Below are 576,716 nucleotides of genomic sequence, written 5' to 3' on the forward strand. Positions count from 1 at the left end.
TTGAAGTTGATGCCAATTCGGCGACTTGCGTGTGGATGGGGATGAAATGATGACGATAAGGAGAACACCATACCCAGTGCCTGAGCGGAGAAAATTCCCGACCCGGCCGGGAATCGAACCCGGGCCGTTAGGTATGACATTCCGTCGCGCTGACAACTCAGCTACCAGGGACGGACAGTAACGTAATAACAAGGTTTCTATTCTAACGTCTGTAATTGACGCAGACAACAGAAAATTATATGGAATAACCTTTGTTCAGGAAAGGACCTCAAATAAATGAGAAGTGGTCCTATGATATTCAGTTACAATACAGATTAAAAATACCAGTACCAAATGCGAAAAAATCTGGGTTGAGATCTTACGGGAATGGTAGCAAAATCTCGAACCTAAATAGTCATTGAAGATACGTGAAAACTAAATCCGTTTCGTAGCCATAGTAAATGAAATATTCAGCAGCTATAAACAGTTCAGAATTCTACATGATACTCTGTGTGTCCTCAGGTTCCTAATACAAGCGATTTGTCTGAAAGAACAGATACCAACTTCATATATATATATATATATATATATATATATATATATATATATATATATATATATATATATTAATTGCAGGTGTCCTCGTCGTTCTCAGTCGCGAGTCATAGGCTGGAATGTTCCGTGCTCCCTAAGACGCCGATGAATTACTTCGAACGTCTTCCTGTCGGGACACCTTCGTTCTGGAAATCTATCTCGATACAAACGTACCGCGCCACGGCTATTGCCCCGTGCTAATTAATATATATATATATATATATATATATATATATATATATATATATATATATATATACAGTGTGTTACAAAAAGGTACGGCCAAACTCTCAGGAAAAATTCCTCGCACACAAATGGAGAAAATATGTTACGTGGACATGTGTCCGGAAACGCTTAATTTCCATGTTAGAGCTCATTTTAGTTTCGTCAGCATGTACTTTACTTCATCGATTCACCGCCAGTTGGCCCAATTGAAGAAAGGTAATGTTGACTTCAGTGCTTGTGTTGACATGCGACTCATTGCTCTACAGTACTAGCATCAAGCACATCAGTACGAAACATCAACGGGTTAGTGTTCATCACGAACGTGGTTTTGCAGGCAGTGCAATGTTTACAAATGCGGAGTTGGCAGGTGCCCATTTGATGTATGGATTAGCACGGGGCAATAGCCGTGGCGCGGTACGTTTGTATCGAGATAGATTTCCAGAACGAAGGTGTCCCGACAGGAAGACGTTCGAAGTAATTGATCGGCGTCTTAGGGAGCACGGAACATTCCAGCCTATGACTCGCGACTGGGGAAGACCTAGAACGACGAGGACACCTGCAATGGACGAGGCAATTCTTCGTGCAGTTGACGATAACCCTAATGTCAGCGTCAGAGAAGTTGCTGCTGTACAAGGTAACGTTGACCACGTCACTGTATGGAGAGTGCTACGGGAGAACCAGTAGTTTCCGTACCATGTACTGCGTGTGCAGGCACTATCAGCAGTTGATTGGCCTCCACGGGTACACTTCTGCGAATGGTTCATCCAACAATGTGTCAATCTTCATTTCAGTGCGAATGTTCTCCTTACGGATGAGGCTTCATTCCAACGTGATCATGTTGTAAATTTCCGCAATCAACATGTGCTGACGAGAATCCGCACGCAATTGTGCAATCACGTCATCCACACAGATTTTCTGTGAAGGTTTGGGCAGGCATTGTTGGTGATGTCTTCATTGGGCCCCATGTTCTTCCACCAACACTCAATGGAGCACGTTATCATGATTTCATACGGGATACTCTACCTGTGCTGCTAGAACATGTGCCTTTACAAGTACGACAAAACATGTGGTTCATGCACTATGGAGCTACCGCACATTTCAGTCGAAGTGTTCGTACGCTTCTCAACAACAGATTCGGTGACCGATGGATTGGTAGAGGCGGACCATTTCCATGGCCTCCACGCTCTCCTGACCTCAAACCTCTTGACTTTCATTTATGGGGGCATTTGAAAGCTCTGGTCTACGCAACCCCGGTACCAAATGTAGAGACTCTTCGTGCTCGTATTGTGGACGGCTGTGATACAATACGCCATTCTCCAGGGTTGCATCAGCGCATCAGGGATTCCATGCGACGGAGGGTGGATGCATGTATCCTCGATAACGGAGGACATTTTGAACATTTCCTGTAACAAAGTGTTAGAAGTCACACTGGTACGTTCTGTTGCTGTGTGTTTCCATTCCATGATTAATGTGATCTGAAGAGAAGTAATAAAATGAGCTCTAACATGGAAAGCAAGCGTTTCCGGACACATGTCCACATAACATATTTTCTTTCTTTGTGTGTGAGGAATGTTTCCTGAAAGTTTGGCCGTACCTTTTTGTAACACCCTTTATAGGGAGAGAGAGAGAGAGAGAGAGAGTAAAGGCTCACCGGCCATTTGACCATCTTCTTGTGTGCGGATGCACAAACAGTGCCCGAAAAAACAGCCGCGTAATGAGTATAACGGGCAGGGACACTATGAATATAGTGTGGAACTGTAAGTTGGAAATGTGGTTCCCACGGGAGGCGTGCCAGAGGTAAGTCCCTGCAGTCGCACTATCTTCTGTGTCCTTGGTGGCTCAGATGGATAGAGCGTGTGCCATGTAAGAAGGTGATCCCGGATTCGAGTCCCGGTTGACTTATTTCAACGCCTGAATGCAGCAAGGGGTATTCCTTTCATTGTAATATCATTCTAACGAGCTGCACGGTCATCGATGGTGTCTGTTTGTTCGGACATGACCGTAAGAACAGATACCATCTTCATATATTTTATCATTGTCACATTGTTCGGTGTTTTACAATGCAGAACTTCAGATTTCTTTTGCAAAGATTAACAGCTTATTCAAGTTATGGTGTAAGGTCACAAGAATTTTGCAAATTTGTTTACTGTGTTAAAGAAAATTTTATGGTTAAATGCTTTGATTATCTGTAAAACATAGTTTATATAATGTTAAATAAACAGTTTGCGTGAAAGTAAATTTATATTGTTGGGTCCTCCCTTCCATGTTTTCCGCAATTTCAGTAAGTACTACGTATGAACAGCATCGAGCTCAGCACGCCTCTGCATAGCCTTCTTTTCTTCTTTTTTGAAAATCCGCGACCAACATCCCCTTACCTAACTTTTGCTACTGATTGTCAAGCATGCAATTGCTGGAAAATCTTGTGCTTGATGTACCCACGCAAACTACCTGTTATGCTACGGGTTTTGGACGTGGATCACAGAATATTGTAACTTGTTACAATTACAACAGCAATAGAAAATGGTTAAAATGTCTCTGAGCACTCTGGGACTTAACTTGTGAGGTCATCAGTCCCCTAGAACTTAGAACTACGTAAACCTAACTAACTTAAGGACATCGTACACATCCATGCCCGAGGCAGGATTCGAACCTGCGACCGTAGCAGTCGCGCTGATCCCAAACAACAGCAATACTGAAGGGATTAAATTCATTATGCGGACAGGAAAACCGCAGTGGCGACCGTACCGAACGACTGTTGGTGATGAGTTGCCCTTCTAAACAGTATCCCACACCAGAAATCAGTTTCGCCTTTACCTAACGGTCACAGCTGTGTGTATGGCTGGCTCTGAGCACTATGCGACTCAACTGCTGAGGTCATCAGTCGCCTAGAACTTAGAACTAATTAAACCTAACTAACCTAAGGACAGCACACAACACCCAGCCATCACGAGGCAGAGAAAATCCCTGACCCCGCCGGGAATCGAACCCGGGAACCCGGGCGTGGGAAGCGAGAACGCTACCGCACGACCACGAGATGCGGGCACAGCTGTGTGTAGTTGCCCTTCCAGACAGCATCCCACATGAGCAAACAAGTTGCATCTCTACCCGTGGTACTTCAGGTACTTGGGCAATGTACAAATTTGTTTATAAAGAATAGCTCGATGTAGTGTAGGATCAAGTCGCATTGTTTCGGTGCTTTTTTAGGGTCAGAGGTGGGCGCAGCGTGAGTGCTGAAGCGTTTGGCAGTGTTCCTGACGGGTATATGTAAGGCTAGAGTGGCGCGTGCAACTGGGGTTAACAGGTGACGGGATTCTTTGGAAAGGGGCTTGGATGAGGAGGGTACCACAGTCCAGGAACCTGTTACAGAAACGTCCAACTGAGTCGATGTTAGTGGCGCCGGTGGGTCGGCGTATGGTGGCGGCAGTCTCGGTTTTATGTTGATGACGCTGGTTCTTGTGCTGGATCTGAAAACCGTGTTACTAAAGGTGGCATGCCTGGAGACGAGTGGACTGAGAGAGGAGTTAGCCCTGATGGATGGTGGATGTGCTCCAGGTGATGGTTGTAGGGGATTTGGAGGTGCAAGTGTAAGCAATGGTAGTGGTTGGAGAAGGCATGGTGGTGATGAAGTTACTAGTTGATGGATGGGTGACGAAGTCGGCAGCAGTGGCGTCGGAGATGGAGTCGGCGGTGACGACGACGGAGGCGGCGGTGGTGGAACAGCGACCAGATGGTGAAAGTGACACGACGACGATGCACCAAACAAGGCAAGCAGACACACACACGGAAGAAATGTATAAGGCACAATAAGCTGCAAGGATAAATAGACGCAATGCATAAGAGAGCTGTCCATACCAGTCTATGGTGTAAGGAGAGAAACAGCAAGCGAACTAGTGGTAGGATGTACACTAGCCGATTGGTACTAACCGAAGAATGATTCCACTGACTGTCCTGAAATAAAAGTAGGTAGTATCCTGAAGTACGTGCAGATATTTCTCCTAACAACAGATCCTAACTGTCTGATAGCAAGCAGAGACCTGAGTCTGCTACACTTGTACTCTCAACTCTGTCCCAACTAAGCTGACTTCGGACCAAAAATTGTGGAATCCTAACACTGGAACCTGGATGATCCTTGCAGCAGCCTCTTATTGGCGCGGTGCGTTACGCAGGCAGCTCCGATACGATGGGACGACTCCCTCAAACAAGCGGCAGTTGGAGAAGATTGTCCCTTGTGGCTGCCATAGATTATAACTATCTATGGAGTGAGCATTCCGTTGCGCAGAACGAGAATTCTGTCCGCAACATCTGTTATATCTCAAGTAACGTAATTCTGGGACGGCACATTTTAGCCCTTTAACGCTTAGCGTGTCATGACTTCGCTGCTACATCTAGATCACCTTCAGAAGATCCGTGAAATTGTGTATATGCGTTTTACAGACATTTTAAATATTTGACACCAGGAATAGAAGTTGGCTTGAAGATGTGAAGAGCGATGGTATCGTACTGTTTCGCCGCAGTATCGAAGCTCAGTTTCCACGTTATTTACGATTTTTGGTATCTTCATAAGTAGGGACAGCCACCAATATTAAGTTTGCTATTGCGCTTATTCATACTATCGGATGTCTGTTCTAATTAATTATGTTGCTGTGAGACTGTAGGCGGCACCAAAATGTCACGAAAAAACAACGCATTTCAATCTGCGCAAATGTTACAGTAAATACGGGAAGCGATTTGCACCACTTGCTTTTTCATTATTATTTCTAATTTTTCTTTCCTAACCTTCTGCTTTTTATTGGCAAATAAAATGTCTATAACACTCTTTCCCCATCTCACCAGAAAAGTAAAACCATACACAAAGAAAATAAAAAATGTAAGATCAATGCTCGGATTTTGGAGTAATAAAGGAAGTGCCAGCCAACAATATCTTCTTACGTTTTCGGTTGCATTGATTCATATTGTCGAATCTGTTATGATTAATTTTCTAACAATGACACTCTATAGGAAACTGTCTCACGTAGAAATACTTAGATACACACAGGCGTTTGAGAACTTGCATAAATTGGAAGAAATACATGAGATTGTTCTGTATAAATTTTATCTCCATATTAACATAAGACCGACTGGCAGTTCACTCAAACAGACTTGCAAATTTATCTAGCACTTGTCTCTTAAACACATGCAGAAATTATCTCTTCAATACAAGGCTTTTTAATATCGTGTCTCGATATTTTTAATATATAATTTGTCTCATATGAATATGCCATTTACAATTATACACTTGTTGCAAAAACCAATGAAAAGTAACTGGTCCTCCATGCACATAATTCTCTTTGCGATCGTGGCAACGACTATACTGCGCAATAGCTGTTAGTAAAACTCAGACGTTCAGATATGTATATCGATCACGGTTCATATGTGTAATATTCAAGTTTCGCTACTACCGCGAATTGTAGACAAGCAGTTGGTCCCAAAATCACATGACTAGTCCTGTTTGATGGTGAGAAGCCGCGCGGGATTAGCCGAGCGGTCTAGGGCGCTGTAGTTATGGACTGTGTGGCTGATCCCGGCGGAGGTTCGAGTCCTCCCTCGGGCATGGGTGTGCCTCTTTGTCCTTAGGATAATTTAGGTCAAATAGTGTGTAAACTTAGGGACTGGTGACCTCAGCAGTTAAGTCCCATAAAATTCATTCCATGTAGGCTATTTTTTTGATGGTGAGAACATACGCGGTAGGCTCTGGTCGGTAGGGCCATATGCTCTATGGTGGCTGACTCTTGCCGTAACCTGCATAGCCGATATTGCCAGCTTCGTATAGCGGAATAATGGCCCCTTCATTGTATCAATTTTTGACGATACCACAGGAATAACACTGGCACAGCTTATATGTTCGTTTCTGAAACCTATTTATTGCAGAAATACATAACAGCGCAACTTACCAATCCTCCAATACAATGTATCTAAAAAATTTCAGTTTTATAGATCGCTTATAGCACTGTGGAAAGTGAAATCCGATGAGTATTGGATTAGCATCTTTTATGTGCACGTACGGTGTAAAGGAGCTCACTAATTCGTTGAAAGATTTCTCGTTCTTCCTTAAAAAATTGCGATAAACCCATGGCTATGCTGCAAGTTCTCTTAGCATGTTTGCATGGTAGTTTGTAGAGCGCCATACAAGCCACTTTTTCTTCATCGCGGCTTCCTCATGCCTTTGCAGTCACTATACATGCGAATTCTACATCATTAAGTGCTGATATGTCGTTATGAAGGCAGTATCCTACCTGACTTGTCCAGCGCATAAATATTGCACAATGGCTGGCTGGCTCTGAGCACTATGGGACTTAACTTCTAAGGTCATCAGTCCCCTAGAACTCAGAACTACTTAAAGCTAACTAACCTAAGGACATTACACACATCCATGCCCGAGGCAGGATTCGAACCTGCGACCGCAGCGGTCACGCGGTTCCAGACTGTGGTGCCTTTAACCGCTTGGCCACACCGGCCGGCGTTATTGCACAATGACATTGTGCCGTTCTTGGCCTCGCACTTACGCGCAATACATTGACGCAATAATATTACACAATAAATGATCATGTGGAAATCCCTTACAAATATATTCAACAGTATGGAATTATATGGTTATCTGACATGATCATTCAGTGCAGGAGCCGATCTATAATGTTGTACTCTAGCGTTCTTTTGAAAACCAATTTATTTTCCAAGATCGCTAAGTTAACACATTTTCTGGATTACTATTTTAGGCAGTATGTATTGACATCCTTGGGTCTATAAAGCCGTATAGTGGTAGTTACATCGTACAACGATTACGCCTCTCTGTCACGTGAGCACTATACACTATGTATAAAAAATTCGGGGCTTTACAATGACATGCCAAGTCAGCTACCTTAAAGTATGTACAATGGGTCTGTCTTGTTCGTGTCATTTGTACTCCAAGTGGTAAACATGTTCTGATAGCACACTTGGTATGTCAGTGTAATACTGTGACTTTTGTATGCGTATTGTGTAGTCCTCATGTGACAGTGGCGTCAAAATTGTAAAATGTAACTACTACCACCCGGTTTTCTGGATGTTAGAATGGTAATACGTATCGCCGACAGTAGTAATTCAATAATTCTGTTAACATGACGATCTTGGCAAATAAACTGGTTTTAAGAAGACGAATACAGTACCGTATGTAATAACTTGATGAATGTGTGACATAATTACAGTTTTTAATATACAACCTACTTGTAGTCGTACGACTACGTCTCTGTTTTGGCATAGCAATAAATAAATAAAGAGCCTAAAGTCGCGCTCTAGATACATTAACCTTCTGAAGCGAAGGCAAATCTGCCTTTCAACTACATTTGCCTCTCCCTCGTGGGTTGTCGGCTCTGAGACTCGACACTGTAGTCGGAACTCTCTGGGAAGATTTCTCATAACAAAAACATAACGTCAATCAGTAGTCACAACAACAACCTGGGTAGCCAACGACGGCGCCGTAACATCACCCGGTGCACCTACTGATGGACTAGCTTCGAAATGTAATTTTCCGTCCCGGCTTGTATTTAAGACAGATAACAGATAAGAGAATCAGAAGAATTAGATCCAAAATAAAGCTTAAAAGGTACGACCCTACATAGAAGTACTGGAGACGATGACTCCTGCTGAAGCAACCTTCACGACACTGCAGGCTGTCATCGCTTGACAATTGTAATGTTGATGCATTAATTTGATATGAAAGCGGTGCTGATATTCAATAAAAGCGGTTTAAAAGCTGTGAGCTATGTGGGGAAGTTAACCTTGCATTCCTGGGCAACTGTTTCACCAGGTGTCCAGTCTAGCTTACCAAATTCCTAACCAGACTAACATTAATTATAATCTTTTAAAAGTCATACGACAACCGGCGATATATATATAAAAAAGAGAATTTAAATAAAAAGAAATGAATCAGTTTATATTTGGAAATTTATTTAAACATTGATCATTGAAATTTCAGCATATTAAACTTGATTCATAACTAAACTGGTGCCTTATTTAGGATTGTGAAAATGTGAGATTGTAATCTTACGGAACACATCAAATATGGAGTCAAGATTGGGAGACTGCATACAACACTGCATTCATAAAATAACACACGAAGAACGTTGAAACATATGCAAGAGGAAATTAAGCACAACCAACCGATTCAATTTTCACCCAAAGAAGTTACGTTCGTAGCGCAATCCTGTCCGTCAGGTAATTACCACACACTGGTATACTAAATTCATACTAACTCTGTGTGAAATCTTCCCGAAAAGAATAGCTGAGGGCTACTTTGATGATTACACCACATGCTTCACGTGGTCAACTTGGTTTACACAAAGAGTGTAACTCCACAATAATTTTGATAATTAAAATAAATTAGATCGAAAAGCAATTTACAAAAGAAAAACCTCGAACTGGTTACTACCGTCTTACTATTAACCTGATGGGTCAAACAATTGTATAAGCACGTTCTACTGGTCTCACAAAGTACACCCCATGTGTGTTGAACATAAAGAAAAGTTGCTATATTGAAAAATATTGTCAATACGAGACGTTATAATCTCACGCACATTCGCATTGAAGATTGATGATGCTAGAGTTACTGATCAACACGTGGTTCCACTTTACTCACAAAGTAGTGACAAAGCAACTACCAGAATATATTCTGAACTTCACACTCGAATCACACTGCGTTGCAATTTAAGATAACATTAGATATTTTAGAGCTAAACCTGAAATAAAGGCGATTAAATTTTCAGTTAGGCTGAACTTAAGAAATCCATTGTCCTGTGGACTTAGCAGACACGCGCTTAGCCGGAGATCTTACCACTTCAGACGCTCGCCGCGGAGAGACTGCCGTGGTCCCTTCCTGAGGGGTGCCAGACAAATACAAACGGAAGTGACCAGTGAGGCAGCTTCCTATACCAACATGACAAGGGACGGACAGGACCGTACTAAGAATAGAAACCTCTCTGCTTTTAGAAAGCGTAGCTACCTGTTCCGACGTTGGTCCTACTGGTCTCTAGCAGACAGGCTTATCTGCTACCCTCAAGCATGCAACTAGAAATACATTTGCTCATTCATCCTCTCACACAGAAGGGAAGGGGGATGACAGTATCTTATCATATACAGTATATAAAAGAAAGCGGATGTAGGTTCCGTATGAGAGTGTGTGACATGAATTACATATAAACTGTGTTTTACAGTGTAGTAGTGTGACAGATCGTTCTTGTTTATGTGTAAAAGTAACACATTCCAGTGCTCAGTCTCCTCCTAGATAGTTAGAAACGCCACAGTAAATTTAGAAGAGCAATTTATGCCGTAAATGACAACAGATTTAAGAAATTAACATGAAAGGAATCCAACAGAGACCTTTCACAATCCGTGAGTGCTCTCGACCGAAAATACGCAGGAACAGGCACTTCATACGGCTGGAAGCTCATATTGCCACGAAACCATGCATCTGTATGTTTAAAACTGAAACAAATCAGTATTACGCTAAAGAGCCAAAGAAACTGGTACACGTGCCTAATACCGTGAATGGCCCCCGCGCGCACGCAGAAGTGCAGGAACACACGGGACATGGACTCGACGATTGTCTGAAATAGTGCTGGAGGAATTGACACCATGAATCCTGCAGGGCTGTCCATAAATCCGTAAGATGGAGATCTCTTCTGAACAGCATGTTGCAAGGCATCCAAGGTAAGGTCAATAATATTCATGTCTCAGAAGTTTGGTGGCCAGTGACAGTTTAACGACTGTCACTGGCCACCAAACGTCTGTGAACTCTGTAGCAATTCTGGAAAGTGTGGATTGTGGCATTGTCCAGCTGGAATTGCCCAAGTCCATCGGAATGCACAGTGGACATGAAGGGATGCAGGTGGCCAGACAGCGTGCTGACGTACGTGTCCCTTGTCAGAATCGTATCTCTACGTATCAGAGGTACCTTATCCCACCAACTGCACGCACCCCACACCTTTACGGAGCCTCCACCAGCTTGACCAGTGCCCTGCTGACATGCAGGGTCAATGGATTCGTGAGGATTTCTCCATACCCATGCACATCCATCTACTCGATACAATCTGTAACGAGACTGTCCAATCAGGCAACATGTTTGCAGTCAACAACAGTCCAGTATCGGTGCTGATGGGCCCAGGCAAAGCTGTCTGTTGGGCAGTCATCAAAAGTACATGAGTGGGCCTTCGCCTCCGAAAGCCCATTTTGATGACGTTTCGTTGAATGGTTTGCACCCAGTATTGAAATTTGCAGCAATTTGTGGAAGGGTTGCACTTCTGTCACGTTAAACGATTCTCTTAAGTCGTTGTTGATCCCGTTCTTGCAATATCTTTTTCCGTCCATAGCGATTTCGGGACTGACTGTTGATGATTGGAAACATTTTGCCTGGTTAGATGAGTCTCGTTTCAGATTGTATCGCTTGGATGGACGTGCATGGGTAAGGAGACAACATCATGAATCCATGAACCCTGCATGTCGGCTGGGGACTGTTCAAGCGAGTGGAGGCTCCGTAATGGTGTGGGGCGTGCGCAGTTAGAGTGATGAGAGACCTCTGATACGTTTAGATACGACTCTGACAGGTGACACCTACGCAAGCGTGCTGTCTGATCACCAGCATCTTGATTACCTGCCATTGTAACAGCAGGAAGCGATAAAACAACTGTGCCAGATACTTGTTGTCTTGTATAGGAGTTGCTGACCCCAACACCGTTTTCTGTCTGTCTACATATCTCTGTATTTGAATACGCATACCTATAACCAATTTCTTTGGCGCTTCAATTAAACTTATTTACTCAAAGCAGTAGGTTAGCGGTTAACTAGTGTTCACGTCTGTAAACTGACGTATCACTTTCAGTGATATAATATTACTTATGGTTTGTGACAGCGGATGACAATTTCTAATAAGACCATCCAAAAGGCTCAGAGAATACCTAGAATACCGTCCGTAATATGGTCCCACCTTCCATCAGAATTTGGTACATTCTCTGGACGTGAGCTGTTACCGTAGGAGAGCCCTGTACTAAGCCTTACTGGCAAAGTTGCCGGTTCTAGCCGTACGTGGACCGAGTGCTGATATTCGCTGCGCTTTTAGGCAGCAGGGCCAACTTCTGCAGTGGCGGTATTTCGCTGGACGCATTGCGTATGTGGCGTGCCGGTAACGGCTGCAGAGAGATGCGAAGTTTGCTGCCGGTGTTACGGGGAAAACGGCCGCGCAACCCTTTACGTATGCAGCCGAATAAAAAGGCCGAGCGAGTTTTTCATGGTAACTTTCTTTCCCAACAGCAAATGTTCCTCAAACCTTATGTTACCGCCTGCTCTGCTGAACGTGCAGATTAAACTTATTCTCACGGAATCCTCTTTTGAGGGAACACTGCTTCTGCACACAGACCGGCTGTAAGATAAGCACATATCCGGCCGTTTCTTGCGCTGGAATTTCATTTCCATTGCACCGCGTTTCTTTAAAACAGGCGAGATAAGACGGGTTCCGCGAGCAATTAAAAGTTCCGCTTTAGACTAGACCATTATTCATCCTGTCTACACCACAGCTGCAAAGTGCATGAACAATGATATGCGGATAGTGGGACAAAACCCTCTTTGCGTTTGTTTGCGTTAGCAGAGAACTTACGGAACGTTATTACAACTTCTGTGGTAAATGGTTGCTACTAACAAGCAACAGCCGAACTGGGTGGTACATTACTCTCAAAAAGTATGCTGATGATACTACAACGGTATAGTTGTTTTGGCTTTCTCCTCTCATTGGTTATATACTAGGAATAGATAGTTATATACTTTGCAGTTTGCACACAATATCTGTTCACAACGATAAAATAAGTAACAAATATTCGACAGTCTCATATAGATACCAACCTCTCAGCTTTACTGATGAGCTGATAATAATGAGAACGTTACACTCTGGTGTTAACAAAAACCTTAGACAGGATGCCAGTGCTGAAATACACTGAAGCGCCAAAGAAATTGGTATAGCCAATCGTATTAAGAAACAGAGATACGTAAACATGAGGAATACGGCCCTGCGGTTGACAACGACTTTATACGACAGGTGTCTGGCGCAGTTGTTAGATCGGTTACTGCTGCAACAATGGCAGGTCATCAAGATTTAAGTGAGTCTGAACGTCATGTTATAGTCGGAGCACGAGTGGTGGGACACCGCATCACCGTGGTGGCGATTAAGTGGAGATTTTCCCTTACGACCATTTCGTGTGTGTACCGTGAGTATCAGGAACCTGGTAGAACGTCAAATCTCCGGCATCAGTGCGTCCGGAAAAAGATTCGGTAAGAACGGGACCAAAGTTGACTGAAGAGGATCGTTAAACTTGACTGAACTGCAACAATTCCGCAAATTGCTGCAGATATTCAATGCTGACCCATCGATGTCAGCATGCGAACCATTGAATGCAACATCTCCGATATGGGTTCTCGGAGCCGACAGCTCACTCGTGTACCCTTGATGACCGCATTACACAAAGCTTTAGGCCTCGCCTGGGCCCGCCAACACCGACATTGGACAATAGATGGCTGGAAAAGCGTTGCCTGGTCGGACGAGTCTCGATTCATATTGTATTGAGTGGACGCACGTGTACAGGCACGGAGACAACCTCATGAATCAATGGACCCAGCATGTCACCAGGGGTCTGTCCAAGTTCATGGAGGTTCTGTAATGGTGTGGTGTGTGTGCAGTCGGAGAGATATTGGACCCCTGATACATCTAGATATGACTCTGACAGGTGACACGTGCGTAAGCGTCCTGACTGATCACCTGCATCAATTCATGTCCATTGTACATTCGGACGGACGTGGGCATTTCTAGCAGGACAATGCGACATCCCACACGGCTAGAATTGTTACAGCGTCGCTCCAGGAACACTCTTCTGAGTTTAAACTGTTCCGCTGGCCTATAGGACTCCGTATACATGAACATTATTGTGAATATCTGGGATGCCTTGCAACGTGCTATTCTGAAGATATCTCCACCCTCTCGTACTCTTACAGATTTATGGACAGCCCTGAATGATTCATTGTGTCAGTTCCATCCGGCACTGCTGTAGACATCAGTTGAGTCCATGCCACGTAGTGTTGCGGCTCCTCTGCGTGCTCGTGGGGGCCCTACATAATATTAGGAAGGTGTACCTATTTCTTTGGCTCTTCAGTGTAAGTACAGTTGGATACTTCATAGCCGGCCGCGGTGGACGAGCGGTTCTAGGCGCTCCAGTCCGGAACCGCGCTGCTGTTACGGTGGTAGGTTCCAATCCTGCCTCGGGCATGGATGTGTGTGATGTCCTTAGGTTTAAGTAATTCTAAGTCTAGGGACTGATGACCTGAGATGTTGATTGAGTCCCATAGTGCTCAGAGCCATTTGAACCATTTGATAATTCATATCTGTTGATTGTTGTTATTCAGTTAGAACATCATCAAAACTCTAGTGAAAAGTAACTGCTAAATCCACTCTTGATTCACAAGATCCAAGACAGCAATGACAGCTCTTGTGTGAGGCATGCGCTACAAAAGTTACAACTGTGTTCCACAATCGACCATCTCTCGAAATCGCTTGACAAACGAAAGCCGTATGGAGAGTAAGTCATTGTGACATTATGAATGCTACATAACTAAATGAGAGGCATGAATCTCTTAAGATATTACATATATATATATATATATATATATATATATATATATATATATATATATATATATATGTGTGTGTGTGTGTGTGTGTGTGTGTGTGTTGAACAACTTCAATGCAAGATTCCGACAGGTAATAATACCCAAAGACACAAAGCAAGAAGATAGTGAAATAGTTGTGCCAAATCGGCATGCGTGTATCCTAAAAGTCAATTCAGTTTTTTTTTATAACGAAAGTTTAATATGTTTAGTTTCCATGCAGGTTAGTTGCGGTATGAAACTTATTATTGTTACCATCCTGAAGATAAACATTTTATTGCGCAAGGTGGACACCTATCACTTACTTAGTGACAAGTTAGTAATCCTACATGGCAGCGCAGACCGAAGAAACAACGTGAGTAATATGGCGGGTGTAGCTCCCTGCATCTTTTTTCTGAGGATGCCAGGCGAAGGGATACTACTGGAAAGGAAAATAGTCCCTGGGAAAGGCTACGTCAATATGTGTCTCAAAATGGCGTATTTCTGCTGATTACGAAATGTTCATCACAGATAATATCCGCCCCTTGTAGCTGAGTGGTGAGCCCGACGGAAAGTCATACCTCACGGCCCGGGTTCGATTCGTGGCTGGGTCGGAGATGTTCTCCGCTTAGAGACTGAGTGTTGTGATGTTCTTATCATCATCATTTCATCCCCATCGACAAGCAAGTGGCCGAAGTGGTGTCAACTCCAAAAACTTGCACCAGCCGAACGGTCTACCCGACGGGAGGCCTAGCCACACGGCATTTTATATCACAGAAAATGACATATTCCTTGGTTTGCATAAGACGACCCTTGCTAGTAGCGTACGTTATACATAATATGAAACGCTCAAATTATTATTATTATTGTTATAATTTTCTCAATCGTCTGACTGTTTTGATTACTATTCGCTTTATTACAAATTTTGTTCTTACCTCAAATTCTCGAAATGAGAACACATTAATTTTACTTGTTATACCACATGTAGCAGCAATGCGACTAGTATTGCTCTCCGCATAACATTTTCAGCTGTGCCTTTTATTACCTGGTCGTCAGCAAATGGTTAAATACTAAAATTAACGTAGCGAATAAACAATGTATAGCAACTGCTTTCAGCCAATTGTTTATGATAATGACAGCATGAATAGTAAAAAACATGGCTAAAACTGAACGCCTTATTTGACTCCTCGGTTAGTGTCTGCTGAGAATGATTAACTTTTCAGAACAGGTTTACCTTACTATTCATGTATAGTGATTGAACACCTAAGACGAGTGCGATTCCTATATGTCTTTTGCTACTAATACTAAATTATGTTTTACCCCGGCAAAAACCTTCTTTAAGTTTATGAACGCATATTTGGTGAGTAAGTTGAACTTTCATTACTTTTTAGTTATTTGAATAACAGAAAAGCACAGTGCAGTTTGACTCATAAACAGGAAGTTACAGCAACCAGACACTTTTTATAATGCTATTTATTTATTTAAACAGTGCCGTCACTGGTTTCGAACCGATAGGTTCATCTCCAGACGGCAAGTTCACGCTTTACATTAGATTCTATGTTTTGTTTCCCCACCTGACGAAACTTCTTTAGAAGTGTAATGCAGAGCCTGATCTTGCCGTCTTACGATGAACCTATCGGTTTGAAAGCAGTAACGGCGCTGTTTAAATAGATAAATGGCAGTATAAAAAGTGGCTGGCTGCTGTGATTTCTGTGTAAGAGCCAAACTACATTTTGTACACAGCCACGGGGTCAATACGTTTTTGATAAAATAGCAGAAAAGCACACTCTGAAAATTATCTGTCTTTCTGAAGCTATGTTGGGCACGTGAACTTTGTTTATGAAAATCACTCAGCAATCATTTATTACTTACTTTTGTGTACATTTTAAAATAGGATTTAGGGTACTTATTCCTCAGTTATTAATTTTTTATTGCTTCGGCCTACTGAGGACCACATGAAATAACTTAAGGCTTCCTTCTTTTCTAGTTCCTGTCTTTCCAGTAATATTCCATTCTTTCCCTATGTTGTTGTCTTCTTCGTTTAGTCCAAATTGCACCTGTCTTTTCTTTGTTTTGTCCTCAAAGCCCTTCAAACTTTTTACCTTTGTTCTCTTTATTTCTCTTTCTTCTGTTTCTTCCTCTGTTACTTACATTCCCTTCAGGCCAGCTTTCTTTAATCCATGTTTTTCATGTTGCTGAATTTCTGTCAAAGATGTTAAATATTCGTTTTGTTACAGTTTTTGCTTCTGTTCTCTTTAAGTTCCATAAAATACGGTTATTCTCTTCCTCATTGTAAATAATATTCGACCAATTCTTTCAGAAACGTATTTATTACTTCTTCATTTCTGTTTCCCATTGTCATATTTGGGTCCCAAGGTTTTCCTGAATATTTTCCTTTTCTTATTTTCTATTTCACCTGATTGTTTACCTGTATTCAGCGAAAGGCATTCTGAAGCATAAAGACATTCTGGTGTAATGACAGTGTTGTAGTGCAAGAGATTTACATTTGTGAATAAATATTTCTTGTTATAGAGTTCTTTCCTTAATCAAAAAAGTTTTTCAATTTTCCTTACCCCTGGTAAGTTAGCTTCTTTTGTTGTACTATTTCACTCAGATATTTAAACTTTTTAGTCTTTTATATTCTTACATAATACGTATCCATGTGTTTCGAAGCCTCCTTCGCATCTGTCATGTAGTCTGGCCTTTCAAAAGATACACATAGACTTGCTTTTGAAAATTTCCCTTGTAGGAGATTTATTTGTAGTGTCGCGTCCTCTTTAGATTCAGCTAAGTTGGCAAGATCGTCTGAAAAAACAAAAAAATCAGTTCTCACAATATCCCCTTTACTACCAATCGTGATATTTAATTTCTTCTTCTTCTGTTATTTTCCCCCGTTATTAAATAGAATAATCTTATTAATTTAAAACAATTAAGTAATTTGTACTACATTTTCTTTATAAATGGCATATTGTACATTTACTATTAGGGACACATTTATGAAGTTGTTTCACTACGTTATACGTCCATATACGTTTTTTCCCCTATTTTAGAAGATTGGGATAATTACCCAGCTGGCAAGGGAATAAAATAATGTTTCTCACCTGTCTATGTGGTGTGACATATATAACTGCCCACGTCGTGTTGTGGCGACTCCACTGTAGCTTCAATGGATTTTTAAGTTTGTTTTATATGCCCTACTTCTAATTTCACCACACAAGTCTCCAGGATTGAGCAGTTATTGCTCGATGACGACACGCAATACAGTTTGTTAAAGCGGAGTTCGCCGTTATTAGTTACGTTTTTAGATTTAATTTTATTACTCTTACAGAGGCTCAACGTTCCTTTGTTTAACTGTGCGTCGTCAAAATACGCATGAAATGCTTATGTCTTAGCAATACATAATGTCGACTATTGAGTTAAAGTTCGCACCTATTTTGCCATTTTAGAGAAGAGACACCATACGCGCTTCTGCTTCTATAGTTTCAGTATCAAATGTTCACTGATTTCAATTTACTTCCTATCTCAGTTCAGTATTTAACACAAATTATATATCAATGTAATTTCAGAGATATTACGTCGGTTCCACACTAACGGAATAACACGTAATTGTCATTCAACATCACTGTTATTAACAATCCTTTTTCTTATGACGTAAATGTTAATGTATGATCACTATCTAGGAGGAAAGAAGGATTGATCCTAATCATGAGATAATAGCTTTTAATGAGCGCGCAATCGTTAATTAAATAAAAAGTCACGTTCAAAAAAAAAAAAATGGTTCAAGTGGCTCTGAGCACTGTGGGACTTAACATCTATGGTCATCAGTCCCCTAGAAGTTAGAACTACTTAAACCTAACTAACCTAAGGACATCACACAACACCCAGTCATCACGAAGCAGAGAAGTCACGTTCAAGGATGATATGCGAACAACTTTCGTTACGTCCGTTTTCACGTATCTGTCAAACCTAATCCTGTCGCCCACAATTCAAATTAACACTGACGTTAAACCCTTTTGTCGGCACATCGAATCGTAACTATTATGTCAAAGTTTATTGTAGTCCCCGAATTAATTCCTTTCAGATACGCGCTCGACCGAACAGCAGAACGGAACACAAACGACTTGATTTAACAACCGAACAACGCAATGACGTTACATTACGACAATGTCCGCCCAATAAACATCTCTTTTACTTTGTCTTTTCTACTCTGGTTAGTTAAATTATTCTTAATTAAAATTTATTCAGCTATTTAACGAAAACATCTAACAAAAGTAAAATAAATTTATCCCTACGTAAAAGATCCGTTATTCATAACAATACGAGTTCGCAGAAAATCCTAAAAGAACATAAAACACCAGCAAGTAGACTGTACGCTGGTAAATACTGTCATGATCGTGTTTCGAAAGTGAGGCGGTGTTACCGGCTAACGAGGTGCGAGCGACACAACAGCGGCGCAGCTACAAGCGCTTCCACGGCGCTCCGGCAGTTTAATGCGCCGCAACAAATTGTGTGTGGAGTGAACACACGATGGCGGACATGGGCGGTGATGAGGGGGACGTGGTGGCGACACCCGCTACCAGCCACCCGACCGCACGGGCGGAGAGGCAGCAGAATGATGAGCAGCTGGCTCGACGCCCCCATCTCTCACAGGCGATGGTGCAGGGAGGGGTGTGGCGGCTGCAGGGGCGGAAGTGGAAGCCGTGCCAATCTTGCGGGAGGCTGAGAGTAGAGGACGGCGGACAGGTTATCGCGAATCGCCTCAGGTGCAGGGATGGTGGGACAGCGGCGGGCGGCAGTGGATGCGCTAGGAGGGGCGCACCGCCGTTATCTGCAGAGGCCCCGGCACTTAACGCTGGCCGCGGGATTACCATATCTTTTCAATTAAATTCCCCTGCCGCTCTAATCCAGCGGGCAGCGTCCCTGCCACCGAACGGCCCTGCGCAGAGCAACCCACCAGTCGGCCCTTCCACAATGGGGGTCAACATTTCGCTATTACGCTCATATGGCCAAGCAGGGCTTTGCGTAGTGCCGGGCTCCGCAGTAGCTGATAGGCTACAGGCATTGTGAAAGAAAGGTGTCGTTTACTGTTGGGCGCGGTTCTCGCTGAGGCAATACAATAAGCAACACTACACGTTGCAATAAAGTTCGCTTGACACAATTCCTGTTCACACTGGAGGGCTACGACAAGCACGACACAGCAGGCGGCAACAGTGTTGCTTGTGGCGCGTCACTTCCGGTTTCATCGTTGACAGCTTCCAAATACAGTAAATCGCGTGTTTCCTGGTGACTGCAAAAGGGCTATGACTCTCTTTCTGCCGGTCGGGGTGGCCGAGCGGTTCTAGGCGCTACAGTCTGCAACCGCGCGACCGCTACGTCGCAGGTTCGAATCCTGCCTCGGGCCTGGATGTGTGTTATGTCCTTAGGTTAGTTAGGTTTAAGTAGTTCTAAGTTCTAGGGAACTGATGACCTCAGAAGTTAAGCCCCATAGTGCTCAGAGCCATTTGAACCAACTCTCTTTCTATAGTTAAAAACAATTTTCATTAGCTAGCTACGTTTGGAACTCATCATTGTACGAGGAGAGTTCAAACAGTAATGCAACACATTTTTTCCTCGGTTAGTTTTGGTTCAGAAGAAATACGGAATTTGTTCCGAGACATCTTGGATACGAAGTCTGTAAAAAAAATTGTGGAACATTCGTAATTTTGCACCAGAGATGTGTTTGAGCGAAATGCGGTTGGCATCCCCGCATACGCCTGTGTTTAATGTGTAATTGCCCCAAGTTTCATTGTAGCTATTGTTCAGTGCTATATTGAGTAGAACGTTGCGTGGCACATTTTCCAAATTGCGAGGTGGCAGAGTTAGAGGAGCAACGCGTCTGCATTGAATTTTAAGTGAAAGGCAAGAGAACCTCCACACGCCAAATGATGAATCCGTGCCACAGTAACATACAGTTAATCAGAGGTACTATCGGGAGATGTTGCGATGCCTACGACAAAATGTGAGAAGAATTATGTAGCGGGACAATTCATGATTCTGGTCTCTCCATAACGAGCCCATACATTCATCACTGTTGGTTTTTTTTTTTTTTTTTTTTTAAAGTTGAAAACCCCGTTGAAAGGGCTAACATTTGCAACAATAGACGACTTAAAAGAAAATTCGCAGACGGCATTTCGGCAGTCCAGCAAGAGGCGTACCAAGAATGCTCACTGAAATGAAGACGGAGGTGGGGCTGTGTGTAAACTGTAAGGAGAGTATTTCGAAGGTGACAGTGCGTAATAGGTACAAGATTATCATAGAGAGATTTTGTGGGAAAGCTCCAGAATTTTCTGAACGGATCTGGCCTCTGCTGCAAGGACTAACAAACTCGACCACCAGCAGGGATACTCCAAACAGCGTGCCCATTGGGTACCATGCAACCGAACAGAAGACCATTAAGAGAAACAGAGGACCATTTGTTTGGTCCAATGAAGGATACACTAGGTGATAAGCAGTGGGTAGATGATGGGGAGGTTACTGATGCACTATGTTGGCTGTCACATCGACCATTACAGTAATACCAAATGGGCATACAGGCCCTCTAGGAAGGTAGAGTAAACCTGTAACACTGAACGCCTCTCATATTACCTTTCTCCTTTTCTTTTTTTGTCATCAGTTTTCTGACTGGTTTGGTGCTGCCCATCATGAATTGGTCTCCTGTGCCAACCTCTTCATCTCACAGTAGCACTTGCAACCTAAATCCTCAATAATCTGCTGGATGTATTCCAATCTGTGTTTTCCTCTTACAGTTTTTGGCCCATGCAGCTCCCTCTAGAACCATGAAATTAATTCCATGATGTCTTACAGGTATCCAGTCATCCAACCCTACTCCTTGTCAGTGTTTCTAATATATTCCTTGAAAGATGGCGGTGCCTTCTGGGCACGCCACTCCCTTGGTAATACCTGTCAGGCCTTTCGCCTTTCATTTTACTTCACTGATTCTCATAGAATATCACTCGTCTTTGGTGTACCCAAACTTGCCTCATTGATAGTAATATGATGGACTATTAGGGTTAGGGTAAACCACTAATTGATCTCACAGTTCTTTCATGACTTGAGTAACAGTAATGGAGCTTAACTCAGCTATAGAGACAGATTTTTGGACACTGGAGGTGACCATTGCATTAGGAGTAGCTTTAGAGCTTTCCCCGAGCAGAAAGTGAGTTTCTCAAGCCATCTCATTGCTATCCTGCATTTTTAGTCACTGAAACTGGCCATTGACCCTGCAGGGCGGTGGTTTTTGGGCCGCCATTCTGGCAGTCGGTCTTGTTCCGCTGGCGGCCAAGCGAGAGGGTGGGAACGCCATGGCTGAATGTCAAATGACACTTCCTTAGAAAGTGGTGCGTCCGGGCATCATGGCGCCAACCTTATCCAGTGTGCAAGTCCAGTTAAAGCAGCGTCGACCTGGCGCCCGGCTAATGTGTTTATTACAAGAACAGCGTACCTTGTGAGACGGGATGAAGAATTTTTCTGGATGTTGCATTTCTTAGATGCCGCCGTGCTCCACAAAAACGGTGCCCACTAAGTAGTTTTATTGACGAGACAGAGCTTGTTTTCACTAGGAAGCTTCCTTCATCTTGTGAAATGCGCTGGAGGTTTGGCTGCAGGACCTCCAGGTACTGTGTGCTGTTTTTTCAGAGAACAGAATGTGTGCTGCACTGCAGCCATTGGTTGAGGAATATTGGGTCTCCCTGCTAGAAAACATCAATGGCACGGTAACCACTGCTGGGCTATGACAGCTTTATTCAAGAACATCATGGGGTATGGCTGTTTTCCAGTGGATTTTGAGCAACTGGAGAGATAAACTTGTTTCTCGACCATCGTGGTGTACAGTCGCTAGAGATCTTCTGTTTCTACAGAGAGAGAGAGAGAGCAGGTGTTGTAAACATACCCATTCACCTGGGCGAAACTTTATATTTTCGCGGATGTGAGACAATCACCGCCATATGTGGGGTCATCTCTCACAGTACGCCGCCCCACTCATCCTAGCAGCTTCGGCAGTGCCCCCATGCAGATGACAGCAACTCATCTGTCACTGGCTATATGGGTAAAATTGCGCATCTTCGCCAAATTGAGAAGCCTATCACTCATTTTCACAGCCATCATTTTTATATAGAAGTCCTGAACTTGCAATAGTCATTCCCAGTGCCCATCGCATGCTTAATTATATTTTGACATGAGAGTCCAATCAGTGGAATGATACAGCAGAGTGCGCTCACCTAGACTCGCGTTGACAGTAGCCAGTTTCATCTATTCGAGAATTCCAGCTAGGTTCCCCAAGTCTATTGCCAACCAACCAGAGTTTGGGTTAGTAAAATGTTATACAGTTGAAGTTTCTGTTTTTATGTTTGCTCTCTCTTGACCTTGGAACTGGTTACTAGATCTCTTTGTGGTACCGTAAGTTCTCGTTATTGAGTTTTCAATGACACCCATTCTCATTCCCTATGATGTCATTTATTTTGTTGTGGGTTTGATGGCATTAAATTAATCTAGTTAATGAATTCATTAGGTGAGGCCACTAGTTAACGAATGTCAGATTTCCTTGCACTATCGATAAACGTGGCACCCCTTGGGTTTGGTGATTATGACTTTTTAGTCGTTTGCCAGATGGAGAACTGACGCCACCATAGGGTAACTTGATATTGGCGACCTTGCCACGATCGAAAATTCCCCTCTGATAACAGTAGTCAGTCTGTAATTACATTCGTGTTTTTCTTTCTGTGTTTCAATCCTCTTTTTTAGTTCCAAGGTAGCACTTAAAGCTGGCACGAATGTAAAAAATGGCGCTTTTGCTATGTAACATATTATAAGTGTTCATTTTTGGTTTTGTGGGTTCTGTACCACATCTATGATTTTGGCCGTTCAGTGTTGCTACCTAGATTGTGAAAACTCTTCTTTGGTGGGATAAGTGTGTGTTTTTGTTTAATATATTTGAGAGTCAGACATTATTAAGTGTTACTACATATGCATAGTTTTTGTTTCGTGTTCCATTTTTTTTTTTTTTCATTTTGGGACATGCAAAATAATTTCTTGTTTTTTTCTCCTCCTTTGTCGTGAATGTTGACGAGGAGTAAAGCATAATTACATTCGTGTTTTTCTTTTTGTGTTTCAATCCTCTTTTTTAGTTCCATGGTAGCACTTAAAGCTGGAGCGAATGTGAAAAAAAAATCGCTTTTGCTATGTAACATATTATAAATGTTTATGTTTTGGTTTTGTGGGTTCTGTACCACATCCATGATTTTGTCCGTTCAGTGTTGCTATCTACGTTACAAAAATTCTTTTTGGTGGGGTATCTATGGTTTTGTTTGGTATATTTAAGAGTGAGATATTATTAGGTGTTCGTTTTTGTTTCGTGTTCCATTTTCTTTTTGGGTCATGGATAATAGTTTCTTTTTTTTACCCTCCAATGTCGTGAATGATGGCGAGGAGTAAGGTAAAGTTACATCATGGTCAGTACACTCGGGAAATACGATGGAACACGCAATAATGGTGACGTCAGTCCTCCTGGAGATGTGCTGGACATGTTTTCCATGGAGCAGTCAGGCCAAAACACGTATGATATGCATTCGGTACTGATAGATGATGCGGGATCGGAACAGGGAATTAACAGTGGTGAAAAGTCTGATGACAGAGATGATTGTGGCCATTTAGACATAATAGTCAAGAGTAGAAATACTGAAAGGAAGATAGAAGGCAGACACATAGTGTGACAACAATGCAGCTGCGCTCAGGAAACATGAAATGCTTTGCCAATGGCTGGAACGCATTATGAACCGGTCATTGCTCTCCTAGATCAGCTTAAGAAACAGATGGATGAATTAGAAGTAAAACGAAGGGAGGAGGAAGAAGAATTGGAAATAAACCGAAGGGAGGAGGAAGAAAAATTAGAAAGAAACCGAAAGCAGGAGTCAGAAGAATTAGAAAGAAAATGAAGGGAGGAGGCAGAAAAATTGGAACGAAAAATAGAGTGTGAGGCAATCACGTTAAAGTAGCAGATTAGTGAATGCACGGACGAGTTTGGTGCAAAACTTCCTGTAGTACGCAGACTCGGGACATAGGCGAAGAAGGACGCTCGCCTAGCCCGAATAGAGGCAGCAGGTGTGATGAAGATTGCTCTTGCTGCAGACGTCAGAGCAAAAGGGGCGAACTCCATGGCACAAATCAAATGGTTCAAATGGCTCTGGGCACCATGGGACTCAACTTCTGAGGTCATTAGTCCCCTAGAACTTAGAACTAGTTAAACGTAACCAACGTAAGGACATCACAAACATCCATGCCCGAGGCAGGATTCGAACCTGCGACCGTAGCGGTCTACCTCCGAGTGGGCAGAATCGCTCACGAGAACGCCCTGGAGTTAGAATCATTGAAGACGAAAAGGTTGGTCAGCATTCACCACGTTTGTCACGTAAAGCACTTTATAGAATAGGGTCTTCATAACGTATCAGACATTTGTTTAATAGTAGAAACTTTAGGTATTGTTTTGTATGTTTTGTAAATGTAATTGTGTAGGCATTATGTGTTATGTAGGGTCTATTTTTGTTTATATGGGTCGAATGAAAACTAGGTTGTAATGGACATTTGTATCTGACAACTGCATTTTATAGTTGTCGTGGTTTTTTGTTTGCTTCTTGTTCCGTGACTGCTTTTCTCATGGAGCACTGATCTGGAATGTGAACGCTATAATTATAAGTCGTACTTGTCGGTGTCAGTGTGAATGCATTCTCTTCCTGGGGTCAGGACTGCTACATGGGTGATTTCAGCCCTTGCCTTCTTGATGAGAGAATCGTCATCTGGCTGTGTGAATCCTGGGCCGGTCTTGTTGGGCGGGTGGTGTTCTGAGGTGCTTACCTCTCTTACGAATCCAGAAGGAGATTTTCACTCTGCAGCGCAGTATGCGCTGATATGAAAGTTCCTGGCAGATTAAAATTGTGTGCCAGGCTGAGACTCGAACTCGGGACCTTTGCCTTTCGCGGGCAAGTGCTCTACCAACTGATCTACCCAAGCACGACTCACGCCCCGTGCTCACAGCTTTACTTCTGCCAGTACCTCGCCTCCTACCTTCCAAACTTTACAGAAGCTCTCCTGCGAACCTTGCAGAACTAGCACTCCTGAAAGAAAGGCTATTGCGGAGACATGGCTTAGCCACAGCGCATTCGTTGTATTGCACCTATCTCATGATCTGTTTCGAGTGGTTATGCGCACGCCCTTGAGCGTTGCGCCAGTTTTCTGTGTGTGTGTTCTTTTTTTTTTTTCCTGAGTGTGCTTAGCTACCCCCGAGTTACGCGTGCTGAGTTCGGGTTCCTGAAATACTAAGGAGACCGCCGATCCCGTCCTCGCCGCTGTGCTTTGGGTCATACTTTCGTGTTGTGAGAAATTTGAGTCACCTCCATATTTAAATACGTGTTTGTGTACGCAACCTAATCGTTGAGGAAAGATAATGGGGAATAGTGATTCTCACCCCAACAACAGAACAGAGAAATGGGACTGGACTGCGTATTTCTCATGTCTATCGGTTAAGTCTCATTCTAGCGATAGTTCCATTTTATTGCTTGTGTTTCTTGGCTCTTGGTATAACCGCACACATCAGCACGTTCGTCCGGATTTTCTTGTGGAGGTTCAGAGTCTGCTATGCAATAAGTCCTCCAGGATATAAGAATACCTAATCACAAACACAGAAACCTGGAGAATAGGAGAATAACTGCCGTCGAAACATTAATACCTCGGCGAGACGGGGGAGACGGCATTTCACGACTCGGTTGTCGCAGGTCGGGCCAGATGAGCACATAGGTATCGAAATTTTATTTCGCTTCTTGCAGGTTTCACTGCTGGTATTCACTGTCTTTTTTGTGTGGCCACTTTGTTTCGTTACTGTGGACCCCTGTACTTGTCTTAAAAATGTTCACAGATCTCCCAGACGCTGCCACCATACACGATGTCTACGTTTTTAGACTTATTGTTGCATGTTAGTGCGATATTTTGGTAATTTGTTTTATCATGTATACAGTAGAATATTTTAGCTTTCTTCAGTGAGTCAGAATCTGGCACACTACTGTAACTATGTTCAAGCTTTTGGAAAAAGTGTGGATAACGTACCAGTTGCTTTTCTGTGAGGTCTGTACATTCACTATTCATGGAGCTATGAGTAGGCTGGACGAGAAACCAGCCACCATGGGATGAGGCTAAGGCCATTGAAGAGAAGCAGGTGGTGTAACCCGCCAAGCAGCCAGCACGGTAGACAATGCTGTGATAGGCAGATGACCAGAGCTCAGGGCTACCCTTGCTGGGAGAAGCCAGTAATGCCTGCGACGCACCATGCTCGCTTTCGCTGACAGGTGACGTGAGAGAAGTGACCTTGGGGGATCCTGAGCGCGGACCACTGTCTGGCCGCTCGCACCTCCACTCTCCTTGGGACAAGCCAATGCCAGCCAGTGGTCTGGTCTGACTAGCTGCGTGAGCTGAAGAGAGGGGCACCTAGGACGCCTCGGGCACATGACTACACATAAACAACACCCATGAATGGGCATCTCCATTGGCTGCAGGACGCCTGGAGTGCCTCATATATGCTGCCAGACAGTTGGTCCACATGTGACCATCGTCCACGTGACTGCCGGTTCTGACCACCAGCACCTCTACAAGATGTGCCACCTGGTCCTTCCATCAGTGCGCCAGCTGGAGGGAGACGTCTGGTGTAACACATTGCGGCAAACAGTGGCTGTCATGTGTGCAGTTGGTCCTCATGTGGGTATGGTCTGTGTGACTGCCTGCACCCCACAGAGGCCAGTGGCACTGCCGGGGTGTGACGTGCATCTAGCATCTTACATTATGGCCACCAATGCCCACACCCACCGACTCACATGTGAGCCTGTAGTGTAAGACTGCAGGCAACTCGGGCCAAGACTACTGTCCCGTCAGCCTGTGTTATGTAATATGTTGTGGAAAACAATTCTGTCGACACCTAGACGAGATAGGTCAATCCCAAGGACGCTACCATCCACAAATTACTTCATAAACCAAGGAAGAAAAGTGTTTCATTGTTGTTGTATGTACAAATGTTCAGTGACAGTTTCTTGTTATCATGTATTTCACCTATGAACATTTCGCACTGTAATTGTCTGTTTGCTTCCTTGCCATAGATTTATGTAGGTCTCACTTTTGATTTGGTAAACACTAAACCACAACTGGCCACCGTCGGTCAGTCCCTGCTGTAGACATTCCTAGTTTTGTGTTTTCATGTTTTGTTACTATCAGACCCGATTCGTTTTTCTTTCTTTTGTGTACACTGGATAATTTATTTTTATATGTATCCTCACCATTTTTTCACCTAATGTTAGTCTTGTAGTAAAACATATTTTTCATATACAAGTTGTGACACACATTTAGTAAATCCAGCTACACGTGTGTGCCCTCACTGTATTAATGAAATCTGAATACAAGGTACATAATAGTCATGTTTCATGGATGAATCAGCGTAAATGGATATTAGGTCATATCACTATGACTGTCTCTTTGCTTTTGCTCACGAATACTGAATGTCTGTGGACACTTTTCACATAGGAAGGAATATCCTTTGAAAGGATTTCCACTTTCCTTCTTCTGGTGAATGTGTGTGTTTGCACTGGCCGCAATTAAATTATCCACTGTTAACGAATTAAGTCTGAATGTTTACCAGACAACAAGGTCCAGAGAACAGAGAATGGCAACACCCAGCAGTGTTCTAGTTTCTTAGAAGTGCAGGAGAGAATGTGTGTGTGCACTTGGGTATTCCTGTGAATGAATGAGTGACATTTGACGTATGAGAGTAAACTGGCTGTGAGGTTGGCAATATTCGCCTCTCTGACCTCTGCACTCTCTTGCTTCACCATCACTAGTGGCTGTTATGATGTTTCAAAAATGGTTCAAATGGCTCTGAGCACTAGGGGACTCAACTGCTGAGGTCATTAGTCCCGTAGAACTTAGAACTTGGTAAACCTAACTAACCTAAGGACATCACAAACATCCATGCCCGAGGCAGGATTCGAACCTGCGACCGTAGCGGTCTTGCGGTTCCAGACTGCAGCGCCTTTAACCGCACGGCCACTTCGGCCGGCTTATGATGTTTCAATTGACACATTTTCCTTGTATTGTGTCCTTTCCTTAAGTGAGACAAAAACAGCCTAAAATGGTATATTGTGGGTGGAGGGTAAGGGGTGTACTGAAAGATGGCGGTGCCTTCTGGGCAGGCCACTGCCTTGGTAATACGTCTCAGGCACTTACTCTTTCATTTTGTTTCGCTGACTATCATAAAATTTCATTCACCTTTGGTGTATCTAAACATTCCCTGACTGATGACTACTAGGGCTAGGGTAAACCACTGATTGATTTCACAGTACTTTCATGACTTGAGTATCAGTAGCACACCTTAACTCGGCTATAGAGACAGTTTTTTGGACTCTTGAGTTGACCATTGCATTAGGAGCAGCGTTAGAACTTTCACCGAGAATCAAGTGTTTGTGGAGCCAACTCATTGCTAGGCTGCCTTTGTGGTCACTGAAATTGGCCATTGGCCCTGCAGGGCAGTCGGTCTTGTTCCGCTAGTGCCCAAACAAGAGAGTGGGAACACCATAGCTGAATGCGAAATGACCCTTCTTTAGAAACTGGAAGGCCTGGGTATCCTGGCGACAACCGAACAACTTTATTAGTGAGTGGACATGTTGTGGGAGCCTGATCTCCTTATCCAGTGTGCAGGACCAGGTAAAGCGGCGTCTAGATGGCGTCCAGCTTATTGGGTTTATTACAAGAACAGCATACCTTGTGAGACGGGATGATGAATATCTCTGGAAGTTGCACTTCTTAGGTGCTGCTGTGCCCCGCCAAAACGGTGTCCACTAAATCGTTTTATGGACGAGACAGAGATGGTTTCCACTAGGATGCTTCCCTCATCTTATAAAATGCGCTTGGGGTTTGGCTCAGGACATCCAGGCATTGTGTGCTGTTTTTTCAGAGAAAAGAATATGTGCTGCACTACAGCCATTGGTTGACGAAGATTGCGTCTCCCTGCGAGAAAACATCATTTGCACGGTAACCACTGCAGGGCTATGATAGGTTTATTCAAGAACATCAGGGGGAATGGCTACGAAGTCTTTCGCGACGTATTTTTGAAATAAAAGTCTCGCCAGTTCACGACAAGTTCACGACAGTCAGTTTTAGCCCTGACGACGACCATGGAGGTAGTGGTCGAAAGCTTGGAGTTTTATCCTGAACTGACGCGGCATGTACACCGAGAGACTTTTATTCAGTGGGAATGGCTGTTTTCTAGATGGTTTTGAGCACGTCAGGTGCCCCAGTTTTACGTGTCGTTTATAGTGTCGTGCGACACTGGTTTTGCAACACAGGGTGGATTTTTTTGTTTATATTTCACTTGTTTGTGATTTAATACTCGTGGTATAGAGACTGACGAGAAAAACTCCCTTACGTAAATTTACATAGAAATAGGGTGGAAGCATCACTGGAGAGGAAGCTAGTTGTAGTTAGCCATGCTGCGACATAACGGCCTGCACAGCCGAGGTCAAGTGCAGCTGACGAGCGCGGCAGAGAACTGGGGGAAGAATTATATCAGGTGAATGACATCCACTTTTGTGTATGATGGAGTATTAATAATGGCGGTAACAGACCTGGTTGCTCACTTGAAAGCCAGCCAATTACACAACATTGTACTTATTAAGCCATTTGCTGATTCGGCAGCCATAGCTACTGGAAAAGGAAGAGCAACTGCCATTGGCTGTTCCATCCAGTATCCAAGCCCACTATAGAGGGAAGGGAAGCTAGGCTGAGGAGACGTGCAACTGCCAGTGCAACAGGCAATTACTCTTGAGAAGTTATCGAGTGTGGTTGGAGAAGATATATTTGGTGTCAAAAATTTGTTCTCCCAGCTCCAAAATTCAGTCAAGAAGTGGTTGAATTCTTTTCGTAAATCTCCTGAGCCGAGAACGAAGAGGGTCGATATAGCTAAATTATTCTGAGAACAGCGAGGGCAGAATAACACACGGTGCACCACCCTTGCGCTTGAGCTTAGCCATTAAAAGCAGACTACGGTGAAGTTAACCTTTTGTCAGTCCAAGGAAACGTAAGGCAAATTTGCTGATACAGAACCAGCCAAACTCAGTATAAGATTTTGATAGATTTACGGATCCATTGACACACGGCAGCAGCCAAGCCGACGACGCTACGCAGCACAAGGTAAAGAACGCAGCATGCCATTAAATATAAATGTTGTCTCATGAGCCAATGTTTGCTCCAGTGATACGTAGCTCAAAATAGGAAGACCTGTCTTCATTGTAGTATTTCCCGAAATCAACGTATTTCCCTTGTGTGCTCGATGGCTGCATTTGGTTAACATTTGTGGGGAAAGAATAAAATTTGTGAGACAGTAACAACGTTCAGCTCGACTTTAGGATAGTCTTCTACCAGACAGTCTTTCTCTCAGTTAAAATAATTCAGTACCCTGAATTTTGTGATATCAGTGATCTTTTACAAATTATGTTATTTGAGAAATTTAATATCGGGATTCCCTTGTCTGAACAGGCGATACCTGTTATTGTTCTTGTGCATTGTAATGACGCAAAGTGATTACAATGAATACAGTTATAGGGAATAATTGTCTATTCTCAGGTAGAGATGGCCTTCCTATCTCACTGGGATTGTTTAGGAGCATTGATGGCAGCTATTCTTCGGGAGTCTAAAGGTAATGGTGAGTAGCAACACGTTTCCTTACAGGTCGGGTTCAAATTACGTTATGTGCGCTAAGTGGAAGCGTGCACACAATGCGAACATAACATTCACTCATTACCAACCAGATGCGCGTTTAGATAATGGTGACTCTGCCAGCATGGTTAATTATTGATTTAATTATAAAAGCAATTGCTAAGAAGGAACCGGATTTGACTGAATACAAAATTCATATCTTCAGCTTGTGTATATCAGGAGGAGTATAAATTAAAGCACATGTATGATACACTAGCAGATTGCTTTGGATTATCTGTATTAATTTAATTGAATTAAGACAATTTCACGATGCTGATAATTTTGTGTATTTGAGCAGTAGTGACTCTAGTACACCAGGCGCTCGATCCACGATTTATAACGGGTTTGTTGCGTTGGATTTTGTTCCATCGCATGTGTTAACTGGTACGGCGTTTCAAGGGGTTGAATAATTGCTGAATTGGACCAAGAGAATCAGAATCAGATAGGATCTTCATGCTTTTCTGGAAATGCGTTAAATCTTATGATCGAATCTTGACTAGATCCCAGGCAAATCAGCGTAGACAGGAACTGAAGTTACAGGCTAGGACAGATACGACAGAAAGCAAAGAATTGAGGCCAATCTGGAAATAAAAAGTCCCGATGGTGACGAAAATGAGACACAACACCTTGAAAGTAGTGACTCAAGTGAAATACAGCAGGACAGATTGGTAGGGGAAGATGTGATTTAACCACACCTAATTCAGAGTGAAAGTTGTGAAAATCTTAGAGATATACGAAGTAATGGCGATAGTCACAGACAGACTGATTATTCCAACGACACGGATGCAGATTCTGTTGATGCGCAGATGGAAGAACCATTGCAGAAGGCGTGTAGATTCAATCCGTATATATCAGTACAGGGAGGCAGAAGAAGTGTCAGTGATCTTATAGTACATTCAGAAAGTAAGGTGAATAGTTATCATGGGGTAAGAGTGTTTCCGAGACCCGCAGACGAAAGAACGAATGTTCCAGATATGTCGAAAATGCTCCAGCATTTACTCCATGAGATACAGGATTGGAATAAACCTATACAGCACTGAGTCAGAAGACTGAGGCGGGGACTCAGGAATCGAGGGTCGATACAAATAGAGCCACAAAGGAATCGAGAGCGAAGACCGAGTCACGGGTACAGGATATAGGTAGAGAAATTCAAAATACATGTATCAATATTTACTAACAATTAGACACGATTCGTAAAGTGACGAAAGAAACACGAGAAGAAATCATGTCGCTAATAGCAGAACAGAAGAATACATGAAGAGAGTTCAATACGCTGCACTCAGAAACGCAAAATGAGTTAGAAAAAGTCAACCAATGTGTTGATTCATTAGCATGGAAAGCTACAAGCAAAGTACACCAGATCGTTGATGACAGTCACCTCCAGTAAAGGGTAACAAAAGCCGCGCTGAAGAGGTTCGACAGTCGTATTGGCAAAAGAACCTCGAAAAACGAGCATCAATTCCCCTAACTTCGTAGCGAACTGAAGCAAAACAAAAGAAGCACATATGAACAGTGGCAGAGATATTTCAGAATAAATTGTGTCTTTAGACTCGGTGGTAGGACACAAAACGGACGTACTTAAGAAAACAAAGGAACCTTCAGTGTGTCTCATGAAGCACGCCGAGTGCACATCGCACAACTTAGAACAGTTATAGGCGCGTTTAGATAATTTACAAGGAAAAGGGAGTACGGCAAAGGAGCTTCCACAGAACAAAATATCATTTGTACGAAGTGCGCCCATGCCACAAAGCAACAGTGAGACGCCAGAAGAATGCAAGAAACCGATGCGCCCAACACAGAATTTTATGCACGCGGACGATGTTCAGAAGATGCCATTTATTACACCAACGCCAACAATACAAGCCAGTACGAGTTATGCTGTGACACGGTATTTACCGCCGGTACGAAAAACATTGTAGGACAGGGAAAATATACCACAAGCTACGTCACAGTTTGAAACATGCTATTGATCGCCAATACAAAGATTCAACACCCAGCAACAGCATATTTCGTACTTACCATACCAGAATTCGGTACAAAAGAATGAGGGAGATCAATCTGACGATGATCGTTTCCTAAAAGAACGCAAATTTCAACATTACAAAGAAAATGGAAATAGTCTGTACCCAGGAACTTTTATTAATAAAGGGCATTGGCCGTCAAGACATAAACTAGATTTCATACGTGGACATATGGATGGCGCGATTGCTGAAATCATTCAGAGGATAGCATCAAAGTGCAATTCACAACAGGAATTGAAATCAGCATTTCTGACAAGGTATTGGTCTTCATACGCGCAGAATCAGATAAAAGATGGATTGTTGCAGAAGAAATCATTAGAATGTTCGTGAGAAAAGAGTTAAGTTCTTCGATGACATGCCGAAACGGAAGGAATATCTGGATAACCGGAACAGCGGTGGAGAATTAATTAGGACGTGCAAAATGAAACTGCCACTCCGTTATCAACAATCATTAGTTGGGAGGGGCGGCGATAATATACAAAAGCTTGAAGGAGTACGTAATGAGATGGAATTTAGTTTTAGTGAAGACGACGCAAGAAAACAGAGAAACGTGCTCGACGATAATGGGAATAATAGGCCGAAGAACGGGACTGGATTTCATAATGGGAATGGAAATGGCAGTGGGAACAACAATGTGATCGATCTTTCAAGGCAAATGGAAATCACCTACCACAACGTAATGTTGGCAACCAGCATCAACGATCTTTTCATGTAGAATTTAATATAAGAAACCATAATTGGTCAAATGACGGAAACAGTAGTAGATCAGGAGGATTTTGAGCAGCGGAACCAGAATTTTGCAGGACCGAGCAGTTCGACAGGCGCCAACCAAGGAATACAGAAGGCAAATGTTCGGTGGCGAACACCAAGATGATATAGAAATTCGAGGTTCTAATCCAGGGAAGCCGAAGAATTGACTAGGGGTCGGAGACGTGCACTGTTCAGATGACTGGCCAGTCCTAACAGAAGACGACTTCGTTACGAGACATATAAATAGAATGACATACATTGACCAGAAGAGAGAAGAGGGAACAAGTCTCAGCATGAATTATGACGGACTTGTCGACATTATGTAGTTTATATTGTTGCAAGACACACAATACCTGAGATAATCATTTGCCGAAGTTTCAAGAGGTGATAAATGAAATGCCTCACACGACCTCGTTGATACCATCAATCAATGTTTTAGTGAACAAACCACCTCCTGAGAAGATCAGAGAAGCTATAAAGTTTCCTCCTATACCAAGAGAAAAATACAGAAACATTGTAAATTGGGCTTTACAGAATATCCAAGCCGCAGCGAGAACAATAAAAAACCCGATCTGACAAAACAGCCACTAAAAGCAAATTTGCAATTGGACAGAAGATGTTGGTGAAAACACATCGTCTTTCATGGACACCGAAACAACAATGCCACAAATTCTTTGCAGCATATAAGGGGCCTATGGAAGATAGTAAGATTATTCATAAAAATGCCTTGGAAATAGTACATCCCCAAACATGGAAAGCATTAGGTAGATACCATGTGTGTCACCTAAAGGAATGCTGTGATTAGGTAAGAATGTATTGTCTCGCAATTTATGAAGTTGATGTTCTAAATATTTTCAAGTGGTAACATATTATGTTAAATTTAATAATTCATATTTAAGTTCTTGTCTTTGTATGCTTCAAAAGAATAAGAGAATGAGGCGGTGTAAGAAACATGAGGATGCCATAAGAATGCAAATACATGTGGGTAACTGTAAACAGTTGTACACCATTTGGTCAGTGTTGGTAAGGTGAGAAAGTCTTTCAGTAGTTAGGAGATGAAGGGAGATATTTAGATGGGGGACCTTAGAGGGCACGTCATTTATTTATGTATGTATTTCCTACGTTTCTGACCTCAGGAAGCGACAAATCACGTCTTTATAATGGGATTTGTCTACCTAGGAAGAGCGTGGCAGTCAATGCAAAGGAGCATTTGGGGTGTTGTAAGTATTTATAGGCTTCAGAGTACGAACTTAGAGGAGAATTGTTAGGAAGAGTTTGAGATAGAGATTCAAGTCAGATCCAATATAGGCCAAGTGAAAACGTTTAGAGCTGATGGGTTTATGAGAAGTTGTTTATAAAGAGTCAAGAAAAAGGTATGACATCGAACAGTTCAGTGAACATGCATAAACTAATACAGGAGTTTTTGTTTCAAACATACAAAGAGAGGAAGAGACGGAAGCAACAACAGGAAAATGGTAGAAAAGCAAGGGAGTCCAAAATGAAACTTTAGATACAACACAAACCGAAATCTTAAGTTGAGCATGGTGTAAGAAAGGTAAATTGCTAAATGCATGTAGAAAATAAGACTAACGCACTCACAACTCACCAATACAGTTTCCTCTCAGGCTATCCACTTTTGAAACCGAGGAAACCTGAGTCATCTTAAAAGTAATGTAAGCCTTGCTGTAAAGTACAGGAGGAAGATAAGTTAGACTAAAGGGGTTTAATGATAGATGGGGAAGACACGGCATAAATTCATGGGTTTTTATGATAGGCTAAAGATACCGTTTCTTATAAAGTTTATGCGGCTGTAAAAAGATAGTTATATGTAAAAATTTGGTTTTTTTATGTAACGTCACAGACGGTTAAAATGGAGAAAGAAGAATGCGTAGCGGAGCTAATATTGTAATTTGTGAAAGCGTCGTTGTAACACACCACCAAGGCGACTACATCCTGCCATTGGAAATGGAGATGTACCGAGCAGAGCAGGGGCGATAAGCAGTTTCCTGCCATGCAGAAGGCGAGAGGGAGGAGTGTGTGTGCTATAGGTAACAATGATTTTAACGAGTGGACCAACCACACTGTTGCAGTGTGAACGTCGAGGGCGGAAGAAAGCACGAGTTCCTACTGTGCTTCCGGTTGACCAGTCTGGCAGAGAAAGATAGTATTGTTTCAGGATGCGGAAAGCAAGACGGGACAACGGAGGAATGAGCAAAAACAAGGGAGCGCACCACTATCCAAGGTCGCCCACATCGGCTAACTCACAGGCAAAGAACGAGGGGACAGAGTGGACGGAAGCTTTGTGTTGAAGCCGGCTCAGGCCCAAAAATTGTCTGTCGGCACGAGCATTGATGAAATTTAATTTACTATCCATGCCAATACTATCCTCATAAATTAGGTCATAATCCTTGTCACACCAAGTCCAGAGAAGAGAACAAGATAATCTAAGCAGAAGAAAAAAAGATCATCCTAGAATATATGAGAACAGACAAGGTGGCCAGAAGGGCAAGATTACGTTCCTATTCCATCCTAGAATTACCAAGAATTTTATAATCACTTCCAACGAAAACAAAATTCTCAGTCTCCATTATCATGTAACTAATATTAACACAACGACCGCCCACCGCAAACAAGAAAGCACTTCATTTCTGATCAGTATTTGACGTCAGCATCATTGATGGGAACAAGCATCGCATCTGACCATTATATCGGCGAGAACTAGTTTCACACCAGAGCTAACCAACGCGCACTGATACACTCAGAGTTGGCCGAGTAAATAACCTCTCAGTTTCTCTGCACCTCAACAACGCGTGCCAATTTCTTCACGAACACGACTTCGACGAAGCCGTATGAGGTCTTTGCAATGCCACAGCAGGATTATAAAGAAAGACAATAACGTGCAACTAGTCCACTAAAAAATACTAATGTTAATACAATCGAAGTGAAGCCCACTCATGGGAAAACAGGTGTGCAAAAACATTAAAAGAGTTTGCGTCACCGTGACAAACATAACTTAAATAATTTCTGCATCTATATATCGTGTAAAGGGTTTTATTGATTTTGTGTTTCAATGCAAAATTATGAGATCAATATCTCAAAGAAACCAAGTTATTGAATATTCATTGAAATTTATATGTAAAAATTTTATGTTGAATGAATATAAATGTGGATATTGTTGTCATCTTATTAGGTCACAGTACCAATTCTATGTGTAACAAACGTACTTGAAATGCGATGTGTCAGTGTATATGAATTTAAATATTATTGTTTATTAGTCACATTAGTAGTTCAATAGGAATATGATATTAAACACTTTCTGTTAATCATTTTAATGGAACTACATTTAACTTCAGCCAGTGTAATGTAAAGCATTGAAAAGGAAGTAGAAATATGTATATCTATATTTTTATTTAAATGGAACTTTGTTTAACAACAGTAAATATTTATGAAAGTTAAACGGAAGTAGAATAATTTCTGATGCAATATGAGTTGGCGGTTGAGAAATAGACTAGTTACATACTGGGGAGATATGTTTCCTAATCTTCGTTTCAGTTACATAATCATCGTAATTGTAATTACATCTCTAATTGAAAGAGAGTCAAGGCAATAGAATTCAGCCTTATCTACACTCCTGGAAATTGAAATAAGAACACCGTGAATTCATTGTCCCAGGAAGGGGAAACTTTATTGACACATTCCTGGGGTCAGATACATCACATGATCACACTGACAGAACCACAGGCACATAGACACAGGCAACAGAGCATGCACAATGTTGGCACTAGTACAGTGTATATCCACCTTTCGCAGCAATGCAGGCTGCTATTCTCCCATGGAGACGATCGTAGAGATGCTGGATGTAGTCCTGTGGAACAGCTTGCCATGCCATTTCCACCTGGCGCCTCGGTTGGACCAGCGTTCGTGCTGGACGTGCAGACCGCGTGAGACGACGCTTCATCCAGTCCCAAACATGCTCAATGGGGGACAGATCCGGAGATCTTGCTGGCCAGGGTAGTTGACGTACACCTTCTAGAGCACGTTGGGTGGCACGGGATACGTGCGGACGTGCATTGTCCTGTTGGAACAGCAAGTTCCCTTGCCGGTCTAGGTATGGTACAACGATGGGTTCGATGACGGTTTGTATGTACCGTGCACTATTCAGTGTCCCCTCGACGATCACCAGTGGTGTACGGCCAGTGTAGGAGATCGCTCCCCACACCATGATGCCGGGTGTTGACCCTGTGTGCCTCGGTCGTATGCAGTCCTGATTGTGGCGCTCACCTGCACGGCGCCAAACACGCATACGACCATCATTGGCACCAAGGCAGAAGCGACTCTCATCGCTGAAGACGACACGTCTCCATTCGTCCCTCCATTCACGCCTGTTGCGACACCACTGGAGGCGGGCTGCACGATGTTGGGGCGTGAGCGGAAGACGGCCTAACGGTGTGCGGGACCGTAGCCCAGCTTCATGGAGACGGTTGCGAATGGTCCTCGCCGATACCCCAGGAGCAACAGTGTCCCTAATTTGCTGGGAAGTGGCGGTGCGGTCCCCTACGGCACTGCATAGGATCCTACGGTCTTGGCGTGCATCCGTGCGTCGCTGCGGTCCGGTCCCAGGTCGACGGGCACGTGCACCTTCCGCCGACCACTGGCGACAACATCGATGTACTGTGGAGACCCCACGCCCCACGTGTTGAGCAATTCGGCGGTACGTCCACCCGGCCTCCCGCATGCCCACTATACGCCCTCGCTCATAGTCCGTCAACTGCACATACGGTTAACGTCCACGCTGTCGCGGCATGCTACCAGTGTTAAAGACTGCGATGGAGCTCCGTACGCCACGGCAAACTGGCTGACACTGACGGCGGCGGTGCACAAATGCTGCGCAGCTAGCGCCATTCGACGGCCAACACCGCGGTTCCTGGTGTGTCCGCTGTGCCGTGCGTGTGATCATTGCTTGTACAGCCCTCTCGCAGTGTCCGGAGCAAGTATGGTGGGTCTGACACACCGGTGTCAATGTGTTCTTTTTTCCATTTCCAGGAGTGTATTTCAATAATTGAAGTACAATTATTGTAGTTCACTTCTATTACATAAATGTAAAGATATTCGAGAAGTTATGTTTGTACGATGATTTTGTAAGAATTTTATATTTTTAATTGTAAAATCTTTCAAGGATCAAATTTTGTGAAGGGCTATAAAGGATTTAAATTTATAATTGTGAACCCAGTCAAAGAGTTTATTTTTAGAGGAAATGAGATTAAGGGTAGACATTTACAATCAGTCTGTAGAATATGTGAGAAGACGGTTGATACCAGATTAAGTAGGTATGCAATTCTGTGTTTACTTAACCAACGCCTAACCATTGATTGGCCTAGTACAAAATTGAAGAGAAAGGAGGCAGATATGTAAGACGTCAGGATTTCGGACACCTTACATGTCGGGTGCGTCAGTGTTACGTGTTGTTTATACTGTTGCAAGGTTCTGGTTTTGCAACATGGGATGGGTTTTTTTGCGTGTATTTCACTTGTTTGAGATTTATTACACATGGCATAGAGACTGACGAGAATAACTCCCATACGTAAATCTGCATGTTTACATTAGGTAGAAACAGGATGGAAGCATCACTGGACAGGAAACCAGTTTTAGTCAGCCACACTGTGACACAATGGCCTACAGAGCAGCAGCCTAGTCAAGGTCAAGTGCAGGTGACGTGCCCGGCAGAGAATTGGGGGAAGAACAATATACCACGTGAGCGGCGTGCGAGGACTTAACTTACCACTCTTGTGGATGAGGGAATTTTAATAATGGCGGTAGCAGACCTGGCTGTTCACCTGAAAGCCAGCCAATTATACAACACAATACGTATTAAGCAATTTGCTGATTGGGTAGCCATGTCTAGTAGAAATATAAAGGGTGACTGCCTTTGACAGGTCCAACCAGTGTCCAACCCTACTGTACGGGGAAGGGAAGCTAGGCTGAGGAGGCGTGCAACTGTGCAGAAACTGCGCAGAGCGAGAGGCACTTTCCCTTGAGAAGTTGTTGAGTCTGGTCGGAGAGCATCCCTCTTTGACGTGACAACCGGGAAAGGAGATATATTGATGTGAAAACATTGCTCACCCGCCGTCACAGTTCAGTCAAGAGCTGCCTAATTTCTTTTCGTAAATCTTCTGAGTGGACAATGAAGAGAGCCAATACAGCTAAATTCCAGCGAGGGCAGACTAACACATGGCGTGCAAGCTTGCCACATGTGCTTAGCCATTAAAAGCAGACTAGTGTGAAGTTAATGTTTCTCGCTTCATGAAAACGTAGGCAAGTTTGCTGATATAGAATCAGCCAAGCTCAGTATATGATTCTGATAGATTTACAGATCCGATGACACACAGCAGCAGCCAAGCCGATGACGCTGTCCAACACAAAGTAAAGAACGCAGCACGTCATTAAATGTAAATGTTATCTCACAAGCCAGTTTTTGATCCAGTGATACGAATCTCAAAACTGGAAGACCTGTCATCCTTCTAGTATTTTCCGAAATTAATATATTTCCTTCGGGTGTGCTCCATGGTCACGTGTGGTTAACATTTGTGGGGACAGAAAAAAATTTGTTAGAGCTGGTAACATTGTTCAGCTGGACATTACGATAGTCTTCCACCAGAAAGTCTTTCTCTCACAAGGGGAGGCCGCCAATTGTGAAATTCAGATTCGATTCACACTGCGCATAATAAGAGCTCATGGCCAGAGGTGTAATGTGGCAAAGCACCAAGATGCACTTCCCAGCCGTTGTCGAGAAAATCGACAGTTAAAAGAAACCGTTGCGGTGAAACCCTCTCTACGATTAATAATCTTCTATAGCGTCGTGGCGCAGCGGTAAGCGCTCGGGTCCGAAGGTCGCCGGATCGAATCTCGTGCCATGCAACTTTTTTTTATTATTTGTTTTTTGTAATTCAAATGTATACACACACACACACACACACACACACACACACATATATATATATATATATATATATATATATATATATGTTCCAGTATATATATATTTATTTTTATATATATATATTCTGGAACATTTCTTCCCCAACTACCATGGCTTCTTCGTTGATTGATGATGACGGTTCTGCTGCGATGCGATTACTGTTACGAAGGAGGCTTTCAAAATACACCAACGCATCTTTCAATTGTTGTTTCGCCACTTCACTGTGTATAGAATCTTCTTCGATCACATCACTTTCATGCGAAGGACCCGGATCGCCCTTCAATTGTACCGCTTCCATTTTCCATTTGTTTAACAGGGTGTACCAAAGCTCTCAAGTACGCACTGATTTTCGACGATGTTATAAGTTTCGCTAGGGACCGCATCTACCTTCTTTCGAAGTTAGCAGGCAACTACGCTGTTATGCGGCGGCTCGTTTCGGCCCATTCAACATCTGTCCTTCAAGTGTAACGAGCGAGTAACGGAGTTTATATTTCATACCTGCCACAGCAAATTTGTGTTCGTGGGGTCTCTATTCTAATTCGAACGTTTGACTTACACTATACGTATTCGTTTCGGAATATCGTTTCTATGTCTTCCGTTAACTATACGTGGTAAACATTAAGAAGACGGTTAATAACGTTTGTGAAATACAACTTTCTTTGCGGAAAACATAATGATGTTCGAAGTCGACGGTTTTCCACGACAAACGACTTTCAACAACTTATTATATATCTAATGTGTGTGTATATATATATACTTACTTATCGCGAATGGACCCAGAAGGATCACGCAAAGCTTTCTGACGTCGTTTCTTCCATACTTCTTTCATTCGTTCTCCATGTTTTCTTTTTCTTTCTTCTGTCCATTTTGTTCCTGGTCTCTTTAGTGCTTCCTTCTCCGACAATACAATCCACTTTTCCACCTTATTTCTAAAAGTTTTTCTATCTTTGACATCTTTAAGTTCAATATTTGCTTTTTGTAAATCTAATTTTACTTGGCTAATCCATGGTGTTGTTGATTTGACTTTTTCTATGTAAGTGAGAATTCTGTTGGTGAGTCGTGTGGGGGGAAGTCTAGTGACATGTCCATAAAATTTTAATCTTCGCCTTCTTATGTCTGCTGCCAGGTTTGATATAGTTTCTGTGGTTCTTCTTGATTGTATCCGGTATCCTTCTTCTGTTTATTTTGGACCCAAAATCTTTCTCATAATTTTGCGTTCTTCTTTTAGTATTTTTTTCTAAATCACATTTTGTGTGGAGTGTGAGCGTTTCACTAGCATATAGTGCTGCTGGCTTAATTACTGCGCAGTAGTGTCTGATTTTTGTGTTCGAGGAGATGCATTTTTTATTGTATATTTCATGTGTCATACCATATGCTCTCTTCATTTTCTGTTGTCTGATCTTCTGTGCAACTTTCTCTCCTCCGGTTGGCTCCAAAATTTCACCTAGGTATTTAAAAAGTTTTACTCTATTTATTTTTCCATATTTTGTGTTCAAACTGTGTATATGGAATTTCGTACAGAAAAATTCTGTCTTTTGAAACGAAATTTGTAAACCTACTTTATCCGCGCATTCCTTAAGGATCTCTATTTGTTTGGTGGCGATTTCTTCATCATCTGCAAGTATGGCCAAGTCGTCCGCGAATGCTAAACAAGATATCTCCACGTTGTCTTTGGTTCTACCAAGATGGATTGGTTTCCAGTAGGATTGATTTTTTAATTCTTTTTCCCATTCCTTAATGACTTTATCCAGGACTATATTAAACAGAAGTGGAGATAGCCCGTCACCTTGACGTACTCCAGTTTTTATGAGAAAAGGTTCAGATATTTCTCCCCTGAATTTAACTTTAGATACAGTGTCTGTCAGTGATTCTTTGATAAGCCTTAGTGTTTTGGAGTCAAGTCCAAGTTCCTCTAAAATGTTAAACAAAGATTGCCGGTCAATTGAGTCATAGGCTTTCTTAAAATCTACAAATGTACAAATTATGGGGGCATTTCTAATTGCTTTGTGTTTTAATATTGTCTTTAAATTAAATATTTGTTCTATGCATGAGCGACCGGGGCGGAAGCCTGCTTGATAATCACCAATTTGGCGTTCCAGCTGCTCTTGTGTTCTTTTCAGCAGGCATGTTGAGAGAATTTTGTAGGTGACTTGTAAAAGTGAGATTCCCCTGTAGTTATTGACATTTGTTCTGTCTCCTTTTTTATGTAACGGGTGAATAAGGGCACATTTCCAATCCTCTGGTAATTTTTCTGTTTCCCATATTTTTGTTATTATTTTTGTGAGCTCTTGCAACGTCTTTGGTCCTAGGTTTTTTAATAGCTCTGCAACAATGCCATCTTCGCCAGATGTTCTATTATTTTTTAAGTTTTTAATGTGACATATGATTTCTTCCTGTGTTGGTGGTAATGAATCCGGTTGAGCGTTGGCACTGATTTCTTTGGGAAACCTTAAACTAGGTTCTGGGCAATTTAGTAGGTTAGAAAAATATTGAGCCAATACTTGACAGTTTTCCTGGTTTGTTAGGGCTAATTTACCATCTGGTTTTCTGAAACATAAATTTTGAGGGATATATCCTCGTATTTTATCTGCGAAAGTTCTGTAGAAGTCTCTTGTATTATAGTTTTGGAAATTTTCTTCTATGGCATCCAGTTGTGCCTTTGTGTACTTCCTTTTTGCTTGCCTAATAGATTTTGAAACCTGTTTTCTAACCTCGTTAAATAAATGTAGACTTTCTTGTGATTTTTTACTGTTATATTCTTGAAATGCCTTTTTTCTCCTTTCCAATGCATTTTCACAGTCTGAATCCCACCAAGGGTGTTTGAATATTTTTTTCAAGGGAATAGTTTCCTTAGCTATTCGCGTGATTTTAGAATGAAATTCTTCCCATGTGTTTGCCTTTTCCTTCTCCCATTCGTCTTTTACTTTAGATTCTTTAATCTTCTTGGTGTCATATTTCTGTATTTCTGTTTTCTTCTGATGACTTCTTCGTGCTGTAAACTTGATTTTAATTCTAGTTAGGTAATGGTCTGAATCTGAATGGTCTGAAATATATATATATATATATATATATATATATATATATATATATATATATATATATATATATATATATGTGTGTGTGTGTGTGTGTATATATATAATGTGTATGTGTATATATATTTGAATTACAAAAAACAAATAATAAAAAAATTTGCATGGAGCGAGGTTCAATCCAGCGACCTTCGGATTACAAATGCGAGCGCTTACCGCTGCGCCACGACGCTGTACAAAACAATGAATCGTAGCGAGTCTTTCACCGCAACGGTTTCTTTTAACTGCTGATTTTCTCGACAACGGCTGAGAAGTGCACCTTGGTGCTTTGCCACATTACACCTCTGGCCACGAGCTTTTATTATGCGCAGTATGAATCGAATCTGAGTTTCACAATTGGCGGCCTCCCCTTGTCAGTTAAAAGAATTAACCATCCTGAAATGTGCCATATTATTGATCTTTTTCAAATTTACGTTATTTGAGAAATTTAATACTGGCTCCCCTTGTGTGAACACGCCATACCTGAGATTGTTCTTGTGCGCTGTAATAACCCAACATGTGCAAAAGCGATTCCAATAAATTCAGTTACAGGGAATAGTTGTCTATTCTATGATAGAGGTCCCCTTCCTACCTCATTGGAGTATTTTAAAAACACTGATAGCAGCTATTCTTCCGAAGTCTAAACTTTTGGTGAGTAATAGCACATTTCCTTATACGTCAAGTTCAAACCGTCATGCACGGTAAGTGAAATCGTACACACAGTGCAAACGCAGGATCCACTTATTACCAATCAGAGGAGTGTTTAAACAATAGTACCTGTCTCTCCCTATAGCTTACCCAAATTTTTCGCAGAATTTCGATCAACTTGCACCATTTTACATTGTCGAACGCTCTTTCTAGGTCACAAATCCCATGAAAGTGTTTTTATTCTTTTTTTGAGTTGCTTCCATTATCAACTGCAATGTCAGAACTGCCTCTCTGGTGGTAGGGGTACAAACTTTGTTTAAGTGCATTTTGTTAGTGTAGGTTGCCTACATAATGGGCATGTATGCACTAAGGGGCATACCAATTGTTCTCTTTTGGTTGACTTGTAATGAGCCCTGTGGTTAGTCCCTCCATTTGATTGACATGTCATTAACTTGTTGTTCCCCACCCATTCCGCTCCCCCTCCTCTTCCTCCTCCCAACCCCTCAGGAAACCTCCAACCCACCCCCTCCCACTCGCATATACAGATACACTTTCAGGTCTGAGTTATTCGAATAGGCCCCACTCACACTTATCAATATGACTGACTATTCGATTAAATTGATCAACTATTTACACCTTCCCCCTCTGGTAATACCCCATCCACCTCCCCCCCCCCCCCCCCCCAATTCTCCTCTGGCTGGAAACTGGCGGCTCTGTAATGGAGAGTAAGGTTAGCATAACTTGAAATTCAAGGGTATACTGTTTATTTACAAAAGATACAGTTTTCGTGGGTTGAATTTCTCTTGCTCGTTATTCTCTGCTGTTTGGGAAGTGCAGGTCTTGTAGGAAGTAATTACATCCATCACTTTTCATTCCGGATGCACAAGGAATACCTTCATGAAACACCTATCACAAGTAATTACCCTAGTAAAAATCTTTCGATCGCGAAGCATGTCTTGTTTCAACGAAGCTCCGAATTGTCTACTGTCTAATTCTGATATTTTCAATGCTTTTCCACGTTTTCTTGTAAATCTGTAGTGTTAAATAATTTTATGACTAACAAATATTAATTTTATGACTAACAAACATGTACATATGTCTGTCGTGCTGGATTTACATAGCCATTTGATTTCACACCAATACTTCCATTTTTAAACCTTGAGCGCTATTATGATTACCAGTCACTTTCTGTAAGCTTGTTTTGTACACCCTGATATACATTACATGTATGCTCTTACATACATGGCATAATGAAATGCTGAAACTGGTAACCTTCAAAACGAAAAAAATAACGTCTTTAGTTACGCATCTGTTGGTGAATTTCTTTGACACTGACAATTAGTTGACCATTCTACGTCTCTGTTCATGATGGACCAACAGAGATTATGTTAAAGGAATGCTTGTCCATGAGATGGCAGCTCGCCAGCAGCCGGAGAATCATTGGTCGCGTCTGAGCCGTCGCGCGTGCTACCTGTTTGTTTTCACCATGAGTACTCAATTCAGTATTGATTCTGAAGTTTTGTTTGCGTTGAGGAAGGAACGACCAGTCATGTGGGATCCGGCAACCGAAGAATGTAAGGCAAAGGTGACTGACTTTGAAACCGTTGGTGGTTGATTTGGGGTAGGGGACCAAGCATCGAGGTCATCGGTCCCATCGGGTTAAGGAAGGATGGTGAAAGAGAGCAGCCGTGCCCTTTCAAATGAACAGTCCCAGCATTTGCCTTACGCGATTAAAGGAAACTACGAAAAACATAAAATGTGAGTCCAGTGTGCTAACCACCGCACCACCTCGCTCGGTTGGAGGTGTGGAACGATGTATGCGCAAATGTTAACGAAAATTTTCATACACTGGGGGAGTTGGAAAGAAAAGATACTGGTATGTAGTTCAATTTAATCTCAATTTTATTTTGTTTAATTTTTATTAATACACATCGCAATACCATGTCTGCTTCATATAATCTATGAATACGTTAGTTAAGCTTATCCTACTACATGACTTTTCCTGTTTCATTAGACAATGTAAGTTGCGAACTGATTTCTTATAGCTTCCGCTGACAAACCGCTTCGTACTGCTTGTGAAAGCAGTAGTTCTTGTAGTTCAGTGTCCACGTCAGTAGCCGTTTCAGCACACATAGTATTAAGTCCTTTTTTAAGGATGAAATTGTGTACAACAATACAAGCCTTCATTATATCAACCGCAAAATCCTTGGAGACATTAAAAGGTCGGTGAAATACCTGCCATTTATTGGACCTACGTTGGATACACACTCTATAAATCGTCTTGCTTAAGCGACGGTAAAAAATACACTTATTGAGGTCAGGTTCTCCACCAACAAGGGACGAAGTAAATTATTATGCAATGCAAACGCTTCATCTCCTATGAATACATAAGGCAGTTCCGCTGAAATATGTGGGACTGGTCAGGGAAGATGTAGGTAGAGTGTGTTTCTTTAAAGTTTTTTTTCCGTAAAGACCTTTCCTTTGAAACACTAGCATCAAAATCTGTGCCGTAAGTACCGACATCCATAGAAATAAAATTAAAAGTTTCATCCACTACTGTCATTAGGACTAAGGAATAGTAGCCTTTATTACTGAAAAAACTCCTTTTCTGGTTTGACAATCGTGGTATGTTTACCACCAATGACTCCTAAGCAGTTTGTAAAATTTGCAGTAATTTGAAAGTGACTCGCTGTATTGATCCAATCACGTTGCTCCGGAATGGAGATATGTGCGTTGCCCAGCAACAACCACATCTTCACTCAAACCTCACAGCTCTGAAACTGTAATGGACATCGGTGAAACTATTTACTGTAGCAAGGCACTTGTAATAAAAAATAAGGTTGTTTTAGTTCTATTCCGGTGTTCTTTTCAGAAAAATTGTAAAACTGGGCCAACTTCAGCGATAATTGAATGAAATGTCGCAGAAATGTAAACGATTGGGATAAGAGTTCTTCTGGAGCAAAGAAGAAGGGGAGATACATGTTTATGAGCAACTACCATTTCAGCTAAAATAGCAGATACACGAGAACGTTCTTCAAATATTCCTTTAACTAGTGACAATGAAAACTCTACTGACAGGCAGAGTAAAAACATTCTCACCAACGTAAGGAAATCCGCAGAAAACAGGAGAGCTACAAATGAAATGGACAAGAAAATGATGACAATTGTTTAGCATCCGTTGAGCACAGTGTTAGTACAAGTATGTCTTATATTTAAGAGGATCACACCAACTATAGATAAATGTAACGATCAATATATCGTAGATTCCCAGTACGAAGTCATGAAACTTATTAAAAGAATTATTCAAAACAGCAAAACACAAGAGTGTATCAGCAATTTCCCCAGGTTTCCTGGAGTCATGCGTCACATGATTACAAAATCTTCAGTGGTTCATCACCGTTGCTACTATCCAGACTACAAATCGTGTGAACACTCTCAGGTCTCACAAATGGTACAAATGGGACACGTTTACACTGTATACGATTCCTGTTTCCAAATTACCTAGTGCTTCCGAGAAATTTTTAAAGGGAATTATAAAACTAACAGTGATTTTTAGTCTCAATATAAAAAAGTAATTTTATTCATTGATTTTTCCAGTTGATTTGAAAATACCTTTTTAAATCATGAAACGTATTGGCTGTTGCGAATATCGGTAACCGTCAGCCGTATGACGAAATGGCGACAGTGCAAATTTGGGCCGGATACCCGAATTTCCTGCTTATGGCGAACGGTCGCTTACCCGTTTTTTTTTTTATGTTTATGCAGTGGTAAGGTTCGAAGTCAGTTCCAAGAACGGTTTCATAACTAGTTACAGACGCTACCCCTTTTTTAACATCAGAGTGACTTGGTACTATCATGAAACTTCTGTAAACCATTGTCAAATCATCATGTAATTTAAGCTGCAAAAATTTGAAAAAATTAATTACGATCATAAAACAATAAATAAAGTGGGAAAGGACAAAAATCTGAAAACATAGCCGACCAACCACCAGAAATCTCTCATAATTTGTGTCAACAGTTTTTTATATACTTTGTTATAATTTATTAATTTTTTAATGTTTATTTATTTTGTATTTTTATACATAGTTTTAGTTTTCATACAGAATCAAAAAGCAGAACGACAACTAAATCAGTTTACAATCTACATAGCACACTAAGATAAACTCCAATCTGACTGCAAGGATTGTGTACGCTTATGTCAGTATATACGTGATCCATACACGTTTTACACGAGAACGCGAGCGATACTTAATCCAACTACAAAACAAAACGAGAAGGGAAACTAGGAGAGAACAAGCCGAAGCAAATCAGATGGGAACATATATAACAAAGAAAACACCTATCATCAGAAAAATGAAATTAACCAACAGCTGGCCGACGGAAAAGAGATTCAACATGTTGTCGAAGAGGTCTCGACATCGAGGTTTTCGCAACCATGTCCAATAGGCTGTGATCATGTACTGCATGAAGTTATGTGATATTTCTTCTCGCCTTTCACAACATAATGAACGAGATCATCCGTACCGTCGGGTTAAGGAAGGATGGTGAAGGAAGTCGGCCGTGCCCTTTTAAAGGAACCATCCCAGCATTTGCCTAAAACGGTTAAGGGAAACGACGGAAAATATAAATCAGAATGGCCGGACGCGGGTTTGAACCGTCGTCCTCCCAAATATGAGTCCAGTGTGCTAACCAACGCACCACCACGCTCGGTTGGAAGTGTGGAACGATGTGTGCGCACATATTAAGGCAATTTTTCAAACGCTTGGAGAGATTAAAGAAATGATACTGGTAAGTAGTTTAATTTAATCTCAATTTTGTTTTGAGGTCGTCAGTCGCCTAGAACTTAGAACTAATTAAACCTAACTAACTTAAGGACATCACACACATCCATGCCCGAAGTAGGATTCGAACCTGCGACCGTAGCGGTCACGCGGTTCCAGACTGAAGCACCTAGAACCGCTCGGTCACTGTGGCCGGCCGTTGGTTGTTAAGGAATGTTGCATCGTTCTTCTTAACAACAGAGGCACTGCAATATCGTATTTATCCATCTACACCGAACATGGAACTTTGAAGTAAAATGTCTCCCCGGCACGGAAATGTTCATAATGGATGTACGAGTACAGTTTGTAGACACATGATTGGTGACATATGGAAGTTTGCAACTGCCCGTGAGTCGTGCTAGCCAATTGCACGGATAACCAAATGGTCAGGCGATGCCGCATGATAAGTGGGTTGATTAGTTCAAATGGCTCTGAACACTATGCGACTTAACTTCTGAAGTCGTCAGTCGCCTAGAACTTAGAACTAATTAAACTTAACTAACCCAAGGACATCACACACATCCATGCCCGAGGCAGGATTCGAATCTGCGACGGTAGCGGTCGCTCGGTTCCAGACTGAAGCGATTAAAACCGCACGGCGATAGGTGGGAAATCAGGGTTCCAGTTCCAGTCCGGCATAAATTTTCGTTGTCGTCATTCCATTACGCAGCTAATGGTTGTCCATATTCGCAAATGCGAACACATTTCGTATTATACATCCTACCGCTCTCTTGCTTCGAGCTCAAATGCAGTATTTCCGGCAGGCTTCTGTGGCCGAGCGGTTCTAGGCGCTTCAGTCCGGAACCGCGCTGCTGCGACGGTCGCAGGTTCGAATCCTGCCTCGGGCATGGATGTGTGTGATGTTCTTAGGTTAGTTACGTTTTAAGTAGTTCTACGTTCTATGGCACTGATGACGTCAGGTGTTAATTCGCATAGTGCTCAGAGCCATTTGATCTATGTGTTTCTTTTTATTATTATTATTATTATTATTATTTGCAAGCGCGCTTGACGTGTCCGTGGAGAGAACCATTTGTTTATGTACCAACCAATAGGAACGCCGGTCCCGTGGACAAGGGCAGATGAATATGGCTGCTGTATTTTGGCAGGCTACACGTATCGCTATGTAACGACAGTTTACGAGACATTCTCCTTTTGTTTCGTTATTGTCTATGTACCCAGGAGAGGAGGAACTGTTCGTGAGTTCCATATTCAGTCTACTGGTCTTTCGGAGTACGTATTTATTATGAAAGTGCTGAATACAACGACGGGAAAGCAGAACATAAAGAGAGAGAAATAACTGCAAGTGAAATGTCAGAGACACATGCAGTAATCGAATAATTCCAGGAATTTGTGGAAAACTAAACAGAAATTTGGCACTAACCCACCGGAAGAACATTCTGCATACCTCCTTCCCCTATCTGATCCATAATTAAATATGCAGCTTTCATTAGTTAATTGTCCATGAGGGTCTGACCTCACTATGTGTTTTCTGAGGACAAACGCTTTTTTCGTAGTAAAACAACAAGGAAATCTTGCGGCAAATGTGTAGGATCCGGAAGCTGGTTGTCGCCTCAAAAGAACACTTTGCCGTAAGAACTCTAGCGGTGTGGGAAATATGACGCACCAATTGTCCGGATGTGTGCTGTCTTTCATTTAAAAACGCACCATGTTTCGAAGAAAATGATTCCTTTATGATAATAGCATGGCGTAACATTTTTACAGTGTGACAGTTATTGAACTGTTTGAAATAAAATCGCTATATCATCTGAACGGTTTGTGTTAAGATGTTCAAAATGGACGGTTGGCCACGGGGAATGATGGGAATTATTATGCGCTGCGTGGTTTGGTTTAGTGACGAAGCCAACTTTAAATTGGATTGGTTCATCATTAAGCAAAGCTGGCGCATTTGGTGGACCGTGAATCCGCATTTCGCGATCTAGAAGTCTGTTCACCCTCAACGGATAACTATGTGGTGTGAAAAGTCCAATCACAGAATAATCAGTGCAATATACTTTGATGGCACAGTGACTACCGATCGGTACGTGAATGTTTTGGAAGATGATTTCAACCCCATTATCCAAAGGGATCCTGAATTCGACAAGATATGGTTCAAGCAAGACGGTGTTTGACCCCATCGAAACAGGAGAGCGTTCGATGTCCTGGAGGAGTACTTTGGTGATCGCATTCTGGCTCTGGGGCACCCAGAGGTCACAGGCATGGGCCTCGACTGGCCACCACGTTCTCCGGATCTGAACACATGCGAATCCTCTTTGTGCGGCTAAATTAAAGATAAGGTTTACAGTAACAACCGAAAAACCAATCTTGAGATGAAAACAGCCACTTAGGAGGTCATCGACAGCATCGAAGTTCCGACACATAAGTGGGTCATGCAGAATTTCGCTATTGATCGGCACCACATCATCGCCAATGGTGGCAGGCATATTGAACATGTTATAACCTAAATCCGAATATCTGTAGTAGCGTTTACATGGTGAATAAAGTGTGTAACCAATTTATGCTTTTTTCATGTAGTTGAATAACTGTCACCCTGTAAAGACTTTATAATGGGATCATATGTTTGCAAAACACTTTGAACCAGTTTGACTCTGCCTCGATCTCTAGTGCAATCATTCAATTTCATTCTATGCGTGCTAACATTCGCTTTGGTGTCGCCGCCGTGAGTTTTTTCGAGGCTTCTTCCAGTGGTGAGCTGAGACGCTCACGGCACTTTCGCCCGGGAAACGAAACACCGAAGTTGTGCCCTATGGCTGTGACTTGTTGTCAGCATGAGTCAGTGTTCATCTGTGGCGTTGTGCTCAGAGTCCGTAAGGAATGTAGGCGCAGTCAATCTGCAAGGTGAAAGAAGGCAAACCACATTGTCACTCAGCTTGTGTATTCTCTTGCCCGGGGTCACTTGTGAGTTGCATGACGCGATGTTGTCTTGGTAGAGATGAGTCATTTGTTGGACTCCAACGTTCTTGGTTATTTGGGACGAAGACTGGCCTGGTACACACTGCAGTATGGTGTCCACAAATGAGGGGGTCGCTTACGGAAGTTGTTGATCCAAACTGCTGGAGGCATTATTTGGTTGAGTGTTATTTGCAAAAGGTGAGCATCACATGCGTTCGATAATGAGCTGTTCCCATGGAAACGAGCTGTTTGCCTAGGTCGCTCACTCCGCATGTTATTGTCCTAAGGGTCCACCTCGAATACCCTTTGTATGTTTTTTTGTGGTTTTACTTATCAGGTTCTAATGGCCATTGGCTCCCTGCTTAACTTCTGATTTTCTTAACACTAAACTTTCCACGAAATGTCAGTTCCTTGTTTGCCTTGTTGTGAACTGCTGTGCACTAACACAATCACATAAGCTGTTTGTTGTAAATCATCTGTGTGCTATGATGCAGCAACATAATTATTGAAATGCTGCAGTTAAATTCATGAAGTTGAAGCTATCCAGTATTGCAGTGTTATTTAAATGTTCTCTAAGATTTCATAACCTACCCTTAAGATGATAAGTCTTCAATCTTACTCAGTGGTTAATTTTTAAGGTTCCTTGTTTTAAAGATTTTTTATTATCTAGAGCTGAAGATAAAGGTTTCGTTTTTTAAGGTCTCGTTGCTTAGTTGTTGAAAGGAATACCCAAAATTTCACTATCTACGTTATTTGTGGCCGATTATGACTAGCCTTAATATTTTACGTTTTGCATCTTTTACCGTGTACATGCTCCCTATTTTAGTTTTTCCTTTCCTGATAAGACCTTTCCTGTAGTTTGGAACCACATCATTGTAAAGTACCATTTCAAGTGTTGTTCGTGCTATGAAATACTAAATTTTGTAATGAGATGCTGACTTCTTTGTTTATTCACTTGTATTGGGTGTTCAAATGGCTCTGAGCACTATGGGACTTAACTTCAGAGGTCACCAGTCCCCTAGAACTTAGAACTACTTAAACCTAACTAACCTAAGACATCACACACATCCATGCCCGAGGCAGAATTCTAACCTGCGACCGTAGCGGTCGCGCGGTTCCACACTGTGGCGCCTAGAACCGCTCGGCCATGAACTGGGTGTATTAAATGTTCTCGAGGATCGATAAAGTGATTGGTTACTTTTGTCAAACATTTTCGTCGCGTAGACGCTTACTGCTCAACCTACATCCTCGTTCCACAACCACAAATAGTGGCTTTAAATTAAATAAAGCACATGTGTGAACTGGTGGTGCGTCATATTTTACGAACTGATACTGTAATACAGCTGTATTGTGGCTTTACATTAGATTTATTTATATATCCTCCGATTATCGTTGTAGCAGACACGTATTGATCAATGTTAACTGTCTAAGGCCGGGAAAGCTTCATCTTCCCAACAAGATGCGGTGCCAGAAGAAGGTGGGGTGCTATGTTACTAATTGCTCTTACTTCTATCCGCGCCGAGTCACACGTGTGACACGCCAGTGCCATCTACGGGTATCCGATACACCAGGTGTTAACTTCGCTCACTTGTCACGCCACGTGTTAGCCGCGTGGCAGGGCACGTGCCGTTTGTTCCACACTATGTGACTGAGGGCCACGTATTGGCACATGATGCTAATTCTGGCCGCTACCTTCCGTGTGCGCGTGCATAGAGAGTGATGCGAACTGAGTGCTGTTTATGCGGTTTCGGCACGCGGATACAGGGCTTTAGACTGTGTATGAATAAAGTCACTTCAAGTAAAGTACTCAGTTCCTTGTGCGTCGTGTCGAAAGCCGCATGCACTGTGTACGTGTTATGTTCAACTCTTCACCTCGTGGTCGTCCTGGAAGGCTGGATGAGGGTACAAATACGTAAACAGTGTATAGTCAGAGACAAAATCAGGCATATTGCATTAAGCAAAAATAGCCAACAGCCAAGCCAGACCGTCTCAGCATAAGGGCCTGAAATATTCAACTTGTGTTTCTAGCGAAGATGTAAACGTACAAAGCAGAGAATTCCATGAAACTTTGAAGGAATAAAGATATCACGTTATCGGAATGGTTGATTCGAGCCACGTGGGATTAGCCGATTCGGTCAGAGGGTTAGCTCTGAGTTAATCGATCAACAAAGAACTTAAACGGATGACTTACGACGTCCGCCCCAAGCAGATGCAACGAACAAAAGCGAACAAAATGAGATTAAACAAAAAGCGGTCTAAGCCGCTGCAGTCATGGACCGTGCTGCTGGTTCCGGCGGAGGTTCGAGTCCTCCCTCGGGCATTGGTGTGTGTGTGTGTGTGTGTGTGTTTGTTCTTAGGATAATTTATGTTAAGTAGTGTGTAAACTTAGGGACTGATGACCTTAGCAGTTAAGTCCCATAAGACTTCACATACATTAGAACTTTTTTTTTTTTTTTTTTTTGAGCTGATTCGATTTTCAACACCGTTATGGAATTTGGGAAATCGCTGTTCAGTGTGAAAAACTTAGTTGTAGCAAAGACCCAGCTGATGCTACTAGAGATGAATTCTTCTTCTACGCCGAACACAATAGTGTTCTCCGGGAACAGACATACAAGTGCCGACAAAACTCGTCTCCGCCGAAAGGAAACGCTCATGCAATCATTAGTCTCTTGTCCTGAAAGAGCGTGCTGTTTTTGGAATATACGTGTTTCTGGTCAAATGAAAACTAGACACCCTATAACTTACACAACAGTCTATTGTCTGAATTTTGAAAACAGGCAAAAAATAAGAAACACGTAAATCACGTATCAAATTGACCTGCTTGAGATCTAGTCTTGCAAAAAAAAAAAAAAAAAAAAAGACTTCATTTGCTTGGAAGAACTCAGGGTGATTAACCAAATGTTAATCAGCTGAGGGTAAATTATGGTCCGCAATCTCTCATCCAAACGGGTAGTAGTAAACAGACAAATTAGGTATCAAACTGATCTACGTGAGGTCTATGTTTGCAAAAAACATTTGATTGCTGTAAATTAATTATGTTAATTAATAAAAACCTAACTAGGGGTTGAAGACAAATTTACACAGTGTAATTTGTCTGAATGTTCATAGTTAATGCAGAGTGGGAATTGGTCATTGTGGTATCAAATTGACCAGCATGAGGCGCTGATCTGAAAAAAAAAAAAATCCTAGAAAATTTTCAGGGAACAGCTTCATTACTGATTTGATGTAAAAGTATTTCACAAACAGCTATTGTTAGCTATGTAACAGAAACGCCAAGAATTTCATCTCTTCAAGGTCTCGTTGTTTTGTGCATAGAAGATTAAATTCTTGTGATACTTAATCATCAAAAACGGTTTCCACGTAATCGAGTGCTAAATTTAGGACATGTAGAGCACAGAGGACACTAGGTATGCGAAGTAGTATTGGTTTTATTTTTTATTTTTGCAATGTGATCCTTCGGATCAGGTACCAAACTTCGAACGTTTCGAGAACAGCAGATCCTAGGAAAACAGTAACGAGGGATCAAAAAGTTTATCTTTTCAAGGCCTAGATATTTTGAGCATTAAATGTAGTTTGATGTGATGTTTAACTGTTCAAATAGATTCCTTCCAATCATGTACTAAATTCAAGACATTTTGATAACAGATGACTAGGAGAAAGATGACTTGTTAATATGGTCAAGCTTTTGAAAAAAATTGGAAATAAAAAAAAGTAATTGAAAAGAATATGATAACTGTTTTGAGAATTAACTGCCGAAATGTAACAAATAAAATGATTTAGATAAATATTTGACACAATCGCTTCAATGGTATTCGAGATCATGTGCAGCAAATGAGGATGAATACGGCAGTAATCTCTGGCAACAAATATTTACCTGAAAGAGAATTACATTTGTCAACTAGGTCTTTACACTTAAAAGTAAATTTCAAGGTAACAAGGAACTTGAATTAAAACAAGAAAAAACACGACATCTTATTTGTACGTAGGACTAAAACCAGCTAAACTGGATCACTCGTAAAGAGAAATACATCAATGGAAAAAATTCGCAACATCGAGAAGGATTTGTGCGATATAAACGAAAGTTTGCAGGCGTGTTTCTGCATGTGAAAGATGATGTCGACTAAGATTTCGCGCCAGTCGTGTAAGAGTAGCACTAGTAGGGCCATCTAAGAGGATCCAAATCAGGTTTGCTTTAAACATTACCTGTATAAAGCGTTTATTTTGCATTTTGTTTACGACCTTCCACTAAGGAAGGGATTCTATTTGTGTTTATCTGCTCTGCATAGTAACTAACAGTTCTTGATAAAACTTTACGTAGCTTTCGTGTTAGATTTCTTAGTGTTTTCTTGATCGTTTAGAACAGAAAGCGCCCTAAAACCGTCTTTTGTTTGTTTCGCGGCCGTTAGCCACTAGTCACTTGAATCAGCAGTTGTCTTGTGACAGCCAGAGCGAGAGCACCAGCAGCAGCGAGTACTGTTTGTATAAAGCGTTTTTGTACTTATTTGCTGCGCTTAGCTTTTAAATAGTTTTTCTGGGAAAACCTAGCGTAGTTTTCGCGTCTCGTATTTCAGTGAGTGTTTCTTGATTATCAGAGTAGCTCATCAGAAGATTATCTTGGGAATTTGTCACCGTATAGAGTAGGGTAAACATAGTCATGTGTAGGGACTGTGGTTGTTGTGAGCGGACGCAAGGAGAATTGGCCACTCTTCGGGGGCAGGTGGAGGCTTTGTCTGTTAGGCTCATCGAGCTCGAGGCGCAGGCGTCGGCTCGTAGTGGCGTTGGGGCAACTGTGGTGAGACCTATGCCTACTTCGGTGGCCTTGGAATCACATGGAACCCCTGATGTCGCTGCGTCTTCCGGCAGTGAGCATCTTACCGGTCAGCCATCACTCCAGGGTGAATGGCGGACAGTGGTGGGCTCGCGCGTGCCCGGCCGAAAGGCGAAGGTGGGATCTGGCCGCGTGGCAGCTGCCTTACCCCTTTCCAACAGGTACGGGGTGCTTCCTAGTGGTGATGACATCGTTTCCGAGCCACCACAGGATGCCTCGCCTGTTGGGCCAGTGGCCGATTCTCCGGCAAGGTCCCGAGGGCGGGCCTATTAGTTATAGGGAGCTCCAACGTTAGGCTGGTTATGGAGCCCCTCAGGAAAATAGCGGGTAGGTCGGGGAAGAATGCCAGTGTGCACTCGGTGTGCTTGCCGGGGGGTCTCGTCCGTAATGTGGAGGAGGCCCTTCCGGCAGCTATTGAACGCACTGGGTGTGACCGGCTGCAGATAGTAGCACATGTCGGAACGAATGACGCCTGCCGCTTGGGTTCTGAGGCCATCCTTGGTTCCTTCCGGCGGCTGGCTGATTTGGTGAAGACAACCAGCATCGCACGCGGAGTGCAAGCTGAGCTTAATATCTGCAGCATAGTGCCCAGAGTCGATCGCGGTCCTCTGGTTTGGAGCCGTGTGGAGGGTCTAAACCAGAGGCTCAGACGACTCTGCGACTATAATGGTTGCAAATTAATCGACCTCCGTTATTGGGTGGAGAACTGTAGGGCCCCCCTAGACAGGTCAGGCGTGCACTACACACCGGAAGCAGCTACTAGGGTAGCAGAGTACTTGTGGCGTGCACACGGGGTTTTTTAGGTTAGAGGGACCCCCCCTTGGGCGAAACGATAAAATACCTGACGGCTTACCAGAGAGGACATTATCATCGTTGATAAAGAACGTCCGTCCTCAGAGACCAAAAACAGGAAAAGTTAACGTAATATTGGTAAACTGCAGGAGTATCCAGGGCAAGGTTCCTGAATTAGTATCTCTTATTGAAGGAAATAGTGCGCATATAGTATTAGGAACGGAAAGTTGGTTAAAACCGGAAGTGAACAGTAACGAAATCCTAGACACAGAATGGAATATATACCGCAAGGATAGGATAAACGCCAATGGTGGAGGAGTATTTATAGCAGTAAAGAATTCAATAATATCCAGTGAAGTTATTAGCGAATGCGAATGTGAAATAATCTGGGTTAAGTTAAGTATCAAAGGTGGGTCAGATATGATAGTCGGATGCTTCTATAGACCACCTGCATCAACAACCGTAGTAGTTGAGCGCCTCAGAGAGAACCTGCAGAACGTCGTGAAGAAGTTTCGTGATCATACTATTGTAATAGGGGGAGACTTCAATCTACCAGGTATAGAATGGGATAGTCACACAATCAGAACTGGAGCCAGGGACAGAGACTCTTGTGACATTATCTTGACTGCCTTGTCCGAGAATTACTTCGAGTAGATAGTTAGAGAACCAACTCGTGAAGCTAACGTTTTAGACCTCATAGCAACAAATAGACCGGAACTTTTCGACTCCGTGAATGTAGAAGAGGGTATCAGTGATCATAAGTCAGTGGTTGCATCAATGACTACAAGTGTAATAAGAAATGCCAAGAAAGGAAGGAAAATATATTTGCTTAACAAGAGTGATAGGGCACAAATCGCAGAATATCTGAGTGACCACCATCAAACGTTCATTTCTGAGGAAGAGGATGTGGAAAAAAATGGAAAAAATTCAGAAACATCGTCCAGTACGCCTTAGATAAGTTCGTACCGACTAAGGTCCAAAGCGAGGGGAAAGATCCACCGTGGTATGACAATCATGTACGAAAGGTACTACGGAAACAAAGAAAGCTTCATCATAGGTTTAAGAGTAGTCGAATCATAGCTGATAAGGAAAAGCTGAACGAAGCGAAAAAGAGCGTAAAGAGAGCAATGAGAGAAGCATTCAACGAATTCGAACATAAAACATTGGCAAACAATCTAAACAAGAACCCTAAAAAGTTTTGGTCATATGTAAAATCGGTAAGCGGATCTAAATCCCCTATTCTGTCACTCGTTGACCACGATGGCACCGAAACAGAGGACGACCGAAGAAAGGCAGAAATACTGAATTCAGTGTTCCGAAACTGTTTCACTGCGGAAAATCGTAACACGGTCCCTGACTTCAGCCGTCGCACGGACGCCAAAATGGAAAATATTGAAATAAACGATATCGGAATTGAAAAACAACTGCTATCACTTAGTAGCGGAAAAGCATCCGGACCAGACGAGATACCCTTAAGATTCTACAGTGATTACGCTAAAGAACTTGCCCCCTTTCTATCAGCAATTTATCGTAGATCGCTGGAAGAACGTAAAGTACCTAGCGACTGGAAGAAAGCGCAGGTCGTTCCCATTTTCAAGAAGGGTCATAAATCAGATGCGAATAATTATAGGCCTATTTCGCTTACGTCAATCTGTTGTAGAATAATGGAACATGTTTTGTGTTCTCGTATTATGACGTTCTTAGATAATACAAATCTCCTTCATCATAACCAACATGGATTCCGCAAACAGAGATCATGTGAAACTCAGCTCGCCCTATTTGCCCAAGAAATTCACAGTGCCGTAGACACTGGCGAGCAGATTGATGCCGTATTCCTGGACTTCAGGAAGGCATTTGATACGGTTCCGCACTTACGTTTAGTGAAAAAAATACGAGCTTACGGAATATCGGACCAGGTTTGTGATTGGATTCAGGATTTCCTAGAAGAAAGAACACAACATGTCATTCTCAACGGTTCAAAATCTGCAGATGTAGAGGTAATTTCGGGAGTACCGCAGGGAAGCGTGATAGGACCTTTATTGTTTACAATATACATAAATGACTTTGTTGACAACATCGGTAGCTCCGTGAGGCTATTTGCAGATGACACGGTTGTCTATAAGAAAGTAGCAACATCAGAAGACTCGTACGTACTCCAGGAGGACCTGCAGAGGATTAATGCATGGTGCGACAGCTGGCAGCTTTCCCTAAACGTAGATAAATGTAATATAATGCGCATACATAGGGGCAGAAATCCATTCCAGTACGATTATGCCATAGGTGGTAAATCATTGGAAGCGGTAACAACCGTAAAATACTTAGGAGTTACTATCCGGAGCGATCTGAAGTGGAATGATCACATAAAACAAATAGTGGGAAAAGCAGGCGCCAGGTTGAGATTCATAGGAAGAATTCTAAGAAAATGTGACTCATCGACGAAAGAAGTAGCTTACAAAACGCTTGTTCGTCCGATTCTTGAGTATTGCTCATCAGTATGGGACCCTTACCAGGTTGGATTAATAGAAGAGATAGACATGATCCAGCGAAAAGCAGCGCGATTCGTCATGGGGACATTTAGTCAGCGCGAGAGCGTTACGGAGATGCTGAACAAGCTCCAGTGGCGGACACTTCAAGAAAGGCGTTACGCAATACGGAGAGGTTTATTATCGAAATTACGAGAGAGCACATTCCGGGAAGAGATGGGCAACATATTACTACCGCCCACATATATCTCGCGTAATGATCACAACGAAAAGATCCGAGAAATTAGAGCAAATACGGAGACTTACAAGCAGTCGTTCTTCCCACGCACAATTCGTGAATGGAACAGGGAAGGGGGGATCAGATAGTGGTACAATAAGTACCCTCCGCCACACACCGTAAGGTGGCTCGCGGAGTATAGATGTAGATGTAGATGTAACGGTCGTGATCGTTGCTTACTTGTGAGAATAGACGTGGTGTTGATGTTAGTCAAGCATGCCTTTAATGCGACGAAGACGCCACTAAGATCAAGTCACTGAGATTGAACGAGGTCGTGCAACAGGGCTACGAGAAGCGGGATGTTCTCTCTGCTATACTGAAGACTTGTCAGGAATGTAGCCACTGTACATGATTTTTGGCAGCGGTTGTCACGGGAAAGTACGGATGCAAGAAGGCAGGACTACGGATATCCGTCCAGAGGGTATGGCTCTGACGCATCGTACTGCATCTGCAACAGAAATTTGAGCAGCAGCTGACACCACAGTGACACGGAGATTGTTACAAATGGGTAACTTGAAAGACACCTTCGAGCCAGACGTCCTGTAGCAGACATACCACTGACTCCAAACCACCGTCATTTGCGACCAGTCTTGTCAAGCGAGAGGTCATTGAAGGACGTAGTGGATGTCTGTTGTGTTTTATGACGACTGCTGGTTCTGCTCGGTGCCAGTGATGGCCGTATGTTGGTTAGAAGGAGGCCAGTCGGGAGCCTCCAGCCAACCTGTCTACGCGCTAGGCACACTGGATCTACACCTGGAGTTATGGTTTTAGTTGTGATTTCATAGGACAGCACTCTCATTGTTATGCCACACATACCGCTCTCGTAACACAGAATTCTCTGCAGAGTGTCGACATGTTGCCTTGGCCTGCTCAATCACCAGGTTTGTCCCCAATTGAGCACATATGGGACATCATCGCACAACTCAACGGTCGTCCACACACAGCCTTAACCGTCCCTGTATTGAGCGACCAAGTGAAACAGCCATGGAATTCCATCCCACAAACTGACATGCGGCACCTGTGCAGCACAATACGAGGTGCGGCTAGAAAAAAACCGGACTGATGCTGGAAAAAACATTTATTTACAATTATTTACAATTTCATGTTATCTCCTTCAATGTACTCTCCTCCTCGGTCTCTACACCGTTCCATACGAATTTTCCACTGTTCATAGCAATGCTGCAGATCATTTTCGGTAAGTCCATACATTACTTCCGTCGCTTTTTCTTTTACTGCTTCAACAGTCTCAAATCTAGTTCCTTTCAAAACTGACCTGACTTTAGGGAAAAGAAAGAAGTCACAGGGGGCCAAATCAGGTGAGTAGGGTGGATGATCTAAGATGGGAATGTTGTGTTTTGCCAAAAACGTCTTCACTGACAACGCACTGTGAGCTGGGGCACTGTCTTGGTGAAGGATCCATGACTTTTTTCTCCACAAATCGTTCCGTTTTCTGCGTACTCGCTCACGTAGGGTAGCCAGGACGCTAATGTAGTAATGCTGATTCACTGTTTGTCTCTCTGGTACCCAATCAATGTGCACAATCCCTTTGATGTCAAAAAAAACAATCATCATTGCCTTGAATTTCGATTTTGACATTCGCGCTTTTTTTTGTCGTGGAGAACCAGGAGTTTTCCAATGCATCGATTGGCGTTTAGTTTCGGGATCGTAAGTAAAAAACCACGATTCATCGCAAGTAATAACATTTTGTAAGAAGGTGGGATCACTTTCAATGTTTTCCAGGATGTCAGAACAAATCATTCTTCGGCGTTCCTTCTGTTCAATTGTGAGACACTTTGGAACCATTTTTGAACACACTTTGTTCATGTTGAAACTTTCATGAAGAATCTGCCTAACACTTTCCTTGTCAACTCCTGTTAACTCAGACACTGCTCTGATTGTTAAACGGCGATCTTGTCGAACAAGTTTACCGATTTTTTCAATGTTTGCATCAGTTTTTGCTGACAATGGTCTGCCAGTGCGAGTGTCATCACTGGTGTCTTCGCGGCCATCTTTAAATCGTTTAAACCACTCAAACACTTGTGTTCGCGATAAACAATCATCGCCGTACTCTTGTTGTAGCATTACAAACGTTTCACTTGCAGATTTTCCTAGTTTGAAACAAAATTTGATGTTAACATGCTGTTCTTTCTGTACACTCAACATTTTCCGACGCACAGACAAAACGTCAACTACTTAAAACAGACGCCACGGGCAGACTGAGTGCAGGAGGCAGATGAAACTCGAGCAGTAGGCGGAGCGAGAGTCACGTGACAGGCCACGTGACTTTCAGCCTTATTGGATTCGTTTTATTGTTTCACCAGTACTAGTCCGGTTTTTTTCTAGCCACACCTCGTACATGCACTTTTACATTGTTGTATTCAACATCCTGGTTGTTACACCGGGTAATGATATACCGCCATTTCACATTTGCAATGGCTGATTTCGCACTTAACATTAACCTGTGATATCGCAGCGTTAATGACTTAAATAAATTGTCTAGACAAATGTATTCTAGAAAATTTATTACTCTACATTTTTTTTCTGTTGTAATTCTTAGTATGCGTATCTCATAAGTATCTATTGCGCCCAGAAAACACGAAGGTGACGCCAAATCAATGTTTATCGCTAGTCATAGGATATCTAATTCATCAGGTTAACGCTGTTTATCGGCTTAAATACATCATCCATGACAAATAACTCATTTCGGTTTCAAATTTCTGAAGAGCGGAAGGTACAGATTTATGATAAAACTAAGAATTTGTTTTGAATAACACCAGAGTAACGCTATTATAATCTTATCTTTCAGAATGAAGACGTTACTACGGAAGTAACGCCCAGTTACGATGAGTTTAAGACCTGTTCGAACTGTACTAGCAGAAGCGAAATACAACAAATTTTCTCGAGATGTTATAAATACGTACTATTGATTTCTAGTTCGAAAAATAAGTTTTGCAAAATGTCACTGGGAAATACACAACTATTTCTTATTAGCTATCAAGGAAGGCAGAGTGGGTTTAAAGTCTTAATAATTAATCCTTATCAGTGTTTTAGGGCATGGTACCCAGCACATACAAACACTTGTGAAATTACATTTCTTTTCATGATCGATACATCTTAATGTGAGACTAATATCTTTCACTGAATTATGTACAAAAAAGAGGAATTACAATTTATAGTGTAGCAGACAACGAGGACATTAGAGATGGAGCACAATCCCGGATTACGAAAGGACTGGGGGCGAAATCGAATGTACCCTCTTCAAAGGAACCATCCCGGCATGTTCTTGAAGTGATTTATGGAAATCATGGAAAATCTAAATCTGAACCGTACACCTCCCGATTGCGAGTCCGGTGTGCTAACCACTGCACCACCTCACTTGCTGCATGCTCTGGTCGTTGCATGCTGTTCTGCGTTACAGCTAGAAATTAAACACTTATAAGAAATAACTACGAGCTTGAAATAAAATGCTTCCAACACCAAAATACTGTAAAACACCAAAAACGACAAGGAAATTGAACTGTACTTGTATACCGCAATATTGCGGACATAGCGTGGAACCATAGCTTCAAAGTATAAATGCACTTGGTGAGACCAAACGGTAACAGGCTATAAAATATTATTTGTAAATGAAGATCAGGATTATACGTAACTATAAGCAGAGTAGGGGGTAGTCACAACGATATGAGACAAATAGGAATGAGTAGTTCATAAATGAATAGTGTTGGGAATCTGAAAAACTTACTATAATGCCTTCAATTTGGTGAGACGCGCATTCAGAGGGAAACGTGTAAGAAAGTGAATTAGAGAATGTTGTACCATTTGGTAACAACAGAGGTCTGATTGGTATTTAGGAGCTCACTAAAGTTTTAGCTCCTTCCTTCCCTAAGAATTATGTCACCCATAAAAGAGACCCAAGCCTCTAAAACCATTTGTTGTCAATAATGCAATAATTACATTTCGAATAATACTCCAGTATTGAGTTTTCTTGGAAATGAGTCTTCAGTATTTAGAACTTAAAACCTTACGTGAAGAGGAAATGTCCATGTCACTGCAGACGTGGCCGCCTTGACCGTTATTACTCGTGGAAGGTAGCAGTTAACTATAATTACGAATTATTTGTAATCCCCAAAGCCGTACGGTCCCGCGACTCGGAAGAGTATAATTTTATTGCTCTTTTACGACGCGCTTAGAGTGTTAATTACCCACAAGACCAGAGATAATAATGTAGCTTTTCGAAGCGCTAATTTTCCCAATAATTGAGGATACGTTGCAGCTGAAAACAACTATAGCGCCTACACGCCTTCCCACTCAAAGATCTCACCAGACTTCCCGGAAAAGAATAAGCAAACATCCGTCAAGGTTCATTGAAACACGACATGTGGCAGAATGAAGAGTTTTATTGCATTCTTTTTGAAGCATATCCGTCAGTACAGTTAAATTTTTACCAATCCCCAGGGAGAACGAAATGTAAATATGGGGTGAAATTGTAGGCTGTATAATCAAACACTGATTCTCAAACCTCATTCTATTTCCACTGCTGGTACGTGAGGCTATCCTAAAACTGTGGACAACACTCTGATTGGTTTTCGCTAAAGTTTCCTCTTTTCAGCATAAAGGCAGTCCATAGTGTTGTCTTACATTTACTGATTGATAAGGCAAAGGTCATAAATAAAAGCAACTGTGCTTACTTAATGTGTTATCCACATTTGGACTAGATCATTCGAAATTCTGAAAAAAATTTATATAAAGTTTCACGAAAGGAGTAAACTTAAGCATCCTACATACAGATACAGTTTTAGCTCCAAACAGATTAATCTTCCTGAGCTTATGGGCAATGTTCTTTTTCAGAACTAATTAAAATCGTAATTGAACACAGACACACATAAATGGCAGCACTTTCACAGCCATCTGAATGCATCAGCGACGCTGTCTTCCTAGTTAGATCGGAAGAAAGAAATTGTACGAAAATTCAGCAAAAATTTTGTTTATGTCCGTGTAGACTAGTCAGCGGCTCAGCTACATGAAAGTGCTTATCTATGCTTCACTTGGACAAGGATTCTATCCTTAACTTCCCGGTATCTTACGTATAAACCAATTCAAACGTATATAGCATTTAAAGAATGCATGAGGAAGAAGGTATGTTATCTTTTTTTGACAATATTTTCAGTTCCTTTATTATATTGCACAACAGAATAACTTTATTGTGCTGGCTTGAAAATTTTATTGAAGTTTATAACACTAACTTGCTGTGAAACACACTAATGTTGCACTCTCAGAGGATTCCAAAGTTCGACCGTGCATGTGTCTAATGGTAAAGGTTATCGGGTTATAATTTCGAATTTTGTGAAGTTGACAGTAAACCAAGCGGGCCTTAACCTTGAGAGTTATCAGAAGTTGTAAAATTATAAGTGGATGAAAAAAATTAACGGTCGCCAGCCTAATTAGGCACATTAATTTGGAAATATATATTTGAGAAAACTGGATATTAGTTATTGAAGTTACTTTTGTTCAGATTTCCCTTTGAATAGCAAACAGGATACAAACTGACACACTACACTCTGTACTGTGTGTAGCAGCAGTTACCAATAACACACACACCAGCAAATTATGGGGAGCAAATTTGCACCGAGCTCAAACTAATGACGGCCATAATCGATAGCATTACTTAATCAAAATACTGAAACATCACTGCATGTGGTACAGAATTAACTTTGGACGTGAGGGGCTCCTATTTTAACTGACATGAAAAACACAACTAAAGATAAATAACATCTTAAATACGCTGCTTAAGCTACTCTACATATGGCAGTTTTCGTTAGTAACAGTAGTAGTTCATTTTTTTCTTAATAGGAGGACTATTTGATGGGGACCCATAAACTGGTATAGTTTCACTAGCCAAGGTTCTTTGTTGATTGCAGAAGTAAAAACTATCTCTAAAAGCTAATCATTCACTTAAATTACTTTGCAAGGTAATAAAATGTAACACTGGGTTTAATTAACTTCAAAATGAACCATTCATGATGGGTAACAAAACTACACTGTCTTTGAAAGTGTGCATAACTTCACTTCTTACAGTAGTATCTGAAATCGATTCATTAAAGATTTATATGCACTTGTGCTATAATCACCTATAAAGGAGGTGGTCTTAGCAATAATATTTACACAATCTTGCACTGCAATCCTACATAACAATATTTTATAATAAACTAAGGGTACTTTAGCAAAAACCAATCCAACTTCACTTTCATGGCTTTTATCCATTAAATAATTTAGATTTTCACTGTCCTGTTGATTGATCTTTAAATTATTTGTACTTAAACTTTCTACCTTAACAATTTCACTTGGAGTAGTCCATAAACAAAGCATCCAGATTTTCCTCTTTTTCTCAATTTTACTACTCCTTTTACTTTAGACAAAAATAACTTTTGAACACGTGAATGCCAGAATAATTCATTTAAAGCAGGATACTCAGTTTTATTAGCGCTTAGGTGAGGACCCTATGTAGGTTCGTGATAAGGGTTGAAGTTATGGTTTCGAACACGAATTGACGTTTTATGTGCGCTATTGAAACAACATACAAATTAACTGATCCATACCAATATACATTATGTACCGTAATGTATAAGATCTGTGAAGCAGTGGCGAAGATTAGTGGCTCGCCAAATGGCGGCTAACTGTACCCACCGCTCTTGACATGCGAATGCTACATAAAATCTCTTCTTGGCGTCGGATTTTCAACATATTAGAGCCATTCCATTATTTCGTGAATACAAAAAAAAAAAGTGTGTGAAATCTTATGGGACTTAACTGCTAAAGTCATCAGTCCCTAAGCTTACACACTACTTATATTAAACTATCCTAAGGACAAACACACACACCCATGCCCGAGGGAGGACTCGTACCTCCGCCGGGACCAGCCGCACAGTGCATGACTGCTGCGCCTCAGACCGCTCGGCTAATCCCGCGCGGCCCGTGAATACTAAATAATAGTCAGATCCACATTCGAGGCAAATCCCTTCTCCTCTAATACAGCTTCCAATTGCCTCTCTTAACACTGTCGAAGTGTACCATGCTAAGGCTAGCCACATCTGCGTGCCTTTTACATAAAGGAGCCGTTCAGTTCGACCACTAAATCCTCCTTTTACAACGTGCCATCCCACTTTCGTTGTGGAGGGACTTCCCTGCAGCGTTTGCACGTTACAAATACAAGAATAACTGGCACCACGCAGGGAAGCCGTATCGTACAATACATGCAGACAAGCTCCACACATCCCCCACACAGTGAGATGATCTATGGCCGATCTCCCACTACTGCATAACGATCTTGAGTCTTCCAGGAATGTAGCGGCTGCAGCAACTGGGATACATCGCCATCGCTTGCTACGGTAATGATGCATGATACGCATACTAACAAATCCAACCTTGTATGAACTATCGCAGCTAGTAAGCCACTATGCTCTTACTACCCATCCCACTGTTGCAGAGGATTTTTTCCCACGGCACGAGCCTTGGCACTTTTTTCCCTCTGCTCTTCAAATCGCTACCCTCACTCGCGTTTAGTCCACTATCTATCACCTGATGGACCGTGTTAATTCGTAGTCTTACCCAGACGCACGGATAACATCACAGCCCATCATCCTGTGATCCACTTACTAGATAACTAACATGTTGACGGAGGTGACAGTAGAACTTTTGGTTTGGTCACCACGTTGGTGCGGGCGTGGAGGGCCCCATCTCTATTTAACGTCACTGACGAGGCGTCAGCATTCGTCACGCCGGTGCGCATTGCGCCCGGCGGCCTCTGCACCTCTGAATAAGCTAAAATCTTTGTGATCTTTTATAATAAATGTGCCTACACATGAAACTGTTTCACTAACGCTTGAGGGCTAGAACTGTTGATATCTTCCAAAATATCGAGAATCAGAAAAATCGATATTTAAAAAATTTCATCAGCTGCCCTTGATGTAGCGACAAAACGTGTAGGTATATCGAAGGAAGAAACTCGACATACCATCCTATAAAACAATCGGCTATACGTTGTAAATATACTGTTGGTTTGAGAGTTGTATATTTAAGTATTGATTTATTATTAGATATTCTGTTCATCAACAAGTTAGCAGCCGTCTATCCCCTTAGAGCAAGAATTTAAGGACAGGCACTTGATTTGAAAATCAGTAAGTTAATAATGGGTCTTTGAGATGCCGATAAAACATTTATTATGTGTTCTTTGAATGTAATGTAAAATATCTTCCCGTTTTACAGACATAATTTTTCACAGTCAGCTCAAAAGAAGACAAATAAGAGCTGCCCCAATTTTGTGGTTTTTTTTTTCATTCTCTACCTTCTCTCTTTGTTTACGAACTATTTAGCAAAGAAAATGTAGGTCATTTACTGGTAGAAACGCAATTCGGAAGCTTGTTCTGATTTACCTGTGACGCAGTATGTTAGATTTATGTTGTATGGTACTGGACATGACAGTAAACCAATGGAGACCGGGAGACTGGTAAATAAAATAGCAAAAAGTACCTCAAAATAAACGTATAAATATTTTACGCAACACAAAAAGTACATATACTGCCTGTCACATTCTAGATTCATACCCTGAGTCCCAAGCGCTAAGCCGGCCGAAGTGGCCGTGCAGTTAAAGGCGCTGCAGTCTGGAACCGCAAGACCGCTACGGTCGCAGGTTCGAATCCTGCCTCGGGCATGGATGTTTGTGATGTCCTTAGGTTAGTTAGGTTTAACTAGTTCTAAGTTCTAGGGGACTAATGACCTCAGCAGTTGAGTCCCGTAGTGCTCAGAGCCATTTTGAACCCAAGCGCTAAAGTCGTGTACATAGGCCCAAAGCTACACCGACGTGAAAACTGCCTTTGTTTGGGATGACCGGGTGTAAAAACCGACACGCTCCAACGCTGGAGCTGCAGCAAGGTACGTCACATGCTCACCTTTTGTGACATTCTTTTGCGGTATTTCCCGATATTTGCGGCCCCAGGTGTCTGATATTAAACTAGTTGTCTCGACGTCGTACACGTCGCTGCAGCGAATTTTTAACGTTTTTAATAAGAGCAAACCTGTATACAGTTTGTAACTTTAATATTTGTCTTATTCTGTTAGACTTTTCATGTAAGGTTAGCTCTTAATGATCACGTTACGAAAGTATATTAAGTTTTAAATTTGTTCAATAACTGAATGAAATATAAAATAAGTGAGATATCAAACTTGTAACCAGAATCTGCTGACCTTTTAGCTGTTTAGTAATATTAATGCTGATCAATGTACAGATATCAAAAAGGTTTTGCATCACCCCGGTTCCTGGAACCTCTGAAGGCAGGCGTTGACTGTGGATATTGTATCACAGACACAGTCCCATTGACTGTTCAGAGATGTCACTAAACCCGCCCAACAAACATGCATGAGCAGCGCCTATTAGACGGAGGGGCCCGACAACCGATCAGTTCCCGTCATTCCACCAAGAAGGAGGTACACGGCTCGTGTTGTCTGTAGTTCAGACATGCCTAGACTGTCAATACCATAGATCGATCGAGTCCGCATTGCTTACTTTGTGCCAGGAAGGGCTCTCGACAAGGGAAGAGTCCAGACGTCTCGGACTGAACCAAAGCGATGTTTTTCAGACGTGGAGGAGATACAGAGAGACAGGAACTGTCGATGACATGCCTCGCTCAGGCCCCCGTCAGTGGATGCCCGCTACCTACGGATTACGGCTAGGAGGAACCGTGACAGCAACGCCAGCATGTTGTATAATGCTTTTCGTGGAGCCACGCGATGTCGTGTTAAGACTCAAACTGTGCGCAATAGTCTGGTTGATGCGCAACTTCACTCCCGACGACCATGGCGAGATCCATCTTTGCAACCATGACACCATGCAGCGCGGTAGAGATGGGCCCAACAACGTGCCGAATAGACCGCTCAGGATTGGCATCACGTTCTCTTCACCGATGAATGTCGAATATGCCTTCAACCAGACTGTAAGGTGTCATGCAGATCCAACACCTTCCATGAAAACCCTGACATGATAAGCAAATCCAGTAGTATGCCACATAGCTCCGAATAAATAGTGACTTTAAATTAACCAAAGTAATACGAGTAACGAGTGAGCAAATGGAATACCACAGACTAACACAAGAATGCCTAAATGCATGTCATACCTTCCCACCGTGAGACAGACGCAATTTCGAGGGGAGAAACGAGAACGGAAGCCGAGAGCAGAACCGTGTTAAGCTGGAAGGCCCAACGATAAGAAACGGACACCCAACCGCTAGGACCACACCCCAGCCGCAAGTATTAGCGTGAGACTTTCTCGCGTCTCTGTTACGTCAGGACCACCCCCCAGCCCATGTTAAAAGCTAGAGCCCTCCACAAGAACAGTATAGATCTTACGATAACACAAAAAGGGCCACCCCAACCGCAAGTTTCAGCGTGAGACTTTTTCGCGTCTCTGTTACGTCAGGACCACCCCCCAGCCCATGTTAAAAGATAGAGCCTTCCAGAAGAACAGTATAGATCTTACGATAACACTAAAAGGACCACACCAGCTGCAAGCTTTAGCGTGAGACTTTTTCGCGTCTCTGTTACGTTGCAAACTTTAAAAACATTGCCCCACCACGAAAAGTATAACGTTTCTCATTGGATAGACAGAATTTTTGTAGGCGGAGCTTAAGGTTAACATTGAGACCCTGATTGGTCAGATGAAAACACAGCCAGATAGTTTTTTTTAATCCAACTTCGGTAAATTGTAGTAAGGAGAAGTTAGGGGAGTTGCTTCCGAGACGGCGAGGTGAGCGGAGCTGTGCTGCCCGCCGCCCCCCTGACGAACACCGACAAGGTAACGAACGCAAGCGATGCCGCATAACAGCGCATAAAGCTTCACTCAGAACTGCAGAAGTTTCATCTGTTACACCCCCTTCTTGCGTAATACTAGTGTCGATCGTCAATTAAAGCTCATGGTGTTCACATTTGCCACTTGAAGTAAAAATCTGAAACGCGATGAATTTTCTGTTATATAGTTATTGAGAAGCCACATCAGCCACTGTAATTTACGACAAGTTAGATAAGTAATTAATGATAATTGTGGGTCACTTTAGACCATTTTGATAGTTTTCTCTTTTGTGAAACTTAATTTAAACCTAGATTATGGATGTGATATGGCATAGGTCATCCTTCGATCCATTGTAGAACTTGGAAACCCATTCAGAGAATATTCGTTCACATTTTTGTTGAACGCAGTTGGTTTTTACCATCCTGTATTAAAACATTTCCTTTTATCAATAGTGCAATTTATAAACAATGTTTTGTGAATAGAATAAAATTTCCAATGGTAAACTTAGCTGCATTTTCGACGTTATTTTACCAGCTAACTCAAAATAGGAAAGCCTTGAACCCCTTCCACTAAATTTAGTTAGTATTAAGATTCTTTTGCAGGGAGTGCAGTGGAGCTGACGCTGAAATCATTAAGTATTTGGTTATATCGTCGCTAGTCTCACTGAACTCTTCTGAACCCTACATGCCATGTGTGGTCTGACGTCTCCTTACCAGCAACAGGTACCAGGTTCAAACTAGTCAATTCCCTAAAAAACACGTTCAGAGATTCGTTGCGTGAAAGTGGTAGGGAGACACGATATAGAACAAACAGACACCACGTAGAATGTTAGAAGACAATCGTCGGAGACGTGTTTGGAGGCAACCCGGTCAGACTGAATGCCTTACACACACTGTCCAGCGAGTGCAGCAAGGTTTTTTTTCTTTAAAGAAAAAAATATCTTATGGGACTTAACTGCTAAGGTCATCAGTCCCTAAGCTTACACACTACTTAACCTAAATTATCAGGGTGGTTTCCTGCTGTTTTTGGGTGGCATTATGTGGGGCAGACGTACGCCGCTGGTGGTCGGGGAAGTCCCCGTAACGTCTGTACGATACATGAATCCCATCCCCCGATCGATGGTGCAACCATATCGGCAGCATAATGGCGAGGCATTCGTTCTCATGGACGGCAGTTCGGGACCCCATCGTGCACATCTTTTCAATGACTTCCTTCAGGATAACGACATCGCTTGACTAGAGTGGCCAGCATGTTCTCCAGCCGTGAACCCAATCGAACATGACTGGAATAGATCGAAAAGGGCTATTTATAGACGACGTGACACACCAACCACTCTGAGGGATCTACGCCGAATCGCCATTGAGGAGTGGGATAATCTGGGCCAACAGTGCCTTGATGAACATGTGGATAGTGTGCCAGGGACCGGTCGGGGTGGCCGAGTGGTTCTAGGCGCTACAGTCTGGAACCGCGCGACCGCTACGGTCGCAGGTTCGAATCCTGCCTCGGGCATGGATGTGTGTGATGTCCATAGGTTAGTTAGGTTTAAGTAGTTCGAAGTTCTAGGGGACTGATTACCTTAGAAGTTAAGTCCCATAGTGCTCAGAGCCAGCCAGTATGCCAGGACCATGCATCAATGTAAGAGAACGTGCGACTGGGTATTAGAGGTACCGGTGTGTACAGCAATCTGTAGCACCCCCACCGAAGGTCTCGCTATATGATGGTACAGCATGCAATGCGTGGTTTTCATAAGTACCGTAATAAAAAGGGCGGAAACGATTTTTATGTTGATATCTATTCCAGTTTCCTGTGCAGGTTCCGGAGCTCGCGGAACCGAGGTGATGAAAAACTTTTTTTGATGTGTGTATATCACGCAGATTTATAAAAACATTGGTTGAACCACAATTATTCTTGCCAAAGGTCTTCCACTGTAATAAGCTCTACGTGGACCAGCCGTTAGACCATAAGCCCCTTCATATTAACAGAATCTTCCGTTGGTTCTTGGTAAAACAACATTATAATAAATGAAAAGCACCAGTTTGCTTTTGTTCTACAATATTACTTTTATTGCTAACCGGTTTTCGGCTTACAAGGCCATCTTCAGACATTTACTATTATCACCAAAGTAGTTAAATGTTAGCAGACAACACTGGAAGAGAAGTAACACATCTAGCCTGAAGTATAAACTACAGTAAGTAACATCTTTGCAATGAAATAGTAAAAAGTGAACAGTACATAAATAACAATGGAGTTGACAGGCAAAACCTTTAGCACAAAATAGGAATAGCATGCCTATATAACAGTTTCTATTAATAAACAAAACTAATAAAATAAGATAAAATTATTACTAGACAAGGCTGCATCAAGAGATATGAAACATGGAGAGTGATACACAACCAATTAAAAAAGAAGAGACTGTTGTCAATGTAAATACAGAATACATGAGGAACTTAAGCAATATCAATAAGATAAACAGAAATTAATAAATGCAGGAAAATGGAGGTGTTTGAGGGAACCTGCAGTTTGAGAGTGTGGTGGTACTGCATTTTAACAGTAACATTACAATCAAAGCAGTGGCTGTGTACCAGTTTTCATTAAATAAATGAGCAAAGTTAAATATGAACAGTATTTGATGAGACAACTACAAGGGGAGTTAAACATGGACAGTAATACAAGTACAAGTTAAAAGGAAACCCTTAACTATTGAAACTACAACCTATGTGGAATACAAAGACAACTGCAACAAATAAAACAACTTAATGAATACAGGATAATGGGAATATGTAGGAAGAGAGAGTGTGGGAAGTAATGAGCAACAAAGATGATTGTATGAAGTTGGGGGGAGGGGATGTGTTGAGTTGTGTCTGGTCATTTAGGATCCTAAATTTTTATTAATTTCTGTTTATCTTATTGGTATTGCTTAAGTTCCTTATGTATTCTGTATTTACATTGACAACTGTCTCTTCCTTTTTAATTGGTTGTGTATCACTCTCCATGTTTCATACCTCTGGACGCAGCCTTGTCTAGTACTAATTTTATCTTATTTTATTAGTTTTGTTTATTAATAGAAACTGTTATGTAGGCACGCTATTCTTATTTTGTGCCAAAGGTTTTCCTGTCAACTCCATCGTTAGTTACGTACATTTCAGTTTTTACTATTTAATTGCAAAGATGTTACTTACTGTATGTTTTTACTTCAGGCTAGATGTGTTACTTCTCTTCCAATGTTGTCTGCTAACATTTAACTTCTTTAGCGATAATACTCAGTAAATGTCTGAAGATGGCCTTGTAAGCCGCCAACTGGTGCTTTTCATTTATGATAAGCCACTTATTTATAATTAATTACAAGTTTCTTAACTAAAAGCTTCGTGGCGCGGAACCATGCGTACGCTCCAAAACTTTTATTCGCTTTGTTTCCTAATGCACAGAACTGGGTAGAAGAAACAGCGGAAAGCAGAGCGGGCCTCCCACAGGCAGATTACGGCCAGAAGCGGCGCCATTAACGACCCGTCACTCCTCCGGACAGAGGGCGTGCTGCTGGTGCCGCGCTCCGCCTCCTTCAAAGAACCGGCAGGCGGCTGCGCCGGTATAAATAAAGCCCTCCAGACACCTGCTGGCCGTCCGTCAGCGCCTGCGCCCGCGCAGGAAATTACCGCCGCCGGCGATGAGTGACGTCTTCTCCGTGGAAGCCGGAGGTGTGCCCCCCCCCCCCCCCCTCATTGCCCACAGCTCCCTACCCCTTCCAGCTACAACTTTCGTGCCACGACGTGGCAGATGGCCTACAGACTTTTGCAGCACTAGTCAATTTCTGTCTCCATCCACATCTAGATCCGCATCCGCATCCATACTCAGGTACTTCCCATTTCACCAGTTGTTAGGGACTCTCATCGTTCAATTACGTATAGAGTGTCTAACAACCCTACCACAACAAAGGTCAAAATTTTAATAACGATTGTGGTGTTGCTCACGCTGCTAAATACTGCATTTTTGGGCAACAGCAGTCGTATTATGTGGCAGGTGTCATTAGAGCACAGTTAATAAGTCATTTCATGTAATAATGAAAAAACCAGGCACTCATCTTTTCGTATTTCCCACGGTGGTCTCGTCGTAAAATCGTGGCTCAATCGTTGAAAATCTAAGTGTCTATGACTCCAAGCTCGGATGCAAAAAGGCCTAGGTTTTATTCTGCTATATTCAAAAGTTTTGTAGATGCGCTTCACAAAACATTCTTCAAGATTAAACCTTTCAAAGTTAGCACAATAATGATGTAAAGAAAAATCAGCACTCCGAATTTAAGTTACCCTTCCTTTTAATTGCTTTTATTTCAATATCACGTATCACACAAACATCACTTCACAATACAAAACATACTTGAAAATATCTTCCTCACAGTCACTCTTAAAGTTGACATTTTATAAGCTGACTACGTTAAGCGTCTTTCCAACATGACGTTCAACTCTCTAACAACTTAACAACTAACTAACAATCTCTCACGCGCCCAAAAATCAAAGTTACAAGTACGTCAAAGATCATAGTGATAAAAGAAAGAATACACATAAGAATAATATCATTGCAATATAAACATATCGATGTATCACAAATGAAATCAAATCTGAATGTTGTCTCAGAAATATGTCAACTACTTTGCAGAAACACAGTAGAATAGAGCTGGTATATGGAGAGGTTCAGGTGATGTGCCGTAATGGTTGCGTAATGCAAGTACCATTAGAAGTGCGAGATGAACGATTGCACTTTCTACGAATACTTTGCATGTATCTTTAAGTATCTGCTAATTCAATTTTTCTAGCATCACCAAACCGCTCTCCCATGGGTAGAAACGAAGTAAGACCAATCAACATGCTCTTCCTTCTATACATTTCATATCCCATTTTATTCCTATTTTGTAGAATTCCTGATGGCTTGAGCAGAACTCCAGCTCGAGTCACATGATAGTTTTGTAAGCAGCCTCATATTATACGTTTCATTTCCCGATTATTTACCAATGAAGCGAAGTCTACCACGTGGTTTACATACAATGTGATCGTTCTCTCTCATATCGCTACGAATTGTTTCACACAGACATGTTTACGAATTGACCAGTTCCATATTTGATTTACTAATATTATAGTCATAGGATAGTATGAGTTTTAGTTTTGTGATACGCATAATTTTACGCATCTTAGCGTTTAAAGCAGTTATTCGGCTTGGCACTGATTAACAGAGTAGTTGCATGTCCTCCTGAGAAACATCGTGCCAAATTCTGCCCATTTGGCCCGTTAGATTGTGGGTGACGTGTGGGTGCTGTTCTGTCATTCTGCACAACGGATTAATCTGAGATGTACTCTTTACCCTGTGGCTCCTGCAAGATGCAATTTCCACCCGCAGCTTACTACAGAAGTCAGACAGACGCTCCTAACGTTCTAAAGAGAAATGCCTGAAAAACTTTCAGCAATAAATATCTTCTGGAGTCGTCCGCACACAAAAATTCCTAAAATTTCTTACGTAACTAGTGGGATACTTGGGTACTGGAGTAGTGCTAGGTAGTGTAACAAAAACATGAAACTTACGAAAATTATTATTTATTTTGCAAAAATTCTGAGAAATCACAATGGCACTTAGTTATGAACTGAACACGTTATTTCCGGATTCTTTTTGGAATGTGAAGTTAACTCTGAAGGATAGGATTCGCTAATGAAATTTCTATACAAAGTTTAGGATTGTTATTGACTTGGCAGAATGGCTGACAGCCGCGCCTACTCAACTTGAATAATTATCCGTTAGAATGTTGCTAGGTACGGTCGACACTGTCACGTGTGAAATGCAGTGAAGTGTACTGTTGTGGAGGAAGTATGGGGCTCGCAAGAGCTGTAGCGCACAATACCGTAAGCTGCGATGACTGCTGTCTGCGCCGCTCGCTGCTGACAAATAAGATAACTCTCCTTCGCAAAAGCTCTGTTTACTTAGGCATTATTTGTGTCACTGTTTTAAGAGTGAAGAAGTGTTTTTTTCTTTATTGTATCGTCTTTCAACCTATGATTAACCAAAACCTTTTTTATATAAAAAACTAACTTGGCTTTACAGGGGTTTCTGAGATTATCTACTTATACTAATTAATTTTCTTTACATAATATTTTAAGGTCTCTATCTCATTATGGGCTTAACATATATGATAAAGTAATTACTTTTACAAAAAGAGAAAAAATATTTTTACAAATATATTATTTTCTTAACTCTACATTTTCGTTTTGTACTGCGTCAGTTTCTGTGCTCGACGATCCCCACTGAAATACTGGAAGGCGTCGACTCATTTGCATGGGTGTCACAAATCATGAGAGAAGCACTCTAGCACGCGAATCTGGGTCTTACTTGTTGACATTGTCATCATGGAGTGGTACTTTTAACCGATGATGATGACTGTGGTTTACTGCATGTCTTGGTACTCCTTTGCTGCCACATCTGAGGCGGTATGGCAGTTCGATTATTGTAGCTGACTACCGACGATCGTCACCCAATATTGTACTGTGATATCTTGGTACTTCACACCTGGTTCGGTATGGCATTTTGATGATGTGGTAGGGAGAATACTGTTCATTTTGCTGAATCTCTTTCTAGATAATGTTGGTTGGTACTACTTAATATTCTGTTTGCCGTTCGCTTGTATTGTTTGACGATTCAAGGTTAATTTTTTGAGAGGTGGTTGTGGTAGTTGCCATGCCTCAAAGTTCACGGAAACACGTTTGTAACGATTTGCTTTGTAGGATAAGAGAGAAAGGTATCTTGCTGTCCTCTGCCCTTCTTCATCTTGCATCTTCTGTCCTCCTCTCCTTTCTTGCATTATTTTGTTCTTCTTGTGCTAGGAATATGTTAATTTTAGTGTAGGAGTAATATAGGATTTGTAGGATCTGACTGCCTTTCTAAATTTTACTTGATGAGTTTGTAGTTCTTAGTAATTTGTTTGTACCTTCATTGTCGTCTCGTTGTATTATGATTCTTCCCACGCTCTTCCGTTGTGTAGCAGTGTCGTGACATATGAAATGTCCATGCTGCGCGCTGTCCTCCTGAAGTCCAACCTGGTTGCAACGTGCATTTCCAATGTGGCGTTGGTCTTCATGTTGCATTTATTGCCCGAAGTGCTTTCTCAGCATGTCTGTACCCTTTCCGTCGGAAACGCGAAGCATCTGGTGTTACGGGAGCTGATGGTTGGTATTGGTGGCATGCCCCTTTTTTCGTGTAGAGAAAAATTTTACAATGTTTTGTTTTATATAAACAACGAAAGATTTTGCTTCCCACGCCCGGGTTCCCGGGTTCGATTCACGGCGGGGTCAGGGATTTTCTCTGCCTCGTGATGACTGGATGTTGTGTGACGTCCTTAGGTTAGTTAGGTTTAAGTAGTTCTAAGTTCTAGGGGACTGATGACCATAGATGTTAAGTCCCATAGTGCTCAGAGCCATTTGAACCATTTTTTGAACAAGAGATTTTGACTCTATACAATGCAACGTTTACAAAAAGGAAGAAAATTATTATTTATTTCTCATATGATAATTTAATTAAATCATATATATATCATTTTTATAGCCTACCACTTCTTCATTCTTTTAATTGTTGTGTACCATTTATTGTTTGTGTGCATGTTGTAGTGTACTTGATACTACAAGAGGTTGTTAGTGTGTATTGTGTCTCTTTTTCTTTTAATTAATGTGTTGTTCTGTTGATCTATTAATTTAACTTTTATTTAGTGGTTAGTATAAGATAGGGTGGACGTTAGTTTGCCTATACCTCTTCCGCATTTTTCAATTCAATCTTTACGTTTTGCAGTATTCGGTGGCCTATCTTATACATTTGGTTTCTCTTTTCTGTGTTGTTCTTGTCTCTGTGGACCATAATTTCCTCGGTGATTATTCACTTCCTGGTCTCGCCAGTTGCTGTTTCTAACATCGTGACCTCTTTCAAAGTACCCTTGACCGTTGGCATTTTGATTCCTAAACCCATATCCGCCACTGTATGAGTGCCCATTACCGTTCCTATTTCGGTACCAATTATTCTGGTTATCGTTTCTATGCCAATTGTCTCCATTGTGCCACTGCCCTTGTCTGTTAAATTGCCTCAAATTATTGATGTTAGGATTACGATTATTATTATTGGAATATTCGTTCCTAGCCCTCTCCTTTTGCTGTTTCTCTGCCTCGTGATGACTGGGTGTTGTGTGCTGTCCTTAGGTTAGTTAGGTTTAAGTAGTTCCAAGTTCTAGGGGACTGATGACCATAGATGTTAAGTCCCATAGTGCTCAGAGCCATTTGAACCATTTGCTGTTCCCTTTATTTTCTTTTTTCTTTCACCTCGTCTTCTTTAAACACAGATTCAAGTTCCCTTAAAACCTCCTTGAATTCTTCGGTATTTTCATTTTTTCCTACTATCGCCTGTTGATACTTTACCGGTAATTTCATTCTACATAGACGTATCAGCTCTCCGTTACTGTATGGTTTGTCTAGGTATTGATTCTTTTTGTCTATTGTATCAAAGAATTTTACCATGCTTTTCTCTCCTGAGTTTTCATATGGTGTCATCTGAAGTAACTCGTATTTAATTTTGTTTTGCGCCTCCTTAGACCAATATCTTCCGAGAAATGCTGTTCTGAACTGTAGTTAAGACGTACAAGTAGCTGCAATCTTTTGCATCAACTCTGGTACTGTCCCTGACAAGCGTGCACGAATGAAGTCAAGTTTGTGAGCTACGCTCCAGTGGTTTCGTAAGCCTACTTGAAACTGGTCGATGAAAGTGCGTGCATGCAAGCTACCGCCTTCTTCCTTGAAATGTTGAAATTTTCTAGCTGTAGGGAAGTGGTCTGTATCATATCTACTCATAAATCCGGTTTGTGGCTGATTCATGGACTCAAATAATCTGCCACAGCTTGTGTCGTCGTGTTTATTCTCTCGTAATCTACTGCCTGTCTGCCTATTCTCAGTTTCCTGACTCATATCCGCGTCACACCGTATCATTAGTGAACAAAAGTGTTGTTCGTGTGTTTCTACTCTTGTCGTTCGCGTTACAGACCTGTGCTGCTATTATCTTGTCATTGGATTTACTGGTTCAGTTGCCTGTGTTTCGATTGATATGGGCTGAATGTATTTGTTCCGTTTTTTTAGATACTGTGCCTGGTCCGGTGGCATGTCATGTATTACTTTAATCGGGATTTTCTGTTTCGATTTCTGCGCTAGTGTTACGTCTAGCCTTGGTTCTACTTGCACTTTCTAACATGTCGCGTGTTCGTGTACTGAATTAATGCTTGACGTGTCAGTTGTTTCGCTACAGGTGTAATCGGTCTCGATCTGTTCGAAGGTTTTCAAACTGATCTTTCAAAAATGTCTCTGAGCGCTATGGGACTTAACATCTGAGGTCATCGGTCCCCTAGAACGTAGCGGTCACGCGGTTCCAGATTGAACCGCCTAGAACCGCTCGGCCACACCGAACTGATCTTTGTTTGTAAGTTCTGTTTTATTGATCCGCTGATGATATTTTTTCAGTGCAACCTTTGCGACCTTGCTTTGAATTTCTTGTTCTTCCGAAATTTGTATTGCTGTTCGAGTGGCTTTTTTCGTGAAACGTTCCACATTTTTGTCAACGTTTACGGTGTCCAATTGGACCTTGTCCACGTCAGTGCGTAATTGCTGCTGACCTTGTGTTAGTATCTGAATTCTTTCTCTAGATTCTTTCGCGTCTTTGTTTATCTGAGTGATCTGACTATCAATTCTGGCGATCGCTTCTTCCATCTGGATTTTAGCCTGTTGGATCTGTGTATTAGTAGCCTGATCAACCTGTTTCAATTCCTGTTTCTATTCCTGATACTGTTTTGTCATCTGTGTATTAACATCCAGATTCTGTTTCGCCATACTAGCGTTCATTTTTTGTAACATCTCCATGATCGCGTCCTGTCCTGTAACACTGCTTTCTGCTGAACTATGTATTCTTGATCTATTCTTTTCTACTCTGTCAGTTACGTCGTTTACTGGGCTATGCTGTGGTGTTTCTAAGTTTGATAACTGCAATAACCCGTGCTGTCTGTATTGAGGACTAGTTGCCTTTGCCGGCCGGAGTGGCCGTGCGGTTCTAGTCGCTACAGTCTGGAACCGAGCGACCGTTACGGTCGCAGGTTCGAATCCTGCCTCGGGCATGGATGTGTGTGATGTCCTTAGATTAAATAGGTTCAGTTAGTTCGAAGTTCTAGGCGACTGATGACCTCAAAAGTGAAGTCGCATAATGCTGAGAGCCCTTTGAACCATTTTTGAACTAGTTACGTTTGTCATTAAACCATTACGTGGCGCAAACAACTCCGCATTCTGCCCTCTCTGTTGTGTATGCCTTGTGTTTGCAGCCGGCCGCGGTGGTCTCGCGGTTCTAGGCGCGCAGTCCGGAACCGCGCGACTGCTACGGTCGCAGGTTCGAATCCTGCCTCGGGCATGGATGTGTGTGATGTCCTTAGGTTAGTTAGGTTTAAGTAGTTCTAAGTTCTAGGGGACTGATGACCACAGCTGTTAAGTCCCATAGTGCTCAGAGCCATTTTCTTGTGTTTGCAGGTACAGTTGCGTCTATTTCGGGACCTTTTCGCGGGCCTCGTAACTCTGCAAAATTCTGTGTCTGTTGTTGGGGCGTATTTACAATGTGTACGACAGGTTCGACGTATTCTAAATGTTCCCCCTCTTCCTCACCATTTACTTCTCTTTGAACGTTAGCTAACTGCCGGTTCATTGATTGTATTGACGCGTATTCTGTCCCTGAATATGCGGCAAACAAACACGTTTCCTGTGTGCGTTTCGCTTCTAATCTAAGCCATTTCCTACGTGGGCTGTCTATTTCTGGCTCAGAAAGTGCCCTACCTGGAATTTCATATTCTCGTCCCTTTGTTTCCCATCTGTCTGATCTGTCTCAATTTCATCCCAGTCTAACTGAGCCTGCTGATTCTGGAGCTCCCGGATTGTCCTATTCTCTGATTCACTGTCTGTCCTATTCTCAGGTTCACCTTCTGTCCTATTCTCAATAAGCTCGTTTACTTGCTGTCTATCAGGTTGATTCTCCGCCATCTTGTCTACTTGCTGTCTCTCACGTAACCCTTTTCGCTTGGGCTCTCGTGAACATGGAAATCCTTTCAACACACCACAACCCTATCTACAAAACTGCAAGACCACTTACCAGTTGGTTGAACCAACAACAACAACGTCGTGACTTCTCGGCTAATGTTCTCTCTGCTCTGCTACAGTCTCCAATCTCCACCTGTGCGCTTTCAAAGGGAGAAAAATAATATTTCTTAATTCCGACTTATATGATGCTGCGTCACACTGCATTCTGCGTCACTCTGCGTCTGTGCCTATCACCTGAAAATCATATGCCCTAATAGCTACACAAAAATCGTAAAAAAACACAAAATTTTCCAACACAAAAACACACGCCCTTTTCCCTACAATTCTGCTTTGTTCACTACCTGTATCTATTCTGATCCCAATCCTTGCAAATAGCTACTTAATGCATGAAAGAAAGTGTTGTGACTTGGCGAGACAGCCAAGCCACTACGAGGTAGCCGAAAGGTACGCGTTTAAGCTCACGCAGGATGGCGTGAGGTCTGGAAAATGACAAGGTCTTTATAGTAGCAAAAATAGTACGTAGCTTCTGGAATACTTAACTTTAATCCATAATTGGTGAACATCGGTCTGATGGTACAGGCATCACAAGATAAATAGCAGTTGATAATGGCGCCCTGCTAGGTCGTAGCAAATGACGTAGCTGAAGGCTATGCTAACTATCGTCTCGGCAAATGGGAGCGTAATTTGTCAGTGAACCATCGCTAGCAAAGTCGGCTGTACAACTGGGGCGAGTGCTAGGAAGTCTCTCTAGACCTGCCTTGTGGCGGCGCTCGGTCTGCAATCACTGATAGTGGCGACACGCGGGTCCGACGTATACTACCAGACCGCGGCCGATTTAAAGGCTACGACCTAGCAAGTGTGGTGTCTGGCGGTAACACCACAGAAAGTTGTTCAAAGTGCTACTGCTGCGACCTGCCGTACCTAACTATCCTGACACTTTCCTATTCTCATAGCTTACCTATTTTACCTATCCTAGCAGGGTCGCCATTTGCTGTGAGCAATGTGTGGGTGCTGTTCTGTCATTATGTGCAACGGGTTAATCTGAGATGTACCCTTCACCCTGTGGCTCCTGAAAGATGCAATTTCCACCCCCACACTACTACAGAGGTCAGAGAGATGCTCCTAACGTTCTAAAGAGGAATGCCTGAAAAACTTTCAGCAATAAATACTTTTTGGAGTCGTCCACTGTAAGGAATTGACACAAAAATTTACAAAATTTCTTACATAACTAGTGGGATACTTGGGTACTGCAGTAGTGCTAGTTAGTGTAAGAAAAACATGAAACTAAAAAAAATTATTATTTATTTTGCAAAAATTCTGAGAAATCACAATGGCACTTTTAGTTATGAACTGAACAAGTTATTTTTGGGTTCTTTTTGGAATATGAAGTTACCTCTTAAGGATAGGATTCGCTAATGATATTTCTATACAGAGTTTAAGTTTGTTATTGACTTGGCAGAATGGGTGAAAGCCGCGCCTACTCAACTTGAATAATTATCCATTAGAAAGATGCTAGGTACGGTTGAGGCTGTCGCATTTGATATACAGTGAAGTTGTGTAGGAAATATGGTGCTCACAAGAGCTGTAGTGCACAATACCGTAAGCTGTTACAACTGCTGTCTGCGTGACTCACTGCTGATAAATAAGATAACTCTTCTTGCGTCTGGATTGACCTTCGCCAATCAAACTCTCCCTACGCCTTGATGAAGTTAAGGACTCCTACTCGCCCCTAGTCTAACAATTGGTGTGGTACACCAGTCAGATAACCAGTCCACCGCGATGCCACTCAAAGTGTTTAACTATAAGTCTGTCCATTCACACCTCACAATAAGTGTGGCAGCCAACACAGTGAAGAATGCTTAATAGCAAGGACTCAATGTAGAGTCGCACTCTGATTTGCTCTCGACAGAGGTGCTCTCCCAGTGAAGTACTGAGGAGAGGCTTGTTCCTCGCTCTTTGAGTACACATATGAGCGAACACACTCTCGTTACGTGTTCTCGCTCCAAGAGCGACAACAGAACGGCCCCTCTCCACGCCAGACATGAAGGGGTGTATCTTTCAGTCTCTTCCATTACTCCTTCCATCAAGGCATCAGGAATATCGTCTGCCAATCACCATTGCTCCTCTAAAACGGGAGAATGACGTTTCGTTTAAGGCGACCGATCTGGAAATCTGTAGCATCGGCGTTTGACTTTTGCTGACTCCCTGTGAAATCCTCTGAAACTGTGTTCTATGTTTGTAAAGAATGCGTTGGCTGGGTGCTCCCACACAATGTAGCGGAAGTTGCTTTTATGCCAAACACGGGGTCGATCTTCCTTTCACTCGTTCAAACATTGACTGCTCTATGGGCGGTCAGTCTCTGACATAGGTAGAATGACTCGTTCTCTGAAGGGACTGGCCCCCCAGCGTGCGGTTTGCCTCTCCCAAACTAAAAGTCCCTGTGACCATCGTGTTTTGAATGTGTGTGTGTGTGTGTGTACGCCAGCCTTGAGTATTTCAATCTCTGTGCGCACTTGCGATTTCCTAGTTATTTGCATATCGTTTGCATGAATTCACACAACGCTGACTTTATACTATCGAGTTTTGGTTCGAATGAAGCGTCTTGATGTGCGGAATATGAATGTGAAGGTGGAACATGTAAGCAATGAAGGTCAGGAGACCACGACGTCTTACAAGATGTCAAAATCCCGAAATGATCGGAGGGTCCTGCATGTACTGCTGCAAACCTACTCAACTGGCGAGGGATTCGGCGACCTTGCAGGACAAGGCAGTGTTTGGCAAATAGCAATGAAACAGTGCAGACTCTGGCCGCTCGCGAGCGAGCGTTATCTTGCCATCGAGGGCAACAAAAGGCGGTATAGAATATCGTCGACGTACCGCTGAAATTGATCCTGTACGAGATCAACCATTTGCGACTTAAATGAAGAGTGCTTATTTAAACTGTTCATAGTTTTCGAAGTGCATGGTTATTTTCCATTATTTGGCTATATTTAACTTCTCAGGACCAAACAACAAATTATTCTCATTATACTGATGATCAGTCACATTAATTTCAAAAAAATTACGTTCACAACTAAATAAAGCTTTGAGTTAAACCAAAATTTATGGATTCCTTTTTAAGTAGAACGAACGTAACGATAGCAACAAAGCTTTTAAATTACAGGACAAGAGCAGTGTGCTGCATTCACCAACCAGTACATACAGCAAACTACCGAAAAAAATTTTAAATTGCGTTGCTCCATTTGAAATTTAGGGTTCCACAGCGGCTAGCCAGAACTACCACAAACGAATGACCCTGGTCGAGATGGTCGTCGTCCTGCTATGCGCTCTCACTGTCATTGCGTAAATTCGCATACTTTCATTTTCCATACATAATTACAACCATTAAAATTACTCTACACACATGTGTGACATATCAAATAAATTGTAAATTTTCTCTGCTTTCCGCTACTTTCCTTAGTTGTTTTGCTAAGTTCATTAGTTTCCTCAACGATCAAATGTTTGAAAGTGGATTACGACGTGGGCAGGCATAGTAGGCAACAAATTGAATAACAAATTGTATAATTTCTGTAAATTTTCGTTCGTGGTTAGTTCGTGAAGTTTTTCCTAAGCTGCACCCGGGTCTGGGTTGGCTGTCTCCAGACATTACCGAATGCTAGTCCTCCACGTGAGGGAAGTGTGAATTTGTGCTGACAAGGAAACGCCACCTGATAATTATAGATAACGAACTCTACCGCACGGAGCTTGTCACAGGAACGGAATCGGTCACTTGGGACCTTGGAGCGGCCTGAGGGGCACGATTGAGTGAAGTTCGGACGGTCTCTTCTCAGGCAGCTTTCAGACTGTTCAGACCTACCTGCCGCTCCTCTCCGGTTATAAGACCACCACATTGTACGAAAAGTTTCGGACTTCATTTCTGTACCCCTCAGAGACAGACAATAAATCCTGCCGTGAATCAGCTTTAATTGCAAACTTTGGCATTTCTGATTTCAGACCTTGCAACTATCTCCTAAAAGCCGAATGCCCACCCACTCCTGACGTACATCCCATCTGCCAAACATTCATGCACTTGCACAGTGTAAAAGTTGCTTTATGCTATTTACTGTCAATAAATCAGTAACAGATAGACGTAAATACATTTATTCGAAGGCGCCAAAGTTTGAATTGATTTACCGTCACTCCTTTCACTATATTACTAATAGTTTTGCACAAAATTGGCATTTTTATGCTCAGAATACGTAATCTGGCATGTAGTTTACTATATATCGATCTATAGACAATCACACAAGACTGTGGTAGGATGTAATGTTTAAGGTTAATTACAATACAAAATCATTGATATAACTGGGAAACAACATAATCGAGTGCGCGTTTTTATGCACGCACTTATTTTATTTTTCCCTTTCCAAAGGTCTTATTGGTTTTTCTGTAACTGTACTGGATAGCCTTTGATTCTGTCTGTTTACTGCTCACTGTGACTATTCCTTTTCTCAATGCTGGGTCGCCCCTTCCATGACCCTTGTCAATGGCTAAGCACACCAGATTTTTCTGGGCGCTGAGACGAAGCAAAATCTTACCTTCTGCCCTTCTACAGATTTCTCACACCCTCGGTGTCCACCAATTACTGAGTATGCTACAGTCGTCTTCTGAACCTAGCCGCCATCTCCTGGCAAACACAACGACCCTAGCGTGGCTCACCTCCACGGCCAACCTAGTGCATCTGACGCAGCCGTTCAGCTGTCGAATACACTCACCTCTTTTTCCCGTCAATATCAGGCGCAAGCGTCCGCTTTGTCAGATCTTTAATGCTTCGGCTTTCAGCCCCATCTGGCTGTACCTTCACAAGGTGGCCAGAGAATCAGTAATATCAGCCAGACAGGTGGCCAAATCGAAAGACATCAAATGTTCATTAAAATTACACAAGGTATTTAGAAATTGGAAACCAACGTACGACATTTTTCTTCCTACCTTTCGCCGTCTGGAACACTGTGAAGCAACGTAAGATAAGAATTATGTTTTACACTTATTTTTTTCAGCATGTTAATGACCGACACAACAGTGTGAGCGTGTTTTGACGTTTTAGATAACGAACGATGTAATCTTATACTCTCAGAAAAGACTCTTTCCTTTTTTCCCTCAGTCGCTGACTGGCTTGATTCGGCCCGCAAGTAATTCCTCTCTTTCGCCAACCTCTTCATATCAGATTAGTACTTACACTTTACGACCTCGGTTGTTTGTTGGGTATAGTTCAATCACCCGTGTTCTAAGGGTAGCGCATTTTACTAGTAACAAAAACATTCTTGGTATCGGGTACCAGCCCAGCTACTGTTAAATTCAGAATAAAAAGTAGCATCTGCGACCGAGGACTTCCAGCAGAAGCAGTAACCCTCGTTCTGGCAACGATTTTGTCAAAGGCGATGGAGATGTGGACGCAAGTTCAGGGAGTACTGCTGCCCTTGGGCGGAAAACTGCCCCTACAAGGAAGGATCAGCAATGATCAACTGCATGAGAATACTGAAGGCAATAGAGACCACTGCATTAAAGGCACATAGTGTGCATTCATAGGACATATGGCCTGTAATTGAGAAAATATGATGATCCCTCCATTGGCAAATGATTCCAGATTAGTCCCTGACTCGTATCTTGAGGAGGGGACTGCCAAGGACGAGATGACCACGAAAAAGAAATGTAATAACTAATGACGCAACAGTATTCCATGAGTCATAACATGGAATGTCAGATATTTGTAGGTAATAGGAAACATGGAAATTCTGAAAACGAAAATGCAAAGACTTAGTATAGGTATGAATAGGAAAGTGGGACGGAGGGTGAGCCACAGTGAACAGTTCTGTTGCACAGCTGTTCTCATCATATTAGATAGTAAACCGACGCTGACAATGATAGTTCAGGTATTCGTAAACGGGGAATTCAACATTAAACGAGAGATGAAAATCTAATAAATCATCGTGTGTTTGAATGCGTCTGTGTGGAAAGCAAAAGAAGAAAGAGTTGTGGGATAAATTGGGCAAGGCAGTTTAAATGAGAAGGGAGAAAGACTAAGTTCGGCTACAAATTTCAGATGGTAAGAGCGAATACTGTGTTCAATATCACAAGAGGAGGAGGTATACTTGGAAAGGACCAGGAGATACCGAAAGATTCCAGTGGATTACATAATGGGCAGATACAGATATTGCGAAATCATATACTTGATTGCAAGGCATACCCAGGAATAGATACAGACTCAGATCGTAATTTAGTAATGACAAAATTTAGACTGAATTGACATTAAAGTTTTCTGAGCATAGTACCGCGTCACTATGTAAAAAACCACATTTGATAAACCGACGTTTCGGCCAGGGTTACAGTGGCCCTCTAATGGTTCTACTTGTGTGTTTCAGCTGTGTGGAGTCCCTTAAATTTTGTCATTGCTGCTCGCTTAGCACGTCGTTATGCCGTAATTTTATAATGTTATGATTGGTCACTTGAGCGGAAGTAGGGGAACTTTATTGTAAGAGGCTGCCACTATGGAGGGAGTGGGGATCTGTTGTTGTCAAATGCTTCTTGCATTATTTTTCTATATTGGTGCTCATCGGAGAATGGGGCGTGGGCTGTGTCCCTCCTGGTGGATGCAGGACGACAGCAGATACCCATTCCCTCCACCGCAACAACCTTCCGCCTCAAGTGTCCAATCATAGAACCGACCTTTCAATATTATGACGTAACGCCGTGGTCAGTGAGGGGTAATGACAAAATTTAAGCGACTCGATACAGATCAAGCACAAAAGTGGATTCAGAAGGAGACCACTACGCAGTTATATGACTAAAGTCGAAGAGAACCTACGGAGCAATCTGGGTGGAAGGGAGTGGAATGCTAAAGTACTGAGCTATGATGAGAAGCGTTTGAAGTTCGCTAAGGATCTACTTACTCGGGAGAGCAGACAGGTGGAAACAGTACACAGAAGGGTACTATGTGGAGGAAGACTTGTCTGATGAAGCGACAGAAGAAAACTGACGATCAACTAGTGCTGAAGGGAATGGATAACATCCAATCGGAATTTTTAAAATCAATCAGGGAAGGGCAATCAAACGAATATTCTAGTCGGTGTGTAGAATCTATGGGAGTGGTGACGCACCATCATAATCTCGGAAAAATATGGTCCACATAGTTCCCCAGTTAGCATCGGCAGATAAGTGAGAGAACTATCGCGGAATCATGCATCAGCACAGGTGACAAAGAGCAATGGAAAAGAAAATTAAGGATCTGTCAGATGAATATTGGTTTCCTAAACGTACAGGTGCCAGAGAGGCTTTTGTCGCGTTGCACTTGATAATGGAGTCAACGCTGAAGGAAAATCGAGACACCCTCACAGGATTTGTCTCGCAAGAAAAACCGTTCGACAAACTAAAATGGTGCAAGGTGGTCGATATTTTGAGAAAAACACGACTAAAATATGGGGAATGACTGGTAAATACGACATGTACAATAACCAAGAGGGAACAATAAGACTGGAAAACCGGGGACGAAATCCACGAATTAAAAAGGTGTAAGATAGGAATGAAGCCTTTCGCCTCTGCTGTTCAATCTATACATCGAAGAATCAACGATGGAAATAAGGGAAAGGTTCAAGAATGGGATTAAAATTCAGGATGAAAAGATATCTATGATAAGATTCGGGACGACATTGCTATCATCAGTGAAAGCGAACAATAGTTACAGAATCTGTTGAATGAAATGAACAGTCAGATGAGTGCTGAATACGGATTGACAGTAAACCCGAAACAGACAAAAATAATGAAAAGTAACAGAAACTGTAAAAGCTAGAAACTGAACATCACAGTTTGTGATCACTAAGTGGGCAATATTAAGATATTCTGCTAACTTTGAAGCAAAATAGCCCGTGACGGATGAACTAAAGAGGATATAAAATGTAGACAGTCACAGGCAAAAGAGGACAACCTCCCACATAAAAGTCTACTGAAATCAAACATTGTCTTTAATCTGAAAAAGATATTTCTGAGAATGTACGTTTGGAGCAGAGCAATTTATGGTAGTGGAACAAGGAGTGTCCAAGAAGTGAATGTCAAAACCAGGTGGTCTGATAGGGCAAGGCATGAGGAGATTCTCAGCAGAATTGGCGAGGAAGGGAATGTATACAAAAAATCACAAGAGATCACAAGAGATATGGACAAGAAGGTAGTACATGATTTACGTCATCAGGAAATAGCTCTCATGGAGAGAGCTGTAGAGGGTAAAAATTGTAGCAGAAGACAGAGACTGAAATCAAGCCCACAAGTAACTGAGGGACCTGTAGTGTAACTGTTGCTCTGAGGTGAAGAGGTTAGGTCAGAAGAAGAATTCGTGGAAGGCTATATCAAACTAGTCAGAAGACTGATGACTTATAAAAAAAGTAATCCAGTCTATGTTTTTACCCACTCCAAGTCCCTTGAAGACCATGGAATTCATTCCCCGATGTCTTTACTTTTGTCATATGATTTTTTTTCCTCCCCTATTTCTTCTAATTGTTAATATTTCCTACAAGTTCCTCTATTCGACGATTTTACGGAGTCCTTCTTCACAAATTAAGTTATCAGTCCAATATCTCAACATACTGTAGCCTCAAATCTCAAATGTTACTCTCTTTTCTGGCTTTCTCAGACCACATGATTCATTCCCAAAGAGAACTGCGCTCAAGACATTTATTCCCAGAAATTTTTTGCCCAAATTAGGGCTAATGTTCGTTAGTAATTACTTCCTTGCCCCAGGCGTGGCTTCTTCGCCTGTGCTTGTCTCTTCATTGTTTCTCTTGCTTCTTTCATTGCGTATTTAGAATGAAAATTGTGAAATTGAAAAGTAAACTCACTGAGTGCACCGCTAAACTTTCTTATTCATTGGAAGGGCTCTTTTTGTATGTCTATTTTTTTTTCATTTTTTGTAACTGTAGGAGATTTCTGTTGTAATTGTTCATTCCAGCAGTTTTCAGATCCTATTCCATGTTAGAGGGTACATGTCCATGTCTTAACAGAAGTTCAGCAAAGGGCCCTTGCGATTAACAGGAAGATAATATATGAGTAAATCAGTGTGAGTAGCAGCTTACTCATTATGTTAGCCACAAAATCAATAATAAGCAGAGTTGTGGAACGCAACCGGGCGATATAACAATTTAATGTCCCACCACAGACACAAAGAAAAGCAGTATTTGAGATCCCCTCCAGCAAAAACTCCCCTTTCCCAAGACTAGGCACCATCACACACAACAGCTCAAGCACACACATAGGAAGCAAACGAACAGCTAATTCACACAGACACTACAAGACAAAAAAAGACGAACGAAAAATACACAAGAGAGTAGGCAGTACTATAAACAGTAAGCACACACATAGCAAAAGAGAAATATGTACTTGAAATATGTTCTAAAACGCCGAAAATTCTGGTGTACATTGGCCAACTAGTTACAAATTCCAAGGCTACACATATGCTGTCATATGATCACAAAATCGTAAGCGGAACTAAACTCCACCCTTACAGGCCATGAAGGCCCAACGGTACCGACCGCCCGCCGTGTCATCCTCAGACCGAAGGCATCACTGGATTCGGATATGGAGTGGCATGTGGTCAGCACACCGCTCTCCCGGTCGTATATCAGTTTCCGAGACCGAAGCCGCTTCTTCTCAATCAAGTAGCTCCTCAGTTTGCCTCACAAGGGCTGAGTGCACCCCGCTTGCCAACAGTACTCGGCAGACCGCATGGTCACCGATCCAAGTGCTGGCCCATCCCGACAGCGCTTAATTTCGGTGATGTGACGGTAACCGGTGTTACCACTGCGGCAAGGCCGCTCGCAAAAATCTGAAGTAGGAGCAAGCGGTAATTCAACCTCACAGCTTCTGATCCAAAAAAATGTTTCTAATCTAATAATACGGGAATAACAAAAGAAACAGTAAAATAGCAACACATCTGTAATCATTATCCAACACGGTCATGAGAAACGTAAACTAAACATGTATTATAGATCAGTGAGGAGGCTTCATGAATAAAGAGAAGCAAAATGTGTATGGCACAAAACAAAAAACATCTGATTTAGTTCACAATAAAGGATGGCAGCCAAAAACAGTTGCAGGTAGAATTTTTTTTTATTAAAACTCTTGACCAAGGTTTCGGTACATATAAATATACCTTCATCAGAAGTAAAAATTTCTAAAATTACATCATGCACTGGAGAATAATAAAACAATTATGCCAAAAGGCGTCGTCAGTAATTAAAATATCATCTCCATTTGTACAACATGTGTAATGGGCACAGGATCAAAGCGAACAGTTTAACAATGTTACTTCGCCTATGAACTGTTGAGACACGAGTGTGAAGGCACTGTGCCTTCACACTCGTGTCTCAACAGTTCATAGGCGAAGTAACATTGTTAAACTGTTCGCTTTGATCCTTTGCCCATTACACATGTTGTACAAATGGAGATGATATTTTAATTACTGACGACGCCTTTTGGCATAATTGTTTTATTATTCTCCAGTGCATGATGTAATTTTAGAAATTTTTACTTCTGATGAAGGTATATTTATATGTACCGAAACCTTGGTCAAGAGTTTTAATAAAAAAAAATTCTACCTGCAACTGTTTTTGGCTGCCATCCTTTATTGTGAAGAATTTTAACAGTTGCTGCTGCAGCCATGTTTAAAATCTTGAAATCTGATTTAGTGGCATCGACGAAACACATCTCCAAGAACACTAAAATACGTCAGCTTACCCAATTGCGTGTTTAAATTCTCTATATGCTGTAATGACCAAGAGATTGTAACAATTGTAAGTACATAACGCAGTTTTTGTGTGTCGTACATTGATGCTGTCCAGGGGACTAAGTTAGCTAATTGTAAATGAAAGACGTGTTATTTATTAATAACAATATATATATCTTTGCAATATTTATTATTTTACAGCCCAGTTTTAGGCTGTTGCGCTATCGTCAAGTACGAGGATAACTGTGTGACTGAAATTTTTGTGATATCAAATATTTTAACATTAATCTTATCCTTGAAAGGTCCAGCATTAAAAACAGGTTCAACACAACAAGTGAAACTAAACAGGCAAGTGGAGGAACTGCAAATATGCTATATAAAACCGTAACAAGGTAAGCGAGATTACAGTAACTGATATATTGCACCAGTGTAGTGTGCTTTTTCGTTCATGATGTTTAAAATAATCTATTATAAACGGACGGAAAAAAATAAATTATTTAGTTTGAACTAAAATCAGATTCACATAGTAAAATGAGTTACTTCAAGAATTTTAACGCAGCTGTGGAGCTAAGACTAAAGATATTAAAGGACAAGAGTTCAAGCTTTCTACTTAACATGCCAAAGGCTGTATATGAAGAATGGTGACTTTTTTTATAATTGCATACTCATCATATTGGAGGCTCACTGTTAGCAAACATATTGTTGCTTGGCAACCAAATAACTTTAAAATGTGTAGATTCAGCTTCCTATATTTAAAAATTAAAATTATAGTACTAGTATACAGCAAAAATAGTTTCATGATTTTCTATAAAAACAGATGACGATGGTGTGGGTAGTGCCGTCATGTGCTGTTACTGTTGTCCGATAAGCACTTCTAACTCATCTAAGAATAATCGCTGTCCATGTTGGTCATGGACTGTGCGGCTGGTCCAGGCGGAGGTTCGAGTCCTCCCTCGGGCATGGATGTGTGTGTTTGTCCTTAGGATAATCTAGGTTAAGTAGTGTGTGAGCTTTGGGACTGATGACCTTAGCAGTTAAGTCCCATAAGATTTCACACACATTTGAACTTTTTTTTTTTTTTGTCCAGGTCGGAAGATTGGAAGGTGAGAGGCAATAGCGCAACTTATGTAACGAATAGCTATGTCTGGTTGTGGTGAGTTTGACTGGTGGATGAAACTGGGTTGGGCAGTGGGATGTTAAAGAGGACGTTCAAACAGAAGGCAGTGAGGGTTGGTCAGGAGGATATGGAAGGTGTTGGAGCTTTGATCTAGCAAAACGTTATAGAGATTAAGGCTACAGCTGATACGACCGGTATATTTCACCACAGAGTTCTGGATTAAGAAGAGGGACCATGCAGACGTTATCTTCGGATGGGACATGAAGTGAGACCGAGGGAGTCCCATTCCAGAATATTTGGGAAACAATTTTTAATTCCGACATTTACCTCACAATAATGTGCTGAAAGGATAAGAAAGGTCGAAACTGGGGGTTGGCAATTACGTTTAATTTAATTCGGGGATGATACGTCGCAGACAAAACATATGGTAGCCTAACTGTCTGTGAAATTATGTTTGCTGATACGTATACCTACCTTCTTGAAGTGTGATAGTATTTCACCTATGTAATCTGAAGATCTCAGCTGCAAAGAATTGGAAGGTACAGTCGATAAAAAGGAGAGTTACTGCATATAAAACATGAATCGTGATGTGCTTTTTTCATGTTATTTGATAGTTCCACTATATACCGACATATAGGAGTTAAGTGTATAATCTGAGGATATCGCTAGTGGAACTTCGTCAGGATGTGTGCATGTAAATAATGATAAGAATCAAAATCATGGTTGCCACAGTTAGAATCACAAATGACTGTGGTTGAGTTCAGACTTGTTCTGCCCACTTACATCACCCATTAGCCGACAGCCAATGAACGCTCAGTTGAATACTGAGCGATCTGGTGTTAATGTCGTAGCCACTGCGACCATTAAACTTGACCTTAGTGTGTTATTTGGTTAATTTTTTGCCCATTTCTTGCCAGTTGTCGTTGTGATAGGGTTGGTAAGCGGGAAATCTTGCGTAAGCAAACGAGAGACATAATTTGCAGGATACATGCATTTCTTTCTTCAAGTGGAAGGAATGTGTACGCACTTACCTCGATAGCCGCTTGGAAGCGGCAACACTAAAATCCCGTACTTGCCTCGACCTCGAGTCGTCGTTCATGTATTGGACTATGGTAGAAGCAACGTGTGTGGAGATCGTGCCGGAAAACGCTTTTCAAGAACTATTTGTACGAATCCGCCGACTATGTAGGTAACTAAGAGTCAGATAAAGATCCTGAACATGTTCCTCACCGCAAAAACAGTTAAAAAATGTTGCTAATCATGTAAACGTTAATAATTCTTTAAACGAGTAGACAATGTTTACATGAATTTGCGTCCCTGTGATGGCAGAAATATTAAGGGCCATCCCATAATATAGATTATCTTCTAGGTTGTTATACCTTATTATTTTAAAATTCGGTAACGCATGTCTCAGAATTGTAAACTCAATTCAGACATTTCAAAGTTGCATTTCTGAGAGATGTCACAGTAATGTCATATTCCTCAGCAGTTAATCAATAGTAACTCTTGTTAAGTCTACTCACGTTGCAAGTAAGCAATGTGAAGTAAACATTGGCGTATTTTTAAAAATAATCTTTCGGATTTCCAGAATGAGATTTTCACTCTGCAGCCGACTGTGCGCTGATATGAAACTTCCTGGCAGATTAAAACTGTGTGCCGGACCGAGACTAGAACTCGGGTCCTTTGCCTGTCGCGGACAAGTGCTCTACCAACTGAGCTACCCAAGCACGACTCACACCCGGTTCTCACAGTTTTACTTCCGCCAATACCTCGTCTCCTATTTTCCAAACTGTACAGAAGCTCTCCTGCGAACCATGCAGGACTAGCACTCCTGAATGAAAGGATATTGCGGAGACATGGCTCAGCCACAGCCTGAGTGATGTTTCCAGAATGATATTTTCACTCTGCAGCGGAGTGTGCGCTGATGTGAAACTTCCTGGCAAATTGAAACTGTGTTCCGGACCGAGACTCGAACTCGGGACCTTTGCCTTTCGCGGGCAAGTGCTCTACCAGGAGCACTTGCCCGCGAAAGGCAAAGGTCCTGAGTTCGAGTCTCGGTCCGGCATACAGTTTTAATCTGCCAGGAAGTTTCAATCTTTCGGATGATAACTGCAATTTTAAAAATGTTTCGTTAAGCTACTCTATAAATATTTGAAAATAGTGACTTACCTGCATAAAAAATTCACAATGGATGTGCTTGAAATATCTTATTTGCGAGATTTCATTGGAACTTTATTGTGCCATTTCTCAAAACAACCGGCTCGTGCCTTGCCATTGTTTGAAGCACTGAAGGTCGAATAGTTTAGTCACACCTGCTCTCCGAAGGCTGTTAACATTTCAGAGGTGTTCAGCATAGGAATCCGAAAATACTGCTTGCTCCACCGCTTGAATGTCATACTCAGTGGCTACCGACTATAGGCTTTACTATGCTGAAGCCCGGTAGACAGCACCGTGTGTTCCCTAGCTCGGAGAGGGGCGGGGCGGAGCTGTAATTGCAGCTGTCGCAACCTGAGACAGGACAACAGCAGCAGCAGCGCCGCAAATCAGCCGCGGCGGTTTGCCGTACCACAGGCACTCCCCCTGACCGCAGGCGGCGCGGTCACTGCCGCTAAGCCCCTGGAGCCGTATTTCCAGCTCCCCAGACTCCAGCCACCCCACCCCCTCCCCCACCACCTCTGCAGAATTATCTTTATGGCAACGGCGTCGTAACGCGAAGGCTGCCGCTCCCGTCCTACACTTTCTTTCTTTTTTTTTTTTTGTGCAGCCTCGCCTCGAGGGCGTCCACATGATATGCAGTGTGGTTCTAAATTACTGGAATAACCGTATAAGCTGTAAGTAGGTGCAGGCTCTACAAGGTTATTTGAATGGGACTGTATCTGCGAAACGCGAGGCTCAGATTTCCAGAATAAGATTACCATCACTTTACCAAGATGGAATGAGTCATATTTATACTGATCTCACCGTGAAGGTGGAAAGGAGTCAAAGCCGTACATTTGCTTCAAGATCAGTAGAACGACACGACTTCATATTATCAGATAACACAAAGTGAACAAAAATAAGCGAACACCAATAACGGAACACATTTTCATGCCTGATACACTGCAGAAAAATCGTTGTCATTCAGAACAGGTTCCAGTCCTCTTGGATTACACAAACACAGGTCCTGTACGGTTTTCAGGGAAATCTGATACCATTACTCCTGCAAAACAGTGACAGGTTCAGGTAAAGACGAAGGATGTGTACAGAGTCCACGTAACCTTCTCTCCATCGTCATCTGCGATCTCCAAGAGGATTCTAAGAGAATAACAGTGTGTACTAATAAAGGCAGACTTTAAACATGAGAAGGCATGGTAAACGGTTCAAGCATCTGAAGTGAGTTCATTTTATGTCACTATAGCCTACAGTTTGTTAACCCAGTAGATATCTGAGTAAACATTTGAATGAAGTGTTTCAATCATAAACTATGCAAGAACACATTTGCCAATATCTAGGAGAAACAATTATGAAAAATGTAGCTCAACATAAAAACGTTTTACATTTCGAAAACATGTTATGATAAACTGACAGGTGAAAAATGAAGCGGGCGAACATTTACACATGGTTCCAACTGAGTTCAGGAGAATGCAGGAGGTCAGCTTTAGGGAGAAAATCCAGTTTCAGGCAATTTCCTCTACATTCCGCTTATGCTCAGCATGTGGCTGAACTGAAGTATTTCATTATTTTCTTGAATATGCTTGTCAGAATGATTATGATCTGCAACTTTCAAGATTTAAAACTTTCTATTTTCTGTGTCTCATTGTCTTTTTAATATTTTTACATTACGTGGAATTCAATGAGAAGTTACTAATTGCATGCCACCAGTCAACATTTAATGGTAATAAGTACCTCTTGATGTACCTGCATATGTCTTCTAACATTTTACTAGTAGCTTTTTCAGTAAGATGAATGGTCAACGTATTTTCCTGAACGTGCATCATCTACGAAAAGGAAAAACGGCTTGCATGTTCCGACTATGAAAGATGAAGATCATTAGACGAGTAATTCGCCCAGTCACGCTTGTAAACAGCTGCCAGAGACACATAACAGTTGTCGTCACAGAGTTTGAGTTATCAACTTGCAAAAATATAACAACACATTTAGGTTTCTTTTCAGGAGACTTAGGAAGGTAGCGCCGCGCTCGGCGACTGCTACTTCTGGATTATGGCTCGGAGAAACCCTGACATCCAGACCACCATGTGGAATAATGCTTTTCGTGCAGCCACAGGACGTCGTGTTACGACTCAAACTGTGTGCAATAGGCTGCATGATGCGTAACTTCACTCCTGACGTCCATGGCGAGAAGCATCATTGCAACCAAGACCCATGTAGCGCGGTACAGATGGGCCCAACAACATGCAGAATGGACCGCTCAGGGTTGGTATCACGTTCTCTTCACCGCTGAATGTCGCATTTGCCTTCAACTAGACAATCGTCAAACACGTGTTTGGAGGCAACGCGGTCTGCCTGAACGCTTAAGACACACCGTCCAGCGAGTGCAGCAAGGTGGAGGTTTCCCTGCTGTTTTGGGACGACATTATGTGGGGACGACGTACGCCGCTAGTGGCTAAGTAAGGCTCCGTAACGGCTGCACGATACGTGGATACGCCATCCTCCGATTGATACTGCAGCTATATTGGCTACATATTGGCGAGGCATTCATCTTCATGGACGACTAATTGTGCCCCCATCGTGCACATCTTGTGAATGACTTGTTTCAGGATGACGCCACGTTCAACTAGAATGGCCAGCATGTTCTCCAGGTATGAGCCCTATCGAATACACCTGGTATAGTTTGAAAGGGGCTGTTTATGGACGACGTGACCCACCAACCACTCTGAGGGATCTACGCCGAATTGCCGTTGAGAAATGGGACAATATGAACCATCAGTGTCTTTATAAACTTGTGGACAGCATGCCACGACGAATACAGGCATCCATCAATGCAAGAGGAAGTGCTACTGCGTATTAGGGTACCGGTGTGTACAGCAATCCGGACTACCACCTCTGAAGGTCTCGTTGTACGATGGTACACCACGCAATGTTTGATTTTTATGAGCAATAAAAAGGAGGAAATGATGGTTATGTTGATCTCTATTCCATTTTTCTGTACAGGTTCAAGAACCCTCGGAACAGAGGTGATGCAAAACTTTTTTTTGGTGTATGTATATAAGAACTGACACCAAAACCAAGTTTCATGGTTACAGACAGATTTTTCCGAGATAATAAGTAAATCTTCATAAGTACACCTCACTAAAACAACATAAAACAAAAGATAAAGAGGTACTGGAAGAAGGGAAAACGATCGAGGGGTAATGATTTTGATATTATGCTTAGCATGGAAGGCAGACTTTAGAAGGAGCATGGTACCTTTGTAACGCGCAGACGTTTTGAGGGCATATAACGCTCATGGCATAGCCACAACTTCTATCCTGGCCAGCCTCAGTCACAAAGAAAGGGAGCAAATTAAACTGCTTTGTTATTTCCAACAACAGATTCGTGGCTAGCAACTCTCAGTGCCTCGTTTCCTTTCAGTTAAACGTACCTCGCTCTTTCTAGGGAGCGGACCGATTCTAGTTGAGTTTTTAACTGAAGTTCATTTTTTTCGGTTTTTTTCTCTTGTTTTTAGTCTGATTCCCTCTCCTACAGCAAGACGGCACCGCGACGGCACATCCATAATTGTGGATGCCTCCGTAAAACTCAGTGACAGATTATCCCGCATTTGTGTGTCTTCAATGCAACATAATTATTTAAATTTAGTCGATTTTCCCGTCTGTTGTTATTCTGTAACTTTCCCTCTCCCTTTTTCTTTAAAGTAAACAATTATGTGATGAAAAGCCTGTCAACTGAAGAAGTCCCCACGGTCTCGGGATATTAGATTGGCAAGTGGGTGCTACTACGTGTTTCACCGGCCGGAGTGACCGAGCGGTTCTAGGCGCTACAGTCTGGAACCGCGCGACCGCTACGGTCGCAGGTTCGAATCCTGCCTCGGCCATGAATGTTTGTGATGTCTTTAGGTTAGTTAGGTTTAAGTAGTTCTATGTTCTAGGGCACTGATGAGCACAGCTGTTAAGTCCCATAGTGCTCAGAGCCATTTACTAGGTGTTTCTCAAGGAAACGGTGACAGGCACTTATTTCCCCTGGTATTTACATCACTTATCTGCTACAGACCAATCGCCATACCTTCGTAGCATTAGCGGATTTAGCAAAAGACTTCGACAATGTAAGAGAAATGACCCGTTGAAAGAATAACCAGAATACCTAACACAGGAATTAATTTCGTTAATCATAAACGCCCTTTGCGTAAAGCCTCACATTGTGTCAATAATGTTTTAAGCAACAAAAGTTATTGTTTAAATCGTAACATGTCTTAAGGAGTAATCAATGAAATTTGACGTCTTAGAACTTGAGATCCAATATTTGAAATACACACTTCTGTTCACATATTTTTTGATCCTATTTGGTGAATATGTGGCATCTAACTGGTTTCCGCTGTAATGAATCATCGTCAGAACAAATATCTCGTTATGAAAGTAAAGCGCCATCATTTAGAGCTCGTCATGATCACTAAAAATTAACTTCCCATTGTACAATATATCTGTCCTGTCAGACGCTGGTCGCATGGGCAGTTGAGATATGAGTTTTAAAGCAACATCAATAACAAATGAGAGTGTATTTCTACAAATCTAAACGCCATGTCGTTCCAGACGCCATCGACAAACCTGAAATAACATTTTCTTGGTCATAAACGACCTTTGCGTAAAGCCTGACATTGAGTAATGCCCTCCGGAATACATACATTCCACAATGGCATGACAGGATCTCAAGCAACGGGAGCAGCAGTATCGTGAAACGATAAAGTGCAATCTCAAAATGCCATGTTCAAGATCCTGTGGATGCGACATGGTGGAATTGCCTTCTTATATGACACACAATATTGTCTTCCATCAAACAAATAATGTTCAGTCACTGATTTAGAAACGCTTATATACGTACTTTAGGTAGCGTAATTCCTACCTATTTTCTACCCTTGCCCTGAAATGCAGATTATTTGCTTATCGTACCACTCTGTCCAGGTCAAAATTCGTTACATGCCGCCTTCATAGTGTTACAATTTAAATGGGCAGCAATGTATATGGTAAATCGTTACAGGTAGAAGTGACAAGTTCAAGAGACACCTTCAATTCCATCCAGGAACATCGGAAGTTAAGGCGGAACGTAACAACGCAGGCAAAGAGCAGATTATACCAAAAGAATTGAGGATGTTGATTGAAGTAGTAACATAGACGTAAAAAGATAAGACCGAGCCAAGAAATAATTAAAAACAATCAAGCTAATCAACAGTATAATGACGTATAAATTATAAAAGGGTTTAAGGAATCTACTTTGATGTTTTTGAAAAAATCGAGCTATTGTTCTGTGTGGCATATATGGGTTCAACATACTTTAGTCATGGTGCAGGTTGCCGAACAAATGCATTTAAAACATTACTTATACTCCATAACATACACAAAACGAAAATAGAATAAGTGTTTATGTCACATTGATCGCATCATATAATAATGTCACTGTAATGCTATTATTATCCCATTTTAGGTTTAAATTAACATCTGGATTCTAATGTTTGAACACGAAAACTGGACGACGGAACTTAATTTACATTTCCAGCATCAAGTCGTTATCCATATACGAGGCACTTGCTTCTAGCTTCGTCACTTCGTCACTGCAGTGGCGCTTCATACGTGTTATTTGGAAAAAAAAAACAACCAACAATTTATCGTTCACCAAGACAATGTGAGGCAGAGGAAGAATAATGTTGCAGTTCGGCACATTCACACCCTTCTCTTGGGTTCATGGTCTTTCCACCGACTCCATTACAGCCGGATTAATGTGTCTTCATTTGTTTGTGACTGTTCAAAACACTTAAGACAATCTCTTACGCCACCAGTTGTGATTTGCGTTTTGTAACACGGTTTATGAACGCAAGCAATGGTAAGCTAGCTGAAACTGATCGGCAATTTGTAGAGATGTCTGGTAAAAACATAATGACCGATGGAATGGTGAGAAAGTGGGCGACACAATCCATTGATGGACTAACCAGTATTCATGAAGATTTACGTAGTGTGCGGCTTCTGTTGTCAGTAAGTGTGGTTGAGAAAGTGAATGAGAAAATTCATGAAAACAGACGGTTCATTTTAATAATTATAAATGCCAAAGAATTTTTTGTAATTTTTTTTTACTTTAATAGCTGATCTTTATAAATTATCATGATCTGAGGGCAAATGTAGCCTTAGTTTTTTTGTATCACACATCGTTTTAGAGCAATATGCTTTCTAGTTGATATGCTATACGATAAATGGGGAAATTAATGAAACGCTTTGTTACCACATAATCCTGGTTTTTATTTACAGTAAGCTACTTAAAACAATGATATGTGTTAATAGAGGTTTCACTTGTCAGCTGGAATTGATTTGTATTTTCTTTCTCTTTTTTCTTTGAAGCTTCTTCTGTAGCTTTTCTACGAATAGTTGCGTGATGAACTTCTCGGTGAAGTGACCAACAGTAGTCCCACCCATCATGTTGGTGTTTCAGCGGCCTTGGTAGCGTTTTTCCATCACTTTAACGTCCTGGTGGAAACGGCTCCTTGCTCCTCACTAGCATCTCCCATATTGTCCAGGAAGTAATCAAGGTGACTGTTCAAAAAGTGAACGTTCAGGCTCATTAAACATTCTAAAGTTTTAAACTTCTTTAACACTGTAGCTATAATAGAATCATATTCTGGGCCTTTTCCATGTCCTAAGAACTTTGCAACGACTTGCTTGAATGATACCCATGCTTCTTTCTCATTTAAGGTCATTGTGGATTCAAAGTAAACATGAAACATCAATTTTCTAATGTCATGTCCGACAAGGTCACCTTCTTTCAGTTTAGCTTTCGGAAGGTGTGGAAATTTTAGGCAAGAATGCCTCAAACATGGTCCATCTTTAGGCAAAGCCTTTACAAACTGTTTCATTAGGCCTAACTTTATATGTAGAGGTGGTGGAAGTACGTTTTTTGGTTTTGCAAGGTGGTTTCTTAGAATGTGCTTCTCACCAGATTTTAAAGACACCCTCACAGGCCAGTTCTTTCTGCACCAATGTTGATTCCTAGCCCTACTGTCCCATTCACACAAGAAACGTAGAAATTTGGTAAAGCCACCTTGCTGACCAAGGAGCACGAATGTTACCTTTAGATCGCCACAAATCATCCAACCATGAGCAGAACAGCCTATTTTATTTTGCACTACTTCTAGGTTATCATAGTTTTCTTTCATATGTACAGAATTTCCAATTGGTATATGTGTATACATGTTACCATTGTGTAGTAAAACAGCCTTTAAACTAGTTCTGCATGAATAATAAACAGCCTCAAGTCTACCTTTGTGTATTCAATTTCAAACTCATCCATCAGACCGGGAATGTCTGAGCAGTACACTAAATCATTTTCTTATTGAAAAAACTTCGAAAATTACTGCTCTCCCTTTCTATACATGTATGTGCTGGTACCAACTGCCAATGAGTTCTTTTCTTTTAATGTAACGCCAAGCAATTCAGCTTTTTCTTTCGTTAAGCCCAAATCCCTAACCAAATGGTTAAGCTCAGTCTGAGTAAACAATTTGCGCTCTAGAGTTTTTGTATTACAATGGAATTCATCATCATCTGGTTCATCTAAATCAAACTGTACATCAGAAAATACTTCTGTTAGAATAGAATTTAAATCATCCTGAAAACCGGCAAATCTACACCAGGCCCTACTGGTCGGATGGCGGACAATAGGATAGGGTAGCTTATTACCTTCTTGTTTTTCGAATTATGACCAGTAATTTCAGCACTGCAAAAGTAGCAATCATGGCAATGATTTCCTGGATCCCTCCATATCATAGGAACAGCAAATCTAAAGCCTTTTTTTCCCTTTTTCGGACCATTTTCTCAGATCTTCAACACACACGTAACATACCTTATGTGGCACCCGAGATTTATCTTGATCACCAAGTTCAGATCCAAAGTATGATAGATAAACCTTTGTCAGAAAGTCTGTAATGTCCCTTTCACAAATTCACCACAAAAGTAACAAAAAATATCAGCACAGGTTTTACAACCATAATTAGACACTGTACTGAGCACATGTACAGGAAGGAGGAAAGTGAGGTTAGGTCGACAGTAAACAGAAGACCATCTGTTTGCACAAAAACAGAATCTACCTTTTTTGCCAGCAAATTTTTTCAGCAGTGCTATCAACGTCATTTACATTCATTACACCTCCTTTTTAAATTATTTTAACTGTACAAAAGCTGTTAAATTCTTTAAAACGTTGCTGAATTTAATAGTTTAATTGTAAAATGTGAAAAAATGGTGGGTGATACAGTTTTCTAAGTATCATATTTGGATTTCCCACCCTCAAATACGTAAGAATAAGGTATTATAAGCAAAAAAGTTTTTCCGTGGTTGGCCTGTGTAACGCTTCCATAAATTTCCCGAACTGTTTTACGTGAAACTGTTACAATTCGCTTAAATTTTCAGATACTGTATTCCCTTTAGGTTCCGAAAGTGCTTAAGGATATCCACAAAACGTAGCTACTTGGCAGTATTTTAACTTGTCTTACCCGTACAGATGTGACGGGAGATACAATACTACGAGAAGAATTTGACAGAGCTCTGAAAAATCTGAGTCGTCAAAGGCCGCGGGAGTAGACGACATTCTATTAGAACTACTGACAGCCTTGGGAGAGCCAGACATGCAAAAACTGTTCCATCTCGTGTGCAAGGTGTATGCGACCGGCCACATACCGTCAGACTGTAATAATTCCACTTCCATAGAAAGCGGTTGCTGACATGTGTGAAAATTACCGAACTATCAGTTTAATAAGTCATAGTTGCAAAATACTAACACAAGTTGTTTAGGAAGAATGGAAAAACTGGTAGAACCTGACCTCGGGGAAGATCAGTTTGGACGCCGGAGAAACGTAGGAACACGCGAGACAATGCAGGCTGTACGACTTACCTTAGAAGGTAGATTAAGGAAAGGCAAAGCTGGATTTATGGCATCTGTCGACTTGGAGAAGGCTTTTGACAATGGTTACTGAAATATTCTCTCTGAAACTCTGAAGGCAGCAGGGGTAAAATACAGGGAGCGAGAGGCTATTTACTACTTGTACAGAAACCAGACGACAGATGTAACAGCCGACGGCCTTGAAGGGGAAGCAGTGGTTGCGAAGGGAGTGTACGGGGTTGTGGCCAGTTACCGATTTTATTCAATCTGTACACTGAACAGCCAGTAAATGAAACCAAAGAAGCGAATAGAAATTGCAGTTCAGGGACAAGAAGTAGGTAATGCTGTCCGAGACAGCAAAGGACTTCGAAGAGAAGTTCGTAGGAATGGATGTTGTCTTGTGAGGAGGATATGAGAGGAAGATATGAGATCAACGAAACCAATAGTAGAAAAATGAAACGTAGCAGAATTAAATCAGGTGATAGTGAGTGACACTTAAGGAATTAGATTATGTTTGGGCAGCAAAATATCTGATGATGGTCGAAGTGGAGAGGATATAAAATGTAAACTGGCAATGGCAAAACAAGAATTTCTGAAGAAGAGAAGTTTTTAACATCGATTGTATATTTAACTGTTAGGAAGTATTTTCTGAAAGTACTTGTCTCGAGTATAGCCATGCATAGAGATCAAACATGAACAGTGAACAGTTTAGCCACGAAGAGAATAGAAGCTTTTGAAATGTGGTGCAACAGAAGATTGTTGAAGATTAGATGGGTACGTTACGTAACTATGAAGGAGGTACTGAACAGAATCTGGGAGACAAGAAATTTGTTGCACAACTTGACCAAACGGACACATTCGGAAAAATCAAGGGATCACCAGTTTAGTATTGGAGGGAAGTGTGGAGGGTAAAAATAGTGAAGAATGAATACAGTAAGTAGCTTCAGAATGATGTAGGCAGCAGTAGTTATTCGGAGATGAAGAGGCTCGGACAGGATAGAGTAGCATGGAGAGGTGCATCAGGCCAGTCTTCGGACTGAAGACCACAACTACAGCCGGCCGCAGTGGTCTAGCGGTTCTAGGCGCTCATTCCCGAACCGCGCGACTGCTACTGTCGCAGGTTCGAATCCTGCCTCGGGCATGGATGTGTGTGATGTCCTTAGGTTAGTTAGGTCTAAGTAGTTCTAAGTTCTAGGGGACTCATGACCACAGATGTTAAGTCCCATAGTGCTCAGAGCAATTTGAACCATTTGAACCACAACTACAACAACTCTGTACTGTGAAGAGAGGACGAATTCGTAGAAGGAATAGTGACCGTTGATGAAAATTGGGTTTGCCATATCAATCCAGAATCAAAACAACAATGAATGGACTGGAGGCACTCACGATCCCCCGTGAAACAACGTTGTCACCACAAAAAGTTATGTGGGCTGTATTCTGGGACAGACAAGCTACACTTTTTAAGCTACATTATTAGGGCCTGCAATCTTATTACCTTATGCAGGCCGTAGTGGTCCACATAGACCTCCTTGCCAGCACCCACGACTACCACCACGCAGATAAACTGTGCTACGTAGTTGAGGCCGCGGGCACTGTTGCTCATACAGCACCACGTGGAGGTATGGCTGCGTGGAGTTCTTTTGCCGGCACTTTGGTGTTCTCTTTTGTTTACTTACCAAAATATACTTACTTTTTATAGAAAAATACAGGAATATGGAAATAGGTTCAAATGGCTCTGAGCACTGTGGGACTTAACATCTAAGGTCATCAGTCCCCTAGAACTTAGAACTACTTAAACCTAACTAAACTAAGGACATCACACACATCCATGCCCGAAGCAGGATTCGAACCTGCGACAGCAGCGGTCGCGCGGTTCCTGACTGTAGCGCCTAGAACCGCTCGGCCACTCCGGCTGGCTTGGAAACAGGAAATTGTACACTACTGGCATTTAAATTGTTACACAAAGAAGAAATGCAGATGATAAACGGGTATTCATTGGACAAATATACACTCCTGGAAATTGAAATAAGAACACCGTGAATTCATTGTCCCAGGAAGGGGAAACTTTATTGACACATTCCTGGGGTCAGATACATCACATGATCACACTGACAGAACCACAATCACATAGACACAGGCAACAGAGCATGCACAATGTCGGCACTAGTATAGTATATATCCACCTTTCGCAGCAATGCAGGCTGCTATTCTCCCATGGAGACGATCGTAGAGATGCTGGATGTAGTCCTGTGGAACGGCTTGCCATGCCATTTCCACCTGGCGCCTCAGTTGGACCAGCGTTCGTGCTGGACGTGCAGACCGCGTGAGACGACGCTTCATCCAATCCCAAACATGCTCAATGGGGGACAGATCCGGAGATCTTTCTGTCCAGGGTAGTTGACTTACACCTTCTAGAGCACGTTGGGTGGCACGGGATACATGCGGACGTGCATTGTCCTGTTGGAACAGCAAGTTCCCTTGCCGGTCTAGAATTGGTAGAACGATGGGTTCGATGACGGTTTGGATGTACCGTGCACTATTCAGTGTCCCCTCGACGATGACCAGTGGTGTACGGCCAGTGCAGGAGATCGCTCCCCACACCATGATGCCGGGTGTTGGCCCTGTGTGCCTCGGTCGTATGCAGTCCTGATTGTGGCGCTCACCTGCACGGCGCCAAACACGCATACGACCATCATTGGCACCAAGGCAGAAGCCACTCTCATCGCTGAAGACGACACGACTCTATTCGTCCCTCCATTCATGCCTGTCGCGACACCACTGGAGGCGAGCTGCACGATGTTGGGGCGTGAGTGGAAGACGGCCTGACGGTGTGCGGGACCGTAACCCAGCTTCATGGAGACGGTTGCGAATGGTCCTCGCCGATACCCCAGGAGCAACAGTGTCCCTAATTTGCTGGGAAGTGGCGGTGCGGTCCCCTACGGCACTGCGTAGGATCCTACGGTCTTGGCGTGCATCCGTGCGTCGCTGCGGTCCGGTCCCAGGTCGACGGGCACATGCACCTTCCGCCGACCACTGGCGACAACATCGATGTACTGTGGGGACCTCACGCCCCACGTGTTGAGCAAGTCGGCGGTACGTCCACCCGGCCTCCCGCATGCCCACTATACGCCCTCGCTCAAAGTCCGTCAACTGCACATACGGTTCACGTCCACGCTGTCGCGGCATGCTACCAGTGTTAAAAGACTGCGATGGAGCTCCGTATGCCACGGCAAACTGGCTGACACTGACGGCGGCGGTGCACAAATGCTGCGCAGCTAGCGCCATTCGACGGCCAACACCGCGGTTCCTGGTGTGTCCGCTGTGCCGTGCGTGTGATCATTGCTTGTACAGCCCTCTCGCAGTGTCCGGAGCAAGTATGGTGGGTCTGACACACCGGTGTCTATGTGTTCTTTTTTCCATTTCCAGGAGTGTATTATACCAACTGACATGTGATTACATTTTAACGCAATTTGGGTGCATAGATCCTGAGAAATCAGTACCCAGAACAACCACCTCTGGCCGTATTAACGGCCTTGATACGCCTGGGCATTGAGTCAAACAGTGCTTGGATGGCATGTACAGGTACAGCTGCCCATGCACTGTTCATCAAGAGTAATGACTGGCGTATTGTGAAGAGCCAGTTGCTCGGCCACCATTGACCAGACGTTTTAAGTTGGTGAGAGATCTGTAGAATGTGCTGGACAGGGCAGTATCTGTATCCAGAAAGGCCCGTACTTGACGTGCAACATGTGGTCGTGCATTATCCTGCTGAAATGTAAGGTTTCGCAGATATCGAATGAAGGGCGGAGCCACGGGTCGTAACACATGTGAAATGTAACGTCCACTGTTCAAAGTGCCGTCAATGCGAACAAGAGATGACCGAGATGTGTAACCAATGGCACCCCATACCATCACGCCCGGTGATAACGCCAGTATGGCGATGACGAATACACGCTTCCAATGTGCGTTCACAGCGATCTCGCCAAACACGGATGCGACCATCATGATGCTGTAAACATAACCCGGATTTATCCGAAAAGCTACATTTTGCCATTCGTGCGCCCAGGTTCGTCGTTGAGTACACCATCGCAGGCGCTACTGTCTGTGATGCTGCGTCAAGGGTAACCGCAGCCATGGTCTCCGGGGTGATAGACCATGGTGCTGCAAACGTCGTCGAATTGTTCGTGCAGATGGTTGTTGTCTTGTAAACGTTCCCATCTGTTGACTCAGGGATCGAGGCGTGGCTGCACGATCCGTTACAGCTACGTGGGTAAGATGCCTGTCATCTCGACTGCTAGTGACACGAGGTCGTTGGGATCCTTCACGGCGTTCCGTGTTACCCTTCTGAGCCCACCGATTCTATTTTCTGCTAACAATCATTGGATCTCGACCAACGCGAGCAGCAATGTCGCGGTACATAAACCGCAATCGCAATAGGCTACAATCCGACCTTTATCAAAGTCGGAAACGTGATGATACGCATTTTTCCTCCTTACACGAGGCATCGCAACAACGTTTCACCAGGCAACGCCGATCAACTGCTGTTTGTGTATGAGAAATCGGATGGAAACATTTCTCACGTCAGCACGTTGTAGGTGTCGCTACCGGCGCCAACCTTGTGTGAATGCTTTGAAAAGCTAATCGTTTGCATATCACAGTATCTTCTTCCAGTCGGTTAAATTTTGCGTCTATAGCACGTCATGTTTGCGGTGTAGCAATTTTAATGGCCAGTAGTGTAAATTTATGGTGTAATGTAAGAAGAGGGTAAAAGAAGACAGGGAAGATTAGATGTAGAGGTCCCTTCACCAACGCTACCTGCGGAAGGAAACCTGATATTGAACTTCAATTCCAGCGTTCACAAGTAGTGCTACCCATTTTAGTATTATCCGCGTGAACATACTTATTCGGGGAAACTCGATTTGTACAGTCTATGCGGATCTAATCTTGTGTGTGTACGTTACGTCAGTGTTGTCACTGTCACTTGTTCTTACCGGAGCTACTCGAGCTCCCTATGTCGGCCTGTCTTCGTCTTCAGTGCCTTCTATAGTGATCAGTCTGTCTGTACATGTAATGTTCGGTTGTTGATATGTTGTTGGCGATTGTGTTCAACTGTGTCAATGTATCTAGATTCCTCAGTGCACCGTATAGTGTTGCTTCCGTTATATGTTATATGTTATTACGTAACTGGTTGTATCTATGAATTTCAAAGGGAGTGTTCTGGGAAACCAATTTCCCCACATGTGCAACGATTGCTTTCTGAAAGTGACATGAGCTGCAAGTGTGTCCAGTCACAAAATGAACCAAGCCTTGGCTGAGGTTGATATGGCGCAATGATAACCGCTCCCTGACTTTGGGGAAAATTGAATAGACTCGACGGACCTTACCACTCTCGTCCCACTCATTTTGCGAAGTGTCCATACGCCAATTTTTTTACTTAGCGCTTGTCTTCTATGTGCTGCCAGTGATCGGCAACACTCTATCAGGTCTACCCATCTTCAGCCAGTATGTTGCAGTCCGATATCTGATGGATATATCGATCGAGTATGTTGCAAGCAACACACACAGCGAATCGACTGATGTGATATCGAACGCCCCAGACAGTTTAAGTAGCACACTCCTCTGGTCCCGCCTAACAGTGATCCTGTTCATGACGAAAGCGAGTCTATGTTCCCACGTACTAGCTGCAAAACTCAACGCCAACTCGAAAAGTTCACAGTGGTGCATTCTGTGTGTGAGTGTTACTCTGCATCGCGTCGTATTTAATGTCGCTAGTTTCTTTAGCTTTTGATAATGTTGACAGGAATACTCTCTTTCAAATTCTGAAGGTGGCAGGGGTAAAATACAGGGAGCGAAAGACTATTTACAATTTGTACAGAAACCAGATGGCAGTTATAAGAGTCGAGGGGCATGAAAGGGAAGCAGTGGTCGGGAAAGGAGTAGGACAGGGTTGTAGCCTATACCCGATGTTATTCAATCTTTATATTGAGCAAGCAGTGAAAGAAACAAAAGAAAAATTCGGTTTAGGTATTAAAATCCATGGAGAAGTAACAAAAACTTTGAGGTTCGCCGATGACATTGTAATTCTGTCAGAGACAGCAAAGGACTTGGAAGAGCAGTTGAACGGAATGGATAGTGTCTTGAAAGGAGGGTATAAGATGAACATCAACAGAAGCAAAACGAGGATAATGGAATGTAGTCGAATGAAGTCGGGTGATGCTGAGGGAATTAGATTAGGAAATGAGACACTTAAAGTAGTAAACGAGTTTTGCTATTTGGGGAGCAAAATAACTGATGATGGTCTAAGTAGAGAGGATATAAAACGTAGACTGGCAATGGCAAGGAAAGCGTTTCTGAAGAAGAGAAATTTGTTAACATCGAGTATAGTTTTAAGTGTCATTCTGAAAGTATTTGTATGGAGTGTAACCATGTATGGAAGTGAAACATGGACGATAACTAGTTTGGACAAGAAGAGAATAGAAGCTTTTGAAATGTAGTGCTACAGAAGAATGCTGAAGATTAGATGGGTTGATCACATAACTAATGAGGAGGTATTGAATAGGATTGGGGTGAAGAGAAGTTTGTGGCACGACTAGAAGAAGGGATCGGTTGGTAGGACATGTTCTGAGGCATCAAGGGATCACCAAATTAGTATTGGAGGGTAGCGTGGAGGGTAAAAATCGTAGAGGGAGACCAAGAGATCAGTACACTAAGCAGATTCAAAAGGATGTAGGTTGCAGTAGGTACTGGGAGATGAAGAAGCTTGCGCACGATAGAGTAGCATGGAGAGCTGCATCAAACCAGTCCCAGGACTGAAGATCACAACAACAACAACAAAAACAGTTTCTAAAGTATAATTTCGCCTTTGTTTTCGATTAGTCGTAAATGTTCGTTGAAGCTATGTAGTTTGTCAATGTGTACCCCAAGATGTCTAATTACTACTTCATGTTTTATGTTAGTGTCGTTTACGACTATTTTAATTGCCGGGTGTCTTTGTAATGATCCTTTAAGCATTAAGTACACTGTTTTCTGTGCGGCTAAGGATAATTTGTCTTGGTTCCACTTGTTTCCCAGCATTACTCTTGTGTTGCCTGATATCACAACTGACAGATCGTTAGCGTATGTAACGATTCCGTCTCAACGTTCATCTCCCTCCATTAAATACAAGAGCGGTTCAGTTGTGACTGACCTGCTTATAGAGTCTCCTTTGGTAATTCCTTTTACAACCTCATGATTGCCCTCTTGCCACTCAGCCACTGTGTTCCTACAATAGTCACGACGACTAGATTCTGGGATGGACAGAGCATTCTGCTTTTTGAGCTCCTTCCCAGAGACGAAACTGTCAGTGATATGCGATACCGTGAAAATTTTCTCGCGCCATTCAAAACAAAGGTTCTTGAAACGCTCAGTCAAGCTTCACGACAACCCCTAGCCTCATATTCTGCTGGTGCCACTCAAACCCTGATTCAACGAGTTGTTTGGGAACAGTGCGACGCCGTAGAGCTCCTACCTCGCACTTAATGACTACCACTTGATCTTAAACTTGAGGCGTGATTTTGGCGTAATTCGCTTTGGCTGCGACAACGGCGCAGGAAGCAATGTTCATCGGTGGTTGTCTTCAATGGCGGCATCCTTCTGTGAAGAGGGACTAAACAAGTTGGTTTCCCAGTAGGACAAATTTCCGAAAAATGGTGGCCACTTCGTAGAAAAATAGTTAAAGAAATGCTCTTTCCTGTAAATATGAATTGCAGATTCAAAAAAGTGTTTTTATGAGGTTTTCTTTCCGTCTTTTTTTCATAACTATACTCACATGCATTTCTATGCTGGTTAACTTTATATTGTTGTTGCTTCATATTCGCGCGCCAGAGGTCACATGGAAATTATTAGGCTGATGCAAAACTTCGAAGCGTTTTTGTTTTGCATGTTGGTGTACCGTTTGCCATGGCATTATTTATCGATTGTCATTCTTTATTTGTAGTTCACTGTGGCTATTTGAGTTTAAACGTGGCCATTTTGTCATTTGAAGATAGTGACTGGACCTGTGGGCACTAAACGTGGAGTGCCAACTGTAGAAATCTGAACAGTTCCGACATGATCTTCATTAATAGAGGGGTCACAGCAGTGGAGGCAGACAGAAACATTCGTAATACGTGTGGAGATAATGCCACTGGACAGAGTACGGGAAGAAAATGGTTCTCTCGTTTTGAGGAGATCGTTTTCACATAAATGACTCTCCACGTTCAGGAAGCCCATCGCGGTATGGTAAGGTTCGTTTAAAGATATTAATCCGCAATGATCTACGTCAATGTACTCGAGAACTGACAAATGTGATGATTTGTGATCATTCTAGTATCATACTCGAGAAGTGGCAAATGTGATGAACTGAGATCATTATGCCATCGTGAGACATTTGTGTGCAATGGCGAAGGTTGAAAAATCGGATACGTGGGTACCGAATGTTCTAAGCCAAAATCACAAAATTCAGCGGGTGCCAGAATGTGCATCTCTGCTTGCTTGTCATCATTTGAGCTTGTGAACAACAACTATCTTATCCCGCATCATTACTGGTGACGAGAAATGGCGTCGTCATGTTGATGTGAGGAAAAGAAAGTTATGGTTGAATCCACACAAAGCGGCAACTACCCGTACGACTTCCAAAAAAGATAACGTTATGTATCTTGTGGAGCAGCGACTGTGTGGTGTACTATGAATTGCTTCTACGAGGTGTAACCGTCGCTAATGACATGTACAGGGAGTTTCAGGAGGAGATGGTAGTATAGACGAGTTGCAGTAAAAATGCCGAGTAATATGTGTGAAATTTTTATTGAGTACAGAGATAGAGCTGTTAATATGTAACCCAAAGCTAAGGCAAATGAGGACGTTCATTCTTGATATTCAAAAATTCCATATCGAACGTCAATGCACTTTTGACTTGTCTTGATAACGTGTATCCCTTCTGAAGTTGTCATTGCGTTCTTTTATGAGGGCTGCGCTACTCGTAACCCGAACGATCAAATCGGCTCTAATGGTTGCTTTTTCTTTGTAGACCTCGCCTTTCAACCACCCCCATAGGCAAAAATCCAAAGGACTAAGGGTCGGGTACCTTGCTGGCCAGGAAACATGCCCATCTCTACCGATCCATCTTCCGGGGAATGTTAGGTTTAGATGAGGGGTCACCTGACGACAACAACGCGCAGGAGGCCCGTCGTTCTGGATGGACGTACGCCTTCTTGTTGCCAAAGTAATCTCTTCCAATAATGCACCTCATTTTCAAGAAAGTGTAGATAACGGGACCCTATAACACAAAAAGCCGAATCAACTGATCGTCTTTCAGACAATACCACACACATTTACACAGATACGTTCTTGAAAATCTGTCTCCAAAATGGCATGTGGGTTTTCTTCAATCCAGTGATGCGAATTACGAGTGTTATTGATGCGGTCACGCGTGAAAGTGGCTTTATTAGTGAAGAGTGAAAGTGGGATTACCTGGCTATTTTAAGGTATCTCCTGCTCGAATGTGTTGAATGAGCTGTAAATGATATGCATAGAACCCGTGCAGACATTATATTTCTCTTGTATAAGGAACACCGGTACGTGCAGAAGTTATACGTGTGCTTGTTGAAGGACTACATTCTACCGACTGAGTAATGTCTTCTTCTTCATCCGCAATCTCTTCCTTTACACGTTCAGATGCAATGACATTACGTATCGAATATTCTGTGCTTCGTTCCACACACTAGGCAAGATAGTTTTAAAGCTTTTTATAAATACTACTGGGTGTACTGACTTCCATTCAGTAGTAACCGTTTGAAACTGCCTATCTTCGATCAAACTTTCTTCAGCCAATATTTTTGGACTATACTGGTTTGCTCCTGGGACAGAGGCTGTGTGCTCCGAACCGAAGCTACAGCTCTTCGCATTGTCTCCTAAAGATTCACCACTGTTGCGTCACGCATAAGTTTGTGCGTTGCCAAAAACATTGGCTGTTCGCGACATAGTTTCATGTTCAAGATGTTTGCTGCTCTGTGCTAAACCCATTTCTAAGTCGGATACCCCTTTGGTGATATTCACTTGCCACTGCCGAATATCCTCATTGAGTATTTGTTTGATGGTTTGCACGTCTTACTGTACTTAACTACTTACTGCGGTACTGAACGTTTCGGAATCTCTATCTACCATGGCTGCTTGCACCTTAGAATCAATATTTTTGTCCATCTCGCTCTCCTTCGCTTCTAGCCCCGAGAAGAATTTTGTTTCAATTTTAGTCGCTTCTTCGTTCCACTTCTGCTCTACAAGCTAGTTTTTCTAATCGATGGCCAAAACACCCATCTCGTCTACAATGTTAGTGTTTGCTACTTGCAGGTTGTTGACCTGTACAGTCAACTCCTGCACGGCCTTAGGTATCGACTCCTAATTCTGTTTCATACAGGCAATCTCTCGTTTCATAATTTCCAACGATTGCACAACTTTCTGGTCACGCTCAGCTTGCTGGCGATCCCGCTCAGCTTGCTGTGCGAGAAAGCTCTCAATTTGTTCGTCTTTTCAGCTTGTTGTTGCGCAAATTTTGACTGGTATTCCAGCACGCGCTGTAATATTGCCTGAAGTGAATACCCGCAAGGCCGATTACCACTCTCTGGTTCTTGCTTTTCTGGGAGTGGTACAATTTCTTTATCTACATCTCCTGGAGCACTGGTGGGCAGTGGCACCACTTCCTGTACCCCCGCCCCCACATTTTCACATGGTATATCCTCAAAGAGAGTGCTTGTACTACTTAATGCACCCGTTTCTAAATTTCCTGCACTAATTTAATGGCTGTCCATCAGTATCCATATTGCTCGGACGTTGACTACGCAATTTAAACATATTCATAAATTACCTACTCCAACACGGAATCTGTCAGTTTTGCCACTTGCACACAAAATATGGTATTTTATCTACAATACACTGCACACTAAAAATTACTGTCTGCACTCAATTTCGCCCTCTCATAAATACTAACGTCAAACTACGCATACCACTAGCGATATGAGATCACTTCACTGGAGTTAAGCTTCGACGAACAGGACAACTATACTGTAGTCTTACCTTTAGTTTATCTGATTTCGGGGTTCGGCTGCCTCCGGATTATGTAGCTGTTACAGTTGCTCAGTACTATCAGGATCTTTTCCTCTGACTCCCTTGCAGTGGTGGTTTTTTTATGAAAGAATTTTTGTTCATTCACTAATACACAGCATTAATCATGAGACACATACATACATTTATCACTATATTGCTCACGTAAAAACTAATATATTGATAAATGTATGAGATTAATATGTTGGTACGAAAAGAGCCCTGAAATACTTTTTAGGGATGCTGTGCTGTGACTTCCTTTGGATCATTAATTTTCAACAAAACAAAGTACAGTGTATTATGTTCTTATCATTCTGGATCTTTCTTTCTATTAAAGGAAAATTGTTTCGTTACTGTAACTAGCTATAAAGTTCAACATACCTTCCTTACTTTACAGTTATTGAAGAGGTTGCTGAAAATTATTTCGTTATAAATACTTATGTTACAGTACGCAATGTTTGTTCAACATGAAAATTCTGCAGTGGATTTTTGGGAACAGTAAAACACCAATAAGTACCACGACTAACACGAGAACAAGAGACTATTATCAAAGAAAAAGATGTTTTTACTATGATGTTTGCCAGACCAGAACCACGCAGAGCAAGATTTCTTTTATGTCATGAAGGTAAATTGTCTTTTTGTACTGTTAATTATAAATCATCTGCAGATCGCGTCCACCTATAAAACACATAATAAAATCTGCTGCTCTGACCTGCAATCCCCAAAGCTGAAAGAAATAATTTTAGTTCATTATTACCTGTCCAATTGTTTGCGGTACGATTGGTTTCATTTAATGCGGTTTGAATGCGCCGCTGTAGCGGTTCATTCGTTCGTAGCGCAACTCTGCACCACGAATAATATTTGAATAGCTGAAAATGGATGGGATAAAATACCAGGCAAGCTTATTACAAATCATAATGCAAGTTTTCACTAAGTAACTTGTAACGTGTCAGGCTGAATCCTTGTATTAGTGCCACTTAAAATTCACGTCACAACCGTATGTAGTGAAACATTTCCTCAGCCAGTAGATAGTGCGCAGTGTTCCTGACCAACCTTTCTTTGCTTATTCAGTATTGTCTTCAAGGTAGCTGCGTCCGTCTCACTTAAATCACACTGTAATTAAGAAGCCAGGGTCCTAGACATTGTTTTTCAAAATCAAAAGTCAAGACCGTATTCATTGTTGAACACTTATGACAAGCACAGTGAGATTTATTTGTTATCACTCACACACACAATATTCATGTGCCCAGGCCTCTTACACTTAATAATCGTCACATTAGGTAGGTCCAAAACTTCCAGTCTTTAACGATGGTCACAATACGCATTAAATGTTCTAAGCTGAATACAATTACACTTTTCTGGTACCCACTGGAAAAGTTATGCTTTTGTTTCAAGTATTATCACATCACATTCCGGCACCGACTTGCCCCACTTTTGCTCCATGAGAATCTGACCGAGAACTAACTAAGAACTGCACATACATACACGAGTGCTTGAATATTTGACTATTTCTGTAAATGTATTATAATTTACAATATCCCAGGGTTAAAATGATCCTTTGTAATTAGTTTTGAAGTTAAGTGTTGGGTTTTATTACTTAAATAACATGAGTGAGCTGTATCAATTTAAATACGCAGAACTAACTTATGCATCCGCAGTGGGAATTCTCGACTTAAAACCGTGGCAGTCCACTTGAACAATAATTTTTACTTATTCAAATTTACTTAGTTCTTAATTAATGCACTTAAAAAGTTGAGACTGGAGTCATTTTACGTACAAAAATACAGGTAGCAAAAGTATCAAAACAGATCTCGGAATTATTCAGTTGTTTGGTTACAATTGGCACTGAAAGTCATACAGGCAACAGATTTCAAGTCTTAATATCTATTTAACTAATAGACTTTAGGTTAACTTAAACACTTTGCTGGAATGAGTAAAATTTAGGATTTCTTTTGGATGCAGTCTTATAGCTGAATTCGATCAATTACATCACTCGAATTTTGCTTAATATGTATTGCTCATGGCTTTTAATAGGATGTATTTCCAAAGAAACTAATAGACATTAGAATGTACTGAATTAATAGATTTTACTAGGGGAATTTTATTTAAACTATTTCTGAATTGTGTGCTATGAGGCTGAAGGCCACAGAATCTGTAGTCGAAATCTGAGCAGTGAAAATGAAAAAAAAAAAATAGAAATTCATTGCTTAACTAAGTTACTGAACGAGTGTAAAACCAAAACCGGATAGCAGTGGGCAACGCTGCTTCGTTACAAACTCTATTCAAAACATTTAGACAGATAAAATTCTTATACACCTTTACAAATCAATACCTAATGCCGTGCTTCACCCAATCTTGACAAAAGAATGCTACACAAGCATACAATATAGCGTCACAGGCTCTTCCTACCCATGTAACTCCAATAAGACGACAGAGAAATTAATCTTTGGTCACTACTATTTATACTCGTTGTGACATATTCTCATCTTTGTTTGATATTTAATAAGTATCGTCTCTGGGGGTTTCAGTACTCACCGACACAGGTATTATCTTTAAAAAAATCGGTACAAAATTCTAAACAAGTATAACACATGACACATAGTGGATTCCCTTTATTACATAATGGTCACACAATCATTGTCCACGCAATTACAGTCATCCAGTTCAATTATTCGTTTCTCTCTTTTTTTTTACCACATATAATATGTGTTTTGCCAAGGGACGTGACAGAGTGACCAAACTCCAATTGTCTATCTCCATCTCCTGCTCGAAGGTGTGGAATGAGCTGTAAATAATATGGATAGAACCCGTGCAGACGTTATATTCTTCTTGTATATGGAACACCGGTGTTGTCGTTGTGGTCTTCAGTCCTGAGACGGTTTGATGCGGCTCTCCATGCTACTCTATCCTGTGCAAGCTGCTTCATCTCCGAGTACTTACTGCAACCTACATCCTTCTGAATCAGCCTAGTGTATTCAAGTCTTGGTCTCCCTCAACGATTTTTTCCCTCCAAACTGCCCTCTAATACTAAATTGGTGATCTCTTGATGCCTCATAACATGTCCTAACAACCGATCCCTTCTTCAAGTTAAGTTGTGCCACAAACTCCCCTTCTCCCCAATTCTATTCAATACTTCTTCATTAGTTACGTAATCTATCCATCTAATCTTCAGCATTCTTCTGTAGCGCCACATTTCGAAAGCTTCTATTCTCTTCTTGTCCAAACTACTTATCGTCCATGTTTCACTTTCGTACATGGCTACACTCCATGCAAATACTTTCAGAAACGACTTCCTGACACTTAAATCTATACTCGATGTTAACAAATTTCTCTTCTTCAGAACCGCTTTCTCTGCCATTGCCAGTCTACATTTTATATCATCTCTACTCCGACCATCATCAGTTATTTTGCTTCCCAAAATAGCAATACTCCTTTACTACTTTAAGCGTCTCATTTACTAATCTAATTCCCTCGGCATCACCCGAGTTAACTCGACTACATTCCATTATCCTCGTTTTGCTTTTGTTGATGTTCATCTTATATCCTCCTTTCAAACACTGTCCATTCCGTTCAACTGCTCTACCATGTCCTTTGCTGCCTCTGACAGAATTATAATGTCATGAGCGAATCTTCAAGTTTTTATTTCTTCTCCATGGATTTTAATACCTACTCCGAATTTTCGTTTTGTTTCTTTTACTGCTTGCTCAATATACAGATTGAATAACCCTGTCTCACTCCCTTCCCAACCACTGCTTCCCTTTCATGTCCCTCGACTCTTATAACTGCCAGCTGGTTTCTGTACAAATAGTGAATAGCCTTTCGCTCCCTGTGTTTTACCCCTACCACCTTCAGAATTTGCAAGAGTGTATTCCACTAAACATTGTGAAAAGCTTTCTCTAAGTCTACAAATGCTAGAAACGTAGGTTTGCCTTTCCTTAATCTTTCTTCTAAGATAAGTCGTAGGGTCAGTATTGCCTCACGTGCTCCAACATTTCTACGGAATCCAAACTGATCTTTCCCGAGGTCAGCTTCTGCCAGTTTTTCTATTCATCTGTGAGGAACTCGCGTTAGTATTTTGCAGCTGTGACTTATTAAACTGATAGTTCGGTAATTTACACATCTGTCAACACCTGCTTTCTTTGGGATTGGAATTATTATATTCTTCTTGAGGTCTGAAGGTATTTCGCCAGCCTCATACATCTCGCTCACCAGATGGTAGAGTTTTGTCATGATTGGCTCTCCCAAGGCCGTCAGTAGTTCTAATGGAATGTTGTCTACTCCCGGGGCCTTGTTTCGACTCACGTCCTTCAGTGCTCTGTCAAAGTCTTCACGCAGTATCGTATCTCCCATTTCATCTTCATCTACATTATCTTCCATTTCAATAATCTTGTCCTCAAGTACATCGCCCTTATATAGACCCTCGATATACTCATTCCACCTTTCTGCTTTCTCTCCTTTGCTTAGAACTTTGATATTCCTACGTTCTCTTTTCTCCAAAGGTCTCTTTAAATTTCCTGTATTCGGTATCTGTCTTACCTCAAGTGAGATAAGCCTCTACACCCTTACATTTGTCCTCTAGCCATCCCTGCTTAGCCATTTTGCACTTGCTGTCGATCTAATTTTTGAGACGTTTGTATTCCCTTTTGCCTGCTTCATTTACTGCATTTTTGTATTTTCTCCTTTCATCAGTTAAATTCAATACATTTTATGTTACCCAAGGACTTCTACTACGCCTCGTCTTTTTACCTACTTTATCCTCTGCTGCCTTCACTACTTCATCCTTCAAAGCTACCCATTCTTCTTCTACTGTATGTCTTTCCCCTATTCCTGTCAATCGTTCCCTTATGCTCTCCCTGAATGTACAACCTCTGTTTCACTCAGTTTTTCCAGGTCCCATCTCCTTAAATTCCCAGCTTTTTGCAGTTTCTTCAGTTTTAATCTATAGTTCATAACCAATAGATTGTGGTCAGAGTCCACATCTGCTCCTGGAAATGTCTTACATTTTAAAACCTGGGTCCTAAATCTCTGTTTTACCATTATATAATCTATCTGAAACCTGTCAGTATCTCCAGGCTCCCTCCATGTATACAACCTTCTTTTATGATTCTTGAACCAAGTGTTAGCTATGATTAAGTTATGCTCTGTGCAAAATTCTACCAGGCGACTTCCTCTTTCATTTCTTACCCCCAATCCATATTGACCCACTACGTTTCTTTCTCTTCCTTTTCCTACTATCGAATTCAAGTCACTTATGACTATTAAATTTTCGTCACCCTTCACTATCTGAATAATTTCTTTTATTTCATCACACATTTCTTCAATCTCTTCGTCATCTGCAGATCTGGTTGGCACATAAACTTGTACTACCGTAGTAGGGGTGGGATTCGTGTCTATCTTGGCCACAATAAGGCGTTCACTATGCTGTTTGTAGTAGCCTACCCACACTGCTACTTTTTTATTCATTATTAAACCTACTCCTGCTTTACCCCTATTTGATTTTGTATTTATAACCCTGTATTCGCCTGACCAGAAGTCTTGTTCCTCCTGCCACTGAACTTTGCTAATTCCCACTATATCTAACTTTAACCTATGTATTTCCCTTTTTAAGTATTCTAACCTACCTGTCCAATTAAGGGATCCGACATTCCACGCTCCGATCCATAGAACGAAAGTTTTCTTTCTCCTGATAACGATGTCCTCCTGAGTAGCCCCCGTCCGTAATCCGAATGGGGGACTATTTTACCTCCGGAATATTTTGCCCACGAGAACACCATCATTTAACCATACAGTAAAGCTGCATGCCCTCGGGAAAAATTACGGCTGTAGTTTCCCCTTGCTTTCAGCCGTTCGCTGTACCAACACAGCAAGGCCGTTTTGGTTAGTGTTACAAGGCCAGATCAGTCAATCATCCAGACTGTTGCCCCTGCAACTACTGAAAAGGCTGCTGCCCCTCTTCAGGAACCACACGTTTGTCTGGCCTCTCAACAGATACCACTCCGACGTGGTTGCACGGTACGGCTATCTGTATCGCTGCGGCATGCAAGCCTGTCCACCAAAGGCAAGGTCTATTGTTCAGGGGGGGGGGGGGGGGGGGGAGGAGGGGAGACGCACCGGTACGTGCAGAAATTATACGTGTGCTTGTTGAAGGACTACGTTCTACCGACTGAATATTGTCTTCTACTTCGTCCACAATCTCTTCCTTTACACGTTCAGATGAAATACGCCTGCTGGTCTCTGTACCAGTGTCACGCAGTGTATCGAACACACGAGTAAACGCTCGTCGGTCAGGAAACCGCATGCCGTATTATCTACAAGTAGCAGCAGCAACGTTTTCGTTACAAAACCCTTACACAAATACCATATCGGCATGCGTAAATACGTGGGGAATGTTTACACGCTACATTACAGTAGACCTGGCCAACAAATCACAATGAGAACTTCAATGTACACTGAAGCAGAGCTTCACAACGTGAACATGAACACTGTACTGCTGACATTCGACAAATACGGCCATTGCAGACTGTAGCAACCGATGTACTAAAAAACGAAACGAAAATGCATTGACCTCAGCTGTATCTCTGTACTGAGCAAGAATTGGACACATGTTATGTGGCATTTTTATTCAAATATTTACTATTCCTCCTGAAAAATTGTGTACTATCAACTGAAACGTCTTGCAGACACATACCAAGAACAATGACCAGGAAGAATGCATGAAGAAATACTACTCCACGACAACGCCTACCCACTATTTCCTAGGCTGACAAGAAACGCTACACAGGAGTTGAGTTGGGAATTCATTCCGCACCCACTTAATTCACTTGATATTGCACCCTCAGATTTTTACCTTTCCCGCTCTCTAACAGCCTTCACGGAACTCCCTTTCCGGATGAAAATGCTCTCCGAACATGGTTCCACGAGTACTTCGCATCAGATTCACGTGGTTTCTACAGCGCAGAATCGAAAGTTGCCCCAGCGTTGGCAGGCTGTTGTAAATAGTGATGGAGAACGTATTACTGAAGACTAAAGGCTGTGTTGTTAAACTTATGAGAAAACGCTACTAACTTATGCACCAACATAATACTATTGTACCGCAAAGCTTTTTCAAGTAAGTTTCCCACGGAAACTCTGTTCTGATATAACGTATCTGCGCTAGTCGCGGTATCTACGATTTATCTGTCTGGTATCTGCACCGGCAATACAGAGTTGCGAAGAAGTTGCGGCGCGCTGCACACAGTGGTTTTGTTTCGGCCCACTCCGCCATTGCGCGAAATCATTTTCCGATGGCAGAGACGCTCCGTGCCGCGCTGACCGTGCGGATAAACGCGATATTGGCGAAAGTTTGTTATTTACGGCGCGATGGCCGAGCGCGGCGCGCGGCAAGTTGCGCTCCGGGGCGGCTAAAGCTGCGCCAGTTTGCGGCTGGCGCCACTAGCGGCCGGGCTGCGGTGGGGTCGCAACGCTGGCGCCAGCCCCGGCCCACGCGGCGGATTAGGGGCTCAGCCCGGCGCGGCGTGCAGCGTTCTCAGCCGCGCTTAACGGGGCTGTTCAGCCTGGCTGCGAATGCCAACATCGTGGCGTCAGCTGCAGCTCCGTACAACCCCTGGCGACGTCGTACCAGCGTTCTTATACTGCTATAACACTACTGGCCTTACCGGTCCCCTTTTATTGTAAGCCACGTTAATCTTTTTAGTATCTAGCTTGTGCAAAGAGGAAAAGCTGTAGCAGGAACTGGAGTCTAAGATGGAACGCCAGGACGGAAATCAGGCCACAATGGAGTCAGCCGAGCGCCGAACTACATGTAGCATTGACTAACACCTTTTCCGCGTCCCGAACTTCCGTGTGACGAAACCAGGCCTGTGCAACCTGCAGCCGGTTACGACAGCTGGTCATTGCCAGTATTCCAGATAATTTGGCTTGACACATAAACGTCGTCCTGTCAGCAGGAGGCAGCAGCATTTAAACTCGCCGAAATCAGGCGGTCAGGAATCGAACAGGTGGCACGTACAGTATGTGACAAGAGGTTCAAGTGGCTCTGAGCACTATGGGACTTAACATCTGAGGTCATCAGTCCCCTAGAACTTAGAACTGATTAAACCTAACTAACCTTAGGACATCACACACGTCCATGCTCGAGGCAGGATTCGAACCTGCGACCGTAGCGGCCGCGTGGTTTCAGACTGTAGCGCCTAGAACCGCTCGGCCACTCCGGCCGGCTGCATAAAGGGGTTTCTGAACACTATGGTAATTATTTTTGTTTAAAAATTGACGGCGAAAATCTGGAAATAATTGATGAAGTGGGAATAAATGTTTTCGGTGAATATTTATAATTTTAATAGCAAACTTTATTAAAAAAACTGCCGTTATTACTGTCTCTATTACAGAAAATATATATAGGTGACAAAAATAAGAAGTGTTATCATCATTCTTAACCTTTTGCCTCTTGTGCTTCTAGTTCTTCATCTTCATTTACTTTATCATCTCCTTCCTCACCGTTATTTGTGTTTTCTTCACTTTTCTCTGCCTAGGATTCCCCGTAATCGTCTGCAGTGGGTACCAGAGGGCAACACCTTCCGACGCCAAAGTTTTCACTTTCCACGGAGATATTTTCCACAGAGGAGAAATATAGGAATGGGTTATTACTAGAAGTCTCCGGAACACATCCTCCATATTGCTCATGCGAAAAGACATTCGGGCAAAGTTTAGGCTGTTCCTGCCCTTCTACCGACGGCTGACGGATTGGTAAAATTATAGAAATTATATTTTTATTTTGTAACAGCTTATTAGAAAATCATGCAGATAACAATTATATGATTATTTAGGCACATGTGTTTTGTTCGTATTTTAATAAAATTTTCAATTCCGTATTCTCAGTGTAAACAATGGCATTCTGGAAGTGTTGGTTAAAGAAATGGCTCGGAGAGCTGGAGTTGCGGCCAGTAGCTGGAGTTTAAGGCTGATTCGCGATGATAATAGTACATACATAAGGACTGAATTATACTGAAAGCACAATTTCATGGAATCTAAAAGTTATCTCTTTCTTTCTCTTGCATGTTACAGTTCTTTGATTACAATTCGGTAAGAAGTTTAATAACAAAAACCTGTTGTTGATAATTGAATAAGCAAATAAGAGTTCATTACTACCTATATACCTCCTGAAGTAGCCTTCATGAAAAAATTTCGGTCTAATATCGCTGGACTGAAATACTGAACGCGAACGACGCAGTACTTTTCCAGGCCGGCTAGATCGGCGCGTGACTCACGAATGAACATCGCGCTGGACCTTCAGAAGAAAGAGATGGCCGTTTTTAATACCAGCATTTGTCGACCTATGAAACGAAAAATCTTAACATTGAACTTTTTTTATACATGTCAACTTTTTTCTAGATTCTAGCCCGCTGGGCACTGTGCCGACGACTCAGACGCGTCTACCACCGCCGAGATACGAGCGACTGGCTTCCGCCTAATAATTTGAGCTCCAGAGCTGTCCCGAACTTGGCCACCGTCCTGGGAGAACGACGCACGGGTCCAGCCATTTCTGCCGTCGCAAAGGCATCAACAGAAGGCGTCTACGCTCTGGGCACGGGAGCACGACGCTGTCGTATGTCCTCACAGCAACGGCTGTCGCCCACAACTCCTCAGATGGGGGAATCCGAGAATTCATCTCCGCAGCAGAGACACAGCATCGCGTCAGCTGCCGGGGCTGTCGCACTGGAAAATACTGTGACATTCAACTCGCCTGTTATCGTCACTTGCAGTTCCAAGCCGTTTATTGGAATATGATGCTATGAAGAAGTCATTGTAAACCTGGTCGAACCTTCTTGCGCTGCATACAACTTCCTTCAGCAGAGAACTGCAGCCCACGATTATCCATCCCGGAAGCCCCCACGCTGAATGAGCCAACCACCGTCGGCACCGTTATACAATATTACACGTTGCCTCTACCATTCCCTTGTACACTGTCTATTCATGACAGTGATTTACATATCCTACCCAGGTTGGCCGTTGAGTACACCATCGCAGGCGCTCCTGTCTGTGATGCAGCGCCAAGGGTAACCGCAGCTATGGTCTCCGAGCTGATAGTCCATGCTGTTGCAAACGTCGTCGAACCGTTCGTGCAGATGGCTGTTGTCTTGCAAACGTCCCCATCTGTTGACTCAGGGATCGAGACGTGGCTGCACGATCCGTTACAGCCATGCGGATAAGATGCTTGTCATATCGACTGCTAGTGATAGTCGGAAACGTGATCATACGCATTTCTCCTCCTTACATAAGGCATCACAACAACGTTTCACCAGGCAACGACGGTCAACTGCTGTTTGTGTATCAGAAATCGGTTGGAAACTTTCCTCATGTCAGCACGTTGTAGATGTCGCCATCGGTTCCGATCTTGTGTGAATGCTCTGAAAAGCTAACCATTTGCATATCACAGCATCTTCTTCCTGTCAGTTAAATTTCGCGTCTGTAGCACGTCATCTTCGTGGTGTAGCAATTTTAATGGCCAGTAGTGTATTTCTAGTTCGGGATTACATAAATTTTTGCTCTCGGATGGCAGGTGGTGGTGTGTTTGGTGCACAAGGAGGTGATAGTCCTTTGTGGTGCTCATACGTGGTGGTCAGACCTTGACAACGAATATGCCTGCCCTCACGTTACCATGCAGTTCACCAGCGGACTACTGTCACGTATGAATGCCCCAGAAATCTGGATATTGTACGATTCGACCCGCCCGCCAAATAGAGATCATCTATCAAGCTATTTTTAAACTCTGTCAGTTGTTTACAACGCTATCTCACTCGTAGATGTGGCGTCTCTCTCCTTTACAGTGATCACTCAACATTCGACGCTGTTCACACCCCTTATACACTCTACCAAAGCCGGTAACACTGAACTGGGACACAGCTAATGCAGTCTGGTAGCCATTTCAGCTGTCAAATAGAATCGCATTCTGATGATATACGTACACACTGACGGTGTGCACATCTACGAAGGTGCACTGACACCTTGCCATTTCTTCTATGTACTTCACTTTTTTGTCAGGCAAAATATATCACTGTTGCTTCGTTTTAAGATTACTGTGACTTTCTCTAAATTATGAATGTTTTTATTCATCTCGCTAGTTGCATGGTGGCTAAGGCTACTTCTTACGTTACGTCCAGAGCTCTCTTCTCCCAACGCACATTCCCAGACGGGACGTCTGTTACCGCAGCCACTGCTGCCTGTCACTGCACTGGTGGTGGTAGCTCTTCCTGTTAGAGAATTTTAAATGTCTCTCTCGTTTACGCTGAAGGTACCTTGAACTAGTATAAAAACTCATAATAAATAAATTGAACAGGAACGTGTTGTTTCTGATGAAAAGGTCATGCTGGAATGCATTGTAGGAGCGGTATAACACACACAAAAGTTCGTCAAAATTCTTCTCCATTCCCTCCAGCACTGGTCAATGTCTTTATGGTACATTTTGGGGAACGTGCATTAAATATGGCTCCTCTTCGTCCATATTCATTTTATTGTTATGCTGAAGATCTGTTTCTGTTATGGTCATACGGCGTAGAAGCTCTTGAACACTTCCATGTGCACATGAACAGTATGCACCTAAACATCCAGTTGGTGGTCGAGATATATTTAGATGCTTTCGTACAACGAAAGTCGGATGGACGTGTCGGCCGGCCATTCTGTGTACCGTAAGCCGTCGCACATCGTTTTATATCTTGACGCCCAGAATTTTCTTCGTCCTGTCCATAAGAGAGCAGTTTTAAATATGCAGGTGCACAGAGAAAACTATTTCTGACGAGAACCACTTGGATTCCAAAATTAATCATCTGATGAATGTGTTCCGAAAGAACGCTATAATTCACGTGATATGAAGTCAGCATTTTGCAAGGAAAGCAAATGTGAAAATGTTGAACATTCACACGATGAGCCACCGATTGTTCTCCTTCCTATCTGCAGTGCTACATCCAGTAAAACAGGCAGAGTCCTGAGTAGATGAGGTATGAGACCCATTTTCAGACCTCCTAAGAAGATAAACTAGAAGCTGAGTCCTGCGAAGAAGAGCCTCTGCGTCAGGATGCCTGGGATTTACAAAATTCCTCACTAGTGCGGAACCAATTATATGGGTCAGTCGATCCGTATTATTTCTGACCGCTGGCCACAACAACAGTGGCATAATAAAAATCGAGAGCTGAAGAGATCTGCAGTTGGTGAGCGCAGCATCAGAACCTAATGCAAAATAGTGAATGACGAAACAGAAGTTTGGTCCCAGGCTCCTACATATGGCGAGGTGACAAAAGTAATACGATAACTTTTAATACCGTGTTGGATCCCCTTCTGCGCGGCGTACAGCAGCAACTGGACGTGGCATGAAGTCAATAAGTCGTTGGGAGTCGCCGGCAGAAATTCTGAGCCACATTGTTCAAAAGCCTCTGAGCACTTTGGGACTTAACTTCTGAGGTCATCAGTCCCCTAGATCATAGAACTACTTAAACCTAACTAACCTAAGGACATCACACACGTCCAAGCCCGAGGCAGAATTCGAACCTGCGACCGCAGCAATCGCGCGGTTCCAGACTGTAGCGCCTATAACCGCTCGGCCACCTCGGCCGTAGCCATGCTGCCTCTATAGCCGTACATAAATGCGAAAGTGTTACCGGTGCAGGATTTTGTGCACGAGCTGAACTGTCGATTATGTCCAATAAATGTTTGATGTGATTCATGTCGGACGTTCTGGGAGGGCAAATCATTCACTTCAACTGTACAGAAAGTTCTTCGCACTAGTCGCATACAATTGTGGCAGGATGACGTAGCACATGGTCACGCACAAAAATTGCGTCGCTACTTGGGAACATGAGGTCTATGAATGGCAGAATATGGTATCCAAGAAGCCGAACATAACTATTTCCATTCAATGATCGGTTCACATGGACCAGAGGGCCGCGTCGACTCCATGCAAACTCACCCCTCACCATTAAGGAGCCACCATCAGATTGCCTTTTTGATAACTTGGACCCATGGCTTTGGAGAGTCTGCGCCTACCATCAGGTCTTACAAACTGAAGTGGGTTATATAGTTAGGTCACGGTTTTACAGTCATCTAGGGTCCCACCGATATGGTCATGACCGAAGGAGAGGCACTACAGGCTACGTCGTGCTGTTAACAAAGGTACTCGCGACTGTGATCTGTTACCACAGGCCATTAACGCCAAATTTCGCCGCGTTGTCCTAACGGATACAGTCGTAGTAAGTGCCATACTGGTTTCTGCGGTTATTCCATGCAATGTGGCTTGCCTGTTAGCAATGACAGCGCTACACGAACGCCGCTGCTCCCGGTAGTTAAGTGAAGGCCGTCGGCCACTGCGTTGACCATGGTAAGAAGTGATGCCTGAAATTTGGTATGTCGGCATACTCTTGACACTGTGCATCTCTGAATACTGAAATCCGTAACGATCCCCGAAATGAAATGTCCCATAAGTCCAGCTCCAATTATCATCCCGCGCTCAAAAACTATTAATTCCCGTCGTGCAAACATAATCACGACCAATTTCTTTTCACATGAATCAACTGAGTACAAATAACAGTTCCCCCAGTGCACTGTCCTCTTATGCCTTATGCATGCAACCCTAACGTTACTGTAATTTAAAAAGTCTGTAGACAAAGGGGTGTGGGAGAAGAACTTCGACCGTGACAGGGGATGTAACCTTAGCGGTGCATGGAAGAGAGCACTCGACGCAGAAAAGCCGGCCGCGGTGGTCTAGCGGTTCTAGGCGCTCAGTCCGGAGCTGCGCGACTGCTACGGTCACAGGTTCGAATCCTGCCTCGGGCACGGATGTGTGTGATGTCCTTAGGTTAGCTAGGTTTAAGTAGTTCTAAGTTCTAGGGGACTGATGATCATAGATGTTAAGTCCCATAGTGCTCAGAGCCATTTTGATGCAGAAAAGAATCAGAGATTGCCGTCGCAATGTTTATGCTATTATGGGAGTGGTGGCGCCACCAGTGCAGACGTCGACACCTTCTGCGACAGCTTGACGTAGTTACTGACCGATTAGAAATCGTCTATGGGGTATAGAAGACCACCACAGCACTCACTTGCTGTGACGTAGACGATGGAGGTAATCGTCAACAGGTCGAGGTTTTACTCTGAATTATTTCGACAAGATGTCCACGACTGCTTTATACATTGATAAGATACTTAGAAGATGTAGTCCGTCGACAGAAAATAATGAAAGCATGACACTTATACGTCCATACTTATATAACGCCACCCAAGTGAATATAATTTATATCAGGTCATATTAACCCGGTACGTAAAGCGTATACGAAGATGGGTCTGCTGAATTCTCAAAGGCTTCACAGGCAGTGTAGAGAGAGTAAAAAAAATTTTGAAAAAACTTAATTTCCAGGTTCTCGAAGAAAGACATCATACATCTCGTAGTTAAACGTTTGGAGCGCGTGCCAAGGAAAGGTGCGTGTTGTGTGCTTCAGCGACCGACCGGTTCTGGAGACGGGCGGCGGACCGACAGTATGTTGAAGTTGTGTGTCAGCTTCACACTGTAATTCTGGATTGTTTTACGGATATGTCTGGTGAGCTTCCGATTTGGTTTGTCGGAGTGAGCCGCGCATAAGCAGTAACCATAGCTATAATTGCCATTAGCGGTACAATTACTGTGTCTGTTAAGTTCGGTAGTTTTCTCGTTGTTTGTTCGAGGTTCAAGTCTGGTTCCATATCAGGCAACTGGTTATTGATCCCGCTTCTGTCTCTAGGCGGAATTGTGTGTGTAGTCCGATAAAACTACTGAATTTGTTTCTTTATTTAATGCTCCAGTATGAGTGTTATTTGCGGTAAGGCGTCGGACATGTGGCGGCGCGCATTTATATATTAAATGGATTCATTTCATGTTCCATGTCCTGCATGTAGTACTACTGGAGCGTACAGTTGCAGCTACTGCCTCATCGGGTGTTTATGCTACCAAGTTTAACTGTAATTTTTTTTTCTTTTTTGGGAGGTTGAGGTAACTTAATTTAGTTTCTCGGTCTCAGTGACGATTTTATTTCACGTTTATTATTGCTTTATTATATGTGGCTGTAATATTATTCAAAAGGTTATGTTCTATCATCTGTTAGTCAGCGGCCGGCCGCTGGTGGCCGAGCGGTTCTGGCGCTACAGTCTGGAACCGCGCGACCACTACGGTCGCAGGTTCGAATCCTGCCTCGGGCATGGATGTGTGTGTTGTCCTTAGGTTCGTTAGGTTTAAGTAGTTCTAAGTTCTAGGGGACTTATGACCTCAGCAGTTGAGTCCCATAGTGCTCAGAGCCATTTGAGCCATTTTTTGTTAGTCAGCGGTTCGTTGGCCAATCGAAAATGTTTTGGAACAATTTGTGTTTGGCAGTCGAACTTCCTGTTCCGTGACTGTGTCAGGAACGATGCTTAGGTTTTGGCGGACTTACAAGTTCCCTTGATTTGACTCCATCAACTCAATGAAAAATTATTTACTTGTTTTTCTTGTTTCTGTAATTTTGACTGTCGGGCGGCGGCGTTCGGTCTATAGCACAAGCCTGGCCCAATTCCTGTACTACATTCTATATATTCCTCTGTTAATGGGGCTACAAATTATGTTTCTTTTGGTGGTACTTCGGTCATATGTGCCTGGTTGATAGAGCAGGCGTAGCATCCGAAAGCGGAGCCTAGTTCGCGCCATACCTATCGGCTAGCTGTGTGCAGGTAGACCCGCATCACTTAATCCTTTCGAACCCTACGCCTTGTCAAGAAAGGATTGTATAGCACGTTAGCTGTATATTTATCATTGCGCGCCTACTGCAGCTCTCCTTTTAATTCTTTTATTTCTATATCATATAAATCTTTGTCAATTGATTAGTTACTAAATTATTTACTACAGTGTGTTTATGCAAGTGTGGCTCGGCAAACTGAATGGTTATTAATCTTTCTCCTTGTATGCACTGTTATTTTTTAAACTGGACAGACGCTAGGAGATTTAAAACATGTTAATTTGCTGAAGGTTCTCACTGAGTATTATTCCATTCAGAACCCGAAGTTTAACATGCATTTTGCCTGATTATTTCTCTTGCGTGTCTTGCACATCTCCGCTATCCGGCATTATAGCAGTTTTCTTGTGCTTATTCGCGGAGTATACTTCTAATTTGGATTGTAAGTCTTAAAGTTTCTTTCGGGAAATACAGTAGTTTCTGCCACTTTTATTGCCCTACTACAGATTCTATTATAGTATTTAATCTGTTTCCCGTTAATCCGTCTGGTATAATTTTCTGATTGTAAATTATTTTTTCTTAGTAATCAATGCAACTGGAGGTGTTTTCCAACAGGTGTTTAATAAATCTGACTTAGTGTGTTCTGTGAAGATAAACAGGAAGTTCACAACACTAATGAAGTTCAACCACCCTTTAGTCCTGTCCTTCCTAGCATAGAAAGCCTCACGCGGGTACTGCGTACCAGGGAGAACCAAGGTGTTCAAGTAAAGTGATAAAAGGCGCTTTACATTAGAAACTAAGAAAAAGAGATATATTGCGAACTGCGAAGGTCGTTTGCAAGACCTGAAACTGCTAGACGAATTCTGCTCTTAGGGTGACAAAAAGAACACTGACAGAAGTAAAGAGGGTATAAAATGTTGACAAGTAAAGCTTTCGTGAACACCATATATAAATTTAAGAATCAAGAAGACCTTTTGGAAAAGGAAGGCTTATGTGATGGTGAAACGTAGACGACAAAAAAATTTCAGAGACATAGAACGCCAGTCTTTAACTTTTGACACTATAGAAAAAAGCTGAAAATTAAATTGGTAGTTCAGGAAGTAATGAAGTATTGATTGCAGTGGGGGTGAAAAAATCTATTGGCATAACATGGTTAAAGATGATATATTGACAGGAGAAAGGCAACAAGGAATATTTAGCTCATTCGTGAAGAGAAATGTTGTGGGTAAAAACTGTAAACAGGTATCCAGGCTTGAGTACCGCAACAATGATTAAATAGATATAGGTCCTGTAGTTTACAGATACGAAAAGCTTTGAAGAGAGACTATCATGGAGAACTGGATCAATCAGTGTTTGGTTAGTGTTCGCAATAACAAGTGACCAGTTGACTTGCACGTAGAATCACAAATGCAAGACACATTCATCATTGACTCTTGTGAAGAAGGTCCTTCTTTTTTTTCCACCTGCCTTCGTAGATAATGATAGGTTCTGCTCTCTGCTTGATACAGAGTCCAAGGAATGATGGCCATCTGCTCCATACCAAAATATATTTGGATTTGTAAGATCGGAGTCAGAACAATTCTATTCATCCTTTTCCCACAGCAACCGTGTCTTCGACTGGCAATTTGTACACGAAGAACATGTTATCGATGCTGAATTCCATGAGGAATTTGTCAAGACATCGCTGCTGTACAATCATTGGGTTCCACAGCTGTTGTTCGGCCAACTTGTGAAAGTCCATTCTTCTTTTAGGCGTCGGACAGTGGCTGACAATATAAGTAATCGAAATGAAGGTAGCAAACGTTTTTTTCAAAGTATTTCTTATTCAAATCTCCGGTTTCAACGCTACATTTGCGTCATCTTCAGGTCCTACTATTAAACAAATATGTACTTCCAATCAGTGGCTCATATATCACAGGATCCACATACAATATCTAGGTGCCATTTACCGCTACTCATCAGCAGTGTTTATTCCCAAGGTACAGCCGCCACATGTGCCTGTGCTCACAGTGGTGATACACGTTCTGAATAGACACAGCCGATGAGTAGCAGTCCATGGGACCTAGTTGTTGTATGTGGATCCCGTGATACATGAGCCACTGATTGGAAGTACTTATTTGTTTAATAGTAGGACCTGAAGATGATGCAAATGCAGCATTGAAACCAATGGTTTGAATAATAAGTGCTTTCAAAATACGACTGCCGTGTCCATTTCCATTACCAATGTTGTATAGTGCTGGAAAATTAAGCAAAAAAGAAAACAATATTGCACGTCTTTCAGTTTATAACAGATTGCTACTAACTGCGTAGAAGGGACACAATGAAGAATACTGCTACATTATTAAGCGTTCGGACGAAGTCCTTTTCCCGAAAGAGGAAGTTACTCCATCTTGTACCTTCTGCTGTTTAAGTCTATATACACTCATGCTCATTAATTAAGGATAATTGCAGAATGTGGTGCCACACAAAGTGGCACTACACAAAACTGGCCCTAATAGCATAGGCACATAGGGAACACACACGATACAGCTCTATAAGTCCACGGTATTGATGATGAGTTGAGAAAACCGTTCCGAAACACATGTGCTACAAAACGCCACTGTTTCCTGCGCATGTAGCCAGACATCAATATGGGATATGATCACCATGTACACGTATACAGGCCGCACACCGGGTTGGCATACTCTGGATCAGGTGGTCGAGCAACTGCTGGGATATAGCCTCCCATTCTTGCACCAGTGCCTGTCGGAGCTCCTGAAGTGTCCTAGGGGTTTGAAGGCGTGCCGCGATACGTCGACCGAGGGCATCCCAGAAGTGCTCGATGGGGTTTAGGTCTAGCAGGCCACTCCATTCGCCAGATCTACACTCCTGGATATTGAAATAAGAACACCGTGAATTCATTGTCCCAGGAAGGGGAAACTTTATTGACACATTCCTGGGGTCAGATACATCACATGATCACACTGACAGAACCACAGGCACATAGACACATGCAACAGAGCATGCACAATGTCGGCACTAGTACAGTGTATATCCACCTTTCGCAGCAATGCAGGCTGCTATTCTCCCATGGAGACGATCGTAGAGATGCTGGATGTAGTCCTGTGGAACGGCTTGCCATGCCATTTCCACCTGGCGCCTCAGTTGGACCAGCGTTCGTGCTGGACGTGCAGACCGCGTGAGACGACGCTTCATCCAGTCCCAAACATGCTCAATGGGGGACAGCTCCGGAGATCTTGCTGGCCAGGGTAGTTGACTTACACCTTCTAGAGCACGTTGGGTGGCACGGGATACATGCGGACGTGCATTGTCCTGTTGGAACAGCAAGTTCCCTTGCCGGTCTAGGAATGGTAGAACGATGGGTTCGATGACGGTTTGGATGCACCGTGCACTATTCAGTGTCCCCTCGACGATCACCAGTGGTGTACGGCCAGTGTAGGAGATCGCTCCCCACACCATGATGCCGGGTGTTGGCCCTGTGTGCCTCGGTCGTATGCAGTCCTGATTGTGGCGCTCACCTGCACGGCGCCAAACACGCATACGACCATCATTGGCACCAAGGCAGAAGCGACTCTCATCGCTGAAGACGACACGTCTCCATTCGTCCCTCCATTCACGCCTGTCGCGACACCACTGGAGGCGGGCTGCACGATGTTGGGGCGTGAGCGGAAGACGGCCTAACGGTGTGTGGGACCGTAGCCCAGCTTCATGGAGACGGTTGCGAATGGTCCTCGCCGATACCCCAAGAGCAACAGTGTCCCTAATTTGCTGGGAAGTGGCGGTGCGGTCCCCTACGGCACTGCATAGGATCCTACGGTCTTGGCGTGCATCCGTGCGTCGCTGCGGTCCGGTCCCAGGTCGACGGGCACGTGCACCTTCCGCCGACCACTGGCGACAACATCGATGTACTGTGGAGATCTCACGCCCCACGTGTCGAGCAATTCGGCGGTACGTCCACCCGGCCTCCCGCATGCCCACTATACGCCCTCGCTCAAAGTCCGTCAACTGCACATACGGTTCACGTCCACGCTGTCGCGGCATGCTACCAGTGTTAAAGACTGCGATGGAGCTCCGTATTCCACGGCAAACTGGCTGACACTGACGGCGGCGGTGCACAAATGCTGCGCAGCTAGCGCCATTCGACGGCCAACACCGCGGTTCCTGGTGTGTCCGCTGTGCCGTGCGTGTGATCATTGCTTGTACAGCCCTCTCGCAGTGTCCGGAGCAAGTATGGTGGGTCTGACACACCGGTGTCAATGTGTTCTTTTTTCCATTTCCAGGAGTGTATTTCAAGGTACTCCTCCACGATGGCAGCTCGGTGGGGCCATGCGTTATAATCCATCAGGAGGAATGTGAGACCACTGCATCACTGAAAAGGCGGACATACTGGTACAAAATGACGTCCCGATACACCTGACCTGTTACAGTTCCTCTGCCAAAGACATGCAGGGGTGTACGTGCACCAATCATAATCCCACCCCACACCATCAAACCACGACCTCAATACAGGTCCCTTTCAAGGACATTAAGGGGTTGGTATCTGATTCCGGGTTCACGCCAGATAAAAACCCGCCGAGAATCGCTGTTCAGACTGTACCTGGACTCGTCCGTGATCATAATCCGGGACTACTGTTCCAATGACCATGTACTGTGTTCTTGACACCAGGCTTTACGTGTTCTCCTGAAACCGGGCGTCAGTGGAATGCACCTTGCAGGTCTCGCGGCGAACAAACCATGTCTGTTCAGTCGTCTGTAGATTGTGTGTCTGGAGACAACTCTTCCAGTGGCTGCGGTAAGGCCCCGAACAAGGCTACCTGCAATAATCCGTGGCCGTCTGCGGGCACTGATAGTGAGATAACGGTCTTCTAGTGGTGTTGTACACTGTGGACGTACCGTACTGTAGCGCCTGGACACATTTCCTATCTGCTGGAATCGTTGCCACGATCTTGAGATCACATTTTGTGGCACATGGAGGGCCCGTGCTACAACCTGCTGTGTTTGACCATTCTATAGTCGCCCTAGTATTCTACCCCTCATAGTGTGATCAATATGTGTTCTTTGAGCCATTTTCAACACACAGTCATCATTACCACGTCTGGAAACGTCTGTCCAAGAATCTAAACCGAAGCACATTTGTCTGTTATCACTAACCGTATGCCGCATACCTGAAGACTCTTATGATATTGGAATAGGGCAACGCAGTAACAAAGAGATTGAATTTTAACATGTTGAGAAACACGAAGCAGCAGTCTGTTTTACTCGGTGAAAAAATTTCTGTAGCCCAGATCGGGTAAATATTTCTTTTGGATAATGTGTTACATTTTATTCAGTAATATGGTAACACACAATGGACACGGTTTGTAGCAAAAAGTTCTGAATACCGGAAGTTCACAGCAAAGTTTGCTGAAATCGGTTGTCAAAAATAAAGAAGTGTTTATGTGGTCTTGGCTATAGAAAGATTTTTTACCAGAAAAAGAGCATTCTTTACGGCTGCTGGAAAGTGCGAAAGACGATTACGTTCTGGGTGCAAGTGTACAGAACAGAACTTACGAAAAATTTGTTCTCAGAAGTCTGGTGGAAGTACAACCTATTTGGAACGGATGGCTATCTGCTTGTCTGTCCCAAAACCAGCTAAACTATTCATACTGATCTCCTGGGCCTTTCACCGCTTGGTAAAAGTGCCTTGTGTTAAACAGGCGCTAAGACCTGGTGGGATGGTAATTTTTTTCTGTCCACAGACAAGAATAAAAGTATTTTGGTTTTCCTAAATACTGAAAGGCTAAGAGACAAGGAAATCTTTTCTAAATTTTTGTATGCGAAACGACCCTGCATTGGTGTGAAACGAAAACTACGTGATGTCGTAGCCTCATGAGTCCAAAATTCTCAGAGCAGCACAGGCAAAAATGTTGCCAATTGGAATATGAATTTTACACAGTTTTTGGTCGGAGAAAAACATTAATATAACAGTTACGCCATTGGTTAGACTAGTGCGAAGTTTTTCTCATTGGTGTGCGGCTTCTTGACATGAAGTCTGAGCAGAGCAGGCACTACAAACACGGTTCTAATTTCATTTCACAACATCGACCTGATGATTTCTCTTGCATGATACACTTGGAGAAGGAAGACAGACAACTTAGACTTCTTGGTGCTAGTAAGGCTGCGTGGAATAGCAGACCAGTTCTTTTGCATCTACCTGCACCATTCACAGTCTGCTCGTCTAATGGCATCAGCAGGTTAGGACGGAACGAAGTTATGGGTTTTCCAGTCTTTCAATAACTTCACGTAGGCTCATCCATGGGCAAGCGGACAGGTATACTTCCATGTTTAATGCCATTTCTCCTTCCTGTATGATAGCTCAATCACTGCTATTCATCTGCAGCTAAGTTGTGTTAAATCAGTATATTGGGAGGTTGATTACCACCAATCCTGTTTCCTTGTCGGATAACCTATCAGCGTTTATGATAGTTTAATTTCATGTTTGAATTAGGTACTGTCGTCTGCTCAACTAAATTCTACGTAATGTCTTCCTTCATTTCTGCATATTAAACATTTCCAAAAAAAAAAACTGGGGTCACTTGGGGCTAGTTTTTGATTTTATAGATAGTCAATTCATTTTTTTCAGCATTTGATTAAAATTGGAGTATGGAAGTGTCAATAACTAATATTCAGTAGTAGGTCCATACTGTTTTTTAAAAAAGTTATGTAAAATCTGTTGTGTAACATTTTTGTTGCGCATCTGCCTCTCAGCAACCCAACTGATGCAGATCTTTACACCATGCCGGAAGGAAGGTGCAGCTCGATTGAGCCGGCCGGAGTGGCCGAGCCGTTCTAGGCGCTACAGTCTGGAACCGCGCGACCGCGACGGTCGCAGGTTCGAATCCTGCCTCGGGCATGGATGTGTTAGTTAAGTTTAAGTAGTTCTAAGTTCTATGCGACTGATGACCCCAGAAGTTAAGTCCCATAGTGCTTAGAGTCATTTGAACCATTTTTGAGCTCGATTGAGGCTTTGCAAGTTCTACAAAAGTTATTTACAGGAAAAATGCGTTATCGACTGTGGACCCACACATTAAGTCTCTTATAAAATAATAGAGACGGTCATGAGAAACGGACCAGGATATCACTAGTTAACCAGCCCACGCCCACGCGCGACGTAATAAGAAGCGCTAATACACATGAAATCACATGGATCATCAAGCATACCACAGATAGAAAAGCTCCTGGTCGCAAAGGCGTTCAAAACCGTGTCCTACAGGAGTCCGCAGACAAAGCTATTGAGAGCCTAACACACATCACAAATGCCATCGTACAACATTAACATTTCCTTGACTATTTGAAGGTGGCCAATGTGCTAATGTTCAGGAAGCCAATGAAGGACCACTCCCTCCCACAAAATTATCTACCAATCAGTCTCCAGTGCTAGCTCAGCAAAGTTGTTGAGAAGGTAATTCTCAAACGTCTCACTAGGCGCTGCGTCCGCTGCATCACCAGTAACACCATGATGCCGGATCAGTTCGAATTCAATAATCAGCACTCCACAAATGGTTCAAATGGTTCTAAGCACTATGGGACTTACCATCTGTCATCAGTCCCCTAGAGTTAGAACCACTTGAAGCTAACTAACCTAAGGACATCACACACATCCATGCCCGAGGCAGGATTCGAACCTGCGACCGTAGCATCAGCGCGGTTCCGAATAGAACCGCTCGGTCACAGCGGCCGGCCTCGGCACTCCAAAGCACAACTACTACTCCGCGTAGTGGAACATACCCCAGCGGTCTACAATACCAACAAAGCTGCAGGGACTGTTGTTCCTGGACATCGAAAAGACTTCGATCGTCTACGGCACAACGTCTAATTCGCAAACGCAGCTATGTTGGTTTTCCCGACGGTCCCATACGTCTCATAGGTTCATGTCTCACTAACAGATGCTTCTACACTGACATTCAGGGGAAACAATCAACACAACATGGTATACAAGTGGGAGTACACCTAGACAGTATCCTAGGGACCCTCTTGTTTTACCTCCACAATAATGACTTCCCAGACACACAATACACGACAACAGCCATCTACACTGATGACACAGCCATCCTAGCGCAAGACTGGAAACCGTCAAACGTAAATTCACGATTGTAGACAGCACTCAGAACTGCCGAGCCTTAGTTGAAACGATGGCATGTTAAGTAAAGGTCGGCTGTTCTGTTCACATGCAAACCGAAATACCTGCACAAACATCAAAATTGCATGAATAACACTACATACAAGCCCAATACGTTTCTGTATGAATGTCAGACACCTCGATGTCTGGCTAGATCAGAAACATAGATGGGAGGGGGGGGGGGGGGGGACCACATTGAATGAGTGAATATCCGAGCTAAAACGAGGCTCAAGAAGCTTCACCCTATGCTCAAAAGGCAAAGTGCACCGAGTCGGAGGGTGTCCAGGTCCATGCACACAATACAAATTAGACCACTGATGATGCATGCAGCTCCAGTCTGGGGAAACGCGACTCCGACACACCTCTACTCCCCCTGCACATCATACAGAAGAGAGTGCTACGTATCATAAGCAACGCTTCCCTACAGACACGCACCGTGGACGTTTACGCAGAAAACCGCCTTGAGACTCTCACGGAGGTATTCGAAAAACTCGCCACGGGAGTGTACAGGAAAACAGAACACGTGGCCGGCCTGGTGGCCGAGCGGTTCTAGGCGCTACAGTATGGAATCGCGCTACCGCTACGGTCGCAGGTTCTAATCCTGCCTCGGGCATGGATGTTTGTGACGTCCTTAGGTTAGTTAGGTTTAAGTAGTTCTAAGTTCTAGGGGACTGATGACCTCGGAAGTTAAGTCCCGTAGTGCTCAGAGGCATTTGAACCAGGACATGCGAATGATACTTTCATCCTTAACTTGGGAAACTACGATCAAGGCCATAGGTGGAAACAAAACCGTCAATAAACGCTGCTAGTTGGGGACAATCAACCACCTACTGGTAGCGCCAACACACAGACAGCCATGGCAAACAGTGGTGTGCGCCTGCTGCATAGCAATGGTAACGCGCATTGCCAACTATAAACTAGACGACAAACCAACAACGCAGGGAAACCGTATTGCACACTAAACCCAAACAAATCCCACCAAAACCCTTACACATTGCGTTCGATTTATGACCAATCAGCCACTCATATAAAGACCTCGGCTTGTTATAAGTGCAGATGTTGCAGTTGGCCGGGGCGACTGACAGGTGCCCAGCCCAGCAACACCCCTCCACGATAGAACTGATACTCTTGATGACGACGTAAGGTATGACAACGGTGCCGAGCATTGCACTATACAGGAAACTAACAACGTCACCCTCGCATGATCTGTCGAAAATAACCACTATGCACTTGTCTCCATGAGTATTAGTGAGTTACCCTACCCAGACGTATGGATAATATCACGGCCCCATATCTCGTTAAGTCCTCTATTAGTAACTGACAAATACGGAGGTGACGGTAGATCTTTTGCGACGGTCACCACCTCGGTGTGGGGGTGGAGGGACTCCACCCTTCCTTTAAAAAAATTAGAAATCTCAAAACAAGCTTTCACTGGCAGCTTCCATAGGCTTTGTAAACTATACCAAGAGGGCATCGGGTGCAGTTGACAATTATTTCGTGACTAATAAAAGTATTTTTAAATATTGGGTGTCCACAATAAAAGTTCTAGTTTCGATACAAAAACCACTGCTCTATAGGACGTGCAATCTGAGCAGCATAATTAACGCACGGGGTAAATGTCAATGACGAATCAAAGAATTTTACTAAAATGTGACCAATAGAAGGCGTTGTAAGCCTCTTAACGTTAATCGATTTGGCTGAAAATGATAGTCGAATTGCAATTCAATGGTTATCGTTTGAGTTACACAGTAAACCATCCATAAAGTTCAATGTGCAAGGCTGCAGAAGTTAGACACCCAAAACTTGTGGCACTATCTGTTAGATAAGCCCATCTACCACGGCATCGGATGGAAGAAATCTGACAAGGAAAATGACATCGGTTTTCAAGTTTCCTAAACCAAAACTACATAACGGTATAATGACGTCGATTTTTAACTGCCCTGGAGCCAAAAATCGCATAAAAAGCAAAATGATATTGTTTATTAATTGTCATGAGACTGGCGGAAGATGTTTTTGATTTACTGTCGGCCGTTTTCTGCCACAACCTGAAATCGAGAACCAGCATGTTGCACAAAAGATCAGAGTGTCTCAGGGGGCACGTTGAGAAAGCGCTGCGCAATGCGCGCCTTCAATTCAGCTACAGTAGTAACTTGGGAAGTAGTAATTTGAGCACTGAAGGCAAAATCTTTCAGAAAACCCTATAGCCAGAAGTCAGTCGCATTAAGATTGGGGTTCTGGTCGGCCAGGCTGTAGGGAAATGACGGCTGACAATGCCCCTTCACTGGCTGTGCAATGTGCGAAGGAGCACCATCTTGCATAAAACTTATCTTAACCACACATCCACGCTGTTAAATGGTTGGAACGACTGTCCACAAAAGACATTCTTAGCGTTTATCAGCGACTGTACAGGACTCATTTCCTCGACAAAAATACGGCCCTACGATAAACGATGCCATCAAGCCGCACTGCACAATTTTGCAGAATGCAGTAGTACTAGTTGATGTGCGTGCGGATTTTCCTTTAACCATATTCTGTTGTTTTGCCTATTGGCATGATCTTGGAGATGGAAATGGGCTTCGTCTGTGCACAGAATGTTCCATGGCCATTCATTGTCCACTTCCATGAGAGCAAGAAATTCCAGAGGGAACATCCGTCTTCCTGGCAGGTCAGCACGAATTAATTGCTGAATATGGCTTATTTTATATGAGTGGCAATTCAGGATGTTTCTTAGGACTTCATGCACCTTGCTCATTAGCATGTCCAACTTCGGGCAATCCCGCATGACGTTTCCCCCTGCATCAATAATAAATTGTTCAAACTTGGCGTCATTCTTAGCAGCGGTTCTCCTCCCACAAAATTTTGAAATTTTAACAATGTACACCCTGTATAGTTAGTTTTATTAAGTTTCGGACAGCATTCTTCGAGCTTTTGAACAATTCGTTGCTGACGTCATCATCCTGTTACCCGTGTCTGTAAATACTTGCCGATTTTAAGAAGCCGTGTGTCGAAGAGTTGAACCTAATGAGCATGGTAGTTTTCTTACTGTCACGCAAGCATTATTAGCGGGCGGTAATAATCTTCTCGTATCTATCGACTTCTCCGTAGTGACGGCTCAATTCTGAAAAACAGCGGTGACTAACGAGGTGCACCAAAGAAGGATAAAGAACAAAAGCCACGCCAACGGCGGAATATCGTCCGCAGTTACGGTTATCTCGATAATCGCACGGAAACTGCTGACTCATATACCAGTCATGGATCATGCTAACTTCCTTCATTGCCATGAGCCTGCCGTAACATCCACAAAATAAAGAACATTACTTTAAACTTTATAAATTTCTTTGTGGACTACGGAATAAGTTACTAAAAAAAATTCAATGTTTGGTATATGAGAACCAAGTGTCTCTTGTGTACTCTGGGGAGAGGGAGAGGGGGGGGGGGAGGCAGAAGGAATTATGGTGTTTCCGCGGCCTTCATTACGCTACTAATTTCCCCAGTTAAGAGACAAAAAAATACTGTGCGCCTCAGGGGTACGAACTAACAAAGTTGTGTAGATGAGGTCTTCACGCCAGTTATCTGTAACCGTGCCCTCTGGACATTTCCAGCAGATCTGTGTGATCCGATGGTAACTCATAGAATGTCACAAGTAACGGTGATCTCTAGGATAATACAAATCTCTCCGTCTACCTCCTCTCCTCTCCTCCCGTTTTGCGTCCCTTTCTCTAACTTCCACGACACATCACACTGTCGTGCCAACCACCCGTCTGCAACATCTTGTCGTGATCACATCTACATGAATGAGGGAACGTATCAGGCCAATCTTACTAAACACACAGGAGCAAACTTTCGCTAGAATGCAGTAACACAATATTTTGTATTTCTGGTGAGGGAATGAGATTGCTCCGAGAGGCTTCCACTATTTTATTATCCGGAAGTTTATAAAGAATGCTATAACACTTGAATGAGTGAAAATCAGTTGTCTGATAGACTTCTGTCTCCTGTCAGACTACATAACAATTGAATGAATATCAGATTGCGACGTAGTTAACTACATTACAAATTTTAGGAATGGTGTTGTGTCCTAAAGAGGTATCACAGATATGGGTGTTGATGAAAGTGGTAAGGAGTAGGGGATGGAAAATATTTTTGAAATTGTTGACAGCTAATGTCAAAATTATTTTGAAGAGAATGAACATATAGCCGCAACCGATGGCGGCTTTTGTAGCGGGGGAGAGTGTTGACACGGGACTATAATGTCCGTAGCAACACATGATGTTCCTTTTCGGTGTTAAAATCTGGTTTTATTTTAGAATCACGTGAAGGAATGAGCACTAGAAACCGACGTAAGCAGTTTCCTGCATTTTCTACTGTTTTTGTTATGATGTATTAAGAGGTGTTTTCTTGCAGCGTTTGTAAATATTACAAGTTCGTCTGTGTTAAGTGCTGTATAATATGTTAAATATACTTGGAGGATTTTGTTAATTCTTCAGTTATAGTTCTTATGGTGAGTAAAATTTAGTAAATTTTTAAAACTAGTTACTTAGCGTGCGAACGATTAAGCCCTATTTCGTCATCGCACTCCATCTTGTACCTTCAAACGAAACAAGATATTCCACCATATGAACACTTGAAATTTCGAAATGAACTGAATTCTTGCTTCTTAACAATTTTCACTTTCTTGAAAACGGAGATTTGTTTTAGTGGGCAATAGCTTATGCGATTGCTACGTGTTTTTAACTGGTAACTGTCTTTTGAAAATACTGCTGTTTCATTTGATTCCGTTTACTAATCACTGATGTGTAGTACATTAATAATGCATCATATGGACTAATAACAACAGTATTGAAGACAATATTTGTTCCCAGAACCATGGCCATGCTGAAACTGAAACAGTTGTTTAGATTTTCTCAGGGTCCATTTTTTGCTACCGTACAATGCTGTGCTCCAAACATACATTCTCAGAAATTTCTTCCTCAAATTAAGGCCTTTATTATATTCTAGTGGACTTCTCTTGGCCAGGAATGCCCTTTTAGCCAATGCTAGTCTGCTTTTGATGTCCTCCTTGCTCCGTCCGTCATTAGTTATTTTGCTGCCTAGGTAGCAGAATTCCTTAACTTCATCTACTTCGTGACCATCAATCTTGATGTTAAGCTCCTCGTTGATCTCATTTCTGCTACTTCTCATTACTTTGGTCTTTCTTCGATTTACTCTCAATCCATATTTTGTATTCACTATACTGTTTATTCTATACAGCAGATCATTATTGTTCAATGTCATCAGCGAATCTTATCGCTGATTTATTTTCACATTTAATTTTAATTTCACTCCTGATCTGTCATTTATTTCCATCACTGCTTCTTCGATATACGGATTGAACACTAGGGGCGAAAGACGACAGCGCTGTTTTAAACCCTTTTCAATTTTTGGTCGTCCACTCTTATTAATACCTCTTGGTTCTTGTACATATTGTATATTACCTGTCTCTCTCTATAGCTTACCTCTATTTTTCTCAGAATTTCGAACATCTTGCACCTGTTTCCATTGTCGAACGCTTTTTCTAGGACGACAAATCTTATGAATGTGTTTTATTTCTTCTTTAGACTTGCTTCCATTATCAACCGCAACGTCAGAATTGCCTCTCTGATACCTTTACCTTTTTGAAAGCCAAACTGATCGTCATCTAACAGATCCTCAATTTTCTTTTCCATTCTTCTGTATATTATTCTTGGCTGAATGAGCTGTTAAGGTGACTAAGGGATACTTCTTGCTCTTACCAGGACTTGCAGTCCTCGGAATTGTGTGGACGATTTTTATCCGAAAGTCAGATGGTATGTCGCCAGACTGATACATTATACACACCAAAGTGAACAGTAGTTTTATTACCACATCGCAGAATGATTTTAGAAATTCTGATGGAATGTTATGTAACCCTTGTGCATTACTCGATCTTAAGACTTCAAAGCTCTTTTAAAATATGATCCTAATACTAGAACCTCTATCTCTTCTATATCGACTCCTATTTCTTTACCTGTCACACGTCTTCATACGCATAGAGGCATACAGTGTACTATTTCCACCAGTCTGCCCTCTCCTCTACATTTAACAGCGGAATTCCCATTGCACTCTGTATGTTACCGCCATTTATTTTAATTTCACCGTAGGTTGTTTTGAATGTCCTATATGCTGAGTCAGTCTTTCCAACAATCTTTTTTTTCGATTTCTTCTCATTTTTAATGCAGCCATTTCGAGTTAGGTCCCCTGCACTTCTTATTTATTCCATTCGTCAACGACTTATATTTCTGTATCCCCGAATTTCCTTGAAAATTTTTTTAATTCCTTCTTTCATCGATCAACTGAAGTTTTTCTTGTATTACCCATGGTTCATTCGCCGTTACCTTCATGTATCGTATCTCGTCATTCCTTAGTACCTCCGTATCTCATTTATTTGTATGTTGATTCTTCCTCACTAATCTCTTACACTTCAACATACTCTTCATCACTGCCAAATTGTGATATAGGTCTTTATTCGCTCCGCAATAAGCCTTACAATCCAGTATCTTATGTCGGAAACTCTGCCTGACCATGATGTAATCTAACTGAAATCTCCCCGTTTCACTCGCCCTTTTCCAAATGTGCCTTCTCCTGTTGTGATTCTTGAACGAGTACTCGCTATTACTAGCTGAAATTTATTACTTAATTACTCTTTCTGCTCCCTCATTGCTTGTCCCAAGCCCATATTCTCCTGGAACCTTCTCTTCTACCTCTTCCCCGACTATTGCATTCCAGCCCCACGTGAGTATTAGATTTTCATCTCGTTTTACGTTCTGTATTATCTTTTCAATATCGTCATATACTTTATCTCTTCATCTTCAGCTTGAGATATCGGCATGTATACTTGTACTATCGTAGTCGGTGTTGATTTGCTGCAGATTCTGATCAGAAGAATCCTGTCACTAACCTGTTCACAGTAGTTCACTCTCTGTCCTACCTTCATATTCATAACGAATCCTACTCCCATTATACCATTTTCTGCTACTGTTGATATTACTCTACTCATTCGACCAGAACTCCTTGTACTGTTCCCATTTCACTTCACTGACCCCTACTATATGTAGACTGAAACTTGATATTTCCCTTTTTAGATTTTCTAGCTTCCCTACCAGGTCCAAGCTTCTGATATTCCTCGCTTCGACTCGTAAAACATTATCCTCTCGTTGATTATTCAATCCTTCTCTCAGGTCACCTCCCACTTGGAAGACCCTTCCCAGAGATCCGAATGGGGGACTATTAAGGAATCTTTTGCCATTGGAGAGATCATCATGACACTTTTTCAATTATAGGCCGCATGTCACGTAGATAAACGTTATTCGTCGTTAATGGAGTGGTTTTCATTCTCTTCTCAATTCTCATGCCGTTGATCATTGCCTGTTCTTCCGACTTTAGGGGCAATTTCCCACCCCAAAGACAAGAGAGCGCCCTGAACCTCTGTCCGCTTCTCCGGCGTCTTTGACAAGGCCGTTGGCAGAATGAGGGTGACTTCTTGTGCCGCAAGTCTTCTTATATGTAACACATTCTCAGTTTTCTTGCCGTGTCAGTTCGGGATAAAATCTCGAGCTTTCGACGATAATCTACCTTGTCATCGTCAGAAGCAATTGACTGTCTTTTTTTTCCTTTATTGTAATTTAAACACCTTATACAAGGTAGTCAGGCAGCGGCAATACTACGCCGCTCTTTGGCCACAGATAATACAAGTAGAAACAGGAAGACATAGAAAAACAAAACAAATTGATGGAGACAGAAAACCGTAGACACACTGAGCAAAAGACACGGGGCCGTTCACAGGCGTAGTAAAATAAAAAACGTTATCACTGGTACACGAACATAGGTGACTGAAAAGACACACGTGAACGATGGAGCGTGGGCGGTGAAACACTAAGGCACTAACACGATGGCACACACACAAAAAAAAAAAAAACCGATGGTGATGATCTCCAGCGCGCCAAAGTTCACTGAACGTGTACAAGTCCGGGGACCTGCCAAAGGAGAAGAGTTGCGGGAGGAGGGAGAGGGGAGGGTGTAGATGCAAGTGGCAGAGGTCACAGGATGGGGAGCAAAGAACGTAGGGGGTAGGGGAAGCCTGGGGGAGGGGAGGGAGGGAGGAAGTGGGGAGGGAGAGAATGGAGAGAGGGTGTCCTGGGGAAAAGACACAGGGGGTGGGAGGATCAAAGGGTAGATGGAGGGGATGAGGACATCATCAGGGAGGAGGAGTTGGCGGAAGCCACCTTGGGCGAGGGTATGGAGAGTGGAGAGTGGAGAGCATGTGGGATGTGAGAATACAGGCATGGCAGCAGTTGGTGGTGGGAGAGGATGGGGATAGAAGCAGGTGAGAGGGATCAAATTTACGGGAGGTGTAAAGGATCTATATCCATTCGAGGAAAAGGAGGAGGTGTGGGAATGGAATGAGGTCATACAGGATCCGCGTGGGGGATGGGAGGCAGATGCGATAGGCGAGGCGGAGCGGGTGGCATTCCATGATTTGAAGGGATTTGTAAAACGTACGAGGGGTGGAGATCCATGCAGGATAGGCGTAGCAGAGGATAGGGTGGATGAGGGATTTATAGGTGTGGAGCATGGTGGAGGGGTCTAGACCCCATGTGTGGCCAGAAAGGAGCTTGAGGAGATGGAGTCACGAGCTTCACTTGGCTTGGATAGTCTGGAGATGGGGGGTCCAGGAGAGGCGACAGTCAAGGGTGACGCCAGGGTACTTGAGGGTGGGGGTGAGGGTAATAGGACGGCCATAAGTGATGATATAGAAGTTGAGGAGACGGAAGGAAGGGGTGGTTTTGCCTACAATGATCGCCTGGGTCTTGGAAGGATTGACTTCGAATAACCACTGGTTACACCAAGTGGAGAACCAGTCAAGATGGGATTGGAGAAGGTGTTGAGAGCATTGCAGGGTGGGGGCAAGGGCAAGGAAGGCGGTTTCATCGGCGTACTGAAGAAGGTGGATGGGGTCTGAAGGTGGTGGCGTGTCCAGGGAGAGAAGAGGGGAGAGGATGGAACCTTGGGGCACACTGGCAGAGAGGTAGAAGGTGTAGGAATCCGTGTTTTGGATGGTGACATAGGAAGGACGTTGGGAAAGAAAGGATCCAATCCGATGGACATAGTTGATAGGAAGGGCGAAGGTTTGGTGCTTCAGATGGAGACCAGAACGCCATACACAGTGCTAAGCACGTTCAAGGTCGAGGGAGAGGAAGATGGCGGAGCGACAGGGGTTGAGCTGTTTAGAGAGGAGATGAATGAGGTGAAGGAGAAGGTCACCAGCAGAGAAGGACGGTCGAAAGCCACACTGGGTAGCGGGAAGGAGACAGTGTTGGCGGAGATGCTGGTGTATGCGTCGGGCAAGTATTGATTCCAGGATCTTGCTGAAGACCCAAGTAGGATGATGGGATGGTAGGAGGAGACAGCAGATGGAGGTTTATCGGCCTTGAGGATCATCAGGATCCAGGAGATTTTCCACAGATCACAGTAGTAGCCAGTGGACAAGACCACATTATACAGCCTAGTCAGGGTGGAGAGGAAGGAAGTGGGAGCTTCACAGAGCTGGCGATAGGTAGTTCCGTTTCATGTGGAGTGTCTTGATGATATCCTGAGTAATGATGGGGGGCATTGAGTTTTTTGTGTGTAATGTTATCCAAGTACTGGAAGCGAGGAGCGAGTGGAGGGACAGAGGTGTCAGTTCCATTGTGGACACCTGGGAAGAGGGAGTAATCGAACTGGGGATTGTCAGGGAGGGTAAAGATATCTGAGAGGTGGGAAGCAAAGTGATTGGCCTTACTAAGGTTGTCAGGGAAGCGGTGGTCATCATGAAGGTAGTAGGGGGTGGGTTTAGATCTTGTAAGGTGGCGGAAGGCTGACCAGTACTAGGACGAGTTGATAGGTAGGATAGCATTAAGATGGGTGCATGTCTGTCGCCAGTCCCAGAGTTTCTTAGCCATGAGCAAGTTTCTTACGTGTCGTTGTAGTTGCCAGTGGCATCGTAGTGTCCTGATCACGTGTTTGAAGGAAGGCATGGTAGTGACAGTGGGATTCACAGTGGAGGAGGGTGGATGGGGGTAAAGTAGGATGGTGCAGGTGGATGACGATGGTAGGGACATGGGCCTCCACAGCCTCAGACAAGGTCTGCTGGAGAATGGAGGCAACATGGGTAACATTATCAGGGTGGTGGTAGGCGAGGGGTGGCTAGCGACCTGGGTAGAGAGGGTATCCCGGTAGGCATTCCATTCGACACGGGAATAATCATTGACATATTTTGGGGGAGGGTCGATGTGAGGAAAGGGACGGGAGCGACGACCGTCTGGAATGGTGAGAAGGACAGGGAGATGATCACTGCCAATAGGGTCAAGGACGTCCGCCGCTATGTGGGCAAAGAGGTTAAGGGATGAGAGGACGACATCTGGAGTGGTATTGGATTCGAGGTGGGTGTGATGGGGAATGGGTACAAGGTGACCTTGGAGGGTGGAGAGTAACCGATGCCACCGCCGTAACTGGGCGGCGGAACGACTATGGATGTCGAGTTAGGCGGCAATCACGTAGGAGGGGAAGGTACGGTCGATGTGCGAAAGGAAGTCAAAAGGAATAGGAGCAGTAGGGCGGACGTAGATGGTGGCGCAGGTAATGGTAAGGCCGCGGAAGAAGAGACTGAGGATCAAGTGTGCTTTGGGGTCGGGAAGGAGGGGTTGGAGCCGAACAGGGATCTGGCGGTGGTGGCCAATGGCTACTCCACCACACGCTGTCGGGAGAGGATTATCGGAGCGGTGGAGGAGGTAGGGTGATGTGTGTACGGTAAGCTGGGGCTGCAGAAAGGTTTCGTTGAGGAGGAAGGCATCCACAGAGTGGGTCATGAGGGTGTGCAGGAGGAGGTTCTTGTTTGCGGGAAGGGAGGGGATGTTATTGAACAAGAACTGTCTTCACTACTGCTGTGGTGGTCTTATAGAGTCCGAGAAAGGTTTGTGATTGGTCGACTTGTGATTGGTCGGTGATTAAGTGTTGCTTTCACAGACGGTGTCAATGTCTGCGCTGGTGGCCCCCACCGCTTCCGTGGGAACGTAAACACTGCAAGGAATGTCTCTGCTGCTTCTCTGCATTGAGCGCTCGTTTCCCTGTGCCGCGCAGATAGTATCCGCCATCACGGTTGAAGTTCTTCTCGCTCATTCTTATTCCAACAGCCTCCTTAATAACAGAATCTCAGTACGTGGAGGCCCAGGACTAAATTTCTGTTTCATTATTTTGTGTTTGTTAGTGAGGCTTTTCTCCGCCATTGCCGATTTCTATAGTTCTCTATTTTCAATATGCCGTTGAAATTCTGTGCAGCGGTCGGAAGCTGTAAGAATGGCCTGTCCTATATAATTGCTTCCACATTCACAGGGTATATTATAAATTCCAGGGACTCTGAGGCCAAGACTGTCCTTAGCAAGGCGTATCATTTCCTTAATTTTTTAGGAGGACGAAATATCGGTCTTATAGCCCGTCTAACCAGGACTCTTCCTATTTTACTGGACACAGAGCCACAAAAAGGAAGGACCACAATCGGTGGTCATCCTGTGAGAGTGCAGCATTTTCACGTCTCTTTTTCTTGGAGACCGCTGCCTTACATCGTGTGCACCATAGCCATTCTTTCCGGATGCTGTTTGATTTTTAGCTGCAAAATATCCACAGAGTTACTACTAAAGAAGTAACAACTTAAAACGTCATGTATGATGACGCAGATTTTCATGTATCACAATATTTGACGTCATATATACTGAGTGATCAGTCTTACAATTATATATTTTTGTAGGTACTTTCAGAGAGCAGCTGTGGACACTGCGTGCGAAAAATGTTGTGGACAGAGTTAGTAGCAACGAAGTAAAAAATTTCTAAGACGTGCATGATGCGGTAGTTAGCTACTCATTCAGCGTTTAGGACGTCGTATTTATAGAAGTAAGTTCTGTACTGTTATGTTATTTTTCTGGTCCTTTGAGTGATGTGTATGAATAACGTCGGCAAAATGTATCACGAACAATAAAATAAATGCCATGTGGCTAGGGCCTCTAGTCGGGTACACTGTTCGTCTGGTCCACGTCTTTCGAGTTGACGCCACTTGGGCGACTTGCGTGTCGATGGGGATGAAATGAAGATGATAAGGACAACACAACACCGAGTCCCTGAGGGGAAAAAATCTCAGAACCAGCCGGGAATCGAACCCAGCCCGTTATGCATGACATTCCTTCCCGCTAACCACTCAGGTACCAGGGGCGGACATCAAAAATAAAATTAGTGATAAAGAAATACTTAATTAAAGTATCACGGTTTATGTTGCATGTAGTAAGAGATAACCTATTTTCCTTCCTTTTTTTTGCGGCTGGCAGTGAGAAAAAGTTTTGCATTGGTTTGAAATTATATGTAAAGTCTGCTACAAATCTGTAAGTGCTCTCATTCTCAAATACTGAAGAACTGAAGTATAGATATTCTGGTGTCGTGGGCTAAGCTGCTTTTTCACTCGTACCCCTATCCATTTGATAGGTGGCTGGTTCTTACCCCATCTTTCCAGACAGTAATTGATGTGTGTATCTAGTTTGGTTGACATCGGTCCAGTGGTTGAGGAGGAGTTATCGAACACACACATATCCATAGATACAACATCTCTTTTTATAATTTGTGTGTTTTCTCCACACTGTGTGAGCTTCAGATAAAAGTCACTCTACCTGGGTTCTAGAAAGGATATTTTACCTGGCAGTATGAAAAATAGTGGCACTGGAAATCAGAAAGCTTTATCAGCATCCTTGAGATAAGTGTCAATACATACACACTGTAACACAAAAGTCATTCCACCCCAACCTCCGCGAACAGAAAAGGGGAAAGTCTAGGAAAACCCCACTAATAAAATAGGTCTCACATTGGAGTCAGATTTAAAGGTGTCCTCCTCTGAAGATTGGTTTGAACATAACTGTGCTTTACTTGACAAGACACATTTTCAGAGGCTATACCGTTGCGTTTCTCCTATTTACTCAGGCCTATATAGCGATGACGACAATTGAACGTGTACGGCTAATAACAGCGTGGCTTTTGTGATGTAAGCGTAAATCGCTGGATTTGAGCTGTGGACGTTATAAGTCAATCCTAGACAACAGCAGAAATTTTTTCTCTTTTCGGTCACTCCAGGAAGGCCCAAGATTCAGTCATTCTTACATTAAAAATCTGGGACCTTCCGCGGTCTCGCGGTCTCGCCAACCGGCCCCTCCTAGTGCCGCGATGAAGAATGGCTGCACTCTACATGCTGTCAGGCAAGCACCCCACTTGACGTTCTTTTTACCTAATCACGTCCAGTTTGGCACTTTTCACAATGACGCAGAGAGAAAGTTTTGTATGCCCAACTGCCTATAATAATTATCGAATCCCCAACGTATATGTCTAAAACTGACCCACTTATCCGTCGGGCGTTAAGTAGTTTCTAGCATGACAAACTGATCCACCTGCACTTCGATGATCCCAGTGCAGTTTCCCGCTGGAAAGTTTTGTTAAAGATCCTACAGGATTATATCCTCCAGTACAAGAATAACTTTACTGGGTCCTGTGGACTTGTTACTACCATCGAACTGCGTCCAGGACCAGGCAGATGGCCGCGCACTCATGGAACACCTTGCCGCTGATATATCCAGTATAGTCCTCACATATTCTAAGGAAGCAAATTTTCCCTTGGAGGAACGACAAATGCATTTATGAATACTTGCCGACTCTGAAGACCGATATTCGGACCATCGGAAACCTAGCAGCGTTTCGACTCTCACCAACTAAAGTTCAACAATTAACTGAAAGGAACGAAAAGAGTTTTGTAACGTTTCTTTTCTAACTAGCAGACAAAAGTGAGAATTAGGTAAATTAATAAAAAAACATGCTGTGCGTGAGTATGAGTTTGCCTCGGGAAAGACACATTAAAAATGCGATGGCACGATGTAGTTGGTAATTTTATACACATCCATATATAATTATTTCCTTTAAAATGTCCAGCCATTACTCCTTTCAAGCATTTAAGCCATCGCTATTACATTTTTTCGATGTTTCACTGAGCGTCGTTGACCTATTGTGACTTCCACGAAAAATGTGGTTATAAATATTCGATCAGACTTCGTAAGAAACAAATACGTAGTTTGACTTGTGGAGAATAAAACATTTATACGGCACCACGCGATAAGCAATCATTCGATTTTCCTCCTTACAATGTGGGTACCATCTCCTGATATATAGACGTGAAAAATATAAGATCATTGAATATACCCGATATTGTAATAATAACAGTTTTGCTGCAATAACTGGAGGCACCGATTTTTATGAATTAAAATATTATTATTCCATAAAAAAATCTATAACACAGTGCTTTCGACAACATATCTCTTACTGCGTCGAATGCCAAGCCACACGCGAAACATGAGGAAAGGAAGTCTCTGCTTCTTTCCAAAATCATTTGTTTCATCAGAAAAGAGAAAGTAATTTACTTACAAAGGTTTTCTTCCTCCACTTTACACAGCCTTTGAATTTTTTTTAACATTTGTTAGTTACTGCATGACTTTGTATGTTACCCGTTATAGAAGAATTTCTGCAGTTTGTAAGTTTCTTCGTAAGAATAAGTAACAAAATGTCTTTTTCTAAGGCACGCTTTAGGTTACAGCGAACGTCCCAGGACTAAATTGTAGCTAATGCGCAAGCGGTAGTAGAGTAGGGGTGGCAGGAGGAGGAAATGGATTCGATTTGGTGGCTGGTAAATGGAGAAGATTAGCAGGTTAAATTAATTCACACGTAGCTAATTTGATTAAATAATTTGTCTCTAGCAAAGACAATGCGGATTTCTTTCCCTACTTCCGAAGAGGTCAGTGTCCTACAATTTTATTGATGGTGAGCGTGCTAACTCCCGCGCTATCTCTGTTACTGAATACAGTAAGATAGATAAACTCTTCCTTGCAAAACATGCACCAAAAGTTTATTGTATAGACGTCAGTACGTCTGCAGTCTATAAGAACTATCTTGAATATTTTTGCGTTAGCACCTAGCTAAGTCTTGTAATCTTGTCGGGCACAATACGGTTGCATGTCACTGCCATGATGACGATTCTCAGTTCACATCTACCGCTGTTTTACAGTTTGATCAATCTGAAGATTGTTGTAGAAAATAAAGGAAAATAGTTATTGTGATTTGACTGTGTACTGAAAATTACAGTTTAGGTAGGCATTAAATGTTTTATTCATCGCAGACTTTAATGTCTAGACCGTAGCTGTCACTAAAGAATTAAAGCACAATGGCTAGTTTCGGCTGTTTTCTACAACCACCTTCAAGTCCTTCAAATAGTAAAACTCTGTGGACAACCACTGAAAAATATCACCGTTAGCTATAATCATGCATTGACATGCAGGCGTATTACTGGCTGGCAGGACTATGGCAGTATGTGTTTGGAAACTTCATGGAGAGCGAGTCAGGTTATAAACCATAACCTACAGAGATGTCGCTAAGAAAGAGGGAAATGACCAGTTGCATTAGTAAACATTGCATCACGTGGACATGATTTGCAGTTGCATAGCAACCGTTACAGGGTAATTGAAAATCTTCGGTATGTTATGCTAACGTTACGGTTCCCGACCCCAGTCGACAAAAATGGAATCCTTACAGGATCATTTTGTTGTCCGTCTGTCTGTCTGTGTCTGTCCATTCCACTATTCAAAACCATTTTTCTCAAGTACAGATAGACACTTCAAGTTGATATTTAAGACACTCTTTGTCCCCTTTGTATCATAAGACACTTCAGCTTCTAAGGTAATGCAATCGAAAAATACGGCCATTTATGTCACATACTTTGATACTAGCAACGTCACTGATCAAAACCTATAGGTTATTTTCCCATGGTCTAGGATCATGACATCTAAGACGAAAGGTCTCACAATAAAAGTAAAGGAATAAAATCAGAAAATTATTAATTTGTAATTATACAACACGAAAAATATTTTCTTTTGTCATTCATTATCCTGTAAATGGCCTTGCCGCAGTGGATACACCGGTTCCCGCGAGATCACCGAAGTTAAGCGCTGTCGGGCGTGTTCGGCACTTGGATGGGTGACCATTCAGGCCGCCATGCGCTGTTACCATTTTTCGGAGTGCACTCAGCCTCCTGATGCCAATTGAGCAGCTACTCGACCGAATAGTAGCGGCTTCGGTCAAGAATACTATCATAACGACAGGGAGAGCGGTGTGCTTACCCCACGCCCCTCCTATCCGCATCCTCCACTGAAGATGAAACGGCGGTCGGATGGTCCCGGTAGGCTACTCGTGGCCTGAAGACGGAGTGCATTCATTATCCTACTTCGAACAAAAATTAGGGTATTCTCGAAAGTCTTTGAATCCCTGAGACCGATATTTTCCTGTATCATGTCGATAACAGGCAAAACCACTCGAAATCGCCGACCGGAGTGGCCGAGCGGTTCTAGGCGCTACAGTCTGGAACCGTGCAACCGCTACGGTCGCAGGTTCGAATCCTGCCTCGGGCATGGATGTGTGCAGTGTCCTTCGTTTAGTTAGGTTTAAGTAGTTCTAAGTTCTAGGGGACTGATGACCTCAGATGTTAAGTCCGGTAGTGCTCAGAGCCATTTGAACCACTCGACATCCTTGATTCCCGGAATGAATGAAGTGTTGTAGTCGCACCTGGGTAATTTTTACTGATGCATCTGGCCATTTCCTTCTTCATTACAGTCATCTTGCGAGATTTTCGTTTACAGTCTGGCTTGCTCACGAGCAAGTTCTGAAGCTCATACTGTCGTAGTCTTGTCGGCCACAATACGGTTGCATGTCACTGCAATGATGACGTTTTTAAATTCATTTACACCGCTGATATACAGTTTGAGCAATCTGAAGATGGCTGTAGAAAAAAATGGAAACTAGTTATTGGGCTTTAATTGTGTACTGAAAAGTATAGTCTAGGCATTAAAAGTTTGTACAACAATTTTTTAATAAGGTAAAATGAATTGAAACGTAAATTTACTACATATATTTGAAGGATCTCAAATCAATTACGGCGAACAAAATAGGCATAATTTATTACTGAAGAAGATTTTTCTTAGATATACGTCCATGCCGACTGTTCATCAAGTTGCGAATCCATCCTACGTACAACTGTAGAGACATCTCCGCAGAGGCAGCAGCTACGTCTTGGGCCCGTCGTACGTCTGCGGGAAGTCAGCTATCTGGGAACGCTATCTGCCGGCCGGCCCTGTTGCTGGTGTTTTACATCCCCCGGGGGCGGCGCCGGTGTTCTTAATGGTCACCAGCCAACGACACCCCAGCTCCGTTACGGACGGCCGGATTATACAGTTATACCGCCGGCACTCGTTTGCATAAAATATGCTAATTATATTTTCACATCCCGGCTCGGCTGCGATATTTCAACGGCAAGGAATAATATTTTTTATCTCTTACGGGTTCAGTGCGAGATAAACGACTGGATGAAAACTTCTGCCATCAGTTTACATATGACTCCTTATTTGCAATGATAAAACATTTAAATCCTTAGGCTGACTACAGCCGAGTGATAGCGAAGTCTCGATTCGTGAACAGATAGCGGATGAGCGGCATCTGTGGCGAGGGCTTTGCAACTCCCGCAGCAGATTACTGTAAGAACTCAAAGAAATGCTAACAACCAGGCCATGGTTCATTCCGTAGTTCCCTCAACAATACCAGCCGTAAGATGCGGTGTTATTACCAATTGTGTGTATTTTTTCTGTCAGACGTTAGGAGATATCTTGAAAATTTATTCTGCACATATCGTATAATAAAGTAACATACCATACGTCTTGCCTACGAAATATCTTGAAATGTGGTTTCGCAGGACAGAGCGGATCAGGCTATGGTTGTGGAAAGGGGCCAAAATCAGTTACTGTCATTTGCACTAAACACTCAATCACACATGCCCTTAAAAGCATTCAAGTTATCAAAATTGCCTTGAGGAATACACACGGCTGAAGACCTTAGTAAATTTTACATAAAAACTCTGCTGAAGGCCACACACTGGAGATAGAAGAACTAGGGGTTAAAGCCTGGATTACAAGAATTTCAGATATAGAAAAAATTTTAAAGGGTTTTAAACAAGTGATTTTTCAAATTTTAATTTAAGACAGCTGAAGGCCTTATCTTAAAATAATTCACGTAAAGTTCGGCTGAAGGCCACATACTGAACATAGAACAACTCAAGGCTTAAGGCCTGGATAATAATAAGGATTTCCAATGGGAAAAGTCCCCCCCCCCCTTCTTTTTTTAAATTGTTTAAGCAAGAATCTTCCAAGTTTTTATTTGAGACGGCTCAAGGCCTTATCTTAACATTAAAACAAACTAAATTAATAGACGTCTGAAGGCCCCTCACAGTACTTGAGACTAAAAGAAAATCACAAACTAAAACAACAGAACAGTGGTGCTCAGAAAGGCTCCAATGGTCGGCCTGAGGAGGTAACTTTAAGATAAGATCAGGTGAGACAGGCAGCCAAGCGTAATACTAAGTAACTGGATGGCAGCCCGACCCAGGGACGGCTGAAGGACCGACCAACAACCTATTCAATTCCCTTCTGCCCGACCAACAACACGACAAAGGAAAAATCAGTGAGGACGAAGATGCCAGGAGGACTACGTTTTAAAATTGGCGTCTAAATACAGTCAAGACACAATAACCACTCAGAAATATGAACAACACAAATGGCTGTCGAACTACACACTGTGCCGGTCAGCATCAACGTGGCGAGGAAAAACACACTGCCGAAAACTACGCTAACGACCAGGCAGGTAACTGGAACGTTAACGGCCTCAAGGCAGAAGATACCGCTGGTGCACTTCACTAATAAGTATTAACCAATTCAATAGTTAAGCACCATATAGGAAGACGGCTGCAAAATTTCGCCGACTCCAACACACCATACACTGTTGCTTGCGGGAACATCACAGCAGTGTCGATGATACTTTCGTCATCTGGCCCCCGGAGAAGAGGAGTTACAGAACTTCCACAAGCACCTTAACCAACAGCATAGGAAAATTCAGTTTACAATGGAAACAGAGAAGAATGGGGTGCTGCCTTTTCTCGACGTGGAAGTTTATCGAAAACCTGATGGTCAACTTGGTCACAAAGTGTACAGGAAACCAACCAATACGGACAGGTACCTTCACGCCTCCTCCCACCATCACCCCACGCAGAAGAAGTCCGCCCTGCACACGCTAACGAAGAGAGCGTACAGGATAAGCGACGAAGAACACCTGTAGACAGAACTTGAACGCCTCAGGTCCATCTTCCGAACTAATGGCTATGGGAAGCAGATGATAGAGAGCACCATGTCGACAAGGGAGAAGACTAATAGGGAGGAGGAGAAGGAGGCACAGAGCATTGCTGTGTTACCATATGTACAAGGGGTCACCGAACGTATTGGCAAAATTCTACGAAAAGCCGACATCAAACCAATTTTCCGAAGAAGAAACACAATATCAGACATGCTCGGTTCTACCAAGGATGCAGTTGACAAACTACACACAGCTGGCGTGTATGAAATTGGTTGTGCGTGTGTATTAGTCTACATATGTGAGACGGGACGTCCGATTAGCACAAGGCTCTCGGAACATGAAAGATATATCCGCCTGAAACAACACACTAAGTCAGCAGTGGCAGAACACCGAGACGAGTGCGGGAAACCAAAATTTTTTCAAGAAGCCCGCGTCCTGGCGAAACAGCCTCTCACTTTCAAAAGAAAGATTAGAGAGGCGATAGACATAGCCAAAAGACCCGCCAACATGAATAGAGAGGACGGGTACAAGCTTCCGAGGTCTTGGCTGCCTGCAATAGCAGGGCTACGGAGCGGCGGCAGAGCCGTGGCGGCCCATGCAGACACGCGGAGAGCCGCAGTAGTGGTCGCGAGCACACAAAGCAATGGCACGCCGCAGCCGGCTTCTGGACAGCATGGAAACAGTGTGACGTCACAGCCATCACCTGTTCGCTATTCGTCCGTCTCCTCCAATGGGGTGGATTAATACAAAGACCAATAGAAAACAGCTATTTCAGCCAATGACAGATAATAAAGGAAACACCAATAAAGCATACCTTTCACCCCTCCTCCTCCTCCTTTTACAGCCAATCAAGTAACGACACGGTTTTCTCGTGCAGCTATTTAAGGAACCAAGTGTGTTCATTTAGCATTAAATGTCTTCTCTTGTTTTGTTCTATGTCTTTCGGCTGAAGAGCAGTGCATATGCTGCTGCCAGCCCGCCCCGATGGGGAATTGAAATACAATAAAGAAAAAAAAAAAAAAAAAAATTCATTTAGCAGTTAACGTAAGGCCCTGACGAAGGCTAGCTGCAACGCTGCCCGAAACGTTGGCGCATTTTAAATTATGACGATGCGGTCTGATACCCTGAAGAATTTTATTGAAGAGGATAAAATTGAAACATTCTCTTAAGTCTTGGAATTTTCGATAACTTGTTGCTTCAGGTCCTCCTGCACCACTGATGATGCTTTGCAACCGCTCTTATAAACTGCGTGTCAACGTATTCCCCAGCAGCATATTCAAGAGCTCTTTGATTCCACGCCACGTCGTCTAGCAGCTTTTATTGCAGCAAGTGGTCCAGCTACTCCGTACTGAATTTCCACAGTGACAGTGCACGTAAATCTCTGTAATGATAACCATTTGCGTAGTATCACGTGCCTCATGGTTGGTATGAATATCATTGTGATCACATCTGTCGGTCTTGTTTTTTCACTTTATCTGAACAGCAGAGGATCTACAAAAATATTTTTAAAAATTAGTTTGTTCTGAAACAATTTCTCTATATGTAAGAAATAAAGTAGATCAGAGAAATATTTGCCTCACCTTAAGAGCTGTACATGATTTCAAGTATCATTCAAAGGCGCATCAAATCTTTGCAAGGACAATCTGGACAAAAACCATTGTTGAATTTATAGGGGATGTTGTTTTCGTTGCGCTCAAACATTTGACCAAAAATACTTCCATCCGATCGTGTACAATGTTCAAATCACAATGCAATAAATCATTAGTACACCCATTATCAAGTTCCACCGAACGTGATTTACCTTCCCAAACGCTACTGTCTAATTACTTACATAGGTCCCGACTGAACTATAGTTGGGTAGTTTTGGTACAGTCCTTAATGATGTAGTAAATGGTAGCATTACCTGTAGTACTGGCAGCATTCATAGAGAAAGAAACATAAGTGAAGGTGTGAGAAACTGGAAGCCGACGACTTCTCCTTGATTTTTGTTTGTCTCGCACTTAATTAAAACCGCCTAACGTCCAGTGTTACTTCATTGTGTATTTCATACCCTTAAAAAATATAAACTGCAACTCTTAAGTGATAAAAATTAATCGACCTCGTTAATTCTTCGCTTTTACGTAACAAAAGCAATTACTTTTGAAGCAAGTACGAGTTACATGCAGAAACATAAAAATATCTATGTAACTATTGTTGCCATTTTATGCTCAACAGAATGTTGTTGTTCGTGATCAAGGGTAGGCGTCTCCTTTTATTATAGATAAGTGCGACAGTTGATCGTGAATAATAGAAACATGTTTTATATAAGCACGACGAATTATTGAAGCGATGTTTGATATGTTTTTGTTTTGCGGTTTGTTTTTAATTTCACAGTTTTTTTAGAAAATAGTGTTTTCTAGCGATGTATGACATATCTGCATGGTTTTCATTTATTTATTTTTTTTTACTACAACAACCCTATTTTTCTAGTAAAAATTTAAGAATTGCGAGTAGAACCTGAATCAAACATTGACAATTTCAATTTTTCTATAAACACTGTTTATTTTTAGTTAACAGACAGGAGAATAAATATGCACAACAAAAATGTTCAGTAGGTTACGAAGTTTTTATACAGCACTGGAAAAAAAGTTAGTACTCTCTTTTAGATATTTCAAATTCGCTCAAGATTTATTGTTGCAATACTGCGTATGGAGTACGTGAAATGATTACATCTACAGATCAATGGCACAAATTGTTGTTAGGTACCAAGCATCCACATATGCGGAAACTCACAGATTAGTATGTGGCGTAGGGTGGCAACGCAAGCAATGACTCCGGCATCCAGTCGATCTTACAGATGGCAAATACAGTCCTGGGATACGTTATGCCACACCTGCTCGACCGGTTCACGTAGTTCTGTAAGAAATGTTGATGGACGAGTCGCACAAGTCACTTTTCGTCCCATCACATGCCTCACACGCTTGACTGCAGACAAATCAGGAGATCGTGCTGACCAGGAAAGTTACTGGACGTCTTACAAATCAACTGGCTCTGAACACTATGGGACTTAACTTCTGAGTTCATCAGTCCCCTAGAACATAGAACTACTCAAACCTAATTAACCTAAGGACATGACACACATCCATGCCCGAGGCAGGATTCGAACCTGCGACCGTAGTGGTCGCGCGGTTCCACACTGTAGCGCATAGAGCCGCACGGCCACCGCGGCCGGCCACGTCTTACAGCGTACATCATGTTTTACAGGCAGTTCGTGGGCGAGCACTGCCCTTTTGTAACAACACGTCACCTGAATGAGATTTTCACCCTGCAGCGGACTGTGCGCTGATATGAAACTTCCTGGTAGATTAAAACTGTGTGCCCGACCGAGACTCGAACTCGGGACCTTTGCCTTTCGCGGGCAAGTGCTCTACCATCTGAGCTACCGAAGCACGATTCACGCCCGGTCTTCACAGCTTCACTTCTGCCAGTATCTCGTCTCCTACCTTCCAAAATTCACAGAAGCTCTCCTGCGAACCTTGCAGAACTAGCACTCCTGAAAGAAAGGATATTGCGGAGACATGGCTTAGCGACAGCCTGGGGGATGTTTCCAGAATCAGATTTTCACTCTGCAGCGGAGTGTGCGCTGATATGAAACTTCCTGGAGGATTAAAACTGTGTGCCCGACCGAGACTCGAACTCGGGACCTTTGCCTTTCACGGGCAAGTGCTCTACCATCTGAGCTACCGAAGCACGACTCACGCCCGGTCCTCACTGCTTCACATCTGCCAGTATCTCGTCTCCTACCTTCCAAACTTTACAGGAGAGCTTCTGTAAAGTTTGAAAGGTAGGAGACGAGATACTGGCAGAAGTGAAGCTGTGAGGACCGGGCGCGAGTCGTGCTTCGGTAGCTCGGCTGGTAGAGCACTTGCCCACGAAAGGCAAAGGTCCCGAGTTCGAGTCTCGGTCGGGCACACAGTTTTAATCTGCCAGGAAGTTTCAACACGTCACCTACCTGTTGCAAAAACAGCAGAGGAACAACTCTAACAAAATACTGTATGTACCAGACGCTCGTTAGCGACCACTTCAAAAAAACCATAAGTGTGTGTGGTTCGATGAACCTCTGCCAGGCACTTAAACTTGATTTGCAGAGTATCCATGTAGATGTTGATGAATGAGAGTTGTGCTTAGCCAACCCCATTCCATGAGGTCTGGAGTGTGGGTAGTGTGTCTTTGACTAATGCACTCTACGAGACAGCACTTACCAGGCTCACGTCGTGCGCTGAAAGCACCATCGCTTGCGTGCAGGCAGAATCTGCTCTCATTGCTGAAGATCACCATTCCATCTTCCAAGTGATCCAGGCGTGTCCTTGCTGTGACGTGAGTGGAAGACGGGCTAGGAGTCCTCCTGATAATAACTTGTTCGCAACAGTACGTCTTCACAAGCCCATCGTATCTGCGCTGCTTTAGCTGTACGATCTGCCATTGCTGCCGTTACAATGCGGAGATCCTAGCGGCCGCCTGTGTTGCGTGGGCATCCACAACCTCGTCTACGGGTGTGAAAATGTTCACGTGATCACTGATACCTGAATCATTGCCCAACTGACGCAACACGCCCAACTTGTGTTGTGAAGAACAAACCCGCCACTCGCAAGGTCACAGTTTGAAACCTTTCAAACTCTCTCATTTGCCTGCTTGCTTTACACGTTTGCTCCACACTGAGCCTTTCGGCTGTGAGCGTTCCCCACTCAAACGGTAGACACAGACGGCCATTTGGTAGCTACACCACGACGCTCTCGGCGAACGACTTTGGCTACATTATCAATAAGTTTGAAATCTCGTAGGCAGCATAATCCATCATCGGATCAAAATCGAACTCATTGTTCCTGGAAAGCTATTTTTCTCCGGCAGTTATATGCTCACTCACTTTCTAGACGGTTCTCAGCATCCGGTTTTTGGGGAAATCTAGTAAGACACTGATCGCTAACGCAAACAATGCCATGGAAATGAGATAGCGCCCTGTAGGTATGCAGCACGTCTAACGTACAGGTAATCCGGTCACGGCTTAACCGACCAAGGTTACTAAGAAAACTGCCATAGTCTACGATTACTTGTCAAAGTCTAAGGCAGCATATCATAGTTTTACAACTCTAGTATCGACACTCGCTGCCTGCCTCTTGTCCGTGCTGGTGACACTAAGTACCACGGCCACAGTGCCCCAAATCAAGTTACAAGCCACAGCGCACAACTTAAATTTTCAAATACCGCTTAAGGTGATCTGATAGTACGCGCACAACGCGGAATTTTCCCATCTTAATAGGACTACGACGAGATGAAAGGGTACTTTTGATGTCACTCCTCTAGAGGAGAGCGAGCATTTTTGCGGGCTGGAACGACACGCTCCAGTTATCAGCGGTGTGCATCAAGCCCTGGAAGACTCGACGTAGATGGGGGCCACCTGCTGGAGGAAGGCGCAGAGAGGTAAGTGCGCGGGGAGCAGGGAAGGCGACAGGCGTTTCGCATTAGCAAGTTGGGCCGCTGCGGCGCATCACTGGCTCGACACGGGCGCCGCGCTACGGCAAACTTGCTCATTACGCGACAGTCACCGACCGCCGCACTTACTGAATAAGTGCAGACTGCGGCGATGCGGCAAAACGTCGCGTGAGAGCGTGTTTTCCTCACGCTTGAACAACTACAAGTTGAAGACGTGTGGCTAGCATATCATTTGACTTCAAATATTTACCAGATTTACGTTTCAATATTGTATTAATATCAAGAGCTCAGATGGTTCAAATGGTTCAAATGGCTCTGAGCACTATGGGACGTAACAGCTGTGGTCATCAGTCCCCTAGAACTTAGAACTACTTAAACCTAACTAACCTAAGGACATCACACACATCCATGCCCGAGGCAGGATTCGAACCTGCGACCGTAGCAGTCGCGCGGTTCCGGACTGCGCGCCTAGAACTGCGAGACCACCGCGGCCGGCAGCTCAGATGGAAACCCAGTTCTAAGCAAAGAAGGGAAAGCAGGAAGGTGGAGGGATTATATAGAGGGTCTATACAAGGGCAATGTATTTGAGGACAATATTATGGAAGAGGATGTAGATGAAGATGAAATGGGAGATACGATACCGCGTGAAAAGTTTGACAGAGCACTGAAAGACCTGAGTCGAAACACGGCCCCGGGAGTAGACAACATTCCATTAGAACTACTGACGGCGTTCGGAGAGCCAGTCCTGACAAAACTCTACCTCCCGGTTCAGCAAGATGTATGAGAGAGGCGAAATACCCTCAGACTTCAAGATAGATATAATAATTCCAATCCCAAAGAAAGCAGGTGCTGACAGATGTGAAAATTACCGAACTATCAGTTTAATAAGTCACAGCTGCAAAATACTAACGCATATTCTCTACAGACGAATGGAAAAACTGGTAGAAGCTGACCTCGGGGAAGATCAGTTTGGATTCCGTAGAAATATTGGAACACGTGAGGCAATACTGACCCTACGACTTATCTTAGAAGCTAGATTAAGGGAAGGCAAACCTACGTTTCTAGCATTTGTAGACTTAGAGAAAGCTTTTGACAATGTTGACGGGAACACTCTCTTTCAAATTCTGAAGGTGGCAGGGGTAAAATACAGGGAGCGAAAGGCTATTTACAATTTGTACGGAAACCAGATGGCAGTTATAAGAGTCGAGGGGCATGAAAGAGAAGCAGTGGTTGGGAAGGGAGTGAGACAGGGTTGTATCCTACCCCGATGTTATTCCATCTGTATACTGAGGAAGCAGTGAAGGAACAAAAGAAAAATTCAGAGTAGGTATTAAAATCCATGGAGAAGAAATAAAAACTTTGAGGTTCGCCGATGACATTATAATTCTGTCAGAGACAGCAAAGGACTTGGAAGAGCCGTTGAATGGATTGGACAGTGTCATGAAAGGAGGGTATAAGATGAACATCAACAAAAGCAAAACGAGGATAATGGAATGTAGTCGAATCAAGTCGGGTGATGCTGAGGGAATTAGGTTAGGAAATGAGACACTTAAAGTAGTAAAGGAGTTTTGCTATTTGGGGAGCAAAATAACTGATGATGGTCGAAGTAGAGAGGATATAAAATATAGACTGGCAATGGCAAGGAAAGCGTTTCTGAAGAAGAGAAATTTGTTAACATCGAGTATAGATTTAAGTGTCAGGAAGTCGTTTCTGAAAGTATTTGTATGGAAGTGAAACATGGACGATACTAGTTTGGATAAGAAGAGAATAGATGCTTTCGAAATGTGGTGCTACAGAAGAATGCTGAAGATTAGATGGGTAGATCATATAACTAATGAGGAGGTATTGAATAGGATTGGGGAGGAGTTTGTGGCACAATTTGAATGTATCGGTTGGTAGGACATGTTCTGAGGCATCAAGGGATCACCAATTTAGTATTCGAGGGCATTGTGGAGGGTAAAAATTGTAGAGGGAGACCAAGAGATGAATACACTAAACAGATTCAGAAGGATGTAGGTTGCAGTAGGTCTCAGGACTGAAGACCACAACAACAGTGTTGTGAATGCAAGTTCATCTGTACGTCGACACCTGCAGGCACCTTATGGCACGTGGCTGGGAGTACTTCTAGCACCGCTATTTTTTCCACCCTTCCCTGTTGCATCCGTGAATGGCGCGTGAGAAGAAAGGTTGGGCTCTATATTTTCCCTAATTTCACGTCGTAGTGATTTCGCGGGAATTACGTGAGAGAAGGCATAAATACGTTGTCCGACTCTTCTCGCGATGTCCTCTCGGAATTTCAGTATCGTAAACTGATACACTGACCGATTTCCAAATTCAAATGTCATTATCATGACTGTTTTTTAATTTCTGTTATATTTATGTTAGCGATAATAGGGGCTCGTATGAAAGTATTACATTCTTATTAGTACAGTGCATTTTCTAAAACACAGAGGAAGTAATGATAAATATTGTAGCTGGTCTAAGTTAGCGTGGATTTTGTGATACATTCACCAGCCTATACCTCCACCACAACGGTTATCTATCATTCTGTTTGTACTCAAAATTTCAAAAATACAGTGAAGCTTTGATCACCGACAAGTAAATGCATTGATCTAAAGTTTCGCTAAGTGCTTTCTTAAGCCTCATAAAAGAAAAAAAAAACCGGTTTGGTACATACATCAAGCACTGTGATCCATCACCACAATTATAAATATAATGAAAGGTACGAGGTTGGAGTACCACACTCAAAGCTTCAAATTTCGTTGAGCATAATACCGTCTATTTCAACCATCTTAAATCCTCGTTTCAAAACATCTCGTGCAATTAGAACTAAGTTTATCTGTTCTTCAATAAACGCGTCAATATCTGCCCCTTGTGGCCAAACGAAACCCATTCTTTGTATCTGGAGGTATTTGACATTATATGTTATACCTGAATCCTGCCTAAACCACGAAAGCTTGCATTTTGAGCAATATATGACTGACGTTTGTTTTTCTTCGTTGGAAGCGAACTGACAATTACAGATGAACGCTCGTCTATATACCTGTGGTTAATGTGTGTATTCCTTAGTTCCACACTGTCATTTACATCAACACTGTTTATTAATGTCCCTCAGCTTAGCTGAGTGGTAACGTGCGTGTCTAACATGCAGCGGACCAGGTTCGATCCCCGGCCGGTTTGGAGAATACTCCGCCCATGGGCTGGGTGTTGCGTTGTGTCATCATCATCATCATCATCATCATCTCGTCACCGACGCGTAAGTCGCCCAATGTGGCGTCACTTAAAATAAAAATTGTGCTTGGCGGGCGAACTTCCCCAGACGGGGCCTCCCGGCCAACAATCACATACGGCGATTTCATTTTTTTTTGTTTTGTTTGTTAATTGTGTACCTGTGTTCTTGTGGTAACAATGACCAAAGTTCAAAGTAATCCGAAATAGAGAAATCATGCACATGACCTCAGAAATCTTAATATCCGGGTAGACATACACACGTAAACAAAATGCTAATTAGTGGTCTGTTTTGAGAACCAATCAGCTAATATAAATTATATAGTAGAAAACACCGATCACTTTGCTGTTAAATGATACCGGTGGATTTTGCACAAACAGATTTTACAAAGTTTTTTCGTATACAATTATAGGTCGTAACAGGTTCATCAGCTGGTGCACAAGAAACTCGGCACTAAACGACGCCTTCTCGCGTATATTGACGGAAATTTACCGTCAAGTAGTGTATACCGAACACTTAGCTGAGAGCCGGCAGGTAGCTGTAAAATGTTTGGTGTATGAGTAATCAAAGTCATCACGGTAGTCACTACCACTGGAGGTTGTCGAGCATGTCCTTAACTTTCTCGTGCCGACTATATGATCCCATGAAGAAGCGCACCGCTCCTTGTTCCGTCATCCACATCTTCTCTAATAACCCAGCCTGGTATGAGCCCCAGACAGATGAGCAATACCCGTGCATCAATCGAGTAATTGTTTTCCAAGCCATTTCTTCCGTGGATAAACTTCTGTTTCTTAAGATATTAAGTCTGGTATCTACTTTTTTAACTGTTCGGTTTATATGGTCATTATCTTTCAGGTTTCTGACAATAGTGAGCGAGGAGTTGGGAGTGGAAGTGGCACGCGATCAAATAAACATCATTATTACAATATCCAACACTACAGTCAGCTGTAATTTCAGTATCAAGTTATTGGCAACCGGTTTCAACGATATACTTCGTCATCATCAGATTATCTAAATATATAATGGCTAATTTTTCCCAAAAGTCAGTTAGAAATTCCCAAGTGAAAAGCTCTTGTAGGAAGCAACCATACGCCGTGAGACCGAAAACAGGAGTCAGTTTTCTATAAGAGATCTCAGTGTGTGGTTGCCTACTACAAGAGCGGATGAGGATTCTGGCTATTTTGGAGTGGGACTCTCTGATGGATGTCTTTCGGGAAAATTCAGCCTCTATATTTTCAAAGGGTCTGATGATAACGAAGCGTATCGTCAAAACCGGTTCCCGGTAACTTGATACTGAAATTACAACTAATGGTATTGTTGAGAACGTAATATTCCTATCGGCTGTGGTCCACTCGTACTACTTAAGAACGACGGACATGCCGAAAATAAATATCATTCCAATAAAAGAAATTTTTATTCGCTCACAGCAGACAGCATTAACTGAATGAAAGCTCAAACATATGCCAAAAGGGTATAATTAAAAAGATAATGTGGTGAGAGGACCGGTAACAACTGTTCCAATAAACGGGCATGGCACCCAACGAGCAGTCAGGGCCGGACAAGAGTACACGCGTACCGTCCTACAGGACCGGCCGTATAAGTTCCCGCAGCCGTTGACTGTACCAAACATATTGAAAGGTATTCTAAACTAAATACAACTACTTTACACAACAGTGAGGTCAATCTCTTTAGCATTCTTAACCGTCAAACACTGGTATACCGGGAACACTGACAATATGAAAAACACAAACAATTCACATGGAACACATAAATAGAATGATAATATGAAGTTTTAATACAACACAAACTACGAGGAACATTCAGAAAGTAAATGTGGTTGATTTTTATATACTTTATTTAGGAAAAGTGTATTTGAAAATAATTACAGGATACTGTTGATACGCTCGAAGAATATTTTTCCACATAACACCTTACCGTTCAGTGAAGGTGGTGAATTAAGGAACAAGCTTCTGTAGCCCTCCTCGAAGAACTGTATCGCTAGCTCATTCCCCCACTTCAGAATCTCTAACTGCTTCTGCTCGTCGGTTGAAAATTTAATTCTACTTATGTGTGCCCTCAGGGAGGTCACAGACGACATCCTGATGGCACCAAGTCAATGGAACACGGAGGAAAATACCCCAACCAAATGAATCCAGGAGTGGTTTAGTGGATATGGCCGTTTGAACACACTCCCTTCTTCAGCACTCCCTCATTTTGTTCTGAATGCTCCTTGTGAGAACTTTTAGGGCCTCATTATAAACTCCTGGAAATTGAAATAAGAACACCGTGAATTCATTGTCCCAGGAAGGGGAAACTTTATTGACACATTCCTGGGGTCAGATACATCACATGATCACACTGACAGAACCACAGGCACATAGACACAGGCACCAGAGCATGCACAATGTCGGCACTAGTACAGTGTATATCCACCTTTCGCAGCAATGCAGGCTGCTATTCTCCCATGGAGACGATCGTAGAGATGCTGGATGTAGTCCTGTGGAACGGCTTGCCATGCCATTTCCACCTGGCACCTCAGTTGTACCGGCGTTCGTGCTGGACGTGCAGACCGCGTGAGACGACGCTTCATCCAGTCCCAAACATGCTCAATGGGGGACAGATCCGGAGATCTTGCTGGCCAGGGTAGTTGACTTACACCTTCTAGAGCACGTTGGGTGGCACGGGATACATGCGGACGTGCATTGTCCTGTTGGAACAGCAAGTTCCCTTGCCGGTCTAGGAATGGTAGAACGATGGGTTCGATGACGGTTTGGATGTACCGTGCGCTATTCAGTGTCCCCTCGACGATCACCAGTGGTGTACGGCCAGTGTAGGAGATCGCTCCCCACACCATGACGCCGGGTGTTGGCCCTGTGTGCCTCGGTCGTATGCAGTCCTGATTGTGGCGCTCACCTGCACGGCGCCAAACACGCATACGACCATCATTGGCACCAAGGCAGAAGCGACTCTCATCGCTGAAGACGACATGTCTCCATTCGTCCCTCCATTCACGCCTGTCGCGACATCACTGGAGGCGGGCTGCACGATGTTGGGGCGTGAGTGGAAGACGGCCTAACGGTGTGCGGGACCGTAGCCCAGCTTCATGGAGACGGTGCGAATGGTCCTCCCCGATACCCCAGGAGCATCAGTGTCCCTAATTTGCTGGGAAGTGGCGGTGCGGTCCCCTACGGCACTGAGTAGGATCCTACGGTCTTGGCGTGCATCCGTGCGTCGCTGCGGTCCGGTCCCAGGTCGACGGGCACGTGCACCTTCCGCCGACCACTGGCGACAACATCGATGTACTGTGGAGACCTCACGCCCCACGTGTTGAGCAATTCGGCGGTACGTCCACCCGGCCTCCCGCATGCCCACTATACGCCCTCGCTCAAAGTCCGTCAACTGCACATACGGTTCACGTCCACGCTGTCGCGGCATGCTACCAGTGTTAAAGACTGCGATGGAGCTCCGTATGCCACGGCAAACTGGCTGACACTGACGGCGGCGGTGCACAAATGCTGCGCAGCTAGCGCCATTCGACGGCCAACACCGCGGGTCCTGGTGTGTCCGCTGTGCCGTGCGTGTGATCATTGCTTGTACAGCCCTCTCGCAGTGTCCGGAGCAAGTATGGTGGGTCTGACACACCGGTGTCAATGTGTTCTTTTTTCCATTTCCAGGAATGTATGTTCGTGCTCTGATGGTCCCCGTCAGAGGCAAAAATTCTACCTAATTGCTGTCTTTTCGGTCCCAAACAATAATACCACGATTATTTTTGTCCAAAAATGTGGTTTTGAATTTTTTGGCATGTTGGGAATTGGTGTGACACCATTCTGACCACTGTCGTTATGTTGTTGTTGTTGCGGTCTTCAGTCCTGAGACTGGTTTGATGCAGCTCTCCATGCTAATCTATCCTGTGCAAGCTCCTTCATCTCCCAGTACCTACTGCAACCTACATCCTTCTGAATCTGCTTAGTGTATTCATCTCTTGGTCTCTATCTACGATTTTCACCCTCCAAACTGCTCTCCAGTGCTAAATTTGTGACCTCTTGATGCCTCAGAACATGCCCCACCAACCGATCCCTTCTGCTAGTCAAGTTGTGCCGGAAATTTCTCTTCAATTTTATTCAATACCTCCTCATTAGTTATGTGATCTACCCATCTAATCTTCAGCATTCTTCTGCAGCACCACATTTCGAAAGCTTCTATTCTCTTCTTGTCTAAGCTATGTATCGTCCACGTTTCACTTCCACACATGGCTACACTCCATACAAATACTTTCTGAAACGACTTCCTGACACTTAATTCTATACTCGATGTTAACAAATTTCTCTTCTTCAGAAACGCTTTTCTTGCCATTGCCAGTCTACGTTTGATATCCTCTCTACTTCGACCATCATCAGTTATTTTGCTCCCCAAATAGCAAAACTCCTTTACTGCTTTAAGTGTCTCATTTCCTAATCTAATTCCCTCAGCATCACCCGACTTGATTCGACTACATTCCATTATCCTCGTTTTGCTTTTGTTGATGTTCATCTTATGTCCTCCTTTCAAGACACTGTCCATTCCATTCAACTGCTATTCCAAGTCCTTTGCTGTCTCTGACAGAATTACAATGTCATCGGCGAACCTCAAAGTTTTTATTTCTTCTCCATGGATTTTAATACCTACTCCAAATTTTTCTTTTGTTTCCTTTTTCTGCTTGCTTTTGTACCTTTATGTATCGGGCGTGTAATGTGTCATTCAAGTATGATCTCCAGTCACAATAGAGCTCAGAAAATCCTCACCTTAAAATTAAAATCGCTCAAGAAACTCGCCTGCGCTCTAGACCAGATTTTTCTTGTGCTGCTCTGTCAGCTGTTTTGGGACCGATCTTGCTCAGAGTTTCCGGTATTCCTGCGTTGCTCTGAGTGTCTCGTATAAGAGAGTTCTAGACAATTGTGAAAATGCCGCAGAAATGTCGTCCACTGTCAATCGGCCGTCTTCACCATCAGTTTCCTCGATATCTTTGCACCAACTCACCTGTCATGACTGTTTGTTTCGCATCCAGTAAACCCCCTGCAACTATTAAACACACCCGTCGTGTTCATAACGCCTTCCCACGAACCGCTTTGATTCGCGAATACAATTCTGTAGGTGACATTCCTTCCACGAGCACGTGGCTCACACTTGACGGGATTTCTTACCGACATCATTCACGCAGGTGGACACTTCAACGTGGGTTTACGTACTACCGTCTTCCTGCCATGCTCGCTCTGATCAGGGAATCCCCTTCTACCTCAGTGTAACCAATTCTCAAAAGCAACCCGTTACAGTCACAGTGCAGTTACTTTCTGAACAAGCTTTGAAGTTTACTTGTAACAACCCAAGAACTCCAACGACTTTGTGAAAGAAAATTAACTTAAACTTGGAATAAGTTATTTGACTAGCAAGAGTGCACAAAACACAGGAATTTGATAAAAACAAGAAATTTACAACTATGGATAAACATTAGGCATTTTAATTAGAATAATCTACAGCATAGAGTAAATTAAATTAAAATGAATTTTAAAACGAAAATTTATATAAGAGAATTGAACTAATTCGTGGAGCCTTATGCAACAAAACTGGCCTTCATTAATTCAAGTTTGACAGGCCCGCACTATCATACAAGGACGCGAATCCCAATCAGTTATAACAATATCCACAACGACCGTTGCCTACTTTTGCTGAAACAAGGGACCGAACAAGCCGTGCTTCATACAGATACACAAATGTCGGAAACCAATGTACAGAAAGGTGTCACCAAATACTTTTCCTCCCATGATGGCCGGCGGTGAACAAGGTGAGACCAGCAGGAATCCGAGGCCAGTTTACAGGTGCTTAGGGCCTATCGTACCATTCAGCACATTGCATATTGCAACCAGAGGTCTCCAGCCAGCACGTCCGCATACTCCTGTGGCTCCGCATTGCCCCATAATGCTGCATTCGGTCAGCGCTGCCTGTTCCCATTCGCTCCCGTACGAGGGCGGAAATACAGCTCCTCAAACTGGGACGCGGAGAGCGGTTTCAAGCAGACATGTCGCACTCTCTCGGGAGATTCTTGCGAGCCCGTTGTTAGGAAACTAGCATAGACACCTGCTGGCAAGGGAAACTCCCTGTAGTACCTCCTTCACATTTAGTGGTAAGATGGCTCAGTGGATAGCCCGTCAAAAACTGAACACAGATCAAACATGAAAACAGGAAGTAGGGTTACTGAATAGGGAAAATAAAAGCAAAACAGGTACAGAGAACGGTCCCAGAAGTGCAATAAACAGCACTTTCCAACAGCAATGGCGTCTTCGGTATGTGCTCATAGTTTTGGACTGCCCAGTGGACGAGCCATGTTCAGAACTCCGTCCTGTCATTTATTTTTATTTATTTTTTTCACAACATTATGAACTTTCCGTCCGATCATTGAAATGTTTGTTCTCCTTCTGGAGGTTTGGCAGATGTCATACTATACATTGGTTATAGAATGTAAGTCATGTTTTAAGTATGTCACCGTCGCAAATAAATGTGATGAATAGTGCGAGCAGGTGAGATACCACATAGACGTCTTACAGAAATGAAACAACAAATAAACGGTTGTTACAACAAAGAAGTTTAAGAGTCAAGACTTTCAAAACGAAACGAAACTTCGAAAAAATTGAAAACTATGTTTTGACGGAGTACAGAGAAACTGTGTGACTGTGAAACTGTTGCGTTCATTTGTAGCAGATTATGTGACAAACTACTATGTTTTCATCATTTCCTTGGGAGTGATTGCACCACGCCATAGACACAAATTTGAATAAAGCGGAAAGCGAAAAAAAAAATTTAAGAAAATGGCACGAGGGAGGTTTGAACACGGCTCGCCGGAGGCCAATTACGTAACCACAGAACCACGACGCCATTTCTCTTACCGCTTGCTCTACATTGCACTTGTTGTTCTTGGCTCGTTCACCGTTTCCATTTTTTACACTCCAGTACCCTTCTTCCTGTTTTCAGGCTCGATCTGTGTTCAGTTTTTGAGAGGCGCTCATGCCACAAAATCTGAGGGTGGTGAAGTGGGGAGTTTTCCTTGTGAGAAGGGCAAGCGATAAGAGCCAGCATGCCTTAGTCTCGCTCCCCACCCCCAACAACCCCCTCCCCCCTCCCGGTCAATAAAAAGCCAGATGTGTTTCATAACCCAAATAAACTATTAAAATGGATTTGCGTACGTAAGTATGTGTTTATAAGTATGTCCTACATCTTCTCCTAAACCACTGGAAGATTTCAATCAAACCTGGTAGACATATCAGTACACGTATGACTTACTGCCTGGATAGAAGGATAGAATCGTTGTGGAATAAGAACCACCCATCTATCAAAGGGGAGGCGTTTGGTGTTAAAAGCGGTCTAGCCCACGGCGCATGAATACATATGCATAAGTCATACAATATTTGAGAACGAGCACACTCAGAGACATTCAATAGACCCTAAACATGACTTCAAACCTTTACAAAACTCTTTCTCGCTGACGATCCCCACAAAATGGTGAAAGGAAAAAGGTTTAACGCTTACTACTTTTTCAATGTTCCTGTAGTAAAATTGCCGTGTGAACCATTTACCACTTCTTTACCACTGACTGTCACCGTGAACCAGTTTGCAGACAGTTTTCACATATACCACTGAAAGTACCAGAAACATTACGATATTGTACTTAATTCAGGAGATACGACGTCATCAGTACTGAGATACGTGGAAAACTACAGCATAATCAAAGATGTTCCAATTTTTTAATTCCTTGCTACTAACTATTCGCAACACGTTTGGTATGAGATATTCACATACGTTGCTTAATATACCTAGAGAAATGTCTCATTATACGACACATACACACAGGAGGTATGACATCATAAACACTGAGATGCACGAGAAACTGCCGTATTGTGCACGACGTTCTAATTTATTACTTCTTTAGTATTGAAGCTAATCACCACACATTTCGAAAACACTAGCCACTTGATGTGGCTCTGAGCACTATGGGACTTAACATCTGAGGTTATCAGTCCCCTAGAACGTAGAACTACTTAAACCTAACCAACCTAAGGACGTCACACACATCCATGCCCGAGGCAGGATTCGAACCTGCAACCGTAGCGGTCGCACGGTTCCAGACTGTAGTGCCAAGAACCGCTCGGCCACACCGGCCGGAGCCACATGATGTACCAGCAGTATTATAATATTGTACGGGACGTAGTTCAGGAGATAAATTATAAGCATTGATCTGTGTGAAAATGAAACTGAAATACAGGTAAAATACATCGACAAATATGTGCGAAACATGTTAAATTTGAGTGAAATATTTCCATAACTTTGGCCGCATATGCCAAAGTTATGGATAAATGGCTCATCCTAAGCCGCATATGCGGAAGTTATGGATAAATAGCTCATCCTAAGCCCATGGAGCGATTTCAATCAAATTTGATACACAATTCAGTTACAACCTGGACAGGAATGCTGTATGGGTAAGAACTATCACCCTCCTGTTTTGAGGAGCACGATAACATGGGGAGAGAAGGGGAGGAGGACATGGGCAGATAGCGACGGGAAAGGAGGAAATAGGCATAGATAGAAGGATACGGAGGTAGAGATAGAGGAGGTGAAACAGCGAGAGAAAGGAGGAGAAGATGAAAAGAGAAAAGAAAGAGGAGGATATGGACAAAGACAGGTGGAGGAAGAGAAAGGTAGTGAAGATTAACAGACAGAGGGGCAGGAAGAAATATGGAGAGAAATGTAAGGGGGAGAAGAAGACAGAGGTGAGGAGGGCACCTGCAGAGAAAGAGGGAGGAGGAGATGGGCTGATAGAAGACTGGAATAAATACGTATCCAGATAATGCTAGTGATCGTATACGATTGCAAGGCTTCATCTGGCTCATAAGAACGCAGCAGAACTAATTCGTAGGCAGATATTTAACCAAAGGCTGACTGTTCTCATCACTAACGATCTTACAGGGCCCCACTAAGCGTACAATTGTAAAGCAGTGAATGACATTTCAAGTTCAAATGTTGTACTTCCCAACCTTTTCCATTTTTTGTAAAGGAGCACCAAGATTTTAAAGTTCTTGGCTGAGACAGTGCTGAATGACAAAGTAACTACACAGTTGACATGTAAGGTGCTGGACAAATATTCAATACTGAATAGTTTGTGAATTTAAGCAAGTAAATAAAAATACAGTTGTGTTTAAAGCAATAGCAAGCAAACAATGGGCCTTGAAACAATTTCAGAAAAACAGCCTTTAAGACGACTCTCTTCTAAGAGAATGAATGAATTAGTAATCAAAATATTCGATCTAATAACAACTGTTTGAGTCAAAGGCAGTAAGTCCTTAATATTACAGGATTGCACCACCACTAACGATAAAAGGCTCGGCAGGATCTCAGTACGTTAGGCTTGAGTAACAATAGGCGAAAGGTTACAGAAGGAAAGGTAACTGACTAAATGGTACGAAAGGTGCACGCAGAGGTAGGTGACGGTATCAGAACTCGCACTGTCCGACAAACAGCGTGTTACAGTCGCACCGCGCCGAGAAGGTATTTGCAGCGATACAAAAACACTCCTGAACCTGGTCCCCTCCCCCAGGACCAGCATCCGAGGCGAGTAGCCCTTCCAGGTAGGAAATATCGCAGAGAAGAAGTCGTCGCCTATGCAAGACTGGGCCAACAGTAATACAGGCAAATACCCTTCAAAAGAGAAAGCGCAAGATAAAGGGACAACTAACCCTTTCGCTTAGGTGCAATTAAATGACAAATTGTTACAAATAACCTGAATCAACTCAGTGCCCATTAAGTTAGAACCAGAGTATAAATTAAATTATGTATTAAACGAATATATTCATTAAAAGCTCTAAAAGAGACAAACCGAATTTAATACGATTTTCAATACTAATTAATTAAATTGAAAATCCACACACAAAATAATGTTTTGCATCACCTCGGTTCCGAGAGTTCCGGAACCTATAAAGAAAATTGAATTAGACATAAACATCATTTCCGCTGTTTTCACTGCTCATGAAAACGACACTTTGCATGTTGTACCACCATACAGCGAGACCTTCAGAGGCGGTGGTCCAGATTACTGAACACACCGTTACCTCTAATACCCAGTAGCACGTCCTCTTGCATTGATGCATGCCTGTATTCATCGTGGCATACAATCCACAAGTTCATCAACATACTGTTGGTCCAGATTGTTCCACTCCTCATCGGCGATTCGGCATAGATCCCTCAGAGTGGTTGGTGAGTCACATCATCCATAAACAGCCCTTTTAAATCTATCCCAGGCGTGTTGGATAGGGTTCATATCTGGAGAACATGCTGGCCACTCTAGTCGAGCGATGTCGTTATCCTGAAGGAACTAATTCACAAGAAGTGCACGATGGGGGCGCGAATTGTCATCCGTGAAGACGAATGCCTCACAAATATCCTGCCGAGATGGTTGCACTATAGATCGGAGGATGGCATTCACCTATCGTACAGCAGTTTTGGCGCCTTTCATGACCACCAGTGGCGTACATAGGTCCCACATAATGCACCCCAAAACAGCAGGGAACCTTCACCTTGCTGCATTCGCCGAACAGTGTCTAAGGCGTGCAGCCTGACCGGGTTGCCACTAAACACGTTGAGTGGACGATTTGGATGGGGTTCGGTTAATGAAAAGGGGACGTGCAATTCAAGGTTTATTTCCCCTAAAATATCAATTAATTGTAATAAATTACACTGTGGCTTACAAATTACAGTGACACAAACAAATCAAGCTGCTTACAATATGAGGTAATAAAAATAAAGGTGAACAGAGAAACTTATTTGTGTCGTTTGTATCACTACCAAACAAACTGTTTACAATTTGATACATTAACAAATACTCATTGTGCATTAAACTACATACTTTCACCTAATACAGCTAAATGTTCTAATGTGAAGCACAAATGTATAATTTACAATCAAGCTACTCCTTCCTATACCTTCTACAAAAGTGATAAAATTTCCAAAAGGTATCTCAATCAAAAATGCCCTAAGACCCGTAACACAATGACGCGCACATGACTAGCAGAAATAATAAATACACGTACGGCAAAGCCCAACGTTTGCTTCCTTACAAAAAGTTTGCTGATTTCAACAGCGCACACCACATTCTAATTCTAGCCAACATGGGCCGCTTGCCGGTCAAAACATGTTACGACTGCGGCAGCGGGGAAACTTACACAGGGAATAAAAGAACATAGGCCACCTAGCAATCTCACCAAAATCAATTTGCACGAAGGAAGAAGACGGGGGGGGGGGGGGGACATAATAAATACCATACGCAAGTGCACTTGCCAAACCTATTACTAAAAATACAGTATAAAAGGATCTGAGTTAATGACAAAATCCGGGATAGGCCCGGCAATATGGCACCTGAGCGCTAGTAGCCAAAATAAAGTTGACAGATACCGAGGTCTGACATCAGCTTAGGGCTAACTGGCACAACAAATAAATAAGAGTTAAAGAACAAGCAAATGGCAATGCCCAAGAATTTAAATAGGATTAAGTACACAAAAGGATAAAATCAATTGCTAGCACCTTGGACATCATCTTAGGCTTAATTGACACTACAAATAAAGGTAAAACAACAGGCAAATGTCAGTGCCCAGCAATTTAAATACAAATAAGTAAGCACAAGGCTAAAAGCAATTGCTAGCAACTTAACAAGCACACATAAAAATATCAGACTGCTGCCACATCACAAAGCGGAACAGTCGCGCACGCAGTCCCCAGCAAGACAGAAAACCAATAACACACACTCCAGCAACCGAGCCAGCCTGACCACAGTAATTTCAACTCAGAATCAGGACGCGTGAGCACACCGGGTCCACGCAAAACACAGATACGGCTGCCCCCCTGACGGGAAAACGGGGGCGACGACCGGCTACACACCTGCAGAAAACTCGACACCTAGACTCCGGCCAAAACGGAATCATGCAGAAAATATAAACAACAGCTGAAGTAAGGTGAAACGAACACCGCCACGCAGATCGGAGAAAGCAAACACACAGAAAGTCTGCCCTGCAGTCCTTAACAACTCCTGGGTGCGAGAACCCAAGCGATATCGTGGCACCCTTTTCAGAGGCGGAGAACCTCGAGTGATAGCGTGCGGGGATCCATTAGTTGTCCACTACAGCACATCACCAACGCACCACACCTCCCAACGGCCAAATCAACGAGGCCCGCCAGCAACGAGACCACACCTCCGTGCCGGGGCGGAAGGCAAAATGCCACCAGCTCGGTGCAAATCCAACTGCCGAGCCGAGCGCTCGCGCTCCCCTGCGAAAATCGCCCAGAGGGCAACAGCCGCCTCAGCGCCTGCGCAGGACGAACCAGGCGGAAACGGAAATACAAGTCGCTATCGATAGTGCCGGATACGCAACGCGCCAGAGAAATGGCACAATCTCCCTCCCCCAAAGGCTAAACTCGGGGGAGAACACTACTGGGAATAAGACGGGCATTTAAGCTGGCTGAGTTGCACCCTGGAAATACGTCCGGAAGAGAGATCTCCTACCTCATAGGTAACAGGTCCCAAGATTTGAACAACGCGACAGGGCCTCCGAAACCGCGGTGTAAATTTCCCTCCCAAACAGTGTCCACCAGTCTCAGAAATCGTACGGACAAAAACAAAATCACCAATCTTAGCATTAAATGGCCATCTTCCATCATTATACCTGTCGGCCTCTTTCTGGTGGGCCGCGAAGGCGTTTCTCCTCGCCCTCTCCAATTTTCCCGGAGAATCGCATGAGTAAATTGCTCTGGAAGAATATCATTGATGGTCCAGAGATTAGAGAGTGGTGAATTGACCTGATAGGCAAACATCAACTTGTTGGGACAAGAGTCGGTGGATTCGTGCCTGGCGCAATTGAACGCCTGATTGAGCCAACCTGAGGTGGTATCCCACTTAGAAGGGGCCCGAGCGTGATAAATACAAAGAGTCGCCTTCAAATTGCGGTTAACTCTTTCTGCAAACGAAGGACGGGGATAATAAGGGGTGGTGGTAATATGCCTAATACCTTGATTAAAACTAAATCCCTTAAAGTGGCGAGACAAAAAGGCCGGCGCGTTATCGGAAAACAAACTCTTCGGGGGTTCCAAACCAGGCGAAAATCTGGGTTAGCTGCTGAACGGTGACGGAGGCAGTAACTCCAATGGTAGGCCTCAAACAGAGAAAGCGAGAGAAGGCATCAACGGCCACAATGATGTACTTGTTTCCTCCCTTAGTACGCGGCAAAGGTTCGACATAATCAATGTATATACGATCCAAAGTATACTGCTCGCGAGTAGACTGTAGCAGACCTTTCCGAGCCCCGGAGTCGGGTTTAGCCTTTTTACAATCATAACAACAGTTGACGTAAGAACGGACATCGCGACGCATGCCCTCCAAGCGAAATTTCTCGTGGACCTTCGCTAAGGTTAAAAAAAGAAATTAAAAAAAATAAAAAGATGACCACCCAGGGCCGAGTTATGAAAATAGTGCAAGACACTCAAAATGAGTCTGGTAGGAAGACAAATTTTCCCATCCGCTCCGGGAGCACATTGTTTACAGAGGACCCGCTGACGCAAGGAAAAGCCAGACACCCCCTCTCCACTCTGTAGACGAGTATAAATATCCCTCCACTTGGAATCCTGTTTCTGTTCTTGAGGTAAATCACAAAATAGATCTGGCACTTCGCTCAGTATGGTGTTAACGGCCACCTCATGTACTTCAACCTCGGGCTCTTCAGTAAACATACGACTCAATGCGTCGGCCAACTCGTTATCGACACCTGTGATGTGACGAACCCTAAAACGAAATGCCGACAACCTAATAGCCCATTTAGCAATACGACCTGTTTCACGGGGACGAGCCAAGACCCAGCTCAAAGCCTGGTTATCAGTTTCCAAATGAATTCTCGACGTTCGAGGAAAAAGGCAAATTTCTCAATGGCAAACAAAACAGCCAGAGCTTCACATTCGCACACAGAGTATTTAGGCTACAGCACTCCTCTCACCGTTTTCCTCCTGCAACAGGACAGCCGCTATGCCCGCATGAGGAGCATCAGTCTGAACCACAAAGGGGAGATTGAAATCTGGGATCGCTAACACAGGGGGTTTGCTAACAGCGATCTAAAGAGCCAAAATGGCTTGTCGCTGCTGTTCCCCCCAAAGGAATGGCACGTTCTTTTTTCTTAAATAATTGAGAGGAGCAGCCAACTGAGCAAAGTTAGGGACATACTTACGAAAAAAATTAACCATGCCGACAAAACGAGCTACTCCGCGTTGATCGCGGGGCGGAGGAAATTCCATAATGGCTCTGGTTCGCTCCTGATCAATGGCGACACCTTTGGCTGAAACAATATGCCCTAAAAACGAAATCCTATCTCTACATAGGGTCATCCTGGCGGGGCTGACCGTTAACCCGGCGTCTTTAAGCCTTTGAAAGACTTGTTCAAGATGGTGAAGATGTTCAGGAAAGGATTTACTAAAGCCAACAACATCATCTAAATAATTGTACACACATTTAAACTTTAAGTCGTGTAGCACATTATCGAGCAAGCGTGAAAGCACAGCTGCACCGGTCGCGAGACCAAAAGCGACGCGGTTGAATTCGAATAGGTTCCAGTCCATACAAATGATGTTACTCGCTTCGATGATTCAGCGAGAGGTATTTGGTAATATGGTTGGGTAAGGTCCAGTACCGAGAAAACGGTAACCCCCTTGAACCAGCAAAAACAGTTATGTAAATCGGGTAAAGGTACGGACTCCAAAATTACCTTTTTATTAAGTTCGCGATAATCTACCACCGGCCTAAAGTCCTTTTGGTCGTCTTTCGGTACTAAAAACATCGGGGCAGCATAAGGCAAAGTAGAAGGGCGAATGACTCCCTGTTGTAACATCTTTTCAATCTTTTGCCTAAGAATGCCCATTTTTGGTGGAGAAAGGCGGTAAGGTGCCCGACGGACGGGGACGTCATCAGTTAACTGTATTTCATACTGAATCAGGGCAGTCATACCCAAGCGTTGAGTAATTACCTCAGGAAACTTCTCAATTAATTGCTTAAGTTGGCTAGCAGACACCTGCTAAAGATGATCCAGATCAACACCCGCCTCATCTTGTATAACACAAAGGGTTTTGTTTGGATTCTCGCGATTACAGGAACACAAGGCGATAGAAGTGCTAGGACTGAATGTAAAATAAAAGGTGTTCTCAGAGAAATCCTAGACCAAACCCGTACGTTGAATGAAACCACAACCCAAAATTACCGGGGTCCTTAATTTTTCAGCAATCAAGAAAGGGGTCGGCCATGAAAAACCTTTTATAGAGACCTGTGCCTTCACCAAACCGAAGATAGGTAACCATTGCCCATCCGCGATCTGACATCTACCTTCATAAGGTTTGGGTAAAGTAAAACCACACAAACGTCTAAATTCATGATATCAGCGTCTATCAACGACCGATAGAGCGCACCCGGAATCCAAGAGAGCACACAGAGGCTCTTGCCCAATAGCAAGATGGCACTCTATTTATTTTGAAACAACTTATTTAACGACAGAGTATATCTATCACAATATCACAAAACACGCACCCAGATACGCCTGAAACTGTATCACACAGGCCACAGACACGCAACAAACTCGTTATTTCATTATAGAATAGCAAACTGCTTCTAAATAATGCAGTAAAAATATCTGAATACAGAATTATAGTGGTGATTTGGAATCACCGACAGCGTTATTCGAAAGTGGAAATATCAGTTTTCTCTATTTGTTTCAAATCAATCAGTCCTTTACAGCAAGCCGCACCTCGGTACAATTTGGGATTGGTAGAGAAATAATTTCCAGTGTATATATTTGGAATTATGTTGCGCTGTCAATTCTTACTCTCCGCAGCAGCCAAGAGCAGGCTGAGTCCTTCTGCCACCATTTTCCCTAAACATCTTGGTTTACGCCAGGAAACGGACGACAGCGTCCTCTGTTGTAGGTACTGAGTACTAGACGTCGTGGAGAACATACTGTTTGCGCCATCATGGATCACTGTACTTGCGTCATCAGTTGGTGTCACGGTGGCGTCCTCTGGCGGCGACGAAATGTACTAAGCCAGTTGGGGACTGGAGCTCGTGGTGAACCCACTAGGTGATGCCATTTTAGTTTACGATACTTGCGTCATCACCTGACGTCACTACAGCGTCCTCTAGTGGCATCGATACGAACTAAGTCAGTTGGGCTATTGACTCAGTGGCGAAAACACTTGGTGGTGCTGCTGCTTCTAATTGTTTAATTAATGACTGGTGTATGATTCAGACAGCTGACGATTCGCAAGCAGTGTCTTTTAGATGGATTATTATTTCGACAATTTAAGACTTGTTTGAGCCGGCCGCGGTGGTCGAGTGGTTCTAGGCGCGCAGTCCGGAACCGCGGGACTGCTACGGTCGCAGGTTCGAATCCTGCCTCGGGCATGGATGTGTGTGATGTCCTTAGGTTAGTTAGATTTAAGTAGTTCTACGTTCTAGGGGACTGATGACCTCAGAAGTTAAGTCCCATAGTGTTCAGAGCCATTTGAACCATTTTTTGAACTTGTTTGGCTATCTGGACGTAAATGTACTGCATTATTTAGGAGTGGTTCGCATGTCTGTAGGTTGTGCAATGTGTTACTTTTGACAGTTGGCAATTAGCAAGAGTATGTGCAGAGCCTTATACATGAGTTATGTAGGAATAGTTTGCAGGTCTGTATGCTACGAGGCATGTCAGAGCGTGTGTTCTGTGATACATATACTCCATACCTTAATAAAGTGCTCCCAAATAAATAAAGTACACTCATTCCTCTCTCCATCAGCCTAGTGCAGGCTGAGTCCTCTTACCACCCGCCTCTAGGAAGCGGTGGCGGTCTGGCGACTTAGGTTGATGGTGGTGGTGGTGAGCTTCGTTTGCAGCAATTTTCTTACGTTGGTAGCGAAATCCCAAGTGAGCTTTGTTTACAGCCTAAATTCAAACTTGGTGCCAGTTCGTAGGAGGATGTGGCGGTGGGGTGACTTAGGTTAATGGAGGTAGCCCAATTGACCTTCTTCCCATGATTTTCTTAGATTAGCAGCGAAATCTTAAGTGACGTATCCTCCAGCAATTTTCTTAGGAGTGAGGCATTGTCCTGTTAGAATTTGAACTTTCCGCCATTTTATCTGGAGGGTTAGGTTAGTGGAGGTAGCCCAATTGATCTATCTTCTCGCCAAAATCCGCCATCTAGAATGCCGTCATGTGCTGTTGCGAAGTGTACACGATGCCACCTTGGATGATGTCATCACCACCATCTTGGATACATCTGTCAACAATGGAATGTGGGGTGACGTCCCCCTTGTTCCACTACTCATCTGCAGGTAGTAATCTATGTCTGATACAGTAACCAAATCAACTAAAGGAATTAGAGCCATTTTTAATGTATCAAACAGTATTTCCTTCACGAGTTCTTAAAAGTTTTATTGCCCGTGTGTTCTTCAGAGTGGAGTGGCACAATTGAATGTTACTGTGACGTAAGACAGAGCACGTGGAAGCCGAAACATTTCACCTGCTGAGCTTGATGAAGAATACAATGGAATCGTTCGCCCACCACGAGTTTTCTTTAGCCCTTCTGCTCTATGTCGTCAGAGCTTTCTACTCAGTGCGGCATGAGGAGGTACTGCATGAGCTACAGTTTGCATGAAGATGCTGTGGGACGAAGTGACCATTTGGATGCAATTTCATAATTCTTCTTATGTCTTGACCACATTTCTTTTAATTCCTAGAACACTCTATAAGTTTCGACATTCCGTCACTTTCAGAGGCAAACAAATTGGCACTTGTCTCGTGGTTGACAATGTTGACGTGATACAATGTACCTGATGAACCATTCTTTATGATTGACGTAGCACTGTCTTTGGAAATCACGGCATGTCGAAAACTTTTGGGAACAGAAAAGTGTGGTCAAGACATAAGAAAAATAATTAAATATGTTGCGTAAGTTGCTAATGCAACGTGCCCCGCGCGTGAGACTACCCAACAACTACTTGGATGTACGTCTAAGCCTTGCACATGCTGAAGGCAGAGTGACGACACGTAGCGCCATCGCCGTCAGCGTCACACACTGGTCGATGTTTGGTCCAATACCTCTTTACAACAGACACCCCCACAACACCATAGAGGAAGCTTGCTTTATAAGCCGAGGATGTGGCCTTGTGCAGCAAGAGCCTCCTGAGCAGATAATGCAACTACGACTATAAATGACAATAAATCAGCCGGCCGGGGTGGCCAAGCGGTTAAAGGCGCTACAGTCTGGAACCGCGCGACCGCTACGGTCGCAAGTTCGAATGCTGCCTCTGGCATGGATGTGTGTGATGTCCTTCGGTTAGTTGGGTTTAAGTAGTTCTAAGTTCTAGGTGACTGATGACCTTAGAAGTTAAGTCCCATAGTGCTCAGAGCCATTTTTGACAATAAATCAGTCCAAACAAGGTTCAGGGCTTCATGATTATTAAGAGAGTTTGATTAACTACTCTACTGCCTGTCATCGTCTAGGGAACAGTTCTGTGTAACATCTGTCACTTACCTTGTCGTCGCGGCGAAGAGGCGTCTAACGTGGCGGCCACACATAGATCATACGCCGGGGCTCTTGAACGACTCAGGGCCCTGTATCTCCTGATCAGCCAATACTTTCAGCTGCACAACCACGTCACTGCTGTTATCTTCAAGTACCTACCACATCTTCTCCAGTACGTGGGAGTTACAAGGGACAGTGCTGACGACAGCCATATCTGACGGCAGCAACAGCAACAGGGCTCTGCGGAAGGCTCTACACGTTACTCGGAACAATTCGTCGCGAGAACTGCACCTACTGGCTTATCTACAGCTACTGAAAGAACGACGTCAAAAAACTGCAAGAAAGTTTTACAAAACATACACACCAGAAAGCCAGGAAACAGAAGGGGAGTACTGTCTCACTCTAAATTGGTGACATAGTTTCTTCGACACATATGGAGCCGGCCGCGGTGGTCTGGCGGTTCTAGGCGCTCAGTCAGGAACCGCATGACTGCTACGGTCGCAGGTTCGAATCCTGCCTCGGGCATGGATGTTTGTGATGTCCTTAGGTTAGTTAGGTTTAAGTAGTTCTAAGTTCTAGGGGACTGATGACCACAGATGTTAAGTCCCATAGTGCTCAGAGCCATTTGAACCATTTTGACACCTATGGTGAGATTATAAAAATAATAACAAAGTAACCGCTACTTGATTAGCAGCAGAAGATTCCAATAAATTTGCTACGAACAACGACAGCCGTACGCGAGCAGTAAACCTGAAAAATCACAAGGTTGAAGGTATTACACAAAGTGTAGAAGCTTCATTTTAAACTGGAAGATAACAGCTGGAATAAATAAATACTTAAGTACATGGGATGTAAAATCACATGTATTATTCCCAATGATCAGTAATTCAAATTGCAAAAATTTCAACAGTTGTTTCGTACTATGAACAGCAATCTCCTCAAAACAATTAGGAAAGAGACACAACCAAAATTTTATAATGTGACTGCAGAACGAGTTCTAAAGTATGAATTGGAGACTTGGACTCTAAACGTTAATCGATGCAAGACAGATGGACCAGTAGAGATCAAACTTCTACGGTCATTAGCTAATTACAGACTCATACATCGTAAAATACTATAGTAAATATAAAAATCAACTTGTAAGCGGAGCACTCTCTTAAACGAGTGGTTTAACATTTCAAAAATCTGTGCCTAATAATGACCCGATAATAACTCAAGTATCATATCTGCGAGGGCATGCTGAAAAGTAAAGCCTCAGAATTTTCCGGGTGAAAAACTCTTAAAGCTTTTCTAAAGAAAACAGACGTTATTAACATTCCACATTTTTGGTCTTCATGTCTACATATTTATCTCTCAGCATAGTCATTCTGGCAACGAACCCATTTCTCCCAACGAGAGAGTCGTCACCCTAGAATGATTGTTGACGGAGACACAACTTCGTATCTGCCTGCACCGCTTCATCACTATCAAAGTGAAGTGCTCTAAGGTGTTCTTGAAGTTTTGGAAAAAGATGAAAATCGGATGAGGTTACGTCGGGACTGTATGCAGGACGATCGATGATAGGGAACCCAAGTCATCACATTGTTGCAGATGTTGCAGCGCTTGTCTGTAGTCAGGAATTGTCATGTTTAAAGAAAGGGTACCCCAAGTCTGTACGAACTCTTCGAATTCAAAACTCGATTAGAGTACACTGTTCTTCACTGGAAATTGAAATACCGTATGGCTAGGGCCTCCCGTCGGGTAGACCGTTCGCCCGGTGCCAGTCTTTCGAGTTGACGCCAGTTCCGCGACTTGCGTGTCGATGGGGATGAAATGACGATGATAAGGACAACACTACACCTAGTCCCTGAGCAGAGAAAATCTCCGACCCAGCCGGGAATCGAACTCGGGCCGTTAGGTATGATATTCCATCGCGCTGACCACTCAGCTACCGGGGGCGGACACTGTCCTTCACTCACCCGCATAGTTACCTTGCATGACACAACGTGACACGCTATAGTTCGGAGCCCTGTAGCGGCAGAGGGCTGCCATTATGTAGATATGAAGGATAAAGTTGTAGAAATTAATGTTTTACTTAAAGTTTTATTTAAAAACCTTTATATATTTTGATGTAAAAAAAATGGGAGAAATTACTCTCCAGCACGCTCCATATTAACAGAATCTGACTTCGATAAGAGAAGTTGTATGAGCAGCAATCATCTACATTACATTCGAAATGAAAGATATCATGCAGTGAGTAACAATGAATAATAGCGAACACGGAAAAGTCATCGAAAGACCCTAATACTATTTAAAGTGCTGTACTAAGTAACTTACAGTTGTTCACTGTGCAATTGGCTGTGCACCCAGCATGGTAGTTTCAATCCGCAAACACGGGTCACACAGTAGATGCTAAAAATCAGAGTAAATTCGTATGAGTGTTGATACAATTCGAAAGATCTGAAAAAGCACGGTCTGGAAACTCGTACTAAACACTTCTCGACGATACTGTACACGAACCAGGCCGTAACACATGAATGAATACTCACTAGTAGAAGCAGCATAAGCGTCACGCCACCAATCGTTGACAGAATCTACCTTCTAATCTGAAATTTCTTACGTTACAACGGATCATTATCATTAAAAGTACCTGAGAAGTAAAATCCTTAGTAATGCTCGTCAGTGTAGCAAAATAAAGGCAAAGCTGAGTCTTGTAACACATGATCAGGAAAGCATGGCGCACACAAAACTGTGCCTGTTCGCTTAAATATTCAATAACTGAACCAAGAAGGTAATAATTAAATACCGTGTAAGTAACTCAAAATCTAGTATAACGCCATCACATGAAGTCGCTATCATACACGACTCTCAAGAAATCATTGATTAAACTAAACAGAGAGGAACAATGAGCGAAATGCTGTGTACTATTTACGATTAAGAGACAGAAGTACGAGTCTGTAACCAGATTCGCGTCTACTAACAGAGAAAGATCCGAAGCATTAACAATAGCACTCTTATGAATGCATGTTTGCTTTGGCGACTTACAGCAAATTTAACGGGACCAATCTAACGGAAATGTGAGCAGCACTCGAATGATTTAATGGAATCTGTTTGCACACAAACAATCCGTTCGAATGTCGTTATTAGTGGAACAGTCTCACCAAGAAAAACTGGAAACACGCGGCCGCCGCTTCTAACATCATGGAGCTGCATTTGAAATTCAACTCGATAGCGGGCGGGCTTCCCGTGGTCAGTTCCACGGAAAAGTGTGACCATAGGTTCCCCCCATACATCGCGTAGAGAGACACCTCAAACATCATGATTGTCTATAGTCGATGCTGATTACAGAAAAGTCTTTGCAAAATATTTGCATCTGCTATCCCAAGGGGACAAAAACTATATAAGACTGCAGGTTAGTGAAGATTAATCAGAACTTACTCATTCCACTCAGGGCTGCGCAAGCAACTATACACTTCCAATGTGCTGCAGTCTTAGTGCAAATGAGATCAGTGACACGTCATCTGTGATAAGCCGAGGAGGTGTAGAGGAAGGAAATTTTATAGGGAAGGGATTTATGATAGGCACGCAAATACCTCTCTCTCCCTCCCTCTCTGTCTCTCTCTTTCACTTGCTGTACGATAGATGGTAAACAATATCATCGGCCTGTTGCGACCTCGCATTCAAAGAGGTTCCTTGCGAGCATACAGGGTGATTCAAAAAGAATACCACAACTTTAAAAATGTGTATTTAAGGAAAGAAACGTAATATAACCTTCTGTTACACATCATTACAAAGAGTATCTAAAAAGGTTTTTTTTTCACTCAAAAACAAGTTCAGAGATGTTCAACATGGCCCCCTCCAGACACACGAGCAATATCAACCCGATACTCCAACTCGTTCCACACTCTCTGTAGCATATCAGGCGTAACAGTTTGGATAGCTGCTGTTATTTCTCGTTTCAAATCATCAATGGTGGCTGGGAGAGGTGGCCGAAACACCATATCCTTAACATACCCCCATAAGAAAAAATCGCAGGGGGGAAGATCAGGGCTTCTTGGAGGCCAGCGATGAAGTGCTCTGTCATGGGCTGCCTGGCGGCCGATCCATCGCCTCGGGTAGTTGACGTTCAGGTTTCATAACTAACCTTCTTCGTAGGACTCTCCATACAGTTGATTGTGGAATTTGCAGCTCTCTGTTAGCTCTGCGAGTCGATTTTCCTGGGCTGCGAACAAATGCTTGCTGGATGCGTGCCACATTTTCATCACTCGTTCTCGGCCGTCCAGAACTTTTCCCTTTGCACAAACACCCATTCTCTCTAAACTGTTTATACCAACGTTTAATACACCACCTATCAGGAGGTTTAACACCATACTTCGTTCGAAATGCACGCTGAACAACTGTCGTCGATTCACTTCTGCCGTACTCAATAACACAAAAAGCTTTCTGTTGAGCGGTCGCCATCTTAGCATCAACTGACGCTGACGCCTAGTCAACAGCGCCTCAAGCGAACAAATGTACAACTAAATGAAACTTTATAGCTCCCTTAATTCGCCGACAGATAGTGCTTAGCTCTGCCTTTCGTCGTTGCAGAGTTTTAAATTCCTAAAGTTGTGGTATTCTTTTTGAATCACCCTGTATTATATTCGGTAATTTCGCAGCGGAGCATACATCGCCATATTGTAACTAAGTTATTTCCGAAACAGTATTCTCTTTCTCGAACTGATGCAAGCGTCCTTCATCATCCCTGAGAGACTGTATTGAAACGTGCACTTTGGAAAATTATCAAAGACTGTGCTCATAAACCTCTTACGTTATTTGATTTTCAGAGAGCTGAGCAAAGCTGAACGTACTCAGACATTTCTCTCTTTACTTATTCTGATCAAAACTAAACAGATACACAATATTTATAGCGCAACGCAATCTGACTTTCAATAATCCCTACAAAAGAATGGCCCTGACTGACAGTAACCTATACCTTTCATGAATCACTTACCTCACAAAAATCTTCGTTACTCGAACTACTGCAATACAGCGTGCGCCAATACTGCCAGCTAAATAAAAGATTCTAACTACTGATGGCACTAACTACTGATAGGCGTAGTTAGCACATGAAAGATTTTGGTGGAGAACAAAAATCTATTTACCTTAATAGTGTTCAAAAGTCATAATATATACATATATATCAGTTCATGACATCCAGTCTTACAAATGTCCTTTTTCTCACGGACACACGCCCAGATCATCCGCTCTCAAAATTCTGCCATCTCTCTCCACATCCACCACTGCTGGCGGCTCACCTCCAACTGCGGAACGCTACGCGCTGTTCACATCCAACTTCCCAACACAACAATAGCAAATATTCCAACAATGCCAACCAGGCACAGACTGCACACAGCACAGTCAGTGATTTTCATACAGAGCGCTACGTGGCGTTACCAACATAAAAACCTAAACAGCCTACTTACAGTATCACCGCCATGAGAACACCAAACGCACATTTGGACACATAAAAAGAAGGGTACAGTTACAGATACGGAGCGGCTGCCATTATTTCCCCATGCTCTACTCGCTTAGTGTCTAGACGGAGTATTGTCTCGTTCCGTGTTCTGTACTATATTTGCACACGACAGTTTTTAATCGATTTTTTAAAATTTCTTTTTACGACAATAGCCTTTTTTTAATAAGTAACTACACGAGGAAAAGGAAATTGGTCAGATTCAGTTGACTGACATATCGTTCACATAGCGGTCCACCTACGTGCAGTCACATACTACGGAGACTACGTAAAACTTGAAATATGTGAGTCTTTCTAAATGCGTATGTACATATAATCGCTCACTGACACATCCACATGTATTAATTATAGCTGTTTACTTGGCTACGGCAGTAGATAATCGGACCATCAGTCTCTGCATCCCTTTGATGCCGGCGCAGTCCAGTGCGTTGCCCGGGATCAGAGCGCTAGTATTTACTCGTGCTTGCGGTCGGCTAGCGCAGTTATTAGCGGTGGGGAGTAATAATTATATCAGAGAGCAGACGCGATAATAACGGCCCGTTATTAGGCCAGCGCCGGGCCGGTCTTGACTTAGGATAATAGCAGGGGACACGGCCGCTGCGGCTGTTGACATAGGCGTCTGCCATTAGAGGCAGCGGGTCCCCGGTCCCTGCGGGGACCGAGACGGCGCGCCTTACAATAGCACGCGACACTGCACCACCTGCCGCCAGAGGCGCCACTGTCGCGCCGCTGTGTTACCTGACAGCTGCGAGCGGTGCACTGTTCTCAGCTGTCTCAACTGCAGGGGCATTGCCCGCTGCCAGTGGGCCGATTTCCGTCACGAGCAAACTAACACGCTATCGATCCTGTTAGCAATCACGAAATGTTACATTGCACCATCATATAAGCACATTTGATTGATTCATCAACGACCCGATTATGCACATTAAGAAAACATTCGAGGAAGGACCAAACTTTGGCAGCTACCTGCCACAACTCTAGAAAAAAAAAGGTTACGATCCACACAGACAGATGTATCAATCTGTCAATCACTTCCAACGAAAAGGACACTTTTTCCTAGAAATAAGAAATTATGATATTATAACCGCAACCCCTATCAAGAAAATTGATTCAGTGGTAATGGACCTTATGAAAACCACGCTGCATAACGAAAAAATCGGGAATATGGTAACATTTTGTGAAGATCAAGGGCTACGCTAATAAATACAATGAAATTTTTCGTGGTAAAGGCTTCCGCCCAAAACGGTACATTAAAAAGTAAAATATCCATAACATCCGAAGACTTCATTCCGTTGAATGCAATCCGCCAGTGGTAAGGCGAATATCAAATATCGAACTTTACTACAAGGAAATACATGAGTTGGATAAAAATACGGAAACTGAGTTCAGTTCAATGACTGTTCTTACAATAATCTGCACCTGTGGAGTGATTCTTGCTGCTTTTCATGGAGGATTTTGTTTATGATTTCCGCTATTTGACTTGAGCGTATAGCTCATAATGCATGCTTATTCATTCTAAGCAGTAAAAATTAAAAAAAAAATGACGCGCCACAAATGTCCGAATGGGAGTGAAATTGGCAGATGTTGTGTGCATGCACAGACAAACGAATAATTTCTAAAAACTGGATGATTTATTCAAGAGAAAGAGTTTCAAAAATTGAGTAAGTCACCTCCTGTGCTACTGCGCGCAGTTATTCGGATTGGCACTTATTCACAGAGTTGTTGTCTGTCCTCCTGCGGGATATCATCCCCAATTGCTTGTAGAGCGCTGCCGTAATGCTCCAAACGTTCTTAGTTGGGGAGAGACCCGGCGACCTTTTTGGCCTAGGTTGGATTTGGCGAACACGAAGACAAGCAGTAGACACTCTCGCCGTGTAAGAGTTGACAATCTCTTCCTGAAATGTAAAGGCAGATGGATTGTCATTGAAGGATAACAAAACGAGGCGCAGAACATCAAATGTTCAAAGGTGTGTGAGTTCTTAAGGGATCAAACGGCAGAGTACATCGGTCCCTAGGCTTACACATTACTTAAACTAGCTTAAGCTAACCTATGCTAAGAACATCACACACACTCAAGCTCGAGGGAGGACCCGAACCTCCGGCGTGAGAAACCGTGCAGAACATCATCGATGTATGTACGTTCTCTAAGGGTGCCGCAATTTCACTGGTAGTCGGGGCTCATTTCAAGCGGGACCCATTGCTGGAGACAGTTCTACTCCAGCTAATGAGATTCCAGGCCAAAGGACAGCCGTAGAATACCAACCTGACTGTCGCATACCATACGGCTAGACCACGAGGAGTGATCATCTAAGGTGTCATTTCTTTCCATAGCACGACCTATTTAGTTGTCATCTGCAGCGTCCTTACAGCACGAAGGTACGTCGACGATATTCTGTGCCCCGTTTTGTTCCCTTGATGGCAAGCCGTCATAGGCTCGCATTTCAGCAAGAGAATGCCCTCTCGCAAACGGCGAGGGTTTCTACTTCATGTCTTCGTGCTTGCCAAACACTACCTTGGCCAGCAAGATCGCCAGATCTCTCACCAATTGAGAAATTTTGGAGAATTATGGGGAGGGACCTCCAACCATCTCGGAATTTTGTCGATCTAACCCGCCAGTTGCACAGAATTTGACACTGCATCCCTCAGCAGGAGATCCAACATCAACCGTTATTCAACGGCCTGCTTAAGCATCAAAGGTTGAGCAACGCGTTATTCACATGCTCTTGAATAAGTATTATAATTTTTCAGAAACTGTAATGGTTTGTTGTCTGCATATGTACATCACATATCCCCATTTCCGTCCCATTTACAGCATTCCTTTGTGGCTTGTCTTTTTTTTCTTTTTATAAGGGTAAATTTTTAATATAATGTAAGTAATGTGGCTTTCTTCCTTGTAAAGAAGATACCACTAGCGATATGGTAACGAGGTTAACAGCTATTACAATGAACGTCATGCAACCAGCTGGCTCTATTCATCATTTACTGAAATTTAATTTACGATTGCAGCAACAGCCATGTTTAAAATTATAGCAACACAATGGCATGTCTAATACGGCGTAGGAAATATGTTCGCTTTCAAAACAGCTTCTAGTCGTCTCTATATGGCTAAATGGGGGGGGGGGGGGGGGTTGTTTCCATGGGTGCCTTGTACTACATTCCTGCAATATACTGTAAAGTTGAGTAACGATGATGGGGGTGGAGAGAGGCCAAGCGCCATTCACACCAAAATAAGCCACAAAGGCTCAATAATACTGAGATCTGGTGACTGTGTAGACAGTGGAGATTGTTCCAGCGTAACCAGAGGTGCCTGGCACTAAGAAGATCAACGAAAGAGCAGGCAAATCTGTGAGACGGCGTCAGCCAATAACCCGCTCACTAGGACGGCACCACGACAGGAGCGACAAGAAGAGAATATAAGCGCCGCTCCTGCCAGCTTCGGCCGCACATTACTAGACAGGCACTATGAGAGCACTACGATAGCAGTTATTAGTTGGAGAATTATGGGACATAGCACACACATCATTAAAGTTTTGTATCATCTCGGATCCGAGAGTTCTGCCACCTATACAGAAAATTGGTGTAGCCATCAACATAAACATCATTTCTGCCCTTTCTATTGCCCACGAAGACCACACATTGCATATTGTACCACCGTATAGCGAGACCTTCAGAGGTGGTGGTCCACATTTCTGTACACCCTGGTAAATCTACTACCCAGTTGCAAGTCCTCATGCACTGATGCATGCTTTTATTCGCCGTAGCGTACTATCCACAAGTTCATCAAGGCACTGTTGGCCCTGATTGTCTCACTCCTCAACGGCGACTCGGCGTAGGTCCTTCAAAGTGGTTGGTGGGTTACGTCGTCCATAAATAGCCCGTTTCAATCTACCACAGACGTGTTCGATAGGGTTCATATCTGGAGAACATTCTGGCCACTCTAGTCGAGCGATGTCGTTACGTCGTCCATGAAGGCGAATGCCTCGCCAATATGCTACCGATATGGTTGCACTATCGGTCGGAGGATGCCATTCACGTATCATACAGCCGTTACCGCGCCTTCTATAATCACCAGCGGCGCACGTCGGCCCTACATAATGCCACCCCAAAACAGCAGCGAACCTCCACCTTGCTGGACTCGCTGGAAAGTGTGCCTAAAGCGTTCACCTAACGGGGTTGCCTCCAAACACGTCTCCGACGATTGTCTGGTTGACAGCATATGCGGCACTTATCGGTGAAGAGAACGTGATGCCAATCCTGAGCGGTCCATTCGGAATGTTGTTGGGCCCATCTGTGGTGCGCTGTGTGGGTCTTGGTTGCAAAGATGGACATCGCCATAGACGTCGGGAGCGAAGTAGCACATAATGCAGTCTATTGCGCACAGATTGAGTGTTGAGTGTAAGAAGACATCCTGTGGCTACACGAAAAGCATTATTCATCATGGTGGCGTTGCTGTCTGGGTTCCTCCGACTCATAACCCGTAGGTAGCGGTCATCCACTACAGCAGTAGTCCTTGGGCGGCCTGAGGGAGGCATGTCATCGACAGTTCCTGTCTCTCTGTGTCTCCTCCATGTCCGAACAACAACACTTTGGTACACTCCGAGACGCCTGGACACTTTCCTTTTTGAGACCCCTTCCTAGAACAAAGTAACAATGTGGACACTTTCGCACCGCGGTATTGACAGTCTAGTCATGGTTGAACTACAGACAACACGAGCCGTGTACCACCTTCCTGGTGGAATGACTGGAAGTGATCGGCTGTGGGACACCGTCCGTACCGAGCGAGGTGGCGCAGTGGTTAGCACACTGGACTCGCATTCGGGAGGACGACGGTTCAATCCCGTCTCCAGCCATCCTGATTTAGATTTTCCGTGATTTCCCTAAAATCGTTTCAGGCAAATGCCGGGATGGTTCCTTTGAAATGGCACGGCCGATTTCCTTCCCAGTCCTTCCCTAACCCGAGCTTGCGCTCCGTCTCTAATGACCTCGTTGTCGACGGGGCGTTAAATACTAACCACCACAACCACCACCAGACACCGTCCGTCTAATAGGCGCTGCTCATGCGTCGTTGTTTACATCTTTGGGGGGGTTTAGTGTATCTCTGAACAGCAAAGGGACTGTGTCTGTGATGCAATATCCACAGCCAACGTCTATCTTCAGGAGTTCTGGGAACTGGGGAGATGCAAAACTTTTTTTGATGTGTGTATATAGAGAAAGACACTGACTATTTGCTTGTAGCCCATCGCTTGTGTCACGTTCTTGTAATACAAAGTTAGGTATTGTCTCTCTTCTTTATTGCAATAAGAACTATTAACGCGATTTGCTTGAATTGTTGTATAGCATTCCCAGAACGCAGCATCCTTTAGGCACCCTATACGAGACTAGTAGACAGGATCTCACAGAGATGCGACAATTTATCCTCGTCCTCCCAAAACAGTCTTGGACCTTGTGTACTATTTGAATAGCGTCGCTGTCGTGTTGGAGCTCATCGCCACAATTCGACAACAAACAATATTTCATATGTGGACTTCATCAAAATGATTACACTATCCTTGGCAGTAATCGACCTTGCAATGTAATCAAGCGGTCCACGAAATACCACGATTTGACTGTGTAACGCTACCGCCCTGCTCGGACGTACGTTAGCTCTATAAAGCCTGTACTGTAATAAGTTCACGGGCTTCACCTTATAAACAAGGATTTTAGTACAAAAGTTGACCGCATGTACCTAATAGAAGCAAAATCGGACTTATTCTCAGTCAATAACTACAGTGATTCATCAAGCAGATGTAAAGTATAATTGTTCGTTCGCATGGACAAGAAGTACACACAGTAGATGCTAACAACGATTAATAATTTGGTCGCCAGCCTACTTAGGCAATGAGTGAGTTTTTCCTTGTACAAGTGGGTGCATGTACAAGCATAACTACACGTAGTAAAGTTGCGTTATATGGCAAAGTTTGGAACCAGAAAAATCCACTGAACTAAAGTTTTCTCTTTTTGTACTAATTTGGACGAGCTAAATTTACACAACACCACACAGCAATGATTACTACGAACTGCATTTTGTGTATTGATCAGACTGAAATCGGGCATAGATTGCCCTAGCATCGACAATCTTGAAAGTACACACACACAATGTCACTATTAAGGATGGAAAAACACTAATACACTTAGGATTAATATAGAATTTAGCTTTACTGGTCAAATCTGATCAGCACATTTCAAGGTTTGCAAGAATGGACAAGAGAAGGGGTGGGGCCCTGAAACTGTTATGGTCGTTATACTGAAACTATTAAGTACTGAAGGCAAATGAACACTCAAAATTATCAATCTATGGATAACTACTCTTTTGTCTTACTTCTGAATAATTTAACTGTCATTATTTCTGTCTCAAATTAATTAAATAACATCGCTAACTCAATTCAAAAAAAAAACTCTCTTCCAATTTAGTCATACTTTTGTTCTTTCTCAACATTTGCAATAACTCACCGGACTTTAAACTTCTTTATAGCATAGATTAATCTGCTGATAATTTTCATTAACACTAACATTAAACTTTCAGTTTAGGATACTCGGGTTGCACAATACGAGGTAAGGATCCTGTCTAGGTCAGTGATCAGGATAAGTCATGGCTAAAGCAATTCTGGTAAAAGTCACGTTATTATTGAACAGTTAGAAACAGTTTCGACACTGGTCCACACAGATACACTTATAAAGATGAAATAAATGTTTGACCTGTGTAAGTCGGTGCGGCGGTTGGAGGGCAGCGAGATAGCGAGAAGCACGGCACACATGCAAGCACGGCTAAGACTCTCACTGCAGCGGCACTTTCCTTCTTCTTAGCGTCGTTATCTTTCCAACTTTGTGCCTCAGAATATAGCCATGCCAAGTAGTCGTCGGAATCGGTTCATCCGAGGCTCAATGGAATCCACTTTTCCTGGGTAGCCTCCTCGGTACAGTACGTGTACTTGCGACTGTTGCTCGCCTCCGACTGTTATACTGTGCCCGTTGTGCCGAACCGCGCCAGTGTGCGTTTTTCCCGCCTCGCCTGCCTCCACCTTTTCCCGCTCCCCTACAGGTAGGGTATTCACCACAGGTTTTCTACTACACATATCCTAATGCATTACCTACGTATGGACCAAGTGTATAAATTACAATTTTCACATCTTGCAATAGTATTTAACATTAAATACACTTTTTCATTAGATTACCACATTATTTGAAATCGAACATAAATAATAATATTCATTTCAAAAGTTGCTCACAGTCTCTTTAACATAACGATACAAACCGAAAAAAAATTCAAGGCATTGCTTACATTAATTTATTTAAATTCATAAAGAAAAAAATTATTATATGTACACTTGTCGTTACAACTGCCCAAATCATCACCTAACTCGCACCATGTTTCACGCTTGGGATGTAAACACGACCAGAAGTGGGGAACAGTGAAACAAAACTTATCCGAACAAATGACTATCTCCATTACTCCACAGCCAAGATTTTTTGTCTCCGGTAACACGTTTCCCAGTTACGGCGATTTACATAACTGGTTAGATGTTTTGGCATTCCACACCGCCCTGCAATTCCGTGCTTATGAAGCTCTATTCGCGTTGTTTTGATGTTCACAGGATTTGCAAATGCGACAATCAGTTTTGCAGTGACTTTTGCTGCTGTTGTACCCTGACTTTCCGTCACAGTCCTCTTCAATGGCTGTCTGTCACGACCACTTAACAACATTTCATCTGCGTTGTGACGTAGCGTATGATGTTTCTCCGCTATGCCTGTATGCGGTATAATCCTTGGATACTTTGCCTCTTCAAACATCACACGCTTCACCTCCCTTGGTTGCAGGATCATGCATCTTCTGACTATCAACAGTTTGCACACGTTCGGTTTCATTTAGCTCTGACATGATGCAGTAACAAATGCAGAGCACTGTTCCGAGCGCGACTGACGCTTGCAACGTATTGAGGACATTGCACAGGTGCGATGTGCGGTCAGATACAACCGCTCAAACAGCAGGCTTGGTTAGCACTTGCATTTATGTTGAAGCATGAGTTACTCGCGTCGTTTCCATGTTTTGGCCAATCCTGTATTATAAACAAGCACAGCCAAACATCCCTTCACAACCCTGTTTCCACACAGATCTAGCGAATAGAGAACTTAAAATTTCTACAGTCTGCGTGCCATTGAATCGCGGATCATTCACTAGTCACCTTCACCGATACCTGTACTAAACGATCCTCGCAGTAAATACGACTCTGTCATAATTGGAGACACAGATCAAATTTTGTTAGCTTATAGGCCGAATACAAGTCTAAATACGGATTTCTTACGATAGCTAATCAGATATTACACACTATTACCCAGGGGTTGGCTATTACTCTTCATGAAACCGATATATCATTTTTCAAAGTGATTATAAAATCTTTGAATAAATGCATCCTTGCCCTGTGAAGTCGTCGAAAATTCCTCAACAGTAAGGAGCGATTGTATGGCCGCATGTCCTAAGATAACTGATTTTTTTTTTAAATTTAAAATATTAAAACATCTATTTCATTCAGTTAGAGTGCTATGAACACGCTGAAGTCAGCTCGCAAATCCGTAATGGTACTTCGTTCATCAAAACTACCTGTTCCCCATTTTCAGTTTCTTCTACAGGGATTCCACTCACCGCTTACAATCCTTAATATTCAAGTTTTGGTTTTGAAACAAGCAATTATTTATACTATCTGATAAAATTATTTCGGGCAATTATTTCGAAGCAATTATCATGTGAATGTGGTTCGTTACCTTTGGTTTTCGACTCATGTAGTTATTTATCACAAAAGAAAACTAATTTCGTGAAAAGAAATTGCAAAAGAGCCATTAAACAAGTACTGACCGGAAAATTTCATGCAAAATAAACTTCGGATGATATAATAATCTGTCTACACATACAGGAATCTCGCATATATTCTTAAGTCGTGTAAGATGTAGTAATCACAGTACTTCACAAACTGTCCTGTTGCACAATTTTCACATTACTTTACGGTAAAAATTCTTACATAAAGCTTAGGAAGCTGCTAAGAAAAATAAATTTTCCTATGTGAAGAGGCGCTGTGGAACGTACGTCATTTTGAGTGTAAGGCGCGTGGGCTTTCCTTACGCTGTACTGGAATACTGCGTGCCCTTTATTTCCCCGTCACACGCCGCGGTATGATATTCTCTAACATTCGGGTTTATAGTCGACTTTCATTACGCTTTCAATTAGTGCTGCTGACCCTAACCTACAGTTATTGTACAATACTGTCAGTCAGAGTTGTTCCTTTTGGTTGGGATAGTTATACAGGAAAATGGTTCGCGAAAAGTTGTATTTGACTACATAGAAACGCAGTAAACCGAATAATAACGGTTGTTTATTGATCTTAAGTTAAACTCATCACACACACACACACACACACACACACACACACACACACACACACACACAAAAGTCTACGAAGCGCCACGCCTATTGCCCGAACCTCCACACTGGAAACTAATATTTAACCACGGTAAACATTCATATTTCCTTCCATTCTACCCGCGTCATTTAGCTTTTACAGACTTCCGTCAAAAATTGTTCAGATGTGTGTGAATTCCTAAGGGACCAAACTGCTTAGGTCATCACACTCTACTTAAACTAAAACTAATATATAGTAAGAACAACACACATACCCATGCCCGAGGGAGGACTCGAACCCCGGGCGGGAGTTGCCGCACACTTTTGTCACTAATAATGATATTAATTTCGTATGGCTCATTCGTTTGGAGCAAGCATTTCTATTGGATGCCACTTCGGCGACTTGCGGATCCCTAACTTACCCTGTAATCCCACCGGGGAAAAGTGGCATACCCTTTCACGTGGCATCCGAAAAACGTATCGTTTCTGGTGACTGCTCATGTCGTTGAGAGGTGAAGGCTAGGTTAAAACGCAAACCGACCACGAACCTGAAATGCAGCCATGTTCAGAACCTCAAAAACTATGAACTAGCATTACCCAGGTGTACTATAGTATTCACAATATGTTCACGCTCTATGAACGCCTGCTATCGACGACATTGATACATTGAATGCTGAACTCCTCGCAACTTAAACATTGTAACAATGTAACTATACACATCAAAAAAAACTTTTGCATCACATCAGTTCCCAGAACTCCTGAAGAAAGACGTTCACTGTGGATATTGTACCATACATGAGCAGCGCCTATTAGAAGGAGGAAGTCCGACAGCCGATCAGTTCCAGTCATTCCACCAGGAAGGAGGTACACGGCTCGTGTTGCCTGTAGTTCAATCATGCCTAGCTGGTCAATACCGCGGTTAGATCGCGTCCACATTGTTACGTTGAGCCAGGAAAGGCTATCAACAAGAGGAGTGAACCAAAGCGATGTTGTCTGAACGAGGAGGAGGTACAGAGAGACAGGAACTGTCGATGACAAGCCTCGCTCAGGCCGCCCAAGGACTACTATTGCAGTGGATGACCGTTACCTACGGATTATGGCTCAACGGAACCCTCATTGCAACGCCACCATGTTGAACAATGCTTTTCGTGCAGCCACAGGATGTCGTGTTTGACTCAACTGTGTGCAATAGGCTGCATCATATGCAACTTCACTCCTGACGTCTATGGCGAAGTCCATCTTTCCAAACACGACACCATGCAGCGCGGTACAGATGGGCCCAACAACACGCCCAATGGACCGCTCAGGATTGGCATAAGGTTCTCTACACCGATGTGTGTTGCATATGCCTTCAACCAGACAATCGTCGCAGACGTGTTTGGAGGCAATCCGTTCAGGCTGAACGCCTTAGACACGCTGTCCAACGAGTGTAGCAAGGTGGAGGTACCCTGCTGTTTTGGGGTGGCATTATGTAGGACCGACGGACGCTGCTGTTGGTCATGGAAGGCGCCGCAACGGCTGTACGATACGTGAATGCCATCCTTCGACCTATAGTGCAACCACGTCGGGACCATATCGTCGAGGCAATCGTCTTCATGGACGACAATTCGCGGCCCGATCGTGTACATCTTGTGAATGACTTCCTTAAGGATAATGAACTCGCTCGACTAGAGTGGCCAGCATGTTCTCCAGATATAAACCCTATCGAACATGCCTGGGATAGGTTTAAATGGGCTGTTTATGGACGACGTGACCCACCAACCCCTCTGAGGGATCTACGTGGAATCGCTGTTGAGGAGTGAGACAATCAGAACCAACAATGCCTTGATGAAATTGTGGATAGCACGCAACAACGATTACAGGCACGCATCAGTGCAAGAGGACGTGCTGCTGGGTATTAGAGGCACCGGTGTGTACAGCAGTCTGGACCACCACCTCTGTAGGTCTCACGTTATGGTGGTACAACATGAAATGCGTCGTTTTCATGAGCAGTAAAAAGGTCGGAAATGAACTTTATGTTGATCTCTGTTCCAGTTTTCCGTACTGGTTCCGGAACTCTCGGAACCGAGCTGATACAAGACTATGTTTGGTGTGTGTATAATCGCGCTCTCGAGATTACTCTTGTACTGGTCTGGAGTAACAATAATGTGAAATAAAATGTAAACGACTGTATGGACAATAAAACTTTATATAATGTGTCAGATGCGATCTCCCCACATGTCCCTGAACAATGAAAAGTTGTAATAAGAGAATTGAATGTCATCTCAAGTTTCAAATTGAACTGAAAAGAAAATATGTCCAATAAGTAAAATAAATACTTGTAAGCTTAGAAAAGGACATAAATTATCTGTAGGAGCATCATGAGAGAAGACCCACACACACAGCAATTTGCGAGTACCTACCTGTGTGAGTTCAGTCTTTATGCATAATGTAAATGTGCAACACAATCTTGTATTTCGCCCGTTGTTCATACTGCCTTATCTTTGAAACAGAAATCACAAAAAATATGGTATCAATCTGTAAACTACATTGTTATGAAAATTACGTATTAATCATTGTTCCAGGTAAAATAAAGTAGTGAGTATTAACATAATACACAATTTGTGAGGGTGGCAATACGATAAAGAAAAATAGTGTTTACATTAAAAGTCATAGGGTCTCATTCATTAATTATCCTCAAACCTACACAGATTACGAAATGATACTAATATCAGTTACTACTAACCATTTTTAGCATAATTAAAGGAAAAAAATCATCCTGCCTAACATGCTGCGAATTGTATACCTAAAGGCAAAAGACATATAATAATAATCATAAGATAATCAGAACAGCGTAGAGAAAAGGACGTAAATTAATTAAACATTAAAGACAGTATCCGAAAATGGGGTCCACTGTACTAATAGGTGGACATAGTCTACAGTAATCTAACTGTAAATAACTTAACAAGTTAATCAAAGTTTCATTGCTCATTTTTACCGTCACTCTGTACTAAAAAACGGTCAAATACTCTGTTTTTTAATTTGGTTACCTAATTTCACTGCAAATATGCCACATGCAAGCGGCAGTGAATCACACTGAAAGTGTTTAGATGTGCCGAGCGGCTCTTGTTCTGTCAAGTTCTGCCGCGCGGGGTACCTGAGAGGTCTGAGCGCCTTGTCGCGGTTCGAGCGGCTCTCTCTCCCCCCCCCCCCCCTCCCCCCTCTTCAGAGACTCGAGTCCTCCATCGAACATCGCTGTGTGTTTTGTCCGTAGCGTAAGTTAGTTTAAGTTAAATTAAGGGACCGATGACCTCAGCAGTTTGGTAGCATAAGACCTTGTAGAATGAAGGCTTTCACGACCGGATGACATGGCTATTTATATACTTTCCGGGTTGTGAGGTCGTGGTCCAAGAACTTTTCTGCTCCTTACGTTTCGTCCAGGACTGCGCTGGACTTCCTCAGAGGCGCTGCTCCGTTGAGTCTTGCAAATTTCTGTCAAGCTCTGATGAGGCGATGTCGTCTTCTTGCGACAGTAATGGCGAGGGCTGCCGATGATAGTTGCTTGGTTTGCTGGTATTCGATGTACTTTGTTTCACTGGAAAAAAGTGGACAGCTCACACGCATTGAACTTTTAAACAGAGGAGCGCGGGCATGCGTGGTTGACAACGAGCACCCACGCAAATCGTGGAACGTTGACGTGCGCTGGTGTTTTGAAAGCAGTAGCTCGTCTTGTGGTGATGAAGGCGACTAGTAGTAATGCCAGACAAATAATACTGTACAGCAGACTGACCCCTAAGGTAGCCCGAAGCCTACGTTCTGTTGAAAGTTTTGAGGTAGTTATAAGTTGGCGAGGTCTACGAATATGAATGTCAAAACAGGTTGTTGTAACAGCCGAACACCAACTGTACCACACTCAGTGAAGTTGCTTGTCGTGCCCAGTATAACGCAGATTGCAGCGCGCTTCCGTTTGGCTGCTGGTAGGATTGCTGTCTGTGAGTGCAGCTGCATGACAAAAACAGATGAATGTTGTGGCCAACAGTATGCGTGATACGCACAGCTCCCATTTCTCCACCTCCCCATGCGGGGACCAAAAGCTTGTACCAAAGGTGATACAGACCACAATATACTAAAATTAACATCGGATGACTATTGGCAGGATTCATGTCCAGATAAATTCTTGAACAGTGTTTACTGTTTTCAGTAAGGGTTTCTTTATTGCAGTGTTGAAATCTTGTGCTGCATTTAGTTGCACCGAAAGAAAAGTGAAATGAAGTAATATTGCGTTCCAAAGGCTAAGTTGTTTTAAGAACAAAAAAATAAAATTTGGAACACATTTCCCTCATATCTAGAAGACGAAGAACGACGACGATTTTGAGGCATTAGACTATTAATATCTAATTGACTATAAGAGAGGTTTCTTTCCCAACGTTTTGTAATATATTATGCTGTGTATCCTGATATCGTTTCGGTATCTGGACTACATTAACGTAACGACATAAAACGTAAACCCATTATTTGTGTAAAAACTGGACATTATTGATGCCATTTCGTATAAAAGCTTAAAAGAAGTTTTCACATGTGCTGTTGAGAAATCATCACAAAACTAAACGTTGCCTGTAAAACATAATTATTATGTTCTTGCTACAGAGGCAAAATAAATACCTTACAATGCAACAAACAGATAAACTGACTTCTTTTTTTTAAGGAACGAACTGTTTATTACCCTTTCACCTGCCCAAATTTCGGAACGATTATCATCGCAGTAATATAGGAAATTTTTGTTTATTGTACTTCTGCATCTGTGATATGAATACGAGAAGTAGTTCATTTGTTCTGCAGCCGGGCCAGCTTCTCACAATATTGCGATTAGCGCCATTAAAGCAAGAGAAGAATACATCACTGTAGTGTCTTACAAAAACACAACTTGCGGCGAGCGAGCCACAAAGAACAGCTTCACGTCCATATTCCGGGTTGAAAATACACTTTGTGATAACACAAATATGAAGCTCGCTCACGGCGTCATTATCCGCATCCATTGTAGCTTAACACCTGTGAAACACACAACGACATCATAAAATAACAGTTCCTCATATAAAGAATGTGAACACACGCTGGTTAACTGGTACTGACGCATAGTTCATTGGCCTTCTCACATGGAGAATAATTAGTCAGCAGTGTCTTCCGTTAAAATCACTGGGGAAGATGCTCATCTAGTCTGTTAAATACTAGTAAAAGCACAGTTTGATAATTTTATCTACATAACACTATTCATTTTCATCCTCTTGCACACATCGATGGTAAACAATAACAACAGTAGCAAAACAAGTCCACTAGAAATTTTTTAGTGCCGGTTGCCTACATCAGTGGTATTTATGTACTTAGGGGCAAACCAATTGGTGTCATTTGATTGACAGGTCCTTAACCTATTGCTCTTCTAACAGGATTGTGATCCCTCTCGCCTTCTGAGAAACCTCGTCCCCCTCCCCTCCTGCACAGAAAGCTTCAGGAAACATTCAATCCCCCCCCCTCTCCACCTCACTGATACATGTGCACCTTCATACCAGAATTATTTCAATAGCCCCAACTCGCATTATCAGCTTCATTATTTAATTAAATTGATCAGTTAATTAACCTCTTCCCGTCTGGTACCCCCCCCCCCCCATTCAACCCTCCCCTCTCCACTCTCTTTCCCCTACCTGGAAATTGGCGGCTCTCTGTTGGAAAGGAAGGATCTCACAACAGAAAATTCAGTTACATACTACAAGATATATTGTATATTTATAAAAAATTCATAATACAAGGGTGGGATTTCTCTTGTTCATCATTGTCTACTGTTTGCAAAGATGCAGATCCTGTAAAATACATCGGAAAGAAGTAATTAACCCGACCGCTTTTTTATTCTGATCGTGCAAGGAATGCCATCATGGAACACCCATCACACGTAACTACGCTGTTAAAAATCGTTCGATTGCAAACCTGGCACTTGCGGTCATCCCGTCTTGTCACCCATGCAGGCTGCACCAGCCATGCGCCCTAGGGTCCGTGCCAGGAGCGACGCCACACGCTGGTGTCAAAGAGGTGGCTGCTGGGGCCCCTAGACTGACACACCAGATCTCACGCTAATCCCCAAAACAAAAGCATCTGTGAAACTCCCATCGAAACATGTGCTCCTCTCTCTCTCGTCCTGGACCTGCGTGGGCCGTCGGTCATGGTCGGACCAAACCACAAAGCAGAGTTACCTGGTAAACCCCATGTGGAATACCAATGTACACAAGAACTCCTTCAAAGTAAAATCACTGTCTGAGAATCGATTCCACCATAGACTCTAAATTGCCCCAGCCTCCCTGGCTCACTTTCTGGTTTTGCATTTCATGAATTGCTTCAGGAGTTATTACATCCGGTGTTGTGGAACATTTATCTTATATATAAGTTGAAGAAGTCACAGTATCTAAATGTACCACTGCACAAAGAGAGAGCTCTGTAGGTCACAGGAGAATATTTAAACAATTCTGTGGAAACCACCACCTCCACACTTGAACACATACTGGAAAAGACAAGATTGCTACACACTTGTGAAACCGTCCCTGAGACACTTCATGCGCTTTTGTGGGAAATACCCTTGTCTATGAGTGTGAGCTGCTTCAGGAATTACTAAACCCAATTGAATATGTCTCTAAATGTACTTTCAAAAAGAATTTCCACAGTAGTTTGACTGAATTCTGCGATGTATAAAGTCACTGACCCTAAACGAAATGATTGTGGCATAGTTGTGAGATGTCTCAGACTTCCTCCATTGCTCTGAAACATTTCCGTGCACAAACAAATTAGTTTAAGTGTTTAACGCCTCAATATATTTGCAAATGTTACTTTAAACAATTTGTTTTTAAATACACGTCACACAAAACGCTGTACTGTCTTCCCAGGTGCATTTGCAATTGAAATACATTATGGCAAAATATACTAAAAAAAGTACATCACTGAAATAATGACCACAGATACACAGCATCGAAACTCTGAAGAAGATCTTGCAAAGTAATGTTAAATACACTATCAAAGTACTTTTCTAAACGAGGCATGGTCATAACTGGGGGTTCCACAATGCTACGGCACATCTGTTAGCAGGTGCAGTAGTAGTATTACTTGTCATGGTAAGTTGTCAGATCACTATCAGTCGGAAATTTGTAGTTGCGATTGAGTTTTTAAAGCACTGTTGAATTCCTGCATTGGCTCTCTCAACAACATTCAGATGGAGGGTGCCCTGCTGTATGACAGGACAGAGACAAGAGCAAATACCACTACAAACAAAGCCCACTGAAATGTATTGAGAAGCGCTAAACACTACATACTGAACCATGATCCAGTCCACAGCATGACTAGATGTTGGAGATGATTGAGACACTCGCACATGCTATGCACTCCTGTCCCAAGGTCCACAAGCAGCATGCCCATTTAAGCCAAGAGCGCCACGTAAAGAGTGAAAATTACTGCCATGGTGGCAGACGCTGTCATGGTCGCGCTTCAGTGTCAGAGTGCACGACCCCTGGCCAAGGAGGGCATCAGAGACACATGCACAGACACGGACACACAGAAAACAGAGCAAATGCATTGCAACTGTAGAATATGTAGAGAGAGGTGACTGGATGCATTCGAGTACAGTGCTATACTATGCCGCCCGACCAGAAAAATAGTGCATTCACACTAGTTGTTGGCAACTGTACTATATTTACAAGCAATTTTAGAACAAGAATTGAAGTCATGATCTCATGGATATAGGTGACTTAAAATCGATAAAGTTACGGAAAATATCAGAAAATACATATAAATTTAAGGGAAATTGTGGAAGAACTTCCCTGTCTTTTGGTTGGTGCAGAACAATTCTTGTACGTGGGAACAAGTATGCAACAGCAAGAGGACAATGGAAAAACATTGACATGGAAGCATCGGGAACTGGGAAAACAGTTATTCTTCTCGTTGAGGCGGCATTCTACTGTATGTCTATTGAGGTAATAGTAATACACGCGAGTTGGAGGTTGTCTTTGATACTTTCCTGGAAAACAGAGAACCATCTGCCTACAAACTTACATGCATCTGTTTTGAAGGTTGATATAAAGTGGATGGAGTGGACGGAGCTGTAACGAGACATGATTTAATGACAGACTGATGATGTATTCTAGAGAGAGACGGAGATGTAACTATAGGTCATTTAACCATTTTTCTCGTTTGTTCTGTCGGAAGGCATCAGCTGCGTGACATAACCTGTATTCGACTAGTTTACAATTCCGTGTTCTATGAGTGACTTAGAGCACTAAGTACTTGCGATCATAAACAGAAAAGCTCTCAGACATCAGAGGTCTTCCATCTCATGTGTGATGAAACATGTCCATCCTGTTTCGACACATTCCTCTAGACGAACGAAGATTTATGTGATGTACTCCATTCCCCTGTCCCATCTTGGGCATAAAATCGAGTTTTCAGTTTCATAAATACGATGATTCGAACTTAGAGACAGGTGTTTGTGAAGTACTGCAATCTTCTTGTATATATCTGCTTGACAGATGTCCTGTTTATGGAGTTAGTGATGGCATGACGTGTAAATTCACATTTCAAACACTGCTGATAAGCTATGTCTGTTTTATTGTAAGTGGCATTCTCCATTACTATCATTTTATAGGACTGATGCGAACGTAGTATAATTTCTGAACCGTGGTCTGATGGGAACAGTAGGCGCTATACACCTTTGACAAGCTGCAAGCAGGTTTCTCTGCGATAAACTATGGGGACAAATGCGCTGGAAATATATTTCTTACATTGTAATATTAACAGCGTAGCATTCCACCCAACTAATAAGTCGAAAACCGCATAACTCTAACATTATGGCGTGTTATATGTGCCGAAACTTGTAGCCTTAGGAGTGCATGTGTTTATGTTCTCTCTTACCAATATCTTCTTGGTACTGATCCCAGACACTAGAACAATACTTTAGAATTGATAGTACAGTTGTTTTATGTAATATGCTTCAAAATCCATCCATGTGGGGCTCCATGATCCTTAGAAACCACCCGTTTCTTCTTCTTAACCGTCTGCTATTACATAAGAACACTTTCATATCTACTACTTCACACCAACAACAGCTGCTAACCTCCTCAACATGCATGCATCTGGAGAAATCCTGTGCGTTTGGATGGGTACCATGAGCAAGACTGCTGCAGAACAGCTGTTACGTAATCAGTTCGCTGCGTCCCTTTAGAAGACGTGGTATGTAGTGGTCTACTTCTGGCCAGCTACAGATTAAATTGATGACAGTGGTGCATGGAGGGTTGTGTAAAGACAATGCAAGGAGATCTTTCAGTCGCTAACTTTATCCTAAAAACTGCTTTTATAGTTTGTAGTTTTTTATTCTCTGTTGGATGGTATATGATGTTTGGGTCACAGACGTGGATGCACCCAGAGACACGTAGATCTTCAGACTGCAGTACCGGTATGTAGTTTGGACACACACCGCAATGCAGTAGCAAAATCCTTGTCCTCCTCCCATTTCCCATAACTGCTTTTACTTTGTTGTTCTACGCTTCCTTGTGTTCTAGAAGAAAGTTTCATTTGGGCATGACCTCACACATCATACACTATTGGCAGAGCTATGACAACAAGTTCCCATTTCGACCGAGTGGTCAAAAGACGGTCCTCTTGCATTTAACACCGATTAGCCTTTCTCTACATGGGTTGCAGAAGGTGGTAGATATAGCGCTCTCCGACTTCCATTCAGTTCCAACTTAAATTGGGACGATAATATGGACGACATTGCAGGCAGTCTGGGAAATAGACTGAGGAACAGTTCAAGATCCAGACCAACTCTCTAAAACCACGATCGAGTTTTGTTGTAGCAGATAGGTTCGAAAAAGGTGACTCGTTTCGAGATATGAGAGTGGCATGAATATTATCCACCAGGGGCTGTAATCATTAAAAGACGTCTCCACAGGATCCAATGCAAGGATGTGGTTGAATGAAGAAACTTGATTCCAAATTGCTGACTGCACTTCTATCAGAAAGTGTTACACTATCAGCAAGTCTTGCGTGTGCCTGTATAACGAAGACCGCTTTTTATACAGGTTCATTGTGATTATGTTGTTAATGGCGCGGTCTGTACGCATAATGTATGTTGCCAGCAGTACAATCTTTCTGTGTTCAGCTTCAAATGTCAGTTCTCAATAGTGTTCCTTAAAAAAGAACATCACCTTACCTTCTGGTGAGTGTAATGCACCTACTGAAAAAGAAAAATTTCTAGCCATGCAAAATGACTCTCATGATCAGTTTAATTAATTAGCCTATCAACTTCATATCAGTGGCATGCTGCTTGATGGATGTAAGTGATAGCTAGAGCACGCCGGCTGTGGTGGCCGAGCGGCTCTAGACGCTTCAGTCTGGAACCGCGGTACCGCTACGGTCGCAGGTTGGAATCCTGCCTCGGGCATGGATGTGTGTGATGTCTTTAGGTTAGTTAGGTTTAAGTATTTCTAAGTTACAGGGGACTGATGACCTCAGATGTTAAGACACATAGTGTTCAGAGCCATTTAAACCATTTTGAGCTAGGGCACCGCGGATATGATTCTTCACTTAACTGTTTTTTCCATTGGGTTGATATCTTTTAACAACATAGTCCTGTGATGTATGACTTGGCAGATAAGGTAATATATTTTTCTACCTGATGAAAGAATACTTGGAGGAAATAAAGACGATACCATAGTCCTGTACTGGCAACGGCCTTGTCGCAGTGGATACACTGGTTCCCGTGAGATCACCGACGTTAAGCCCTGTCGGGCGTGGCCGGCACTTGGATGGGTGACCATCCAGCCGCCATGTGCTGTTGCCATTTTTCGGGATGCACTGAGCCTCGTGATGCCAATTGAGGAGCTACTCGACCCAATAGTAGCGGCTCCAGTCAAAGAAAACCATCATAACGACCGGGAGAGAGGTGTGCTGACCACACGCCCCTCCTATCCGCATCCTCATCTGAGGATGACACGGCTGTCGGATGGTCCCGATGGGCCACTTGTGGTCTGAAGACGGAGTGCTTTTTTTTTATAGTCCTGTATTAGATTTTCACAACAGGTAACGATAATTTAGTGATGTGGAAACACTTGTATGGTCCGATTTCTCCTGTCTTTTTCACAACAGGTAACGATAATTTAGTGATGTGGAAACACTTGTATGGTCCGATTTCTCCTGTCTTCGAAAATAACTCCAGTAACGAGAGACATCTGCATTTCGCGTAAGAAATTGGAGGTCTATGGTCAACAGCATCGTTGGATCGGATTGGTTAAAGTAGGTGTTTTAAACTCTTGGGTCTATATTGCGGTGACATTGTTTATGTCCAAGCTGCAGTTGTTTGTTTTGCAGTGTTGCAGTGCATCGCGGCTGCCTGCAAGGATGGTCACGAGGAATCAGCAACCGGAAGTAACGGATTAGCTCACCCTTGACGTGTACAAAGAATGCACCTACCTGTGTAATTTTTCCCAAAGCCTGGGGGAGAGGGGGGGGGGGGGGGGGGGGAGGGGGCTGGCGAAGTGACCAGTGTGCTGGATGAGCGTGACAGAAGCGGATGTGTGTGTATTGTGTGAGAAAAGATCGAAAATTATGTGTCTTTGCTCTGGACGTTTTGATAACACTATCACTTAAATCATTCGCAGTTGCCCACCACGGCCGGGGGTGGTGCACTCTGGCATACATACATCCGCGTCGACGACTTCGACTGCGGTCGCGGCGGTATTTTTCACCAACCTCTTTACGGGCACACTACGTGTGGAACTCAGGAGCACGCGGGATGAGCGAGTGTTTCAGCTATCTCTGACGTCTAGTCATGACAACTACTGCTATGGACTGGATCTGGTTTAAGTGTGTCATGCTTAGCACTTCTCAGTACATTGCAGTGGACTCTGTCTTGCAGTTGTATTTGTTGTTGTCTCCATCCTAGCATGCAGTTACGTTTCCACCTTCTGAATGTAGTGCGCTCACTCCGTGTTCAGGCCACGAGTGGAATAGAGGGACCATCCGGCAGCCGTGTCATCCTCAGCGGAGGATGAGGATAGGAGGGGCGTGGGGTCAGCACACCGCTTTCCCGGTCGTTATGATGGTATTCTTGACCGGAGCCGCTACTATTCGGTCGAGTAGCTCCTCAGTTTTCATCACGAGGCTGAGTGCACCCCGAAAAATGGCAACAGCGCATGGCGGCCAGGATGGTCACCCATCCAAGTGCCGACCACGCCCGACAGCTCTTAACTTCGGTGATCTCACGGGAACCGGTGTGTCCACTGCTGCAATGCCGTTGCCCTGAATATAGTGGAGAGAGCAAATTTAGGAATTCTATTGTGCTTGAAAAAACCCAATCGCTGCACCAGATTCCCAACTGATGGCGATCTCTGCCATCTAGCCATGACAGCTTATTGGCACGGACTGGGTCGGGGTTTACGTGTGTCATGTTTAACTTCTCAATACATCACAGTGGGTTCTTGTTTGCAGTGGTATTTACTTTGTCTCTATTGTGTCACGTACCTTTCTCCCTCCTTCCGATTGAAGCAGAAACAATCAATTTTGCGGATGAATGCTGGTCTGAGCTCCCATGACAAGTTGGTGCCCGTCTAGTGGGCTACAGTTTTCCTGCGCTCGTGTATCCATCCGGAAAAACCTGCTGTGGCGACTGCCAGATGTGCCACTGCCCTGAAGGTCCCACACTTACGACCATACCAGGTATAGTAAGGTATTTTGATAGTGTGTTTAACAATGTTTTGCAGGATTGCCTTAAGAGTTTCGACGTGCCGTGTTTATGGTCATTTATATTAGCGATGTACTTTTGTTGACTATATTTTGCCGCAATGTATTTCTGTTCCACTTGCACCTGGGAAGACAGTGAAGCGTTTTATGTGGAGTGTATTTGAAGCAAACTGTTGCAAGCAACATTTGCAAATGTATTGAGCTGTTAAACACAATACTTCATTTGTTCATGAACACGAAAGTTTTGCAGTTCTGGAGGGAGACAGAGTGAATTCACAAGTGAGCCGTGTTCTTTTTTAGAGTTAATGACTGTCTCCATCGCAAAGTTGAGGCATACTGCTGTGCGGCGGTATTTTGGAAAATGCATTTAGAGATATATTCAATACTATTTAGTACCTCCTGAAGTAGCATACGCTCAAAGACAAGGGTATTTCCCACAATAGCATGTGAAGTGTCTCAGGATGGTTTCACAAGTGAGTAGCAATCTTGTCTATTATAGTATGTGTTCAAGTGTGGCGGTGTTGGCATTCCTCGGAATTGTTTAAACATTCTCCTGTCACCTGCAGAGCTCTCTCTTGATGCAGTGGTACATCTAGTTACTGTGACTTCTTCAACTTACGTATGTAACAAATGTTCCACAACACCGGATGTAATAACTCCTAAAGCAGTTCGTGAAATGCGCAACAAGAAAGTGAGCTAGTGGGGCTGGGGCATGATAGAGTCTATGGCGGAATCGATTCTTAGATTCCTCGAAGGAGTTCTTGTGTGCATAGGTATTGCACATGGGGTTTACCAGGTAACACTGCTTGGTTTGTGGTTCGGTCCAACCGCCTGTGATGGCACATGCAGGCCCAGGACGAGACAGAGAGGAGCACATGTTTCGGATGGAGTTTCACAGATGCTTTTGTTTGGGGATTATCGTGTGACATGACCTGTCAGTCTTTGGCCCGAGCAGCCATCTCTTGGATACCGGCGAGTGGCTTGGGCGCTGACGTGGGCCCTGAGGTGCATGGATGGGGCAGCCTGCACTGGTGGCAAGGCGGGATGACAGCCAGTGCCAGGTTTGCTGTCTAACGAAATTTTAATTACATATGATGGTTGTTCCATGATGGCATTTACTGCACAATCATAATAAAAAATCGGTCGATTTAATTACTTGTTTACGATGTATTCTACAAGATCTGCATGATTCCAAACAGCACAGAATAATGAACAAGACAGATCCAACTCCAGTAAAATGAACTTTTTATAAATAAACAATATATCCGATACTATGTAACTGAATTTTCTGTTGTGAGATCCTTCCTCTCTAGCATGGAGCCACCGATTTCAAGGTAGGCGAGGGGTAGAGGAGAGGGGAGGGTTTGGGAGGGTGTAGTTACCAGAGGGGGAGACATTAATTAATTGATCACTTTAAATGAGTAGTCAATCAAACTCGTAAACTGAGGGGCACTATTCGAGTAATCAGGCCTGAAGGTGTACCTGTACCAGCGAGGAAGAGGCGGGGAAGTTGGATGTTTCCTGAGGGAGGGGGGGGGGGGGAGAGGGGAAAGGGTTCTCAGAAGGACAGATTGATCATAATCCTCTTAGCAGAACAATTGGTTAAGTACCTTTCAATCAAAAGAGAACAATAGATTTACCCATGAGTGTGTACTTGCCCCTCAGTAGGCAACCTGCACTAAAAAAATGTGCTAGTGTCCTTTGTGCTCTAATGCTCATAACGTCTTACAGATTGTTTTCTTCAGTACACCTTTGATTCACTTTTATTTATCCTGCTTCGGTTTTGCTTGTTTTTCTTCTGAAACATGTTTGCCGGCCGAAATGGCCGAGCGGTTCTAGGTGCTACAGTCTGGAACCGCGCGACCGCTACGGTCGCAGGCTCGAATCCTGCCTCGGGCATGGATGTGTGTGATGTCCTTAGGTTAGTTAGGTTTAAGTAGTTCTAAGTTCTAGGGGACTGATGACCTCAGAAGTTAGGTTCCATAGTGCTCAGAGCCATTTGAACCATTTTTTTGAAACATGTTTCTTCCTCCTATTACTTTTTCTGTCTTCTGCCTTGTTGTGCTCTTCTACTGTCAGGAAAACGTGATAATTTCTCAACGATGTCATTCGCTGTTGCTCGACTGATATTCTCTCTACAGTTTCTCTTCTATCTAGAGAAACTTAGGTTTTCATGTTGAACAGTTCCTTCAGTCATACTCTAATCTGACAGTGATGTCTTTTCATCAATACGGGTTTACGAGAAAATAGTTTTGCCTGTGTATTAAGACTTCTTGCAATTTTTCTCTATAGGTCGTGGATAAATTACTGAAACTGTCGAATTCCTCTTCTTTTGGAAATGTGTATTTTAAATATATACCAGTGTGAGAATGCGGTCTTATCACATGATAAAAGTATGAAAACATTTTAATGTCCAGCACTGTTTCATCATAGTCAAGATCAGATATTTATTGCAAGTGGCAGCCACTTATATTTGTAGCAGAGTAATCACATATTGCGATTAGGCTATTGGAGCAACAAGAGTATATAGTAATAACAATTAACACTGCTAGAAAATTCATTGTGTGGAAACATTCATTCATAGCACATTTACCATATGAGAAACATTATGAAGAGAACAAAAAAAAGGTACAAAAATAATTACATAAAGCTGAGGTAGTAGGAAATGCTCTGGAAGGGTGGGATTTCACAAAATATATATATAACCGCCAGTTGGCCCAATTGATTTCATACAGGATACTCTACCTGTGCTGCTAGAAAATGTGCCTTTACAAGTACGACACAACATGTGGTTCATGCACGATGGAGCTCCTGCACATTTCAGTCGAAGTGTTCGTACGCTTGTCAACAACAGATTCGGTGACCGATGGATAGGTAGAGGCGGACCAATTCCATGGCCTCCACGCTCTCCTGACCTCAACCCTCTTGACTTTCATTTATGGGGGCATTTGAAAGCTCTTGTCTACGCAACCCCGGCACCAAATGTAGAGACTCTTCGTGCTCGTATTGTGGACGGCTGTGATACAATACGCCATTCTCCAGGGCTGCATCAGCGCATCAGAGATTCCATGCGACGGAGGGTGGATGCATGTACCCCGCTAACGGAGGACATTTTGAACATTTCCTGTAACAAAGTGTTTGAAGTCACGCTAGTACGTTCTGTTGCTGTATGTTTCCATTCCATGATTAACGTGATATGAAGAGAATTAATAAAATGAACTCTAACATGGAAAGTAAGCGTTTCCGGACGCATGTCCACATAACATATTTTCTTTCTTTGTGTGTGAGGAATGTTTCCTGAAAGTTTGGCCGTACGTTTTTGTAACACCCTGTGTATATATATATATATACACACTCCTGGAAATTGAAATAAGAACACCGTGAATTCATTGTCCCAGGAAGGGGAAACTTTATTGACACATTCCTGGGGTCAGATACATCACATGATCACACTGACAGAACCACAGGCACATAGACACAGGCAACAGAGCATGCACAATGTTGGCACTAGTACAGTGTATATCCACCTTTCGCAGCAATGCAGGCTGCTATTCTCCCATGGAGACGATCGTAGAGATGCTGGATGTAGTCCTGTGGAACGGCCTGCCATGCCATTTCCACCTGGAGCCTCAGTTGGACCAGCGTTCGTGCTGGACGTGCAGACCGCGTGAGACGACGCTTCATCCAGTCCCAAACATGCTCAGTGGGGGACAGATCCGGAGATCTTGCTGGCCAGGGTAGTTGACTTACACCTTCTAGAGCACGTTGGGTGGCACGGGATACATGCGGATGTGCATTGTCCTGTTGGAACAGCAAGTTCCCTTGCCGGTCTAGGAATGGTAGAACGATGGGTTCGATGACGGTTTGGATGTACCGTGCACTATTCAGTGTCCCCTCGACGATCACCAGTGGTGTACGGCCAGTGTAGGAGATCGCTCCCCACACCATGATGCCGGGTGTTGACCCTGCGTGCCTCGGTCGTATGCAGTCCTGATTGTGGCGCTCACCTGCACGGCGCCAAACACGCATACGACCATCACTGGCACCAAGCCAGAAGCGACTCTCATCGCTAAAGACGACACGTCTCCATTCGTCCCTCCATTCACGCCTGTCGCGACACCACTGGAGGCGGGCTGCACGATGTTGGGGCGTGAGCGGAAGACGGCCTAACGGTGTGCGGGACCGTAGCCCAGCTTCATGGAGACGGTTGCGAATGGTCCTCGCCGATACCCCAGGAGCAACAGTGTCCCTAATTTGCTGGGAAGTGGCGGTGCGGTCCCCTACGGCACTGCGTAGGATCCTACGGTCTTGGCGTGCATCCGTGCGTCGCTGCGGTCCGGTCCCAGGTCGACGGGCACGTGCACCTTCCGCCGACCACTGGCGACAACATCGATGTACTGTGGAGACCTCACGCCCCACGTGTTGAGCAATTCGGCGGTACGTCCACCCGGCCTCCCGCATGCCCACTATACGCCCTAGCTCAAAGTCCGTCAACTGCACATACGGTTCACGTCCACGCTGTCGCGGCATGCTACCAGTGTTAAAGACTGCGATGGAGCTCCGTATGCCACGGCAAACTGGCTGACACTGTCGGCGGCGGTGCGCAAATGCTGCGCAGCTAGCGCCATTCGACGGCCAACACCGCGGTTCCTGGTGTGTCCGCTGTGCCGTGCGTGTGATCGTTGCTTGTACAGCCCTCTCGCAGTGTCCGGAGCAAGTATGGTGGGTCTGACACACCGGTGTGAATGTGTTCTTTTTTCCATTTCCAGGAGTATATATATATATATATATATATATATATATATATATATATATATATATAAGTATAGGACACAGCTTCAAACTGTGAATCAAATCACGATGAGTGACTCAAAAATGTCGTTCTGTGGTGGCACATGTTAACTTCTTCCATTTGTAGCACGCATAAAACAGATATACATATTTTTTGAGTTTTAAATTTAATTTTATGTTGCATCTAAACCCACTTTTATAGTAATGTCAGAAGTTTAATGTTTCATTGCTGAAGAGGTAGTTTGAGACGAAACACAGTCTTGAAATAGACGAGATTATGGAGACAAATGAGCAAAGTCTATGGCCAAGTTTAGAATCTATAGACCCCTAGGCTCGACTTATAGTTCATTTCATATGTGGGGAAATTTTATGATAATTAACTCGTGAAAACAGCATTTAGAGAAATTTCCGAATTAAAATCTTCTGACACAGCATTTAAGATCCATCATCTAACGTTATGAAATTTTTCAATATAATTTCTGATTTAGTGAACTGATGACTTTAGAAAATGAATGAAATTGCTTATTTAGGTACTCAGTGTATTTTATTAACATTTCTATGATTAATTATATTTTTCAGTATAAGGACAAAAAGACTACGTACATGTCGGTGCAAAAATCACAACCCCGTTTTAAAATTGACATATTTCAACTATAAAAAAAACGTATTTGCTAGGTAAATACAAATTAATGAAAGGAATGTAGCAGACAAGTATTCTTTATTTACATTTAGGTCAGCATGGTTACAAGGTTTGGACAAAAATATTGGAATTTGGCATGCTGTCCGTCATGACATCCAACAACTCCTATCAGTCAATGCAAAGTCGAGTAACTGCTTGCGTAAGGGCCAGAGGCGGACCAACGCGTCATTGATTAATTCAGTCAGTGGAGTTCTTTCTCTCTAATAGTCAATGTTTCTGAAACTATAATCACTTTGTTCATTTACGTCACATCTACCGAGTTCTACCACATTTGGATTCTTTTTTTTTTTTTTCGTTGAGTTTATTTATGTGTGAGCCTGCTCTTCAGGTCTTATACAAGTGTTTCGTTGTTTTATATGTGATGTCTCGTGCTAAAATCAATCAGTTTACTCAGTTACAACTTCCAGTATAATCGATCATTCTCAGGACCGAAAACGGTTGCAAAACTAAGTGATTCAGCGATTGATTTGTCGATATTTTCAACACGACTTACCTCAAATATTTAAATCTATAGAATACAGCCGGTCGAAAATCATTACCACCGGACACCAAAGACAACGCCTTGTTGATGTTTTCGTCCTTCTCTGTCCGTCGCCGTCCTCACCCTTTGCTTGCAATTCATTCCATAGATTTCGCTTTGTAATATGGATCTTCTGGGCCTGGATCCTATATTTTTACCATAGGATTTTTCCTTCTAAGATGTTTTTTTATGAATCTGTCTCGTAGAATTCGGTATCCAATTAATCTAGTTTTACATTTTCTGTACCCTATTGAACAGTCTCTTTTCCTCTGTATTTCATTTTAGTTCAGGTTCATCAGATGTCGTTTCACTCCTGGGTCTTTCTGTGGTCTTCTTCACACTCATTTATTTATTTCATGTAACTTTTCTCTTTTCTGGTTTTCATAGAATGCACTCCACACAACTGTAGAGTGAAATGCGACTTGATGTATTTCTTCCTTATCTCAGTATTAAGGTGGCTGTTGTTCAATAAATACTCATATTTCGGAAAGCTTGTTTATTTACCGACGTTCTTCTATTAATATTCATTACATTTCTGTTCCAATTCATGTCTTAATTTTTAAGTAACAAAATTAATTTACTTATATAAGCATTTTATTTCTAGTTAATATTTGCCCTTACACTGTTTCTTCGATTTTTCTATCACCTTTATTCTCAGTTTAAGATTATCCAAAACTTCAGTCAGAAGTCTTAACATTTCGTTCTTATTTTTTGCATAATCTATTGTGACTACTACATAATTACCAAATTGAACGAAACTTATTTGTTGCCTGTTTGTATTGCACATCTCTATACGTAAATTATATAGAAATGAAGATATAGGACAGACTAGTGACACACCTTGTTATCCTCTTTCTTAGTGGTATTGATACGTATTACGTGCACTTGTCTGCTGGCAGGGATGGTCACGAGAATGTACGGTTGCAAGAACACCACGTTCTGCACGGCCATGTGGCACTACTGAGGGGTAAGACCGTGGTGTGTAGTGTATGCCTCTGGCGCATACTGCATCTGCAGCAGCAATTTGAGCAAAAATAGGCACCGCAATGGCACAACGAACTGTTAAGAATCGTTTACTTCCAGTACAGCTCCGAGACAGACCCCTGTACAGTGCATTTCACTGAGCCCAAAGCACCACCATTTGCCACTTCAGTGGAGTCAAATGAGAGCTCATTGGAGGGCAGTGTGGAGGTCTGTTGCGTTTTCTGATGAAAGGTTGTTCAGCCTCGATGTCAGCAACGCCCATGTGTTGGTTAGGAGGAGGCCAGTTGAAGATCTGCAACCAACCTGTCTGCGGTTAGTCCAATGGACCTACATATGGAGTTGTGGTCAGGGGTGCGATTTCGTATGACAGCAACAGCATTCTCGTGGCTATCCCACGCAATCTGACTGCAAATTTCTACAATCTTGTGATTGTGAGTATCGTCTCCTATTGCTGTCTACTAGCACTTCCACAATCAGCGAAAGTGTAATGTCCTTTCTCTATGTCCACCCAGTATTTTTCACTTCGTCGAGATACGTGCAAGCTTGCCGACCCAACGCTATTATTGCAGTCAATATTTGGTGGTCATCTCCGCTCTTTGCACTAATCTGAGTCTATAATCGGGGCTACACAAGTCTCTCAGAGTGACTTTCGTTAATAAGTTGAAATTCAAATTATTACTATCGTCTTGCTGCGACGTTTAGCGGTTGCCACCAAAGATTATCATTAAGAGTTACTAGGTGGCCGATTCGCGCTTCAAAATGAATCGATATCTTTGATTAGCGTAGCACATCTACACCGAATTCCTACAAAAGACACTGGGTTCATTTAACACAGCACGATGTTTCATCCATTGAAACTTAATCCTTTTAATATTTTGTAGAATAAAGTACTATTATCCTTGTCCAAAGATAATCCAATACACGGTTGACTTCCAGTGATACTCTGTTCAAAGTCGTAGGACAGTAAAGCTTTTCCTTAACTCGGTTATCATTCACGGAGTTTCTTTGATATGGTTCACTACTAGGAATCGTCACACTTTATATCGATAATAAATGTCCAAAAAGAATCTATAATCGATAGTCAAGATGCGACACGATGTTTCAATAGTACCTTTAGCAACAACTGAAGTTCTTAAACTGGAATTAATGATATCGATCTATTATCGACTGAGATGTTCCCTGGATAGTAGTGTTGTCCCAGTTCCGTCAGTTTTTGTACTTCAAACAATGCATTATACGAACAGAACTTCACTTTCAATAATCCCGGGTTCCAATGTACTTAACTATTTCACACACTGACGCATGGACTTAAGAGACACGAATACTCAAGACTCAACCGCTAAAATCTCGAACACAAAGACTCCCAGACGCTAAAGACGTTTACAATACGTGCGATGGATTTATATAGCCGTTGTGAAACTAAAGGCAGTTGTGAAACAAAAGAGACGTTCGTTGGAAACTGTGTGAATAAAGCCCCTTGCTATTTTGCATATAATACTCTACTCCACTGGCTCGTATTATACTTTTATTTAATTTTCTCTTATTTAAAACGGGAATTCATGATTTTATTTCAAATACGGGAATTGTTAATAACTAGTTCGTTTGGTTTTAAAAACGACCAGGCATGTAATGAGGGTTTCATGTGTTGCCATTCATGAACATAATTCCAGGGGGTGTTTCCCAGCAGAATAACCCTCGCCGACTTATTGCTGTTATAACCCAAATGCTCTAAAGAGTGTTGACGTCTTATCTTGGTCTGCTTGATCGCCAGATCTGCCTCCAGTCATGCACATATGGGACATCATCGGATGACAACTCCAGCATCGTCCACAACTAGCAAGAACCGGCTCTGTATTGACCGGCCAAGTGCAACAGACATCGAACTCTATCCCATAAACTGTAATCCGGCGTCTGTACGACATAATTTATACACTTTTTCATTCAACATTCTAGCGGTTACACCGGTTGTAAATGTACCAGCATTTCACATTTCCAGCAGCTAATCTCGCGCTTACATTAACATTTGATCTTGTAATGTTAATCACTTTTTTATGTTACCTATTTCCAACATTTCATTAGTCTAAATTAATCATTTTTTGATATTTCGATTTGCTTTCTGGTAGTGAGTTTTTACTTTTCATTCATTCCATTGAAGTGATTTGCCCTTGTAGCAGACACACATAAATTTGTACAGTTGTTCTCCAACCTTACCTCCAACTGAGTTTATTAACTCAGAGAGAATGATACTTGTTGCAGTCGCTTTGCAGTCAGGCTGTTTAAAGCGCTGTTGAATTATGGCCAAGTAATATCAGACTAGTAGTGTACATGACTCAACAGCTACACAATGATACTAGGAGTATCTCCCACCACACAGGCAGAACCGATCTTTGCAGGCATTAAGGTCATGTCACAGCCACAGACCTGACCTCTTTTCAGTTTCGCGCAGCCGCCTCCAGATGGCCGTCGCCCAAGGGACTATATTTCTGCTTCCGCGCCACGCCCACCAGAGCGTCGCATTCGTCCGCCGTTAGTGTTGGCAGCCAGCAGAGAGAGCCCTGTCAACAATGAACTACTTTGCTTCTGGCTGTTGGGGATGTAAATGCTTCCACCAAGAGCAGTGTTGCCATATCAGCCTGTTTAGGGCTAATTCTGGCTTCTTTTTCGTATGGTTCAGCTGGCAAACGAATGATTTACCTGGCGTCCAGAAGTATGGCTTTTAAAAAAAAAATGGCTCTGAGCACTATGGGACTTAACTTCTGAGGTCATCAGTCCCCTAGAACTTAGAACTACTTAAACCTAACTAACCTAAGGACATCACACACATCCATGCCCGAAGCATGATTCGAACCTGCGACCGTAGCAGTCTTGCGGTTCCAGACTGTAGCGCCTAGAACCGCTCGGCCACCACAGCCGGCGCTTCTTTTAACATCACAGCTTCCTTCATAGATTTCTTTTCTTGACTATGGGAAAACATTAAATCCATGTTAATTAAGGATAAATTATTGATATTGATTAAATACTTCAAAGCACGCTTCAATATTCCTTGAAAATGTACTAATAGACTGAGTTAAAGAGCACAACAAACTGAAGCTGTGTCGGTGAGTCTTCGGCCTCGTCAACATACTCATACACAAAAAAAATTGGAAATTTATGGTAAGGGCTTAAGGGACCAAACTGCTAAGGCCATCGGTCTCTAAGCTTACGCACTACTTAATTTAACTTAAACTAACTTACGCTACGGCCAACACACACACACACACACACACACACACACACACACACCGATGCCCAAGGGAGGACTCGAACCTCCGACGGGGTGAACCACGTGGACCGTGACAGGAGGCCCTAGACCGCGCGGCTACCCCGCACGGCATCCTCTTACACAGTTGAGAGCCTTACTGGAAACGCAGTTGCATCAGAAAAGTATCAGAACTTTACTATAATGAAGGAAGTTGTTCTAAGCAAAGCAGCCTTTGATTTATGCAGCCTAAATCAAAACTCATACGCTCCACAGCTTCAATAAACAATGTGCCACCGACTGAAATGGGGAGGAGAACAGCGAACTTTTTGTTCAGTGCAGTAGTTTGCCGAGTATAAGAAGTAATGTAATATTACAGTGCAGATACTGCGAAGTTCGTCCTCTTAAGTACCTAGCAGAGGCTTTATTTATATTTTTATTGTGAGTAAAAGGATGTTGTGCGAAAGAAACTGACTTGAAGATGTTTATTTAAATACCTCTTTGCCACAGAATATCGAGGTTTTAAAAGTGGGCATTTCATATGCATATCAGAGAATGCAGATCTCAAGTTGTTTTATCTGCATTGGAAGTACAAGTGCTTCCAGAAGTCATTTCTCTAGCGACATGCACAAGGCACGCCTGTAAATTTTTATGCATTTGTGCTTCTCGGAAACTTTACATTTTTGAATATCTATAAATTTGCTCTTCTGCTATCAAAGCCATTATAATAAAACGTCGTACAAGCATTTAAGATGTGATCTAAAATCCTATGGAACAATTATTTCCTGAAGTTGTTTTAAACTGAATTACATACCTTATATGATCAAAACTAACTTATTTTTCAAGTACTTCATTAAAAAAAAACCTCACCTATACAATATCAGCGTTGATTACATTTTTTGCTACCTGTAAATAACATTTGATCCAATTGTTCTTCATGCATAAGGGCTTGCCTAACAATACCTACCTTACTGAAGTATCTTGAACAGAATGACCTCCTCAGTGGCAAACATCGATAATTTGAAATCTAACTAGCACTTTTCTCACATGACATACTGAAAGATTAGCATCAAGGGAATTCTTGATTTCCGAAAAGCATTTGACTCAGTACTTATGACTCAGCTTATTGCCAAAAGTACGATCATATGGGGGTACCAAGTTAAATTTCTGACTGGATTGAGGACTTTTTGGTAGGGAGGTCTCAACATGTTATCTTGGATGGAGACCCAGCGTCGTATGTAGAAGTAACTTCGGTTGTGCCCCAGGAAAGAAGGTAGGGAACATTTGCTACTCACACCGTATATTAATGACGTTGCAGACAATATTAGTAATAAGATCGGCTTTTGGCGGATGATTCAATTATCTATAACGAAGTACTATCTGAAAGAAGCTGCAGTAAATATTCTGTCAGATCTTCATAAGATTTCAAAGTGGTGCAGAGATTGGCGACTTGCTTTAAATCGTCAGAAATGTAAAATTTTGCACTTAACAAAACGAAATGACTATAACACCACTGAGTCACTATTGGAATCAGCCACCTCATACAAATATCTGGGTGCAACACTTCCTAGGGATACGAAATGGAATGAACATATAGGCTCAGTTGTGGGTAAAGCAAGTGACAGACTTCTTTTTTTTTTGGATTGAATACTGTAGAAGTGTAAACAATCTAAAAAATCACTCGTGCGACTGGTTACAATATTGCTCAAGTATGTGAGATCCGTACCAGAAAGGATGGATATTGAACGTATACGGAGGAGGCCCGGAAGAATGGTCACAAGCGTTTTTTTTTTTTTTTTTAATCCGTGGGAGAGTGTCACAGAGATACTGAAGGAACTGAACTGGAAGACTCTTGAAGAAAGACGTAAACCATTCCGAGAAAGTCTGTTAACAGTGTTTCAAAATCAGATCTTAAATGATTACTCTAGGAATATACTACAACCCCTATATGTCTCTCTCGCGTTGGGATCGTAAGGATGAGATTAGAATAATCACTGCACTCACAGAGGGATTCAAACAGTCATTATTCCCGCGCTCCATACGTGAATGAAACAGGTGCAAACCCTAATAACTGGTGCAATGGGACCTCACCTCACGGTGGTTTGCAGTGTAGAGATGTAGATGTAGATGTAAAGACTGCATTTCGTATGCATCCCTCCCCCTCTTATGAACACCTTAAAAACCTTACTGCAAAAATAATACTGCACAATTATGCACCTTTCTCATATTTTTAAGAAACATTTAGCTTATTTAGTGTTGGAGAGTTGGTAACACTGGCCAAAAGGCACAAAATACGACGCGCCACCCACACTCTCACAGTTCCTGCAGCGCCAGCCGTACAGACAGTTCTAGTGTTCACGTAGTACCGACAGTGCAGATATTTCCTGCATTTACGCTGTGGACCACAGTTTAGCGAGTTTAATTCAGAAGACAACAGTTGCGACTAGGAAGTCGCTGTTCACAGAACAATAGGCGCAGTCACGCGAGTGCTGCGTAGGACTTTCAGTTATAGTGCCTATAACGGAGAGTGCTACTATTACATATAAGTCTTCAAGTGCCACGCATCAAAGAGTTACCGAAAGTCAGTAAATCTGGTGTGTTCACTGTAGTCTGTTCATCGTAAGGACACTCCTGATGGAGTTTATTTCTCGGCGAGCTTCAGCTGTGTATAGTCGGATATGGTAAAAACCTTACGTTTTGAGCGGCACCGTAGCTCGCCCACAGTACACAGTAAAGATAGCGCAACGCAGAACGCTTTATCAGCGCATTTAAACAGCGTAGCCTGCCAATTAAGCAGAGTTGTATCTGTTTGACATATTTCGTTTAATCTGTTGCCAATACTACTCACAGCTAGGTATTTGGAAATAAGGGAACACTGAACTCATTGGCGTAAAAGTATTAAAATAAAACATTTGGAAGCAGATTAGACTAAACATTACACCTGTACATAATTCATAAAATCCACAAACAGCAGACAAATAATAGAATATGAAACGCCATTTCAATTTTAAAGGTGATATATTCATTAATACTCCAGTAATATGTTTCTTAGGGGCCCAGACGGAAACCATAATTCAGCTTAGAAATGAAGCATTAAAACTACCTGAAAACGACGTAATTTATCTGTGAGAGCAATGTGTGACTTTAAGAGCATATTGCAGCGCTTTTCCTGCGTAATCAAATACTTAAGTCACTTAAGGTATTAGTCACCTAAGTGGGGTATACTCTGAACTCCGTCCGTCTATGGATATGAATCGGAACAACCTGTTTCATCAGTGGGACTGTATTCTTAAACACTAATGAGAAGCCGATCAATGAAACCACTCAAGAGCAAAATTTTGTCTTATTCTTTTATTATTATTCAGCAAAAATTGTTCAAATGGCTCTGAGCACTATGGGACTTAACATCTTAGGTCATCAGTCCCCTAGAACTTAGAACTGCTTAAACCTAACTAACCTAATGACATCATACACATCCATGCTCGAGGCAGGATTAGAACCTGCGACCGTAGCAGTCCCGCGGTTCCGGACTGCAGCGCCTAGAACCGCACGTCCACCGAGGCCGGCATTATTCTGCATCCCACTAGCGTTCGGCAGTGACATGAGACAGAGCTTCATGCATTAGTCTAAGCAGGTTTGATCCCTTAAATGTAGTATTATTTCTTGCGGCATATCCTTTAATTTGGCTCCAAATAATTTCCATGGGATTCAGATGGAAGTGGTACCGCGGTAACCTAACGACAGTGGGACCCACAGAGTCCGCCATTACAACAATAATGTACTGATCTACAACGTAAGATTCAACCTGTTTCTGTAATTCAAGGTCAGTCGCAGTGGGACGGACATGTGCTCCCTTTCCCAGCAGCTATTTTACAATGTCTTCCTTCCTCCAAGATTTTTGTTGCCTACGCTAAAAGTAAACGTTATGATATGAAACAGTGCCGATTATTATAACACTGTTGTGCTCTAATTTGTTTAGAATATCTTTAAACCATTTTCTGAACATTTCACCATACTTGTCTTCATTGTAATATTCAATTTTTTTTTTACTCAAAAATGATTTTTTTTTTAAATTTTTGGTAATTTCTTTGGGAACAAACTGCTGAGGTCACTGGACCCTAGGGTTACACACTACTTAATCTAACTTAAACCGCCAGCCGGTGTGGCCGAGCGGTTCTAGGCACTACAGTCTGGAACCGCGCGACCGCTACGGTCGCAGGTTCGAATCCGGCCTCGGGCATAAATGTTTGTGACGTCCTTAGGTTAGTTAGGTTTAAGTAGTTCTAAGTTCTAGGGGCTGATGACCTCAGCAGTTAAGTCCGATAGTGCTCACAGCCATTTTGTAACTTACACTAACTTACGCTAAGGACAACACACACATCCATGCCCGAGGGAGGACTCGAACCTCCAAAGAGTGGAGCCGCGCGACCGTGACAAGGCGGCTGAGACCACGCGGCTACCCCGCGCGGCTCAAAAATGAATTCAGCATCTTCCACAAAACCACAATTGCTTCCTATATGCGCTATAATTAGCCTATTTCATTGTCCCGCCGGAATTTTTAATCTCGGTGATAGACCTAAAACAGAAGCTTGTCTCCCATCCATCACCGTTTTGTCAGTCCTATTTTCGTATCTCATGTCCTGTGTTAACGCTAGTTTTGTTTCATCAAGGTAATAAATCTACAAAAATAGTTCAAATGGCTCTGAGCACTACCGGACTTAAAATGTGAGGTCATCAGTCCCCTAGAACTTAGAACTATTTAAACCTAACTAACCTAAGGACATCCCACACATACATGCCCCAGGCAGGATTCGAGCCTGCGACCGTAGCAGTCACGCGGTTCCGGACTGAAGCGCCGAGAACCGCTCCGCCACCGCGGTCGGCAATAAATCTACAGTTTCTAGCATCTGAACTGTTAAATTGGCTTGAGGTAACGCCTCCTACACAAAGTTACACTGTAGTACCAAAGAAACTGGTATAGGCATGTGTATTCAAATACAGAGATATGTAGACAGGCGTTGCGGTGGGCAGCACTTATATAGGACAACAAATGTCTGGTGCAGCTCTTAGATCGGTTACTGCTGCTACAATAGCAGGTTATCAAGATTTAAGTGAGTTTGAACGTGGTGTTATAGTCGGGGCAGAAGCGATGAGACATAGTATCTCCGAGGTAGCAATGAAGTGGGGATTTTTCCGTACGACCATTTCATGGGTGTGTCGTGAGTATCAGGAATCCGGTAAAACATCAAGTATCCGACATCGCTGCGGCCTGAAAAAGATCTTGCAAGAACGCTACCAACGGCGACTGAAGAGAATCGCTCAACTTAACAGAAGTGCAACCCTTCCGCAAATAGTTGCAGATTTCAATGCTGGGCCATCAAGAAGTGTGAGCGGGCGAACCATTCAACGAAATATCATCTATATGGGCTTTCGGAGCCGAAAGCCCACTCGAGTTCCCTTGATTACTTTATGAAACAAAGCTTTACGCCTCGCCTGGGCCCGTCAACACCGACATTGGACTTTTGATGACCGGAATCATGTTTCCTGGTCGGACGAATCTCGTGTCAAATTGTATCGCGCAGATGGACTTGTACGGGTATGGAAGTACCCTCATGAATCGGTGGATCCAGCATGTCAGCAGGAGACTGTTAAAGCTGGTGGAGCCTCTGTAATGGCGTGGGGCGTGTGCAGTTCGAGTGATATGGGACCCCTCATACGTGTAGATACGACTCTAACACGTGAAACTTTCGTTAGCATTCCGTCTGTCACCGGCATCCATTTATGACCATTGTGCATTAGCGATGGACGTGGACAATCCCAGCAGGACAATGCTACACGTCCAGAATTGCTACAGAGTGGCTCCAGGAAAACTGTTCTCAGTTCAGACACTTCCGCTGGCCACAAAATTTGCCAGACATACCTGAGAAGACTTGCAAGATGCTGTTCAGAAGAGATTTACACCGCCTAGTTGTCTTATGCATTTATGGGGAGCCCTGCGGGATTCATGGTGTGAATTCCCTCCAACACTACTTCAGGCATTAGTCGAGTCGAAGCCACGTCCTGTTGCGGTACTTCTGTGTGCTCGCTTGGGCCCTACACGATATTAGGCAAGTTTACCAGTTTCTTTAGCTCTTCAGTATACAACGTCTCAATCTGCAATTACGCTGTTTCGATACCTACTTTCGAAATGAAATCCAATATCTTTTACAAGTTTGTGACATGTGGTCTTTTTTAAAAGTAGGCAGGTTATCACTGTTATTTACTACCTTGTTTATTGCATGCGCTTCTTTCCTGGAGACAAATGAGTACACTTTCGACCTATACCATTTTTAATGAAATCGTCACACTTTTCTAAAACTCACGACTGATATTTTTCAGTTTTTCCTGGACTTGACAGCATAATCGCATTGCGTTTTTCTTTATACGCACACATTACTCTTGTCACAGAAACACCGGTAAACTCGCATGTCATTGCCGCAACTACCAGTAGTGACGGATGTTTTTCCAATAACTTATCAAAAATATTGAGAACTGTCAGTTTTTCTCCGCTTATTAAAGGCGTTCCTCTTCTATGTTTCAAAAAAGAACACGACGCTTTTGAGCCATTTTCACCCGCACGTGAGTATGACAAACGAGTGATAAGAAAACTATTACAATGACAGCCTGCGTGACTGTTGAGAAGCGTTATTGAGCGAGTCCCACCACTTTATTCAGTACTCACAACGGGAGAGGTTCTCTGCAACCTCCTACCACCCGGATGTTTGTTCCGAATTATGTATGAAAGTGAATACTCCGGCAAAGCAAAACGAAGCAAAAAAACAGTATCCACTCACAAACGGAGGAATGGTGAGCAGTTCATTGTCACATGCAAAGGTTGATTTTCTCCAGCACATCCCAATAACTCTCGAGTGTACAACACAGTATATCATTTCGACAAGCATTTAAAAAAGAATTAACTTAGAGTGGAACCCACAACCTTCCGTGTACAAGTCGCTGCTATATCCACTACGCTACCACAAATGTGTAGAGTTGATGATATTTTTATAAAGATATTGCACCATGTTTCTCAGATATATGAAAAAGAAGGTGAAAATGCAAGCATTTCGGCATTTCATTTCCAAGGAGAAACTGAGAAATTGTTTACAAACCAAGCCGACACGTACCGATCAGAACTAGCCGTAACGTCGCGCCCAAAATTTTTCAGAGAAGGCGAGTGTACCCTGAGATATGAAATACACTGAATTGAAGAAAGTGATGGATACCTCCTAATATCGTGTCATACCTCCTTTTGCCCGGCGCATCGCAGCGACGACGTGGCATGGACTGAACAAGTCGTTGCCATGCTGGCTGCACAACCGTCCACAAATGCGGAAGTGTCGCTGGTGCAGGATTTTGTGTACTAAATGACCTGTCACTTACGTCCCATAAATGTTCGATAGGTGGCCAAATAATTCGCTTGAATTGCACACAATATTCTTCACACCAGTCTTGAACAATTGTGTTTCGGTGACAAGGCGCATTGCCATCCATAAAAATGCCATCGTTGAATAGCTGCAAATGGTCTCCAAGTAGCCGACCATAAGCATTTCCAGTAAATGATCGGTTGGAACAGAGGGCCCAGTCCATTCCGTGAAAACACAGCCACCGCCACCTTGCAGAGGGTTTTGTTGATAACTTGAGTCCAGGGCTTCGTGACGTCTGCGCCACCCTCGAGCGCCTACATCAGCTCTTAAACAGCTGAAAGCGGGACCTATCTCACCAGGCGACGGTTTTCCAGTATCCTTGGATCCAACCGTCCAACCGATATGGTCACGAGCAAGTAAAGGCCCTGCAGGCCATATAGTGCTCCTAGCAGAGGATCTCTTGTCTGTTCTGTACTGCCATAGCCCATTAACGCTAAACTTTGCCGCAATGCCCTAAAAGCTACGCTCGTCGTTCGTCCCATTTAGATTTCTGCGGTTATTTCACGCAGTGTTGCTTGTCTGTTAGCACTGGCCACTCTGCGCAAATGTCATTGCTTCCAGTCCTTAAGTGAAGACCGTAGGCCAAGCGGCTGTAAAACATTGTTACTGGTTGGAGGGAAAAATTCCACTAGAACAATTTCACAGATGCTTTGGGTGGATGCGCTGCACGTCAATCCATAGGAAGAAGAACCCTCTTTTTTTCTTTCTCATTCAAACAGTTTTTTAACCATCGTCCCATTAAAATCACAGTATTCCAAGAATTTTTGTTGGATTCATTTTACTAATAGGTTTGGTATTTACACCTTTGAAACACCTCGGATTCTAAGATTTTCCTATCGTAAGAGAGAGAAGTTTGTTAGATCCATGTACATTCGTGGCGAGAAGAACTTTACTTTCCTTCCGTCTATTACATAAGTCACCCTTCTGAGTAATGTTCTGCTGGGAAGCAACTGTTGAATAAAACCTGTCTCATCACAGTTGTAGACATTTCGGGGCTCATAATCCCTTAAGATACTCGGCAGAACCTCATCAATGCAGTATTGGGCAGTTAAGTCGTCGCCGGAAACTGTTCTCCGTGTGATTCCATGACAATTTTTGCTTCCTTGTAGAAATCTTGATGAACCATTGGAATCGGTATTTGAGATCAGAGTTGTACAAATTCTCCTTCCAGCCAGCCTACCCCTATCTCGACCGCAACCATTAAAGCAGCTCAACCTGCCGCAACGGAGACGCAAGGGTAAATGTCTACTGAATCACAGTGATTAAAGCAGACCAGCTTGGGTCCCGGTAAGCCTTGCAACCGTCACGGAACAAGTTCAGCTTGCAGCACCTGACAACAGTTTGAGCTATCAATCCACCGTCTGATATACACTTAAGAGCCAAAGAATCTGGTACTCCTGCCTAACGTCGTGTAGGGCGCCCGCGAGCACACAAAAGCGCCGCAACAGGAAATTCACACCATGAATCCTGCAGGGCTGTCCTTAAATCCGTAAGAGTACAATTAGGTGGAGATCGTTTCAGAACATGACGTAGCAAGGCATCCGAGATATGCTCAATAATGTTAATGTATGGGGAATTTGGTGGCCAGCGGAAGAGTTTAACCTCAGAAGAGTATGGAGCTCCTCTGTAGCAATTCTGGACATGTGGGGTGTCGCATTGTCCTGCTGGAATTGCCCAAGTCCGTCGAAAAGCACAATGGACATGAATGGATGCAGGTGATCAGACAGGATGCTTACGTGCCTGTCACATGTCACAGTCGTATCTAGACGTAGCAGGGGTCCCATTCACTCCAACTGCACATGCCCCACACCACTACAGAGCCTCCACTAGCTTGAAAAGTCCCCTGTCGACATGCAGGGTGCATAGTTTCATGAGGTTGTCTCCATACCCGTACACGTCCATCCGCTCGATACGATTTGAAAAGAGAATCCTCCGACGAGGCAATATGTTTCCAGTGATCATCCGTCCAATGCCTGTGTTGACGGGCCCAGGCGAGGCGTAAAGGTTTGTGTAGTGTAGCCATCTAGGGTACTTGAGTGGGCCTTCGTCTCCGAAAGTCCATATCGATGATGTTTCGTTGAATGGTTCGCCCGCTGATACTTGTTGATGGCCCAGCACTGAAAACTGCAGCAATTTGCAGAAGGATTGCACTTCTGTCACGCTGAACGATTCTGTTTAGTCGTCGTAGGTCCCTTTCTTTGCAGGATCTTTTTCCGGCCGCACCAATATCGGCGATTTGATGTTTTACCGGATTCATGATATTCACGGTACACTCGTAAAATGGTCATACGGGAAAATCCCCATTTCCTCGTTACCTCGGCGATGCCGTGTCCCATCGCTAGTGCACCAATTATAACATCACGTTCAAACTCACTTAAACCTTAATAACCTACCGTTGCAGCAGCAGTAACCGATCTAACAAATGGACCAGACACTTGCTGTCTTACATAGGCGTTGCCGACCGCAGTTCCGTATTCTGCCTGTTTACATATCCCTGTACTCGAATACGCATGCCTGGAATGAATTCAGCGAACCCACAGACCATATCGTGGAAAAAGTTATTTAGATTAGTATAAATGGGGACATATAGGGCTGAAAATCAATAATGGTACACCGAGCGAGGTGGCGCAGTGGTTAGCACACTGGACTCGCTTTCGGAAGGACGACGGTTCAATCCCGCGTCCGACCATCCTGATTTAGGTTTTCCGTGATTTCCCTAAATCGCTCCAGGCACATGCCTGGATGGTTCCTTTGAAAGGGTACGGCCGACTTCATTCCCCATCCTTCCCTAAACCGAAGAGAGCGATGACCTCGCTGTTTGGTCTCTTCCCCCAAACAATAATGGTACAGAAATTAACTTCCAAAACTTTACTGTAGTGGCGTTGCAGTGTAAAAGACATCCTCAGGTTCTCATGTGCAAGGAATCTCTACTGTAAGAGATGGTTCTGCTTACAAAAGAAAAGAGGTATCAGAGGTGAGCTTCTGATGGTTCGAACTGAGAATAGCCAGTACTTCCCGAAATAGGGTGAAGTTGTTGAGAACTTAGTTCATATCTCAGTAAATAAATATAGCCCAAAACACGCAGTACAGGAAAAAATGGACAAACAAATTTCACTATTTTCTGGCCTAGAGTTGCTCAAAAAGGAATATATACACTCCTGGAAATGGAAAAAAGAACACATTGACACCGGTGTGTCAGACCCACCATACTTGCTCCGGACACTGCGAGAGGGCTGTACAAGCAATGATCACACGCACGGCACAGCGGACACACCAGGAACCGCGGTGTTGGCCGTCGAATGGCGCTAGCTGCGCAGCATTTGTGCACCGCCGCCGTCAGTGTCAGCCAGTTTGCCGTGGCATACGGAGCTCCATCGCAGTCTTTAACACTGGTAGCATGCCGCGACAGCGTGGACGTGAACCGTATGTGCAGTTGACGGACTTTGAGCGAGGGCGTATAGTGATCATGCGGGAGGCCGGGTGGACGTACCGCCGAATTGCTCAACACGTGGGGCGTGAGGTCTCCACAGTACAGCGATGTTGTCGCCAGTGGTCGGCGGAAGGTGCACGTGCCCGTCGACCTGGGACCGGAACGCAGCGACGCACGGATGCACGCCAAGACCGTAGGATCCTACGCAGTGCCGTAGGGGACCGCACCGCCACTTCCCAGCAAATTAGGGACACTGTTGCTCCTGGGGAATCGGCGAGGACCATTCGCAACCGTCTCCATGAAGCTGGGCTACGGTCCCGCACACCGTTAGGCCGTCTTCCGCTCACGCCCCAACATCGTGCAGCCCGCCTCCAGTGGTGTCGCGACAGGCGTGAATGGAGGGACGAATGGAGACGTGTCATCTTCAGCGATGAGAGTCGCTTCTGCCTTGGTGCCAATGATGGTCGTATGCGTGTTTGGCGCCGTGCAGGTGAGCGCCACAATCAGGACTGCATACGACCGAGGCACACAGGGCCAACACCCGGCATCATGGTGTGGGGAGCGATCTCCTACACTGGCCGTACACCACTGGTGATCGTCGAGGGGACACTGAATAGTGCACGGTACATCCAAAGCGTCATCGAACCTATCGTTCTACCATTCCTAGACCGGCAAGGGAACTTGCTGTTCCAACAGGACAATGCACGTCCGCATGTATCCCGTGCCACCCAACGTGCTCTCGAAGGTGTAAGTCAACTACCCTGGCCAGCAAGATCTCCGGATCTGTCCCCCATTGAGCGTGTTTGGGACTGGATGAAGCGTCGTCTCACGCGGTCTGCACGTCCAGCACGAACGCTGGTCCAACTGAGGCGCCAGGTGGAAATGGCATGGCAAGCCGTTCCACAGGACTACATCCAGCATCTCTACGATCGTCTCCATGGGAGAATAGCAGCCTGCATTGCTGCGAAAGGTGGATATACACTGTACCAGTGCCGACATTGTGCATGCTCTGTTGCCTGTGTCTATGTGCCTGTGGTTCTGTCAGTGTGATCATGTGATGTATCTGACCCCAGGAATGTGTCAATAAAGTTTCCCCTTCCTGGGACAATGAATTCACGGTGTTCTTATTTCAATTTCCAGGAGTGTATTTCATTGAGACTCGTCTTGTGACACTCGCGTAAAAAAAACACTTTTGATCAACTTGTTAAACTCACTCGTTACACTACAGTAAAAGCGTACAGAGTAAACTGCTACTTAGCCTATTACAGCGAGAAGACGTGGAGGCATGCAAGACTCCTTTAGCCTCCTTGAGTTGGGCACAGTTTGGCTTGGATGGGGTAAAACAGCCTGCCCGTTCTGCGGAAGACATGCGGCAGCTTGCCTGCCTGGCTAATAGGCGAACTTGGACAGGTTAAAAGCGGAATACGTAAACCTCTTGGTCATACCTCCGGATAAATCTATCTCCTTTCAGCATGTCACCGTTGATCGGTAGAGCTGCAGACCATTTTTGCTAGAACCACGTAAAAAGTGCCTTTCCCAAATCTACGTTATCTCCCTTCTTGCGGACAGCAGCGTTTTGTTGGTATTGTACCCAATTTTAAAAACTCGTCCAAAATACTGGTTTGTAACTTTGCCTTTTTTTGCTCTCCATGGGCGATCGAAAAGCTGCTGAATGTGAAAACCGCTGTTAAACAATAAACGTAATATTTAATTCTAAAAACACTGATTAGCAAAAAAAAGTATAATTTAACGGTCGCCAGCCCGCTAGGATAATAAATATCCGAAATACTAAGAAACGTAGTGGCAAAAAAATTAAGCAAATAATCTTGCACCAGAAGGTTACCAAACTCTTCAACAATACAACAGTTCACGAGAAAATAAATGTGTCAGAAGGTACTAAATTTGCAATTACTTATTTTGAAATGTTTAATTTTGAAAGTGAAGTTTCTGGATAGATAAAGAACTGACCCTAACTGAAACTTTGTCGCATAAAAAACTCTTTCAATGACCTCAGCATAACGTAATGCAAAATATGGAAAAAGGCAAACAATTAACTTTTAATTATTGAAAGATCGAACTGAGTTTACTTTATGCAAATGAGAAACTTGTTTACTTTCACCTGAGAGTAATAAAATACAGCAGAATTCACACGCTGAGCTAAATACAGAATAAATGAAACTGCACACGCTTAATTTGTGCGGTATCTTTAGTTATTAGCATTGCCAGTGCAATATTTACTTTACTTTAGGTAAGTGAAGTTAGTATTCAAAATTGCTAATTAGTCAAGTCTCTGTTATACGATACAAGAATGAACAGTTACTGAGGCAGCAAACAAACAAAACTGGCAGTAAATAGTTAATCAAATTTCATATTTTTAAGACACACGGTGTTTGTGTGAAAAGGAAAGAGAGCCCGCTTGGTAACAATGTCTGAGGAAATGACAACACAGGTGCCTTACAAGTTTTAACTATTGTAGGTTATTATTCAAGAAAGTTAGTTATTAACGTTTGTTAAAGAACTGCCACTGGGTGATGCCAGTACAATAGTAGTTGTGCTGTTTCATTTAACAGTCTTTACGATGTCTGCGCCGACGACAACGCCGACGACAACGGTGAGCTGCTGCTGTTGCTGCTGGTTGCAACCCACTAGTCGTTTCCAGAGATACGAATAATTATGGGACAGGCAGCAGTTAGAATTGCAGCTTCCTCCGCCCGTCCACTCCGATCGTGCTCTCAATACTCGCGGGTTAACAAAGTAGGTGCGCTATCATAGCTCCACACTGCGTCTGCAGGAGCACCTAACAATCCTTTCCACACTCTTTCAAGACTCGAGCTGCTGTATCTTCTCACTGCCCGCAGCTTGACCGAGGCACTCCATAGTCATAACTAAACAATATAATTTATGAAGATGGTATCTGTTCTTTCGGACATGTCCGAAAGAACAGATACCATCTTAGTAAAATATATGGTTAAGGCTCATCGGCCACTTGACCATCTTCTTCTTCTGTGCGAATGCACAAACAGTGCCCGAACTCTTACGGGAATCGGCAACGCGCCGCGAGTAATGAGTATAATGGCCGGGGGCACTACGAATGTAGTGCGGGTCAACACGTTGAGAATGTGGGTTTCGCGGGAGGCGTGCCAGAGATAAATCCATGCAGTCGCGGTATCCTCCGTGTCCTCGGTGGCTGAGAGGGGTAGAGCGTATGCCATGTAAGCATGAGATCCCGGGTTCGAGTCCTGGTCGGGGCACACATTTTCATCTGTCCCCGTTGACATATGTCAACGCCTGTAAGCAGCTAAGGGTGTTCATTTCATTGTAATAACTAAACAAAACTGACATTTCGTTGTTGCCGTCGATATATTGAAACGAAGTTTTGCTTGGCGATTACTCAGCAATTTACAATATTTACATTATAATTAAAATCAGTTATATACATTCATAAACAAATACACTATGACATCCACTACCTATTAAATAGTTTTCATAATAAAGCTTGCACGTTGAGAATTAGCAGTATATTACATTTTATTGCCATCTACTAAAGGCCGAAAAATTTATGATAATCCATTAGGTATATTACCTGCATTTTCGGTGTTACAAGTGTATGAACAGTATGAACATTAATAAAACCGACACACAGCAGGAACGGATTCCTGACTGGAAGTACAGGAAAGAAATCCTATGGATACGAGGGGCGCTCGGAAAGTCCGTGCAAGGTCCGAGAAATGGCACCACTGGCGCGTATCGAGTTCTTGTTTAGTTAGTAGCATCTTTGGAAAGGACGCACACCAAGTTTCAGCCATATTGGTCTATTTATTTGAGTTTGGCATTCGTATGAATAAAGGAAGTCGAGAGATTATCAAAAAATGGACGAAAAATAATTTCTTGTGGTTATTAAACATTACTTTATGAATGGCAAAACGCCTCAGGAGACTAAAGAGAAGCTTGATAAACATTACTGCACATTCGATCAGAACAGTTTATAAGTAATTTCAAAATTTTTGGAGTGGCCATATGAACACAAGTGATGCTGAACTTTCTGGACGCCCTGTGAAGGTAACGACTCAAGAAATCATTGATAAAATCCATGATATGGTGGTGGATGACAGAAGAGTTAAGGTGTGTGAGATTGCTAGTGTTGTGGGTACCTCGAATGAACGGGCACATAATATTGTGCATAAACATTTGGACATGAGAAAGCTGTTCGCAAGATGGGTTCCACGGTTGCTCACGCTTGACCAAAAATGGAATCGTGTGAAGTGTTTCAAGGATGGTTTGCAGCTGTTCAGGAAGAATCCGCGAAACTTTAAGCGTCGTTTCGTCACTGCGGATATAACATAGATACATAACCATACTCCTGAGACCAAATAACAATCTAAACATTGGGTTACCAAGGGAGAATCTGCACCAAAAAAGGAGAAGACCATTCCTTCGGCCAGAAAGATTATGGCGACTGTCTTTTGCGATTCGCAACGGATAATCCTCATCGACTATCTGGAAAAGGATAAAACTATTACAGGTGAATATTATTCATCGTTATTGGACCGTTTGAAAACCGAGTTGCACGAAAAATGCCGGCGACTGGACCGCAAAAGCGTTCTTTTCCATCACGACAATGTACCAGCACACACCTCACTAGTCGTGGTCGCAAAATTAATGAAAATATGATTCCATCTCGTTTCACATCCCCCCTATTCTTCAAACTTGGCTCCCTCGGACTATTATTCGTTCCCCAATTTGAAGAAATGGCTGATGGAACAAAGCTTTTATTTAAACAAGGAGGTGATTGCAGCAACTTATAGCTATTTTGCAGACTTGGGCAATTCCTATTGTTCGGAAGGGATCAACAAATTACAACAGCGTTGGACGAAGTATATAAGTCTAACACTAGACTTTGTCGAAAAATAAATTAAGACTTACCCCAGGCACATAAGTAGTTTTCATTTTTGCACGGATTTTTCAAGTGCCCCTCGTACGTGTCCAGAGATGCATCGTTGCCACGGTACATGATCCTGAGGAATGGAAGTTCCTCTGACCACTTGCCGTGTTCCTTATATGTCGCAGAGTGAGTGGTTGAAGCAGCGTACTGTAAGCGGCAGAATGGTATGGTATTCAGGTCGGAAACCAGCCGAGGTGGTGTTTGCATACGGCCAAGCCGATGGACATGACCGCAGTACAGCTATAGTAAACAAGTACCCTCGTAGGCACCAACCACATTTTACATTTAAAGCCCATTTTCGATGCTTCTGTGGTCATGGGTCCTGTCAGACAGACAGACGAGCAAGGAGGCGTCGGTCTGTGGGGACACCAAATTTGGAGGACTGGGTTCTACACGGTATTGAGACGAACTATAGTAAAAGCTCCAGGCAAGTGGTCCACCAAAAATGTTAAAGATGAAGTACGTTATGGATATTTTGCATGACAATTGCTTCTAATCTGTTGTGTACATAGTTCCACGTAGTCAGCGCGAACACAACTTTCCCACTAGAGCGCGCCCCACTAACCACAACAGCACAGGCGCAGCAGTTGTCCGTCTCTGCACTACGAGATGGCGCTGCCTTAGAGATGGACCAAATTCTGCTTCCGCCGATCCGCATATTAATATGTAATGCAGCCAATGAGATTGCTGCTTATGTAGAACCTTTTCCCCTCGCGGATCACACTCATGCAATGATACATGAACGCACAAGGTATTATAACGAGTGTACAGACCTCCAATTAGTCAGTCTGCATTAGTCTGTACCAGTCTGTACGAGTTCTACATTTGTCTGTACTAGTCTATAGTCAATTTTCAGTCTGCACCTAATAAGATTACCATAATCCTGTACATAGCGATGAAGATAAATGTATAGACACTTCAGTCAAGTATCAGAGATATATGTGAGAATAAGATTAACGTACCAATACCAAAGGAACTTCAGATTGTCAATTGTAAATAGCATCCAGAACCAAGTTAAGTAATTTTTATGCTTGTTATTATTTTAATAAATGTGTATAAAAATTAGTCAAGTTCTGTTTAAAGTTGGTCACCGTCAATCTGCTACTCTATGCATGCAAGTGGCATTTCTATCATCTGACCTAATGGCAGAAGATAAGCACACCACAATAAGACCACGAGACATATTGCTGACACTCGCCTACTTCGTTAGGGCGACAAGTCAAATAATCTGATGGTGTGTGTACTGAAAGTCTTACAGTACGCACACCACGTAACCCCATCACCTGCCATCCAATGGCTGCCACTTTGAACATCTGTTGTGACGTGGATGCGATGCAGGTCTGTATTGTATTCCGGGACGATTTTTTGTCATTGCACGCACACCGTCCTTTACCAGACACATGTTGATAGGACCCCTTACCGTCATTTCCAGCCAGGAATGAATTCCGGCAGTTCGTCGGTTTCATGAATGTTCACCCTGTGAAAGGCTTTTTAACACTTTTTGAAATAATATTGTACTGAGAACGACAGAAGTTTGCGTATAAATGAGAAATACGCAGTAGAGATTTATGTATAAACCGGGTTCAACTGCACTTCTGCAGTAAATGTTGTGTGGTTAGGGCTTACCGTCGGGTAGACCGTTCACCTGGTGCAAGTCTTTCGAGTTGACGCCACTTCGGCGACTTGCGTGTCGATGAGGATGAGACGATGATTAGTAGAACACAATACACAGTCCCTGAGCGGAGAAAATCTCTGACTCAGCCGGAAATCGAAACCGGGCCCTTTGGCATGACATTCCGTAGCGCTGACCACTCAGCTGGAGTGCGGACATTCGCCACGCCGGACATTTGCCACGGCGGACATTTGCCACTATTTTACCTAGCCCGAAGGGTTGGTTCTCTTGTCTCTTCCTCCTCCCGCTCCTCCTCCTCCTTCTTACTCGCCGCCCGACCTGCAGTAAAGGTATTTACTGAGCCTTTCCGCTGGTCTTCTTAACATAGGACCAGAATCTCTATGGATTTTTCGCCACATTTCTAGAGAGAGTTTCGTTGTGGAAACTATTAAATGCATCTCGCATTGAAATCCGCACCAGTTTCGAGCCACAGTAAAACTTCGCCAATCTTGGAGATTTAGCGCTCGTATAAATTAAACGTGGCTTTTCCGATGCTCCTGCAGCTGCTTTCTGTCATGTTTTATGTACCATGGGGTATCGGTTTCGTCTGATATTAATTTATTTGGTATGAATCTCTCGAGTGCTGTTGATACTATTTCTTTGAACTTAAGCCACATATGGTCTTCACTTACATACACTCCTGGAAATTGAAATAAGAACACCGTCAATTCATTGTCCCAGGAAGGGGAAACTTTATTGACACATTCCTGGGGTCAGATACATCACATGATCACACTGACAGAACCACAGGCACAGAGACACAGGCAACAGAGCATGCACAATGTCGGCACTAGTACAGTGTATATCCACCTTTCGCAGCAATGCAGGCTGCTATTCTCCCATGGAGACGATCGTAGAGTTGCTGGATGTAGTCCTGTGGAACGGCTTGCCATGCCATTTCCACCTGGCGCCTCAGTTGGACCAGCGTTCGTGCTGGACGTGCAGACCGCGTGAGACGACGCTTCATCCAGTCCCAAACATGCTCAATGGGGGACAGATCCGGAGATCTTGCTGGCCAGGGTAGTTGACTTACACCTTCTAGAGCACGTTGGGTGGCACGGGATACATGCGGACGTGCATTGTCCTGTTGGAACAGCAAGTTCCCTTGCCGGTCTAGGAATGGTAGAACGATGGGTTCGACGACGATTTGGATGTACCGTGCACTATTCAGTGTCCCCTCGACGATCACCAGTGGTGTACGGCCAGTGTAGGAGATCGCTCCCCACACCATGATGCCGGGTGTTGGCCCTGTGTGCCTCGGTCGTATGCAGTCCTGATTGTGGCGCTCACCTGCACGGCGCCAAACACGCATACGACCATCATTGGCACCAAGGCAGAAGCGACTCTCATCGCTGAAGACGACACGTCTCCATTCGTCCCTCCATTCACGCCTGTCGCGACACCACTGGAGGTGGGCTGCACGATGTTGGGGCGTGAGCGGAAGACGGCCTAACGGTGTGCGGGATCGTAGCCCAGCTTCATGGAGACGGTTGCGAATGGTCCTCGCCGATACCCCAGGAGCAACAGTGTCCCTAATTTGCTGGGAAGTGGCGGTGCGGTCCCCTACGGCACTGCGTAGGATCCTACGGTCTTGGCGTGCATCCGTGCGTAGCTGCGGTCCGGTCCCAGGTCGACGGGCACGTGCACCTTCCGCCGACCACTGGCGACAACATCGATGTACTGTGGAGACCTCACGCCCCACGTGTTGAGCAATTCGGCAGTACGTCCACCCGGCCTCCCGCATGCCCACTATACGCCCTCGCTCCAAGTCCGTCAACTGCACATACGGTTCACGTCCACGCTGTCGCGGCATGCTACCAGTGTTAAAGACTGCGATGGAGCTCCGTATGCCACGGCAAACTGGCTGAAACTGACGGCGGCGGTGCACAAATGCTGCGCAGCTAGCGCCATTCGACGGCCAACAGCGCGGTTCCTGGTGTGTCCGCTGTGCCGTGCGTGTGATCATTACTTGTACAGCCCTCTCGCAGTGTCCGGAGCAAGTATGGTGGGTCTGACACACCGGTGTCAATGTGTTCTTTTTTCCATTTCCAGGAGTGTAGTTTGGAAGGATTGGAGACTGTCTCTTGGAAAGACGTCAACCGAATTTTTAGTTGCTTTTAAAAATATATATATTTCGTGTTTACTTTTGGTGAATTTCTTTGTTACGGAATTAAGCCTCGCTACGACTGTGTGTTCACTAATTCCTGTACCCATCGTGATGCTCAGGATTATTTGTGGCTAAGAGGTCAAGTGTGTTTTCGTAACCATTTACAATTTGAATGGCCTCGTGATCTAATTGTTCAAAATAATTTTGTAAAAAGCATTTAGAACAATTATGGAAGTAGTTTTCTATCTACAGTATGGTCTGAAAATTTATTTTTGTCACCATACAGAAGGTAGATTGAAGTCACTGCCAACTACAATTATGTGAGTAGGGTACCTATTTGTGATGAGACTCGAGTTTTCTTTGAAATGTTCAGCAACAGTTTCATCTGAGACTGGGGGTTGGTAAAAGGAGCCAGTTATTAATTTATTCCTGTTGTCGAATATAAACTCTGTCCATACTAAGTCACAAGGAACTACCTGCTTCATTGTCGCTTGTGAGCTGGAACACACATTACATTATTTTTCCTTAAGTTGTGCTTCTTGTTTCTGTTGTAGTGGAGATCATTACAATTACGTCTTTTCCCTACAAAACATAGGACGGTTTCTCTGTGACCCTGTAAATACCAGAGCTAAACAATGTAGAACAACAACGTATGGTACAAGCATGGCATTCTGTATTACTCAATTTCCTTATTTCTAACATTTTAAAATTGTACGTCAACTTTAGATTATATGTCAGTCATAGATGTTCTGATCTCTGTTCATGAACGAACTTTCATTCATGTTTTGAACATTGTCCAGCTACGCTTTATTAACTAATGTTTCGCCGCAAGGGATATCGGATTTTGAGTAAATTAATATGGAGTATGTCGTCCTTCTTTTCAAACATTCACATACCCATTTCTTCCTCCCTTATTGTCTTTTGGGCATGCAGTTGCAGTAATTAAAGTAGGCACATATGCAGCGATCAAAAAGAAATGATTTGCGTACATTCGCATTCTGTTTACAGCATTCCTTTCTTGTTGTTCCCATGGCGATGGACTGTTTCTATCGCAATCAGTAGGCGTGAAAGGAAGCTACCGTACAGACAGAGCTATTTATATTTATACTTGGCAGAACTAATTACATACTGACATAATCATCGGAATTGCTTTCGTTTCCCAAAAGATATAAATATTTCGATTTCGGAAAAGAAGCTCTGTATTTGGCCAAGATGTCGAAGAAGAAGGTCCCTTACGTACTGGTAGTATCGAGTAAGATGGCAGTTTGAAAGTGGACCGAAGAAGTACGAGGAAGGGAGTCCCTTACCTGAGGTATCGCTACCTGGCGAAGGGCAAGTGTGGCAAATGTCCGGCGTGGGAAATGTCCGGCGAGGCAAATGTCCGGCGTGGCAAATGTCCGGCGTGGCAAACGTCCGTCGTGGCAAATGTCCGGCATTACAGTCTGCTGAATGCCGGACATTTGCCACACTTGCCTCTTCGCCAGGTAGCTTGAGTAGCGATCCCTCAGTTAAGGGACGCCCTTCCTCGTACTACTTCTGTGCGCTTTCAAACCACCGACTCCACATCTTACTCGATACAACCAGTACGTAAGGGATTTTCTTCTTCGACATCTTGGCCAAATACAGAGCTTCTTTTCCGAAATCGAAATATTTATAGCTTTTGAAAAAGGAAAGCAATACCGACGATTATGTCAGTATGTAATTAGTTCTGCCAAGTATGAATATAGATCCCTCTGTCTGTACGGTTGGGGCGGACAATTCTGCAGGGGAGACACCAGTGACACCATCCTTCTCCAAGCCATTTGACTCTGGAAATGTTCCCGATGAAGTAGATCTGTGCCCCTGACCTCGTTTTGGCAGTTCATTAGAAGGCAATAGAACAGCATGTCGTTCCAGCCTGTCTGTGGAAAGTCGCAGGTAGGGGATAAGACGCGCGGGCACGACATAGCGCACGCTGTCCGCGCGTCAAGTATGTCTCGGGCAGGTAGTCGGCAGAGGGGGCGGGAGGCTGTGCCTCGGGAGAACAAAGCGCCGCCGGCTTAAAGGGGACCGCGGAAGGTGTGGGCGGCGTAGGCGCGGCGGGGTGAGGTGAGGCCAAATACCGAGGGGGCCGCGACGCTGGGATTACATTTTGACGGCGGCCGCCTGATGGAAAAACTGTGTCAGGTGCTAGCGGACGCGCCACTTTGGCCGCCTGTTTCCTTTTCTGCCAGCACATTCGGCGTGTTTCCTTTTTCTGTTTGCCGCCCCCGTGCCGGCACTGCCTCGCGGGTCTCTGGAGGACGCCACGCAACCACGGCGACGCATCGGCCCCCGGCGTCGCGCGGCGCACAGTAGTTGCGTCCGACCTGCCTTTGTCCTGCACCGCGCCGTGTGGACATAAATTCGCGTCGCGGCGTGGCAAATTAAAATTTTAATTAAAGCCGCAAGTATCGCTGTGTCTCTGGCCTAGGATGCGAGTCTGCACCGTGCGATGCACCGAAGAGGAAAGCGGGACGGACACAGAAAGAAAATTACACGCGCAACAGAGATTTCGGGAGTGGCGAGATAAGAGAAACAAGTCTCATTTAATACCGTGAGTGTTAACATCTGGTCGCGGATTCCGCACAGAGGTATTCCTTTACGCGGATGCAAATAAGTTAACGACCGCGCTGGAAACCAGCGCTATATTACTGCATCAGAGGCAGCAGAAGAAGTGTGTTAAAGCTCCCGACAGAGGCAGCATATGCGTATTGCCTAGGTCTCATTTCTGAAACTGTGTTCCACAGAACACTGGTGTAGCGTGGAGATCAATCAAGGCCTTCGGGAAACTTACGCACCTTTTCTCATAATGCCAACGAACCCTCGCTTCCACTTATTTAGACACTGACAGCAAGTAAGGTCGTATTTATCGCAGACGAGAGTGGAACCTTGTACACGACAAGCTGAACAATGAGGGCATGATTGATAGTGCCAGGCCGCCCAAACGGTCTGTTTCACAGTGCAGCTGCAGCCACATCACATTTTCTGGTGTAGGCATCTGGAGATTGTTGAAGCAGCTTAAATTTTGATGAGAAATCTATGTCCAGAAATGTACTGGTCGGATACAAACTTAGTAAAGCAGACGTTAAAATACCGCTTCAGTTGTAAGGTTCTCATTATTTTCCGGTAGTTAAAACATGACCAGTTTCGGTTTCTTACATGCCCATCTTCTGGTTTTATACTGAAACCAAACAAGAGACCGGAGCTAATAGTAGTTTTTACACGCAGTAGTGCAGATGAAAAAGCAGAAAAGAAGTTCCACACAACATTTTAGAAAACGGTGTTCGGGCTAGGTGCGGTATAGCCTAAGGCTGTGGCAAAGTGACACGAGACGATACTCCGGACGACTACCTCGATAGAGAAATATGCAGTAAACACCAGGACACTTACACCACGGTGGACGAGTACAGGACGCGACGTACCACCAGCGAGCGCAGAGCATGTATTAACATACAGGAAGGGGGAAGCAAACTTTTATACCAGAGAGGCAAAAGTACTGCCATCTGTCGACGAGAAGAACAGCCCGGGAACAGCTAGCACGGGCCGGCCGGCGTAGCCGAGCGGTTCTAGGCGCTTCCGTCTGGAACTTCACTCCTGCTACGTTCGCAGGTTCGATACTGCCTCGGGCATGGATGTGTGTGATTTCTTTAGGTTAGTTAGGTTTAAGTAGTTCGAAGTCTAGGGGACTGATAACCTCAGATGTTAAGTCCCATTGTGCTTAGAGCCATTTCAACCATTAGCTAGCTCGGCCGTTCACAATTTAAATTAGTGATTTACATTCAAAATGAAAAAAAAAAACCGGTACATACAATATGGTTGATTGGTTGATCTTGGGCAGGGGACCAGACAGCTAGGTCATCGGTCCCATCGGGTAGGGAAAGAAGTAAGCCGTGCCGTTGCAAAGGAACCAGCCTGGCATTTGGCTGAAGCGATTAGGGAAATCACGGAAAACCTAAATCAGGATGGCCGGAAGCTGGTTTGAATCATTGTCCTCCTGAAAGCGAGTGCAATATGCTAACCACTGCACCACCTCGGTCGGTAAAGCTACACAAAAGGCATTAGAAATACATTACGGGGGGTAAAGGAACGTACTGAACAGGGACAGTACAGAACTGTAATATAACTAACTAGAAGCTGGCGACATAAAATTGATGCATACATCGTAATTTTTCCCTTTCCACGAGTGGCTTGCAAGTTTTTAATTTAGTGGGCCGACGTAAAATAGCGAGCCACAGAGCTGGAAGAGCGTACAGATGTGCCATTCCTATTTATTAGTAAACGGTGGATCACTTTCAAATGTCTTTATATACTCTAGGTAGACAAACTAAGAAGACGGAGCCGTCGTCAGAGCCACTAGTAGTTATTATTACGTGACATACCATTTTCTTCCGACTACAACAACGGCTTGCGAGAGATTGGCACCTTCGCGATTAGGAGGGCGTCATTCGTCATTTAGAACAATACTCGAAACACTTCCCATTTCATTGGCCTGTGTAGAGCACAAAGGGTGGTACTCATTGCCTCCGCTGTGTGCGTGTCTTGCAGTGGGAGTTCTTACATCCAAACGGTACGTTTCCGGACATGGGACCATTATCTAAATATCATCTACTAAGTCTTCTCTACTACCCTGAGAAGCCTGTAATAAGATTTCTCAAACATCCATCTGTTCCGCGTGTCCCCACTAGGAATCGCCAGTCGCATTTTCTCTGGTGCTTCAGCAGATATTTGCAATTTAATTTTTTCAACGTGTAGCTGGAGTCAGCATTACAATTAACGCTCTTAACGTCTTTCACGCGACGCCCCATCTCAACAGAAACCGCCGGTTTATTTCTTGTTTCGAACAAAATAATTTCGAAGCGGAAATTTATTTGCCCATTCGATAGGCCGCTCCCAGATCACCTTTCCCGATATTCGTTTTATTGGCATGCTTTGCTAGGAACAGTAAAACACGAAGAATAACCAGTACGCCAGCAGCCTTGACCCGCTCTGACTGCTATCACCATGCAGTTGCTCAATCGTTGTTGGAGTACTGTTATTCATCGAGGCTTATTACCGCTGTTAATACACACCGATAAAATAAATATCACAATAGAGGAATCTGGTAACGGTCTAACGAATGGGCGCGTAAAATTACGCTTTCAAATTATTTTCTTGGTAATGGGAGACAAAACGAAATTTTTACCGATGATAGGTGTCACTAGAAAGACATTTAGGACCCCAGCTAAATGTTGCAAAAACGAAATTGCAAAAATCTGCCAAAACACTAGTGTAAGACGTGTATATTTCCATTGTCAAACCACGATTTATGAAAGATGTTTATATTTTATTAATAGGATTAAGCAGGAATAATTAATATTTGTCATGTTGGAAATGAATGTGGAAGCAGGGAATGTCTGCACCAAAGTATTGCTGGCAGGAGAGACCGCACATTGATATACTTTTAAAAAGGGCAGGAGAGACCGCGTATGGATACATTTCAAGAATAGAGCAGGGATTGTCTGCACCAGAAAGCATTGTTGGCGGGAGAGACCACACTTTAGCATTCGTAGGAAGTCAGTAGTAAGAGAGATGTGAAGCGAGTTGGTAAAGGTTGAGAGGAGCGGTGTGCTTGCCAGCCAACGGTGTCCGGACATTTGCCACACCGGACATTTGCCACGCCGGACTTTTGGCACGGTTTTACCTGCTCCGAAGGGTTTCGTCCCTTGTCTCCCCCACCCCCTCCTCCTCCTCCTCCTCCTCCTCACACTCCCACCCAGTTTGCTTTCGAAGTTCCTAACGTGACCATCAGTATGGAAGTTATTACAACGAACAAGTTCAGGCCTCCTGCTCTTTAGAAAGGTTTCGCGTATCTTAAACAGAGGGAATCTAAAGAAGGTGTTGTTACATGGATGTGCTTACGCCGAAAAGCGGATCATTGCAAGGGAAAGCTGCTTTCGAGGAACGGAGAAGTGTTGAGCGTATTAGAACATCTCTGTGGACCACCTGACGATGCAGCAAGTGGAAAGAGCAAAGAGAAGGTCTCGAGAAGACACTACACAGTTATCGGAGATATACGCGGATGAAATGGGAAATCTACATAATAAAGTATATTACTTTGTTACAGTGATGCCTAATTCAGAATCTATGAAGAGAACCATGCGTCGTCGATGGAGTCAAGAGTGGAGGAACCAAGAGCCTAAGAACTCTTATGAAATTGATCTTCATGAAGATCTATTAAAAATGGGAGATGGCAGTAGTTTTCTTCTGGAAGACGATAGATTAGAGGTGAGAATAATGATTTTTAGTGGAAGCAAAGGAAAAGAATGTTTAAAAACATGTTCCCATTTTTTATGGATGGAACATTTAAGAGATGCAGCAAGCAGTTTGCACAGATCTACACCATACACGTAGACTTAGGAGGCCCGATTAAAGAAACAAACATTCTTCCTACTGTATTTGCACTGCTCCATAATAAGAAGAAAGACACATATGTTCGTTTGTTTTGTCAGATAAAACAGGCAGAGTGTGAGTGGTGTCCTAAACAAGTAAAGGTGGACTTTGAGGCAGCTGCGATATCGGCCATTCATCAAGTTTTTCCCACAACTGAAATAAATGGATTCTGTTTCCATATGAAGAAGAGTTTATGGAGAAGAACTCGAGTTCTCGGTCTCACTGAGGAGTACCGCTAGAACGAGGATTTAAGACTTCACATCAGCATGTGTGCAGCGCTGTCGGTCGCAAAACTGGAGGACTCAAGCAATGGATGGATTGAGATTCATGCAGAAGCTCCTTATAACGGAAGGTTCTCTCAATTTTTTGACTACTTTGTGGATAACTGGCTAGAAAATGATGATATCGCAATAGAAATGTGGGACTGTTACGGAAAAAGGCACAGAACGATGAATGCTGTTGAAGGGTGGCGCAACAAAATAAATAGTATTATTGGAAACCCTCACCCTAAAATCAACTATTTGGTGGAGTGCTTGAAACAGGAAGCAGAACTCACAAACTGCATGTACATGAAATTGGAAATGAATCTTGAAGGTAAGAAGAGGAAGAAGAAGTACTTGAAGCTGGACGACAGGATAGAGAGAATCGTAAAGAATTATGAAGGGACTGGCAACATTAGGCCTTGCTTGAAAGCCATTGCCCATATTTAGAAACTGGACTAAAATACGTTAAAAATAATGTATTAAAAACTATGAAGACCACTGAGTCCTCGCAGGTTACTGAGATAAAATTATTAAAAGATTGAAGCAGAATTATTGGACCTAATATTAAGTTGTAATTTTAAATAGAGTGTACATTAGTTCAGCGTGTTTAGGCTGATTTTACACACGCCAGAATGGTAGATGGTCATTTATCATTTTCGCGCTCCAAAGGCTGTGCAAAGTGTGATGTGAATCAGCCTTTAATGTAAAAATTAAAAAGTGTTTCAAGCCTCAGAAAAGTATCCCTGTTGTTGTCATGTTAAGATAATTTTTTTCTACCTTCCAATATTATGGCCGTACTATTAAATAATTGTGATTTCTAAAATAATTTTCTAAAGCTTCAGAATCGCAACTATAACCTAAAATATCATGGTTTGTTAAACTGATAGTATACGCTTTCGTAAAAGAAAATGGGAACTGAACTTTCGAATTGCACCTAACATTGACATCCCAAAACTGATCTCATGCTAAGGTTGACAATTTTGGCACCTCAAATATTTTTTATTTAAGTTCAGCTGCAAACATTTATAGTAGATGTAAATCTACTTAAGTACATTTAGATATAGTTCTTTAAAAATTAAAATTTCTTACTAAATTGTTGATTATCTTTAAACAGGTCGGTAAAAGCAAGGAGCTTACTACTGAAAATTAATTGTTACTAAAGAACATCAGGAACAAATGTATTAGACCTACTTTTCTTATACATTAGAGACTTTTTGAAAAGATATTTGAGCATTTCCTCTCTCACTGACAGTGTAATTTCAGTTGCTTTACAACTTCTAAATTATGTTTGCAGTTGTTCTCATTTCGAATTGTGGAATATTTACTTCGTCTTCTTTGGTGGAGAAATTTCGGAAAATGTATTTACTAACTCCACTTTAGTGGCACTGTCATCAGTAACATTACTGTCGCTGTCGCGCAGTAAAGGTACCTACTGAGCCTTTCCGCTGATTTACTTAACATGGGACCAGTATCTCTTTGGATTTTCCGCCACATTTCTAGAGTGAGTTTCGTTGCGGAAACTATTAAATGCATCTCGCATTGAAATCCGCACCAAATTTCGAGCCTCAGTAAAACTTCACAAATCTTGGAGATTTTGCGTTCGTCTAAATTATACGTGCCTTTTGCGATGCTCCTGCAACAGCTGTTGTGTTTTGTGTACCATGGGGGATCAGTTACGTCTCTTATTAATTTATTTGGTATGAATCTCTCGTGTGCTGTTGATACTATTTCTTTGAACTTAAGCCACATATGGTCTTCATTTACATAGTTTGGAAGGATTGGAAACTATCTCTTCGAAAGACGTCACCAGAATTTTTAGCTGCTTTTATAAATAGATATATTTCGCGTTTAGTTTTGGTGAATTTCTTTGTTACGGAAGTGAGCCTCTCTACGACTGCGTGTTCACTAATCCCTGTATCCGTCGTGATGCGCAGAATTATTTGTGGCTAAGAGGTCAAGTGTGTTTTCGTAACCGTTTACAATTTGAATGGCCTCGTCAACTAAATGTTAAAATTAATTTTAAAAAACATTTAGAACAATTACGGAAGTTGTTTCCTTTTTGCAGTACGGTATGAAAACGTATTTTTGTTTACATGCGGAAGGTAGATTGAAGTAACTGCCAAATATAATTGTATGAGTAGGGTACCTATTTGTGATGAGACTCAAGTTTTCTTTTCTTTGAACTGTTCAGCAACTGTTTCATCTGAGACCGGGGGTCGGTAAAAGGAGCCAGTTATTAATTTATTCCTGTTGTTGAATATAACCTCTGCCCATACTAAGTCACAGGAACTATCTGTTTCAGAGTCGATAGTGAGCTTACATTATTTGCCCTTAAGTTGTCCTTGTTTCTGTCGTAGTGCAGATAATTAAAATTACGGCTTTTCCCTCCAGAACTTAAGATGCTTTCTCTGTGACCCTGCAAATACCAGAGCTAAACAATGTTGAACAACAACGTACGTTACAAGCATAGCATTCTGTATTAATTCATTTCCTTAATTCTAACATTTTAAAATTGTAAGTCGACTTTAGATGACATGTCAATCATAGCTGTTCTTATCTTTATTTAGTGAACGTGTTTTCAGTTATGTTTTGAACATTGTCCCGCTACACTTTATTAACTAATGTTTTTAGAGAGTAAATTAATATGGAGTATGTCGTTCTTCTTTTCAAACATTCACAAACCAATTTATTCTTTCCCTATTGTCTTTTGAGTGTGCAATTGTAGTAATTAAAGTAGGCACAAATGCAGTGATAAAAAAAGAAATGATTAGCGTACATTTGCATTCTCGTTTCATTGTTCCTTTCTTGTTGCTCCCATGCCGTTGGACTGTTTCTATCGCAATCAGTAAGCGTGAAAGGAAGCTACCGTACAGACAGAGGAACCTGTATTTATACTTGGCAGAACTGATTACATACTGACATAATCGTCGGTATAGCTTTCGTTTCCCGAAAGTTATAAATATTTCGATTTCGGGAAAGAAGCTCTGTATTTGGCCAAGATGTCGAAGAAGAAGGTCCCTTACGTACTGGTTGTATCGAGTAAGATGTGGAGACGGCGGTTTAAAAGCGGACAGAGGTAGTGCGAGGAAGGGCGTCCCTTACCTGAGGGATCGCTACTCAAGCTACCTGGCGAAGGGGCAAGTGTGGCAAATGTCCGGCGTGGCAGATGTCCGGTGTGGCAAATGTCCGGCATTCCCAGCCACCAGCTATGATTTACAAGAGATTATGAATGGATGTACAGAGGCATCAGCTAACTATTATCATAAGACGAACTAATATTACTGAATTATTTTTTTGAGTAACTGTGGACTACTGAAGGTATGTTTGCGCAGTGCTAGTTGTAAGATTATTGTAAAAAGCAAGTCCCATTTGAACGTTTGTAAAATCATTTCATTCAGAATATAAATAATTTTACCAGCAATATTGCATTACTGATTATAATCCAACCCAAAAACCATCAACGTGATACTCTGCAAAATTTTATTGTTGTTAAGAAAAAGTTTAACTATGAATTACGTAACTTCAGTCAAATTAATTAAAGAATAACGTCAGCTTTCCTATTAAAGAATAACGTCAGCTATGGTGATAAATACGGTCACTTATTATGACGCCCACCACCAGCTAATAGAGTATAGTAAAACAGAGTAAGTATATTCATGTCACAGTTCGTTGTAGCAGTCAGATGGCGATCCAGTAACAGTAAAAAAGATAAGGAAGAGTTTTGGGTTATTGCAGGTAACGACTGAGGGCCACGACGACGACACATTCTATGTCTCGTCGAAATAATCAGCAAATCACTTTTATTAAGCAGCATTTAAATTTGTATGCGAAGATTGAGAAAGATAATTAATTTCAAAGGGACGATTTCATTTGATATTATTAAGCAAGAGATAGAAATCGTAAGGGAAGGTTTCATAGGTTATTGTAGAATGGAAGGTTTCGTAACTAAAGAGATATAGAGGAGACGGGAAGGTTTCACTAGAGGAAAGTCCACTGGACCTGACGGGATACCAACTCGATTCTACACAGAGTACGCGAAAGAACTTGCCCCCCTTCTAACAGCCGTGTACCGCAAGTCTCTAGAGGAACGGAGGGTTCCAAATGATTGGAAAAGAGCACAGATAGTCCCAGTCTGCAAGAAGGGTCGTCGAGCAGATGCGCAAAACTATAGACCTATATCTCTTACGTCGATCTCTTGTAGAATTTTAGAACATGTTTTTTGCTCGCGTATCATGTCATTTCTGGAAACCCAGAATCTACTATGTAGGAATCAACATGGATTCCGGAAACAGCGATCGTGTGAGACCCAACTCGCCTTATTTGTTCATGAGACCCAGAAAATATTAGATACAGGCTCCCAGGTAGATGCTATTTTTCTTGACTTCCGGAAGGCGTTCGATACAGTTCCGCACTGTCGCCTGATAAACAAAGTAAGAGCCTACGGAATATCAGACCAGCTGTGTGGCTGGATTGAAGAGTTTTTAGCAAACAGAACACAGCATGTTGTTATCAATGGAGAGACGTCTACAGACGTTAAAGTAACCTCTGGCGTGCCACAGGGGAGTGTTATGGGGCCATTGCTTTTCACAATATATATAAATGACTTAGTAGATAGTGTCGGAAGTTCCATGCGGCTTTTCGCGGATGATGCTGTAGTATACAGAGAAGTTGCAGCATTAGAAAATTGTAGCGAAATGCAGGAAGATCTGCAGCGGATAGGCACTTGGTGCAGGGAGTGGCAACTGACCCTTAACATAGACAAATGTAATGTATTGCGAATACATAGAAAGAAGGATCCATTATTGTATGATTATATGATAGCGGAACAAACACTGGTAGCAGTTACTTCTGTAAAGTATCTGGGAGTATGCGTGCGGAACGATTTGAAGTGGAATGATCATATAAAATTAATTGTTGGTAAGGCGGGTACCAGGTTGAGATTCATTGGGAGAGTGCTTAGAAAATGTAGTCCATCAACAAAGGAGGTGGCTTACAAAACACTCGTTCGACCTATACTTGAGTATTGCTCATCAGTGTGGGATCCGTAACAGATCGGTCTGACGGAGGAGATAGAGAAGATCCAAAGAAGAGCGGCGCGTTTCGTCACAGGGTTATTTGGTAACCGTGATAGCGTTACGGAGATGTTTAATAAACTCAAGTGGCAGACTCTGCAAGAGAGGCGCTCTGCATCGCGGTTTAGCTTGCTCGCCAGGTTTCGAGAGGGTGCGTTTCTGGATGAGGTATCGAATATATTGCTTCCCCCTACTTATACCTCCCGAGGAGATCACGAATGTAAAATTAGAGAGATTAGAGCACGCACGGAGGCTTTCAGACAGTCGTTCTTCCCGCGAACCATACGCGACTGGAACAGGAAAGGGAGGTAATGACAGTGGCACGTAAAGTGCCCTCCGCCACACACCGTTGGGTGGCTTGCGGAGTATCAATGTAGATGTAGATGTAGAAAATGCGCTTAACGACTCTTGGGAGGGACACCTTGTATACAGATGGTGATTTTGCTAAATGGTGACATACTGTAGGAAGCAACCCCTGAGAGAATAAAGAGCAAAAAGCATCAGTCGGACAAAGTCAGAGACGCGTTCTAAGGAAGATACATTCACTCGAAGATTGAGGTACAGGATCTCTGACAGAATGTTTCAATTACAGATCACACCAAGCAAATGGGAACGTTGTGCCTGCGCTACTGTTTTTGCCTCTATACGGCAGTAATGTTGTCCATGACGGCCGTGAGATGAGCCACCGCTACGAGGGGGTGAAGCGGATGCAGCCCTGTACTGAGCGTGAGTGCGCAGCCGTCATGGCCTACATTACATTCTGACATATTCCAATGAAAGAGCCCATGAATTGCATCTTAGAAAGCAAAAGGTGTTCTTTGACAGAAAGAAAAAAGTAAAGGAACGTCAAAATAATCCATCTATGGTTTCAGTAACCATGGACTACAGTAAAAGCTTTCATTGTCCAAACATGAAGACGAATGAAGTTTATTATAAACGATAGTTGTCTGTATCTATTTCCAATCTTCATGATTTGGCAACAGGGGATAGCTGTTTTTATATGTATCCAAAGATCCCAGGCTGAAAAGAAACGGCCGAAATTTTATTGTTCCTTCATAATTTTCGCTGCAGTTTTCTAACGGACGAAATTTAATCGTTCCTTCATAATTTTGGAAGCAGTTTTCTAATTCCAGAAGTCAGACATCTGGAGATCAGTTATGACTCCTGTGAAGGCCAGATTTCTTTACTATCGAGTCCATACAGAAAAACGGTTGGTGACATTTCATATAGGATATCATTCGTACCTCAAATATGACACAAATATTGGTATGAATGACCAGTTCAGGATTGTCAAGTGCCGAAGGGGTGATGTCAAGTTTTCCGGAATTCACGCACACACCAATTCACCATTTGTTCTGACTGAAGTTGAAGAGCAGGCAGATGTGGCCAGAGTATAGGAAACGCATTTTGATACTACAGGATACAATAAGAAACTCCCTTTGCGATCCAGCCAATAAAATAACTGGAAGTCAGACGATATAGTGCAGCACTAGTTCAGTTTATAAGCAACCACAATGGAGCTTACAAGCCGGCTTTACTACTTCTTCCTGGAAGGAAAACTTGAGTTACCAACTTCAGAGGGCGTGAGTTCAACCTCACTTCTCCTTGACATGAAGGCACAGAAGTTCATTTAAAACAACATGTGTTTTTTTTTTTCTTTCATGGAGTGGCTTTTCTTTCTTTCAACTGTAATAATTATTTGAATTAAAGGTCTTCTAATTAGATTATCCTCCAGAATTTATCTGCGATAATGGTAGAATCTGTAGAAATGAATTAAAATTTGTGCCACTACTGGTACCCAGATCTCCTTGCTTATAAGGTAGGAACGCTAACTATTACACCACCACATCATTATTGCTAGTTTTGCTGCATGGATTACACAAGTGCAATGGCCTCGCCAACACAAACTGAATTTCAATGTCCTTGCTAACACAAACGGAAGATATAAATTGAAGACTGAGTTGGGGAGAGCATTCAACTTGGGTAATCCATGCAGCAGCGTTAGCCCTAACGCTGCTGTGTTGTAATGGTCATCATTCCTACCAGGTAAACAAGGAGACTTGAGTTGAAGTTCTGATCATGGCTCAAATTTTGATTCATTTCTTCAGATTCCATTATTATTTTAATTAAGTTATTCTGATTACTTTGCAGATGATGGTGAAATATATACTGAGAAATACAGACATTTCAAGACTTGGAAAGATTTTACCATAGTGAAGTGCAAGTATATTTTTATCTGCGTTAGCCACATCAGTGGAAAAGGACAGAATAGTACTTCATAATGTACTGTTATGCAATTATATTACACAACTTACTGCAACGGAAATTTAAGTAAGTGGTTAGTCTTTGTAATCCAGAAGCTACCTGCAGTTTGTATTGTTTCTCTGTAATATATAGCACAACCTTAAACCAAAGTAAAGAATGTAAGTGGCGAAATTCAAATACTGTGAGTCGTGAAACTTTAAATTTTGTCTCCTGAAAACAATCTGGCTTTTCCCTGAACTCGTCAAATGATCTGGATAGATTTTTCGATATTTTTTCATGTTTATTTTCTTGTTTTTCTTTGTGTTCCGCAATAGTTAAATACTATATTAATGACATTATTATAACCATCGTAGCTAGTACTGAAATTGTTCCTATTTCCGCGTGTAATTCTGAACGTAATAGTCTTACAGCGTTCATTTTCTTTTTTGTTTTCTCTCTTCAGTGTTCTGACTGATTCTATAATGTCCACCACGATTAATTCTTATTCTTTTCAGAGGATCATTTACACCCCTCCTCCCCATTTATTTGTGCGATATATATGCCAGTTTCGGTGTTCCTCTGCAGATTTTACTCTCTTTACTCCCGAAAATACAATGGAAGTTATTTCTTAATGTCTTGACACATTCCTATCATCCAGTCCCTTTTTATTGTCAGTGTTTTCCTCATCTTCGTTTCTGCACTGATTCAGCGGAAAAAATCCTGGTTCCTTATCTTATAATAACACCACATTTCAAACGCTTCGATTCACAGGAATGTCCTCTTCCCCTGTGTTGGTCTGTTTTTTATGTTCTCCTTCTCTTCGTCCATCATTTATTATTTTGCTGACAAGGTAGCAGAACTTCTTCACTTCGTCTACTTCGTGTTCCTGGGTTTCGGTGTTAAGTTTATAGCTAATGTCAATTCTTACATTCCTTATTAATTTCGTCTTTCTTCGATTAACTCTTAAGAGACAGTGGGACTAGTCATGCTCCTCCTTTTTCACTGGGGACAGCGAAGTAATCAACGAACGTTTCCCTTGATAACCTTTCGATCCGATTTTAAGTCCCAGTCCTGAACCTTTGTTTTATTTCCGTTGTTATTTGTCTGATGTACAGATTGAAGAGTATGGGTGAAAGATTATATTCTTGTCTTACACCCTTTCTACCCGAAGAACATCGTTCTTGGAACATTTTATATTGTTCCAGATGATTCAAACGTAATGAAGATATTTTGGTTTTTCTTAAAGTCCGCTTCCAGTATCAAGTGCAATGACAGAATTGCCTCTCTGGCACCTTCACGTTTCGTAAAGTGACCCTGATCGTTATCTAACTTGTCCTCAATGGTATTCAACAGCTATAGTTTCATATTTCTGAAATTTGAACACATATCAGCTAAGTCTTTATCGTACACTTTAGAATGCCGTGGCTTGATTTTCATAATTATGGAATTATCTGTCACAAAACTATAAGCAGATTAAGTCACATTTGCTATTTCGCTAGACGGTGCACATGTGCCTTGACATGAGAGTGTTGTGCAGCATAAAGAAAAGGTTTATTTCTTCTTTGAGACGTAAGTGATAATCGTACACAAGTAGTGGCCTCATTGTACTCATTGCACTGTTGATGTTTAAGAATGCCTGAAATGTACGGTTGGGTCACAGAGGAAGTTCAGTGATAAATTCCTCAATACTGTTCCCACACAGGAAAGCGTTTTCCAAGGAGCCAAGATTGCCTGTGAAACGCGTTCAACTTCTACATTGCCGACCTCTCGTCTTCCCATAAATCTCCCTGGTTTCGCCCGGCCTTACTTGATGTCTACCTGCTCCGAGTCTGCTTTGCCGCCGGCGAAGCCGAGACCTCATCCGACAAGCCAATTCTTCTTCGTCGGGAATTGCTCGTTTCGCGGAGCGGCTTGTGACCCAGAAAGAACTCACCCCTAATAACCTCTGGCATGGCAGCGCCGAAGTCCTCTCGGAATTGGGTTAACCTGAATTTTGCACAGTGTGACTTCTTTGTAATGGGACTGCTCGGCTCTAAACTGCACCTCCACCTTTTGGAATAACTTTGTCCACTACTGAACTGAATACCTATGTATCAGAGTAAAATTTGACAGTTTGGAAATATATGGCTTTCGAAAGTTTTCAGAGAAAAATGTCTCTTCTTCCGTCTCTTTTTCATGCTGAAACCACTACAGGAGAAATCTGATATTTCTAATTCTCAGTATTACAACTACAGCAACATATGTTTACCTGACGATAATTAAGTTTGAACTGTTGTCAGTTGTCATTATCAGCAATCGTCTGTTATCAACTCCTCGATATAACGCCTTCTGTAGGTTCATGCATGTTTTGATGCTTGAGTTGCAGGAATAGAGGAAAGGTGCCTGTTATGCGATAGTTCCCTAATATGAGACACCCAAACTGTGCTCATGTTAGGGGTTGCACTCTGGTGGAGAGTTTCGTAAATACGTCTATTTCGTGCCAGACGACGGCACAGCGAGTAGGACGCCATAGTTGAGCCGGACACAGTATGTAGAGGTTGATACAAAATTTCTTGTGTTTGGAGTTTTTGCGGCACCGGTGTTAAGACAATTACTCATCTTAAAGGTGAGTGAATATTACTGTACCCTTTTGTTGTTGTTATTTGTGACAGTATTACCTATAATTATTGACAATTAACTTCATTTTCCAACGAACGTTGTTAGCAAGTGCGTGATTCTTTGTGTAAGATGGTGAAATTCCTAATATGCTACAGTATGGGGATCCAAATACGCGACAGTGTCGCATATTACGATACCTGTCGAATATTGGGGGAACTCGTTCTCTCACGATTTGTTATATGTAATTTACGCAATGCTATCATGAGATAACAATATTTTATCATTTATTGTAGTAAAATTTTTGCAACTGCGTTTATTTCAGTTCGATTAAATTATCATAAACAGGGATTGCTTTGACAAGTCTTATGATCAGAAATTGTAATGTTTTCTGGAACTTTTCTTTCAAGGCAGAATTTTGTTCAGAAGTTGATCAATATTACTCCATTCACTGTACTTATAAAAATAATCTATCAAATAAAATCATAGAAGTTTGTAACCTCCCCACAAAAATTTTAAAAACAATATTTAATAGAAATGGGACCAAATCGTAACCTCCCTAGCAATTAAATTTAATGACAATAAAAATGAGAATCACAATCTGACCCAAGTATAAGTTCCTCACAAAAATAATGAAAAACAATTCAGTGCTAATGAAACTTCAGTGACAATGAAAATTCAATTAAACCGAAATATCGGTCTTTGGCCCTTGTGCAAAAATCAGAATTAATTTCTTACCTCATTGAAACTGCTTGTCAAATTTCTGCTCTTATTGTTAGCCACGGCTTGGAGGAACTGCATTGCAAATAATATATATTTTTTTTTAATTTTAAAAGATTCTAACGTGCCTCACCATCGCTGCTACGTTACATACTTGTTTCATAACCCTCCACTGGGGGGGCAAAAATTTGGCAGCGATGGTGAGTCATTTGGACTTGCTATCGCAAGAAATTTTTACAGTTTACAGAATATTCAAATTTAGTACATAAATTAAATGTGGTGCACACGCACCGAGTACAAAATATATCAGACAAAGACAAAATGTGAGTACAAAACATAGTAGCAAATCAGAAAAATGTATATAAAAATTATTAGACAGATAAAGTGCACAGGCACTGAAAAAATTCTTTAGCATAAACAGAATGGCAAAAAAATCATGTTGACAAGTGACATGAGTGCACATGCACTGCAGTTCAGAACATATCAGCAAATGACGAAATGTATATACAATGAGTAACAAATGACATAAGTACATACGCACTGAAGTATTGAACATACAGAATGAGTACAAATCATATTGAAAAATGAGAAAAGTGCACAGGCACTGAAATTCAGTAGAAAACATATTAACACCTAACATAAGTGCACATGCACTGTAGTTCAGAACATATCATTAAAATAAAAAATGTATATACAATATAAAAGACAAGAGTGTACATATACCGTACTTCAGAACAAATCAAAAAAATGTCTTTAGCATTTTCACAACAAATAAACATAATGGCAAAAAATCATATCGACAAGTGACATAAGTGTACTCGCACTGGAGTTCAGCGAATCGAAAAAAAATGTATAGCCCATAAACACAAATGATGTTAGCAAAAAAAATGATCTTCACTATGTGACAAGAATTAGGATAGGAAAGGGAAGGATTGCATCATGGTTGTAGCACTTTAGATTGTACACAGCTGTTCTGAAAGTCCATATCTTTCCACAGAAGTACAACACCAAGTGACACAATTTGAAGTTCTTTTCCCATCAGAATTTATCAGTGTAGCCAAGACACTGAACTGTCGTAGTAATGTTCCATGTTCTCATTTTGGCAGTACACTAGGTACACCAAACAGTGGGACCATAATAACGTCTTCATCGCTCACGGTGGTGGACAGCATGTCGTGTCAACACCACGCTCTTACAAGGCACACCAACGTAGAGTTAGTGCAAAACCAAAGATAGTGCTCCATGATCACTAGGATAGACAGGACAAATGGACATTGCAGTAATTCAGGGTAGTTAGCTCATAAGGTGAAGGACATTAAGTCACATACCATTCTTCATTAGTAGTTTGCGGCATTCATAGCCCAGTTATTGAACATTTCTGTACCATGTATGTAGTATTACAGAAAAATGTTCATTAATTGTTTTACATAGAATCGGTAGCCTTCTTTTCCTAGTTACAAAGCATTATTAAATAATCGCATTCTTTTCCAGTTACAAAGTATAGCATAGTTAATTAATCATTTGTCATTCCAATATAGTATTAATCATTAGCCTTCTCCTAATTACAAGCATTATTAAACAATCACATTCCTTTCCAGTTACAAAGTATGGCATAGTTAATTAATCATTTGTCATTTCAATATAGTAAGAATCATTAGCCTTCTCCTAATTACAAAGCATAGCATCATTTGTCATTTCAATATAGTAAGAATCACATTCTTTTCCAGTTACAAAGCATAGCATAATTAATTAATCATTTTCCAAGTGACATATTATTCATTGCTGTTCAGCATTACTCAGAACTTTCTCAAAATGGTATCACTATTTGGGACTGGTAATACATTTTTTTTGTCAGCAATGCATTGCGTTGGGATCGATAATTAATTGCTGAGGCACAACACTATTTGCTTTTGACCTATTGCTGCAAATGAGGATAGGTAACGTCATTCGTCATGAGTCAGCTGTAGCAAGGTTATGTAACAAGGCAGTATATGTGATCACATTTATAAATAATAAACACAAATGGGTAAAATATAAAAATGCAAGTACTAGAACAGGTATAATAAGTAACAGGTTTAGTAAGTATCATGAAAAGCTTCTCCTGGAAAAAATACAAAATGGATTATTGACCTGAAAGAAGAAACGCACACTATGCTGAAAAGTAGTGAACTTCGAATTAACAGGTAGTGAAATGTGTATAAGAATGTGTTCCATAGCTGTCCTTTCCAAAACTTTCCGTCATCCTACTATGCAATATAACACCTGTTGTCAAAACAAACTGCAACAAATACTTAAATAACTACGTAGCATAAATACATAACTTCAACATTATCCTCATCTGTAAAGAAAAAACTTCATTATCAATCACTTCATTATCCATATTATCATACTTCATTATTATCATCACCTGTAAAGAAAAACTTCATTATTCATAATACCACATCCTTCATCATTATTCATCAGCATTCATTATCATCTGCAAAAAATCACTTCATTACTCATTACACAACTATTCCTTATCTCTAACATATTTCATCACTAAAACTAAGATGTGTAGTTCTGTCTGACAGCCTGCATCAATCACCTTGTATTCTGAAAGAAAAAAATTAGTTAAGACTGCTATTCTACGATGAGTATAGTTTATTCTTGTTAATGCTTGTTAATCCTGATCCATTTACTCTTCCTCATAAAGTTATTGCATCCTCTTTCGTTTATTCCGTAGGCGAAATTCCCATTTCTGTTGAATTTATTTCTTACACGCATCATTTCTTTCTGAAATTGATGAACAAAGATTAATGTCTTGCATTTAAATCATATACCCACTAGATAATGACTGGTTTATGGTAACATAATTAACCATACAGCATAACATGACAGAAAACGTAATATGTCAAAGACATTGACAGTGTTCAAAGCCAAAATGTACAGAGAATATCACAATGCAGCAGCAAAATGTAAAACAGTCACGATCTTGAGGTGTCATAGGGCAACAAATGTCAAAGTCAACTGGTGTGTGTTATATCTTAACTATTTCACAATACATACAAACAAAACTGGAGTACAATCATATACACAAAAAAAATGGAAAATGTGCATGGTCTGATGTGTAACGACAAGAAAAGCGACCTGCTAACCTTACCTTGTCGGGCACTTGCCAAGAAAAAATACGATAATCATCAGTAATTAGTCAGGTGAATATAATTGCATTAGTAAATGGCATCATAGTGTGTTGAATCATACAGTGTCTTCATTCAATAAAGGGTTTAATATTTGACCAATGGTGGTTGCCTTTCGATTTTCTGGTTCTCAAAGTTTCGACGTGTACAACATTGGGGTGAGGGATGCTGCGAATCCGATATGGACCTGCGTATAGAAGTTCAAATTTACTGCACTTACCTTTTAATTTGCTGGATAAATAGTGTGTACGTACTAATATTTTCTGTCCAACGTGAAAGTCGCGGCGTGTACAAACCTGTTTTTGTTGTCTTCTCCGGCGCTCTGCGGCACGTTTGATGTTGTTCAGCGCAATGTCAATTATTTCGTGGTGTCTTAGTCGCCGACATTTAGGGAAGTTTACTAATTCTTTAATTTTGTTTGGTGGTTCAACGTTTTTCAATATAACAGACGGAGATAGCATAGTGGATTCATTTGGAATGGAATTAATTACATCTTGGAATGAGAGTATATGTGTATCCCAATCAATATGTCTTTTGTGGCAGTATATTCGGCACAGCTTACCAATTTCTTTCATTAACCGTTCACAAGGGTTCGAAGAAGCATGGTACTTGGATATATAAATCGCAGAAATGTTTCTAGCTCGTAACATGCGTGTCCATATCCCAGAACGAAATTGAGATCCATTGTCAGAAATTACTCTCATCACATGCCCTACATGAAATAGAAATTGTTTTACAAATGCTTTCGAAACAGTTTTAGCAGTAGCTTTGCGTAACGGAGTGAAAGTAACAAATTTTGAAGTGAGTTCAACAGTGACAAAGATGTAGCAAAAACCTCTGTTAGTTCTCGGAATAGGACCAAAAATGTCTACAGCGGCCATATGTTTTAATTTAATAGGTACAATGGGATGTAAAGGAGGAATATGTGAAGTGGTGTCTGATTTAGCTTTCTGGCAAATTTTACAAGACGCTAAAACTCGTCGTATACGTTTCTCCATGTTGGTAAAATAACAGTTCTGTCTCAGTATAAGAAAACATTTTCGTGCTCCGTAATGTGCGTAACTTAAATGAGTGTACCAGATTAATTTGTTAACCAGTTCGTCAGGAATGCATAATAACCAATTGTTGCTGTCAGGATGAGAGCGGCGAAACAGAATGTCATTGCGTACAGTGTAATGGTTTCTAATCGTAACATTATTCTTATCTTCCCAAAGGTGTTTAATTTCTTTCCACACGTTGTCTTTGTTTTGTTCTTGTGCTATGTCCTGTAATGACGATGAAATAAAATTTTCAAATGCAACTTGCTGAATGTACATGACACTGAAATTTGTTTTGCAGAAGTTGGTTGCTACGTCTTGCTGATTGTTGCCGAGAGAACGCGATAGTGCGTCTGCTATAACATTTTGTGTGCCGGGAATGTGAACTATTGTAAAATTAAATTCCTGTAAATAAAGTTTCCATCTGCTTAATCTGTCGTGAGTGAATTTAGCCGAAAGTAAAAATTGTATCGCTCTGTGGTCTGTGTAGACGGTGGTATGTCTGCCATAAAGAAAGTGCCTAAATCTCGTGAAAGCCCATACAACACATAGTGTTTCAAGTTCTGTAACAGAATAATTTCGTTCAGCAGGTGACAGAATGCGACTTGCAAATGCGATGTTTTTAATTACTATTGAACCATCTTCTTCAATTTCCTGGAAAATATGTACGCCTAAAGCGGTGTTCGAACTGTCAGTGGCAATGGAAAAATTTCTGGTAAGATCTGGGTGCGATAACAGTGGAGCATTCAACAAAGCATGTTTCAGGTTCATGAACTCAGAATGTGCTTGCTTATCCCAAGACCAAATACTGTTTTTACCTGTTAATTGGCATAATCTGGGTGTGTCTAAAGCAGAGTGATGAATAAATTTACGAAAAAAGTTAATTAAGCCCAAAAAACTGCGTAGTTGTTTCTTCGTCGTAGGAACAGTAATGTCACGTAGAGCTTGAAGTTTTTCCGGATCAGGTGAAATGCCTTCTGCTGAAATTACGTGTCCAAGAAATTTTATAGAAGTTTTGCCAAAGTGCGAATTACTAAGATTAACTGTAAGTCCTTGTGCACGAAAAGTTTGTAATAGTTGTTCAAGAATCAGATTGTGTTCAGACCAGTTAGCTTCTGCGATAAGAGTGTCGTCTACATACGTCGTAATTCTGTCCTTAATGCAAACGTGTGTCGGATGGCGTCAAAATTAATAACATTTTCGTGAAGAAGATTCTGCGTGTCAAAATTATTGCTTACGTTACTGGAATATGAAACCTGTACTGTGTCTGGTCAAATTCTGTCGTACGTGCTATTATTTACGGGAGGATGCTGTGGCATTTCGACTATTTGAACTGCCCTGCTATTTCTTCCTGACGTCTTACGCTATGGATGACACCTATTGTCTGGATCATTCATGATAATGTGTTGTTGCTGATGTTCTTGCTGCTGAAAAGATCGACTGTTATTAAATGTACGCTGAAAATTGTGCTCATTATTTTTACGTTGGTCATGATAGTCACTTCTATACGGTGCATTGCGATAAGAATTCAAATACTGTGTTTTCTATACGTAGTTATTTCCTTGCTACTGTGCGTTACTATTTGTTGGATCTGGGACTATACGTGCACGCGGCGAAACATTAAAGTTTGGTTGACCTTGTAGACTGCATTGTTGGTTAGGTATGCTAAGCGGCTGACTTTCATGCTATTGTGGTGAAAAACATCTATTGCTACAAAAATGTGGTTGCGACTGCCGAAAATTTTGTACATACTGATGATTACGATTTTATCTGTTATTAAAATTGCGCTGGTTCTGGAGTGCCTACTGAAAATTGTCACATTCGGTAAAAGTTTGTCACATCGGGTTTTCATTACTCGTTTCTTAATACTAGGTAGAGCAATAGTTAAAGAGCAGTTTGGATAGATATACAGGATAGTAGAAGAACAGGCAGCAGTGCAGAAAACTAAAGATGAAACAGCACTACTACAGCTCGGGGCCCTATGCTCGCTACGGCACATATTCATTAAAGCGTAATGAATCCCCTGAGGTCATTTACGCACTGCAAATAAATTTTAGCTTTTGCGTTGCAAGCAATAGCGGTAAATTTCCAAAAGTAAATCGCTGTATTCTTGCTAATTCCAGTTTCTGCATAATACGTAATGCTGATGAAAATACAATAGCAAATTGTCGCCTCTGGTTCAAAGCTAGTTTCTGCATTACAGGTAATAGCGGTGAATGTACAAAGATAAATTGTCGTACACAGTGTAAAGCGTGTACCTGTACGCTGTCATTATTAAATTCCTTACATTTTCTTACAAATGCAAATTGCTTATAATTAACGTTCTCGTCATTGAATTTGTAAACACGTTCGGGTTTGTATGTGAATCTGTTCGTCTGTGTCATTTCGAATTTCAAGTTGCATAGCTTTTCAGATTTTAAGTCGCGTGGCTTTTCGGATTTTACGTCTCGTAGTCTCTGTAAATTGCTCACATTATACGCGCTGCGTAAGTCTGACAAATGTTCGCAAAGTGGCGGATTCTGTGACGTATTGGTGACTGAAATAGTTTTCAACTCTGTTACTGTAACACTTTCGTCAATTTGGTTGATCTGTCGTGCAAATTCCTCGTCAAGTTCCGTATTCGGAGTGTGTGAAACTTCCAGTGGCTCTAAATTAAACTCGTCGCGTATCTGTACTGCGTTTTTACGGCATTGTTCAGTGACTGCATTAATTTCGTGTATCTGTGTTTCGTTCGCTGAACATTGTTCGGTGACTGCATTAATCTTGTCTTTATGTGATTCTGTTGTGCCTACACGTGTGCTACTTAATTCTTGTGCAACAGTGCCAACTTTTTCATTACTGTTATTAGCACAAGTCTTAGTATTCACACGTAATTGTCCTCTATTATCATAATAATGCGTGGCAATGGCTTCAATCTGCTCATTAAGCTGTTTACTCCGTTCACTAAGTTGTTTGATTTTTTTATTAATGTTGTCTTGTTCTTCATTCGATTGTTTATTCCTTTCATCAATTAATTCACGTTGTTTGCGCTCGTTTCTCAGTATTTCAGTCATTAGTTGTAATACTGCCACAATTTGATCCAAGGTAACTTTCTCTACTCTATTATCTGTGCTGTTTGATTGCGTACCTACAATTGACACGTTTTGTGCGACCATTTGGTCATTCTGTAATTTACAAAAACGTTTGTCACTCGAGTGTACATTGTCAGACACTATTTCGGAATTAAATAGATCCGTCGTACTTCCAGTACACTGTTCATTTTCACTAGAAAAATTTGTCTGTACATTACTTGGATTTTCTAAATCGGGTGTGTTAAGCTCGGCAGCGCTCATTACTATAGACCGCTCCGCGTCATCAATTGTCGTCAAATTAACAGACGAGACAATTGAGTTCGTTTGTTCATCATTAAGGTAAAAGTCATCATTAGTGGTTGGAATGCACTGATTGTTGGTGATCGCAGGATTGTCATCATTACACTGCGTGTCACAATTACTATCGGTCACGCTGTTTAAGTCGGTAATTTCATTCAAAATACCTCGCGATACACTATTCATAGTCTTTCGCGGCATTTTCACAATAGTCAGAATTATTCACAAAAGAAATAAGCACAAATACAGAAAGGCAACAAACAAATACAACAGAGCAACGAATTGCCGTTGACCTGTAGAAAGAAAGTCACAAGATTAGTAAAAGCGTTGCGCCAAATCCTAATTATATCTAAGCAAATAAGAGCAGATATCTGACTGTTTTTCAAAAGACTCTCAACGAAATTCGATCCTGGACTGGGTGTCGCCAAGTGTAACCTCCCCACAAAAATTTTAAAAACAATATTTAATAGAAATGGGACCAAAGCGTAACCTCCCTAGCAATTAAATTTAATGACAATAAAAATGAGAATCGCAATCTGACCCAAGTATAAGTTCCTCACAAAAATAATGAAAAACAATTCAGTGCTAATGAAACTTCAGTGACAATGAAAATTCAATTAAACCGAAATATCGGTCTTTGGCCCTTGTGCAAAAATCAGAATTAATTTCTTACCTCATTGAAACTGCTTGTCAAATTTCTGCTCTTATTGTTAGCCACGGCTTGGAGGAACTGCATTGCAAATAATATTTTTTTTTTTTAATTTTAAAAGATTCTAACGTGCCTCACCATCGCTGCTACGTTACATACGTGTTTCAAGTTGAAGTCCTTTAAGAAGTATGTCTGATTATTGTATTTATTCTCTGTAGATGGCATTGGCACCTAAAAGGAAAACGTGGGATAAAGACGCCATGGTTCGTGCCATTACATGTGTGAGAAATGGCGAGATGGGGTACTTAAAAGGCTCATAAGTTTTACTGTACCAAAACATAGTTTGGAAAGGTATGTGAAGGATAAAACTCGTACACCCGAGAAGCTGGTTGGTGTTAATCTTGGCAGGAAGGCCAGTTCTCTCATCTCAACTGGAATATAAACTAGTGAAATATTGCCTTGCATGGAAGAGCGATTTTATGCTCTTAAATGTAAGGACATACGAAGCATGGCCTTACAGTTAGCTGTCAGGAATAGGTTCAAGAATACCTTCAATTCAGAAAAGGCTTCAGCAGGAAAGAAATGGCTCAGAGCTTTCCTTAAGAGACATCAATTTTTATCAATGAGAACTCCTCAGGGTCTTGCAGCAGCAACAGTGAAAGCTTTCACTCCGGAAAATGTGGGCAGATTTTTTTATATTTACGAATCTGTGCTATCTAAAGTGAACCACAACACACATCGGGTCTTCAATGTTGACGAAACTGGAGTGACGTCTGTGCAGCACAAACACAGCAAGGTTATTGCAATGAAAGGGAAGAGACAAGTTGCTGCCTTGACTTCAGCAGAAAGGGGAAATCTCATCACAGTTGTAACGTATATGAATGCAGCTGGCACTTACGTTCCATCACTAATCGTCTTCCCAAGGAAGAGTATGAAACAGGAACTGATGGACGGTGCACCTGCAGGATCGATATCAGCTTGTCATCCAAGTGGTTGGATACAAACTCACATTTTTACTCAGTGGTTTGATCATTTTGTGAGTCATATGAAGCCATCTTCAAATGACCCTGTCATTATGATTCCTGATGTGCATTATTCCCACACAAAGAATCTCGATGTGTTAGATAAACCACGTGAAAACAATGTTCATATTGTATGTTTGCCACCTCACTCAACGCATAAAATGCAGCCACTTGACTTTGGACTTATGGGGCCTTTGAAAACCTACTATGCCCAAGAGATAGAAACGTGGTTGGCAAGTAACCCAGGCTGTGTAATAACCCCATTAATAATAGCCAGGTTATTTGGGGCAGCTTACAACCGAGCAACAACAATGGAAACATCTGTGAATGCCTTCAGAAAAACAGGTCTCATCCCATGCAACAGAAACATCTTTAGGGAACATGAATTTTCAATTCATCGCCATGCTGACCCCCTTCAGGAAAGAGATGCCAAAAACGAAAATGAAGCTACTGATGGTGATGGTCAAGCTGTCAGCCCGACAGACATCAGACCTCTCCCACACATCGCAAAACCACCTGGAGATAATCAAGTAGGTCAAACTCGCGTTCGTGCTCTGCTGCGTAACTACCTTCAACTCCTTATGCGATGCAATTGCAAGAATGTAAACAGAAGAAATCAGAGGCTGAAGCTAAGAAAGCAGCGAGAATGTTATTTGGGGAGAAGAGGGGAAAATCTTCCAATCGTAGACCTAAAGCAGAAGAATCATCTAGTGACTCGGCATCCGATGTCCATCTTGAGGACAGTGGGGATTTAGACAGCAGTGATGACGATGACGCAGCGTGTCTGTTCTGTACTGGGCGCTTTTCTGAAGATAAACTCGAAGAGACATGAGCACAGTGCACGAAATGTTGTCGCTGGGCTTTGACACAAATAGTGTGAACCATTTGCAGATTCTCTATTAAACATTGTACAACCGATCATTATGTCCTTTGTTTTACAATGTCAAACTCCTTTTCTGTAAATTTTTCTCATATTTTCTATGTGTTAATGCATTTCTTACATATAATTTCATCTACATTGTAATTATTCTTGTTCATAATCGCATGACGCAATTATATATACATGCACAACAGCTACAGGCCTTTCTGACAAGTTTTGGCTTGGTCTTCCCAAGCACATTCAATTGTTTGCCTTGCTATAGCTACGAGCAGGTCATATTGAAATCCAATTCGCTGGACACACAAACGTTTATTAGCTCTGACAAGATACTCGATGTAGAGGTGTTGTTTATACATTTTAAATTTGACTGCCACTTCGTTAAACATGATATCTCCCTTTTCCTATACTACTGCTATTTCTATCTTCATGATTAATTTGACTACCTAACTCAATCATTTTGCTTCTCTTGTTCCATAGGTTTCGAGGTTTCGATCTAGTTGTTTTTACATTGACGGTTTATTCAGTTTCTTATTGAAGCTCATATGAGCATTAAATGTTATAAATATTACCTCTTTGATGTAATTTTGTTATTTATGTGTAGAATTCACAGTTATCTGACAGTCATTTTCATTCTTTTAAGTAACTCAAAGCTGTATGGACAATGAAGGGTTTTGAGTACGCTGTCCACTATGTGATCAATGTATCCGGACACCACCAGAAAAATTCGTTTTTTTTTCATATTATGTGCATTGTGCTGCCACCTACTGCCAGGTACTCCGTATCAGCGACCTCAGTAGTCATTTTGACATCATCAGAGACCAGAATGGGGCGCTCCGCAGAACTCACGGACTTTCGAACGTTTGTCAGGTGGTTGGGTGTCACTTGCACGCAAGATTTCCACACTCCTAAACATCCCTAGGTCCACTGTTTCTGATGTGAAGTAGAAACGTGAAGGGACACGTACAGCACAAAAGGGTAGAGGCCGACCTCATCCCTTGACTGACAGAGAACATCGACAGTTGAAGAGGGTCGTAATGTGTAATAGGCAGACATCTATCCAGAGCATCACACAGGAATTCCAAATCCGGATCCACTGCAAGTACTATGACAGTTAGACGGGAGGTGATAAAACTTGGATTTCATGGTCGAGCGGCTGCTCACAAGCCCCACATGACGCCGGTAAGTGCCAAGCGACGCCATGGTTGGTGTAAGGAGCGTGAACATTGGACGATTGAACAGTGGAAAGACGTTGTGTGGATTGACGAATCACGGTACACAATGGGGCAATCCGATGGCAGGGTGTGGGTATGGCGAATGCCCAGTGAACGTCATCTGCTAGCGTGTGGACTGCCAACCGTAAAATTTGGAGGCGGTGGTGTTATGGTGTGGTCGTGTTTTCCATGGAGTGAGTTGCACGCCTTGTTGTTTTGCGTGGTACTACCACAGCACAGGCTAGACCCGTGGTCTAGGGAGCAGTCGTGTTCAGGCACTCGGCCAGTGCACATCGCGCGGTGACGGGCGGTAGCGCGGGCCAGTGTTTACGTCGCGAGCAGTGCTGAGGTGGAGAGCTGAACAGCGTGTTCGAGCGCTGTTAACGTTTGTTTCTGTATATCTGTTGTAAGTAAGATGTCGACAATTAACAGAGCGAACAGCGTTCAGTGTGTTTTCGATCGCGCTGCCTTGCGACCGACGGCTTTTGAAATTCATGAGTGGATCTTTGAGGATCTGAAATTGCCTGAAGATACAGTCGACACGTTCCAGTTGGACTTTGTGCAGTACTCGTTATTTATCAAATTTATTTCGAGTGACACTTATGAGAAATTCGTTGAGGAGCATGCTGGTGTGAGACCATTTCGTCATAATGATGGCAGTATTAGTAATGTCCAAATCGTGCCATCGGGATACAGAGTAAGAACCGTCAGGGTATTTAATGTGCCACCTGAGTGCCCTAATGGTCTGATTGCACGTTCTCTGTCACTGTACGGCGCTGTTTTGTCAGTTACAAACGAAAAAAATGGTCAAGTGCATATCGCTACCAAGTTAGCAGCGGGGTGCGAAGTGTACGTGTAGACTTAAAAAAAGCATATAACTTCGTATGTTACCATTGGCGGCTGTCGTGCGCAGGTAACTTACATTGGACAACCCCCTACTTGTTCGATCTGCCATTCAACAGAACATCTGCGGATGGACTCTACACGTCGACGTCCATTTCAACTTCCGCGGGAACGTCCTGCAGACGGTAGTGAAAAGCTTGTTCCGCTATTGAGTGAGGTAGTCGCGGGGACCGTACCACCACCCCGGCAGCCGGAACGTGTTAGCGAGGCGGAGATGCCAGTTCCGGTGGAATGCAGTGCCAAAGACATTCGCTGTAGGACGGCTGTCGATTCGGCACCGTCATCCTCACCGGGGCAGTTACCGCTGGATAGCAACGATGCGCCAGCCACCTCTGAAACTAAGCCGTGTGAGATACAGGAGCGGGTGCAGATCAGTTTGCCTGAACCACCTCTATCGGTAGAGACTGCAGCAGAAACGAAGAAAGGTCGCCGAAGGAGAAGCAAAGGGAATAGTAGCAAAGAGGAAAAGTCGGATGATTTGAGACCCGTACACATGTCAGAAAGTGGCAGCGAGACTGAACCTCAATCTTCTTGCTCCGTGCGCTGCGAGGATACCGCGAGGCAAGAACGCATTCGTGAACAAATCAAACACCTGAAGGCACTACTGAGCGCTGAGAGGGAACAGAGCAACGTAACGGCTAAGAGGAAGAGCGAACAGAGTAGCGAGCAGCTGCAGCAGCGCTCCCGCAGGAACTCGGTGAAGTCAGTCGCAGCCCCGCGTGGTGGCCAGGCGGACGCGACCACGTTGACAGACTCAGCCGGCGGTGGCGGGCAGGGCGGCGCGCGCACTGCGAAACACCCCGACAGCAATGAGCCGTGGTGGCAGCAGAACGAGGAGATGCAGCAGTAGCTGCTCTCGCGCATGACCATCGCGCTGCGACATTTCCACTCCCTGACCCGTTATTGGTTTTGTCATTTCGTTTCGTACTCCAGACGTTCCCAACGAGTTTGGTTCAAAGCCGTCGAGAAGGACGATCCCACACTCAGAGTTCATTGTCCTCTGAATCATCATGTGCGATAGCCAAACCTACAACGTTACCACACTTAACGTCAATAGATTTCAAAGTGCGGTGAAACTCCGTTCGTTAACTGATTTCTTGTATGGTACCAGCGTTGACATTGCCCTCCTACAGGAGATAGTCACAGTCTTAGAAGTGCCCGGTTACGCTCTCATTGATAACATCAGTCTCCAGGATGCTGTAGGCACTGCCATACTTCTGCGCGACGGTATACCATTTACGGATGTGCAGCGGCTGTCTAGTGGTCGTGGCATTTCTCTTCGAGTGAATGGTGTGCAGATTGTTAACGTGTACGCTCCCTCAGGTAGCACTCATAAAAGAGATCGTTCAAAATTTTATAAAAACGAGGTTCCCATTCTTCTTAGCGCTTATCGTGCACATCTCATCCTCGGTGGTGACTTCAATTGTGTGCTTAACGACAGAGACCAAACTCCTAACACGAACAGATGTATCGAACTTGAACATTTTATTCATGGCAAGCGTCTTCACGATACATGGCAACAACTGCACTGTGAACGGGTAGCGTACACCTTCGTAACCAGTCATTCTGCCAGTCGGCTGGATAGGATCTGTGTGTCCGATTCCCTCCAGCGACATACTGTGAACTGTGACATAGCTCCTGTCAACATCTCCGACCATTGTGCATATCAGTGTTACCTTAACCTACAACGCCAGCAAATATACCGCGGGAAAGGCTACTGGAAATTGAATGTCAGCCTGCTGCAGGATGCCCAACTTGAAGAGGAGGTGAACATAACGTGGCAACAGCTCCAGCGGCAACGACGTCGTTACGATAGCGTTCTCCAGTGGTGGCTTCAGTGTGCTAAGCCTAAATTACGCCTCACCCTTATGAGCTACGCCCGACAAAAAAGCTTTTGGCAGAAACAGACTATTGAGTTTTATTATAGCTGTTTGAGAGAACTGTACAGTCGCACTAACAATCCTTCTCGCGATATCGACGTAAAGATCAAACGATATAAAGCGAAAATCACGGCGATACAACGCCAACGAATGCAAGGCATCATCGTGCGAGCCCACCCCAAGGACGTTGCCGCCGAAGAACGGGCCTCTCTGTACCACACCCACGGTGTAAAGCCATGTTGATTGAAGCCGTCGTTGATGACGCTGAGAATGCCATCACGAAGCAACGTGACATCATCTCGCACGTCTACAACTATTATAGTCAACTTTACAAGAAGCAATCCGTTGATGAACACTCGTGCGACGATTTTCTTAGGACCTTGAGCTGTCGCTTGTCACAACAGGATAATGCAAATCTGGAATCGCTTTTCACAGAGGACGAAATCCGACTGGTGGTCCACAGTGCAAAGAAAGGGAAGTCACCAGGACCCGATGGTCTCAGCGCTGAGTTTTACCAGCGTTACTGGAACCTCCTCGGTCCGGCACTCCTCGAGATAGCGAATGAACTCTGGCACCTAGAAGTTATACCCAAGGCATTTACGGAAGGTATCATCCTGCCCTTACCTAAGAAAGGGAACAGCAGGAAGGTCGAAAATATGCGACCCATCACACTCCTGAATGCCGATTTCAAAATCATCACCAGATCGATTAAGCTAAGGATGCAAACCGTTATGTACATGGTTTTAGGCAGTTACCAGTACAGTGCAGTGCAAGGCCGAAGTGCAATCTCAGCTGCCTGCGATTTGAGGGACATCATCTGTTCGTATGCTGAAACCAAAGGACAGGGCGCTCTGATCTTTCTAGATTTTGAGAAGGCTTATGACCGTATACGTCATGACTTCCTCTTTAAAAGCATGAAGAACCTAGGATTTGGACCTCATCTCATAGAATTAATTCGCAAACTTACTACAAACGCCTCTTCACGGATTCTCATTTATGGCCATTTTACAAAAGAAGTTTCCATTGAGCAATCCATGCGCCAAGGATGTCCTCTGTCAATAATTTTGTACACCATTGCCGTAGAGCCGCTACTGAACAACTTAGCGCATAGCGGGATCGGGATTAGTGTCGAGTCTGTCACTATCCCACGCATTGCGTATGCTGACGATATATGCGTAAGTGTGTCATCATCACAACAACTTCTGTCAGCGGAAACTCTTTTACAAACATTCACCTTTCTTTCAGGAGCAATACTAAACAGAACTAAAACCACAGCTTTGCAGATCGGTGGCGGTATCGAAGACATATCACATGTTACCTGGTGCAAGGTCAAGGATTATCACACAACCCTCGGTGTTACCTTTGAGGCCAAACCGGACAAATTCCTGACGAAGAACTGGTCACACATACTTAATAAATTATATGCTGCTTTGATACTTCACTCCGACCGTGACTTGGACATACTACAGAAAGTTAAGACCATCGAGATCGCCATTACGAGCAAGATGAATTATTTGGCGCAAATTCTTCCAATCTCCGACCATCTAGCCAAGAGTATACAACAAGCGTTACGTTGGTTTCTTTTTAGAGGGCACATTTTCAAAGTTCAATTCGATACCTTAACCTTACCTTCGTTCAAAAGTGGCCTTAACCTCATTAAAGTACACAAAAAATGTGTCAACCTGCTCCTAAATCGCATCAGGAAGGAGTTTCGTACACGGAGGACCAGTATCATCACAAACCTCATTCAGCGGTGGAAGCCTCATTGCCTTGACCCACCCGTTAATATCGCCGGCATTCCACTTTCGTACCGACATGTGCGACTGTACTACATGGAAATGAGCTACATTCGACACATCATCGTCGATACCGGAAGCCTGACGAACAGGAAGCTTTATGGCCTTCTCATGACAACGAACCACAGGAATCGTCTCGAAGAGAAACATCCACATACACATTGGTGTATAGTATGGCGGAATGTGCACAGCGACGTGTTACCGTCACGCGTCATAGCCGACTGGTATCTAACAGTCAACGATAAAGCAGCAACGAATGAAAAACTACATAAAATAGGCCTTCATCCAACGCCCAACTGTGACGCATGCGGAAGAGTGGATACGCTTATTCATAGGTTCACGTGCGGACATGCAGAAGAAATTACTACATTTCTTCGTCAACGATTGTCGGTAATAGACCGTACGACGCCCTGTGGTGTAGACCTTTTAGAGATCATTCAGCCAAAAAAACTGAGATATCCACGAGCAAAACACAACGCTGCAACGTGCATCACGGGCCACACAGCATCGTTTATTATGCAGAATAGGCATGCTACTTTCCTCGACTATTATTCTTACATAGATATTGAACACTTTAAAATGAGCCAACAATGTGACTACAGGAGGATATTTGGAAATATGATGAAAATCATAATTAACGGTTAAATGCTTCAAATACAATATTTCGGATAGCAGAGGTTGCCAGTGACCTGTATCTATGAATCCTATTTGCTTCCTGGGACTTCAGTTCTTGTCGGAATTTACGATACTATTCAGATGCTCACCAGTGCAGAAGGTATTTTTTTTCTTTCCCATTTCGTTTTCACATTTCCCTTCTCTCGCAGAGCAGCGGAGCAACTTTCCTTCACCTATGAAGTGATAGTCCTTTGTGCACCTTAAAAAAATTTAAAAAAATAAAGACATTCTGTTTACTACTTGGCCCAAAAAAAGGGGGGTTGCGTCTAAAAAAAAGTGGTCTAGGGGTAAAAAAAAAGGGGTAGCGTCTTTGATTCATAATCAAAACGTCTTCGGTCCCGGGTTCGATCCCCGTCACTGTCAAAATTTTGATAAATAATCGGTATTGGCGGCCTAAAACTTCCGGCATAAGAAGTCAGCCTCATTCAGCCAACGGCCTTGTCAAAGAGGGCGGAGGAGCGGATAGAGGTTCAGGGCACTCTCTTGTCCTAGGGGTGGGAAATGCCCCTAAAGGCGGAAGAATCAGCAATGATCAACGACAAGAGGATGCAGAAGGCAATGGAAACCACTGCATTAAAGACACGTAACGTGTATCCACAGGACATGTGGCCTGTAATTGAAGAAGTGTCATGATGATCTCTCCATTGGCAAAACATTCCGGAATAGTCCCCCATTCGGATCTCCGGGAGGGGACTGCCAAGGGGGAGGTTACCATGAGAAAAAGATTGAATAATCAACGAAAGGATAACGTTCTACGAGTCGGGGCGTGGAATGTCAGAAGCTTGAACGTGGTAGGGAATCTAGAAAATCTAAAAAGGGAAATGCAAAGGCTCAATCTAGATATAGTGGGGGTCAGTGAAGTGAAGTGGAAGGAAGACAAGGATTTCTGGTCAGATGAGTATCGGGTAATATCAACAGCAGCAGAAAATGGTATAACAGGTGTAGGATTCGTTATGAATAGGAAGGTAGGGCAGAGGGTGTTTTACTGTGAACAGTTCGGTGACCGGGTTGTTCTAATCAGAATCGACAGCAGACCAACGCCGACAATGATGGTTCAGGTTGTAATATTATTGGTATTTCCGTCCTATGAAAGCTTTGAGTACCCTTGGAAAGGCATTCACCTATCTGTATATTAAATGATCAACTTATAAGATGAGACATATTCTTTGAAAGTCATTTGTTTTGTATAATTTACATAACTGTAAAGATGCGCATCTAGCGCGGACGCTAATACATCGATTGCGCAGTCAAAGAAACATTTTAACAGAAGCTGAACTGTCGTTCCGCTTCGATCTAAATAAAAGATGACAGTAAAAAAAAAAAAAAAAAAAACTTTTGTAGATCTTCAGATTTTAATGTACTTCTGCTTGTAACGTGAAAACGTAAAGGAGGTCGACTTTAAGTTAAAAAAAGTGAGCGGTCTTGACAGCGTGCAGACAACATTATTAATTAATAAAATTAAAGTAATTTATGTTCGAAACTGTAAATCAGCAAGCTATTGTTATCGGAGGTGTTGAACAGTGCAAGAATTGTCGTTAACGAAAGGAAAAAAGTAATGACAGTAATTTGTGACAAAAACGTGAACCAAGGAAACAGCACAGGACAGGCTGAAATCTGATCGCACCATACTGTTAAAAAAAAGTACTTATGTAAGTTATATTGTTTATAAATAAGCCCTAATTTGCTAGTGAGAATTGTTTGAATATATTTAGTGTTTACCAGACTTCTTATTCTGTTCTTTTTCCTTTATATTTCTTTATCCTCCATGCCATATTATTTTTATAAATGTCAAACAGCCTTTACTACAGCAGAGAATACTGCGGCATCCTGGTCGTAGACAGAAGGCTGCTCCTTGCCTTCTATACAACTCATAGCTGCCCCATTTATTAATGATTTCATTTGCAAATGCAATTTTTTTTACTATTCATTGTTAGAGGTCCCTCAGGTAATTATAAAATTCATACTGATTACGTAAAGAAATCCGGGTTGTTCTTTTCCAAATAATAGAAGTCTTTGCGTAATCAAATACCAGCCTCCTTCTGACAACGATCAGGAGCCGACCAGAAGACGGACGTCTTCGACCGCTTTCGTGTGTCCTGTGGCAAAGCTGTGCCAAACTGGGAACGCGACATTCTAGTATGAAATACAGATTTAAATTGAAAGAATTGAGATATATTTAAGAGTAATAATTTTTTTTATCATACTAGATGTGGCGCCCGAACAGGGACCTGAAAAAAAAATTTAAAATCTGTTCTGTTATTGTTTCATGACATCATCCGATGGACATCGGGAAGCCGTAAAGGAAGTACTGAAGGAAACCGAGGAAGTATTAAAAAAAAATTCGAAAAATAACAGCAGTGCGCAAAACGACTGATGTAAGTACGGTTTTCATTACGTATAAAATCTCGCGTCTTGTACAAAAAAAAAACTGATTTCCGGAATTTCTTTCCTTACTGCTTCATTTTACCCTATCGCTGTCATTTCCTTGCAGAATTGCTTATTTACGTAGGTAGAATTCATTTCTGATCATCTCTTCATGCGAAGTTTATTTGTTAGTATTATCAGCATCTTCATTGTTGCTACGGTTAAGAACACAAGATGGATCCCATAATAGCAGGATTCAGTGTCTAGTAGGTGTTTGTCACTTATTTTCAAAGTTAGGTGCCATCTTGTCTTCTACCCGGTATAGCTCTGCAGTTGTCACCTACCGCGGTGTGACGTTTGACTATCAGCGCGCGCATCTGAGAGTTGACGATCGGCGTGCTGCGAAAGATTTCGTTGAGCAGTTACGTCACATACTTGAAAATAAACATGGCAGATGACAAAGGAAAACCGACAAACAGTGTGGATGACGGTGATGACACAGTTGCCAAGTCATACACACTTCGTTCGCGAACGGGAACAGGCAGACCCGATTCGCGAAAGAAGAGAACGGCAGACGATGGTGATGTGCGTGACGCATCGTCACAGCAATCATCGTCACAGCAGCGGGAGAAAATTTGATGGTTGAAATGATGAGAATGTTTTTTCAAGAAAGAGAACAGGAGAAACTGGACAGGGAAGCTTATAAATTACAAGAACAACGTGATAGAGAACAGGAAAAACTGGAAAAGGAAGCTTATAAATTACAAAAACAACGTGATAGAGAACAGGAGAAAAGGGAAGCTTATAAATTACAAAAACAACGAGATAGAAAAGAAAGGGAACAAAAAGAAAGGAAAAAGGAACGGGAGACAGAGCGAAAATGGTTTGACGTAAATACCATGATTGGTACAATGAAAAATAAGTTAGATAATATTGATGCCAACTTAGAGGCAAGAATTAGGACAGTCACGGTGGAATATATCTCGGAATTAAGTACTAAAGTTAATGAAAGGATAGAAGGTATTCTGCAGAAGGTGGATGCATGTGAGAGCACAGTAGGTAACGTGCACAAAGACATCAAGGTACAAATCGAAAGTTGCCAGGCAGTTACAACAGAAGTTTCAAAAAAGTCCGTTGAGGTCGGAACTAAAGTAAACAAGCTTGCAGACAATGTCGTCACTCTGCAAGGCCAGGTCAATGACCTGACACAGGCGCTATCCGAAATAAACATTGAAAAGAGGGTGACTGATGCTGCAGCCAACGTACGTTCCACGATAGGAAAAGAATTTATAGAATGGGTCGAGACTAAGGAACAGTACATAGAAAACAAGGTTCAACACGACTTAAAAGAAGCCGTTAAGTCAGCCACAGTTGAATTTTTAGCTGCTCCAGGTACATCAGGAGATACGATTCTCACTGAATTAGGAGAGATTCGTAGAGTTTTTCACCGAGATCTTCCCGAGTGGAAACGACACCTCACTGAGGAAATCGAGCAATTGAAACAACAAGTCAATGATTTTCCTAATGACAATAGAAGTGAGCATTCACACTTGCTTTCTTCAGAACATGAATACAATAATAATCCCGTGTCTCGTGTAGAATTCTCTCCACTTGTACATGGACACAGCAGTAAGAATCCGTTAGTACACAACCAGAATGATCAAGTAACACTTGTCGAGCTAATGAAAGAAGAAAGCGTTCTCAAGCACCTCGTGTTCCAGCCTTTTCTGCCAGAGAAACGCGACACCCACCCAATGGTTTTTCTGAAGTCATTCAATAGTGTTTTTCCTGAGAGCTGGGATGACAAGCAACGTATGCGCTTTATAGTAGGTTACATTCAAGGAGAGGTTTCTGTCTGGGGAACAGAAGTAATTGGCAGATGTAATAATTACGCTGACTTCGAAAAGCAATTTCTGAACAAATTCTGGAGTTCAGGTATACAACAACGCCTTACAAAGGAAGTATATAATGCTGAACCGTTTAACACGAGAAGTGCTGGTCTCCGTAGGTACTTTGAGAAATACCTGCGAAAAATACAATATTGGGACACGCCCATTTCCACGAAGGACGTAATTATGATCCTTAAGTCAAAGCTACCGGTATCAATCAGGGAGAAGTTAGTAAATGTCAGTGACGACGACACGGAGGCTTTTCTGTCAGTACTTGAGAACTTTGACATGATTCAAGAAGACGTGCGTGCTAGTGCGCGGAGTAATTGTAATCTTGGCCCGCACACTACACAGCCGCACGGTGTAGCCGCAGACTCAGGTATGTCATACCAACCCAACAACAGTAAAAGACACGACGTTCCGTGCGATAATAACAACTACTATCGCCGTAACGGGAAGCAGAAACATAAATTCAAGATCAAAACAGGTACCACCCCTTACACCAGACAACACAACAGCAATACGGTAATTCACCAGTTAATTACAACGATCGCTATCACTACAATAACGATCGCCAAAATAATAATAATTTCAATGGAAAAGGACGTTGGATTAACACCAACAGTCAACAGCAGTATGGTAACTAGCCTAGATTCCAGCACTGTTCTCAAGGGAGAAATGCTCCAGATCCTCCCAAGCAATACAAACAACAGTATGCTCCAAACTTTAGGAATAGTCCTCCACCTTTTACTAACTATCAAAGTCAAAATCATGAACCTCAAAATTCTCGCATCTATTATGCCCGAGCAAACCCGCCAACACACACCATCTCGACTGAAATTACGGCAAATAGCTCGCAACTTAGGTGGAATACGGAAGCAAACTTCGTACCGAGCGTACCGCCCGGTACTTCAAAGGTAATTGTGAGCGAAATTCAATCTAATGAATATGCGGAAAACTAAAAACACACTTCGACTAGTTTCACACCTTCAGAATTAATATCCAGGCAAAAGGAAAGCAATGAATGGACTGATCCTATCCCCAAGATACAAGGTCCAGAAGTCAACCTAGATAATAAGTTAAGACAAGCCCTGATCTCTCTCACAACTCATGCCAATTTAAGAAAAAAGGCATTTGACAAGCATGTCAATAAAGTTTTGTCGTATCGTTTGAACGAGCGTGTTCTTCTGAGGACACACTTAAACCATCTCTCATCTTACGTAAAAATCGTAAGTGGCAACACCTATACGAAGGACCGCTTGTTATAGTCAGGAAGCCACATATTGGTTGTTACGTGTTGGCAGATTCAGTTAGTGGACGAATAAAAGGACTTTACCACCATGTAGACCTAAAGAAGTACCATGAAAAACATTAAAGGAAATATCATTTATTATGTTAAGCTGCAACTTGAAACAAGAGTGTGATCTGTTTAGAAAGTATGTGAGTCAACAGCATGTACATGTATTCTGCAGGTGACGTAATCATTTGAGTGAGGTGGACACAAAGTAATGATGGAGCTTGAAAGATATAAACTGATTGAAGAAGGTACTCTGCGTATTTGGAAATTAAGATTTGTTTTAGTTTTAAGGTAGTTTTAAGTTTCTTAAGCAAGAGAAGACTGCAGTCATTGAATTGAGTAAGGGATGTGCCAAAGTGCCACCTGCTGCTTTAGTTTTAAGTTATGGCAAATCTCGTTTTTACCAAGTAGTAAAGGTTTTCTTCAAATCCCTCATTCAGACCAGAATGTCCGTATATGTGAAGTATTAACCTAAGTTAAGGTTTCAAGGGATTGATATTTTAAGTCGCTAGAAACATGTACGATGCAAAACTGATACATTGTAATCTGTAGATTACACCGAGTATAAGCAGCAACATATAGTTAATGTACAAAGAAATGAATAATGGTACCCGCAACTGGAGAGCAACTTTAATTTATTTATTACTATGAGTCAAACAGTTAAGAAATTTGCATTTATGATAAGAATTAGGTCCTGTATTGGAGGAACTTAGAGAGACTATTCCTATGTCACGAGTATTATACAGAAACCTTCGATATTAAGACACCTAGTTGAGGACTGAGATAATCTGCTTATATTCTTCTGCTATGTCCGCATGCCGTGATTTTGAGATATATTTGAAGATGCTTTGGAAGCGGATTTGTGCGACATTTTAATACTGAAGTCAAGTTATGCCACGTGGATGACACTAAAAACGGTGGAGCCGAAGAATGAATTTGCTCAACTGATTATTTCACCTATTATCTATCTTCGTATCTTTCAATTCCTTGCACTATCCTATTGTATTTTTCTTCTTTAGCATTTTTACCTTTCTGCCCTACCCGGTAGGGGAAGAAATTTGGAAATTGGTTCGAAAGACTTGACGTGTGTATATTGTGTGTATTGACGATCGTGGCTCGTTGGTTAATGCGTATCTGCAGTTACTTATCGAAACGTGATGTAAATCTGATTTGCTGTGAGCAAAAGCATCCTAGGAAATAGGAATAATTTTCCCGATTTCTGTTAGATGAAGTTTTGAACGTGAACTGTTCGGCACGCCAAAGTGGGTATGTTTTACTGATTATTGATGTAACCGAATAAATGAACAAAGAAACAAAAAAAGGGCTGTTATAGAACAATAAGAAAAGGAAAAGAATCAGATTTAAAATATATATATAAAATCTAACGTGCTTCAGAAGCACCATTCAGAATAGCAAACACGTTTTTCGTTAGGTCTGGGACAGTAATAAAAAAAACTATGTATATTTTGTAAATGATTCTTTCATGATAAGTAATTTTAGCATTACCTGTGCTACTCTGTGGTATAGAGACACCTATATGGACACGTATGGATTGCTGCGTGTGACTCAGTGACAAAATAATGGACACGTGTGTAAAATCGTAATTTGACACATGTATGGACACGAAAAACTAGTTATCTCTTGTGTGAATCAAAACTGTAATAAACTTATGGACACGTGTGATGTTCCGCGTGTGAGGTAGCATTTCAAGTATTCTCACGCTGTAACGAAGATACAGTGACTATCAGTCAAAGGATAGACAAGCTATTGTACTCACTGAAATAGGTGACAGTAGTCATTTTCATCGATGACTGATCTTCGTCGCTGGTGCAGTCAATTTACTGTCCAGGTTGACCATGTCACCTTGACAAGCTGCTCCAGTACCCATGATTCAACAAAATGCACAAGTTATAAAACGAACTATCTGCCTCGTGCAGGAATCGGACTGCCAACGCTGTCAAACCGCCAGTTCGTTACCACGTGACTGTGAAGCACTGTGGCAACATTCAATGACTGCTGGCCGGCTCACACTCAACAATAAGCATTCCTCTCCATAACGGGCGCAAGCGTGCTCAAGATTTGAGATGAAAATGGACATAAAAATAATAAAACGTTGATAAACTACGCACGATTTTACTATATTTACATTAAAAGGACACTAATGATGACTTTTCCTTAACTACGAAAATTGCTACGGCAATATTGCTAAATACATTGCTTAAGAAAGACCTGTACAAGACGAAAGGTGTTTTGCTAATATTTGCTAACGAAAGAATATAAAACCTAGACACAAAATATGAATAGTATACAATGTATATGTACATAGTCTATGTAGTAATTTTTATTGTCTTAAATTCTTACTCTATATTCCCTTAGATTAAGATGCTAGTTGATGAGCAAGTCCTAATACAGATTTTTTTTCTGTATTTTCATGTGCTGAAACATGAATTGGAATGAGATAAAAATGGAAATGTCGTGTGGCTAGGGCCTCCCGTCGGGTAGACCGTTCGCCTGGTGCAGGTCTTTCGATTTGACGCCACTTCGGCGACCTGCGCGTCGATGGGGATGAAATGATGATGATTAGGACAACACAACACCCAGTCCCTGAGCGGAGAAAATTTCCGACCCAGCCGGGAATCGAACCCGGGCCCTTTGGATTGACAGTCTGTCACGCTGACCACTCAGCTACCGGGGCGGACGGAATGAGATTAAGACAGCCACCAAACTGACTCATTCGTCATTGAACCAGTCATCAACTTTCCTGATTCCCGACATGACCCGATGGATCGTCGAGTCAAGAAATATCACTTCCCCCTCCACATAGTGAAATTCCCAGTGTTTTCCACCAGAATGTGAAAAGGTGATCCCCAGTTTTAGTGCAGTGAAAAGTGACAGGTGATGAAAGAATTCCCCTGTGAAAATCATCCGAGTTCATGGGAAATACTCCCAACTACAAAGTGAAAAGTGATGTCGCTACGAGAAAGACTGACAAAAGTTTTATGTTATGTTCACAATTGGCGGAAGTGCACCAATACTGTAATAGAATTTTTTTTTTCTTCTTGTCAATATTTATGTATATATGTATCTGTATGTGTATTTAATTTGTACTTGTATCTATGTTAGTATTTCAATGTTTCAATTGACTGAATGAAAGTAATTCTTTAGAACACGAAAACAAGGAACCTATGTTAAATCCTTGAACACTTATGATGGCATCATGCCACAACCAAGTTTGTTAATGATCAAGCAACTGTGAGTAGCTTTGACGACTTAGTGTGAAACGTATATAATTCTATGTGCCTTATGTTATGTTTGTTTTGCTCCCTACAAGGAGAGATCCTGAAATACTTCATTCACTAAGTACGTGAATCTAATAATATTACGACTGCGCGTGAGTCGTAACGATCTTTCAGACTCATTACTCCTCACGCAGGAAGCGATGTAATATTATTGGTATTTCCGTCCTATGAAAGCTTTGAGTACCCTTGGAAAGGCATTCACCTATCAGTATATTAAATGATCAACTTATAAGATGAGACACATTCTTTGAAAGACATTTGTTTTGTATAATTTACATAACTGTAAAGGTGCGCATCTAGCGCGGACGCTAATACATCGATTGCGCAGTCAAAGAAACATTTTAACAGAAGCTGAACTGTCGTTCCGCTTCGATCTAAATAAAAGATGACAGTAAAAAAAAAAAAAAAAAAAAAACTCTTGTAGATCTTCAGATTTTAATGTACTTCTGCTTGTAACGTGAAACGTAAAGGAGGTCGACTTTAAGTTAAAAAAAGTGAGCGGTCTTGCCAGCGTGCGGACAACATTATTAATTAATAAACTTAAAGTAATTTATGTTCGAAACTGTAAATCAGCAAGCTATTGTTATCGGAGGTGTTGAACAGTGCAAGAATTGTCGTTAACGAAAGGAGAAAAGTAATGACAGTAATTTGTGACAAAAACGTGAACCAAGGAAACAGCACAGGACAGGCTGAAATCTGATCGCACCATACTGTTAAAAAAAAAGTACTTATGTAAGTTATATTGTTTATAAATAAGCCCTAATTTGCTAGTGAGAATTGTTTGAATATATTTAGTGTTTACCAGACTTCTTATTCTGTTCTTTTTCCTTTATATTTTTTATCCTCCATGCCATATTATTTTTATAAATGTCAAAGAGCCTTTACTACAGCAGAGAATACTGCGGCATCCTGGTCGTAGACAGAAGGCTGCTCCTTGTCTTCTATACAACTCATAACTGCCCCATTTATTAATGATTTCATTTGCAAATGCAATTTTTTTTTACTATTCATTGTTAAAGGTCCCTTAGGTAATTATAAAATTCATACTGATTACGTAAAGAAATCCGGGTTGTTCTTTTCCAAATAATAGAAGTCTTTGCGTAATCAAAAACCAGCCTCCTTCTAACAACGATCAGGAGCCGACCAGAAGACGGACGTCTTCGACCGCTTTCGTGTGTCCTGTGGCAAAGCTGTGCCAAACTGGGAACACGACATTCTAGTATGAAATACAGATTTAAATTGAAAGAATTGAGATATATTTAAGAGTAATAATTTTTTTTTATCATACTAGAAGATATACATGCCGACGTCGCAAGCTGAAGATGAACAGATAGAGAAAGTGTATGAGGATATTGAAAGGGTAATGCAGTATGTAAAGGGGGACGAAAATCTAGTAGTCATGGACGACTGGAATGCAGTTGTAGGGGAAGGAGTAGAAGAGAAGGTTACAGGAGAATATGGGCTTGGGACAAGGAATGAAAGAGGAGAAAGACTAATTGAGTTCTGTAACAAGTTTCAGCTAGTAATAGCGAATACCCTGTTCAAGAATCACAAGAGGAGGAGGTATACTTGGAAAAGGCCGTGAGATACGGGAAGATTTCAATTAGATTCCATCATGGTCAGACAGAGATTCCGAAATCAGATACTGGATTGTAAGACGTACCCAGGAGCAGATATACAATCAGATCACAATATAGTAGTGATGAAGAGTAGGCTGAAGTTCAAGACATTAGTCAGGAAGAATCAATACGCAAAGAAGTGGGATACGGAAGTACTAAGGAATGACGAGATACGTTCGAAGTTCTCTAACGCTATAGATACAGCAATAAGGAATAGCGCAGTAGGCAGTACAGTTGATGAGGAATGGACATCTCTAAAAAGGGCCATCACAGAAGCTGGGAAGGAAAACATAGGTGCAAAGAAGGTAGCTGCGAAGAAACCATGGGTAACAGAAGAAATACTTCAGTTGATTGATGAAAGGAGGAAGTACAAACATTTCCGGGAAAATCAGGAATACAGAAATACAAGGCGCTGAGGAATGAAATAAATAGGAAGTGCAGGGAAGTTAAGACGAAATGGCTGCAGGAAAAATGTGAAGCCATCGAAAAAGATATGATTGTCGGAAGGACAGACTCAGCATACACGAATGTCAAAACAACCTTTGGTGACATTAAAAGCAACGGTGGTAACATTAAGAGTGCAACGGGAATTCCACTGTTAAATGCAGAGGAGAGAGCAGATAGGTGGAAAGAATACATTGAAAGCCTCTATGAGGGTGAAGATTTGTGTCATGTGATAGAAGAAGAAACACGAGTCGATTTAGAAGAGATAGGGAATCCAGTATTAGAATCGGAATTTAAAAGAGCTTTGGAGGACTTACGGTCAAATAAGGCAGAAGGGATAGATAACATTCCATCAGAATTTCTAAAATCATTGGGGGAAGTGGCAACAAAACGACTATTCACGTTGGTGTGTAGAATATATGAGTCTGGCGATATACCATCTGACTTGCGGAAAAGCATCATCCACACAATTCCGAAGACGGCAAGAGCTGTCAAGTGCGAGAATTATTGCACAATCACCTTAACAGCTCATGCATCGAAGCTGCTTACAAGAATAATATACAGAAGAATGGAAAAGAAAATTGAGAATGCGCTAGGTGACGATCAGTTTGGCTTTAGGAAAAGTAAAGCGACGAGAGAAGCAATTCTGACGTTACGGCTCATAATGGAAGCAAGGTTAAAGAAAAATCAAGGCACTTTCATAGGATATGTTTACCTGGAAAAAGCGTTCGACATTATAAAATGGAGCAAGCTGTTCGAGATTCAGCAAAAAGTAGGGGTAAGCTATAGGGAGAGACGGGTCATATACAATATGTACAACAACCAAGAGGGAATAATAAGAGTGGACGATCAAGAACGAAGTGCTCGTATTAAGAAGGGCGTAAGACAAGGCTGTAGCCTTTCGCCCCTACTCTTCAATCTGTACATCGAGGAAGCAATGATGGAAATAAAAGAAAGGTTCAGGAGTGGAATTAAAATACAAGGTGAAAGGATATCAATGATACGATTCGCTGATGACATTGCTATCCTGAGTGAAAATGAAGAAGAATTAAATGATCTGCTGAACGGAATGAACAGTCTAATGAGTACACAGTATGGTTTGAGAGTAAATCGGAGAAAGACGAAGGTAATGAGAATTAGTAGAAATGAGAACAGCGAGAAACTTAACATCAGGATTGATAGTCACGAAGTCAATGAAGTTAAGGAATTCTGCTACCTAGGCAGTAAAATAACCAATGACGGATGGAGCAAGGAGGACATCAAAAGCAGACTCGCTATGGCAAAAAAGGCATTTCTGGCCAAGAGAAGTCTACTAATATCAAATACCTGCCTTAATTTGAGGAAGAAATTTCTGAGGATGTACGTCTGGAGTACAGCATTGTATGGTAGTGAAACACGGACTGTGGGAAAACCGGAACAGAAGAGAATCGAAGCATTTGAGATGTGGTGCTATAGACGAATGTTGAAAATTAGATGGACTGATAAGGTAAGGAATGAGGAGGTTCTACGCAGAATCGGAGAGGAAAGGAATATGTGGAAAACACTGATAAGGAGAAGGGACAGGATATAGGACATCTGCTAAGACATGAGGGAATGACTTCCATGGTACTAGAGGGAGCTGTAGAGGGCAAAAACTGTAGAGGAAGACAGAGATTGGAATACGTCAAGCAAATAATTGAGGACGTAGGTTGCAAGTGCTACTCTGAGATGAAGAGTTTAGCACAGGAAAGGAATTCGTGGCGGGCCGCATCAAACCAGTCAGTAGACTGATGACCAAAAATAAAAACTCCTCTGTTGTTGGTTATCCTGTCTCTTGCTTCACTATATCCATACTGCCTTAACCCTGTTTTCAGACATCTGCATGTTTCTTAATTTTTTAATAACCTATCTTAGTAACATTGCGTAGTTTTTGTAGTGCACAAGTACTGCAGGGTCTCTACTTGTTCTTGCCAAAAGATAAGTTCCCTTTTCGTTTCACAAGATACTTTAATCCCCTCAGTAATCCATGGCTTTTTACATGGCTGTTTAGCTTGTGCAGAAAGCTATTTTCAAATACTGATATGAATTTATCATGGAACAGATTAAATTTTCACTGGCAGTTGGTTATTTATAAATTTCATACCTGGTTGTTTCTTGTAAACTACGCTTAAAAACATTTGGCCTGTAGTCATTAATGATTCTAACTGACTTCCACTGATGTGTATCCACACTGTAAGGCACTATGTCTTTTCTCCTAACTGTGTATCATGATCAGAGAGAGAATTTGTTACATGGCAAACCGTTAATTTCCTGCTTTGTATCTCATCAAGGAAAACATTATCAATTAAGGATCTGCCGTCTTTATCCATCCATGAATGAAACTTAACTACTAAGAGCAAATTGTAGGATCCAAATAAGGTTTTCAGATCATATTTCCTTCACAATCCTTTACAAAATCTACATTGAAGATATTTAACTGCTTGCTAATGTCTGACAGACACACACTAAGGAATCCAGGTTCTTCATAAATAATTCTAAATTTCCCAGTTGGGATCTATACACTATTGCAATTAAAAGTGAACTGTTTTTAGCATTACTTCACAAGCACACAGTTCTATGTGCTGATCACTACAAAATCTGCTTGTGTCAATGCTTTTGAACTTGGGTTCTGTATTAATATATGCAACAACTACTACTTTTTCGATATTATTTCTGCGTGAGTAAGCTGCTAGACTGTAATTTATATGTAACTTATCTAACCCAGTGGTTGTGTGATGTCCAGACTGACACAAGATGTCTATCTTTCCCAGAAAATTTTGCAAGCAGGCAAGAGGCTCATTTATCTTATTACTCAATCCTCTAATATTTGGTAATGCAGAAATAAGAACTCTTTGTAAAAGAGGCATTTTTATATGTAAGCGCCATCTATAATGTAATTAGCACGAAAAATAGTCGTATAACAAAACGTTTACTTCAAGTAATGTCTTCTGCGCTTATGTAAAAAGTTTAAACAGGACATTAAACTTACGATTATAAGCTAGTTCGCCTTGTAAGGTGGCTATAATTTGGACCTTACAAGTATTCATCCACATACTTTGCCATTAACTGCAACCACAATTAGGTTTCATTTGATCGGTTGTACAGCTTATATATGAATATTTAAAGGAGACTGACATTGTCACGTATGCCTTATAAATAACTGCTAACGCTTATTGCATGAAAGGAGATGGGAAGTCTTTATCAACAGAACGACGTAATGAATTATTGCCTATACTAGTAGAGGTTGGAACGCCAGTGGAGATGAAACGGCAGGCAGAATTTAAGCTCTGCGTGGAAGACTCACACAGGTGTTGGTCCTGCTTAGAAACAGGAAGTAGCTAGACGGACATCGTGGCACCTGAGCCCTGGAGTACAGTAGGGTGTTATCGTAGCAGGACCGGAGGGATAACCGGAAACTCTGCAAATCTTGGACGCAGGTGAGAGGAACGAAGAAGGGGCTCGGAAACCACGCAGGCTGAGTTACTTCCAAGGGTTTTACTCAGAAGCGTACCGTAGTAGTATAGGTTTCTCCTCGCAAACTTTCCACGTTGGACGACAAAAGACTAAAATATAGTTGGTCGGCGTTCGGAAGAATCTGTAGAGAGGGTGAATATTCCGTGGTTTCGGAAATATGATTCGTTTTCCGAATTACGAGGGTGGGGAGCCGTGCCTTGCTGGGAAGCCAGCGGTGGAGAAACGAGGTCTTCCGTTGTGAGCGCCCGTGTATGACGGTCGCTCGGTATCAGCTTTGTTGGTACAGACGGACTTGCTGTCTTTGCTCTCAGGAGAGTTTATTGTTACAACAGTTTGGCACTGTACTGTTGCGAACCTATACGATTCTGGACTTCACCTCCAGGTTGGAAGTCGTCGTTGAGTACGCAGCGTTCAGTACTCGAGAGTACTGCCTATACTTACGTTGAGACATCATCTGAACTCCGTCCTTGTGGCTGGGAGTTCGCCGTACTCGTCTGTAGAACACAGAGAGGAGAAGACAGTATCAATCAGTCGGAGGACAGCATTTTGCCGTCCTAGTGATTGAAAGAGTCTTTTTATTTGATGCCATTACGGGGACTTCCCCGTCGACGATGATAAAATGATGATGAGGACAACACATGTTCCCAGTCCCTGGCGGAGAAAATCCGATCCAGTCAGGAATCGAACCTGCAACGCCGTGATCGACAATGAGCAACGTTAACCTGTTCGATATGTTGAGAAGAATCAGTAGTGTTATTACCGTGGGTGATATTGACGGTACTAAAATAAAACGTAGACTTTCTAAAATTATTAAATAACGTTACATTGACGAAGGAAGAAAACAAATATTTTATAGTTTGGTGCAGCGCAAATTTTGTAATATTTGTACATGCAGTAACGTGAGCTGTCCTCACGTGTCTGCCTATTACACGTAGTTGCGCTATCATATCATATTCAGATGCAGCCTCCAAATTTATACATGTAAGTGCACGACATTTCAGCGTTTGTTGTACAGCATTTAAACGACGAAGTTGTTCTGAGTCTTTCAAGAGTCTCAGAAACTATAAAGACGCGTGACGGTGAGCAACTAAACTGCAGCGGCCTTCTGGTTTTTATTAGCATGAAAGCATTGATTAAACATGTCCAGGATTATGTAAACATTCTACAGGATCATATTAAGACGAACATATCAAACAATAAAAGCATTTTCACAAATTAAAAAGTCAAAGAGTAAATAGCTTTTACTAAGAGTAATTATTGTTCTATATTTCGTGTTACGTCCTTCCAGTCAATAAATATCTTGCTTTATAAAGTAGCCTACGTTTTTTTTCTCGGATTTCATCACATCTCCATTCCAAATTACAGCAGATTCGGTTCAGCGGTTTAGTCGTGAAAGCGTAAGATGCACAGTTGCTTTCGCATTCATAATATCATATAGATAGCATTCATTGTCAGTCCCCACACAAGATTCGAGATTCCGCTGGGACCTCATCGGGATGCTCTGAGATGGGGTGTAGAAATGAAGTAAAAAGTTTATGTAATATAATTACTTTTTATCTATAACACAATTACGTGGAACGTGTCGCGGCAGAAGTCGTTGGAACATCACATTTTTCGGAAGATTTCACCTTCATCACTAAGTCTTTTTTTCTCTTTTATGTATTTATAAAACTCCATGCAAGTCAGCTTGCAATTAAACTGGCGCTGTAAGATTGATTCCACAGTCCATGGCAGCAGCCGATTTCTTTCATCGGTCCACTGGGCCGACATCAGTGAAAATACTCTCTCCACTATGGCGTTGCGTGCGAGAATAGTTGCATTACTTGGTTTTACTTGAGTACTTCATCTGAGCTCGTAACAGTAATTTGCAAAATCGGGACAAAATTACGTCTTGTCGGGCTGTCTTGAAAAGAAGGTCCAAATTGGTGACTGCCCCGTTATATCTGGAAGGATGGCAACCCTAGCTGTGAGTCATAAGCAAGAAGGTTGTGACGACACTATTCCCCGTTACGTATTTTATTATCTTCCTTATACACTCAGATGCGCATGTAATCTATGTAATATTAACTCTAAATATTGAGTTTTATGGCCTGGTGGGGTAAATTTTTATCTTTGGAACTAAAGAAGCAGGAGAGGTACAGCTGAAAGTTGGAACTCGGAGTGAGAGTTGTGTGTTTGGTCGGAGTCGCGATTTCGGAAGTACCTGTTCGGGCACTTCGGTACGAATAAGTTTATTTCAAACAAAAATCTGGATATCTGCCAGAGGTGTGAAACTAGAAAGTAAGACAATTTCATGAAGCAAGTAGACTGAAACAGTGCTCTGGAAATCATTATAAGAGTAATGAAGAAACTTCCACAGGCTCATCATGGTAGCATTGTTGTACGAGTAATTGGAATTTTCATGTCAATATGAGACCCAAATACTCATTCAGTGTGGAAGCGAAAGTGTAAATGAATTGAGGCCACGCTACATAAAAATATTGTGAATATGTCCATTGTGATTACGAAAGAGTCTGTGTTAACTAAACATCCCATCCAACGCGTTTAAACGGCGGGACAATGCAACAGAGCCGTAGTTCCAGTCACTAGCAATTTTAGCTAATCAGCTCATTTCAGAAACTGATCACCACCATATTTTAGCGTCCTTTTGTCCAGAGAAACATCTTCCACATTACAGGTCTTCCTGCTGCAACAGCTGATATCTCAGGTGAGAGGAATGAGCTACGGCCTTGGAAAGCCGTTTTCATAACAACAAACATCTGAGTATGAACTTACTAACTCGTTGTTTACATTAGTTCAACATAGTCAACCGCAAACTACATTAGAACAGTGATAATTCTTCCGAAACCTTTCAATAAAACTAAATATACCCTGTTCTAATGACTAAATGAACATATTACCCGCAGTCTGTTCCTTTCCATTACCGAATACAAATCGAATCGTAAATACTTGTGCTACGTGAAGACGAAGTCTTATATTGTAGGTTAGTGGATTTATGTTTCGTTGATAACATAAATTTATTTGCAGACTTATTCAGTTGCGATAGTACGTTGCTGAATTTAATGAAAAACTGATCGTGTGACTACGCACACAGCGACAGGAACTTTGTTACATACATTTCACAACACTGTTTGAGTTCAGTTGCAACTAATTCTGAACATACTGTTTAATAAAGTTTCAACTTCCACAACAGGTCAAACATTTATAGCTTTACACATGAAAATTTGTGAAATCTGCGAAATTAATACTTAGTAACTTCGCCTGAATCCAAAGGTTATCCATTTTACTTATCTAAATATGTAAACACTATTATAGTGTTAGTTTTGTATCTGTATATGTATGAGTGGTTAAGTACGAACTTGAGGACTTAGGGTTGCCTGATAACAACAAACGAAGACTTAAGACTTGACAACATACTAGTTAGAGAGGAAATTTTTTCAATTCTGAGTTATTCTGATAGCATATTGGCCGCCGAAGAGATATTCATTCGAATGTTCGTTAAGTATACTGCCTGCTGGTACATCTCTCAGTCAAACATAGTGAAACAACCGTATTCCAGTGATAGCTGGTCAGGCATCGTATTTAACAGATTAAAGTTTCCGTTCTAAGGTACTTTTGTCGATTATGACACCGACACAATGGCAGCTCTCCGTAGTTACAAAATGTCACAAACAGCTAGTATTTCATACGGTTTCGGCCATCTCTTAGTATAGTAATTTCCACTGTTCGTGTCTCCCACCATTAATAACATACTGTATATGTAGCTCTAGTCCTACTATTTGTCAGGCTACATATTACAGGTTCACCACGCTAAATACTTCCCTTAAGGAATTAATGTAGGTAGATATTACATTAATCCCATAACAGACAATATATAGAAAAGTACTTTTTTGTACTCCACACATGTTAAAACTAAGGTGTACAATATGCCTCAAACGTCGCTGTGAAACAAAAACAATGTGTATACAAAACTCAACAATAATTTCGTATAGCTCAACTACCTGGTGCAGGTCTTTCAATTGGACGCTACTTTAGCGACTTGCGTGTCCCTACGCTACCCTGGTTATCCCATCGGAGAAAGGGAATCTACAGATGAACGTGGACTGTGAACCAAGTGTCGTTCCTGACGAGTCTGCACATCGTTGAGAGGTGAAGGTTAGGGCAAAGGCTGACAGAAGGAAATCAATGAGAAGACTTTAATTAGACCCCGAGGCCACTAGTTCTCCAAGCAAGAGCTTTACCAGTAGACCACGAGGTCCTACTCATAAAATGTAAATCGTTTCTCGTAGAATATAAGCAGCTACTCATTGGCACTTCATTACTTTCAACGCTAACATTTTTACAATAGGCATAATCTACCATTACATACAACGTTAATGACTGTTACAAATTCTCATAGTTAGATGTGATAAATAACGTGTATAATCGTCAGGCTTACTGGAATTGTAGTCTAAACAGCGATATATCTAGACACCATGTATCATCCCTCATTCTAGTTGTACTTATTACTTAACTGTGTAGTCTCCAGTACGTCGTGTGCCTCCACATGAAATTTAACAACTGCGCTGGATATATTAAACGAAAGTAGTTTTTGAACAATGAAAACGCCGGATAGGAATATCGACAACGTTTGTAAAGATAGATCGCTATTTACCGTAAAGAAGACACGTGAAATTGCAGACAGACACGATCAGAAGAAACTCACATATAGCTTTCGGCCACAGCATTTGTCAGTAAAGAGGGCACACACACATGGTGTGTTAATGTTGGGTGTGTGTCCTTTTTCCGTCCTCAGAAATACAAGTCAAAGGTAGTACAAGGACAAGAGCGTTACCTGTTGTGTATGGAACATGAGATGACAGCCGAAGATAAATTGTAAATGACTGAAAGTAAAAGTGCGACGTATAAAGTAATGAGACTGACAGAATTCATACATGTAACGGCCCCTGATACCTGAGCCAACGTTAAGGGAAGTAAGAGATGCAATCAACAAATTGAAAAACCATAAAGCACCAGGATCAGATTACACAACTGCAGATTTAGTTCAAAATGGGGGACAGAAATTGGTGGAAGTAGTTCACAAAGTGATAACTAAAGTATGGAACTCAGAGATGATACCTGAAGAGTGGCAGGAGTCGATTCTGATCCCAATTTTAAAGAAAGGTGACAAAATGGATTGTAGTAATTATAGAGTGATATCGCTATTACCAGTATGTTCCAAAATTTTCTCGAATATTCTGGTAAGCAGGTTTACACCATATCCAGATGAATTTGTGGGGCATTAGCAAGCTAGCTTTCGGAGGAACAGATCAACTATAAAACAAATATTCACCCTGCTCCAAATTTTGGAAAAGAAATGGGAATACAATAAACCAGTTCATAATATTTTCATAGATTTTACAAAAGCATATGATTCATTATTGCAGTCAAAATTGTACAGAATTCTTTTGGACCTTGAAATACCAAAGACGTATGTTAGACTCATGGAAGCGAGTTTGAAAAACACAAAAGGTAGAGTACGCGTGGGGAAATTGGAGTCATAACAATTTGTGATAAAGAACGAACTTAAGCAGGGAGATGCCCTGTCTCTGCTACTTTTTAATTTAGTCCTAGAATATATTGTACGAATGGCAGCAGATAATTCAGAGGGTGTGGAGATAAATGGAAATATTAAGGTATTAGGGTATGCAGATGATCTAAACATCATTAGCGATATGAAAGAATCTTTAACAGCAAATGCGAATGCGTTAATCAAGGCTAGTGAAAATGTAGGTCTAAGGATAAGTGAAGACAAAACTAAATACCTAGTTACTACTAGAATGCCAACAGCAGTAGAACAGGAAATGTTAAGAGTTGGAGACATGCGGTTTGAAAAAGTAAACACGTTTAAGTATCTAGGCGTGGACAACACTTCGAGAAATGTGATTGAGTCCGAACTAAAGAAGAGATTACGGGCGGGAAATGCGTGCTACTTCTCACTGAATAGATTACTTTCTTCACGGATATTGTCTAGGAATTTGAAGATTAGAATATACAAAACTATTATTCTACCGGTTATGCTGTATGGGTGTGAGACTTGGTCTCTCACTGTGCAAAATGAAAAGCCGTTTCGAGTATTTGAAAACAAGATTTTGAGGAAAATTTTCGGAGCAGAAAGGGATGACATTAGCGGAGAGTGGCGAAAAATGCATAACGAAGAGGTTCACAAGCTCTATTCAAGCCCTGACATAAACAGTTTTATTAAATCACGTAGGCTGCGATGGGCGGATCACGTAGCCCGAATGGATGAGGGCAGGGCAGCGCGCGGAGTACTGGCAGGGCAACTAGAGGGAAAACGTCCTGTGGGGAGACCGAGGCGTAGACGGGAGGACAATGTGAAGGCTGATTTGAGGAGCCTAGGTATTGAAGGTGATTGGAAGGAAATAGACCAAGACAGGGACAGATGGCGAAAATACGTTGCTGCGGTAATGGACTCTCGAGTCCGGTATAACCAGTGAGTAAGTAAGTAAGTAAGTAAGTTAGTAACGGAATACTTTGCTTTGTTACAGGGTTACCTGTCAAGCAGTGAAATACATTATATTTTTAATAATAAAGGCACTCATGTTTTTCTTTCGGCTACGGCCCTCGCCAGTAAAGAGGACACATACTCAACATTCACACACCATGTGTGTGTGTCCTCTTTACTGATCTTGCCTGTCTGCAATTTGACGTGTGCTCTTTGCAGTAAGTATCAATCTATCTTTCCCTACATTAAAGGCAATTTTTGGTTTATTTTATTATTAAAAATATAATGTATTTTACTGCTTGACTGGTAACCCTGTAACCAAGCAAAGTATTCCGTTATATGTATGAATTCTGTCAGTCTCATTACCTTATATGTCGCACTTTTACTTTCAGTCGTTTACAATTTATCTTAGGCTGTCATCTCATGTTCTGTACACAACACATAACGCTCTTGTCCCTGTTGCTACCTTTGACTTGTATTTCTGAGGACAGAAATAATTCTGACACGTGTCAGGGATACTTTGTGATCAATCTGCTGCATGGCATTTTATGCCACCTCAGCTACAGATCTACACGTATTTACTAGAATGGTCAATAGTCTCCAATTTGTGACTTTATTTTACGCTATTTGACGCCACATGTTTTATGTCGCCATGTGAGCTGTTTACAGTGTATTGAGTTACCCGATGATGGTCTGACAACAAACTGGTTGAAGTACAGAAGTATTTATTAATAGCTGCTAGGGGTGAACTGTGATATTTTTAATTTTTTTTTTTTACAACCTTTCGGGTTAGCATTATTCAGGGCGTACTGCGTATTTTATGATGAATATTTCAGGGGTTACGAGGCCTTCATTGGGTAATGCCTTTGAGGCATTTGTATTTCACGACAAATAACTGAAATCCTGAATTATGGAGTTGGAGCGCGTAAAAAGAAAAAATACATAACGGTCCATAACGTATCCGTTGTGGAGTTGGTCATTGTTTATACTTGATGATTAGTTGTCAGGTAAGCTTTTAATGTACACTACAAGACAAAAAAAAAGATGCACACGAAGGAATCATTCTAATGGGACGCAGAGCGGTAGATGTGCTGTACATATTATAATGACACAAGCCTTAGAACACCTTCTTTTAGCACTGATGAAGAAATCAGTACGACACCATTTTCTTACTATTACGACTACATTTCTAAATTTACATCAAGTCTGGTACACAAACAAACACTTACGACTTTTTAGTGCAAGGAGATATAATCCTCATCGTAATTAAACTAACATTATTACATAATAGAAAAATGCCATACCTCTGTACAATATTTCTGCTGCGATTTTCACATTTATGTTCAGAGAAACAGTATAATGAGTTATGATTTTAATTAAATGTTTATTAGTCCACGCAAACCAAACGAATTTTTCCTCAGCTGTATTTATACTTCTATACCACGTTTATTACACATCGAGTCAAAGACCGATTAATGTCCAAATCTCACTAGCTTAATTAAGGACATAAAATGTACATTCTTCTTATGTTTTCCGTTGTCTGCTTTATTATAAAAGCTAAACACAACTAACCAAACACTCGTATATTATCAAGAATCAAATTTGTTGAATTGAGTATGGCATTACCCATATATCGGAAAGCCATTATTTTTGTGGACAAAGAAAGGGGAAGTGCCTAGTCAGTTGGTCAGATAGAGACGTTAGTGGTGGAATCTAGTAGCTTGTTATGCTTTGACGCTAGGCAATGTTGCATAACGAATTGTGTTTTTATAAATTGTGATTGATGTACAGCAGGAATTAGGAGAAGACATGGCTTTTGGAAATAAACAGATGGAAAACATCTTGCGTCCAGTATAATAATGAAACGATACGTCGCCCAACTTTTGAAACACCTGGAGACAGCAGAAGCAGATTAGTGCACCAACCAGATAAGTACCAGAGTTCAAATTTTTAAATTGAGTATATTTCTCTCTTCATATAACTACAAGCACTGACATGTAAACAGTAGTACTGTCATCGTTATGAGAAAAGCTAATACGTTTTTATGTATAAGGATAGTTTACAATGTACTGACCAACAAATGATTACAGTGTCAGAAAAATTGGATGAATTATTCAAGAGAAAGAGCTTCACAAATTCAGGAAGTCAATAACGCGTGGGTTCACCTTTGGCCCTTATGCAAGCTGTTATTTGGCTTGGTATTGATTGACATAGTTGTTGGATGTCCTCCTGAGGGATGTCGTCCCAAATTCTATCAAACTGAGGCGTTACATCGTTAAAATCCCGAGACGGTTGGATGACCTTGCCCATAATGCCGAGAGGTTCTCAATTGGGCAGAGATACTGCGACGATGGTGGCCTAGACAGTGTTTGATAAGCACGGACAAAAGCTGGATATCAAACCGACAGACGCCCACCAGATAGCCCGACATCCAGGAGTGATGGCATGCGGTGCCTTTCCTTTTGGTAGCAGGATTCCTTTGGTTGTCATCCGCCACACCCGTACAGCACAGCAATATGTCGTCGATATTCTACGACCTGGTTTCTTGCCCTTCGTGTCAAGTCAACTTTTGTTCATATATCAACCAGCTAATGCCTTCCCACACACAGTTTGTCTTCGCGGTAGCTGCTGTTCCTCTAGAATTAATAGTTTGTATGAAGAGAGTAGCGGAATCACGCACGGCGCTTATGCGCTGTACCTTGGATGGTTTTTGTAGCCAATTTGATGCGATTAACCAATGTAACACGTCACACGCGTCTGGGGTCAAATTGTTGGTCTCGACTTTCAGTACACCAACCGTGTATAAAGGATATAAGTCTGATTTGGACTGGCGATCGTCCCATTACCTTGCAACGACTGCCTTGTGTGACTTAAGAAAAATGTTACAAATTCTGCATGTTTCGGTGTACTGAGTGTGGTGTTTTCGGATATGAGCACTTTCCTTTTAATTTAAGTAATTCACAGTCATAATTTAGTAAAATAACAGCACACTAAACAAAGAGTGCTACAATCTGATGGCACTGTTCCGGCCAATCAACGCGAAACTTTTACTCCGTCCACAGGTGCTGCTGGGCCCATCACTGTCGACCGAAAACTGTGTCATCCTCCACCAGTCGATTCATAAAAAGGTTAACGATCCTAGCTACAGTCACAAAAGGATGACGAAGTTCAAATGGCTCTAAGCCCTACGGGACTTAACATCTGACGTCATTAGTCCCCTAGACATAGAACTACGTAAACCTAACTAACCTAAGAACATCATACACATCCATGCCCGAAGCAGGATTCGAACCTGTGACCTGCGACCGAGTTTCCAGACTGAAGCACCTAGAGCCACTCGGCCAGAGCGCCCGGCGATGACGAAGTCCAGATGTGCTGAGCTGGCGGAGTTTGGTCCCCTGGCGTCTCGGTTGAAGAGCGCTAGCAGGCAGCGGACTAGACTTCGAAAGTGGCGGCGGTTCCAGGCTGGCGATTTCACTGACATTTGATGCTCTGGCGCGAGCTTAAATTCTCGATGTGTGGACTTTCTGATAGGCTGCTCGGCTGGGCCACCGAAAAAACACAGTCTCGATCGGCGCATGCCGATGCTAGCTGCACGCGGCGATAGAGATTTTGGCTCAGCCACCGGCCCCGCACTCTGCTGGTCATCACGCTGAGTTGGTGGCCTAATGCGGTTCGAATGGAGCTGTGGCCGTTTGAATTGTGCTGCTGGCTGACATTCGGTCGCCGGCGCTCCACGGTAGTTGCGTGACAATGGTGGTGACGTTTAGAGTGAAGATCAGAAGTGTCATATGCCGTTGAAATAGAATGTCTTGGTCACGGCAGTGACCTCCACGGACAACAGTATTGGTTTATGTTTCTCATACATTGTTGAAATACACTGAATAGTCAAAGAAACTGGTATACCTACCAAATATCGTGTAGGGTGCCCACGAGAACGCAGAAGTGCCGCAAAATGACATGGCATGGACTCGACTGTCTGAAACAGTGCTGGAGGGAACTGACTCCATGAATCTTGCAGGGCTGTCCGTAAATCCGTAAGAGTACGACGGGGTGGAGATTTCTTCTGAACAGCACATTGCAAGGCATCCCAGATACGATCAATAATATTCATCTCTGTTTTTAAACTCATAAGAGTGTTCCTGGAGCTACTCTGTAGCATTCTGGACGTGGAGGGGGGGGGGGGGGGGTCGCGTTGTCCTGCTGGAATTGCCCAAGTCCGTCGGAATGCCCAATGGACTAGAATGGGCGCAGGTGATCAGACAGGATTATTACGTACGTGTCACCTGTCAGAGTCGTATCTAAACGTATCAGCGGTCCCATATCACGCCAACAGAAAATGCCCCACCAGCTTGAACAGTCCCCTGCGGACTTGCAGGGACCGTAGATTCGTGAGGTGGTCTCTATACCCATACACGTCCATCTGCTCGATACAATTTGAAACGAAACGCGTCCCACCAGGCAACATGTTTTCAGTCATTAACAGTTCAAAAATGGCTCTGAGCACTATGGGACTCAACATCTTAGGTCATAAGTCCCCTAGAACTTAGAACTACTTAAACCTAACTAACCTAAGGACATGACACATACCCATGCCCGAGGCAGGATTCGAACCTGCGACCGTAGCAGTCACGCGGTTCCGGACTGCAGCGCCAGAACCGCTAGACCACCGCGGCCGGCCATTAACAGTCCAATGTCGGTGTTGAGGAGCCCCGGTGAGGCGTAAAGCTTCGCGTGGTAAGTCATCAAGGGTACTCGAGTTGGTCTTCGGCTCCGAAAGTCCATATCGATGACGTTTCGTTGAATGGTTCACACGCTGGCACTTGTTGGTTGCCCAGGACTGAAATCCGCAGCAATTTGCGGAAGGATTGCTATCCTGTCACGCTGAACTATCCTTCTCATTCGTCGTTGGTCCTGTTCTGCAGGATCTTTCTCCGGCTCCAGCGATGTCGGAAATTCCTGATATTCACGGTGTCTGCCGAGTGCTGTTGGCAAGCGGTGTGCACTCAGCCCCTGTGAGGGAAATTGAGGAGCTACTTGATTGAGTAGTAGCGGCTCCGGTCTCCGAAACTGACATACGGCCGGGAGAGCGGTGTGCTGACCACATGCCCCTCCATCTCCGCATCCAGTGATACCTGTAGGCTGAGGATGACACGGCGGCCAGTCGGTACCTTTGGGTCTTCATGGCCTGTGTGGGAGGAGTATAGTTTAGTTTTGATATTCACGGTACACTCGTGTAATGGGGCTAGTTGAAAATGCCCATTTCATCGGTGCCTCGGAGATGCTGTGTCGCATCCATCGTGCCCCGACTATAATGCCACGAGCTAACTCACTTAAATCTAGATATCCGGCCATTGTAGCGGCAGTAACCGATCTGACAACTGCGCCAGGGACTTCTTGTCTTACACAAACGTTGCCGGCCGCAGTGCCGTATTCAGACTGTTTACATATTTCTGTGTTTGAATACGCAGGCCCATGCTAGTTTCTTTGGCGCTTCAGATTAGAATTTCCTGGTCGAGGCGATGACCTTAAGGAAGAAGAGTATCGGCGTGAATTTGTCGTACGCAGTTGAAGTTGACTCTCTTATACAGAGAAGAGTGCGTAGACCGTTCGCTGCCGTAGCTGAGTGTTTCCTCAGGGCTGAGAGCAGCTGTCCGCCGGCCGCCGCAGTGTGTGGGGCCCGGGTGCGGCGCCAGCTTCCAGCACGCACGAGGTCGCAGGTCAGGAGGCGGCGGCGGCTCACAATAGCCGGCCAGCCACGGCAGCGGCGCGGCAAGTCGTAAATCGCCTGCCTCGCTGCCCGGCCGTGCCGGCGGCCGGCGCACCTGCCGGTAATAAAGGCGGTTTTAATTTACGGTCGGCCGCGCCATCGACCGGCCGGTCCCGTTCTCCGCCCCGCCATCGACACGCCGTGATGGACCAGCCGGCCACGGCCCGGGCGGACGGCAGGTGGCTCGCCGTTACGTCAGCAGTCAAAACTCACGTTATGAGCCCCTTCTCGTTACCGCACGGTACTCGCGTACATTTTTACCCTCTCAACAAACTCGACGTAAAAAAAACAGGGGGCACAGGTTTGCAGCACATGCGAACAGCACCCCTTCTACGAAAGCGAAGGTGCGGACTCATATTCGGAAAGAACCAGTTTCTGATACCAGGCTGTAACCTCCTCAAAGATAAAAAATGTAACAACCTCCCAACAGTAAAAAATATAATTATACAATTTACATTCAGTGTAACTGCCCAACAGATAAATTCCGTAACCTACCAATAATAAAAATGCGACTAACCTCCTAATTAAAATTGTGACTCACTTATAACCTTTCAATAATTGACTGTGAATTTAAACTGGCAAATTTTGGACGTCAGCAGTGCTCCGTCATGGCCCTGAAAATTCATTCTGAATAAATTTGAACTTTCTTACCTCAATAAGGTCGCCGGATAATGCGTATATATCTGCTCCTATAAGAAATTCTTCTGGCACAGCCCAGTGCAATGCTGGCCGATAGATTTGTCATGCATAAAAAGTAACAACTGATTTCTCTTACAATAATCGGGATGACCATGGACTGGAGAAATTGGTAAATTCTTTAAATTGAGATGAACGATTGTCAAAAGTTAATTTTTATATGAATGATTATTATTAACAGATTTTTTAAAACATTAACATGGGACTTGGTATAACAATAGTGAAACGTCCCCATTGAACAATTATACATGACTGTGCTTAAACTGACTCACAATATTTTTAGCGCAACGCAATCTGACTTTCAAAAATCCGTACAAAAGAATGGCCCTGACTAACATTAACCTTTACGTTTCACAAATCACTTACCTCAAAAAAATCTTCGTTACTCGAACTACTGCCATACAGCGAGTGCCACTACTGCCAGCTAAATAAAAGATTCAAACTACTGAAGGCACTAACTACTGATAGGCACAGTTGGCAAAAGAAAGATTTTGATAGAGAACAAACAATGTATTTACCTTAATATTGTTCAAAAGTCATATTATATATATATCAGTTCATGACATCCAGTCTTACAAATTTACTCTTTCTTAATGAGACACGTCCAGATCGTCCGCTCTCAAAATTCCGCCATCTCTCTCCCCACATCCACCACCGCTGGCGGCTCACCTCCAACTGCGCAACGCTACGCGCTGTTAACATCCAGCTGCCCAACACTACAATGGCAGACAACAATGCAAACTAGCCACAGACTGCACACAGCACAGCCAGTGATTATCATACAGAGCGCTACATGGCGTTACCAATAAGAAAACCTAAACAGCCTACTTACAATAGTATATACGCGCGAGGCTGCTTTTACCTTACACTACAACGCTCAGGCACCGCCACCGCTCCCCACGACCGGCCCAGCCAACTTCATACACGTAGCTACTACTTACTCCTACTACCACACAGTTCCTACTCATGACAACACTGCTCTCTGGTCTGAGATTCTCTTATAGCTTACATATCGCAAGCAGCGCTTAAACAATCCATCGAAATTACATCTGCTCGAGTGCGCTAGCAACAAATTCCTTAATCATGGACCTCTTACAAGGTGAGGCAGCGCAGAGGTAAACGATGGACATATTCAGGGCGATGGTTCAAATTCCCTTCTAATGGCACAGATTTAGGTTCTTCATGTTTCCCTGCAACGCTTAAAGCAAACGACGTGAGCCGGACAGGGTGGCCGAGCGGTTCTAGGAGCTGCAGTCTGGAACCGCGCGACCGCTACGGTCGCAGGTTGGAATCCTGCCTCGGACATGGATGTGTGTGATGTCCTTAGGTTAGTTAGTTTAAGTAGCTCTAAGTTCTAGGGGACTGATGACCTCAGAAGTTAAGTCCCATAGTGCTCAGAGCCATTTGAACCATTTTTGAACGACCCTCTTCAACTGTCGATGCTCTCTGTCAGTCAAGGGATGAGGTCAGCCTCTACCCTTTTGTGCTGTACGTGTCCCTTCACGTTTCCACTTCACATCAGAAACAGTGGACCTAGGGATGTTTAGGAGTGTGGAAATCTTGCGTGCAGACGTAAGACGCAAGTGACACCCAACCACCTGACAAACGTTCGAAAGTCCGTGAGTTCTGCGGAGCGCCCCATTCTGGTCTCAGCCAGCCTAACGACGTGATGATTATATTAGAAAAAGGACCACCACAGTTGTACCTTGATTATTCTTTATTCCATCAGACGGCTAGTTTCAACGGCACACTTCCGCCCACTGCCAAAAGGGCTTTTGATTTCTTCGAGGGCATATGCTGTGGGATCCTTGTTACTAGCACACGTGGGCTAGCATTCATCAGGAGTCTATACTCGACACTGCGTTGTCTCCAATGCATTGAAACCTAGCCCACGTGGTCTAGTAACAAGGATCCCACAGTAAATGCGCCAAGCAAATAAAAATACTCTTTTGGCAATGATGGAGCCTGAATATGGTGATAACGTGCATTCCAATCTAGTCATGTTGTAGAATAAAGAATTCTCAATGCACACCTGTGAAGTACTTTCACAAATGGTTCAAATGGCTCTGAGCACTATGGGACTTAACATCTGAGGTCATCAGTCCCCTAGAATTTAGAACTACTTAAACCTAACTAACCTAAGGACATCACACACACCCATGCCCAAGGCAGGATTCAAACCTGCGACCGTAGCGGTCACGCCGTTCCAGACTGTAGCGCCTAGAACCGCTCGGCCATCCTGGTACTTTTCCTCATACATATCATCAGCTGAAGACTTTCGTCCATGCAATAAGATGGACATCTATAAATTGACGTGATGATTCTTTTGAAAATGAGATGGACCTATCGTCCCCTAATGACGGGTACACACTAGACCAACGGGGGCCAACGAACGACGATCTGTCACGTAATTGGACTAAATGTGCTTTGAGTGTACGGGCGGCAAATGAGGACCAACGAAGCGGTTAGCCTTGGTTGCGTTTCGGACTACCAGTGGTGACGTGAAAGCGTTGGTGGTGAGTTGGAATTTGGACACCCCTGCTAGTGCGGATGCCAGACCGAATGTTCTCTAGTTCAGTAGCGATTTCCTGTATCTGTTGAACGATTATGTATTTATTGTGTTACAAATATTGGAGTACTGAGTGGAATACGGAGACAACATTAAATTCATAGTTTTATCGTGAATGGGAATGTCTGTGGGACTTAATGAACTGCGACTGTAGAAAAAATTGAAAATATTAGGCGCTTAGAGGGACGCAAGTGAGCTTTTAGAAGATAATGTGCACGATGTGAAAAAGAAAATTGAATCTTTAGGGTATTTTTTTACTCTAGGTAAAGCCTTCGTAAAAGAGTTGTCGTCATTGGAAATTTTGGGGGCTACATGATGCAGTAACAAACCGAAATCTGTAGGCATCGTTCGCAAAAAAAAAAAAACATATTACAATTTAGCTATAAAGTTGGACACTAATTTTGTTTCACTACACTGTTCCCTACTTTTCAAAAGAAGCATTGTCCACCAGCGGTATTTCTTCTACAGTAAATGTTGCACGTGCGAGGACTGCTAAATTCTCTTCCTCCCTCATAATATCGGCCGGTAAAACTGTTAATAAAACGCGACTTTATAACAGCAACAAAATGAGAGCAACCTCGACAAGTTATCAGATGCTACAGGGATTCCAAATCGCCGAATCCCTTTGTCTCAACCTCCTGTTTGGGGAGGATGACAGCCCGAAAGCAAGTGCTTTGGCGACCAACGTTCGGCCGAAATCATTGGTCGTAGTTCGCTTGCCTACGTTGGGCAACTATACACGCTCTTTAGTATGAGCTAGAAGTGAACCTGGGAGCCAGCATGTAGGATACGGCGAATCAGGTTGGTTGTTGGTGTACTATTGAAGTACGTGTGCCAGGGCGTTGTGACCGAGTGGTTCTAGGCGCTTCAGTATGGAACCGCGCGACCGCTGCTGTCGCAGGTTCGAATCCTGCCTCGGGAATGGTTGTGTGTGATGTCCTTAGGTTAGTTACGTTTAAAGAGTTCTACGTTCTAGGTGACTGATTACCTCAGATGTTGAGTCCCATAGTGCTCAGAGCCATTTGAACTTTTTTTTTTGTTAAGTACGTGTGGAACTTGGTCGAATGACCACGGGTCTGTGACAAGTTGTTGGACGTCCACGCCTCATAGCACAATCTGACGTTTGGTGTCAGGCACGCTTCGTAAACGATATAGAGGCATATTTAGATCTATAGTGATGCTTTAAGGGATGCATTTAAGAGAAGCAGAAACGAATGGGGAATCGCCCTAACGACGATACAGGCAGCAACTCCACTGCCATAAACAACTTCCCCAAAGCAACACAAGTATAAGGGAATGTAGTCAAATTAAATTTGAGTGAACATTGAGCATGTAAGGATGCATAGGGAATAACGTCTCCCGGCAAGTATAAGGGCCTGGTTTGAGATTTCGCCTGTATCATGCAGCCCACATAACACAACTGTCGAGAGAAATAAATTACGAAACGAGGCGCTTGAAGTAGTAGATGACCTTTGTTATTTGAGCATCAGGGTAAATGATGATGGCTGAAGTATATAGGATGTAAAATGTAGACTGGCAGTGGCAACAAAAGCGTTTCTGATGAAAACGAATTTGTTAACATCAAATACAGATTTAAGTGTTAGGAAGCTTTTTCTGAAAGTATTTGTATGGAGTGTGGGATTGTATGGAAGTGAAACATGGATGACAAACAGTTTGTAAGAGAGGAAAAGAGAAGTCTTTAATATTTGTTGCTACAAAATAATGCTAAGGATGAGATGGGCAGTTCACGTAACTAATGAGGTGATACTGAACAGAAATGCGCAGAAAAGGAATTAGTGTCACAACTTGACTAGATGAAGGAATCAGTTGACAAGACACATTCTGTGACATTAAGAGATCACCAGTTTAGCACTGAAGTGTTCGGGGTAAAACTTTTAGAGGGAGACCAAGAGATGAATAACGTAAACAGATTCAAAAGGATATACGGGGGTTGTTCAGAAAGTAAGTTCCGATCGGTCGCGAAATGGAAACCACTCGGGAAATCCGGTAAAGCCTCGCACAAATATGTTGGGCAGTGTCTCTAGTATGCCTGTAGATAGTGTCGAGTCGCTCTTTCCAGATTTGAGTGAACGTTGATCATGTAAAGATGCATAGGGTATAACGTCTCCCACCAAGTATGAGGGCCTGGTTTGAGATTTCGCCTGTGTCATGCAGTCCACATAACACAACTGACGAGCAGTTCCTTCTTGATGCCAATTCCCGACCGCACACTACAGGAGCAATAAAGACGCTCCTGCAGCGTTTCCGATGAGAAGTGTTTGATCACCCACAATACAGTCCGTAATTGGCTCCCCTTGAGTCTCATCTCTGCTCACAAGAACCGCTGGATATGAAAACAATTTTTTCCCACAGACGACGAGCTGCAGACCAGTGCAGATAACTGGTCGAAAGCACAGACGGCTGATTTCTATGACGAGGACATTGGAAAGTTGATACAACACTACAACAAAACACGAAGCTGGAGCAGCGAATATGTAAAGAAGTAGGTGGAAGGTGCACCTAACTGTTGCAAATAAATCGTTTCTGGTTTTCACTGTGGTTTCCATTTCGCGACCGATCGGTACTCACTTTCTGGACAACCCTCGTACTTTGTAGTACTTATTCGGAGATGAAGAGGCCTGTCCAGGATAGAGTAACATGGAGAGCTGCATGAAACCAGTCTTCATGCTGAGGGCCAGAACAAAAACAAGGAACTTTTAGAAAGGGTGGCATCTTTGAAACAGTGAAACTGGTCGGAATTTGGTGTACTGCTGTGATAAGTATGTATGGAAGTTCATTGAAGGACAAAGATACCGTCAGTAGGTCCACACGGTCACAAAGGTGTTGGACGTCCATGCCTCATCCTGAACAGCTCTCTGAACAATATATGCCGCTGTCTGTGCCACATGCGGAAATAGTACAATGCCATTACTGGCGCTGGACAAAGTGTTTCGTAGCACTCCGGTCAGGGCAGTTTGTTGGACATGGGGCTCCGTGTTTCCATGATGACGTAATGACGTCGTCAGTTGCGACTTCATTGGACACAGGATCATTGAGAATAGAATTTTTATTAGTGTAAACTTGTCGCATGTTCAGATGAATCATGTTTCTTGTTATCATAGCCCGATGATCCTATCCGAACACCCCGTCATCCAGGTCAACTTCTGTTCGAAACATGCACTGTTCCACTGACGCAAGTCGTTGAGGGTAGTATTATAATATAGGGACATTCAGGTGGGCTATGTACTACAACCTCCTTTCTGTGTCATTGTTGTGGTGTTGAATTAATTTAGTTATTCCGTACAAGTCAGTGCAGACTGCTACGTGAGGTTTGAAATACGCGTGCAGGCGTCAGTCACAACCTACAGCGATGCTAATGAAACGTAACAGTTTAAATTCTGAATACTGTTTTTGGAACGCTACATATATTTTGACCACGAGTAAATGCATCTTATATATACGTAGCGTGACAATCTCAATAGGCAGGCGAAAAGTTATTTATTATTAATGGAAATATAACGCTCTTTTTCAATGAATAACAACGTTACGTAACCTGCAACTAACCCAGCGATAATATAGAGCATGAAATGTTTTCTTTTCCCACCAAATTAATCTTATGTTACACAGAAAGAAAGAATGGTATAAAAACCTGCGTATATTAAAATGATTGCAAAGAATTTCTTTAACTTTATCTCTTTAAGAATTGAGTTGACTTTTAATTATTTGAATTAACTGAAAATATTTTAAACCAGAGGTTAAGCGTCACCTATGCCTTGCGGTGTTAAATCTCTGAATAAGTTATGTAACCAAAATCATTAAGTAACTTTAATATTGGAAACTGACTGTAGAAATTCATAAAAGCATTTAGAATTACCTTCCTTTGAGAGTCAAGCTCGCAAACACTGTAATATTTTGTAGTACACGTAATGGCGGACTCAGCGCGACCGAAATAGTAGAAGCCAGATGGGCAATCGACAGCAAGATTATTATTATCATTAAATAAATTTCACCTAGAGGGAGAAGTATTTTTAAAAGGAAACATAAGGTACTTTCAATTAACAATACATTGTAACCTTAAAGTACAGACAGCGAGTTATACATACATGGACCTAAAGGTGAGAAAGAAGAAACAGGCGAAAAACAGAGAACAAACCGGGGCGAGCAACATGGTTCTTGTGTATATATAATACACTTGATTTTCCTTGCTTTCATGGAACGTATTGAAATGTAGTATTCTTTCTCTGATATTAACGGGAAACATTTAGAACATTTGTCATAAAATATTATCAGACTCGAAAAAATTACTTATAATAATACTGGCATTATTTTCTTATTTTGCATTACCTTCTTATAGGCTGAAGAAGTCGCGTCATACGCTAGATAGGCTTCCTGGTGACGCCCGAGCTTCCACGGGCCTTGTGATAGCAATCGAATACATCATGATAGTTATCTGGAACATTATTGCCGACTATCTATAACTACACTATTGATATTTACTCCCACCGCAATGACATCCTCAACTGTCCGAGCCACAAAGCCACGACAGTGGTGCAGTGGTTTGAGGAGCGGGGTAGTGAACTCCCGTTGACATTTTATAATGCTTTAGCTCGCTAGTGCAATCCTCTGGCTGTGATTCTGTAGTCCGACGCAGCATTTAGAAACTGCGTTCTTCGTTAGTTAATCCATGCGTCGTATTGACACTTCATTGACATCAGCACAAGATTAATGACTGCAAGGGGTGAAGTCAACGTCAACACTGAAACTGAGTCTTATTATGCACACGGGAAAAGGCAAATATCGTATTCTGCAATGGTTTAGCCATAACCGGTAAATGACACGTACGACGATCATCATCCTCAGTGTAGCAGCGTATGTTATCTGTTGTTGCAGCAACTTACAGCTACGTAATCTTTCACAATGAGGATAAGAAAGCGCGGAACATATTGCTGCTAACTGGAGCGGCACTCACATGTTGAAAACAGAGAGAGACTAATAATCTGCATGTGGGATCAAGTTCTTGGCAACACACACTCCCCCTTGTTAACAGGAATTTTATTTTGAATGGAGCCATTTTCTTGATAAAAAGTAAAAGGTAATGCAAGGCGTGCCAGTTCGCCCAACGCTCGCTGATTCTTACTGTGATCGGAACGTAGGCCTTATGCCATTTGGTCGTCGAACAGTGGCAGCAGACGTCCTCCTCTAGTACGTCTGCGACAGGTCGGAGTCATCAGCTATTCGATTTTTGGAAAAGGATTTGGATGCAGACTTGATATGTATAATTTTTTAGGGTTCTAGCGATTCATCTGAGTCAAAATCTGATCCATCGTGATCTTTGATATCGTTTTTTTCCTATACGGTAGCGCAATAGTCTAACTTCTTTCACAGGAATTACTTACAAGTGTGCCCCCGGCTAGTATGCTGACGCTTTTCGGAATCGATGGAGAGCGGGATGTAGCCGTTTTTTTGAAGGGGTAAAACTAAGTCTCATGAAAACATAGTTGAATCATCTCGATAGGAAAAAAATTGCAACTTCCCACGAAATATAAATTCTAATCAGTACCATAAGCCTGCAGAACGCCAATAACGTACTTTTCGTGAATATATCACGAAAAATGTTAGTCATTTCGTTGGTCTCCCAATTCTTCTTATACATGATTATGCGCAAATCATGACATTTCCCACTTACTTTACCGACAATGGCTACCAAAGTTTTATCACCACATTCACAGGTTTGAGACAAATCTTGTGGTTGATATCCCTTATCAAATGCGACCCAGTGTTTCACTACCATCTTGCAAGTTTTCGCCCAGTGAAGTCTCTTGGAGGAAGGCGTCTTCCACTAAAATAATGACAAAAAGTGTGTATGACTCCATATGATATGACCGGATGTGTAACCAAACTGGTCAAAAGTGCTTATCAGAAAATTACTTGAGATTCTAAGTTTGCTCCAATTACATTGGGCCAAGTTCCACAAGGGCCCCTTCCCCACCGCTCCACTCCCCACACCTAAAAACAGCTTTAGTGGAAGTGTTTTTTCTTTAAATATATCAACTTTCTACCTCAGGCTACTTTCGATGTACAAAGTAGCATGACCATTAAGTTCCTCGAGAAGGGCAAGAAATTCTAGATATTACATTCTACGTATAAAAAGGATTCTTTCCAGTAGTTTGATTTTTTGGCTTTTCTGACGTTTGATTATTCTGAAAGAGTCTCTCACTTGTTGCTAGCTTCTGGCTGTCCATATCAATGCTTGATGCTGCTCCGATGGAGTTGGCGAGTCACTGACAGTGACAGCTCTGTCGGGCCTTTGGTGATCTGGATATTTTATTTTATAAATTTTGAGTCTTTGTTTGGAAATTTGGAAATTTGTGGTAAGGTCTTATGGGACCAAACTGCTGAGGTCATCCGGCCGCTGTGGCCGAGCGCTTCTAGGCGCTTCAGTCCGGAACCGCCCTGCTGCTACGGTCGCAGGTTCGAATCCTGCCTCGGGCATGGAAGTGTGTGATGCCCTTAGATTGTTAGGTTTAATAGTTCTAAGTCTAGGGGACTGATGTCCTCTGATGTTAAGTCCCATAGTGCTTAGAGCCATTTGAACCATCTTTCTTTTTTTTTTTTGCTGAGGTCATCGGTCCCTAAGCCTACACACTACTTAATCTAACTTAAACTAACTTACGCTAATGACGACACACACATCCATGCCCCGAGGGAGGACTCGAACCTGCAAGGGGTGAGGGGGGGGGGGGGGGGAACCGCGCTTTTCGTTGTTAGAATGTCCCTTGCGACCCATCTTAATTGTAAGATACTAAATTACATGTAAATACACTTAGATGACAAAAGTCATTGGACAGCAATATGCACATACACAGATGGCGTTTGCATCTCGTACACAAGTTATAAGTGCATTAGCTGACCTGTCATTTGCACTCAGGTGATACATCTGAAAAGTTTACCGACGTGATTACGGCAGCACGACGGGAATTAACAGATTCTGAACTCGGAATGGTAGTTGGAACTACACACATAGGGTATTCCATATAGGAAATCGTTTGGGAATTCAATATTCCGAGGGTCACAGCGTCAAGAGCGTGCCGAGAATACCACATTTCAGGCATTACCTCTCACCAGGGACAACGCAAGGGTCGACGGCCTTCACTAAACAACCGAGAGCAGCGATAATTGCGTAGAGTTGTCATTGCTAACAGACAGGCAACTCTGCGTGAGATGACCGTGGAAATCATAGTGGGAGGACGACGAACATGTCAGGACAGCGCGGCGAAATTTCACGTTAGTGGGATATCACAGCAGACGACCGACGTATGTGTCTTTGCTAATAGCACGACATGGATTGCTGCACCTCTCCTAGGCTCTTGACTATATCGGCTGGACCCTAGACGACTGAGAAACCGTGGCCTGTTGAGTATCGATTTCAGTTGATAAGAGCTGATGGTAGAGTTCGAACGTGGCGCAGAACCCCCGACGCCATAGACTCAAGTAGTCAACATGGCACTATGAGAGCTAATAGAGTATCCATAATTGTGTGGGCTGTGTTTACATGAAATGTAATGGGTCGTCTGGTCCAGCTGAGGCGATCATTGACTGGCTACTTGGAGACCATTGGATTCGTGGATTTCATGTTCCCAAACAATGACAGAATATTTATCGTTGACAATGTGCCATCTCACAACTGTTCGCAATTGATCTGAAGTTTGCACAATTCGAGGGAATGATTTGATTATCAAGATCGCTCCCATGAATCCCATCGAAAATTTATGGGACGCTAGGTCGTACGCAAAACCCTGCACAGGGAACATTTCCACAATAATGGACGGCCTTAGAAGGAACTGGCTAAGTTTAAGTAGTTCTGAGATCTTGGGGACTGATGACCTCAGATGTTAAGTCCCATAGTGCTCAGAGCCATTTGAACCACGTCTCTACAGGATCCATCACAAGTAAGTGGTTCAATGAAAAGACTTGATTCCAAATCGGGGACAGCATTTCTACCAGAAAGCATAACAATATCAGCGGCTCCTGTGTATACCTGTAGACTCAAGACCGTTTTTCATGCATCGTGACGATCGCGTTTTTAATAGCATGGTCATTACGCGAAATGTATGTTGCGGGCAGTAGAGTCCCTCTGTGGTCAGCTTCAGATGCCATTTCTCAATAGTGTTTCCAGAAAAAAAAAACATCAAGTTCCCTCCATCGAATCCCATTTCACCTACCTGGTAAGTTTAATCCATCTACAGAAAAAACAAAAACAAAAATTAATTACCAAGCAAGATGACTTTCATGATCAATTTAATTTCGAAACAATGAGGATATTCTGCGGCGATCGGTAGTTTTCGCATCAAAACAGTCGAAGGTTTTTTCTTGATTGTACTCAGGGTACTCTAGTTCTGCAAGGTTAGCGGTAGAGTTTCTGTAAAGTTTGGAAAGTAGGAGAAGAGGTACTGGCAGAAATAAAGCAGTGAGGACGGGGTGTGAGTCGTGCTTGGGTAGCTCAGTTGGTCTGACCTGTGAAATTGCGTCTGTTACGTTCGGTCAGAGGGTTTAGCTTCCCTCTGTAACAAAAAAACTGAGTAAACGGATCAACGAACCACCTGAACGAGTGTCATCGGACGTCCGCCACGAACAAATTCAACAAACAATATAGAACAAAATCAGATTTAAAAAAAAGATGGTAGAGCACTTGCCCGCGAAAGGCAAAGGTCCCAAGTTCGAGTCTCGGTCCGGCACACAGTTTTAATTTGCCAGAAAGTTTCATATCAGCGCACACTCCGCTAAACATCTCTAAAACATATTTGATCAATTTATTTCAACGTTCTTGGCCTCTTTATGTGAAATTTGTACATTCATACGAAACAATGAAGAAAATTAATGAAAAATTAAACGCCTGAAACACTAAATATATCATGGAAAATTGAATGTAATTCATATCGCGAGAATAAATTACAGCGGCAAAAACTGTCTTGGATATAACACCATTAGACGTCTGCGAAAGCTCATGAAGTTGGAAGAATCATGATTGCATACTTTTATTTATTGGTTAGTTGCCGTTGTTACATATGACATATACCCCAGAAGATACTTTAGTTCGTGTTTCACAGTTATTTTTATTGTAAAAATCAACAAGGCAGATATTAAACGTCCAGAGCAAAGCCGGCATAGCAGCTAGTGATGAATAAGTAAATACACTCCTGGAAATGGAAAAAAGAACACATTGACACCGGTGTATCAGACCCACCATACTTGCTCCGGACACTGCGAGAGGGCTGTACAAGCAATGATCACACGCACGGCACAGCGGACACACCAGGAACCGCGGTGTTGGCCGTCGAATGGCGCTAGCTGCGCAGCATTTGTGCACCGCCGCCGTCAGTGTCAGCCAGTTTGCCGTGGCATACGGAGCTCCATCGCAGTCTTTAACACTGGTAGCATGCCGCGACAGCGTGGACGTGAACCGTATGTGCAGTTGACGGACTTTGAGCGAGGGCGTATAGTGGGCATGCGGGAGGCCGGGTGGACGTACCGCCGAATTGCTCAACACGTGGGGCGTGAGGTCTCCACAGTACATAGATGTTGTCGCCAGTGGTCGGCGGAAGGTGCACGTGCCCGTCGACCTGGGACCGGACCGCAGCGACGCACGGATGCACGCCAAGACCGTAGGATCCTATGCAGTGCCGTAGGGGACCGCACCGCCACTTCCCAGCAAATTAGGGACACTGTTGCTCCTGGGGTATCGGCGAGGACCATTCGCAACCGTCTCCATGAAGCTGGGCTACGGTCCCGCACACCGTTAGGCCGTCTTCCGCTAACGCCCCAACATCGTGCAGCCCGCCTCCAGTGGTGTCGCGACAGGCGTGAATGGAGGGACGAATGGAGACGTGTCGTCTTCAGCGATGAGAGTCGCTTCTGCCTTGGTGCCAATGATGGTCGTATGCATGTTTAGCGCCGTGCAGGTGAGCGCCACAATCAGGACTGCATACGACCGAGGCACACAGGGCCAACACCCGGCATCATGGTGTGGGGAGCGATCTCCTACACTGGCCGTACACCACTGGTGATCGTCGAGGGGACACTGAATAGTGCACGGTACATCCAAACCGTTATCGAACCCATCGTTCTACCATTCCTAGACCGGCAAGGGAACTTGCTGTTCCAACAGGACAATGCACGTCCGCATGTATCCCGTGCCACCCAACGTGCTCTAGAAGGTGTAAGTCAACTACCCTGGCCAGCAAGATCTCCGGATCTGTCCCCCATTGAGCATGTTTGGGACTGGATGAAGCGTCGTCTCACGCGGTTTGCACGTCTAGCACGAACGCTGGTCCAACTGAGGCGCCAGGTGGAAATGGCATGGCAAGCCGTTCCACAGGACTACATCCAGCATCTCTACGATCGTCTCCATGGGAGAATAGCAGCCTGCATTGTTGCGAAAGGTGGATGCACTGTACTAGTGCCGACATTGTGCATGCTCTGTTGCCTGTGTCTATGTGCCTGTGGTTCTGTCAGTGTGATCATGTGATGTATCTGACCCCAGGAATGTGTCAATAAAGTTTCCACTTCCTGGGACAATGAATTCACGGTGTTCTTATTTCAATTTCCAGGAGTGTACACTGGTTTCAAACTGAGGCCTCGGACACAGCCTCGAGCGTCCTCAAATCTCATCGGCGCTCTCTGGCAAGACCTATTGACGCCACGCTTACTGAAGAATTGGACCAGATGTCATAAGAGCATCTCTACTACAGCAGCCACGGGGTCCTGGCAGCGCACTTTCCCATAACTACTTCGGTAGCGGAGCTGCGTCCGTGCAAAATAGGTCTGAGGACGACAGTAGATGATAGACGGCTGCGACCACTGGAAGACAGTCAACATGACATCTTGAAGTGCCAACAAGTCAGTTTACCCAAATGCCGCACCTTTTGGACGACACTACCCGCCTAAAACAGGAGAACATTTCACAGTACTTTGCATTTACTTGAGTGAGGCCATTGCCGAGTGATTGGTCTTGTAGCCTGACCGGCGACGTTCGAGCCAGGAAAAAGCGCTCAATCACTGTCTGATCTGTAGTATTACCTGCAGTGTTAGTCATATGAAAGTGAACGAAAAATTTCTATACGTTAGCGAATCGTATAACTGAGGCGTAACTTTGGGTGTAAGAAAGCGCACTGAACCACATCAAGGCCGGCGGGCATACCGACTATTTCTTTTTTTTCAGTTTATATATATCTTGTTTAGTCCAACGTGATACCTTGCTGTAAACTATGAAACCTTACAATGATTTTCCTTCATTTGTTATGCAGTTTTACAGCATCACACCTCGTCAAACACAGACACAAACACACACACACACACATACACACACACACACGCACACACACACAAGTTCACTTTCAGTGTCAACTAATATACAATATAATTTCATACAACTTAGAATGATGATGAACACAATAGCTGTAAGTTTATTTACATAGTAGAGGTCAAGAGTTTCACTGCTTTATCCCACATCTATCACTCCCACACACCTCTCATAATTTTAAAGACAAATTTTGAAACCTACTTCCATCAAATACAGAGCCTACTATGCCGCTCTGAAGTTCTTATTGACTTGCGGCGTCATATCGTACCCCAATTCCAAAATCCTGTCTACTAATTTTTCCTTTCGTTGATTTTACAGATTTTTTAGATTTTTGAAGACTTTACTTTTGTTTCGGCTTCAGTTTGTGCAGTTCTGTCCTTTTTCGAACCCATCTTCTTTGCCTCGTATTCTGTTAATTGCCCCTCTTGTTCTTGCATGTATTTCTTAGTTTCTTCCTGTGTTTCTTCTTTGAACTGTTTCAACCTGCGTGTTTTTCGCTTACTCGCTTCTGAAACCATTTCTGCACCTATCTTTTCAGCTGCTAGGAGCTGTAGAATTCCCTCAGCTCGGGTCCCAATTTTCACGCACTTATACCGTCGTCATTAATCCAAAAGGGGGGCCGGTGCATCTCATCGTCACTGCAATGGTGCTTTAGCACTCACGGCTATCCCGGTGAACATTTGTGGTTTGTATTATTTGTGTGAATTGCATCCAATCATAAATATAATTAAGACGCATTGTTCTTTCCTGCTGTCGCTGTTGTTGTTGTTGTTATGGTGTTCAGTCCGAAGACTGGTTTCATGCAGCTCTCCAGCTACTCTGTCCTGTGCGAGCTTCATCATCTTCGAATAACTACTGCAACCTACATCTTCCTGAATCTGCTTGTTGTGTTCATCCCTTGGTCTCCCTCTACGATTTTTACCACACACACTTCCCTCAAATACAAAACTGATATAACTTGATGTCTCAGAATATTCCCTATTATCTGATCCCTTCTTTTATTCATGTTTGGGTGCAAATTCCGTGTCTCCACAATTCTATTCAGAAGCTCCACGTTAGTTACGTGATGGATCCATCTTATCTTTAGCATTTTCTGTAGCATCACATTCCGAAAGCTTCTGTTCTCTTTTTATCTAAACTGTTTATCGTCTACGTTTCACTTCTGTACGTCGCTACACTCAGGCAAATACCTTCAGACGAGACTTCCTAACACTTAAATCTATATTCAGCGTTAACAAATTCCTCTTCCTCTGAAATGCTTTTCTTGCCACTGCCAGTCTACAATTTATATCTTCTCTACTTCGGCCATCAATAGTTAACTTGCTGCCAAACAGTAAAACTCATCTATTAATTTGTCTCGTTTCCTTATCTAAATACCTTAGCATCAACTAATTTAATTCGACTACATTCCATTGTCCTTGTTTTGCTTGCGTTGATGCTCATCTTATATTCTCCTTTCAAGACACTGCCCATTCAGTTCATCTGCCCTTCCAAGTCCTTTGCTGTCCACACAGAATTACAAAGTTATCGGCAAACCTTAAAGTTTTTATTTCTTCTCCTTGAACTTCAATTTCTACTCCAAATTTCTCTTTGGTTTTCTTCATTGCTTGTTCAGTGTACATATTGAATAACATAGGTGGTATGCTACAATACTGTGTCACTCCCTTCTCAAGCACCGTTTTCCTCTCATGCCCCTCGACTCGTGTAACTGTTTTCCGGTTTCTGCACAAGTTGAAAATAGCCTTACGCTACCTGTGTTTTACAACTGCTACGTTCAGTATTTGAGAGAAAGTATTCCAGTCGACAATGTCAAAACTTTCTCTACGTTCACAAAAATATTAGATAAGTCGCCAGGTCAGTATTGCCCGGAGTGTTCCTACACTTTTCCGGAATCCAAACCGCTTTTCCCAGTTTTCCCATTCTTCTGTAATGAATTCGTGTCAGCATTTCGCAACCGTGACTCATCGAACTGAGAGTTCAGTAATATTTACACCTGTCGGCAATTGCTTTTTTTGGTATGGCATTACTACATTCTTCTTGAAGTCTGAGGATATTTCACCTGTCTCATACATGTAGCACACCAGGTGGAAGAGTTTTGTCATGGATGGCTCTCCCAGGGCTACCAGTAGTTTTGACGGAATATACTCCCGGAGCCTTGCTTCGACGTAGATCTTTCAGATTTCTGTCAAATTATTCTCACAGTATCATATCCTCCACCTCATCTTCATCTACCTCCTCTTCCCTTTCTATAATACTGCATTCAAATTTGAGTCCCTTGTATAGACCCTCTATATACTCCTTCCACATTTCACCTTTTCCTTCTTTGGTTATGACTGATTCTGTATCTGAGCTCTTGATATTCATACAGCTTCTTCTCTCTTCCCAGAAGGCCTTCTTAATTTTTCTGTAGGCAGTAGCTATCTTTCCGCTAGTGAAATATGCTTCTACATCCTTACATTTGTCCTCTAACCATTCCTTCTTAGCCATTTTGCGCTTTCTAACAATCTCATTTTGTAAAAGTTTGTGTTCATACAGCCTCTTCTCTCTTCCCCAAAGGCTTCCTTAATTTTTCTGTAGGCAGTAGCTACCTTTCCGCTAGTGAAATATGCTTCTACTTCCTTACATTTGTCCTCTAATCATTCCTTCTCAGCCATTTTGCACTTTCTAACAATTTCATTTTGTAAAAGTTTGTGTTCCCTTTCGGCTACAACATTTTTGAATTTTCTCCTTTCTTCAGTTAAATTCGATATCTCTTTTGTTATCCAAGGATTCCTAAGAGGCCTCGTCTTTTTATCTCTTTGATCCTCTGCTGCCTTCACCATTACATCTCTTAAAGCTGCCCATTCATCCTCTACTGTATTCCTTTCCCCTGTTCTATTAAGTTGTTGCCTAATACTACCCCTAAGCACAGCAAAACCTCTCGTTGTTTCAACTTATCCAGGTATCATCTCTTCAATTTCGTACCTTTTTTCACTTTCTTCAGTTTTAATCGGTAGTTCACAACTAAGAAATTGTGGTCATAGTCCACATCTGACCCTGGAAATATCTTACAATTTATAATCTGGTTCCTAAACATCTGTTTAACCAATATATAATCAATTTAAAAAAATGCATAACACTTTGCTGTCTATGATAGAGCACCATATTTGGCATTTTGTAAAATTTGTACATGCTGTTGACCTACGCCTGAGCAAGATGTTCATTATGTAATCTGTCTGAAACTCCCGGTATCACCAAGTCTCTTCCACGAGTACAACCTTCTTTTATGGTTCTTAAACCAAGTGTTAGCGATGATTAAATTATGTTATGTGCAAAATTCTATCAGGTGGCTTCATCCCCCCCCCTCCCCCTCCCGCCGGTCTGTATTCACCTACGATTTTTCATTCTCTTCCTTTTCCTGCTATCGAATTCCAGTTCCCCACCGCGATTAAATTTTCGTCTCCTATAACTATCTGAACAATTTCTTTTATTTTACCATGCGTTTCTTTAGTCTCCTCATCATCTTCGGAACTAGTTGGTAAGTAAACTTATACTATTATGGTAGGCGTGGGCTTCGTATCTGTCTTGGCTATGAAAATGCATTCAGGATAGTAGCTTTACAGCATTCCTATTTCCTTATTCATTATTAAATCTACTCCCGGGTTACACCTGTTTGACTTTATATTTATAACCATGTATTTACCTGACCAGAAGTCCTGTTCCTATTGCCACCGAACTTCACTAATGCCCACGCTATCTAACTTGAATCTATCCATTTCTCTTTCAAACTAGCCGGCCGCGGTGGTCTCGCGGTTCTAGGCGCGCAGTCCGGAAACGTGCGACTGCTACGGTCGCAGGTTCGAATCCTGCCTCGGGCATGGATGTGTGTGATGTCCTTAGGTTAGTTAGGTTTAAGTAGTTCTAAGTTCTAGGGGACTGATGACCACAGCAGTTGAGTCCCATAGTGCTCAGAGCCATTTGAACAATTTTCTTTCAAACTTTCTAACCTACCTGCCCGAGCAAGGGATTTAATTTTCAGTGCTCCGATCCGTTAAATGCCAGTATTGTTTCTCCCGATGACATCTTCCAGAAGAGTCCCAGCCAGAAGATCAGATCCGTAGCATGCCAGTATTGTTTCTCCTGATGACATCTACCAGAGCAGTCCCTGCCCGGAGATCCGAAACGGGGACTGTTTTACTTCCGGAATATTTTCCCCAAGAGCACACCATTGTCATAGCATTTTAACCATGTCGGCCCGCGGGTTCAAAGTCAACATCGATATCGTGGCGCAACACCTCCTACCAGTAAAATATGCTTGCGGCTCTATTTGTTGCTATAAACCGAAGTTGATGGATCATTGTGACTTGAGCAGATGAGCAGAATGCCTCGCAGACGCATGCGCGAACCGTACTGTCAAATCACTGAGTGTGCAGAATAGTTTATGGAAGGCCGTAGAACAAGAAGAGATGGGTCGGATCGCACTACCCATACCACCTCTAGAAGATCGACACCTCATCAGATGTGCGTCCTCCTCATCTCTGGCGCAACAGTGGAACACATCGTACGCTATGAGGGGTGGTAGTCCTTCGCCGTTTATTACGGCATGGGTTACCTCCGCTTGTCCACTGCTTCGCCTATCTTTGACAAACCTGCAGAAACATGCTAGACTGCCTGGCATGTGCAGCGATGTCACTGGGGACAGGAATGGCATCAGATAGATTTTAGGACGAATCCTGGTTCTATTTGTGTTAAAACGATGGCCGCATTTTGGCTTTCCGCAGACAGGGGGAGCGACATCACAGCGACTGGATTCACACGAGATGTACAGCGCCAACTCAAGGCCTTATCTTGTGGCGAGCTGTTGGGTACAACCACAAATCACAGTTGGTGAGTGTTCAGGGCAGTGCGACCAGAGTGGCCTACGTGAATGACATCCCGCGATCCGTAGCCATACCTTTTATGCACAGCATCCTAGACGCCATTTTTCAGCAGGACAATGCACGAACGCATGTTGCTGCACGAATGTGTTCCTTCTTGACGTCGCAGGATGTCAGCCTTTTGCTCTGTCTCGCCAGATGGCCAGACTTGTCACCAATCGAAAATATGTGGGATCTGGTGAAACGACAGATTCAGCGCTGTGATCTAGTGCCAACGACCACAGATGAACTTTGCATCCAAGTGAATGCAGCATGAATGGCTTTACCACATGATACCGTTCGCGCCTTACTCACGACGATGCCATCTCGCATGGAACGAGTTATCAGGGCCCATGACGGAAGCAGTGCCTACTAGGCAACAGAACACATGCTGAACCGATGTGACCGAAAAGATAATCACTTCCACAGAACACACTAATGTACATGTTCTGTGAATATGAACGCCCTATCTCTAGTTGTTCAGGATGTTCTGTTTTTTTCTGAACATGAGTGTACAATACTTTCTTCTACACAATCAGTGAGGGTTTTTCCTTTCATTTGTGATGTATGAGTTCCACTATTTGTGTATCGCATCTCCCTAGGGGAGATTAAGAGCCAGCCTAGAGCGTTGGAACCCACCTGTGTACTAGATTCAAGCTGACCACGGGAATCCACCCATGATTGTTAATTCGCCGTGTGGATTTCAAGTGGTTCAAGTGGCTCTGAGCACTATGGGACTTAACATCTGAGGTCATCAGTCCCCTAGAACTTAGAACTACTTAAACATAACTAACCTAGGGACATCACACACATCCATGCCCGAGGCAGGATTCGAACCTGCGACCGTAGCGGCTGCGCGGTTCCAGACTCTAGCGCCTAGAACCGTCGGCCACACCGGCCGGCCGTGTGGATTCTATCTGTCTAGTCCACCTCCCACTCTCGCAACCTAGTGCGTTGAGCGTCAAGCTGTTCGAGTAGGTGATACTTAAACTGATAAGAAATTATGTCTATGTGTAAATTACTTCTGTACTTTTATCTGCGCTTAATGGTAGCGGATATGTGGTTGTATAGAAGATTAATAACTTTTCGTTAAAACGTGTCACATTTTCATTACAAATATCCTTCAAGGAGTATGGAAACGATGCATGCTCAAATGAGAAGAAGAATGGATTGAGCCACTAAGAGCCTTGTGAACAAAACATAATTTACAACAGACAGAGAGTGCTTCGTCTCAAGCGCCTCATAATCTCGAGGGGAATCATACAAAATTTGTAGGTCATCTCTAAACGAACTTTCACGGTCGGCTATGGCCTCAGTCCCTCATCTCGAGTAACGGCTCGCCCTTCATTACGGCTCAGCGCGCTTGCGGCATTCAGACGCCTGTACTGTAATACCCGAGAACAATGAGTTACCCCATCAGTCGTCGACGCATTGTCTCAAAGCAGAATGCGGCCCGCCAGCGATCGCGTACACTCGCTGAACTCTCAGCATTGATTCAGCCCACCTGCGCCTAACCTCCTTCTGCAGAACATTAAACAGGATTACTGTCAGTAGCAATAAGATCCGTGATTATAGCAGTATTATATACAATGACTTTCCAGAATATATACATTGAACGATTTTTTTTTCTTTTTTAATCTTTCAGTAGGTATCACAATTAAAAACAAAATAAAAAGCCGTGTGGTTAAACACATTTATTCACGATAGTTTCAAACAACAGACTGCCACAGTGAAAACCTCCAACAGGTCTCGGAAGGCCAAACAGTACCGATCGACAGCCGTCTCATCCCGAACCGATATGGGTCACAGTACTGAAAGCTAATTGAGGCAAACAATTAAAGGTATTTTTGTTATGGTTTTAGGGCGCAAAACTGCTACGGTCATTAGCGCCCAGTCTGTGACTTAGGAAAAGGCAGAAATAGGAACGAAACCCAAAAATTTGGAGAAAATAAAAATATAAGGAAAACTTAAAAAACCACTAAATAAGGGGGGGGGGGGGGGGGTTGTCCCCAAAAAGAGCCTCAAATGACTGACGTCATCTCACTGGCACTAATAAACTCGAGAACGCGATCGGCTGAGCGCGTGTCATCTGCTAAAATGGAAGATATATCAGGCGACAGCTGTAGACGGACTGGTAACGGAGTAAAATAGAGGCACTCAAGTAAAAGGTGTCTTACCGTCCACAGCTGAGAGCAGTGGGGACAGAGTGTGGGAGGACCACCGCTTAAAGGATGTCGATGACTAAAAAGACAGTGCCGTATCCGGGGTTTAGTTAAAATTACCTCCTCACGACGACGCGTTCGGGAGGAAGAGGTCCAAGCACAGGGAAGAGCTTTAACGTCCCGCAATTTATTATTGGGAAGTGTCGACCAATGTGCGTGCCATAAGAGAGTAACACGACGACATAAAACACTCCGTAGATCGGCGAATGGAATCGTGCGAATAGCTGGCTGCAGAAGAGAGACTGCAGCCTTGGACGCTATATCGGCCGCCTCATTTCCACAGATACCAACGTGTCCTGGGATCCAGAGGAACGCCACAGAGACGCCCACCAAGTGGAGCAAGTGGAGACAGTCCTGAATCCGGTGGACCAGAGGGTGGACAGGGTACAGAAATTGGAGACTGAGGAGAGAGCTGAGAGAATCTGAACAGATAACATACTGTATCGGCTGATGGCGACGGATGTATTGGACAGCCTGGAGAACAGCGTAAAGCTCCGCAGTATGAACCGAACACTGGTCGGGAAGCCGAAATCGATTTGGGGTGTCGCCAACAATATAGGCACTCCCTACACCTAACGATGTTTTCGAGCCATCAGTGTAAATAAATGTGGCTTCCTTCATTTGTGTACATAGAGCAGCAAATGGCCGACGATAAACAAGTGAAGGAGTACCATCCTTGGGAAATTGACAAAGGTCAAGGAGCAGGCAGGACCGGGGACAGAGCCAAGGCGGTGCTGTACCCCAAGTTGTCAAGAAGGTTTTAGGAAAGCGGAAGGAGAGAGAATGGAGCAGTTGACGGAAGCGGACTCCCGGTGGTAATAGGGAGGAAGGGCGGCCAGCATACCCTACATCCAAGGAGGCGTCGAAAAAATGTCATGGGCCGGATTAGCAGGCATGGAAGACAGATGGCTAGCATAACGACTCAGAAGGACTGCTCGCCGATTGGACAGCGGAGGTTCAGCAGTCTCAGTATAAAGGCTTTCCACAGGGCTGGTGTAAAAAGCTCCAGACACTAAATGTAATCCACGGTGGTGGATAGAGTCGAGACGCCGAAGAATAGACGGCTGAGCAGAGGAGTAAATTATGCTTCCATAGTCCAATTTCGAGAGCACTAAGGCGCAATAAAGGCGGAGAAGGACCACTCGGTCCGCTCCCCAGGAAGTACCACTCAGGACACGGAGGGTGTTGAGGGATCGCAGACAGCGAGCCGAAAGATAGGAAATGCGGGAGGACCAGCTCAGTTTTCTGTCAAATATAAGACCCAAGAATTTAGCGACGCCCGAAAACGAAAGGTTGACAGGTCCTATATGTAAGGAAGGTGGAAGAAACTCTGTACGACTCCAAAAATTAACACAAACGGTCTTACTGGGAGAAGCCGGTTTCGATGCTCCAAGAGTGGAGTCGATCGAGGCACCCTTGAAGACGTCGTTCAAGAAGACTGGTCCGTTGAGAGCTGTAGTAGATCGCAAAATCGCCCACAAAGAGGGAGCCTGAGACATCTGGAAGGAGACAGTCCATAATGGGATTTATGGCAATGGCAAACAGAATAACACTCAGCACGGAGCCCTGCGGTACCCCGTTTTCTTGGGTGAAAGTACGTGAGAGAGTAGAGTTCACCCGCACTCTAAATGTGCGCTCTGCCATAAATTCGCGAAGAAAAAGGGGGAGCCGACCTCGAAAGCCCCAAGAGAACAGTGTGCGGAGGATCCTGTCCTCCAACAGGTATCGTATGCTCTCTCTGGATCAAAAAATATTGCTACTGTTTGGCGTTTCCGGAGAAAATTGTTCATGATATAAGTGGAGAGAGCAACAAGATGGTCAACTGCAGAACGGTGCTTTCGGAAACCGCATTGGGCAGGTGTTAAAAGACTGCAGGACTCCAGCCACGAAGCTAAACAGCAATTCACCATACGCTCCAAAACCTTACATACACTACTCGTGAGAGAAATGAGGCGATAGCTAAAGGGGAGATGATTGTCCTTTCCAGGTTTCGGAACAGGAACGACGATAGCTTCCCGCCACCCTCTGGGAAAAGTACTGTCGGTCCAAATTCGATTATAAAGGCGAAGGAGGTAACGCAGACTATGGTTTGATAAATGCAGCAACATTTGGATGTGGATACCATCCGGTCCTGGGGCGGAGGAGCGAGAAGAAGAGAGCGCATGTTGGAGTTCCCGCATGGAGAAAACAGTATTATAGCTTTCGCGATTTTGAGAGGAGAAAGCAAGAGGTTGCACTTCCGCTGCACGTTTCTTCGGGAGAAACGCTGGTGGGTAATTTGAAGAGCTCGAAATCTCAGCAAAGTGTTGACCCAAGAGTTAGAAATTGCGACGGGGTCCACTAACGTATCATGCGCGACAGTGAGCCCAGAGACCGGGGAGAAACTAGGCGCGCCAGATAACCGCCGAATCCGACTCCAAACTTCCAAGGAGGGAGTGAAGGTGTTAAATGAGCTAGTGAAGAAGCTCCAGATTGCCTCCGACGGCTTCGCGCACGGAACTGCTTATAGCGGATACAGTTGGCCAAAGTGGGATGGTGGCGGAAAACGCGAAGAGCACGTCGCCGCTCACGTATTGCGTCACGACATGCCTTCCACCAAGGAACTGGGGGGCGCCGGGGCAATTCGGAGGTGCGTGGTATTGAACGTTCCGCAGCGCTAAGAATAACGCCTGTGACCTCATCGTCGACGCTAGGAAAGTGACGGTCATCGAATGTCGTTAGAGCCGAAAAAAGTGTCCAATCGGCTTGGGCAACCTTCCAGCGTTGCGGGCGCGTATATGGCAATTGAGGCTGCAGTCTGACACATGGAAAGTGGTCACTCGAGTATGTATCATCAAGGGAGAACCATTCGAAGCGCCGTGCTAGCGGAACAGTACCGACCGAAAGGTCCAAATGAGAGAAATTTGTCGTGGAGGCAGACAAATATGTAGGGTCCCCATTGTTGAGGCAAACAAGATCCGCTTGGTGGAAGACGTCTAGCAATAGTGAGCCACGCGGACAAGGATGTGGAGATCCCCAAAGCGGGTGGTGGGCATTGAAGTCCCCAACCAGCAAATAAGGGGGTGGAAGCTGACCAAGAAGATGAAGGAGATCAGCTCGTGCCATTGGTGTGTAATTTTCAGTATTCTTCGGTAACACAACATCTCAAATGTTTCGATTCTCTTCTGTTCCGGTTTTCCAACTGTCCATCTTTCACTTCCATTCAATACTGTGCTCAGAGTATACATTCTCACAAATGTCTTCCACAAACAGCGGCCTATGTTTAATACTAGTGGACTTCTATTGGCCAGGAAGGCCCTTTTTGCCAGTGTTTTGCTGTCCTCCATGTTCTGTCCATGATTGGTTATTTTGCTGCCTAGGCAGCTGAATTCCTGAACTTCATCTACTTTGTGATCATCAGTCCTGACGTTAAGTTTCTCGCTGTTCTTGTTTCTGTTACTCTTCATTACTTTCGGCTTTCTTCGATTTACTCTCAGTCTATATTCTGTACTCATTAGATTGTTTATTCCTTTTAGCATATCCTGCATTTCTTCTTCACTTTCACTCAGGATAGCAATGTCATCAGCGAATCGTATCATTTCACGTTGAATTTGAATTCCACTTTCAACCTTCCTTTTATTTCCGTAGTTGCTTCGTCGATGCACACATGGAACAGTAAGGGGGAAAGATTGCATCCCTGTTTTACAACCTTTTTAATCTGAGCATTTCGTTCTTGGTTTTCCAATTTTATTATTCCCTCTAGGCTCTTGTACATATTGTATACCACCAATCTTTCCCTACGGCTTACCCCTTCCCCCCCCCCCCCCCCCCCCCCCAATTTAGAACGTCTTGCACGATTTTACATTGTCGAACGCTTTCTCCAGATCGACAACTCCTATGAAAGTGTCTTTACTTTCAACTTGGTGTTGGTTCCACTACCAACAGCAACGCCATAACTTCATCTCTGGTGCCTTTACCCTCCCTAAAGCCAAACTGATCGTCAGTTAACACATTCTCAGTTTTCTTTTCCATTTTCCCGTATGCTATTCTTGGAAGCAACTTTGATACCTGAGCTGTTAAGGGGAGACACGGGGCAAAATACGGAAAAAAAATTGATTTTTATTTTTTGTTTCATTAAAATAGACGGAATCTCCTGAACATTCTGATATGTTATTTGTTTGGTTTAAATATTATATTGTTGGTGTTATCCTCCTTTACTGTACATCTGCATTGCCAGTTTTCCTCCTCGTGACTTACCTTGACTCATTTGAACGGTCATGTTTCCGAAACTATTCTCTATAGACGGCTGTGGTTTTGTTGTTTTGTAATTGACAGTCTGCTCTACACAGTGTATTGTTTCCGTAGCTCTTGGTTTGAATGGAGCGAAGTGTTTCGTGAATAACTTTCTGTTTAGTGGGTTTAAGTTCGCTCAGCAAGCAGACATTGTCAGCATTTTGCAGAAGAAAAATGACAAAACATCGCAGAATATTCAAGAAGCGAAGATACAAAGGTAACAGGTTTTATCGAAAATGTGTAGGTGATGAAGCTTGTTTGAGTATATCACAAGGAACTTCAAGCGACATCAGTGACAAGAGAAGTGCAGTGCCTACACCCTCTCCCCCCAGTGCTTCAAAAAGGAAAGTTGACTTTAGAGTTTATGAAGAGCTCAGTGTAGAAAATGTCATGGATACCAATATATTTGTGGATTTTGGGATTTTGGCTCGTGTTCTAAGTGAAGCAGTAAGTTGTTCTCTTTGTAGTGGTGCAATAACACTGTCTGAAGATGAATCAGATAGGAAAGGAATTGTTTGTCATTTACGTATTTCCTGCCTGAGAATTCTCTAAATCGTTTTGCACATCAAGCAAGTGCCAAAACAACTTGCATACTAATAACGTAAGATTTGTATATCGACTGAGGTGCATTGGGAAGGGTCAGGCAGCTGGGAACATGTTGTGCAGCATCATGAATTTGACAGGTCCTCCTACAGAGTATGAACACTACACAAATGACATTGATGATTGTGCAAGGAAGTGGCTACGGATTCCATATCTGCAACAAAAGAAGCAGTGGAAGCAAATGATGGTAGCACTGATATCAGTATCGCCTTTGATGGTTCCTGGCAGAGACAAGGACACAAATCTAAGAATGGAGTTGCAACGGCAACAAGTGTTGACACAGGAAAAGTTCTGGATCTTGAGATTTTGACAAAATATTGTCAAGGATGCACTTGTGCTGGCGTGGATAGAGAGAGAGATTAGAAGTCCATAAGCCAAACTGTGGAAATAAATTATGAGGGAACAAGTGGTGGGATGGAAGTGGCTGCTGCAGTAAATATTTTGCAGCGATCTGAGGAAGAAAGGGGAGTTAGGTACATTCAGTTCTTGGGAGATGGAGACACTAAGTCTTTTAAAGCAGTAGTGGACAACAAACCTTACAGTGTGCCCATAACTAAACTAGAGTGTGTAGGCCATGTGAAAAAGAGAATGGGTGCATGTCTCAGACAGTTGAAAATAAAACTTGGCAACGCAGAGCTATCAGATGGTAAAACAATGAAAGGTCCTGGCAGACTGACTGACAAGGTGATAGATCAGTGTAACGATTATTATGGCAAAACTATCAGGGACAACACCAGTGATTTGTACAAGATGGTGAGAGCTGTGTGGGCTCTCTACTATCATAAAATTTCAACTGATAACAACCCCAAACATTGTTTGTGTCCTCCTCCTCCTGGGACATGATGTAAATATAGAAAATCTGACGCTGAAGGATCTCTGGCAGATTTTAAGCATTAAAAACAGCGTTCCTCAAGCAGTAACGGAGGCTCTGAAGCCTATATTTACAGATCTGGCCCATCCAGATATGTTGAAAAGGTGTTTGCATGGGAAAACACAAAACGCCAACGAATCTTTCAATAATCTTCTCTGGACTCGCATACCAAAAAGTGTATTTGTTGGGATGAAGACCCTACAGTTAGGAACGTATGACACATTTAATAATGGATGTAGTGGCAGACTGAGAGTACTTGAGAAGCTGAGAGAGATTTTGGGGAAACATACAGTGGAAGGTCTTCACGAAGTGGACATCAGAAGAGTGAAAAAAGCTGAGGTTTCAGCAAAAGATGTGACCAAAGAGGCAAGGAAAAGCAGAAGGCAGATGTTACTTGATAGAACTGATGGTGAAGATGACCCAGAATATGGAGCAGGATGTTTTTAATAACATCATGTAACAATAAAGGTAAGGAATTTCATATGAAAACTTTAAACGTCCTTTTCTCAGTTTTCACTAGAAATGTCCCGTTTTCTCAGAAACTAATCATCTTATTGCACTGAAACTTTTACAGGGTCCTGCACAACTATCCAGTAAGCCGTGGATGGACAACCAAGAATATGCGTTCAGCTCAGTTATTTTTTAATGTATATTTATGTTAACAAAATTTTTGTAGAAATACAGACATTGAGTAAAATAATTGTAAAACCTTTTGTTTTGATGCAAAACCTTCCATCGTAGATCAATAGAATAAAGAGACAGTAGCTAATATATGCAGAAATTTCAAATCCGTATCTACAATGGGTCATTAACATTGGTAAATTAACATGGGCGAGATAGGGGCCTGGGTCTCTCCTTATTGCTGATACTGCGATTATTCTCGTATTGCCTGCCGGTCGTCGTGACCGAGCGGTTCTAGGCGCTTCAGTCCGGAACCACGCTGCTGCTACGGTCGCAGGTTCCAATCCTTTTGCCTCGGGCGTGGATGTGTGTGTTGTCGTTAGGTTAGTTAGGTTTAGGTAGTTCTAAGTCTAGGGGACTGATGACCTCAAATGTTAAGTCCCATAGTGCTTAGAGCCATTTGAACCATTTTCGTATTGCCTGCTGTTACTTTCTTCGGAATTGTGTGCATGATATTTTCCCAAAAGTCAGATGGTATATCATCAGACTCATACATTCTAAACACCAACGTGAATACTCGTTTAGTTGTCATTTCGCCCAATGATCTTCGAAATTCTGTTGGAAAATATCATCTATCCCTTCCACCTTATATGCTCTTAAATGTTCTAAAGCTCTTTTAAATTCTGATTCTAATACTGGATCCCCTATCTCTTCTATATCGACTCCTGTTTCTTCTTCTATCACATCATACAGTCTTACACCTCATAGAGGCGTTCAGTGTGTTCTCTCTACCTATTCCCTCAATCATCTGCATGTAACAATGAGATTCCCATTTCACCTCGATGATACTACCCTTTCTTTTAAGGGGAGCCGGAGGTGGTCAAATCCAAAAAATTACGATTTTTTTTTGCTACCGAAAATTAATTGGAACATTCCTCTTTAATGTAAACTTTGAATTATTGTTCTACTCGCCCTAGAAGTGGAGTTATTACCATTTTCCCCCACGCCTGCAGAGGGAATGGGCGGCCGCTGAATGCATCTAACACCCTCTCGTGACTTCCTGGCGAACTGCTTGGGATTTTCTCGGCCTTTTACACATACAGCGCCTTATGTTACGCATACAGCGAGTGTGCAAGGGTTGGCTACATTGTTTTCTGTGACAAATGAAGCGCTAAGAGCGCGGAACATCGTCTCTTTGCTGTTTACCGTTTCGGCTTCGAAGGCTCCAACAAACTTTGTGTTCAAGTAAGCTCAGTGATGGAAAGACAATAGGAGGGAGAGGCAGGCTTACTGATGAGGTGATTGAACGTCTACAGAGATACTATAGGTATGCTATAAGGCAAAATACTAGTAATGTTAGTGACATGCGAAAAGCAGTGTGGGCATTGTTCCACCATACTGCCTCTTCGAATGAATACCCTCAACACAGCCTGTGCCCAAAAGATTCCTGGTGCAAATATAATGCCAAAAAGGACTATGATCACAAACATGATTTGCCAGCAGCTGTGATAAATGCTATAAAACCAATTTTTCATGACTTAGCACAGCCAGAATTGTTACACAAATGTCTACACGGAAAGACGCAGACTCCTAATGAGAGCGTAAACAATTTGATTTGGAAAGTGATTCCTAAAAGGGTGTTTGTAAGCATAAAAACGCTGCACTTTGGCATTTATGATGCAATAGCAACTCACAACCAAGGGAACAGTGTGAAGTGTGAAGTTCTGAAGGCATTAGGATTTACAGTTGGGGTGAACACTGTACGAGCACTAAGAAATATTGACAGAGAAAGGATAAGAGGAGCAGAAAGAAGAGAAAGGCATATGAAGTATGATGGAACAACAGGCCAGAAAAGAAGACAGAAGAGGAAGCTTTTGGAGGATGAAGAAGAAGACCCTGATAATCCATCCTATAGTGCAGGAATGTATTGAGAAACTTTGATAGTCATTTCCCGTAAATTAGAATTTTTCGAATATAAGGAACATTTTCTCAAAATCCACTCAAGCTAGAGAGATGAAATTTTTATACAGCACTCCTAGTGGTCAAACTTACATTGTAACACAGCCATTTGGCAATATGGTCAGTAGTTTCATTTCAGTTTAATTATAAAGCAATTATATGTAAAAAAATTTGGGTCATTAATAAAAAAATAATTGGAAGGAAACTAGAAAAGATACTCCAAAATCCCTCTGTCATAACTGCAATACTAAACCACTCTATATGTAAAAAAAATCAAATTTTTCTATGTGGTAGTTTATTCATAAATGTTCCTCAAACTTAGTGATTTTAACATGGGCAGCATAGGCACCTCCGGCTCCCCTTAATTTCACCGAAGGTTGCTTTGACTTCCGTATATGCTGAATCAGCGCATCAGACAATCATAACTTTTTTGATTTCTTCACATTTTTCATGCATTCATTTCGTCTCTAAGCTTCCCTGCAGTTCCTATTTATTTCAATCCTCAGCGACGTGTATTTCTGTTTTCCTCAATTTCGCTGAACATTTTTGCACTCCCTTCATTCATCGATCGACCAAAGTATTTATCCTGTTACCCATGGTTTCTTTGTAGCTACCTTCTTTGTAAATATGTGTTTGTTTCCAATTCCTGTGACTGCCCTTTCCAGAGATGTCAATTCTTCTTCAACTGAATTGCCCACAGAGCTGTTCCGTATTGCACTGTCAGTATACCCAGAGACCTTCAAGCGTATCGCTTTATTCCTTAGTACTTCCGTATTCTACTTCTTTGCATATTGATTCTTTCTGACTAATCATTTAAATTTCAGCCTACTCTTTATCGCTATTAAATTATGATCTGAGTCTACATCTGATCCTGGGTACGCCTGCAGTCCAGTATCTGATTTCGGAATCTCTGTCTTGCCATGATGTAATATAACTGAAATCTTCCCGTATCTCCCGGACTTTTCCAAGTACACACACGCTTCTTGTGATTCTCGAACAGAATATTTGCTACCAATAGCTGAAATTTATTGCAGAAGTCAACTGGTCTTTCTCCTCTCTCATTCCTTGTCTCAAGCCCATATTCTCCCGTAAGCATTTCTTCTCCTCCTTGACCTACAACAGCATGCCTTTTTCCTACGACTGTTAGATTTTCATCTCCCTTTACGTATTGAATTACCCGTTCAATATCCTCATATACTTTCTCTGTCTCTTCATCCTCAGCTTCCGACGTCTACATGTATACCTGAGCTGCTATTGTCTGTGTTGGCTTGTTGTCGATTCTGACAAGAACAACCCTATCGCTCACTCTCTGCCCTACCTTACTATTCATAATGAATTCTATTCCCGTTATACCGCTCTCTGTTGCTGTTGATATTACCCTGTAGTCATCTGACCAAAAGTCATTTTCTTCTTTCTATTTCACCTCTATGACCCCTAATACATCTAGATTGAGCCTTGTCATTTCCCTTCTTCTTCTGCATTTCTTTTAGCTCCCTTACCACGTTCAAGTTTCTAACATTCCAAGCATCGACTTCAACTTATCGTTGATTGGTTACTCTTTTTCTCATGGTCACCTTCCCCTTGGCAGTCCCTACCCGACGATCCGAATGAGGGGTTATCATGGAATCTTTTGTCAATGGAGAGATTATGATGAAGCTTTTTCAGTTACAGGCAACATGTTCTGTGTTTGCACGTTATGTGTCTTCTATGCAGTGGTTTCCATTTCCTTCTGCATCTTCATGGCGTTGATCACTGCTGATTCCTCTGCCTTTAGAGGCAGTGTCCCACTGCAAGGACAACAGAGTGCCCTGAACCTCTGTCCGTTCTTCCGCCCTCTTGGATAAGGCTGTTGGCAAATTGACGGTAGCTTGTTACGGCGAAAGTCTTTATTCAAAATACAAGCTACTTCAAAGTTCGAACCCGGGACCGAGGATGTTTTTGATTACTAATCAAAGACCCTACTCCTCCCTTCATTTTAATCTAATTTTGTTTGTTAATATTCAATGCATTGTTTCAAGTTCGTCGTTGATTCATTCAGTCAACTTTTTTATTTTTTTCCCCTTATTATTGCAGAAGGTAGCAAACACTCTGACCAAACACGCTGAGCTACCGTGCCTTCCTTACAGAAGACGCTACCCCCATACCACATAAAATACCGACAGGGTCTTTACACGTCTAATCATGCAGTAACACACATCCATGTGTGTTACTGCACTTCCGAGATAATTCTAATCACCCCCAACTGAACTGATTCTGTCGCTGAGAGCTCCTGGGGCGCATCCTACCCCTATTAAACAGCAGCCAAAAGTGAGGCCGAGCACAACAGCTAAGCTGGCTGTGATCTGCATCACACTCATCTACGTGATTTTTGAACTGATCCAGTCTGGGTGAGACAAATCCCCCACCACCACTCAGGGCACTCCTCCTTATAGAACATTGACTTATAACGTAATAGGTCTGTTCTTGCTTTATACATCTGCCTTTCGTATGAGTCTTCTCTTTTACTTATTGTTACTTCTGAGTTCGCTCTGGGCCTATAGTTCGTAATTAGTTCTGGCAACACGTGTGTGATTAACCGTAGCCAGCCATACAGTGCAGGTGGTTAGTTCAAAACTCGCCTTTCTACCTACGTAATCGACACTTTCAGTTACCCTCTGTTTCAGAGTGGATAGCTACAGTTTGTGGACCGCCGAAAGGCGCGTGACTGATACAAGCTGTGCCATGATTTCGTTGGAAATTTTAAAAATGCTCTCTGCGCGTTTCGTTCTCTTGTGCAACATCTAGAGTTACATAAAATGTCATCAAATACAGTATAATAAGAGAAACAGTCATCATTCACCGTTCTCCCTCTGCATCTACATGTACAGGACTGCTATGCATTTCATACTAAAGGGCCTGGCAGAAGGTTCTTCGAGCCACGTTGAGACTATTCCTCTACAGCTGCAGTCTCTAAAAGCGCAAGGGGAAAATGAACACTTAAATCTTCCTGTACGTGCTCTGATTTGTCTTATTTTGTCATGATCATTTCCCCCCTATGTAGGCGGCGACATTAAAATGTTTTCACATTCCGAAGAGAAGTCTGGTTACTGAAATTTCGTGAAAAGATTTCGCCGCAACGAGAAACGCCTTTGTTTGAATGATTGCCACGCCAGTTCACTTACTGGCACTCTTCCCTGTTTCGCGATAATACAAAACGACCTGCCATCTCTGAACTTTTTGGATACCCTCCGTCAATCCTATCCGGTGAGAATTCTGTACAGCACAGCAGTACTCTAGCAGTGACAGGCAACCTAAGTGTAGGCCTTCTCTTCCGTAGACCAATTTATGTTGTTTATAAATGTAATTTCTAGGTATTCAGTGAAATTGACAGCCTTGCAATTTGTGTGATTTATCGTCTAATCGAAATTTAACAAATATATTTTTGTACTCAAATGGATGACCTCAAACTTTTCCCTAGTGAGAGACAATTGCGATGTTTCGCACCATTCAGATAGAGTATGTAACCAATTTTTCAGTTGGTTTTGATATTCTGAGGACTGTAGTAGACGGTAGATGGCAGCAGTATCTGCGAGCAGTCTGAGAGGGCTCCTGTGATTATCTCCTTGTTGTTGATGTACATTAGGAACAGCTGACGGCGTATAACGCTTCCCTGGGGAACACCGGATATCACTTCTGTTTTACGAGATGATTTTCCGTAGATTACTACGGAATGTAACGTTTCTGACAAGGGAATCTCCCCATCGCACCCCCCTCAGATTTAGTTATAAGTTGGCCCAGTGGATAGGCCTTGAAAAACTGAACACAGATCAATCGAGAAAACAGGAAGAAGTTGTGTGGAACTATGAAAAAAATAAGCAAAATATACAAACTGAGTAGTCCATGCGCAAGATATGCAACATCAAGGATAATGTGGGCTCAGGGGCGTCGTGGTCCAGTGGTCCGCCTGCGCGGTAGCTCAGCATGTTCGGTCAGAGAGCCGGTTGGCCTCTGTGATAAAAAACTGAGTGAAAGGATCAATCACCGAACTTGAACAGGATGTCTTGCGACGTCCGCAACGACCAAACACAACGATCAATAACGAACAAAGTGAAAAAAAAGTGGTCAGCGTGAGCAGCTGCGGAACGAGAGGTCCTTGGTTCAAGTCTTCCCTCGAGCGAAAAGATTAATTTTTTATTTTCAGACAATTATTATCTGTAATGTGACGCACACACCAGTGTCGTCACCAGTGTCGTATAGAATATATCAGACGTGTTTTCCTGTGGAGGAATCGGTCGACCTATGACCTTGCGATCAAATGTTTTTGGTTCCCATTGGAGATGCACGTCCTTTCGTCTACTAGTCACACGGTTTTGCGGTGCGCTCGAAAAACACAGACACTAAACTTATTACAGTGAACAGAGACGTCAATGAACGATCGGACACACCATAGCTTTGCGAAAATAAAGAAAGTAAAGTTTTCACTCAAGGGAATACTTGAACCAAGGACCTCTCATTCCGCAGCTGCTCACGCTAACCACGGGACCACGGCGCTCCTGAACTCAGATTATCCTTGATGTTGCCTGTCTTGCGCATGGACTACTCAGTTTGTATATTTTGCTTATTTTTTTCATAGTTCCACACAACTTCTTCCTGTTTTTCTCGATTGATCTGTGATCAGTTTTTCAAGGCCTGTCCACTGTGCCAACTTATAACCAAATCTGAGGGGGCTGCGATGGGGAGGTTCCCTTGTGAGAGGAAACAGCGGATCCTGTCGTAAGACTGAAGCCAAACTCCATAGGCACGTAATTTGATTCGAAGTCTCTTGGACTAACTTTATCAAAGCGCTTCAGGAAATCTATAAATGTGGAATCAACACCTCTCGCTAGCACTCATTACTTCGTGCGAATAAAGAACGATATTTGCTGTATCTGTGTTGGCTGTGTATTAATTCACCGTTGCCTTCGAGGTAATTCATAATGTTCGAACACAGGACATGTTCCAAAATCCCTCTGCAAACCGACGTCAGTGGTATGGGTCTGTAATTCGGCTGATTACTGATGTTTCCTTCCTTGAATATATCTGCGGACTGTATTACTTTACAGTCTTATGGTATGAATCTTTCATCAGGCGGGCGATTGTATATGATTGCTAAGTATGGGACTATTGTACTCTGAAACGAACCTCATTGGTATTTTATCCGGACCGGAAGACCTGCTACTATGAGGTTTAAGCTGCTTAGCTACGCAGAGGATAGTTATTATAATTCCAGGTTACTAATGATGGAGGTTGTTCTCGCTTAGAATTCTGGAATATTTAATTCGTCTCTTTTGATGAAGGAATAACGGAAAACTGTGTTTAATAACTCCGCTTTAGTGCCGCTGTCATCAGTCGTATTGGTATCGTACAGTGAAGGTAACTACTGTGACGTGTGGCTTGTGTTCTTTATACTCTATGTGATCAAAAGTATCCGGACACCCTCAAAAACATACGTTTTCCATATTAGGTGCATTTTGCTGCCACCTGCTGCCAGGTACTCAATATCAGCGACCACAGTAGTTATTAAACATTGTGATAGAATATAATGGGGTGCTCCGAGGAACTCACGGACTTCGAACGTGGTCAGATGATTGGGTGTCAAAAAAATGGTTCAAATGGCTCTGAGCACTATGGGACTTGACATCTATGGTCATCAGTCCCCTAGAACTTAGAACTACTTAAACCTAACTAACCTAAGGACATCACACAACATCCAGTCATCACGAGGCAGAGAAAATCTCTGACCCCGCCGGGAATCGAACCCGGGAATCCGGGCGTGGGAAGCGAGAACGCTACCGCACGACCACGAGCTGCGGACTATTGGGTGTCACCTGTGCGATACGTCTGTACATCCCTTGGTTCACTGTTTCCGATGTGATAGTGAAGTGGAAACGTGAAGGCATAGCACAAAAGCGTACAGGCCTACCTCATCTGTTGACTGACAGAGACCGCCGACAGTTGAAGAGCGCCGTAATGTGTAATAGGCAGACTTCTATCCAGACCATCACACAGGAATTACAAACTGCTTCAGGATCCATGCAAGTACTATGGCATTTAGGCAGGAGGTGAGAAAACTTGGATTTAATGGTCAAGCAGCTGCTCATAAGCCACACATCACACCACTAAATGCCAAACGACGCCTCGCTTGGTGTAAAGAGCGTAAGTAATGGACGATTGAACAGGGGAAAAACGTTATTTGGAGTGACGAATGTGACAATGTGGTGATCCGGTGGGAGGGTGTTGGTTTGGCGAATGCCCGGTGAACGTCATAAGCCAGCGTGTGTAATGCCAACACTGAAATTCGGATGCGGTGGTGTTATGATGTGGTCGTGTGTTCCACGAAGAGGGCTTGCACCCCTTGTTGTTTTGCGTGACACTATCACAGTACAGGCTTACATTGATGTTTTAAGCACCTTCTTGTTTCCCACTGTTGAAGAGCATTTCGGGGATGGCGATTGCGTCTTTCAACACGATCGAGGACCTGTTCATAATGCACGGCCTGTGGTGGGGATCACACGACAATAACATCCCTGTAATGGACTGGCCTGCACAGAGTCCTCAACTGAGTCCTACAGAACACCTCTGTGAAGTTTTGGAACGCCGACTTCATGCCGGGCCTCAACGACCCACATCGATACCCCTCCTCAGAGCAGCACTCCGTGAAGAATGGACTGCCATTCCCCAAGAAAACTTCCAGCATTTGATTGAACGTATGCCTGCGGAGAGTGGAAGCTGTCATCAAGGCTAAGGGTTGGCCAACACCATACTGAATTCCAACACTACCGATGTAGTGCGCCACGACCTTGTAAGTCATTTTCAGCAAGGTGTCCGGCTATTTTTGATCACATGGTGTGTGTGACCAGAATCTCTTTGGATTTTCTGTCTTATTTCAAGACATATTTCCATTGTGGGAGCTATTAGAAGCATCTCGCCTTGAAGGCCGCTGTAATTGACGAGGTTCAGTAAAATATCGCCATTGTTGGACATTTTGTGTTCTTTTAAATTTGTCAGGCTTTATGGTACCATAGGGGATGATTACTGTCTCCTATTCAATTACTTTGTCTAAATAAATTACGAGAGACGCTTACACCTTGTGAGCTATTTGTGTACTACTGTCGTAAGCATTCATTGAAAGTTGTCGAAGGGCGCTAAAACCGTCAGTAGGTGACTAAGGTATTGGACATCTACATCACAGACCATGGTGGTCAGAGGCTTGCCCGCTCTGTAAAGCAGAATAGGCGACGAGGTGTGGCAGATATGACTACAGAGTGCAGTTCTGGTGCAGGCACGATCATTTCGCAGCATAGCGATAACAGCACCTTGTTAGTGATAGAGCTTCACACCAGATCATTTCTACATCGTCAATAAGCTTTGTAGTGGGCACGGGATCATCGATATTGCACCGCGGATCAGTGGAAACCTATCACCTGGTTGAATGAACTGCATTTCTAATTACGCTAGATAGAAAGTCATTTTCGGATACGCCGTCATGCAGAGGAACGGGTGACTTGGCTCCGTGTTACTGACGCAGGTCGATTGGGGCAGTACTGCGGTATGGGAGACGTTCAGCTCGCCATCCATGTGATCTGTTGTAGTTATCAAAGGTACCATGACAGCTACGAATCACGTGAACATTATTGCAGACATCTTGCTTCCATTCATGTTTGAATCATCCCCGATGGCGATAACATCTTCCAGCATGGTAAATGTTTGTAACACAATGAGTGCCAGGGCGGTTTGAGGAGCATCGTAGTGAATCGTGATCTCTTGGCAGCCAAATTCTTCTGATCTGAACCCAATTTGACACATCTGAAACGTTGTCGGCCCCGAGACTCTCACTCGAAAACACTCGACGCAAAATTTACGGAAATTTCGTGACATCTACTGTGACATACCTCCGGAAACTCACCAAGCACTTCTAGAATTCATGTTAAGCACAATCGGTGCTGTTCTTTATTCCAAATGTGGATCAACATGCTATTATAAGAATTTGGCTCTTCAATGTAGATATTTTAACGTTAATTACTCACAGATTACAGAACCAACTTAACAGGTTCGCTGGCAGCATCTGTTGAGTGTCTGTGCTTGGACACCGGAAATTGCACTGATCAGTTACAACATTATGACCACTCCCCACTGCAACATTGGATGCCACCTGGTGGCGTTGCAGAAAAAAATTTGTGGTAAGGTCTTATGGGACCAAACTTCTGCGGTCATCGGTCCCTAGGCTTACGCACTACTTAATCTTAGTTAAACTAACTTACGCTAAGGACAACACACACACCCATGCCGCCGGCCGCAGTGACCGTGCGGTTCTAGGCGCTACAGTCTGGAGCCGAGCGACCGCTACGGTCGCAGATTCGAATCCTGCCTCGGGCATGGATGTGTGTGATGTCCTTAGGTTAGTTAGGTTTAATTAGTTCTAAGTTCTAGGCGACTGACGACGTCAGAAGTTAAATCGCATAGTGCTCAGAGCCATTTTTGAGCACCCATGCCTGAGGGAGGATTCGAACCTCCGACGGAGGCAGGCGTTGCAGGAACGTGACACGGTAACAAAGTATGTAAGCGTAGCAGACACGGATGGTGGAACACCCTAGCGAAGGCATGCGCTGCAATGGGGAAAATACATTGAGATAAGCGACTTTGGCGAAGGACACATTATTATTACGCAGAACCTGTGAACGAGTATCTCGAAAATAACGGAGCTGGTCAAATCACTTGCTACTGTCGTGAGCACCTACAGAAAGTTGAAGAATGGCAGTGAAACTCCCACAGAGCTAAATGGTTGGACGCCCACGACGCTACACAGAACGTGAAGGTCGGAGGATTACCTGATCAGTAACGTAGGACCAGCTAGGGTCTATGGCTTCAATGGCGGAAAAGCACAACGCTGGTGTAGGCACAAGTGTTTCTGAGCACACCATTCAGCGCATATTGTTGAACATTGGGCTGCGGTCCAGACGACCCCTACGTGTTCCAACATTGACCCACCGACATCGTCAATTACAACTGCTGTGAGCACGGAATCAGTGGGACTGGTCGGGGATTTCTTGTAACACCAGGCCGATGGTTATCTGCGTAAACGCCGCCATCGAGGTGAACGGCGCCTCGCAACGTGCAGCGCACCACGGGCGCAGGCTGATGGGCGCAGTATTACACTACGATAGACGTTCTCCTGCACCTGCAACCCTTCATCTTGGATGTTTTTCCCGACAGCGATGTCGTCTTTTAGCAGTATAATTGTCTATATATCCTAGCTAGAAACATTTTGTAGTGGTTTGAGGAGCATGATAGTTTATTTATTTATTCAATTTAATCGTATGGTGATTTTATGCAACATACAGGTGATACAAGGCAAATGATTTTATACAATATACATATATTAGACAAGATTAAACCTTAAAGTCCGTGTTTTTCAACCAGTTAATTAAGCTGGTTGTGAGAGTGAACAAGTCATCGGGAATTCCAGGGTATGAGTGAAGTGGACAGCGTTGGACTAGATGTTCAATTGTCTGCTCTTCTTTATTACATTCACACATTGGTGAACTGGTCCAGCCCAATTTGTACCTGAAGTACCTACAGCAAGCATGTCCAGTCCTTAACCTGTTGAGGCGGCACCAAAATTTCCTCGGAAGGTCAAAACCTTTTGTGTTCTTTGTGGCATCAAGGTGATGGAATCTTGTTCCCAATGTTTTTGTTGACCATTCATGCTTCCAGCTATCGTTTAGATCAAAACCATCCGCGATGAGTTGTCCTGCAGTAACACTTGCTGGTCTTCTTGATCGCAATAGTTGTTGTGGCGGATGACAGAATTCCTGGTGCAGTGGTGGAGAGGGTGATGCAGAGATTTTCTTGGCCTCCCTCAGTAGAGCTTGTTTCCGCCTTAAGTGAGGTGGAGGGATATCACTCAGTACAGGTAAACAGTGGCGTGGGGTTGATTTGATGGAACCAGTAATGCAGCGCGTTATGTCGTTAAGTTTTGTGTCTACCGTCTTCACATGTACACTGTCCTACCAGAAAGGTGCACAGTACTCGGCAATAGAGTGAACTCACGTTGATGTCTTGGCCACCCAATTTGCCTGATGTGAATGTGATGTGATGTGAATTCTGGGTCGCTATAAGGCGCCATCAACGCGTACACATATCGTCGGACCGTTATTTATGGGAATTACGTGACTTGTGCTCAGACATCCACTGCCATATACCTCCACAAGTCTATCAATGAACTGTAAAACAGATGATACGTAGAATCGATGATGTATTGCGTTCCAAATATGGGCCACGAAGCTAGTAAGCAGGTGGGCATAATGTTTTGGCTCACCAGTGTATTTTGGTCCGGATTTCGATTCTCGGTCCACATAGTTTTAATTTGCCAAGAAGTTTCATGTCAGCGCACATTCAGCTAGAGAGTGAAAATTTCATTGTTGATTACGATCACTGCCGATCACGACATTCAACTCCATCTGGTGGTGCTCCAGACACATTAAGCAAAACGGAAAGTATACAAGCGGAGCAGAGGCGAATGAAGAATCAACGATACGGGCTGTTATTTGGGAAAACCTGTGATATAAGCGACTTTGATAAGAGGCGGATTCTTATGGTCTGGCATATGGGAATGACAAAGTCGGAAACGGCGAAGCTAGTCAGCTGTTTTCGTGCTACTGCCATAAGTACACATGGAAAACGGTCAGTGAAACCACGTGTAGAGGCACAACGTTGGACAACCACACCGCATCACAGATCGTGCAAGTCGGAAGCTTGTTCGCTCTGTCAAGCAGGGTAGAACGACAAGAGTACAATACTTGCGCCGGAGCAAGTGTTTCGTATCAACTTGCGCCGGAGCAAGTGTTTCGTATCACGTCGTTCAACGCACACTGTTAGATATAAGGATCTGCAGCAGGCGACCCCTAAATGTTCCCATGCCACCAAAAGGCAGTTTCATTTGGAATTACAGTTGGCACAAGATCGAATGTCGCCCATGGATCAATGAAACGTGTCACCTGGTTTGCAAGAAGCGCATTTCTTGTTAAAACAGACCGATGGTAGTCTCCAAAATTGCAGCCATCCTGGCGAACGACCACTCGAAGCGTTTACCACGCAGCGCGTGCGGACCGGTAGGGACAATGTTATGCAGTGGTGGGCTTGGTCTTCCAAGGGGTCTGTGGTAATAATTGAAGGCCCGAAGACAGTTGTGTACTACGTCACTTCGGACCTTCACGCTCACTGTCTTCCACGATGAGGATGATATCATTCAGCAGGATAACTCTCCGTGTGACAGGGCGAAAATAGTGCTGCAATGGTTGGAGATGCTTCATTGTGAACTCATGTTCATGCCTTGGCCACTAAATTTACCTCATTTCTTCTTGACGGAGCACATTTGGAGAACTTTCTCAAGCTATTGATCGCCTGCAACGTGTCCACAAACCACAGGCCCATACTCTACGGGAATTGCGTGACCAGTAAATAGACGACCGGTGCACCAACCTCCGTAAACATACCAAAAACATGTCGATTTCCTTCCACGCAGAAACGTTGCTGTTCTGTGTTCCAGAAGTGGACCAACAAGTTACTGGAAATATTTTGGTTGGTCAATGTACGAGGGCTATTCGAAAAGTCAGGTCCGATCCGTAGCGAAATGGAGACCACCGTAAAAATCTGAAAAGTTTTATTTTCAACAGTTACCTACAACTTCCAGCTCATTCTCTACACAGTCATCTCTTCTACTTAGACATTTGTCGTAGCGCTGTTGCAACTTTCCAATACCCTCGTCATAGAAGGCAGCTGTCTGTGCTTTCCGCCAATTCTCTGGGCTGGTCTACAGCTCGTTGTCTGGGCCGAAACACCTCTTCTCATAGCCAACGGTTCATCTGTGCAGAGATGAAACTCAGGTGGAGCCAATTAATGATTGTATTGTGCGTGATCCACCAGTTCCCATAGAAAACGCTGCAGGAGCATCTTCATTGCCCCTGCAGGGTGTAGGCAAGTATTGTCTTGGAGAAGGCAATGAATGACAGTTATGTTAAGGGAGTTCCGTGATATCAGGCAAAATCTGTTAAAAAAATGGTTCAAATGGCTCTGAGCACTATGGGACTAACTAACCTAAGGACATCACACACATCAATGCCCAAGGCAGGATTCGAACCTGCGACCGTAGCGGTCGCGCGGTTCCAGACTGAAGCGCCTAGAACCGCTCGGCCACCTAAGGCCGGCGCAAAATCTGTCACCAGGCCCTTGTACCTGGCGGGATACACTATTTTCTAGGCATTTTAATGCGCTCACTGTACGCTCCGAACTGGAAAGAGCGACGAAACGCAATAGACAGCCAAACTAGAGACACTGCACAAGATATTTGTGCACAGCTTTATCAGATTTTTCACTGTCGCTTTCATTTCGAGCCCAGTCGGACTTTACATTCCGAATAGCCCTCGAGTATCATAGCAAACCAGTAAATGCTCCGGGGATTTCATTATTCCTTAGTACAGTCAGTCAATTTCTTTAATAATAAAGATGTCAATGGAAACCAAGGAAATCACAGGAACCAGATGTAAGCCTAATTTCTAAACAATAAGTGAAAGCCCTGTATTACCGTTGGATGACCCTGGCCAAAATTGCCTGTATTAATATTTCTGCAAGACCGTCCTAAATACACAAGTAACGTACTCGTCGTGATGAACTGATAGATAATTAAAAAAGGATAACAAGCGATATCTAGATGCATACATGCGCACTACGCTAGGTGAACACGCTTAGTCAGCAATTTCGCACGCAAAATGAAGTGAGGTGTAAAAACTTCATCTGCAGCTTTTAATCAACCAGACCGGTGAAGTTCTATGAACACAGCGCTGAGAAAACGTACACAGGACTGAAATTTTTACGCTTCAAGTATTTCTCTAATTGTTCGACGAGGCGTGATTAAATGCACTGTTATTACGCTACAGTGGTCCTCACGAAAAAATGTATCATCTCATTCCGCTTGCTCAGTGCAGCTATCTGTCAGAAAAGCGAGAAAAATTAACGCCCTCTGTCAGGTTTTCTTTGCGACTGATGCTTCTTTGTTTTCTGACACATGAGCGATGTGTAACGATAACATTTCAGTGATGTGATACTAGGGGAATGAGAGGCCAGAAGTAGCTGACGGCCTAGAGATATGTCTTAGGATGCCTACTTCAGCGTGATAATAACTAGATGCGGATTTTGTGAAATTTCAGTCACTGATGGGGCAAAACCTGCCTTCCTCATAAAGAGTAATTCATTTACTGTATATTCATTATTAAATAGATGGCGCTATGAACAGCGGTTACCGGAGGAGACAACGCATTTATTACACCAGCAAAGAGGTTGACAAATGACGATAAAATATTTAAAAAAAGTTTGAGTCATAGCTCGCTGTCACTTAGTCACATTCTAATATATTCATTCATTTCGATTTTCATTTTTTATTTTTATTGTAATAATTATGTAACTGACAACTAATAATACGGCACTGAAAAACGAAGCTCACCATGAAGCTTGAATATGGCTGAAAGTCACCTCATACACTAGTTATGAGTATGACGAAATATGACATTTGGCTGAACGTCTTATTGACACACAAATCGTGGAAATTACCTGTTCATTCGGTAATATCATTTCTTCCCACTATATTTTGCTTTCGATGGATCGCGACATTGAATTTTACAATACTTTGCGTATTTCTGCTATACTCAGCTTCGACTCGTCGAAGTACGCTCTTTGAGCCATCCTCTTCGCGTGTCCGCAGAGACGCTTTTGCACCTTTGGACAGCCTGTTCGTCTGTAAGCTAACGAGAAGCTTTCGCGGTTTCAGAAGCCATGAGGCCGTTATTGTTTCAAAGAGCATTCGCAAATCCAGCTCCTGCTGGCGTATTGGGAGGAGTCCTGTTTTGTGTTTGTTAGCGATCCCTGCTGGTGCGGAAATTTCGCAACAAAAGCATTGGGTAAGATCATATTACTTATTTGCCGGAGCCAAGCTTAGGTGAATTGCTAAGGTTTCTTCTGTACTGCCCGTTACAATTCTGCAGTTTACTCACTATTACTACGCGCCCAGGCATGAGATGGTATTCTTCCAAATGTCAAAAAGGAAGCTCGATGTTGCTCGGTTTTGATGAAATGGAAGGGCTTTATAGTGATGAACTTTATATATCACAGCACCAAGAAGGAGCTGCGCGACGTAAGTAGAAATTTAGTAGGCGTGTTTGTACATCTGAAAAACGATGTAGATTGTAACTTCGGTCCAGTCGCTTAAGACTGGCGTTAGTATCGCCACTATGAGGATTTAAATAAGGCTAGAATTAAATACCCACCGTGACGGTCTTGAGCGTTAATTACCAATGAGATTGGGCTTGGTGAGTTAATATTAGTCAAGAACGTATTTAAGGCAACAAAGATGGCATTATTAACAGGTCACTGAGTTCGAACGAGGTCATGTAATAGGGCTATGAGAAGCTGGAGGTTCCTTCCGCGATACTGCAGTAACACTTGGCAGGAAGGTAGCCACCGTACATGATTGCGGTGGTCACGAGAATGTACAGTCGCAAGAGACCGGGCTTCGGAAGAGAACGTGTCACTACCGAGAAGGACGACCATCGTGTTCGGCGTGGAACTGCCGTATCGCACAGCATCTGCAGCACCAATTTGAGTAGTAGTTGGCACCACAGTGACACAACGTACTGTTACGAATCGTTTACTTTAGGGATAGCTTCGAGCAGGACGCCTTGTAGCGTGCCTTCCACTGACCCAACACCAGCACCATTCGCGATGTCAGTGAAAAAAAAAGGTTCAAATTGCTCTGAGCAGTGTGCACTATGGTACTCAACTTCTCAGGTCATCAGTCCCCTAGAACTTAGAACTGCTTAAACCTAACTAACCTAAGGACATCACACACACCCATGCCAAAGGCAGGATTCAAACCTGCGACCGTAGCGGTCGCGCGGTTCTAGACTATAGCGCCTAGAACCGCTCGGCTACTCCAGCCGGCAGGGTGGAGGTCTGTTGTGTTTTTTTCATGAAAGCTCTTTCTGTCTCGGCGCCAGTATATATATAAACTGAACGTTAATCAAACCGAGAAACTGCACTGACGGATTCCTGATTGGAGATGAACTTGCGCCTGGATATGTATCGTTACCACGGTACATGGCGGTCTGTGCGTACACCAAATGTGGAGGGCCAGGTTCTACAGAGCAGTGAGACGAACCCAGGTACAAGCTCATAATCTGGTTTACGAAGAGTCCGCCCCTCCCTGCACGTTCGACTGTCTGAAAGCACCTGTGCTCAGACAAACGCCCAAAAACGGCTTGAAATATTGTGGTTGGTGTCTGCGAGGATACTATTTTTGGTAGAGCCCTGTTGCCTCTCGAACACTTAGATCTGCTTATCCGTACACAGGCATCATCTGGGCTTGTTCCCGAAATCAATAGCAGACTATTCTGCTGCTTACAGTATGCTTCATCAATCACACAGCCTGCAACACGCAGGGAACACACGGCACGTAGTCAGAGGAACTTTCAATCGTCAGCGCCATCTACAGTGGCAACGATACGTTTCTGGATGTTCATAGGACCTTTACCACTCCAGTTGCAGTCAGGAATCCGTCTCTGCAGTTTGTCTGTTTTATTACTGTTGACCCAGTACAAATAAGCGTTGTCATCTTTTTGTTACTTATGCATGATGCAGTGCCATGTTGCAAGGCCTCCATATTTCTGCAGCTGCTTAGTTCTAATCATGGCCAGTGAACATTCTAATGTATCACAGTCAAGATTGAATCACTTTCTTGATGAATAATAATTCACTGCTCACGTTTAAATGCAAAACCACGATTCGGTTTTGTAGATTAAGAAGTGCGTTCGTGTGCGACTATTTCTGTTAAACATTTTGGGTAAGCCTAGGTATTCAAATTACTTTCTGGGCATAGAGACTCATCCTTTCCGCGTAGCTTAATAGTTTAGGCCTTTACTATCACTATATAAATAGTGATAGTACACTTCTTTCGAAACCACTCACAGCTTACAATTTTGGCTGCCTTGCCAGAATATTTTCCGCCTGAATTTACTTATCAGCAGTTAACTGCAATTTCCTTCATTCGATGTTTCATCTTGTCAGTGTATACCTTAGAACTTTGGATCTCTCTCAAAGAATTTCTCTTTCTTTCGTGTGAGCTGCTGACCGTTTCTCAGGTTCAATTCTGTGATCAGTTACAATTTTTATCAGTATACGATTAAATTTGTCACTTAATGGTGTAATTACTTGTGTTGAGAGCTTGTAACGCTTCATTTACATTCCTGTTTTACAAGAAGCTTACGGCTCAATAGCTATCTGTATACTTAATACAAAACGAACCTTACATCTAGAAAGTCACTTACAGTTACAATAATTCTGGAATATACTGAAGCAATCTAGTATGTAGAATTGGTGGAACATTTGGAACTGTTGTGTACGTAAGATTTTTCTGTTTAAGTTTAAATATGCAGTGAAAAATAAGTCAAATTAGAGAAATAAACGTGTGTGAGATTCTAGAAAACTTGGTGTTTGTGCAGACGCTAACCTTGATGGGTGGCCTGGGGTGAGCTAAATAGAAGAAATTGAGAGGAAGGGAAATTTTGTGGAAATTTGTTCACTTCCCAGAGCAGGCATTGGTCGGCGCTGGGAAGCGACGCATAATTAACGCAACTTCCGCTGCAATTGGCATAAGTGATTTTGCTGGAGGGGAAATCGAGGCGAAGAGCGGAGTGACAGAAGTCTCAGTAGAGGTCTTCCGTTCCCAACTTGCCTAGAGTGCGGACGTGGCATTCTTGACTCTGCTTGCCTGAGAAAGAGTGAGCATCTCTGCAGTTTAGGACTTAGCAAATGGAACGATTGAGCATGGAGATAGGAAGTTTAGGTTCAGCTATGTACTGAGCAAGATAGCTAGGAGTGAATAGACGAGTGCAGCCTTGCAGCACCACGAGGTCGGTCGACGTCCACACAACGTCGCTGCTCCGCCACGCTGTGTTCAGTGATATCGCACCCACTGCGGCCACTGATTAATTTGTTGGATCACGCCAGCAAAGTTTCCACGAGGGTTTCATGGGCCATGTACTGTAGAATTCTTCTCGCACTTCGCATTACGTCTGGGTCAGTCGATAGGAATTACTTTTGAGTTATCGAGCTTTACTCCACGCAAAGGCAATTTATTACCACTGCCTCGTAGGAGAGTCATGTAATGTGATGATTGAAGGTCGTGAGTTAAAATAAATTTGTGAAAATCGACTGCATCTGTTTTGAATCAAGTAGTTGGAATCCCAAGTCACTTTCTTAATTAATTTTATGTTTAACATTTGCATCTGGTGTTCAATAGCTGCATATAACATCAATGTGCACCCATTTTTAATTAAAAGTGATCAATTATGAATCAATTAATGTCAACACTAACACCACAGTTCAATCAGGAGTCACAGGGCCTTATTACATTCTTTGCGTTATCCGATATTGCAGCAGTTTTGCACTCTCTGTTGATCTGTTAGTCACACGCCAAAACCAGATAAGTGACAGATGGGGTGTTACAAGTTAATTAATGTTGAAGGTAAATGAGATGAAAATTAATATTATGAGACCAGCGTGGTCGTGCGGTAGCGTTCTCGCTTCCCACGCCCGGGTTCCCGGGTTCGATTCCCGGCGGGGTCAGGGATTTTCTCTGCCTCGTGATGGCTGGGTGTTGTGTGCTGTCCTTAGGTTAGTTAGGTTTAAGTAGTTCGAAGTTCTAGGGGACTGATGACCATAGATGTTAAGTCCCATAGTGCTCAGAGCCATTTGAACCATATGAGACCAGACGTAGGTCAACAGTTAAATGAGAGAGCGTTTAAGATTGAAGAAAGTTTCTGATGTTGCTGCTACAATGGAGGTCATGTAGCTGTCAATGGTGCAAACTATGGTCATGAATATGAGCCAGATCCTATGATTCATTGCAACCATGGTCACTTCAACTATGAAAATTTAAATTGTGAGGCTATTACCGGCTTTGGCTACAGTCATTTCTCGTAGGTTAGAAAGTTTCAGGTCTTCAGAAATACACAAACAGTATTCATCGTCATTTTTGCTTGCAGCAATTTAGCATTACACTTTTTCTGATTTTTGCCTGCCGGACTTAATATTTATTTTTGTATCTTTGTTTGTAAGGCGGATCAGTCAAGCATATGTGCATATTAACTAGGAATTATGAATCTTATGAGCTGTTTTGACACTTGCTCTTGCCTGCATACTGCTCAATGGTGGCACTTCTATAATATAAAAATCCAGTCGTAGCGGTTTTAGCAATTTCTCACGATTATTTGAGAATATGTAATTGAAAAATTAATTTCTTACAATTTTACAGTCCTCCTACGGTAATTTTATCTCCCTTATGAACTTCCTTCACATTTTTATCCATTTAAACTTTCTTGGAGTTGTAAAGGTGGTTTAGAGTGCTTACATCATTTTTTAGTAGAGTTGGAATATGGTAGTAGCGTTAGGAATGGTCCTGGTAAGAATGAAAAACAGTTCTCTTATCCTGATCTGAGACCACAGAGGAGTTGCAATTACGATGATGGACAGTATAATTTACGTCACAATCGGTATGGAAATGCTAGATGAAGGAATTGGGATGAAGTGCACAATTGCACTGAGAGTAAGTACTTCAGAAGAGTCAAACACGGTTGGAATGATGGATGCTTTGGTTATAGTCCACACAGCAGACAGAATCAAAGAGATGGTTGCTGGGAGGATAGAGATTCAAGTCCACTAACTGTAGATATCCAATAGGTGATCCATGCAACAATGCATATGCCCAGAGCCTGCAGAGAGCCTGCAGAGACAAGGTCGATGAGTGCTGCCAGGAGATGGTTCAGGTCAAAATGACAAACAATATCTGTGAATAAGTGAATTTGCTGAATTTTGCCGATACCAGGAAGTTTTTGCTTATTGAGAAACAGGAATATGTAAATTCGTTGGTGACCCCAGTTATGAGATAGATGTTAATGTGATTACTGTGTCTTCTATATTTTATGGATACAGGTAGCCAGGTGTTTGCGATGAGTGAGAATATATAGGTTGATGGTTTTTTTCTTCCTTTACGGTGGGCTGAGGTGAAAGGGGGGAGTTGTTACAAAATGAGGACAAGTGAAAAGAGTAGTTGGGATTAAATTTCTTTGTCAAGCTAATAGGTTTTCTGCGAATTTTGTGACTGTGCCAAGATTGGCTATTGAGGCATTTTTAGGGGTTGATATTTGATGATGCACCATGCATTGATGGGTTTGGTTTGTGGTGAAGTGACTGAAGCATAATTAGTGTAAACGGAAGCTGAGTTACGATAATGTGTGGTTAGAGAGAAGAATTCAAATCACTGTCTTAAATTTCTCAGCAGATTTGGATTATTTTCTGAGTCTACGCCTGTTGTGCAGAAAGGTAGTGCTTGTGAAATTCTGTTACTAGATTTCTCAATGGAGTTCATGTAACTTACAAGAAGTATAGAACCAGGATATCCGTGTTGGGAAAGCAGATGAGGTAGTGAAAGGAAATTTTTTTGTTCCACTGGAAAGTTATTCTATGGTGTTATCAGAGATTCGAAATAAAATCAATGGTTCCTTTCTTTCCTTTCTCTCAAGGTCTAGCAGCACAAGAGACCTTTTGGTCTGGCCATATCTCATATTGTTGATTTACATAGAGAGAGTGGGAGTTGAATTTGAGAAAATGTGTGACTGAGGCTGTTGTATCTTTGTATAATGATCTGTTGTTGGTGATTCCTAAGAAAGGAGATGGTATTTAATCGGTGTTGGATTCTAGGCAAATAAATGCAGTTATTGTACAAGAAAGTTGTAGACTATTGATATTAGATGAGATTTTGCAGAAATTTCGTGGTAGTAGCTGTGTCTTCAATTGACTTAAGAGTAACCCCTTCAGATTTAATGGCAGTTCAGCTGCATCTGTCAGAGCAGACGTTTCAACAGATTCAGGAAAGAGATTAAATATCAAAGTTGGTGATGTGTTAATCACTGAAGTCTGTTTGGATAACAAAATGAGATTTAGGATAGATTACCAGGTCTATTCAAACAGCATGGTGTCACTGTGAAACTGGAAAAGTCAGTGATTGGTAGGAGCTATATGAAATTTCCTGGACACATTATGATTGAATGAGAAATTCTACCTCATCCGGTTAAAACTGAGGCAATCTGAGGCTTCCTTGTTTCCAAAACGAAGAAGCAGGATTGTGCAGTCTTGGAATTAATTAACACCTTCAAAAGATTAACGAATTTTAATATTTTGGCTATGCTATTAATGTGTACATTGATGGGTCAGAAAATGTATTGGGATTGGGATTCACAAGAACAGGCACAATTCACAGTTTATAAACAGTTTCTTTTGAAGGCTTCCCCCCTTCGCATCTTACTTTGCAGAGAGATCTTTGCCTAAGTTAGGACAGGTCAGACATTTCTTGGTGCTGACTCTTCCAAGACATCGAAGTTGATGAAATTATGAAACTTCATACTGTAGCTGGGTGCTCATTAACTGTGAATGCAACTATTCACTCACTGAGTTTCACGCTCTGGAAGTTGTGAGGGGATATGTGATATTCAAATGTTATTTTTTTTGGTTTGTGACCAGATCACTGAGTGTTAGAAATGTAGATGAATCCATAGTTAACTCATATTCGCTTAGCTTTTATTTATGTGTGTTAAACGTCACAACTGTTGTAGGTGTCAGGATGGGTTAAATTGCGTGGTTTGGCATCCAGGATTGATCCTGTTCAATGTGGCATATAATATGAAGAAGAGAGTTGCCTAAAAATGAAGATTTTACTCTCCTCTCCTATTCTATAGGGTAAATTTTGTCTGTCATCTGCTATGACCGTGGAGGGATGCGTGCATAGTGGTGGAGAACATTTCACCTCAATAGAAGGAGCAGGTGGACCGATCTGTAGAGAAGGAGGGCGGATAGACAAGAGAGGAATCCGTTGCTGCGCTCACTGTCTCACAGGGCAACCCGCACGCTCCATATGACCAATATCTGCTCTCCAGCTGCTTGGTTTCGAACTTTCTGAATGCGTTACTTGCTCAGCAGACACGTGGATAGCGTCCTAGCTCAGCGGAATCGAGTGGGGTATCAATATCCTGTGCTGCAGAGCTGCTTATATAACCTACATCACGTCTTTGAGGAACAGTTGTAGTCACAAGAAGGATGTTAAGGAGAAACGGAGAGATGAAGACAGCGTTGCAGTTAGAAGGTTTTACTTGATTAATGGTAATATTGTGTTTAGAAAAAGAAGTTGAGCTCATTCACATTGGATGGTTTGTATTCCTTAAAAATTATTGTCCAAACTGATTTGGCATACTCATTTGCATTAGCCCACTTTGGAGCTAGGGGGCAAGGAAATACTTTCACAATCTATGTGGGACATGCTATTTTTTGCACATGATGGAATTTATCAGTAAGAGCTTGGCTGCATGCAAAACTTGTCAGAAATCGAAACCACACATAGTGTCCCATAATGCACTTTTATTTCTTATTATTTTATTGTTATTGTCAGAGCTTACTGCAGTTAATATGTTTGTCCCTCTTCTTATAACTGGTTTGCATCATTCCTATATTTCTAATCCTTTTGTGCTGGTTCCAAGTTTGTATCACTCACTCACGGAGGAGAAATATTAGTGTGTTTTATTAGCATTTCTGAACTGTTTTCTATATAAAATATAAATTTGTACATGTTGATAAAGTGATCCCGTATAATGGTCCACAATTCAGAACAGTGCACTTTGCGCAATAAAGCACAAAAACAATCTAAATTTCGTTGTGCCAGCCATGTGCTTGCGGCATGAAAGTGCTGTAAAAAAGGTAAAGAAATTATAGACATTGGTGGCACAAATCTTGGGACACATGGATACATTACTGAACTGTCAAAAGACTCTACATCCTTACCGCCAGTTTTAATAATATAAACTAGGTTTTATCAGCTAAGATGTGGGAGAATTTACCGCTACCAGCTTCCTATAGGTTGATTTGTTGAAGTAGTACAATTAGCGTAAGAAAACATCAGAAAGGTCGCTCAGAGACGAAAGAAAAATGACAAAAGGAAAAAGTAAATAAACTTGTTCAAAGTAAGTGAGAAAGTGTTAATAAAGCTTTGTAAATGATCGAGCACTTGGCACTCAAACGTATGAAAGTATTTTCCAGTACACTTTGGAGTGTATAGGGGGAAACAGATGATATATGCAAATGTAGTTAAAGTCGAGACTCTCAAGAAACACGTCACACATTAAGAAATTGCAGAGTAAAAAACAATGCACTGGTTGTAATTTCCTGGAACATAGGAGAGTTGCGGGATCATTACAATGATAAATTTTTTTATTGATTTTCATTTATAGGTGAGATACTGTTGACCAGAGATGATTAATTTAATGTTGAAAAGGAGATCTGCGAAATTCTGTATGGATCTAATCTGTTTTTTAATGTTTCATATTATTTGACAGTAAAACGAATTCGTAGAGATAAGAGGTATCCAACGAATTAGGAGAGAGGGCTGTAGATGGTGTTCGAATGAGCTAGAAGTACTTAAGTTAGTTATTAATGTAGTTGTGAAATAAAAAAGTTTAAAATATGAGAGTGTCAGAAAGTGCAAAATGGCTTAGCAGGAATGGCTGGACGAAAAACGTATAAGGATTTAGAAGCATATTTCAATGGGGGAAAGATAGCTAGTGCCTACAGAAAAATTAAAAGGCCTTTGGGGAAAAGAGTAGCAGCTGTATGAATATTTAGAGCTCAGATGGAAAACCAGTTTTTAAGCAAAGAAGGGAAAGCTAAAATGTGAGTGTAAACAAAGGATATGAATCTGAAGACAGTGTTATAGAAGCAGAAGTGGACGTAGATGAAGATGAGATAGGACATATAATACGCTAATAGGATTTGACAGAATTCTGAAATCGCAGTCGAAACAAAGCCCCTGGGGTAGACCATATTCCGTCGGAAATGGTGACAGCCTTTGGAGAGCCACAAGGCGTGTAAGATGCATGAGACAGTCGAAATAACCTCCGACTTGAAGAATAATGTAGTAATTCCAATGACAAAGAAACCAATTTCTGACAAGAGTGAAAATTACCGAACTATTAGCTTAATAAGTCATGGTTGAACTCATTACAGAAAAATAGAAAAACCGGTGGAATCCGACCTCGGGGAAGATTAGTTTGGAATACAGAGAAACGAACAGGCGAGGTAACACTGACGCCTACGGCTTATCTTAGAAGATGGGTTAAAGCATGACACTATTTATTTATTTAGCGTATGGATAACATGAACAGCGACTAGCAATTGTAGATTAACCTACGTTAATGGCATTTGTAGACTTAGAGAAATCTTCTGACAGTGGTGACTGGAATATTCTCTTTGAAATTCTGAGGGTAATTGGAGTAAAATACAGGGAGAAAAAGGCGTTTTACAACTTATACAGAAACAAGACGACAGTTATACGAGACGGGAGGCATGGAAGGGAAACAGCGGTTGAGAAGAGACTGAAACAGGATTGTAGCCTATGCCCGATGTTACTCAATCTATACATTGAAAGAAACCAAAGAAAAATATGAGTAGGAGTTAAGGTTCAGGGAGAAGAAATAAAAACTGTAAGGTTTTCCTGTGAGACTGTGATTCTGTCAGAGACAGCTAAGGAGCTGGAAGTGTAGTTGAACAGAATGGGTCGTGTCCTGAAAGGAAACTATAAGATGAACAACAACAAAATCAAAACAAGGATAATGGAATGTAGTCGAATGAAATCAGGGGATACTAAGAGAATAAGATTAAGAAATGAGACGCTTAAAGCATTAGTGAATTTTGCTATTTGAGCAGAAAAATAATTGATGATGGCCGAAGCTAAGAGAACATAAAATATAAACAGAAAATGACAAGAAAATCAGTTCTGATGAAGAAAAATTTGCTCACATGGAATACAGATGTAAGTGTTGGGAAGTCCTTCCTGAAGATATTGGTATGGATTATTTCCATGTACGAAATTGAAACGTGGACAATAAACAGTTTAGAAAAAAGCGAATAGAAGCTTTCGAAATGTGGTGTTACAAAGAATGTTGACGATTAGTTGGATCGACCACGTAAGTAATGATGGGGTACTGAATAGAACTGGGGAGACAAGAAATTTGTCGCACAACTTGACCAAATGAACGGATCGGTTGATAGGACACGCCCTGAGACATTAAGGAATCACCAATTTAGTACTGGAGGGAAGCGTGGGGGTAAAAATCATAGAGGGAGACCAAGAGATGAATACAGTAAGCGGCTTTAGAAGGATGTAGGCTGCAGTAGTTATTCAGAAATTAAGATGCTCGAAGAGGATAGAGTATAGTGGACAGCTGCATAAAACCAGTCTTCGGACTGAAGAGCACAACAACAACAACAACAACAACAGTGAAATACAAGTTCTATTTAATTTATACTTTATGTAGCAGTTATGAGGCATGTGTAGCTATTGAAGGTATAATTAACCAATCCATGTAAGCATGACTAGTCGTATATTGCTTCTGTGTAATGTGGTACTTTTGTACCAAACATAAATCCCATTTATTTTATTTTTATTTAATCTGAGTATTATCTTAAGGTATCATATAATTAGGTTACTAGTTGTTTATTCCTACGGAATCAAAAAAATTCCTGAAAGCTGTAAAGGTATAAAATATTACTATTTGTATATAATGTAGGACTTCCAACTTAGCAGAAAATATACGTAAATGATGCACATTTATTTATGGTGACATGCCATGAGAGACTATCATACTAATTTTCGTTGTACGTTTTCATCAATCAATGTGAGGAGTGGATGACATGATTGAGGTTGAGACAATACCACACAATGCATTAGCTGATTGATCAGATGTTGGCTAAGGCCACAGATGACCGATATTATTGGAGAGCAAAGAGAACAAAGGGTTTAAAAAGCAGAATCGAGGTCATAACATACCAAGCACTCTTTTACCCAGATCAGGTGCTCCCTGTATCATTGGAATGAACCGTGGAGGATGAGGTCTTGGATCCCTCAAGTAGAGTTGCAGTACCTGGAGCATGTCGGGAACTGTTACACATACAGTGACGTTCATATCTGGTACTCAACACCCAGTAAAATAACCACCACGATTACAAAATCATTTTGCTGTGGTGTGTAGAATGGAGGAATCCAATGCTCTGCGACTCTGTTTGACGGCAATTATGAGACCCTGTTGTTATGGAACTCTTTCAGACGCGTTAATTATTATTATTATTGTATTTAAGCTAGTTTAACATTTAGTAACCTTACCGCACGGACATAAGAGTATCATGTATGTCTATTCTATGAACTGACTCTTCCACATATTGCACAAAATTCGAGCAGACGATACACGGAATATGTGCACATTACCTACTAAAATAAACAGTAGCAAGCCGATACTAATAGGCACCATAGCTCTTCATGTTCTTGAGAGTAAATTAATGATTTTTAGTTCAGATCCCTTTCCAGAGACGACTTAAGTTACCTTCTCTCATATGAACGTCGTTATACTCTTCAGGCAGATGGTAGATTTCTAACTTCAGTGTTTTTTGTATGAGCTTCTTCATTTAATTTTTGATGAATTCTACAATTTATTGGGTGGACAGAGTTTCGTCATATCGTAGAAGATGTGAAATTTCACCAGTTGATTCTATTTCACAGTTGTTGCAGTTTCTAGGTCCAAATCAAGTACTGAATTCATTCAGCAAGCAAATGTTGACCATACGGTAAACAAAGGGATCAGAGCACAGTGTCAAGATAAGCCTGCTCAAATCGAAACCAATGTGATCAGTAATGACGTGAGTACCTGCTGAATGGCTAGATGATTTACACAAAACAATGCACTCCATACACAATTATTTTTCATCTTGATTACTGAAGTTCTTTGTGGAGACGGATGGTAGCATATGTTCATGAAGTTAACGTCAACGGTTAGAAATATTAACCTATGTTTCTGTTTGAAAAGCAGTTCTGTAAGTAAGGCGTGTGAAAAAATTCTATGAGGTTTTGTCGGTCATGAAATAGATATCGTCCCGTGTTAGCTCATACACAACAGTCGTTCAATAAGTAATTAAACCAATTTTTTCTCACGGCAGGATGGTTCTATTTATGATTCAAATACATCATATAGTTCACCAATTCCTTGGATACAAAATAATATTTCGTAACGTAAGCTCAATTTCCTTCTACGCCTTATGTCACCTTAGAGCGCGAGCACGTACGCTGAAAAGGCAAAACATTATGGCCACTGCCCATCGCGACGTTGGATGGCGCTTGGTGGGTTGCTGGCTGATTATTACTACGCAGAGCCTGTGAACGACAATCTGGAAAACGCTAAGCTGGTCGAATGTTCACATGCCACTGTTGTGAGCACCTACGGAAAGAGGTAGAAACACATAAACTACCACTAGTCGCTAAATGGTTGGACGTCCACGATTCTTCACAGAAGGCCATCAGGATCAACGGCGGCTCGGAACGTACAGCACGCCACTAACGCAGGTTAGTGGGAGCAGTATCACGCTATGGGAGACATTCTCCTGCTCTTGTATGGGACCTGTGGTAGTAATCGAAGACACTCTGACAGCTGCGAGTCAGATGCATCCTTTACGCTTGTTGTCTTCCGTGACGGCGACGTTATCTTTTAGACGTGTAATTTTCCGTGTCTTTGAGCCAGAACAGTGCTATAGTGGTTTGAGGAGCATATAGCGAACTCACGTTGGTGTTTCGGCGACCAAATTTGCCCGATGTAAATCATGTGGAAATCGTCTGGGTCCCTATCAAGCGCCATCATGGCAAATGCAAGTCAGCGGACCATTATTTACGCGAATGACATGACCTGTCCGTAGAAATCTACTCCACATACCTCCACAAACCTACCAACAAACCGTCAGATCCCTGATACGCAAAATCAGTGATTTACTTCGTTCCAAAGTCGGGCAAACAGTATGTGAGGTAGGTGGTCATAATGTTTTGGCCCATCAGTGCAGTTACAATCAGCCATCTCGCAAAGCAATAAAAAAAAACCACGGTCATGACTAGAAGCTTGTTGTTTCGTCGGCCCATAACATATGTAAAATAGACTGTGGTCGCAGACTGACAATTTTGTGGATATAATTTGTTGCCAAACGACGCAGTTGTACATTATTTGATTTGACTGTATATAAAATCAGTCTCAAATAGCCGGCCGGTGTGGCCGTGCGGTTCTAGGCGTTTCAGTCTGGAGCAGCGTGACCGCTACGGTCCCAGGTTCAAATCCTGCCTCGGGCATGGATGTGTGTGATGTCCTTGGGTTAGTAAGGTTTAAGTAGTTCTAAGTTCTAGGGGACTGATGACCACAGATGTTAAGTCCCATAGTGCTCAGAGCCCAGCCAGTATCAAATCAATGAAACAAAACAAGTAACGATAGAAATTGACAGGTGTGTCTCCTAAGTTCATGTAGTGAAACAGACGTTAAATTACAAATTTGGTCTTTTAATTTATTTAGTGTAGATAGTATTCATGTTTCAATTCTGTATATGACTTTGTTCATAAGATCTATTTCTTGATGATAAATGATCAACAGTGGAGATAAAATGAAATCAGAAGATCCAGCTTTCAGGGAGAACGTACATGTAAGCGACTAAAATTATGGAAAAAATTTTGTTGAATCTTCATTTACTAAATAATACTAAGTGTAAGAATGATAATAGTTGACAAGAGTTTGCAGATGATCATGGCTCTTTCTTGTTCTGTTTTTCCTCGTATTATTTATTCCTGTGGCGTTTTATTCCAGTTTTATGAATCAACAAGCCGGCTATATTTATGTAGTACATCCAGAAAGCTGTGGAATAGCATCATTGCCACTGATTTTGTATTGTTTGGTTTATTGAGTTTGTTTACAAGTGGTTGCTAAGGAGTTAGGTATACGAAAATTGTATGTGAATCTATTATTACAATCTTTAGCATGCATCGTTCTGGTAAAGCTTAATTACTACAGTTTAATAATTTTGGCAGACAACGAACTCTGCGGAGGCTAGCATTTGAGCTATGTCATGCTCGATATCCATGAATATCAATAACAACAGAACTGCTGCAGCTAACACTATTGCTACTTAGTTTGAAAACAAGAGCAAACAGAGAAGACAAGCAAAGAAAAGACGGCTCGAGGATGAAAAGGAGTGTGCATGTGGTTTGCACTAGTTCACCCACAGAAGGTAAGGCCTTATACAAAGGCTGTCTTTGAGCCGATTTCTCGTAACTTACATTTTGGAAAATGTATATATCTTTTCCTTATACACTGAAGTTAGAACACTGAAATTTGGCATCCAACGAGTCAGTACTACAGTGAAATATTCTGTAGAGGTAATTTTCATCTGTTATGTATATAAGAGAAAAGCCCTACAATTTGGTGAATTTTTTCCACAGATATTTGGAGAGCTATAAAATTCCAGTAAAAGAAGATACGAAAATTTTATTCAACAGATATTTGTGATAACAATATATGAAATTTTGTACAAAAATGCTTTAATTTCGTACTGACAGATTATTCAAAAACGGAACATTTGTACTCAACGCGCTAAAAAAATTCAATCTTTTATAATTAAAAACGTGTAACGCAGACAACATTTCTTCCAAACTGTGCCAAATAAATTTAGATTGTCTTGAGAACTTTGCAATTTACAAGGTTTTTTCAGAGTACTGCAATTTCTCATTGTCTCTCCTTAAGCCATAACGCATGTTAGGATACATTTGATACTTTCTCTCCACTTGGAATCTACAAAGCTCTTCTGGAATTCCTTGCATGCAAAATAAATACACGCCTTCGTTGTGTGTTCAATAATAGTAGCTAGTTAACTGGAAAAAAATGCATGAGATGAGAACGAAGGAAGGAAAGGGTTGAAACATGGTGCTGTCACCCGGCTGTTCCATTTAAAGAATGAGGCCGTTTTCCGTGCCGTGTGTTCATAAAGCGGCCGTCCGTCTGGGTGGATTAAGGGTTCCGCGACTCACTGCGAACTGCAGATTACAGTACCCAGGCTCGTAAATCACGCACCACGCCAATCATGAGGCACATGATTAGACGTTTTACGATTTCCTTTGTTACATTCTCGAAATGGGTTGTGGTTTCCCTTTCATTTTTCTGTCTGCCTTTTGTTTTATCCTTCTTTAGTTTCTTTATGCGTTCTGCCAGCAACGTATTTTACATCCGACTTTTAACGTCACGGCAGTTTTTAGTTTGATCTGAGACTACGTGACAGGTTTCATGTTGCCTGCTTCGAAGGAAATTGGGTACCGAATTGTATGTCGTAAGAATGTCACATTAGCTTTGCAGGACATCTTCATTGTGATACATTGTCCAAATATTCATTCGTTAAATAGATCATGGGATCAATGCAAATATTTGGGATTTTTATAGATTTACGTAAGGACAGTATATGGAATAAGTGTAGTCGTTGGGATAACGGTATCTGTGGGAATGAAAACCTCCTTAAAAATGAACCTAACGGCGTCAAATAATGATCACGAATTTATGATCATTCTCGTATTTACAATTCCACGCACTTACATTTTTTAAGAAAGTTCTTTGCAGAGCATTACAATATCTCGGTGTAAACGATATTTGACGTAAGAATGTTATCTGCGCGTACAATTTGTTTTTCAATTTATTTAAGTGATACAGAGGTGTTAGCTGATTCCGTTACCCTTTAAAACGCCACATAGAATTGTCCGTAAGTAAAGACCGGGTTCTGTAAATACGTCCTGCTCTTTGAAGCGTTTATTTCTGCCACTTGTTCATACTGACAGAGAAACTGTTTTAATAGGTAACCTCTCTTCTTGTCAGTTGTAGTAGGAGTAGATAAATCTCAGTTCAAGGCGACAATGACAGACATGTTCGTTGTTTCGGAAGTATATTCGTTTACAAAAGTATGCCTGTACGACGAGCAGAGATAATGAACGCGGTTATTATCTATGACAACGCTGTATTCACATTATGCAGTTAATAATCAATTTAAAACAAATAAAATGGTATTTCTAATAACATACTACGAAAATTATTCTCTTATTCGTGATTAATAAGTTACCTTCGTAAAACGTAGGTATGAAGCTGGGTATCCATGCAATTTGCTTGAGAGAATTAAAAGTTTTCGTTACATTACAATTTTTCACAAATAGTAAGTTATGGATCGAAATCGGTTCGGAATGTCAGAAGCCGGTTATGAATATTTCTAACGGTACCACTTTCATCCCACCATTATTGGTATATGATAACAAAAAGAGATGTTAACTTGAGAAGTAATATATACGATAAACATTTAGTTTCTTGTACAATACACACTAATGGTTGGAGGAATGTGCTGTATGCTACTTATGTTTGTGGGATTTTTAGGACGTACCTCCAAGATTAAAAACTGGATTTATATCTGGCATTTCGGAATGTAAATGTAAGCCTGACGAAATTTTGAAAGACATATTTTTTCTCTTATCTTTTGCCAATAAAGGTAACAGGAAGTAATGGTACGTTTATAGGAGCATATAAAATCCATCACAAAATTATTAAAAACCGCGAAACACAAGTGAAACGCGGAAATGTCAAACGTTCCAAGCGCCAAATCATACATTTTTCAGGCGATCAGAAAAGCAATATTTCTCTTCACATCTTAGATATTCGGGAATCCAGCCGGATGTTCGCCTGAACAAGTCATCAAGAAGCTGCGTCCCAAAGCGCCAGCACCACCTAGACTTTATGGACTCCCCAAGGTTCACAAGGATGGGGTTCCACTGCGACCTATTGTCAGCAATATTGGCGCAGCAACTTACCCTACTGCGAAATACCTGAAGATGATGTTGACACCACATGTGGGTAAATGTGCACATCACATCTGGAACTCAGAGGATTTCCTGCAACGACTGGGCCAGCAACACATCACAGACACAGACATCTTGGTTAGTTTCGATGTGGGGTCTCTCTTCACACAGGTACCACTGAAGGAGTCACTTGAGCTTATTGGAGAGAAGTTCGATGGGGCTCTCCTTGACCTATTCAGGTATGTACTGACCTCGACGTACTTCCTATATGGGGGTCAATTTTCCGAACAAACAGAAGGGGTTGCGATGGGCAGCCCTCTATCACCAGTGGTGGCCAACCTATTTATGGAAAGGTTTGAAGAGAAGGGACTCTCTTCAGCCACATATCAACCCAAGTGCTATTTTAGGTATGTGGATGATACCTTTGTCATCTGGCCCCATGGTAGATAGAAGTTAGATGAGTTCCTGCTACATCTTGCCATCTGAACATTCAGTTCACAATGGAAATGGAGAAGGATGGACTACTTCCGTTCTTGGATGTTCTGGTGAAGAGAAAGGCAGATGGCACATTTGGACACAGTGTCTACCGCAAACCTACGCACACTGACTTATTCCTACAAGCCAGCAGTTGCCACCATCCGACACAGAAGAATGGAGTGCTCAAAACACTGGTCCACAGAGCACAAACTCTGTCAGATCTTGATAGTCTGGCCACAGAAATAGAACACTTACAATCAGTGTTCAGCAGGAATGGGTACTCCTCTAGAGATATCCAGAAAGCACTTCAACCGGCCAACCGGCCAAAGGAGCCAGAAGAAGCACCAGAAGAGGCAAAGAATATGGCATACCTACCATACGCCGGACCTATCTCTGCGAAGATCAGCAGGATTCTCCAGAAATATGACATCAAGAGCATATTTTGCCCACCCACCAAAATTGGGGCTATGCTGGGGCTGCGCAAGCCAGGTATTTACAACATACCATGACAGTGTGGGATGTCATACATAGGCCAGACTACCAGAACTGTGGACAGAAGGTGTAAAGAACACCAGAGACATACCAGACTCAGGCAGGCAACTAAATCAGCCATAGCAAAGCATTGTCTGGAACTTGGCCACTCAATGGATTACAATGACACCAAGATTGTGACACAGACCTCAAGATTTTGGGACAGTGTCATTAAAGAAGCCATTGAGATTAAGGTCACACACAATCTAATCTCCGTGACTCGGGATACCAAATCAGCACTGCCTGGAATCGAGCGCTTGAGCTTGTGAAAACTCAACGCAGGACACTCCGGGATTCCGCAAGAAATAGGAGACCGAGAGAACAGCCGTGAGGCAAGGTGTCGGACATCAGATCTGACACGCCCCAGATCATGAACTCGACTTCAGAAGGCGGCCAGGCCCGGCGCGGACGGCGGAGGGAACACCGGCGACCAGAGAGGGACAATGTAGCCGCGTCTGGCGGGCGCGGACCTCAGACGGAACACACGACGCGGCGCGGACCGATTAGGGAGCGCCCAGCACGGAACAGTAGTGGAAATCATAGTGACAGTCATGAGACAGAGTATCCAACATCTCAGATCGGGTCTGACACACCTCAGATGACAACCACAGCCGCTGAGGACGGCCAAAACGGGCGCCGACGGCAGTCGGAACATCCGCGACTGGAGGGGTCCGTTCAAGCGGAGTCTGGCGGGCGCGGACCACAGATGGAACATTCGACTCAGCGCGGACCGATTAGGGAACGCCCAGCTCCTCCAAGGCAAAAATACTGGACTCGATCGACCCAAGGACCAGTCTCAGGTAGCACCTGAAGAAGACAGCGAGGCACGCTGTTGAAATATCGTGCGAGGACGACACGAACATCCGCCTGGATTCCCGAATATCCAAGATGTCAACAGATCGCCGGGAACGCATGGAGAATTATAATATTTCTCTTATTGCTATTATGACTTCCTTGCACGTTGTGTGGTTCTTTAGTGGATATACGAACGGGAAACCATGATGTTCACGAACGGAGAATTCAGATATCAATTTATTCTACGCCTAAGATCAAATAGTAGCTTGTTGTTTCTGCAGTTTCAGTTGCTAACAGTAGCTTTGAATGGTGAGACATATAGAGACATAAAAGATTTACAAATCTGTCGCTCTTCAGCACAATGTCTGTTCTGAACACCTCGAGCCCTGGCCACTATGGAAGTCTGTAGATGTTATTCAACGGGAAAACACGCAAAATAAGGTCAGTGCACGAATGTTTGAAGTACACTAGCCGTTGGATATCCGAAGAGGAAATGCTTGCGCCTCATTGGGAGCAGCGTAGTCGTTCGTGGCACCCCAGACTGTTGGTCTGGTACACAGGTTGTCTCAGATTGTTTTCTGCGGTATTTTACGCTAATATTGATCTGTTCCAAGATCTCGGTCTTAAACAATACACTACACAAAAATTTTAAACACGGTGACCCAGGGAATAAATATGTGTAGGGTTTCGCAACGAAAGGCAATTGACATAAAAGTTTTCCGGGTACCGTACTGCGTCAACATGTAAAGAACCATACAGGAGAAACCAACGTCTCCGCCTCGCTTATATTTTGTTATTGCTGCGCACTGGGCGTGACGTTAAATGACAAGTTTGAAAGATCGTTGTTATGATACGTCACTCGAAGTGGAAGAAATGGGAACTACAGTTGACACCACATTCCCCGATAACCACCACTCATAACACACATTGCAACAAGCAATAGACATCAGCATTTTCCCGTTAACTCCTCCATGGGAACCTATTCTAGTAGAGTTCCCGCTCCTTCCACCTCAAGTAACCAGTCATAGCGAACCTACAGAATGATCACGTAACGTCATGTACAGCGAGCAGCAGTGAAAAAATACAACTTCACAGCTAAAGCACACCAGTATATCCAGAAAATGGGCACTGAAACCGTGGCAGAAACGTTAGTTTCTCCAGTATAGTTTTTATTTATTTATTTATTTATTTTTACATTGTGACTCTGCACGATACTCAGAAATCTTTCATATCCATAGAGAGTAAAGTTTACACGATTCATAGAAAGGTGACACACACGACTTCCCCCTTAGGTTAACTGACGACACGAGGTAGGAAGGCCAACAGGTTACAAAGTATAAGCGCGGTTGCTGAGATGCCTGCTTGTGAACAGCGGTTCTGTGCCGAAAATGTATGCAGTAGCAGCAGGATAAGACAGTATCTCGTAGATAAAATTAGTTCTTTGTTGTCGTTTCTTTACTGCCACTGAGCTTTGAAGTTCATAGCGTCGTTGGTGGGCGTAGTGAATACACCATCACGGCGTTTCTCTATACGACTACTTCTGGTCTTAAAACGTCAAGCTCTGCCTCGCTCCAGAGATACAGGGTAAGTAAGGCATTCGATGGTGCATCGCAGGGCCGGCGCAAGGCACGTACGAAACGTGCGGCCGCACGGGGCGGCAAATCTGTCACCTTTTTTTTTTTTAGAGGGGATTCGAAACCAAACCTCGGAGGGAGCGGCTTCGAGAACTGTGGCATGACGCCTCGACTACCTGCCGGCCGCCACTGTTGAACATGGGGTGGGAGGAGAACTAATTTCTTCCTTGCCACTGCGACAGCACCGTTGTGTTCACGCTGGAGGAACAGTGAGGGGGAAGCAGTCTGCCGTACAGCCGTAAACGCCAGTATTCTTAAGAGTGGAGCGCTGTCAGACTGTTACGCGCCGTGCGTTTACTCACAACTAATTTTGCAGAATACAACATCTAATTTGGAAATTCGAATGCAAAGTTCGATACTGCGATTACATGTTAAGCCTGAAGCATTTACGCTAAGCCCTTCTGTGGCAGTTTCCGAGTGTTTTATTCTTCCCGCATTATGGAAAAAAATGGTTGAACATTACTACAGTCAAACATGTCCTACACCTACAATGGCTGGAAGTATTCCGAATGGGTAAATACGCTGCTAGTAATTACAGGGGATAAAGACATTGCTAATAAGCCTGGCATAAGTTAGGTTACGACGTATTTTCGAAAATTTTTGCTATCCGTTTCTGAGTGATAGTCGGACGTTTTGGTTTTTGAGTCATGAAACACCTGTCTCCGCCTGCATGAACAATAATTAAACTCTGACCGGCACTTTTGATTGACAATACTACTCGCGCACTATCACTTTGCCAACATTTATTTACTATACAATGCGTGTGAATCCATGTTTCATCTTAGTAAAATACTGGTCTCTTTGATTCTGATGAAAACCTTAGAAAGCATAGTCTTTTAGCAACAATGCCCTCTCGTCTTCACAAAACACAATGGTTCAAATGGCTCTGAGCACTATGTGACGTAACATCTGAGGTCATCACTCCCCTAGAACTTAGAACTACTTAAACCTAACTAACCTAAGGACATCACACACATCCATGCCCGAGGCAGGATTCGAGCCTGCGACTGTAGCGGTCGTTCGGTTCCAGACTGTAGCCCAGAACCGCTCGGCCAAGACGGGCTGCTCACAAAACCAAACGATAATTTTGATACCTTCTATAACGAAAATCCATAGACAGTACATTGCTTCTAAAGGTTTCCTTGCTAGCTTTGAAGCTCATTTCTGTTTGACAAATGTTGTGCAGTTTTCGCAAAGTTCGTATGTCTTTCGATTGTTTGTAATGTCATAGAAATTGCTGCCTGATAATACATTTATCCGTATCATCGGTCACACACTTACTATGAGCTTCTTGCTTCTTCTTGGGCGCTAGTTTAACCGTATCCTCGCTGTACCCCGTCACGTGACCTATTTCCTGGCACTGCCGCGTCACCATTTCGCCTTTCCAGGCAATAGGTATTGTTGCGTTCTCTACAACGTAAACTAAAGAATTCGTTTCGGTAGTTGGCCGAGGGAGTCAAGATTGGTCAGAAGCACCTTCATTGCGTTTCGTAAGATCAGAAGAATTGGTGCGTCCGAATTTCTTGCAACTTGGGATGTAATAGGTAAGTGCTTGTCATATAAACTACAATTAGTATTGCATACGCACGTTACTTATAAGTTAGAATTTTCTATTTTAAGATTGCAGAATAGGAAAAGTTATTTTTCTTATGAAATTGGCAAGTCGACAAATAAGCACGCGTCATCCGAATAGCTAGAATGAAAATAAAGCGAAGAAAAGTGAAGTGATACAGTAATGACTAATTTGTTACCCAATATTCCATAATCAGACACGAAAGAAGTGACACATGGAAATTACGACAGATGACGAGTGTCACATCTTTGAAATGAACAACCGCAGTGCTGTGAGTTAATACAGTACTGGGCATTAAAATTGCTACACCACGAAGACGACTTGCAACAGACGCGAAATTTAACCGACAGGAAGCAGATGCTATGATATGCAAATGATAAGCTTTCCAGAGAATTCACACAAGGTTGGCGCTGGTGCCAACACCTAGAACGTGCTGTCATTAGGGAAGTTTCCAACGGATTTCTCATACACAAACAGCAGTTGACCGGCGTTGCCTGGTGAAACGTTGTTGTGATGCCTCGTGTAAGGAGGAGAATGCGTACCATCACGTTTCCGACTGTGATAGAGGTTGGATTGTAGCCTATCATAATTGCGACACTGCTGCTCGCGTTGGTCGACATCCAATGACTGTTTGCAGAATATGGAATCGGTGGGTTCAGGAGGGTAATACGGAACGCCGTGCTGGATCCCAACGGCCTCGTATCTCTAGCACTCGAGATGAAAGGCATCTTATACGCATGGATGTAATGGATCGTGCAGCCACGTCTCGATCCCTGAGTCAACAGATGGACGTTTGCAAGACAACAACCATCTGCACGAAGAGTTCGACGACATTTGCAGCAGCATGGACTACCAGCTCGAAGACCATGGCTGCCGTTACCTTTGACGCTGCATCACAGGCATGAGCGCCTACGATGGTGTACTCAACGACGAACCTGGGTGCACGAATGGCAAAACGTCATTTTTTTGGATGAATCGGGGTTCTGTTTACAGCATCATGATGGTCGCATCCGTGTTTAACGACATCGCAATGAACTCACATTGGAAGCGTGTATTCGTCATCGCCATACTGGCGTATCACCCGGTGTGATGGTTTGGGGTGCCATTGGTTACAAGTCTCGGTCACCTCTTGTTCGCATTGACTGCACTTTCAACAGTGGACGTTACATTTCAGATGTGTTACGAACCGTGGCTCTAACCTTCATTCGATCCCTGCGAAACCCTACATTTCAGCAGGATAATGCAAGACCGCATGTTGCAGGTGCTGTACGGGCCTTTCTGGATACAGAAAATGTTCGACTGCTGCCCTGGCCATCACATTCTCCAGATCTCTCACCAACTGAAAACGTCTGGTCAATGGTGGCTGAGCAACTGGCTCGTCACAATACGCCAGTCACTCTTCTTGATGAACTGTGGTATCGTGTTGAAGCTGCATGGTCAGCTGTACCTGTACACGGCATCCAAGCTCTGTTTGACTCAATGCCCAGGCGTATCGAAGCCGTTATTACGCTCAGAGGTGGTTGTTCTGCGTACTGATTTCTCAGGATCTATGCACCCAAATTGCGTGAAAATGTAATCACATGTCAGTCCTAGTATAATATAGTTGTCCAATGAATACCCGTTTATCATCTGCATTTCTTGTTGTTGTAGCAACTTTAATGGCCAGTAGTGTATATTTCTACTGGAATTAGTACGCGTCGATGCCGGGATGTGTATTTATTGCATTATTATGTTGCTCCATCTTGTTATTCTTCCTCTCTCCATTGTCTTCCGCCCCACTCTTTGACCGTTTACCTGCGTCTGTAGTGAAATTCGGCTTGAAATTAAATTTCAAGCGTCTCAGTTCTTATGATTTCATGTCCTGAACAGTGTATCCTACAGTAATATAATTTTCCGTTTACTTGCAGTGGAATATCTGGAAATTGTCTTCGAAGTGTGTTGCAAATAAAGTTAGTACCCTGACATCAACAGTTAGTTTCACGTAATCGTTCTTTATTGGCTGGATCGAAACATGTCCAACGGTAGAAAAAGACTGTCTGGCAGTGAATATCGGAGAAGACGGGCGCTGGAGGAAGATGACGATACGAAACAAGAGGATGCACTACAACGACATTTCAAGCCAAAGAGAGGACGACCTAGCAATGGCGATCCTGAAAGTGCAGAAACTAGTGGAGCAACTGCAGCTACATATTTATCTTCAGGACATGACCAGAATGTTGACGAACGCAGTACCGTGACCACCGCTTACAGTAGCAATGGTGACGGTGAGCCATCCACAACATGTTCAACAGACCTCGTCTGGACTCAAGACCTGCTTTGTGGCGAAAGCTCCGAGACTGAAACATCAGGCAGAACTGAAATTAGACGACCCGATTCGGAAAATACCGGAGGAACATCAGCCGAGGTTCTCACCACCGGAGAAGGGATTGAAGGCGAGCCTGAAATGGAAGACACAATTGACTCAGTTCCCGGAAGATGGCGGGAAATTATTACCGACTGCATTCGAACGACTTTGGTCATGCGAGGTCCTCCCGAGTGCATTAAGGAAGCTGAAGAATATCCTAAAAACGTGGACAACCGGCGTTTCAGCCCTGTGCACTACAGCAATTCTTTGAAGAAATTACAAGAAGCAGATCGGCATTGGTTGGTGTACTCAAAGAGCAAGAATGCTATGTTCTGCTTTTGTTGCAACTTTTTTCGTCATATACAGTAAAAATTGTAAAGAACGGTATAAGTGACTGTCAACAGGTTGCTTCGTATCTCGAAAGTCACGGGAAATCTACCGAGCATTTGAATTCACATAAAAAGTGGATCGTGTTTTCCGAGGGACTCAAAAAGTCATGAGCTGTCGACGCCCATGATCAAAGGGTTCTGAAAACTGAAAGCGAACATTGGAAAAATGTTCTTGAGCGCTTAACAGCAATAATTCATTTCCTGGGTCGGCAATGTCTGCCTTTGAGAAGAAGTAGAGATACACTCTTCCAGCCTGAGAACGGAAACTTCTTGAAACCTGTTGACTTATTCGGGAAGTTCGACACTGTGATGATGGAGAACCTGTACAGAACAAAGGGTGAGAACAAGGATCATCATTATCTTGGAAAAGAAACACAAAATGAAAAATTCATCTTATTGGATCATCTATAACCAACAACTTGCTATTAATGATGAAACCTGCAATGTATTGGACTGCACACCAGATATTTCAAAAGTTGAGCAGATGACAGTTGTAGCAAGTTTCGTCCAGGAGACAAGACTCGACGGGGTATACGATGTCCGAATTCGGGAGCATTTCCTGTAATTTCTTGCAGTGCCCGATTCCTCAATCTCCACTTTGACGCAGGTCGTACTCAAGTTCTTGGAAGATAAAAAATCCTATTGTCTAATATGAGAGGGCAAGGATGCGACAGTGGAGCAAACATGAAAGGAAAGAAGTCTGGTCTCCAGAAAAGAATTTCAGATATCAACAAGAGAGCATTTTATGTACCATGTAACAGTCACTCATTGAATCTTGTTATAAAAAATGCCGTTATGTCTTCTAAATATGCTGTCTCCATGTTTTCGACAGTGAGAAGCTTTTATGACTTCTTCTCGTCCTCCGTTCGGCGTTGGGATGCCTTGAAGAAGTATCTCCCTAACCTGTCACTGAAGCAACTGAGCGATACCAGGTGGGAAAGTCACATCGATGCACTAACTCCCCTGAGGTTTCAAATTGGAGGCGTTTATGATGCACTGGTTCAGATATCAGAAGAATTTGATGGCATGGCCGCTCACGAAGCAACGTTACTTGCGAATCAAATACGAAATTAAACCTTTCTCACTTCTCTGGTAATCTGGTACGACGTTCTGCTTCACATCAGTGTGGTCAGTAAGACCCTCCAGACCACTGACATAAATGTTTCTGAGCCGTGGATATGCCTGAAAAAAACGAAAGCATATTTTGAGACCTGCAGAACAGAGGAAAAGTTTGTGTCTTTCTTGACGGATTCCAAAGAATTGGCTACAGAGTTAGAGCTAGATGATCTAATGTTACCACGAATAATCGTTTCCCGGTGACGTAGTAAGAAGCCAATACACTTTACATATGAAGGAAGGGAGGAGACAATAGATGTCTCAACAAAATATTACAAGATTGAATTCTTCTATTATTTTTTAGATATAGTAACCACATCTTTGGATGAGAGCTTCAATCAACTAAATCTCATTGTGATTATTTTGATTTTCTCTACGACATCGGCGAGCTGAAGACTGCACCTCCTGACAGCCTGGACACAAAGTGTAGAAACCTTTCAGCGATTTTGCAAGATCACGAGTCATGCGACATTGATGCACTGGACTTGAGGAAAGAAATAAAAGTGCTTTCAACATTGTTGAAACCTGAAATAGGTCCAAAAGAGACTCTGAAGTTTATAGGAAGACATAATTTTTGCCTTAATGTTAAAATTGCTCTGAGAATTCTCCTAACACTTCCAGTGACAGTTGCGAGTGGAGACAGGGGCTTCTCAAAAATGAAATTGATAAAGACATACCTCCGATCAACGATGAGCCACACTCGTTTGAATGATCTTGCAACTATATCGATTGAGCACGAGCTTGCAGAGGAATTAATTACACAGATCTTGTGAGTGAGTTTGCACAAGCAAAAGCCAGGAAGGCTCGATTTGTCTAGTTTTTTTCTTAATTTTTAGATTATGATCAGTGTCTTGGTTATTTACTGTGTTGTTTCTTATTATGTTCAACATTGAATAGTTATTGTAAATATTATTGTTCAAACCAAATTATCATTAAAATGTAAATATATTTTGTGTTCGGTTGAATACTTTATCTGTTCATTGCCACTGAAAAATGTTTATTTACGTTAACTGTAAGTTTATGCCACGCGGGATTAGCCGAGCGGTCTCAGGCGCTGCAGTCATGGACTGTATGGCTATCCCGGCGGAGGTTCGAGTCCTCCCTCGGCCATGGATGTGTGTGTTTGTCCTTAGGATAATTTAGGTTAAGCAGTGTGTAAGCTTAGGGACTGATGACCTTAGCAGTTAAGTCCCATAAGATCTCTGTAGAGAATGTCACCAATGAGTCGCAAATTTTGTTTTTATTTTCCTTATCTGCATAGATTTCGGGACACACTGGCTATTCTCAATGCTTTGAGTTATGTTTACATCTATAGCGTCACGCTGAACATAACTGTCAACATGACGGTTTAGATGTAAGCACAAGTTAAAAGCTTTGAGACTGGCCACTCAGTGGTCGAAACCTAGTAAACCTAGTAAAAACAAAAATTGCGATAGATTGCTGACATTTCCTACAGATTTGTTTAAATAAAATTCCACAAATGTTTTGCAAAAAAAAAAAAAAAGTGGAAGGGAGGGGGTGCGGCAATTTAGCAGCTCGCACCGGGCGGCACTTGGGCTTGCGCTGGCCCTGGTGCATCGGCAGAGGCGGAGATGGCTGGATCCCCAGGCTGGCAAATAGCGGCAGAGTGCTGAGTTCCCCGTTAACGCCCAGATGCTCAAGAGTGGACAGCGATTCGAGGTCTGGCGATGGTAATCGCAGTAGCATCAGTGGAAAGCATTGGCCGCGTTACTTCCCAGCTGCTCGACGACGTTAGCTGGTCCGTGAGGGGTTTAAATGCGGGTGCTCCTAGCTAACTTTGCATAAGTCACGCAGAAATGTCCTGGAACTGAGACAATGACAGGAGTGGCTGGTGTACTGCAGCAGTTGGTCATTCTTTGCTACAAGCTCTTCTACAGTACACTCTGCTCCAAAAGTTAAATAAACAAGTTTCCTAATTGTTAGAACAGCTGACACACCAGGATGGGATAAACAATAGGGAGAAAATGAGACGGTGAAGGGCACCGCAGATATTTATTTCATTCTCAACATGCTGACCCTCGCAGTGATCTTAATAGATGCAGTTATACCTCTCTAAAGTGGTCCTTAAGTATCCTTGAAACTGATTCCTCCAAATCTAAAGGCGAAGGCACAAAAATTTGTAAAGTACATTGCTGCTTCGAGTAGACTGAATAATTGGCTGACATTAGTCCTGTTGAAAATGGAGGTTCGAGCTAGGTTAGCACTCAATTCAGAGAGATAATAATTTGCTTCTTTTCATAAGTTAAGGAACACAGTCAGGGCTGGGCACCTTCTTGCTTCACTAGGACACAGGTCAGTCCATGTGATTTATTCCTGTACTTTGGCAATCGGAAATCCTCTTCTCTCGCTAGCACAAAGTAAACAGCTGACGCTCTGTTCAAATACTAGCTCAACTGGAATTAGTGGTGAAGTGAGAACACCCGTAGCCTCAAAGAAATTGTGGGTGTGATACGTTTGTGGGTACTACCTAAGAACAGACAAAATGCAAATAGGTATGTAGATCTAGTATGCGTCTACGAATCGTATAATAGACGAACAGAATCTCATAATACCTGGAAAACTACCGGCTCTAGGGCTCCATTTATACTTCCTGCAGTTGGAGATCCGCTTCGGTTTCATGATTCGGTTACTCTCCCACCTCTACATACAGTGGGGGTAACAATAGCAGCATCCCTTGGCTCTCTGCAGTATCTTGCTAAGTTCCAAGCTGGAATGTTAAAGTCACTAACCACTTGAGCCTATCTTCTGCCCTCAGCACTGTGAGCATGAACCGACTGAGTCATTCTGTTAACTGATTGATTTCCTCGGTCTCTTTTCCTCTTTTACTTCCATATAGCTAAAACCAATAAAGGGTTATTATTCTCTCAGAATCTGATGTAGAACTTTTATTTGTTTTTTGCAGAAATTGTTCCTTTTTAAGTGAACAATAATAAAGGGATTAGTTGGCGTTGGTGTGGAGCGAGTTATAGTAATGTCTGCTTATCACATACCTAACCATGACAGCTAGCCCCACACGGATATCAAAACAATATGGGTACCACATACTACCAGACATCGGAAAAAGCAGATTATGACATCAGCAGTGGCTCAGTTCGACCTAAAACAAAAATATTACAACGAAAAAATTTACTACCAGTCATAAAAACAATGAAACCCTTGTACATCCTTCCTGACTCCTCCAAGCAGACCGAAGTTACAGTGGTGGTGCTCCTTTATATACACGGTGGTGATCTAACTCTCGGTAGGTAAATATTGAATGTTCGCACACTGTCTGTCTACATTAACACTCCCCGATCCTAGATACTCAAGAATATTAATTCCTATGCAGGTGAGATCAACCGCAACAGGTGCCTAATATTAATCCCCAGAAAATTCGCAATGTTTAACTGAAGTGAAGGCCCTGATTAAGAAACTGCATCTGACAACGTTAAACTGAAGTTCGTCCCTGCACATGATGAAATAGTTTCAAATCCCTAAGAGATTCTGTAAAATCCAAAGAATAAACAGTTAGCATTGTTCATAACAATTCTTCATTTGTCCAATTAAACGACACTGTTACGTACTGAACTTCAAAGAATAAGCACTGCAAAATACAATCACTTCAAAAAAGCTCAAATTACAAATTACAAGAGGATAAATGTTATAAAATATTCCTGCGTGTACTCTGAAAACCGAAAAACCGAAAACTATACGCAACGCACCATTAATTTCCTCGCTACCATCTAAATAGTTCAGTTCATGTTGATTTCAGTGTGAAACAGTGTAAAACCTTACCCTGGATTGGGTCAGTCAACCAAGAATACAGTTCAACAACTGACAGTACGTTATAGTTTTTTATGTTTTTTCTTCAGCAGCAGTGGCGTCCCGGCGTTCTTGACTGCCTCTATCGTCGCCATGCTATCGTTGTTTGCACGGCCTAGAGGCAAGTTATTTCATCTTTTCCAGCACCTGTGAATACTGCATGGCGTCGTTACAATGAATAACTTCTCAAACATATTTTTACAAACATTAGTACAACGAAGATCCCCACTTCTAGTATCGTCTGGGCGCTACATTTATCGATAAAATATCCTATTTTCATGATGAACGCGAGGATTAAAATTGCGTACTGACTGTCGTCATAGCCGTACAGTCACAGCACTCCGTACTAACACGATGACAGCTCCTTAGCCCCACTGTAACATGAAGCAGCTAACCCATTAAGCCAAATAACCCCTGGCTCCCTTAACAACACTTTCTACTGGACTTGCTGGTCACATGTCCTACGGCGACTCCTTCTCCACGACCGTCGTTGGTCGTCAGCTGATTCATGAATTATATCGCACAAACCACTGCTGATCAGAAAATGTCTTGTGTAGGGTATTGGTTCTATACTATGGGATAGCGACCCCAAGAGGATTACCGTGAAAAAATGGTGGGTCGTAAAGTAGGTTAAATTTAACGAATCATTTTATGAGAAAAAATAATGTATCATAAACATTTTTACTTGTATGAACTATACATGTAAAGAAAAGAAAATAAGATGATGGTTTCATCTGCTGTTCATTAAAAAATTTCTCCACACGTGGATCGACGTTAGAAGCAAACAAAAGCAAATTGTTTTCGAGCGTTAAAGACAAGTCCTGGCCTAGTTTTAAGCGCAACCATAGACAAAAAACCCTTTTCACAGAGATAAAATGTGGCGAAAGGGATTCGTATTTACATTGCTTCTTTGACTAAATTTCCATAGTCATTTCGACGAGCAAATCGAAACGCATTTAAATCTTCAGATATAAACTGCACTTGCATCGTTTTGTCAGCAGACCGTTGGAGGAGCTGGCCGTGAATCTCAAGCAGCAGCAACGTTTTTGCTAAAAGGATTCACTAGACATCTCTTCGAGGAATTAATTTATTCTTTCGGGAAATACTCCGTCAACTGACTTTTAGCTCACGACAATGTATCTTCTACATCTACATTTTACTCCGCAAGCCACGGTTCGGTGCATCGCGGAGGGTGCCCTGTGCCAATACTAGTCATTTCCTTCCCTGTTCCACTCGCAAATAGAGCCAGGCAAAAGTGACTGTGTACAAGTCTCCGTATGAGCCCTGATTTCTCCTGTCTTATCTTCTTGGTCTTTACGCGCAATGTATGCTGGCGGCAGCAAAGTCATTTGGCAGTCAGTTTCAGTTGTTAGTTATCTAAATTTTCTCAGTAGCGTTTCTGGAAAAGAGAGTCGCCTTCCTTCCAGGGACTCCAATTGGAGTTCACGTAGCATCTCCGTAACTCTTACGTGTTGTTCGAACCTATCGGTAACAAATCTAGCAGACCGCCTCCGCATTGCTTGGGTGTCTTCCTTCAGTGCGACCTGGTACGGATCCCAAGCACTAGATCAGTACCCAAGAATATGTAGCACCAGCGTCCTATAAGTGGGATGCCTTATAGGTGAACCTCTCTGTCCTAAAATTCTCCCAATAAAACGAAGTCGACCATTCGACTTCGACGATTCGCCTTTCTTACCACGGTTCTCACATGCTCGTTCTTTGCAACGTTACATTCAGACATTTACGCGACTTAACCGTGTATTTTAATTCATTGCAAACCTTGGTGAATAATAGTGTTTCGTTCAGTCAAAGTTTTCTCAGTATAATCCGCAGTGAGTGGGAACATAAACCAAAATTTTGCTTTGAAGTCGAATAATCCAGATATCCAGCTTCGTAATGAAACCATGTTGTCTTTTTATTTATCCTGCAAAATTATCAAGCCGTTACATTACCCGTATTAATATTTCCCCTCGCGATAACCATCTAACATCTTTAAGGAAGAGATTTATTTTCGCCCATTTTATGGCATAGTTTAGCAATCAGCCTGTTCTGCAATGGTCATCTTTGTGATAATTTTCACAGACTCACAGAGAATTTTATTGAGATTTTCCGACACGTTTTTCGTGACAAGAACGTGTTTTTGATGGAACCAGTGCGTCCATCCCGCCTCTCGTATAAGACCATGTTTTAATATTTTCATTAATCCAGTGTTATTTCCTGTTATTACCTTTGCGCCATTACTTCGTTCTGCAATACATTTTGTCCAGTCTATGTTAGTTCCTAGTAGCTTCATAAAAAACACCAAACAGACGTTGTTTTGTTGTATGACCCGGTAGTTTTTTGCAAAACAACATATTGTCTTTGACTTCATGTCGCTGCGCGGGATTAGCCGAGCTGTCTAGGGCGCTGTATTCATGGACTGTGCGGCTGGTCCGGGCGGAGGTTCGAGTCGTCCCTCTGGCATGGGTGTGTGTGCTTGTCCTTAGGATAATTTAGGTTAAGTAGTGTGTAAACTTAGGGACTGATGACCTTAGCAGTTAAGTCCCATAAGATTTCACATGTTTGAACTTCATGCATTCATCGGAGAGAACTTGAAAGAAAGCAGTGCACCGTGGCTTTAGATCAATGAAAAACTGTCATTGTACAACCTAGTCTTTTTACCAACCGATGTAGGTGACTCACTTCGTTTTTTCACAAATTTATACGTTTCTCATAAGAAATTGAAAAAGAAAGCAGTCAAGTTTCACAGTTACCGCACACTAGAATAAAACACCAGACACATTCTTAACTAAAGTTGTTCAATCGCAAATACCTTTTTTTAAGGTGATCACAGTACGATTTGTTCAAATGCATCCATATGCACGTTGCAACATGTTCTCACAGCGTGTATTATAGAAGGAAATCAAATTACAAAGAACAAGTGCGCATAAAGTTGGAACTTGTCAACTGCTCATGTATGTATACATTATACATGCTTGTTCAAATCTGTCGCAATAAACGCAACGATGTAAAATAATAGGAACAGTAATACACCATTTTTATACAATGGGTGATTTCTTAATGCATAACATTAGTGCAGAGTGATTATATGAAATTAATTTTTACATTTATAATTATAGTCAAAATTCAGTCAGTAATATTAAGGATTTCTATTATTACTGTTTTGAGTTGGGAGGGGGGAAGGATCATCAACTGTTAATTTTTATTATACTTACTATCCGTGGAGTCGCGAAGCTCAGAAGGTTGAAAATCGCTGGTGTAGAGCAACAAACAATGGACTCTGGACAACCCTGCAGAAGGAAACGGTATGTAATGCGGAATTACCAATTTCTCAGAAATCCTTAAATGCCATGCCTTCCACAGTGCCACCAGCGGTCACAATCGTGGAGCGAACTTGTAGGAGCTTGGTTTGGCCGCACTGTACTTCCATGACGTCAGGGTATCCTGTGGCTGCATTTGCTCCCCTCAGGAAATCGGAGATGGAAATAGGCGCCTTCTGTGGCCGCAGCAGACCGACCTGGAGCTAAACGGGGAGGCATGAAAGGTAGAAACCGATATTTTTATTGCAGTTCCGCAATACCGCTAAGTAAACCGGCGCCGCTATGGAAGGGAGAGAGTATTGACACAGGTGTCCGATGGCAAGGAGCGGCGAGCAAACATTTTACACAGAAGCGCTCAGGAGGTGGGAGCAGTCGATTTGCCGACCTCACTGCAAGTCTGCCTTGTCTCGTTTGGTAGCGACGTCACGGACTCTAATTGCCTTCTGTGTCCGTATTTGCTTTTTTTACTGTTTGTTTACTGTACGAACCATGCTTGCCTCACCATATTACGTAAGTGGTACCGCTGATAATTAAAACAAATTTGTCTAAGTATTACTCGTGTAAGCGAATTTGAAGATCCGCTTTGTACGTCAACAATGCCGTGTTTACGCTCGTGAAACCGGGAGGGGAGGTAGTAATGAACTTTATTATTCTTACAAGTGGAATGACGTCACCCACTACACATCTATAGTGCTTTACTGATGTGATACCATGGATCGCTTAGGTTACTAGAGAGAGTCGATGTTCTGCCAGATTGTGTTAGAATCCCATAGGTAGTGAAAATGTGACCAACATACAAAATAACAAACCTGTTGAATGAAGTAGTTTTATTCAGGTGTAGCTGATCTATTTAATTGAAAGTAAAAACTACACGTCTTAAATGATGTTGATATGATTTTATGGAGTGAAACAAGACAGAAATTTCATTAATTCATTCGTATATAGTGGCCAGGAATCTTACAATCTTTTCTGGAATGTCAGATTGTTAAATTCGAAATTTTTTAATTATTGTACTGAATTGCAAGGAGCAACAATAATAGCAAAGCTGATCAGATCAAGTTTAAACAACGGTAAATTTTTGAAACTAAAGAAATATGAATTAACTGAAAAATGAGTTTTTATAACACGAGACAAGAATATGAGTATGCAAATGAAAATACTGACTATTATATTAATTTTTTCACTTATGCTGGTTCGTAGTTTTGGCAGCGAGATGGTGAAGACGTGCAGCAGTATTGGAGACATTGTGGCACTGAGAACTAACGTGTCGTTCATCACGACAGGAACACAGCTTGTCTGACGCACAAGTTTCTCTGTTGAGCTTGTGGATTTTGTATGAATAGTACGCAAAACTTATTAGTTGAAAACTGTTTCTGAAATGATTGTGAAAAATGAAATAAACGAGAAATCATGAAATCGGCGTTTTCATTTATATGGTAAGAATATGTACCTTAGAGCGTAATGTTTGCACAAACATATGTTGGATCCTGGGACTTGATATAATAATTGTAGCATCGTCGGCTCGCACATCAAGATAAATGAGCTTTGATTTATTTTTTGGGCTACTTTCTCTCTTTCATAACGCAGTGTTGCCTGACTGCAGCAGAACAGTTTGTAGATCCGCGTCTAAGTCAAAACGCGAAGGATGTGTGGCGAAGAGTACATCTGGTGCCACCAGTTGATTGCCCCCCCCCCCCCCCCCCCAAATATCTGTTCTACTCGCGAATGGCGAGTAGTAGGAATGATTGTTGGTATGTCTCTCTGTTAGCCCTAGTTTCTCGAATTTTCTCATTGCGGTCATTTCGCGAGTTGTATGTAGGACGAAGTAGTATGTTGTCCGACTCTTCCCGCAAAGCACTCTCTCGAAATTTCGGTAATAAACCTCTCCGTAATGCACAACGCCTCTCTTGAAGCACCTGTCATTAGATTTGTTGAGCATCTCTGTACCGCACTCGTGCCAACTAAATGATCCCATGACTAAAACGCGCCCCTCTCCTATCAGTCCCCGGCTGAAGAACAATGATCAAGAATCAGGTGAACAAGGGCCTTGTAAGCGCCGACCATAACACCACGTTTGAACTTATTTAAATCTTGATAAACTGTCGTTGTAGCAGTAGTAACCGATTTAACAACTGCGCCAGACACTTGCTGTCTTATATAGGAGTTTCCGACCGCAGTGTTGTATTCTGTTGTTTACATACCTCTGTATTTGAATACAAATGCCTATACCGGTTTCTTTGGCGCTTCAGTGACTGTTGGTCAAAATATTGCTCACAAAAAAATAAATGTATCATTGCACTAAACAATTACAAGTTGTATACGCTTTCTATGAAACGAAATTAAAACAAAATTTAAATCTTATTGTTTATGACAGCTACTGGGCGCAGATGTTGGCGTGATGCACATCTAAGAATAAAGTTTTCTTGGCTCCTAGCGTATTATCAAAACCTTTATCGGCAAAAATTGGCATGCGTCGGAAGCCTTCGATAAAACAATTTTGCTTCGGCAACCGGTAGCTGGTCTACAAATCAGTCGCCTAGATGCAAAACTGTCCATGTCCTCCATAACCTGCTTTGAGAAAAAGTGGAAAAACTGTTTTCACTGGGTAAATACACACTGCCCTACACTGTGTGTTGTATACATACGTATGGATTAGTACAAAACCATTTGGGCTATTGAAAAAATATCAGGATCTCAGTGCATGTAAGATATAAGCAAAATAAAAATGGACTTGGACAGTTTTGCATCTGACTTTGCAGATGGCCACTTTTGCATGCAACTGAAATGAACATGGACAGTTTTGAACCTGACTAGTTGTACATGAGGAGAGGATATGAGGTGAACATAAAACTGTGTATTCAGTTTAAATTTCTTTTAATGTTTCTGAAGGTACATGATGTAACAACTGACAAACTGCAATCCACTTAATACATCATATCTGGAACAACGTCTTCATCTTCTCCTGCTAGGCATTCTGATTCAACTGATGCCCCTGACCCGCTGGAACCTAGTAATGTCATGTACCACGACAAGGATTCACGTTCCCTCCAGGACTCACCATAGTGTTTCTCGAGGAGTTTTGAAAACACCCTCCAGTTTCTTTTCATAATAGGAACAACCGTGTTCGTAATGCAGCTCGAGTTTGTGTGTCCTAAGTGTTTCCCACGTTTGCATACGGACACTGGTAAGTTGATTTCAGAATTATAATTAGGCTCCCCTTGGACTTTTATAGCATTCTGAGAATCACGGATGATGATCACTCGTTTTACATCTGGAAGGGGAATGATGTTGCGGGTTTAGTGATGTTTTGAATGGCTCCTTTTCAGTCAAGTACCTTCCAGTCTCTTCCTAGAATGTGAAGGATCCCATACTGTTCCAAGATGCTATGGTACTCCGGTGGCTGAACGATCACTTCTCGTTTCCGCAGTTGCCTTTCGATGAGCCCAAAGACTCTATTCGGAGGCACGAATGAATGTACAGTTACGGGATAAATAACTTCTATTGTGTTTACTCCTGGCGTATGTTTGTACATCCAGTGACACAGTATTGAGACAACTATTGTGTTCTTAGTTTGCCCAGGGCATCCATCGGCAATTAATCTCAAAGTTTGTACGTTGCTCATGTCTGTATGGCACAAACGGTGGGAAACAGCTGAACATATTTCATTTGACCCCTTCTTACTTTCATGTTCGATCCAAGTGTACATGAATAAATTATTAGTGGTTGACTTTGATTTAGAGGAACCTACTACAATGGAAAAATTGTATAGATATAATTGCCTACTATAATAGACACTCTGATCAGGTATTTTTGGCAAGGGTAAATTTTTTTGGCAGTCAAAGGACATTGTCAGAAGGCTGTCTTGCTTTTCCTTCAGCAGTGAATATAAACTGTTTGCTTTAAGGTTATGAAGACTCCCTTTGAGCTTTCTTAACGTCACACTTTTCAGTTTTGATCTGTTCCTAAGGTCTGAGGCACATGGAACAAACATCTGTTTTTGGAGACCCAAATCCAATGTTACATTTTGTATTAAATATGTTCCTAAAAAAATTCTGCATGACTCTCTTTTCAGGAGTAACCACGGAATTGTAATGTCGCCACATCTTTCTAATGTTGACAGTCGCAGGTAAATACACGCGACAGCTTTCCTCCCTGCAGTAATGCGACTCAGTTGGAACATATCTTTTTATATGAGCAATTACTTCCTGTCGTTTGGGCTCATTCTTCATCGTCTGGCGATTACCTCCTCTTCTCTCCTTAGCAATATCTCCAGTCTTGAGGTGATGACATGCGATGTTTTGCACTCTTGCTTTTGAAACACCAAGAATGTTCATAAATGTTTCACGACATACTTTCACTTTCAATGACCCACCAGGTACTTTCTTTCGTACGAAATAAGAGATTGTCTGTCCTCTGTTGATTTGTCTTTCTTCCCTACAACGAGATCTCGAAGGTGTCTTGATACTCAAGTATTTCAGAAGGAAATTATCTTGGTAAATTTTATCACACTTTGCATAATAGCTGGTATGAAAAGACTTTGTCAGGCTAGCACAGTCCCATCCGACTCGATGACCACGTTTTTGATACTCGGGAAGTCCTTTTGACGAATATCTGAAATCACACATATAAACAAAAAGTTATTCATAGATCAATTTTAGGTCATGTCAGTAATAATAGTATTACTTTCACACAAATACGATTAATGGGGAATACATTTTTTCTTAACACCCTGAACGGTTATTTTAATGTTCAGATTTCCACCATTTAGTGCATGATGTAAAGACAAAAATAATACATACCTCTTCAATTTTGCCATATTTGGTTTCCACTGGTCTTCACGGCGTACCTGCTTCCCGAAATGGTCAGATTGTCTTTCTGTCATGCCCTAATTATATTCCATAATTTATAATTCATTTAGATGAAAAATGTGTACAACTTTCAGAATAAACAACTGCAAGAGACCACACAAGTACAATGTTTACATGCTTATGGTAGCCATCTTGCATTACAGTCACATGACCCCAGCCTTCAATGCGATTTGTCAAAAGGGACAAGGCGAGTTTTGCACCCAACTTACTGATGGACATGGACAGTTTTCAATCTCACCATACTTTTCGTGAGCTGTTTTCCATAGGACATGGAGAGCTTTGAGCATAAATAGCATTTCAAGCATGTGTAAAATGTCATGCTCTACAATCCAGAGTTGCCAACTAAATTTTTTTTAAAAGTGGACATGGACAGTTTTGAATCCAAGCGACTCAAATATCGATATCAGCTCCATTGTTGAACGTGGACGGGCTGTATTGGCAGCATCTTTGTCAACCGAGTGCGCTGTTGCCATTACACCATGTCAGCGATAGCTGTCTCTTTGTAGTATTCATTTCTTTAAGACGATCCGAGGGCTAAATGACACTGTAGAAATAGCAATGTGTGTACACCGTGTATGTGCGAAGAGTGTATGTCCGGGAGTTGTTAGTACGAGATGCTACTTGGACGCTGTGGCACTATAGAAACAACGCTATGACAACAGCGTGCAGAGGTGTCTTCTTGTACACAAAAGATACGAACACAAGAGGCAGACTTCCAGTTAATTCTTAAACACCTCTCTTGTGTTTTTATCGGTCACTTTTTGCACTACATATGTGTGTACTCCTTCGGCAGGACTTACCTTGCCACCATCTCGGTATGGCTTTTCCCGAATTTCGAATATTGTTGAACCGTTAATTATTGCTAATGGACGTCTTGGAAAGTGTTCTCTGAATCAGATAATTTTAGGATTGTAACAAGTAGATAATTGATTTCAGTGAATCGGTATACCATCTTGCAGAAGTCTGTCCAGTGATGGACCAATCGCGCAATGACGTGCCAGCTCTCACGCAACTGGACAAATGGAGTGCCGTCCCTGGGAGGTGGCGGGGCTGTTGTCAAGGACGACGGAGCCTCTGCGCCCAGGTAACCGGAGCGCACCACCCACACCTGCCACTATATTCAGCCCCGCCCTCACCTGAGTGCAGCCTCAGGACGGCAAATGGCGAAGGAGAGGAAGTCCTAATGGCTCCGTCATAGTATTTCAACAGCACAGCTGCCCCACTACTCACACAGCTGCGTTATGTAGGTGACGTGTTAGAAAACTACACCATTCTGAGCTACTGTTAACGACGTTATTACAACACTCACCGCACTTTTTGTCGTCTCACTTCTACATCCACACGACTGTTCTTCAATTCGCACTTTAGCGTTTTACAGTATATTGTTTGTTCCCGACAGTACAGTGTTTGTTCCCTACCACAAAAGCTTTTGCCGGCCGGGGTGGCCGAGCGGTTCTAGGCGCTACAGTCCAGAAGCGCGCGATCGCTACGGTAGCAGGTTCGAATCCTGCCTCGGGCATGGATGTGTGTGATGTCCTTAGGTTAGTTATGTTTAAGTAGTTCTAGGGGACTGACGACCTCAGAAGTTAAGTCCCATAGCCATTTGAACGATTTTGAAATCGGTTACTTTGTGAAGCTGAACAAGAGCATCCTTTGTTTAGTCAAGTGTTGCATACAACCTTAGAATTTTAAATGGCCATTCACTCGTGAGATGCTCAATAAATATTTATACGAAGCTAGAAAGAGGAAAATTTATCACTCATAAATATATGTTAGACGCTCGCGTACGACATGTGCGGATGATTTATTCGAAATGTGATGTACTCATGCCATTAACTAACATTATCTGATGTTATCAGTAGGGTGTTTCCACTGCAGCCACAGCAATGGATGTCCTCTCCGCGGTGGCGAACATCGCAGGACTCAGACTGAACAACGCGCAGCTGTGTGACGTAACTGCGCGCGGCGGCCTGCGTGCGACAATGCGGGCGCGCGGACGTCCAGCCGCCACCAGATGTCGCAGGTGACAACGCGGACCGCCCTTTGTCTGTCTCTGATCGCCGTCCCTTTGTCGCTTACGACCGCTAATGTTTTCCGCTCCAGTGCGACCTTGCGAGCTGCTGCTGGAAATCACTCGTGAATCACCATTTAATCCGTAACGTGGGCAGCGCTCGACAGCGGTTTCTCTGCACGACATAAGCCACTTAAAAATAATTTTTAGAGCAGCACAAGTTTTCATTTCACACGAAATAGCAACTTGTCTCACAATCTGAAAAAAAAAAAAAAATATGGACGGAAGGAAGTTCACAGTATAACCATTCCAGGCAGTAATTTTATTGAACAAAATATGAGAAAGAAACGGGCTTAAATGTAAACGATGGCTCTGGCATTTTGCGGGAATCATTTCGGAAACTCTTCATCATAATGATTAGACGAGGATTTAAACCCATTTCCTTCAGATACATGCCGAGTGACTTAACAAAAGCTCTGCTTCCCTTTCTGAAATACAAAAAGGGGAAGCACTTTAGAGACAGAAAAAGAAAAACACCCTGAACTGACAGAACGAATTCATGTGTGATCAATATATTTGTGAAACGTGAAAGCATGGAATACGCTGGAATATAAGTTTCCCACTGTGTCCTAGGCACGAAAAAGGATGATTACGTAAAATAATACTCAGAAATTCTATCACGAAGCGTGACCACAACAATGTGACACGTATACAGATGGACGGAAAATTTCTCCGTCGAATTTTTAGAATATTTTCGTTACAAAGGATCTTTCTACAAAATCACATTATTATTTTGAATGAATGATTTGGACATTCGTCTGTTCAGCTTTTCAATATTTGTCATGGCAACGACGATTATGAAGAAATTCTTCAACTCGTCTACCAAAACTCTCCGGGAATAGTGCTGTCCCTACAAGGCGACCGAGTTCTGTTCCTGCCGAACATGTGCCATGTGCTGGTCTCTGCTATGTGGACGTGGTTCTGCGAAGACTGCCTCCTGTAGCCTGGCCTACAGGCACTGTTACAGGATATACATGTGGATTGTTCTAAGTCTTCTTTCCTTCAGCGCTGGCATAGCAGGAACCTTCAGACATCACTCTTTCACAAAATTCCTGATGATCAGTCACATTTCTTCTTTTTTTCTTTTTGTCAGCATGTGTTTGTTTAGCTCGAAATCAGTATGTTTACCCCAGGACAGTTTCCGAGTAAAGACTTTTACATGAGTCCTGTCGGTGGTCTCCTGTCTTCGTTGGTACTTATCTGAGAAATTCAGACTTGGAAAACTATCCGAGTACGAACGCCAATTTATCCTTTACAATACACCTAGTTTTTTGAGTGAGTTTTGTTGGCCGTCCAATTGTGTTGGTGTCAGTAACATTAAGATCATCTTTCTCAAGCAGTTTGTGGATGGACACCCAGTGTTTGAGCAATTTGGTGTTAAGACATTTCACTGGCTTGAAGGCCTTGAATCAAGGAACAAACATGTTCATGTTCTGGTCACATTCTCTAAGGGTACCTTGAAAAAGACGAGAAACACAAATAACTACAGAACAGTGCACAGCCAAAATTAAAAATTAATTTAAATAAGCATAGTGAAAATTTGTTAATTTGAAGAAAATTAAACTTTTATAACACTGTCAGTTTTCATCTTCCTTTTTGAAAATTGATAGATAGCGGTAATTATTTTTCCTTTCTTTCATTAGGTGAAAAACAGGAATACGTGAAAACATTATTGAATGACAAATTTTCAGTAACTTACCCCGTACAGCTGTGTTAACTTAATGAGAACGATCGGCTTAGAAAAAGTGCACAGCCACAAAAACACTTGCTATCATCAGACAAACAACTATGGCAATGGGTTCCTTACTATTCATCAAGTAATGCAACCTAACATAAAGTTCATACAGCCATGCCTTTCTGCTGATGTTAGAGGTAGTATCTCCACACATTATCACATCTCTCTGGGTTTGTTAATAAAAAAAAAAGGGAGAAACTTCCCGTCAATAGCGACTACGTACTCAGTATCATTGTTGACAGAATACACAGAGCTGTTAATTGCAACAGTAAACTCTTATTTGTAGCACCGTAATCAAAACCATAAAATCCTTTGAAGACTAAGGATAGGAAGGAAAATCAGGGATTAACGCCGCTTCGAAAACAAAGTCGTCAGACATGGAGTCGAAGCTAGGATAGTTTGTTATGGACTGGGAAAAAAAATCGGCCGTGCCCTTTTAAAGGAATCATTTTGGATTTTGCGTGGGTCTATTTAGGGAAATATGCACGGCCAGCGCTAAATTTGAACCGCGTGAGGGTCCTACGTGCTGTCCACTGCTCCAGCTCACTCTGTCTCAGAGAAGAAGAGAGAATCAATAGGAGCCCTACATCCTTCTAATACTGAGCACACAGAGAATAGAATAACTAGATATGAAAACAACTGTCCCAAATCGTAACGCAGCTGGGTATGCCCATATCTTACTTTCCTGTGTAGCATATTTCTATCTACGCAAATAAATGTAGTGTAACTCTAAAGGGCAAAATGTGATGAGCATGAAGTGACAAAGACAGGTTCTGAAAGCACTGGTAGGAAAGCAAACAAGAATGTTTATTACGACTCATTGAGATAATTGGGGATTTGCGACACTATGGAAAGTGACACTGAGGAACAGGTAAACTCGTCAAATAGTAGTCAGAGAGCAGTTCCCGGACACCGCTGTGCTTTCACAGAAAACATGTAAAAAAAACGTGATAAAACATCGGGAGTTCCGATAAGTTTTACAATTCGGTTGTTATTTTCGGATGCTCGCAAATTAAACGGTAAACATCTGAATTATAAACTTTCAATGCACTGAATTATCTTTGTCGAAGTACATTCTTTTCCTATTTTGCTAGAAAAGAAAATTAATTGTATGTCCCGAAAAGTTTGCAGCATTCTTAAACTAAAAAAATATTTCGGTCCTTCACAGTGTATTTGTGGAGAAAATGAATGTCGATCTGAGCATTCATTAAGCAAGTCACGCCAAAGTAAAATTTTTTCGAGCCTTACACCCACAGTATCAACATAACTTTTACGTGTACCAATAAAATCATATGTCATTATATTTTGTGTTTAATATGCTTATTCTCACTCAAGAACTCGATTTTCTTTGCCCTGTTTACGAACATACAGTTGGGTAACGTTCTTTGGGGAACTATATTCTGTTTTTGATAAGGGGTGGGGAGTGCCCCTGATAAGCTTTCTTACGTCCCATCCCCAAATTTTTTCTTTTTTTCTTTTCTGTTTGGATAAAGTCAGAAAATTTTAATGTGAAAAATTAAATAACATATTTTTAATAATTTTTTATCACTGGTTGCAGTTTACATAAATTCGATGCTTTATAAAATTATAGTTGCTTTCTAGCTTTTTTAGATGTGAACTCTATATAATCCCTATATTATCTAATAAGTGGGCTAACCCGACTCTGTTGTGATCAGAGCTAATCCAACAAGTCCCGCTGACTCCGTTGTAGTTATCAAACAACTTATTCTTAACTCGTGCAAGAAGCCTAAATAGCCGCTCTGTCTGGAAAACAGAAACAGGCAAAGTAAAAAAAAATCGTAAGGTTACCATTATGTTTGGAAACAGGCAACGTAATTAAAATTTCACCCGTGAAGAGCATTGAGAAGGCGCAGAGGGAGAAGTGATTCACACTCAAAATTAACTGCAAGAATTTATTTTAACTGTAAAATTCTTGTTTCTGATCCTGCCTATTAACTTCCGTGCTCTACAGAAATGCTTTGTTTCCTACGCACTCTAATAGCGTAGCATCGACAAGGCTTATACAATTCCACGAAACCCAAACGTGCCCGTCATGTTGTCTATGGCATCATATCATACAGTTAAGTTACTTACAACTCTACCTAGGATAAGACTGAAAATCTCGGGACTCAGACTTAAATCTTTTTCCGCATTTCCTTTCGCCTTTCCGTTTCCCTGTGCTGCGAATCATTATATTCTAGTCAAGTGATGTTACATAGTTTTCTGCCACCTTTCAACTTTCTGCGTAAACAGTATCCCAACTATTTTTTAATTAATTTAGTTGTTGCACTAGACGCTTAATATTGACACTTTCACATCTCTGCGTCTTCACTTGCTTGAAGAACAGCGTTATGTACGAGACCTCAACTTTTCCCGGCGAACTGAATGTTCAATTTGGCTAAAAGCCCAAAATATAACACTTGAAAGCAAAAGCCTTAGTTTAAAGACGGCTGAAGGCCCATGATTAATGACTCAAGCTAAAATTAAATAAAAAAACACAAGGTTGATGGCCTTATCTTCAGTTACACTGAAGACCCCAAGCAGTCTAATACTTTACAAGCAAGGAACTTTAATTTTAAAACGGCTGAAGGCCCATGACTTAAAACACCACCAAAAACAATTCAACTTCAATTCAAAACGTTCGGCTATAAGCCATACAAATACACACAACAGGAAACAAGAAGAGGCAGTGCAGCTAACGGCGTTCAGAAGTTTCCAGGGTCCGAGAGCACTTGAAATACTAACGATCACTTACTTGAGACAGGCAGTCGGCCCAACCATTCTCGATCCGACAATCCTACAAACAGATAGTCAACGGACCCACCGACAAGGTAACTTGCGCTCCACTCGACCAGCACACGACCGGGAGTTCAATGCAAAACGTAAAAGGCATGGACGCCCAGAACCAAGCATCAATTATGCTGTCAAACTACACACCGTGCTGGACAGAGGCAACATGGTGAGGAAAGGAGACTGCCTGAATTTAAGTCAACGGCCAGTGCAGGTAACTGGAACGTTAACGGATACAAGGCAGAAAATTCCGCTGGTGCACTTCAATTGTAAATAACCAAATACAGTTAGACTCCACCGGACGGTGACTGAACCTTCGCCAACTCGAGCACACATGTTGTCGCTCGCGGGACTGTCCCAACAGCCAACAATGAGAACCAGACGGCACAATGTGAACAGTCTTGACTTGCTGATAAATTAAATCCAAACTCAACTTTTGTGTCCAGAGTCGGTGAGCCATGGACCTCGTAGCAATGGGAGCAGCCCCACACACTCCGACCCTGCATACAGACTGCCAGCGAGCCCGGCCAGACTACGCCGTGCGGAGATTTCCTCGCTGCTCCACGCCAACCGAACGTCTGCCCGCACACAGCACAGCCAGAAACTATAAGCACCAGACCAAAGACAGTACAAGTTGCGAATATCGATACACACGGCTGCTGCCTCTCACGGAGAGAGCGAACATCAGCATAATCGCAATAACCATGGGAAACCAAACACAGAGTAGGAACCAAGGTTTAAACCAACACATAACATGAGCTCAACGCTGCTCAATACATTTTACTGTTCACGTTCTGGAATAGAAATTCTGTTCATAGATACATGGCCTCACTAATCTAACAAAAGGACGATAATAAACGAGAGGCACTCGATTATAGAGATTTATAGAAAAAATGAATTCGTCTAAACGTGTGTGACTGTTCCTGCGCACTAGGCAAGCATGGGGAAGGGGGAGGGAGGTGAGAAATAGGGGGTAAAACTATCCGGCCCCCCTAAGATTTTTCTAAATAGAAATTAAGAGCAAGTTTTAAAATCTGCACCCACGATTTTATTTTGAAGCAAAGGCCTGAATACTGGAGGCACTAACTGGACCTGAGGGATAGTTAAAAAACAAATAAATTAATGCAAAATGCTATGGATGTGCGTGTAAGGCACGACCGACACATCAGATCTTTTAGAGGGAAAAATATTTTTATTACGTACATGCGAGTGTTGTAATAAATATGAACGTATTTTAAGTTCCATCAGATGATACCTGATGTCACTGGAAGTGGAAGTATCAGTCTAGTTCCCAAAGATGGAAAGTTTTAAAAGAAAATATCGGATCGTCCATTTACATTCTGTCTGAAATGAGATGGTGTGCACCGATAGATACCGTGCGCCCATTTCTTAAAAGGTTGCCAGGATTACAAAGAGCAACTGAACTTGCTTTAAACTTCAGTTTGATTGCGGAGGCACATAATGAACTAAAGGCCATTAAGAATTACTTGAAAATGTTTCGATATGTCTTGATGTCTTAAATGCGGTACAAAGTATTTGATGCACTGAACATACATAACGTTGTTAAAATAATTGACGGGTTTGCTGCCGGGTGACGTCATCGACCACCGCCGATGTTTCAGCAGGAGCGCACACCCTACAACTGCAAGGAGGAAGCAATCTGCAAGGGAATTTAATACCTCGTTTCACAGAAGAGAAACAAGGAAGATACCACACACAGAACAAGTAACCGAAAAGTCAACACACAACCAAAGATAACCAACATCAGAAATATCGATAGTGACTATTAATCAACAGGTGAGGTAGCCCTAATCCAGTCCCTCTGTTTTTTGATGAGAGTCAGAGCCGGATTCCAAGCATGATTTAGACAAAATCCTCCATCCCTGTTTATAAGGTTGCTTGATAGTTTGATTTCAACCGCTTCCTTAATGACACTATCCCAACAGCTGGACGTGCAAGCCAGAACCTCCGTGTTGTTGTATTCCATAGGATGACCGGTGTCCAGGCAATGTTCTGCAATAGCGGATTTTCTCGGCTGTTGTAAGCGTGTGTGACGCTTATGTTCAATACACCGGTCTTCCACAGTCCTGATAGTCTGACCAATATATGACATGCCACAACTGCAAGGAATACGATAGACCCCAGCCTTACGCAAACCAAGATCATCTATTGCGGACGCCAACAGGGCCTTAATCTTAGAAGGTGGTGGAAAAACACATTTCACATCATATTTCCGCAAAATACTGCCAATCCTGCTGGAAATGCTACCTGCGTAAGCCAAAAAGGCCGTAGACTTAGGTGCCACTTCGTTGCTATCGTCACTCATCGTTGCACAGAAGGCTGATAGCGCAACGCACGTTTGATCTGCCTCTCACTATAACCATTCTGACGAAAAGTCACTTCGAGATGTGATAGCTCAGCTGCCAAACTTTCAGGGTCTCAGATAACGTGGGCCCTGTGAACCAAGGTACGAAGTACTCCTTCACGCTGAGCTGGATGGTGACAACTATCAGCTCGCAGATACAAGTCAGTGTGATTCCTATAAACAGAATGTCCCAACGTACTATGAGTCTTCCTTCTGACCAACACATCAAGGAAGGGAAGGCATCCATTCTTTTCCACCTCCATAGCGAACTGAATATTCGGGTGGATTGAATTCAGGTATTCCAAAAACCGGTTTAAATTCTCACTACCATGAGGCCAAACAACAAAAGTATTGACTACATATCTGAAAAACACGCGGGTTTCAAGGTCGCTGACTCCAAAAGTCCTCCATAAACAAATTGGCCACAATAGGTAACAACGGGCTTCCCATTGCAACTCTATCAGTCTTTTCGTAGTACTGACCATGAATAAAAAGTAAGTGGAAGTCAGCAAATGCCGAAACAAATTTGATAACTCGACACCAAACATAACCTCAATTAGCTGCAACGAATCAGAGAGAGGAACGCGAGTGGAAAGAGAAACCACATCAAACTGACTAAAATATCAGAGTCTTTCAAACGCAATCCTTGCAATCGGCGTAAGAAATCCGCAGAGTTCTTAATGTGGTGTTCACACCTACCTACTAGTGGGCTCAACAAGCTAGCAAGATGTTTAGCTACACGATATTTCCGAACATCAATATTAGATGCAATAGGCCTCAAAGCGACAGCCTCTTTATGGACCTTAGGGAGGCCACATAATCTAGATGGTACAGCAGAGTAAGAATTAAGACTCTTGATAGTCTCCTGTGACGAAGAACTTCAGGAGGTTATTAGTCTTTCTCTCAACACTCTTGGTAGGGTCGGTACCAATTTTGCGATACGCCGAATCAGAGAGTAGACACTGTATCTTTTGAGTGTAATCGTGCTTGTTCAACAAAACCGTGGCATTTCCCTTGTCCGCAGGTAAATGCCACGGTTTTGTTGAACAAGCACGATTTAATTTATCAGCAAGTCAAGACTGTTCACATTGTGCCGTATTGTTCTCGTTGATAGCTGTTGGGACACTCCCGCGAGCAACAACGTGCGTGTTCGAGTTGGCGAAGGTTCAGTCACCGTCCGGTGGAGTCTAACTGTATTTGGTTATTTACAATTGAAGTGCACCAGCGGAATTTTCTGCCTTGTATCCGTTAACGTTCCAGTTACCTACACTGGCCGTTGACGTAAATACTGGCAGTGCCCTTTCCTCACTGTGTCGTCGCTGTCCAGCACGGCGTGTAGTTTGACAGCATAATTGATGCGTGGTTGTGAGTGTCCATGCCTTGTACGTTTTGCATTGAGCTCCCGGTTGTGTGCTGGTCGAGTGGAGCGCAAGTTACCTTGTCGGTGGTTCCACTGACTGTCTGTTGGTTGGGTTGTCGTCGGATCTAGATTGGTTGACCGACTGTCTGTCTCACGTAAGTGATCGTTAGTATTTCAAGTGCTCTCCGACGCCGGAAACTTCTGAGCGCCGTTAGCTGCACTGCCTTTTCTTATCTTCTGTTGTGTGTATTTGTATGGCTCGTAGCCGAATGTTTTGAATTGAAGTTGAATTGTTTTTAGTGGTGTTTTGAGTCATGAGCCTTCAGCCGTTTTAAAATTTTGTCAAGTATATGACTGTTTCAGGCCTTCAGCCTAATTGAAGATAAGTCTTTCTGCCTTGTGTTTCTTTATTTAATTTTACCTTGAGTTTTAAATCATGGGCCTTCAGCCGTCTTTAAGTTAAGGCTTTTGGTTTTCAAGTGTTATATTTTGGGCCTTCAGCCAAATTGTAGAACTTACTTAAGTGAGGCCATCTGCTCTCTAAATATTCTCTTTGGCGTCTGAATTTTGAGTCAATGGATTTTAGCCGTTATTTTTATTAATGTGGTTGTGCCCTTAAGGCATAAGATAGTGTGGCGTATTCAGTCGAGTACTAAGTTCAAGAATCTGTACTGTAATGTTTGGTCAAATAAATAAAGTTATGTGTGTTGGAGTGAAACTGACAGCCGCTCATTTTTGCTCCTTTCCACAATTCCAACTACCTGTCCTGTCTTGCGGGTTTAGCAGGGTGTCTCATGTATGTCTTCTATTTTCGTGAATCCTACAATAAAAATTATAGGACTTTATAAGAAAAGTAAATGCATAATCTGTGCTTGGAAGCAGAATACTTTCTCTCTTCTTGCCCACCTTATGAACTTCATCAACAGACGTTTTTTGTTTCGCCACTGAATTCTTTCACTATCCCTTTTGATCAGTTAGCAGTCATACCAATGCCCAACTAACGATAAAGTATGTACTAAATAAGTCTCAATGAAGTTCCGTAGGCTGTAAATCTAGAGTTGTTTCTGGATCATCAGTTTTCTGAACTTAGAAGTTTTCTTCAGGCGACTGTCAACCGCTTCGATATACTTGGAGAAACGCATGGTAAACTCTGTGCTGTCTTACAATACGATACTTATTAACAACCGGTTTCGATCACTGATCATCTTCGAGTGGAAGTCAGCTATGGCATGTATGACATCTGAAGTTGTCAGAATATTTTCCCACTGTGAAGATGATCAATGATGGAAACCGGTTGTGAATAAATGTATTGTAAGATAGCTCAGTGTTTACGATGCAAATCTCCAACCCCATTAACTTAGATTGATGCTTCGAGCCAATTTGCAGTATTATTACAATTTCTGCCCTTCCCTGCAATGTTTGCTTCCTAATTCTGCTTCTACATAATGAAAATGACTCATCAGCTTCTTCGGTCCTACAGCTCGTAATTTCCAGGCAGATTAAGCATACAATTCACTCATTTATTAACGGTCCACTAAATTTCAACACCATCAGTAATGTTCTTTTCCAATTTTACAACAGTCGAAGATTCTCTTACACAGAATTATGTGCTGTGGAGGTACAGTCTCAGGAATTCCTGTTTTTCGGATAGAGAGCTATATTCGACACTAGTGGACTTCTTTTGGAAACAGAATTTAGGCTCCTCAAGTTTCTTCCTCGCTTCATCCGTTTCGCGTTTTTTTCTCTAATGATAAAATTTGTTCACTTCACCTGCTCCGTGGTCTACATTTCTGATACTCAATTTGCTTCTTATATCTTCTATTCTTCAATAAATTAATGTTTCTTCAGTTATCTCTTACACCATACTCTGCACTCAGCTCTATCAAGAAATCCTGCAGCTCTTCCTCCCTTTCATATATGTAGCAGCGCCATCACTATCGTTAATATCAATGGACACTGAACTTTAGCGTCACTCTGGCGAATTTATGTGAAGGTAAAAAAAAATTGTATCAGTATTTAGCAGTGGAGGAGGAGTGGCTGAGGAATGAAAAGAACATAAGGTATCTAAATTGGTGACATAGAACTTGCCTAGTGACAATTTCATTCACAATAACGTCTGCATGCGGTCGTTCAACCGTGAGAATTGTAGCTGCCACAGAACATTTAACAGTGACAGTGAACATTAATTCTGATTGGCTGGAAGAAGGTTACAAGGTAAGCACTCGGGTCTGTGACCATCTTCAGGTAAAGAGCTCTAGAGAAGGTGAAGATATGGTCGTGGAAGGCACTTGTGCTGGAGCGGGGAAAGAAGACGCGTAATCGAGGTGGGAGGGCGATGACAAAAGAAATGACTCAATTTCAGAGCCTACTGGTCTCATACACATATGATTGTATGTAAATAAACTGAAGTGGTGAGTGTAAGTTTGTACCAAGGACGGGAATCGAACTCGGGTCTCCTACTTACTAGGCAGGTGCGTTAGACTTGGCACAGCGGTTCCCACAACAGCATTGGTTTCCGTGGCATGCCTCCTTCCTCTATCCAAATTCTCACTGCCTCCCCAGTCTTCTTTAAATTCACCCTTACACACTTGCGTTTCAGGCTGGATCCCCCGTTTACGATCGATGCTGAGGTGCTACTCCAGAACTTGGTGAGCCTCGGCATTTCTGTTCGTGTGTAAAGGGCAACTTAAAGTAGACTGGGGAGGCAACGAGGGTTTGGATCGAGGAGGGAGTCGTGCCATGGCAATCCGTGTAGCTGAGTGAACAGCCGTGCCGAGGTGACTTAGTGGCTAACGCACCAGCCGACTAAGCAGGAGTCCCTGGTTAGATTCCCGACCTTGGTACAAATTTTCAGTCGCTCTGTATACGCAAAGGCGATGACACTTGACTCCTGACGACTCAAGCCATTCCACTGGACGCACAGAACACGCGTCTTCTGCCACGGCGGTAGCAGCCTGACAAGGAAGTCTCTCCACTTCAACAGAAATTCGATATTCCAATTTTATGTAGATGGTTCACATATCACTATGATTAACAGGGTGAAATGGTTCAAATGGCTCTGAGCACTAAGGGACTTAACTTCTGAAGCCATCAGTCCCCTAACTAACCTAAGGACATCACACACACCCATGCCCGAGGCAGGATTCGAACCTGCGACCGTAGCGGTCTCTCGGTTCCAAACTGTAGCGCCTAGAACCACTCGGCCACTCACTCCGGCCGGCGATTAACAGGGTGAAAGCGGTTGATTGTGTTCTCTTAGTTTGCCTAATATCAGACTTTAAAAATATGCATGAGGTTGCTCAATAAAATGCATGAAACAATATGCTGAATCACAGTAGGTACATTTGGCGAAAGCACTATCTGGAAAACCGTCAGAATTACATTCTTCACGTCCAAAATCAAATGCCACTTCAATCACATTCTTCAATTCAGCAACACGTGCGGAAGATTGCATCTAGCCGCTTGCCGGTAGTATATGAAGATAAGCTGACACACTGGAGCAGGTAGCTGGTTATGAATAACAGGATGCATTTTTATTATGAAAATTCTATTCCACAATTTAATGTCAAAATAACTGCAGAGAGTCCTTATACAGTTTTTTTATCTTTCTTCATATGTGTTATATTGCCGAAAGACATGTACATCCAAAAGTTCTACATATTTTGTTTCTTTCCGAAATGATCATGCATTAGTGTCTTAATCCGCAAGTGAATCATTTACTATAATTGTGTCCTCCTCAACACTCAAAGAATTACAAAGTAGTATACACTTCTGGTTATTTCCGAAGTTATAATTAATAAGATTCACAACAAGGGGTTTTAAATGGTCTTCTAACACTTTTTTTATGACGACAAATATACATTTTAGTCGTTAAGTTAGAACTCATTGAAAGTCCAAAATCTATTGTATATCTACGAGTTTTATTCTGTCCAGATAGGACAATAGCAGTTGCTTTTTTATTTCTTTGTTTTATAGTGTCACACTAGAAGTTCTTTCATAATTAAATCCTCTTAGACCAGTGTCGCAACTGCAGAGTGGCTGTTTCTGACAACCTGCAGTTCTTCTTCGACAAAATGGGCCCCAGACTAGTGAATACGTTGGTCTTCCTGTACATCTCTGACTATCATGCGTTCTGCAATCTTTCTTGAGACGTACTGTGAAAGCTGCAGAACATTTAAACTTCATGCCCAATTTCCCTTGCGTTCTGCATTGTCCGAAAATTCAGGTGCCAGTAATGAACACATTTCACTTCATTCCTTCCTATGTCAAACTTGGATGGAATGTGTTATTCTATCTCCAGTGCTTTGATTGCCTTGTTTCCTCGAAATGGATGTTTTTACGTCTTGTTGCTATCTGACTGCGTATTTGAATACGAAAAACTGCACGAACAAATGAACCTCTAAAAATGAATACCTAAGCTATCTGACTGCGTTTTTGAATAAGAATTTACGAGTGATACAGAATCTGACTTGTTCACAGTGCTATAGGACTGCTGGTTGGCTGTATGCTGGTTCTTTGTTTATTTTTGGTTTATATTGAACCTGTGTGACCATCTCCCCGCGTTACCTTACAGAATTGTACCCGACTTTGCGTCCTGGCTGCTAATATACCAGGCCCATAAGAAATGGTGTCTATATTGTGACCCTTATTTGTTAACTTGATAAACAAATTAATTATTTTTGAAATATGCGCAACGAAAACTGGTGCGAGTTTCTCTAAGATAACACGTTCTTGGGTGGTTGAGCTCAAAGCCGTCCTATAGCAGCTGGTAGCCTATCTAAATTCACATTTCATATTATTTCTGTCTTTCATTAACTTTAGAAAATCGGACTGAATGAGATACATCCTACCCATTTCATGTGTCAGGTGACTGGGGGACTATTTGTTAACTGAAATGCTGACTCTCATTTAATAGATTTATTTTCTACTTTGATGAAAACTTTAGAAGCCGACACATTAAAAATTTTCTTTAATTACAAAACTACAACGTTACCTATCATGGGTAGGACAATGACAAAACGAAAAGGCTACACGAATAATTTCATATATGACACATAATTTCATATTAACACAAAAAAATATGACACATAATTTCATAATAACACAAAAAACATATGACACATAATTTCATAAAACCACAAAAAATACATAAGTGGGCCACACAGTCTTTAGCGGGAAAATCGTCATTCATTCTTTAAGACTCACTTATCGTCATGCATGAATTACACCACTAGAAATTTAAGGTAGACCACTGCTGAAGGTGGATAACCTCTATCAGAGAAAAGATTCTGGGCAAAATGATGTACTATCGGCGCCAAAATGAAGTGCGAACTGAACTCACAAAGAAAGTACCAAAAATAATTAAATTTCGCGACAGAAAATTCTCGATCTACCATCCGATACTCAATCTGCACTCATTGAGCTAAGAGTCAAGCTAGCGATGAAGGTATTTTGTATGCGTGCTGTGAGCTTACCCTGTCGTGAATTTTAGCCATATTACCTCATTTCTATCTCACCTAATCTGCGAGCTGCTGTGCTCCCGCGTCCGGTCCGTCTCATGGCTGGCCCCACAGTGCTCTGCACGTGCCAAAATCCGACCAATGTTCCTATTCAGACGCGGTGGTGGGGAGACTCACCTCACCCCCGCACCAACTTTGTAACCTACCCTCGTGCCTGTTTTCATCTTTGCTTGCTGCTCTGGCCTACCTACCGTTATTCTTGTAATGTTGGCAATGACTGCTATTCCCTTATACTGTTCCCTTTGGTCCATGCTCCCACTACATTTGACTTCCATCATACGCATGCACGCTCATACAGGATGGAACAAGGAGTATACATATAAACGGCGTGTGACCTCTTTGTGAAATGATGAAAAAAATAAACAAATGCGTCAAATATTCCTTTCACCGAGCGAAGTATTGAAGCTGCTAGCAATCAAGAAAAACTTATATCTCGATATAGAAAACATACTTACTTCCTACTGTAAGCTGAGGCAAAACGAAAGTAACGCCTCATCGGAACTTACAGGATTAGAGTACATGAAATGTTGTGGTGTGTCAGTGTCTCTGTTTTGGCCGTAATTTTAGCACTCTCCCCTTCAGGTGACTGCCTTTTTCCATGTGAACAACAGAGGCAAGGATCTTAATCACTACTCATGTAGTGCACTCATTCCTCTTTACCCTGTATAGTAAAAATGAATTATTACAATAAACATAAGAAAACCTTACTCAGAATGATTGGTAGAAAAATAAAAAACCGAAAGGATTAAAAACTTAGTAATCTACATTTCTACGTATTTATTTGGTTGTTGTTTTCACGATATGGACCACTCAGATATTATGAGAGTAAAAGATACTATACATTGGCTAGTACTCTTGAGAAGCTACTTAAAAATTCATTGTCAGTATCTCAGATTTGTCATTGAGTATTTTCCACCCATGTTTTTGTTATAAACAGAATTTTCAAATCTTATATAGAGGTTCAGTTGGTGTCTATTATTTAATTTATGAAGAACTGTTACATTATTATCTAAGTTGTCAGACCCATGTCCTACATTATTAATGTGGATAGCTGTGGCATACACATTGGGTGGATTATAATTAAATATCATAATAACGAGTGACACTAATAACTGTTGTAATGTATCCGACATGGAAGACATAATTTCAGAGGGGTTTGACTTATCGAAAAAACTAGAAATGACATTTTGTACAACTGTCGTACCTGACCAAAGAAAAGTTGTGGAAACGTACGCTAGAGTGGTATAAACAGCATATCTAAATGCCCTGAATACGTGGCTTCGGTGCTGATCTGTCACAACTGAAACTAGAAATCTAAAATCCAATACCTGCATCGCTCGCGGTAACATCGTTAGTTAGAAATTACTTTTATAAATTATGTGCTAGGAAAATTCAATATGCAACGTACACCGATCATGATTTACAGCAGTTTTATATTCTACAGTAATTCTCTGATCTGTTGATACGCGATAGCCACAGGGATTTTCTGAATAACACCGATCATGTAACCGTACCAGCCATATCATTCGATAAACGGATCATTGGAACTTTTTATATGTCACAGTGGTGTGAAAATGTGTTACCGCAACACCTCTACCATGCGCTATACGTCACTGAGTTGAATTTATGTTACACAAAAACATCTTATTTTACTGACTTACACTGCAACAAAGTTTACCGAAACTCTGATAATATTGCCTTTGTGTCAGTCTAGTCGCTGAAAGACACATTTGTTGAACAGTTTTGTTGTTAAGAGACCTATTTACTTCCACTGCATATTTCTTCTGAAAAACTATGCTAATCGACTGTACGATACCGGAAATTATGTAATTGTACCACATTTACAATTCCGTTTGAAATTTTTAGGGGTACGTATCACACGTTATGCTACATTGCGCCTGACAATGGGAAGGACTCATGTTTTAGGTAGCTTCTATTAGAACTGATAGCTGTGACGTGATATTTTAATTCTGTAATACCCTCATAGCATATACAGCGTACTACAAACCGCGTACTCCTGATCAACTTTTTGTCCTTCCTGGTACTCCTTGTACAATCCAGCACTTGCATCTCTACACTGCAGAGTCTACAAATCATATCCTATATGTATTTACTAATTTAATGCCGCTTGAGTACTAATTTCCACATCTGCCGATAGCGGACGGCCGCGCAAGGCACAAGTTCGGACAGTTTGAGGGGTACATTGGTGGCAGTCTGTAAGCAGCCTCAGTACACGACGGCTGTCCGGGAGTGGCGAGTGTACCTTGCAAGGACTACATGATGGGTAGACTCCTATGAGCTAGACAGCTCCTCAGTGGAATTTATCTTGCTGGTTTTGAACATTTCCACGGGGAACTACGTCAGTGAGGTGCACTTATTGCGAGACCGTTGTGGCACTTAACACCATACAACGGAATTTAATGGTCAGCTCCAGTCTACCTTATTACGGCTTAGTGGTGCACAGAGTGAATGAACTTATTGGTATGATTCAAAGTTGACAGCGCTCCTGGGAGTTCTACTGTCTCAAAATTTCCAAACATGTGTGCACCATGGGTGTCACCAGAAATAGTAACTTCTCACTATGTGAGTTGCATCTTTCATTAGCCTGCACTGAAGATTAAACATCTGAGCTGGCACTCAGTTAAATGTGGCGTAATAACTGATGATTCATTGGTAAATTAATACGTGTTCTTAAATAGTAAAACGAAAAGGGGGCAGAACTGGAACCTTATCTTAAGTTTTATATATTTATTTTATGACGGTATTGTATGTTTATTAACACTGTTGTTTCTGCTTTAGAGCTCTAAAACCTAATGATTGTATCCAGTCTTCTACGGGTTTGCCTCAGCCCATCCACGAATTCCGCTCCTGTGCCATCCTTTTCATCTCACAGCAGCGCCTGCAACCTACGTCGTCAGTTACTTGCTGTATGTGTTACAATGTCTGTCTTCCTCTACAGTTTTTAACCCTCTAACAATGTCTGTCTTCCTCTACAGTTTTTAACCCTCTACAGCTCCATCTAGTAATGTAGAAGTAATTCCCTGATGTCGTAACAGAAGTCGTATCATTCTGTCCCTTGTAACGTATTGCTATCTTTACGACGTTTCTCATCGAGCCATATACGTTATCTCGCATTTCTAGCTGCTTCTCTCACACAAATAATGATAAAATTTCAGGAATTCAGGGTCGCCACCAACCCTAGCCCTTCCTAACCATTTAGAAAAGACGGAGTTGGAAAATTATTAGTTTAATTACTCTAATAATTTAATTACAAGTACGCAAATTTATTTAAGCAGCCAGATAAATAGCACTCCCGTCGTGCATGAAGCAGCTTGATTAATTCAGGAATGGAAATCAGAGTAAGGAGGTAAGATCGACACCAAAGGATTTATCTCCCACGTAAATTATTTATTGTAACTAAATATTTGGTTGCACATCCTAACTACACATAACTGGTGCCTGACTCGAAATATTTAAGCACGAATTACGTGAGAATGAAACAGAGCACATTTTAACTACAGCAAGAAGAAACACAGAAGACGGGGGTGGGAGACAATTATACTATCATCTCCTTTGCATTAATACCATAAAAATATCTAAGTGAGATTTGCATTACGATTCTACGCATGCTCTATTGTGGACAGAGGTTTAACCAATACACAAGGCTGTGCGATAATTATTTAACATACTAACTGCGTCTACTGCTTGCAAACGGCCGAACTAGAGCACGTAGTGCATTCTGACTCAAACTGTTGTGCTGCTTTGTAGAAAGCGCACGAAAGAACAGATATTCTTGGCGAAATTGTTGCTCATTAAACAAGCAAACTGTTAAAATAAAGCCTATTGCGGAGCGGTGGTGAACCAGAAGGGTCACTGATTACCAAACACGTGGCACAAAATCAACATACAAAGACAAAAGCAATTTCCACAAAATATAAGATTAAAAATCATTTAGCTTCAGATAAAGTTGTTAATTATTTCACCAGTTAAACATAACGAAGTCCTAACTCAACCTGATTGCTATCACCTGAAACCCCCCTTAAGAACTACGATCCCTACTCACCAATCGTTCACCGAAGAGTGCCTTTTCTCTATCGAGATTACCTAGCTCCCCGTGCAGCGGAAGCTACCAGAGGGGTAGCCCTGCGTCACCAACCTCACACACAAAAACAGCCTTCGACACAGCCTTCGACTAAGGTGGGTAAACCTCTCTGTTCAGGTATTGGAAACCTAAGTCGGTCATCCTGTGCTCCCCTTCGAACGATGACCAACTCAGCGTTTCCCACAAAACAAAACCGAAACCCCACATTAAAATACACATACAAAATTCAGTAGGCCTTATTTCAGTGCTCAGTCTTTCTGGAAGAGTTCATAAATTGAGCTAAAATCAGGTAGTAAAGTGAATAAGTTGTACCGAATTCGACAAGCGTATTATGAAACGACTTCACACAGACGTTTCACCTTTCTCCTTGTCAGTGTTTTCCACATATTCCCTCCCTCCCTGATTCTATGCAGAGCCTCCTTATCTTGTCAGCCCACCTAATTTGCAACAATCGTCTGTAGCACCACATCTCAAATGCTTTAATTCTCTTTTCTGATTTTTTCACAGTCCATGTTTCACTACCATATAGTGCTGTGCTCCAACGGATGTTCTCAGAATCTTCATCAAATTAAAGCCCATGCTTGATATTAGCAGACTTGCTTTGGCCAGGAATTCCCTTCCTGACAGTGCTAGCCTGCTTTTGATGTCCTTCTTGTTCCATACGTCATGGGTTATTTTGCTGCGTAGCTAGCAGAATTCCTTTACTTCATCTACTTCGTAATCATCAAGACTAATATTTAGTTTCTTGCTGTTCTCATTTCTCCCACTTCTCAATACTTTCGCCTTTCTTCGATTTACTCTCAGTCCATACACTGCAATCATTAGACTGTTCATTCCAGTCAGCGGATCCTGTAATTCTTCTTCACTTTCACTATCATGAACGAATATTATGATGGATATCTTATCACCTAGATTTTTAATTCCACTCCTGAACCTTATTTTCATTTCCATCATTGCTTCTTTCACGTACAGATTGAATAGTAGGAGGAAAGAACTACATCCCTGTCTTACATTCGTTAAAATCCGCGCACTTCATTCTTGGTCGTCCGCTCTTATAATTCCCTCTTGGCTCTTGCACGTATTGTATATTACCCGTCTCTCCCTACATCTTACCCTTATTTGTCTCAGAATTTCGAACGTCTTGTACCATTTTACATTGTCGAACGCTCTTTCGAGGTCTATAAATCCTATAAAAGTGTATTGATTTTTCTTTAGTCTGGCTTCCATTATCGACCGCAGTATCTGAATTGCCTCTCTCGTGCTTTTGCCTTTCCCAAAGGGAAGCTGGTGGTAATAGAACATATCATAAATTTTCTTTTTCATTCTTCTGTATACTGTCCTCGTCACCAACTTGGATGCATGAGCTGCTAATCTGGTTGTGCACTCTACCGAATTATGTGGATCACATTTTTCGGAAAGTCAGATTGTAAGTAGCCTGTATATGAGTTTGGATGATGGCAGCGCTATGCAGCCCTATAGACTACATTAATATCACTGACAGCGCTGTGCGCCCTCTGACAGAGACTGTGTGGCTGGTCGGACTCACAGTTTCGAAGTTAACAGTTGGCAGTGACGGAGGTTCGATGCAGTGTTAGCGCGAGCGGACAGTCCGGACCTGTGTCCGTCATGGAGATTTAATATTGGTTGGGCATGGTTTGTAAAATGTGGGTAATGGAATTATTGACGATTATATAATTTTTGGAACTGGACTTCATGGACGATTATATAATTTTTGGAACTGGATGTCACATGATTAAGATTAAATCTGCTAAATACATTGTTTACTCTGCAATAAAATCTTTTCTTTGCTAACCACAGGCCTATTAGTCGTTAGAGCATACAGTAGCTAGAATCTTTTTATTTAGCTCGCTGTATACTTTCTGTATTTGCTGTAGTTAGTGCATGAAGGTTTTCTATGAGGTAAGTGACTTAGGAAATGGTATGGGTTATTGTTAGGATTTTTCTAATTCAGGGGCACTCTTTTATGTTAATTAATTGTTCAAATGGCTCTAATCACTATGGGAGTTAAGATCTGAGGTCACCAGCCCCTAGACTTAGAACCACTTAATTTTAAGAATTCGGATAGAATTTTATTTATCCCTTCTGCCTTATTTGATCTTTTAAATTCTGGCTCTATAACTGGATCCCCTATTTCTTCTACATCGACTCCTGTTTCTCCTTATTTCATATCAGACATGTCTTCCCTCTCGTAGGCGTCTTGAATGTACTTTTTCCACCTATACGCTCTCTCCTCTGCGTTTAACAGTTTCATTTCCATTGCACTCCTGCACTGAATCCTCTGGCCCTGTTCAAAACTAATAACTTTGGTCCCTGTGCACTTAAAAAATAATTACATTTTCTTACCTCTAATACAGCAACGGTGAAACGCGGTGTATTCTGGGCACTCATGAAAAAATATACTAGCTACAGGCAAAAAGGTGTGCAATTCTCGCCATAATACTTTGAATGTACGTGAAATTCTTTTGGCTAATATATGAAAACATTTCAGAAAAATCCAACTTCCTAGAAAAACATACGACCTGGACAGAGAGGCGGTACTGATTGTGGTGAATTACTAACACTGGTTTTTTAGCAAAAACAAAATGCAACTAAAGTTTGTCTTTTCAAAACATTTGACAACTGAAGTTACATTACTCACAAATGATCCACAAACAACAAGGTTTAAACATCAAGTTTTATGTAACCTCACTAATCCAACATAAATGCAAATCATCAAATTACGTATAGCCCTCTTAACAAAGCTTACAAATATTACGAAAGTGAAATATCTAACTAGCCTTTTCATTAAATCAGTATATGTACGTTCTGGGTTTACTCAAGAATTACAAATTATCACCCAACTCATATACGCTAACGCGCTGGCAAAACAAACATCATTATTATTTAAGATCTTTATCTCACTTACATGAAAACTTCTGCTTCCATGTTAAAAAATATTGACATACCTACATTAATCTAACACTTGGTGGCTTCACACAGCAGATCACAAAAACTGCCTACTTTATCGTCTTTCGCTCACAGACAGCTACCTACAATTGTGCGCCAAGTGCTCTCTTACTCCAACATGACAATCTCAAACCAGAAAAAATATCTTTGGCTCTGCAGTCATGCACAGTCAGCGATTCGCATTATGAAGCCTATCAGACACAAACATTTTTTATAGTATACTAGTTTCATTTTAATTCATATTAATGTTCTTATTATATTCTGCTGCCACATAAAAGTGTGCCCCAGTAGACTCCTTTCAAACTCTTTAATTTTTCGGCTCAGTTTGGGCTCAGTCATTTACTACTGCCAGCTACATGCATTCTATACCAGGTTGCGTGGTTATTCAGTGGGATTGTACATGTTGGCAGGGAAGAAGTGCTCTTCTCTGTTACTGTTGTTTTGCTGAGCCATGGGGGTACGAAGGGTCCTGGGATTTATGCGATTACGAAAGGCCTTTATGCAATATGAATTAAAGATCCGTAACGAGATGGCGGAAGACAGTTATGTCAGTGGTTGTGGACATCTGTACTCCTCAACATGGGGATATTTGACGAGGTAACTTCCGCTTGCTACGTTTGCCGCACGTTGCTCTCTGACGTGCAGGAAGGTGTTATGCTGTTAGTTGACGCCTTTCCATGTTGCATACAAATTTCTCACATGTAGCTCCGATGGATCACATCGTGGTTTCTGGTGTGCATCTGGTTAACATGGATCCCAAGTTTGTTCTGGACATTCAGGTATTGCAAGGGGAAGTTCTGTTGTTGCCACAACAAATTTCATTTTTTATTGGTAGGCGGAGAATGAATCAGTTAACACTAATCACAAACAAAATAGAAGTACGATCAAGGGGCCACGTAAGAACACTGGTGAGTGGAAATACTAACCTAATTTTGAAGTTACTGTGGCTAACTGTTAGCCTGCAGAACCAGGTTGATACTGGATGATCAAAAAAGTCGGTATAAACTTGAAAACTTAATAAACCACGGAATAATGTAGATAGAGAGGTAAAAATTGACAAACATGCTTGGAATAACATGGGGTTTTATTAGAACCGAAAAGAAAAACAAAGTTCACAAAAGTCCCACAGACGCGTGAAAGACCTCTTGCGCGCCTCGTTTGGTCATGATCGTGTGCTCAATTGCCACTTTCGTCATACTTGGCCTCCCAGGTCCGCAGACCTCAGTCCGTGCGATTATTGGCTTTGGGGTTACCTGAAGTCGCAAGTGTATCGTGATCGACCGACATCAATAGGGATGCTGAAAGACAACATCCGACGCCATTGCCTCATCATAACTCCGGACATGCTTTACAGTGCCTTTCACAACGTAAAGAACATTCTCTTTGCTTTGTCTTACTTTGTTATGCTAATTATTGCTATTCTGATCAGATGAAGCGCCATCTATCGGACATTTTTTGAATTTTTGTATTTTTTTGGTTCTAATAAAACCCCATGTCATTCCAAGCATGTATGTCAATTTGTGCCTCTCTACCTACATTATTCCATGATTTATTCAGTTTTCAAATTTTGCAGACTTTCTGATCATCTGGTATATTCCAAATTACAGATGACATTGTGTAGCAAGTTATTTATACTTTAACAGTCAGCCAGGGAAGTAGGGTAACTGTCGAAGTTCTGCATGGTGGTGGCGCACAAGATGACCTCTGTAGGGTATTTCTTTTAGAAAATTTGGTGAGCTGAGGATGAAAGGAACTCATTGACCAGCATGTTTCAGAGTGCAAGTGGTGACTGAATCTTCAGGAGATTATATACAGATTATATCTACCACAATGATGGTAGATATTTTGAAGACGAGGCTATCCTTAGTACTCCGAAGGAGATGCGACCAAATGTCCAGTCAAAGGTTTTATTTACTGGTAAGCAATGCACATTTCCTGATTTAGGTAAATGGTTGTTGGCATTGAGAGTATCTGAATCAGTCATGAATATTGGAGTACTGGGGAACAAAGTCACAAAGAAAGACTGGGCATTGTGGATCTTTCTGGGGGCCCAGGAAGAACGCAGAACTTACCTCGGAGTGCATGTTTTTCTGTGGTAAAGTACGAAAGTACGTCATTTTCTTAAAGATAGTGAGGAGCCGTCAGACCAGCATCCAAGGGGTTGACAGCCGCTGAGTTGTGGTGAGGGGCATTAGTCTCACTTCATTGATGAATGGCTGTCGTAAGGTGCACTCTATTGATAGAGTGTGTTTCTCTTTTGTTTGTGCCGCCCTCGGCTTGGAAAGTGTTTATGCTTTGCTCTATTCCAACAGTAACATTTCTTTAATTGATCACTGTTGATAACGTAGGTACCGGTGGGTAGGAAAATTTCCTAACTTGCAAGCCATTCACGGCAACTACAGTCCCGTTTCAGGCGACGTTTTAAATGTTGTAGGACAGGCTCGTCTTACTTTATGAATTGGTGTCCTTACTTGGCTTTTGAATTTTATTGTAGCTGAAGGTCTTACTACCAGGGTATCGTTGGGATGTAAAGCGTGCACTGTTTTCCGGTTTCACCAGCCGCACATGCTTTCCATTAACGGCGACGAGACAATTTGGGAAACTGGCCTTAGTTTCAAAACCTTTGATTGTTTGCATCCAGTCATTTTTGGTCGGTTCTGACAACCATTCACCTTTTAAGACAATTCAGATTGATGAACATACCCTTCTTACATTTTCTCTGATTGTTGTTACTCCAAGCCAAAAGCGTGATGCAAATCAACGAATGAAATTCCAGTTGCCAGATATCTGAAATAGTGAAATTACTAAATTATTTCACACTTTTGCGAAATAGATTAGTTTTAAGGCAACCCTTTTCTGAACAAAATGTCTTGAAATATTTTTCTAAGATAATCTAATAAATAGAATTGTTCTAATTATTTTCTTTAAATTAACGTATGTCCCTTCAGTTCCTATCACACATAGTATGCGAGAACCCATCTAACACATCACTACTTGTAGCTTCCCTTTACAAAGAAAAGACATTATTGGTACCTATGATAATATTTCATTTTTACAGGTATATCGTTACAGAAGAACCTTAAAGATCCATACAGACGAGGAAAACTGAGATTAACCGGTAAAAGTGATTCTGCAGCTGCGAGAAAGACGCCATATTAGTATTTTAATCTCCTGTCATTTCTGAATATTACCACTCCAGCGTCGCATACACATAGCAGGGTCACCTGAGAATGCTGAGAATCGGGCCACAGCAGAAAATGAAGTTCCAAGTGGACCCTACCAGGCTAGGGTGTTCGGTAAGAAAAGAAAAGCAAAAGACGAAACTGGAAGAAAACTAATCGATGCTCTGCAAAAACCTGCAGAATCCCGGCAGCACATTCGATCCTTGGCAAAAACATCTGTCAGTCGGCAACAGAAACCAAAACATTGAGTCGAAACAAGTGTTCGGTTCATGGTGCTGTGAAAAGTGGGAAAAAAATCGCCAGTGGGCATTGATAAGAAGAAGAACAACACCAAACATGCAACAGTAGCGTAATATGTAGGAAATCGTCCATGCAACCTGTAAGTACAGTTCAAAACATTACTACTTAATAGGAAATACCAACCACCAGAACTGTTTATATCCTATAGGTACAGTGACCAAAATGTAAATTAAATAGCAAACATATGTACATATTCCAGGCCACTGATGATGCCTTGAAGAAAATATAGGTGAAACGCGTATGGCCCTAAAACTGCGCTTTATTCAGTTGCTGTCAGATGGTCCATAAGTAAATTATCAATATACCCTAATATTATTATTTTTCATCCTCGGTTGGGTTCGGACATTCTGCACCAGCGGCCTTTGCCGTGCTATATCCTACTATTACGATTTACCAAACTTTTGTAACGTTTTAGAAGTAGATATTATTAATGATACGAGAGAAGTAAAGTGTGCGCAATACTCAAAAAAGTCAATCTTGAACTCTTAAAATGTGTGAATAAAATCCTACCGTAATGTGAAACTATAGGTCACTCATTGTAGTCCCAGTGCTAAAGCGAGACAAAGATATCGCTGTACTGTTGCGATGTAGCTAAGCAAGAGAACACAGTTATCGCTGAACTATCGGTTTTCGGTTATAAATATTTTTTTTTTATCTTGCCGTTTAACCTTACTCCTAAAACAGCTCAAAATAAACAGTTTTTGAAATTACCGATTTTCCATTGTTTGTTGTTATTATTTCCAGTAACGAACGTTATAAGCAAACGAAGACTGAAAAATTTTAAGCCTCCATGAGACATTTGCATTATATTTTCAAGATATGTGGAATCAAAATATCAAATAAAATACGTAAAGAAAAGTAAACTTTGTCAGTTTACTGGTCACTGCTTTTCTCGAAAGGTAGTGAGGGGTGGAGTACCACAAACAATCCCCTGTATTCTCCTATTGATTCCAGTTTTGTAAAGACTATTTCAAAACCCACACTTAATTAATTTTCAGTGGTACCATTAAACAAAATCTAAGATGAAGTTTGTAAAGATAACATTGTAAATTCAGAAGTCGATAAGTGCCATACGATATTTAAGCTAAACTTCGAACAGCCACTTCTAAAATATGCACATCAATAACAATGTACAGTAAAAACAAGTAGGTAACAGCAAGTATAACGGAACCCTGCGACTATCAAATATCTTCTTGCTGTAACAAAAAATTCGTAGTGAACCAGAGTTCCTAATCCATCGTCAAACTGATTTACAGGAATATGTTGCTTTCCCCAGGGAAGTCTTCAAATGACAAAACAGCACTTAACGCTGAAAATAAAAGCAAACACCCTGGAAGCCTATAAAATCAAAAACAGGAAAATAAAATCACCACAACTTATAGATGAAAGACATTTGTAAGTCGATGAATAATTCTGTAACAAATTGTATAAATGCATATTTTTCAGGTGCAGTAGAAAAACTTCAGCGAAATTTCCCAAAACCAAATGTTTTCCATTAAAAAAGTGATGCAGAAAATAAGATAATGATGTTAATCGCCATACAATCGGAAGTAAGGTAAACAACACATTGTACTAATCCAGGTGCTTAACGAATGCATAGCTAAAATACAGGACCCCAACTGACATAAAAAGAAACTTTTAGCTCAGGTAACTTTTTGGAGTATTTGAAACAGTCAAGAGCCATACATGTACTAGAAAAAGAGGTACTTGATGCAGTAGAGAATAATTCAAGGGTTACAGGTATATTTTTAGAATTATCAAACATCTTTGACGTCGTTACGCGTAAAAATGTACTAACATAGCATTAAGAATAAGAGGGATTACCAGTGACTATTTCAGATTTCATATGAAAAACAGCGTGAAGGGTACAGGTAGCCTCCAGTTAAAGCAGAGTTATTAGCGAAAACTGAATGAGATCCCAAGTTTATTAACAAAGCTGTCATTCATGACAGCATTTTAGGACCAATATTGTTTTTTATATTTATCAGTGATTTTCCAGGTAGTGTAAAACTAGGGCAAAAATACTATTAACTGCAGATAGTACATCGTAATCACAAACATAATAGCAGAACTCCTAGCACAGAAAGCAAATTAAACCTTGAAGCACATTTATAGTTGATCGTCATGCATATTACTTACACTGAATGCAAAGAAAATTAAGGCATGAATTTCTGCTTGTAGAAGGAAAATAATTCTGTAAAATTAAATGAAAATGAAAATTTCTTAGAGTGGATAGCAAACACAAAATTTTTAGAACTAATAATGACTGTCAGCTGAAGGGGAATGAACTCTCATCCACACTAACAAAGAAAATGTCATCAGCATGCTATGCCCTTAGAGCAGCGTTCGGTAAGCCGCGGTTTTATAATTCAAGGTCATATCATTCGAAATTATTTTAATTTCGTGCCAAAAATGAAATGCGAATAACACTAACAAAAACACGAAATGCAGCCACGACGACAAATATTGCCGCCCCTGCCTTGCCAGTGCCGGCCAGTCGGGCGAAATGAATTGTTGTGCAACTATTTTGCTTTGAATCTCGGTGAGTGTGAGAGTTTGTTTTCTTTGTGTTACCACACTTGAGTTCACACAGCTAAATAACGGGTCTGCAACATAATAATACTGCTATTGTTGCAGCTCTTACTCCTAGTTGTGGGTGTAATAACATTCACTGATTGCTTTAAAAAAATGAAAAAAAAGATGGTACCTGAAGAAAACAATGTGTTTAATGATGCATGGACAGACGGACAGATTGAAAGTCTTTTATTTCTTGTCTAGGAAATCTCTATGCTTAAAATGCCAAAAAGCTATTTCAGTTTAAAAAAATTTGTAAATTTGTGGTAAGATCTCATGGGACCTAACTGCTTAAGTCATCGGTGTCTAAGCTTACACACTACTTAATCTAACTTAAATTAGCTTACGCTAAGGACAACGCACACACACCCATGCCCGAGGGAGGATTCGAACCTCCGACAGCGGGAGGTGCGCGGGTAGTGAGAAGACGCTCAAGACCGCGCGGCTACCCTACGCGGCTGATAAAAAAGAAAGGAAAGTCAAACTCCATTACGATAGCGAGCACAAAGGAAAATTTTAATGTCTTATTGATGATTTACGGAGAAATAAAATTAATGCACTCAAATCGTCAAGAAATAACATACGAAATGTTTTTAAGGTTCAACTTCGACGTGCGAAGTGAAGGGTAGATGATCCACTTGTGAAGTCTTGTCGGCCGTTTACTGACAGCGAGCCAGTAAAACAATTTGTTTTAGTTAAGGCTGAAGAGGTATTCCAGATCAAAAACAAATTTTGGAGATGTCTATCTGCCTTAACGTGATGCCGACGTACTGAAGTTTTAGCCAATAATTTATGCTAGCAACTTCAAGAAAAGGTGCAAGTATTTGAATGTTTCTCTTTAGCAATCTATGAAAATGATGACGTTTCAGATACTGCAGTGCTACTAATATTTATTCGAGGAACCGATCAAAGCTTTTATGTTTCTGAGCAGCTTTTGCAGTTACGTAATTTGAAAGGACTGAGTAAACGGGAAGAGCACATGGTAAGTTTTACTTCTCCACGTAGAACAAGAATTAATACCATTGCAATTAGCATGGCTAAAATTGGTAATTGTTACAACTAAGTGGTGGCAGAAACATGAGTGGACAAAAGAAGGCTCGGTTGAGTAGAATTAAACTTCCAGAGATAGGTTTCGATATTCCATTATATTTTGTAGTATTGTTCACCAAGAACTATTACGCTGCAAACTTCTTGCATGGAAGGACGTAATGGAATTCGTAATATACACCATAAACTTCATCGGAAGAAATACGTTGATACATCGCCACTTTCAACAGTGTGTCAGGTATGGAAGCAGCTGAGTGAGATGTCCTTTATTATTCTTGATTGAGATGGTCAAGTAGAGATGCAGTATGGAAAAGATTTTTTTATCTCAGAAAAGAAATCAACACTTTTACCATAGATAAAGGCAAATGTGTTCCACAAATTACAGATTCTCAGTGGTTAACAGACCTTGGATTCTTTACAGATTTACCTAATGTGCTAAATATACTCAATATGAGGATTTAAGGAGAAAAAAAGACACTATTTAATATCTGATTTACGCACAGAGGTACAGGCGTACCAGATGGAAAACAAGCCCTCATAAAATGTATTGACGAGGAAAAGCTGGACCATTCCCCACATCGCAAAAAGAATGTGCATGAAGTGAGGATTAATTTTCATTGGAAAAATGACAAAATGAGATGCAATTTGATACAATTTGGGACTTCGAGGAGGTTTTTGCAAACCCTTTTTCATGTGGTATTGAGGTTGTGCAGATAATTTACAAATGAATGTCATTCAACTTCAGTCACATGACTACGAGGTCTTTCTATGAAATCGAGGTTGATATCCGGCCAGGGTGGCCGAGCGGTTCTAGGGGCTACAGTCTGGAACCGCGCAACCGCTACGGTCGCAGGTTCGAATTCTACCTCGGGCATGGATGTGTGTGATGTCCTTAGGTTAGTTAGGTTTAAGTAGTTCTAAGTTCTAGAGGACTGATGACCTCAGAAGTTAAGTCCCATAGTGCTCAGAGCCATTTGAACTATTTTTCAATGTTGATAAATTTTAAAGCATTACCTATCTAGTTTTGCTCATCAGTTAGTAACAAGTTTTGAGAACACTTATTTATGTGAGCAAAGTTCTTCAAAAAAATAAATATTGTTCTACTCCCACAGGCGAGTTTTCGAATGCCATTCTGCGAATTTCTACGACAGAAACGGCAGCAAACGTTCTACGAATAGCCAGTCAAGTACAGCCTCAAAAATCACATTAAATTTTGGTTCGACTCCCACGTGCAAATAATTTTTTCGACGTCCAATTTTTCTTTTTCTCTCATTTTCTTTTTAGCGTTTTTCCTACTCATTAATAAACCTTGGCGAATAAAGTGTGAAAAAAATATTCATGTTTTTGTATTTTTGATATCATCTAGATAATAATAGGCACGCAAAATTATTAGTAAGTGTGGCCCAGCCCATCGTTATTTCATTTTGCAACTATAAGTCGCTTGCTTACTTAAAGGTTGCCGACCACTGCTTCAGAATCATGTCATTCATTATGTACCAGACAGTGTTTTACAAGTGCATAATATTTCTATTAGCTCCCTGTATGTAGCTACGGAATTATTTTTGGAGTGTGCCATAGATAAAAGTTGGAAACGGTCATCAATATACAGAAGAGGGTCATTATAGAGCACCGTATAGTGATCTTGTTACACAGTTCTGGTTCTAGCTGCACCATGTGAGTAGATCTACTAATCTGTTACGCATGTTAAGAACATCAACAGTTATCTCACAAACAGTAGCATTCATGATTACGGAACAAGTGGTAGAGTTAACTTACAGTTATCAAGAGTAAACAAACAGAAAACACAAAACAGCATTTTCTATTAATGAATGAAATTTTATCTTAAACTGTCAAATTGGTTTGAAGGGACAACTAAATCTAAGTGCATAAAAAGTCAATTGAAGCTCATTTTTGAGTAATTTGTAGCATACTAAGAAGTCAATGACTATTTAGGTAACATATAGAATGGACTAGTAGAAAGAAAATTATTTTATAATGGGAGAAAAGAATAGAAGTGGTCTGTGGAACAGTGTTCCATGGTACAAAGGAACACAGCAGAGGAAAGGAAATACAGTACTATCTTCGCTATAGAAGACGTCGAAAGTGACCACCACCATCACTTTTGGGCCCTGGTCAGCAAGTTGCTGAAGGCGAATCGAAGTTGTACCGTTGGAACAGCTGAAATCTCGTTGATGCTCCACAACTAGGCTTGTGATAGGTTTAAGGAAAACAAATGGAAGGTGGACCGAAATATTTCCTCATTTAGTGTTTCATTGGATACACTTTGTTACATAACAACAATATTATCACTACAGTTTTTTTAAAAAACCTTCTTTAAAGAATCACAATGCTCACAATCTTCAAAAAAAGCATGAACAGGCTGAGTTCACTAAATCAGATTTTAACAATTTATTCCATTAAGAGCAGGGCTTGAAACCAGAAGCGTACAGCTCTCAAAACCAAGAACGAAGTCACACCACTAGGCGTGTGTGCAAGTAGATTCAACAAACAATTTTATCAGCACAGTGAATTAAAATGACAGCAACTAAATGTACTAACAATTTCCAAGTTTAGGTAACCGTAACACAAGTGGATAGCGACCATCCAAAATACAGAAAGGAGCACAAGTCACTGATTGTGGCTGTTGGAAAGCCGAACCGTTACTCAAGCGGATAACAACCATCCAAAATACAGAAAGGACCACAAGTCATGTAACTGATTGTGGCTGTTGGAAAGCCGTTTAACAAAGCATAAGCCTTAATAAAAGTCCTTTAAGCAATAAAATACACAATACCCGAAAACACAGACAAAACTGAGAAGGCATACAATTTAAATGTGAATCCCAACTAGTACACACCAACAAAACATTGATAATGGCCGAGCGAGGTGGCGCACTGGATAGCACACTGGACTTGCATTCAGAAAGACGCGGTTCCTGATTTATGTTTCCCGTGATTTCCCTAAATCATTTCAGGTAAATGCTGGGATGGTTCCTTGAAAGGGCACGGCCGAGTTCCTTCCCCAACCTTCCCTCATCGGACGGGACCTCGCTGTTTGGTGCCTTCCCATAAAATCAAACATTCAATATTGTTAATGACCCTGAAATATAAATACAGTTGCTCAAAACACAAGATAAGTTTCGAGGACATGCAGTTTAAATGTGACTCCCAACTGGTACCCACCAGCAGAAACGTGGAAAATGACCTTTAATGAATATACAACTGCCCAAAATCCAATGGAAGCTGAGAACTACAGCAAACGGATATCACAGCCAGCAACGAACAAGCAGGCAAGTTTCACAATGAGTAGAGTTAGCTAATGACTGTGGATCAAAAGAAAGGTTCAATAATTTATATTTACAAGCAGAAGGCCTTAAACTTAACGCTATGAGAAGCAGTAATAAGAGTGCAAGATTTAAATGAATAGTTAAAGAGAGATATAGCCAGGAGGGCTTGCGAAACACGCTTAAACCTCATGAGCTTATAAAATTCACCAAATAGAGTAGACTACTGGTTCCCGTTTAATCGGTGACACTCCACCGTGGAAAGCATCAGACGGTCAACTTTACTTACACGGCTGGTAGAGGCACCAGGTTGCCGGCCAACCACACGCCTCGCGACTATTGAAGTGCCGCCGCGGCAGAAAGCAAACACGCCTCTCTCTCTCTGGCCGAGAAAACAGGAACGCGTCGTCTGCTGCCAAAGCAACCCTGCCAACACACATCAAAGGGGAACAGTAACCGCGTAAATAAGGCTAAAGACGAGAATGCCTAAGATGCAGAGAATCTGAACTATTCGGACAAGCTACTACCGATACAAGTTACAAATTTAATGCTCTTTAAAATTACTTGTTATTCAGAAGCGGAGGTATCAGCGGCTGCAGATGCGCTGACGCAAGCATACTCATCTACAAAGGGTACTTTGCCTCCAGCGCAGATTGTATTACAATTTTAATCACCTCCATTGAAGTTATAACAGAGAATTCTCGCACACTTGCACCGAATATGGCCTGGAACACAAACTGCGATCAGTAACACTGACCGATGATGATGCACACAATCACTTGCAGGCTCGTTAATATAACAGGTCCAATTCCACATAACACAGACGTGGTCTTGCAATATCAAGTATCCAAAGAAACAAGAAAACAGTACTTAACTGAGGCGTAAAGGAGTCATCAATTGCAGGATCCCAGCCGGAGTGTTATTGCCTTGGTCTTCGAGGTGCCGTGAAATTTAATCCTGCAGAGATGGCCAGGAACCTGCCAACCAGGTTATACAAGACGTCGGCTACTCTACTCTTCCCGCATCTCTCCTCTACCAGGCCTTAAGCGAGCCGGAATGCTTGCCTCCGACCGATTTAACCACTCGCGGCTTCTCGATGTCCGTACCGGACAGCCGGAGGCCCGCAAAATCAACAACTTACCAGCCACGTGCCCTCCAGACAACTGACTCTCCCCAAACCTCAACAAACAAACAACACACTCCTCGACGATCAGATCGACGCCGATGCAAGAAGGTAGTGGCGCGAGCGGAATGCCACGCCACGAAAATTACAGTCGCCACGGCTTACTCGTCAGAAAAGTTCTGCTGCTGTTCTTGAAGACTATGATGGTTGTTGCGATACGCTTTAGACTTGAGGGCTCCCCATGAAATGTAAAAGCACTCTGACACATCCGGTGACCTCGGCGGTCAGCTAACGCGCTACCAGATTGACCTTTGGTAACAACTCTGTCAGACATGAAGACTGTGTAAACGTGCTCAAAGGTTTGGCCGGCTGTATGGGCAGTAGTTCGATCCTGTTTGAAGTAACTGTAGGTATCTTTCCACTCCGTTAATGCTACCACAATAAGGTTTCAAAGTCGTATCCGGTTCTCGGGCGACCCTGTATTAAACAAGTGCTATTATATAGTGAGCTACCTCAATTTAATGCATCTAACTGTAAAATACTATTCACAGGATTTGTAATGGATAAGTCTGACGTGTTTCTATTTTGTTGACATCAAAATCTAATACCTTTTGGTGAGATGGTGGCTGAGGTGTTCTCAGATGGGTAAAGGGCCAAAACGAACAATTCAGTAGAATGGGGGAATGGCGGATGTGTCATCAAAATCCTGATGCCAGCGAAAAGTGTGTGTATGTGTGGTGTGTGTGTGTGTGTGTGTGTGTGTGTGTGTGTGTGTGTGTGTGGCCGGCCGGTGTGGCCGATTGGTTCTAGGCGCTACAGTCTGGAACCGCGTGACCGCTACGGTCGCAGGCTCGAATCCTGCCTCGGGCGTGGATGTGTGTGATGTCCTTATGTTAGTTAGGTTTAAGTAGTTCTAAGTTCTAGGGGACTGATGACCTCAGAAGTTAAGTCTCATAGTGCTCAGAGCCATTAGGTGTGTGTGTGTGTGTGTGTGTGTGTGCGTGTGTGTGTGTGTGTGTGTGTGTGTGTAGTGCAGCATAACGTATAGTTTTGACTATGCCCAGCAATGCGATACTAATTAACAGAGTAAAAGACTTTTTTAAATTAATTGTAAACTTGTTAGCGTATTGCATAATAACTGGTACATAAATACAAAAACCAACTACACAATATTTCTAGAGATTATATTACTTTATTCTTAATCATTTGATTACGTTACAAGAATTACTTTATTTTAAAATAGTGTTACCATTGTAAATTAATGTACCATGAGTGGTATCATTTTGTAAACTGTCTAGTGTTGAATGAAAAACTAACTATTTAAGCCCACGTCTTAATGTTGAAGGTCAAAATTTGTAATACTATCTGAGTCTAGACTTCCAAGAAACACAATGACACGTTTATCTCTGCTTGGTTGCCATCTTTGGGATCGAGTGTATACTAGAAACTGGACTTATAACCCAAATCTAAGACTTACAATTATAACAAAGTTTGTGAGACAAGGTCAAAAAGTGTTTGGTTTACTTAAGGGGCTCCGGAAAGGCTCAAAATCATGAAAAGTTCAATTTTTACTTTTTTGCGTTTTCTGAATCTGCAGACTATTACCTTTTAATAGATATATAATTTATTCAATTCCGAAGACTACAACTATTGTTAATTTTTTTTTGAAATGTGTTCTACATGGGCGTGACCCACTGTGGCGCTGTTAAACTGCTGTCAAATGGTGTTATTATTAACGTCCGTGTTCATCAGGTACATTTTAGTGATGTGAGATAAAGTATGTGTTGTGGCTAACCTGTGGTGGTTCAATATATATCGCTGGTGTGATTGTCGATTGTTTCATGTTTATTTACTCTGTCGTTATCTCGAAAATATTCGTAATTAATTCTGTTACTTGAGTCTCTGTTTTGTTGAAGTATAATAATGAGTAAAAGTAAAGTTATTAGAAATTCTCTGAAGGCTTTTAAGAAAAGGATAAATGTTGGAAAGCCAAAGGTATGTGTTATTACTGTAAACAATAAAGACGATAACCAAGTGAGTGAACCTAACCTCTCAAGTACACTTGCCCATAGCAGTCAAAGTGGGACAGAAAATACTTCACAGAAGAAGCTTGGTTCAATGAGTGAAAACTATGAATGTTTTATGGGCGAATCGGATGTGAATGAAATATTTGATATGTTGGTTCTCAAAAGAATTTTTTCGAACTGTGTAAGATGTATTCATTGTAGTGAAGTTGGTCTGGAACTCTCCATAATAAAGCACGTAGGACTTGCTAGTGAAATACAACTGAAATGTGATAAGTGTTCATACATGACCACCTTTTGGAACAGTGTTGCAGTAACTGCAACTGAAGAAAATGGTAGCAAAATCTACGAACACAACATTAGATTTGTTTATTCCTTGCGTTCAGTTGGTAAGGGTGCTACTGCAGGTGCAATTTTCTGTGGCATCATGAATCTTCCAAATCCCCCAACCAAGTTTACGACCTATAATAAATTAATAGGGTCTATAGTAGAAGATGTCTGTATAGAATCTATGAAGAACGCACTGGAAGAGGCAGTAATGGAAAATAATGGTAACAGAGATTTGACTGCAGCGTTCGATGGTTCCTGGCATAAACGGGGACACACATCTCTTCATGGTGTAGTATCTGCCACCAGTACGTATACAGGGAAAGTTTTGGGTGTAGCAGTAATATCAAAGTATTGTAGATGTCAACAAAAATATAAAGGTACACATGAAAATAATTGCAAAGCTAACTATACTGGCAGTAGTGGAGGAATGGAAGTGGCTGGTGTTGCCAGTATATTCCAGCGTTCTGAGGCGTGTGATAAAGTGCGGTATGTTAATTACGTTGGTGACGGTGATTCTGAAAGTTTCAAACATGTTCAAGGACTGAAGCCCTATGGTGATGATGTTGTAGCGCAGAAATTTGAGTGTATTGGTCACGTACAGAAGCGAATGGGAACAAGACTTCGGCGACTGAAAGCTTCGTACAAAAAAGAAAAACTCAGTGATGGTAAAGGGTTGGATGGGAAGGGAAGGTTAACTGACAGTGTAATTGACAAAATACAGAACTATTATGGAATGGCTATTAGGCAAAATACACGAAGTGTCGACGAAATGAAGAAGGCTGTTTGGGCTCTTTTTTTTCATACTTCTTCAACCGATTGAAATCCCCAACGTAGCTTGTGTCCCAAAGAAGAAGACAGTTGGTGTAAATATGACAAAGGATTGCTAACTGGTGAAGTGTACACTCATAAGCATAGTCTGCCTCATGCAATATTGGAGGTGATAAAACCTATTTTCAGAGACTTAGCAGCACCTGAACTGTTGAAAAAGTGTATTCACGGAAAAACTCAAAACCCCAATGAAAGTGTAAATAGTGTTATATGGCCGAGAATCCCCAGGACTGTATTTGTTGGAATAGAAACACTTCACTTTGGTGTGTATGATGCTGTTGCGACTTTCAATGATGGCAACATTGTAAGGTGCAAGGTATTTAGAAATATGGGAATGAAGATAGGTTCTAACATGGTACGAGCGATGCTTGCTTTAGACAAGGAACGCCTTCGGGCTGCAGACAGGGCTGTAAAGAGTCTAGAAATACAAGCAAGAGGAAACAGGAGGAGAAACAAGAGGAAGCTGGAGGAGGAGTTTGCAGAGGATGAAGATAATCCATCCTATGGACCTGGAATGCACTAAAAAGTTAATCCAATCTTTGTCGCTCGATTCCCAAAACTTTTATTTTCTCATACTAATTACATGTTTTCTAAGGATCTTCCAAAAGTATTTGTTTCAATCTTTCAGTAAATGTTACACAGTGCCTTCTGCATAATTTAACACAGCCTTTTTCCAAAAAACTGTATATTTTTGAATATATAAATAAAAAATTGCAAAAAAATGTTGTGAATTTTCATTACAATTGAAAAAAAATCATCTTTAATAACTGAACTAAAATTTTGTAAAATCCCTGTGTTAAGTTGTAGCCCATATTCCAATAAATAATCTGTAAAAAGTTCAACTTCCTACCTCAAATACCTTGTGAGGAAAGATGTAATTTATAAGCGTTATTTTAACATTGCAAGTATAGGGCGTTCCGGAGCCCCTTAATATGATCTTATTTTATGAAACCATATTTACCTAATTGCAAATTTTCACAAGTTGCTTCTTTTCCTTTTTTCAGTGTTCTGTTCTGCTATGGTCTGCCTAAGCTGTAATCTCCTGCCGAATTTTGCAGTGTTAGGTTTTCAGCTCCGTTCCAAAGTACAACGTATATTATATTTACTCAGTGTTTGTGAGGTGACGCTTCACATTGTGGAACAGATCTACAGACTGTGTTGTGAAACTTGTAGTATGCGGAGGCGTAAATTGGATAAGTTCATGATATGATTGATTTTACTTTTTAACGTGAGCTGTAATAGCTTGCAATCAAATTCGACGCAGCCAGTATAAGACGAAGTCTGCAACGACGTGCTTCTGTCTTCTTTTCCGATAATTAGGTTGACGATAAATCTCTGGAGTAGTGTCTACCTCACTGTTCATCACTTTGCGAGGAAGAGGACACTGTCCACCTCATTAGTTTCAGTCATTAGTTTCAATTTATAAACGACCTAAATAGATACACTAGTGGTAGAATTTGTCTTTCGGGGACATGGAACTAATAATAGCTGTTAGCTGTGACGTATAGTTTAGTGAGATGATTAATGCCGATTATGTTCCTCAGTTAATAGTTCAAACATCAGGTCGCATGCTATCTGTTAATATTTAACTTAGCGACATACAGTTCTGTTGAACTGTACCTTTACATATTTTAGGGAAACAAAACAGTTAAAAACCCCTGTTAACCACTTCAGTAAGAAATAATTGTTAGTGAAACACGACTCAGTAATGCCAAGCGTGAAGCAAATATATTTCTATAGATGGTAACATCTTCTGAAAGAAGATCACTAGCACTATGGCTTTAGCTAGGGTTGACTTCAAGCGTCGTTTTAACAGATACTGTTCTGTTGGGCTTGAAGGCAGTACTCACCCCTTAGGCTGGATGACAGAAATTTGTATCAGATATTCGATGTTCCAAAGACCGTCATTGCCTGGTACTAATTGACAACCCGCTGAACTATAAGACTATTGCAAGGACCAGAGTGCCAGCTGTTTTTCTTTTTCAGCTCACTGTAGCCAAATGCCACCGCCCTTAGACAGAAGTTTTATGGCCTCTTTAGAAGTTCGTTAACTCAGCGTGCGGTGCGTGGGTGACAGTAAGCAAACGATCACTGGCAGCATACGACTTCCCAGTTGTTGAAAAACCTGGTTTAGCAAATGTAGATACGCTCGAAAATATACAGGCTGGATTCAGTGTGACAGGTATTTCCTCTTTCTGATATTTTCACCAGTAATGACTTTCTGCCCTCATACATAAAATATGTGGTTTAATTGCTGAAGCTGACCCTCCAGTTGTTGAAGAACCCAATGATAGGTGTGTGACCTCTCAGTAACAACGCCTGGCAACGGACTTGCTTTACAGTTCTTGGAGAAGTCAGGCCATTTGAGAAATCTAAACCAAGAAAAAAGCAAGCGAACAAACGAAAAAGATCTTCAGCAGGACTGACAGACACTCGAGTGAAAGACACGTTACAACGTGGACAAAAAGTCTCCACAGACAGAAAACAACACTTTAAAGAGGAACACAGTTATATTGCGTAATAACCTTTTCGCAAAAAATAGTAACCGCGGCCAAGCTAAATCAGAAGACTAAAATCCTCAAAAATAAAGCGCAGAAGTAAAATAGACATTCCCAAGAAAATTCTTCAAGATAAAAAGGAGAAGGAGAAGGATGTCCTGTGTCTGATGTCTTACACCATTTTCTTATAATTCAGGTGATTAATGGACTCAGTGTACAAGTTGTAAATGGTGGGCTCATCTGTCTTCTGTTAAAATGACGTGAACTGTGAAGATCCTAGCCAGCTTTCAGACGAGGGCTGGTGAACGTTTTGGAGACGCTTTCCTGACGCACTGTTTTTTTTTTTTTTTTTTTATTCAATATCCGATCGGTTGTGAAATTAAAACCACAGTGGAAATGCAATGAGGGTTTGCTCAGATGTGTTGCGCAGTGGCGCTGTTATGCCTGTATATGACGTCACGTCGCACTTTTCAGTTCTGAGTACACGGTAAGCACTTAAAGATGACTAGAGCCTTACTGTCTCCTGCCAAGTGTGAAGTGCCTGCTGATGGGTTTCTTCTGACATTATGCTGCCCACATAACATAATTCTGATGCGTTTCTTTCTTCATGGCAATCCTCGGCCGCACGTTGCAGGTGCAACAAAGACGCCCCTGCAGCATTGTCAGTGCGAAGTGTTCCATTATCCACCATACAGCTCAGAGTAGGCTCCTGCTGAATTTCATTTTATCGCTCATGTTATCCACTGGCAATGAGGACAGGATTTTGGCATAGGCAATGAGCTGCAGACCAGCGTAGGGAATTGGTAGCAACTATGACGATGGCATTGGAAAATTAGCACCACGCTACGGCAAAAGTCTAAATCGGAGTGACGACTGTGTAGAGATGGAACTGTAAGGTGTAGCTAAATGTCCAAATAAAACATTTTTGATTTTCACTGTGGAGTCGCATTTCACGAGCGATCAGAGTTCGAAAAAAAAAAAATAGCTATCGTAGGTTTTGATAGTATCCACTTGGAGATTCCGCCTAACTGCCGCAGATATCCAGTGCACTGACTGTCCGTAGGTCTCGTAAAATATATAAACTGACCCTAGAATCCGTTTGAAAGGAAAAATAGTCACCATCCATAAGACAGGTAACACACCTAACAGCAACCACCTGATCGTTCAGTTCAGTATGGCGTAAAAACGTCTGTAGAGGGTATTTCATAACTGATTACTAATTATCAAATTTTAACTTACACCCCTATCGAACAAGTTGGTTTGCAGCCAAAAAGATGTTGCACTTGTCAGGTATTCGTGCTGACCACCTTCGTGGAGGCAGCTTCCAGATGTTCAGATGTGGGTGAAATCTTATGGGACTTAACTGCTAAGGTCATCAGTCCCTAAGCTTACACACTACTTAACTTAAATTATCCTAAGGACAAACACATACACCCACGCCCGAGGGAGGACTCGAACCTCCGCCGGGACCAGCCGCATATTCCGTGACTGCAGCGCCTTAGACCGCACGGCTAATCCCGCACGGCGGCAGCTTCCAGAAGCATCTTAAGAGGTATGTCCCGCTGGTCACACTAAGGGGATATACACGTCACACAGTGCAACATTGGCTTCCAGCGTCGCCTAATGTCACGGTATGGGACTTTCTTTTGTTAGTTATTGTCAAAGACTCCTTCTGTAAGCTTCCACTTTCGAGAACTTTGCGTGAAATGAGACACCTGCTGCAAATAACGGCGAGCGCAGTAAGTCCAGACGAGTTCGCAAAGGTATTAGACGAGTTTGATTTTTGTCTCGATGCATGTCGTGCGTCTGATGGAACACGTGAAACGTTTGTGACCGATAGATGGACACCTTGATCCTAAACATTAATGCAAAGTGCACTCTAAGGTTGCACCGTTTGCACAAAATAAAACTGACCCGAAAGTATATCACGCACCATGAAACAGGTAATCCAACTTAAATCACCTTCCCCAGAGACAGGAAGTGTGAGTTGGGTTGCCTGTCTTAACGTGCATGATACATTTTACAGGGTAGTTTTACTTTGTCCGCCCGCTACATCCATGTATGCGAAAACATACCCCGATGAAATGGCTTATTTCGTTTGAAAAAAGAAGATTGCTGTTAGCCCAATACGTAAGTTGAAATCCACCCCATGTTTCAGTCTTCTTTGATATAGAAGACAAATGGCTGTGAAGCACGATGAACGTCTTTGGAAAAACTGTACTTTAGTTTCTGGGGCCATCAACCTAGCCCAAACAAAAGTGAGGTCCCATGTTTCCACTTGACAGACTGGGCAGTCAAACACTTACAGTACAGTTTCAGGACACCGTTCTTCCACGTACTGAAACTCACACATCCCTTAGGGGCCCTTGAACAGAACTGGTTAGCACACTGGGCTCGCATTCGGGAGGACGACGGTTCAATCCCGTCTCCGGCCATCCTGATTTAGGTTTTCCGTGATTTCCCTAAATCGCTTCAGCCAAATGCCGGGATGGTTCCTGTGAAAGGGCACGGCCGATTTCCTTCCCCATCCTTCCCTCACCCGAGCTTGCGCTCCGTCTCTAATGACCTCGTTGTCGACGGGACGTTAAACACTAATCTCCTCCTCCTCCTCCTCCTCTTGAACAGAACTCTAAGCTGTACGTAGTGTCTAATGGAGACACCGCATCACTTCCAACCAGGAACAGCATTCTGAAATATTGTCTAGAAGTAAATCAAGATATTCTATCTCTACTCTTCGTACTTCAACGCTCATGACGAGAGTGGCTCAATGGCGTCCTTCCGAAGAAGGAAGATATATTAAACTGCACCATATGCAATTACGTGCAACATTCCTCTTGGATATCAATACTCAAGCAATTTCATCAATCCCAAATAAGACACAACCGTGCTCTTGTCAGAGAATACGCGAAAATAGAAAGCCAGCGTTTGCAATCAATTCACCACTTGTCCGAAAGTTTGAAAATAGTCATACTGCTTTCCAGAACCACTCAGTACTTAAAAGTCTGACAGTCACTTGCTGCCAATTTTGCCACCAAACCCTATCAAAACAAATTCAGTAGAGAGGGATCCTCGCCAATATGTGTCTCCGATTTTCGCTTCACAGAGATACTCCTGTGCTTCAACATATACCGCAAAATATGAACCAGCATCAACTAGAGAAAATAATCTACGCAATATCGGCAGAGTCGCTATGCCAATAGGAAGAGGCATCATCATCAAAAAGTCAGTTGGTGTCAATGGAGACTATACCTACCACAGCACATAAGAATGCCTCTTTATTGTCCAGTTCTTTCATCATTTCATCTGCTTCAGTTTGACTCAAGATCCCGTCGTATACATAAAGCCAGTCAGGTAAATGTGACCACCACCTATGTTCGACGCTGACGTCCAATTATTATTGACAGACGGAAGGTGGAAGTAATAGCAGTGGAGAGAATATAAAGTGTGTCGGGGGGACATGGAAAACAGTGCAGTGCAGCCAAACACTTAGAGTACTGTAATGCGAAAATGGAGCGATTTATCTGACGCCCAAAAGGGCATGGTTATTGACTTCCGGGCCAAGTGTGGAAACATTTCCCAGACGGATAATTTTCTAAACTACTTCCGCGAGTGGGAAAATAGCCTAAACCAAAAGAGAGGCAAGTTTGGTGCACAACGAGTCAAAGGCGACAGGGGTGAACGATGTCTGCAGAGATGTCTACGGGTGAAACGACGTGCAACAGTTCAGCAACAGGCGGCCCAGATGAACCAAGGGGCTACAAACAACCTTCAGTTGAAACCTCCGGGCTGATAGGCCGTGGTCGACGCATAAAACTTTACCGTAACGTTTCGTCTCCGACTGCGGAAGACATCTTCAGAGGTAAAGTCTGAAGATGTCTCCCGCAGCCTGAGATAAAATATTAGGTACAGCTTTATGCATCGACCAAGCCTTTCAGCCCGGCATTTTTAACTGAACACAATAGCGGCAAAAAAACTTACATACATTACTAACCGTGTATTCTCAACGACCGTCCAACGAACGTTTCTGCATATGGGCCTTCGCAGCAGGTGTCTGGTTCATGCTCCCTTGCTGACTACGGTTCATCGGAGATGAAGGCTTGAATTTTTCATGCCAACCCCGCAACTGGACGTCCATTGAGTGGGCAAGGGCGGCCTTTTCAGACGAATTGCCTTTTGTGCTTGATCGGACAGGTTGTCGTCGGCGTGTATAGCGCTGCAACAATCGTCATAAACATCCGTGCCGGAGGAAGGAGCGTTTTAGTCTTTGGGCTGTTTCCTTGGCTTTCCCTCGGTGATTTCATCATTCTAGAAGACACAGTGGATCAACACAAGCATGATAGATCCTTTCGAACCGTATCCGCCTGTGCATGCTGTTTGTTTCTCCGTCGTCATGATGGCATCTATCAGCAGGAAATGCAGCGTGTCACACAGCTCGCGGTGCGCGTGCGCAGTCAGACGATTATCAGGACGAGTTTGCCGTACTCCCCTGGCCACGAGACTCCCCAAATTAAAATCCAATCGCGAACCTATGCGTCCGCTTGGATCGGGTTGTTCGCGCCATGGATCCTCGCTCGAGAAAGATAGCGCAGCTCGCTTCTAATGGAGTTGGCATGGCTCCATATCCATGTCGGTATTTTCCAAAACCTCACTGACTCTCTTCCTGCACGTATGCGCTGCCAATGGTGGTTATTCAACCTTCTGACATGTGGTCGCATTAAAGTTGCTGGATCGTGTGTGACTGAAATGTCTTCATTGAATAATATCACTAGGGCTGTGGATCAAGTTCTCATTTCGTGTTACATTTATAATTACCTGTTACATTTACAGTTTATGACCTTTAGTTTTTCAGACTAAGCTTTTACGCTTTCATGCTTCGTTAGGCCTTTTTAACTACTGTTCGTATATTATATGTGATCATATGAGATTTTCTAAACCACATGCTAAATAAATAAATAATACTCTAACAAATGTTCAACTTTATCGCTCCCGTGATATCATAATCGTGTATGACGGCGGATCATAGCACGTTGAACTCCTATGAAACCTATTTGGTGAATGTTTCTCTGCTCTGATCCATGCCACAAATGAAATCATATTTATACTTTTGCCGTCGACCTGTTACATTACAGCGGACATATTCTTCTTGTGTGCACTGACCTACTAACGTATTCAGTGCTTCTCTTAACTATTAGCGAGTTTAAAAAGAAAACGTTATCAGAAATACAAACTCACTTGTTGAGAAGTGGGAGCGAATCAGTATTAGTAAACTCGTAACAATAATCCATTCCAGTTGCAGGCGCCCTAACTGTCTCCACAGCCAAGTCAACTTAGATTTTCAGTATTTCGTACAATTATTGACTGGATTTAAAAATTTAAAATACTGTCATAACCCATTCATTAAACGTTATACTCTCATAATAAAGCTTTACCATAGTAAGTCAAGTACACTAGTTAGAAATATCTCTTTGGGCAACATAACTCATGGTGCGCAAATTTCCCAGACTATGATCTTCTAGTACTTGAGAAAGAAAGTGCTGAGCAACTTTCAACAAACACTACACTTAATTTAAAACGTACATCGAAACTTTTCCTCCCCCTCCCCCATCTCCACGAAACAAAGAAAGGAAAAGAGTATATCTCTTACTATACTTTCGTTCTTCATGCAGTACAACTTCCGCATCAGACATGACATTATAATCTATCACTTCCTTAAAGCTAACTCTGTATCCACAACACACTTTGCGGAGACAATCCACATATATCACTGAACGTAGCTGCAAAATTATGTAAGCGTACAACACATAGTTCAGGAAATATGACATCATCAACATCGAGGTGCGTGAAATGAGTGGTGTTGTTCGATTCTTTAAGGAATCAGGAAATTGGCAGGGAAGGGGAGGGGGAGTGGTCATCGGTAAATTACACTACTGGACAATAAAATAAGTACACCACGAAGATGACGTGCTACAGACGCGAAATTTAACCGACAGGATGAAGATGCTGTGATATGCAAATGATTAGCTTTTCAGAGTATTCACACAAGTTTGGCGCCGGTGGTGACACCTACAACGTGCTGACATGCCGATTTCTCATACACAAACTGAACGTTTCCGACTTTGATAAAGGTCGGATTGTAGCATATCGCGATTGCGGTTTATCGTATCGCAACATTGCTGCTCGCGTTGCTCGAGATCCAATGACTGTTAGTTGAATATGGAATCGGTGGGTTCAGGAGGGTAATACGGAACACCGTGCTGGATTTCAACGGCCTCGTACTACTAGTCGAGATGACAGGCATCTTATCCGGATCGCGCAGCCATCTCTCGATCCCTGAGTCAACAGATGGGGACTTTTGCAAGACGACAACCATTTGCACCAACAGTTCGACGACGTTTGCAGCAGCATGGACTATCAGCTCGGAGACCATGGCCGCGGTTAACCTTGACGCTGCATCACAGACAGGACCACTTGCGATGGTGTACTCAACGACGAACCTGGGTGCACGAATGGCAAAACGTCATTTTTTCGGATGAATCCAGGTTCTGTTTACAGCATCATGATTGTCGCATCCGTGTTTGGCGACATCGCGGTGAACGCACATTGGAAGCGTGTATTCGTTATCGCCATACACCCGGCGTGATGGTATGGGGTGCAGTTGGTTACACATCTCGGTCACCTCTTGTTCGCATTGACGGCACTCTGAACAGTGGGCGTTACATTTCAGATGTGTTACGACCCGTGACTCTACCCTTCAGTCGACCCCTGCGAAGCCCTGCACTTCAGCAGGATAAATCACGACCGCATGTTGCAGGTCCTGTACGGGCCTTTCCGGATACAGGAAATGTTCGACTGCTTCCCTGGCCAGCACATTCTCCAGATCTCTCACCAATTGAAAACGTCTGGTCAATGGTGGCCGAGCAACTGGCTCGTCACAATACGCCAGTTACTACTCTTGATGAACTGTGATATCGTGCTGAATCTGTACCTGTACAAGCCATCCAAGCTCTGTTTGACTCAATGCCCAGGCGTATCAAGGCCGTCATTACGGCCAGAGGTGGTCTTACTGGTTTTCTCAGGATCTATGCACCCAAATTGCGTGAAAATGTAATCAAATGTCAGTTCTAGTATAATATATTTGTCCAATTAATACTCGTTTATCATCTACCTTTCTTCTTGTTGTAGCAATTTTAATGGCCGGTAGTGTATAAGACGTACTGTAAGGCTCAAACGTTTTCAACCCTGTAGAGCAGAAAAATTTTGTGAGTGGCACGGATGCGTGAGTAGAGCTCGTTCCTTCCATCTCTGACTCCGCGGGAATTGATTCCGCACCGCTGGCGGAGAAACTCACTTCTCGGAGTGTCGCCGCATTAGGCGAGACGCAGTTTCGGCGGTCGTTGCATCCTCAGGATCGCGCAGTTCGCAGTTAAAGCCGGCGTGGCGGGGCCCGCGGGAGCACTAGGCGGGCCGCGGACTGCGGCGAACCGGTTGCGCTGGCGTCTGCGTCGCATCAGCTGCCCCCTCCCCGGAACGCCGCGTCGCGGCGCGCCCCGCTCGTTCAGTGAATAATGCAGGTGGCGTCTTATAGCCTCCAGCTACGGTACCACTAGAACTCCTCGCTGGCGAGTAGAGCGCGTTCAATTCTCCCCCATTCAAGAATCCAAAATATTTTGTCGCTGCACGATGCAAATAGAGACGGCTTCAATACATGGAGCGTAAATGTCTAATGTAGGGAAAATAGCGATATTCGTACATCGATGTAACACTGTTCTTATAACATTACCGATACACGTTCCTTGTACGTCCGGCTACGCTGATACTGAGCGTTATCCTAAGTAATGTGAAAACTACTAGCAGATGTCACGAGAGGTGGGCCCGCTAGTGTAAAAGGAGACTGGGAGTATTGGAGGCTATGGCTATTTTGTTATAAGAGAAGCAGTAACAGCAGAATTTGTCGATCACGAGAGCTTACTGAGAGAGCGCTAGTCATTGGATGTCCCAGAGGGAAAAAATCCGTCAGGGGCATTTCGAGCCACAGAACAAATCGACAATTGTTGATGTGACTGTGAAATGGAAACGCGGAGAAACAACCGCAGATAAAAAAGAAAAAGACCAGGGAGGTATCAGGTAGCTGTGGTCAGATTTCGTTGAACATTGTTGAGCGTGGTTATAGAAAACTGCTTGAATGGGAAATTACTTCAAGACATTACATATGGAGAAGAAAATGTGATATTAAGAATTAGGATTGGATTTCGAGCACAAATTATCTGTGGGAGATGTGGACCCAGTAACTACAGCGGAAGGAGGAAGATACGTGAAAGGAACGTAAAATGGAAAATCTCACGGTACAGGAATCACACCAACATATTTAGAGAGGTATGGACTGAGAATTTTATGGTAATATTTCAGTAATTTGTTTAATGCTTACATATTAAGAGGGAGAAAAAGTGCTCAAAGGATGGAATCAACCACATCTATGTCCACTTTATAAGAAAGGAAGTAAGAAGATGTGCAGAAATTAACGCGGAATCTTTGTTACAAACTCTATTGGTAAACTGTAGGTTTGGATTCTAGAAGACAGGGTAGTGGGGATGTTGATGGACGTTGAAAACCAAATCGGATTCCGAAAGGAAAGATCATGCAATGACAACATTTTTACTTCAGTACATGCAAGACTTTTTTGACCATTTTATAGTTTTCTGCGTATAGGGTAATAACTCAAATATTGGTCTGCCTGATCCACTACTTTCATGTATTTGTTGTAGTATAATACACTTTCAGGTTTTTTATTGTGTGATTGATTTTTTTACATTTTCTCCGAGTGTCAGTCAAAGTGGCAATATGTATTGTAGGGATCATTCGTATCGTTTTAGTTTTCGAAGCTCTCCACACTTGTGCGAGTACACCTTTCCATTGATGACAAGCTTCAAACACATTGACTTTTACGCACTTTAATTTTTCCGGAAGTCCTCTATTTTGCCGTAACGAATTTTCCTTTCAGGTAACTTATCTGCAAGTTCTACACTGTTATAATAATTATACATTTAGAGCTGATGCCACTTTCCATAAGGATATGTCAATAGTTCCACCACTGTTTTTGCTGAAGACTGTCCAGTGCCGGAATATATCTTGAATGAGGAAATCACACAGCATCCGAATGAGTATTTTCGACGGATTGTAAACTTTAAAATTTAACCATCCACGCCACGGGATCATTCCTTCATCCACCGAGATGTTTTGAAAAATAATCAATTACGAATTGGACTTTGAAAAGCCGATCGGCAGTATCTGGTTTATTGTTGTTGTCGGAGAAACGTAAAAACTATAATGTTTGCCTGAATAGGTTGCAGCATATCGTTTTGCGAAATATCGGTGTGTCTATCAACGGATTCGTTGAGCAATAATCATCAATCCTTGCATTCTTTTACACTTCCCGTAAGGATGGCAAGCCCAAACCATTTTATAAGTTCGGGTCCCGTAACGTTAACATTCCAGTTTCCTTCTCCTGCAATTTGACTGTAGTACTTGTTGGTTTCATTGCTAATATATTCAAATAGATCGTTCCCATTATATAATTCTACGATATCCTCGAAGCTCTGTGTATCTTTGGGAAATATTTTGGACCCGGAGATTCTTCAAATTTGTTATTGGTCCTTGGTAAATTAAAGTCTGACTATTGTGCACTGTCATCTTCGTCTGATTCATCCGAATCAGTTGCCAATCGTAGCGTTCGGTGAATTCTTCTTGGACGTAATTCACTATCTTTCACTTCCATTTTTTTCTTATATCCAATGTCTTCTTCCCAATCAGCCAAGCCGTCCGGAATGTCAGACAAGACGTCCGCTCATTCATCGTAAATAATCGTATCGTCACTTTCGTCCGTCATGATGAAAGGGCACAAGTGCTTATAAAAGCAAAAAACTTGTTGACTTGTGTACCTTATTGTTACCAAAACAAAACACGAACAGAATACAAAAGATAATTAAGTGCTGTCACCGGCCACTGCGCTATACTATGCTCACGTCATCGCTGTGGTGTCGCCGGCCACTCAGCGATACTACGCACCCGACACAATGTGCTGTCGCCGGCCGTTGATCGCTATTTCGCGCGCACCACTGTTGTGCCGCCGGACGGCAGAGTGTTAATAAACATATGAACCTTTCGATTGAGGGTAGGCGATCTTCCAACAAAATCGATTAAGTGCCCTGTTCTCGCTCGGAAAATTACCCTTCCGATTCACTAGTCTGAATTAATTGATATAAAAGTCTTCTGGTCACCGTGCCGCTTCATGACGTACAAAACTGGACAGTAGACCGAAAAGAAGGCCACCGTAACCGTGGTCTAAACGCTGGCCCACCCAGTATTATTTCTTTAGATAAGCTAGAAAACCTTTACGTCAACTGACTCTGACCGCAGAAGCCTACAACATTATATTAGATTGAACGAAGTTGTACAAAATAGTGTGGAGGTCGTAGCCGTGTAAAACGACGTAAGATCGTTAATTAAAAACTGCTTCAATCCTGACAGGAATTTCTGCTTTTAAGCCATGCAGATCCATCTTTCAAATGCCAAGAAAACGTAGCGAAGGGAGCTGCGTACATCGCCCAAGGACATAGCTCTCAGTGAAACATGAAACAGCTAGTTTTCAATGAGCCAAACAACACAGTAAGTATTTGACTTTACGAGCCATCGAGTGCAGCGATGGCCCAATGAGGCACTTAACCCCATTGCGTAGAAGACGCATACAGACTTGTAGTTTTAGGATTTTTTTCCTTGCCAGGACTTGGGCCAAGTCATTTAGGTTTACGAGCAGAGACGGAAAAGTTTGTTTCAACAACTGCAGTAACCAAGTGTTGTCCTTTCTTCTATATCACCATGGAGAGTGTGCTGTCACTGTTTTTTTTTTTTTTTTTTTTTTATCCAGTGTTCGTTTCAGCTGGATCTATGGGGGTGCACAATAAGTAACGCAACACTCTATTTTCTCGGCCAAGTTCCGTTGAAAAACGTGGAGTTGTTGTGGTACATAATGGAATATTCCTGCTTCAGTCTCTGTAGTTTCATGAAGTTCCGACAGCTGGTACCGCTATACTTAGCCTTAACAACGGCATCTGTAACGGAGATGCGTTGCGAGCAGAGAATTGTCATTAAGTTTTTTCTCAACTTTTTTCTTGGGGGGGGGGGGGGGGGGGAGGGAGCCAGACTCTCGCAAATATTCATAGGCGCTTACGGAATGTCTACGGAGTCCTGGCAGTGAGCAAAACCACGGTGAGTCGTTTGGCGAGGCGTCTGTCATTTCGCAACAAGGTCGTGGAAGCCTAACCGATCTCTAGTGTGCCAGCTTCTTGTCGCACACAGCTGTGACTCCTGCAGTGTTGGAACTTGCTGACACTCTCACAGGAGGTGATCGACAGGTCTCAATGAGCCACCTGGCTGCACAACTGAATGTCTCTGTTGGCAGTGCTGACACACTCGTCCACCAGTTAGGATACTCAAAGCTGTGTGCCCGCAGGGTTCTTTGCCTCCTAACAGAAGATCATGAAGAGAAACGTGCGGAATTGCTTGCGCGTTGCGAGGCTGATCGTGACATACTTTTCATCGAACATCTTCACAGGCGATGAATCATGGATTCATCACTTCGAACCAGAAACAAAACAGCAATCTACGGAGTGGCGCCACAACAACTGTCTTCCGAAGACAAAGTTCAACCACACACTCTCAGCCCGCAAAGTGATGGGACGCTGAAGGGGTTATTCCGTTTGACGTCCTCCATCGTAGTGCAAAATCAACCCTGGAGTATATTGTGCTACCTTCAGGAAATTGAAGAAACGTCTGCAGCGCATTCGTCGCCTCAAAAACACAAACAAATTTCTCCTGACAACACAAGACATTGCACAAGACTGCGCACCTGACAGGAGCTCACAGAACTTTGTTGGACTGTTTATCTTCATCCACTCCGACTTCCATTGGTCTGGCCCAATGGAGGATGTACATAGCTGGAAGCAGTACGTGGATGATGAGGGGGTTATTGATACAGCAAGACGTTGCCTCCAACGTCGACCAGTGGAGTGGTACCATGTTCACACTGACCCTCCCAGTATGGTGGCGTAAGACCATCGCACTCAACGGAGAATATGTTAAAAAATAGCGTTTTGTAGCCAAAACAGTGAAGAATAATATGGTGTTTTGGAAATCGGAAAAACACTAACCTGCTTTAAAAAAAATTAAAGCCTCTCGTATTTCGAAAGGTGAAGAGTCGACGTTTTGAAACTCAGCAGTGTATATTTATTTAGGAAAGCACTAGTACAAAAGCATTTTGATCTCCGATTAGTAATAAACTAACAGTAAACCTGGATTTGGTATTTGCCTTTAACACATAGGTGTTGCACAGATCTCATAGCCACAATTCGTAAATATACTGTTCTACAAATCTTAATTGTGACATAGGCAAAGTAACATACCATATTAAGTAGTCGGTGGAAATGAATATAAGTGCGGGCGCATGTTTCCAGACGTCTCCATCTCATTCACAGAATGCTGAACGTCGCACACACTGACTCTAAATGGAGTAGGGTCCACAACACGAGTCATTTGAAGGAACTGCAAAAGGAAGGGTGATGGTGTCCTTCATTATAACATGGCCCACAGACATCTCATGACACCAAACATGGAAGATTCATCAGGAACCTGGAAGAAGGGTTAAGTGTGACGCTCGTAGCCCAGGAATTTGGTAATGCTTACAGCTATGTTTCACGTGCATAAGGAGCGTTCTGAGCAAAGGTACTGCTGCCCGAAGGAGAGTAGGTGGTCGACCACGGTCAACTACATCAGCAGATGACCGCTACATTGTGGAACAAATAAGAAGGGATCCGCGTTAAACAACTGGTGCAGTTGGAACTGCATTTAACAGGACTGCAAGGCATGCTCTGTCAGACTCCACAGTTACACGGTGACTACAGCGGTGGTCTCTTTTCCCGAGGACCAGTTCGTTGACTCCTGCACATCGGTGGCGGCGCTCGCGATGTTGCCAATAACGTAAGGATTGGACCAACGAAGAGTGGACTCATATGTTCGTCCTGGATGAGAACAGTTTAAATCAGAATAGTAATTCTGGATCTATCCTCTGAGCCGTGCGTGGCTTGTGTTCCCGCCCTCATGTAGTTACACCCTGTTTCTAACGTACTTCCACCTCACTACGTTAATTTAAATTACTACTGTCACTGAGTTGCTGCTTTGCCTGACCGTGACCGGCGCTAGCAGCGCGTATCGATATATCCCCTCTCTTAGTATCTTGGCTCGACTGCTACTACTTCCCGGTTGTCGTCTGTCGTGCAGACAGTTGTAAGGTACCAGCAGGGCGGTTCGGGTTACGAGTTCGGGTCTGCCAGTCGGTTGGAACGCGTGTGCAGGGTGAAAAGTATTTAAACCAACAAACTCTGGGAGGTTGTAGGGGACATCAAAACAAATACTTTTCCCCAATGTCATTTTCTTCTATGAGGATTATTTAAACCGATGGAGGCCGTATTACGCTCTTCAGTTGTTAGAGAGCGTATAACGCTCTTCAGTTGCAGGCAACTGCTTTCCACCAGTGTAGTAGTGCATTGTCTCTGTTTGCTAATGGAGCGATACACCTGGAGTGAGTACACTAGTATGGTTGGTGCATACCACGTAGCGCACCACAATGGACGAGCTGCACAGCGGATTTATCAACAACAGTATCCTAATCGCCGTATCTCGCATCATACGACCCTTTCTGCTGTGTACCAACGTCTGCGTGAGACTTGATCATTTAGCAGAATACCTGGACAGCGATGCCGTCGCACGGTAGGAATGCAAAATTTGAAGAATCTGTCTTGCAGGATGTGGAGCGGGAGCCTTCAACCAGCACTCGTGCAATTGCACGTCATATGGGGACGAATCAGACGAATGTACGAACAGTTCTTCGAGAGCAATTGTTACGTCCATTTCACTTTCAGCGTGTCCCGAACCTGGAACCAGTTAATTATCCCCCCAGAGAACAGTTTTCACAGTGGTACCTGGAACAATGTGAAAAGCATCTTACATTTCCATCCTGTGTGTTGTTTACCGATGAAGCAACATTCGGGCTTGATGGAGTCTCCAAATGCACGATTCGCATGTTTGGAGTGAGGATAACCCACATGCCACAGTGACTAGCCCTCATCAACTGCGGTTCTCCGTTAGTGTGTGGGTCGGTGGCTGTTAGGGGCTGTTTAATTTGCTGACTAGGCCATTAAATGGCAGGCAATTTTATCATTTTCTCGCCAGAGCATTGCCAGAATTGCTGGAAGACGTACCGCTCCCTACAGGACAATGTATGCGGTTCCAACAAGACGGGGTGCCAGCACATTTCATTCGTCGTGTGCGTCGATTCCTGAACCGACGGTTCGCAGAAACGTCGATTGGCGGAGGTGGTCCTGTACCACAGCCTGCTTGAGCCACAGATATGTCCCCTCTGGACTTTTTCGTGTGGGGAGAGATGCGCAACCTTGTTTACGCAACTCCTGTTGCATCAGAAGAGGATCTGATTGCCTGGATTGTAGTAGCTGCAGCAGGAACAACTCAGGATACTTCTGTGGTTTTTGCCCATGTCAGACACAACATGATCCGACGGTGTAACCTTCGTTTACGTATCAGTGGAGGCACTTTTGAAAATCTACTGGAATTGAAATTGGGTTGTGTTAATGTCTTGTCTCTTGGTCATAAAAAATGAAAAGTTTTTGCTGGTTTAATTAATTTGCCGCCAGAGAAATCTTCCTCTACCGGTTTAAATACTCTTCATAGGAAAAAATGACATTAGGGAAAAATATTTGTTTTGATGTCCCCTACAACCTCCCAGAGTTTGTCGGTTTAAATACTTTTGATCCTGTAGAGTGCAGTCCGGACCTGCCATATGGGGAGTTGCAATGCGGCACTAGTGCAGTAGGGTTGGAGCAGCAGTGAGGTCTGCGTCGACATGGCTCGCCCGACCACTGTCGCCAAGCATCACTTGAGCCGGACGACATTCTTGGTGGATCGTCAGTCGGCCGTCCAACCGGACGACGCGCTTTGGCTCACCGATCGTTCATGAGTCGGCTGTATGTGTGTGTGTGTGTGTGTGTGTGTGTGTGTGTGTGTGTACATCGATTTCCTGATTTGTCTTCGTGCGTGCTTAGTTACTATTGGGTATCATTCAGGTCTTCGTGCAAGTGTTTGTCAGGTTGTGTGTGTAGTTGATGCTTGTTTCACTGATGACTATTTTAAATGTTGTCGGCATTCTGAAGCAGATCGGTCGGTTGCTGCGGGAAGTTATCTCCACGCGGTGCAGTTACCTGTGTCCGCCGGTGGTCCTTGCGCAGTGTCGGAGCGTGTGTGGAGCTGGCCGAACGCTACGATCGTCGTGGTTCACCGACCCAGGCCGTGAAGGTTGAGTGGTTTTGAGCATTTCCTTGTTGGTTCCGACGTTTCTGTTGTAGAGGTTTTCCTGTGAGCAACAACGAGTGAAGTGTCCGAGATAGCCGACGTCAGGTGGAATTGATCAAATTGATTTATCCATAGTCGAGTGCACCAGCGGAATTTTCTGCCTTGTGGCCGTTAGTGTTCTGGTTACCTGCCCTGGTCATGACGTAAATTGAGGCAGTGTTCTTTTTGGGTAAAGTTAACTGTATTACCGTATTTCAAATTCAACTGTACCAGCGGAATTTTGTGACTTATGGCTGTTAGTGTTCAGGTTACCTGCCGTGACCACTAACGTAATTTCAGGCAGCATCCTTTCCTCACCTGTTGTCGCTGTCCAACATGGTGTGTAATTTTGACAGCTAGTACATACATCATTGTGGATTATCAAGTTCTTAAGATTTATTGTTTGAGTTCTCATGTACTGATTGATGGCAAGTAAGTCGTTGTGTCGATCGGTCCGTGGCTGGCCCTGGTTTGCTTCTGACGGGTCAAGCGTAGTTGGAGTGACCACCTGTCTCGCCTAAGTGAACGACGGCAGACCGATCCACTGGAGACTCCCGAGCGCCGTTCTCTTAATTATCCTTTTGGCAGTGTTAATGTTGTTGTAATTTAACTGTATTTTTAATTTGGCGATGATAGTTGTGGGCCTTCAGCCCTGGAAACATGTTCTCAGAGTTTCCTTCAACTCCAAACAATATCGCCTTCTGCCCTTGAAAGGTTATTGTAATTTCCTCTGAAAGATTTTACAAGTTACTGTGGGCCTTCCACCGTTGGTGTTGCAAAAAGGAAATTTTTAAACTTAATGTACTGTTTTACCGATTGTTGCAGTGTATATTTCCTTAATTTGCAAAATTTAACTTTGCGGCTCTCAGCCATCTTATTTCGTTTGTTTATCAATTTCTGCGCACCTTGCGGGCCATCAGCCCTGTTAGCATCTTAAAACATTGTGGCCTTGTGCCTTCAGTAACCATCATAGTATATTTCGAATTTTGAAGATTTAATCCGGCGCCCTTCAGCCGCTCCGCATGCTCAACTCATATATGTATACGATTTACCTTATTCGTAAATTTAACTGTGTGTCATGTCTTTTCAAAATTGAACTTATTCTAAACCATCAGTTTGGAGGCCTTCATCAGCGAAGCAAATTTAATTCTTTCAAAAGTGTATTTGTGAACTTAATGATAATAAATTACAATTGTGAAATGAATCCGACCGTAACTCCCTCTGCCTCTTTCACAACCGTAATTAACCGTTAGCCGTGCGTGATTCAGCGGGCGTTTCACCCTCGTATGGTGAGAGGCGTGATCACATGATGGGCCCAGGAAAATAGTTGAACATGGTCGTTTTGGTGGTCCGGATGTTCTAGTTTTGGTAGGTATAATGCTGTATGGGCGTACTTAACTCATATGTCGAGTTAAGTACGCCCATACAGCATTATGTAAGTAGGATGTTTAGGTTTTTATGTTGGTAACGCCAAGTACGCTGTTTAGGTTTTTATGTTGATAACGCCACGTAGAGCTCGGTATGAAAATCACTGACTGTGCTGTGTGCAGTCTGTGGCTGGTTTGTATGGTTGGAATATTTACTATTGTTGTGTTGCGCTGTTGGGTGTGAACATCACTTAGCGTTCCGCAGTTGGAGGTGAGCCGCCTGCAGTGGTGGATGTAGGGAGAGAGATGGCGGAGTTCTGAGAGCGGATGATCTGGACGTGTGTCCATCAGAGGCAGTAAATTATGTATATATATATATATATATAATGCCTTTTGAACACTATTAAGGTAAATACATTGTTTGTTCTCTATCAAAATCTTTCATTTGCTAACTATGCCTATCAGTAGTTAGTGCTTTCAGTAGTCAGAATCTTTTATTCAGCTGGCAGTATTGGCGCAGGCTGTATTGCAGTAGTTTGAGTAACGAAGATTTTTGTGAGGTAAGTGATTCATAAAAGGTATAGGTTATTGTTAGTCAGGGTCATTCTTTTTGGGGATTTTTGAAAGTCAGATTGTGTTGCGCTAAAAATATTGTGTGTCAGTTTAGTGTTGATCACAATAGGTAAAGAGCGAAATGTCTGAGTACGTTCAGTTCTGCTCAGCTGTTTCAAAATCAAATAATGTAATAGCTTTATCAGCACAGTCATTCATAAATTTTTCAAAGAGGACGTTTCAATTATACCCACCAAAACCACGTCCTCACATGCCAACGGCCATTCAGCAGTTGTCTACGGCGCTAGTGAGAGTAATGGAGACCACAAGACTCCTTATCAACATTGTGTCCAGCATGGTAACACGTTTCAGTGCTCGCACAGTCGATCGTCGTGATCACACGTCATTTCTCGCCTTTTGTGATCTCCACAAGGCCATTATTAATTTCAGTCACTTGAAAGTAAATATTGTCTCTGAATAAAACTGTCATCTCTGTTCGCCTCGTTGCTTTTATCTTTCAGATACTCCTTCTGTACTTCACAGTAGTAGTTCTTTCTATCATCGAGATATGGATACGTTCTTCGAAATGTTTGAATTTTATGAAGCTACATACATCACAAAAGTTTTGCAGCTCCCCGGTTCCCAGAACTCCTGAAGACAGACGTTGACTGTGGATACTGTATCAAAGACACAGTTCCTTTCCCCGTTCAGAGACGTCACTAAACCTGCGCAAAGATATAAACAACCATGCATGAGCAGCACCTATTAGACGGAGGGGGTCCAACAGCCGATCACTTCCAGCCATTCTACCAGGAAGGAGGTACACGACTCTTGTTGTCTGTAGTTCAACCATGCCTAAACAAGTCAATACCGCGGTTCGATCGCCCCCGCATTTTACTTTGCGCCAGGAAGGGCTCTCAACAGGGGAAATGTCTAAGCGTTTCGGAGTGAACCGATTTTCGGCCATGAAGGAAATACAGAGAGACAGGGACTGTCGATGACATGCCGAGCTCAGACCACCCAAGGGCTAATATGCAATGGATGACCGTTACCTACGGATTATGGCTCAGAGGAATACTGACAGGAGCGCCACCATGTTGAATAATGCCTTTTGTGCAGCCACAGGACGTCGTGTTACGACTCAAATTGTGCGCAATAGGCTGCATGATTCGGAACTTCACTCCCGACGTCCATGGCGAGGTCCATCTTCGCAACCGCGACATCAAAAATGGTTCACATGGCTCTGAGTACTATGGGACTTAACTTCTGAGGTCGTCAGTCCCATTGAACTTAGAACTACTTAAGCCTAACTAACCTAAGGACATCACACACATCCATGCCCGAGGCATGGAACCTGCGACCGTAGCGGTCGCGCGGTTCCAGACTGTAGTGCCTAGAACCGTTCGGCCACTCCGGCCGGCGCGACAACATTCAGCGCGGTACAGATGGGCCCAACAACATGCGGAATGGACCGTTCAGGATTGGCAACACGCTCTCTTTACCGATGAGTGTCGCATATGCATTCAACCAGACAATCATCGGAGACGTGTTTGGAGGCAACGCGGTCAGGCACACTGTCCAGCGAGTGCAGCAAGGTGGAGATTCCCTGCTGCTTTGGGGTGACATTAAATCAGTCTCCGTACGCCGCTGGTGGCTATGCAAGGCGCCGTAACGGCGGTACAATATGTGAATGCCATCCTCCGACCGATAGTGCAACCATATCGGCAGCATATAGGCGAGGCATTCGTCTTCATGGTCGACAATTCGTGTCCCCATCGTGCATGTCTTGTAAATGACTTCCTTGAGGATAACGACATCGCTCGACTAGAGTGGCCAGCACATTCTCCAGACATGAACCCTATCGAACATGCGTGGGATATATTGGCTGTTTATGGACGACGTGACCCACCACCACTATGAGGGATGTACGCCGAACCGCCGTTGAGAAATGGGACGATCTGGACCAACAGTGCCTTGATGAACTATAGTACGCCAGGACGAATATAGGCATGCATGAATGCAAGAGGACGTGCTACTGGGTATTAAAGATACCGGAGTGTACACCAATCTGGACCAATCTCTCTGTATGGTGGTACCACATGCAATGGGTGGTTTTCATGAGCAATGAAAAGGGTGGAAATGATAATTATGTTGATCTCTATTCCAATTTTCTGTCCAGGTTCTGGAACTCTCGGAGCCGAGGTGATGTGTATTACGTGCACTACAGTCCATTTTATACGTCTCAAACAAGTTTGCCTACAGAGATATTTCATGCAGGGCTGTACATTTTTCAAAATGCCTAAAATTGTAACGGTCTAACCATTCTGCGATATCTTTATCAATGATCCGCTTGAACTAAAGTTTGGTAGGGTGCACGCAGTAAAACGTTCTGGAATAGCAACCTACATCCATCTGCAGATAGTTTATGCTTTACTAACAATCGAGGCCCGTAATATATTCGTGGAGTGATATTTACTGCAATGAATGTATTAAAAACTGTTATGCATGAAAATAGCTGGTGGTGGTCTGGGGTAGGGGAGGGGGTGAGGGAGAGGAATTGATAGAATGTTACATGTATTCGATTTTACGCAGCGCATTGGTGCCGAAGAGTGATTGTCATTACGCAAGCAGCATACAATAACGTTAACAAGCACAGCAAATTAATGCGGTCCATTAGCGGGTTTTATGATTGCGGTCGCTTTTATTGGCAACGATCGTGACTGCTCAGAGCGAAAACGAGCGTAACCAAATAACTGTTAACGACCACACGCGCGCGCTTCAGAGGCGGTAGCGACGGCGGCGCCGTTTCGCTAGGCACTTGCGCGGATTTGTAGGTCGACAGGTGTTACGGGGTGACACTTCACTCGTTAGCGACTGACGAAATGCCTGCTGTGTACACCTGGAACGCAAATTAAATTTAAAGCAGAACGCAGTGTCTGTTACTTAAGTGAATTGTTAGAAAAAAATTTATGCCGTCAATTATATTACGAAGGGAACACTTTTAAAGCTTATTTGAGTTTTGTTGTTGCTAGTGCAACAGTAGTCTTTACTCTGTAGAATGCAGTTCCACCTGCTTTTCAATTCTCTTCAACTCAGCAGAAGTACTGCAACCTACATTCATTTGAGCGTGATCGTAATAATCAAGTCTTGGTTTCCATCTAAAACTTTAACACCCCCCCCTCACCCCCTACCCCCCAATCCCTTTCCGGCACTTCCCAACATTCGTGAATTCTACAGTTTCTTGATATCTCAGCATGACTGCCGTTACCCAAGTCCTCCTTTTACTAAAGCTGTGCCATAAACATCCTTCTGTGCCACCCGCCTCAGCACCTCTTCATTATTTATGCGATATTCCAATCCCATCTTCAGTATTCTCCCGTATTCACGCAAGTTCACCTCTGGTCTGTGCTGTTTATCGTCCACGTTCCGCTTCCATGTAACAGTACACTCCAACCAAATACTTTCAGAGAAGAGTCCCAAGCATTTAAATTTACATTAGATGTTAGCAATTTTATCTTACATTTCTCTTGCTATTGAAAGTCTGCCGTTTATTCCTCTTTCATTTCGGCATCATTACTTGTTTTACTGTTAGAATCGAAAAATTAGTCCTTGGACTCCCATTTTCTCACCTAATTACCCTCACATTCACCTGACTCAACTGGATTACATTGAATTACTTCAAAATGCTTTTGCTGTGGTCAGCTGAAGTATATTACTATCTAATAACATTACTTTTTATTTCTGCTTCTGGGCTTTAATTCCTTTTCCAATTTCTTCTTGGTCTCCTTTGCTGTCTCCTCGTTGCACACTTTTAGTAACATAGGGAGTAGGCTATAACCCTGACTAACTCCCTTCTTCATCACTGTTTCCTTGCTTTCCTTTCATTTCCTTCGACTTTTATATCTGCAGTCTGGTTATCGTACCCTGCAGAATTTCAAATAATATGTTCCAAACTGGATGGATTAAAAATCGTAGGTCACGATCGCAAATTATCTTTATAGGTAACTGGTTTTACCACGTTAACGAGTCATCTTTAGATCAATACAAAATTATTATTTCGTTCAGTGTGCATCAGGTCCTGGCTTTACACATCGCCATGATCTATAGATCTGAATACCTCCTATCAAACTGAGGGATCGTCTAGGCCTGAACATATTAAAGTAAAATGTTGTCACTTGTTACAAACGACTTCCACAACTTTGGCCATTTCTTATAAATGTATGTATTGATGGAAAAATTCGCAACATCAAGAAATTGTTAACGTAGAGTAATGAAATTTCGGAAATACATATGTTTAGATAACATATTTAAACGATTGACATTGCAAGATCATAGGCTAATGCGTGCGCGATACAAGCCATTGCCATTGTGAAATGATGCTACAATGTAACAGGTGTAACTGTGAGAATGTTGAAAGCAAGCATAAGAACGTCCGTGTATAGTGTTGTACAAGTGTCGGGTGTCAGTGTGTGGGATGGAGTTCGGTCTGCTACACTTGGTTGGTCAATACAGGGACGATTAAAGCTGTTTGTGGATGACACTGGAGTCGTCGTCCTAAGATGTCCTATATATCGTCGGCTGGAGACAGATCTCGTGATCGAGCGTGCCAAGACAACATGTCGGCACTCTGTAGAGCATGTTGGGCTACAACAGCAGTATGTAGGCGAGCGTTATCGCTGGAAAACAACAGCTGGAATACTATTGATGAGTGGCTGCACAGCAGGTCGAATATCAGACTGACGTAAAATTATGCAGTCAGTGTTGCGTGGGATAACCACGTGAGCGCGCCTGCTATGATACGAAACCCCACCCCAGACCATAACGCCATGTATAGCTCCAATGTGTATAGGAAGCAGACAGATAGGGTGCACGTCCTCAGATGGTCTCCTTCGAACAAACACACGGCCATCACCGGCATCGACACGGAACCAGCTTTCATAGGAAAACGCATCCACACCATGGTCTCAAACGAGCTCGCGCTTGGCACTACTGAAGTCGCAAATGGTGGTGATTTGGGGTAAGTGTATTTCAAGCTACAGGGTGTCTGGCCGGGAGCAGTCCTTGAAGCAACCGACTTGTAACACCTCATTGTGTCACCGTGTTGCCAAGTGCTGCCCAAATTACGGCTGCAGGTGCAGTAGGATGAGCCAGAGCCATGCCCTGCCAGTCATAGTCTTCCCTCTGGATAGTGCAACTTAGCCAAGCGAAGCCCAGTCTTCTTGCAACCGTACATTCTCGTAATCACCGCTGCTAGCAATCATTTACAGTGGCTATAATCCTGCCAAGTTTTCCCGCAGTATCGCAGAAGGAATGTCCAGCTCCCCGTAGGCCTATTACACGACCTCGTTCAAATTCAGTGAGAAGTTGATAATGGCGCCTTTGTCACCTTAAAGACATTTTTGACTAACATCAACTTACGACGTCCAGTCTCAAACATAAAGTGCACTCACGACCGTTACATCGTGTATTTAAAGCCAACCTGATCCGCATTCTCATTGTGGTGATGTTTGTGCCACTCTTATGCGACTGGTACGAATTTTAAATAGACGTCCTCTTTCAGATGTAGAAACACGTCTCTCAACTTTAGTTGATGTGGCACAACTACTTCTTGGTGTTGCGTTTTCTTTCCGTCAGTGTAAGTCCAGTGTTCATATTGTGACACTTGTGCTGTAATACAAAGCGATGACAACGGTAATTGTTACATAGTTCACGTGCGGCTGTAAACGAGACGTATCGCTGGTAAAATGTATTCCTTATGCCTACGTTGTAAGAGTAGTTTGTAAGTTATGACAACCTTTCCCTATGGTACGTACACGTCTAGAATATCCTTCAGTTTAATAAGGGGAATTCAGCAGCTCGACAGATTATAACGATGTGCAATGTTTACTGGTGATGTGCAGTCGTAGACAAAACGAGCGGGACCCCTCGCCTTTTCGTTATGCTAATCCGCAAAGCTTTAAAGTCTGCTACACAGCATAACAGGCAAGGTGACGAAGTGCTACCAACATACTATGCACAGACAGATAGACGGTCAAGAAAGTGAGACTACTAGGGTTCCATTTTTACCGATTTCAGTGACGAAATTCTAACAACGAAAATAGCTACGACAGTTACTGAACATGAGGGCCGCATAAATAATTCCCCCTATTCTTTATTCGAAATGTTCTAACTGCAGTCGATACATCAGTATATTACTCGTAGCTACCCTTTCGGTCCAAATCACGTTTACAGGAATGCAAATAAAATCCATTTGCCTATACAGGTGGTAATTCAGATCCCATTATTAATGCCACCACGTTTCAGAAGTGCGAGCATTCCCATTGCTAGCTAGCTTAAGAAACACTTCGGCTAATGAACGTTTTCTGACTGTGACGAGTCTAAAGGAGAATTCGAAACATTGTAGAATACATTTGGCAGCTATGTAGCCGTTTATTTCCTGGGGTAGTGCAGAATTATCCTACTAAATTTACTCGCTAATAATAGTATTTTGTTATTTCGATAAACATCCCGAATGATTGTCACATAAGCTGTGACATAAAGGTAGGAAATTCTTGTTTTTGAGTCCAGAAAGTTCTATGCAACAGAAACTGGAGATCATTTTGCCATTTCCATCGGAAAATTGCCGGCTTATTTATGTCTGGGGTAATAACAGAGGGCTGCCTGCCTGGGTTGTCTGCTAGCGTAGTGAAAGGTGTCTGCTACTGCAAGGGAGGTCTGGTTTGTTTTCGGTTCTAATCTCGATGGACACAGATAGACTATCAGTAAAACAATTTTAAGAAATTCTCGCGCCCCCAATACATTTTATTGCTACTTTTATTCTGTACCAGCGCCCTGTGGATGTATATATGAAAATCTTGTAGAATTTCATACTTGTTACTGCCTACTTTTTCAGCTTCTGTCAATAACTGAAGTGACTTACGTGTGGCACTGAATGATTTTTAACTGAATTTCGTTAAGAATCTTCACGCATTGCTAAATTTGCACACTTTCATGGTAGGTCAGCAACGGTAATCCAGTATGATTGGTCTGGACGTTGATACAGACCGTTTCGTGGCCGAATGCGCATAATGCTACTTCGTAACGATCTGGGGTACTTTGTCTTTCTAAAACAGTTATGTTATCTGGATAAGCTGAAATTCATTTTTATTAGTACGGTTCATACTACTTAGCGTTTCTTCTTCCATTTTATCTTATATTTACATGTTGTGTTTAACACACTAATCAGCTTAATATAGTCACAACCATGATTGAGAACAGACTGACAAAGTCCGGCAGTTTATCAATTCCACGCCTGTGCGTAGTATGTTGGTAGCACTTCGTCGCCTTACCTGTCATGCTGTGTAGCAGACTTTAAAGCTGTGAGGATCAGCATAACGAAAAGACGAGGGATCTCGCTCGTTTTGTCCACGACTGTACACTGAACAAAGTAATAATTTCATATTCATCTCAAAATGGCTCATCAATGAATTGAAACTAGATATCAATAAAGACATTTCGCTATCATGACGTAGGATTTTTAACCCATGCATATTAACACATCAGATAGCTTGTCTCTCTATTTCACAGTGTCAAATAGTGACAGAATTTATTCCACTCGACATAAGCAAAACTTTTCCGAAATTTATAAAGGCTGTAAATTTAGGTTTCTCTCTCTTCAATACACCCTCTAAAACAAGTCATAGGGTCTGTTATTCCACCTTCCCGCCCATGATCCTACATTTCTCCGGGGCTCGATATTATCTTCCAGCCGATCGGCTTCTACCATTTTACAGTAGAAAGAAACGACTGGTGGAAAAGCGGGCGACGGCGGAGAGCGAGGGAGGTCGATTTGGTTCACAGACTGTAAAAAGACCTGTATACGGTACCGACCGATCTGTTTGTTCCTCCTCACTCGTCTGTAGACAGGTTTGATTTCCTAGTCCAACTTACGGCCTGCGCTTATAGTTTCATCTACACATAGGTACCACATTCTCCAGCATCGACTACGTGCTAGGTTGAAACATTTCAACAAACTGGAACTCAAACTTAGTGTCCTGTCTTTGGCGTGCGATGTTGTCACTGCAATTAAGATCGTTACTCACGAAAGGATCGGTTGCAGGTTCGAGTCTCGGACTTACACACGGTTCGAACTCTCGAGCAAATTTCCAAACGGCGCAATCTCTGTTTCGGAGTGACATATTAAATGTATGAGAATCAAAATATCCACGGGTGTACTGCCAGTCTACAGTGTCCATCGGGGCACAATATTTCGGCGATCATACATGTCGCCATCATCAGGTGAACTGACGGACTGAGCTCCTGTGAAATTGCCGGCGCGGAGATCCGTATGCTATGGCTGCTCAGAGGGAAGTGGGTTCGGTCGCGTCAGGGATCGATTTAAATACCGTCCGGCCGTGGCGCGCTCCCTCCGCTGTCCGCGCCCCGCGCCACGGTCGCGCGGTGGAACAGATTGTGACGGCGTCTGAAATGACGGAGGTGTGGTGGCTCTGTCCGCCGTGGTCGTCACAACTATACGTTTGCTCGATTTACTCTTGATTAACCCAATCGCTGGTTCCCAAGCCTTGCTAAGATTATAGCCACAGTCGCGGTTTATGAGGTCGTCATTGGTGCGAATTTCGATGGCCTCTCTAACAACGCTATCCCAGTTTCTCGACGTCTGTACCAGAATCCTCGTGCGTTCATACTCCATAGCGTAATTTTCCGACAAACAATGTTCAGCGACCGCCGACTTGCTCGGATACATCAGTTGAGTGTGCCTCTGGTGTTCACGGCATCGATCCTCGACGGTACGCATCGTCTGACCAATATACGACTTACCACATTGACACGGAATCTGGTACACGCCGGGCTTCCTCAAACCGGGCTCCCCACCAGCGCACGAGTTTTATTCGGAGGACAAAACACAGTTCCGACCCGGTGTTTCCTCAAAATGCGGGCGATTTTCCCCGAGAGTGAACCTGTATATGGAATAAACGCAGTGCCTACCTCCCCCCTCGTGATTTCATCCATCTCCACAGGTTGTGCTGTAGTGGTTGGGCGGAGAGCACGTTGAATCTGCACTCTGAGTACCCATTTTTTTCGAAATACAGTTCTCAGATGTTCCAATTCCTTGGGTAGACTCTCTGCGTCAGAGATAGTGCGCGCCCTATGTACTAGTTTTAAGTACCCCATTCCTCTTTGAAGGGTGGTGGCAGCTGTCTGCGTGGAAATACTGATCAGTGTGCGTTGTCTTCCGATACACCCCGTGACCTATGGTGCCGTCAGCCCTTCTCTTGACCAAGACGTCAAGGAAACGTAATTTACCCTCCGTTTCAGTCTCCATAGTGAATTTGATGTTGGGGTGTATGGTGTTTAGATGTGTAAGGAAGTCAAGGAGTTTATCCATACCATGTGGCCAAATGACGAACGTGTCGTCCACGTAACGGAAAAAGCAAGTAGGTTTCCATTCGGATGACGACAGGGCTTCCTCCTCGAAGTTCTCCATGTACAAATTTGCTACCACCGGTGAGAGTGGGCTACCCATGGCGACTCCCTCCGTTTGTTCGTAGTATTCTCCATTAAAAAGAAAATACGTGGAAGTCAAGACATGCCTAAAAAGTTCAGTGGTCTTTTCGTCGAACTTCTGACTAATCAATTCTAGTGACTCTCGGAGGGGTACCCTCGTAAACAAGGGAACGACGTCAAAACTCACCATGATATCTGACTCATCCAACCTGAAGCTATCAAGGCGTTTAACAAAATCCACGGAATTACGGATGTGATGAGGGCATTTACCCACATTAGGACTTAATATTCCCGTCAGGTATTTGGCCAACAAGTATGTAGGTGCCCTGATGTTGCTGACAATGGGGCGTAATGGTACCCCCTCTTTGTGAACCTTCGGGAGTCCATATAGTCTTGGTGGTACCGGACCTTGGGGTAATAATTTCTTTGCGTCACCCTCCGGTAAATCTGCGTCCTTGAGAAGCGACCTCATCTTGTTCTCCACCTTCTTTGTAGGGTCAACGCTGATCTTCCGGTAGGAATCGTCATTTAGCAGGCTCTGAATCTTATCATTGTAGTCCTTATGGGAGACAACAACTGTAGCATTGCCTTTGTCAGCCGGTAAGACAACAACTTCAGAGCGCTCGTGCGACAGGCACTTCTTAATATTTAGTTGTTGTGTAAGACGCCCTATGTTTGTGCTTGTAACGGAGTAGCATCGGATTCTTTCTGTCTGTCATGTGCACTATTTTGCATTTATCCATGAGAACTGCAGTACCCTACATGAAATTTTCAAAAGTCCTTACGCATTTCCGCACTATCGTCCAGCGGTCATACTTTCCTGTAACAAAAACGCAATCCTTAGGGAATATCCTGAACATTCTGAATGGCCTGTCTGAAGAATCGCTTGTATCTACTGAAATGCTAGTGATCCTATTGCATTCCTTTGAAGTAATTTTGATGTTAGTTTCGTTTATGTTTAACATTCACCGTCCTATATGAGGTACTGGCTTGTGCACCGAATTAACAGCTTATCTGTAAAAATACTCTATTTTCGTCAGTATCCGATGGTATGGGTCATTGCCGGACGTATTTATAGAACCCAGAAGACTTACCTACCAACTCACCTCCTTCTACATTCCGTCAGTCATCGAGTATGAATTAGGCAAGATTTGTTTCCCTGTATCCGTGTCTCGACCGTGTCCTTGGTTAGTCAATTTATATTGTGATAACACCAGTGATATTGGCTGCACCAATTCTTAGATTATAGACTTAGAAATCTATGTTCCAAACGCTACGGGAATAACTGAGAACCACAACAGCCAAGACTATTGTAGTTACACTACGTCTACGTGTTGTCCATACCACAGCATAGTTTAGAAATTGTCAACAGCAGAAAAAGATTTCCCTGGGATCTCGAAAACCTCATAACGGACATGGGTGTAATATTGATAGCTCCGCTGTGTTATCTAGCTATGTCCCAGCTGCCAAACGTTTTGAAATAATTCGATTAGTGGCAGTAAGAATTTTCTTTATCTTGCATTGAGAATAATACTACTAGTATTTAATGTGCGTACCAACCACGCTTCCAAAGGTTGACACTTGTCCGCCTTTACGATGTAAGGAAATTAGCCTTCCATGTTTGTGAACCAATTGAATGCGATAATGTTCGCTGAATCTTCTTTGATGGCAATGATCTTTAAAATATGTATACTGTGACAGTACTGGAAGATGTAGCCTTTCTCGAGGGTCTATTACATTATTACATAATGAGATGTTAATGGTTGTGATGTCACTCCTCTATATATGGAAAACAAGGAACACATATGGATCACTGTGCTGAACGAGTAGAGGTTCTCTAAAACCGTTATATAGCACTCAATGCTCGTAATCAAAATATTGCCACAGAAGGGTATGGTGTCTAAGCGATTAAATATTCACTATTTTCAGCTCAGCGACTAAATATTCACCATTTCCAGTCAGATTAATACTGTAGCATGCATGCAAGCTAACGCCAGCAGAAATTTGATACTTAGTTGTCAGAACACCAAATGAATTGTTAGGAAAGATTCGTGCGACGAGTGTAAATACTAGAACAAATATATAGAGTCGTCCAAACGTAGTTCGACATCCTCCTCTCTGACAGTTAATACAATGGACAATGCTGATCTTATAGCGGCAGCTATCCATCATCCAGGAAGTGACAGCCTGAATGGACATAGCAGGCGCGTTCGATCCTAATCTTGCTGATGGCTGTGGACGTTGCCCGGTGATAACCTGCTACCAGGCAAGCAGCATGGACACTGTACATACCTGACGGTGCTCCGTCTCCTATTAGACTTATTACTCTACAGGTAACATAGTCTCGAAAGACACTATTATCAGGAGTTAATATGGAATTAGGAAGATAGTTTATCAGCGCACATATGCGGGAAGATTGTGATTCGCGTCTGTGGACATAAAGGATTTCGTTTTTGTAACTATTCAAAACCTATGCTACCTGTAAACGTTTTTGCCACTGTTATCAGATTATTGTTCGATGCACTGCCCGAAAAAATTTATTCATTCTATCCTTGGACCACAGACCTCAAACCCATCAACAAGGGCATTTAAGAATATTTTCAATGTGGCAAATACAGAAATGGTAGAGCAATTATTGTGACCATACCAGCTTCGTTTGGTAACCGCGTTGGTGTGGGATAATTATTTACATGTATTTTCTGCTACCAGTAACTTTTATTTTTTTATGTTTAATTTAAAATATTGGTTCCAGTTTCGAGCATGTTCTGCCACCTTCAGGCGTTACGCATGCAGAAAATTGTAACTTACAAATAAATTGTCTTAAACAAATTAACGGAGAACTTTTTGTTTACTCTAGACTGCGGGTGTGACTGTTGGGGTATTTGTAGGGAGGGAGGGAGGCAGCTGGTGGCCAGACACTGATGTCAGGTTTTGTCTTCTACAGCTTTGAGGCTGTTTCTCGTTGTTTATTATGACCGACACAGCAGCCTTTGTGGGATGTAGATAGTTTTGCATCAATTACAATGTTGAGTAGGTCGTGTGACACAATTTTATATGACAGTTGTTCACTTACGATTTCGTCCTTGATACACTTGTGGAGCTGTTTTGCAACATTAAAGTACTGATTTACTTATTTGGTCAGTGTTCTTTTGATTATAATTCACTGCTAAAATTGTTTCTACATACCTGTGAACACTGTACATTTAATAAAACATATCGCCCGTCAGCATTCCTGGACGTTTGGCTCGATGGTGCCCTTCAATTTTTGCAAAAAGTCCACGTGAATGTCGAAGAATTTGAGGGACGGCATCATTCTGTTGCAGGATGACGTCTGCCGACATGTTGCCTACAGTCACTCAACTTCGATAGCTTTCGGTCAAGTCGTTTCGCTGGAAAGCACTTACACATTCCCCATACAGTCCCGATCTCTCTCCTTGCGAACTCTACATTTTTTGGAGCCCGAAGAAAGACATTCATGGCTTCGGAGTTAGAGGTACACGCCTGGATACAAATACGGTTCTGTTCGCAACCGCAAACATTTCTCCATGAAGGCACTGGCCGTCTTATCTCGCAGTGGGACAAATGTCTTAGCTGTTATGACCATTACTTTTGAAATAATAAACAGTTTACTTACTTCTCCTCCCACCTGATGTGGTTTCATTTGACTACCCCTTACAAAATTCTTCTGTAAGTACCCACTCATCTCATCTGAAAATGTCTGAAGTAGTGTTGGAGGTAACTGAGACCATGAATCCTGCACCGCTGTCCATAAATCCGTAAGAGAGGGTAGACATCCCCCGTATGCTCTATAACGTTCATGTCTGGGAACTGTGGTGGCCAGCGGAAGTGTTTAAAAAAATGGTTTAAGTGGCTCTGAGCACTATGGGACTTAACATCTGAGGTCATCAGTCCCCTAGAACTTAGAACTACTTAAACCTAACTAACCTAAGGACATCACACGCATCCATGCCCGAGGCAGGATTCGAACCTGCGAACGTAGCGGTCGTGCGGTTCCAGACTAAAGCGCCTAGAACCGCTTGGCCACACCGGCCGGCGGAAGTGTTTAAACTTAGAAGGCCACTCTGTAGCAATTCTGTACGTGTGGCTTATCGCATTGTCCCACTCGAATTTCCCAAGTTTGAGAGAATGCACAATGAACGTGAATGGGAGCAGGTGATCAGACAGGATGCTTCCGTACATATCAGCTGTCAGTGGTTACATATCACTCGATCTGCACACACCTCAGCACATCACAACATTACAGAGCCTTGCTGTGGAGTCGAGGGTGCGAACCCGTGACTCCAGACGGCGGAGCTGAAGCCAGGACCCACCACGCCGAATTTTGTCAGGAGGCCGAGAAAGTTCAAGTGCGTCAAGGGGCAGTGCAGAGAGATACAGCGGTGTTCGGTAACTTTCGTTCGTTACGATAATTTACAGTACTCGATGGGTGAAGCGTAGTGTCGGCATGCCATCTGCGTTCTGTGAGTCCAGCCAGCTCAGCAAACTCCTCGTATGCCGAATCCACGGCTGCCATCATCAAGGTCACCCACCGATGGAAGTCGGCCGCGCTCTCCCGTTCGCTGGCGCCGCTCCACTGCCCGCAATTCTGGAGACTGCTACAGTCCCTGGACCTCGCCGCCCTCTGCCCCGTTTGGCCTGCTGTGTCCGACCATGAGACAAAGGAGGGTGTACTGGTCACTCGTGGCCCTCAGGCCTCCGCTGCTGCCACGACAAGACCGGACTTGAACCCGCGCCCTCCTGGACACTGTGCCACAACTAGCCGCAAGTGGTGCTTGCCGGATGGCAACACCCGCTGCCGTCTCTGGCGCTGTCGCAGCGCTGCTGCGCCTCCTGCAGCGTCTGCTTCGCCCGGACCTCGATACGCCAGGTGGGAAGCGAACGTGCCCTGTACACTCGAGTGGAACCGAGCCCCTCCTGGACCCACAGCAGGCCGCTGTCACTGCCCTCCTTCAGGCAGACCGTGCGATCTCCAAGTTCCCGGGTGTGGTTCTGTCCTGCCTCGCTGCTATGTCGCCGGAGGTGGAATATAGCCCGAACGTACATAGAAACAAAGTACAAGTTTATGCAGAATACTTATAACATTGCTGCCAGACTGGCCCCTATAAGCGTAGACCAGCACAAATCTGTCCCGATGCTCGACTGACCTGGCACATTCTTTCCCAAGCTAAAATTGCCCCTCTATTGGTTTCTCCCTCAATTCAAACGTAGTGTCAGAGAGTGACAAAAACTATGGCAGGGATAAATTCCAACACGTCATCCACTTACAAATCGCCACTCTTGGCTCTTGCCTAGTGCCCACCTCGAACATCGCAATAACTTAAAGCAAACACTGCAGTTTTCTGCCTCGTTGTTGCTCCACTCAAAACAAATCGTGCATCCAATACCGCCATAACAGCTCCGTGCCCGCAAGTGCCATGTTTACCTTGCCTGTCCCGCTGGTTGTCGACTGTTACCACACTCTGCCAGCCCAAGCACGCCTTCATTGAATCCCTTTCCCTCGACTAGGACTGACACTACTGCAGCAGCCTCCAACAGCTTGAACAGTCGCTGCTGACATGCAGGATCCATGTATTCATGATGTTGTCTCCATACCTTTACACGCCCTTCCCCTCGATACAATCTGAAACGAGACTCATCCGAGCAGGCAAAATGTTTCCAGTTATCGACAGTCCAATGTCGGTGCTGACGGGCTCAGACGAGGCATAAAGCTTTTTGGAGTGCAATCACCAAGGGTACGCGAGTGGGCCTTCGGCTCGGAAAGCTCATATCGATGGTGTTAACTGGAGTGGTTCGCACGCTGACACTTGTTGATGGTCCAGCATTGAAATCTGCAGTAGCAGTTCTGTCTCGTTGAACGATTCTCTTCAGTCGTTGTTGGTCCCGTTCTTGCACCATCTTTTCCGAGCCGCAGCAATGTTGGAGATTTTATGTTTTACTGGATTTCTGAAATTCACGGTACACTCATTTAATGATCGTAGGGGAAAATCCCAACTTCATCGCTACCTCGGAGATGCTGTGCCACATCACTCGTGTGCTGACTATAGCACCATCCTCAAACTCACTTAAAGCTTGATAAACTGCCATTGCAGTAGCAGCAACCGACCTAACAGCTGCGCCAGACACTTGTTGCCTTATATAGACATTTCTGACTCCAGTGCCATATTCTGCCTGTTTACGTATTTCTGTATTTGAATACACATGCCTGTACTAGTTTCTTTGGCGCTTCAGTGTATGTTCCTTTGACTAAATAGTAGTGTGGAGGGAAAGCTATTATTTGGGACTGTCAAAAAAGAAGAACTGTAATACAAGGAAATCTGTCACAGATATATACTGAATGTATCGACAAGAAACAATTAGAACTTTTCACCGTCATTTTATTTATTTATTCATTTATTTCAATCCAATCTATGAACACGGAAACATTTCCATGACGATTATTTAAAAGTGTATGCTTGACATGTAGGCCTATGTAGTGGCTGAATCGAGATACAAATCGTAATATGTTGTACAACAAATACAGCTCGACATAATTCAGATTAACCTGTGTAAATACATAGCCGAAAGACGTTATATTGGAATTTCTTAATGATTGACATATGTATGCAATTTTTCTGTTTGTTACGTGTGAAAACTGCAAGGTCGTGGCCAAATACTCATGAAACACACACAGCCAACTTTTGATCCTAGGGGAATTAGACAAGCTATCGTCAGTAAAGAGATTTATAATCAAGCGTGAAAAACGAGTGCAATGCTCGTTACCTTCACTGAATCATAAGAGAATGAGCGTTCTCTTTGGCCATTGTGCTTAATGATAAAAGCACTACAGTGTGAACAACCATCTCAGTTGGTTAACCTAACCACGGAGAAATTGTAGCACTATTTAAAGAATCTTGAAGCCTAAGTCATCACAGAGGTTACCAGATAGTTATTTGCTTTAGTTGACATAAAGCACAATAAAATGACTATATAACGGCGTTCTCTGAAACTCAAATCAAAGTACAAATTCATGCTAACGGCATCAGTCTTCATTGGTTTGATGCGACCCGCCAAAAATTCTTCACCTTTGCTAACCTCTTCATCTCAGAACGGTTCTAGGAGCTTCAGTCTGAAACCACGCGACCGCTACGGTCGCAGGTTCGAATCCTGCCTCGTGCATGGATGTGCGCGATGTCCTTAGGTTAGTTAGGTTTAGGTAGTTCTAAGATCTATGGGACTGATGACCTCAGATGTTAAGTCCCATAGTGCTCAAAGCCATTCAAAGCAACTGGATGTACTCAAGTTTCCGTCTTAATGTACAGCTGTACAACTCCATCTAGTGCCATAGAGACTACCCCCTCATGTGTTAAAAGCTCTCCTATCATCCTGTCCCTTTTTCTTGTCAGCATCTCCCATATATTCCTCTCCTCGACGAATCTGCGGAAAACCTTCTCATTCCTTACCTTATCAGTCCACCTAATTTTCAACATCCGCTGTAGCCCAGATTTCAAATGTTTCCTTTCTCTTCTGTTCACATTTTCCCACAGCTCATGTTTCACTACCATACAATGCTGCACTCCAAAACAAGACTTAAGATTGAATAAGGAAGAAGAGATTGATAATATTTCATCACAATTTCTAAAATCATTGAAGAAAATGACAACACAATTTTCTCTGGTGCGTAGAATGTACGAGTCTGGTGATATACCATATGACTTTAACAAAAACGCCATACACAGGATTCCAAAGACTGCAAGAGCCGACAAATGAGAGAATTATCGCACAATCAGCTTAACAGCTCACGCATCCAGTTGATGACAAGAATAAGGTACAGACGAAAAAAATGGAGGATCTGTTAGGCGACGATCAGTTCGGATCTAGGAAAGGTAAAAGCACCAGAGAGGCAATAAATAGTGCAAGATGTTCGAAATTCTGAAAAAAATGCGGGGAAAAATTTGGGAAAGACCGGTATTATACAATATGTTCAAGAGCTAAGAGGATGCAATAAGACAGGAAGATCAAGTATGAAGTGCTCGGATTGAAGGAATGTAAGACAGGGACGTAGTATTTCACCGCTGCTGTTCAATCTACACATCGAAGAAGCAATGATGGAAGTAAAAGAAAAATTCTAAAGTGGAATTAAAATTCAAGTTGAAACGGCATCTACAATAAGATTCGCTGAAGGAATTGCTATCCTCAGTGAACCTGAAGAAGAATTACAGGATCTGCTGAATGGAATGAACAGTCTAATGAGTACGGAATATGGATTTAGAGTAAATCGAAGGAAGAAGAAAGCAATGAGAAGTAACAGAAATGAAAACAGAGTGAAACTTAAGTTCAGAGTTGATGATCAAGCTGAAACGTCCCCTTTGAACAATTATACACGACTGTCCTTAAACTGACATACAATATTTTTTAGCGCAACGCAATCTGACTTTCAATAATCCGTACAAAAGAATGGGCCCTGACTAACATTAAACTATACCTTTCACAAATCACTTACCTCACAAAAATCTTCGCTACTCAAGCTACTGCAATACAGCGAGCGCCACTACTGCCAGCTAAATAAAAGATTCAAACTACTGAAGGCACTAACTACTGATAGGGATAGTTAGCAAATGAAAGATATTAATAGAGAACAAACAATGTATTTACCTTGATATCATCATATATAAATATAGCAGTTCATGACAAATTTCAAAACTCCGCCATCTCTCTCCCCACATCCACCACTGCTGGCGGCTCACCTCCAACTGCCCAACGCTACGCGCTGTTCACATCCAGCTGCCGCTGCCCAACACTACAATGGCAGACAACAATGCTAACTGGCCACAGACTGCACACAGCACAGCCAGTGATTTTTCATATAAAGCGCTACGTGTCGTTACCAATAAGAAAACATAAACAGCCTACTTACAAAGCATATGAAATGAAGGAATTCTGCTATCTAGGCAACAAAACAACGCATGGTGGACGAAGCGATGTCGACGTAAAAAGCAAACTAGCACTGGCAAAAAAGGCATTCCTATCCAAAAGAAGTCTGCTAGTATCAAAAACAGGCCTTAATTTTAGGAATAAATTTATGAGAATGTACGTTTGGAGCACAGCATTATATGGTAATGAAACATGGACTGTGGGAAAACTTACCAATAAGAAAACATAAACAGCCTACTTACAAAGCATATGAAATGAAGGAATTCTGCTATCTAGGCAACAAAATAACGCATGGTGGACGAAGCGATGTCGACGTAAAAAGCAAACTAGCACTGGCAAAAAAGGCATTCCTATCCAAAAGAAGTCTGCTAGTATCAAAAACAGGCCTTAATTTTAGGAATAAATTTATGAGAATGTACGTTTGGAGCACAGCATTATATGGTAATGAAACATGGACTGTGGGAAAACTGAAAGAGAAGAGAAATGGAGTATTAGAGACGTGGTGTTGCAGAAGATTGTTGAAAATTATACAGACTGATAATGTAAGGAATGAAGAGGATCTGTGCAGAATCGTAGAGGAAAGGAATATGCGAGAAATACTAACAAGGAGAAGTGACAGGATGGCAGGATGTTAAGACATTAGGGAGTGACTCCCATTATACAAGAGGAAGCTGTAGAGGGTAAAAACTGTAGAGGTAGACACAGATTGGAATGCATCCAGCAAATAATTGAGAAAGTAGGTTGCTGGTGCTACTCTGAGATGAAGAGGGTGGCACGAGAGGTATTCGTGACGGGCCGCATCAAACCAGTCAAAGACTGATGACTCAAACAGAAATCACGTCTATCACAGTAAAACAAGCTTGTCACCATTGGTATCGCCCATGTTAGCTTGGACTGTTTAGAGATCCATATCCTTGAACAGTATTCAGGTATGGGCTGTGTATATGTTCTATACGCATTCTGCAGTTTTCCAGTACGCTCCCAATGAATCGAAGCTTGTCATTTGCTTTACATGCACCTTTGTAGATGCGATTGTTTCGCGTTACTTCGACACAGTATTCCCGCCAGACTTTGATACGAGATTATGGAATGTAGTTGTGACTCATTACTCCTGTAGCCACACGGTAACACGCTTTAATATTTAGTGAAAGCCACAACTTTTCGTTTCCTTGCTGTACGAGCTAGTTGACAGTTTTAGTACCAGATAGCCTGAACATTATCTGAGATCCAAATGGATAATAATACATTTTTACTCTTAGAAAAATAAACTGTATCATCCGGGAAAAGGTTGGGCTTGCGACTAAGTCATTAATTTATAACACGAACTGTAACAATCATATTACTCTTCCCTTGGGCACACCCAGTATCACTTCAGTGTCTGTAGATGACTATCCATCCAAGAAAACAAGCTACGTACTGCCCAGTTCGATATTCTGTAAAGCATTTAATACAAAGCAGGTATCGATGTACCAATTAACCAGTATCAATTTCGTGGTGTACAATCATGGACTCGATTTTCGCTTCTCCATGGCATTCACTATGTCACGTGTGAAAGCAGCGAGCTGGATTTCACAGAATCGATGTTTTACTTGGTTGCGAAGGAGAAGGTTTCCTCGAAACAGATATGTCGGAATACGTTAAAAATTTCGCTGAAGAAACTTTCTCGCATTATAGATCGTTCCATCAAACCTCGGTAAAAATTCAGGATATCGGTAACAGGCTGCCTCGAGATTTTGCGTAATGTCTTGGTAACCTGATGATGGCATGCAGTCTCGGCGCCGAAATACCAGTATCTTGTTAGGCTGTTACCCACATTCAGAAGTTCGCGTGAAATTTCCTGGAATTTGGGGCGTATATCTAATAACAAATGTCGCACGGCGTTCAGGTCATTAGGACATGCTCTGAAGTAAGTTTAAAAATGTGGTAGAATATCGTCGTAAAGTAGTGTTTCGATTACAGAGATCACAAACTGGAATTAAGCTTTCTTTTGTAATTCGCTTTAAAACAAGTGCCCAGCCACCGTAAGTGATTTTAGAAATAATCAAAACTCAGCGAAATTCCCAAAATTTCAGTTGACGTGGCAGCAGAATTTTGACGTCAAAAGAGTCTAATTTATCTCTGTACACTTAAAGGAACATCGAGTCATGTTCCATTATCCACGAATTGCATGGACTCGTCGATAAAGATACACGTGTCTCCCTTACAGGGCAAAATACGAGATTAATTGCTCCTTTTTATGTTCTGAGGAGCAGAGATGCATCTGACCTTCTCTAACGAAGGCCATTTGTCCGTTATTATCTGCGTGGATGCAGCCATTATTTGAGGCGGCCGGAGTTCTTGCAATGGAAAGCCGGTAAGCTGCGACAATGCTATCTGGGAGCTACGATCAGAACTAATAGCGAGAGAAACGAAGTAATTAGAAGAGAAAGCCTCGACCCGACAGGGTCGTCCTTCACCCTGCCTTCGACTAACGATGTGTTCGGTGTGAGAGACTTCGGCAAGCGGGCGAGCCACCTTGTAGGAAACCCCCTGAGGCAGCAGAAATGAAGACGTGCCGAGACGCAACGTGTATGCGAGACAAACAATACTCCACAGGGAGCATCTAATGACCCACGTAGGCACGTGTGTGTTAATTATTGAGAGCAAACCGAAGAAAGATGGAAGTGCCAATGAGCAGCCGAAATAAGGCTAGCGACGAACTTATCGAAACTGGGGGACCATGTAGTTCACGAAGGAAAACATCTCTCTCACTTTGGATGAAAAACAAAACATTCGTACCGTTACACTTACCGTATCATTATTGATACCGTAAACATGAACCACATATTACCGGGTGGTTCTAATTAAATTGACGTTATTACTCTTAGGATTCTGAAACTTCTTAGGTTCAGTAATCGGTGCTCTCACAGAATATGCTGGAAAACTAGTAGTTCCACTTTCTGCCACCAGGTGGAAATAATGCGCTATAAACAGTCAGGATGCGAAGTGGTTTGTTTCGACGTCAGTATGCTCTTCGTCACATGACGATTACTGTTGATTTCTCTTGGGACGTTAAGATGTTTTCCATACGAAACGGAATGGCTGTTGAGAAGAAACACAGTGTTCTTCTGGTAAAGTCGTTTTATCAGAAAGGCGTCAATTATAGCGCTACACTGCAGGAATATCGTCTTCTGAAGCACCTGCCAAGAGGCTCCGTGTAAATAACTGGGCTAACAGATACGATCAAGAAATTTTAAGAAACCAATGAATTAGGTGGTGCAGCAGGCAGTGGGAGGCGGCTCATTCCCATGGCAGTAGTTGAAGTTTCCTGTATCTATAGCCGGTCATGGAGTACCTGTCTCACATTCTACAGCCAACATTCGAGCTGTGTTATGGGAATTGTGTATCTCCTGGTCAACAGCTGAAAAGGTTTCCGGCGCATTTTACACTTGTATCGCTACAAGATTGGGAATGTGCACCAGATGAAGGTTCAAGATAGGCTACATCACCGTGACTTTGTTCTTTGTATTTTGGCATGCTTCGAGATGCATTACATGTGCCTAGGGAAACTCTGGAGAGACGAGGCACATTTTACTCTGAACGGTTCAGTGAATGCACAGAACTGTTGCATGTAGGGTTCTACGACATGTTGCGCAGGAATACGCACTGCACTCTGCTTATGCAACTGTATAGTGTGCCTTCACAAGCTCCTTCATTGTTTGCCGGATTTTCTTTAAGGACATCAGCTTTGCAAGAACACAGATGTGTCCACACCACTCTTTCCATGCAATATGGGGCAACAAGACACACCGTTTTCCAGGTGAAAGATCTGCTTTGAGAAACCTTCATTGACGACCGCAGATCTCTAGGAAATTTCAAGACGTGTGGCCTTACAGATCCCCTGACCTAAATCCATGCGACTTCCGATTGGGATATATGAAAGACCAGTTCTATGATAGATGTATCCAGACACTTCGTGATCTGAGAGATGGCATACGCTGGCATATCGCTCCGATTAAAATCGGATATACTGCGAGCAACTGTCGACAATGTCGTGTTACGAACGCAGCATGTTGCTGAGTCACGGCATCATACTGAACATGTGACTTGTGAACACATTCTAACAAACGTGCCAGAACCACCGTTATCATGTATTTCGTGGTTCCTCCACTTTTCCTGCACCAGCACCACATCACGACTGTTCAGAGAGCCATATTTTCACTTGGTGGTAGTAAATACAACTATTAGTTAGTTGAGCAAATTCCATCAGCGACCTACTAGTGAACATACCTACGATGTTTCGTGGTCCTATGATGTATGCAGCCCGCACTACAGCAGTCAGAAAACTGACTGTAACCAGCTGGTATATTTTAACTCCCGTCCTCCCACATGTCAGTGGCAATGTTCATAGAACTGTACGTTTCCTGGTTCGACAAACATTTAAGCACCCTGTCGCAACTCGAGTGGTCTCTTAATTCCACCGATGTCAGTCTCACAGATAAACGTCTATGACAGCTGCATTTGGAACAGCTGGTGAAACACTGAAATCAGCATTTGCGGAATATGGTTGCTCTGTAGGATCCAATCATCTAGGAGCGGCTTATGAGGGTTGTGGTTAATCTCTGTCTGCAAGTTGAGGGCATTATCCAAGGAGTAGGCAGTGTTACACCTTTTCTGTGTGATGTCTCCTTAGGGTCACTAGTCTTTTGCTAGTATGCTTATTTGTTGTAGCACTGATGGAAATATTTAGACCAATAGTAGCAACTGCAGTACAAGACAGAATGAAACTTCATAGCAATATGAAGTAATTGAATATGCATCAACTGGAGAAAATAGGAGGTATGTTTTAAGCAAAGGGAGGTATAAAGACTAGACTAGGTTAGATACTGACCGTTCAAAGTACTTTAAGGAATAAAACTTGCTTACTGACCATTCTTGCAGATCTGACAATGAAAAGGAATCACACCATATAACAGTGTCTAAGACGGCACCATATATGCCTTTCGAGCACAATCACAAGGTTTGCAGAAAGTGTTGTCAGCGCAACAACATATGACTTAGGGGTTAAATAGGTAGTATCTCTGCTACCAGTTTACATTTCCTTGTGTGTTGGTCTGCATTATCATCAGCACTTCACAATTCACATGAGATTGCTCTCTTAATGACAATATTTATGGCACCTGCAAGCACAGCGTCTTTGACACTTATACTCTTTGGCTTAGCATGGGTTATCCGGATGCCCGGTGAGCTTTGAGTTCTAGCATTTTTTTTGTCAGGCTTTTTTTTATTTTATTTTTTATCTGCGGTATGATCGCGGCTCGGTTACAATGCTTGTAGCACCTACCATTTTGGAGTTACAACTTGATGTCGACAGAGTTAACATCCGGGAAATGAGTAGAGGAAAATGGACTCGTGAAAGTGAACGTGAGTATTTGATCATCTACATTATTTAATATGTAATGGTTTATTAGAAGAGTGAACGGGATAACCTTTCACGATGTACAGAAATGTGTTTACATGACCACACCTCAACATATGAGTTTCGTGTGAGTGCTCATTGTCAGCGAAGACACTGGCATGCAGCCGGCCGCGGTGGCCGTGCGGTTCTAGGCGCTTAAGTCCGGAACCGCGCCGCTGCTACGGTCGCAGGTTCGAATCCTGCCTCGGGCATGGATGTGTGTGATGTCCTTAGGTTAGTTAGGTTTAAGTAGTTCTAAGTTCTAGGGGACTGATGACCACAGATGTTAAGTCCCATAGTGTTCAGAGCCAACACTGGCATGCAGCATAATTTATAGACGACTTTGCATTATTTATAACTAAATTCGAACTGAGCCGACATGAGCAAACAGTAGGATAGCTGGATTACATGAGGTTTTAGTGGAGAATTGTCACTGAGAATGAGTACGTAATTAGACCTGTTCTATTATTTGAAGATGTAAAAACTCAGTCAACGTACATTGTTTTTTTTATGACTGACTACCCTTGTCATCACTAGCTACACACTTGAGTCATATTGATATGACGATGTGTAAAAATCCTGAATTATTATATTTTGCAGCACAGATGTGCAGGAGGAGAATCAGTGACGTTCTGGAAGGTGCCGCAAGGTATGTGGACCCATGCCGACCCAAGTGCCGTGACCATCTGCGCTAGGTTTCTCGGGTGAGGATCCATGGTGGTCGATTCAGGTGGCCCCACAGATTCTCGACTGGTTTAAATCAGGTGTTTGGTACGCTTCGTACCACGCGCGTATACTGAGAGCTGTGTTTCACGTTGCGTCATCCTGATGTTAGATGCCATCGTTGCTAGGGGATAACGAACTGGTTAGGTTCTATTCCGTCTCCCTTACTCCTCCTCTCACTTTTTTACTACTGGAGTTAATTTTATTCGGCTTGTGGTTTTATTTATTTAGATATGATTATATATGTGTAGCAGCAAGTAAGTTAATGCATGGTAACTAGTAACTTTGCTTTACGATATTAAAGTTTGGATTTGCAATCTTCAGACTGATATAAAACTGAAACTAAGAGCTGATGGCAGTACACAAAATTATTTGTAACAAGATGCTATGGTTTTGATTCAATGTTATTACACTGTCTTTACTTGGTAATTCTTTCTTCATAAAAGCAAGAAACTTTGAGCAATGTTGAGTAGATATTTCACTTTGGCTGTATGAGTCACACTAGCACACATATGTTAAGTTCAGACATGGAGTGGGAGAGAGAGTAATCACTTTTATTTTAAATGTGGCACACTGTGGATCAAATTGTTGCTTTTCCACATCAGCTCTGGATAATCAAGTAGGAAACATTCACTTGCTACTGCAACGTAATGAAGAAAGAAAGAAAACTGTATCTGAACTCACTACCTTGCATCGTATTCAGAAAAGTCAGTAATGAAACTTAAATTACCGTCACAGCACTGAATGTTGATTACGTTGTGCATTGGATTTTTGAATACTGTTTATTAGAACAGGCGGGCGGCTAGCCCGCGTTCTCTTAATCTCAGGGAAAAAATGTAAAATATTGCTTTAGTTTCACAGAGCAGACCTTGCCACAAAATGTCAAAATGATAAAGTCATAACACAGTTATTCCTTATATTTTTGTGATCGCATAGAGCATGTCGCACAGTACCTTCCAAATAAAACTGAGAAATGCAGTGAATAATATGATATAGTCTGTCGGCACTGCTGGACGCTGTAAGAAAATGTTAAATGTTATTATGTTACCTCGCTTTACCGGCGAGACGACTGCGATGCCTGAAATAAATATTTTTTAAATGTGCCGCGTCTGCAGCAGTTGCCCTCGCACATTGGTACAGCGGCTTCCGCTAAATTAAATGCTGAAAAAGTCTAAATTATTTACGGGACGAATGTCTGGCAACTTTACAAATTATTTTAAGAACTTATTTGCTCAAAGTCTATGTACTCAAACAAAAATGCATTAATTTTACACACCTTTTTACAACAGCTCGCCTAATGGCGGATCTCAAGCTTCATGAACAAAAGACCCACTGACTGGATTGTGCAATAATTTTGTGTAGGAGGCACGTCTGGGGAAGCAGGCATGTGGTTACATTTGTAAGTAACCTGTTTATGTGTTTGTATGTTGACACGGAAAAAATTCTGTCACACTCTTTTTATGACGATTGGCCAGGAGACGCTACAGTTCCAAGGACCAATTCATACTTGTGTTAATCCACTGTGCCTTCCAGAATGATGTTATCACCGAAGAAATGGGACGAAATTATTCCCCAGACCACTATACTCCGTCCTCTGTCCTGGACTCTGTGATTTATCTGAAAAGGCTTCCTGTCGTCACTCAGTGGACATCCTGTTGTGGTATAGGCATTAAAATTCTAACCATCTTCGACGATGAACAGCAGGCGCATACACAGCAACGTTCGCTGAACAGTTGTTTGTGTGACGCTGGGCAATCAGTTGGTCAGGCCAGCAGTTGAGTGTCTGTTCGCTGTACACATCTCTGCAGCCGTCGTTCACCACTGCCTTCTATGGCCTTTGGTGCACCACAGTTGCCTCAGAGCCAGTCCCGGATAGCATCATCCTCGGTATATTTCAACCACTGTAGCGTGTGAACTGTTTACCAACCTAACCGTATCGGAAATGCTACCACCCTTGACACGAAAGCCAATGATCATGCCCTTTCAGAAAAATAGTTGTGTTTCCACATTACGACAACGACTACACTGTTTTGTGCATTCCCCCGACACACTTTATATATCATCCACTTTTAGTGTTACTACATGCCGTTCGTTGGTTATTATTGCACACTGACGTCAAAGGTAATTGGTGGTCACATCACTGTGACTGGATTGTACAATAATTTTGTGTAGGAGGCACGTCTGGGGAAGCAGGCATATGGTTACATTTGTAAGTAGCCTGTTTATGTGTTTGTATGTTGACAGCGCTATGCAGCCCGATAGACTGCATTAATAGCCGGCCGGGTTAGCCGAGCGGTTCTAGGCGCTACAGTCTGGAACAGCGCGACCGCTACGGTCGCAGGTTCGAATCCTGCCTCGTGCATGGATGTGTGTGATGTCGTTAGGTTAGTTAGGTTTAAGTAGTTCCAAGTTCTAGGGGACTGATGACCTCAGAAGTTCAGTCTCATAGTGCTCAGAGCCATTTGAACAATTTTTGTACTGAATTAATATCACTGACAGCGCTGTGAACCCTCTGTAAGAGACGCTGCGGCTGGTCGGACTCGCAGTTCAGAAGTTAACAGTAGACAGTGATGGAGGTTAGATGCAGTGTTAGCGCGAGCGTATGGTCTGGACGTGTGTCCGTCATCGAGATTTAATATTGGTTGGACATGCATTGTAAAATGTGGGTAATGGAATTATTGACGATTATATAATTTTTGGAACTGGATGTCACATGATTAAGGTAAAATCTGCTATATACATTGTTCGCTCTGCAATAAAATCTTTCCTTTGCTAACCACATTCCTATTAGTAGTTAGGGCCTATAGTAGTTAGAATATTTCTATTTACCTGGCTGTATACTTGCAGTATTTTCTGTAGTTCGTGTCATGAAAATATTCTGTGAGGTAAGTGACTTAAAAAATATATGCGTTATTGTTAGGATTTCTTCTAATTCAGCGCCATTCTTTTGTGTTAATTAATAGTCAGATTGCGTTATCCTTATACATTGTGGGTGATAAATGAATAGAATGAGCTGTATTTGTCAGGGAAAATTCTGTAGCTCAGTGTTAAAACGATAAAGACAAGCAAAGTGACAGTACATCAGCTTCACTCAGCAGTTTAAGTAAAAACGTAGAAGTTTCACCTTCTCAGTCATTTCAGTTGAAGCAAAAACTTAAATAAATCAGTTTCACTTTCTTTAGCAGTTGTGATCTACTTATAAATCGTCCCACTACCAAAGGACCAATATCATTTAAACTAAATGAACTGCAGTTTTTATAGATGACTTAATATGAAATAAACACACCCGGCAGGTAGAATTGCAATGTGTGAAAATAGAAAACCTGGATTCGGTATTGTATTTAGTCAGAGTCTGTAGGATATTTTGCATTATTTATTAATAATCAGTTACAGTCAGATTTTTGCAGCATAAAGCTTGTATAAAATAAAAAGAATGGTTCTGCCGATCACTGTTAAAATGAACGCTGTCCCATGTCAAAGCACACACCACATGCCTTCACCCCAGGCACAGCACAGACTAAGCGTCACTGCTGCTCGTCAGTACTTCCTTATTTTTCGGTTTCCTATCAATCCGTACTCTATCAATCCAGTAACTCCTGAAGCTCCTTCACAGAATACTGTAATGTCACCATCGAGTATTAATAGTGATATCGTCTCATCGTAAAAAAAAATAATAACACAAATTATGAACTTTGTAACATACACTCCTGGAAATTGAAATAAGAACACCGTGAATTCATTGTCCCAGGAAGGGGAAACTTTATTGACACATTCCTGGGGTCAGATACATCACATGATCACACTGACAGAACCACAGGCACATAGACACAGGCAACAGAGCATGCACAATGTCGGCACTAGTACAGTGTATATCCACCTTTCGCAGGCTGCTATTCTCCCATGGAGACGATCGTAGAGATGCTGGATGTAGTCCTGTGGAACGGCTTGCCATGCCATTTCCACCTGGCGCCTCAGTTGGACCAGCGTTCGTGCTGGACGTGCAGACCGCGTGAGACGACGCTTCATCCAGTCCCAAACATGCTCAATGGGGGACAGATCCGGAGATCTTGCTGGCCAGGGTAGTTGACTTACACCTTCTAGAGCACGTTGGGTGGCACGGGATACATGCGGACGTGCATTGTCCTGTTGGAACAGCAAGTTCCCTTGCCGGTCTAGGAATGGTAGAACGATGGGTTCGATGACGGTTTGGATGTACCGTGCACTATTCAGTGTCCCCTCGACGATCACCAGTGGTGTACGGCCAGTGTAGGAGATCGCTCCCCACACCATGATGCCGGGTGTTGGCCCTGTGTGCCTCGGTCGTATGCAGTCCTGATTGTGGCGCTCACCTGCACGGCGCCAAACACGCATACGACCATCATTGGCACCAAGGCAGAAGCGACTCTCATCGCTGAAGACGACACGTCTCCATTCGTCCCTCCATTCACGCCTGTCGCGACACCACTGGAGGCGGGCTGCACGATGTTGGGGCGTGAGCGGAAGACGGCCTAACGGTGTGCGGGACCGTAGCCCAGCTTCATGGAGACGGTTGCGAATGGTCCTCGCCGATACCCCAGGAGCAAAAGCGTCCCTAATTTGCTGGGAAGTGGCGGTGCGGTCCCCTACGGCACTGCGTAGGATCCTACGGTCTTGGCGTGCATCCGTGCGTCGCTGCGGTCCGGTCCCAGGTCGACGGGCACGTGCACCTTCCGCCGACCACTGGCGACAACATCGATGTACTGTGGAGACCTCACGCCCCACGTGTTGAGCAATTCGGCGATACGTCCACCCGGCCTCCCACATGCCCACTATACGCCCTCGCTCAAAGTCCGTCAACTGCACATACGGTTCACGTCCACGCTGTCGCGGCATGCTACCAGTGTTAAAGACTGCGATGGAGCTCCGTATGCCACGGCAAACTGGCTGACACTGACGGCCGCGGTACACAAATGCTGCGCAGCTAGCGCCATTCGACGGCCAACACCGCGGTTCCTGGTGTGTCCGCTGTGCCGTGCGTGTGATCATTGCTTGTACAGCCCTCTCGCAGTGTCCGGAGCAAGTATGGTGGGTCTGACACACCGGTGTCAATGTGTTCTTTTTTCCATTTCCAGGAGTGTATATGTCTCTTGGAGCCATGATATTTAATCCCACGATTCACTCGATAGTTGCGAGAGAATGCATTAGCTGACATACGATGTAAGAAAGTGGAGTGAGCAGCAGACCACAGAAGGTCAACGAGCAAAATTCGGTGAGAAATTGCGCCATCCTTTAATGCGATTGGTTGCTGTGACAGCAAATGCATAGTTATGCTAGAGCGCGAAGTCTCACACTGTCATTTATTAATCTTTGTATATACACGGAAATGTCCTGAGTGACTGACTGACTCATCATAGCCCAGCACAAACCGCTACGGACTTTTTTTTATGCTTTCGTCATCAGTCTTCTGACTGGCATGACTCGGCCTGCCATGAATTCCTCCCCTGAGCCAAAATTTTATCTCAGAGTTGTGCATGTATGCTACGCCCTCAATAATTTGTGGGATCTATTACAGAAAGTCTTCTTCTACACTTCTTATCCTCTACATTTCCCTCTAGTACCATGGAAATTATTCCTTGATGCATTATCAGATACCCTATCATCCTGACCTTCTTGTCAGGTTTTTCCATATATTAATTTCCTTCCCGGTTCTGTGGACAATCTCCTCATTCCTGCCTCATATCAGTCCACCTGATTTTCAACATTTTTCTGTAGCATCACATTTCAAATACTCTGATTCTCTTCTTTACCAGTTTTCCTAAATCCATGATTCGCTACCATACAATGCTGTGCTCCAAACGTACATTCTCAGAAATTTCTTTTCAAATTAAGGCATATTTTTTATACCAGTAGACTTCTCTTGGCCAGGAATTCCCTTTTTGTCTGTGATAGCCTCCTTTTTATGCCGTCCTTGCTCCCTACGAAGTGGGCTATTGTGCTACCTAGACAGAAAAATCCCTTATCTTCTTCTACTTCGTATTCACCAATTTCGATGTTAGGTTACTCGGTATTCTCAATTCTGCTACTTCTCGTTTCTTTTCTCTTTCTTCGATTTATTCTCAATCCATATTCTATACTCATTAGACTGTCCATTCTATTCAGCAGATCCTGTAATTCTTCATTACGTTCGCTAAGGATAGCGATGTCGTCAGCGAACCTTATCGTCAACATCCTTCCTGCTTGAATTTTAATCCACTAGGCAACCCTTCTCTTATTTCCATCATCGTTTCATCGGTGAATAGAGTGAACATTCAGTGCGAGAGACTACATCTCACACGCTCTTTAATTCGAGCACTTCGTTGTCAGTCATCCAACCCTGATGTTCACGCTTTCTACTGTGTATTATCCGTCTTTACCTATAGCTTACCCTTATTTTTCAGAATTTCGAACATTTTGTGCCATTTTGCACCGTGGAACGCTTTTTCCAGATCGACATATCCTATAAACATGTCTTTAATTTATTTTGGAAATTTGTGGTAAGGTCTTATGGGTCCCTAAGCTTACACACTACTTAATCTAACTTAACTAACTTACGCTAAGGATAACACACACACACCCATGCCCGAAGGAGGACTCGAACCTCTGACGGGGGGAGCCACGCGGACCGTCAAAAGGTGCCTCACACCACTCGGCTACCCCGCGCGGCGAACATGCCTTGATATTTCTTACTTCTTGCTTTCATTTTCAGCCGCAACTCCAAAACTGCCTCTATGGTGCCTTTAACTTTCGTAAAACCAAACTGTTCGTCATCCAACAGATCCTCATTTTTATTTCCCCTTTTTCATATAGGTACTATTCTTGTTAGCAACTTTGATGTACCCGTACGAGCTGCTAAGCTGATTGTGCGGTAGGTCTCGTCGGCTCTTGTTATCTTCGGAATTTTGTGGGTGATGTTTTTCCGAAAGTTTGATAGTATATTTCCAGTCTCATGATTTCTACACACCAACGTGAAAAGTTCTTTTGTTGCCACTTTCCCAAGTGGTTGTAGAGATTCTGAAGGAATGTTATCTGTCCCTTTTGCTTTACATTTTCAGTCTCCCTAAGCTCTTTTAAATTCTGATCCGAATACCGGATTTCTTCCGTATCGACTCTTGTTATAAGACATGTCTTCTCCCTCACATGAATCTTCATGTGCTTTCTGCATTTAACAGTGGAATTTCCTTTGAACTTTTAATGTTAACGTCCTTGCTGCTAGTTCCAGAAAAGGTTGTTTTGACTTTTATGTGTGCTAAGTCAGCCCTTCCAACAATTATTTCTTTTGAATTTCTATACAGGACAGAAACTTAAAATTTGGAGAGGGTGTTCATCATACTGTAGGCATCGTTTAAGAAGGGATTTTTCGAAATTTCTCCCACCAGGAGGAGAATTTGGGGATGAAAAGTTTTTTGAAAATATTTTGGTATTAAATTAACGCATACTCTAGCACTACGAAAACTGCTATTTGGATTCATCAGTCATAAATATAAAAACCATGCATTTTTCTGCATTTCTGAAAATTCGCTCTATAATGGGAGTGAAATGGCGGATGAAAGCTTGTATGAAAATACTTCATTATGAATGCATTTTTAAAGCTATGGCTGTAGAAATTTGTGTTTTGCTTCTCGGCTGAAAATAAAAACATAAAGGTTTCAGTGTTTTTGAAAGGGGGTGAAATATTTTGTTCCATTAAAACACATTTTCAAAGCTAAATGTATGAAATTTAGTATTTGAGTTGTCGGTAACAAATAAAGAAAAATGTGTTGCAGGATAAAAGTTTCTATGGAAATACCGTCAGAAGAAATCGAAAGGCACACTTAACAAAAACCTCCGACTCCAGGTACTAGAATCGCATTTTCGTCAGAAGCACATTCTGCTAAGACTCTTCTGTGGCCTTATATAGCGAGTAAAGTTTAGAAGGTGTCGCAGTTTGTGAATTATATCAAAACGAGTTATTATACAGTCACCTTTTCCTTGTATTCTGTTTAAATATCTCCCGTTCTAGTATGTTCAGTTTCATTACCAGGGACGCTAACATGTAGAATTTACTACCGGCTACATGTTTTGGACTTTGTAAATCGCAGTGATGGAGCAACCTAATGAGAACAATCGATTTAGTCTCTTGTTGGAAAAACAGTCAAGTTACCCTCTTCTAGTGTTACGTATCGGCTGAATTACGAATTCATTCCTTCGGCTAAGGCCAGTCCGAGGACAGCTGAATGAAAGCAATCGATTCAGTGATTGTCTTTTTATGTAACGACTAAATTACTATTTATATAAGTTCTTCGACTGAAACGAGACTGTGCGAGCAACAGATTTATAACAATGGACAAAATATGTTCTAATTTTGCGAACTCACTGACTTACTGGTTCTTTCTTTTCAACTGAAACTTGTCTACGGTCCTTCAATCGGTTCTGATAGCCAATATGAGTTAGATTTTTAGGCGGTTTCTTCACTTACTCTGAAGTGAATGCCGTGCTGGTTAATAACTCAAAGAAAATTAAACAACGACTACAAATATTTTTGAAGAAGAAAAGGTTTCGACATGTGGTTGTATCGCTTTAAAAGCAAGTGGTTTAGTTATGAAACAGTTTGCTCTCCCCTACTTAAATCCCGTCGAGCAGGTATGGGATTTGTAGGAGAGATGTACTGAAGCATCTCGACGTGTATCAGTGACCATCCAGCACTAGTCAAATGAGATGGTGGAGCAATGGAACGCCTTATCAGAAAATTTCCTTACCAACTTGGTGATCACTATGGGAGCACGTTACAGAACATGTTTTACTGTCAATGGTGATCACGCATCCTGTTGTGAATCATGTGCTGCCATTTCTAATGGACGGCGGCTTCAGTGTAATTACTGACATTGAACAAAAATGTCATTTCTGATCATCTCGTTGCGTATTGCTTTCAGTTATCTTTTATACTACAGGGTGTTACAAAAAGGTACGGCCAAACTTTCAGGAAACATTCCTCACACACAAATAAAGAAAAGATGTTATGTGGACATGTGCCCGGAAACGCTTAATTTCCATGTTAGAGCTCATTTTAGTTTCGTCCACCTACGCTCAATGGAGCACGTTATTATTGTTTCATACGGGATACTCTACCTGTGCTGCTAGAACATGTGCCTTTACAGGTACGACACAACATATGGTTCATGCACGATGGAGCTCCTGCACATTTCAGTCGAAGTGTTCGTACGCTTCTCAACAACAGATTCGGTGACCGATGGATTGGTAGAGGCGGACCAATTCCATGACCTCCACGCTCTACTGACCTCAACCCTCTTGACTTTCATTTATGGGGGCATTTGAAAGCTCTTGTCTACGCAGCCCCGGTACCAAATGTAGAAACTCTTCGTGCTCGTATTGTGGACGGCTGTGATACAACACGCCATTCTCCACGGCTGCATCAGCGCATCAGGGATTCCATGCGACGGAGAGTGGATGCATGTATCCTCTCTAACGGAGGACATTTTGAACATTGCCTGTAACAAAGTGTTTGAAGTCACGCTGGTACGTTCTGTTGCTGTGTGCTTCCATTCCATGATTAATGTGATTTGAAGAGAAGTAATCAAATGAGCTCTAACATGGATAGTAAGCGTTTCCAGACACATGTCCACATAACATATTTCCTTTCTTTGTGTGTGAGGAATGTTTCCTGAAAGTTTGGTCGTACCTTTTTGTAACGCCCTGTATACTATAGCAGTTCTTTCTATGTATGGTCGAAGTTTCATCGAGCAATGTTACTTGGCAATGACACTTAATGCGAAAGTTATAGTCACTCCTTAAGTTTCGCACTCCAAACTATTTTATTCTAGTGGGGTTACATAAGAACAGTTGATGTCAGAGTATTTTATTCCGGTGATGTTACATAAGAACAGTGCCCGTCAGAGTATTTTATTCTGGTGACATTACATAAGAACAGTTCACGTGTATTGACATTGGTTTACTGTTTTATAGAAAAAGTTATTTTTCTCAAACATAAAGTATCGATCTCTCTAATTATATTTGTAGGAGAGCGAAGGTAGTGATTTAGTACTTTAGAATATCAAACATTCGGAAAAATTTACGACATGCATTTCCGTTACTTCCCGGTAGTATCTGACAATGCTGTTTCCGTGCGCTAGCAGCCAGCTGTAAGTTTCCCCAGGACTAATGTATTCACTTGGGTTGTTCAGAATATTCGGCACGCATCTAACAGTTGGAAACTTCAAGCTGGATTACATAAACGGGCAATTTGCATAGCGGCCGTCAACCACAGAGCATCAGGACCGGCTGTTGCCTGATTCGACCATGTGAATTTCACACAAGGGTGATTGCCAGCTCATTAATGTGACCGGAATGCCAGTTGTGTCCTCTAGTATGCTGAATGATGTTACTGGGAGGTGCTGTCTGTTCAAAAAACATTTCCTCCGGTGATTGCTCTCATTTGCATCGGATCGGTGGTCTCGTCGCAACGAAGAGCCTGTATTACAACGGTGTCTCGTTGGAATTCATTGGCTATTTAGAAAACAGATAGAACGCCGTATTTTATTTTTCTGTTTCATGTACTGCGACTGAGCGCAAGGCATAGTTCAACTGTTCCCCGTTGATTGTTTCTAAGGGAACCATTGCATTTGCATTACTGACGTATTAGTTTTATTAGATTTTTATCGCACTTTAACTGTCCCTGTATGTCATATGTTTCTGTCAAGTTCCTCGTAAATTTCACTGTTGATACAAAAAGCGAATCTAAAATCTAGTTCTACATAATTACTCTGAGATTCACAATAGGTGCATGGCGGAGCACTTAAATATTTCAGAACGAAATCTCATTTCGCTTATTTTATTGTGATCGTTTCTCCCTATGTAGGTGGACGCCAACAAAATATTTTCGGAATTGGAGGAGGAAGCTGGTGATTAAAATTTCCTTAAAAGATTTCGCCGCTATCAAAAACTCTGTTGTTTTAATAATTCCCGAAAGGCACGAGAGAAAACGAGCTTTTAAATCTTTCTGTGCGAGCTCTGATTCCTCTAATTTTATTATGATCATTTATCCCTGCGTACTTGGGCGCCAACAAAATAATTTCGGAGTAGGAGGAGGAAGTTGGTGATTGAAATTTCATTGATCTCCCCACTACAAAAAACTCTGTTGTTTTAATAATTACCACCCCAATCCACGTATCATGTCCCTGGAATTCTCTCCTCTATTTCGTGATAATACAAAAAGAGCTGCCCATCTTTTAACTTTTACGTATGTCTGTCCCATCTGATGCACATCTCACACCGAACAGCAATACTCTAGTTGAATGTGGACACGCGTGCTGTTAAACTCTTTGGCAGACCTGTTACTGTTTCTAAATCTTCTACCAATAACTGGCAGTCTTTAGTTTACTTTCCTCACAACATTATCTACGTGATGCTTCCAATTTAAGTTTTATAGTTGTAATACCTAAGATGTAGTTGAGTTACAGCCTTTAGATTTGTGTGATTTATCGTGTGACTGAAATTTAGCGGATTTCTTTTAGTACTCATGTGGATGACTTCACATTTTTCATTATTTAGAGTGAAACCCCTTTCAAAGTATATGAGGAATAGACATCGGCGTACATGAAATCCGTAACCCCTCTCCGACTGCTTAGCTGAGTCGTAACATGCTTGCTTACCATGCAGTGGTTCAAAATGGTTCAAATGGCTCTGAGCACTATGGGACTTAACTTCTGAGGTCATCAGTCCCCTAGAACTTAGAACTACTTAAACCTAACTAACCTAAGGACATCACACACATCCATGCCCGAGGCAGTATTCGAACCTGCGACCGTAGTGGTCGCGCGGTTCCAGATTGTGGCGCCTAGAACCGTCGGCCACTCCGGTCGGTTCCATGCAGTGGGGACCGGCTTCGATTCCCACCTGGGTTGAAGATTTTCTCCGCCCGTGGACTGGTTGTTGTTTTTTTTCATCATCATCACCGGAAATAAGGCTTGCAACTCGGTGGCCGAACTCCGCCGGATAGGGTCTCCTGGCCATCAATGCCAAACGCTCATTTTACGTAATTCCATTTCTGCAATATCTGCCTACTGTTATGCTCATTCTGGTGTTTTGTTCTGTTCATTAACGTAGGACATATATCAGCCACCAGTTAAGAAATAAATTGTGTTTCTGAACTGACATGTCTGTAGAGCATACTGTTAAAACAACACCGATTAACATAAAACATACCTTTGGTCATACTTGTTGTCTGTACATAATTTCGTACAATTGCTTTTTGTGTACTTTCCGCGTCAAGTATCTGAAACCTTCGCTGTTGGGTACAATGGAACTGCCGGATAACCCTCCGCATGCGCAGAGAGGTACTGTTCAGTGCAAATACATCTGGCTACCTTCAGTTTGTCACAAGTCATATGTCCGTTGTGAACATAGTACAGGTTCTTTGTGTTCTTACGTGCTTGTATTAACAGCAGAAAGTGACTTAAGATTGAAATTATGACGCCTATTAGTACTTCAAAACTGAAAGGCAGAATGTATAGCTAGTCTGGGGATATTGTATATAATGTTTTAATGTTTATGAAAAGTGGTGATAAGTGTTTCATGTAGCTCTGTCCAGAATATTAAAAGGGAAGGCAGACTGTCAGAATCTGGTGGAGGAAGGAAATATCTAGCTACAGGTAAAAATGTAAACCCAAAATAGACATTGCTGGTTTTGATGAAGCTGTTGTTAGGAGAATTGTTTTCAGCTTTTATCTAGCTGAAAACCGAATGCCTACAGTGACAGGAATTAAAAAGAACGTAAAAGAATTGAAGGTAACGATACAAGCGTCGGTTGATTATTAAAGAAATTAAGGTACCGCCGGAGAAAAACAAAATGAAGCAGGCTTATATTGTTAGAGAGAAGTGGCAATCGAGAAGCACGAATTCATTTCTCAAGGAACTAAAAAAAAATTAGGAAGGAAAACAGAGACATTGTTTACACTGATAAAATTTTCATTTTATCACCACACACAAGAGGGTACTCATGCACTGGTAATACAGCTCAGTCTCCTCAAACCTATATCAAAGGATCAAACCCTAGTAAATAATCATGCAGTCGGTGAAGTGGGCTTTCTTCCTACTGCACTTCTCATGTGGAAGTCAAATCGAGCAAGGGGAGATAACCACAACCACATGAACCAAAGAATTATGAAAAGTGGCAGACAAAAAAGGTGATTCCCAATTTAAAATCTAATTCTATACTAATTCTCGACTGTGCTCCATATCACAACGTTAAGACAAACAAAGCTCCAACGTTTAATTCCGCTGAAGACAATTTCAAAATGTGCTTGACAAACGAACGCATCCCATTCTCGGATGACACGCTGAAAACTATTCAGCTTGTTGGAAGAACTGAGTCAAGGACGGTCGAGTATTCCGTCGATAAGATTCTATAAACTGCTGTTCCCGTTGCTTTATGCCATCCTTCTAATAACTTGAAATTAGATCCAATAGGGAATATTCGGTCTATTGTCAGGACTGGATAGCTTCTAGAAACGTTCTCTGGAACATAACATTTGTTAAAAATTTGCGGGGGGACAAATTTCATTCCCTGACAACAGAAGATTGGATTCCGTTTTGGGAACACGTTAAAAAGATTGAGCTAGAATACGTGCAGCAAGATATCTCTTTCGAAGATGAAGTGCATAAAATAATAATACGTTTGTGTGGCGTGGATAATGACGACCAAAGTTATTATGGTTATTCTGGCTCTGAAGATGATGCAGGACTGGAAGGAATTATTGAGCTGCATGATAGTGACTGAAGATGAGTACTGGCAGCGAATCTTTTCTGTTCGTGCGCGTACGCCTGTGCCGAGCTCCGTGGCAGTTCTATCCGTGACGTCACCCATGCTTTCAAATGTCTGGCGCAGAGGGTAAGGAGAGCTTCCTGAATTTTTATTTAATAACGGCGATATTTTCATTTAGGAATGATGTAGTTTGCAAAAGTGATACGTTACATTTGACTATAAAAGGTAACTTCCTTACTCACTGGCCTGTACTGCAACTTCAAAGCGTCAGGTTTCGACAGCAAGATGGAATCGAGGTTGCGGCTCCAATTTAAAGTGTAACAGGGAAATGATTCAACTCAATCAGCTTAATAACTGGTGACATCGAAATTGACACGTTTTGGAGTACCAAGAAATCGTCTTCAGAATTCCTCCCTCCCAGTAATTAGAATAACTCATCGAACAAAAGATACATAGCGGCTTCATAAACCTAAAAAAAAGTCTGGCACAGTTTTGCTGTTTTCTATATTGGTAGTGCACTTGTCCGCTACAACGTCCGTCGGGTCTATAAGGTGTGTTGAACTGCGGAGCGAACTTGGTCTGCAGCAGGTATTGCCCTAATTGTCATGACTTGCTGCACCGTGTCATCTTGCACGTCCAACGAACAAATGAGAAGAGAGACAAGTTACTTCTTCGAAAGATGCCTAGAGTTAGTATAAACAATAACGTTGTCTTAAGTTCACGGCCCCACAACCATGATAGGTATTTTAAAATTCAAATGTCTTCACAGTATAGACTAAAAGCTTATGACTGTTATATACAGCAACGTGGCAAGTGACAAAAAAAGATAAGGGTTGCCAAAGCTTACTCTCTCTTAATGGTTTTAATCTGCATGACTTCATGTAAAGGCTCCACAAAAACACGTAGAAGACACGTCCTCGATTGCTCTAGACATATCGACTCATTATCCAACATGGAAGACACATCGTCGATTGCTCTTGATATATCGACTCATTATCCAAGAGAACACTCGCCTAAGTTCCGCAAAACTCCATAAACCATCCTTTGACCTACTTAAGCACATGAGTCCACCAGACCTTACCAATTTTATTCATAGGCGTCGAAAGGTTCCTGCTTGTAGTGAAGAAGGCCTTTCGCAAAAAAATTTTTAAGTGTCCTTGATATAGCAGAATGGCTGTTTATAATCTCCGAGATAATATTTAAGGATTGTAGGGACATAATGCGAAGTACGCAAATCCGTGTACAAAGTGAAATTTGTGTATACTGGTTAAGAAATGACACCTCTTGATAGAGAAAAGTGCTTGTGTAAAGTAACATGGCATAAAATTCTCTTAGCCTGGGGCCATATATCCTATGCAGTATTTTAGAAATAACGAGGAGTTACGCCCCTGTCCTCTTAATAAACTTATTTACAATAGCGATTTCGTATGTGTGCCTTTCTCAAGTGACAGCTCGCTTTGAAATGTGTAAATGGACGTGTATTCCTATTAAGGGAACATGGCTCTTGCTGTATGAATATCGAGAGCTCTGATGGAGAGATGAACATGGGATGGGAGATACGACACTGCGAGAATAACTTGATAGGGCAGCTAATCTCGAAAAACCAAGTCGAAACAAGGCCCCAAGAGTAGACGACATTCCGGCACAACTACTGATAACCTTGGGACGGGTAGCCGTTTGGTGCGAAACATGTATGAGGCAGGCGAAATACCCTCAGACTTCAGGAAGAATATACAATTCCAACTCAAAAGAAAGCAGGTACTGACAGGTGCGAATATTAGCGAATTCTCATTTTAATAAATCATGGTTGCAAAACATTAATACCACTGGAAAGACTGGTAGAAGCCGACTTCTGGGAAGATCACTTTGGATTCCGGAGAACCGTTGGAAAATGCGAGGCAATATTGACCATAAGGCCTACCTTAGAAAATAGGTTAAGGAAAGCCAAACCCACGTTTATAGCATTTGTAAACACATGATAAAGCTTTTGATAGTGTTGACTGGAGTACTTCCTCTAAAATTCCGAAGGTCGCAGGGGCAAAGACAAGGAGCAAAAGGCTATTTACAATTTGTACAGAAGTCAATGGCTGTTATAAGAGTAGAGGAGCATGAAAAGGAAGCTGTTGCTGAGAAGGGAATTGCAGCCTATCCCAGACATTATTCAGTCTGTACACTGAGCAAGCAATAAAGAAAACCAAGAAAATTTGGAGTAGGACTTAAAGTTCAGAGACAAGACACAAAAGCTTTGAGATTTGTCGATGACTTTGTAATTCTGTCAGACACAGCAGAGACTTGGAAGAGCAATTGAATGGGACAGTGTCTTGAAAGGGGGACGTAAGGAGGATATGAGTTCAACATCAACAAAAGCAGAAAATGGACAATGGAATGTAATCGCATTAAATCAGACGATACTGATCGAATCTAATTAGGAAATGAGTCACTTAACGTAGAAGATGAGTTTAGTTGTTTGAGCAGAAAAATAACTGATGATGGCCTAAGTAGAGAGGACATGGAAGTGTAGACCTGCAATGGAAAGAAAAGCATTTCTGAAAGAGCGAAATTCGTGAATATTGGATACAGATTTAAAGGTAACGAAGTTTTTTCTGAAAGGCTTTGTATGAAGTGTGACCACGTATGGAAGTGAAACATGAATGAGAAACAGTTGAGACACGAAGAGAATAGAAGCTTTTGAAACGTAGTGCTACAGAAGAATGATGAAAATTAGATGAGTAGCTCACTAACTAATGAAAAGATACTGAATAGGATTGGAGAGAAAAGAAATTTGAGGCTCAACCTGAGTAGACGAAGGCTCGGTCGGTAGGACACATTCTGAGTCATCAAAGGACCACCTATTAAGTATTAGATGGAAGCTTGTGGAAGGGGGCGGAAGGGGGAGTACAAATCGCAGAGGGATACCAATAGATGAATGCAGTACGGACATACGAAATCATATACGAGTAGACTGCAGTAGTTATTCCGGAGTGAAGAGGCTGGCATAGGTAGTTAGGAGAGCTACATCAAACCAATCTTCTGACTGAAGAGCACAACAAAATAAAGAGAGCTCTTCTATCAGGAAAGCGTATGATCTTTCGGTGTTCACACCGGGGTGGTATTACACTATCAAAATTCTTTGAAAAAGAAGAAGTTCAAGATAAACTGATCATGTGCTTGCCAAGTTCTTTCTGCTGTTTTACCCCAAGTATCTTTCGTATCGCGAATTTCTTTACGCACTTTGTAAAGGTAACGCTTCTGTTCAGCCCACATTTTCTTTACTTTCCTAAGGTACACCTTCTGTTCAAGCCATATTTTGTTTCCTTGCTTCCAAGTTGGACAATTTCGTATCGCTTCTTCAGATAGCATGTAGCATTCAGTGAGTAAAGCGGACTGTAGAACGCATACAGTCGGGAATAAGATTTCAGTTCCCACGCTATCTGAAGGAGATGGTGCACCAAATGGCGTTGCCAATGTACGGTGATGTGAGGCGCTGCGGCGAGACATAAGAATGCCCGTTACATCAGCAGCGAGTTACTTAGGTAAAGCACAGTTATTCTGCAGTGAAGCAAGTATTCTTGCTTAATAGGTATTTGTTAATAAAAGTCACTATTTCCAATACAGAAATTAGGAGAAGCCTACAGGACAAAATTAATTCCTTGCAACAAAATTACAGTGAAAAAAATCGATCATCTTAATAAATAAATGATTTACGTTTAAGCTAATGAAAATGTGCGAACGACTACGAAATATCACGAGTGTATGTACGAAGTGCAGCTGGGCACCTTAGTTGTCAGTGCCCAGTCGCCAATAGGATGCCCTTCAATTCGCTTCTGTAGTAAGACCGTGCTCTCAGGACACTGTTAGTTTTCAGTTAATCATAGCAGTATGGACGTTATCGATTTATGGTGAATACCAAGTAAATACATTATAATGGCATTCCTTTTGAACGTTGTTCCGATTAATACAGCTTCCCGCTTCATTACTTAGAATCACAGAAAGTAGAATTGCACTTTACGGAGGTCTCGGTGGCGCTGGTACTGCTTCTGTGAGGGACATTAACTTCGAGAGCTTCTCGGAAAAACAGGTAGAGAGAATCATAAACGACGACTCACTGAGATAGTCCAAGCACAGAGTATATTAATATACAGAAAACTCGAATGGAAAAGCGCGGGCAGTCATATTGTACGCCTCTTTTACCACCCTCTACAGACAAACAAGCTAAAATGAGACATTTATAGATGTTGTTACATGTGGGCGGTTCTTGCAACTTCTGACTCATTTTGATTGATTCTAAACTGCACTACATTCCTGCATATTAGTTGCGATTGATTCCTATAAAAAACCTTTTGGCCTTGTCCTTGCTTCTGTGTCTTGGGTGTACCTACCTCGTTTTGCGTGACACATTTTCTTTACGGGCATATCTTAATCTAAAGGTAGAATACGTTGTATTACATTAGACACAAAACTCAGTTCCTATTCATTTTCAGCTACCACTGCTGCATCATCAATGAATCGTACCGTGCTTGTTTTCTGACACTGAGAAACAACAACAGCTTTTTTATTCACGTTTTCAATGAACAAACAACCATCAGTGGCGCCAATGAATTTTCCTAATATATTTCTTGGTTGTGACTTCTTACACAAATGTCACTGTAGATTATTCTAACTCGCTGCGAAGAAGAAGTGGGTTTCTCACTCTGTGCCTAAGAAAAGGAAAAACATTTTATTTCATTCCAGATTATAAGATGCATTTCCATATTTATATCTCCACAACAAGCTCCGAAATGCAACATCCTTTGCATTCTGGATGTGCTTCTCCATTCGTATACACAACACCCAACCGTTTCGCATTGTGTTTATACATACCACCTGCTTGCAGTAAACGGAAGACGACCGCTTTCTTTGATCACAACTAAGGCGAGGAACTAGATTTGTTCAAATACACTCAACGGACAGCAACATTTGACGGACGTTCCCTTATACACCATGTCCAATATATTTGACAAGCTAACTTTTGGAAAGATATTTGATACTGTAATATCGGCCTGCTTTAAGACGTTCGGTTACTGCCTGACTGTTCGCTGGAGCGGTACATATCTGCAAACAGGGAAGGGCGAGTATCTTTTGTGGAAACGCCACGACTTTGACCAATGCCGGCCAAGCGTAGTGCATGCGCCTCATGCAGCTTTAAGTACAAATCACTATTCATGTGCAGCGCATGAAGCAGAATGATTCAGACTCTTATGTACCTATCGTAGGCGCAGTCGATCAGCAGCCTCCTGCATAATAGACTGGAACAATCTCCTAGAGCTCGGGCTGTATTCACATTATTATATGGCGAGAGTATGGGGCTATGTGAAATCGTGTCCTTTTCGCGTTGCATTTTCCAGTCGGACTTGCCTTTGTTCTCGCTTTTAATCGCACCAGAACATGTGCTGATCGGTATCCATTTCTGAGTTAACCTCCTGTAAATTCAAGTGACTTACAAACAGATTCTCTCACTCTCAACGTTATTTTTGAAAATTTTGCACATTTCTATTATATACGCTTGTGGTACGATAATAGTGCTGTGATATTAGTAGGGGATGTTAAATGTTCGAATCCGGTGTTTGTCTTTATCCATGACGGTTGTACATGTACATCTGGTTTAGTTATACGCTATACTGGATTCATCATATATTTGGTCTTCCCAAAATTCATTATCTTAACCGTCCCTTTGTCACCAATTCTTCCACGTTCACCAGCCACCATGTTTGAATATTTCAGATTGATTTCGTACAAGACGTGTCCCATTCACTTATGCTGCAATTTACACGGGGCAGCGATACATACGATAACAACGTTTGCTCCTGTCTTCCGTCATAACTTTTCAGCTATTCAGGTAATACATCGCAAATTCAGTTCTTCGAGGCTTATGGCAGTCATCACAAACTATTGCTTCCACCGTACATGTTATTAGGTAGTGTAGGCAACAAATGACAATTCCATTCGTATTGTACAAATTGAGTTCATAAGACCCAATTTTAATATACTTTGACGCGGTATAGTGTTCTAGTTCAAAATTTAACTGTGTTACTTCTGAGTCACCGACCTCCTCCGTTACGTTTTTACTGAGTTTTGCCCTGCCCGAAACTTAATCTTTGAAATCTGTTGCTCTCTGAATGGCTCATATTCATTGTCTGGGGATTTATTTGCAGAGCAGAAATTGTGTTTGTAATCTTATATGAACGCTGAGCTACAGTTTCCCAAGGAGTGGTACGCTTACAACAAGAGTACAGTACTGATACGAATTTCAAAAGAGTAACTATATGGAGTGCCTCGTCCTTTTATACAGATAATGATGAATCTTGTTTTCAAATGCACTTAGACTCAAATACGGAAGTATGATTTTACGTGGGCGATAAACTCTTAACAGGAAGAATACGCAATAAGATATTGCTGCATAATCCTACAAAAGCCGAATAAGCGATCATAAGTAAACAAATGAATATTAACGTTCAATAACAAACTGACCCTAGGTGTGTAGTCAGTAATTTAAAGGTAACTTGCTTAAAAGTTCCATGGCAGGTAGAGCCTGATTTATGAATCTCAAAGAAGTAAAGCTCACCAGTCTGGTACGTCCCGAAGTTGTAGTTCGCACAAAGACTCAACATTCCGCCTCTGATGAGTTTATAAGTAGAGTAAAAATCCAGAGCCTGGAAACATGTGCGCCACTGAAATGACATTCCCTTCCATTTCTCAGAAGACGTATGCCTCTCGTTAATCTTGCTGACGTGGCTCTTCCGACCGTAATTCGTTTCTAACACTGGCCATTGACGCCGCCTCCAATTGTGGAAGTAAGATTCATGGTTACGGCCAGTACATTACTATGTGAATAAAACGAGGCCGTAGAACGACAGCTTCTTCTACAGTACTTCGTGCAGCACCCTGTCGGCTTTGTGTAAACAATTCATTAAGAGGTTACCCACGTCCGCTAGCGAAGGACTCGCCTGTGTTTATGTTCCGTCTGCCTCAAATACGCTCCGGTTCACATTTCTGTATGCAGAAAAGCTCAGCTTCTAATTAACAGCTCCAGATGTCGATGCTATGATGAGTACAATTTTCTTTTCAGCATCGTAGCTGTGACGAACGGCTGCACTTTGTCGTTCACGTCTGCTTCTTCATCCCCGATGTTGTTTAGACATTCTATACCAACTTCCTCTTTCAACGTTCTCCTCACTGTGAGAGTCCTGAGTTCGAGGCACTTTCCTCAGTAACTGCCCTTTTTTTTACAGTATTACGGTTTTCCAAGCAACTCTTTCCTGTCTGTTTCATTCCACAGCATCATCACTTCGTAATTTATAAGTCCATTTAGTTCTTTCTTTTTTAGCATCACACTTCAAATGTCTGCAATCTATTCGTCTCGTGGTCAGTGTGTAACTATACACAAAGCTGTATTCCTGATGTAAAGCATTTTCATTAGCAATGTGTGGACAATGTGTGAAATAGGAAGTCTGAATGTGCTGTGTGATTTTACTTCCTAGATGACAGGATCCTTGCACTTCTTTTACTGTCTTCCTGAATATTAGCGGTACGTATTCGTTGTTCTTGTTTTTGTTGAAGTTCGTTAGGACCTAACCGAAATTAATGATAAACCCGCTGCGCGTTCTATTCGACGTTCATTCTAAACTTGCCTGCTTTCTCTCTGGAGTTCTATGTCCTTTGTAATTACAAACTTGTTCAGTAGGATTTATTTCGTTTCCTTCACATGGCCTCATTTTCCCTCAATCATTACTTCTTCATCACATAAGTTAACACAACTATTTAAAAGAAGAGCGGCGACATTTGATGAGACGTTTCCTAATATCTAGGCGTCACTCTTTGTTTTCCAGAATAACTGTCTCCGTTTGAGTCGGATAAACAGTTTCCTACATGTGTGCTATACCCTGTTCCTCCTCAAGATTCCGATAATTTTATTCTATTTCACATAATCGATGGTTCTCCTCTCATCCACAAAGGCAGTGAAAGTACGCCGTCTTTCCTATATTTTCCTTTATGTTATAAGTCAATAATGTCTTCTTTAGTACCCTTAGCTGTTCGTGTAGAACGTTTTCAATTTTCCTTTGTGTTCTACTGTGTGCTGTTTTTCTCAATAGCTTCTTTCAGTGAAAAGTGACGCTGATCTATCGATAAATTACCGAGCGCAATTTTACATTGTTGAGGAGAACAATTCATTGTTCACCTGATGGCTATTCCCAGGTGACACACTTTGAACACAATGCCAAACTTTCTGTAACTTCCGTTGATTTGACACTCTCAGAAGCCTTCTTGTATCGATTATTGTCTCCTACGAGAGCTGTCCCTTTAATATTGTATTAAAGAGTAGCGTAGCGGAAGGGCTGTTCTGTTTCATACTACCTTCAGATTTATTCCTGTCATTTATTTGTCTTCTGCACTCCCAAAATACTAACTTAGAAACTTCACGATAGCACTTCGCAAGTAAGAGGTGAAGTTCTCTCTTCTGTGACATTTAGTTTCATACTTATACGGGATAACAGATTTTTGTGAAGTACCTCGCAGTTCCTAAGGACGAATAATTTTAGTAGCACTCCTTGCATATACAACTGAACGAAGAGAACCATGTGTTTGTCACCACATTAGAAAAGCCACATACCACCACATTCTATAACTAATTTTTATACAAATTATAATTTTTCCCATCTCCCTCGATATAATTATATGTTCTATAAATTTGACTTTTATTTAACTGAAAAGCATGATCGTTACCGTTACTGTTGATAAATTTATATAACAAAGCCGATATCGCGGAGAACAATACGCGAGCGACTGTGTTAAAAGTTATGGTGGTTAGTCTGTATTCAGTTTTATGCCACTTTTGTGCTATAAATTAGTTCGGATATAAGCACCTAAGAATTAAGATTTTTTTTCATTTACTGATTTATTTTCAGGTACCATTTGTAATGGAGTGGCCAGATCTTCGGATTTCGGAATGGCAGATTAAGCGATAAGAAGCAACACTGCGAAGACTAAGACAGTTACTTCATTACTCAAAGTGTTATACGATTTTCGTAACCTGCTGAAGTTCATGAATTCAGTACTGCATGATATACAAGTAAATGAACATTTTAACATCTGATCCACTTATACAATGGTTCAGCAAATCCATTCTTCCCGAGTTTCATCGTGTAATACTAGGATAGCGTAGTTGTTTTCCTTTACTCTGGCCTTACAAAATTAGAATTTAATATCTTGATATCTCGTTGCTGCGACGGATACTCGATCCTGAAAAAGGTTTGTTAACTCTGATACTTATAGCGTTGCACTCCAGTGAGGTTCTATAACCTCCGCTTTAAAATATTCTGATTGATAGTCCTGCATATGAGGAACGTCAAACGGTTGGAACATGATGTGTATGAAATGCGATTAGTCAATAGTTTTGGTATAGAAAATCACAGACTGAACATTCCCCCTTAGTTTCTGCTCATGAATTCGACATACCTCTTGTCATTGGGGACTTCAACTGTACGCCGTACGCAAGTTCACCAGGTAGCTGAGGTGAACAAAAGTTGTGACGCAAGAAATGGCAACGCATTTTTATTTAATCGCTATTGATGATGATATTAAAACGTCTCATCATATGTTAACATGGGAACGGCCTTCCCACAGTGATAACAACAGTTCCCGACAGATCACCGAAGTTAAGCACTTTTGGGGTTGGCTGTCCACTGGGTGGGTGAACGTCCATGTCTGCCGAGAGCTGTTGGCAACGAGGACGCACTCAGCCATTCTTGGGCGAATTGAGCAGCTACTTAATTGGGAAATAGCTGGTAACAGCCGGAAGAGCGGTATGCCTCTCTATATACGCATCCAATTAAGCATATAGTCAGAGGATGACACGGCGGTCGGTCGGTACCGTTGGGCCTTCCGAAGCCTGTTCTGACTGAGTTTGGCTTTTATTTGGCAACATAGTATGAACAAATAGGAGTAGCTATGCACAAAGCAATAATTGTTTCCGTGAACAGAATTTGTGAATTCGATTTCTTGAACATCACACGAAGTCATCTTACAATTATTACTTTCAGCTGACATCGATTGTCGATCATTTCTCAGTAAGCCAGTACAGACAGTGTAGTCTAAACATGTAAAAAAAATCCTTTTGATATCCAAAGTCAACTAGGCTGAATTTTCCTCTCCACAGTTATCGCAAGAAGACAGCGTGATAGCACAGGATGAAATATCGATACACGGCATGGGAACGTCTCCTGTGTCCCGGAAGTTGCAGGTAGGCCGACTGTATTTTGTCACCTTGTGAACTGTAGAACACAATCGAAGTGCCGGCCGTTGGTGGCCGAGCGGTTCTAGGAGCTACAGTCTGGATCCGCATGACCGCTACGGTCGCAGGTTCGAATCCTGCCTCGGGCATGGATGTGTGTGATGTCCTTAGGTTAGCTAGGTTTAAGTAGTTCGAAGTTCTAGGGGACTGATGACCTCAGTAGTTGAGTCCCATAGTGTTCAGAGCCATTTGAACAACCAAAATCTTCATTTAGAAAACTTCATTTTTATATATCGTGTTATGTCTATAATTCCCTTTGCTTCCAAAACCAATTTTCCACTTCGCAGAGGAGAGTATGCTGGTTAGGAATTTATTGTCAGGGTAAAAGTGGATGCGGGACGAAGACACGAACGCAGGACATGGTCCACACACACACACACACACACACACACACACACACACACACACACACACACACACACACACATCTAAACAAACTGTGTAACGAGAACCTTCTCAACGCTTTGACATCGCCTGTGTGTGTGTGTGTGTGTGTGTGTGTGTGTGTGTGTGTGTGTGTAACGAAGTCAAAGCGTTGAGAAGGTTCTCGTTACACAGTTTGTTTGGATGTGTGTGTGTGTGTGTGTGTGTGTGTGTGTGTGTGTGTGTAACGAAGTCAAAGCGATGAGAACACACACACACACACACACACACACACGAAGTCAAAGCGATGAGAACACACACACACACACACAGTTTGTTTAGATGGATTTTTTTTATATCCTTATGTATCGAATATAATGTGTGAGAGAAATTGTTGTGATTAAAAGTGAAGAGAATTACAGTAAATCATGACTCGTAATTATCATTACTTTGCTTAATGAATTGTGTACAAGAATGAATAGATGCCTACATAACTTAGTGACATCACAGTAGAATAACTAGTATCTCCCAGGAGTTCCGAGAATAATTTACTGCAAAAAAAAAAAAAAAAAAAAATCAAAAGGCTCTGAGCACTATGGGACGTAACTTCTGAGGTCATCAGTCCCCTAGAACTTAAAACTACTTAAACCTAACTAACCTAAGGACATCACACACATTCATGCCCGAGGCAGGATTCGAACCTGCGACCGTAGCGGTCGCGCGGTTCCAGACTGTAGCGCCTAGAACCGCTCGGCCACATCCGGCCGGCTTAATTTACTGCAGATAATTACAAAACCAATTCGGAACAATCGAAATAAATATGTGGACAGTCATCATTAATAATTAATAACTCTGCTTTCAATAATTTGGAGCGTGAGAAAGTATGACGCCAGTAGCTGTTTGCAAATGAAATGAAAATACTGCAGTAAACACATGCAAAAAGATAGAGAATGTTTTTTTACTTCGGACTGTTATCAATATTTAGGGCGAGTGAAAGTGCTTATGAGAAAAAATTTTAAGCTACTGCTAAATATTAGTCTATGACTTTACAGGGCATTTCCATCCCGACAATGAATTAAATATTTCTGAACATACTTAAGCCTTACACTGTGGAACAAGAAGTTCCCGTGTTGTGAAAACTCAATTTGTGTCGTGAGATACAATGAAAAGGAGGAAGAAGAACGATGAAACACCATTGCGAGAGAATAGACATAATTTTTTTCATAGGATGCTGTTGTATACGGAGAAGTGGCGAAGCTAGAAAATTGTAGCGAAATGGAGAAAGACTTGCACATGATCGACGATTGGGGCACGTAGTGGCAATAGACACTCAACGTAAATAAATGCAACGTACTGCGAGTAGGTATACAGAAAGATTCGCTACTGTATTATCACACGACTGCAGAGCAATCACAGGAAGTAGTTACTTCCATAAAATGCACAAGGAGCTATTTGAAGTGGAACAACCAGATAAAATTAATCGCGGGTAAGGCAAATGCCAGAATCACTGGAAGAATCCTCAGGAAATAGTGTCCGTTAGTGATTGAAGTAGCTTACAAAACTCTCGTTCGACAAGTACTTCAATACTGCACGTGAGTATGGATTCGTACCAGACATGATTGATAGAGGAAATAGAGGAGAGCCAAAGGAGAGCAACACGTGTCGTTGCAGGTTCATTCAGTAAGCACGAAAGCATCACAGATGTTCAGTTCCAGTAGCAGGTGCGGGAAGAGAGTCTACTGTCAAAATTTCGAGAGCGCCCCTCCCTTGAAGAGTCAGCCAATATATTGCAACAGCCTACGTATAGCTCGTGGAAAGGTCATGAAGATAAGATTACAGAAGTACGAGCCCACTCGGAGGTTTACCAGCAATCGCACTTCCCGCGAACCATACGCGACAGGAATAGGAAAAGGGTGAATTTAGAATCCATGGTTATTAGCAATTTACTTGAAAAATCAGTACTGGTTTGGAATTGTTAAAAGAAATGTATTAAATGATGACAAAGGTATGTGTGGTATCAACGTTCGATACCGCACTTATTAGCGGTTTCAGATATCGACCGCTGTTCGTAATAAATATCGCTGGACCCGCGAGTCGCGACTAGCACCCCTCCGCGGCTTGTGACAAGTATCCAGCGAGCTCTCGTCCACTCTTGCTCGGGACGTCAACTAAGAATGTAGCATAGGCTTCAGCTGATAGGAAGCAACCTCCAACAAGGCGCTTAGTCAAGTATTGTGTAAGTAATGCCTCTCTAGATATATGTTTGTAATTATATGTATGCAGATATGAAGAAGCCTGTAACACAAGTTAAGTACAATATATATTATTTTTTACCAACGACTACTAAGTATTTCAGTCGTTGCAGATACAGACTATGCAGGAAGCTCCTTACGGACTCCACTGCCAAACCTGCAATACATGTTTCTATTTAGCATTGGCCACCTGTCATCATAACAACTGACGACGAGAATCATGACAGTATACCTTCTTTAATTACTAACAAGTTGATTAATGTACTACGTCAGACTGAAATTCTACTCTTTTCGTCAACGGTGTCCGAATAGATGCGTGAGATGTAATATGTTTTGATGGTCTGTTTCCTCAACCCACAATTTCATCTTCATTTACAGAATGAGATTTCCACTCTGCAGCGGAGTATGCGCTGATATGAAACTTCCTGGCAGGTTAAAACTGTTTTTGGAAGGTAGGAGACGAGGTACCGGCAGAATTGAAGCTGTAATGAGGGGCTGTGAGTCGTGTTTGGGTAGCTCAGTGGTAGAGCACTTGCCCGCGAAAGGCAAAGGTCCGGTGTTCCAGTCTCGGTCCGGCACACAGTTTTAATCTACCAGGAAGTTTCATCTTCATCTGCTTGTCTATCAGTCAACTTTTCTTTATGCATGCTCCCATACTATTCTGTCCTTTTCCTTCTTCGAATCATTAATCACCGTTTGAAAGATAAATCTGTTCCGTCGTCATCCAGTTTTATCCCGTTTCCTTCCACCTCATCTCTTGTTACAGCATTGATTCTCGTGACCGGCAATATGTAGCGGAACATTTCCTACACACTGTGTTAGTCATCTCTCTTGGTTGTCTGTACAGATACTAGTACCTTCTCCTTTTACGTATACACTTATTTCTCTTTACTTCTTATAACATTCGTGATATTAGTCTCTCCAGTTACTACGTTCAGTGTTCCATAACCTGAGTTCAAGAGTCTTCTCATCTTGAGATTCCAACAACGTTGTCAGCTTCCTATAAAAATTTATGTATATGTGTAAGTACAGGATATTTTGTTTTCAAAAACTTGCTTATCGTGTAACGTGTGCTTCAGGTATCGTGTTCGACTGCAAAACGGTACTGACTGTTTCGGTTGGTCCTGTGTTGGGCACGTGAACAATGTCGTGAAAGAAAACTTTAAACTTAATGAAATGCGGAATTTGAAATAGTGAAAACGAATCTGATTAACATACAAAAGAACTAACTGTGTGCTCACTGTAAGCTACATAACTGAAATTCAATACTAAAGTACGTTACGAAAGTTGCGTGATATGAAGCGCAATGTTTGACATGGAATAACCGCTAAAATAAATTCCTGCTCTACTCAGAAAAAATAATTGCATGAAATTACCTATACTATTCACCGAAAATTAATCTGCTTCCTTAGCACGACGCCTGGTAATTATGACCATGTACTGTCCTGAAATAAAATTTAGTAACCTCATGCTGAACATGCTATTTTGTGTCTGAAGTGTGTCTCGAAAGCAAATACTGATCAAAAGATGCAGCAGCTAAAGAATAATAATCTGCTCTAATTGTTTTCTTGCTTGCCAGAAACAATCTGTCGCTGCGTGTGGTATAATGTATAGTGCACACACGGCAAAATATTAGAAACCTTACTAAGAATGGTGGATTTGTGTTTTACTTTAAAGAAAATCGTTCTAGAAAAATTAAGCACAGATTATTGACAAGAAGGTTAGCATAACATAACAGGACTAACAGTTGCGAAAGTCTCTCATTATAGAAATTACAAACATTCAACCCATTAAAATAGAGATCAGATTAACAGTAATCATAAGTATTGTTAATTATCTGAGGGACAAAGATTTCCTTCAGTTAATAAATCTGAAAAACAAACATCTTATTCCTGGGCATGGGTTTTTTTCATTGTCATTTATACAAAGAATGAAATAACTTTATAGACGAATATGCATCTCCATAACAAAAATTCCACACAGTTTCCCCAGATTCACAAATAACAAATGTCATTCTCTGTAAAACTCAACAGCTCCCTACTATGCCTCAAATAAGACTGCCCCAGTGCTGCACAACTGACTGACTAGCAAGTGAACCACAGACAAAACTAAACACAGAGTCAAGGATTTTATTCACTACTCGAGCAGTGCACTCAATCGTTTTTTCCCCAGTACAATAAAGGTGAATTATTTGCAACAGCAGAAAATGTATGAAAACCTTACGACGTATCATCTTTGTCCTTTGTTACTGTGTACACTGTTTCTATGTTTCTGAGTGACCCTTATTTCATTTATTTTCTAATAAAGCTCACTTGTTTGGATATCCTAGTTTAGGCAGTTAAATGTACCCATATATACATATATACATTGACATATATTTCTTATTGACTGCAGCAGTTTTTGTTTCACAGGCTGGAAATGCAAATTGTTTGCAATTAGTAGGGGCGTGACAGGATGCGATAGAGGAGCTATCGTACTACGAACTGCCCATGAACATACAGTGATTGAAGCTGCCAAATTTGATGGTGTAACACGGCGGATCCAACATGTATACAACGAATGATGTACCATCTGGAACCATGTAACTCTCCGTAACAACAGTGTTGGTAGAAAATCCTACCCTACTGTGACCGCGGACGAGTGTCATGCCTTGTCACTGACTATAGGTTTACGCAATTTGCTGGTGTCAGTGAATGAAGGTTAATTCAGCCACTTTCCTAGCAAATTTTGCGAAATCAACTACATGCTATGGATGTGTGGATACGTGGGATGCGACCGGTCGAGTTGCGAATTTGCCTCTTTTCTAATGCTGCAATGTCTTGATCGCGCCGTCGCGGTGATACGATGAGGTGTTTAACCGACTGAGTGCGTGTAATTGAGGCTCGAGGTAGTTCTATGATAACTTGCTGTTGTGTTCACTACCATGACTAGGACCCACTCATGCAGGTTACCGCGAAAATGGACCAGAGGGTTTATTTCAGCATTTCCGCTGCTTAAGTGTTGTCCTACCTTTTATTTGTCCATAATGAGTACACTGTGCGCACTCGGGTCGTCCAAGAGGACAAAAAGACACATGTTCACTATACTATCCCCATACGTTCCTCAAGCACCCTATCGCTCTTAGACCGGCCCACTAATTCCCACGACACTTACTGCATAGAAAAATCGAATTATTTGGACCCGAGAGTGATAAGTAACAGTTAAAATCTCTGGAATCTGATAGATTTATGGGGTCCAATCAGCAATGAGTGGCTACAGTTAGGCATGGGAAATCTGAAGAAACTCGTGAACTCTTCCTCGACTATCTGAGGACATTCTCAAGATTAGAGTGTTAGAGGGTATTACAGGGTACTAACGTCATGTCTCCAGAGAGTGACAAATTTGTATGCCGTGTATTGTTACCAGCAGCTATTGTATGAGAACCATGTTTTTTTTTAACTCGCATATAATTCTTTAAATTCCGTAAATGAGTGAATACTTTACCAGTATTGTTACTTCACTTTTTAAAATTCGATGTATCTACTCACACATCGAATTACCCGAAAACAAAATAATACGCAAATCAAAAAAGTTTTGCATCGCCTCGATTCCGAGAGTTTCGTAATCTGTGCAGATAATGGGAATTGAGATCAACATAAATATCCTTTCCGCTTTTTTTATTGGCCATGAAAACCACACATTGCATGTCGTACCACCATACAGCGAGACCTTCAGAGGTGGTGGTCCAGATTGCTGCACACACCGGCACCCGTGAAGGCGAATTCCTCTCAAGTAATCTACCGATATGGTTGCAGTATCGGTCGGAGGATGGCATTCACGTATGGTACAGCCGTTACGGGGCCTTCAATGACCTCCAGCGGCGTACATCGGCCCCACATGATTCCACCCAAAAACAGCAGGGAACCACCACTGCTGCACTCGCTGGATAGTGTGTCTACGGCTTTCAGCCTGACCTGGTTGCCTCCAAACACATCTCCAACGATTGCCTGGCTGAAGGCATATCCGACACTCCTCTGTGAAGAGAACGCGGTGCCAATCCCGAGCGGTCCATCCGCCATGTTGTTGGGCCCATCTGTACCGCGCTGCATTGTATCGTGGTTGCGGAGATGGACCTCGCCATGGAGATCGGGAGTGAAGTTGCGCACCATGCAGCTTATTGCTACAGTTGTAGTCGCAGTACGACGTCCTGAGGCCGCACGAAAATCATTATTCAACATGGTGGCGTTGCTGTCAGTGTTCCTCCAAACCATTATCCTTAGGTAACGGTCATCCACTACAGTAGTACCCCTTGGCGGCCTGAGCGAAGCATGTCATCGACAGTTCCTACAGAAAACACGAGCCGTGTGCCTCCTTCTTGGTGGAATGACTGGAAGTGGTCGGCTGTCGAACCCCCTCCATCTAATACGCGGTGCTCATTTATGATTGCTTATATCCTTGGGTGGGTTTACTGACATCTCCTAACATTCAAAGAGACTGTGTCTGATATACAATATCCACAGTGAACGTCTATCTTCAGGGGTTCTGGAAACCGGGGTGATGGAAAACTGTTTTTGATTTGTGTATTTTAGGCACAGGTAGTTCTCAATTTTTCGTGACCAGTCTCCAAACGTCTTATGAAATAATTCAACATATTGGGAAAGGTGCATTTGCTTGTGGAAATTTAAAAATAATTTGTTTATCATAATTTTAAGGCAGCGCTTAGTAGTTGGTTAACTCACTGAAAATAAGCTACAGTTTTGATTACCTACTCCTGGAGTTAATTTTCTGATTACCTTCTCCTGGACGTAATTTTCTGATTACCTCCTACTGGAGGTGCTTCTTTAAAAATTTTCCTAGAATACGCCACACAAAGTGTGATAACCTTTATGTGCGCTGACATGTGTTATGCAGTGAAAATACGGCCCAAAACCCTTGAAAACAATATAGAAAGTCAGTTGTAAGTGTCCATATGAACTTTTCCTTCCTTTCGTGTAATGCTGAATTCACTAACAGTGATAATGACGTTTCAGGAAAAAAGCCACATTACACATATACAGCACAGTATTTGATCCGAATCATCTGCGCACATATTGGTGGCACAGGTGTGGGACGTGTCAACCTTCGTATTTATGTCGGCATGGGGTGTGCTCGGGACGCAGTGACGTATTTGAATGTTTTTGGGAGAATAGCATTCCATTTTCTTCAAGAGCCGAAGTCAGAGAAGGTAGTTATAAGGGCACTGGTGCCTTGGAACTAAGTGAGAGTTCTAACGCATTCCAAAAGCTTTGAATTTAGTTCAGATATAGGGTTGGGTCAGGCAGTCCATTTCAAGATTGTTAAAGTCCACAAACTATTGCCTCACAAAAGTTGCTTTAAGAGAAAGTGCACTGTCATACAGATTCAATGATCGTCTCCGAAATGTTCCTCTACTGTACGGAGTTCATAGTGTTGTAAATTGTGTTAATACCTTTCTGCACTTAGCGTTTTCTTAAAGGACGACACCCTGACCACGACAATCGGCCCTTTTCCGTTACATTACTTCCTAGGCACATCACCATTGGCACTAATATGATGGCATATAAAGCTACTCAAGCATTCGCCACACCTAAACCCTATCATCGGATTGCCGCAGGGTATGGCGTGATTTATCGCTACAATTTACTCGCTTCCATGTATCCGCAGTGTAGTGCCGTCACTTTTTTCAACACATCAACAGTGTGTTAGCATTGTCTGCAGATATGTGTGGCTTGTAGGGACTACCTGAAGACTGTACCACATTCTTTCTAAGTCCCTACTTACGTTGTGCTAGCTTTGCTAGTGGTGGCACTGTTGGACTGACTAGTGATCCCTTCAGGTGATTCTTTCATGCGACATCCTACAGCGACCCTCCTCAGTGCTCGAGTGTCCCCGTCCGTCAGTACACGGAGTTCAAATGGTTCAAATGGCTCTGAGCACTATGGGACTTAACATCTGAGGTCATCAGTCCCCTAGAACATAGAATTACTTAAACCTAAGGACATCACACACATCTATGCCCGAGGCAGGATTCGAACCCGCGACCGCAGCGGTCGGGCGGTTCCAGACTGAGGCGCCCAGACCCGCTCAGCCACCCTGGCCGGCAGTACACGGAGTCTTCCTGGTATTATTTTAGCTGCGGTTGTTCCTTCGCCTTTCCACATCATCAACAAATCACCAACAGTAGATCTGTGGAGATTACAGTTGCTGTAACGACACTGATGGACAGCCAATGACTCGTCCACATTCGAAGTCACTGAGCTACCTTGAAGATTCATTCTGCTGCTGCTGCTTCTCTACTGACAATACAACACTCCCCGCCTCCTTCTGTACTTGTTAACCCACCTTTGGTGATGAGCCGTGGTAATAATTTGCTGTTTTGAAGAGCGCGCCGCAGCGCGTAGTGTGAAGCAGTCGCCCTCCGTTCCTGGCGGTGGCGCAGCTTTGGCAACCGCAGCTTTGATGTCTCCCTCTGGTGGAAAAGGGGAAAGGTTGCCTGTTCACGTGCATTTAAAGGGCGCTATAAGCTCGCCAGTGGTGCCCCCCCCCCAAATTCTATCAGTCCCTCCAGATCCTTGAGCGTCATGCACTCCGCCTCGCCTTCCGTATCCGCCTCCCATCCCCCACGCGGATCCTCTATGATCTTATTCCTTTCCCCCATCTGCTCCTCTTCCTCGAACATATCCGCATCCTCTACACCTCCCGCCGTCTTGAACCCCCTCACCCCCTGGTTGCTCCTCTCCTCTCCCATCCTTGCCCCCTGCCCCCTGCCACACCGTTGTGTCCCCCCTACCCTCCATCTCTACACCCTCCATCTCCTTTCCCAAGGTGGCTTCCGTCAGCTCCCCCTCCCGGATGATGCCCTCTCTCCCTCCATTTATCCTTCCTATCAACTCTGATCCTCCCTCCCCCTCCTTTCCTCTGTCCTTTCCCTGGGCTCTCTCTTCCCCCCCCCCTTCCGTCCTGTTTCCTCCCCACTACGGCTCTCCCTACCTCCCTTCTCCCCCCCCCAGTCCTTTTGTATTCCCCTCCTCTGCCTACCCTCCTCCCTGTCGCGTCTGCCCCCTACCCCTCTTATAGGTCCTCATCCTCCATCAGCTCCTTTCCCGGTCCCCCCCCCCCCTTCGCTTTTACTCTCCTTTCCCCCCTTTTTGTTTTCCCATCTCCTGTCCAGTTTCCCCCCACCTGCTCTCGACTGTGGTGCCACCTTTGCCGACTTTTTCGTGCTGTGTTCTAGTGCCTATTCAGTGTTGTGTTGCGAACAGAAACCATGCTGTCGCTGGGTGTGAATTTTATATACTTTGCGAACAGAATCCAGACTGTCGCCGTGTTTTTTTTAACTGTCTATTGTTTTCCCTGTCTGCTCCGTATTTATTTTTATTCGCTTCATCATCCCTCTGTTGCTTGTTTTAATTTCCCCATTTTCTTTTCACCTTGTTACTCACTAAGTCCCCGATTTTATCGCCTGTTTTTTATTATTATTTATTCTCCTGCTCTTTGTCAGAAAATCTGTAGGCTGCAGAGCGGCGTCCTAAGCTGCTGCCAGCCCGCCCCCTTTGGGGGGAATTGAACTTCAATAAAGAAAACAAAAAAAAAACTCGCCAGGGGAGTCTGTGAGTCAGTCGGAGGCAGTTGGTCAGCCAGGGCAGTCTGTCAGTCTGGGGGAGTCTGGTCAGTTGGTCAGTCAAGTTAGTCTGGGTCTGTCTCTCGTCCGCATTGGTGAGGCGGTTAGTGTCTGTCTGTCGTCCGGAGTGCTAGTATGTCTTAGGCCGCCAGTCTGCTCGAGTTTGCTCAGGCAATGGGCATCGGCGGTTGGATCGATCGATCGGTTGGTCGGTCGCGCACTGGGACACAAGATGACTTGTCCGCCTGGAGCGTAGGCGCATGTGAGGTCGCCACGTCAGTCCAGTGGCAGCGCCGTATAGCGAGGCGTAGTGGCTTCGCGGCCAACACGGGAGCAACAGGGGTCAATCCACGACATCGGTCTGGGCGGGGCGAGCTGCGACGCCGTGAGACGGGGGATCGGGGCACCTTCCTGCGTCCGTTGAAGCGGCTGGCAGCGGACGGTTGAGGAGAGCGTTTTGGGGATGCTGCGCCAGGTCTTCGCCAGAAATCGCAGTTATTAGAAGTTGAGTTGAGGCATTACTTTCGTTTTGCCTCAGGTTACAGTAGGAAGTAATTATGTTTCCTATATCGAGATATAAGTTTCTCTTTGATTGCTAGCAGCTTCAATACTTCGCTGGGTGAAAGGAATGTTTGACGCATTTGTTTATTTCTTTTCATCGTTTCACAAAGAGGTCACACGCCGTTTATATGTACACTCCTTGTTCCATCCTGTATGAGTGTGCAAGGGTATGAATGGAAGTCAAACGTAGCGGGAGCTTGGACCAAAGGGAACAGTTTACGGGAATAGCAGTAATTGCCAACATTACAAGAATAACGGCAGGTAGGCCAGAGCAGTAAGCAAAGATGAAACCAGGCACGAGGGTAGGTTACAAAGTTGGGGGGGGGGGGGGGGGGTGAGGAGGTGAGTCTCCCCACCACTGCGTTTGAATAGGAACGTTGGACGGATTTTGGCGCGTGGAGAGCACTGTGGGGCCAGCCATGAGACGGACCGGAAGCGGGAGCACAGCAGCTCGCAGATTTGGTGAGATAGAAATGAGGTAATATTGCTAAAAATTCACAACAGGGTACGCTCATAGCACGCATTCAACATACCTTCATCGGTGCAGGTACGGTTTTAATTTATTTGCAATAGTTTTCTCTGAAATGTGTTTGTGAAACTTTGCTTTGTGGTAGTGGGCATGCAACAGGAACCATCAGTTCATGTAGCTATTTCCAGAGTTATAAGCTTCACATTTGGCTCAATGAGTGCAGATTGCGTATCGGATGGTAGATCGAGAAATTTCTGTCGCGAAATTTAATTATTTTTGGTACTTTCTTTGTGAGTTCAGTTCCCACTTCATTTTGGCCCCAATAGTACGTCATTTTTGCCCAGAATCTTTTCTCTGATAGAGGTTATCTACTTTGAGCAGTGGCCTACCTTAAATTTCTAGTGGTGTAATTCATGCATGACTATAAGTTAGTCTTAAAGGATGAATGACGATTTTCACGCTAAAGACGGTGTGGCCCACTTATGTATTTTGTGTTATTATGAAATTATGTGTCATATATGAAATTATTCGTGTAGCGTTTTCGTTTTGTCATTGTCCTACCCATGAGAGGTTACGCTTATTCAGAGAAGTTTTGTAACTAAAGAAAAATTGTAATGTGTCGGCTTCTAAAGTTTTCATCAATGTAGAAAACAAATCTATTAAATGAGTCAGCATTTCAGTTTAGAAATATTCCCCCAGACACCTGACACATGAAATGGGTAGGATGTATCTTATTCAGTTCGATTTTCTAAAGTTAATGAAAGAAATAATCTGCAATGTGAATTTAGATAGACTACCAGCTGCTATAGTGACGGCTTTAAGAACAACCACACCAGAACGTGTTATCTCAGAGAAACTCGCACCAGTTTCCGTTGCGCGCATTTCTGAAATAATTAATTTGTTTACCAAATTAATCAAATAAGGGTCACAATATAGATACCATTTCTTATGGGCCTGGTATATTAGCAGCCAGGACGCAAAGTCGAGTACAATTCTCTAAGGTAACGCGAAGAGATGGTTACACAGGTTCAATATAAATTAAAAATATATAAAAAACCATCATACAGCCAACCAGCAGTCCTATAGCAGAGTGATTAGTGATATGTTGTTTCAGTTACTTGTTAAATTCTACTTGTGTTCAGTCTCTCGTCCTCAGTTTTCTGGTTTGTTTCTCGTCTGCATTTGTTAGGCAGTTTCTGTCTGTCTGTCTGTCCGTCTGTCGGTCTGCCGTACGTTAATAGCTGCCTCTGCCACGTTTGTCGGATTCGGTGTTAACGAATTTATAGAATTAAGGTAAGGGGCGAATTTCTGAAATATGTTTTTATCTTGCCTATCATCTTGCGAGGCGGTATATGTGTAATGTAGAATATGTTGTACACTTTATGTAAGTCTGAATTTAATGGTTTTTATTTAGTCATTTTTATAAAGTTGCCACCCGTCAACCGTAAGAGCCCTTTTAAAAACAAATTGCACTTTTGGTGGAAAATAAGTTCTTAGTGTGAGTGTTTGTACCATTTCCATGCCCCTTACGGGGTGCATAGTTAATGTGTTTGTGTGAGTTGTTAAAAAAATTTTTAGTTTAAAGTAATCTGGTGTGTTGCAGATTTGCACCAGTGTACTTTTTCAGAGGTCGTTGTGAGCGGTCGTGACTACGGCCGTTTTGAAAGGGGGCGGAAGCTTCTCAGCCCGAAGGCTCCAACTGTAACAAAAAAAATTTTATCCTGCCTCTGAATAATTGTAACTTGATATGTCGAGGGTGTTTTTCTCTTTATAAATTTTAAATCTGTTTTGAAAAGGCGTTTATGAATAAAATTTCCATTGGTTGAAATTTAATTTGTTTCTATCAGTTATTCCTTGGCAACTACTGCCACGCTCACATAGTGTGTTAATGTTCTTGATGAATCGCTAGTAAATAAAGTAAGTCCTTTAAGAAATGATTTTGAAAGTAAATTTTCACGGTTCACATGACACTTAGTGGTCTCTTCCGTGTTGTGTCCGGTTACGTTTGAACAGATAGTGTAAATTTGGACAACACCAATGAGTGACTTGCTATGTTCTTCAAAACATGCGTTTGAAACTACTAATGAATAATTATATTACAGATTCTATTGTTTTGAATGGGGACTCCATCACGTAGCACATTTGATTGCTACTGCACAAGCCTCTTCTTGTCTGAAATCAGTTAAAATTGTTGCACAGGGGTGGAAAAGGAAAGCTCTCCATCTCCTCGAGGAGATACCTTTTTATAAAAGGTAGGCTCGACGAACAATGAAATACACTCACTTTCGGCCGTACTTCGCATCACGTCTGGTTCCGACTACGAAAAATGAGACCCATCAGTCCGGCTGATGGGCAATATGGTTTACAAAGTCCTCTTATCATGCTGTTGCAGCAGAACACCATGCAAGAACAAAATTTGTTTGGAAGGACTGCACGCAGTTACTCTTTGTCTCCTTTTATGTTTGGATAAGAAACTTTTCATAATAGCAAGGTGTGATGTGATAGGCCAAATATGAGTTGCATCAAAAGGAAGTAATGTTTCTTCAGATTCATGTGCCAAGAGCGCTTTATGGCATACTTGATTTCAATGTCATTTGACGTAAGTATGGACATAAGAATTTTCTACGGTGGTTTTAAAAGGTATTGTATGCACGTTTATATCTACATGTTTTTTATACGTTTAAATTAATTCCATAGTTTGTGAGTCACTCTACCTAAATATGAATATTGAGGATATTTGTAACTTGTTTTTAACAGGGTTTCACTCAGTGTCGAGTGCGTTTATACCTATGTTGTATTTTAAACATTGTCTATCATATGAGCATCTGGAATTGTATGAATATAAAAATTAATATCAAAGCGCGTACCATTGTAACCCAATTCTTTTGGTTTCACTGGAATTATTTCAACGTTACTTTAATATAACGGGTGCAATGTTCTTGTATGGTTCATTCTACACCATGTACGTTGGGGCATGGCTTCTGAAACACGCCCCAGAAGGCATGGGCATTTCCAGTTTTATGATTTTACTATTAATCCTACACTTTTACAATTAAGTTCTTGATGTGTGCATGGACTAGAAAGAATATTTCATTGTATCTTCCATTTTCGTTAAAGATTTAATAATTGTGATAATTAGAGGACGCTGATGCGTTCTACGTTGGCAGTGAGTATATCTGCATAGGCCCCTGTAAGCTAGGGGGTGTCTTGTACAGATTGTCAGCATATGGACAGAGGCAGACAATGTCACAGAGTTTCGCTTAAGTCGGCACGTAATCGCGACTTATTTAGTTTCATAGTCGGAAAAATGTCTTTAACCCAAATATGTCGATCGAAATATTGCATTACTGTAGCAACATCAGTACGGAGACTTGAAAAATCTACATGAGAAAAGTAATGTAGATATCCTGGAAAGTTATAACCTAAAAAGATTTGTAATTAAGACTGGAATTACCTTGAAGGTCAGTCAGTTACATCTGCACATGTACAGGGGCACTCTCAATTGAAATGGCAAACGGTCTCGGAAACAGATGCTAGGTTGACAATGGCCTCAAAATATTTGTGAAACCATGGATGTAATTTTTGCAAGGTCACAAAATTCTTCAAACCTCATGCTTTCTTTAACGACAGTGAGATTAGGTAATTGGACTGTCTTTGTCAGAATGCGTCCCTTCTACAACGGGATTTTCTTTTTCAGTGCTTCCGCATCTAATAAGAAGGTACGTTGCAATGTCGTACTGTGGGCAGTGTACGGTCAAGTCTGTCTAAAATGCGAAATCTGCAATCCGTTCTGGACGTTGTAATTTTCGTTCTGGCATTTCTTTTTCCTTCGTAAATTAAACAATGTGTTGTTGTGGTCCTGAGACTGGTTTGATGCAGCTCTCCAAGCTACTCTATCCTGTGCAAGCTTCTTCATCTCCCAGTACCTAATGAAACCTAAATCCTCCTGAATCTGCTTGGTGTACTCATCTCTTGGTCTCCCTCTACGATTTTTACCCTCTACGCTGCCCTCCAATACTAAATGGGTGATCCCTTGATACCCCAGAGCATGTCCTACCAACCGATCCCTTCTTCTAGTCAAGTTAGTGAAATTTAAATAGGAAATCCTTCCTGGCATGACCCTTGACTTAAGCCTTCGTCCATTTCTATTGAAAACTATTGCAACTGACAATGGAATAATGGGTGCGACTTCAGAAATTATACTATTCGTACCACCAATTTTTCCAAGTGCTCCGTGCCTGCAGATTTAGGACTAAATGCTTCCTGATGTGCGGATCAATGAATGCCGTCTGTCAATCACTGTAATTTTTTACTCTCACATTGTCATCTAAAAGTTTAAATTCTTTCTGCATAGTACTATAACGTAATTCCGTAGCAAATAAACATTGCCCAATGCTTATCCGAATTGAGAATTCTTCTCTTTCTCTTATGTAATTCCCATTCATTTTAAAAGATTGTGACGACTGATCGCTTGACTGTGTAACGCCCCAACGACCACCGTAAAGTCAATTAAGAAAGAACATGAAGGAGGGAAAGTTATCTTGGCAGTTACGACATCTTGGTCGATGAGCTAACACGAAAGAGTTTTCTCAACAACTACATTGTACACCAATGAGCATATTTGTTAGCGAAAGAGAAAGAAGAAACCTCCTATTTCAGCAGTGGACAAATATCCATGTGACAAATGTGAAATTGATATCTCAAAAGCTAAGTCCAGAGTAATGTCATCAGAGATAACTTTTATGTGGAAGAGAGTTGTAAGCGCAACGAAGAAATTCATTGCGCCTACAATGCTCTTCCACAGAAGAAGTCGCTTGCTAGAACTCATCTAGTGCAGACGTACGAGAGCAGTTCTGATCTGAATTATTGAGATTGCGAATCGTGGCGAGAGTTTTTTCGAGTTTAGAAGTGTTTGCTGCGTGACGGGATTCACGGCTTAAGACACTGATTTTATGAACTGAGATAGGAACAGATAGATTCATTTAACCGTGCACTACGGGTTAATTGAAATCTAATAACGGAATTAGTGAACACTTGACTTGACTTTAAATTAGGTGGACCTTAATGGGAAGTGAACATTCTATGAAAGAATACAAGAATTAGTCTTGAGTAGGAGCCAAGTACACGACATCATGAAGATAAAACAATTGCGCTAAAGTGTTGAGTTGTGATAATTGCCAAGAAACTACAACTCAATCTGACTGACTGAACTAAACTATTCCGTGTGCGTGTGGTGCGGGAGTTATAAGTATTTAGTGACAAAATAACAATAAACTGTTCGTTACCAGTTAAATACCCGGTGTGGACTACATCATTGAATAGTTTGATAAATGGCTAAATCAACGACTACTCATGAAAGACTACTTCATTGAAGTGCAAATATTCACGTCATTAGTTGAGAAGTGAACTTTAAAATATTTTCGTATTACGACGCAATCTTACAAAGACTGAATCAGAGTATCTCTGGATCTCGCTGCATACCAGCACAACAATTCCATAGCGACGAGACAACAGCGTAAGAAAAAAACTGTTAACTAAAATATTTCCTCGCAATCAGTGGTTTGTGTCCTATGCGAACGAGAGAAGAATTAATAACTTCTGAAAATCCGGGCAATTAACAATACAATAATATTAGTAATAAAAAGCATCAATTATACGAGTTCGCGTAAGTGGAAACGCAAGGGACTTGTAATTGAGATACAACAACTAAGCAAGGAACGCCATTTCGAAAATTCTTCGGGTTTTTTCTCCCGTTAATCTACGGAGACCGACGTTATATCGCATCGTGTCTCTACTCTGCCGCGAGAGCTGTGGCCATAGCAGCTCTACGGCGTCGACTACATCAGCACGCGGTTGGAGTCAGGAGGCACGCGCCACAACTGCCACAGTTTGTGCAGAGAGTCTCTGGACCCATCAAAGTCCTTCATACCACGAACAGGTTGGTTGGTTGATCTGGTGGGAGGGGACCAAACAGTGAGGTCATCGGTTCCATCGGATTAGGGAAGGAAATCGGTCGTGCCCTTTTTAAGGAGCCATCTGATCATTTACCTCGAGCGATTTAGAGAAATCACGGCAAACCTAAATCAGGATGGCCGGATGTGGGTTTGAACCGCCGTCCCTCCGAATGCTAGTCCAGTGTGCTACCACTATGCTATCTCTCTCAGAATTCAATCACGTTGTACTTTGTTTCGCTGTAGCTACTTGTAAAATAAATGGTGCAGCACAAATTGTGAAAATCCTGTGTGCTTGCCTGTACGAATAATAAGTCATTTTCTAGTTTCTAGAGGAATTCGACGGTAACTTTATTTGCACGTCCACTGGCGTTTGTTGTCGACTGATGTTTGCGTTCCGTGACCGCGCCGCTCGCGGGCGTAACGGCGAGAATCGATAGGGCGTTACAAGCGAGTGGAGTAGATCCGCGCTGTGACAGACAGTGATATATTGTAGGATAGCGGTAGATTACCGCCGCAGCGGTTCATTTTTCAATGTGACTGGGAGCTCGCGGAGTTGCGGCAGTTGCGCGCCCGCTACGCGACTCGCCGCGCGGAAGGTTCATATTCTGCCGTGTCCCTCCCAGTCTGCCGCCGCCGTGCGATCGGCTTAACGGGATTACAGCGCCACTCCAGCTTGCACGCTGTTGCCTGACAGTACTTTATTCTGTCGTCAAACTCACAGTTTGTATGGTATACGCTGAGAGGTTTTACGAGTTTCATATTCCAAGCGGAACATTCTGCGTTGAGCAACGTAGCGCAGCGGAAAGGCACAGGACTCGCATTCAGGCAGAGGTACATCCTAATACTCGTCTGCATTTAGGTTTTCACTGATTTCCCTAAATCTGTTAAAGCAAATACCGGAATGTTTCTTCTGAAAATCACATCGCTGATCTACATCGCCAATGCAAGGATGTAGTCCATCTCTCATGACGACTTCCCCGAAGGGACGTTAACTGTTAGTATTCTTCCTTCTGTAATAAGGAGTAATCGCCCACCACAGTCGTATTTCTTTAAAAAATCGAACTCCCGTGTAAAAAAAAAAAAAAAAAAAAAAAAAAAAAAAAAAAAAAAAAAAGCTCCCTTTTAAGAAAAACTAGTTTCCACGCATCTCAATATTCATGACGTATTTCCTGAACTATCAGTCGTACAATGATACGATTTTTTTAGGTACATTCAATAGTATCTGAGCATACTCTGTGAAAAACTTACTACGATGAGAGTTAGCAGTAAAGAAATAACAAGATGAAAGTTATGCATGGAGCTGAAGATTTAAGGCGTTAACATCGAAAACCAAGCAGCCTATAGCCGTTTTCCTTTTCATCATTTTGTTGAGGATGTCATAGAAAGAGAAAATTTCCAAAATGGTTTATAATTTCGTTTATAGTTTGTTGAAGGTCATTAAATCCTTCCATTCTCATACAATGGATGAACGTAAGGGTAATTTGCTTTTCAAGAGTTTCCCTGCCTCGAGCCATGTGTGCAGTTTTCAACTTCAATACTCGACCTACGGTCTTAAACCTTTCGTGTAAAATTATATCTCTTAATGAGTAGATTACGGCAGCATTAAAATTATTAAACTAGGTCAACTATTACATGAAATACAAAAAATCAAATTTTTGTTGGTCCTGGAAGTCGTTACACAGACTAGCAGCAAATGAATTGCGGTGCCTCGATCGGTTGGTTGATTTGGGGGAGGAGACCACACAATGTCATCGGCCCCAGCGGATCGGTGAAGGAATGGGAAGGAAATCAACCGTTTCCTTTCAAAGGAACTATCCTAGCATTTGCCTGAAACGATTGAGGAAAATCACCCGTGACTCGGTTTTCAAATGTCTCTAACTACTATGTGACTTAATATCTGAGGTCATCAATCCCCTAGTTTTAGAACTACTTAAACCTAACTAACCTATGGACATCACACGTATCCATGCCCGAGGCAGGATTCGAACTTGCGACCGTACCAGCAGCGCGGTTCCGGACTGAAGAGCCCAGAACCGCTCGGCCACAGCGGCCGACTACCTCTGTTTTCACTACTTACTAATATGGCTATGCGAAACGTAAGCAACAAACTTTTTATACGATTTGTTGAGACTATTTCAAAATATTCGTAAAAATGTGTAGACAGGGTGGATCACACCATGATTATTTTCTAATAATAAACACATCAATAAAAGTTTTGCATAATCTTGGTTCCGAGAGTTCCGCAATCTATGCAAAAAAATTGGAATAGAGATCAACATAAACATTTCCTCCCTTTTTATTGCTCATGAAAACCACACATTGCATATTGTACCACCATACAGCGAGACCTTCAGAGGTGGTGTGCCAGACTGTACACACCGGTATCTCTAATACCCAGCAACACTTCCTCTTGCATTGATGCATGCCTTTATTCGTCGTGGCATACTACCCACAAATTCATCAAGGCACTGTTGGTCCAGATTGTCCCTCTCAACGGTCATTCGGCGTAGATGATTCAGAGTGGTTGGTCGGTCACAACGTCCATAAACAGCCTTATTCAATCTATACCAGGCATGTTCAAATGTTCAAAAATGTTCAAATGTGTGTGAAATCTTATGGGACTTAACTGCTAAGGTCATCAGTCCCTAAGCTTACACACTACTTAACCTAAATTATCCTAAGGACTAACACACAGACCACTCGAACCTCCGCTGGGGCCCCAGGCATGTTCCATAGGGTTATTGTCTGGAGAACATGCTGGCCACTCTAGTCGAGCGATGTCGTTATCCTGATGCAAGTCATTAACAAGATGTGCACGATGGTGGCGCGAGTTGTCGTCCATCAAGACGAATGCCTCCCCAATGTTCTGCCGATATGCTTGCACTATCGGTTTATCGGTTGAAGGTGGCATTCACGTCTCGTACAGCCGTTACAGCGCCTTTCATGACCACTAGCGGGCCACATAATGCCACCCCAAAACAGCACTGAGCCTCCACCTTGCTGCACTCGCTGGACAGTGTGTCTAAGGCGTTAAGCCGGCTTGCCTCCAAACACGTCTCCGACGTTTTCCAGTTAAGTTCATATGCGGCACTCATCGGTGAAGAGAACGTGATACCAATTCTCAGCGGTCTATTCGGAATGTTGCTGGGCGCATTTGTACCGCGTTGAATGTTATCGTGGTTGCGAAGATGGTCCTGGCCATGGACGTCGGGAGTGAAGTTGCGCATCATGGATCCTATTGCGCACAGTTTGACTCGTAATAAGACGTCCTGTGGCTGCACGAAAACCATTATTCAACATTGTGGCGTTGTTGTCACGGTTTTTCCGAGCCATAATCCGTAGGTAGCGGTCATCCTCTGCAGTAATAGCCCTTGGGTGGCCTGAGCGCGGCATGTCATCGACAGCCCTTCCTGGCACAAAGTAACAGTGCGGACGCGATCGAACCGCAATATTGACCGTCTAGGCATGGTTGACCTGCAAATACAACACGATCCGTGTACCCCGTTCCTGGTGGAATGACTGGGACTAATCGGCTGTCGGGCCCCCTCCATCTAATAAGCGCTGCGCATGTATGGTTGTTTACATCTTTGGGTGGGTTTAGTGACATCTCTGAACAAAGGGACCGTGTCTGTGATAGAATATCCACAGTGAATGTCTGTCTTCAGGAGTCCTGGGAACCGGGATGATGCAAAACTATTTCTGGTGTGTGTAGTTATGAATATTTCGCAAAAATAGTGCATAATATGTTAGAGCTATGTTTCCCTTGTGCAGCATAGAAATCATTGCTACCTTTACTATAGATGTAACAGTTTAACGAAACGTATTACAATGGGAAAAATGGTCTATAACACAGACCAGACATTCCAAGTACCATCTTTCCACGGAATTCACTAATAGTGCACTCTATAGAAGTAACTTCTATGTTCTCGTTACGCATTGAATGATTATAGCTGTTAACACTGAGAGATCTGGTGCTGAAGGTAAGACATTGGATACTTTTTCGGCAGAAAAGAAGTTCAAATCTCCACGACAGAGGAAGTCGTTCTACAGATGCACCTGTCATTTATAGTAACCAACAACTCTGCAAAAATAGTAAGTTCGAATTGAAGTTGATCAAAGAACGCAACGAAAGTCCAAGTATCGAGAGTGATACGTTTAGACACAAAGGTATTACGGTTAGCTTCCCTTTTGTGGGGTATAAGCAAAACCAAACAGCTAATTAAGATAATTTAGATTTCTTATTGTAAGGCTAGTTGTTTGGTAAAATATTTTATTTAATTTAAATATATCTTGCTTGGTACATTTCTTTCACAGTCTTGCATTTGCCTAACAAATAAATATGCTTATACTAACATTATTTTTGAAAACTAAAATACCTATTGTACCGTGAGCGGAATCTAATCTCAACTTCTTTTTTTTTTCTTTTTTTTACAAAAAAAAATATAGTTGCCCATAATAATGGTAATATATCGTGTTGAATACCTCAGTGATTTCAGTTCTCATCATCTTTTTATCTCATGAGTTCCTTAGGTCGTAAATTTATTGTAAGATATAGAAAGTTAAAACGAAACTCCCTCTGCACAGGTCCCGAAAGGCCCAACAGTACCTGTCGACTGCCATGTCATTCTCAACCGACTTGCGACATCGGATGTAGATATTTAGGTGCGTGGTCTCAGCACACAGCTCTTCTGCCCGTTGTCTATTTTCGTGACCTGGAGCTCTACTCAGTCAACTAGCTCCTCAATTGGCATCACGAGGCTGTGTGCACGCCACTAGTTCTACAGCGAGTGGCATCCCGGACGGTCATCCATCAAAGTGCGTTCCACGCCTTAACCACGGTGTATGCACCGCGGAACGACCGTCGATCTATAGATTTAAGTAATAAACCTTAAGGGGAGGTTTACTACCTTTTGGTTCAAACAATCTTTTTAAACTGCATTTTTGGATCCCTAAAAGTGTTTGGAATCCACCCCTGAAACGGTTCTTCCGAATACGGAACGGACATGTTTGTTATTCGCGGTTGAACAAAAAAAATGCACTTGCCTGAAATCGGCCTTTTTCACGTACCAGATTTTTCTTTCACAGGACGAGTAACTGTATCGGTGCTTTGGAGGAAATACATAAAATTCAAATGAATGTTTGAATGCGTGTGTTTGGAAGTTAACCCCCAAGCATTTGGATTATGGTGCGAAGACTGTGGAGACTACGACTTTCCTGGCATGGAGCAGCTTCAACGAAGGGTATTCAGCAATTCTGAAGACCACGACAACGATGGACGTCACACTGGTACTCTCTTCGACGCAGTTCGCCAAGCATTCGGACGACCACCGAATTCAAGCGGCCGAAAACAGCTTGTCACTGGCCGTCCGAGCAGCTCTGGAGCAGCGCAGGATGGCACAGATCGAACAGAACGCCTTCTATGAGGAAGAGGAAGGACTAGTTTATGGACCCGGAATAGCAGATTGAAGGTAAGTTACATAATATTTCATTTATATGTAGTAAAAAATTCAAATGTGTTTTTCTCGAAATAACTTTTTTTTATCGCACGGTATAGTAACTTCAAATATACTGAACCTTTTAGCATGATCCTTTGTTTCCCATGAAGCTAAATAAATCGTCTAGGAGCTGGACTACTTTTATTCTGATCCATCAACTATGAATATTTTTACTTGGCCGGCGAAGTCGAAACATCGATGAATAAACCCTTTTTTTTTTTTTTCAAATGGGCGCTATTTTGCTTCCTATGGTCCAAATAACCTAAGCGAGTACAACTCCTAAATAATCTTATATACTTCGCTAACGTCAGCTCAGTTTTGATTGCAGACGAGCCGGCTGACCTGCGACATACCGCGCGTGTGGGGTCTACATCGAAATTTTGTTTTGTTCCGACGGCACTTCCGCCTTTGCTCTTCGACATTTACGGTCGAAAAAATTCCAATTTGTAGAGAAAATACCAATAAACACTTTGACGAAATTTGACATTGATATCTATAACACATCGCGAGAAAAAATTCTCAAAGTACATGCTTTTTTCGGGCCAAAGATAGTAAACCTCCCCTTAAATGCTTTCGTTAGAAAATTGCCTTAGCTGCTGTCCTGGTGGGTTAGTTGCCACAAAACTTCCCTTGGTAATGCCTGCGCCAAGTGTTCAGTCTAGTGCTCTACAGCCCCTAAACACGGAATTATGGGCAAAGTGTTGGAAGTATCTGTCGAGATATGGCCAAAGATTCCCAGTGTTCGGGAGAAAGGCCGGACAGTGTCTACCTCTATCCTTGATAATAAATACTGCTTTCTCCGTGGCACACTTGCTTCCTCTTTCTCCCGCCAGTAGCGTTTCAGTTTCAAATCACGTAACCTGAGCGGTGAAACGAAATTATTATCGGCTGTCTTCGAAACTTTCCATGCATTCTTTCAGGCAAATAGATTTGTCTGGTGTGTACAGTAATGCAGGAGTCGGCAAAGTAGACAGCCATGAATTTCATCGCAACACAAAGGAGCTGTATGACACACGCGAAGGGTGGTAGGCGTCATTCTACATCTGACAGATTATGTCTGTTCAGATTTCGCTCTCGTTGCACAAGAGTGGCGCTACTAGCGCCACTGTGTGAATTCATACCGGGTTTGTTTTCAGTACACACTCTAACGGTTGTGAGCGTTAATTATCCCTGAGACTGTACGTGGTGAGTTTATGTTAGTCAATAATGCCAGTAAGGCGACGAAAAGGCAGTTATCAACACTGCACTGGGCTTGAACGAGGTCTTGTAATTGGGGTTCAAGAAGCTCGATGTTCCATCTGTGATACTGCAGAAGAACTTGGCAGGAATGTGGTCGCTGTACATGATTGCTGGCAGCGGTGTTCACGAGAATGTACGGTCGTAAGAAGACCGGGTTCCTGACGGCCACGTGGCACTGCCGAGAGGGAAGACCATCATGGCCGGCGTATGGCTCTTGCGCAGCATACTGCATCTACCACAGCAATCTGAGCAGCAGTTGGCACCACAGTGACACAGCCAACTGTTACAAATCGGCTACTTCAAGAACAGCTCCAAGTCAGTCACCGTGCATTCCACTGACCTCACACCACCGTCATTTTCGACGTCAGTGATGCCAAGCGAGAGCTCTCTGAAGGGCAGGCTGGAGGACTGTTCCGTTTTCCGATGAAAGCTGGTTCTGTCTCGGTGCCAATGATGGCCGTGTGTTGGTTAGATGGGAGCCAGGTGAGGGCCTGCAACCAACATGTCTGCGTGTTAGACACACTGGACCTACACCTGGAGCTATGGTTGGGGTGTGATTTCTCTTGGTTATCCCAAGCATCCTGGCCGCAAATTTGTTGTCAGTCTGATGATTCGCCCTACTGTGCTGCCATTCATGAACAGCATTCCAGCGGTTGTTTTCCAAAACGACGATACTCGCCCCATAGCGCTGTTGTAACCCAAAACACTCTACAGAGTGCCGAGATGTTGCCTTGGCCTGCTGGATCACCAGATCTGCCTCCAGTCGAGCACTTACTTGAGGTCATCGGACAACAACTTCAGCGACATCTACAAACAACATTAACCGTCCGTGTATCGCCTGACCAAGTGCAGCAGATATGAAAGTCTAACCCACAAACTGATAACTGTCACCTGTACAAGACGGTACACGCACGTTTGCACGCCTACACTCAGCATTAGGGCGGTTACATCGGATATTAATGCACGAGCGTGTCACATTTGCAAGTGCTTCTCCGGCGTTTGTTTTAACCTGTGATCTTGCGATGTTAATCACTTACATATGTTACCTATAAAAGTCGTTATACATCGTCAGAGAGCAGAATGGGGCGCTCCGCGGAAATCACGGACTTCGATCGTGGTCAGTTGATTGGTATCACTTGTGTCATACGCCTATACGTGAGATTTCCACACTCCTAAACATCCCTAGGTCCACTGTTCCCGATGTGATAGTGAAGTGGAAACATGAAGGGACACGTACTGCACAAAAGCGTTCAAGCCGGGCTCGTCTGTTGACTGACAGAGACCGCCAACAGTTGAAGAGGTTCTTAATTTGAAATAGGGAGACTTGTATCCAGACCGTCAAACAGGAATTCCAAACTGCATCAGGATCCACTGCAAGTACCATGACAGTTAGGTGGGAGGTGAGAAAACTTGGATTGCATGGTCGAGCGGCTGCTCACAAGCCACACATCATGCCTGTAAATGGCGAACGATGCCTCGCTTGGTATAAGGAGAGTAAACATTATACGACTGATCAGTGCAAAAACTATGTGCGGAGTGACGAATCGCGGTACACAATGTGGCGATCCAATGGCAGGGTGCGGGTATGGCAAATGCCCGGTGAACGTCTTCGGGCAGCGTGCGTAGTGCCAACTGTAAAATTTGGAGGCGGTGGTGTTATGGTGTGCTCGTGTTTTTCATGTTTTGCGTGGAACTATCACAGCACAGGCCTACATTGACGTTTTAAGCACCTTCTTCCTTCCCACTGTTGAAGAGCCATTTGGGGATGACGATTGCATCTTTCTCCACGATCGAACACCTGTTCATAATGCACGGGCTGTGGCGGAGTGGTACAACGACAATAACATCCCTGTAATGGACCAGCCTGCATAGAGTCCTGACCTGAATCCTATAGAACACCTTTGGCACGTTTTGGAACGCCGACTTCGTGCCAGGCATCACCGAATGACATCGATACCTCTCCTCAGTGCAGTTCTCCGTGAAGAATGGGCTGCCATTACCCAAGAAACCTTCCAGCACTTAATTGAACTTATGCCTGCGAGAGTGGAAGCTGTCGTCAAGGCTAAGTGCGTGCCATCACCACACTGAATTCCAGCATTATCGATGGAGATAGCCACGAAGTTGTAATCATTTTCAGCCAAATGTCGGTATACTTTTGATCGCATAGTGTATGTGAGACTGCGTTATTAGCAACGGACTGAGTTTGAAAGGTCCTTCACTGGCTGTATCCAGTTGGCCAGCTGATCGAATCGTAAGATGGATCTGCTGGGAATTCGATGTCAGTGTAGGCCGATTTTAGATCGAATGGGAACATGAGGGCAAGGCATATTGGTCGTCAAGGTTCCAGTAGGCGTCGTCTGTCGATCACAAAGGATGGCCATATTGTGCATCATGGACATCGCAGCGCCTTCACGTCTGTGCCCGTTATCTAAGAATAAATGATGGGCTTCCTGAAACATTGTGTTATCCTGCTCCGATGGTCCAAAACTAGTAGGAGATGCATTTGGGATTTACCGTCCAATGCATAGGCTGCCGTTAACACCACAACTCAATAGGCTGTACTGGTATTACTGCTGGGAAGCACGGATTGCTGATGAATGGCTTCGCATTGTGCTTAGCTGTGAATCACGTTTGTTTACTACTCCCGTAGACCAACATAGACGAATGTGGTGGTGACCTGGGGAGCAGTCCGATACTTTCAAGGGTTTAGAGTGACACCGTAGTTCTGCTCCTGGCGTCACGGTGCAGGGAGCAATCATATATGACTTCACGTCATGGCTGTTAACGATTGAGGGAACCTTGACGGCACAATGGTATAACACTGGTATCCTGTGTCTTTGTGTGCTATCTCGCACCCTACAGTTTCGCTGTGCCTTTTTTAACAGGACAATGCTCGTTCACATATGACATATGTCTCTGTGTACAGTCTGCTTGTTATTGAGGTGTAAGTGTGGCTAGCGAGAATTCCAGAAGTGTCTTCGACGTAACATGCATGGGAGCAGCCCGGACACCTACTCCATCCCAGCGCGAGTACCCATGAGATCAACGTCCAGTCACAACAGTTGTGGCCTATCTTGCCGTGGGATAGAAAACGACGGTTACGTAACATCCTCCACAATCAGTGCATGCATTCAGGCCAGATGAAATGCTACATCATACTGATAAGTGGGCTTATATTGTCGAGCAATTTGTAAATTTGATTCGATTGTGTAACCTCGGAAGTAACGCCTTTTATCCTTTCAGTCTGTGAAGTTTCATTTCGTTTCCTCCTCCCCTTCTGAGTGCTTCATCTCTTTGTCAAGTACTGCGGTACACAAAGGTACGACAATCTATGATACAACATTCTCTGTGGTATCGTCGTATTAGTATATCATTTGCAGCAGTGAGCCAAAAATGTGTTTTGTATTGGTTCTAAGTTCCTGCAAGCTTCAGAATATGTGGCTTTATATTGAAGAACGATAACTTGCCACCTGTCCTTTTATACATTGCTTTACCCATCCTGTAAGGGACTGTAGGTGTTTCGCATCAATGAAACTCATAGGTCTATCATTGTACAGCTGAACGACAAGAAATTACTAACATAAACATTTTTTGATATGTCGAAATTTCGAACTGAATTCTTCTGGAAAAGCATTGCAAACTTGAGATACCAAGAGACTTCCCTATGAGACATGTGCTTTAGAAGTACATCAGACTGATTGTATTGGTCTTACCAGTTCGTGCACCATTTACTTTTACGACTATACTCAAAACCAGTTTTCGATGTTCTGGTAAAATAATGGAAATTATTTATATCAAGTATCAAATTCAGGGGTGAAAGTTCTGGTAGCAAATCGACTACTCAATAAATAACGCACAGACGAAGCCTATTTTCTCGTTCCCTTGGTGACGGTATTCCTACAGAAAAGCAATAGCAGGACATTCCCATCCACCTCCGCTAGTAGTGTTTAGTCAATTTCGCGACAATTCTTCGGCTAGTGTAAACACTTCCAGTCCTAAAAAAATGGCTCTGAGCACTATGGGACTCAACTGCTGAGGTCATTAGTCCCCTAGAACTTAGAACTAGTGAAACCTAACTAACCTAAGGACATCATAAACATCCATGCCCGAGGCAGGATTCGAACCTGCGACCGTAGCGGTCTTGCGGTTCCAGACTGTAGCGCCTTTAACCGCACGGCCACTTCGGCCGGCCTTCCAGTCCTAAAATGTATTAGAATGCAACAGTAGCCGGCAGTGTTTTCTAAGATGGGGCTACAATTTATGTATCTATCAATGTTAGCAGACTTCATTGCAATATGCAATTTCAATGGTCCGTGTACCTTTTCAGGATTGACAATGTAGCCCTCCCTCCCACACTACTGCATCGCCCTCTCTCTCTCTCTCCCTCTCTCTCTCTCTCTCTCTCTCCCTGTCCTTGCACGAAACGCTTTCTAACGTAATGTGGTCTTTTGTTATGACAGAATAAAACTTGCTGCAGAACTCAACCAGAACAACTGAGACATACGAAACACTGACATGAAAGTAGTTGAAAATACCGTTCTCTGCAAAACTCAAGGACGGTATGGAGAAAATAACATTAAATATTAACTACTTGGTGGATATGAATGAAAGGACGGGATCGTGTTGCCGGATGTCTTCCAGTGGTGCTGAGGAAGAAGTTAGACTTCGCATGATGACATGTCACCGTGACAACAGTGCCAAATGACGCTGGCCTCGCAACACGCAACACCATGTCAGTTAGGAACAGTAAACAGAGTGTATCGATGAATGAGCTTTGGCGGTGCACTGTAGTGATGTCCTTCAATACAACATGTCCCGGAGACAAAATTTGAATTCACATGGGGAATAACTACCAGGAAACTGGAAGAAGGACGGATAGTGACGAGTTTTGTCGGGGAGTATGGTACAGAACGCAGTACTTTTTTTTTTACATGCATGATAAGTGTTCCGAGCTACAGTCATTGATACCCGAAGTTGGTCAACCGTTGTGAACTACAACAGTGTATGGCCGTAACATTGTGCAGCAAACTAGAACGGACCACGTTGAACAGCGGATGCAAATTCAACCATAAAAACTGGACTGCTGGGTACACAATATCACTCTCCACAGTGGTAAGACGGCTGTATGTAGGTGACCTCTTTACCTGACGAGCAATACGGTATGCCACATCTCCCACAGATGCACGAAGCTGTAGGGGTCCAAATTGTGGTACATGCCACTATGCCGTAAAAGCCATAGTGAGAGGAATGTTAGAGGTAATATTTAAAACTATAATGAGAAAAAGAAATAACTGGAAAATAGCAAAACTAAATGGTCCCGAAATTGTGAAAACGCACCAAATAAATATTAAATACGTGCTGACTGCCAGCGAGGAAACAATGACGAGTCAAGACAGAGGGAAAATGATCCAGAAAGTGATGAAAGAGGCCAGATAAGAAACAAGTGACATAAGAAGAAAGGGAAGAAACAAATGGTTTGATGGTGAACGTAGGCTAGCAATAGATCATAAAAGTACAGCAAGAATAAGAATCCTACAGAGAAATACAGGAAGAAGGGGCGTGGAAATGTATAAACAATTACGGTGTAATTGACACAGGATACAAAAAAAAAAAAGAAAAAGGAGTGACAAAACTTCGAGAGTTAGAACTAAAATCACAGAATAAGACAGCAAAATTCTACCACACAACAGGAAATATAATAAAAGATTTCAACCCACGCAAAATGCATGTAAAAATTAAAATTGTAAGATGGTCCCCGAAGAGGGGCAGCAGCCTTTCCAGTAGCTGCAGGGGCATCAGTATCGATGCTTGACTTATCTGGCCCTATAACATTAACCAAAACGGCTTTGCTGCCCTGGTACTGCGAACGTCTGAAAGCAAGGGGAAACTACAGCCGTAATTTTTCACAAGGGCATGCAGCTCTACTGTATGGTTATATGATGATGGCGTCATCTTGGGTAAAATATTCCGGAAGAAAAATAGTCCCCCATTCGGATCTCGGGGCGGGGACAACCCAAGAGGACGTCTTTATCAGATGAAAGAAAGCTGGCTTTCGACGAATCGGAGCGTCGAATGTCAGATCCTTTAATCGGGCAGGTAGGTTAGAAAATTTAAAATGGGAAATGGATAGATTAAAGTTAGCTATATTGAGAATTAGTGAAGTTCGGTGGGAGGAGGAACAAGTCTTCCGGTCAGGTGAATACAGGGTTGTAAATACAAAATCAAATAAGGCTAAAGCAGGAGCAGGTTTAATAATGAATAAAAAATTGGGAGCGCGGATAAGCTACTACGAACAGCATAGTGAAGCCCACGCCTACCACAGTAGCACAAGTTCACGTGCGAACTAGCTCCGCAGGTGATAAAGAGATTGAAGAAATTTATGACACAATAAAAGAAATAATTCAGATAGTTAGGAGAGACGAAAATTGAATAGTCATGGGTGACTCGAAATTGATTGTTGAAAAAGGAAGAGAAGGAAAAAAAGTAGGTGAAAATGGACTGGGGGTAAGGAATCAAAGAGGAAGCCGCCTGGTACAATTAATTGATAAAAGGAGAAAATATAAAGCTACAGTAAATGACGCAGGCGAAAAGGAGTACAAATGTCTCAAAAATGAGATCAACAGGAAGAGCAAAATGGCTAAGCGGGGATGGCTAGAGGACAAATGTCAGGAAGTAGAAGATGAATCACAAGGGGTAATATAGATACAGCCTACAGAAAAATTAAAGAGTCCTTTGGAGAAAAGAGAACCACCTGTGCTGAGGTGAAAACCAGTTCTAAGCAAAGAAGGTAAAGCAGAAAGGTGGAAGGAGTATATAGAGGATCTATACAAGGGCGATAGCAATATTATGGAAATGGAAGTGGACGTAGTTTAAGATGAAATGGGAGATATGACATTCCGTGAAGAATTTGCCAGAGTACTGAAAGACGTAAGTCGAAACAAGAACTACTGAAAGCCTTGGGATAGCCAACCATGACAAAACTCTACCATCTGGTAGCAAGATGCATGAGACAGGTGAAACACCCCCAAACTCCCAGAAGAATAGAGTAATTCCAATCCCAAAGAACGCAGGCGTTGCTAGGTGTGAAAGTTACCGACTATCAGTTTAAATACTAACGCGAATTCTTTCCAGACGAATGGAAAAACTGGTAGGAGCCGACCTTCGGGGAGATCAGTATGGGTTCCGCAGAAATGTTAGAACACGTAATACAGTACTGACCTTACTACGTGTCTTGGAAGATAGATTAAGGAAAGCAAACCTATATTTCTATCATTTGTGGACTTAGAGAAAACTTTTGACAATGTTGACTGGTGTAATCTCTTCCTAATTCTGAAGGTGGCAGGGGTAAAATACAGGGTTATTACAAATGATTGAAGCGATTTCACAGCTCTACAATAACTTTATTATTCGAGATATTTTCACAATGCTTTGCACACACGTACAAAAACTCAAAAAGGTTTTTTAGGCATTCACAAATGTTCGATACGTGCCCCTTTAGTGATTCGGCAGACATCAAGCCGATAATCAAGTTCCTCCCACACTCGGCGCAGCATGTCCCCATCAATGAGTTCGAAAGCATCGTTGATGCGAGCTCGCAGTTCTGGCACGTTTCTTGGTAGAGGAGGTATAAACACTGAATCTTTCACATAACCCTACAGAAAGAAATCGCATGGGGTTAAGTCGGGAGAGCGTGGAGGCCATGACATGAATTGCTGATCATGATCTCCACCTCGACCGATCCATCGGTTTTCCAATCTCCTGTTTAAGAAATGCCGAACATCATGATGGAAGTGCGGTGGAGCACCATCCTGTTGAAAGATGAAGTCGGCGCTGTCGGTCTCCAGTTGTGGCATGAGCCAGTTTTCCAGCATGTCCAGATACACGTGTCCTGTAACGTTTCTTTCGCAGAAGAAAAAGGGACCGTAAAATTTAAACCGTGAGATTGCACAAAACACGTTAACTTTGGTGAATTGCGAATTTGCTGCACGAATGCGTGAGGATTCTCTACCGCCCAGATTCGTACATTGTGTCTGTTCACTTCACCATTAAGAAAAAATGTTGCTTCATCACTGAAAACAAGTTTCGCACTGAACGCATCCTCTTCCATAAGCTGTTGCAACCGCGCCGAAAATTCAAAGCGTTTGACTTTGTCATCGGGTGTCAGGGCTTGTAGCAATTGTAAACGGTAAGGCTTCTGCTTTAGCCTTTTCCGTAAGATTTTCCAAACCGTCGGCTGTGGTACGTTTAGCTCCATGATTGCTTTATTCGTCGACTTCCGCGGGCTACGCGTGAAACTTGCCCGCACGCGTTCAACCGTTTCTTCGCTCACTGCAGGCCGACCCGTTGATTTCCCCTTACAGAGGCATCCAGAAGCTTTAAACTGCGCATACCATCGCCGAATGGAGTTAGCAGTTGGTGGATCTTTGTTGAACTTCGTCCTGAAGTGTCGTTGCACTGTTATGACTGACTGATGTGAGTGCATTTCAAGCACGACATACGCTTTCTCGGCTCCTGTCGCCATTTTGTCTCACTGCGCTCTCGAGCGCTCTGGCGGCAGAAACCTAAAGTGCGGCTTCAGCCGAACAAAACATGAGTTTTTCTACGTATCTGTAGTGTGTCGTGACCGTACGTCAATGAATTGAGCTACAGTGAATTTATGAAATCGCTTCAATCATTTGTAATAGCCCTGTACAGGGAGGGAAAGGCTCTTTATATTTTGTACAGAAACCAGACGTCAGACGTAAGAGACGAGGGGCATGAAAGGGAAGCAGTTTTGAGAAGGGAGTGAGACAGGGCTGTAGCCTATCACCGACGTGATTAAATCTGTATATTGGGCTAGCAGTAAATCAAACAAAAGAATAATTTGGAGTAGGAATTAAAATCCATGGTAGTAAAAGCTTTTAGGTTTGCCGAAGATATTGTAATTGTGTCACAGACAGCAAAGACCTGGAAGAGCAGTTGAACGGAACGGACAGTGTCTTCAAAGGACGATATGAGATGAACACCAACAAAAGCAAAACGAGGGTAATGGAATGTAGTCGAATTAAATCTGCTGACACTGAGGGAATTAGTTTAGGAAATGGGACGCTTAAAGTAGTAGATGAGTTTTGCTGTTTGGGGAGCAAAGTGCCGGCCGAAGTGGCCGAGCGGTTCTAGGCACTACAGTCTGGAACCGCGCGACCGCTACGGTCGCAGGTTCGAATCCTGCCTCGCGCATGGATGTGTGTGATGTCCTTAGGTTAGTTAGGTTTAAGTAGTTCTAAGTTCTAGGGGACTGATGACCTGAGAAGTTAAGTCCCATAGTGCTCAGAGCCATTTGAACCATTTGGGAGCAAAGTAACTGATGATGGTCGAAGAAGACAGGATATAAACTGTAGACTCGCGATGGCAAGGAAAGTATTTCTGAATAAAAGAAATTTAACATCCAGTATACATTTAAGTCTCAGGACGTCTTTTCTGAAAGTAATTGAATGGAGTGTAGCCCTGTTTGGAAAGAGAATAGAAGCTTTCGAAATGTCGTACTGCAGAAGAATGCTCAAGGTTAGGTGGGTAGGTCATGTAACTAATGAGGAGGTACAGAATAGAACTGGGGATAACAAGATTTTGTGACAAAATTTGAGTGGAAGAAGGCATCGGTTGGTAGGACACATTCTGAGGCATCAAGAGATCACCAATTTAACGTTGAAGGGCAGCGTGGACGGTAAAAATCGTAGAGAGAGACTAACAGATGAGTACACTAAGTAGATTCAGAAGGATGTAGGTTGCAGTAATTGCTCCGAGATGAAGAAGCTTACACAGGATAGAGTAGCATGGAGAGCTGCATCAAACCAGTCTCTGGACTGAAGACCACAACATCAATAACAATAACAAGACAACCAGTGACGAACAGAAGACATTGCAGTGATGGGCACAACAGTTTGAAAATGTGCTGAGAATCAACTGAGACCAGGCGTCAAGAGATCGACAATAACAGGAAGAGAAGATAGAGACAAACGAAAATGAATGGAAAGAAGCAGAAAGACCATCACTGGAGGAGGTGGAGTCAGTAATACACAAATTTAAACTGGGTAGTGTCAGAACTTATAAAATTTGGTGCTAATCCGTTAATACATGAATATATGCATTAATAAATAACACATGGGAAATGGAGGCATGCCTGAGGACTGGAAAACTTGGACAATATACCCTACATATAGGAAAGGAGAAAAATTAACTTGTGAAAAATTATAGAGGCATAACTTTATTGGATACAGCCTGCAATATGCTGTTGGGGTGCTGAATTTAAAGATGGTAAAGTGTGAAGAATTACCTGAAGAATACCGATGAAATTTCTGTCTGTTGTTTCTAGCCAAACAGAGGCACTTGTGACCAGTCGTTTCTTATTAGACAAATACTGGAGAAATTTTATAAATATGACATAGACTCCACTTCGTGTTGATTGATTTTAAACAAGTTTTTGATAGTGGTAACAGGTCAGCACTGTACGACGTACTAAAAGAGTTGGGCGTCTGTGACAAGATAATAAAGTTAGTTGAGTTAACAATGAAGGACCAAAGGCGAAAATAAAGGTGAACAACGAAATGACCAAGAGCTTTAGCTTTACAGATGGAGTGAAACAGGAGGGTCGCCTCTCTGCAGTCCTAATCAACTTAGAACTGCATAGTCTGATATTAAAAAATTAGACAATAGGGCAACAATAACGATGAAATCCAGTCAGATTTGTGCAAATGCAGATGATACTATAATTGCGGGAATAGATAGACAGATCCTTAAAGTAATGTAGAAATAATGGAAGCAGAATGGAGGGTCGACCAAGAGCTAGATGGCCGGACAAGGTGTTGGCCGACTTACCAAGATGCAGTTTCGAGAATGGAAGAGGCAAGCAGAGAACAGAGATGTCCTGAGGTTGATTATTGAGGAGACCAAGCCCCATCAGGGCCGCAGTGCAAAGAAAAAGAAGAAGAAAAAAAATACTTTGTGTTCTATTGAAATCTGCACTGAACAAGCAGGGAATGGGATCGATTGTGTGCTTTTCTCGTGTGAGAGCAGATTCAGTATCAGTAGTAATTCTGGATGTACCCTCCTATGGGGAGAGGTGCGGACACATAATGTACCCAGGAACGTTGTCGAATATGATCGTTTTGGTGGTCCAGTTGCTGTGGTTTGGAGAGACTTTCATGAGTGTACTGACTTCTAAATCATCGAACATGATACACCTACTGGTCAACGTTACTGGGACACTATACTCCATCATCATGGAAGTTTTCAGGGATGCATTCAGCTGTGACTTAATTTTCATGGCTGAAAATCCGTGACCGCTTCGACCAGTGTAAGTGTAGGAGCTCGGCTTGAGAGATTATTCCACAAATGTACTGGCCTGCTCGTTTCCCTGATGAAAATCCCACCAAGCACTTGTGGAATGCGGCGGAGAAGCACTATGTATGGTCAAGAATTGACTCAGTTACGTTATTTGGCAGTGCCACATAAAACGAAAATGCCTCTTTCCATACATTTTTGTTGATTGGTCATCGGTCCCTCCATACGTTAATGATATTCATATTGGGTCTCTAGCTGGGACATGATATCATCTTGACACAATATTATTATTTATGGAAGATTTTGAGGACACGGCACTGAAGACAGCATTCTTAGAACCAACTTGTTTTTGAAGATATGTCGACGATACCATTTTAGGTATGGCCTTACGGAAGGGATGCTCTTCATCGTTTCGCAATCACTTTAATTGTCTGCATCCCAATGTGAAGTTCACGATAGAAGTTTAAAAAGATGGCAATCATCTCTTTTAGATGTATTGACTTACGGGAGGAATGATGGGACATTAGGACACAATGTTTATCGTAATCCCACGCATATGGACTGAAACCTTCACGCATCAGGTTGTCATCCATCGTACCAACGCAAAGAGGTCTTATGTACATTCATAAAAAGAACTTACGCCATCTCAAAAGCAGATAGTTTGACGCAAGAACTGGGTCATCTGAAAGCAGTGTTCAAGCAGAATGGTTACACTGACAGTCAGATCCGTCGTGCTCTATTGACTGGTCCTTCGCGGGAACTAACAGAAAATACAAGCAAATCGGTGGCGTTCCTACCTTTCCAGGGCAGTACATCTTCAAAAGTAAGAGGAATTTTAAGGAGATTTGATATTAAAAGTGTATTCCGTCTGCTAGCTAAGACTAGAGCGCTCTTGGCTCAATAAAGGACGAATGGGGTTGAGGAAGCCCGGTGTCTATAAAACTCCCTGCCATTGTGGGAAAGCGTATATTGGAAAGACTAATCATTTGGTCCAGGATCTATGCATGGAGCACGACTGCCACAAGCGTTTGTTTCATCCACAAAAATCTTCGGTTGCGGAACATTGTCTTACAGAAGGACGTAAAATGTTGTATGATAAGACACAAGCGGTTGCACATGCTTCGCTTTATTAGGACTAAGTAGTCAAAGAAGCCATTGAAATTCGGCCACCTGCAATATTATAAACAGAAATAAGGGAGATTCTTTAAGTACGAGTTGGAACCCTGTTTTGTTTGATGTTAAAAACAACGGTATTTGTTTCGGTCATCAAAAGGCGCCAACAATGTTTGACATAGATTTACCGTTTCCGCGAGTTTTCATGACCGGAAAGCTGTCGTGGTTCGCGCTAGAGGGCAGTTACGTTCACACAAGCACAGTCACCCACAGGTGATGTATAAAGAAGACAACGTGGCAATCTGGTTTCTCATCCTTCACACTTACAAATCCTTGATCCGCCCATCCCTTGTTATGTTCTATAAAGCCCTCCAAATCCTCGAACGCCATGCACTCTGCTGGCTTTCCACATCTGCCTCCCATCGTCCATGCACATCCTCTACAACCTCATCCCCTTTCCCATCTTCTCCTTTTCCTTGAGCACATACGCACCCTGTATATTGTCCGCAGACTCGATCGCCTCCACCCCCTGGTGTCTCCCTTCCTCTCCACCCCAGCCCATCGCCGCGCTTTTACCATTGTGTCCCACCCTCTCTCCATCTCCACACCCTCTACCTCCTTTCCCAACAAAACTTCCAGCATCTACCCCTCCTGGATCATGAGCTTCACACTGATGTCTATCCTTCCTACCAATTCTAACCCCACCTTCCTCCTGCCGCCTCCTCAGGGCTCCCTTCCTCCCCTTACCTTCCCCTGAGCAGCTTCCCCCTTCTATGAGCCCTCCCTCTCCTGTGCTCCCCTTCTGTGTCTCTACACCCCCTCCTGCCTTGTATTCCCTCTTCATCTTCTGTGGGCCTCTTGGTGCGCCCCCTCTCCCCCACCTTTTCCTCTTGCTCCCACCCCTCCCCTCCCCATCCACTCTCCACTCTTTTTTCCTCCTTTCCGACCTCCAGTCCTTTGGCAGGTCCCTACCAGGTGTTTTTATTCTTTGTGAGTGTTCCATTGTTTCCAGTGGTTTTGTTTTATATGTGTCTTGCTCTGTGTGATTTTTATACTGTGGCAGAATTTTAACTTGTGTTTGACTCCAGTGATTTTAAGTATGCAACGAATTGCCTGCTGTGTTCATTTAACTTCATGTCGACTTTTTAATTGTCCACCAATGACCCCATAATAGTGTATATTTTAACTCCCACCATCTCCATTTACTGCATTTTTATGTCCCTCTGTTTACCCCATTTTTATGTAAGAGTTCCCCTCGTATTGTTGTTAAAGCCATTTGGCTGAAGAGCAGTTGACTGTGCCACTGACAGCCCTCCCCTGCCGATATGGGGCACGGGAATGAAATTATAATAAAGGGGAAAAAAGGTTTGGTTTCATTCCCAGCGAGTTACCGCAGCGGTTTACTCAACTGAAGAAAACAGCCAGATGGACCGCCAAAATGTTGTGCAAGGATGACGTTATGTTCCGGTTGGAGAGCCGATATGAATATCATCAATCACTACGCCCACAAAGTTCCTAGGGTTCCTCCATGTGTTTTGTACTCCATTTTTTAGGCGATCCATCAGCTGCCCAGTATTGGTAGGAGTAAATGAATTTGTTGTTCGGCTTAATGCAAGTGGGCCCAGATCTCAGGGCGTGCTGTGGCAGATGTGGCTAGTGAACGGTGTGGGCAAGTTCAGGTACAAAGGCGAGCATTGTCACCGGAAATGGGTAAACCCCAGACAGGGAATTTTGACGATGGATGGTCGCTTAAGAGAACAGACAATGCCCCAAGAAATGGCGGAGTGACAGACAAGCTGAAGGAGTGCTTCTTGCAGGTCTTTGAGAGTCTCCGCTCAATGTTAAGGCCATAAGCCACTTCAATGCTACCTAACTACCATGTCCACATGGTATCACTCTGCTGATCCACTTTGGAGCCAACGTCTTCCACCATCAATAACCGTCCCCCACCCCAACACACACACACACACACACACACACACACACACACACACACAACCCACATATTGCTACCTGCAGAGTGCATCCTTCATTGGGCAGAACAGGTGGAAATTCTTTGTGGTCTTCTGTTAGGTGGTGAGAAACTAAGCTGATACACGCTGAGTACCTAATTCATGTATGTGTGTGTCAGCACTAACAACAAAGATTTCCTGTTGAGCAGTGGGGTGTTTCATTGTGATCCATCGATCACCTCGAATGGGTATATGTGCATGTTGCAACACTGAAGGAGTCACAGCTATCTGCGGCCTTCCAACACAAGGGAGATCAAATAGGTCTGTTCGATCTTGTCGTGATGATGACAAACGCATCCCCAACGACTCACTGTGCATTTATTCACTACCAGGTCTCCGTAAACATGCCGCAAGAACCTATGAAGATCAGCGCTACGCTGATTTTCCGAAAAAAGAAACTCAGTGACAGCTCTCTGCTTGGAAGAACCTCCGTTAGAGACCCATTTTGCAGCCTACGTTTGGCGCCGCTACTTATTATAAGTTCGTTTTATTATAGGGCCAAAAGTGGGCATATTTTGCCATGGCCCACAAAAAATTCCGCAATTTTTCAACCGAAACTGGCCGAGAAAAAATGTACTGTATTACTTATTGAACGACCCTCGTATCTTTAAGAACATAGAGGACGTCAAATGGCCAACAAAACTGATTAAAACAGGATAAACAACGACTATTAAATGAATGATTTTGTTGTTTCATCAAACATCCGGGTTATAATCGATCCTGAGAATCATGAGATTTCTAGCGTTGTATCTGGGTGGAGTGGTCTTTGAGCTATGGGTTGTGCAGGCGTGGGCTCAGTATTACGAAGCATTTATTAAACATAAAATATTCCTCTTAACAAAAGAAAAGTGACAACGAAACAGAACTTAATTTTCAGTCCAGGACAGTTCTTTGAGGTAAGGCTCAGCAAGGGGGATAACAACATAAAGTACTTTGATCACAATGAAAACAAAATTCATGTAGGCTTCGCCCCAGCAGATAGAATCAGGGCATACATAGTTTGCAATTACAATGAAAATATGTGGCCACTGACCATAGGTAGAAAGAACAACAACGAAACTGATGTCCACAATTAACAGCAGGACAACAAATAAGAACACAGTTCTCTGATTTAATTAAGGCAACCCATGACTCAACCACAGGAGAAGGTTGGTTGGTTGGTTGTTTCGGGGAAGGAGACCAGACATCGAGGTCATCGGTCTCATCGGTTTAGGGAAGGATGGGGAAGGAAGTCGGCCGTGCCCTTTGAAAGGAACTATCCCGGCATTTGCCTGAAGCGATTTAGGGAAATCACGGAAAACCTAAATCAGGATGGCCGGACGCGGGATTGAACCGTCGTCCTCCCGAATGCGAGTCCAGTGTCGAACCACTGCGCCACCTCGCTCGGTCAACCACAGGAGAACAAGAATTCATTTCTAATACATTGGGCTGAATATTAACACTGAAATGAACCCAACAGCACACAGTGGAAGAAACGGAAGAGAATACCAAAGCATCTGATAGGACTAATCAACAGTAGTCACGATGAATAACTTGGGTAATATGGTCGGGTTATTGGGTCACAGTTTTAGCGGATGTGAATGTCGACCACTGCTGAACAAAGGTGTGTGATAGGTCTTATTTTGATTGATGCACACTCCGACGAGTAGCTACTGGTACCAGAACACAGTCTTGCTTGATAGGTCTTACTTTGATTGATGCATACTCCGACGAATAGCTACCGGTAACAAGACACATTCTTGCTTCCACACCGGCAAAGTAGAGGAAACAGAACTGATAGAGTTTCCATAACGTCTTGAATCAGACATTTCTATTCAGACCCAGAGCAAGTAACCTTATCGAGGCCACGTCGACACTTGACAAAGCATCGAGAACCGTCGCACTACTCGTGACCACTCGTCACTCCAACCTCCCCGCTCACCCCCAGCTGCGCGCGCAACGAGGAACCGCTTCGCGCAGAGCACACAGCGCTCCCTTGGGATCGCTAGTCAACAAAAGATGGCGCTTGGCGGGAACTGAAATTAACGCTGCAAGCGACATTAAGAGGCAGAGGAATCGAACTGTGAAGAGCACACAGTTCAGTTTGTTTGAGGAACATTCTGGACAATTTGAGTGAATGATTTGGCCACCCATATCACCCGACGTGAATCCCACCGAACATTTATGAGACCGAATCGGTAAGACAGTTGGTGCACAAAATCCTGCATCGGCAACGCTTTCACAATTATGGACAGCTGTAGAGGCAGCATGGCTCACTTACGACGAAATATTCAGTTTTCATGTTTTCTGCACTTTGTTTTTCAAGTAGCAAATGACGTGAAGCATTTCACTGGTGATCTGGCATTACTTCAGATTGGTAACAAGAGATCAATAATTACGAGTGCTGGATCAAGTACGTTTACATGATAGACACCATACAAAGAAACAGTTCTTCTAGCAAAAATCATCACTACTGACGTTTTATCAGCTGTTTCAATCACAAAAGACTGCGTACTTGCTACGCAATGTGGAAACACTGGCAAAGCTATTCCTTGACATGGTTCACTACGCACTGCTACCTAAGAGTAAATGTCAGCAATAAGTTACCGTTGTCTATCCCTAGTCACCGAGCAGTCTGCGGTTTGATTTGTTGCCACTCGTCTAGGCCCACCCGTGAAGACGTATCTTTCTTTCTGCAAGGAGCGTAAAGGCAAGGGACCTTCTAATCCAGTAGCTTGCTGAAACGCCACAGCCGAAAGGGTAATTTCCGCCAGCACTCTTCAAGCAGACGACGTAATTTCGACTGCGAGCGGCGGCAGCGGAGAAAGACCTGCGGCGGAGCACACACGACGCAGATAAACCCGGCAGCCGCGCCGCCCGATTTGGAGTCATTAGGCAGCGGTTGGCAGCACTGGAGGAGGGGTCACGTGACGACCCATTACCGGGGCGTCACTCAACGCCCTGCTGGCTATCCTGGTTGCGTTCATTTAAGCGAGGGGACCGCTTGTGTGTGCGGCATACAGCAGGGGCCGGAGCTGGGGACGAAAATTGTCCATCGGCGCTCCATCTCCAGCAGGAAATTAAGGGCGAGGATCTCGATATCCGAAGAGTGAATTACGCTCTCCCCTCTGAAAGGATCCGTCTGCTCCCCTTTTTTTCTATTCAAGCGGTAATTACAGACGCTGCCCGAAGCTGTTCCACAGTTATCTACAATTGCAATCTCCTTTTGCTGAAGTTATATTTTCTGTATGTTATCCATTGCACAATGCGTAACTGAGGATATTTAAATATTTTCTTCTGTGTATAGGGTTCCGTTATTCGTATGTCCTTGATGTGTTGCACAGCGAGCTGTAAGAAATAGGAAGGTTTCTTCAAGAATTCGCAAGGTAATTAATATGTGGAAATTCTTGAGTACAGAAGGGACAGGATGACAGCTGATGATCACATGTTGTGTTTGTGGTATTTTTTTATCATTTATTTTATTTCATCTTTTCGGTTGTTTGTCTCTCTGACGAGTGGCGTGTAATTACTACAGATATTTGTCCAGTAGTAATGGATTTTCGCTCGAGAGGGTTGTGCAGGGTTGGCGAGAGAGTTCTGGCGGCTCGCTCTACAGATGGGTTTGCTCACGAAAGTGATAGGATTCAATGTGACATGAAACGATTATTGACATGTAATGTGAACTTCATCGGCAACTTTAAATTTAAAAATAAATCCTGATCACGCCCGATCCTAAGTAAGAAGGCTCACAGTAATGATTGGTATACTTAGCTCTGATAGGGAAGTGCGTAATACATTGTTATCAAACTTGTAGTAGAGTCGAGTATGGTGATAAGACATCAGGAAATAAATTCCATGTTACCAGAAAGGGCCGAGAGGGCAAAATTGCAGGGGAAGACAGAGACTGAAATATAAAAAGCACGTATAATAATTGAGAACGTTGGATGAGATGAATTTCAAGACACTGGCATAGGAAAGCTTTGTCTAATCAGTCTGAGGAATAACAGCCATAAAATAACAAGTGGACACTTCCAACGTTATTCATGTTGCTGTTGATCATTCGATTTCCCTTGCCTAATTTTATCGCTCTAACTTTGCTTTGGTCAATCCGACAGGATGATAAATACTTTCGCATTTTGGTGACCCATCAGTCATAAAACCACATATAATGTAAAATAAACACCAAGGTAACCGGATACATAATCCACCTGTCATGAAACATCTATACCATGAAACGGACCTAGTGAAAGCAGAAAACAGCCAGAATAACACCAAGAAAGTAGAAATGTGTGGCGGAAAAATTTCCACGTTTATCGTATGTTGCCTGAGCACACCAGCGGGTTCCACCGGGGCAGCACAAGACAGGGCCATGCTTACAAAACCGCGGTTCAAGCCTCACAATGTGTGTATTGACGCGATCACAAACCTTACTCTGACAAGTTGAGATAAATTGCAATTAAATCAATACCATTAGCTGCTGACAGACGTTCATATACATCAACGTGGACAGTTGAAAATGGGTGCCACGACCGGGACTCTAACCCGGGGGTCTCCTGCTTACATGACAGACGCTCTATCCATCCGGGCCACCGAAGGCACAGAAGAGAGTGCGACTGCATGGACTTATCGCCGGCACGCTCCCCGTGAGACCCACATTCTCAACTTTTTAAGTCCGCACACTACATTCGTAGTGCCCCTGCCGTTATACCCATTACTCGCGGCAGTTAATCAACCGAGCCTGTTAATTCAGAAAATTCGTGTGCATCCGCACGGAAGAAGGTCATCAGCCGGTTAGCCTTAAGAATATGAGGATGGCATCTGTTCTTTCGGACATGTCCGAAAGAACAGATGCCATCTTCATGTAGTTGAGGTAAAGGCGCTACACTATACGCGCAAGAGCGGCGTAACGCACATTTTCGGAAACGAATGTGGCTAAACTAGGAATTAAAATGCCTACAATCAAACTAATGCAGTCACGTAAAACCCAGAACAAAATTAAAATACCCCCACATAAAGAATAGGTAATAAACATGAAAAGCAGTGAATCGAAATATGTGATTAAAGCTCTGTCACAGGGAGCAAAATAGGTAAATTTTGGACTACGTTCTTAGGGTATGCATTTTAAATAGATAAAACTTCAGAATACCAGGATTGGCAGCAGTTTAACCATCGCGAACAAGAGACAAAAATTCTTAGTCGTTAAAATAAATAAACACAAATTACAAAATGTAAAAATGTAAAGCCATCTATGACGAAAAAGTTATTAAAATCGTCTTTTAAAATATGATTACCCATCTTCCCCCACAAAACCAACAAAACTGAGAGTGATACTGCCGATGTAAAAAAAAATCATTACAGTAACATTCTGAACACCGGTAACGTTGCATCGTAATATATTTGATTGCTGCTAATCAGTTGATCATTCGGCAAACTGTCTTTGTCAACATCGAGATGTTTAACAATATCCAGCTCATCTAGCAGATTCAACTTCTTCCCGCTCTGAGCAAGGCGTAGTATCCTCAGGTTTTCTAGTGTGGGGGACTGGTGCCCAATGGTCTTTGGATGCTCAGCAAATGCGGAATTTGTTTAATCTGATCTTTGTTAGTTAACAAGTTCTCCCTGAACCTGGTCTTGAACCTTCTGGCAGTCTGGCCTATATATATATATATATATATATATATATATATATATATATATACGACTTTTCACAATTGCTACACTCCAATATATACGCCCGACCTTGCATACCTACATCTCGGGGGACGTTAATTGTGAACATAATTATACTGATGCTAATTGAATAGTTCCCCAAACAAGCTGAAGTTGCAATTATAAGTAGTTAAACGTCTGTTATGATCCATCGCTTCGTAAATGAATATCATCTATTCGTGTAAGGCATTAAATTCTTCAACCAGAAACGTAATGTCAGAAATGGGGCTGTTGAAGACAATAATAATGTAATCTACATACCGACGATAAAATAGTAGCTGCTGAGAAAGACCATTGTTATGTCCCATATATTTAGACTCAAGATAATTAACAAAAGTATCCGCTAGACACCCTGCTAAACAATTGCCCATGGACAGACCATCAGTCTGTTTGTAATATTGACCGTTGGAAGCGAAATAATTGTAGGACGTAAGCAGCCAAAGTAAAGTGATTGCCTCTGGTGTTTCGTCTGAACTCAGATGCCAATGTCTGAGGAAATTTTCTTTTATGATCAGGACCATTTCATCAGAGGTACATCAGTATGTAGATTTTTAATATCCAATCAGAGCAAAGTGGACTGAGGTGGGAAAGTTTTGCCATCTAGAAGGCGAGCCAAATCTTTTCTAGTCGATATTGCCAAATTTTCTTCATAGACACAATTTTTTCGAAATAACTGTAGCACGTATTTAGAGGCAGGTTCACCTAGGTTTCCCATACTGTTAATCATTAGACGTATCAAGAATCCAGGTTTATTAGTCTTAATTTGGAAGCGGAGGGCCGATATCCTAGAATTCATTACTTTCATTTTTGGTATAAGGTAAGGACACAAATTACTAGGACAACTGTCTATACACGTCTTGAGCTCCTTCGCGTATTCCTAAGTGGGATCGCAATCTGTCTATTGGCTGTTGTTCTCCTCAAAAAGTTTCAATGTTTTAGCGATACAGTCTTCCCTATAAACAAGGACCGCTGTATTTTCCTTATCAGCACGTACAATTAAAGCCTCTTCTAACCTCCACGTCTTATTAATAGAATTTAAAACTACCTGATCTTTAGTAATAGATGCTTTATGGGTAACTTCTTCTATGAGATCTCTGGCCTTACAAATAATTTTTAGTTGTTCGGATATGTTGCATGTGGTAGCTTTTATAGCAATTTTTAAGTCTGCCATCAGAGAGATAACCGTTCTATCATCAAGCTGTGGTTGGATGTTACATTGGAGCCCTATATTTAATAAACCCACTCTGCGAACTAAAGTCTATTATCGTCAGATTTACTACACGCTCAGCAGAGCCGAAGTGCGTATTATCATTACTGCATCTGCAAACTGGTCGAAGGTAAATTTTCCCAATCTTCTGCAATTTTCGTTAATGTGTCAGCGATCAACTGACTATTTTCCGAAACAACATCATTTAGAAATGTCATCATATCAACTAAGGCATCTTTAGATAGAATTTTTACTGCAGAAAAATCAGCATCAAACTCTGCAACATTAAGTCTATCTTTTATTTTATAAAGAGATCTAACTTCAATACCAATAAGTGTCCTGGCGCATTTCAGTACATCCTTGCTAGGATACTGATTTCTACGTATTCTAAGATGTTTAAGCAGCTACAAGGGGATTATCTTCTCGCTACGAAGCCTTCATAATCGTGAATTTAGTTTTCTCGAATTTAATTTTCTGGAAGGAGGCCGCCGCCATCTTGGTTGCCCGACAAGGCAAATTCATGTAAAAATTTTCCCATTCCATCGTAGCAGACTGTTACAGCAACCGGTTTAAAAGTGTTTCAGAACAAGCGCAGTCTAGGTTGCAAAACTGTTTGATGTCAATGACGCGTTTCACCGTTTTGGGGCATCATCAGATTGTCTACAGAAGGAAGAAACCATTGTATTAGGTACGACTGAACGAAAAGGGCAGACAAAGTGAACCAAAAGTAATAAAAAATTATGTAAAAGTAGCTGAATACATGATCCATCAGTCATAAAATCACATATAATATGAAATGAACATCAAGATAACGGGATACATAATCCATACTCCACGAAAACATTTAAATCATGAAGTGGACCTACTAAATGGAGAGAAACAGCCAGAATAGCACCAAGAAAGTAGATATACGTGGCGGAAAATTTTCCACGTTTATCGTATGTTGCCTAGAGCACACCAGCCGGCTCCGGCGTGGTATGCAAGATAGGGCCACACTTGCGAAACCGCAGTACAAGCCACACACGGCACAATGTCCGCACTGGCCCGTACACAAATATTGCTATGACAAGTTGAGGTAAGGGTGCCGCGTATAGTGCGATGGTGGCCTAAGAGAATATCATAGCGTTTCCCACCGTCTCGGACCCCAGCTGCTGAACACATGCCCAGCTGCTGCAGTCAAGTCATTAGATTCTCGACCGAGCGAGGTGGCGCAGTGGTTAGACACTGGACTCGCATTCGGGAGGACGACGGTTCAATCCCGCGTCCGGCCATCCTGATTTAGGTTTTCCGTGATTTCCCTAAATCACTCCAGGCAAATGCCGGGATGGTTCCTTTCAAAGGGCAGGGCCGACTTCCTTCCCCGTCCTTCCCTAATCCGATGAGACTGATGACCTCGCTGTCTGGTCTCCTCCCCCAAAAACAACACAACTGAAAAACTCGATTCTCGAATTTCCCGGTGGTTGCTGAGTTTCTGGCTGCATCGCACTCCAGTGCCAAGAGCACAGAGGTACATTGGTACCTCAATGAGTGCAGCGATTGTTTGACCCTCATGTCGTACTTCTGAGACAGCAGCAAAATGAGAGTCTGTCTTGGCACACATAAGCTGAAGCAGCGGGAAATGATTCCTGCCGCGACGGTTGTAGTTACGTCTGTGTCATCAGCACAGCAGAGAGCAACACAGGCTGGATGTCACGCAGCTGCCCAGCTGATCCGATGCTGATGGGCTGGTTTGTGCGGGTTTTAATGCTGCTGCTTCACCGCCGACTATGTGGTAGTGACTACGTTTGTGTTTTGCCCCAAATTATCTGGAATAGAGGCAATGACCGGCTGTGTAATCAGAAGTGGGCTGTAGAAATTCCTTGTGACTCTCCTGATTTCGTCATGTGGTAGGCTGCGAAGCAGATGCGATGTTAGTTCACTCAGCATGTGATTCGCTAGTTGGAGGTAGGCTCACTCCAGTGTGACCTTATTACCCTCCTGGAGCTCAGTCTCCGGCTTCAAGCCCCATTATAACTTTTTCCCGTCACACTACCAACCTACATCCATTCTCTGTTTCCAAGGTATCAATGTGCGCTGTATCGATTTTATAAGGATGTTGCTTGAGGGCTTCAACTATATTTTAAAGATTTTTAAGACATAGTATGTAATGCATCAGTCACTTGCGACTATAACACGACGCGTTTGGGAGCATGCTGCCGTCATCAGGTGCAATTACAGTCACTTTTACATTTTAGTTAAGATGACTGTGAAAGTGTTGAGTTGTGAGGTACTTGCTACTGTGCTCTTTGCCAATAAAAATGCGTCTTTTTTCGGCACGTAACCTAACAGACACACACAGCAAAGGAACTTAACCTCACTTCATTTTAATTACAATATAAAAGTGACTGCGGCATGCTCTCAAACGCCTCATGCCAATAAAATATTAGTTAAAGTGTCTGTCGCAGTATACATTATTTCAATTAAGTGAACTGTGTTTCACTAATACACCTTTCCCTTAATCCATTCTGAATGTCCTTCCCTTTCAGCAATTCTCGTAATTCTCTAGAATCTTGCAACAGATGCATGCCAGCGGTATTAGTATTCAATCCTGTACATCTGTTTCTTTATCCTTCGTGTAACGAAGCGTGAACTGAATTCTTTTTCAGCCACGTGGGGCTTTCCACTATGGGAGATGTTTTGAACAAACATAATTTTAAAAGTGGCTCATTCTAGAAGTTATTTCATTAGGGTTTCCAATCTTGTGAGTAACTAAAACGTTTTTAATACTGGAGGTAGTAATATACAGATTTCACAAAGGCCGAAGCTGCGTTTTTTTTTTCTGGACACGGACGCTAATCTCAGGAATTTCCGTAGATTTCTTTTTTTTATGGTTCTCATTAATGGGTAGACTAATTCACCAGGAAAGTTCGTGTACTTAATTTACTACCGCTACGCCAGACAATTAATTCCGGCTGTAGAAACTTATAGCTTCCTCTGCAAAGCCGATGGATGTCACTAGTTTCAGTCCAGTTGGGAGTGTACGCTGCTGTCGAAAGGTGACACAGTAGAAAAGCACTCTCACCTCATTCACGCCAGATATCTTTGTCTTCCACTCTCTAAACGATCCTACATGATGTGGGACAGAACTATGACATCAAAACTGTCGGGTAGTTTGGCTGTAATGTTCTGACAGAAAAAACAGCCAGCAACACGTATGTAGAACGGCGGAAGTTGTAACCTCCCCCTTACCAATCGGCCTATCCTGCTTGATATGAAATATCGTCGTGGATCGCGGATATGCCCAATGGATTTTTACTAATTGGATAATGCTATCTTTCCCGAAGAATAATACCGATAAACAGGAGGAAAGTGTACAACAGACCCTTCTGATGGAAAAGTCTACTAAAAATTAAAAGTAATTAAAACGAAGAGGGTTATAAATTGGAAAAACGAAAGTTATTTTGTGCATTCACTCACGAACAACACTGGACAGGAAAGGGGTACCACTGATCATGAATCCAAAAGTTCTACTAAAGAACGAAAAGGAAATAATTAACGGTCGCCAGCCCACTAGGGCAATTTAGAAAAATATCCTGTACAAGATTATTGGAAAGAAAAACTTGTATTATTAAACAGTGACGTGGCAACTGAAGGTTCTCACATTTTTGACACTAATTATAGGTAAGTATGCAATGATAAAGGAAACTGACAAGTTTGTAATGGAATTATGGAAAAAAGCTATCGAGTAATGATTTGAAAATATGCAATTATACTGTATTTTACTTTTGGACTTCGTTACATGAACAATCATTTTCAGTGACCTCAACGTAACGTCACCAAACAAATTTAGAGAAGAAGCAGGCACTTTTTACTTTGCAGTTACTTACTTTGCAAATTGGAATTCAAATTATTGTCTGAACAACTGAGCCTTTATTTTACTGACTTGAACAGAAATAAATAATAGAATATGTACCAATCCAAACAGCCATGTGCTCCAAGCTATTTGTAAAATAAATAAAACTTCTGCACTCTAACTGAGGCTATAATTCTTAAAATTGAAATTATTCATTAGTAAACGGGCTGTAACTATTCAATTTGTTTCTCATGACAATCGGTTAGCATATAAGGAAAAAAAGGAACAACAATGTCTGAGGACAATGAGGACACAATCGCCATGAGTTTAACTGATTATTATTTAAATAAATGTTATCAATCAAATCACATTCAGTTGCACTGCTGGGTTAGCCGTTAATAATTTCTACCAATGAACAGTCTTACTTCAGTGCTGTGCATACGACGAAACTCGGAGCCGACGACGAATCTGTGTTGCTGGAACTGCTGCTGTTACTGAAGACGGTAGCATCTTGTGGAGAACAGCTAATTACAGGAATGGGCAATCGCAATTAATACAGCCCCTTTTGCCCGTCCACTGTCCTCTGTCGTTACTCCTGCTACTAGACATCTGGCCGGTGCGCGTTCATAATGCCGCCGAAATGGTAGACTCTAGTGCGAAACCGTTAACACCACACTTAAACCACACACTGCAAGTGCTGGAAGCCACCTCTCTCCCTCTCTCCGCGCGTTTGCTCAATAACCGCTTGCTCAAAGATTTTACACACACAAGCACTGCTATTATCGTTGCTAGTCGATGTGAATACCAATTCTTTTGGCTTTTTCCCAGAGTTTATAAGTTTCACAGGAAGACACAGACAAATACAATTAAATTTCAACAGACGTCTACCTAAATTTACACATACAGTGAAGCAATATCCTTACTTATTAAAAGAAAGCATTTAAATCACAAATATTTGCATATAATTCAGCAAAAAAATTATATATCGGTGTTAGGCGCCATGAATCCTGCATTACCGGTGTTACACGTGCCCCACATTTCATGACTTTGTTTTGGAGTGAACGAATTCAGGGAATGCCCTAAAATTTAAACAAACTGAAATGCAGACGCATACAGTTAAACAATTTTTTCTGCATAAAATCCATTAATCGCTAGGTTACCAATTCAAATATTTATTCCAGTTATGTAGGTGGCACGTTATTTACATGACAATCCTGTGTCATTACTACTCAAAACGTTATAGTATGACAACACATCTTAAAAACAAACATGTCTTTCAAGAAATCAGTAAGTTTAAAATTACTACAAATATTATGGAAAGCATACTCAATATTGACATAGAAAAATTCAAGCATCATTTAAAGGTACGTAAAGAATAGTAAAAAATTCAGAAGCAGGTAAGAAATAGTAATTACAAAAATTCATTATATAAATGTGTATAACGAACATGAAGTTTTTTCAAGTGTCCTCTCGCACTGCGAGAGTGAGTGTGTTTTATATAACGTCGATACCAAACATAAACATTTACATCAAAACCTTTAACAGCTGGCGCTGAAAAAGAAAAAAAAAACAATTCGCGTTGCACACGCACATTCACAAAGAATGCCGCAACGCTACAAGAGCTGGCAAAGACGCAGTCCAAGCGTAGCATTGTTGCGTGCGCCGTAGCGTCACGCTAGATCTCCGTGTGTTTGTGCTTCCAGTGGTATTCCAGAACGTCCACCTGCCTCAAATTGTTGTCACTCACTCCCGAGCAATATCAAGCAGTCCTCTTTTTAATTCCATCACAGTGGATAACTCAACACTGTCCGTTATTGCATACGTGTACACAGACCTGAAACTAACAGTTCGTCTAAGTGCATCGGTAATAACTCAAATCATACAGATTACAATAAAATTTTTACATAATAAATACATATGCAAAGCTCACAGACATCACTAATATAAGAATAGCACGTAATGGCTTGGTTTCTCTTTCCTCATTTCGAACTAATTGGTCCTTGACTGGTACAATTTTAAACAGACAATATTACGCGAACCTTACAGGTTGCCTGATATAGGGAAAGCTAAACAGTAAGCGTTAGTACGAGGTACACTGGTAATCTCAAATGGTCCATTATGAATGAATTTCAATTTTGGAATTTCATGGTCGATCTCGCTTGACTTTTCGTGTGCTTTAACAAGATCGCCAATAACAAATTTGGCAAACCGCGCTTTAGCGTCATGACGCCGTATTCGTGCTTCAACTTTCTTTTTCATCATTTCTCGTAGGTGTTCTTTCTTTACTTCAAAGTTAATATCAACTTTCAGAGGGAAATCAGTCATTTCTTCCACTAAACTTTTAGACTTACGGTCTAATAGAATTTCTTCCGGAGTGTAGCCCGTGGATTCAAGCATCAAGGCGTTCATTATTTTCTCGAATTCACCGACGTAACCGTCCACCGATGTGTCACTACGGTGACAACACGTTCGGCAAAGCCGACCTACTTCACGCATGTACCGTACCGCGGGATTCCCGCTCGAGCAGCAAGCCGAAATGTGTAGTACTTCAATTCCATTACTTTTCATTCCTTTATTCCATAATTTGGAAGTAAATTGCGCTCCGTTATCGGACAAAACCGCTTTTGGTTTGCCGAAGTGCACAAAGTAATCATTAACAAATCTGTTATAAACCTCTCTCTCTGTTGCCTTTCTTATAGGATATAACTTGATGAACTTACAAAATGTTTCTAGCACCACTAATATGTTCGCGAAATTCCCTGAAGTTTTGGGCAGTGGACCATAGAGGTCCGTACAAACCAAATCCAGAACATGGTTATGTCTTACGCTCTGCATGGGGCCACGGTTCGTGCAATTCGTTGCCTTCACCCTCTGGCACTTATCACATGTCTTTATTCTTTCAGCTACTCTTTTTTCCGTATTATTAACTTTACAACTTCCGCTAGCTTCTCAGCGCACTTCTTTGGTTCGCAATGACCATAAGCTTAATGATAGTAGTCAATTATCTCTGTGACGTACTTGGCTGGCCAACACACTCGCCAGTTATTGCTATCTTCACCGTTACGTATGTAAAAGATACACAAATTTTGTAATACTTTCTCATTTTCTCCCCTTCGCTAGTCTTTTCGTCATACTTGTTCTTAACAATTATTAGACAGTCGTCCTCGTTTAGATGACGGCGCATGTTTTTACAGGTGCTCTCTACTGTTTTCCCGGCCGGGTGACCGAGCGGTTCTAGGCGCTTCTGTCTGGAACCGCGCGACCGCTACGTCGCAGGTTCGAATCCTGCCTCGGGCATGCATGTGACAGGCAAACGTGACCGCGCGTCCGCTTTACAGATGTCTAATCCTCTCACATAACAAATGTCATAATAAAACTGTTGCAAGAAAAGAGACCATCGGTCAATCTTTCATGTAGTAAACGACAATGCTTTAGATAAGTGAGCGCCTTGTGATCCATGTAGATTATCAACTTTCGGTCCCACATATAACCTTTAAATTTTCTGAAATACAACACGATAGCGAGCTTTTCTTTCTCAGAAATCGTATAGTTTCGCTCACACTTCGTCAACGTTCGTCTTGCGAACGCGACTATTCTGGTTCTTTATTTTCTCCTTCTCCTACCTCTTGAAACAATTCTACTCTTAAGCCATAATTAGATGCGTCCGTTCCCATATCAAATGGCAATGCAAGAGCAGGATGGTACAATATGTTATTCTGCAGTAAGTCATTTTTCAGTCTTTCAAATGCTGCCTGACACTCGTCAGCCCACACAAATGGCGTATTTCCTCGCAACAAGTTGTTGAGGTTTGGATCGTTGAGCGCATGCCCCTGCACGAAATTGCAATAGAATCCAGAGAGCCCTAGGAAACTCTTTAACATTTTCCTAGTCTTCGGCAAGGAGGACAGTTCTTTATTGCCTCCACTTTCCGTCTATCTTTAGTGATACCCTCTGTTGTCACAATGTGACCAAGAAAATTCAGTTCTTTCTTCACAAACTCGCACTTTCTTCTGTTTCAGCGTCATTTCACCTTTGCGTAACGCACTAGGAACTTCATCTAACAATTCGCAATGTTCTCGCCATGACGAATTCGCCAGCAGCAAATCGTCCACGTACACTGTCAGTTTTGGGCTCAGGGCAGCGCCTAACACTTTATCTAGGGCCCTGATAAGGACAGAAACAGATATATTTAGGCCAAATGTCTCTAGCTTGTACTGGTAACACCTGTCTGCACATAAAAACGCCATATATTTCCCACATTCTTCTTATAAAGCTATTTGCCAGTACCCAGTATAAGGTCCAGGCTAGTCATAAACTGTACCTTGTGAAATCTTTGCAGTATCTCTTCCACACTTTTTCTGGCCTGTCTGTCTCACGTTGAATGGCCTCTTTACTACTACTATTAAGGGACTGTCACAGGGGCTGGTACTCCTCTCTATAACATTCCATTCCAACATTCGATCTGTCTCTTATTGGACAGCCTCCTTCTTGGATAGCGGTACCACACATGGTCTTACAAAGAATGGTTCATCTACATCTACATCTACCTCCATACTCCGCAAGCCACCTGACGGTGTGTGGCGGAGGGTACCCTGAGTACCTCTATCGGTTCTCCCTTCTATTCCAGTCTCGTATTGTTCGTGGTAAGAAGGATTGTCGGTATGCTTCTGTGTGGGCTCTAAGCTCTCTGATTTTATCCTCATGGTCTCTTCGCGAGATATACGTAGGAGGGAGCAATATACTGCTTGACTCTTCGGTGAAGGTATGTTCTCGAAACGTCAACAAAAGCCCGTACCGAGCTACTGAGCGTCTCTCCTGCAGAGTCTTCCACTGGAGTTTATCTATCATCTCCGTAACGATTTCGCGATTACTAAATGATCCTGTAACGAAGCGCGCTGCTCTCCATTGGATCTTCTATCTCTTCTATCAACCCTATCTGGTACGGATCCCACACTGCTGAGCAGTATTCAAGCAGTGGGCGAACAAGCGTACTGTAACCTACTTCCTTTGATTTCGGATTGCATTTCCTTAGGATTATTCCAATGAATCTCAGTCTGGCATCTGCTTTACCGACGATTAACTTTATATGATCATTCCATTTTAAATCACTCCTAATGCGTACTCCCAGATAATTTATGGAATTAACTGCTTCCAGTTGCTGTCCTGCTATTTTGTAACTAAATGATAAGGGATCTATCAATCTGTGTATTCTCAGCACATTACACTTGTCTACATTGAGATTGAATTGCCATTCCCTGCACCATGCCTCAATTCGCTGCAGATCCTCCTGCATTTCAGTACAATTTTCCATTGTTACAACCTCTCGATATACCACAGCATCATCCGCAAAAAGCATCAGTGAACTTCCGATGTCATCCACAAGGTCATTTAAGTATATTGTGAATAGCAACGGTCCTACGACACTCCCCTGCGGCACACCTGAAATCACTCTTACTTCGGAAGACTTCTCTCCATTGAGAATGACATGCTACGTTCTGTTATCTAGGAACTCTTCAATCCAATCACACAATTGGTCTGATAGTCCATATGCTCTTACTTTGTTCATTAAATGACTGTGTGGAACTGTATCAAACGCCTTGCGGAAGTCAAGAAACACGGCATCTACCTGGGAACCCGTGTCTATGGCCGTCTGAGTCTCGTGGACGAATTGCACGACCTGGGTTTCACACGACCGTCTTTTTTTAAACCCATGCTGATTTCCACAGAGTAGATTTCTAGTCTCCAGAAAAGTCATTATACTCGAATATATTACATGTTCCAAAATTCTACAACTGATCGAAGTTAGAGATATAGGTCTATAGTTCTGCACATCTGTTCGACGTCCCTTCCTGAAAACGGGGATGACCTGTGCCCTTTTCCAATCCTTTGGAACGCTACGCTCTTTTAGAGACCTATGGTACACCGCTGCAAGAAGGGGGGCAAGTTCCTTCGCGTACTCTGTGTAAAATCGAACTGGTATCCCATCAGGTCCAGCGGCCTTTCCTCTTTTGAGCGATTTTAATTGTTTCTCTATCCCTCTGTCGTCTATTTCGATATCTACCATTTTGTCATCTGTGCGACAAACTAGAGAAGGAACTACAGTGCAGCTCTGTGAAACAGCTTTGGAAAAAGACATTTAGTATTTCGGCCTTTAGTCTGTCATCTTCTGTTTCAGTACCATTTTGGTCACAGAGTGTCTGGACATTTTGTTTTGATCCACCTACCGCTTTGACATAAGACCAAAATTTTTTAGGATTTTCTGCCAAGTCAGTACCTAGAACTTTACTTTCGAATTCATTGAACGCCTCTCGCTTAGCCCTCCTCACACTACATATCGCTTTGCGTAATTTTTGTTTGTCTGCAAGGCTTTGGCTATGTTTATGTTTGCTGTGAAGTTCCCTTTGCTTCCGCAGCAGTTTTCTAACTCGGTTGTTGTACCACGGTGGCTCTTTTCCATCTCTTACGATCTTGCTTGACACATACTCATCTAACGCATATTGTACGATGGTTTTGAACTTTGTCCACTGATCCTCAACACTATCTGTACTTGAGACAAAACTTTTGTGTTGAGCCATCAGGTACTCTGAAATCTGCTATTTGTCACTTTTGCTAAACAGAAAAATTTTCCTACCTTTCTTAATATCTTTATTTACGGCTGAAATCATCGATGCGGTAACCACTTTATGATCGCTGATTCCCTGTTCTGCATTAACTGTTTCAAATAGTTCGGGTCTGTTTGTCACCAGGAGGTCCAATATGTTATAGCCACGAGTTGGTTCTCTGTTTAACTGCTCAAGATAGTTTTCAGATATAGCACTTTAAAAAATTCACTGGATTCTGTCCCTGCCACCTGTTATGAACGTTTGATTCTCCCAGTCTATATCCCGCAAATTAAAATCTCCACCCAGAACTATAACATGGTGGGGAAATTACTCGAAATATTTTCCATATTATCCTTCAGGTGCTCAGCCACAACAGCTGCTGAGCCAGGGGGCCTATAGAGACATTCAATTACCATGCCTGAGCCTGCTTTAACCGTGACCTTCACCCAAATTATTTCACATTTCAGATCTCCGTCTATTTCCTTCGATACTATTGCACTTCTTATCGCTATAAACACGCCTCCCCTTTCACAGTCCAGCCTTTCTCTGCGGTATACATTCCAATCTGAGTTTAGGATTCCATTAGTGTTTACGTCTGGTTTCAGCCAACTTTCTGTCCCTATGGGCATTGTGACCGTTTATTAATGAGAGCAGTTCTGGGACCTTTCTATAGACGCTCCTGCAGTTTACTATTAGCACATTAATATTGTTATTCCCTGTTGCATTTTGCCTACTCCTACCTTGCCGCGTCTCAGGAGACGTCTTGTCGAGCCTAGGGAGGGAATTCTCTAGCCTAAAAAACCCACATGTGCACTCCACACGTACTCCGCTATCCTTCTAGCCGCTTCCGGCGTGTAGTGCACGCCTGACCAATTCAGGGGGACCCTACATTTCTCCACTCGATAGCGGAGGTCGAGAAATTTGCACCTCAGATCTCCGCAGAATCGTCTGAGCCTCTGGTTTAAGCCTTCCACTCGGCTCCAAACCAGAGGACCGCGATCGGTTCTGGGAACGATACTACAAATAGTTAGCTCAGATTCCACCCCGCGAGCGAGGCTTTCCGCCTTCACTAATTCCGCCAACCGCCTGTACGAACTGAGGATGACCTCTGGACCCAGACGGCAGGAGTCATTGGTGCCGACATGAGCAACAATTTGCAGTCGGGTGCACCCAGTGCTCTCTATCGCCGTCGGCAGGGCCTCCTCCACATCTCGCATTAGACCTCCCGGCAAGCAGACAGAGTGAACACTGGCCTTCTTCCCCGACCTTTCCGCTATTAAATTCCGTATTAAATTTAACTTACACTGATACCCACTAACAAGCCACAGTTTCTTTGAAAACACGTTCTTGTTTCTCATTATTTCGTCATACAGGTCTCGTTTTTGTTCAGGCAGGGCATTTGGCAATCTGTCTACAATGAACTCTAATTCGTCTTCCAAACAATGGTCAATGCTCATATTGCGGATACCGTGGTATTCCATTTTTCTGCCTAAACCTATCTCATTAGGACAAGTAACGAGATGAATAGTTTTGTATTCACTACTCACATTGCTACTCGTTTCATCAAAACACACATTTACTTCAGTCTTGTCTTTGGAAATGCACTTCATGGTTTTCTTATTGCAGTTAATAATCGCACGGCATTTTAACAACCCATCTAAACCCACAATAAGGTCGATTTATCGGTTTGCTATTCCTTCCGGTAGCACCGATTATTTTGACATCCATCACTCGTAATTTGCATTTGTAGGCCGTGCATATTAACGGGCGCTACAGTCTGTATACACCTGTCATTATCAATGGTTTGGTCTTCCCACAACAAATCCTCATCTGTATCCAGGTGTTCCAAGAAGAATCCGTCCGGTTTCGATGCCGACAGCAGTTTATCCAGTGGTTTTCTAATTATTTGTATTTGAACGTTTCTTTATCTCTATTTGTCTGTCCTGCGGTAGGTGAACTTGTTTGGTCTCAACACCGTAATCTTACTACCAATTTCATCGACTAATGAACTTTGTTTAACCAATAGCTCGCTAATTGTCACGTCAGGTAGGTATTCTTCTCAAAAATGGTTGTCATCTTCCAAGATTTTTGGTGAACTGTGCTCTGATTTCTATCTCATCTTCCGAGCTCACTCTACAATCATCACTCTCGTCTGACTGTATAACGTCAGGTTTGACCTCGTAGATACTGTAATCTGCGTGGCTTTCAATTAGTTGTAGCTGGTCATTATGGCCATATTCATGTTGCCCCACCTCGTAACATCCGCCTCGGTTTTCAATAGGACCAGCGTCGCTGGGGTTGGCTACTTCAAAAACATCGTTTGGACAAGCCTGCCGTTCATGTACAGACCTTTCCGTTTCAAAAACGCTAATTTCTTGCAGGCTGAGAAGTATCAATTTCTGTCCGCTCTCCCCACTAGCACACCTCCCATACAACCCTCTATAACTTTTCAGTTCGTCGTACATCCGACTGAACTGACCTAACCACACCATCCTGCGTTCCGCTTTTCCCTGCTCGATAACGGAAACTTTATTCGAAACCGGCTCTATTACTTCCGCTGGCAACTCATACTCTACTGAAACTTGGGTAACCGTTGTTGCTTTAACAGCGGCCGCTTTCTTCTCCCCTACCGGTACACTAATATCATTATTACTTTTACGAGTAGTGACAGCTGCGTCCACTGCCGTTTCCCGTTTCCAGCTCAGTTATCATTACTCTAGGTGCGTCGCTCTCTTTACTCTCTTGCACATTCTCCCATCGCTGAGTCATACTTTCGGATTTATCACAGCGGTATTGTTTAGGTTTCCGTTTGGGCCGCCAAGATCTCCCCACGCCCGGTGGGACCCCAGCCAGCGCGGCTAGTTGTTTCCCCGACTAATTCCGACAGTCCTGTTGCTAGCAGACTCCGTGATGTATCATTCCGCTCCTGTCTACTATCATTCCTCCAAGGACCACGTACCATATTTACTTGATACTGGCCTCTATCATTCTACAGTTGTTGTTGTTGTTGTTGTTGTTGTTACTATAACCATTATTGTTATAGTGCTGTGGATTCTTATTACCATGGTGGTTGCTACCATTATTGCCATGGTTACTCTTCTGGTTGTGACTATGGAGGTAACTGTTACCATTACCACGGCTTTTACAATTTTCATGGATATTCCACCAATTGTTTTCGTCTTCTACTTTCTCTAAAACCGCAACAACTATTCTCAAACTGCTGCCGATGTATCTCTTGGAGTCATCTGGAAGCTTCTTCCACAGATCTCAGACAATCTCCGATTCAGTTTTCCGATCACGAAAAGATTCCAGTTTGCGGATCCAGTTTTCACCAAATTCTTTCATTGAGCCGCGCAAGCTTACATCGTAGGGCCTCGAAACTACGAAATCGCGCCATACACACTCTTGTTTGTGCTCTGACCAATACTCTTTCAAGAATGCATTTTTGAACTCTTGAAACGTCATGTTTGTTACATCGAGGTTTAAACCCCGTCGCTTAGCCTCGACAGCTAACACGTCGATTACTGCATTTATTATTCTCTCGTCTGTCAACGATTCCGGCAATACCCTTTCACAGTTTTTAATGAAGTCGGTAGCATGGAGTCCACCCTGTTTTTAAGGGATTCGAAACACTCCTTCTTAGCTAATATTTCAGCGCTATGTGTGAGGTGTGACATCTAGTGCCGATTTTCTCCTTATCGCTTCTCTAACTGATTTATCCTTGTAACTACTAGGCAAGTGGTAATTGATAACGTTTCCATCTCCTGCTTCTTTTCATTACATACAACCGATTGTCTATTTACTTTAGCACCTACATCAGATACTAAAGTCTGTAAACTCGTTATTTTCCCTACATCCTCTTCTCGAGCTCCTTTCACTTTTTCAGCTACCTTGCTCTCTATTGTGGGACCAACAGTTTCTACCAGTTTCTGTTCGATCCTCCCTACTTCAGTTTCTAAACGACTATTTATGTTTTCTATCATTGTTTGGGCTTCCTCCACGTCACACTTCACATTACCGATTTCGGTACTCAATGCTACTACTTCTGCTCCAGTTTTATCTACCTTTGTGTTAACAATTCCAATATTACTGTTAACAGTTTTAACTGCTTTATTGTGGTCATCTATTTTTGCTGATTTGGCATCCATATTAGCATTCATTGCTGCCGACTAGGTATCAATTTTACTGATTAACAAACTGAATAAATCATTTATATTTCCGGAAATCACAGGTTGCAACACCGGTTCAGTCTTAATAGATTCCTTGTAGCCGTCATCAAAAGGTTCTGTTTTAATTTTTATTCCATATTCCGTAGCATTTGCAAGTGCCTGGAATTCCATTTCTGCCATTGTTCGATTTTCAGCAGCAGCGTCTATGATGCTAGCAGCCAAATTCTGAACAATGGGTCCCACTTCCTGGGTCGTCCTTTGTCCGACCGATTGTTCTGCATTTGGTACAATCAAATTACTCGTTCCGCATATTTTATTCAAGTTGCCCAGTTTGCTGATTACTGTGAAATTTAAATGTGCGCCTTATTTCTGCCACTTAGTGTCATTGTAGGTGAGTAGCTTTGTAGCAAAAATTTATTATTCGCTACAAAACTGCACAAAGCAAATTCGTGCCCAGAACAATATCAAACTGATATTGTCCTGTCATGGTCGCCACATGTAACCTCCCCCTTACTAATCGGCCTATCCTGCTTGCAATATAAAGTATGACTGTGGATCGCGTGTATGCCTAATGGAATTTTACGAATTGGATAAGGCTATCTATCCTGAAGAAATAATACCGATAAGTAGGAGGAAAGTGTACAACAGGCACTTCTGATGGAAAAGTGTACTAAAAATAAAAAGTAATCGAACCGAACAGGGTTATAATATGGAAAGATTTTGTGCATTCACTCGCGAACAACGCTGGACAGAAAAGGTATACCACTGATCATGAATCCAAAAGTTACACTAAACAACGAAAAGTAAATAATTAACTGATGTGCCAACTGCAGGTTGTCACTTTTTTGACACTAATTTTAAGTGAGCATGTAATGATAAAGAAAACTGAAAAGTTACTCTTACGTTATGTTAGTCATTAAATTTTGAAAAAAAAAATCGAGTAATGATTTGAAAATATGCAATTAAACTCCACGTTAGTGTTTCACTTCGTTATGTGAACAATGGTTTTCAGTGACTTCAACTTAACATCATCTAACTTTTTACTTTGCAGTTAGTTGTATTTCAAATTATTCTCTGAACGGCTGAGCCTTTTTTTCACTGACTTGAACAGAAACAAATAATAGAATACGCACTAAACCAAACAGTCATGTGCTCCAAGCTATTTGTAAAATAAATAAAACTTCTGCACTTTTAATTTCAGAATTTCTTTAGATTTGAATTTTTTTGAGTGATTGATTCTCAAAGTTGAAAAATGAAATTGCTTTACTCTGCTCATATACTGAAGCCTCTGTTGTACAGCAGTTAATTGAAAGCACACTGAGGCTAAAATTCTTATAAGTGAAATTATTCATTAATAAAGTGGCTGAAACTATTCAATTTGTTTCTCATGACAATCGGTTAGCTTATGACGAAAAAAAAAATAACAATACCCTGGCTGGCAACAGTGTCTGAGGACAATGAGGACACAATCGTGCTGAGTTTAACTGATTATTATTTAAATAAATTTTATCAATCAAATCGCATTCAGCAGCGCTGCTGGGTTAGCCGTTAATAATGTCTACCGATGAATAGTCTTACTTCAGTGCTGGGCTTACAACTTAACTCGGAGGTAACGACGAATATGTGATGCTGTAAGTGCTGCTGTTGTTGAAGAACGTAGCATATTGTGGAGCACGGCTAATTCCAGGAATGGGCAATCTTAATTAATTCAACCTCTTTCGCACGTCCACTAGACATCTGGCCGGCACGCGTACATGACGCAGCCGAAATGGTACACTCTACTGCGAGAGCGTAAACACCACACTTCCACATACTACAAAAAAAAATCAAATGGCTCGGAGCGCTATGGGACTCAACTGCTGAGGTCATTAGTCCCCTAGAACTTAGAACTAGTTAAACCTAACTAACCTAAGGACATCACAAACATCCATGCCCGAGGCAGAACTCCGTCTATCTCTCTCCGTGTGCTTCGTGCAACAACCACTTACTCAAAGATTTTACAATGCACAAGTTCTGCCATTATCGTCGCTAGTCGATGCAAATAGCAATTCCTTTGTCTTTTTCGCAGAGCGTATAAGTTTCACAGGAAGACACAGATAAATACAATGTAATGTCAACACACTTCTACCTAAATTTACACATACAGTGAATCAATGTCCTTACTTATTAAAAGAAAGCATCTAAATTACAAATATTTACATAAAATTCAGCAAAAAAAATTATACATTGGTAGAAGGTACGATGCATCCGGAATTTCCGGTGTTACGACGTTATGTAGATCTCAATGCCTTGAATGTGTTTTCCTGGTTATGTGTCGGAACTTACTCTGTGGGGGAAATGTCTTTTGTAGAAAACACCTAATAGGACTTGTAAAATAAAGCGAGCTGTCTTTGCCTTAGAAATGCAGCCTACACTCTCGTGACGACAGAAAACAAAAAGAATTCTAATTCCTACCTACCTGAGTCAAACGAACCAGTCGTAAATAACTAATCAGCCACAACATTATGACCAACCATCTAATAGGATACCAAATCTACACAAGTAAGTCACCTAATTCACGTAATTTCCATGGCAGGGGGCGATGTACTCTGGCGTCACGTTCAATCAGATCCTAGATGTGTTCGATCAAGTTCATATCTGGAGAGTTGGAGGCCAGCACATCAATTGGAACTCGTCAATGTGTTCCTCGAAACACACTATCAGACTCCTGGCCTTAAGACATGGCGCATTATCTTGTTAAAAAATACCGCTGCCATCGGGTAAGATGATCGTCATGAAGGGGTGTCATGGCCTGCAACCAGTGTACGATACTCCTTGGCCGTCATGGTGCCCCACACGAGCTCGTCTGGACCCACGGATTTCCACTTGAATGTTCCTCAACAGCAAATGGAGCCGCCGCCAGCTTGTCTTCGTCCCTAGTACAGGTGTCAAGGAGCTGTTAGCCACGAAGGCGACTCATCCTCCCATCGGCATGATGAAGAATGTATCGGGATTCATCGGACAATGCAGCACTCTTATCACTGTCCCAACGCCCTGTGCAGATCGTCACGTGCTCATTTCAGTTGTAGTTGCCGACGTCTCTGTGATAACATTGGCACGTGCATGGGTCGTCAGCTGCGGAATCCCGTCGTTATGAGTATACAGTGCACACACTTCTACTTTGCCCAGTTTTAAAGTCTGATGCTGACTCCGCCACAGTCCGCCACTTGTACTGTTTTTGCAGCTTGCCCAGCCTACGACGTCTGGACGTGGTTCCAACTCGGTTTCGTCACGTGTTGAAGACGCTCATCACAACTCTCATTGAACACACGATAAGCTGTGCAGTTTCCTAAATGCTCGTGTCGAGCCTCAGAGGCATCAAAATCTGCCCTCTGTCAGACGCAGATAGATCGCGCCCCTTCTCCATTCTACACACTGACACTACATGCACCGTGCGTGTGTCTAGCCTCCGTGTGTCACCAGGTGAATCTGCTATCGCCTGGACGGGTTTATATGGCTATTAGATCGGTAGTCACAATATTCTCGCTGATAAGTGTAGATGGAAGTAATTTTACTGGTGTACAGTGTCGATTCCTTTATTGGTTGCCATCTGGATACCTAGTATTCCTACATGGGTTAGAAGAAATGTGGTAAATAAAAGCAAATGAAACTATATGGTTCAACAGATCTTTCCAACTCTCATTTCTGCTACTCAGACTGAAGAATGAAAATTTGTACCACGAGCGGGACTCGAACTCACTTCTCCTGCTCACTAGGCAGCTACGCTACCACTACGCCACCTGGCGCAGCTTGGAGTAACTCCAAGGAATAACCAAGCACTCCTAACTCCATGATCCAAATGCCTACTCACGCTTCAGCCCACTTAGCAGACCCACAAAACTCGAAAAGCATTGTAGAGTCTCTCCAACTGTGTTCGAATAGCACCTCAGCATAGAACGAAACGGGGGATCCTGCCGGACACCCAGGAACAAATGCTTTAATCAAATGGATCCGTACGATTCTAGAGACGTGTTCGTGTGTCAAACATACGAGACGTATACAGGGTGGTCCATAGATCGTGACCGGGCCAAATATCTCATGAAATAAGCGTTAAACGAAAAAACTACAAAGACGAAACTTGTCTAGCTTGAAGGGGGAAACCAGATGGAGCTATGGTTGGTCCGCTAGATGGCGCTGCCATAGGTCAAACGGATATCAACAGCGTTTTTTTAAAATAGGAACTCAAATTTTTTATTACATGTCCGTGTAGTACGTAAAGAAATATGAATGTTTTAGTTGGACCACTTTTTCGCTTTGTGATAAATGACGCTGTAATAGTCACAAACATATGGCTCACAATTTTAGACGAACAGATGGTAACAAGTAGGTTTTTTTAAATTAAAATACAAAACATAGGTACGTTTGAATATTTTATTTCGGTTGTACCAATATGATACTTGTACCTCTGCGAACGTATCATTTCTGAGAACGCTTGCTGTTACAGCGTGATTACCTGTAAATACCACATTAATGCAATAAGTGCTCAAAATGATGTCCGTCATCCTCAATGCATTTGACAATACGTGTAACGACATTCCTCTCAACAGCGAATAGTTCGCCTTCCGTAATGTTTGCACATGCATTGGCAATGCGCTGACGTATGTTGTCAGGCATTGTCGGTGGATCACGATGGCAAATATCCTTCAACTTTCCCCACAGAAAGAAATACGGGAACGTCAGATCCGGTGAACGTGCGGGTCATGGTATGGTGCTTCGAAGACCAATCCACCTCTCATGAAATATGATATTCATTACCGCTTCAACCGCACGCGAGCTATGTGCCGGACATGCATCATGTTGGAAATACATCGCCATTCTGTCATGCAGTGAAACATCTTGTAGTAACATCGGTAGAACATTACGTAGGAAATCAGCATACATTACACCATTTAGATTGCGATCGGTAAAATGGGGGCCAATTGTCCTTCCCCCCATAATGCCGCACAATACATTAACCCGCCAAGGTCGCTGATGTTCCACATGTCGCAGCCATCGTGTATTTTCCGTTGCCCAATACTGCATATTATGCCGGTTTACGTTACCGCTGTTGGTGAATGACGCTTCGCCACTAAACAGAACACGTGCAAAAAATCTGTGATCGTCCCGTAATTTCTCTTGTGCCCAGTAGCAGAACTGTACACGACGTTCAAAGTCATCGCCATGCAATTCCTGGTGCATAGAAACATGGTACGGGCGCAGTCGATGTTGATGTAGCATTCTCAATACCGACGTTCCTGAGATTCCCGACTCTCGCACAATTTGTCTGCTACTGATGTGCGGATGAGCCGCGAGAGCAGCTAAAACACCTACTTGGGCATCATCATTTGTTGCAGGTCGTGGTTGACGTTTTACATGTGGCTGAACACTTCCTGTTTCCTTAAATAATGTAATTATCGCCGGACACTTGGATGATGATGTCCAGGATACCGAGCAGCATATACAGGGTGTTACAAAAAGGTACCGCCAAATTTTCAGGAAACATTCCTCACACACAAATAATGAAAAGATGTTATGTGGACATGTGTCCCGAAACGCTTAATTTCCATGTTAGAGCTCATTTTAGTTTCGTCAGTATGTACTGTACTTCCTCGATTCACCGCCATGATTTCATACGGGATACTCTACCTGTGCTGTTAGAACGTGTGCCTTTACAAATACGACACAACATGTGGTTCCTGCACAATGGAGCTCCTGCACATTTCAGTCGAAGTGTTCGTACCCTTCTCAAGAACAGATTCGGTGACCGATGGATTGGCAGAGGCGGACCAATTCCATTGCCTTCACGCTCTCCTGACCTCAACCCTCTTGACTCTCATTTATGGGGGCATGTGAAAGCTCTTGTCTACGCAACCCTTGTACCAAATGTAGAGACTCTTCGTGCTCGTATTGTGGACGGCTGTGATACAATACCCCTTCTCCAGGGCTGCATCAGGGCATCAGGTATTCCATGCGACGGAGGGTGGATGCATGTATTCTCGCTAACGGAGGACATTTTGAACATTTCGTGTAACGAAGTGTTTGAAGTCACGCTGGTACGTTCTGTTGCTGTGTGTTTCCATTCCATGATTAATGTGATTTGAGGAGAAGTAAGAAAATGAGCTCTAACATGGAAAGTAAGCGTTTCCGGACACATGTCCACATAACATATTTTCTTTCTTTGTGTGTGAGGAATGTTTCTCGAACGTTTGCCGTACCTTTTTGTAACACCCTGTATAGTACACGCCCGTTGCGCATTTTCATCACTTTAGCCATACATCAACACGATATCGACTTTTTCTGCAATTGGTAAACGGTCCATTTTAACACGGGTAATGTATCACGAAGCAAATACCGTCCGCACTGGCGGAATGTTACGAGATACCACGTACTTATACGTTTGTGACTATTACACTGCCATCTATCACAAAGTGAAAAAAGTGATTCAACTAAAACATTCATATTACTTTACGTACTACACAAATATGTAATAAAAATGTGGGTTCGAATTTTAAAAAACGCAGTTGATATCCGTTTGACCTATGGCAGCGCCATCTAGCAGGCCAACCATAGCGCCATCTGGTTTCCCCCTTCAAGCTAGAATATCCAAAGAAGAGTGGCGCGTTTCGTCACAGGGTTATTTGGTAACCGTGATAACGTTACGGAGACGTTTAACAAACTCAAGTGGCAGACTCTGCAAGAGAGGCGCTCTGCATCGCGGTGTAGCTTGCTCGCCAGGTTTCGAGAGGGTGCGTTTCTGGATGAGGTATCGAATATAGTGCTTCTTATAGTGCTACTTATACCTCCCGAGGAGATCACGAATGTAAAATTAGAGAGATTAGAGCGCGCACGGAGGCTTTCAGACAGTCGTTCTTCCCGCGAACCATACGCGACTGGAACAGGAAAGGGAGGTAATGACAGTGGCACGTAAAGTGCCCTCCGCCGCACACCGTTGGGTGGCTTGCGGAGTATAAATGTAGATGTATATGTAGAAGAGTTTCGTTCTTTCTAGTTTTTTCGTTTGATGCTTATTTCGTGAGATATTTGGCCCAGTCACTATCAATGGACTACCCTGTATGTGCAGACTGAAGGGACGAATGAAAACTAATACCAACATCGAGATTCGAACCCGAGTCTTCTGCCGGTTTTTTCCAATACAGTTGGAGACACTCTGCAACGCTGTTCGAGTTTAGGGAGAATACCATCTGGACTGTAGCCTGAATTGGAATTTGAACTGAGGAGGGAGGCGTGTTTGAGTAGTCCATGCAGCTGTGCGAAGCCACTGTGCCAGGGTGGCGTAGTGGGCAGGAGAACTCGTTTCGGGTACAGACCTTGGTACAAGTTTTCATTCCTCGCATTAGTCTGCGCATATCCATCGCAAATAGTTAGAGAACCTTACCCCAGTGACACACTATTGAGGTAAAACATTATTTCTACTGTCTTACAATGAATGCCGCTTGGAGTGCCAGACTGTTGTTTCCAGGGCCCAGGGCGAACATCTCGGAAGCTACTAAGCTGGTCGAGCTACTCTTGTGAACATGTACACAAAGTGGTTGAAGGACGGTGCAACCACGAGTAAACGACAAGGAATTGGACGTCTACGAGTCATCACAGAACTTGGAGGTTTACCTACTCTGTAAAACGTCATAGGCGGCGATCTGACCGGCCGATTTAGCCGAGCGGTTCTAGATGCTTCAGTCCGGAACCACTCGGATGCTACGGTCGCAGGTTCCAAACCTGCCTTGGGCACGAATGTGTGTGTTGTCCTTAGGTTAGTTAGGTTTAAATAGTTCTAAGTCTAGGGGACTGATGACCTCAGATGTTAAGTTCCATAGTGCTTAGAGTCATTTCAACTATTTGCGGCTACCTGTGACCAATCTGACGACGGTATAAAATGTTGGTGAAGGTACAAGTACTTCGGAGCTCGTTGTTCAACGCACATTGTTCATCATGGAACTCTGCAACAGATGTCCCTATTTATTCCAACGTTGATTCAATGACATTGTCATTTTCGATTGCAGACGGCACGGTATCATCGTATCATCGAGATGGCGTAATCGTTGACTGAAAACGTGTCGTTTCGTCAGATGAATCACTTCCCTCGTTACCCAGGTCGAAATCCGTGTCCGGTTAAGCCGTCAGGCGAACAGTTATTGGAGAAATGTACCTCGTCACATATGGTGGCCAGTGTGGGCAATACTATGTTATGTGGGACATTCACCTGGTGTTCCATTGGACCCGTGGTAGTAATTAGAGGCACCATGAAAGCTGAGGAGATCGTGAACGTTACCTCGGACAGCCTGAATGCCTTTACTCTTAATTTATTCCCCGATGGCGGTGACCTGTCCCTGTCACAAGGCTACTGGTGTTGATACGCATGGTAGTGATCAAATGGTTCAAATGGCTCTGAGCACTATGCGACTTAACTTCTGAGGTCATCAGTCGCCTAGAACTTAGAACTAATTAAACCTAACTAACCTAAGGACATCACACACATCCATGCCCGAGGCAGGATTCGAACCTGCGACCGTAGCGGTCGCTCGGTTCCTGACTGCAGCGCCTAGAACCGCACGGCCACACAGGCCGCCTGGTAGTGATCTTGACGTTAAGTCTGGTCACTACACTCACCCGACCTGAGGCCCATGAGACATACCTGGGTGCCAGCCGATGACAGATACATAGTGTGACCAAAAGTATCCGGACACCTGGCTGAAAATGAGAAGATGACTTACAACTTCGTGGCACCTTCCATCGATAATGCTGGAATTCAGTAAGGTGTTGGCCCACCCTTAGCCTTGATGACAGCTTCCACTCTTGCAGGCATACGTTCAATCAGGTGTTGGAAACTTTCTTGGGGAATGGCAGCCCATTCTTCAGGGTGTGCTGCACTGAGAAGAGGTATCGATGTCCGTCGGTGAGGCCTGGCACGAAGTCGGCATTCCAAAACATCCCAAGGGTGTTCTGTACGATTCAGGTCAGGAAACTGGTCAGGCCAGTCTATTACAGGGATGTTATTGTCATGTAACCACTCCGCCACAGGTCGTGCATTATGAACAGCTGCTCGATCGTGTTAAAAGATGCAATCACCATCCCCGAATTGCTCTTCTACAGTGGGAAGCAAGAAGGAGTTTAAAACGTCAATGTAGTCCTGTGCTGTGATAATGCCACACAAAATAACAAGGGGTGCAAGCCCCCTCTATGAAAAACACGATCACACGATAACACCACCGCCTCCGAATTTTACTGTTTGCACTACACACGCTGACCGATGACGTTCACCGGGCGTTCTCCATACCCACACCCTGCCATCGGATCGCCACAGTGTGTGCCGTGGTTCGTCACTCCACACAACGTTTTTACACTGTTCAATCGTCCAATGTTTACGCTCCTTGCTCCAAGCGAGGCATCGTTTGGCATTTACCGGCGTGATGTGTGGCTTATGAGCAGCCGCTCGGCCATGAAATCCAAGTTCTCTCACCTCCCGCCTAACTGTCATAGTACTTGCAGTGGATCCTGATGCAGTTTTGGAATTCCTGTGTGACGGTCTGGATAGGTGTCTGCATATTACACATTACGACCGTCTTCAACTGTCGGCGGTCTCTGTCAGTCATCGGACGAGGCCGGCCAGTACGCATTTGCGCTGTACGTGTCCCTTCACTCCACTTCACTATCACATCGGAAACAGTGGACCTAGGGATGTTTAGGAGTGTGTAAATCTCGCTTACAGACGTATGACTCAAGTGACACCCAGTCACCTGACCACGTTTGAAGTCCGTGAGATCCGCAGAGAGCCCCATTCTGCTCTCTAAGGGTGTCTAATGACTACTGAGGTCGCTGATATGGAGTACTTTGCAGTAGGTTGCACAATGCACCTAATATGAAAAACGTATGTGTTTTGGGGTGTCCGGATGTTTCTTATCACATAGTGATTCTGGACGCCAGCTCCGTGCTACGCAGATTCGCCGCTGCATTTCGTTCCATGAGAGTGTCAGACAGAAATACTGTTCAGTCTGTAAATCGAAGAGGGAATGACGAACTCAGAAGAAAGGATTAAGAGTGGGAGAAAATTCAAGGTGAGAGGATATCAATAATGATATCGTTGATAAGACTGCTAACCTCAGTGAGACTGAGGAAGAATTATAGGAGCTGTTTAATGGAATAGTCTGAGGAGTACAGACTATAGATTAGAAGTAAATGGAAGAAAGATGAAAAAAACGAGAAGTAGAACAAATGAGAACAGCGAGGAAGTCAACATCAGGACTGGTTATCACGATGTGGATGACGTTAAGGAATTCTGCTACGTAGGCAGCAAAGTAACCCATGACGGACGGAGCATGGAGGATATTAGCAGCAGTCTAGCAATGGCAATGACATTCTGGCCAAGAGAAATTTACTGGTATCAAACATGGGTCTTAATTTGAGGAAAAAAATTCTCAGAATGTATGTTTGTAGCACAAACCTTTATGGTAGTGAACACGGACTCGGGGAAAACCAGAACAGAAGAGAATCTAGGCATTTGAGATTTGAATGTTGAAACTTGCCTGGACTGATAGGGTGATAAATGAAGAGGCTCTCTGCATTATCGGAATATGTTAAAGACACTGACACGAAGAGGGGACAGGATGATAGGGGATGGGTGATAAGACATCACGAAATAACTTCAATGTTGTAGAAAGCGCTGCAGACGGTAAAAACTGTAGAGGGAGATGAGACTGGAATATATCCAGCAATTAAATGAGAAAGTAGGTTGTAATTGCTATTCTCAGATGAAAAGATTGGCACAGGTGAGGAGTTCGTAGCAAGGCCGCATCAAACAAGTGAGAAGACTGGTGACTCAAAAAACAAAAAAAGTGAGGTAACAGACTGTTGATAGTGTTTTGGTTCATCATTGCGTATTGTGAAGCTTCGTCAAGTTTCGTTTGATACTATGTATAAACTATCTTTGTTATTGTAATCAATGATTGCATTAACACCTAATTAAATACGTATCACAATGATCATTACGCGTATTTTGACTTATAAAGTTGACAAAAGGACTCCTCCATCTATTAAAGTCTTCAGCTACATATCCGCGTTTCTGATGAGGTGACCTTTCGAAATGTTGGAAATAAGAGAGGCAGTCACAAGAGTGTTGCCCCTGTACACACTGAAATGCCGGTACCGGGGGGTTTTTGCGCTGTTTACCAACTTTCACAAAAGCGTCTCTCTTTCTGAGTTAGCAGACCCGTGCGAAATCGGACAGCTTTTTTCCTTATTCACTCCATCCTTTCCGCTAATCCAATAAATGTACAGAAAAACAGTTTCCAAGAGTCGATATGAAGGTATGCTCCTTCATTATTGGTACACTTTCTTAGGGCTTTTCCGGTAAGTCAGAGTAGGGCATCTGCTTCGCCCGCAACTAGATATATGAAGGGTTTATTTCAGTAGTGATACAAGTCCATTTTTGTTCATTCCGAGATACAAAGTCCTAAAAAATTTGCACCTGAGATACCCGAAATATTCAAGCATATGGCTTCTTGCTAGAGATGAACCTTTCTTTCTGTTTGTTTGGAACATTAATGTCAGAAGCATTATAGACAGAAGAGTGGAAGTAATGGACTTGTACCACTGTAGAAATAAGCCCTTCCTATTTTGATCTTTCCATCTTAAACGTGGCGCAAGAAGTAAAGATACTTTATAGCTGCGACTTGTTCAAATGAGTGGTCACAAGTAGTGTATTCCCAAATTATGATTTGTTCTGTTCAAGTGCATTACCAAATTCAGAGAGACGCTAACATACATTCCAAGATACCTACATATACATCGTGAAAAAATATCCATCCCATCACACTTTCTTGGGTTATTTCGGACACCACTTTAACTTATGACGGTAATTTCTCCTCATTCAAGTGGAGGACCTGACAGCACTTAGTATGATATACCAGGTATTCTGGGATACTTTTAGGGACGAAGATAAATGACAAACATGTCATTCTGGAATGGAAGGACCCTGTGATGGAAGTGACTGAGTCAAAGTAATACTGCTTGTGGAATATGATATCCTACGAATCGTTCCCTCGGCAATTTAATGAACTGGCGTTAAAATTGTGGAATAGGTGAAACTGATTAATATGTAAGCCTTCATTATGAGCGCTTGGAACACGAACCCTCGTTAATGCACTGCAGAAAACACAAAAAAGTCCCTGTGCAGGTTTCGTCATACCCTCATCAGGCACTCCCTACTCTTCTCGCGCGGTCATCTGAAATGGGAACCGAGCGAGGTGGCGCAGTGGTTAGCACACTGGACTCGCATTCGGGAGGACGACGGTTCAATCCCGTCTCCGGCCATCCTGATTTAGGTTTTCCGTGATTTCCCTAAATCGCTTCAGGCAAATGCCGGGATGGTTCCTTTGAAAGGGCACGGCCGATTTCCTTCCCCATCCTTCCCTCACCCGAGCTTGCGCTCCGCCTCTAATGACCTCGTTGTCGACGGGACGTTAAACACTAATCTCCTCCTCCTCCTCCTCCTGAAATGGTGGAACTGGAGAGAATCCACTGGGACTAGCACCGGAACTTCACTACGGACAAAGAATACAATAGATGATATCCCTCACGGACAAAGGGTGCAATTTTGCGTCGTGTTTGCGTACGAGCTAGTGGACGCAGTTTTCACCAGCTGTTGTACATACAGCATTTAATGCAAACTTTTCAAAAAACTGGTTCAAATGATTCTAAGCACTATGGAACTGAACATCAGAGGTAATCAATCCCCTAAACTTACAACTACTAAAACCTCACTAACCTAAGGACATCACACACACCCATGCCCGAGGCAGGATTCGAACCTGCGACCGCAGCAGCAGAGCGGTTCCGGACTGAAGGGCCTAGAACCGCTCGGCAATATGGGGCAGGTACAAATTTTGCCGATAAACAAAGAAACTACAACAATGCGTTTACTTTATGTTTTACTAAGCTCAGCCGACAATCGATAATTACATTCTTTTTTTTCAATTTCTCTTGTCACTTGCGTATCGGTGATTTCCAAATCAGTATTCTCTATGTCAAACTGATATATTATCCGCAGTCCCTCATCATTCATAATGTAACACCATCATCAGAGAAACCCTGTATTTTCTCTGATAGAAACATACACCAAGTTATATAGGATGAAAGCAGTAAAAAATGGAGGGATGCTTGGGTACGAGAAGAAACGACTGGCGAGATTGTTCCGCCTCATATTTCCTACAGAAATAATTCAAAAAATATCTCTATATTCCCCCTCTTTATGGCGTAATATTTGCCGATAGAAAGCCGAAATTCTCTCTTGGGAGTCGTTATCGCCTTCTGACTGCACGAGGCGCTCGTACAAGACAGGCGCCGGACGATATCGATATTACGTCAGACCCTCGGCAAGAGTGCGGTTGGCCTTAATTGAAGCGTTATCGGAAAACCCCTCCGCTTTCTGTAGACCAACACATTAAGGGATTCTAATCGATTAGGCGGCTAAGCGCTCGCATTATCCTGATTGACCGGCGTGTGGCCTTTTGTGCTCCAATGTTGGCAGTCGGCAGGCCTGCCACTCAATGAGTCGCCGTCGCACAGACGGCTGCTTTGTGCGTCTTCAGAATCGGATTACCATTATGCTGTCTACGTGAGCTGTCAAAAGTTTGACGCGTACGCTACCGACGCCAAACACAAAACAGTTCAATGTGAGAACCACTAAGTCGTTATTCCCTGTCAATGTAGCATGATAGCCTTCTGTGGGGTATAGGAGAACTCGGAGTGCAATGTGATACTTAACGTTTAAAATTTATTGTAATCTAAATAAACGCAAGAAAACGCTTCTTAAAGGTATAAATTCACCTTGAATTATAACCTTACGTAAATTCCTTGAACATTACTTAAGACGATAAATTTTTGTTTTTCAAAATTATTTCGAAGAAACGCTTACATATTTCCTGTTCTGTTCTACCAGTGGGAGCATAGACGTTGAAATTATTAGGAACATCATTTGAAAACTAATATATAAAGTTGTTTAATGACCAGTTTAGACTTTGGAATAAATTCGTTATTAAGAATAAGAATATATTTTATGTCATTTTGAAAAATGAGAAAACTACCTCTAATGCTTAGTAACTATCTGATAACTGTTAGCCTTTTTGAGAGTATTTACGAATTATTCCTCATCCTCACTGTCTAAGCCAGCATACGAATTGTGTGCCCACCCGAAACACTTCTCACATGCTATCCAGCCCGCATTATAAATCAAGTTAAACTCTCCACCGTAGACACAGTAAGCTTTCTCTCCGTCTGATTTAGTTCTTCCATCGTCTTCTTCCTTTTATTCTTCTTAAGGCTGTTTTTGCCCGCATCTCGTGGTCGTGCGGTAGCGTTCTCGCTTCCCACGCCCGGGTTCCCGGGTTCGATTCCCGGCGGGGTCAGGGATTTTCTCTGCCTCGTGATGGCTGGGTGTTGTGTGCTGTCCTTAGGTTAGTTAGGTTTAAGTAGTTCTAAGTTCTAGGGGACTTATGACCACAGCAGTTGAGTCCCATAGTGCTCAGAGCCATTTGAACCATTTTTTAAGGCTGTTTTGTGTAGAATTACATTTTCTAACTTTAAATTTCTCAAAGAGGTCTTCACAGTCTTGACATTTATGAGCTCTTTGCGTCGTCTTTCTTTTTCTCTGAGCTTGCAACAGCATCCTGCAGTTAATTCATACAACGAGAACTTGTTAATGCACTACATCAGTTGTCCTGCAGTGAAAACATTTTTGAATTTCCCATCTAATTTGTCAACTCTCTAGTCAGGACTAGTCTTAGAATTACGAACATATCGTCCCATCGTTGATTTCCTTACGTTAAATTCTTTTTTCTGTTTATTTTTTAATTCATCAGTCTTCTGATTGTTTGATGGGGCACACCACGCATTCCTCTCCTGCGCCAACCTCTTCATCTCAGAGTAGCACTTACACTCTATGTCCATAATTATTTGCTGAATATATTCCAATATCTGTCTCCCTATACAGTTTCTACAATCTACGGCTTCCTCTAGTACCATGGAAGCTATTCCCTCTTGTCTTAGCAATGTTCTATCATCCTGTCTCTTCTTCCTGACAGTGCTTTCCTTGCATTTCTTTCTTCGCCCGTTCTGTGCAGAACCTCTGCATTCCTTACCTTATCAGCCCACGCAATTTTCAACATTCTTGTGTAGCACCATATGTCAAATGCTTCGATTCCCTTCCGTTACGATTTTCCTGAAGGCCACGTTTCACTATCGTACAGTGCCGTCCTCCAAACGTACATTTTCAGAAATTTCTTTCTCAAATTAGGGCCTGTGTTTGATGGTAGTAGACTTCTCTTGGCCTGGAATGCCCCTTTGGCCTGTGATAGTCTGCTTTTCATGTCGTCCTTGCTCCATCAGTTGTGGCTTATTTTGCTGCCTAAGTAATAGAATTCCTTAACTTCGTCTACTTCGTGAGTCCCAATTCTGATGTCAAGTTTCTCGCTGTTCGTATTTCTGCTGCTTTTCATTATTTTTGTCTTGCTTCGATTTACTCTCAGCACATGAGACTGTCCATTCTATTCAGCAGATTCTGTAATTGTTCTTAAGTTTCACTCGGAATAGCAACGTCATCAGCGAATCTTATCACTGATATCCTTTTACTCTGAATTTTAATCCCATGCTTACAACTGTCTTGAACTTTCGTTATTGCCTCTTTGACGTATAGGTTGAAGAGTAGGGGTGAAAGACTACATCCCGTTCTTACACTCTTTTCAGTATGAGTACTTCGTTCTTGGTCTTGTACTCTCACATTTCCCTCTTGGTTCTTATACATATTGTATGTTACCCCCATTTTCTCTACAGCTTACTACTACTTTTCTTCAGAATTTCAACATCTTGCATAATACTACGAATCCTATGAACGTGTCTTGAATTTTCTTCAGTGTTGCCTCCATTATCAACCCTAACGCCAGGGCTGCCTCTCTGATGTCTTCACCTCTCCTTCAGCCAAACTGATCGTCATCCAGCAGATCCTCAATTTTCATTTCCATTCTTCTGTACATTATTCATGCCAGCTATTGGATGCACGAGCTGTTAAGCAGTCTATGCGATAATCCTCATATTTGTCGGCTCTTGCAGCCTAGGAACTGTGTGGATGATTTCTCCGAAAGTCTGCTGGCAAACCGCCTGTCTCATACAGTCTACACTCTAGAGTGGATAGATATTTGTTGCCACTTCTCCCAGATTGCTTTGGAAATTCTAATGGAATATTACCTATCCCCGTTGCCCTATTTGACCTAAAGTCACCGAAAGCGCTTTTTAAATTATAACTCTCATACTTGATCCCCTATCTCTACCCTGTCGACTCCTGTTTCCTCTTCTATTACGTCGTAAGACCAAGTCCTCGCACTCTTAGAGGTGTTCGATGAATTTTTCCACCTATCCGCTCTCTTCTCTGCATTTAACAATGTAATTCCCATAGAACTCTTAATGTTATCGTCACTGCTTTTAATTTCACCGAACGTTGGTTAGACTTTCCCATTCGATGAGCCAGTCCTTCCAACAATCACTTTTTAGATACTTCTAGAAGTCCCAATTAATTTCGTTCTGCCCAGAAATTAAATGATCCTATGCCATTCCTGGCAGGGAGGCCCCATCCGGGGAAGTTAGGCCTCCGTGTGGAAGACGTATTTCAGTCGACGCCACATTGGACGACTTGCGTGTCGGTGATTAGGATGAAATGAAAATGAGGAGAACACAACACCCAGTTCACGGGCGGAGAAAATCTCTAAGACGGCCGGGAATCGAACCCGGGCCCGCTGCATGGGAGGCAAGCTCGATATTACTCAGCTAAGCAGGTGGACGTTCTGCCCCAGTAGCTCTAATATCAAACTTCTTAAAGGTTATTACGATCAAATTTTTGTAACCCAAGCATTCTACATCAGGCATAATTTAGTTGTAGTTAACTGCCGATTGTTCCCAGTATTTTTCGTACCAGAAACGCTGCAGCTTAATGAAATTGTAACATCTGCGTTTATATTCCTATTCTGCATCCACTGTGAAGAATATGGCACAGGGTACTATTGTTCGATGTCGTGGGATTTCCGACCGTGGGCTTTTTAACTCGTGACATTTTCGACCGCAAAAAGTTTAGCCATGTGTTTTCCGACAGCAGGCTAACAGTTATCAGATAGTTACTAAGCATTAGAGGTAATTTTTCAAAATGACGTAAAATATATTCTTATTCTTAATAACGAATTTATTCCAAACTCTAAACTGTTCATTAAACAACTTTATATACACTCCTGGAATTGGAAAAAAGGAACACATTGACACCGGTGTGTCAGACCCACCATACTTGCTCCGGACACTGCGAAAGGGCTGTACAAGCAATGATCACACGCGCGGCACAGCGGACACACCAGGAACCGCGGTGTTGGCCGTCGAATGGCGCTAGCTGCGCAGCATTTGTGCACCGCCGCCGTCAGTGTCAGCCAGTATTCCGTGGCATACGGAGCTCCATCGCAGTCTTTAACACTGGTAGCATGCCGCGACAGCGTGGACGTGAACCGTATGTGCAGTTGACGGACTTTGAGCGAGGGCGTATAGTGGGCATGCGGGAGGCCAGGTGGACGTACCGCCGAATTGTTCAACACGTGGGGCGTGAGGTCTCCACAGTACATCGATGTTGTCGCCAGTGGTCGGCGGAAGGTGCACGTGCCCGTCGACCTGGGACCGGACCGCAGCGACGCACTGATGCACGCCAAGACCGTAGGATCCTATGCAGTGCCATAGGGGACCGCACCGCCACTTCCCAGCAAATTAGGGACACTGTTGCTCCTGGGGTATCGGCGAGGACCATTTGCAACCGTCTCCATGAACCTGGGCTACGGTCCCGCACACCGTTAGGCCGTCTTCCGCTCACGCCCCAACATCGTGCAGCCCGCCTCCAGTGGTGTCGCGACACGCGTGAATGGAGGGACGAATGGAGACGTGTCGTCTTCAGCGATGAGAGTCGCTTCTGCCTTGGTGCCAATGATGGTCGTATGCGTGTTTGGCGCCGTGCAGGTGAGCGCCACAATCAGGACTGCATACGACCGAGGCACATAGGGCCAACACGCGGCATCATGGTGTGGGGAGCGATCTCCTACACTGGCCGTACACCACTGGTGATCGTCGAGGGGACACTGAATAGTGCACGGTACATCCAAACCGTCATCGAACCCATCGTTCTACCATTCCTAGACCGGCAAGGGAACTTGCTGTTCCAACAGGACAATGCACGTCCGCATGTATCCCGTGCCACCCAACGTGCTCTAGAAGGTGTAAGTCAACTACCCTGGCCAGCAAGATCTCCGGATCTGTCCCCCATTGAGCATGTTTGGGACTGGATGAAGCGTCGTCTCACGCGGTCTGCACGTCCAGCACGAACGCTGGTCCAACTGAGGCGCCAGGTGGAAATGGCATGGCAAGCCGTTCCACAGGACTACATCCAGCATCTCTACGATCGTCTCCATGGGAGAATAGCAGCCTGCATTGCTGCAAAAGGTGGATATACACTGTACTAGTGCCGACATTGTGCGTGCTCTGTTGCCTGTGTCTATGTGCCTGTGGTTCTGTCAGTGTGATCATGTGATGTATCTGACCCCAGGAATGTGTCAATAAAGTTTCCCCTTCCTGGGACAATGAATTCACGGTGTTCTTATTTCAATTTCCAGGAGTGTCTTAGTTTTCAAATGATGTTCCTAATAATTTCAACGTCTATGCTCCCACTGGTAGAACAGAACGGGAAATATGTAAGCGATTCTTCGAAATAATTTTGAAAAACAAAAATTTATCGTTTTAAGTAATGTTCAAGGAATTTACATAAGGTTATATTTCAAGGTGAATTTATACCTTTAAGAAGCATTTTCTTGCGTTTATTTAGCTTACAATAAATTTTAAACGTTAGGTATCACATTGCACTCCGAGTTCTCCTATACCCCACAGAAGGCTATCATGCTACATTGACAGGGAATAACGACTTAGTGGTTCGTAACTACCACTCCCACGAGCAACACCTGCCCGCAGTCCCTGCCCATTATACCCCCGTTCGCTAATCAGAGATTTCCTCAGAAAGTCGGACGTCTTTCGTGCATTCGTGGATCCATTACCCATCCAGGCTTTTCAATTACATGAATGTGTGGTGTCTGTTTCTTCGAAAGAACAGACACCATGCAGACAGTTGACAGAGCAGTGATCCCCCTTCCATTTACATATAGCGTTGGACAGGGACTGTGGATAGGCGGTACTCGGAGGGACTGTTGATCGGCCGTAAGGCGTCCCGAGATTGTCTGTGCAGTTAAGACAAGTGTCCCGGATGGCACAATGGTTACCGGACCTGCGTAGTAAGCAGGAGATCCCTGTACGGTACACTTTTTCGCTCCTCGCCGCTGATACCGCTAAATGACCCGTGGAACCTCACAGCAATGATCCCTCTTCCACTTAGTTATAGAGTTTCACAGCTGCGGATCTGAATGGTGTCCGTTCTTTCGAAGGAACAGACACCACGCATCACATAATTTCTTCCATCACTACCATCCACTCCACATCAGCACCGTTTGGTGGAATATGTGCCATTTCAGCACACATATGGCGAAAAACGGACTTCCCTATCCATGAATTGCTGCTAAATCCCAATTTGTTGTATTTTCTTCCACACGCATTGGCTGAACTAGAATATCAGCCGGAAGGAATGTTTCAGGGAACGTTGTGAAAGGTCTCTGTTGGATTCCTTTCATGTTTAATTTCTTAAATCTGTTGTCATTTATGGAGTAAATTCCTCTCCTAAATTTACTGTGGCGTTTCTGACTATCTGGGAGGAGACTGAGCAGTGGAACGTGTTACTTTTACACATAAACAAGAACGATCTGTCACACAACTACACTTTAAAACACAGTTTATATGTAATTCATGTCACACAGTCTCATACGGAACCTACATCCGCTTTCTTTTATATACTGTATATGATAAGATACTGTCATCCCCTTTCCCTTCTGTGTGAGAGTATGAATGAGCAAATGTATTTGTAGTTGCATGCTTGAGGGTAGCAGACAAGCCTGTCTGCTAGAGAACAGTAGGACCAACGTCGGAACAGGTAGCTACGCTTCCTAAAAGCAAAGAGGTTTCTATCCTTAGTATGGTTCTGTCCGTCCGTTGTAATGTTGGTATAGGAAGCTGCCCCTCTGGCCACTTCCGTTTGTCTTTGTGAGCGACCCTCAGGAAGCACGCTCGGCAGTAGGCAGTTGCTGTGGAACCGTGGCGAGCGTCTGAAGTGGTAAGATCTCCGGCTAAGCGCGTGTCTGCTAAGTCCATAGGACAATGGATTTGTTAAGTTCAGCCTAACTGAAAATTTAATCATCTTTATTTCGGGTTTAGCTCTAAAATATCTAAGGTTATCTTAAATTGCAGCGTAGTGTAATTCTCGTGTGAAGTTCATATTATTTTGCGGTTGTTGCTTTGTTACTACTTTGTGAGTAAAGTGGAACCACGTGTTGATCAGTAACTCTAACTAAGATCAATCTTAAATGCGAATGCTTGTGTGATTATAACGTCTCGTCTTGACAATATTTTCAATATAGCAACTTTTCTTTATGTTCAACCCACGTGGGGTATACTTTGCGAGACCAGTACCACGTGCTTATATAACTGTTTGACCCGTCAGGTTAACAGTAAGACGTTAATAACCAGTTCGAGGTTTTTCTTTTGTAATTTGCTTTTCGATCTAATTTATTTTAATTATCAAAATTATTGTGGAGTTATATGCTTTGTGTAAACCAAGTTGACCACGTGGTGTAATCATCAAAGTAGCCTTCAGCTATTCTTTTTGGGAAGATTTCACAAAGAGTTAATATGAATTTAGTATACCAGTGTGTGGTAATTACATGACGGACAGGATTGTGTTACGAACGTGATTTCTTTGGGTGAAAACTGAATCTCTTGGTTGTGGTTCATTTCTTCTTGCTTATGTTTCAACGTTCTTTGGGTGCTGTTTTGTGAATGCAGTGTTGTAGGCAGTCTCCCAATCTTGGCTGCATATTTGATGTGTTCCGTAAGATTAAAATCTCACATTTTTACAATCCTTAAATAAGGCACCAGCTCAGTTATAACTCACGTATAATATGCTGAAATTTCAATGAACAATCTTAAAATAAATTTCCAAATATAAACTGATTTCTTTCTTTTTATTTAAATTCTCCTTTTTATATATAGATATATTACCGGTTGTTGTATGACTGTAAAAGATTATAATCAATGTTAGTCTGATTGGTAATGTGGTAAACCTAGACTAGTTACCTGGTGAAACAGTTGCGCAGTAATGCACGGTTAACTTCTCCCCAGACAGCTCACAGCTTTTAACCCGGTTTTATTGTCAGTCAGTACCGCTTTCATCATAGCAAAATTAATGTAGCAATATTACAGTTGTATCTTGGTTTTAATTGTAGCCATATCAAAGTCTAATACTGCTGTTCTTAGTAACCACTCAGGCATCTTACGTTTCACTACAAAAAAGTCGTCCATACGTGTTTTTAATTATGTCTGAGAACAAAGCAAATAAATGAACAGGTACCCTCTCCTCTTCGTCAGTGCTTCCAACGTCAACTTGGATGGAGCACAGTTGTTTCAATTACTTCGAATAGCTGCCAAATGTCCCGTCAATAAGAAAAGTTTCTTTTTCACTCAGGGCTCTCTCCGCTTTTCAGAACCGAACACTTGAATTCGTCCGTCGTCCATTTTCAAAAACTCTCAGTTAATTTCAAAATGAATTTGCTCAGTTCAGTCTTCCGTTTAGAACCATGACACTGAACAGACTCATTACTTCCTCTTCCTGGCATATATTTAGTCTTGGAGTTCTCTTAATTTCCCATACCTGCGACGAAATCTAAACCTTTATTTTTCAAATATTTAAATTCCTCTTTAAAAATTTGGAAAACAGGCACTGCCATTTCTTCGTATAATCTTCATGTCTGCTTCGTAGTGTGAGCAAGAGCGTTTTTGTTCAGGTACAATTCTGCCATTTGCAATTTTTCAGCATCTACTCCGTTCGGAGTGTATTCGTAACCAGTTCCTATGTTCATCAAAAATGGTTCAAATGGCTCTGAGCACTATGGGACTTAGCTTCTAAGGTCATCAGTCCCCTAGAACTTAGAATTACTTAAACCTAACTAACCTAAGGACATCACACACATCCATGCCCGAACCAGGATTCGAACCTGCGACCGTAGTGGTCGCTTGGTTCCAGACTGTAGAGCCTAGAAACGCTCGGCCACCCCGGCCGGCTCCTATGTTCATCACCTGGCAGCGGCGACTATATCTTTCAGAAGACACGGCTTCCCTGTCGATGTTGTAATTACTTTCAATACTGGAAGTGTATAGCACACAAGTGGCTTTCGCCTATGAAACTGTGCGAAACGAAGGCTTTCGGTAAGGGTCCTGACTGACTGAACGGGACAACACATCGGCTGCTGGTGAACGATTAGTGCAAATCAGGAGGTTGGAGGCTGTGGTCAGGAATCCCACAGTCCAAACCTGTTTTATCGGAAGTACCACTGTACCTGCGACACCTACAAAACGGTTGGAAATACTACAGTCCCTCTTGTACAACAAATTAGGGTTTCCTCCAGATCCGTTCGCGTAACGAACAAATGAAATATGACTGGTTATTCGTCTCAGTGTGCACTTTTAGTCTAACCCTGTCTTCGCGTTCTATACGGGAACGATGTGTACAAGGCTGCAGCATATTTCTAGATTCATCACTTAGTACTGGTTCATCAAAGTACGTCTTTGCATAATACAACTTCAGGCGTCTGTCGGCTAATGTTTTTTATCATTCAGTCTGGCAGATACCCAATCGCTGGCCGGGCCGTCTCCAGACATGCCTTCGACCTGTAAACTAACTGACTGGAGTAGAATTCTCTTTAGTGATGGATCTCGTTTCAAATAAGTCGCTATGACCATCGAAGACGTGTCTGGAGGTACCCTGGACAGCGGCAGGATACCAACGTGACTGTCGCCAGCTATATGGCCCCACACTCAAGAGTTACGGTCTGGCGTCTCAAGATAATTCTCGACCACGCACGAGGAGAGGTTCTACTACTCGTCTTCGTACTTTCCAAACCATGTCTTGGCCAGCAAGTTCGCGGGCACTCTCCACAGTTGACAAAGTTTGGAGCGTTACGGACAGGACCGTCCAACCAGCTCGTGATTTTACGATTCAAAGTCCGAGTTAGATAGAATTTGACACGATATCCCTTTGGAGGACAACCAACAGCTCTATTAATCAACGCTACGCCGAATAATTGCCTGCATAAGGGCGGGAGATG

This window comes from Schistocerca americana, chromosome 4 (assembly GCF_021461395.2).
Source record: "Schistocerca americana isolate TAMUIC-IGC-003095 chromosome 4, iqSchAmer2.1, whole genome shotgun sequence".
Taxonomy (NCBI): Eukaryota; Metazoa; Arthropoda; class Insecta; order Orthoptera; family Acrididae; genus Schistocerca; species Schistocerca americana.